The following is a 576,716-nucleotide window of genomic DNA, read 5'->3' on the forward strand; positions in this document are numbered from 1 at the left end:
TCTCGCCCCATCTGATTATTACTTCTGTCTGTCTTTAAAAAATTATCTTCGCGATAAGCGCTTTAAATCCATCAGCGAAATAAAAGCGTACCTCGAGATTTATTTCTTATCTAAAACACAACAATTTTGTAAAAAAAAAAAACAAAAAAAAAAAACTATAATGAAGCTTTTTGAGAGATGGAAGAAGGTACTAGAGCAAAAGGTTTGTTATATAACAAAATCAATAATATCTTAAACAGTAAATATTCATTTCATATTAGAAATGGGAAAGAAACATATGGGACACCCTAACAAAAACACGTTCGTATTCGAATGCGATGTTGTAACAAAAATTTCAATTTTCGGAGATTTAAGATTTTGAAAGAACGAGCATTTACGTTTTTATTTATGTAGATTGGATGAGGGGGGGGCAAAAAATTTAAAACCATGAGGCAATGATAGAAGATTTCTAAGCAAATTTGAATTTTAACAACTTTATAATAGTATTTTCTTTTTAATGACGGCAACAATTTTTTCCCCTTTTTTTTAAATGATTTTTCATAGTAACTGAAGAAATCTTTTTGACTTTCCCATAAACTATACAAAATGTCATTCAATTTTTATGAATTTTTTTCCTGCGTAAAACAAGATTCCACTGCTTCAAGTGTTTTCATGCTAAATGTTAAGTCATTTTGAAACAATTGTTCTTATTCAAAAATCGGCATCTTTAAAATACTCTTAATATCTTTAACATATAATCATACGAATATGTGTGCAATTATAAATTAATAATGTATGATATCGAAAATGTAATTAATTTATAAATATTTTTAAGATTATCTTAGTTAAAAAAATATTATATTTAACTTTGCAGATACAATAAAATAGAATAAAAAGAATCATTGGTGCAGTTACGTTTAAAGACACATTGTTCAACCTATAGTAAAATTATGAAAAAACATTTTTTTCGAAGAGAAACGCTAAAAATAACTTATAATTATGAGAGAACGCCACGTTCTTTGATTCCGTATCTATTACAATAAGAATATTTATAAATAATTTAATTAAAAAGAAATTTAATTTATGAATAAAAATTAGTTTACATAGGTATTGTTGCCTCTGAAAGAAAATTCCATTGAAGCAGAATGCTTTCAAAGATATCACTTAAATAATTTATTTATTGCCTTATAAGAACAAAAGTAAATTAATTTATTCATAATAATTTCGTAAATGAAAAAATTCATTAATAATTTAAATTTTCTTTAAAAACACAATCCTTGAAGCTCGCACTGGGCTCATTTATAAATATAGGGTCTTGGCCTGTAAGCATCCACCTCTCTCTGCTTGATGTCTTTCGATATTTCTTTTAGTATGTGCTTGATGCAAGCTTCGAATAGCGTTGGTGCCTTCAGAGATTTTCTTATGACTATTTCACTTGCCTCTTTACCACATCCGTTCTCTGTTTTCTGTACAAAGCACTCAGCAATAAATTGACGAATCCTGAAATGAAAAATTCCACTTTACAGTAAGGTTCCAATCAATCTATACTTAATACTTTTATATATATATATATATATATATATATATATATATATATATATACTTATAATAATGCTCAATGTGTGTGTGTGTGTTGGCGCTCTACAGACCAGGTCATTTGACATACAGCTACCAAATTGGGTACATGTATACCTTAGAGGTCGGGAATGTGCACCTGGGTCCCTTATTTTGAAATTTTAATTATTAATTAAAAACTAACTTTCCCGCCAAAAAAATCTTCCATTTTCCCCACCGCCAACTTTTCCGCCAAAAATATCTTCCATTTTACCCACCGCCAAATGAGTAAGGCTTCAGCTTTTTTTTCTCCCAACAGTAATGAGGCTAGGGTTAACATTTTTCGGCGGATTATTTCAAACGATTCTGTTTATTTTCTTAATGTTTTATACATTTAAAATTAAACATTGTTAATTAATCCATGTTTCAGATTCATTCTGAAGTACTTTTGAATTAAAATAACACAGAATAAAGGAAATTTAAAATGTATAATCTGCATAGCGTTACCCCAACTGGCGTAGAAAAATTCACGCATTTGCGTTACCGGAGCTTCAAGCATGCGCATTCTGATTGTTGCCATGACAACCGTTATCAACGGATGATTTAAATTATTTTTAGGTTAGTTGTATGCTTTTGTAAGTAAATTGTATTTATGTTAATTATCTATTTTTTGTATATGCTTATAGTTTTAAGTACATCGTTTTTTAAGTAGTTTTTTAAACCTGTTTTCGACCGATTATTTTAAACGATTCATTTTATTTTCTTAAAGTTTGATGCATTTAAAATGAAACATTGTTAATGAATCGATCTGTTCATGATGAATCTGAGAAAATTTTGTTGACAAATTCTTGAGATATTACATAAATTAAGAAAGATATTCTTTAATATATTATGAGCGAATTATATGACTCTCAAAATTTGAAGTTTGAAAATATTTTGATGAAGAATCTATTAAAGTTGGAATTGCGTAAAATATTAAATATTAAACTTCGGTTCAACCTATTTAATTATTAAAATTTAAACGAACATTAAGATTGGCGAACAGGCTGGTCACCAAAGGCGGCTAGTATAAACATAAAATGACCCTTCCCTTCTCCAACGCATTTAATTATTCTATGTTTTAATTCGTTATTCTTATGTTTAATTACTTTACTTATCTTGAGTCCCCTTTATATTACGTCTCATTTTTAAGCAGCACTAGAGCTATTTATTGAAGGAACTCGTAATTTTGATCCTTGTCAGACCCGTTCACACGACCTTTCTTCGGCGGAATCGGGTTTCGAACCTTAAACCCTCCTGTTCCGAAGCCAAGCCCTTACCAACAGACTACCGCTGCTGTTCGACCAAGTTTTAGACAAAGTTTCTGATTATTACTATAAATTAAATTCGCTTTGAATGTTTTATTACATTCCCATTAAAATTCTATTTCTGAATCGCTGACTTCATTGCAAAACGCAATATTTTAAAATCAGAATCAATATTGTAAAATTTGTATACTATCGAAAGATTGTATTGCTTAATATTCAGTGTTATTTTATATTAGCAGTGTTATTTATATATATATTTTATATTATTCATATTATTTGTATTAATTATTTTATATTAGGTCTTTTGCCGAACAGCTTGTTTTCCCAGATTACTCCCTTTTTAATTTGTTAAGTTATTAATAGAGTAAGCACTTTTTAAATTTTTTTCTTTGATATGAATGAAAAGTGGGGATTTTGATTGAATCAATGCGTTACAAATTTCTGTGGATATAAATTAAAAAGTTAATATACTACGAAAAAAAAAGGTGGAAATATAGATCTTATTTCAGAGTTAAAATCCAAAGAAACGAAATTTTTATCTTAATTTTATTATTGATAAATGCCTGCAAATGAATGCCTTAATAGATGATATTAAATAGGATAATTGCATTAAAAATATTGTGAGATTGTGTATTAGGTTTTAAAAATTATGAAATATTTTTTCGCTGCGGAAATGAAGCCGATAAATCAAAAAGGTAGTTAAATTTTTAGACAATGTAAAAAAAAAAATTGTCAAATTTTTTTTGACAGTTATGATTATTGGTTTTCCATAGGTAAATCATAGTGATTAAAGAGATGTTTGTTATGTTCATATAGTGACGGTTAAGCCTATTCTCTAACTCTTTCAAATTTTCCGTTTGACGCTCATCTTTTAAATTTCTCTTACATCTCCTGTCTTCTGATTAAATAGAATTCTTGACCACAAGGGAATTCTCCCTCCAGAGCGTTCCTACTGATATTTGCATCTCCATTTATTAGGAAATTAAGTGCATCAGTTAGTGATTTAAAAGTAGTTGAAACATTCGTATAGCGATTTTTCTATAGTTGATTATTGCCATTCCAATATAAGTAATAAAAACGATTTTCTAATTTTATTGGTTATATATATTACCATAAAATATATATATTACCATAAAACATATATATATTACCATAAAACATATATATATTTCCATACGAGAAGGTTTCTTCTTTTCGACGACCTTATTCCTAATCTTCACATTCATAGGGCCCTTCTCTTTACCGGGCTCATTGATTTCTCGACGTCTGTTTTTGCGATGATCACCGAATGCGATTTGCGAATCACCTATGTATTGCGGTAATTTTTCATCTGCTTAGTTAATACTATGACCGATCTGAATTTATCTATCGAATTTGACAACACCCTCTCCGGCACCAATGCTGCAGCGATGTTTTCTGGTGTCCATTTTAGTTTTTCTTGAATATCTTAAAAACTCCTCAGTTTTCACTCTACACGCTCGTATCAAATTAAAGAGTATAACATTTCTTACATTTTCGAGCTTTTATTCATCTTCAAGTTTTAATATTTTTGCAGACAAGGCTTCTAAACTACTGTTTTCGTTTTCAGTAATTTACAGCTTCCTGTATCATCAAATGGACAAATGAAAAAAAAAATTCTTTTACGAATGTGCTTTCACTTTAAAAAAAATTCATAGTTCAAACATCATTAGTTATTTTTTTCATTAATTTTTTACAGCTTTTAACAATTTCAGAACTTCCTATATTTTAGCGATTTTCACCTTCCAAATATCGTTATAGTGTGTTAAGGATTGGCATGGTTGAGGATTTATACGATTCGGTGTAAGTGATTGTTTATTCTGTACTCTGGTTGTGTTCTCAAACAATATAATTCAAAATTAGGTAAAATTATTTGTTTATAATCAAGAAATGGCTCACTGCATGGGAGTTTTCTTTGAAGTAAATCTCTAATTTTTTCCCCACATCTGCTGAAAACATGTCAGAAAGACTTTCTACCCAAATATATAGAGCCCAAGTTTGATATGATTAGGCCTCGGGTATTCCATGGCTGATGCAACTGCACTTTTTTCTTTTATCGCATGCCTTTGATTCACGGATTTAGCGAGATATATTAACGAAGTGAGAATTTTTATTTTTTAATATTAAAGAAAGTATTAGGTGCTTATGAAAGGGAAGTAAATGTTTTAAGCTTCCATTTTATAACACTTCTTTAAAATTTAAATTAAGAATTCTTTTGGTGGATCTAATAATAATAGATTATAGGATTGATAGTAGTTATCAAGATATTGTGTTGATCTATTTTCAGGTTTTACTTACAAGCATTGTAATTTGTCCTTGTCCTTCACTTCCCTATTTGGCGTCTGACTGACATATTCTTGTGTTTTGGCTTTACCTACGTCAACGCATCCCCACAATTCGTCTTTTATAGTATGCAAACATAGTGTGACGTTCCTTGGAATTTCCAGACCTGGAAAAAAAATTAAAGACAGATATCATTTTGCGAAATGGTATATACAATATAAAAATGATACAAGTACGACAAGGAACTCATACTCATTGCTTCTTTAGTTATATAATTTCATAACGAAACTATATCCAATTAGCACATATGTAATGGTCGATATTGCACAGGAAAATTCATTCATACAACATTTATCGTGAATTATTATTTTCTTGATGAGGTACGACCGCTAATAAGAAAGAAAAGAATAATTGCCGTATCATAGAAACACGCGCGCGTGCACACACACACACACACACGCACACACACTTCTGGTAAGTTATAATTCTTTATCTTTTGGGTAAATCCCTTTTTTTTTCGTAAAGAAGATCGTGCAGGAGAATTTCAAAGGAATGTAATTATTACTACATAAAGGAACCACCCACACATGTTTACATTATTGTAGGCTTTATAGACACGAGTTACATTTGTAATTTACTTTATAACCACTATGATACACAAAAATATGCACTTAAGAAATCAGTCACCAAAAATAGTAGCGCCTGAATGTAAGAGGAGGTGTTAAAAACAAAATATAGTACTTTTAGAATGCCAGTTAGAATCCGAAGTACTTTTGCATTTATTCAAAATTCTATGGTTATCAGTAAAAATAAAATGAAAGTTTTAATTAAATTTTCAAAAAAGGCTCCTGTGGAATGTTTTAAATACTAATCTTAAAATAAATACTTTTATGTAGGAGATAGGATGTTATTCATTGTAAGGTATTCAAATTTGAATAACATATATGATATTCTTTATTTTATAATTATTTTTTATTTGAATACCACCTTAAATTGAAAGGATTGTTGAATAATATTTTATGTCACTAACACACACACACACACACACACACACACACACACACACACACACACACACACACACACACACACACACACACACACACACACACACACACACACACACACACACACACACACACACACACACAGTTGTGCTACCGGTGTCTAAGAAAAATCATTATGTGAGGTTTGAAACGAACAATAAGTCAAAGTAAGTTTTTTTGAAGTAAAGAAATACTTTTGAAGGACGGTTTAAACGTTTGAGATTAAGAAAATTGGAACTATTGTCTATTTTTAAACAAAGTCCAGTCGGCAGCATTCAAATTTACTGAGTGTACAAAGCCTTGATGATATGGACTACACTAACAGAGAAGATCGTTAATAGGGAGATATAAAAAATTAAATAGAAAAACAGTTTTTTCCTGGGAAAACGCGAAATATTTTCAGACAAGGAGAAAAAAAAAGTGGGAAAAGCACCTCACATTTTTTCTAGTTTAGAAACAGATTTTCTTAGCGTGTTCATGTTATTCTCTGTAGAATTATCTTCTAGGCTACCCATTTTTATTAATTATACAAAGTATTGCACGCCTCAAATATTTAGATGTTTCGATTTCAATAAATCTCCTTGTTTAAGAGCTCATTGGGGTCTAAAGGGTCGCGGTGGCCTGTGGTAAGGTCTCGGCTTTGGAAACGGAAGGTTTCAGGTTCGAGATCTGATTCCACCGGAGAACCGTCGGGTAAGCTGGTCTGATGCCCGTTAAATCAGTTGGAACCAAACGTCCTCCCCTGGTGTGGTGTGGAAATTTAGAGAGGAATGCTAGCTCAGGTGTCGTCCTCGTCATCTGTCTGCAGTTCGTAATTATGAGGTCCGTCCCCAAATAACCCTAGGGTTGCTTTAAAAACTGGACGTTAATGTATCTAAATCAAATGAAATTAGTGCCTAAAAAAATCCCTTTAGGAATTATTTATGTCCATTTTCTTTATCCATGAAAGGATTCAATCAAAAAGGGGACTATCCAGACGATCGAAATTTGATTTATGCATTTTGCCGTCTTTATTTTAAAGGTACGGTTACGGTACTTTACGGTATTGAATTCCCTATTGAATTCATTAATGGTTTAACTGCCTGTTCGTGTGTATGAGAATTCGATAAACATGCAACTGCTCAAAAGATTTAAATACGTTATATTCGGTACACACTAAAATTGTAGATCGATGTCTAATTTTGAATGCCTAAATCATCGACAGACAGATTGTATATCTGTTTACTCTCTCATGTCTACATGAATCTCAATGAAAATAGTAAATGAAATTTAGAGCGTGAATGTTAGGTGATAGATTTGAGTTGGATACAATTCTGATCTGGCAATGAGCCAAATTTTTCACTTATTTGGAACATCACTATAAAATACAAAATTAACACTTCATTTTTTTCACTAAACTACAAAGTTAAACGTAAGGCGTATTGTTTTGAATAAGCATACAAGAAAATCGAGGAAATAATTCTACCATTGTTTTTGCGTGAAGAGATGGATAAACAAAATAATAATCAAATTTAAAAAAAAAGTTAGGTATAATATTTTTTATTTTCTCGCATACCAAGAGAAAATATAAAAATCGTCAAAAAATGCGAACTCGAGATTTCGACAAATCTACATATTTCAGAACTTATTTTTGTCTTTATTATATCTGTCGATCGCTCTGCTTGTGAACACTATAATTCAAAAGCGCTATAAAGCTAGATGGGTGAAATTTGTAAAGTAGAATTCTGTCGCTTTTAAATGAAGTACATTAAAAGAAATATCTCTTTCCAGATATCCGAGTATAAGAGAGGATAATTGCTTCAAAATGTAAAGAATTAGATAAAAACTTTTCGTGCACAATTTTAACATCTAAAATATAGATTCTTATTTAAAATATATATTCTTTGGTCCAAACCTGTCACAGACTGATCATCTGTCGTTTTGCACTTTTGCGGGCATGCAAATGTAATAATACAAAAATGCGATGGTTAAAAATAAATAAAATGTGACAAAGCTATAGTTCTATGTCAAATTTCGGTTTTAATCGGTAGGGGAAAATCACATAAAAATGCATGTTTGATTTTCTGGTACTTGTGTATTAACTTCTTGATAAATGATTAATTGATGAAGGATTTAATGCAAACTCTCCAACGATCACATTGTAGATTCATTAAAAATGATATATTCAGATCATTAATACGTAACTATTGTTCGTTAGTGCCATACGAGACATGCCTGAATTTCACAAATTTATTCGGGAGGAGAGAATACAGGTACCTTTGTCTGAAAGTACTTGAAAATTTTTTGGAGAGACTACTCCCTTAATTTTTTTTTAAATAAATAAATAATTTTTATGAGCTGGGAACTTTAGTATTGCCACTTCGAATGAGATGATTCATTAGTAATATAAGAGTAGAATTAGAAGCAGAATTTTTTAAAAAAGTTATACGTTCTTTTAGTAACTTTTTGTTCCCATAAATCTAGAAAAAATTCAGTGACAGTAGTCAAAACATATTAATAAAATAAGTCAACATGAAAACGTACTTCGAGTTCTAGTATAGTTACATTAACTTCCCGTCTTAAAGCAGCACTAAAGTTATTTTAGGATAGACCTCGTAGTTTTGAACCGCGGGCAGATGACGAAGACGACATCTGAGCTGCCCCCCTCCTCTCTCCAAACTGCCACACTACAACCAGTGGAAGGAAGTTAAGCCCTGATGGATTTAAAGTGCACCAGACCCGCTTACACGGAGGCTCTTCAGTGGAATTGGGTCTCGAACCTGAACCCCCCGGTTCCAAAGTCGGGACCGTTCCACCACGACACCCCGACCCATATTTCGATGTATAACACCGTGTGCGTGTTGCGGTAGTTACTATTTTTTGAGAGATTTCTTGCATTAAAACAGGCTTTGAAAATATAGATTTCTTTTTGGTTTTTTCGTGATAATAATTCGTGAAAATAATCAATTTCGTGAATTGTCATGAAAATTGATTTCTTGGTTTGGATGAATATCTACATTTTAGGTTTGCCTGAATCCTGAAAAATAACGTTTTATAATAATGTCCGTCTGAGCATGATAACTCAGGGGAAAAAAAGTTAAAATTTGACATGTCATCTTTACATAATTTAATTTAATTATATTAAAGTCCTTTTTAAAAGCAACGCTTGATCCATTTTGGGACAGACCTTGTAATTTTGAACCACGGTCAGATGACGAAGATGACATCTGAGATGGCGCCTCCTCTCCAAGCTCCCACACCACCCCAGCAGGATGACGTTTGACCCTGAATGATTTAACGTGCACTAGACCTGCTTGCACGACGGTTCTTAAGTGGAATCGGGTTTCGAACATAAAACCCTCCGGCAAAGCCACGACTTTGCCACCCAGTCACCGTGGCTGCTGATCTTTCCACAAAATTTCCATCTCTTTCAGATTTTAGATGAAATTCTACATGAAGTCTGTCTATCTGCTTCTCATCTCAGTAGGAACATGAGAATTTGAAAGTGTTTCAAAAAAGTAGGTTGATGAAATTGAAGGTGGATCAGGAATAAAAGGCTAGAAAAAGAGTTCGTTTTGCAATTTTTCTCTTATACTCACAAGTGACTGCCCACTATTAACAGGGCTTGACTTTCTCCATACATACTTTAAAAGGCTTCGGCAATGGTAGAGTCCCATTTAAAGTTTGCAATCTTTAAAAAGGCATTAATACTTGAACTACTAATAGAAGTATAGATTTTAGTAAGTGCCCCTTGCGCCAAAAGTATCGAATTATTTAAAAAATGGCGCCTATTTATCAAAGACTAATCACCAAGCTTTTTTATCTGCGCATATATGGTAAAAACTCTGAAACCCAACTAGCTTGAGACCCGGAATATAGAATTTATTTTATTCCTAAACCTGTAAATTTATATAACTTTTAAGACGTAGCAATGAAAAGGAAAAAATATAAGTTCTAAGGGTTCAGACAGTCTCTGTTCTCTTTACAGTTCTACATTGAAGGAATATGGTGGGAAATTCAAAAGGAGAATATTCCTTCTATTTCATTTAAGAAGTACAAATTTATATTTGAAAATGAGACAAGCTCTATATTATTTTTTATCATGTGGGAAATACAGGGTATCCTGAAATAGACTGATGATTTTAAAAAATACATGTGATAGGGCATAAGTTTTTCCTCTCACAATTTTTGATTTTAGTTAAAAAAAAAATGTGTCGATAGATGGTGATGCAGACAGAAAGCATGTAAATAAAGAAATAATTTAAAATTACATCACAATTTTTCCAAATTTTTTAATAAATGAAAATCACATTACAAAATTTTCCTATAGAATCTGATGTTCAGCTCTCTACTGCTCGTCCAGTCACAAAACTATCCTTTTAAAATCGAAAAAGTAATCCCCTTATGAGGTACTTTGATGATTTGCATAAAGGAAGAACAATAAAAAAAAAATAAGGGAAAACAATTAAAGGGAAGCAGCGTCATCTATCGACAATTTTTTGACCTAAAACCAAAAACTGTTGGAGGAAAAATTTATGCTCTATTACATGAATTTGCTAAAAGAATTTTTTTTAAACTTTAACCGTTTTTCTGTCATGCATTTTCGAAAATCATCAGTCTATTTTAGGACACCTTGTATATTAAAAATGTTTATCCTAAAGTTTCTACCAGGGATTTCGTTAAAATTATTTCTTTATATTTTTGGTGAAAATTTTTCGAAATTATCGATCCAACCATCTTTCACTATTAGCGACCTTTTAAACCTTTGTCTCATTTCATTAAAAAGTTTTTACCTCCTTCAGTACAGGTGTCAGATATTAGGATCCTAATTTTTCGCCTTCCTGCTTCCGTATCTGGACTTCTCATCATTACCGGGCATTCTTTTACAGCTTCTTTCAAACAATTTGCAAGTTTTTTTAGAAGTCTGAAAAGGAAAATTTTAAGAACTATTTCAAAATAGCACAAAAATATTTTCAATATCACAGGGGAAATCTAACAAATTACAGGGGAAATCTTCACTGTCCTTATGAGCTTTGCAACAATACTTAAGGAGCGTTCCCAAGAAGCCAACTATTGTGTGCAATGTAAGGCCACGGCTACATCAGGAAATCAGGTGGCCTCAACGGGACAACAGCAAACGATTGTCTCATCGGGACAACTATTTGCCATTGTCCCATTGCAGTCACATGATCTTCCTGAAGTAGGTGTGACTTTCTATTGAGCGCAGTAGTTGGCCTCATGGGAACGCTGCTTTATAGTCGTAGATAATCAATATTTCCAAGAGAGATCTCTATTATATACTCTCTTAATATAGTAATTTATAATGGAGTAGTAGTAGTAGTACGTAATTAGAGTTTCATTAAAAAGTACTATGACGAGATCTACAGTACATCAACATATCATAATACTGACTTATGATGGTGTGGTGAAAGCTTATACGCGAGGATAGAATCTGGGCCCTTGTGGTTCACAGCCGAGTAACATGACCACTATACAAAAGCAGTTGCCCGTGTCGCGTAGCTGTTAACTGGCTTATAAGCTTTCACCACAATGGTAATAGCTGCAAACTTCTAATTCACAAAAAGTGTAGTAAGTAATATCTCTGAATTAAAATAAGGACATTTTCGATTATTGCTAGAATACGAATTTACATATCTGTTGACTGTTGCATATATAGAGAAGGACCCGTGTGTCGAATGTTTCTGTCTATTGAAGGTTCTCAAGCATTTTAGATATTTCATAAAAATTCTATATATTAATTAAATTTCTGCCAATCTAACATAAATTTTCGCAAAAACTATGCATATTTATTGCAGCAAAAAAAAAAAAAAAACCGAAGTTTGATTTCATTCCTGAGAAAAAATATAAGCTAAGTAAAAAAAATAAAATATGCTTCACCGATTCTTATTGCAGCAGAAATTATTCAGACAAGAAGTCCTTTATGGAGAAACACTAAATACTTGACTGTGAGTGAAATGTTTTCCTTACATTTGCATCCACGAGCTCCTTTCATGATTGTAAGAAATTTTTACTGCAAATTCAGTATAATTTTAAAAGGGAGTATCCTAAACGGAAATTTTAAAGTGTGAAGCAGAAGTTCTGCTTAATAAAAGACGTAGAAAGCAAGGTAAAATATAAAAACAGGGGGGAAAAAATTGAAATTACAAATGCAATACAATTTATTTTGAAAACAATCATTATTATTTGTATATCTTTTTTAAAATAAATTCCTTTGATATCTTAATTATTTTAGACTTTCTTTAAAAATTGACGATTACGTAATTGTTTTTTGTAAGATGAGAAAAAATATTTCATATCATCTCTCGGTTTCTCTATATATCGAGTTGCTTCCAGTAATGTTGAGGCATTTTCGTAGAAAGAGTTGACTACATTTGATGATAAAAGTGCTACTATTATAAATGTAATCTTTTTACAGTTTTGTTATTGGAGATTTCATTTTAAGACTACATCTTTCCAACAATATTCAAAGTAAAATTGTGTGCTGCCATCTGTTGTCGTTCTTTTAAAATAATTTTAATATTTTGAGAAATACACATATTTTCTCCCTGATTTTAAATTTCACATCGAAAAGAAAATGAAGAATTAAATTAAAAATTATTTCTTAAATAATAAATTTAAATTAATTTAAATTTAATTTAATTAAAAATTTAATTCAATTAATTTTTTAATTTAATTTTAAATTTTAATTAACATTAAATTTAATTTAATTTTAAACAACAATTTTTTTAAATTTCTTGTGTCTCAGTTTCTTTCTCGATTAAAACTCTTTTTTTTCTCTATTTGTAACATTCTTTTCTGAATAAAATTAAAAATTCTATTTAAATTCAATTTAATTCTGATATAGAGATCTAAAGTTTTCAAATGGTCAATGTAATTACAATAATTCTTCTTTATTGTCCATCATAAAAAATCAATGTATTTTTGAAATTTCTTGCTTTTTCTGTGCACTAATATGTTTTATGTGAATATGTTGTAACGTTGCGGCTAGCATAGTGAAAGTCAGCGACACTAAAGTGAATTAGTCCAAATCTAGTTTCTTTTATTTTACAAAAATATAAAATGAAAATAAATTTAATCTATACCAGTTAATTATACTTTTATGAGAAAATTGGCTTTTCATCAACGTGTTGCCATCACGTTGATAAAAGCTAAAAATGAAAGATTAATTTAATGCTTACTATACTATAGCCATTAAAAATTGTAATAAAAATAACAATGAAAGCTCTTTTTTATTATCTCGTATGGGTAACTATAGAGAGAAAGAACTACAATCGTTAAGAAATTCGAACACGAGGTTTTTTTCGAACTCTATTTTCAATCTCCCTGAACCAGAAAAAACAAACAAAAAAAAGACGGCATTTGTGAAATATTTTTGTTTGTCTGCACGTATATCTGTGAACACGTTAAATCAAAATCGTTTTGAGCTTAACGAATGGAATTTAGTATATAGTTTCTACTCTAAATTACTATCAAATTTTTAACACATTTCATTCAGAGGAATCCTATCTGTCTGGCTGACGGATTGCAAGTAAATACAGTAAATACAAAGCGTAAAGATCTGGATAGATAAAATTTGGTACACAATTTAACATCTGAAATGTAGATAGATAATAAATTTAAATCCATCATTTAAGAATTTACCATTTGTCCTGTATTTTTGCATGCGTATAAATGCAATAATCAAAAACGCCATTATTTAAATAAATGAAATTTGGTATGTGATCTTCGATTACATTTGCATTTCTATGTCAAATCGGCCCGAAAAAATGCACAAAATATATTTTCTATTTTTTAGTATTTGTGTATTAACAGCATGCCAGTGATTAATCGCCAAAACAAATTGCAAAAGATGGCATTCTAATAGGTTCTTGCTTACCATTGGCCTACAATTAAAAATGCACGAATACATTCATTAGATTGTATGTGAAATAGTTTTGGAGGGACACTCCTTCTGGTTTTATCTCGAACTAATTTTTAAACATTTTAACTGTTTCCTTGTTTTTGAAGAATCCTTATTTTATGCAAATTAATCATTTTCGCACTGTTCAAAATTCATTAAATGTCTCAGAAGTCAATGCTACTATTTCAAATTTAGAAAATAGGCTCAATTTAGTACCGCAATGTGATGTTAAAAATATATGTATGATAAAAAAAGCGTTAAATTATATTGACTTACGGACAGATTACTTTATCCTTTGGACTTCGTACAAGGCGTCTCCAAGTGCAAAAAAACTCATCTATGCATATATCAGATTGTTTATCACCACAGATCTGGGTCCATACCCCGACGGAAGCTAAAATTAATACATTGTTCCATATCAGAAGGGCAGTTTGTCAGAAGTCAGAAACCGTCATCATACAGGCATCATCAATTGGAAAAATGTTAACTTTCGTGAAAATAAAAATCATGATATACGTCATGATTGATGCTACTGAATAAATTAATGCTTTTGAAAATATTTAAAATTATTTTCAATAAATGTGGTGAAATGACCCTCTGTGTTAATGAATGTATGCTAATAGGTAGGTTTTAAGTGTTTGTGAATTATAATTCAACGTTATCTCATATAATTGCTTGTAAGTTGTCGCAGTTTTAATCCATATATATTCATTAAATGCATTGCAGACATGTATGATATTCCTTTTCCTTATTATATTATAGTATATACTATATCATACCTTTAAAAAATTTAAAAAAATTTCTTTTCTTATTTTGTAAAGCATTAGGATATATAGAATGGTAGTCAAGAATAACAAAAGTATTTTTAAAGATTCTCAAAGTAATTATCATTAATATTTTGAAAACTGTCATTAATATTTGAAAACTGTCATTAATATTTGAAAACTGTCATTAATATTTGAATAATTATCAATAATATTTTAATTTATTATCATTAATATCTTGAAAGTTGTCATTAATATTTAGATATATTATCATTAAAAATGAACGGGCATATAACTTGTTAGATAAAAATCATGGATTGCACTCGCGTATGATACATTAAGTACTTTTTAAATGTTAGAAAAAAAAACATTTTATGAGAGCTTGAATTTTTTTTCCTTTTATTACTTAGGAATTTTATTTTGCAGTAGTGTCTATCTCTATAGCCACTTCTCATAAATGAATAATTGCAGCAAAAATCAACGAATGGCTTGAAAATGGTGAATGTGTCAATTACTTAATACAAAAATGAATCGTGTAAAGTATGTATGAATATGAAGATTTCAGTAGATTTAAAGCTAAACTGTTTCAATGGCAGTATTCATGTTATGGATTAGGGAGGTTCCATTGGCTACGACATGCATTGCTACAATGTCATTGAAAGCAAAGGCTAGAAACTACTGAAACAACATTTTTGAAAATTCTTAAGTGATATTTAGCTGATAGGTGATTTTTTTTCCAAAAACAGATAATATGCATTCCTCTGAAAAATTACAGTAATGAAACTGTTTCCAGTAGATTCAGAAGAACTGTTTTTGGATGTTGCAATATTAGGGCAATGTTTTCATCACATGTTGGAGAGTCAAAGTTCAGAAAACAGAGGGATTCTTGGCGAGTTTTCATCTGGGAAATTCAACCTTTGTGTGGGGTAGAATCATTTTGGATGGCGTGTATCTCTGCATGTATTTATATGGTTTCTGTGACTATACATCGATATAGAGATGCTGTTCCTTTATTTTAAGTGTAGATTTTCAGGCGAACTGTTATGTTAATTTTCCATTAAGGGGAGAACTACCTATCAACATTTTAAAAACGTTTCTGTTAACTGAATTGAGGGTGATTTTATTTTAATCAATTTAACACTGGGCATGGTGTAGTTTCTGTACATCAAAGTCATTTCTCAGACAAAGTTCAATTTGTTAATGTGGCACCTAAGAAGAATCTATAAATCACGTGATCAAAGGCTATACACTATGACGAGAACACAGACTCATATGGCCCAGAAATTGAATGTCTCTTGATGTTCGAAGAACTCATAAAAATTCCAGACATTAAATATTCTATTAAGGGTATTTTGTCAAAGCTCTTGACTTTAATTCTCTTCTAATGTAAAAAGGTAACGCATATTTAATGTATTTTATGCATTTTTAATGCTTTTGGAAAAGGAAGTCTTGTCAAGGTGTCTTGTATATTCCAGAATTAAAAATTTTCTTTCTTTGAGCAATGAGTTGCTGCAAGCTTTGATCAACTACCTGATTTTCATCAAGAATGTTGAGTTTTGAAACTGTGTTGTCATATTTTTTATTAAGTAAACAATTCTAAAGATACAAGGGTTTTCTTTTTACGCTTAATGACTTTTTTTACAATAATTTGAAATTTTTTGCCCATTCTCATTGAGATGTTTTACTGCTAGTTGTTTCATAATTTTGAGAATGTGTGTATGAAATTTCATTAAGTTCTAACTAATTATTATTCCAGATATTAAATCTTTTCATTTGTGGTCTAATATTGGTACATATGCTTAAAATGTTAGTTTATGTTATTTTAAGTAAGATTATTTTTGAAAGGAGCATAGGTTTTCCAGTAGACACTGAAAGCCTTTTATCGGGAATCTTAAAAAAATATTGTTCACAAATTTAAAATGCATTTAGGTTTAGTATTTTAGATAATGATCTAGCTAATCATTTTTGAAAGACACATTTATCGCCTTGGAATCCTTGAGACATATGTAGTAGAGATAGATTGTTTTGAACAACATTCGCTATATTTTATTTCAAAATATAGAATGGTTCCTTTTATTTTATGTAGTAAGTCAAAGTTTTAGAAAATTACCACATTTTCGTCATTTGTCGTAAGTGTCATTTAAGAATTTGTCTTGAAAAAAAGATGTGTATGTACTTGAGATAAATTTTGCTTGCACTTCAGTGTAATAATAGTAATAGAAAGAATAAAAATTAATATAAAGTATGTTAATATTATGTATAATTTTTAAAATAAATTATAAAATAAATGCTAAAAATAATGGAACTACGTAATCTGACAAGATAGTATCATAAAATGGAAAGAGGATACAAAAATTTCTATCATTAAAAGGTTTAAAAATTAAACAGTAATGAATTTTAAAACTTAATATTTTGTTTATTTGCAACAAAGTAGTGAACTTATCCGTAATAATAAGATAAATTCTCGCTGCTTTCTTGTTCAAAACAAGATGTTCTCTTTGTTTAAATATAAAAATAGAACACTGAAATATTTTTTCAGCCTTCTCAAAAATAAAGTTAATGTTTTGTGTACAATACACTCTCGAGAATCCGGCTTGCGATTATCCGGTTTCCGTACTATCTGCTCTAATTTCCTTTTCCTAGTCTAAAATGTAGAAGCAATTATCTATTAAGGACTTTTTCAAAAACTAAAAACTATAAGTTTTGGCTCTTATCTTAGAGTTACCATTTCATATCTGTGTAATCATTTATCAGGGAAAAATAAAATCAGTTTAAGTCAATTCTCTTAAGAATCAGAGCTACGATTAACGTTAATGTTTCTTGTATTTAAGACATTACAAAATGTATGTTAAAATGTTAACAATTCATATCTTTTGACTTTCTTCGTCTCTAATAAATTCTAAAAACGTGCAGTCCAGTATATTAACATATACAAACTACAAGTACAGAACCTTTTATTTTAACTCGACACGTTACATGCAAATACTTTTAGGATGCACAGAGTCAAGGTCGGGTTCAAATTCTACTTGGCTTGATATAAATGGGAGTCTAGTGCTCAATAAGAAGTGAGTAATACGTATTATAAAAGCGAGTTTTGGTACAAAAACTTTGTCTTCTGGTATTGGTGGACAAAGAAATGAGTTCCTGGAACTCCGGCCTATCCGGCCTTTTTGTTATCCAGACTGCCCTTCGGTCACATTAGGCGGGATACTCGGCAGTGTACTGTTCTTGCATTTTAATAATTTCTTCAGTAAAATATTTCTGATTTTTAATTTTTTGATTTTCGTATAACTCAAACATTCAGTGTAACAGTTGTTCTGTTTACTGTGCAATGCATTTTTCTAATATACTGTCTTATGCATTTTCCTAAAAAATAGGAAAGTTACAGTGTTAAAAAATGGGTGCTCTTTAAAATGCTTTTACCATTAATTAGTTCTGATGTTAAACCTTAATTATAGGTACAACAAAAATTTATTAAAAACATTTCTTATATTAAAAACTATTCAATATAACAACAACGAGACGTACCTCCATATCTTGATCCTTAACAGTGGAAGAAAGGCCAAGAATGTTAGAAGAACAATGAAAATAAATTTCACTTCATTAATGAAATATATATAGTTTTAGTACAATTTTTAAAATTAAAAAAATATATGACAAAAATAATACTATATCAATAAAAATAATAATATATCACAGAAAAGAGACATATTAAAGATAAGGTATAAAAATTGTTTTTCATTCAGCAATATTTTTGAATGTCATTATTGAGAAACACCAAAATGATGCTTAATATGTCATTAATCAATTGAACATTTTGTTAAATTTTTCAAAATTATTGCTCAGATATGCACATTTCCATCTTCCGAAGTATACGTACAAAGTTTGGTAGCCCTAAGTTAAACTGTCTGCCCTGTAGAGAGGCAACACGCATACACATACCGACACATGCACATTTATATTTATTGTTAGCAGGAAAAGAGATGAAGAAATATATTTTTTCTTTCTATTAACTTTTAATTAAACAAATAATTCATTATTATGTGTTACTTAATGGTTACTGTCAGATACAAATAAGATTTTTTTGTTACCAAATTATTTATCTTTGATCTTTTATATTTTTAAAAATGATACCATTTTTCAGATATAGAGATGATTTTTTATTAGCATAAGATGCTGTAAAAAATTTAGTAGAAATATTTCATTGTTTTGCTAAAAAAGGAAATTATTGAAATTGAAATTCTTACCAAGAACCGCGAAGAACAATATCATCTTCAGATGCATGATGACACAAGTGATCACTTCCAGCGCTGATCTGATGAATGAATCGTTCCAATGTGTCTCTTCGTTTGATATTTTATTTTCTGTTGCTGTTTCTCAATGATCAGGGTGACAGAACGCACCATGATGATTTCCTGCTAGGCATTTTGTTTCGTCTAAACGGTTTCATCCTGTTTTCACTTACAGATTTTCACGCCACCAATGTCCAGTTGCTAACTAAAGGAGAAAGAAAAAATGAAGAATGCAAATGTTTATAAATCACAATTTCCAGTAACGCAAATTTCAAATTCTCACGTAAGAACATTATTTTTTTTTCCTAATTTAATCAAGTTCCAAAATTTTTTCTCAAGACCAGAATTTTTTTTTCATTAAAAACCAGTTTAAGCAGGTTATAAACAATCATGTGACTATAAGATTACGCATGCGTCGATATTTAGGAAAACGATGGGATTTTTTTTTTCCATCTGAAAATCGCTCGAGTTCCAAAACTTATATATCTTAGAAGTTCTAGAATAAGAAAGAGAATTTTAGTGCTTGTGTAGCTGTCTGACTGTCTGTTGGTGCGTAAGTAGGATAATTAAAAAATGAAATAATTTCAAGGATAAAATTTGGTATGGGGTCTTTATATCAACAAACTAAAACTCTGCCAAATTTTTTATTCAACAGATGTCGGTTCTGCATCGATTCTGTTCATTGCAGTACGTAGCTAAAGAAAAATGCACTATATTACATTAGCACACAGTATTTTATAGTCTATTTCTCGCGATGTCACAGTTTTAAAAATTGCGTATACAAATGCGCCTCACATTTTTTTTTTCATTATATCAATATGCACATTTCGTACGAAATTTATTCAGATGCATAGCCTAATTTCGTTGTTTCAAATCTTCAATGTTCTTCCCTTAACTTTCAAGCACATTTTCGCAATATAACTGGTTTTGTATTAAGTTTTGCTTAAAATAAAAATAACTGAACACACATTTTGTATTCTTTTTGATCGATTGTGTACAATATTTCTACCACATCTTTACTTATTTTATAAAAAGATCGTACCAAACTCTGAATTCTCAGATATGGAGATAGATATAATTCTGAAAATGGCAATTCTTTTCAGACACAGGAAGGTTTTAAGCGTAACTGTTCATAAAAATAAATGCCAAATTAGAAGATAGGAGAAATCTAGATGGCGATTTTTTTTTTGACACAAGAATGAAACAAGACCAATATCAGAAGAGATTTCATATTGATAGCAGATGAAGAGAATTTAATATGAGTTGACATATCATTTTTTAAAATCCAAATCAGATCAATGAAAAAATATTTGATCCATAATCACAGATTTGACATCCTTAAGGCACATATACAGGTGGTAGAATTTTCGCTGATCTGTTTAGTAGTATCAAGATCTGTTTTTATTCACATTCCAAGATCTGTGATCATATTCAGTTTTTATTCAAAGATCCAAGTTGACCCTTCAGCAAGGTTCATATTTAATCAACCCAAATGAAAGCTGAATTGGGCTTGTAGCGACATTATTTGAAGTTGTTAAACTTTGAGAGTTCTTAGAAAAATGTCAGTATATATGAAGAAAAATATTGTATGAAAAAAAATGGTTGAAGCTAAAGTAACAAAACAAATGAGGAGCAATTTAGCAAAAGTAAACATACCTATTTTTTTTCTGAAATAAGTCTTTCCTCTATTTAGCCGAAAGTATAAGGGTGTTGCATTATTTTGTAAGAAAAACTTATTTTTCAAATTTCTTTATTTTTTCTAAAACTGATTATATCTGTTTCTTAAAAAGATAATGATTTGACAATATATCTTTATCAAAGATAAACGTATCCATCAACTTATTATATCTAAATGAGGTTATTTGTTTGACAAAACTTAAAATATCCACAAAATCATCATGTGATTTAAAAATTTTAAATATATCGTTTGAGTTGACGTTTCCATTACAAGATATCTTTTTTTGAATTTTTCAGAAAGATTTCAGATGACAAAAAATTGACCGTTGTAATAAAATGTCGCACTTTTTTTCTCTCCGCACCAATCCCATGTTTAAAGTGCTGGGAATAAAGTTTATTCCTCATTCCCATCATGTTCAAGATTCCCTCAAAGACGTATTTTTAGGTATCGAATTAAAATTGACACGATAGACTTTTTATTGTAATAGCCTTGCACTTGTTGGTGTACATGAACCTTCGTAAAGAAGTCAAGTTCCTTGATATTATAGCGTCAAATAAAACTTTATATTTCGAATATTAATTTGTCCTTTGTGATGAAGTAATTTCACTAGAAGCAGAATCTTTCATTCTTGATTATCAACGATGGGAAGAAATCATACGCTTAATTGTTTGATGAACCATTGCAATGAGATTAAATGTCATAAAGCTTCTATAATATATCAGTTATATGACAGTAAAAATTTCTAGCTTAAAATGTTTCACTGAAGAACTATGAAGAGATTAAGTTACATAAAATATTAAGATTTGGGTATGTATTAATCACCGAAAACCAGTTGATCTTCAAAGCGGCTAATCTATATCTATACTTATATATAAAGCTCAATGTGTGTGTGTGTTGGCGCTCTACAGAAAAGACCATTTGACCTACAGCTACCAAATTTGGTAGGTCGGGAATGTGCACCTGGGGTAACTTTTTTGAATTTTTAATTAGAATTTAATTATTAATTAAAAACTAACTTTCCCGCCAAAAAATCTTTTCATTTTCCCCAACGCCAAATGAGTAAGGCTTCAGATTTTTTTCTCAACATTAATGAGACTAGGGTTAACATTTTTCGGCCGATTATTTCAAACGATTCTGTTTATTTTTTTAATGTTTTATGCATTTAAAATTAAACATTGTTAATTAATCGATCTTTCAGATTCATTCTGAAATACTTTTGAAATAACACCGAATAAAGGAAATTAAAAATTTCTAATCTGCATAGCGTTACCCCAACTGGCGTAGAAAAATTCACGCATTTGCGTTGCCGTAACTGTCGTTGAAAATTCACGCATACGCATTGTGTTCTGATTGTTGACAATATTAAGAACAGGTGATTCTTGATTTAAATTATTTTTAGGTTAATCGCATGCTTTTGTAATTAAATTGTATTTATGTTAGTTACATATTTTTTGTATATGCTTATAGTTTTAAGTACATCGTTTTTTAAGTAGATTTTTTAACCTGTTTTCAATTATTTAATTTATTTTTAGGTTAGTTGCATGCTTTTGTAATTAAATTGTATTTATGTTAGTTATATATTTTTTGTATATGCTTATAGTTTTAAGTACATCGTTTTCTAAGTAGTTTTTTTTAACCTGTTTTCGACCGATTATTTTAAACGATTCCTTTTATTTTCTTATTTTCTTAGTGTTTGATGCATTTCAAAATAAACATTGTTAATAAATCGATCTGCTCATGATGAATCTGAGAAAATTTTATTGACAAATGCTTGAGATATCACATAAATTAAGAAAGATATTTTGTAGTGCCCATAAAGTTTTAACGCTCAGTGACTCTGTTATCAGTAATCATATTATAAAAAATGCTTTGTTTCAGTAAAAAATATTATTATATTAATTGCAGATTAATTCTTTCCACTTTAATTTAAAGCATAAATTCTAAGAGAGCTAACAAAAATTTAGAGAGATACATATTACGTTATGACTGAAGGCCTTTATAATATTATGAGTGAATTATATGACTATCAAAATTTGAAGTTTTAATAAATTTTGATGAAGAATCTATTAAAGTAGGAATTGCGTAAAATATTTAATTATTAAAATTTAAACGAACATTAAGATTGGCGAACCGACTGGTCACCAAAGGCGGCTAGTATAAAATAAAATCAACATGCTTTGAAACACTCATTTCAAAAATGCTTGTGCATATTATCAAGTACTGACAGTTAAATTATTTAATATTAAATCATGGCCTGAAGTGTAAGGATATGGTTTAAAAAAACTTGCACAAAGCTTTTATTTTTAATTTCAAAATTTCGCTGGTGTCAGTATGGTTAACAAATTCTTGAAAAATCTTTTTCCTGTTTTTTTATAATTGCCAGAATAAATATCTTAAGATTTTAATTTATCTCCACCCTATAAATCCGTAAAAAATATTTTTTTAAAAATTGCATTTATCTGTTTTGAACATTATCATTAAAAGTAGAAGTATTTAAAAAAAGAAGGACGAAATTTGATGTGATATTTTAATATTAAATATCAATATTAAAATATAAGATAAATATATTAATGTTAAATGCAGATTTCAATCAATTTTTGAAAAATTCTCCAAAAGGGAAATCTCTCTGTCCTTATGAACGTGAATGAGATAACTCAAAGCAAAGTTTAGACATAGTTTTATTACAAATGTAAAATTTGAAGCAAATTTTTATGAAATTCATTCATAGGATATTACCTCTTGATAAGTGAACATGATAACTCAAAAAAAAATCAACATGATTAATGCTTAAGTTTATGATATTTACCCCAAAATTTCCCATTAGCTTAAATTTTGAAACCAATTAGTTTTCGGAAAGAGATATCGTGTATGCTTGTTTCACTTTATAATAAGACGAGGCTAATGGAAAACGACTTATTGCAGAAAATCTCGAGAGAGTATTAGCCTATTGATTTGAATTTGCAGAATGAATAAAAATAGTGCTCAATGTAGAAACATTTTTTGTTAGAATTTCCTCTAAAATAGAATTGTGAATACGCCGTGCTACGATCCTGATGATAAGAGCTACCAAGCAATGCGTAACAAAAGTCAGAGGCGTTCTATGTATGGAATAATTTTTCTCCCCAAGTTATCATCAATGGCTCAGCAAGAGTAAATGGTCTTTGGAGGGTGGAGCTTTTTCTGTCATTTCCTTACGTTAGACTTTAAAATATGATTTAAATGTAATAGCTATGTCTCTTTGGCAATGTATAAGGAACATACGGCGTATCTACGCTCCCCCCACCCTTTATCGATTGATTGCTACATCATAGCTACCAAGTCATTCCATTGCTTTCTATACGAAATGGAAAAGTTTTTTTTCTAATATTCCATGTAATTGATGGTTTTATTTAAAATGCCGTACAACATCGATATATGAGACTCATAGCAATTCACAGTAATTCAGTCAAAATAAAGAGAATTCACATTAAGACAGACTCGTTTAATGAGAACGGGTACAGAATTGGCTTCTATTTTATACAAAGATTAGTAGCTTTTATATGCTTATGTATTTTAACAGTTTTCTATTTCTTTTAATAAAAAGTTTATTCTCTGTTAATAATCAAATATGTAAATTTTTTTTAACGAAATTCAAAATGACGTCAAGAATTAAATCCGTACTGTATGATAAACGTTATTTTGTAGTTTATAACATTAATGACGACTTGTTAGCTTACTTAGAAGAAGAAAAAGTACTTAGAAGATTCAAAATTTTGAACATTGCCAAAAAATAACTGGAAAATTCGAAATGTAAATTCATCATATCATATAAATTAACATTTTCACTATTTTATTTTAATCGAATATAGATTTATATTTTATTTACTCACTTTTAAAGAACAGTTAATTAAGAATTTGAATAATATGTTTTGAAGTATTCGAGTTCTCGTCATTTAAAACATATATATATATATGTAACATATTACATATAACAAATAACACACACACACACACACACACACACACACACACACACACACACACACACACACACACACACACACACACACACACACACACACACACACACACATATATATATATATATATATATATATTTGGAAAGATTATTTCAATGAAAGATTGCATAAGATTTTTTACAAGTTCACTGACTGTGCTATTTTTAAGTTATTCTGTAATTCATGATATAAAATTTTAAAGTATTTTTCAGGAAGTATAGATTTTAAAATGTGTATTTAAAACTAAAGATATGAAGCATATTTAATTTTCTTATGATGCATTCCTGCGTCACGTCATCTGCACTGAAGCTGTAAAAATTTGCATTTTAATTTGTGATTGATCCTCCTCCAACTTTGTTTTAACATATTTTTGAGAATTTTCATGATAAAATTCTAAAATTCTGTACATGACCTTATTAGAGAATGGGGCACATTTTACTCATTGAGAATTTTTTTGTACGGGGTCCGTATAAAAATTTAAATTTTGTATTTTTTGGAGTTTAATCCCCTAAAAATTTTAATCGATTTTATAACATTTTGCACCTGTTTTTACGCAACTTTGTAATTTACAGCATATGTCTACGATTAATATTTAAGGAATAAAAGCCGCGGTCAAGGTTTTTGAGACACCCTGTATAGCTTCGAATAATTTTCAGAAATCCTTATATATTACGAATTAACATGTTTTAGAAACTTTTAAGTATCTATTTTTAAAGATACGAATTTAAAACTTTGTTTGGCCACAAGGCTCAGTAAACGTATTAATATTAACCCAGATCTCATATTTTAAAGATTTTGCGATAGAATAAGAAGATTATTTGAAGAAGTTTTGACTTAGAGTTCATTGAAATTTTTTGGAAAGTTTTCCGATTATAGATTTCAGAAATGTGAGATGAAATCGCCCAATTATTACTTAACCAAGAGATTCTTGAGATAAAATTAATGTCATCATTGCGAAGAAAAACTATAATTTTTAAAAATTAATTTTTATTTTAAAATATTTAGAAAAATTTCAATGAAAAATAAATGTGAAATTAAATTACATTTACAAGATAAATTATTGTTCTTCATCTTCTTTTCCTAGATTTCCAATAATAGAAATTGTATAACTTGTTAAATTATGTGATTTTCACCAGTATAAATGATGAATTTTTCTATCGTTCAGAATTCTTTTTCTACAGATAAATTATATTTTTAGTGTATCTACTCTCTTCTTTTATTCAAAGAAACTTAATGACAATAAAGCGAAGAAAATGATTATATGTAATTATTAAGAATTGAAACTAATAACAATTTTATCATTTATATCTTTTGACAACTTTTGCTATATGAATGTTTTATATCCATGTTTTGTAATATTTTCTCTTTCCCCAGCGTTTTGTTATTTTTCGATTTGGCTGGTGTCAGGGTGATGGAAATACACTTAAACGTGGAGAAGTTTATTTTCATATTAGTTAAATTGCCTCTTAAGATTATATCTCAGTACTATTGATATTAAATTTAAATAATAATGGCACTGATCATAAATGTGATAAAATATTGCTGAACTATTCTGATATTTTTAAAAGTTAAAAGCGCATTTTTTATATAATTTTCTTGAATTTTTATTTATGAATTAAATATATATGACTCTTATATCCTTAATATTGTTATATGTAGAGTTTAAGTGGAATTAAATGTGAAGAAATTGAAAAATAGTTGGTTCAAACACAGATGCATATATATTTATATAATTTTATAAAAAATGTTATGAATGCAAATAATTTAATGGCCTCAGATAAAAATGGATAACAGCATTATTATTGGATTTTTTTAAACATTAAAAAGTAAAAATTAAATATCAATTTTATTTAAATTCTAATCCTATAATGCTGTTACTGTACATTTAATAAATTTGTGGATTTTAAAAGTGGAAGTTTAAAATGTCAGAATGATCTTGGGAGTGAAATCAGTTGTAAACAAAGGTTTTTTCTTTTGAAAATAAATTTTTACATCTTATGTAAAATTTTATATAGTTAAAAAAAAAAAGTTGTTTTCGTTATAAAAATAGAAAAAAAAATATTTGTTTCTTAAAGTATTTGTCTTTTAATGGTAGAAAAGAATATATGTTGCGATGCTATAATCTTCAAATTTATAACCACAAATCGATAGATTCAGAAAAAATTATTATGAATAAAGTTATTCAAAAATTGATGAAGTATGTAAATATAGATTGCTTATTTACAGAAAACACTTTAATATAGTTAAAATAAAAATCAACAAAATATTGAATGTTATGTAACTTAAAACTATAAAAAAATACCTATTTCCTTATAAATAACCTCTTAAAATTAAACAACTCATTAGAAATAACAATTTTTTTCTACAAATTCATATTGTTTGCAAGTTGTGCACCATAAGATTTAATATGACTACAAGTGAAGAAATGTTTTCTATGCTTACCGAAACTTTAAAAAAAAAAAAAAAAAAAAATTGAGAAAATGTTAAGCAATTTATCTTGATGTCAGTGGTTCCTGCAAACAGCATTTTTAAAAGTTAATTAATGAGCTTTCAACTTTTCTATTTGATATCTGTTATACATTTCTGCATTCCTTAAATATCCTCTATTTGATGAAACTAAAATTGGGAAATTGATTACTTGAAAATACAAATACCAATTCCAGAAATATATATTCATTTTTGCCATCATTTGTTCCATTATGTTCCATTTTGCCATCATTATTTTATAAATTACTGATAAATTTAACTGAACTATTTAGAACTAAATGTTATTTATATTTAAAAATAAAACAATCACAATCGGTATTCCAAGGAATTAAAAAAAAATATTTTATATTTTAAAAAGAATTCAAGCAGACAGGCAATAAAGTACTATAAGTAATTACGTAAAGAATTAGAATGACATTAGCTTTCAGAATTGCCTCGAATGATATAAATTGTGATTTTTTGCGATAAAATCTTATTTCCTTCTTTTTTTCGCCAAATCGAGCATTAGCCCACCAAGAGCGGATTCACCTTCTGTGCCTTTTTTGCAACTTTCTTTTATTTCTTCATCGTTCATCATTTCATTCAACGCTGCCAAGCTGGCCTCTTCGCCACATTTGTTCTCTATTTTTGCCACAACACATCTGGCAATAGCTTCGTACATTCTGAAAAAACAAAAAGATTAAATAATCATTGTTCTGTCATTTATTTCATACCAGGCGCCTTTGACAATCATTTGCTTAACCACATTAATAATTGGTTATAATTTTAATTTAATATTTTTCGTAACTTGATCTCATGGTTGGATCCATTATGTTATAATTCTTGATGATTTGTTAAGACTGTTTTGGACTCACACGTCCAATTTAGCAAACAATATTTATTTATATTTTATAGGAAATATGAAAAGCCTCAAAGCTACATCTAGATGGTTTGAAGATCCATCTAGAAGAATATCCATCTAGTTGAAGAAGAAGCTAAGAAAGAGAATGCGAGCAACATGCAGAGATTTAATACCCGTGTATCCTGATTGAGTCACATTCAGATACGGCGCAGCTTACAGTTAAGAATTTCAGATATGCACTCGAATAATAACTGCATTTTCTGCAGTTTCAACAGCTTCCTGAACAAAATATTATTCGAACTTTGTTAGATATATAATTCTTACCTTTTTCGAGTCTTTACACTATTCTGTTTGTTTTACAATGCATTTCTCTAATTTTCTATTTATATTTTTAGGCATCCAACTATATAACTAGAAAGAGTAGCAAGGTTTCAAAATGACACACTTTAAAATTTGTTCGCCATTGCTTGATTCTTGAAATACGTAGTAAGGATTTATACTCATTTTATAATTCAAATGTACATTGGTTTATGTAATGTAGTGTTATATTTTCTATATTATTTTAATAAATGAATCTTTTAATTCGCTAAAATATATATTTTTATAGGGCTTATTAGATGAAAAGGAACAAAAGCAAGTTTCAATGATAGTGCATTTTATATTAAAATTTGGAATTTTCTTTATTTTACAGGAACAATTTTAAATATTTTTTGATATTACCTATATTTTTTATGTACAAATAACAATAACTTATATACCCACATAAATAAGAATTATAAATTTCGATTAGGGTTGTATAAATTTTATTAAAAAATATAGTTATATAAATATAGTTATTTTTGCTGACAGCTTTGAAAGAAAACGAAAGTATTTTTGGGATGGAACTTGTAATTTCAAATAGTGACCACAGTGACAGGACGATGCTTTTCCGGATCTTTCTCTCTCTTTAATTTCTGGATCATATAAAGAGGAAATTTAACCCTTGAAATTATATTAAGTACCCACTAAGCTCTCATAAAGGATACATTTTAGGAATTTGGAACTGTCCGAGTGACCTTATAACTAAAATATTGCGGAGCTTTGGAATTCATAATAAAATGATAACTGCACAAAACTGCTTTATTAAATTATTTTAGATTATAAAAATTAAATGCAATAGATAACGTATTTCTTTAATTATTAAAAAGGAAATTTTCAAAAGGGGATCAGAATTTTAAAATTCAAAAACATACATCAGCTCCTTTGGTCTCTGTAAGGCTGACATAGGAGTTACAATAAACAAAATTTCATTCAGTATTGATACTCACCCACATTTGATTTCGTCTTCATTAATTTCTGTCTCCTCTGGCAAATCTAAGACTTGTTCCAGAATTTCTGCCACACCATCATCAATACATGCCATCAACTCCGGTTCTAGCTCGTTTACACACTCTTCAACGTCATCGGGGAGTTCTGCAAATTGTTTGGTCCAAGTTTCTTAATTTTCAAAATCTGTGATGCAATATATGCTTAAGAAGTAGTACTATTGAAATGGTTCGACATTAATGTAAAAAAGGACAATTGTCACTGCAAGATGTGTAATAACAGGAATTTATGAAATATTTCTTATTTTCTGAACAAGTTAGTATTTTATACAATTTAGTTTTGAAAATATTAAAATATGTCTTATTTGGAACTTGGAGCATTTTAGAGCTGTAGTGCATAAAGAATTGAGTAAAAACGAGTAACAAATAATTAGTATGTATTTCTGTCAAACGAAATTAAGTAAAAGCTTGTAGTAAAAATAACAATTTTCAAAATATTCTTTTACATTTAGTGAGGTATTTTGAATAATTCATTATTTTATACCGTGATGAAATGGTAAAATACTACGTTATATCAAAAACTAAAAGCTAGTGAAGGGGACTCGTTATCCAAAAAAAAAAAGTTAATTATTTTAATTTTAAAAAAAATATCAATCCTTTTTTTTAAATCTTTTTCTCGTACAATTTCAATACTTTTTCCTCAAATTTTTTCAAAGGGAAGTCACAATGTATTGAAAAGAATTAGAGATCCTATTTTTGATATCCATATTAGTTTCTGCCTAAAAAATTCATCAAAATTTTACGGATTGAAAAATATGAGATTCTTTCAATTTCAATATCTTTAGAAAAATTTCTAATAACAAATTTTACAAATCCATTCCCAATTATATTAATCCTGCATTTAAGAGTCAGTAGAAAAAGATTTATGCAATTACAATAAAATGTGATTGATTTTTGACATTTTGTAGCAGAAATTATTTTGACAACAAAAAGCAAATTGAGAAAAACAGCTTTGAAGTTTTCAACACAATAAAATTGCAAGTTTGATTCCATAAAATAATTCCATACCACACGAAATACTTTTCCGATTGCATTGGAATCTTCAGATTAATAAGTCAAAGGTTTAAGGATAATTTTTCACTCAAAATTAGAAAATCGATATTTTGATCGATTTTTTACGAAATTTTCAATGTACCGAGTCCTTGAAATAAAAAATAAATAAATTTTAAAATGGTAAATTTATTTATGTGACCCAATTAGCAATCATTCCTACCTCCAGGAGGACAATTTGTTGCTTCCAATATTTTGAGGAATTGTCTTCCGCCTTCAATCTCTTCATTTCTTGTTTCTTCAGTGCATTCTTTAGCAGCTTCTTCCAGGCAACTTGACGCCTCAGCCAGTGTCCTGCAGATTGAAATGGGGATTATAACATTTCATTGAAGCAATGAAATAAAATTATTAAATTCTCACAATAAATTGGAAATTTTTTAAATTTTGCTTGATGGAAAGACATTAATTTTTTTTAACTAAATATACAGTTGAAATTTAATTATGCGGCATAAATACAAATTTCGGGCACTAAGTAAGTAAAAACTTTAGAAAGCAATTAATGTCTATACTCTATATCTATTACTCTATATCATATACTCTATATCTATTACTCTATATGTAATATATGTAACTTAATATATTTCGCATTACTTTGCGTTTCAATACACAAATCACAATACAAAAATCACAACAAAGAGACCAAAGCGCTAATTGTCTGAGTTTGTATTAACGAAACAAAAAAAAAGCATTAACATTTCAGTGTTCATTGGTTTTGAAATAGAATTGGCATTTTTTTATATAATAGTTTATAAACAGTTGTTTTTTAAACTTAATAGTCTGTTTCTGAATTCTTGCTTTTGAACTGTTCATCTGAATGACATCTAGAGTGTAATAATTCCCGAGTTTTAAATGTATAAAGATGTAATTTAATTTAAGTTATAACACAAAAGATTAATATAATCTTTGTTAATTAGACACACACAGACACACCTGTGTGTATTATATTCTTTCATCATAAACATAGACAATTTAAGTGTACTAACAGTTTTTTTAAACTTAATAGTCTGTTTCTGAATTCTTGCTTTTGAACTGTTCATCTGAATGACATCTAGAGTGTAATAATTCCCGAGTTTTAAATGTATAAAGATGTAATTTAATTTAAGTTATAACACAAAAGATTAATATAATCTTTGTTAATTAGACACACACAGACACACTTGTGTGTATTATATTCTTTCATCATAAACATAGACAATTTAAGTGTACTAACAGTTTTTTTAAACTTAATAGTCTGTTTCTGAATTCTTGCTTTTGAACTGTTCATCTGAATGACATCTAGAGTGTAATAATTCCCGAGTTTTAAATGTATAAAGATGTAATTTAATTTAAGTTATAACACAAAAGATTAATATAATCTTTGTTAATTAGACACACACAGACACACCTGTGTGTATTATATTCTTTCATCATAAACATAGACAATTTAAGTGTACTAACAGTTTTTTTAAACTTAATAGTCTGTTTCTGAATTCTTGCTTTTGAACTGTTCATCTGAATGACATCTAGAGTGTAATAATTCCCGAGTTTTAAATGTATAAAGATGTAATTTAATTTAAGTTATAACACAAAAGATTAATATAATCTTTGTTAATTAGACACACACAGACACACCTGTGTGTATTATATTCTTTCATCATAAACATAGACAATTTAAGTGTACTAACAGTTTTTTTAAACTTAATAGTCTGTTTCTGAATTCTTGCTTTTGAACTGTTCATCTGAATGACATCTAGAGTGTAATAATTCCCGAGTTTTAAATGTATAAAGATGTAATTTAATTTAAGTTATAACACAAAAGATTAATATAATCTTTGTTAATTAGACACACACAGACACACCTGTGTGTATTATATTCTTTCATCATAAACATAGACAATTTAAGTGTACTAACAGTTTTTTTAAACTTAATAGTCTGTTTCTGAATTCTTGCTTTTGAACTGTTCATCTGAATGACATCTAGAGTGTAATAATTCCCGAGTTTTAAATGTATAAAGATGTAATTTAATTTAAGTTATAACACAAAAGATTAATATAATCTTTGTTAATTAGACACACACAGACACACCTGTGTGTATTATATTCTTTCATCATAAACATAGACAATTTAAGTGTACTAACAGTTTTTTTAAATATATATCCTACATTTAATAAAATAATGTGCAATGCATTTTTTTATGTCTCAAAATTTATGAGCTCACGTGAAGTTCATATAAAATTTTATTTAAAAATTAATTAAAGAATTTTAGATTAGTTATTCAAGATCAAATTTTTTAAATCCATAAATAATCATGTCTAAATAAAAAAATTATAGTAATTTAAAATTTAATTTTTTAACAATTTATTTAGAATGGAGATATAAATTTTTATAGGTCATTAGTTTTTTTGAAAAATCAAACATTTCTTGAAACTGTTATTCTTTCTTTTATAAGGTGTTTTAATATGAATAGGCAAAATAATTTTTTATGAGTTTTTCATAAGAAGTTGCTTTGAAGATCGATCATTTCTAGCTGTTGAATCTCACTATTTTTTTAAAGCAATCATGCCTTTATTTGAAGTTTTCTTTTGTTATATGATATTTCAAATATAATTCAGTAGTTTTTGTTCCTTTTCTAAATGCCATTTTAACATCATCTCTATCCTTAAATTGATAGTTAAGTTCATATATTGAAACTGTTACTAATTTCCTTTTAGTGGACATGATAAAACATGCAATTTATCACAAAGAATCATAATTAAATATTCATAACATTGAATAGATAATAGAGATATAGACATTAAATTAACGTTAATATTATTTACATAGCGATTTAACTGATTTGGAGTTTGGTGCAATTTTAAATGTACGGCCAGACATACAAGTTCTGACCTTAATGGCCAATAAAAAACGAAATAAATACTCAACTAATAATGTGCAAAACTAATGTAATGAAAGATTGATGTGTTTTACAGACTTATGATTCTTTTTATTTTAGGTCTATGTTAGCTGAAACATTATTTATCAGGTAATAGCGATACTCTTTAATGTTCTTCTAGTTTTGCAAAATACTCGGAAATTTTTTAAGGAATAAAAATATAATATATGTTATAAAATGAAACTGAGCCTGAGAAATACAGCTTTTAGGCTTAACAGGTTAAGGAAGTTTAACTTCTTGTTTTTGTGTTAGCCATCTATAATTTAAATATATTTCAAGAGCATCTTAAAGTTACTTTTCAAGCCTTCGAGGAAGATTCCATAATAATCATTAATTTGATAACTACTTGGAATATTTTGAAAAAATGACATTTTTGCTGTAATAAAGCAAGAGAAATGGAGATGAAGAGATTAATCTATTCAATAAAAATCCAAATTTATTAAATTTACTGTGAACACATATACCTCAATTATGTTTTGATAACTAGGATTCAATGCATAGGTGAATTTTAGGATTTCGAACTCACTTCTGTGGTGAATTCTACTTAATAATTTAAAAATGCGTTAAATTTGAAAAAAAATTATAACTCTAAAAGATTACAAATAAGTACTTTCTACGGTAAAAAGTAGCAACAAGACAGACAATATTTGCTGTAGAAAAAAGTTGAAAACCGACATACACATACAGAAAAAAAAGGAAACTTTAGGCAATGCATTTATCTTTACGAAAAGACAAAAGAAGATTAAGAAATAATGTATGCATTTCACAATGTGCGTAAGAAATGTGTAAAAAAACTATGAATAAAGGCAATTGAAGATTTTGTTGCATACGCTTCAGAGTTGCTGTCAATAAAATGAAGAACTGACAGAGACGTTATCGTGGATAAGACATAAGATTCGGTAATAAGATATGATTATAAATGTTATTCATAGCAGTTATTACATATCCGCCACCGTTTGTTTGATCATGATTGATTCAACTCAGAGATCTTCTTCAGACAACATCCTCTGCCACTCTACTTTTAAGATTACCGTAGGAGCATGGAGTGAATACCAGAGGTCAGACTTATACATAATAGTTTTGTTTAATAGATAATTTTGTTCACAAGATTCGCTTGATATGAATTGTAATCTAGTACATTATACTAGAATTGTATGTTAAAAAAATTGTTGAAATCTACATTGTTGAGAATATTTGGTTTGCAATTCTGTAGGGGAACGAGTGAGATAATATTAGACCAGGAAACTTGCAAACTAAATAATAGATTCAATCTGCTTTTAGAGATATGCTAAATTTGAGAGTTTGGAAATCTTTTGAGAGTATGAAGGTTATGAAACTGTTTGAAAAGCAGATATATTGCAAATACCTTTCGGGTACAAAAATAAATGTTTTGCAACTCCGTACCTAAGGAGTTTGCAGAGAGACTTGAAATTTTCATTTCATTTTCGCAGTAATCATTACCACAACAATTTAATAGCTCGTATAAACAATTCAACCTTTCTGATAAAAGTTTTACAGCAAACAATATTAATATTTTTTCTAAATTTTTCTAATATTTGTAAAACTTATTAAAAAATTATTTTATTGAATTAGGAGTGAAATTATACGAGAAAAGGGACCTGGCATCATATTTTTTTTTCTAAGGAAAGCACTCAAAATATTTGAAAAGCTGCAGCTTCTGGGACAACCAAGAATAATTCAATAAATTCATAGCGTATAATAAAATTAATGAAAGGAAAAAGGATAAAATAATATAAAACTTAAGAAGGATTAAAAACGATTAGATTTTTTAAATCTCTTTTAATTACAATAACTATAGATTAGGCTCATGTCTTGTCGGTTATGAGTGTGCTATGTCCAATTCCCAATTTATAGTAATTGAATACTTTTCTTCAAGTAAAATCTTTCAACTTACGCACAGTCTTGTTCATCCGTGGTTTCTTCTAAAATACTGGATAAGAGCTTCACTACACATTCACCAGCCTTTTCTTCACCACACGTTTCTTCTTCTGCTCTTACAAAAGCTGAAAATAGGCAGTAGTTGCAAATTAGCTAATTAGCTTACTTCGTAACAATATTCGACTCAAAACTGCGCTGTAATTAAATTGTAATTATGTGAATGCTACCCTCCCCCTGTGTAAGTGCGCGAAGAAAGTAAATGATCATTACCACGATCACAGAACGAAGACATCCTCTCGTAGGAGGTACGACTCATCATAGAAATGGAGGCAATTCGACCCATGGTCTTAATGTATCCGTGTGGATACATTAATTAACTGCCAGTAACTGTTAGTACTAATAAACAATGAATTATGCTTATTCTTATTTAAATTCAGAGGAATATTTCTCTTATATGCATTGCAATAAATTCTTAATACGCAATAAGTTCAATAATATATTTGAATTATAATCTTTCATCTCAAGATCTATTTCTGATTCATCCTATTTAAGTAAAGTTTTATGAATGAGTGCAAAATATACAAGGAAAAATGATTGAATCTTATCTTCATAATCAAAATTAAACTTTGAATTGAAAACCTAGGTTGGTACCATAAACTTTTTAAAATTTGAAATAGTATAAAAATCCATTTTGTAGAATAATATTTTCAAAATTATTATATAAAACTTTTAAAATCACGCCTAGTCTCATGTTAGTTAAAAATATATTGAAAACTAAAATAAATATATCTCTATTCCCGCACATCAAAATATATTAGTACCAAATCTCGTCGATCTAGGACAAATTGAGCCAAGAGACAACATTGAACAACAACAGCCAATAAGAAAATATTCCCAAGTATAATTGTTCATTGCATTGATCATGTATTATTCTAAAAGTTTCCTTTTCTTTGAGAAAAAAAATATAAGAAAAATGTTTCAAAAAACATCTTTTATTTAATAAAAGACTTAAGGTCCAGGTTATTATCTTAATTGTCTAATTGTTTTCTAAGAATATATGAATACAAAATTGAAAAGTATTACATCATTTTTATGAGAATTGGTAACTTTTCATTAGTATTTTTATATTTCGATTTGTTAAATTTTGAAGTTACATAAAGCTTTCAAAGACTTTTTTTAATTTTTAGATAAGACACTTATATTGAAATTGCAATTTATAAAATTCAACTTTTATAACAAAGAAACCGAATATAACTGATAGCTAATATTTAATGTTTTGTATTTGTAATAAGCTTTGAATTTTGAAAATTACAAAAAAAATATTAGTATTTTTAAAACGAAAGAATGAATTCCATAGTTTTTATTGATATTTTGAATAATTTAAAATAATATTATCTAATTTCCGCTCCTTTTTTTATGAATATAGCTGAAAAGGCATATTGAAAGAGACAATTCATACCAAAGACTACAAGAAGGACAACAACCTTCAGCTGCATGGCGACACTTGCAATCACTTGTCGGTACTAGTTTAATAAATAATTTCCGAGGGTTTTGCGATTTGGCTTTTCTATTCTTATCGTCTAATGCGGAAATGTTAGTTCCCTTCCAGAATATTAATCCTACTTCCGCTCAGAAATTCTTCTTAAAGTTCGACTTGTTTTCGGGCCCGTCTGTGTTTCAGACTCTTTGATCTAATTTAAATAAACAAACTGAAGATAAAAATTTCTAATCCCTATTCTCAGAACTTCTCATTCCTATTTTCTTATGCATGACATTTACAAAGAGAAGATATTATAATCTGCAAAATATTCGACCTCTAGATTTTTATGAATCCCTGTAGTCGTGAACTTTCTTCTCGATAATAAAACTGTTTCTCTGTTGATGCGTATAAGGGCATGACATTTCAGAAATGCAAAGCGCTAGATTGATAAAACCTGGTGTTTAGTTTTATCAACAAAACTATAAATCTGTGATAAATTTTAGAACAAATCAGTTAAAGAATTTAATGTCTGTCGGATCATCTATTCGCGTATATCTGAAATAGTAATAGATTCAAGTCTATAATCTTCGCATTTTTTTTTTCAAATTTTGGACGAAATTTGTCAAAGGGAAGATATTCCGTTTCAAAATGCATTCTTTATGTTCATCATTGTATGATGATGTTAAATACAAAATCACTCATGGATGCAATTTCAACTTCCAAAAGTAAATATGAACCTATTTAATAGGTTTGTGTCTAACAATTTTTTGTATTTTCGCCAAAGATGGATAGATGGACGTATAAATATTTGCTTCAACTTTTGCATGTTTTCGCAAACAAATACCCGCTTTTGTTTCAATTATTTTAATAGCCTCGGTTTTTAAGCAAACGACTGAAATAAAGAAAATTTTCTTTTATTTTTTCTTGAAAAGTTAAAGTTTTTAGATGTTATACATTATCATAAAATAATTATATAATAAAGAAGATCAACGGTTAAAAAATAGTTAAATAAAGAAGCATCAGCTAATGAAATTCACAAAATAATAGTGATGATAAAGTAACAACATTAACCCATCAAATAAAAATAAAGCGCTGTTCTGGATCATAACATACTTAAAATCATCTAAATAACTTCGATATTTCAATAAATTGATGACTCCGATACTGTATTCAGTCGCACGAATTACATTTTCCAAATCCAAGCATTCAACACTATTTGAATGATCTTGATGAAATCTTTCAATAATAGAAAAATTACTGCCTTTGAAATGTATTGCTTTTTTTCCCTCCATAATTTCCTTACCATTGAGGATAGACTATGAATCAAATTAAGCCTATTAAACATAATTACTTTTGCACTATAAGTGTCTGGCATATTATTTTTCAGTTTCATTATCAAATAAAAGTTATGAGCCGGAAGACAATTTTGAACTACTGATTTCAAATACTTTCTCCCACTCTTTTAGTACCAAATTTTCAGAAATTTATGAGGAAATGGTGGAGAAGTATGAAATATTATTTTCCTTATATCTTCCCTCCTCCCACCCTAAAAAGAACGGAATCTCCTTCGACTTCCAATTTGAGACAAGAATTTTATTTCATATCCTCTCCAAACTTTGCGGATGTCAGAACCTACAGATACTACTACTTCAAGCACTAAGCAAATTTAGGATATTTGAAATATAGAATGCCAAATTTAAGACATCAACTATTTTTATAATCTATAGAAATTGGGGATCTATAAGGAAATAAATTTGGAAACATTTCAATTTATAAAGACGCAAGAAATTATTCTTACAATACTTTCCTTTATAATTTCATTTTAGCAATCAATTGGATAAATTTGTTGAATATTTCCTTCTTAGATTACATTGTGTCCTTATTCGCTACTGAAAATGGAAGTAAGTAAGAAAATGGAAATATAACTGGATATAAATTTTTCCTTTTTCAAATCACTCTGAACATGTTTCGGATACTTTGAATAAAATGTATTGTAGCTTCATGGAGATTATACAGCAAATTAAATAAAAGATCATCTGTAAATAAACAGGCTACCTTATGAACTGCCAAGATATATATGTATTCATTAGTTTTAATTTAGATATTATATTAAAATGTAGAATTGTTACAGAAACTGTACATCGATTCTAATGAAACTTCTTATATTTGCTACTTAGACCATGGGGAAGACGTTTCCTTCGGAAAAAATAATTTGAAACTTTCCCAATTGATGGCTCTGTACTGCATTAAAACCATATGTTAATGAGTAGTTTATTTAATTTTTCTATAAAGGCAATACATATTGTTCGAAGAAACCATTCGTCCGCATAGAACATGCCACTGACAATGAAAGCGTCATCATTAATTGTAAAGCTACTTTATCAGAATGTTCCATGCTTGCTCAATGTTTACCGTCGGATAAAACATTTAAGGAAATGATCCATGTCCGAAAATGCAGTTAAAGGCATTATGCTTGTATTTGAAGATACCGGTAATCTGGATGTTGCACCGGTGAGAGAATAACGTGTAACGGAGCCAGAAATTGTGGAGGAAGCCGCAATTGCAACAATTGAAACATCTGTAATTTCTTAGAGTGCTATTGTAAATGACCGCTCAATAGAACGAGCATTGAGCATTCCATGAGCAATCGTAAGTATGATTTTACTTAAAATTCTGAAGTTATATAATTACAAGATGCATTTCGAACCATAATTGAAACTGCATGATTACTCTGCATGTTTTGATTTCTACTTGCGTTTTTTTTGGCAAGAAATATAAGTGCATCAGTACTAGCCACCGCATATCTTATAAAGAAAACGAAGCTAATTTTCATTTAGATGGTGCTGAGAACACAGAGAACTGCCATATATGAGTTTCCACCAATACTCATGAAGGCCACTACATTCGCCATGCATCGGGGTATGGTGAAAATTCACGGCAAATTTCGTTGCTGACCAATGCTTCTTTGATGAAATTGCAGTGTAAAGGTTCGGTAGGTGTACAATTATCAGCGAACGGTAGGTATACAGTCACCAGTACTAGATACAACTGGCTTCTGGAGGATCAGGTTGTCCTTTGATTAAAGCAAAGTGGGTGTTGGTCACCACAGTGTTAAGCAAAACGATGAAACTGATCATACGGCAAGACGTGTAAAGAACGTGATTTAAGCTTACTCTTCTGATGAAAGTGTCATCTGATGTACTTTCCCATTTATATGGCAGCAGAGTAACTACATTTGAATCCTTGCAACTTCTGCCTGTGAAGTTTTCTCAAAGATCACGTTTATCACGAGATTGCAACTAATGAAACAGACTTGAAAGCCAGCATCGTTCGAAATGTATTCTTAATCCCCGCTAAAATGTTTAGTGCAACCGTTGATAACGAGGTGGTACACTTTTAGCATATTATTGATCAACAAGATGGGCTCATAGAGCACAATTGTGTACAGAAATTTTGTTTTTTTTTAATTGTTACTTTCCCTTTTTTTCCCTGTTACTTTCCTTTTTTTCTGACTGTTGGTGACATTTAAACTATATTTTCTGACAGAGACTCGGCCCCCTGCTCTAGGTAACAAATATACGAAGTTTTATTCAGATCCGCTCTGTAGAAATGGAATTTTAAATTTCCGAATATAGTTATTTTAATTTTAACCGACTTGTGCAAATTATTGTTATCGAATGGATATTTTTTGAAATATGCTATTAAGAAGAGCCTTCATTTAAAATTAGAAAGTCTTATTTTATTTTAATAATTCAAAATCCTCTTTTGAAACTGAAATATTTTTTATATGTATTATAGATAACTTGTTCAGAAAATTTGAGTTTTTAGTCAAGATTTTCTTTCCTAATCTTTAATTTGAGGTGATGTGAGATAGAAGATAGAAATGAGTATACTCCCAACAAAATCATTAATGATATACACATGCGAAAAAATTTATTTCTACCACTTTTGGACAATTTTGGTTTTAATTTTCTATTATTATTTTCTGAATAGTTAAAAGTAATCTGTTTTTTTTACTGAATTTATATTGTTAGCCCTGAATAATATAGCGCAAAATTATTTTAGAATAACTGTACAGTAATCGGAATGAAAATCAGATTTACACATATGTCATTATTAACTAGGAACATAGAGTTGTAAAAGTTTTTCTACGAATTATACTGTGATAATGGAAGGCTGTGATAATGGATGGAAAGAAATATACTTCATGGACGATAAATACCTGCTGGAAAGTAACTTAGGAGATATTTATTCCAAGACCATCAGGCTTATTCTTCTGGGTAGCCATATTGAATTCTTTCCATAGCTTCTTTTAAAAGAATGGAAAATAAATGATTAAATAAAAGAACTGTAGCTGATAGAGTAGAATCCGAATTACGTCCCTTGAATTTGAAAAACCTACATGTATCTCTAACTATCGTATTACGGGGGAGTATAGGACTATTGAAACATCTGAATTTGTCTCGGGGCCATCAGCAGGACATGTACTGACCGAAGTGGGGATCTCTAATTAATGTACAATTAATTTTAGTGGCATCAATTGGTGTGGGTTACAAAATTCTGTACATCATAAAAAACATACAGGGTGTTCATTAATTATTGTCGGGGTTTCCGTACCTCATAACTTTCGAATAAAAAATATTACGCAAAAACCGATTACATATTCGTAAATTACAACTCAAAGAATTTTATTAATGATATTAAAATGTAAAGCTTGCACAATTTGCACTTTGTAGGCATTCAGTTGAAGGCGGTTATGGAGAACGTTTCATATCGTCGTATGTGCTCGGTTTTCCCGCTCCCTTTCGGTGTAGAACGCTACCAGTTTCCTGAAATTGTGTTAACCAGCATCTGATAGAATTATCCGAAGGAGGATCTTTCTTCTACGTGGTCCTGAAGCGACGTTGAGTAGTTATGACTGATTTAGTTTCGAAAAACCACAATACACACATTGCTTTTTCTTGCACGGTCGCCATTTTTATTTATGACGTCATAATTACCCAGACTGCAAATGCGCTAAGATCGCATTGTTGCCACGTAAAATTCTTTGAGTTGTAATTTACGAATACGTAATCGGTTTTTGTGTAATATTTTTTATTTGAAAGTTATGAGGTACGGAAACCCCGACAATAATTAATGAACACCCTATATATCGATTAAAATGTACGATTCATTTCATCGGAATATTGCCCTTAGAATCTTATAAAACGTATCAAAAATGCTTTTTAAAAAAATGAAAATTAAAATAAATCTTTTTGACTGAGTAAATAAACTACCATAATGTCATCCAAGGAAGAAGTAAACTTTTCGGAGATTCCTTTGCCAAAATTCTTGGGAACCATTTGAATAGAATTTACGTTACATTTTTATGCATTTCTAATTGTTAGTAATTATGTTTTTATTTTTTTCATCATAGTGACAATTTTATTGATGATGTTTATTATGTTATCCAGGTTTTAACTATTTTAATTCATTTTTGCTGGTAATTATGATGATTCGAATTCAATTTGATAATTGATTTCGTATTTCTTTAGGAACTATTGCAGAATTTATGAAGTCTTTTCATAAAGGAATATAAAATTAGTATTTTTTTAATAAAATTACTTTAATCTTCTACATAAAATTCAATGAATTAGAATAGTTAATTTTTTATATTGAAATAATGGTTAAAAGATGAAATGTTTAATATTTATTATTAATGAATTAATCTGTTCATAGGTCCCCAAAAAAGGTTGCACAAGGAGTGAATATTAATTGATATGACATATTTCTCATTCCTAACGCAATGCTCATTCGGAATAACTCATTAAAATAAGGTCGTTGGCTGGTTTTTATCTATTATAACTATTTATTGATATGCGACTAACAATAACGGTAATGAATATATCATTGAAATTACAAATTTTTTAAAAAATGTTTTTTTTTTACCATGAACAGTTTTTACCTTGAGAGATGGAAAATAAATACCTGTTCAAATGAAATTATCTAAATCCTTTTTGATCTAATTGAGGTTTCTACATCCGATAAGTTAGGAATTAATTTAGAGTTTCGATATTCAAATAGAAGATTCTTTATTTTTGGTTTTCTGGTTTGCGAATGATTTGTTGAACATTTCAATTGCTAAGATACCGATTATTACAGGTTCATGTAACATTTAAGTATTATCACAGGTTCATATTACAGTTTTCATGTGAATAGTGTTGCCTTGGATTTGCAAACACCCACTGATTGCAGTTATAAAGCCATTAGATTGCATTACAAAGTCATTTTAGACCACCATTGCAGGTCTAAAATGACCTCTAAATGACCATCACTTGTAAACATAGTTTCATCAGTGATGCAAAGAGAATATTCTGTTCTCGAGTTTTTCGAATGTTTGCTCAATGCGGCGAGTTCTGATTTACATAATGAGATCACAATTTAGACACTTTCCTTTTGATTGATTGAGTGTAAAATTTGATATTTAACCAACAAAGAAGATGTAAAGTCAGAGGAAATTTCATTTATCAGCGACATCGTATATTTCAGTTAGTGTGTTCATAAATACGCGAATCTCACCAACTATTGACTTTGTAAAAATTGCTGTTAATATTTGGTAAAAAATTTATAGTAAATATGAAATTTCTGTTTATTAGCTATATTTTAAGATTCTTGAATTATCAAATTTATTCTCACAAGGACAAACCGATTTCTTGTTGCTGTATTTCGTCCGAAATTTGATAGAAACCCACAATTTTATAGCAAAGACAGCATACCATTGTTTTTGCCTTTTAAAGTTATTTTTTTCTTGAATCATTGTTTAACAGACAGAATAAATGGCAGGCATGATACCAAAGATGCGTTTTTCGAACTCATTAAAAATTTGAAGCTTTAATAAAATCAACCTGTGATACGGACCTGTTGCATCCTCAGTGATCCCTCCAACGATTGTACATTGCGTTTGTGCCTTCGTGCTCATGTATTAATATTTTTTGACTTAGTATGCCCAATAGAATCACCTCAATCTTTCCTACATAACCAAAGGCTTGCTTTTAATTTGAATGATCAGAACGTCGCGACAGCATAGAGTGGAACTATTGCTGAGTCCCAATGGCCATCACCAATCACGGACAACCGTTCCGGTAGAATTGACATTCTGCCATTGGCAGAAGACTACTCGATCCCATACCATTACCATATCAAGGATGACAAAAACTGGAACGGCAAAAACCCACCACCACACAGGCAGGTTTTCATCAATTTTTTTAGGTGCCCTCGATGGGTTTCTTGATTTAATAACATGGATTCATTATAAATTATTGAACAATTGCTTTGAGCACAATATGGCTAATAATATATAAAAAAATGAGGTTAATTGGACACATTTGCAATTCAAATTGAGTTTGATAAACTTGTCCAATCAAGATTCTGAAATCAAATCTTGCACATTATATGCACTTAATTTGTGTATATCTTAAGTTTTTCCTTCTTATCTGAAAAAGGGTTAATTATTTCCTTCATATAGCTACGGAAGCAAGATTTACGAGTTCCGGTGAAAATAATAAGTCAGGCAGGAAACTATCGTTTCCTCATTCGCATGGGTGGTGGAATTTGGTGATAAGAACAGAAGGTCGGGATCATCAAATTAAAGTGTAGAAAGCACGGAAATCATTTATTAAAGTGGCTCCAGAGGTGAATGCAACTGTCGCCATGGAGCTGAAAATTGTCTTTCTTTTTCTTTTGATTGGTAAGAGCACGATTTCCCATTAATATTAGCTGAATTCCACAAATCCTTAAAAAAGGCATCTTTCGATGAATGTTAATCCTCAATTGTTAAAACAAACTTTAAAAAAAATCCCGAAAGTTATTTTTACAAAGCAGTAAGATGTAGGATATATATATCGATATTCTGTTAGTTCTGTTCGTTATGTTCTGTTCCAATAAATAATCAAAATTTAATGCGAGGAAACAGTACGAAAATTTTATGATATATGCATTAATTTATTTGCTTGTTGTTTACTTTGAAATAATTGCAATGCAAATGGACTAATAAAAAAGTAAAATAAATGTTTAAATCTTAAATTCAATGAATTTATTTAATTGAAATTAAATGTTTTATTAATTATGGTCGGTACAAGAGTTTCATTGCCTAAAAATTGTTTTCATTGCTTTTGTAAAATCTCCAAAGGGATATTTATATTTTAGAATTTCCTTTTTCATATATTAAAAATGATAGAATAGTTAAAACAAATGATTTAAAAAATCTTTGATTTCATATGAAAGATATGCGAAATATATATTAAATTATTAATATATAATTAGTTAAGAAGTTTGGTGTTCTAATCAAAGTTTACATCAAATGTTTTTCATGAATAATGTGCCTTAATATACAAAATATCGAAGGCAGAACTTCCTTTTTATTGAATTTAATTATTTGAGAGAAATTCAGTTTGTAAAAAGTTTTAACTTTTCAAAGCTTAGTATAAAAGAAAAAAAAATAGACAACGAAAATACTTGCATCCCTATTTATGGAAATCTATGTTAGATGTTGAACAATTTCTTTCTATATTTTGTAGCGTTATTTAATATTATATATTATCATATGATATTATAAATATTGTATGATATCTTACTATACCATGCAAAATTTGTCTTCAACATTGAATCATGAATTGATTTACCCTTTTGATTATTAGAAATCTGTTTCCTCTTTTGCAGATTTTTCAAAAATTTTCAACTGTATATCAAAGATTTGCAATATATATTCTGAGAATGAAAATATAACAGTAAAGTTTTATCTTAAAATACTTGATATTTTATCCTATACTTGGAGACTTTTAAAATTCTCAAAACATCAATTTAATATCAAATTGTAATTTGCTTTCATACTTTCAGCTTTCGCCTACGGCGAACAAGAGTTAGAGGTTGAAGAGGACGAATGCGGTGACGAGAAAGCAGGTGAATGTATAAAAAACCTTCTTCTTGCTGTTTTGAGCGATGAAAGCGATGAAGAAATTTGTAGGTAAGAAGCATTGTTTGAACAATTACACTATTAGCAATTTATTTATTTTATTAGCATTTATTTATTGCACCATTAATAACTTTTCTGAATGGTTAATTCATGTAACTTTAGTCAAAAGAACATATATAGATATTGTTAGAAAAAAAAAGGCATTTTCTACGGCTTGATTCATCTTTTAGTCTATATAAAAGAAGTGCGAACATAACATTATTATCTCAATAACATTCTTCTATAATGTATTATTAATATTTAAATAATATAGTGTGACCATAAAATAACTTTCCCTGTTTGGCGGCTTCTACAGATAAAACGAATGAACGAAATGAAACCACATTTCATACACAGATTGTGAAAGGCATGCAGAGATGAATTCCTCAGAAAAAAAATTAATATTAAAAGTTGTCGATAAGAGAAATATTGGCGCTATTGTCACGTTCGAACGTGGACATTTGCATATTGAGATGGATTATACAAAATTCCTAGTGCGTGCGTGGCAGCAGCGCTTGTAAAAAGGAAAGAACAAACAACCTGTTAGCAGTCTGTTTTTGACTATTGATGTGTTTTTGGTTGTTATTCGAGATTGTGCTTAATATGAGCCCTACCTTACCCCAGCATCCTCTAATGGCAAAAATGTTCTACGTTAGACAGTGTAATGCCGTGGCTGCGCATAAGCAAACTTGCATGTCTTGAAATAGAACTTAAGACGGGTTGTTATGAACATCGAAACCGACATAGTTTACGCGCAGCAGTGGAGAACGTCATACACCGTATACAATATGTTGAACAGAAGGAAGGTCAGAATATTGAAAATGTTGCATGGTGTCCAGGAGACCTTAATGTTGATGAATAAAATATTATTTCTGCGAGTTTCATGAATTCATTCATAACTATACTCCCACAGTGCCAGTATTTCCCCTATCGGCAGCTTTTGATACTAATATTTTTTCTGCGGAATTCAATTTCCCCATGTTTTCCACAGTCTGCATATGGAATGTGATTTCATTTCGTTCATTCGTTTAAGCTACAGATCCGTTAAGCAGGGAAATCTATTTTATTGCCACCCTGTAGTTTTCTATAATGTAAAAGCCAAATTTTAAGAACTGGAAAAAACACGTTAACCTTGTTTCAGGCCAACTGATTCATCAAGGATAGAAGAGTTGTTGACATGAATATCTTTTTCAGAAATTGTTTTAGAACAGTCTTCCGAAGCTAAAGCGAACTTTTAGAAGGACGAAGATTTTCTTTTTTAGCAGAAAGTGCATTTTGCTTTACAATAACGAAAGCAAAAGAATGATTGAAACGCAATTTTATTAGATTGCTAAAAAGTAATAAATTATTTTTTGTCAAAAATTTGAGTTTCAAAATCAGAAATTGTAAGAAATTAGTAACTAAATGTTATAACTTTATTAAATTAGAATTTTTAAGCCTATTAATGTCGGAAATCTTTGATAAACGTTTCGGAATATTTTTTCTCCTGATAATCATTGAATTTCTTTCCATTTTTTCAATGTATCGCTTTTTTAGCATTTTTTGTTATATTTAGTACACTAATAAAAGTGAGTTTTTTTTAAAAAAAAAAAAAACATTTTTTTGTACTAGAATATTTTTAACTTTTGAAGCTTATATGTTCCAATTAAATCTTTAATTAATTACTATATTATTTTGCAATCAATTTTTCTTAAATTCACAATACGATAAGAAATGTCGTATAAAATTAAAAACAGGTGAGAAATTAACAATTTAGTTCTGAAAATAATGGAATATTGAATTGCTTTCGGAAACACATTACTATATTTGAATGAATATTTCAGAATTCCAGTACATATGATAATGAGTGCAAATTCGATTACAAAATTGTAATTAGGAACACGAACCAAATAAATTTATGCCAAAGTTTGCAACATAATAATAATGACAAAAAAAACTAGCTGCATTCAAAACTATTTAAAGTTACAGCTGCCGCTTAGTTTTAAAGCATTATAGTTGTTGCAAAAACATAGTTGCATTAAAAAATAGTATTTTTCAAAATGTAATGATCGTGTTAGTAAAATATTTAAAAGTTCTTACTTGCTAATAATAATACAATAAACTCATTATTATTCTTAATATGCAAACTAGTAAAAACGCGTAATTTAAAATTAGAGTTTAGTTCATTCGTTTCTAATAAAGAAATATATTTTAAGAAATTTGTCCCTTCAATCCATTACATATTTGTTTGAAACGTTGTTTGCAAAAACTTTCATTTAACAAAATGAAAGTTTTGATCATGAGTATAATATCATACAGATTACGGATTTCTGATATAAATAGGCTTCTGTTTTAACTTTTATGTTTGGGAAAAAATGTGACGATTTATGATGTATATATGTAAAGAATATGAACTGTAAGGAAAGGGTAGATAATGAAAGTTTGTGACTTCATCATTGCTACATCATTGATTAATCAATCTACATACTCTTACAGCAACAATATTTATATTTTATCAAAAAGGCTGGAGCAAGAATGTCTGAAATTTAGATTCTACATAAAAATTAAAAGATGAGTGATACATACAAAACAAAAATTTTTTGGCTAATAATTTCTGAAAATCAAATCAGATGAAAAAAAAACAGTAATTCCTAAATTTTTTTTTATTTTATTAGAAACGTTGGTTGCGAGTCAGTTGATTTATACGGTTAACTAGCAGTACAGGAGTGATGGAGCCAATGTAATTGAAACTTAAATCTTAAAATAATAAAAGAATGATTATTTTCGCACCCACTATCAAAAATCATTACGAAAAACAAATTTTGGGTATTTATTAAATATGAATAAAAAATACTTCTATCGAAACAGTTTTGTCATTCATTCCTGAAGAGAAACTCAGCTAGTATTGATTCAGCTTTTATCGGCAGAAGGTTTTAATAAAACCAATACTTTTGGTAGATATGTACATATATCTGATACATGTACGCATATCTGATCTGATCTGAATGATATGATATAATTTTACTCTAACGTATTTTAATTATGAGCATGTTATAATTAGACCAATCACATTTAATGTATAAATCACTACATCATTGGAAGGTTGCGTAACATGACATGCACACGTAGTCCTACATACATTCGATGCAAATATACGTTTCACTAACACCTTCAAAACATAAAATCTGAATAATAACGAACTAAATCTAATTGAGGAATACGTCGTTCATTGCTATTGACTTTGTTGCTTTTGGTTCACTTAAGGAAACGTTGCCCTCAAAGACTTCATAATAGACTGACATCTTCAAACTACCAATCTGCTTGTTACTGCCACATAGATGCACTATGTACCAGTGAAATCTCAAAACCACCATTTCAAGTAATGCTACTAGAACCATAGCACCACTTTCATTAAAGAGCTACTTATAATAACACATTATTCGCATATAACTCATTTTAAATTAATACATCTACTCTACATTTACTTTCAGCTCATTTTCTGAAATTCTGTATTGTAATTTACTTTTGATGATTCAACACAGCGATTTTGATCATCATTGAAAATTTAGGTATGAAAGCTGTCATTTATAAAAATACTGGGTATAACATACCAATATTATTTAAATTTTCAACATGCACAGATTGCTATTTCTGAAGTGTGCTCAGAAATAATTTTATATTAAGAAATGCAATTCAATATTCATCTTTGGTAATAATACAATTCCTCTAAAATTTCTGAGATGGAATTTCTTACTAATGACATGTTTTGCCATTCCAAAATTTTAAAATTATTAACATAAAAAGATAATATTCTAAATAAGTTACCAAAAAAACTCTATTGATTCTACATTACCACCTAATTAATTCTTTCAATACTTTAACGTGCTTTAAGAATTTATATTTATCTGAATTCCAAGAAATGCAAGTAAACATACACGGAGAAAAAAATATATATTAATGATATTCACACAACTAAACATATTTATTATTTTTAATCGCAAGGCACAGCTATCATTAAACATATTTAGATAGAGAGGGTTTTTTTTGTGTTGTTTCATTGAGCAGAGAGTAAATTAGAGAATGCGTTTTCTGCTCCTATTTCTGTTACCGAATTTATTGTTAAATTTGCAACGACTCTACAAATTAGATTAAAGGAACATATTCGTTTAACAAGCAGTTGATTTCGAGCTTTTATGTTTTCGAATAAACGAATGATAGTCCTAAAATAACGACGTAAATTATTTTTAGTTTTATAACAAGGAGTCACTAAAACGGAAAAAAGGCATTAAATTTTTGATTAAAAAAAAAAAAACTACAATATTATCGATGTCTATGTCGTATACAAAACTATAGCAAACCAAATAAATAAAAATTGGTATATTTTTATCAGTCAAGAACATGATGCCAAATATTAACCGAAACGATAGTTAGAAATACATTTTTATTTTGAATATGTTTAAAGAATTTATTATAAATTTATTTAACTATTTATTGCAGAGTTCTGAAGGAAACATCACAATGCCTCGATGAAACTGCTGACGAATGCTTTGGCGAAAACATCGATAAAGAATTAGAGGATGGATTGCGAGAGCTCAGGCAAATTACTGCAACTAACTGCCCTCGAACTGGTAAGAAATTATATATCATCAAGATGTGTTTCTTTGTAATGTATAATCAAGCGCAGATAACCAAGAGCATTTCAAATATTTTTCTAAAATACTTCAACTTTTTTTATATACAATAAATAAGGCTACTGGTATTCGAGATTAGAAGTTCCTATTGAGAAACTTGTATCATTAGTTATAAGTTAGTTAGTTTAGTTTAGTTATATTAACATACCGTTGTGAAGCAACACTATGGCTATTTTGGGACGGACCTCGTAATTTTGAACCGCGATCAGATGACGAGGACGACACCTGAGCTGGCACTTCCTTCTCCACACCGCACCGCACCACACCAGTGGGAGGACGTTTGGTCTGACGGATTTAACGTGCAACAGACCCCCTTACACGACGGCTATTCGGTGCAATCGGGTCACGAACCTGAAACCCTACGGCTCACAAGCCGAGACCTTACCACTAGGCCACCGCGGCCCGAGTCATTAGTTATAAATGTTAACTACAACAAAGACGTTATTTTTTTAAACTTCCATCGATTTTTAATGATGCTGAGCATGAAGGGAATGTAGATACTCTGCTGATAACTTAAATATCATCAATTTCATGATATTTTTGAAACTACAATTCTCATTTAAAGTTTATTTTTGCATGTAGAGGGTATGAGACTTTGGAAAGCTCCATATTCTGCTCTGCCTAGCACAATCCAACTCGCACCTAGAAATCAAATACATTGAACAGTTACAGTTATTTGAATTAACTCCACCTGTTTCTTGAGATTTGTTTATTGATATTGACAATATGCGATTGAAGGGATTTAAAGAAAATGAGTTAATCTAAAGTAAAACGAGTTAATTTTTTCTGTTTTGGAATATATCGTTATCTCCATCGCAGAAGAATTCATGCATATCTACTTATCGTCAGCATATAACAAATGCTGGACCCATAATGATATGAAAAAAGTTTTCTGTAGTAGGAGGGACATAAAAATTGTTATATACTGACAACAACTTATATACTGACTGTGTTACTGTATTATATGCTGACAATTGTTATAGACTTTCCAACAAGTTGAACATATTGCTTTTAATATAATGCTATATGTCATTTTCTTTTTATTATAACGTTTTCATTTTTATCTGAATTTCAATGAAATGGAAACTAGACACTTATATCTAATTAGAAGAACCAATTCAAATAATTGACCGTTATTATTGTTTGGCTTTATGGTCCAAGTTCTAGATTTTCGAAGTTATACCAAATATATCATAACGAAGCATAGCTAATAAAAGCCATATAAGGGCAAATAGTGATTTGGTTATAGAATTATTTTTTCGTTCCTTTCTTTTTTGTCACTCCCCCCTCTCCCCCCAACCATTCTTGGCTTAAAAAGGCAGAAAAGCACAGTGATTTCTTGTCTTGTAACTCCATTAGCTGCATCCCATCGCTTCGTAGCCTATTAATGAGAAGATCATAAAGTTAATAAACCTATCAAAACAATTAAACAAGTTAAAACCTTACTTTAGATTGGTAATTGGAAACATATATGTTCGGGCTGTGTTGCCGTCTGCTAAGATATGTGCCGGCATAATATCTTGTCGTTGTGACAGTGTTACTAATATGACTAGCGCTCAGGAAATAATGAACTCAAACTCTGAAGTGTAAAAGTTTTTTTTACTACATCTGTGCCGCTCAAATTTATGAGAGATTGACACTTATTAGTGCTATCGATATAATTTAATTTAATACAACATAGGTATGAAGTTATCCGATATAAAATGTTGTATGCAATTTCTTTCCAGTATCATGGAAGTTGTATACGTCACTACCATACCCATTCTATTGATGTTTGGACAAAGTGGCTCATCGTTTAAAAAATTTTTGGAGCTATTAAATGCATTTCGTGAAGGAACGTTTTACTCATAGAGGCTGGAAGTAGTTTAACCTTTGATTATATCCCGGCGATTAATACTAGATTCTAAAAAAGAATGAGCCACGTCAGTAACTTGGCATCTACAGCAGAATAGTTCCAGAGATTCTAAAAGCGATAAATCTTTGCATACAAACCATCATCAGACTTGGTACTGTTTTAGTGCCTCCTCCAACGTGGAAAACAAATTCAATAATGGTGGTGACGGAATCGAAGAGCAATAAACGTTTCAAACTAGTAACTGTGTTATATTCGACCTCTTTTAAATTTAAAGCTCTTAAGTTCTAAAGAAACTTTAAAGAACACAAATGTTAAGTTTTCTTATAATGTAGCATTTATATCTTATACAGGTTTATCTATTTTTAGAAGGTGAAATACCCGATGAAATCGAACAATGTGTAACGGGTCTTGAAGATGAGTTGATTGAATGTGTCTCTGACAGCGTTGCAGATGCTCTGAATAATATTATTCAGTTGCCAGGTGATGAGGAACCAGACGAGAATGAAATCAAATGCTCGTAAGTACATGGTTAAGTGATTGCATCATGTATGAGGCGAATGAGAAAACGGATAAAATGCTGCTTAAATTATCTAACAAAAAGAATTATTTTAATATATATGACTGGGATGGAATGCACAACTATTTGGGTACATATCTGCTCATATCATGAATGAATTCATCATCAGGTTAAGTTTTCTATGAATTCTTGGCGTGACCTTTTAAAAACTTATTGGTTAGTTCATTTTATACAACAGTGTATTGAATGATTACCAGGTATATTAAGTTTGTTTGGATTGGAATCATGTCTGAACTAAGAGCTGAATTGGTTTCGACAATGAATGTTCTATGGATCCTTCCTGGCAAATTCAAAAAGCTTGTCATTATGTAACAAGTGATGAAAGTATTACAAAAGTATTTAAGAAATGTAAATTTATATCCGTGTAGAAGAATGCATTATTATTTTCTGGTTTTGCCATTTCGATATTCTTTTATTATATGTATATTATTTCTGAAACATAAGTCCAGTCATAACATTTTTTAGAGATGTGGCAAAAAAGTCAATAAATTTGTCTCTAAAAATTTCAGAACATTTTACAGATAGGAGCATGAAATTTTTTGTCATTGTAAATGAGTGTAAGAAAAATGCTTCATTGCTTAGCAGTTTTTCGCAATGAAGACCGTAAAAGAATTAAAATTTTGTAACCTTTTATTATTATTCTCTATAGAATCTAACGAAGCCTATTCATCCGGTTGAAAACTTTGATGAAACTTTGCAATTGGAAGTATATATTTAATTGCAGTAGTTAAAGAACTAAACTTTTGATACACTTTTTTTGGGATATTCTATATATTTCTATTTGATAAAGAATTCATAATTGATAGGAAAAAAATTAAATAGCTTTGTAGCAGATGTTTGAGAAATATACAGACATTGTCCAACTATTTTTGATGGCATGAGATGTAGGATTTACCTTTTCGTATGTTAAAATCTATTATAGGAATAAAACAGGGGTTTCTTTGAAAATGCCCTCATAAATGCGAAGCAATTTCATATATCGGGGATTCGCTTGATACGGCATCACAATGTCAAAATATCCGTGCACACTTGAGGAAAAGAGTTTTGCACATTCGACGTCAGATTAAACGTGCACCAGGGGCATATTTAGGGTGTTTCTTTGTTGAAAATTTTGTTGGAGTCTAAAACCTTTTGCCGAACCCGAGATTTTATACTAAGGCAGCCATTGCCTACATGGAAATTACTTTTTGAATGAAATGACTAGTTTCAGTGGACTGAATTTATACCATATAATTTTATTAAATATCTTTCATAAAACTGCATTGGCAACAGTAGGGATTTTCAAAATAATGTCCATCATTGTTTTTAAAATGAAAAGAAGCCAGTGTCGAACGATATTGATATTTATTTCGTGCACTTCTAATTGATCATCTTTTAATGTAATTTATAAAAAGAAAGCATAAAAAACTACAGTTTTCGAAAATACAATTAGATTTATTGAAATTTTACAAAAATTACTTTTTTTAAGCATACAACAATTTTTCTTGATTATCATAATAAAACATATCTGAAAGATATATCTTAAAACTTATTAGTAACATACGGTGATAATTTTTTTCATTAACTTTTTCTTGTTATTTATTACGTACCATTCTCATTTTTAAACCACAATTCCACTTAAGCTAGATTTTTCTTTTTAATTTTGGACCACTGGTTCAAAAAATAATACCTTGCAAATGCAACTTAGCTTTGCACTATTAAGAGCATGACAGCGATTAATCGCTAAAGATATCATGTTTATTTCAATCAGAAATTAAACGCCTAAAATATCGCCAAAAATTTCATGTTAGTATATTGTCCAATGACATATGGTTATACTCAAGTACCTTAAGTAGTTGCATATTTTTTTACTTAAAATCCCATTAAAAATATTTTGAGATCTCACCTAACTATAATCTAAATGTTAATAATGATGAAATTATATTGAAAATACATTTCTTTCCAACGATACATGAAAAATGTGGTATTTTAATTTCAGGATGTACGAATCCGTGTCCAGATGTGTGGTGAAAAAGGTTGAAGACAGCTGTGGTAAAGAAGCCGCCCAACTTGCTCTGGCAGAAATGACCGATGCTCCTGAGGAGATTAAGGAGAGTTGCAAATTGCCTTCTACCAGAGATGCTCTGAAAGGACTCATGTACGACATTGCCAAAAAGAGGAAGAAGTAAGCAATGGCAGTGCTTTGGTTTGCTTTATTTTAAGCATATTGAATTGTCCAATACGGTCTGAATTTTATTTGTAATTCTTCATCAAAAAATGCTCTTTCTTGACTGAATTTCTTTTCTAATGATAATAAAAGTCAATACTGATTTTATGTTTGTCTATTTACTTCCAATTTGATCTTCCACCGTGAGGGGAGGGACACCACAGATTTGAGGGCGATAAGTTTCAGGCATGGTGGTTGGTTCTCGCCACTCGAGTGGATACAGAAATGGTGGGGATCCGCTACTTCATACCAATGGCCCGGGATGGGTTGTACCGTAGTCGATGATGACCCTTAAGACTCAACCTTAGTTCCCGTTATTGTTGTTAGGGTTGTCCGATCATTCAAATTTAATCCGAATCCCTTTAATTAGGCTTGAGGGAATAGCCTTGTGTGGTTTCCTTCAATTTGATTATGGTGACAGTTTCTTTAAGTATGCAGGTTTAATTTTTATCTCAAAGGTTAATAAATGGCTCTATTTTTAGTTAACGGATTGATCACTGATGAAAGAAGTTTTTTCATGAATGTTTAAAATAAGATTTATTTTTAAGTTGTTCATATTTCCCCTACTAAGCATTTCCTAAAATTTTATAAATTAATGAAGATTTTTAATTTAAATCTTATATTTAAATACATTTCTTTTAAATTATATTAAAAAAATTCCCACATTAAGATAACTGTGAAGTAATATTTAAACTCGAAAACGTTTTTTTGTTTCTAGTTTATTTTTAGGAAAAATTACTGAAAAATCGTATCGCCTTATTGAGAAAATAATTAAAAAATTCTTATAGGTAGATATTAAAAAAGATTTTAAAATATAGTTAAAATTAAAATTGAAAGAATATTTTCGCATTTCTTGCATTACCTCCAAAATTAATGAAACTAGAAAGCTCAAATTCACAACACATTAATTTCAAATTTTACTTCTTGGGTAGTATACGACAATAGCACAATTATTTTAGTCTTGTTTTGAATTAATAGTGTATTCTGCAGGCAATATTATAATTGATTAGCCAATATATTTTCAATTGAAGTATTTTTTTTAAAACCGTTGTCATGTGTCTTATATTTCGAATTCAAATTTTATTGAGTATTAGAATCCAGTTTTTAAGAAACCTATAATTAAAGAATAAATAAATTTAAGAAAACTGTTTAAATAACGGGGAAAAGAGGTAAATTTGAAAAAAAATATAACAGAAACAGTAAACCTTTGCAAGAAGGATATTTTCAAGTAACTGGGCATTTTATGTCATAATATATCGTGCGTGTTATAACATCTGTCGAAAATGGAGAGCAATATACATTCATTTCACGTTACATTAATCTTTTGCAAATGTATTAAATCTTTGATGACGATCGTAAACTTGACAACTTCTCTACCTTGCTATTCAGTTGAACAGGTGATATACAAACGCATACGTTGCCTAAATAAAACAGTATCAAATTTGTTTGTCTTACTGAAGTAAACTTATTTATATTTGATGTAAAAGTGAACACATTATTAATGAAATCGGAATCAACTCGAGCTAGCTTTTGGGAAGTTTTAAAAACTTTTAGATATTAATAGAATAATCCTAAGTAAATCACACGAAATAAATAAAATCTCTAAAAGTTAATTGAAAATAAGCAAATAAATTTATATAAAAAAGTTTCTTAATTTCAGAAAAAAAGGCATAAAGTAATAGAAAACGAACTTTCTACATATGTAGATAAAATAGTTACTAGCCAGAAAAATAGTTCTAAAAGAAACTTGGCGAAACAGGATGTGAAAGTAGAGTTTGTGATATTATAGTTACGTGTACGGAATATAATTGTGATGGCATCATTGCCTTTTCTTTAGCTGAAGATAAGACAATAGCATGCAGCCAGGAAAATTCATTCGTTTCCTTTGATTGGAAGATGTTAAAGAATTCAAGATTAATTTGAAGTTCTCCGCTTAATATGATGATAGTACTTTGCTAAGAAAGCTCTACATCTTAAAAAATTCATTATACGAACGTCAATTTTAGGAAATAGGACTTATAAGATTCATTGATAGTCAACCGCCTAGTCATGATCCTTTTTTCCCCATGACATGCAAACTTTCTTGAAAGTTGGATTTTGGAATAAATGTATTCCAAATTCCCAAAACAGAGTATTAATTCAATATTTTTTTAACACCTAGTTTTATTACCTACTAACCACTGTGCCCGGAGCTCATTGGTCCTATCTATAGGCATATAAACTAGCGAGAATAGTTTTCCCAAAACTATCTCCCATACTCTCCAATACAGTTATCCCATTGAACTCCTTGGCTATTGGTGTACAATAATCACGAAATATCAAACTTTGGCACTAATTTAGCATTTTTACTGAATCTATAATGTGATCCCCGATCGTCACCCGGGCAGGAATTCGGGCGATTAATAATATTCGAAAAGCGAATGTTTTATACACGTTTTCCCCTAATCAATTAAAACAAGAATTTGACAAAAAATTATATTCGTAATCACAAAATTACATACCAAATGCGATATAGTCAAGTCACTGTGTTTTTGATTTATCGCATTTACATGTTTATGAAAATATAGATGATCAACTCTGCTAAATTTGACTCAAAATTCGGGAGATGTCATAGAAAAGGTTATGCCCTAATACCAAGAAATATGTCGAAACTCCTCAATGATTGAAGTATTAGTAAATAGTTAGTTCTTATTAAAAATTGTTTTTTTGCAGAAAAATATTCGATTGACAATATTAATTTATTATTAAGATTATGCTTATTCCATAAGTTTAATTTATAAGTTGAATATTTAAAAAAACTTAGAGAATAGGGCCCTTTTTGGTTAAAGGAATGCCAATAAGGGTTGGTGTTGAGTCCAAATTTATTTAGTAAGACTGGAGTAATATCCATCCGGGTCGTAACACTTATTGTTATCACGTCTAACCTTATCTTTAAGCCATGGAGTAAGGGAAAAAATAGAAGAAATATCCCCCTACAGCTTTTTTGAACTTATTGTTTTAATAAATGCGTACCTATTTTGAAGCGAGATTTACTGGTAATGTGTAGTAATATCTGTAACTGCAATTCTTTGAAAATGTTCAATTTTTTTTGACAATTCACCATGGTTGTACTTAAAATTAAGGCATAATCAACAAAATGTAATTATTTTTGGTCGATTTCCCACCACGTTGTAGTGCTGAAATTTTTTTCTGTATCCTTAAAAAGTCATCCTTTTCACCATTTTTGATATCCATTCAAAATAACTGATTTTTGCCGAGTTTTTGGTTAATTGGCATGATTTTGGCGTACTTGGAGAAAAAATTCATTAATCTTTAGATTTTTCTCCGCCGTTTTATTCTGAAATATTCTGAATGTCCTGGAATTCAAATCAGTATGATTTTCTGGTTTAGATTTACACTAATTAAGTTTCTTTTAGTTATTGTAGGAATGATTTTCAGTGATTTGAAAGATAAATTTTTCAAGGTTTGGAGGAAAGAGAAGCTTTATGTCAATAACAGTAATCTTTTTTTCTGGAACTAAAAGATTATCACTGGCTTGGCGAATTACTAGTTTAGGTTACAAAAAAAAAAGAATTAATAAGATAAATTCGATATGTAATGTGATCATGATTTCTGGAACGTGTAAATGATGCATCTCAAGTTCGAATAAAATATAATTTTATTTTAATTTATTTCAAACATTTGTTAAAAAATGGCATTGATAATACTAATTAGAAACTATTTTGTAAATAATAGCTGCGTTTCTTTATTAACAGATATTCCTGAAGTTTTTCTAGTTATTTTAAATATCTCCCTCCCCTTTCATTGATGTGAGTTTAAGAAATGTTCCAAAATATTCTTATAATTTCAAATCAATAAATTGCCCTTTTTTTGTGTATTCTGTTTGCGTTACTTGTGTAAATTGTTGCAATAAAAAGTGAATTGTTAGAATAAGTAAAATCAATATGACAGCAGATATTTTTGCTTTTATTTACAGATTTCAAGAAAATCCCCGTGCAGCAGTTCTATAAAAAGAAAATAAAGTCACAAAAATATAAGGGCAGGAACTCTCGCACAAAAATGATATTTCTATCTAATAATAATAATCTATCATAATGATAAAAATAATTATAATTTTAAACTGAAAACTTTCAAAGTTTTAATTTAATAACTGAATTCACTTCATTTAATTTTCAACAAATAAAAAAATGTGAGCTGTTTTAAATTTCGATTGTTTATAAATTTTGCTATTTATAGTACTAGACATTTTTATGACCACTTTATTAAATTCTTATATAAAGTTTTCTAATGTAAAGAAAAAAAACAATGTTAAAATTAAAGGTCACACATTCCTACACAATTTCTCAAATATGAAATCAAGAATATGACCAATGGCGCACAATATAAGAGATTGACGAAGTTTTCTAAACTAGGTGAAATTCCAATTTTGATAATATATAAAATAACTACAAATGACCCCCACTCTATTATATAAGTATATCAAAAACTTCCGATATTAACTCTGCAGAGTTGAAAGAAATGGCTCCTATGTTGTTATAATGATAGAGACTTAAAATAAACAGTGTGGTTCTGCTGTGTCAACATCAGAAGCTCTCTCCCAATCGCTTCTTTCATGACGATGTTTAAAACAAGAATGTGTCTTTTTTTAATAACTTTTGTTTCAGTTAACGGAAGACAAAATCTCATTATTTACAAAGAAATCTACATTCGATGATATACCACTAATAATAATAAAAAAGCATTATCCTTGTTCCGACTAGATACGTCGAAAACTGACTAGTATGAGCAATATCAAATCTAATTTTTAACTCAAGTAACAAATAAAAGTAACTGCAGTGAATTAATATAAAAGCAAAAAATATTCACTATTTTTGTAGAATATCTAAATGCAAATTCAATCTTCCAATTTATGCAAGCAAAAGTTTAATACTTACAATTCATCATCATCATCATGTTTCTCAGGGCTACATAAATGACAAAGAAAATAGTTAAAATGAAAGAAATCCTGAAACTAAAAAGATAATAGATAAAATATGATAAGAAATATTACAAGAGATATTTAAGGTACTAGTATTTCACAAGAATTTCTGGCCATTACATAAAATATCAGAAATTGCCTTTAACTAGCATAAAGAAGCGTTCACACGAGGCCAATTATTGCGCTCAATAGAAGATCAGGCCTACTTCAAGACGATCACGTGATCACGTGGAACAATGGCAGATAGTTGTCTCATAGGGACAGCTATTTGCCATTATTCCATTGCGGTCACGTTATCTTTTAGAACTGTTTTAATCATATTCTTTAACAACTTATTTTGATCAAAATGAAACAAAAATGTAACCTCCATGAGCACATTATGAATTTGTGGGGAAAATTAGCTTATATAACACGTTTCCATCACGTTGATCAAAACTCAAAATGAAAGATTAAATCAACTCTTATTGCAAATTAAACCTAAAAAAAGTATCATCTCCAGCATGTGTTTTTATGAAATGGAATATATTTTCTAAAAATAATAAATAAATATTTAAATACGAGGAAAAATTTTCTATTGCATTTTAAAATAGTTGTATCATTCATTCAATAATTCAATTTTATTTAAGATATGCATAGTTTAATATATACAGGATATCCGTTCTAATCAGGGTTTCAACAGCTAGTTTCTAAAACTTTATTAACTGACGTATATATGTAATAAAAATGATATAAATCAAATAAACAATTAAATTTTACATAGTTTGAATCAAAAAAGTATTCTGACGAATGACAAAATTTAAATTTTTATACAGATTCTCTGTTCTCTTTTTTACAGAACCTCTCACGGTCACATAATCTTCATCATTTCTCAATTTCAACGAACAGGATATATGCTTCCATATTTTAATTCTTTCCAGTAGAATTGGGCAGTAATGTAGATGTTGATACATATGTGATACATGATGCATTTCATATTTCTGAGTCAAACGTGGTACAAAAATCATATGATGTAGCAAATCGAAAAAAAATAATGGTGTTCCAAAAGAACTACAAAACTAATTTAAAAATATTGCAGTATAATTATGGTATAAATATAATTGACAAAATATAAGAAATATAATCATACAAAACAAAACTTCTTGAGGAAATTGAATTAAAAGTAAAAAACGGAATACATTTTTTTCCGCATCCTTTTCCGCAAACGAAGAAAGCATTATTTTAGCATAAATTCGGCTCGGATTAAAATAACATTTCTTAATACAATTTAAAATATATAGAAAAAAATAGAAATAGAATCTGCAATCTTTGAAATTTACATAATCTGTTTGTTTTATTTGATAGGTTATATAATATAGTAACGTACGTTTATGTATATTGACCTGAAAATGATGTGTTTAAATAAATATTGTTTTCACTTTTTTTCTTTTCTTTTACTATTTATCTATTTTAAAAAGTTTTCTGTTAAAAAAAATTCATCGTATTATAAACTCATGCATTTTTGTATTTTCAATTCCGGGTTTAGTTTAGTGCTATATTAACTTTCAGTTTCAAAGAAAAAAGACGAGGATTATTCTATGATGGACCTCATAATTTTCTTAAAACTCGAAGACGAGAACGGTTCTTGTTTTTCAGGCTTTCATATCACACCCGAATATATCATTACGCAAAATCTGGAGCGGTTCAGGCCCACAGGTACAACTGATATCTAGCAGAATAGAATTTCAAGCCTAAAAATTTCGATTACTGAGCCGAAATTTTACCTTTAGGCCTCTACGATGCATCTTAATTTCCTCGACATGAATTCTATACATAAATTTAATTGTTTTTTCAAACGTTATGTAACACTTGAGTTTAATCATTGAAAGTATATCACTCATTTTATTTGAATATGTTAAATTTATTTCACAAAATTCGTAATTTTGTGTTTTCTGGAAAAATAGGCTTGTCTACTTTCCGTGAGTCTGATAATCCTGAATTCATAAATCAGAAATAAACTAGATTTTTTTAGATTACTAGCATGTATAATTTGCTGGAATTTTTTATTCAATACTTATTATAAACGAAATCATTTAAAAAAATAATGATATTTACCGTCAGAGACATTTTGAGCTACAGGCAAAAGAAGAGAAAAAGAAATACCAATATTAATGACAGATAATACACAATTATAATTATAGTTAAAAGCGAATATGCACTGAGGTGACAAAGTCATGAAATAGCACTATATAAATATACAGATAGCAGTAGTACAGCGTTCAAAATGTATAAATTGCCAGTGAATTAGCAGGGTTTCACTTGTATTTGATTTATGTGAAATGACTTTTGACATGATTATGGCTGCCTGGTTGAAAATTTACAGACTTTGAACTCAGAACAATAGTGGGAGTTAGAAGTATTGGAAGCATCAATGTGGGCCATAGACGGACGTTTCCGTCGGGAGAGTGCGGCGAAATTTGGCTGAAATGGACTATGGCAGCTGAAGATCGACTTGAGTGATTTTATCAACAGTACGGTGTCGCCTGCAGTGCCCCTGGACTAATGGAAAATCGTGGCTTTTTCAGATGAGTTACAATAAGAGTAAGAGCTGGTGGGAGTTGTTGATAGGGTTCGAGTGCGGCACAGACTCCACAAAACCCAAATTGTCAACTCGGTACTTTGCAATCTTGTAAAGACTACACAATAGCATGGGATCTTTTACGTTGAATGGATTGAATCTTTTGGTCCAGTGATTAAAAATATATATATTCAACTACCTGGAGACCACTTCACGGACTTCATGACAACAATGGAATTGCATTGAAAGGCAATGTTCCAAGTCACCGGGCCACATCTGTTCGAGATTCATTTCAAGAACATTCTGGACAATTTAGGGGCTATTTAGATAGCTCAACACGAGTTCTATCGAACATTTATGGGACATAATCGGAAGGTCAGTTCTTACACAAAGTCCTCCAACGACAACACTTCCGCAATTCTGGTCGTCTGTAGAGGCAGTCTGGTTCAATATTTTTACAGAGGACTTCCAACGACTTGTTGAATTCATGTTAAGTATCAATGCTGCACTTCGCTGGGCAAAAGGAGGTCTCAAGTTATTAGGAGGTATTCCATGAATGTTGTCACCTCAGTGTATATCAAATCACATAAAGTCATCAAACACATTTATCAAACAATTATTTTTATGCTTGTGTTTTGGTCCATCGAATTAAAGTTATGTGGTATTGTATGTTTATGTTATGATATTGTATGATTTTGTTGTGATATGCTGGAAAATCGTTTTAAGAATAATCCAGATATAACTAAGAATTTTCCTATCGTGATAATTTTTTCATGAATACCTATTGTATATTTAAGTTATATGCTGCATTATACATTTTTACACAATTCTATATTATAAAAAGTAAATATTTGGGAAAGAAAAATAACATCAACTCTGAAATGGAATAACAATTGTTAATAATAACATATGAGCACTGGATCTGCGTAAGAATCCAATATAGAAATAACGTATAATACTATTTCCACATGATGAACGTAAGATTATTTTATTAAATTGATCTAATTAAAATAATTTCCTAACCTACGTATCATATTTAATTGTTTCATTATATTTGGTAATGCATTATACTTTAGGGCAAAGAATTAATTAACTTTTTTATTTTAATATGCGTAGCAACAATTATTAATACTACTTAAATATTTTTCTAAAACATCTCATATGAAAGAAATGTTTCATATACCTTTTTTCAAGAATAATATAAATAGGGTGTAAACCCGAACTTCTGAATCAATCAAGCCTATCACATTCTATTTTTATCTTAAATGACTTTATAATATTATGTGGTAAACTTCTCAAAAAAAAAAAACAACAACAGAGGCCTTATGCCTTTGATCATGATTTCATTAATTAAAGATATCAGGTGTATCTGAATTTTAATCAAACATAGCACTAATTTGATATACAATGTGTTCCAACAAATGGAGCAGTCTTTCGTCTCCCTAACTATTGCGACTAGGCATACACTTATAGATATAAATTTTCGTTAAATAAAGTGAAAAATTGCATGAAAACACTTCGACTTTTATGGAAATTAATAGTAATGCAACAATAGCCTTATAGTCTAAAAGTGTCAATTAACAAAATATTTCTTTTCAGTTCATCTGTATATTGAAAATCTCACGTTTCTATCCACAAAATATCAGAAATGTGCTTATTTTTAAATTTAAAGAGAACGAAAACTTTTAACTTAATAAAACAAATTTAACCAAACAGAAAAACAAAAAAAATCAATATTGAAAATATGCACAATGCAATATTGAAAAAATATATTAATTCATTATTATGAATTATTTGTTATATTTATTAATTTAAAATATATATTTATTAATTATTTGTTATATTTATTAATTTAAAATATATATTTATTAATTATTTGCTATATTTATTAATTTAAAATATATATTTATTAATTATGTGTTATATTTATTAATTTAAAATATATATTTATTAATTTAAAATATATATTTATTAATTATTTGTTATATTTATTAATTTAAAATATATATTTATTAATTATTTGTTATATTTATTATTATATTCTTTTCTGAATTGAAGATAATAATACATATTTATTAATTATTAAAAAAATATTACCCATCCACATAGTATCTAAATAATGCAAAAAATGTTGAGTTTATAGATATGAAACATAACAGCAAAATCTTCACTGAAATGCATTCTAATGACTAATTTTAAATTTTGATACAATGATAAACACTTACTGGAGGCAATTCCTTCGACTAAGAAAAACAAAGAGAAAATTATGCATCAAATAATGATGAATGTGAATAAAATCATAATAATTATGAGAAATGAATTTTATATGCAGCATATAAAAGTGAAGCAGGACAAAAAAAAATGCTTAAATTTAATAGAATCTAGAAATGGAAGAGGAATTTAAATATCTATATTTAAATTTTTGTGATAAGTAAAAATTTTACATTTGCTACTAAAGAATAATAGTGTGGACTATTTTCCATTGTATAAATTTAAACAATTCCTTGTACAGGACATTAGTCAATACATTATACATTTACTTCTTAAACAAATTTTTATTTTGCTATAAATCACAAAATAATTAGTCATTATTATTTTTTTAAAAATAAGTGCAATCAACTACTTTGCATAACTATATATTTTCTACTGAGTCAGGGATTCAGTTATTTTAATTTTTCAGTACTGTGGAAAATTTAAAGGATGTATTTTAAATAAAAGAAATTATTATGGTATGATATGTGCTTCCATGCTATACAGGACGTATCTTATTCTCCAGAAGAAAAAAAAACACACAAACAAGGAATGATATTAATTCTAGTGTCAGCCTTCTTCACAATTATTTGCAAAAAGAAAATTAACAAAAGATTAAAAAATATAGGCATCTTATAACCAACTTATAATTTTCTTACTTGTTGGAAGAAGAACTAACATACACAATATATAGTTAATTTTTTATGAACAGTTAATTTTTTTTACTTTTTGTGTAGGAAACTTAAAAACTTCCATAGGTTTTAAACAAGATGTATAAGAAGTATCATAATTACATCAAAATTTATATAAAATCATTTCACAATGATATTTACCCTTTTAACGATCAACAATATTTGGTCATATATTAGTTATTTGGTTTTCTACATATCTGCTTGAGTATTCATTTGAAATTTCGAATATATTTTAGATTATGCTTATAATATCTATTTATTTGTATACTTACTTGCTTGAGTATCATAAACGCCTTTTGTAAAAATTGAAATATTAAAAAAAAAAAGAAAAAAAAAAAAAGAGAATTTGAGCCACATATTTTACTTAACTGCTTGCGTTTTTCCGAACTGAAATCAAACCATGAATACTTTTTCGTATTCTTTATGTGATTTTCATTTGGAATTTATAACTATTTTCCTTTATGACTAAATTATTAATTTTACTCCAGTAGTTTAATAATAAAATCTTTCTCCTTATTTTCTAATTTTAAAAATTTTCATTTATGGACTGAGTATTATATAGCAAATTACATATTAAAACTGACCTTTTTTAATATTGTATTTTAACCTTTGTCTTTTAAAAATAACGGTTTTTTTTAAAAAAATTAATTTTATTCGTGATATTTTATCTAGCCTTGATTGTGTTTTTTAAAATTGCGAGATAAACATTTCATCGCATATATGGTTTAAATTGTATGATAATTTTTCCGTCATAGTTATTTAAATATTAATTAAAATTTTAATTATTAAGTCAGATACAATTACAGCGCAAGTTAAATTATAAAGTCAGATACATGAATGCTGCATAAAAATTTACTTACCTCCCATACCAGTATCTAAATAACATCAAATGTATGAGTTTTGAAAATCTTTTTCATAGAATCAGAGTTTTTAAAGATCAGTTAAATAACTCTTAATTTAGGAAATTGATTATCATGTAAAAATAAAAAATATCCATAAATTTGAATAAAAAGATTTAGAGAACAAAAACTAAAAAAGAATTTCCTATTCTTCCATTTAAAGTGTTAGTATTGAAAAAAATATAAAGCCTTTTGATAGCGTTAGTGATCAGAAGACTATAATAAAGAAGCAAGGACTTAAATTAACTTGAAAATGTCAATATATTAATGAAATAATGAGACTGTACCTTCTAGAAAACTTCCGACTGCAAAAGGAAAAGAAAATATATTAACAATGGATTATTACATATTAAATTTATTAAATATAATAACAATAATGTTAACCTAAATATATTTACAACGGAAAATATATTAACGGACAAAAGATACATTTAACTACCGGTCTTTTTTGGAAATTTAATATTTATTTCACGAACAGGCTTTGATGTTCATAGAAGTGCAAAGCATTTCTTTACATTATTTAAATAAATTTTTTACATTCTTTAAATAATTTTTTTATTTAAACAAATATAAATGTTTAATCAAGCGTTTACTTATGTTATTTTTACTTAGGTTATGTTACTTATGTTATTTATGTTATTTTTACTTATGTTATGTTACTTATGTTATTTATGTTATTTTTACTTATGTTATTTTTTCGATTGCGAAACTAAGTATTAATAAAATGCGATAAGTTTGCCTCATTGATGACAATTATAAAGAAGATGTTATTATATTATATAGGTTATTCTCCATTTCGAACTTATATATTTTCAAAAACACATTTTTCTACGAAGATTTATTATATGGTGATATTTTTTATTTCATTTGTAATATTACATAATGAAATATTTCCTCGCACGTGCTTTAAACTCACAGTTTTATGATGTGATATCTATCATTTGCTTTTTCCTTTGCTTTGTACTAACTATTATAATTCATCTATTTCTCTTATATTCTGTGTAAGAAATTTTTATTTTTAATAAAATTCTTCTTCAAATTTAGCAATTTAATTTTATAAAGTTTAATCTTTACAATATTTAATACTTTTAAATAATAGTTTTTATATTTTCAAAGCAGTGTTTTTAGAAATTTATTTTCATTTTAAATTTATTTCAATTGTTTTTATAAGGCTTAATGTTATTTTTTCGTTTTGTATGTATGACCATGAGGATAATTTGAAACTTTTTTCATGTGACCATGTTCATGTGACTATGTATTTGTTCATATTCAATATATTTTATATAAAAATACTTTATCTTGAAGACGTGCTTCGAAATAGATAAGTTATTCTACCATAAATTTCAACTTCCATAAAATTTATATTTTTCAGTTTTGTGAAGGAGAAAGGTACATTTTTAAATAATGATACATTCTGTATTAAGAGATTAATAGTCGGGATAGCTAATATTTCTGGAAGATCAAGCTAGTTTTGGAAAGATGGTTAATTTTTTTCAAGCTAATTATCTTGGTGCAGGCTGGTTACATGTAGATTATAGATGGCAAAGGATATAAATTCCGCAAAATAAAATAAAAAAATACGGAGTCTAATTGCTGTTTAAATATCTTATATAGAGGGAAGGATTGCACTTGAAAAAATTATTCAGAGGCAGAGGAACATAATACTGATTATTAGATAAATTTCATATTAAATGCCATTCATTTCTGAAATAATATTTTATCACTGAAATATTAATGAAATTTTGCTTATTCCTATTTGCATTAGATTAGTGACACTTTGTCGTTCCGATAATGCCCCATTCTCTCCTGTTAGTTATTAACATTATCTTTAATATCATTACCTCCTACGGAAATTCATCTTTTAAGACCTTCCAATATTTGTAAATAAATTTTATAATTCCGGTCATTAGTTTGGGCTGCAGATACTTCCAAGCGGAAAGAAATACTTTAGGCGAATTGTTTTGAAATGTATTTTGAGACGACATTCTGGACAAAAATAACTTTTAAAAATGTTAAATACACAAATTTGTCTCACAAATGATTTTACTACAATCGAAAGAAAATAAATTCTGTGTTACGCTTATAATATATGTGTGAAATATTTATTTCGATCCAAACTATTATAAAATTAGGAAGCATTTCTGGAGTGCCCAGATACTCTTAAATGTGCTTGTAAAAATCCAAATGAAACACTCTGTTTTAAAAAAAAATATAGTATGTTGTGAAAGGAATATAAATACAATTAGACTGTTGTAACCAACCACTCTTCAAATGCAATTTAGACATTATTAACTGTCTTCCCTCTTCAGAATGTGACGAAATCAGGATGCTCTGTCATCCCATCCGGGTTTCTTAGAACAGCGATGCATTTTCACACACTCTCTGTCCTTTCACTTCGAACCGGTACCCAAATAACGTATTTAGCTGGATCACAGTTAGGAGGCTTTAATTTTGATATGCCTTATTATTGAAAATAAATTTATTGTGGGTTAATTAGTCCTTCTGGCCGAAAAGCAATTTTTATTATCAAAATACTATAACATGGTAACCCGTAACAAAACATTTGTAGAACTATGTCATTATTGTTTAATTATTAACTTTTTATATTTTGAATACTTAAAAACATCATTTTAATCAAATGCCTATATTTTCGTTCTTTGATCCCCTTTCCTGATGGTAGTCACAAGAATATAAAAAGTGAAGCTCTAATTGCAGAATAAAAATTATTTTATCTGCAAAAATAAATTATTTTAAGCATTAATGAAATTATGTGTATTAATTAAGGAAGGTTAATTATAAAATAAATTATTTGCATCGATTAAGCAACTATTATGATCCCTTCTTCGACTATTTTCTTCTAAATTTATGCAATTATGCAAAAATGCAATTAATATGTTACTGATAAATCATTACCCGATATAACTTATTTTCATATTTATTATCATTAGATTATTAATTGGTAAAATTGTTAATTGTATAGATTAATTATAACTAAATACATTATAAATTTGTAAAATTAATTTTATAAATTAATTATAATTTAAATACAAAATTAATTTATAAAATTATTAATTTTATAAATTAATTTCAATTTAAAGTTATTAATTTATATTTAAAAAAATATAATAATTTTTAATATAATTAATTTCAATTTAAAGTTATTAATTTATATTTAAAAAAATATAATAATTTTTAATATAATTAATTTAATGTAAAGGGTTTAATAAAAAAAAATTTATCATTCATTAAAAATGAAGCATACATACGGTCTTTCAAAGTTTCTGAAAAATAAAGAAGGTCAACATTGAATAATAAGAATATTTATTTAAAATATTGCTGCAGCATTTTAAAAGTAAATACAATGAGATACTTTGAAAATTTTAAAAGTTCTATTCACTAGTTAAGATCAATTAATTATTTCTATTTGCTCAAATCATATAATATTGCCATTTCTTTACATTAAAAAATAATATTTTTTTTTTAGATTAGCAATTTAAATAATTTAAGACATGGTTCGAAATAAAAAAAAAAATATTGTACCATTTCCAACTGAAAAATTAAATAGAAAATAAATTAGTAGTCACAATAAATGAAAGAAAGAAACATATTGCACAACAAACATTTCCTTTTTTAAAAATCTACATTCATTTTTAAATAGAACTGTAAACTCAGCAAGGAAGCTGTAAAAAAATTTCTTTTATTTTTTGTGAAGTCGAATAGTTTAAAAGGAAATATGTATTTGCCTATTATGGAAAGTAACATAAAAGATATTTTTAACATTTATGATTATAATTTTAAATTTCATATTCTGCTTTCAGCAGAACATTTATTTCTGTGATGGGTAATCAATTTATGATAATTTAGAATGGTAATTTTTATATAATTTTATAAAGTTCGCATGCTAGTATACTATAAGAAATATGTTAGCACGCGATTTATTTATTGACATTAAGAACAGTGTCATGGAAAGAAAAATAGGATTATAAACCAGCATTAACACTTCTAATAATTAAAAATTTTAAAGAAAATTTCCTTCTAAATATTTATTTTATTTTTTATTATTAGTTTTCCACCAAATATTTAATTCATTTTTATTACATTCATCTCAACCGCTGTTTCTTTATAAAAAACAAATAATTAAAACTTTAGTAAACTAAATCGCAAAAACTTAATAAAAGAAATCCTGTCAAATATTCCCATTTGTTAAAAGAGCCGAAGCAATTATTAAACAATTTATTTATTTATTGCAGAAAATATTTATTTTAAAATGTAAAAGAAATTTAGTTCGATTTGATTCAAAGTTCAATAAATTTTGTCATTTCATCTATTTATTAGTTAAATTGAATTAGATTAATTTCCGTTTTCAGAAATCTTAGGGTTATTTGGATGTTACTTATTATATAAGACAAGGGATAAATAATAAAGATACTCCAGCAATTCTCTCTTTCTCAAAACTTCCCTTCAACAGATGATGATTTGACACGGATAAAGCAAGTTCATAAAGCAGAAGTATTCCGCTTTATATTCAGAAAAGTTCTAAAGGAAGCTTCGGTTCCTGATTAATTACGAGTAGAGTTTAGAATATAATGTTTCCTTGAGCGGAAAGTATTTGTGAAGGATTAATTTCCACTTGTTGCTGAAGAGTTTTTATTTGATTATTAATCCTTATATTACAAATACTTACTTACGGCTGCACCGCAATCAATATGCCTCGAAAAATGTATGATATCCATGTTATATTCTTGATATTTATAAGTACATTGATTTTTATACTAGTTAGATGGGACATAGTTTAGAAAAAATCAAGAACAAACAAAGTAAGGTCACTTCCGAAAGAAATATTATCGATTATTTATAAAACGTTTCACAATTTCTTGTGTTGTTAAGCTTTATATTGTTTTAATGTTTACATTTTATGAGGATTCGTATGACTAGAATGATATGTTATATTTTCTAAGACATATATGAATGGAAGGAACGCAGTTTAGGCTCCGTAAATGAAATAGAACTATGGTGCAATATATTATTTTAATGAGAAGAAATTTAAATCTCTTGAATCAGAAAGTTAAATTTAAAGGCTGAATCAAAACCTCACTTCTTGTTTGAAGTTTAGTGCATGAAGAAGATGAGAATTAAAAATCTTTTAAGTGAGTTGGAATACGTTAAATAAACGTGTTGGAAACTTGCGATTTTGAAAAAAAAATCCTTATAAGGAAAATTGTCTTACCTTTTATATGTTTATGTTTGTTTATGCCATTAATATTGCTACGAAAGATTCATACTTTTTATTTCCCATACCAACCTTATCGTAAAGATGTAAAGATAATGAATCAGAAGTTTAAACATATATATATATATATATATATATATATATGTGTGTGTGTGTGTGTGTGTGTGTTATTAAAACGTTGACTCTGTGGAACTTGATAATAAACGTTAAAAAATACATTTTTCTGCAGCTCCCATGAAGTAAATGTTATAATGTTATGTTATTAATATAATGTTTTTCGTACATTCGTCTATGTACACAAAAAGTTTACAATTCTAGTTACAAAATCTGCAGATATTTTCTTATTTTAAAATTTTGAGGAATTTATCGAAAAATTAGTTGAAAATATTTATTATATCCATATTTCTATATAAACACTATAATATTGAACACTATAATATCGAAATAAAGAAATTAAATATTTAAAATATCTTAGAGAATCAGGGGAAGGAATACATAGAAAGAAAAGAAAATTCCTTGCTTGCATTTACGTGAGTGATATTAAACTTTACAAAAGATTGAATATTAAATTTCTTTTTTTGAGAAGAGATATGTAATTAGAATAAACGGACATGTCCTTAATCGAGGTAAAAAAATTGATTTTCATCACTATCGCTTAAAAATACATTCTCTGTACAAGAGACTGATTGATCATTAGCAACAATCTTCTAAATGTGTGGTTTGACATTAGAAACTCTTGCTTGATTTCATTTTGTTCAATAATACGCTGAATGGAGATTTATATGTTCATTTAGTTTAAAATTCATTGCGTTTGAACTCTTTGACCTTTGGTTCGTACTTCACAAATGTAGTCACTAGTACATAGTGCTAATATTCATGATACTTCAGCTATAAGACAGTGATTGGATGCTGAATTCTTTGATAGGTGGGTTTGTTTACGAAGACCAGCTATATTACTTTTTAACCAGACTTGATACTTGTTGACTCTTATTTATAAAACTTATTATGTTCTACTATCTATAACTTGTTTTTTGCAGATATAACAGATCTTTACTGACGAATTCAAGAATTTTGCATTGATGGCATAAGTAAAGCATGTATTGTTAGAAAAAATGCAACTTCATATTGGCTCCAAAAGCTTTTATTTTGATGAATTATTTTTTATGAATTTCAATTAATATATAGTTGACTACCTTTCATAATTTAATGAAAGTTAATAAATTTATCATTATTTTATTTATTATGAATTTATCATTGTCCTTTTAATATATTTTGTGATATTTGTAATATCCCTGAAAGAAGATAACTCAATAGATGAATGTCACACATCATAAAAGTTTAATAATTTGTTAGAGAGTGCAATGCTGTATAGCTCTTTTTTCGAACTAAACGCTTACACCAGCTGCATATAAATCCATTGAATAGTCACGTTTAAATTTTTTATTTTCAAAACAGGGGAAAATTGAATTGAATTGTATAGTGTCAAAATAGGAAATAATATATTTGACATTTTGTTTATATATTTACAAAATAAATTTATATTGATATTTCTTTGATTATTTTTCATTTTTCACTTTATTTCTATGAAAAACTTGCTATTATTTTTCTGAATGAATCAATGAATCCTTTGAATAACTAATAATTACAAATTTGTTAAACAAAATAGAAACAAATAAATAAAAATAACATGAGTAAAAAATTATTAACTTACGTTCTACCAATGATCTCACTGTTTGCAAAATGCAAATACAAAATGTGTTAGAAACATAATACTATGAAACAAAGACTATTTAAAAATAATAAAGAATAATTTTTCCCAAATAATTTTTTTATTTCTCAAAATTATAAATATTAAAGAAATTTTCCAATCAGAGTTCCAACTACGACTAGTTTCACATTTAGATGGGCATCAATACTTTGTTTTTAACTATAATCTGCTTTTCAGGTCGCCACTTTGTTGTGCATATAACCTGTATATTTAAAATCCGTGTAATAAATGCTCTTCTTTAATCATGATTAATGGCAACATTTTTATTCAAAAGAGAATGTAATAAAACTGAATAATGTAATGTAAGTCTTAAAATAATTTAGATAATCACAATTTCATAAAGGAGGCTTATTCATTTTTTAGCTAGTCTTTAGCTGAACTGAAAACTAAATAATGAAATTATTAAAACAAATGAGCATATATTATTTAAAAGATATATAGTGTGATTAACGATTTAATGTATAATTTATTACAAGCGTTAGAAATTCAAAATCATGCCAAACTCACATAGGAACAATTGCTGAAAATGACGTCTGGATGCGATAGATAGCTTTGCGTTTTGGATATAAAAGGTTATTATTTATATTTTCGATTGATTGCAGGATACACTCAACAGTTTACCAATGCTACGACAGTGGATATGTCACAAAACATCGCTATAGAAACTGAAAATGTTTTCGAAATGTTGGGCATTTTCAGAAGAATTCACCAATCTTTGCACAACTACTGTGAAACGTGCATATCTCCAGTTATATGAAATTTGAACACTTGACATGAAGCTAGAAGTAAAATGTAATCTACTTTCTACTTTATATCACATGAAGTAATATTTACTCTATGCCGTAATATATGCCAATACGTTCGAAGGAGATTTTTAAAGGCATATAATAGATTGAGGTCTACTCACATTTTGCATATATTATTATGATTTTCACTAGTAACAGCATTAACTGTGTTATCAAAGCAATTTTCTGGGCTGATTGCAAGAGTCTAAAAAATTTCATGCCTTTATAAAAACAAAATTTTTGCAATTTCTAAAACAACTGCAATTAAGCGTATTGCTCTTTTTTTTCAAATATTTTTAACCGAATGCCAAAAACTACTTGACTGTTCAATATATTATTCTAAGAACTGGAATCTTTATTTTGAGCGTTGAATTGCATACTACTTATAATTTCTGACAGACTTTTACAAACACTGTGCACCTAGGTAAAATTGTACCAGAATATCTAACTAATTGTCAATCGAAGTTCTTAAGAGTTCATATAAGGCATGTAATGTTCTCATGTTCGCACAAATTTTCATTTCCTGTATTTATCTTTAAACAATGAAACATGTTTTCTTCAAGTTATTTTTCAGATTTGAATTTTATTAATTTAAAGACCAAAATCCTTGTGATGGCGTTAAAAATCACCCAGAAAGTCTGTTCCAATTCTTTTATTTATTTTTTAAGCACATTAATTTTGCAAATGGAATTTATTTTTAAAAAAGAAGTTACATTTAGTTTGGAATAAACCAAAATAAATGAAATATCTACTTACAACTGTGATGAGCAGCTGTGGGAAAAAAAGACCAATCTATTTATCAAATTTAGTAAAAATTTAATATTTTTATATATAACAACATAAAAAAACTAAAATAAAATGCAACTGTTAGGGAAGAAAAGAACAAAAGATTATATAATTATTAGTATATCCAATTGAAGGATATTTCTATATATTGAGATAGTTTTAATTCTAATATTCTTCCAAAATGTGCGTTTTCCTGTGACTAATTTGCTTAAAACTATTAAACTATACTGATTGAATTCCGTTATGAATAAGTTTAAAAGGAATGGTTAAATGTAAACTCTAAATCACCAAAATATGTGTCTTGAGAATTTAATGAATGATTATTTGTATTTGCGTTTACATCTCTTTATGATATATTGAAATATAATAGTGCGAAATTACATAAACACCGCATAATTTAGAATGAGGTTCCACAATTCTATACTGAAAAATATTAACATTAATTTGATTTTCGAATATGTACCAAATAATAGCTAGCAACAGTACTTATGTAACTGATGATGCTGAATGACATGCAGGAAAGGAAAAACGAATTTCAATTCTTAAGTAAAAATATATTTTATCTATTATAAGAACTAAATCCTATATTTTACTATCAATGAAGCAATAAAATATTAAGCAGATAATTTATAACAAATAAATTTTTGACTAAACAAGATTTCATAATTATTATCATGTACTCTTTTACACTATCGAAACCGATTTCAAATATTATTCATGTTGGTTTGGAACTTAGGTGAACAATTTCTCCTGCACAAAGTATCAAGAACTTTATTGATCTCTGTGAGTTCGTATTTTCAAATTAAGGGTATTTAGAAAAATTAAAAAACAACAATCTTTTATTTCTTTTGAATTTTAAATCAAAGTATCATTTTTGAGAATATATCTTACCTCTTGCTGCATTACCGACTGTAAACATAAAAGAATATTATTTAAATATCAAAAACACTCGATTTCTATTTTTAAAACGTTTGTTAATAATTATTTTATAAGAATATCAAAGCATTATAATTTCTAAAATAGAACACTTACGATTATCATCAGCATCTGAGAAAAAGAAAATATATATAAAGTTTAATAATCCCACACAGAAAATAATTTTAACATTCATTTCTTTAAATTATATTGTAGATTGAAATTTACAGCCAGAATCATTACATTCTGATATCATTTTCAACATTTTCTTTCAAACTTTAGATGACAATAAACTTTAATAAGAATGAAAATTTTCTCTAGTTGTCTTACCGCTAACGATTTTTTCAGCTGAAAGTTAAAAACATGGTGTTAATATCAATTTAAAATTTTATATAAAAATAGAATACATTCTTTAAAAATATGCAGAGAACTTATGCAACTAAATTTTGATGTTGTAGAATAAGATCTGTATTGCATTGTATCTCATAGAAACTTATTCAAATATTTAGAAAACACAGATTATGGTTCCTGTAGGTGATTACGCATGACGCGTCTGGAATGAATGACTCATTTCCGTGAGTTTGAATTTCAGATAATCTTTTGCAAAGATATGTCTGTGAAATTCAATATTTTATTTGATTTTATCTCTTTTTACACAAATCTAATTTAATATAATGTTAATTCAAACTTCTTTCTTCACATAATTGTAAGTGGTCTGAGCTGAAAAATATAAATATATTCTCGAATATACAGTAATGCAACAGAAGCAGCTTAAAAGGAAACTAAATTCATATTACCAGTTAATATTTTTTTTTAGTAAGTGAATACGATTAGATAATATCCTAGCATATTATCTATTCGTATTGTCTCTATAAAGACAAAGGTTTCCATAAGATTCTGTAATTGCTTGTCAACATTCTATAATATTTTAGAAGAAATATTAATGTAATATTAATATTATAATATAATATTTTTAAATTTGGAAAGTTATAATAATAATAATACTGTATAATATGAAATTCTAATTAACATTAAAAATATATCCATCTGTTAAATTTTCAAAAAAAAAAATAATATCATATTAGTTTTGTTTCGTAAATATAATTTCAATAAGAAGTTGCATGGAAAATAACCTCCACGACAAAAATTGAAGTACAATGTCTTAAATGAAGAGAAAATTTGAAATTCATTAGAATTAAATTCCGAAAATGCTTTGTACAAATAAAGGCTAAATGTTCAAATCTAAATATTACTTACTTCCATCTATGGCAGCTGAAAAAATTAAATTGTTTCAGCACAGTTAAATTTTGCTTAACTACACAACAAGAATTTCTAATATATTCTATTCTATATTCTAAATTATATTCAATAGCTCTAATATATATATATATATATATATATATATATATATATATATATATATATATATATATATATATATATATATATATATATATATATATATATATATATATATATATATATATATATATATATATATATATATATATATATATATATGTGTGTGTGTGTGTGTGTGTGTGTGTGTGTGTGTGTGTGTGTGTATGTAATGATATTTTAAAATCTAATTTAAACTTAATTAATTTAATAATTTTCAGCTCAATTCGACCCATATTAACTTCATTCTAAAACATTCTCTTATTTCCTGATCCCATTACATTTTTTCTATTAAATCTCTGAAAAATGATTTCGTCAGTGATTCCCACGCTCCGAGTGTAGGGATAAAATATTGCTGCCTTAACCAATTCTTCTAAAAGATCCCAATGATTGATTCCCTTTCCTCTTGGTCGACGCGTGTAGGAAATCCCTATTAAAATCACAGAGTATATTTTCACAGGGATAAAATTTTCATTAGCTTCTCCTCATTTCGTTGTGCATCGTTCTGTGATGTGTTCGTCGCTTCTGCTTGTTCATAAAGCATGCCTCCCGGGATGGAAATAAAACGAAGTTAAAATTTGAACGTCTAATTTTGTCTTGGCTACGATTCTGCTTCAAAAATTGTGTTATATACATATATATACACACACAGGGTGTCCTCTAAGGTATGTAGTGTCTAATATTTACAGATATAGCGTCATAATCTAATTAAGGTGTGAACCTGTGCCATAAAAACTTCAAGAAACGAGAAAAAAAAACAAGTGAAATGCAAAGTTTATTGAGAACTTTCAATACAACAAATTTTCGAAATTTCGGCCATTCGAGAAAATGACATGATGAAGTCTGGAATAGAAGTTTGCAACTTCTTTCTTCATATCAAAATATCTGTTCTAATTTCTTTGAACTCGGTTTCAATTGCTTCTCTCAAGTCGTCCAATGTTGAGGGCTGTGGGAGATACACTGTGTATTGCTGACTTCCCCATAAAGAAAGTCACTCGGGTTTAGATCCGGCGAGTAAGGTGTCCACTCTATACTATTGTCTGTTCTCTTAATGAAATCCAACTATATCAGTATATCGTGAAAACGTTCCGCTAAGAGATCGAAGTTTCGCTGATTGCGGTGCGGTCTATCACCATCTTATATAAACTAATAGTCGCTTATTTTGTTTATGCCATGCAAGAATGAGATGACACTCATTCAATAGGTCAAAAAAAGCTTCACCAGTGATATTTTTGATAAAAATAATTGCTACAATAACGCTTCGGCAGATAAAACTGTGACCCTAAGTGGATGCAGTGGCCGAACTATTGCATGATGAAGATTTTCATTTGCCCTATTTTTGGAGGTGGAAATGCGCCCTGTCATTGAACCAGATCCGGTTAAAATCAATTTCGCCACATTCAACTTTAGTAATCATCCTGTCTGCAAATTCAAATTTCCTTAAACCGTTCAAATAGGTCAATGGTGATTGAATTGAATTTTGTAAGGGAACAGAGCCACATAAGAATTTGCATATTCAGTTACAGACGCGCTTTTCCTTTCATTGGTTGCCACAAATTTCCATAGTCACTTAGAGAAAATTCCATGTTGTGCAATCGTCATATACATCGTAATTTGGAATACAAACTGTCGGATTCGTAACTAACGTTCTTCGTGTAATTAGACTATGACGCTATATTCGGGATATGTTATATATCAAAATACTCGTCTTGATGTTTTCTGTTCGTATCTGTATATATTAGACACTGCATACCTTGTGGGACACCCCATATTATATATATATATATATATATATATATATATATATATTAAAGTTGTTATAGAAGACTAGCTCAGAATATGGGAAAACTCAGTACTATGCATCAAAATAATGTAAAAAAAAACACGTGATGATTAAGTATAAAACTCTTACCTCTTGCTACATTTCCAGCTTTAAAAAAAAACAAAATAAATTTGTAAAAGTACAGAGATAAACGTGATAAATAAGTAAGTGAATGAATAAGTGAATATGAACACAATATAAAAATCGTGATAAGAATGTCACAAATCATTTTTGTCGTGGCTGGTTCGTGAGTGCTTTGAATAAATAGGCAAATAGAAAACTTAACAAATTTATTGCAGATTCGTTCGAGTTACTCTACTCAGTAACTCCTTCTTCTCCAAGAGCAAAAACTCGAATGACATCACTCTTTTAATTACACTCGCGCTAGTTGTCTAGCGCCATCTATGAACGTTTATTTCCTAACGCTTCAAAATCCAATCACTACACTCCCAACGTAAGAGTAGTGTTTATATGAAAACATAAACATACCTCTGAATTAAAATTATGAATTGGTTTATAAAACGTATCTAATAACATCAAATTATCCAAATAAAAATAAACACAAATGCAAAGTTAACTCGAATGAATAACTGATTACTAACAAACATTTAAGAAAGCAATGAGGTAAAATAAGAAATGCACAATTGAATATAAATACCATCTTGATAATAAGAAACTCACTTATCAGTTAATATATACTTAATAATGTATATAATCACTTATCAACTAATAAACACAAATTTATAATGAATATAATCACTTTGTAAACATTAATACATAATTAAGAAAGGATTTCACTTGATAAACATTACTCAAATGATATTTCAAATATTACCAAAACTGCTGAATTAAAATTTATAACAAACACTAGAAAAGGTTATATTCCTGTAACTAATCCTATTTCAAATAGTTTTGCACATAATACTCTTAACCAAACTTGCGAATACCAATTATTCAACATATTAAGAAAATGATATACAAAAAAAACATTAAAACAAATATACATAATATCAAGCATAAATTATTATTATTTTATAGTCACTAATCCCATATTGATATATAAAACAGAAAAATGATATTAGTACTAAAAAAAAGGTTTTTCAGTCTATTTTGGTAATAAACATGACAGAGCATCAGCATGCGGCATTTTAGAACCAGGGCAATGTTTTAATATGTTGAATCTCTGCAAGGCAAATACCCATCTTTGTAGTCGAGATGACTGAGGAGCGCACTTGGTTAGATAAGGAAGGGGGTTATGATCGGTAAAAATGTGGATCTCAGATCCAAACACAAGGGTTTCAAACTATAGCAAATGCTTCCCGTTCGATAGTCGACCGAGATTGTTGGTTTTTGTTTAATTTTTGACTTGCATAAGCGATAGGGCACATTTTTCCCTCAACAGTCTGTGATAAACATGAGCCAATCCCGATTGACGAGGCATCACAATGAATCACAAAGGGTTTGCTCATATTCGGGGTGTGTAGAGTAGGAGCGTGTAACAATGCTGATTTTAATTTTTCAAAAGCAACACTATGCATTTCACACCACGGCAACACATCAGGGTTTCTTTTCTTTGTTAGTTCCGTTAATGGAAAGGCAATCTCGGCAAAATTCGCAATATAATCACGATAATAGTTGAACAGGCCAAGAGCACTACGTAGTTGTTTCTTGGTTTCAGGTACGGGCAAACGAGAGATCGTTTCTAACTCAGCTGGATCAGCTTGATGCTTTCCTGAGCCAATTATATGTCCCAGGCATGAAATTTCAGATTTTGCGAAAGCACACACTTCTATGGGTCTTAAAAGATGTATAATCCCGCGAATCTTCTTCCATTGGAAGCGAATAGTACCCCTTCAAAAGATCTAACACACTAATCACATTTGCCTGTCCTATGGAATATATTAATTCCGTTGCGTCTTCCATGGGGAAATCGTTAGTTTTAGTCGCTGCATTCAAAGCTCGATAATTCACGCACACCCTGATAGATCCATCCTTCTTGTTTACACAGACTATAGGATAAGCAATGTCAGCTGAGCTCTCTTCGATTAGATCTAGTTTTAGGAGTTCTTCGATTTGGGAGTCTATTTGAGGTTTCAGCGCTTCAGGAATTCTGTACACGTAAGGTTTTTCCTTTCTTTATCGTCCTCTAATTTTATCTTGTGATGACCAACCTTTGCAACTCTAACTTGTCCGGTAAATATTGAATGATGATTCCGCAATAAGTTCAGGATTTGACATTTCACTTCCTCAGAAAGATGTCGCAAATCCACTTGATCAAATATCTCTTTCCAGTAACATACATTTTTATAACTGGGGGATGAATAAACTTCTCCAAAGTCTGCATCATCTTCAAAGATCATGCCTACAGCATTAATTCTTGGATAGTATTTCCGAATTTTATTCGCATGACAATGCCGAATTTTTCCATCGCTCAGTTTTACTTTATATGAATGTGGAGGGCAATGCTCGATAACTTCTCCAGGACCAGTCCAACGGGCATACAATTTGTTCGATGAATCAGGTATTAATAAATAAACTTGGTCACCTGGCTTAAATTCCTTAGAAGCGGTTCGGCGGTTAAAATATTCTGCATATGCCTGCTATTTACCAGAAGCGATGAGAGATACTTCCTCTGCAGCTCTTTCTAAGTTTATTTTTTGCTCCTGTAAATAATCCACAACTGATTTCTCCATGTTTAACGGAATGGAAATATCACCACACCAGCTCGATTTTAGGACACTGAGAGGTCCTCGTGCTTCACGTCCATCCATCAACTTGAATGGTGAAACACCCGTCGTACAGTTAGGAACTTCCCTGTACGCAAAGAGCATATACGGAATGTATTTATCCCAATTACTCGGATCAGTTCTGATAATGTGATGGAGTGCATTTTTGAACACCCTATTATATCTTTCTATAAGGCCGTTCCCAGCTGGATGGTTAGGCGTCGTAAATCTGGGAGCACAACCTAATCTTTTCATGAATTCCTGGGTTAACTTAGAAATAAAGTTCGTTCCATTATCACTTGCAATAACATTGGGTATTCCAGTCCGCATGAATATCTCCAATAAAGCATCACACGTAGCTTTAGCCGTTAACGAACGAAGGGGGATAGCCTCCGGCCATCGAGAATGCTGGTCCATTAGACATAATACATACTTATGCTGACGAGCAGAAGGGGGTTCAATGGGTCCTATTAGGTCTATATTTACTATCTCAAATGGCAATTCCGGACGGAGAACAGGAGTAATAGGAATTTTATCAATCATTTTTTCCGGACTCCTCATCTGGCATTCTTTACAGGATTTACTAAAGTTTTTAATATCATGTGTCATATTTGGCCAATAAAAACTGTATTTAATTCTTTCACTAGTCTTTTTTAATCCCATATGGCATCCGAAAATTGATTCATGTGCTAATTTAAGAACTTGCTGTCTCTTATTTTTGAGCAAAACCAACTGACTCACTTTTTCGCCTAATATTTTATCCCGGTGGAATATTAATTCATCATTCATAAAAAAGTTTCCTTTTCCAAGCGATACATTTTTTCTTACTGACTGCAAAGTATCACATTTTCTTTGTTCTTCTTTCAACGCATTAATTTTGTTTTTCTTATCCAAAGAATCGCTTTCATTTCCACTCGGTTGTTCTTCGCTCTGACTAACTCCACAACAAATCATAAATTCATCAAAGCTCTCTTCCATCGGCGCCTCTAATCCAGACGAGTTCTGGGTGCGGCTGTGGTTTATGCTTTCTCCCAATAAGTTTAATATAGAGGGGGGGGGAGGATGAATTGCTCTTGAATTCTATCCCTGATAGCTGCAACTATCTCAATAGGCCTGGAAAATCCTTCGTTGTTTTTATCTTTTAATGATATTTGAAAACTCGAAAGAGTAGCGTTAATCCTTTCTCCAAATGCACTTTTTAAAATGATCTTTCCTTTTTCTTTTTGTTCACTTGACACATATTTAGAATTTAAAACTGGTTTCATAGCACCTGAGTCAACTAGGGTTTTCAGTTCTCTATTGTTCACACAAATATCTTACAATCCTTATTAGCCAAATTTCTCAACAATATTATCACGATATCTTTACGGTATTGTTTAGCTTTCCAAAACATCTTGATGTATCATACAATAGTATATTATGCTAATAGTGATACTTGGGAAATGATAAATTATTAACAATCGGTTTCAAGTTATTGATGAACCTTTAATGTTTTTTTTAAATTTCATATTCAAAAAGCCATAAATCATAGATTTACTTAATTCCATTAAAATTATTATTCATGCAGTTATTCTATTTGATGAAATTACTTTTGAATCATTTCCTTAAGAACTACTGCTATAAATCTCATTTAAAAATTCTACTGGCGATTTAGGAGTTCAATCGAAAAAATATTTTCCAAATTTTATATCCAGTTCGGGGAGGGGGGGGAGAGGGGGGAAAGGTTAAGGGTTATAGTAAACTGCAACCTAAACGAAGTAATTGTTGATGATTTTAAAAAGTTGCCCTCAAGCAATGTATAAAATGAGCATCATCAATTTAAATTCAATACAGAGCATAGAGTTAATATAATATATAATATACACTGAATTGTATATTATTAACTGAATAACTTGAATAATGCATCAATGTACAACAAGAATTTAAAAAAAAATCATGGAATTATAAATAAAATTATTGTTTCATACCTCCAGTTATTGCATCTAGAAAAAATCTAAATCGTTATTAAAAACATAAACAAATAGTAGTTTATTACTGACACATAATTTAGAATATTTAATAAAAATATAAAAACAATTAAATCACACTAAGCTTTCATGCGCTAATTTTTCTTTACCTCTCAAAAAATTTAAGGTCTGTGGTGGCCTGGTGGTAAGGCCTCGGCTCGTGAGCCGTTGGGTTTTAGGTTCGAGACCCAGTTCTACCGAAGAACCATCGTGTAAGGGGATCAGTTGCACGTTAAATCCGTCAGGACAAACGTCCTCCCGCTGGTGTGGTGTGGAGAGGAGGTGCCAGTTCAGGTGTCGTCTTCGTCATCTGACTGCAGTTCAAAATTACGAGGTCCATCCCAAAATAGCTCTAGTATTGCTTTAAAACGGGACGTTAATATAACTAAATGAAACATCTCAAAAAGTGTTTATATGCTTTGTTGAGTAACCGAATTAAACACTCAACCAAGTGTAAACGCAAAATAACAGAATACAATTTATTGATATGAACGTTACTATAAGTAACAATACTTCTTTTCATAGAATACTGAATGTCAAAACGATGTAATCACCCTAAAATTTTGGTTATTTATGCGAAGTTAATTTCAATTATTGTGGCAAAAATACTGTTGAATTATTGATCATTGAAAAGAATAAAATAGTTATGGTTAAATAATAATAAGATAGTTATAGTTAAAAGAATAGTTATGAATATATGTTATTTGTAAATTATGTTGAGTTACCGTATATTGTGCATTAGTATAGGTTTTCTTTTCAGCTTGCGTCGCATTTTTTTTTGTCAATGTCCATTTTCACCTTTTGCAGTTGTTCAGATATGCTAGTAGTAAAACATGCCTAATTCTGTACCAATAGCGCAGGATGCAGAGTGATTAAAACAGCAGCGACGTCACCTAGACAGAGCACACTTCTGTGGTTATGACATTTCGCGCATTATTGAAATATGATTAAGTATCAGTTTTTTTTCAGTCTTTAGTTCCTGATGCCTCAGGAGCTAAAGACTGATGAATTTGGCAGTAATCAGAAATTTTATATTTGATTTTTTTAAATTCAAATTTTGAAGCAAATCATATATTTTAATACAAAGTAAAATCGCTGAAGTCGGTAAAAACTCCTATCCAATAATAACTTAGCTATCGTTGTAAGCTTAGTGAAATTTGAGAAAAAGGAACAACAAAAATAATATATAAGATTTAATTAATAATTGAGCTGTCAGGAAGATTTTAAAAAGAGGTAATAATAATAAGTAATTTTTTTAAAATACCTTTTTTACAGATAACTTTTTTTCTGATAATCCAATACAATTTATATTTAAGAAGCCTTTATGTCGAATGTCGTTACCTTGTTTCTAAGTAAAGAAGCAGATATATGTGTAAATGAATTAAATAACTATATGCAGTTAGAAATTAGAATTATACTTACGGCCTGCTAATCCAGAACCTAGACAAAATTATGAGAGAATAGTACAAAAATATTTCGCCATTGTGAATGCCAAAAACAAAAAACTAGCGAACGCGTGCGCGCGCACACACACACACACACACACACACACACACACACACACACACACACACACACACACACACACACACAATGTCAGTTAATAAAACAGAGGTACGATGTAATGTAAAATTCTATAATTATCTATTATTGAAATTCGTTGACTAATAAATGTTTCATTTGAGTTTTTATCAAATATCGCCCGATCTCAGCTAAGTTGGCTAAAGTAAGAATTTTGGCCAAATTAACATTACTTTTAATGACCAATACAATCTGCAAACATAACTTTTTTTCGTAAACGTATATATATATTTGAAAGAAAATAGATCAAGATTAAGGAATAGAACAGAAATTAAAAAAAAATAAGAAAAAATAAATAAGCAGATAAAAATAAAAATGAAAATAAAATGAAAATCAGAAATAGAACGAATACCATCGTGCATATTTTCATCGTATTTTTGTCTGTGTGTGTTTTTAGAAATTTCTATGAAATCTTACCAGCTGATTTATCTATGGATCCTTAAGTGTTTTATCCTCTAATTTCTCCATTCTTCGTGTAAGTTTATTTTTCTATCCCACTTTCTTAGGTTAAATTAAACGCGATTGAAGAAAAATCTACTTACCCATTTTATCTTCAACTGCAAAATGAAGAATAAATGAAAGCATTAATTCTCATTATCTTGATAAAGTTTTAAAATAAAAAAAAAATAATAATAAAAAAAAAACGCATTCGAAAATTTCAACTGCAGATTAATGATTTTTGTGAGTATTGGAGGATTTCTAATACAAATATGTTTTATGGAATTCAAAATTATCTGAAATAAAGGAAAACTTACCCATATCTATTGCGTCTATAATGGAGAAAAATGTTATATTCACATATGATAATTAATTTGAAAACTTGAATATCTTTCAAATAAGTATTCGAATCAAAGAAAATTATTTAAATAAAATTTAGGAATTTTTGAATATTTAAAGTCAATTTTCCTTTAATTTTACTTTTAAAAGCGCAGACTTCAGAATTGATTTCAACAGATATGAATAATGTGTTAAACTGGTATTTAAAATATTCAATTGAATTTTTGAACTATGGCAGAATTGACTTTGAAACTTTTCTTTTATCGAAAATATGCCATTTTAATCTAAATTAATACTGTTAACTATTTTTTATTTTACTTCTCAGCATAGAATATTTTTGGGTAAAGATGATAGTTTTACAGGTATAATAATGGCTGCCTACTGAATGGATGCCAAATTAACGATCCCCAGGTTTGGTGACGAATTCCGCGATTTTGCTGATATAAACGAAAATTCCAGAATTTATTGAAATTTTGGTGATATCATTATTTTGAGCGAAGATACAATATCCTTCGAGAAGCTTCATTGCCCTGACATGAATACTATAAAACGCTGAAAACTAGAGCTGTAACGAATATTTAGTGAGGCTGAGAGAAGTCATAGTTGGTTTAGCTTAAGCGAGTAGTTGTAAGTTCTCTTAGCTGTTCGTTGTTGCGGTTATTTACCCTCTTGAATTGAGAATTTATTTAACTCATCATTATATGGCATATTTTATTTTAGGTATTTATTGTTATTTCTTTTCTACAAGAACCGGAGATGTTTACGCATGTTCAAGGGATTTTTTTGTCTTTTAAATTAATTGCAACGTTAACTTATATATAGATTTAAATATCAGTCATTCGATAATTCGATGCATAATCTGACTCATCATTTCAGTGTAAGAGGCGATTAGATGCTTGTTCGTTTTTGTTTAATACTAAAGCTGTCATTGAGTTTGTCATTCTGCATTCATATTTTTATACAAAGCATCATTACCACTTATTAATTTTGTTGCAATTTTTTTACTATGCACTCACATGACGGATTTTTGATTCTTTCGAAACAATACATTCAAAATCTTTGTTAACGATTTTATTGTTGCATATTCATACATTCTTTAATTTCCGTATTTCAAATAGATAATATCGATCTTTGTTAGAATAGTCTTTGCTTATTAGTCTTTTATTTAAATATTAAATTTGAATATTATTCATTATATAAAGAATTTTTTGTATATATATATTTTTATTGTTAGCCTTCATTATGAAAATACAACTTCATTCTTCAGATTTAAAGCTTTCACATTTCTTTTCTTATAACAATGAAGAAATGATTAAATAAAGAAACGAATCACGTTTCTGTTTCTCAATTATCACACAATATAACTATAAAAGATTATATATAGGAACATAACTGAGAAATTGATTTTTGGATATATTTAGTTTTTATAATTCTTTAGAGTTTTTAAATATTATGAACAATTATTATTATAATTACTTATTATTATTTTTTAAAATAGCGATAACAATTTTTTTAATTAGGTTTGCATTAGAGTATTTAATCTTAAGACAAAAAAAAGTACTTACAGTCAACAGTGTTTTCAACTAAAAGGATAAAAAAAAATATCTTGATTAGAAAAATAATCTAGATGGTACAATAATTATTCCTAAAATGTGATTTGTTTAATTAAGACATAGTACTAATTACTGCAAAGATACCATGTAAATTAATGTTAAAATAAAAGGCACCTGCGATTTTTTAATCATATTATACCACCGTAGCTTGAGGAGCTATGACCAAGTTGATTTTTCATATTGATCATTCATATCCATAAATCATTGAAAATTCTTTTATGAATTTGAATGCATGATTTGATATATTTTAATATATATTTAAATGAACTGCATAACGCTTATATTTATCTTTTGATCAAATTAAAAAATACAAAACATTAAATTACATAATTATATAGAACTGCATTATTATGTACATCAATGTTTGTTCTTTGGCAGCTTTCATTAATACCAGATCTGTAAAGATATACTCCAATTCTTTGCCGAAATGAGATCTCAACCTGTTGATTTCGCAAAACTAAAATTGCATTGCAACCAAGATATCAAAATGGGAGAACACTATCAAATTTTTTTCAGTTCGGGATTTTAAATTTAGAAATCTTTGAATTAGAAACTACATTGTTTCTTGATAAGGTTGCTTACAATTTGATTTTAGTTTCATTTACTACCACAATCACATCAACAACTGAAATTATTTGTATGAATGGCTTGTTTATTTTATTCTTCTGACACACATTTTGATTTATAAGAATCATTTGCAGCTTTCTTTGTTGCCATGCTGATGTTTGCAGAAGGAAAATTTTCGATGGAATAAAACTGATATTAAAATCAGGAAATAAATGCAATGGAACGATAATTATGCACATTTACTGTCTGTGCAATTGCATGTACTCTTAGTCACATTTTGAATGCATGTTGAAAGTCAAGTAATCTATTCCTTGTATTTGAATTTGTATATATTTGAATTTGCAAATATTCCTTGTATTTTGAAAGGAGAATTGTGATTGTATAAATTACATCAAGAGTCAAGCATCGATTGAGAATGAATTTCTTTATCAAGCAAAATAAAGAAAGAATTAAAAAAGAAAAAAATTAAATATCAGATATTAAATAATCGTTCATTAATGAAATGTAAAAATTTATCATACCATACATTCAAATGCTGTTACATATAAAACATTTTAGAATTATTTGGACTTTAAACATTAAAATTGATAATTGCTTTAGAAAGAAATTTTAGAAGATATAAATTTAAAAATTTTAAAAATGTACATACAAAGTGTCTCAAAAACCTTGACCGCGGCTTTTATTCCTTAAATATTGATCATAGACATATGTTGCAAATTACAAAGTTGCTTAAAAATGGTGTAAAATGTTATGAAATAAATTAAAATTTTCAGAGGAGTAAACTTAAAAGCATATTTTATTTCTTTAATTTTTTATACGGATCCCGTACAAAAAAATAAATAAAAACAATGAAAAAATTTCCAATCCAAAATGTGCCCCATCCTCTAATTAGGACATGTACAAAATTTCAGCAATTTATCACAAAAAGTCTCAAAGATTTGAAACTACATAAATGCTGGCTTAAACCACTTTTCGATGCTAGGATATGAGTTCACAAAAAGGAAAAATCATGTTCGTGTTTTAGGAGTCGTACACAAATTAAGAAAGAAAGTAATGATTGAATAAATAAATAATAATTTTGTTATTTATTGGTTCAAAAGTATTAAAAATTTGTAAAAATAAAAACTTAAAGGAAAGATTGCATAACTTAAAGGAAAGATTACATAACTTAAAGGAAAGATTGCATAAAGGAAAGATTACATAAAAGAAAGATTACATAAAGAAAAATTGCTTAAAGGAAAGATTATATCAGTTTTTTTTTACAAGTTCATTGACTGTACTATTTTTAAGTTATATTCTGTAATTAATGATATAAAATTTTAAAGCATTTTTCAGGAAGCATAGATTTTAAAATTTGTATTTAAAACTAAAGATATGAAGCATATTTTATTTCCTTATGATGCATTCCTGCGTCGCGTTTCTGCACTGATGTTGTAAACATTTGAATTTCATTTGTGATTGTCCTTTCATCATATTTGTTTTAACATATCATTGAGAGTTTTCTTGATAAAATTCTGAAATTTTGTACATGAAATAATTAGAGAATGGGGCACATTTTGCTCACTGGGATTTTTTTTTTGTACGGAATCTGTATAAAAATTTAAATTATATATTTTTTAAAGTTTAATCCGCTGAAAACTTTAATCGATTCCATAAAATTTTTGCACATTTTTTTACAGAACTTTTTAATTTACAGTATATATCTGTGATCAATATTTAAGGAATAAAAGCCGCGGCCAAGGTTTTTGAGCCATCCTGTATATTCATGCATATCTAATGAAATTTTGCACGCATAAATTTTAACGAACTGTTTTCAGTTATTTTAGAACAAGTTTTTTTTTCCAGTAAGCAATCTTTTCCCTATTATTTGTAAAATATTTCAATTCTAAAAAGAATTGTACATTCTTTATATGCATCCAAAGTATTTTGTTTACATTTTAAAGCTATATTTGATGTTTAGGAGTATCTTAAAAATGCTCTTAATAATCAATTGAACTCAATTTCACTGTTTAAATTAGTTTTTCAAGTCTGTTTATATGTTTCCTTTTAGTAGGAATTGTAGGTATAACGTGTTATTTTATGAAGAAGATATATTTAACTTACCTCCTCTAGCTAGAGCTAAAATAAATATTGGTTATATATTATATTTATTATAAATAAATATTGGTTATCATAAAAACTGCTGAAAATATAAATTGATGCTGAAAAAAATTTCAAAAGCAATTAACTCTTCATTCAATCATATGCAGACCGATAATAAAATTTATATGCAATTTATATACACAATATAAAAAAAGGCAAGAAAACCTATGCTACATTAAGTTTGATAATGAAATCATGCATTTGAATTTATAGATAATATTTAGTAGTTTTTTTTTGTAACCACATTTATTTATATCACATAAATCAAATAAATGTCTTTGAAATCTAAATAATTCTAACACAAAACAAAGAGTAACGTTAAACACAATAAGAAATGGCAAATTCCCCCCCCCCCCCGAAAAATGTTTTATCACTTTGTTTATTGGTGCTTGTAGAAACAAGGATTTAGTTCTTTCTTAACCTATTAGTGAAAAGAAATTAAATTAAGATTTTTTTCACCTTTCGAAGGAGCTGACTTCGTTGAACCTCATAATAGGATTGCCATTATTCATACATTCGAAGAATAATTTGAAAAAAAAATATTTTAAGAATTCCAAAAGTGATTATTTTTTTTGAAAATTTACTTTTTTTTTTTTTAAATCTTTTTTTGGATTTTAAAATATGAGAATCATAAAGTCATGTTAGTGAATTTTTTCTAAACAGATCTTTGAAGATCGGTTTAGAAAATCGTTGGTTTCTAAATATCTTTTAAATAATCTATTTATGTGATTTTCTTATCAAAACCACTTTACACATTTATTTTTATAACATTTCTAAATCATTGAATGCTTTTGTTCGTAGGAAACATTGCCATAAAACATTTTTCTCATCTGCAGTTATAGCTAAATTGCGATAAATGAAATAAAAAATGGCTCATTTCATCGACCGGCTATACATATAGTACATTTTATATTTACGAGCATAAGACAAAGATAGTTAAGCTGATACTTCAATATTGTTTTAAATTATGTACTTAATGTGCAAATTTGTTTATGATATGATATATGATATTTATGATTTCTATTAATTTCATTGTATCATTAAATGTTAAGTAATGTGATTTTTTTAAAAAATATTTTTGAAGTATCAAGAAAGTAAAATTAAGTTAATTTTATTTTTACTAGAGGAATTTTAAATCCCAAAAAACTATACTTGAATTATTTAGTTTAAAAAATTGCTATCGAATTTAGTTCACGTTGATGTTTGCTATATTCCTATGATATGTAATAAATTATAAATATATTGTATTTAAATATAATTATATTTGTATATACAAATAAGTTTTGATAAAATTTTTAAAAATAATTTTGACCTAATTTTAAGCAGTATTTTACATTGCTGAAATGCCATTCGAATACTGATTATCGCTCTATTAAATATTGATTAGTGTGATTTCCTAATTATTATATTTTTTGAAACCAAAAAATTACAATTATGTTTATTTTACTATTACTATAGGAATTTTAAACTCCAAAATATTATATTGCATTTAATTCAGGCAAAAATTTGATGTCTGAGATATCGTAAATCTTTCATAATAATAAAACTAAATGTTTATTCTTTTATGATATATATGAATAAATATGAGCAATTCTATGCAGAGAAATACGATTATACTCTAAATGACATTTTATTTCAGGGGAAAAATCATTTAATTATTCAGGAGAAAAAATCCCTTTTCTTTGCGAAAATAATTCATTTATTGCAAATAGTGAAATATAATGTAAAGATAAATTTAAAAGTTTGAATGGCATATTACGTTGTATTCTTTTGGCAATTGGTAAATTTTTAATTGAAATTTTATGAAACTTTGTTTCTTTGAAACCATTTTGGAAAATTAAAATTAATATTAGGATTTATTGATTCTGAAAGTATGATTAATTGCATCCGTGAAAAAAAGAATTCCAGATTATTTTCAAAATGGTTATAAAAAAAGAGTAAATTAAATATATAAAATACAAGAAGATAGTTCATACCAAATCAACTTACTTTTAAGGAGTCCGACTGGAAAAAAAAATCTGTTAGAATGAAGTTTTCTATGCATATAATGTAATATTTATATTTCTTAGTAGGAATATTGATATCCAATTATTTTAATTTACGTTAAATGAAGCAAAGAGTATTTATGACACAAAAATTCAACAAGTTTCTTAAAAATTACATTCCGTGTTGTAAATATGCACATACATTGCTTTATCTTTTATTTCGTGGAACATTCAGTTAAAACCAGCGGGAGTGTTTCTAAAACACATTCTCGTGTACTGTCAAATAAACGTGCTTGTGAATGTTTAGTATGCCACTAGAGGACTATAATTACGGAATAACCTATAAGGTGTGTGATCTTTTGCATAAATCGCTGGGATGCGGTTAATACAAAACTGACAGAAAACGTATGTTTATTTTATACGTTCATTTCCCGACCGAATGAAAGGGGAATCTAACACAGAGCTATAATTATAATCACAAAATCACATCAGAAGTTTTTTGTTATATTTAAGCTAAGGCCTTTTTAAATGATCGCGCTTACATGCTTGGGAACTTACAGATCAAAAGAACAGAAATTTTTAACTGAATCCGTGAATCCCTTATAGAGTTTAGTTCCACATTTGATACATACCTACAGCTTAGATGCTAAAATTATTCTAGCCCCCTTTGTTGTAAAGTTTCACGTTAGCTCATATTCGACAAATTGGACCGATTGATTTCTTTTAATGAATTTCTTTTAAAATTTTATAGATATCTACAAACTTGAACTATGTACCAGACTATGTACCAGTAGTGATTATGTACCAGATTTTATTAATCTAGCTCAAAATATTAGTTTGTTATTTTGTTCGAAGACAGACAGACATACATAATTCCAGAAATGCCTTTTCTGTGCTCAGGTAGGTGTGAAATATGAAGATTAGTAGACAATCTTGAATTCGAATATTTTATCAATTCCAATACTTTATTCATAATTCTTATAAAATCAAAGTTATCACCTCTTCGCATAATTCCATATTGGGTAATAAAAAAGGCTACATAATTTTACTTTCTTACATGTTATGCTTGAAAATGTTTCACTTATGTATGTATATATTGGATATTTTGTTTATATATAAAAGTATTATAAACTTTTACAGGTATGACACCCATAAAATTTTATTAAAAAGATAATTGCATACATTTCATTATCAGAAAGTCAAATGCTGTTTAAAATTCGTCTTTTTTCAATGTATCTTTGTTTAGTTATGTTTAGGAAAAAGCGAAGATTTTTCAGTAAAATCTAATAGTAAATTAACAAAAACAAAAACAAAAAAAAATAATCCCCTACATACCTTGAGATTCAGCTGGATAAAAAAATAATGAAATAAGAAGAGATTTCTAAATAAGAATTTCAAACGAGAAACCAAATTAATACTTAACAATTTATTTGACAAGGAGATGAAAGGTTGATATTGTAATAGTCAATGCCTTTTCTAGAGTACGACTCAAGTCATATTTGCAAAATACATTTATCGTATGTATAAGTTTAAGCAAATAAAGCTATAATGATGAAATACCAATACTATGCATTGAAGCTGTATTTGCGCATGAAGCAAACACCTTACCTTCATTAATTATCTTAAGGAGCTAAGCAACAATTTTTACTTAAAATTTATTAGAAAACAAATATTTTTATTTAATATTTACTTGAGGCATAATATAGACATCAAGATGATAGTGGATCCTTTAAAAGAATAGCTGATATAACGTAAAATAATTAAAGAAATACCGTTTTAATTAAGATTGCACGTGCGCGTTAGTGTGAAACAATTACCTCAGTAATAGAACTAAATTAATTGTTGAAACTCGTTTACACGGTTTATTAAAAGAATGAACTCCTTTAAACTCATTATTTTATTAAAGGAATTAACTTTATCATTCAAAATTGGAGAAAAAAGGGGAATAACCCTGGAGTGATAAATGATATTACTATTATAAAGTTGCTAAGGTTTTGTTCTGGATGGAAATTATTCCTGTTTCACTTGCTTAAATAAAAGCAATGAAGTGTATTTGAGCTAAATATTCAGACTAAAAATTCTATCGAACAGTTCGTTGATAATAATTATGATAAAATAAACGCTTGTAATTTATCTTTCTAAATTATAAATAGCTCTTTACTTTCGATAGTGTGATAAAAAAACAGCTTCCCGAAATATATTCTGAAAATCTTAACTAATATTAAAGATGAATGAGTGTGTATACGCTTTGGAACTCTATAAGCGAAACTGATTCACTTAGAGATATCAAACTTCATAAATATAAATGTTGGAGGGTGGGAATATAAATCTCGATTTTTTTAAAACTTAAATTAATCAAAAATTAAGTGTAATTTTTTAGGCTTCCGATGATGGCTTCTGAAAATATTACAACATAGCAATATCTTAAAATTGAAAAAATACATATATTCAAATAATTTTTCATCGAATAATTTTAATTATTTCGAATTTAAATTAATTTTTGTTTGATATCTATTTTAAGTGTGTTTTACATAAATATATTTCATTATTAAAGTGAAATTCAAATCCTTTGTTTAGCTGTTGCAAACATTTTATTTTGACCTTTTCTTCATTTTTGATGATTAAGATAAGATGACATGTTTTTTTTAATGTTGAAAAGGTTTCAGTATGATTTATGCTATTAATATTTTTTTTTTTTGCTAAAAAATGTTGTAATACATAAAATTACGATTTAATATCCAAGAAGAAGAATGGAGAAGAATTTTCAAATTTAATCTAATTTTAAGCATTTAAGCATTCTATAGCTTTTGTATTATATAATTAGATGTATGAATATACATATAAGAAATAAAGAAAATTCGCGGGACAATAAAGAGAATGATGCAAGACATCTGGAATAATCTAAATTTTATAATAATAAAAATTAGTTAATTTTCCCCCAAAATTTATTAGTTTTAGAAAATGTTTAATTGAAACTTTTAGATACCATTTATCTGAAATGCTGAATGGTCGTCAAGCGAGTGGATTTAAGCATTCTTGTTAGTAAACACTCAACTTTTCTACAATGGTAATTTGAAATTTAATGTTTTAGAATGAAAATAATTAGAATATTTGAGCTTACCGTAACCATATTGGAAGATAAGACTTAATATATTGATTATTGTTAATTTAAAAACAAACATTTTTTTATAATGACCGTCACTATTTCTTACAACAAGAGAAGAACAGAAACTGAAAGATCGAAAAAAGTTCTTTTTCCAGAATCAACTATTACGTCACCGATCATTTAACGCTATACGTGAAATTGATCACATGGTATTAAACTAACGTTGGAAAACAATACTTTTTTATTGATCCAAGATATTACTATAAAAGTAACTTAGATATTTCAATAAAATTCGTTTTAGATGCCTTAACATCTGTTGCATCAAATACACTTTAAAAGTATAAAAAATCTATTGGTTGTCAACCGACATATCATCAGATATTTGTCATATTTTATACATACGCTGTCAGTTGAATGGAGAATTTCAATATTTTATGTTTCTGAAAATGAATGTTTTAATAAAAAACACTGTGTATCATTGTACTTCTTTTCTGTGGTCTGAATCTAGATCTTTTATGATCTCACGATCCTTTTACACTTACATTTACCAAGACTAATCATTTTCAAAATATTTTTCATTTACAGACAGATGTTTTTATTTTTTTTATTTTGACAACTTTGGAAATTGTAATTCAATTTTACAGTTTTGTCTTCATTTCCCATTTGTCCTATCTACCAATTATTTCTTTTTAATTACATTTATCAAATTAAATATATTCCGTTCTGTTATTATGACTACTATGATAAGAGGTTATCATGTAATAAAATGTAATATTTTTGTCCGGATAAATGTACCTTACTGATAATGTAGCTGTTCTTTAATGTCAAAAAAAAGCTTTTTGTTCGGGTTCTTAATGGAGTCTATATTGTATTTTTCACATTTACTGTAATTTTATCTATGGTGGTTCGGTTATTCAAAGTTAATTTGAAAGTTTGTGTGTGTGTATACATATGTACATAAAGATCATAATGTTTTTTTCTAAATGTAATCTAACATGCACAAATAAATTTCTTCTATTTGAATTACATGTAAATATAAATTTCTTAATCATGCTCAATTTCAGAAATTAATTTTCTGTACAATTTTAATATTATTTTTCTATTATTATATTTTTATATTATGTTAAATTGTTTTTATTATTTTACTTAAATATTTATATTGCTTTATAAATTGGCTATTAGGCTTAATTATTTAACAAATGTAAAACATCATTGATATGTTTAATTTGAAAATAATGACCATGGATTGAATCTGCAATAATATTTATTGTAATATTTTGACGTACTTACTATCATAAACTGCATAACAATTTGTTTCCAATGGGCAATTTTTTTTATAACTGGAATAAAATTTCAATTTTGATCTTTTTCCAATCACCGATATTTTAAAAGCTATTATAAAAAAAATATTACTAGCATAAAATCTATGAGGTAGGATATTGTATTATGTATGAGAAAAAGCAGAAAAATCAGGTATGAGTAATTTTTAAATTTTAACGGAATTTTAATGCTGAACCCAAAATTTGTAAGTAATAAATTCATGGAAACGTTCTGGAAAAAAAATACATTAGAAATAGAGCAAAATATATTTATTCACAACAATTTCTCTGAGCAGATAGAAAATAAAAATATGTCATTAGTGATATGAAATACATGATACTGCTCTGTAAACTGATCATACACTTCTTCTTTATGATTTAATAATTCTGGCCATCTGAAAGACAAAAAGAAATAAACATGAAAAATTAATATAACACTTTTTGGAGGAGTAGAAGAGGTTTTAGATAAAACGCCATACTATTTTAAACTAATTTTTGTTTCTGATAAATGGAGTACAAATTATATTGCGATTTCAGTTGCTCAGAAAGTGAACCTTTTATATTCTGATTTCATATATTTAAAAATTTTTCATGTATTTATTACAAGTTTCATATTTTCAAAATAATGAATGAAATTATATAAATTATAATTAAAGGTTAAGAATAGGGTATATTGTATTTTTATGTTTATTTTTACAAATAGCTTGGAGAAATATTAATAACGACATTAGAAAGAGATTTAAATTTTTTTGATATTTTAAATTTATTAATGCTTAACGTCAAATAAAGAAGATTATAATAAATTTAATTATCATTTATTTAAGAAGGTTATAGCTTATTTATTTAGAATCACTGAGCTAAAATAATGAATAATTATATCTTACAATAAATATATAAGCACTATAAATATATATCCTTTACTTTCCAGTGTGAAGTTTCATAAAATATTTTTGAATATTAAATATTATTTGTTTACTTTTTGTTTAATAAATGCACTTGCATTAAATGTAAATTAATGCAAGTAAAATTAAATTTAGGCATTAAATTAAAACAATCATATACCAAATAACTACATATCTTTCACTAAATATGAAATATGTACCATCATATTTACAGACGATTTGATTCTTTCAGCTAACCTTCATATCTCCTTTGTAATTGTTAATAGAGGACAAACTGGAAATATCATACACCTATACTTTCACAGACACACACACACACACACACGCGCTCGCGCAGACGCACACACATACACACACACGCGCTCGCGCAGACGCACACACATACACACACACACACACACCACACACGCACAAAATATTTACCACCCATCAAATACACTATGAATAGTTATAAAAATCATTGTTGTAAAAAATTTAGCTATCATTTTCATTATATATTGTTTATACATTTTTCTCATTGTTTATACATTTGTACATTTGTTATACATTTTTTCGGTTAAAACAATTAATTTATTGAATATTTTTCATGCTAAGAAAAATTGAATTTTGAAATCGACTTTTTATTCTTTTATTGAACACTAGAGTTCTTAAAGAGACTACAGTCTGTGTGTTTCCATTTCAGCTTTAATTATAATTTAATATTTTTAAAACATAATTAATATACAATTTAAATTTAATTTTTATTTTATTATCTAGGAGAGACAATAATTATTAGTGAATTTAAAAGCGAATTGTTTTCAGAAATTTGAAATAATTATAATAATTATTTTAAAAGTTATTGGAGATTAAAAAGCAAAAATTTATAAAATTAAAAAAAGTAATAATATGCATCAAAAAGGGCTTATGAAATAAAAAATACGTTTTTGATCAAAATCTAAAAGTTAAAGCAATTGTAAGAAGATGAGTGTTGACAATAGTGTTACGAGCGCCTTTAGCTAAAAACTAATTTTAACTTTAATCATACTAGAGCTATAACTTGCTTTTAGAACTCTAAAATCAGAATTAACTGCGCGCGAAACCAATGTATGTTTTTGTATAGGGCAAATATGCAAAAGCAAGCAACTAACTATATATATAGCATGTAAATAGAATTGTAGTATAGATAGAGAGAAATAATAAAATGGAGTCATATTAATAACGAGTGGATTATTTCACATTACGATCCCACATCTTTGAATCTTATTCGCGGAGAAACGACTGAATGAAATGAAATTCAGGTAGAGTCTCAACAAATAGTATGATAAGCATAATAATCCATAATAAATATTATAATGAAATGAAATAAATTACCCTGCAACAATTTAGAAGAATAATTATAAGTGATGGATCTGTCTAAAATCTCAATTACAACCAGTACGCCTATTGTCTTATATTAATTTATTATTGTTTTCAAATTTCTGATAAAATATTTTCCACCTTTTAGTGCACTAATAAAAGTGTGTTATGCAGAATTTTATTTTTACTGTTTCATTCCTGTCATTTATTATTGATAAAAAGCTAAAGCATTTATAATTTTATTTGAAATCGGCATAAATAATGTTTTTAAAACGTAAAATTGATAAATCAATTTTTAATTGCAAAGCAATGCTCTGGTTAACTTTTGCATCGTCAAGAATTTAACGGTTTACTTTATTCATTCCATTTTGTATTTTTTTAATAATGCTGCATTGTTTTAAAAATATTCTTCCATTTTCTATCCTTTACGCATTGATAGAACTTATAAAATACAAAAAACATTTTATGCAAAATTTCAAAATATATTTTCAAAATTTTTAAAAATATTCAGTAGAATATACTAAAAAGAGCTTTCGTAAAAGTTGAGGCCATTCCGATTATTTTTGCAAAGTGAAAACGTCATTCGTTGAAACAAATGACAGGAAAATAAACATCAAAATTATGTGTAGAATTCGAGAGAATAACTATATTTCATTTACCTATTTATCTTTGTGTAACTATATTTCATTCATCTATTTATCTTTGTGTAACTATATTTCATTTAACATTTATCTTTCTGTTTTGAAAAATAAAATGATCTTTCTTGCTAAAAGACAGATAAATATTTACACCAATGACGATCAGCTTTGGAGGGGGATTTATTAAAGACCGTTTCTGTTATTTTTTTAAACTGACAAAGTCAGAAGTAATGGGCAATGAAAGCAATTTTGAAATTGCTATACCCTTAATTTGGTAAACCCTTTTGCACAAAGGCGAAGGTATGAGAGAATAAATAAATCATTATTAGTGTAATTAAAATAAAAAGATATATATTCGATAAAGATAGATAGATTACACATTCCTACTGAAGTCCTTCTACGCGATACAAACTCGAGAAAGGTACAATTACTGTCTCAAACTGAGTGTCTAAGTGTAGTAAAATAACCATTTACTATACTATGAGATCGATTACAACGCCACTTGGTGACAAAACTGGAATTATTGTACCACAGGAATTATTGTAGGCACAGGAAAAAGTTAATTCTGAAATTGTACATCACCTTGGATTTAATACGAGAAAATTTTAATGCAAAAAAATCATTAAACATTTGTACCAATACCCTTGTGCTAGAAATGAAGCAGAACAATTAACTTTAGAAGACATTTTTATTTTTAGCGCTTGAAATGCTCGCGAGATTATTGTTCAAAAGATTTTTTTTTTTTTTGTCGTAAGTTATTATGTCACTAGCTTGGGATATCGCGACTAAACAAATGTGCATTTTACAAGGTTTTTTTTGTTTTGTTTTTGCATTATTGTGCTAAAGGCTATTTTTTGTACTAAATCGAAGCCGGTCTATAATTTTGGAATTGACTTTTTCCCCTATATCTTATATCGTTTTAGAAATACGAATGAAAAACTCCGTTGTTTCATACCAAGTGATGTAGTAATTTATATTCCCGTGAAATGTATGGTCACTTTATTACACAAATATACCAAGTTTGTGCCAATATCTGTCCCATTTCTCAAGTTAATGAGGAGTAAAATGATTTTAATGGATCCCTTCTATATTATGAAAATAAAAATTTGCAGTCAGTACTAATAGAAACCAGGAATTTGATTTAAAAAAACGATATAGCTTATTTTTTGCAAAACCTTTTAAATGGAGATGAAGAAATGGGAGGAAGATAAATTAGAACATAGAAATTACAGGAACTAAAACAAGAAGAAAGAGATATATTCTATAAATAAAAAAATTGTTTGCAAATATTTTCAGCAGAGAAATTTATTTTCTAATTTCTGATATCTTTATATCCAATGCTTTGAGAATTTTTTTTTCTAAATTCTAAAATCTCCCTTTGTTCAAACAATGATTTATATTTCCGTCAATCATAGAACAGTGTTTGCTTTTCTTTCCAGACTTTTTTGTCACGATTTATATTACAGGCCTCGTAAGGCTGTTTGCTTCTTTTTTCCCCACTACACCCAATATTTAATAGATTTTCCCCCATTCCTTTTGTGGAGAACCCAGACGGTAAGATACCTAATTAAACTGAACAATCTTAATTCAATCTACACAGTAAAAAATATATAATGGCAAGTAACTGATATATATTATGGAAATTAAGAAAAATCTTGGTAATTATCTTTGATACAATATACTTGAAAAAGACGCTTTAGGGTTAGAAAATATTTTAATTTTTACAATGTATGATTTGAAGATGTTAGTCTACTTACCTCATAATAAATTTGCCACTGTAATAAAAATGCAGATATTATTATTTAGTTATAGCATATAAGCAATTGTATATTTATAGTTGTATTGAGATAATAAAATTCTAATAGCATTTAGCAGGTACTTGGTTTAAACTGTTAAAAGAATGGTATTCCAATTAATATTTTGATCCATGAATTTATCAAAATGCCTTTTTTTCTCACAGATTTCATTAAAATTGAATGTTTATCAATAATTTTTGGAGTAATCAGAATTATAACACAGAAAAAATTGATGAACAGTTAATCATAAACTAAAATTTAAGAATAATAATAGGATAAGAAGAAGAATGAAGATTTTTTTTTCTATAAAGTCAATTTTAGTAATTATTAATACGAAATTCGTACTTGTAGGAAAGGTGATATAATAACACCTTTTGTTCTTAGATTTATATATATATATATATATATATATATATATATATATATATATATATATATATATATATATATATATATATATATAATTTTTAAATTGTGATAAAGATTAATTTTCTTAAGCATTTCATCACCACTATTTAAAATTGGTTTTGAAAATATTCATCAATTTAAGTAACAACTTTAAAATTAAAATAAACATTAAAATTATGTAAATTAATAATTTGTTATGGATTTATATAATCTGCATTTACTGAAAATGAACTAAAATGAATCAGAATTAAAATAAGAGGAATAATATTCAATCGCACCAAAATAAAGTTTTAATATTTGTTATAGTTTGAAACTAGAAACTGAAATTATTTTTGTAATCAACTTGATAATTTTATAACAATATCGTTTTAAATGCTAAAATATTTAATAAAAAATTAGATTTATTTAATAAAAAATGTAAATTTTGCTGCCTTTACGATTTTTGTTATATCAGTAATAAAAACAGAGCATTTAAACTGAAACTTTCCTTGATTAGCCGGATTCGATGCATTCCACGTGCATGTGAAATCATATGTACGAAGATGATATGTAATATATAAATTTTATTTTTATTGATACATATATAAGTATTCTGTTATTTTTTTTTAATTTCAGAAAGCGTCGCTACTATATCAAAATATCTTATGGAATATTTGATAAGATATTTTATTGGTACAAAAAATATTTTATAGATAATTAAATACTAATCTATAAAGCATAGATAATCTTATATAGCCTTATAGATATAGCAACTAATCTAATATATCATGGATTAGCTACGTTTACTCTCAAATTGTGGTATGTGATTTACGATAGTTGTTAGAAAAATCCATAATAGGGTACAGTAAAATTACATTTTTTTTTGTTGTGTCAGATATTCAGAAGATATATATATATATATATATATATATATATATATATATATATATATATATATATATATATATATATATATATATATATATATATATATATATATATATATATATATATATATATATATATATATATATATATATATATATATATATATATATATATATATATATATATATATATATATATATGTTGTGTCAGGGGCTTTCTGATATAATAAAAGTACAAATTTTGTCATGATCTACATTTTTTTCTGGTGTGTTTTGCGGAAACTTGAAATCTAAAGCTATAGTTTTTAAAGTTTACAATTACTCTGTTTTCTTATTAATATAAAAGTAGTTAATAAATAAATTAATAGAAAGAACGTTATGAGGAAGGAAAAAAAATGTAAATAACTCTATTGTCATGATTAATTGATCGAAAATCTTTCATTAATTGATTAAAAAACACGGAAAATTTTCAGTTTTAAGGAAAATAATCCTTCTCATATTCATAAGGATTAAGTAGAATACTTTTCAAAATCATTTAAATAAAAAAAATTAATGATTTCAGAATATTTCGCCAGTTTATAAAATTGACAATGAAGTAATAAATATTGGTAGACAAATATAATAACTATGAAATATAACGTCCAGTCTTACAGAATTTTTCAAAACTTTTATATTAATGTTTTAGTGGAAAAATTCTATTTTCATGATTTATTGATCGAAATTCTTTCGTTAATGGATTGCATAAAACGAAGAAATTTCAGTTTTAATGAAAATTCTCATTCTAATATTCATAAGTCTAAAGTAGATTTCAAAATCATTTCAATGGAAATTTAATGATATTAGGATATTTCGTCAGTTTAATCGGAAATATTTTATAAATTAGTATGAATATTTTATAAAATATAAAACATTTATACTTACCTCCTCCCAACACTCCTTATGAATTAAAGAAAAACTTGAGTTAGATATCATATAATTATAAATTATTATAATTAATGTGGAAAGAATCTTTCAATATAAACGAAATATAATAAATGGTGGTTTTAATTCTGTTTTTCCGTAGATTATGAAAAGAAAAGCATAACAAAATAAAATGCAATAGTTTCTTACCTGTAACTACGTCTGTTACTGTAAAATGAAACCAATAAATATTATTGATAATTATATAGAATGGAAAAATATGAAATGTATATGTTTTCTTACTGTTTTAAAAAATAAATATTAATAGAAAAATATAACTATGCAATATAAAATCTACTAATACAGAATTTTTCAGAATTTTTGTATTTGTGTTTTAGAGGAATTTTAAGAGAAAACTTTCTTATTCATCTAAGATAGCAAAAATAATATGGATAAAAAAAATCAGATGCAAAAGTGGGTAAAATTGTGGAAACAATTCGCAAAAATGCATATTGGAGATTTGATTGCTCATAATAGCAATATTATTTGCAGTAATATATTAAAATTGTATATCCTTTTAATGATGATTTAACCATGAATGTTACGCACTGAATTATGCTAAATTTTCTTTATTTTTTTAATTATAGCTAAATAAGGGTTTAATTTGCTTAGGCTGATAAACATAGTTTTTCATAATTATATTTTTCCAGTTGACAAGAGTTTTTGAAAAGCAGATAAGGTGGAATCTTGTTATCTATAGAATTAGGCAATTGTTACTATATTTTGGATCTAAGAGGAAGGTGATTTGTCATGTGTTTTATGATTACTATCAAGTTAATCACTGTTCTTTGTATTCTCCCATTCTGTGAGCTTTCAAAACATGAAAAATAAAAGAAATTGCTCAAAGAGACCATTCAACTCTTACTTTGGTGACCAAAAAAGATTTGATTAGTCACCCAAAAAACAGTGTAAATATTTACTATTGGAAAAAAAGTTTTAGTTATAATGAAAGTAGATAGATAATTGGTGGAAATCTAACTAAAAACAGTATTCCATAATTTGTGAAAAGGAAATTCAGTCAATAGGAAACCAATTTGGCAAAAGCAAATAATGCGAAAAATAAGAATTGATAATAAATCAATTAAAAGCATTAAATGTAATCAATTAATGTATTTAAGTAATGTAAATTATTTTTTTGTTTAGAAAGTAAAGTGGCGCACTGCAAGTACCATTTGATTCAGATTGCAGGAATTTGGGATACATTTGAGAATTCTACGAAAAAAAAGTCATTTTTAAATCAAAAAAAAAAAAAAAAGACTGCCGACCAAAATTAACTGGACAGAAGAACAATGGTGTAATGTGATTTGGAGAAATGAGACTAAAATTTAACTACTTAATAAGGAGGCATAAAATACGTATGGAGATGAATAGAAATTTTCCTTTCCAATTGTATTACACCTACAGTTATATAGTCAGTGTTATAGTCTGGGGTTCTATGACAACAAAATCCATGGACAGAATTACAGTGATTAAAATGCATTAAGAAATGTTCGTTCCTAATCTGCTAGCTTTTCTCACACGATCTTTTCCTGGATAATGAAAAATTCATAATTCTTCAGGATTCAGATCTATGTCATACTGTTAATGTAATGTAGAAATTAATTTCAAGATATCGTATTTCAGTACCGGATTAAGCTGTGTATAGCCCATACCCTAAACCATTCGAAAATCTATGGAGCAGACCAAAGAAACTTGTTACATAGAAACCAACTAGAAATAAATCCAATTAAAAGAAGCAATAAATCAATCATGTTATCATTGTAACAGGTGAAAAACTAAAACATTGGTGACTCCGTGGGAAGACGTTGCAAGGCATAAAATAGGCTAACGGTTACGCAAATAAGAATTAATTAACATAAGTGAGAATTTTACATATGTCATTATTTTTGTGTTTCCTTTTATTTCTTTATCATTGCTGCTTCAGTATCTTATCAATGCAAAATTATTTTAATAATTTTTTTTATTAAATTATCTTCAGAATGATATACAATTATATGGTATTTCAATTAATAAAACTACTGTTATGAGCCAACCAATCTGAAAAATGTGTTTTTTTCCTAAACCTTTTTCTACTAATTTCTGTATATTATTCATTACTGTCTATTGTTCCTTGAAAAATGAAATTACATAAAGTTTAATTTGTTGAAAACATTTTTAAAAAGAAATTCTGCATCATAATTTATTATTCAAATTAAAAAAATCTGGACATACATTTGAATCATGAGAATTATTAAAGCGATGATTTCAAACCGAAATCTAAAAATGCTTTAAACAATATTGCATAAGAAAATCCCTTGAATTTTAATGTAAACATTTATTTCAATCAGAAATTTTGGAAATGCTTTGTTCATGCAGAACTAACTAAACAGCAACATTTTTTCTCAATTTCATAAGAGAGATTTTCTGCTCCAAGTGATTGAAAGGTAACTCCATTTCTTTGCATAAAAATTAAAAACTTATACATTTGAAAAATACATATATAAATGACATTACTTACGTTTATCATCTAAAGCTGAAATTTTATTTTAGAAAAATGTCAAACAATTAGTCTGTTTGTTTTTACAAAAAATTAAAAACTGAATCACAAGAATACTACTACAATTATCAAAATGGAAATGAAAATGTAGTGTTGATGATATTAATAACCAGAAAGTAATTAGTTCATTGTAGTTGATGACCCAATAAGATCATACATTCATTTACCAGTACATTTATTTTACTTTATTTATTACCAAATTTTCAAATTTACCTTCTCCAATATCTGACATTTCTCCCTTAAATGAAAAATGTGCACCTTATTTTGTTTATTTCTCTTTTACACATTTATGTATGTTGCTTTTCAATTATTAAGAGAACTAACCAGTAGATAAGTATTATAAACTTATCTGATGATAATCTAGGTATAGAATTTACTCAATTTGGTGTAAATTAATGATTGATGCATTGATGGGGAAAACGGTTTTACTGCTTAAATTACAGTTTTTGTTTCTATAGCTAGTATTTTCAACTGTTAGAAAATTATTTGACAGTTTAAAGCAATGAAAATCTTTCAAGTTTTGATAAATTTTAGATTCTAATAATTTAAATATAATAATTCAAATACTTTATTTAAAAAAATCTGTTTATGTAAATTATATGTTATAAATAATCGGTTAAAAATAAGTAATTAATACATTTAATGTTCTTAGTCTGTTTGTTACGTATTAAGGATTTCCAATAAATCTATTTAATTAGGAAAATTCTGCTTCCTGATACAAATATAACATCAGTCTATTTTATAACGACCGGAATTTCCTGACTGACTGAAATAAAAATTATTTTGGTTGAAAATTCTAGTAGAAAAATCAATAAAATATAGTAATATTTCCATGGTAAGACAAATGTTGAATTTAAGAATATTTTGCATTCAGCATTCAGGCGAATTTAAGAGTAAAATATGAAGTTGAAATGAAGTAGAAATATATATATATATATATATATATATATATATATATATATATATATATATATATATATATATATATATATATATATATATATATATATATATATATATATATAGCAAACTGCTTACCAAAAATGAAAGTAATCAAAAATTAATAAATGATTAAATTAATTTACCTCTTGCAGCGCTTCCAGCTGAAATATTTTTAAATATTCAAGAAAGATAATTGAATTGAATACTTATGACAATGCATAAAATATCAAAAAAGGTAAACGCAACATAAGTTTTATAAGCAAATATTAAATGTAAATAACCTTAAACATTCTTTCTTATTCTATTAATACCTATATGAAATTTAAGATTAAACGTAATGTTAAAGTTAATTGTTAAAAGTTTATATTAAAGTATTTAGTTTCAAAACAATGTACATTTAAAAAAACTACACAATTTTTCTAAAATTTCTTAAATTAACACGCATTGATTTTTAGTTTAATATTCTTGTATGTGCGCAAGTTTAATTGCATTTTATGAAAATATTTTCAACAATTTACGATGGAAACGATAGTGCATGTTTATAATGTTCTTTATACTTAAAATTATTTCTGACTTTTAGATTTAATTTTTATTTAAGTCTTAAGTTTATCAGCGAAGACAATTCTTTTATTACTTACCGAAATCGTCCCCAACTAAAAAAAATTACATATAATGTTAAAGTAGTAATACAGTTTTAACTTTTCAGAAAAGTAATTTTTTTATCATAAAATAATAAGTAATTTTGTTTTCATTATAAGCAAAAAGTTTTGAAGAAAATCGTTTCCTTTTATAATTTTATTATTTATTTCGTTGGAAGAATATATCTAATTACGAAATGCAACAAGATAGAGACACATTAATGAATGTCAATGAATAAAAATCTACTTCTAATGTCACATAGTTTAAAGCAGCTAAAAATAAATTATTTTTCATGATTAGTATACATTTAGTATCACATGCTATTGCTACTAAAATTTTTGTAATTAATCAAATGAACATGAAATAATGCTAACTTTATGATTCGGATGAAATGAATGAATTTTTTCATATCTAATTTTAAACAATATACATGATAAATAGATTGAAAACATGACCTTTTATTTTAAATATATAGATTAATGAGTTATTCAAAATAGTTTCTATTATGTTTTATTTAAAGTCATGTATTAAAGAAGAAAAGACATGAAGGAAAATTTATTATTAATAATAATTTATTTCCAGATTATAAAAATTCGGCCATATTTATAAAACTTACCACTTATCGCATTTTCAGCTAAATAAAAGTAAGATATTCATGTAAATGAATGAATTTCGATATTAAAAATTTACAGCAAATATTTATATTAGTAATAAATAATTTTTATTTCAGTATCATACTATAATGAAACTATATACGCAGATTGTTTCGCAGTTTAATCAGTATAAAATGCACATAATTATTAATTAAAATAAAATTAAAGAATTAAATATTATTTTTATTAAGATAACAAGCTTTATGAAATGTATATGCTCTTTATAACAACGAAATGTCATTTTGCAATTTTTAATTGTTTAATTCATAAAATTTATGAGCATTTTACATTAGGATTTCATTTCTAGCTTGTGAGATTTTTCCATATATGATTTCCTTCTTATCATTTGCTTTATTATTTGAAGAAATATTTTGGGCTATTTAAAGATTTTGAATTTCATTAGTTAAAACTTCTTCGGTGGAATTGGGTCTCAAACCTGAAATCCGCCGGCTTCAAAGCCGAAACCTTTCCAAAAGGACACAGCGGTTCAGGGTAAAAAGGAGATAAGACCAATAAAACTATTTTTCCAATTCCAGATCTTAAACATATGCCTTAATCCACCAGGGCACTTTTAGATTATATTAAAATTGTTCTATCGATGCCTATTTATAATGGTTATCTTTTTCTAAATACAAATAAATTATCATTTAAGTAGTATTTATTGATTTCTCTGGCAGCAAAATTTATTTCAAATATTTTATTATGTTTTTAAAATAAGGAAATCAAGTGTAAAAACCTCATGAGAGATCTCCAGTACTGCGAAAAAAATAAATTGGGACAAATAAAGACATTTTCTTTCATGCAATTTAATTAGTATCAGTTAATTTATATATATAGCATTACGTAGATGATATTATAATTTAATAGAAAATATGTCCTTCTTTAGCTTTTATCATATCATATACATATTTTGAATGGGTACTTTTATAATATAAATGTTTAACATTCTCATAACTAAACTAAATAATGTTCTCAGTATTTTTCTGTTTTTATGATCATAATTTTTAATAATTATGTAATAAATCCATTCTAGATTAAATTAAGTCACCCTCTTTTTATAACAGAGTACAATTTAAATCAGTTTCATACGGGACATCCTTATGAAAAATCATTTTTTATGAAAAATGAAGTTTATCTCACTTAATTTGCAAATTATTGTATATTAAGTTGGAATTTCAAAACCGAAGAATTTATTATAAATTAGAAAAATGTTTTTTAAAGAGTTTCTTTAAATTTAATTTTTAAATAGGAAAGGAAGTTTCATTTATGAAATAAGTTTTTCTAGTTTAAAAGTAATTTTGATTGATAAGTAAGTTTTTAGTTTTCTTTTAGGATGACTGGAAATGGTTTACTTGAAGAAGAATGAAAAAATAATAGGAATCAAAACACTTGATATTTTGACTTACTTTCATCAGCGGCCCCTGTTAAAAAAGAAATCTTCAGTTTAGAAAATATATCGAGAACATAGCAAGATATATGTATATTTTTCTTCTGCTTTCTTCCTCGTTCCTGAATTATAGTTTTTGGATTAAAGTCTATATCTCATTTTGTACAATAAAGTCGAAGAAAGATAAATGGGACAAATTAATTAATTTTAAACGATTTTTTTGCTGAATTTTGAATCTTTTTACAGGGTTTTAACTTTTTCATATGTGTTTCCTTTTAAATGAGTTTACTATGAACATTTTCATACAGTTTATATAGAAAACAATCGATGAGAATATTTATATACTTTGCTTTCTAGAAAAAGATATAAATGTATATGCTTTATATCTCTAAATTTAATATATTTTCATATACCTCAAAATTTACCATATTTTTGGCATTTTTTAAATGTTTTATGCTACTTAAAAACTGAAAAAATATCTATGATATTTTTTGCCCATGTTTATTATTAGTTAAAAGTATTAAATATTATGTAAGTACTTGTTTTTTGCTATTTAATCATTTCTCAATGAAAAGAAAATTATTTCTTTACCAAACGATTACACAATCCTTTTGTACATTATTCCGTATGTTCTATGCACTTTACCTCTCTAATAGTGATTTCAAATTGCATTTCACTGATTATGGGAAAGGCAGTAGAAGGAATTTTTCCTCTCCGTTTCCTCATTTTTCTCTAAGAATTTCGTAAACACAATCAAAAATTTTATGTCCTTTTTAGTTCTATAAACTTTTTATTGCTAGACTGACCTTTAAAACAGCTCGTGCATCAAAAATAATATTTTCTATATAAGATTTTAAAAATATATATTGGCTTTTTTGAAAATACATGAATGATACGTTTCTATCGATATTTTTAAGGAATTGTAAAATAGAGGTTTCTGCACTACTCTTCAAGTAGCAGAATATAAGGCTTGTTAAAATGTTTTCTTCAATTTAAAAGATTAACAGCTGTCTTCAATATTTGAGATGTTTAATATTTGGACATGAATCATGTTGGCATGTACCTTCTTCGATCAATTAAAAACGGTTGAACGTCACTTCTTAAACGGTATTATGTGATATTTATCAATATTTCACAATATTATACAATTTTACGAATATTGATCAATATCATGCAATATTAAACAATATTTGTGTTCTAATAGGGTTTGACAAGAATTTGCAAATGAGTCCAGTAATTCCTGAGACATAATTTACAATTTCTCCACATATACTGTCAATAGCACTTGAATGAAACAAGATAAATTTTATGATAGCTACAATTATCGTTCATTAAGACGAAAGTATGGCCAGTGAATTAAGTATACGATAAAGATAGCCTTCTGCTAAAAAAATATCATTTAGGATAATACTTATGATTTCCTTAACAGATATCTGCATTTATCTGACTTTGAAACGTAATTATCAGAGCAAACTGCCTTTTTTCTGTTCTTTCGAACACAAAAATTAGAATTATTTTTTCAAATCGCGTACGGAAGTTTTGAAGAAAATCTTGACTTTTTTTGTGAAGAACACTGACTGTGATCACTTTTTGTGAAGAAGCGATACTCTGCAATCTACAATGCCGAGCAATGAACAGAACTGCTCCTAACTCTAAGTTTCTAACGGTTTAGGGTACTCAAACAAATGATCTAAACTTTACTGACGTAAGCGACTTCATACCGTTTATGATGATTTTAGTCCCGTATCTTATTCTTCATCAACAGGCTGTGATACACAATAAAGAGTTTTGGTTAATATGTTTGAGCGTGTGCTTAATCTCTACTAGTTTGGAAACGGATCCATGATAACCGGATGGAATGACCTCAGCAAAAGTTTCTCATATACTCTTCTATAAATATATTATCTTCCTTTCTCCACATAATATTGGAGACAATGGAGAAGGCTTCGAATGTCTTGCGTGGAATTGAGAACAATAGTTACGATTATTAATCTCTAGAACAAATCTAAAATTTTTACTAAATCTAGCATAGTCATGGCCTTTTGACTTTACTGCATTTAAATAGACGATCAGCTCTTCATCAGATTTGGCTCAAAATGCGATAATAATATACATTATAGAAGCTCAATCTGTGCATTAAATTGTTCTTCTCTAACTCTTTACATTTTGGAGTTATTATGTTCACTTGTACTCGGGTAGATAGACACACGATCCTTCAAAATTTAATAAAAGACCATAAATGTAGTGTAAAATCCATGTACCAAATTTCACCCCTCGAGTTCAAAATGTTTTTGATTTATTATATTCGTAAGTAGAGAGACATCCAAAAATGCGTTTTTCGAACTCTGAAATGTAGATGCCTAAATGTGGAGTTTCAGTTTTTTGACAATTACGATACTTTATCTTTGTATATTCTGTATGCGGAATTATAAAAATTACACTTTCATTTTTAATCAAATGTCTTTTCAATTTTTTTTTCCATAATGCACTTCTTTTTAGTTAACATTTTTTCAAAACCAGATTCAAGATATTAAAAGTATAGAAGTCGGCCTGAAAAAGATTTTCATAAATCAGAAAATATTATCTTGGATTCTCAGTCTGCAATTTTTTTTTTAATTTGTGTAAAATCTCTATTTTGCCATTATTAACAGTTTTTTGAAAAAAAAAAATCTTTTTTTAGAAAATCTTGAAACACGACAAACGAATCCTCTATTCTAATTAAATTTTACTTGTTCAATGTAAATAATGCAATTTTTTACTTTCTTGTATACAAATTTTATAAGGTACTATAATCGAAAAATAAATTTGAATTCAAGATTTTGGCATATCTCTGTGTTTCAGACCTCTCAAAATTCTAAAAACTCACTTTTGGCTTCATGTCTATCTTTGAGCACGATAATTCAAAAACGTTTTGAGTTAGAGAGATATAAGTTGGTTTATGGACTTAAAACCAAATGTTTTAGTTTTGTAATCACATTTTGAGCGAAATCTATTCTGAGAAAGTATATCCTTTTAGCTGTTCGAATACGAGTGAATTCGATGATTTCAAAGTAGAAAAAGCTAGATAAATAAAATTTTATGCACAAGTTTAGTATCTAAAATGTAGATGTTTATAAAATTCTGAACGAAATCCCTCTAAAGTTTTACCACTTGAAATGAAAATGAAGGAATTTTTTCACCATTTTACTAAATTTTTAATTAATTATAAATTAACTAATATTTTCACGCATCAATTATGCAAAGTATATTTAAAAGCTTATAAATCCAAAATGTTAACTTTCTAAGCCATCAATTTCATTTCATTACTTTTTTTCTTTAAACAACAGTTTAATTTTAGTTTATTTATTTCTTGTCCTGTGATTGACAACTATTTCAAAATTGGTATCATTTACAGAATCCTATATAAATATAGAATTAAATAATAAATTTACCTTCAGCAAGGCCCGCAACTAAAAAGTTATAAAGAAAAACAATCCTTAATGATATTATTTTTTAATTTTTAAAATAAATTTTACGATTTATATAATATGTAGAAGCAGAAAGTTTACAAAATAAAATCTTTTAAAGATTTTAATTGTTTCGAATGGCAAGTCAATTCATACTTTAAAATTAATATATAAACAATTTTGAAATGTCATAATACATCTTACTGAATAATATTTCTTAATCATGAAGGTATAAAAAAATGTAGATATCAGAGAGAGAATGTATATATAAAAAATATATATTATAAGCAATTTTTTAACTTGTTTACATTAAAGAATTGCAGATATTGCTTTTTGAATAAAGAGCATTTTTATATGATATAACTGAGAGAAATATGTGCTGAAACATTCTTTTATAATTCAGTTTCCTTCCTACATGCATAAATTGCTAATACACACGCTTAAATTATCATAAATTTAAAGAAAGTAAAGTAGTTATAATTCATATAATAATGTATGCATGTATAAAAACTTATGTTGCAAAATAATTCATTTTTAAAAATAGTGTTGATAAAGGTTTCTCATTTATGTTTACTTTAAGAATATTAAGATCATTAGTCTACAAAATACATAACATGAAGTGCCAAGTTTTTCTTAATTCTATTTTGGATGACACATTTCTATTTTGTTTAAAATAGATTGTAAGGAATACCTTTTTTATAAATTATTCAAAAATATTTAGGGGCCAAATTCATATTTTTTTAAAGTAACTAGGAAAGTTTCATCTTTCTTAATAGCTTTCAATTTAAGGCTCTAATACAGATTCTGAAATTTTTAAGGCTCCCATACAGATTCAAATAAAGACGTTTTTAAGTGTAGTACATTCTGTAGTATCAATTATGTAAATATATATATATATAAAAGGACTGCAAAAGATTTGAAATATACTTACGGATGCCATAAAGTTCTATTTTGACAAACACATAAGAATTCGTTAAATATTGGTGCAATATTCAACATAATATTAAAATAAATTATTAAGAAAAAGTATACATGCATAGAAAGTATAGAAAGGACTTTATCGATCACCTGCTGTGTATTATATATATATATATATATATATATATATATATATATATATATATATATATATATATATATATATATATATATATATATATATATATATATATATATATATATATATATATATATATATATTAATGTGATTCTATAGTAAAATGAGTATGTTGACTTTATTGAGGTAGAGAACAGCGCTTCTAGCAGTGAAATAAAGGAAAATGAAATTACAAAAAAATGAAAGAAATCAGCCAAATAATTTATTAGAGAATCATACTCTATACCATAATAAAATAATTGGAAAAAAAATTTATAGATAATCTGTAAAATTAGAGGAGTATTTGCGATTAAAATTTTGAATTTTCCTTGGCTTGTAAAAGGGCCCATCTTAAATTACAAAATCTAACTTTACTATGGTAAGCATTACTTTCCAAGTTATGCGAGAAGCAGTTTTGAATTTAAAAGGCCTAAAAGGATTTTACTTATTATCCTGTATATATTATTTTTCAAATATGACAGTCATTACGTATTATCTAATACATTACTTTAAGCGCATGGCACTTGTATCTTTTACTTTAGACGGAAAATCAAACATTTAGTTTTATTTATTAGATAAAAAGAGTACATCAATAGCAATATTTTATTAGTATTGGAGGCTAATTTTTTTAGAGATAAAAAAGTGGGTTTTTAAGAATATATTTAATCAATCTATGCTATTGTTAAGCTAAGCTTTCTACAGATTCAGAAATATCATCCTGAATATTCAAATGAATAAACAGTTTACCTTAATTTTTTAAATTCGAAAAGTTTAAGTATTTATTAGCTTTATCAATTTGTAAGCTTTATCAAAAAATCAGTTTAAAATACATTTTATAAAATGTATTTTTAATTACGCTTATGAAGTATTTCATTTTTGTTTTTGTGCACCATTTTTAAATTCATCTGCAGCAATTTCACACATTTACAAGTGTATTTCATCCTTTTAGAAAATACACTTTTACTTAATATATAGATATTTCATAAACATAATCATTTATAATTTACATATTTTTTTTTCAAAGTCGAGTTTTAAAATAAAGAATAAAAAATCCTTTATTATAAATTTAGAGAACATGGCAAATCATATTGCATTTACTTACTAATAGAAGAATTACTTACTACCTAAATAGGAGAAAGATAAAACAGAATTGTAATTCTTCTGTTATCAGTCATGTAAAATACAATTAGCTAAATTAATAAGTAAGCTATATTTTATACATATATATATGCAAGAGATGGACAAAAATATGGAGACAACGACTGACTTGAACACTGCATAGATCAGTCGTTGTCTGAATACTATTCCACGAATTGGAATGGCATCATGTAAGAACTAACAGAATTCAAACGTTGGCAAATTTTTGCAGCTGGATTGGTGGTTAATTTCGTAAGCAATTTTTAGATGGAGTGTTTAGTGCTTTAAGAGGTGCTATATCGATGATTTATTTCGCATATTTGAAAAAGAGAAAAACCATTGCACTAAATCACAGAGCGGACGAAATTATGTGGTGAATAATCTTGACGTTGGCAAATTTTGGCAGCTGGATTGGTGGTTAATTTCGTAAGCAATTTTTAGATGGAGTGTTTAGTGCTTTAAGAGGTGCTATATCGATGATTTATTTCGCATATTTGAAAAAGAGAAAAACCATTCCACTAAATCACAGAGCGGACGAAATTATGTGGTGAATAATCTTGACATACGATTAGTAAAAGGAATTGTGAAGAAAAAGTAAAATCACAGTTGCAAAAGTTAATGTTGAATTGAATGTCATGCTCACAAATCCTGTGACCTCAAAAGCACTCAGAAAGTAATTTTATAAGTAAGATATTTCTGGCCTAGCTGCAATTCAAAAACCTTTCTCCAGTGATACTAACGTCTGCAACAAAAGAAAGTTATGTTTAAGTCATAAAGTTTAGACTATAGAGCAATGGAAGACAATCATTTGGTCAAATGGGTCTTCTTTCACATTTTTTCCACTTCTGGCCGTATTTATGACTGGCGGACGACATTGTAAAATATGAAATACAGACTGATCTATGCTCAGAGAGAAATATGGTGATGATTCTTTGATGGTTTTATGAGTCATATCATGATTTTCTGAGGGCTCTTGAATACCCTGAAAGGACGCATGACTATCAAGTATTATGGGAACATTTTAGCAAGTTAAATCCATCCCATGTTAAAACTTTGTTCCAAAAGGATGGTATTATCTTCTAAGACGACAAGACCTTTGCTCATACAACTAACATCATTGGGACTAGTTATCTTACATTTGTCACATCTCCCTTGGTCACTACAATCCTCAGATATCAATATTATCGAGACTTTGTTGTTTATATTTAAGAGGTAATTGCGTGATCGAACCGGCATTTATCCGTTCCGAAAAAACTACAGGCATTGTTTTGAATGCTACTGATTTTACTACAATATATTAGGAAAGTGAATATGCTTCTTTAGGAGTTTCCATATTTTTGCTCATTTCCTATATATTTAAAAAATTCAACATGCGCTGTAATATATTTGTGGTGTCAAGAAAATAGATTCTCAACATGAATGAAAATCTGGAGAAAATGTGTCATTGAATTTATTTATTTTCTTTAATTTATTAAGGAGAATTTAAGTAATAAACTGTGATGAAACAAAAAAAAAAAATTTTTTTAAAGTGCAAAATGTTTCAGGTAAGCATCTGAATTTCAAGAGTGAAATTTTGAAATTTCATAAAAATTAAACTGCAACCGAAAAAGAAACACAAAAGAATATGTTTTCAGTTTTCAGTTTTATAGCAGACGTTTTAGTTGATATAAGTCAAATATTTTGAGCTATATAAAAATATTCGCTTAAATCATTACACTAATAGAATATTAGTAATTATATATGTATATTTATGTACAATACAGATATAAATGTATTATTTATTTCTGATTAATAAAATCAAGAATATCAGGATAACAAATTATTATGGCAAGCCGAGCCTTGAATTTTATATGCTTAAAAAAGGGCAGAGAACACTACAGTTCAGCATCTGCATTAGGTTCTAATTTTTCTATTAATTCATTTAATTATAAACGTATTTTAATTGAAATTACTTTCTCATTTGAAATTGCCCTTTATTTATTAAGGTGTATTTCTGAGGGTTTCTTTAAAGATCCGATCTCTTTGACCTGCATCCAAAAGTAACATGAGTGCTTGTATTTGATATTCATTAATCTATGTAAATGTACAGAACACTCCCGAGTATCCGGCCTAATGTGGCGGAAGGGTAGATAGGATAACAAAAAAAGCCGGATAATTTGGAGTACTATGAATTCATTTCTTTGCCCACCAATACCAGAAAACAAAGTTTTTATGCCAAAATTCAATGTTATAATGCGTATTTTCTCACTTCTTATTGAGTACTAAGTCTTCTATTTATCTGAAGTCACGTAGAATGTGAATGCGACCTTGAACCGGCGAATCATAGAAGTAGTTGCCGGTAACATGTCGAGTTAAAATAGAAAGCTCTGCACTGGTTGTTCATTCATGTTTATGAACTGTACTGCACGTTTCTAGAATTTATTTGAGAAGAAGAAAGTTAAAAGATATAAACTGCTCACATTTTAATATAAATTCTAAAATTCTTATCTTAAATGCGGAAGACTTAAACAAGACAATCACATAAATCTTAGGCCTAGTTCTTGAGAAAATTGGCTCAAATTGATTTTATTTTTCACCGATAAATGATTACGTAGATATGAAAAGGTATCCCTAAGAGAAGAGTCGAAATTTACAGTTTTAAGTTTTTGAAAAAGTCCTTAATAGATGATTGCTTCTGCAATGCCTTGACTTCCTCATTAAATTATGATAAAAGAAAACTAGGTCGGATAGTCTCGAACCGGATATTCGGGAATCTACTGTACCTACTTTTGTTCAATCCTTAAAATCAGCGTGGAATCATTAATTAATTTTAAAAAGACTTTTAGTTTTCAATAAATCTATTTTTAATGAATATTTACCAAACTGATTGTATATAAAAATGCGATAATATTAAAGAAAGGAAAGCAAATGAAGCTTACCATCAAAACGGCTTTTACCTAAATCAAAGAAACATAGTAAAAATTTTGTTATTTTATAATTAGGAATTTTATATGTTTATTGAAATTTTGGATACTGACTATGCAGGATATTTTTATATTTAAATGCAGTCAAATATAACAGAATTTCGAATTTCATACGGATGTAAAATTAGACACAGTAACAATAAGATAACAATCATAGTTTTACGAATTTGGAGTTTATTTTTCAAAATTACGTAGAATTATTTGTCGGGTATAAATGAAGCAAAAAAAATATTTCTTAATGCATTACTTAGATTCCACTAATTAATATTTGAACAATACATTATTAAACAATCTTTTCTTATACTTTTATAAAATCTACTACAACTCCAATAACTACTAAATGATAGTATTTTGGTTAGGACTCCTTCAGTACTTCCTTCAAGTTTTCAAAATTGTCTTTTTACTGTATAGCTATGACCAACTAGTCTTCCAAATTTTGATTTTTTTTTTAACTAGGAAGAAAATACGAACATTTTACAACTTTTTCTCATGAACAAATGCTGGAATAGAAGAGGGAAAGGTAAAATCCACATTTTCTTTTAAAAATTTGTAAAACAAGAATTTAATATTGCTTAATTTGTAGGAAAGTTATTTTTTAAGATTGTTAAACATTTATTTTCGTATGAACAAAGAGATATTAATAGACTTACCAATATCAACTCCATCTGAAGCAAAATATAGGTATTGCACATTTATCAATTTTTTCTCATACATTTGAAAGGGGAAAAAATTTCTTTACAAAAGTTTTAAAAAATCTAGAAAACAATACAGCAATTGAAATCCATGTAACTAAATCTCTATCTTCACTAATAATAATGTAATATATGAATACGTGCACGTAAATGTTCATTTCGTACAGATGCTCTAAAACTCAGAGCGTTTGCCCCTAGAGTTATCAAACATGGCCAAAATAGAATTTTGAAGATGGAAATTAGAGGATTTTAGGAATATAGTTAATAAGAATGTAAGTGACATTTTGGTGTTTTTCCACGATAACTTCCTGAAACAATCAACGCAAAACCATCCATCATCCAAAAAAAAATTATAATTTTCATTTTTGTCATTTTTAATTAATTTTTTTATCTTATTTTATAGCTCGTAGTGGAGGTGGCGTCATAATTCTTGAACATTGCAGAACCTGTCTGTTTGTTGCTAAAGGTGCCAAGTTTGTAGCCAGGTAGAGGCTCAATGACCTGACATCCTTTCAGCTTCCATTAAAATATTTGTGAAATTGTTCTTCCTAACTATGAGACAAAACGAGCAAGGAAACAAAATTACGGATTTGTCACAATATTTATTCGTAGAGATTTGCATTAAACTTTAATAACAATAAATAAATACATCATGCTGTTGGAACTGACTAAACATGATTATTTTTGTCCGCAGGTATATTTTATGCTTCATGAAATAATATAGCATTTGTTTAAAAAAAATATAACATTTTCTTTTCATATGAAATAGTAACTACTACTCAATAGAAATATCAAACATGAAGTTAGCTTAACTGAAACTGAAACCCAAATATAGGGATATGAAGTTTCTTATACTGTGAATATATGATATACGTCGGGGACGGGATGTACTTCCTGCGGGATAATTTTTACCGAGGTCTTTGGCATGCACTAGGAATCAATGTTTGTTCTTATCTTCGTGCTGTCATGATAACGACCGTGTAGATTATACAAAATGCTTAAGTAGAAAGGGGATAAATCCTTTAGGATTATACATAAAAAAATAAAAGTTTTTAAAGTAAATTCGTATTTAAAAAAAAGTAAAAACCTGAAAAGGAAAATTATTACAAGATATAGGATCTGAGCATTTGGTTCTTATTTAAACATTTATAAAAGTAAGTGCAGCACAAACAACTAAACAAATTATTAAAAAAATAAATAAATAAAATGTATAAAATTTAAATGAAATTTACAAATAATTTAACTACGGTTTATTCCTAAAAATAAAAGTTTCTTTTAAATGGCAAATAAAATTGATTCATACTTACTGTCGACAGCATGTTGTACTGAAATGATAAAAATACAGTGTAAAAATTCGCAAATAAGTAGAACATTACATAAATGGCTTTTACATGCTAGTTTTTTTTTTCTTTAATTTTTTATATTTTTGAAACGTCTTTAAATTCTCATAAATTTCTTGAAATTTAATGTAATATGAAATTTTATCCAAAAAAAATCCAGAAAAAATATTGAGAACACAAAATTATTGCAATAAAGAAATGTTCCTAGAGTGGATCTATTTATAGCATGAAAATTTAATATAATTTAAAAATAATTTTTGGTATATATATATATATATATATATACGCACACACACACGCACACACACACACACACACATGCACACGCACACACACATATATATATTTCTTTAATAAAGCATTTATTGAGAAAAATTAGGATCCAGGCTTTCTTTGCCACCGACATCGAAATCGCCACTCTTAAATCGTTGAACCAAAACCTACAATTGGGATATGATGGAGCAGCACATCACCATAAGTTTCTCAAAGTGTCTGATGGGTAAACAAAAAAAAAGCGATGAATGTTGAAAATGCGATTTGGAGCATTCCATGATTGGGGTGTTTATATACTAAATAATTCAATAATACTAAATGGAAAAATTTCAAAATAATAACAATAATAAATTGGTAAAACTTAAAACCATTCTCGTTTATATAGATACTGGCATGTTTACTAATCGACGTCGAAAAGAAAATTAAACAATAGAAAATTAAAATATATGCAAGAACCTAATATATATATATATATATATATATATATATATATATATATATATATATATATATTACAATTCTAATGACTAAACAGTATATTAAATATTATTCATCTTGCTAGTTTTTTCGAGTTATTATGCTTGAATGATTAATATGGGCAACATAAACGGATCTTTAATTAATGGATTTCATTCAAATTTTGAAATAAATGTGCAATTTTGAAATGAAATCTACAATCAAAATTTCTTTCTTGCAACTGTTTGAGTTTCTGAATTCTTATGATTACAGTTTACATACAAAAAGTTTTTTTTTTATTTTCCTTGTTTAGAAGATTCTAAAACCTTGACCGTAACTTTTATTCCTTAAATATTCATCATAGACATATACTGTAAATTACAAAGTTGTGCAAAAAAAGGTGCAACAAAATGTTATGCAATCGAATAAATTTTCAGGGGATTAAACTTTAAAAAAATACAAAATTTAAATTTTTATACGGACCACATACAAAAATATTCCCAGTGAGTAAAATGTGCCCATTCTTTAATAAGGTCATGCACAAAATTTCAGAATTTTAGCACGAAACCTCTCAAAGATATGTTAAAAGAAAGTTGGTGAAGGGTCAATCACAAATTAAAATACAAATGTTTACAGCTTCAGTGCAGATGACACGACGCAGAAATGAATCAAAAGGATATAAAATATGCTTTATATCTTTAGTTTTAAATACAAATTTTAGTATCTATGGTTCCTGAAAAATCCTTTAAAATTTTATATCATGAATTATAGAATATAATTTCAAAATAGCACAGTCAATGAACTTGTTATTAAACTTATGTAATCTTTCCTTTAAACAATATTTCTTTATGTAATCTTTTCTTTATATAATTTTTCCTTTATGTTATTATATCTACAAATTTTTAATACTTTTGAACCAATAAATAGAAAATTATTATGTATTTTATTCAATCATTACTTTCTTTGTTAATTTGTGTACGACCCCTAAAACACGAACATCCGATATGATTTTTCCTCTTTGTCAACTCATATTCAGGCATCGAAAAGTGACTTAAGTCAGCATTTATGTAGTTTCATATCTTTGAGACTTTTAGTGATAAATTGCTGAAATTTTGTACATGACCTTATTAAAGAATGGGCAGAGGCAGACTTTACTCATGCAATTTTTTTTTTGTACGGGGTCCGTATAAAATTTTTAATTTCGAACTTTTTAAAGTTTTATTTCCTGAAAATTTTAACCGATTTCATAACGCTTTGCACCTTTTTATACACAACTTTATAATTTACAGTATACATCTATGATCAATATTTAAGGATTAAAAGCCACGGTAAAGGTTTTTGAGACACCCTGTATAGCCAAAAAGACCAATTAATTGCTCCTTAGAAATAATAATTCGTGATATCTGTAATCAAAATTTTAACGCCTTCCATTGCATCTTGTCTTAATAAAAAAAATTAAATTTTAATCTTATGTGTTGATATACAACAACACATTTTTTAAACAAATATTTGGTATTGAAAATTACATTTTTGGGTAAAATAAGAAGAAAATCAGCTTATCATTTAATTTTCCCTTAGTCATTAACAATTCCTTAAAGCTAGAAAAGGTTTACACTCACCAAATTGAGCAACAGCTGTAACAAATGACAAATTACATGTTTTATATAATAAACATTATAATGTCTTATTGCTTAGTTTCTTATTAAAAATATTCATTCACTTTTCACAGAGCATATATAAATCTATAAGTTTAATATAACTATAAATTCACACTTTAAGGTATAGTATTGATTCCATGCCAAATATGGAATATTCATGTTTATGTATTGTAATTAACTTAGCTGAAGTTAAAATGTAAGCAATAAATATTAATTTTTTTAAAATGGAAAATAATCATGCACTGTTGTTCCAGTGCTATGTGAATGATCGAAATTATTTTAAATAACCAATGCATTTGAATTTAAATGCAATTATTAAGTAGGTGCTAATTAAATTTATTTATTAATCATAGAAAACAATTTTCAAAAGAAAATTCATGAAGTCTTGAATAAAAAATCATTTTATTAAAATTTTTAAAATATTGTGAAAAAATAAAATAGGAAATAGAAATAGTTTAAAGAAAGTGGAGAGGAATTTCTATATCACAAACCTTAAAATGGAATGCAGTGATACATAATATTTGGGTTTTAAATTTGTGAAGTAATAAAAAAATTGAGGCATGAATAAACTGCATATTTTATAATAATGAAATAACAAATTTTTCTATAAAATTAACATGCATTACAGTAGAAAGGTGATGCGTATGCAAATGTCAGGAACAAAGCATCATAGGCGACGTGAGTGTACGCAAAACGCGCACAGCCGGCGTGCGTAGTTCCACACTACAAGGAAGGGAAGAACGGAGGCACAATTAAAGACATTCCCTGCCAGCGCAAGTGAATTCTTTATTGAAATACGGAGAAGAAATCACCTGGACGACTTCACACATGCAAGATTGACCGGAAAGCTGGAGAAGGTGCGCAATTTGACCAGCGTAGCTAAAGAATTTGGAATAAAAAAAAAGTGTCATTTCGCGGGCATCCAACCCATAAGTACAGTTGTTAGAAAGGTTGATGGTGGCCGCCCTAGGAAAACAACTATAGTGAATGACCGATATATTGTCCTGCAGGCGAAAATAGCTCGATTCTAGTCAGTAAGGGCCACTGCGTCGCAACTGTTTACAGCAACAGGGCTACAAGTGTCGCAGTTTTCTGTGGCCACATGCCTTTACAAAAGTGGCCTATTCGCATACCATCCTGAACGCTGTGTCCCTTTGAAAGTTGGTCATCGATGACACCGTTTAGAGTGGTGTAAGGAGCACAAAAACTGAACATCTCATCAATGGAGTCATGTCCTCTTTACGAATGAGAGTCGTTTCAGTATTACAAGTGACTCTCAACGTCAGTTGATTTAGAGAGAGGTTGGGACACGGTTTCATCCCAGTAATATCACGGAAAGAGACCGCTTCGGTGGTTCTAGAGTTGTTGACTGGGGGCATTATGCTGAATGGGCAGACTGGGCTTTACATTTTCGACAGAGGTTCTGTAACCGGAGATCACTATTGTAAGAAGGTGATCCTTCGCCATGTGCGTCTGTTCCGAGGTGCTATTGGACCAGACTTCATTTTTATGGATGACAAAGCCCGGCCACACCGGTCTGTTGATATTAAGCTGCTACTGGAAAATGAAGATATCACTCGAATGGATTGGCCAGCATTCTCTGCTCATTTAAGTACTATAGAACATGTGTGGGATGCTTTGGAAAGATGCCTTGAGGCACGATTACATCTTCCGGGGAACACCGAACAATTGAAACAGATTCTGACTGAGGAATGGACACTCTTAACTCAAGAACTGTTGAAAATCTGGTGCTGAGTATGGAGAAACGGTGAGAAGCAACCATTGCAGTAAGAGGAGGGCATATCCCATACTAAGGAATATCTGCTTGTTGTTCTTCCTCTTGGACAGATAATCATATGTAATGATATTATGAGTTCAATAAAGCCCTTTTTTCGATTGATTCCATACTATATGCATTGTATTCATTTTTGCGCAACTATGCTTTCGTCATCGTTTAAGTACAAAATGCTTCTGAATTTCATGTCTCTCAGATGATTTCTAATGAAGTTAAAGCAAAAAAAAAGCATCTTTTGCTTAAGGTTTTCAAACCAGTGTATAAAATATGTTTAATGTTAGGAAATTTGGAGATTTCCTGAGAGGGAAAAAAAAAAAAAAAAACATGCTTATGCTTATAAAATCTAACATACGGGTTAATAATATTTTGTCGAAGGGGCGCAACAAGAATATGTTATTAATTAATGAAATGGAAGTTTTTATTATGCATTGTAATTGACAGAACTTTTTAAATACAACTGCATAATCACGTTTCATTTCAAATAAAATTAAACAAATTTATCACCACGTTTTCGTAACATTAACATAAAAATATTCTAAGGCATTTTTTTAATTTAACAGATTATTTAACAAAAACGTTTTTCATGCTGCAAAGGCAAAAGAAAATGGAATAGGTATTACTTTTGATAAAATACTAGTTGGTTGCTGTATAAATATTTCAGCAAGTACTATTACATTTAACGAAAATATTTCTTATCTTCTTTAACGGCAAAAAAAAAAAAAAAAAAAAAAAATGTGAACCGCCCCCCCCCCCCCCCAATTTTCAGCCAATAGTGTTTCTGAGTATAATTTATAAAGTTTATACCCAGAAAATAAACCGTTTGATAAATTCTTTCAAACGTATGATGATCACAAATATATAACTAAAATGCATCTGGTTAACATTTCAGAAAAAAGAATTAAGAAATCTGAAATTTCATGTTGAATGAATTCTCAGATAGTGCAAAACTGTATATTAAAATGTTATATTTTCTACGAGGTGAACATTAAAACATGATAGTCTTTTAATCTTTTCTAGAAGTTGAAAAGTAAAAACGAAATATAATTTGACATTAATAGATAATTAAAAATAAATACATACTTTTAATTAGTCCCTCTGAAAAAATAAAAGTGTGTAAATGTCAAATTAAATTTATTTACAGTTAATTAAAATGCGTAAATATATAAACATAATATTTTTATAATATTCTAAGTATTGCCTCCATACAAATAATGAACTGTTTTACTTTATATGATTGTATAGGAATTTCAATATGAATTTTTAAAATGGAATCAAAAATTTCTTTTCTTTATTAATTTTAAATCTTTAAATAATTTATAATTTGAAAAACGTTTTAAAAATAATTATAATATAAAGTCAAGCAGTAATAATTGCAACAGCAATCGACATGACATTTAATTGCAGTTGATTGATTTATTTATAAAATAATGCAAAAAACGTTTTCCTTCCTTAAGAAAAAAAAAAAGGATAAATAGACATTATAATAGATAAATGTTTATGTAACACAGCGTTTTATCAAATTTTTCTGCTAATGAATATTTTATCGAATTTCGTATACTTACTCTCAGTTGAGTCTGAAAGAAAAATGAAAATTTATTATCGAAAAATGTCTGAGTACAATGATAAAAAGTGTCTACTCTAAAAGCCCTTTTTTTATTGCTCATTTCAATCAAGTTAAATTTACACGATTAAAAAATATCGAAAAATATACTTATATAAAAAGTATGATTTTAAATAATATTCAGAGAATTATTTCAAATTATACTTTTATACGTGATAGGAACCGAATAATTTGCTTGATTAAAACATCTGAAAAAAATTTTACGCTGCCTCCCCCCCCCTCCGGTTAATTAATGAAGGCCCTATTGTTTCGATATTAATGAATAAATACAAGTGATATTCATGAGTAATATTAATGAATAAATACAAACGATATTCATGAGCAATATTAATGAATAAATACAAACGATATTCATAAGCGATATTTATGAATAAATACAAACGATATAAAAATAAACAAAAGGCAATATGTAACATGATAGCAACGCCGTTTATATTTAAATCTGTTTGTTTTTAACTAAATAAATCTAAACTTTTGGTTTTAATAACAAACTTTTGTTAGTTAGTATATATTTGCCTCAAGACAATTTTCTGGTTTCCAAAGAACATTGAGAAGTATTCTAATGTTTCCTTTTCCGTCCAAATGCATAAATACAGAATTTAGCGCATGTCGCGATCATGATTGTTAATTCTTTTACATTTGGGGAAATCTTAATTCATCTCAGATGGCATTATACATATATTTTTTAATCCTTCGCTGAAAAACTTTATTAAATTACTGGACGTCATTTTGACATAAAGACTTCCTGAATGTTACATCTGAAATGTATTTTTTTCTGTTAATATAATTAGAACCAAATTCCAGACTATTTATATCTTTTCATGTGCATTAAATAATTAGAAGTAAATTGGATTTAACAAATGTAAGGAATTAAAAAAAATGCAGGAAAATTTTTAATTATAATTTTGTTTTTATGAAAAGTGTAAAAATAATAGTTTTCAAACGTGTAAAAAATTCTTCCACTATTTTATTACAACATTTCATTTTTCAATATATTATTTCATAATTACATAAACTGTAACTTTATAAGAAATTTTAATACAAAAAAATTACAATGATATCTACTTACTATGCGCAACTGCAAAAAAATCATATACAATTATTTATGCATTCAATAATATGTTTCTAATACAAAATTTGAAAACAATTTTAAAATTAGAGCAAAAAATTATTTTTTTTATCAAGATTAATTTTGTAACGATTTTTGTCTCATTTTTCATTTTTGGAATGATTCTTTATGTAATAACTTACTTCTGTTCTAATTTTGATTCTATGAGTATAAAGAAACTTTAAAAAAAATTAATTGAAACACGCATCAAGGAAATATTTATATCTCAATGCTACTTTATTTTCAGTAATAAAAACACTGCGTGTATGTTTGTTTTATTTTAATGTAGCTACTTTACATAGGTATAATTTAAAATGAAGATTCAACAATAGGATCTATTTATTACGGTGATACTTCAGTGATATTAGTTGTGCTACTCGTTTACGTATAAAAACACACCAAAATATTTTATTAGAAATAAGGTATTAGAAAACAACTGATAGAAAGTAATACAAGTAATGTAAAATACAGTTTTCAAGGGTATTGATACAGAATTAATAGTAGATTATGTGTCAATCATTTTAAAAAAATAGAATTATTTTAGACTTCGATGGTTTTTATAGAATCTTATAAATTCATCTGGCGATTAAACGGCAGTTTTTTTTTCAGTTAGGTCGAATTTCTCCAAAACATATTTATTCCTGACATTGTATCCTAGAATTCTTTGTTAGATTCTTTTCTGCACATTTTTTATTAGATTCTTTTTTGTACTTTCTTCATTGAATTCTTTTGTCTCGAAAACGGGAATTCTCTTTTCAGTTGAACTTATCTAATATACAGAAAATAATCTAATAAAGAATGCTGATCTTAGCATTCTTTATAAGCATTTTATTATAAGCTTAGCATTTCATTCTTTAATGCTGATCTTAGCATAAGAATGTTAAGATCAGATATCTTTATTACATTCTTTTTTGTATATTCTTTAATAGTTTTTTTTTGGTCTTCAAATCGGAAATTCCGTTTCAGATGAGCTGAAACCTTCCATCAAGCTTGAAATTGCTATTTGTTTTTCTAATCTATGTAAAATGTATTTCATTTGATTTCAGCAGTGATTTAATATTCCATATTTATCATTGAGTGCGGGTTTTTTTTTAATGTAAGATATGAAAATAACTCATGCCATTGTTATCAAATTCTAGATATGGCAAGATTGAAAACTTTTATTATTATACGAAAGTCTTGGTCAATTTCTGTCATGATTTCCGACTCAGTTTTTGAAAAACGATATGCATTTTTTTTTTTAAATTTAGGAATTCAGTATCTGTATCTTTGATGGGATTTGAATCAGGAAGATGTTTTTCTATTCATTTCAGTTTTGAAAAATGATGCACAAATTTTATTTATATTTCTGAATTTAGCATATACAGTACATTCCCGAGTATCCTATTCGCGACTATCCGACCTAATTTTCGTTATCGTAATTAATTGAGGTAAGCAACGCATTGCATTGCATTCTCAATATTGCCAAGTCATTGGAAGCGGACGTCTGCTACGATCTCCCTATGCGTCGTGCGCAAAATACAAGTAGTGACAAGAAAAGCGCAGCGTTCTGCTCGTTGTTCATTGCTTCGTCAGTGTGTAAAGGACCTAAATTGTTGCCGATGTGCCTGATTATAACTTCACGTACCGGATTAGTAGATTGCTCTTGGGGTAGACTTAATGTTTTTTAAGTATACCGTACTAAAATGTATAGAATTCAGACTAAAATGTGAACAGTCTATATCTTTTAATTTAGTTTTTCTCCAATAAATTCTTGCAGTGCAGTATATACTCATAAATAAACTACCAGTACAAAGCCTTCTATTTTAACTCGACACGTTACCTGTAACTGCTTCTATGTTTCACCAGGCCGTGGCCGCGTTCGCATTCTACGTGGTTTGGGCTGAATGGAGGACTTAGAATGAAAAAATACGTATTATAACTGTGAGGGTTGGCATAAAAACTTTTTTTTTTTGGTATTCACAGGAAAAGCAATGAGTTTATAGAATTCTGGCTTATCCGGCTTCTTTATTATACGGCCCTTCCGTCCGCCTTATTAGACCGGATACACGGGAGTGTACTGTATTAAAAAATAGGAAATATTGAAAGCAGAAAGGGAAAATAAGATGAAGTGCCACTTTTAATTTACATACTTTCAGATATCTCTCTTTCAAAATATTCAATGAAATCACTGTTTATTATTATAGGAATATTTTATTTTTCATGGTCTTATTACCGGCTCATTTTTGAAAAATGATGCAAAAACTTCTATTTTATTTGTAATTTATATCGGATATTTGTTATATTATAAAATTGCAAACATCCGAAAGGGAAGGAGGGAATTAAGAACATCACTACTTGGAATTTGCTCTGTATCACAGTTTCAAAATAATCTCTTAAAAATGGAGACACGATTCTTTTCTCCTTTTTCAATTTACTATAAAATAACTTTATATCGCTCGAATGCATCGTTCACTAAGCCTTTTCAGTTGGACATTGAAAATAATTTTTGCTTTCAAAGGGTGTGATAGAATAGAAGATGGATATTACCTTTCAACGGTGATGCATTGTTGTAAGCATGAAGCATTGAAGATTTGAAGCATAAAATGCAGCATGAATGATGCATGAAACATTGAAGTTTTTAAAAAATACGGTGCCTTTTTCATTTTTCTGCATTAATTTTTTTTAAAAAATATAGATAATTTTATACTGGAGATATATTTTACAATAATTACTTTTATAATAATCAAACTCACTAAAATTTAATATGAACTGATATCTTTGAAAACGAAAGGCAATAGAAAATTTTTCGAATTTGCAATAGAAAAGATTTATATCATTATTATTTCAACTATTCTGTCACCTTTTATGGTAACTTCGTAAAAAAATATGACAAATTTAGGGTGGTGCATTTTATTACTCATCACTTTATAATTGGCATTATAGTAATGATAATAAGCAAATACTGATTTTAATGAAGAAAAAAGTAATTTAATAGCAGTAAAGATATGTTTGAAAGCAAATCACTTACCGTGATGCAAATGTCGAACTGAAAAGAAAATAATTTTATTTCGGTAAATACAATTTGATTAAACTAAAATCAAAATGCATGAAAAATAAACTAGCTTATATCAGGAAAATGCCATGATTTGCTTTAAAAAGGTTTATTTTGTACTTTTCTTATTTTATGATAAACTGTCTTACTCACTTAAATGAATATGTAAGATATCAGCAAAATAAATTTGAAAACAAATATTATTAGCTAGGCAATATAATCTTGTAATATCAATAGGCAATATCTTCTTGGAAGTATGAAATCTAGTACATATATGAATATTTTGCTCGGGTAATTCTTTATATATTATGGAATAAAGAAATATTTTTTGCATATTATTTTTAATACAAATTAAACAAGCATATTTAAGTAAGATTTGATTTTTTTTCTATTTACAAAACAGATGTATTGAAACTCAGATTTTTTTGGTTTTTTTTGTTCTTTATATTAATATTAGAAGAAGAGTTGAAAATTATTATTGAAAAGGTTGATAAGGAAAATTCAGTACAATTGTCTCTTTTTCTTCCGCGTTTTAATTGAAAATGTATGTTCATGTATTAAATTTTAAACATTGCTTTGTAAGATTACAATTACAATAAACATTTTAAAAAGTAGAAATCTGCAAATATCATATGAATATTTTCTACAGTTACAAATGCTTAATATGTGTACTGAATATATTCAAAACATATCTCAATATGTACTTCATATAAAATAAACTTTTTGAAAAATTAAAAACAGTATAGTGAGTGCACAAAGGTTATTTTAAAGAATAACATTTGTACAATGAAGGGAAACATGACGCCATTATATTAAATTTCTTTCGATTTACATTAAAAAAAATCTAGAATAAGGACATAATTTTCTCATAAATGTTCACTGAATTTAATTTTTTTAGTAAACTTCCCATTTTTTCACATTTTTTCGAAGGATATAGTTAGAATGCTTTGAATACAAACGATACATGAGAGTTAAAAAACTGAAGTAATTTAATTATCAATCCATTGAAAATTTACTCTTTATAGTTACTTGAGTTTCTTGGGAAAAAATTGCATAGAATTATGCTCATTTGACAAGAAAGCAAAGGATGTAAATCTAAATTTAAAATATTACGATTATTAAAAGAATTTAGTTTTTATATCATTATTAAAATAATCTTAATATTATTCTGTTTCAATTTTTGTTTCCAATATTATAGAACTCTACTGAAGTTACACATTACAATTACACAAATTCGAAAAAATTACACATTTCGAAAAGAAATAATATTTTTTATTCAATATCTCAAAAGAGGCATTGTGCTTCAAATTTTTCTCTCTTCTTGATATTAGGTTCATATAATTAATAAAATGTTATAATTCCGATAACATTTATAGTTAAATGCAATGTTTTGAAAAAATAAAAAAGAATGGATAAATATTTCTATGAAACTAAAATCATTTTGATAAATGTTTATAAATAGGATTAAATTTTATTACAAAAGAAGAAACGAAACAGAAATTAAATGAGCAGAAAAATAATTCTGGAGACATGAATATGAAATATTTGTTTCTAAAGATTTAGTGTAAATTAAGAAAACATTGCATCTGAATTTTTACATACTTATGCGCTCTGTTGCATTCTCTGAAAATTAAATTATATAGTACATTAAATTTATGAGATAAAATTTAAAGGACACACATTAATTTTTAGTAACATTTTTAATGCATAAAATTAAAAAATCGAAATTAAAAGCTTTTATTAATTTACATACCTTCACAATACGCTGAGGTATTATTATAAATACAAGATATTTTTATTGAATTTTATTCTTATTTTGTATATACATCTTTCCATGCTTATAAATGCAATGGTTTGTTTTAATTTTAATAAAAAAATTTGTTGTATTAAATATTTATTATTAAAATTCATTCACTTCTGATCGTATTTCTTTTCCAGACCTATACTTTTTATTTGATATATCCATTTGAATATCATAAAAATTATGAAACAAAAACTCCTCAGGTTTATTGAATTACAAAAGCGATGAGGAAATATGTCAATCAATAATGAAATTCGGTAATTTCAAACCGAATCAGGAATATTTCGAATGTTGAGAAGTTTTAATAGATTGTTGTTAAAATTATTGAAAAAAAAATATACAGAATGAATGAAAATAATTTCTTTTCCAACCAAGTAAAGAAAATCATTAATTCTATTCAAAATCAATTATAAATCATATTAATCATTGCTTTAAATGCCTTTTTTAAATGCTGTTTCTATAATTCTTAAATACATTCTGCACGTTCCTTTTTATTAATGAGCCACGATTTAGTGTTTGAGGTAATATTTATCCCTAATCCTTCAAAGTGTTTAAAATATTATGTCAAACGATCATACTCTAAAGTTTTTAAAATTAATAAAATTTGTATAAAAAATTATTTTGATTTATCTTTCTTTTATTCTTTTATATTTTTATTCATCTTTTCGTTTTTTTCTATTAGCATGGAATGTTTTTCCAACAATTTAAAAAAAATAATGATGAGATGGTTTGGAAATTTTCAAGTTGATTGCGCAGATTATATAAAAAGTTTAAAAAAAATACATATGAAAACTGTTTTCTTAGTTTGCGTAAATGAAGTTGCAAGTATTGTATTCTCTTGTTATTGAATTGTTATCAAAATATGAACAACATAAATAAAATGTGAAATTATTTTTTTTAAATTTTTAATATAATGGACGAAGTCTGTATTATTCCTAAGATCAACTAAGAATATTATTCCTTAAAAGAAAGAGAAAAACAGTAGAAATCAGCGGATTTGAATATTTGGTTACCGTTTGCTTCATAAGTTCAATTTTAATGATGCTAAATTATTATATTTAATGCAATAAATATTTAAAATTATTTTCTTTACATGATAGAAGCATGAAGAAAATGGCAGTACAATAATTATTATTGATTAATTTCTTTCTTTCTTCTCTTAACTTAGGAAGAATTATGTGATTCCTATATTTACATATTGAAGTTATCACTATCTAATCAATCTTTCATAATTTATAATTTTTTTTCTTTAATTCGCTTAAAGAAGATTAAAAAAATTTTCAAAAATACTTTTAAACAACAATGTTGGCAATTAGTAAATTTTGTAAATGCAATAAATAAATACATGGAATTTAAAATGCGAGAAAATACTAGCAACGAAACAATATTCTCTTCGGAAAGAAATGACATTTACCGCTTAAATTTGTTTTGAAAATTTCACTGTATCCAATGCAACTGCTTTTTTCTTAGAAATTCACTTTATTTCTATCCTTGTAGATTTTTAAAAACGTCCACTGTTGCCTCACTTTCAAAAGTTTCCTGGGAAAATTTTATTTTTTAAATTTTACCATTCTCAGTTCTGTTTAATTTTTCTACTTAACTTCTTTCATGCTTATATAGTTAGAATTTCTAGGTCTATTTTTACAAATTTCTTCTTTAATTGTGTATTTTGATGGGAGTACAAATTTCTCTAATGTTAGAATTTTCTTATTCTTTGATATATAATAATGAATTATGAAATATATTTAAGATCAAAGCGTAGGAAGAAATTAAATCTATTTTATCATACTTTTATTCTGATGTATTTATTTTTAATTAGGTTTTGCATACTTTTTGCACTTAAATACTGTGACCCTAGAGACAACAGATAAGTATGAATTGTTATTGACAGTTACGTCACACATACTTATATAAAAATTTCTAAAAATTGAGTACAAATACAAATTAATTATCAAGTTAGAATAAAATTCAAATAACTGAACGTTGCTTTCAATGGATTAATTACTATAAAAGCGTTAGCATTAATGGTGAAGATATTAATATAAATTTTCGAGGACAAAAATTTTTTCCATGAGGCATTAGTAGAACTATTTTTAATCAAAGATAGGAATAAAATGACGGAAGAATTATCTCTGTTCAGACAAAAAATAATTATAATGATTTCTCAAAGCGAGAATTATTTATATTAGATTTAGAGAAATTTTTAAAAGAATTGAGGTAATAAAAGCCACTTGATTTTCAATACTGTTTACTCAAGAAAGCTTAGAATTTATACCCCAACTCCTATGGAAAAGTCTTAATAAATGATATTTGTAAGTTTAATTGGAATAATATTTATTTATTGATGACGCGGGAACTCATAAATGAAGATTTTTAAAAAATCTTCGATTCAAACTACTTTGAAATAGTCTGTATTATTCTACTATTTTGTCTAATCAATATGAATAATCATGCTCTACTGCAACCCACCGAGTTTATACAAAAGTATTGAACGAGCCCGCCTTTAAGTCATCCTTTTAATATTCAATTCGTACACAAAATCCGTAAAATATAAAAGAAATACTTATATGAATAAATCCACAATTTCCATGAATATTGTCAAACAGAAAAAACTTACGGAAAACAACCACTGAAAAAAAATGGAATAAGGTTTTAGTTTGTAAATATTTAACAGGAAAAAAACAGAAATTGTACCTTTTCTCTCTAAATAACATATTTAATCTCATATCATATTAATAATTATCAGATTACTAATTTTATAATTTCATTCATAATACATTCTAAATGATTAAGTTAAAAGATTCAAAATGCTCATTATTTAGATTACTAAATGGAATTAAAATTCAATAATCATAATGCAGAAATTTTCAAATTAATTTTTAACTATAATAGTGCTTAAAGGGCCAATCATAAAGTAATTTCAATTTTTAATTGAATGCAAAACATTTTTCACATATAAAAGAATATTCGTATTAAGAGATTTCTGTATCTGTAAATACTTCAAAAGAAAAATATCTTACTGTCATCTTCGTCTGAAAAAGTAAGAAAACAATCAGTTTGCAAAATTTTTAAAAAAATTTATAGAAGAGCTTCCAATATTATTACATTTCATCTCATGCCAGATTATGTTTTTATTAATAAGATTTATAATTGCTTCTAATTGGTTCAATTAGAAGATTTAAAAGCCTTGTTATTTAGCTAACTAAATGGAATTAATCAAGAGCATATTTCGTCCAAGGACATTCAAAGCAATTTTAAAATTATGGCAGTGCTTCAAGTGTCATTTATAAAGCAATTTTTAATGTTTAATTATGTACACAAAACCTTTGAAATGCACGAGAACATTCAGATAACAAAACATTAGAATGTGTATATGTGTCAAAAGAAAAATATCAAAGGCATTCAGTGGAGGATCAGCTTGATCCCTCGATGAAAAAAAAAATTAAAGATAATATTTAGTTTTCAAAATATTTAATAACCCAAGAATTTCAAATATTATCATATTTCATTTATATCAAATTAATTTTTTTATTAAATGTAATCATCATAGTAGATAAAACGGTTGAATTAAAAGTTTTTACAAACTTATTACTTTTTCAACTAAATTTAAATAGATTATCATAGTGACAATTTTAATACAAAGACATTGAAACAAATTTTTGATTATGCTAATGTTTAACGTACCCTCCATAAAATAATTTCAATACACAATTTTGGTCAAGCAGTTTTTAACATATAAAGAAAAAAATTATAAATTTAAGTGCTAAAGATTATGTTAGTGTTTAGCATATCTCTCGTAACACAATTTCAATATATATATATATATATATATATATATATATATATATATATATATATATATATATATATATATATATATATATATATATATATATATATATATATATATATATATATATATATATATATATATATATATATATATATATATATATATATATATATATATATATAGTATTAAAACTGAAAACATTATTTTTAATTTTAGAAAGTCAAAATTTTGGAAGCTCGAAGCGAATAGACTTAAAACTAATAAAATGCGGTTTCCGGGAATAAATTTCGATTTGATTCTGAAATTTCAGGAGAAAATTGAGTGTTGGACGTTTTGAATTTCCCTCTTATTTCAACATATTTACTTAATTTTGTGATATTTTTAGTTAAAAAAAATCCTTAAGTGTCCATTAATTCCTTTCAAATGATACCTTTTTCATGATTATATGATATTTGAGGCTAGAATAAAGCTGCTGCTTGGTTCATTTCTTTTTTCTTGTGGTTGTACAATTTTGGGATCACAGTTCTTAACATAATATAATTTTGTAAATGCATGACAAAACTGCATTCTAGATATCCAAATAATACTATATTTAATGTTACAGATTACTTAGTATAAAAATTTTATTTTGTAAAGTTATATTCTTGAAATAATTTTTTTAGTAACTGTATTCTTATTGATCAAGTTAAAAATCTTAAAATACTTAGATTTTCAATAAATTATTAGCTATACAAGTGCTTGAAATGCCAACCATAAAGTAATTTCAATTCTTAAATATATGTACAACATTTTTTACATACAATGGAATATCCATATTAAGAAACTTTAGCATATATAAATATTTCAAAAGAAAAATAGCTTACTTCCATTTCCATCTGAAAAAGTAAAAAGACGATCCAGTTGATAAATATTTAACAAAATAATAGCGAAGAGCTTCCAGTAATTACATTTTATCTCATATCAGATTAATCTTTTAATAACAATTAGAATTGTTGTCTAAATGGTTCAATTAGAATAAAAAAACCTAACTATTATTTAACTAAATGGAATTGAACAAGCATATATTTCGTTAAAAGATAATCAAAACAATTTTTGTTTACTGCGGTGCTTTTAGAGTCATTCATAAAGTAATTTTTAAACTTAATTATGAACAAAAACGCTTTCACATATATGGGGAAAATGAATATAAAAATATATATATCAGTGAATACTTAAAAAAAATAACTGTTTGTGATCCCCTTGAAAAATTGAGAAAAAGATTCAGGTTGCAAATTTTTAATAAAAAAGGCATGAAAAAAATAGTATAATTCCTTTTGTAAAATTATAGCCAAAAAAAAATGTTTCTAGAGATCCAAATAATACTATAAAAAACTTATAGATTATTTCAATTTTTTTATTAATTATATTTATAGTTATATTTTTAATGGTCAAATTCAGAGGTTTAAAAGTCTCAGTGATTTAAATGCAATAAAACTTTCACGGTGAGATTTTTTAATTAACTTATAATACATTCAAATTAATTTTTCATTATACAAAGGCTTAATGCGCCCTTCATATAAAATATTTAATTTTAAATTCCGTACACATTCTTAAAATATAAAGGAAACATTTATATAAATAAAGCTTCTATTTTCTTAAGTATTCAAAAAGAAAAATATCTTACATTGAGTTCTTCCTGAAAAATTAAGAAAAAAATTAAATATTTTTTATTTATCAGATATTTTTTTTATTTATCATTATTTATCAAAAATATATTCTATAACTCTAAATCATATTATATTTAAATTTTAATTGATTGATTCGAATTTCTATTATTTTACATTTATAATTTTAATTTTAATGATGAAGTAAAAAGGATTTAAAAATCTTACTATTTAATGATCTGAATGAAAGAACAGTTTCACAGGATACATTCTATCTTAAAACATTTAGCTTCAATTTTAATTATGCCAATGATTAGCATAACCACCACCAGCTATTTTAATGTTCAATTTTACAAAGTACACGAAATTCTTTACACATAAAGGAAACGTACAAATGAATACCATGTTTTGAAAGATTCCAAAAAGAAAAATATCTTACTTTGAGCTTCACCTGAAAAAATAAGAAAAAGTTTGTAAAAAAATAAGAAAATCAGCTCATAAATTTTAGCAAAAAATGCACTTTAGAGCTCCAAATAATATTATATAAACTGAAATAAGATTATAAATTCTGAAATAAGGCTGATCCAATATACAAAAGATGAAAAAAGATATGCTTATAATAAGAGTAATTTTTAAAATTTAGTTTTTAGTTTCTGAGTTTTATATATGGTTTATTAGATTACCTGTATCTCTTGCCGTTTTAAAGTTTTAGGCGAAACTACATTATAAATTAATTCCATACTGAAACCTTAACAGATCTATTATTGCTAGACATTGTATTGACATCTATACAGCTTGAATTTCGAATGTTTTCAATTCAAACCTCAGTATATATTGCAATTAAAGATATTCTATGATAATATATTGCAAATTTTATAGTGCTTATTTTATTCATACATTCAGTCAATTTAAATATAAATTTCAAGATTTTGTATATAAGAAAATCAATTTTCTTAGACATATTTCGTTAGAAAAATTTAAGACTTCTGAAGCTTAGATTTCATATTTTTGTGGTTTCTGAAACTTTTATGAAGCAAAATATATGCCATGTGATTTTTCTTCTACTTTCATACAATAAAATTTTATAGTTTTCCTTTTTCTTAATTCTACCAATGCATGGAAGATTGAAATGCATTATAGATAAAAAAAACCGCTTTAATGTAAGCAATAAATACATCTTATTGATGCTAAGAAACTTACTGCTAATTAGAAGACAAAAAAATACCAAGGCAAAAGCTGTCTTAGAATTTACAAAATCCATTGGAATTCTCTGTTTGCAACTGACGTCCTTTACGTCAAACTGATAGAATTGCAATAATTTTATAAATAGACAGCTGTTTTATTTCTTTCCATTACGAAAGAAGCAGCTGCAAAAATGTATCTTTTATAGCTGCAACAAACCGAATTTTTTCTTTAAAGCATGTCAGGTGTAGTTTAGTGCCCTACTCTTTTGTCACAGAAAAACATTCCTATAAATCAAATCTACTGATGTTTCGAAGGTTTAAAATTTTGTGACATTCCAGAGAGCAGGGAAACATCCTTCTTAATTGAAAAAGATTATATAATGAGATTTGAAAATAATGAAATATTAATATCGCAATGCCAAGCATGTTTAATAAAGGATCACAGTGGAATTTTAGGGTCGCAGATTGATAAATTAATTATATTTTAGATGACCTTATAAGTTATTATTTCTTCTTCTTTGGAGTTCAAAATAAATCGATTTAATGTAGAAAAACAATATTTACAGTTATTTTCCTGCGACTAGCTATAAAATGAAGTGATTTTTTTTTTTGTTTAATGGACTTGGTATAATGGACATAGAAAGCATGGTCGTCATAAATTTCGATCATGAGATAGATGAAATCTCTACAAATCGGCTAATGTCGATCCGGAAAGAAGCATTGATGGAATTGTACCTGTTCCTCGATCTGTTCCGAAAATGTTAAATATTGATTTACCTAGATGAGTGAAATTTAGTATTTTTTCTTCACAAAACAGATGCAGATTTGTGTCAAAGTTTGAACGCAATTCTTAATGATGGCGATCTTTCTTTCCATCTGTAATAAATATGTGAAGCTTAAAGCTTAAAATTGCATCGAGATGTGTGATTCATTTTTCATTTGGTTTTCTCTCTAGGATTGTGGAAACATTCCAAATAGTTTCCAAAGTTTGTGAAAAATAAAGGTTTGAGAGACTTATTAATTAAATTCAAAATGCTTTGATTTTTGAACTAAGTAGAATCACGTTTGTTTTTAAAATTTAAGAGGCGTTAAAAAGAATTGACGCACCTACACATATAATTTTTCAGTGAGGAAATATCCCTTAAGTTAACAAGACATTTCGATACTAACCTATTAGTTTGTCTATGGAACTTATGTGGATTCTATCAGGCTTAGTATTGATGCACTTTCATTAACAAGATAGAACGCAAACTAGTCATTGTTTTTACACAGTTCTTAAATGAACTACATTAAAATATTAAATTAAAAATATAGAATATTGTTTAAAAATCTAATTTGAAGTGAGGAAGAAGTGAGGAAATACCCCTTAAGTTAACAAGACATTTCGATACTAACCTATTAGTTTGTCTATGGAACTTATGTGGATTCTATCAGGCGTAGTATTGATGCACTTTCATTAACAAGATAGAACGCAAACTAGTCATTGTTTTTACACAGTTCTTAAATGAACTACATTAAAATATTAAATTAAAAATATAGAATATTGTTTAAAAATCTAATTTGAAGTGAGGAAGAAGTGAGGAAATACCCCTTAAGTTAACAAGACATTTCGATACTAACCTATTAGTTTGTCTATGGAACTTATGTGGATTCTATCAGGCTTAGTATTGATGCACTTTCATTAACAAGATAGAACGCAAACTAGTCATTGTTTTTACACAGTTCTTAAATGAACTACATTAAAATATTAAATTAAAAATATAGAATATTGTTTAAAAAAATCTAATTTAAACAAAGGTAAAATTTATTCTTGTCACATTATTTGGCTCCTTTGTGTATCGCTTGATACATTATCTTGGTGCTGTTAGTTTCAATAATTCCTCATCATTGCCTTAGAATAATAAATAATATGCTTTTTATATCAGATATTTATTAATTATACAAGTGCTTCAAATATTTTTTTTTAAATTTATGTCTCGATAATCTTTATATTTCATGATTTTATATGCATTGCATTTTCTGCTTATTTTATCATTTCCATCATGTTTCATTTTATATTTCTTGTTTCAATTTACATTTTGCTTTAAACTTTGAACATATATATATTTTTTAAAAAAAAAGCATTGCCTTATCTAAACTTCTAAACCTTCCCTTTCAAATGCATGCCTTTTTCTAAAGTATTAAAATACGTTTTATATTTTTAATTAATTATTAAATTTACAAGTTGAAACTTTTTGAATAGAAATTCATAAAAATTTTTGGTATCAATCAAAAAAGCAAAACCACATTTCCGTCAAATATTTTTAAAACATGTAAAAGTAACAAAAAGTTTTCAGGACAGCATGATTTTCCATTTTTGGAGGTGGGTGAATGGGGTATATTATTTTTGTAAAATAATTTACTGGCAAGAATAAAAAATATATATAATAGAACGTAAAATGAGATATGTGTTTCAACGATGCTTTAGATTAGGTATTTTTTCTTTTTAAAATAAATACTAAAATGAATGGGGAAAAATCGATACTTGTAACAGATTCTACTTTGATTAAATTTCAAGTGCCGTTTCGTTTGTTATAAATGGGATTTAAGTTGAAAATTTGTATAATGTGAGACACATGAATAAATAAAACATTATTGAATAAAATACAAAACCATTTACTTGTGCATGTATAATACGGAGAAGAAAATCTGAATAAAGGAAATATTAACAAAGTGAACTCTTTACTACATTTGCTTACATTGAAAAGGTCCCTAGACCTTTCTACAAGTAGCATATCTCCGATTATTTTGAACTTATTTGTAATCAGAATGAGTAAAAAGAGAAAAGTTAAGGATTGCAATTGGAAAATTCGAGGTTCATGCAGATGGACTCTTATGCTGAGGCAATTTATATATTTTAAATATTTAATGAAGAATATTTTTGAGTTTTAATTTAATATTATTGCAGAATATAAGATATTCTTTCAAATTGAACAGCATTTTTGACTTGACTTTAATTTTACGGATTAGGAATAATAACAAGTATCCGAATACTTTTTTGACGAACTGTACTTCTTCAGTGGAAGTGTAGTCAGTAAATCTACTCTTCGCACATTTTGAGTTGCTGATCCATCTGAGCAACAGTCATTTGTATTTATCAAAACAAAAGAAAATGCTAAGCAAATTACATTTTGAAGAATGATATTAAATATCAAGTTTATGCAGAATTTTTTTAATATACAAGATTTCAAATATTATGAAGTTTTACTTCATGAAGCAAAAAGCATTAAAAATGAGTTTAGTTCATTTTAAAACAAAAACAAATACAAAATAGGAATTTAACTCTAATATTAAATCCTTATTGAAGCAAAAAAAGTTTATAATAAATAAAACAAAATACCGAAATGTTTTCTTACAAATTGATTTTTCTGGTTTAATAGATAAACATAACCTTCAGAGATAGTAAAAAAATGAAATTGAAGAAGTAAAATTGAATGCAAAGCAATAAAATATAATGATATTATAGATATATAAAAGTATGTATTAACATTGAAATAAAGAACATTTTAATTACGTTTAAGATACAATATATTTTAAACTTTTAAAAATGATTGAAAATACTTTAATTTTTTTAAATAAAAAATGAAGTTTCCTGTTTTAAAATAAATGAGAGAAAGCAGCTTCTGTCAATTTGTTTTAGCATTCTTATTAATTCATTTTTTTAAAGTTTATTTAGAATTCTATTAATTCTTGTACTTTTTTTTGTTGAAACCATCTACAGGATTTGCATAATGTTTGAAAATGAGAATGAAAGAATTTTTGATCTTTATAGCCAAAGAAATCATGTTCATAAATTTCTACGAGTGCCAGAATCGCAGATGAGCGACAGATTAGACACTTTTACAAATTTAAAATTCATAAAAGAAGTGCCACAAAATTAATCAAACTTCCTTTTTGCAATAGAATTCTTTGATCCACAAAGCATCGATTGTAATAAATAACATTCCAGTCTTTATCTGTCAATCAATTTGCTGTAAAATTGTTTGACATAGAGGACGATGAAAGGCAGGATACATTTTTTAGCTTTTCCGTATTATAATTTCGAATTGCACTTGACAATTGTATAACTAATATCAAATGTTAGCCCAAATGTTATAAGACTAAGAATATTTTTCTTTTCTGTGCGCTGATGCATACATACATAATTTTTATTACAATTACTCTTGAATATCTTGAAATTTAAAGAATAAATAAATTAATTATCATATTTATGACAATAATTAATCAATAAAGCACAAAAGTTAAACTTTAATCTTCAAAATTGTTTTTTCCAATCTTTTTTCCAGTTTCTTACCCTTATCTATAGAAAAATTTAGAAATAAGCAAGAGAACAAGAAAGTGATTATTCGTTTTGTGATAAATATATTGAAGTAGCTTTATCCTGCATGTATTGAAATGCCTCTTTTTGTTTCTAAATACGGACATATTATTATTATAAAGCAGACATATTATATAAAAAAATAATGAAATTTCTTGCCACACTTAAATTAAATTTGAAAAAATTTATTTGAAGAATTAAAATTAAATTTGAAAATGGTTATCCAAGTGCTTTGGAATATGCAATATTTTTATTTCTTTTTTTCATCTTCTGGAAAAGCAAATAAGTTTTTCGGATGTTTTTCTGATAGTATGTTGATAATTCCTGACCATGTGAGAAACCCAGATTTTACAGAATTAATACTTATTCTTGAAACGACTGACCTTGTACTTAATATTCATTGAGAATGCAAGACAAATGGTGAACTTCAGTAATTTGAAAGCAAATGGCATTTCCGTGGGACTGAGTAGAATCACTATAATTTTCTTCTTTTGATTTACATTGTCACTTTTATGCTATTTGGCATCAATCTGTAATGCAAGTATGTCATGTCTACAAAATACGATGTTTAGAGGCAAGCGTAAAGTTTATCAAATGATGTTAATTTCAATATGATTTGTTAAGTCTAATGATGATTTAATGTGATTTTTAAGTCATCTACTAATCAAATGGGAGCTTCATTGAATGGATTTATATTTATTTGTAAATCTAGAATGAATTCAATGAAGTGTTTCAAGCCATTTCCTTGGGTAACATAGTGCATTCATCAGAGACAATTAGTTTGCATATTAGAAGTACTACTTTCGTGATATATGCCAAAACATTTGGAAACGTCATATATATATGAACAAATATTAAGTATCATTCTGAGCTTCGAATATGTTGTTTATATACCATCCGAAAATGTAGCCACAAAAACTGATGGCACAAAGACCGAAACAATTGCATTTTGAGAGCGCATTTGAACTGACAGAAAATTGATGGAGGGTATATTTTTTCTATGGTGCCAGATGAATCAAGGATAAACATTTCATATCAACCATTGGCCCATACATTGAATTCCTCACTAATATTCTCGATACGGTAAAGATATTACGATAAGATCTCAGTTTTATGGATACCTCGAACACATTATATTTTCTAATTAGTGTTCAGTAATTTATGCAACTTTAAAAATAGATGACATTAAATATATATTCGTTTATGGAATCACTAGTTGGCTTTGTCGATCAGCTAATTCGCCGGTGATATTCATCATATTTCATTTCAGTGAAATCATGTAGATGCATTTTTATGTTTCGGCCAAATTGTCTGATATTAAAACCATAATATTTAACCTATCATATGCTTTGTTCCTTAAATACATTAAGTTTTCTAATGGGGACCATTCCCATGAAACAAAGCGGTATTAAAAATTCAATTACTGGTTTTATCTTTCTTCTAATTTCCATGTTGTAAATTAAATTTTTATTCGTCTTATTAACTACACAGATATTACACAAATTCTACTCCTTTAATTTTCTACAACTGAAGAAAATTTCGTAATTATACATTTGATGAAGAATGAAAACGGCTCGAATTTCAGGTCAACAGTGTGTTGTAATGCTACATATCAGACAAAAAAAATAACTATTTTTTAAAAAAAGGGCAAAATTTAGGAAAAATTTACGCGAATATAATTTTTTGGCTTTTGGAAATGGTGTAAATATCATCTTTGTGTTATAACATTTTCGGAAATTTTCGCAGGTAAATTTCAAAATTCTGCTTAATTTTTAATTAATTAAAATTACAAAAAATCTCACTGCTTCACACATAAACCCCCAAAAATGCTAAATTTATTAACTGTATGTCAAATGGTCTGATTTTTGAGTGTCAAAACAGCTATACTCATATAGAGATAACATAACATCCACATATAGTCCCAATGCTTATTACTCTGAATGATATAACACTGGTTACTTAGATCATTTTAAGTAGAGAGAAAAAAAGAAAAAGAATAATAAAGAAGAGGGGAGGGTGCCTTGTTTGTAGCATGGGAAAGCCCTGAAGGACATTTCCCATGCTACAAACTTTCAGGGCTCGATATGTCAAACATCAAAAGCAAACAGGATGCAATCAAACTGAAGGAGTTTAAACATGGTGAGTGAATCTATGCTGATACTTGCTGAAGAGGTTTCAGAGGAAGAGACCACTTAGTATCTGCACCGACATTTATTTTCAGTGAAGGTGACTTGATCTGCAATAAGGATATTTCAATGATAGCATAATTCAGTCAAGAGGTTTCTTAGAAGTTTCTGAATGTGATCGTCAATTGATTGTTTTTTTAAGTCGGAATAGATTACAAAATTATGAATGAACCTTGGTGCATTAACTGTTTTGCAAGATTGAGATCGCATCCATATTCGTTGGTGTTGAGAGTTCTCATATGAGAGCTACATAGGTTAGAATTGGTCTAAGGTCTTGCTTATAAAGTAGAAATTTATTAACAATAAACAAGGTGAAATTTCTATCGATAAGAGCTGATATTGTGTCAAATATATATTTCTGTTTTTGCGTATTTCAGATATTAGTTCTTTCACCTTTTAAATATTTATTGCATATTTTGCGAATAATGAACAACACGGATTCAACATATAAAAACATCGAAATATATAGTGAATAATTCCAGCTTAATTTAAATTATTATTTCCTGTTAGTTACCGATTCCAAACTCAATTGGCCATGCCTTTGTCCAGAATGTCTGTATTCTTTATCAGATAGGAAGAAATTTCCTTTTTTAGAGATTACTGTGGTTTATGTCGATATAAATGCGTTGCTCGAAAGTCAGTTTGTTGACAATGTCCCCCCCCCAAAAAAAAGTACAGACAAAGAAAGTACAGACAAAGAAAAGTACAGACAAAGAAAGTACAGACAAAGAAAAGTACAGACAAAGAAAGTACAGACAAAGAAAAGTACAGACAAAGAAAGTACAGAAAAGTTTTCATTCTTAAAGTAAAAAGCAATATATTTTAATAATTTTTATTGGGTTAAATTTATTTGCCATTCAGGCATTAAAATATTTGTATAACATTTTTTAACGTTTTTGAGAATTAAGATTTAATCTCACAGTACCGAAAAAATGACCTATTGGGAGCTTTTATTATTATTAACTGCATTATAATTCTTAATTGCATTTTTGTACTCTACATTTGTTTGTATTATCCTACACTGAATCATAGTCATTCACAGGATTGCAATTTTTGCAATCATATTTAAGAATATCAATATTTTGTGTTAAATATCTTGCTATAATGGTAGTCCGTAGGTTTAGCATAAATATCCCTAATTTATGAATTTTCTTACGTAGCATTTTCTAAAGGGTAAATCTTCTTGCCTTTACATTGTCTTTGTTTTACGGATTTTCATAAAGTAGATTAATTTGCTTTAATAGCTTAAAAAGTCAACGAATATAATAAAGCTCAAATAAGAATATTTTATGATGCAAAAATTCATTTAAAATTCCTACTTATAACAAAAAAATTGTTGCTCCTATCTATATGTAGTTTATATATTTATATAATTATATCCATCTACAGATACATCCTACATGTATTTTCTATGTAGATAAGAAAAATCAAATCATAATTACTTTTACATCATACAATATCTATATGTAGTTTATATATTTATATAATTATATCCATCTACAGATACATCCTACATATATTTTCTATGTAGATAAGAAAAATCAAATCATAATTACTTTTACATCATACAATATCTATATGTAGTTTATATATTTATATAATTATATCCATCTACAGATACATCCTACATATATTTTCTATGTAGATAAGAAAAATCAAATCATAATTACTTTTACATCATACAATATTTATATCCTTTAAGAAGTTTTTAGATTATTAATTATGCTACTAATTAATTACTAATCTACAGATTTTTGATCAAGGATCAATGTTAATCTTTGTTGGAATAAAATAGTTCACCGTGTTAGTTATATACATTTTAGGCATTATCATTTTTAAATACATTAATCAATACTAACCAAGAAATTGATTTCATTATAAGTTATAGACACTCTTTCATGCCAAGTGAACAATATAGGTCAAGCGTTTTATATTTAAATTATATTACAAAACCAATTTCAATTCAAATATTCTTAAATGAAAGGAGCGAAAAAATAAAAATAGAAAATTGTCCTTTTTTTAAATTTTTAATTTTATATTCATTTTATTTGTTTTCTAAATAACTACATTACTTATGTTGAAAAGCTTCATAATTCTCAAAATTAAGCTATTATAATACTTCTATGTGAACATACAAGATTTATGATTTCATGCTTTCAATTTTATCCCTGTTCATTGAGATTCATTTTGGATACATATTTACCTTTTAAATAAAATAGTAACGACTCAATGTTTTTCGCTACTCCTTGATTTAGATTTATTCAATTAATAATTAATCATACCATTCACTGATACCGGAAATAATTCTTATCATTATGTTCCAGAGTGATATCTAAGGAGAGAGAAAAAGAAATCGAGTAACACATAAGATCGAATTATTTCCCGCGATAGACTCAGGCTAGCCGTTATGAGAGCAAAAAAAGTTAGCATAGATTTCTTGGCTCTATCGTAAGGAGATTTAAACTAAGCAAAATGCTGCTCACAAATAATAAAGGAATAATCGAATAATATATATGTAGCCAGAAACTTTTTATTATTTTGCCTTTTATATCGTTTTATCTGGCCTTAAAATGTCAAAAGAATATGCCAATTTTTCTTACAAACTATAAAATTTTATACATGATATAAAAATCCCATGTCCAGTAATATCTATTTCCAATAAAACGAAAATGTAAAGTTTAAAAGTCCCAGTATTCTAGAAGTAAATATAAAATTCGTTTTGGTGTAGTAAAACATAGAAATTATCATTAAAGAAATATTCATATTTTCATTATGAAAACATAAAAATTATCACTATTGCAATAATAAGATCAATCTATAATTCAATTTTAGAAGTGATGTATGAAGGAATTGGGGACATTTAAGGTGCATAAATACGAACATATTGTAACATATTCCTCTTTATTACGAAAAAAGGCAACACTGATATATTACTCACTTCAGCAATTTTACAATTTTTTTTTATAAAGCGAATTATATACCTGTGTCAATAGATGGAGTCCTAAAAGGAAATATTTTGCTATAAACGTCTGTTAAAGATGATAAATGGCAAGCAGTTTTTGCTTATCAAAATCGATTCCATAAGATAAAGCAAAGTAAAATAGGATTTAAGTTTCCTTACGTCTTCTGGAAGATACACAGCAGATTTTCCAATATACTGAAAAATGAAAAATTTCCATTTAATCGCAATTGGCTTGATTGTTTTATGTCTTGTTATCGGTGAGTTTTGAATTATTAATTTAGAATTATTTACAAAAGTTATATAATCTGAATTTCAAAAATATGTTATACAATGAAAGGATACAGGAGAAAGGATTTATAAATATACATTAAAAATAAATGATAGAGAAAGCCTGATTTATAGAGAGAGATAATTCTTTTTTAGTTAAAAAATATCATAATGAAAAATTTCTTGTAGAAATCTTTAGTTATTAAGATTGTTATGTAGTTGTAAGAAACCTTAGAGATTTTTTGAATCTTTAATTTTTTTTAAGTAATGATGCTTTGTTACATATATATTACAGATAATATTGAAATTGATAATTTTTTCATTTTATTGAGTAAAAAGGAAAGAAGGAAGTATAAAGATACTAAAAATTAATCTTTTCATTTAATTCATATATTTGTTGTACATTGATCATGAATAAGTAATTATAAGAAAAATAAGAACGAGATAAGGCAAAATCACAACACACACACACACACACACACACACACACACACACACACACACACACACACACACACACACACACACACACACACACACACACACAATTATTTAAAGTTATCAGTTCAAGCATGACAGCTTCAAAGTCCTTTCCTTGCTTCATATTCATCTATACCTTCATTCCTCAGGCAGGTGAAGTTCCTACATCACACACACGCGCGCACACACATGTACACACACAAGAAAGAAATAAGAAAGAGCAAGAAATAAGTTACCCACTTTAGAGAGCTCTAAAATGTGTTCTACTGGTCCAAATAAGACAAAATTTAGACTACAGATTATTAAGATGATGTACTTTTCATTTATTAACTAAAAAATTTAGTACAAAAATTCACAAACAGATGGCGCTGTAACACCAATGGCCTTTATTTACATATACTGAAAATGTGTGACATACAGCGCATGTCTATTATCATTTTTCTCTGGATAAAAAGAAGGCGAATTCTGCACCAACATTTCTTCTCTGTTCGTCATGTCCACGTTGCAAGAAAAAGCATTACATCTATTAGTGAAATTGTTCTACCAGAACCACCAAAACTCCGTTGTAACTCTAAGGAAATTTCGCCGTATGAAGCAGATACGATAGGATTCAATGTGTGCATTACATTAAGTGTATTACAACGGCACCTAATGTTAATTTTTGTATTAATTTAATTTTATTTAATAAATGTAAAGCACATCATCTCGGTGACCTGTAGTTCAAATTTTAATGCGCTTAAAGTAATGAAAGCATGCCTTTTTTCCTCAGTACTAAATGTATCAATGTATTCACCAGATGTAATTAAATAAAATTTGAATAAATGGCTCACTACAAGATAATGAGCAAATTTAAATAATTTGTTTGAAACTTTCGCTATATTTGTAAATGTATTTTTTTAATGGAAATGCAAACTTTCTTTATTCGAAAATTAAAATAAAACAGGAAAAGAATTAAGGCATAAAGTGCAAAACAGTTACATTTCTGTGAGAAGAAAAGACAACAGAACTTATTGCCTAATGCCAAATGACCAATATTCTTTCATACCACGTGTAAAGCGAGAAAATAGCATATATTCCTCAATGTCACTTCTTTCCTAATGTCTAATATGATCATAGCTTAATAAATAACTACATTACCATTTGTGAAAAATACATATCTCAGGTTTAAAATAACAATAAAGAAACAAATCATATTTTATGATGTTTATATAAGTAGATGTACTGAAAATATTTACGAAATCTGATTTCTATTGTTCTTTTAGTCATATTTAATCATATTCTCCACACATTAATATTTAACAAAAAAATTTATTTTTTCTGAAAATTAGTTGATAAATTTAAGTCTTTTCAATTGCTGCTCCAATTCACCATTTAAGCCCCAATATATCCAGAAGGCATCAGTTGATTTTTTTTAATGTAATGAAGTTTAAAAAAAATCACAACTTCTTTAAGTTTTAGCCTCAGACGAGAGTGAATTAGGGTCCTAGTGTGTCACGAATATTTTACTGCAAATGATTAATAAGAAAAAGGAAAATAATTAATATTCAATCTTTTCACTGGTACATTTATTGATTCAGTTAGCTTAAAATATAATTTTTAACAATATTTTATACTGGAGGTATAAGCCCATATCTAATATTTCGAAAGTTAGCTATTGACCCACATCTAGAGTTAACACTCTGTGCATCAAATATTCAGTTGCAAAATAATGAATGAAGAATTGATTGATTCTTATATGCACACTGATTTTCAAATAATTACGCATTGTTCAGTTGCTCCCTGTTGACTTTTAAAAAAACTATGCTAATATATTTTTGATCACAGATATATTTTCATAAACATATATTTGATATAACTTTATTTTTTACAGAATTAGATGCTGGTATGTATTTGCATTTATAGTGCTCATTAGTCTAAATTGCAGTTTTTCCTGAATATTTGTGATATAAACATAAAAGGATTTTTTATTACATTTTAATAATGAAAATGAACCGTATAAAAATTGTAAGAGGCATTCTTTTTTGACAGCTATTTCCAAATAAAAACTAACTAAACAATCCTTATACAGCTTTTATATAAAAGGGATATTTCATGATGTTATTAGAGCATTGAGATTGATATAACACATAAAAAAAGAAGGAAAAGCAAGTGAACAAACATAAAACATTTTATGTTTATTTTCCGCTTGTTTTGTCACCATTATGTTAGATTCTTAATTTCTGCCCTTTGATTTACCATCATTTTCTGTGCTCAAATTCCCTTATGAACATTGATAATTTTTTTTTTGTATGTGTATGTTGTATTTTTTTTTTTTTTTTTTTTTTTTTTTTTTTTTTTTTTTTGCTATTTTCGCAAAAAGAATTTTCTTCTAAAAATTCTATTTTCGTTAAGTTCCAAATACTAAGCATATTTAAATCACTGAAATTTTTTATAGACCTTGTAATAAGACGCCAAAATAATGGCAATATAATATTTTTTAAGTAAGACTATAAAAATAAGTGTGATATACCTAAATAAAATAATGAAAATTTTTATCTTTAACTGTTATAATGGATTCCCAAGGAAATATATGTATATTTTTCGGTTTTATCATAATACAAATATACAACTTCAGCATCATTTGAATATCCTCACCTCAACATCGAGCAGTATTAGAAATCGCATGAAGCAAGTTCTGAGTAATAGAAGAGATTTTCAATTTACTAGGGGGCTCCACCCCCTGCTCCTCAATTCCCAGGAACTGCTAATGTACTTCCTCCTAGATCACATCGCAATCTAAGCTCGATCACCCTCTCGGCATTTACTAAGCCTCTTTAGTCTAGCAACAAATATATTCAGATTCAATTTATTCCAAAGTATGATAAAACAATGAAAGAAATAAAAAATGTAAAGCAAAAAGGACACTGAAATCACCTGTTCTTTGAAAACACAAATAACCTTTCATTTAAATAATTATATACATCTACCAAAGAAACAAATTAAAAGAAAAATTGTGCTTTTCTCACAATTTTTCAAATTTGGGAACTATACCATAAAAACAGAATAAAAAAACTGATATTTAGAAAAAACAAATTCAAAAAAATTATGCTATTCTCACAATTGTAGGTAAGCATAAAATTGTAGCTGGGTGACTCGAGTGTATTTTACGGATCTTCCTCCTGCAGAATGTTCCATATTTATGTTCCAACCTAATTTTCCTCTTCAAAACAGCAAGAGATAGACCATGGAAACAGAACATTGGTTTAATGGAGAAATATCTTTGAAGCTATCACCTAAAGGATAAATACAGATGTCTCGATTATCAGGTGGTTCGCCATTATCTCCAACGAATATCGCTGCAATTTCTGTTTTAGTAATAGGTTGGTTGATTTCTAGTCTCCATGAAAACCATCCTGATATTTGTAGCAGGATTTTCTTCAATTATACGATGCATCTGCAGGTAGCAATCGATAAACGGATTGATTTCTCTCAACATAGAATCCAATCTTTTCATCGAAGAGAGCAAACATCCTTCATTTCTCTCCATGCGTTTTTCAGTGGCTTCACTGGTATCAAACACATATAACTAATCATAACCTGGTTTGTTATGACCATTGTATAAAGGAGAAACCATGTGGTATATCTGACCATGAATCCTACAGCAATATAGCCCTGTTACAGGAGGAGGTTTAATTTGAGCTGCCATGGAAGCAAAAGCTAAAGCAGAATTACATTGTCTTATATGCTTCCGATAGTTTCTTACTTCGATTGAATCAAAAGATGTTGCTGAACAAATATTTTTATCATGACAACATTTCGTGTATTATCACTTGAATTTACTTCTTTTTTCTCAGTAATGTGCCTGGCAAAAAGAACAGAGTCCTGAAGTCTGACAACAATGCTCCTTTAGATAGGAAACTTCGCTCCGTACGCATAAGCGTTTAACCTATCTCGTTCGTTAAGACTGGATCTCCTTATTAACAACTCTTGAGCCTTTTCATTCGACCTGTCTTCTCTTTTTCGACGATTTCGTTTTAAAATCGATTGGAGTGACTTAAACTTATCGAAAAAATTTTGCCCGGTTTTTTACCGTTAATTTTTTAATTAAAAATTTTTCAAACCGATGCAAGAATAGTGTTCTCTTGAAATCTTATCAAACTGCGTGTTGATGTTCCCGGGCGAGATCCAAGTGTTGCCAAATGGTGATTAACAAATACGACCTGATTTTGCGTCTACATAAGCGTTTCATATATATAGATATTAATAACTAGCGAAATCTGAAATATGAAAATTAATTTAAGTATTAGCTTAAACTAGAAAACGAAATACGTTGAGCTCAGTTTTAGGATTATGCAATGAATTCAAATACATGTCTACATCTTTATCGTGCTCATCTTATAGGTTTTCTCCAAAGTAAAGATTTTTCAAAGAGGTATTCGGAACGAGTTAAGCCTTTCATACTCTTTTGTAAATGTCTCAGATTAAGTAAAAGTATTTAAAATTCTAAAGCCATACATCATTGCTAGATTTACCGAAATCTAGGAGCTAAACCTTGTCAATGAAAATTTTTGACAAAGTTAGTTCAAAATATTATCTATTGCTTTTAAAAATATATTTTATGTATTATACACAGAATTTCTACATGTAAATTTCTGCAAAAACAGAAATAATTGTTTTATTTATGAGTGTTAAATTATATTATTAAAAATGATTTTACCAAAGATAAATATTTCAAATTTGATTTTTTCTTAGGTCATCATAATGGAAGTGAGTGTTTTATTTCTTTAAATTTTATTCTTTGTACACGTGCAGGGAATGGTAATTTCAGAGAAAAGATACTGATGAAATATATTAATTAATTATCAATATTATAATGAATCTTTAGAAAATATTTTCGTATATAAAATAATGATTTATCACAGTTTAGAATGAATTTAAATTATATCATATGTGTAATAGTGAATTGAATTAATTTCAAATTATGTAATTCAAATAAGGTTTTTAATAATATTATCCTTTAATTGTATTTTTTATTTTTAAAGATACTTAAATTCTAATAAAGTTGACAAAATCTTATTGACCATTTTTCTGTCCTTTCCGTTTAAAATTTTCAACCAGAAAATTACAAGTGAGTTAAGAAAATAAAAGAGTTTTTCATTTTTTTTTTTTTATAATTTAAAAAACTTTCAAAATAAGAAAATGTTTATAATAGAGAATATAAATTAACACTACAGTCAATAAATAAAAAAAAATCGTTATTTTGTATAATATTGTTACTATAAAAATATGTTACAACTGTAAACAAACTGAAAAAAATCTAAATTTTTTCAGTAAAATTTGAATTAATTGAATACTATATAATAATTTTTCTAATTAACAAATTTTGGAGAAAAAGTAGAAATTTAGACAAAAGTAATTCCAAATTAATTTATGTAATCTAAAAGAAACGGGTTTTATAATGTGAAATATCTTTTCCTCGATTATTTTTTTTTTTTCGTTAGTTAAAGAGACCTTTGAAATTTACTAAGAAAATACATACAAAAGAAATTATAAAAGATATTCAGTTTCTAAAGAAACTATCATTAAGCCGCTCTGCTATAAAATTTAAACAAAATATAAATAAATGCAAATAAAAAAGAATTTAACCAAGAAATATAATTTTTATTCTAATTTTTTAAATTTAATATGGATAATTTGTATTTTTATTACTTAATTGCTAACAGAACAATTGTACATGTACTATTAAATCATATACATGTTTTAAAGTTTACATATTTATTAATTATGGTATGAATATATATTAGTTAGAATTATATTTTTTTCCTAGCCCGAAAAACTCGTAAGTAGCAGTTTTAAAAGTGTATTTTGAATAATTAATTGTTAATTAATATTTATGTCTGTAAATGTTGGAAAATTATATTATTATTATATAATTAATTAATTATAATTGTTAATTATATTATTATTATATAATTAATTAATTATAATTGTTAATTATATTATTATTATATAATTAATTAATTATAATTGTTAATTATATTATTATTATATAATTAATTAATTATAATTGTTAATTATATTATTATTATATAATTAATTATATACATTTTTTTTAAAAAGAACTGGCCTCAAAAATTGCATTATGTGTCAAATTTTGGTTTCAGTAAGTACAGAAAACAGCGAGATTGATTTCCAGTTTCTGATCTATCTATACTTATATAAAGCTCAATGCGTGTGTGTGTTGACGCTTTACAGACCAGACCGTTTGACCTACAGCTACCAAATTTGGTACATGTATGCCTTGGAGGCAGGGAATGTGCAACTGGGATCCCTTTTTTGAATTTTTAATTAGAATTTTAATTATTAATTAAAAATTTACTTTACAGCCAAAAAATTTTTTTTTCATTTTCCCCAACGCCAAATGAGTAAGGCTTCAGTTTTTTTCCCACGCTAATGAGGCTAGGCTTAAAATGTTTCTGCTGATTATTTCAAACGATTCTGTTTATTTTCTTAATGTTTGTTGCATTTAAAATTAAACATTGTTAATTATTCGACTTTTCATATTCATTCTGAAGTACTTTTGATTTAAAATAAAACAGAATAAAGGACATTAAAAATTTCTATTCTGTATGGCGTTACCCTAACTGACGTAGAAAAATTCACGCATTTGCGTGACCATAACTGGCGTTGAAAATTCAAACATGCGCATTGTGTTTTAATTGTTGATAACTATTATCAACGGATTATTATCAACGATTTATATTATTTTTAGGTTAGTTGTATGCTTTTGTAATTAAACTGTATTTATGTTAGTTATATATTTTTTGTATATGCTTATAGTTTTACTTACATCGTTTTTTTAAGTAGTTTTTTAATCTGCTTCCGACCTCTTATTTAAAACGATTTTATCTATTTTCTTAGTGTTTGATGCATTTAAAATGAAACATTGTTCATTAATCGATCTGCTCATGATGAATCTGAGAAAATTTTGTTTACAAATTCTTGAGATATTACAGAAATTAAGAAAGATATTCCTTAGTGCCCATAAAGTTTAAACACTCAGTAACTCTGTTTTCAGTAACAATATTATAAAAAAATGCTTTGTTTCAGTAATAAATATTTTTATATTAATTGCAGATTAATTAAATTTAAAGCATAAATTCTACGGGTGCTAACAGAAAATTAGAGGGATACATATTACGTTATGACTGAAGGCCTTTATAATATTATGAATGAATTATATGACTATCAAAATTTGAAGTTTCAAAATATTTTGTTGAACAAGTTATTAAAGTAGAAATTGCATAAAATATTTAATTATTAAAATTTTAACAAACATTAAGATTGGCGAACCGGCTGGTCGCCAAAGGCGGCTAGTATACTAATAAATGTGTGTATTATTAATCATCACTGGGGAATAGTGATTACGAAACAATCTTTTAACTAGCTATCTAGCGAAATGCGAATGCTAATCATTGAAATGTGGTTAAATACAGGCACTAGAATATCGAATCACAATTTGTTTTTGATTCTCGATGTATAAACTCCTTGTGTGTAAAAAGTATACCACAAAGCTTATAAACGTTAGGTCAGTACACAATTGATAATAGAAGAAATTTTAAATATAAAAGACGCAGGCACAAATGCAAAGAAAAATGGGGGAGAATATGATGTTTTTCTGTTGGATTAATACCATGTGACTTAAAAAAATTATGTTCTAACATGATAACTTGAAATTTCCGATAGCAGATTCTAATTCTTTTATATTTAATTTGAAAAATATAATAATAAAATACATTTTGAAATACTTTCAACAATACATAATTAAATTGTTATGGATGGTTCTGTGATGCCTGATGCCATATGATGCCATTAGTAGATTAGTAAACAACTAAATATGATCAATGATAAAATCATTTGAATTAAAGAGAGTGTACTATATTACATTTTGACCTTTGTAGAAAAATTTTATTATTCACTTTTAGACATCATTATTCCATATTGACTGGTTTATTTGTGAAAGTGTAGAGATACACTCAGTTGTAAGATTCAATCAAAAATAATCGTTAAAAAATGCGTACAATTTTATTAATGTCATTTTTACTCAAAATCAAAATCTCTCTTGTGTTTGTTTGTTTGAAAATTTCGCGATTGGTTTTCCCAGCTGTCCGTTATTCTACTTTTTTTTATTACAGAGAGGCCCTGCCATAACATAGTTCGCACTTCAAGCGTCACTTCTGTTTATTCAATGAAAGGTTAGATATCCAAACACAAAAATCACCCTAAAAAGTGTTTGTTTTCCGATTTCTTCATAGGTTTTAGTGCCAAAGCCGACCACAAAAAGTTTTATTAGCGGCGTTATTTCTTCGCAATCTATACAATTAATAAAATTTATCCAAAATGTTTCATGAATTTTGCGATTTAGCCGAATTTGACTTAATCTGTGTTATTTAGTTATTCAATTGCTGAATTAGTTAGCTATTCAATAATTTGCTTAAAATTACACTGTTTGCAATATAAAATTTCGTAATAATCTGCTACATTCTTGCATCTTAAAAGGGCACAATATGAACTGTTTGTAATTCAGATCTATTTGTAGATAAAAAGAGAAAATTACATTTTTAAAATCTCATTAAGGTATATCCATGTGTAATAAGTTAATATATATGCTTATCTCTTTAGGTCAAGTAAGGCGTGAGTATTAAAATGTCATAAAAACATTGCTATTTACTAGAAAATATTTAATTATATATTTAAATTATACACACACTACATATAAAATTATCATAAATTTTAATTGCCTTTTTTAATTTATTTTCCACAATTATATGAAAGTAAAAAAAATTAATATACACGTGAAAATAGTAAATACATCTTGAAAAAAATACCGCAGTCTATTCATGCAGAAAATTATCTACACCGCGAAGACAATAAGTAAATATTTTAACCTCTATCAGATTCGTTTAAACAGTACCAAATGATTTGTTTAGGTTTTACAATTCATTATCTTATAATTGGCACAAAAATGTCACAATTTCTATCTCTTGCTAACGAGATATTTCTGAATTTTTCCAATAATTGTATCCATTTTTTATATTAAAGGTTTGATATTTTAATTTCGTATCTATTTAATACTATATTTTCTTAATGATATTGAAATTGATTATTTTTCCTGAAAAAATAAAAATATTTTTCTAGAAACACAACAAAAACAGTTTAAAGTTATTATCATTTACTTTTTAATTCAATATTAGTTTTTTTCCATGGAAGTGAGTTACTGTGACTTGATGAGGCGTAAACTGATCATTCATTATCTTTAAAGTTCATTTTTTATTTTTATATAATATCAAGTGCAAAAATAAACAGTAAAATGTTTTAAGTAACAGTAAATTCATTTTTTATCGCATATTTTATAAGTTTTTAAATTTAACATCTTTTTTTTTTTAAATCTACCAATAACAGAACTATTTTTAGATAATTTGTGTTCCTTATATTCAGAAATTTGTAAGGATTAAAAATATATTCTCATAATCGATAATAGTTTGATTGCAATTTCAAACATTAAACACGGAAGGTGCGGAGTTTTCTTCATTTATTTACAAATGATATTTCCCTTCGAATGATAATTAAAATGATTCATTTAATGTTTTCTGAAATAAGAAAATGCATATTGATACATTTATTATAACATTGATAATTTATGAACAAATATTTGTCCATTTAATTTTAATATATTGCATTCTTAGGTAGAGTAAGGAAGCCAGGTAAGAATGCATGAATCTATTTTATAATATTTTTATGCAACTCATTCTATTTTACTTTTAGGATAAGTTTTATATAATTGCAAAAATTTAGATTTTAAACAATATTTTACATTCTTTTTTTGAAATATAATTGACTTTTTAAATATAATTTATATTAACATAGTTATATAAATGAAAATATTGTACTCTAAATATATTTGAAACATAGATTTAATATTATCTAAATAATTCTTTTTCAGTTCAACATAAAAGCAATGGTATGAATTTATCTTTTTGTTAATAAAAAAACTAATGAAATAGTCTAAATGGTGACATATTTATTTTTAAAAAATCCATTTGTATGTTGTTTGGATCCATTGATTTGAAAAAAAAAATACCGAGGAATAAACTTGTCTGATAGAATGTCGATAATCCGATCCTACACTAAAGTTTTATTTCTATTTGACGTAGGAACTGTTATGGTACATTAATAAAGTAAAACTATAGATTAATATCCGGTTTCTCAATAATCAAGACAAAATGCATTCAGAAAACCGTGCATCCAAAAACTCACCAAAAGTGCACCACATTGGATGGCTACAATAAAAGGTCACAAATGGCTTTTAGTAAGAAATTATCAAGATTACATTTGACAAGCTATCATTCACAAAAATTCCGTTTTGTCGAAAGAAAAAAAAATCTTTCAGCATTGGGAATTACTTTAAGACAAGCCCATGGATATTGGGATTCATGATTCATTATAAAATAATGCAATCCATTATTTTCATTTTTTTTCTATGAATGATATCTTTACCCATTTTGTTCTCGCTGAGCGCTTTATTTGTTCATCTCATTTTGTTGTTCAGTGTGTATTAGTAATAAATCATTTTATACACACTTTTCACACTACAATTTTTATAATTTCCATTATCTCCACTTCATCGCTTGTTTGAAATGAAATTCACTAACCTATTACCCAATTCTCTTCATTTGCTGATTTTTTCTCTGCTTCGATGTTTTAAAGGCACCGATCTGAAAATCTTTCTCTATAACTTAACTTTCTCTGTCAATAATAGTTGTAGCAACCATGAATTAGAATCAATTATAAAATTTTCCAGAAGCATTAATATAACTATCAATCTCTTTCATCGATTTTAAAGCAAATGAAAATAATAATGAACGATTTTTATTACTTTTTGAAGATATTAATATTCCTTTCAGAATTGTTTCACTCTTCATATTCTCGATATGCAAGCTTTATAGATGCATTTCCAGTGTCAGTAAATAAGCTTTTGATCCTCATATTAATTTTACATTAATTTTAATTTGAAGTTCAAAAGATTGATAACCATATAATAATTACTCCCCTCCACAGTGTAGTTGAAACCCTTGTGTGGAGACAAATTTGAGCTCTGATGACCCCACCATCCAAGATTAAACTTCTCCTGAGGGAAGTACATTTTGTCATTGGCGTAGAAATAACTCGACCCTTCAGCATTGCTATAATACCAGAAAAGAGAGAACTAACCAACTCAGGGGGAAATTCTCATTCCCATATCTGGAATTCTTTCCTTTGTATGTGTATGGGGAGGGAGCCATTTGTTTATTAGAATGCTTTTATCTATAGGGAGAATATAATACAGGATAATTGAAAATTCGTCTATATAATTAATATTCTACTAATTGTACTATTAGAAATGTTACTAATTATTTTTAGTCTAAATGAAAAAAATGAAAATCTAGTGTGTATATATATATATATCAAAAGTTTTTCAATTATTTTTGCATTCCGTATTAACGCATTTCAAAATAATTCAGCACCCAAATAATAATAATAAAAAAAATCGGAATTTACGGAAATAAAGTTTGTCTTACATCATCATAGTTTTTGACAGAGAAACATGTCATCAATGTATGGTGATATAACCTCTTCAGTGGTTTCACTGCTCCCGTCGATCAACCTGCCATTTAAGCCCAGCTGATTCTTCTCGTATTCTTGATATCGAATATACGGTGAACAGTATTATTTTTGAAACCTATACTAGTGTTATTTTTCATCATTCCATAAAAATTATAAATGTCCTTTTCTTACTTTTTGTTTTGTTTTGTTCTAAAAGGTTTATAATCAATAAACTTTTCTTATAGATCAAACTGATAATCTTTCACTTATGTAACTGTTTGGGTCGTATGAATCGCATACACTTCGTGCGCTTGCATGTATGATGAGTCAGTTATTTCCCATAGTCTAGAAAGTTTTAACAAAAGTTTGTGCTGTGAAAATGAACGTGTTAAATGACAAAATGTTGGTATATTTATAAATAGAATAATTCTATCTACAATTTTTTTATTTCCATTCTCTGTTTACAACTGAATTTTTTTATTTTTTTATTTCAGAAGGTTTGATAAGAGGTAAAAAATACTTTGAATTCAATCTCATTTAGTAACAAATCAATAATATTTATAAATAAGATTTTTTATAAATGGGTCAAAAACAATTTGAAATTCAAGAGCTTACAAATAGAATCCGCACAAGAGTTCTTTATTGGAATTGTTTTATTATGATTTAACAGATTTTTTTTATATTACTTACACTTTATATACTTTTTTCAATCACATATTGGCAAAATTTTATGAAAATTTATTTTAATTAGAATTTAAATTTTATTAAACCTGAAAGATGAAAAAAATCGTATGGAAATGTAAATATGAATGATATATATGAGGGAGTATGTATGAGCAGGTAATGTAATTGAATATGTATGCATATAAAATTTGCTGCAGTTATGCGCGCCGATGATGAGCTGATCAGACTTATTTATCAAGATAATCTGGCGCATAATAAAGGATGGTTAAATTGACTTTTAGAGATGGAAAAATATAATCATATCCATCAAAATACTTTCGCCATTAAACTTTGGATTGCTATGCAATATAACTACTTAATAGAAGCATATATTCTTACCAGTCTGTTGAATAGTATTTGTCTTTTAGACATTTGGCAAAATCATTTTTTATATCACTTCAGCAATTAATTCAAGAAAATGATTTCAATAGTGTGGAATGCCAGTTCATTTCAGTAGTAATTATTTGGATCCAATTCACGTCCATTATTAAATCAGAAGGATTCCACCTGTTTCTTTTCTATCACGATAGCATAATACATGAATTACATTCACGTCACATTTCTATGTTTATGTTTGTGCCATCATTTTGAATTTTTTTTCAAACATTTATGGTCCCATTTTGTGCATGCCTTTTCCAAAAATATACGCCACAGTAATATGATGTTTGAGAAACAATTTTGTAGCCAATCTAGGAACCTTTGTTGGTTTATCCGTTGGTTTGCGTTCTGCTATCATCTGCCTTCTTTTGATACAAAAACATAAGAAAGTGAATGGAAGTAAAAAGGAATATAAAAAATAAAAGAATTATTAAAATTTTAATACAATATTTTTAATACTATTTTTGAGGATTAATTCACTTTGAAAGATCTTTAAGATACAGAGTATTTTGTCCTAATTTTTGTAATGCATATTCTCTGTTTGAAACTTTTATTAACTATGGCTTAGCATTGGATTTCTACTTTCCCATACCTGAGGTATACAAAGAGAAAGTATTGAATTGTCAAAAATTTTGACATGAAATTTAGACATATTTTCACATTTTAGATCTACCCAAATCCGGATTTTTTTTAAATGTTTGTCCATATGCCCGTAAAAACGATAAATCAAAAACGCTTTGAGATAGACGGAAAAAATTTTGTATAGATATCTCTACATAAAATTGAAAATTAAATCATAAATCATATTTGTACATATCAGTCAAATGAAATCCACTCAGATGAAGTTTGTCTGTCCTGCTGTACGAATATAAGAGATTATAATAAATACAAAACGTAATGAGCTTAACAAATAAATTTTAATACATAGTTTAGCATTTTAAATGTAGATTATCAAATTTTGAACCAAATCTGTCAAATTGTTGACGTTTATCGATCTGTACTTTTTATTACACTTAAACGAAAGGACTCAAATGCACATTAGTTTAAATAGATGAAATTTGACATGTGATTTTGTGAATATAATTATAGTTTTATTCCAGATTATGATTTTAACTTGTCGGAGAAAAAAAAATACAAATTCAATTTTCGTGTATATAAACCGCATGTCAGGGATTAATAATCAAAAGTCACACATAAGATATAGTGAAATTGCTAGATTCAGGCAAAAGAACATTTGCAACAAGGCATCAGAGAATATAACCAATGTGCAAAATTCTATGCTGGGAGGAAGTAAATAATACATTTATTAGGATGCATCCAGGAAAGTTTAAAAGAGAACACGTCCTCTGCTTTTCAATGAATATCGAACCAAAAATGATACATACTGCTCTTAAGTGTGATTGAAAATGTTTATATCGAAATAACATAAATTACCACAAAAAAGTAACATTTCGATTTTCTCATTAAGCTCAATTTACTTTTAAAACTATTTATTACTAAAGGGAAATGCAAGCTTTAATGAACATTGCTGCATTTCAGGATATTAATGGAATTTTATTGCAATAATATTATTGTCGTAAAAGTTATAACGGATTTTTATTGCCTTAAAAAGTTATAACGGAAAAATAAATTTACGGATTGGTGAAATCTCGAAATAGCTTTTAAAATCTTGTATTCAAGTTCATAAACAAAAAGTACATTTGTACTTTTCCATTACGTATTAGTAATAAATGATATTCGTGTATCTAATTCCTTATTTTTATTAAGCATCTATTAATCTAAATAAGAATCGTAAAATGATACAATAAAATGTAATATTAATCAACTCAGATTATAAAGATTTTTTTCAAAAACAAGGAAGTTAAAAACTAAATGTTTGTTGAAGTAATATCTGCATCTGATGTACGGAAAATTGCAATAAATTATTTCTAAAAACTCACTGGAATATCGTTTTATGATCTATCGGAATGACATAATCAAAACAGAAAGTGAAATAAATGAAATTATTATTTTATCAACAGCAATAGAAAATTCAAGTATATGCTGGCATATTTGTATTAATAAAAAAAACAAAAATAAAAAGGGCAAAATAAAAAAATAAAAAATAAATAAAGAGATAAAACACAAAAATGGTGTTAGAAAGTCCAAAAAATATTAACATCTGTTAACCAGAGATCTCGTATTATTCAAATATATTTTATGTATATTTATTATTTATAGGAGTCGCGGGTAAAGGTAAGTAACAATACTCAGAAATTTATTTATTTATTTTTTGAAAAAAAAAAATCCACGAATATAATATTAAAAGTTATTAAGTTTATTACATTAAGTATTTTTGTAAGTTATAAGCTATTAATAATAAATAATCGAAATTGTTATTTTGTTCTCATTAATCTCACTGTGAATGAATAAAGAAAATATCTGGAGAATTGTATTAGTCAGAATTGTAAAATAAACTGTTAATTAACTCACGACTGAAATTATTGTTAATTTTATAATTCATTTCTTAAGATGGAATTCCAAATAAGTGATTTGATTTAAATATACATATATAACCATAATCAATTAAAAAATTTTAATATTTTCTAACAAAAATTTTATTTAGAGCAAAAGTAAATATATCATCGACAAAATCAATGCTTAAATATAATTCAGAATTTTATTCCTACTTAAGCAATTTCCATTCAAAAAGTTTACAAAATTAAACTTCTTCGCTGAATGTCTAATTAGGAATTGAACGCATGTTTTACATTTTAATAATTATTGTAATGAATCTTTTACATATGATTAAGATTTGAATACAGATTAATTTGACGTGAACTCTCTATTATACTGATGAAGTCATATAGAAAATGATTGTATTAATCTGTTTACGAAAGTAGTTTGAAAAATTTACAAATTTATATAGTCATATTTCAGAATTTATTTAATATTATTACATAAATCAGTAGCTATATTTTTAACATTTTGTTTGAAACTTTTGATTATGCTTTCAGCGAGAAATTTTGGAAACAGTAAGTAATTGTTTTAAAATAATTAATATTACTAACACTTTCTTTAATCATTGCATTTGTCTTGCTAAATAAATATGGGACAAAACCAATAATTTTCTTACCAGTATTAATATCATTTTCTACGAATAATTAATTAATATTTAATTTATTAAGGCCATCGGATTGTATTAATTAAATACATTTACCACAAATAAATATGTAGATAAAAAAAAGTTCAGAACATTTGAACTAATGAGGTTCCTGCTTTCTTTTAACAAAGACGAATAAAAGAAATGGGAATAAATAAGACTATTTATTCTATTTAATATAAATAAAAAAATAAAATAACATGAATAAATAATTTATGGGGATATTTCAAATGCTTTAAAAATAATGATATACCCGAGTAAGCATAAATCACTGATATATTAAGTTGTATAATTACGTCTTATCTATGGGATCATCCTAATTAGGAAACACTTTAACGTGATACAACTTGAGTTATATAAATAAAATGTGATTCGTTCTGGATTAATTATTGTGTATTCAAGTTTTATTCTTCTATAGGGGTTTTTGATACATACTATTTGCACCTAATATACGATAAATCTGATTTGCTTTATTAAATTATTTTTGTTTTGCTTTATGAAGACATAATTTAAATAATAGATTTATTTAGAAAGTTCTGAATAAATAAAAAATTCTTGTCTAAAGATATAATGAATATTTAAAAAAAATAAGCAAACAACATTTTCAACTCCACGCTTTATCATAGAGGAAATTTTTTTTAATGTTTTATGCTCATGTAAGGGGAAAAAAAATTATTGGTTTTTTTTTCCCTTCGAAGTTTTGAAAAAAAAATACAAGAGAAAATGTTTTTTTCTAGATTTGTATTATTTTGTTTTTTGAGCAAATAATAATTCCTTATGTTTATGTGACACTGATGAATAAAAATATGAGAAATCTTTACAACATTATTAATTTCATATATCTAATTTATTTAAGGAATTGTGGGAGGTGGTAAGTAAATTTTAAAATGCTGTTAATGTTTGTCTTCTAATCAGTATGCATTTGTTTTTTATTGACCTATGTATTATAGATAAAATTTATTAATGAACTTTTAAACTAAACTAATAATAAATTAATTAAAGACATATTAAACTATATTGATGAACATAATAAATATAATAATGAATTTATAATATAGATTATAAAAATTAACCTGTAATTCTTTTAAATAGAGTTTCAGAAATGAAAATTTTAAACATATTATTTGAGTGATGGATGCTTACATAAAAATAGTAACTTATTATGTATTTAATTTAAGAGTATTTACTGTCATTTTATATATATTTCTTTATTTTCTTATATAGTACAAAATGCAGCGAAAGGTCAGTACTAAATAATCTTTTATAAATAAAATAATTTTGGTAAACTGTAATTTAAGACTTTAATTCACCAACAAATAATAAATTATTTATCAATACATTTTAAATAAACTATTTAAAATTCTTGAATAAGTGCGTATTTATTTTTGATTGAAAACAACTCGGATGGTGTCCGAGTCATTGCCAAAAGCCTCATCTTGTAAAAGATAAAATTACGAGATCAGAAAACATTTCTCTTATGCCTTTAAAATAGGCAGGAAATTTTTGTGAAATGTCTTTGAGCTGGGAGAAATGCAAATATTTATAATATTTTTCAATTTCTTCTTGCTTTTTATCTAGTAATGAAATGATTTCTGGAAATATCAAAGAAATAATATAATAAAAAAATATAGTATTTATTGTAAGGTATTCTTATTTTTTAGTAAGCTGAAACAGAGAAAAAAATAAGATTTCCAGTTTTTTCCAAGTTATTTAAATTCTTGAATTCGAAAATTGTTATTAAACAGTAAAAGTGTAATATTTATATTAATTGTTTATGATATATACCTATTACCGCAAATCGCCCAGAAATATTGTTTTATCTCTACAACATATTTCTATATTCGGAATATTGTACAACAGCCTGGAGATACCATCTTATATGTATGTTTATTTAAATAAGAGAAATGTACGATTTAATGTCATTAATCTTGAAGTATCTAATTTAATTATTTTTTTAAATTTAGATTTGGGGCCAATTGGAGGTGCGTAAAGTTTTTTATTTAATTTATCAATTCCATTAAGGTTAACTGAGTTGCATTATTTTGTAAAATTTTATGCTTTTAAAGAAATCTGAAGGAACAATTATGTGTTCATACATTACTCATTGCATTTTGGGAAGTAGCATAGACCATAATTTTGGAAAATTTATGTTTTGAATTCAAAATGACATTGAAAAATTGATTAATGGATATAGTAAAGAATTAAGTAAGTGAAAAATATAAGTTGTATTTATCAACGCATTTTTAGAGCATCGTAAATATTCGAAAGAATTTGGAATTGATGGGACTACATTTTTAGAAACAGAAGATATAAAAGAAAATTTAAATTTTTCATGTGTATAGAAACTGTTATACAAACCACTTTCTATCTAAATATATAAGATATTTGTTTCATTTTTTTAATTCAAAAGAAAACAAAGTGAAAACAAATGTTTTCATTTATCGATGCAATAACAAACGCCTTCAAAGTCAGAACAGAATATAATATATATCATTCCAGAAAAAATACATTTAGCTAAATATGTGATAAGTAATAAAATAAGATGCATCAATAGTATTTAGTAAAGTAATAAATAAAAAAATAAAGATCATATTGTTGTGATGATTTATGAGTACATGAAAAGGGAAAGCTGTGAAATATATTCCCAAAACTTTAGTGAATGTCAAGAATATGCCAATTGAATTTTACTAGTTTATTTAGTGATGTCTTTTACTTATTCAATTTTTTAATCGTTTGATGGAATTAAAAAAATGTATCTTTATCAGTATAGCTAATTTATGATAATTAAAAATCTTAATTGACAAATTTAAATATCATATTATTATAAATTATAATTACAGTTAATTAATTGAGATAAAAATGATTGTTTTCTGGAACGTATGTTTATTAATGCTTTAAAACGTAGAATTTTTTTAAACCTTGTTTTATAATATTTGTTCTATCATATGTTCTGTATTTATAAATACTATAGCATCTTCACAGCAGTTTTTTCTGGAATTTTCTACTGAGCTTTCCAAATGGATTGAATCAAAAATAAATTTTATTTATTTATTAACTAATAATTAAGTTCAGAAAATTTAAAATTAATTCCTTGCCAAGCAAAATCCAGCACATAAAAAATGAGTGAAGAATCAATTTCAAAATTCCATCTTTAAAAATACAAAACAAGTCAACTTAAAAATGTAAGTACGCAATTATATATAACTGAATATAATTGAGATTTGAATTGATGTGAATTTCTCTTGATATCTGGTATTGTATTATCATGATAAGTAATGCTGGTCAAATTCTTGGAATATGCAATATGCAGCAGAAAATTAGTTCACCGCCTTATTTTTATGTTGAAGTTTCGAAGAACAAAGACTTTTTTTAATATACTTTTAGTTATAAGACACACTCGACTAATAATTCATCTTCATTTGCATTAAATTGTCAACCTATAATAATAAAAAAATATGAGAAAAGATGCATGATTTTCTGAAAATTCACGTAGAATGCCACAAATATGTGCTTTCAAGAAAAACACTGTTATGGTATATATTTTTATTAACATATTCAATATAAATTTAATTAATTGTATTGATTAATGTTTAAATTTTGGAAAAAAATTTCATTAAAATTTACATGTCGCTCTTGTAAAAAATATTATTAGTTTATTATTAAAATAATTTTTCTTATTACAGGAATCATAACAAAAGGTAAGTGAAACATTTATAAATCAACGTATTAGAACAGAATTCTTTTAAGTTATTATGATAAGATATAATTTTTGTATAAACATAATAGTTATAAAATTATTTAGTATATATTAATGAAATTCTAAGTTAACATTGATTATCATTAATCAGTTTATGGTTATATATCTTATGGATACAAAAAATAATATTTTGCCTAGATCTTGTTAACTTGAAATGAGTAATCTGCGGTTGTCAGGCTAAAAAAATGATCTCCATATCATATAATATCAACAGTTATCTTTTTACTAACTAAAAGTTTAGTTATTAAATTAAATGCTTTTGTCTTGCTCAGTTTATATAAATTACAAATTAGAAAAAAATGATGAAAAACATTTAAGAATTATTCCTGCCTTTTACAATTGAATGGAAGCTATTGAATTTTCATTTGCTTTCTTCCCTGTAAATATAAAATTTGCATTTTAAATTGTATTCAGAAGTTTTGAAGTATTGTGTATATATATAAAATCTATAACTGAATATATAAAGTTGGAAATTAAATTAAAATTTCAGATTTGTAAATATTGGAAAAAAACCTTAATTCAAATTATCATGAATTCATTTCGAAACTCATGAAAAGTTTATTATGGGCCATTTCCTATCGACGAGCATCTGAGGCAAAAAAATTTATTACACTGCATTGCTATTACAACTGTTGTTTTGAAATTATTATAATACTTCAAAACATATCAAATGTAAATCAAGATCTCAGTGTGATTATTTCAATATTTATTTGAATTAATTTTGATTATAAACCTTCTATATAAATCAACAATAATATTTGTAATGGAATGAGAAATTTTATAGATATATTCATCCTCTTTATTTAGTTTTGTTTCTATTAATCTATGATATAATCAAAATAAAATGTCAGTTTCAGAATTAACGTTGTGACATTCTGAAGACAATCTAAAAATACTTTTTAAAAATAAAACTGCTTCCTTATTTTGCACACTGAATCATATTGAGTAGGTTTTACTATAATTAAAAAAATTCGAATTAATTAATCGAATTCAAATTAATATTTTTTTAAAATTAAATATTATAAATATTACAGAGTCTTGTAAACACTTATTCCTCTGTTAATTACCAGATAGCGCTTTTCATGTGATATTGTAACTTTATTAAAAAGAAATGGTCAAACAATTAAAATCTAAATTCTGAAAGCGTTGGACAGTTCATTTGACATCTGGAAGCATTAACTATCATAATTTAATATTCGAAATTAAGGCATCGCTTTGTTTGAGTTAAAATTTTAATGAATATTCCTCTTCAATGGATAAATGAATCACAAAACTATTTACATTCATGTGAAAACTATTTATTTGAGTTGAAGTATGTTAGGGAAAATATGAAGAGGATTATAAATTTTGAATTCTTGCATTTTTGCTTTTATAATTTTAATCATGAAAGCAATTCAGGTTGGGATGATAGTTTCTGTGGAATATAGACAAAAGAATATTTCAGGTAAAAGTATGATTAAAATTTATATTATATACATAAAATAATCAGAAATATTATTTGAATATTCCTATATGGAAATAGGAAATAAGTAATATTTTTTTCATAGTTTTAATATATATTTTTAATGAATCTAACGACTTATTTTTACAGCTGGTGATATTGCGAATTGTAAGATTTTTTTTGTTTTGTTTTGTTTTATATTTTTTGTGTTTTTTTCTGCTATTATAGAATTATTTTACTTGCCTTAGATAAAATAATTTTTAAAATATAATATGAATTGCAACTTATAATTTTCATTGTGTTATTACAAATTATTCAACACAGGAGAAATCAAATTTTAATTTCTTATAAAATTTATTTTATGGAAGGAGTTAATAGCATTTATATGGACTTTTCTAAGGAATATTAGAATTACATTTATAGATTGGTTCACACGACACTAAATATACAAAACACAGAAAAATAAATTTGTAAATGAAATGTTTTGCTTGAGTGTGCTTTAAAAATCAAGTCATTAACATCTCATTTTTCGCTAGTATTAGATGTATGTTTGTTTATTTTTGAAAACTCGGTAAAAACTGAAAGTTTGAATTAAAATAAAATATTTTTAGTGTGCGTAAATAACTTTGAATAATAATAACTGGATAATAAGAATGTAAGTAGGTTTAATCAGTTTCATTCGCTGTCTAATTCGAAAGTTAGCAAAAAGTCAAATACTTAAGATCCAGCATATGTAAATTAATGCATTAAAAGTAATTGACTCCAATTTCCGTGAACTTCAAAATTTTATAATTTATTCAAACGAATATAATTTTAGAATTTAAGTTGAAATTAAATTTATAAAAAATCGATTTCTGGTTTTTCTATAATTTAAAAGCATTGTAATAAGGAATTTAAATGACATTTTGTAACTTTTTGAATTTTATCTCTTGCAGATGCTCTTAACGGAAGTAAGTATATTAAAAAATAGTTTTAGTGCTTATTATTATTATTTTGCATCAAATTAGAATCCAAGTATAATTTTTTCATACAGATGCCTGGAACTCATTTTTAATTGATTCCTTTGTCCAAAATTTATAGATCACGTTATTCTAAAATTATACGTGATAAAATTATGAGTCAAAATAAACATTAAAATAATGATATGATATTTTAGTATAAATTTTACATTTTAAGATTTATATTTAAACGTAAAATTAATTCATTTAACAAATTTATTGTTAATTTTTAGAACTGGGTATCTCTTTAAAATCTGATTCTTAAATTTTATAGCTTAATTTAAAATATTTCATTCACATTGAAGGTCTATTTTAGTCAAATAACTTTGGATGTTTAATTTTTGTTTCGCTTTTCTAATTCAAAGAGAGCAGGATGACGTAATTTAAAAAATGTGTTCATTATTCCCAATGCCATTACAGGAAAATATATAAGATAAAAATAAAATAAAATATATATGATTGAAACCAACTGAATCTTTAAATTAAAATTTCATAAATTAATTAATATAATATCAAAAGTAAAAAAAAAACAATTTTTATTAACAAAATAGACATGTTTTCTATTCTAATTGTCAGTAAATATTGATCCCAATTGCTTTACAGATAATTCATGAAACCAAAAATAAAGAATACTGTATTTCATTTCAATATAACGTAAAGAAAGCATCATACAAATTATGAACCAGAAAGATAAGCCCCCATTCTGTCTTTGTATCCGGGAACAAAAAATGATTAATTAAAAATTAAAGTTGTTAATTGAAACACATTTCGATTAAGTGAAACTAATAATACACAACTGAAGATAATCTGTTGAAGCGTTGAAATAAATTACAATAATAATAATTAATAGGAATAACTGGAACGAACCATGCAAAACTGAAATTAATAATTAATAATTCAAATAAAACTGCAAAGAATATTTATTGGCACTTTATAATGTCGGTAACGAATCATAATTTATCTTAAGAAATTTCAAATACATTAAAAAGTTTAAATTTTAATATGAATTCAGGATTACAATGATTTGTTATGGAGAAGATAATATGCCAGTACATATGTTGTTCTTCTCTGATAACGGAAAGTATTAGGCAAAACATTTTTGTTTTACCATTTATACAAAATATATCTATTATTTTTTATTTTATCATGAAAAATAAGGATTAAGATCCTTGAATCGCATGTTTTTCCAGTTATATCTTTCTAACTTCATATAATTCAAATTATTTTTGCATATTTCAGCTGACTCTGCCATAAATAGTGAGTGATTTTTTTTTGCTTATTATTTAAATGTAATAAGGGTAAATATAAAGAAATCTAATATAAATAAAATGCAAGGATAAATAACGATTTTAAAGCATTTAATATAAAATATAACAAACAATTACATTTATATAAAAAATAGCAATATTATAAAAAAAAAATTACAATTTCGCATTTGTTGCAACCATTTCATTTCGTAAATCTTCCATTCATATTGATGTTGAAATAGTACTTGAATGTAGAAAAAAAAATGAATTCATATAAGTATTTATACAGAAAAATATAAAAAATAATTTCGTTCATTATTAAATTAAAAAGGCATTTATTTTTGCACATTAAAAATATTTTTCCTGTTTCAAAAATATTATTGTAAACTGACTCGAAAACATTGAAACCTTGAATACTATTACTGATTTGATTTAATAAAACTGATTAGAAAACGCATTTGTATTTAGAAAATTACATTTGAGAATTCACTATTTTTTTTATGCATGTTATCTCTTCAAAAATTACGCAAATCGATTTCGATTAGCTTATTTTTTCTAGAAGTGTATCGTGAATAAATAAGTCTGATTAATTTTCTTTAATAAAAAAAACAACAACACTGTGACTGATTTTTGCAGAAGTTTTGTTTGTGTCGAAATATTTTGATGATTTTAATTTTCATGAAGTTATATAATAATTAATTTTTTGTTTTAGAGGCCAATAACTTTGGTACGTATTGATTTATTCATGGAAAAAATGCAATTTCAATAAAAAGGGATCATTGAAAATCAAACTTTTAAGAATTATAAAACTTTAAATGAATGTAAAATTTTAAATTATGAGATATATGTAAAATAATCTTTATTATTATTCATCGATATTTGTAAATTACTATATAAAATGCAGAAAAATCTTAATGACTGTCTTAGAAAACATTTAATGAATTTATAGAATGATTAAATAGATTCTATTAACTTGATTTCTTATAAAAAATTACAATTCAACATTCAAAATCTAGTAATATTTTGAAATTTTACAGAAAATTACCTATAAAGTTTAAAATAAAATAATTAGAAATAATAAATTATCAATGGTTTATGATATCTCAAGTTGCAATGGAGGAATCATATTTTTATCAATTATGCCAAGAGAAGATTGGAAAAAAATATTTATTCAGTGAAGAATTTTTCATTAACTTTAATTTATTTTATAAATTTCACGAATATTTTTAGAGATATTTTTTGTACATGCCTTGTACATGTACATGTTGTATGTACTTTTTTGTACATGTTGTATGTATCTGTGATCAAGAAGAAGTAATGAGGTGTATCAAAAATCTGTTTCTCCATAAACGTTTATTTGAAATTCTTGAAAAATTAAATGATGTATTGAAATTTCACGAAGAAAAAAATATTTAAAAACATTTTATTTGTTTAATTATTTAGCAGAGAGGAAACTGTTTTTCAGATTATTCACTGTTTTTGAATTTCATTTCAGCTGGAGATACTGCAAGAAGTATGTTTGTTTTGTTCTAACAATGAAATGATACGGATAATCTTATTTTCCACTTCAGTATACACAGGTAGAATTTAAATGCAGAATTGGTAATATGTGAAAATAAAAACGAAAGATATGCAAAATATCTAACAATATTTAATAAATTTTTATTTTCCAAATCCAAATCCAAATCCAGTTTTAAATAACCTAAAAATAATTAATTTTCTGTTCCTTACAACATTAGAAATATTTGTAAATTAAGAAAACTTTTTTGAATCTTTTCTCTTATTTCGTATTTTTTAAAACTTAATTTAAATCAATATGCTTACATCATTAGTTTTATTAATTAATTTCGTCAGAAAATGAAAAAAATATTGATACTACAGTGATTAGAATGTTTATTGGAATAGTCATTATATTAACATTTATTACTAGACGTTGGATTTTTATCATGTTGAATAAAATCTATTTGTCATGCTTTGACTCGTATTACACTCCGGCAAATGTGGGTAATTTCTCATGATTGTTAGGAGATGAGTTAAGTAATTCATTAGCATTACTTAAAAATTTATCGTTCAAAAATGTATTTGAGTAAAATAAATTTATATCTTCTTTTTCTTTAAATGACGCTTTATTATACTTACAATAAAATTTCCATTCTTGATGCTACATACTCATTAAAAATTTCTGAACTCTATAAATATCATATTCCCGAGCAATATAATCAGACATTTTTAAACACATATTAAATGAACCAAAATGATTTGTTTTTTGATTAACTATCATGATATGAGCGAGTTAAGTCCGTTAATGTAAGGTATTTTTTTATTAAGAACGTTAGAAACAGCATCTGAATAAATAAAATAACATCAGCATGATTTCTTTTTATATGCACTGTTAAAGAAATACAATAAAAATTATAAACAATTTAAAATCATTTCAAAGACATAAAAAGTAATCACATAATACAATGCAATTAATAAAACTTTTATTGTATCAAAAAAATTATATATTTTTGTAAAATACTTTATATTTTAAGTAAAAAAATGTTTCTTTAAAGTGAGTTAAATAACATATTTGTTTGATTTAGTATGTTTCATTCTTATTTACGTACAACAATTTAAATGCATCGTACAATTTATCTTTTTCAGAGGTTTACGGCCAAGGTAAGTTTCTTTTAATACAGATTCGTATCAATTTCGACTGAAGATTCTAATTATTTGAATTAATTCAATAATTGTTTGATTATAGGCAAAAACATAGTTGGGCGTAAGTATTTGTATTTTTTAATAGCCAAAAAAATTCTATTTATGGAAATCAGTTAAAATCATTTTTATATCTGAGTTCAAGCTTGTATAATTGCTCATAATTTTACATATTGTTTGATATTCTAGTTCGCTCACGGTTTCTTTACAGAAAACAATTACAATTATCCTTTAAAAAATTGCAGAAACGACATTATTTTTTTTTAAGATTAAGGGATGTTCAGGAATAAAATATAAGTCAAAATAATCTTATGAAAAGACATTTTCAGTCCAATTTCTTTCAATAAATTTTCATTCCTTATAAAAATTTATAAAATACATCAAATTATTTGTAACAAACCATTTATAACAATTCAAAGTATTTAAAACAAAGCTATTTCCTTTTAAAAGGAAGATCAATTAATTTAAAAATTAAAAAAAAAATGTTTTTGTTAATGTATTGTAAAAATAAAAATAATTATTTTTAATGGTGTAAGGAAGTCTAAATAATTCAAAGTTTAATATTTCACTTTATAATCTTTAATATATTTCATCATTATTTGCATTCTAATTTCTTAATAAGAATGTTAATATTTCTCTGTCCTTATTTTAGTTTTTACAAAAAGATTGTAATTTTTTCTTACGAATTTCGCTGTGGATTTAAAACGTTTATCTATAGACAAAGGCCTTAATATGCAGTACTGTTCTTTTGTTTTGATATCCAAAGCTTTGATAAAAATGTTATTTTTGGTTTTTGTTAATTCACTGATAAAGGTGCTTCTTATATTTAAAAAAATATACGTTCATGATGCATTCACCAGTTAAAAAGAACTAAATGTAAAACTATCCCCTTTAAAATATAAAAAAAGACTATCCACTTTAAAACTATTTGCCTACAAATGTCTTCTAATATACTTAATTTTTTAAAATCAAAATATGGATGTCAAAACCAAATTGTAAAATCTTGTCATTTTATAATGTAAGTATTCTGAAATTTTAATCACATTTCAAAGTTTTAATCTCTTTAAAACATTTCTAGATTTAGAAGGAAATTTTTTACTTCTTTTTTAATTTATCACATTATCTGAATTAATAAGTTGTATATTTAATGTTTTCACTTTTTAATCTTTAATATATTTCCTCATTATTTGCGTTCTAATTACTTAATAAGAAAGTTAATATTTCTCAGTTTAATTTCTAGATGGCACCACCTCTCTGATAAAGTTTTTTTTAGCTGCATCACTGCACTAATTGATGATTAGGAGCATCTAAAAGGAATAAAATATTTTATTTTCATTTTCATTTCACAAACCAGCTACTATTCAAAATTTCAGAAAATGAGTTCGTTAATAAAATAAATTAATAATAATTCGTAAACGCACCCATTTAAACCATCGGGAGTGACTTCCCCGACATTTTAGCATACTTTCGAATAAATATGCTTGTGTGACATTAATTGTATGCTACTGCGAATAGTAGTTACGAGAGACGAGATAGATTTTTAGCGATTCATCGCTCTAGTGCAGTTAATAAAGAATTATCAGAAAAGTGAACATACATTTAGAACGTCTTTAATAAAAGTGCCAAGTCATTTAATCCCACATTTCATATAGTTAAGCCCTTGCTATTTTTGTGTTATCGTGCCTACTTGCTTGCTTGAAGACCGACAAACGATGAACCTCTTGAAGGATAGCCGGATTCCCAATTTTCTTCTTGAATAGATTTCCTTAAAAATTTGATAAAATTCTACAAATTTCATGTGGCGATCAAATACAAAATTTTCCCCGGGAAGTTAGAAAGTTGGAAATACGCCAAAAGCTTGAGTTCAAATCATATCTATCATTGAGTTCTATCATATTTTGTACCAAGCTTGTTAAATGAAAAAAATATAAAATCCATATACAGCTCTCTTCATTGAACCTTATGGAAGTCTAATCACAAAATATGCCAAATTGTGAAAATATATAAGAAAGTGGTAAAAGAAAATACCACTTAAATAGCAATGCATATTTTCTTATTTTTAATACCATTCAGAAAATACATGAATAAGTTGTTCCTAACGCAGATATGTGAAAAGGTGCATCTTTTTATTTTTATTTTTGTGGCACCTGGATTTACTTGGATTTTCAGATGATTACTTACTCCTAGAACGTAATATAATAGCTTTATTTGGCAGTTTTAATATAACGCAAAGATCGACAATTTCCATAAGACACCACAATGGTTGTATTCATGTATGAATGCACTGATAATATTAACGCCGAGTTTCAAATCGCCAAGTTGGCTTCAATGAGTAATTTTTGGCGAATTATTGCTGAAGTGATGAAAACAAACAAATGTTGCGATAAGCTATAACAGATACTAACTAACTTTGACTGATTTTAAAGAGAAACCAGTGGGAGTGGATTCCATAAATCTTTCTCGCATACTCTTGAATAAAGGTGCTAGTCCATATATATATATATATATATATTACATTCATATCATTTTATTATAGTTCAAAACGATGGAGGTAAGTATATTCTATCTTTTACTTTTGTAATGTATGCATTCATAATTAATATTAACATACTCAGAGTTATATATATTTATATATATATATTGCATTCATATTTTATTTTAGTTCAAAACAAAGAAAGTAAGTATATCCTATCTTTTACATTTGTAATGTATGCATGCATAACTAAAATTAACACATTCAGAGTTATGCATATCTGTAACTATTCATCTGAATATTATGAAAGTTTTTACAAGCCGTTGAATAAAATGAAGAGAAATGATTTCTACTTTAAAAAATAGTTAATACTAAAAAATATTTTATTATAAAATTGCAGGAAAGTTACAAATTTTAATTATAATTTTTACCACAGTAAATAGATTATTAAATCAAAATTGCATAATCACCCCTTTTATCAGTTTCATATCGTCTTTATGGAAAACGATTTTGTAAGATCATGCTTCATAGGTATCAGAATGGCGATTTCGCTCCAAAACCTTTACAGATTTTTCAGACTTTAAAATTCATTTGAAGAGTTACAATGACTGCAAGATGAAAATCCGAAAGAAATCCTGGCCAATCCGTAAAATTCTGGAAATCTCGATATTTAAGCATTCGTCCTAGGAGAGAAAAAAAATTTTAATTTATTAACAGCTAATGCAACAATAAATTTCATGTTGCAGTCACTGAAAGAACAGCACACATCACTATCTGAAGAATTACATATTACAATGAAAAATAGCACAGAAGAAAGGCATACCGAAATAGAAAATGAATTATGGTATTTACATAATTATAATTATTTTAAAAATTAAAATGAAAAAGAGGAAAAGAAAATAACCAATTCAAATCTGATTAAGTTTATAGAAAATTTTCTTAAAATTTTTTACCCACAAACCTAACCACATTCAGAAGAATTCGGTTCAGTTATCAAAGATTATGATGATACTAATGTCGATAGTGAAAAGGAAGTGTCTCTTGAACAAAAAAATAGAATTCGCGATAAATAAAAAAAATTCAACGAACCAAAATACAATACAGAAATCAGCTATATCCAAAACCATCCGACGAGAAATCGATTTATTTGAAGATGAGGGATTTGTAGGTAAATACTTGGAAAAAGTATATCGCGCATTGCTAACAGTACCACCAACTAGCGCAGATGCCGAAAGAGCGTTTTCGATAGCTGGTAATTTTTGCACGAAATTACTTTTGCAGGCTTAATAACAGTACAATTGATGCATTATGTTTTTTACGATCACTTTTGAAAAATTTATAATAGTACCACAGACTGAATAGTGATATTTACTTTTTTGTGTGATTTAAATAAATAAGATGTTCCTTTACTTTTTTGTGATTCTTGATATACTGTTATAATTTATAGGTTACAAATTATTTTTTGTGATATTTACACTCTCTAATAATACTTGCAAATAAAACAAAGAAACTTCTGTGTTTTCTTTCTTTTTCAAAAACTTCTAATATCGGTATTAAAACCGGTATCCCGGTATTAAGATCTAAAAAATACCGAATACCGGTATTAAAATTTTGGTCCGATATTTCAATCCCTTAATGCCACTGCCGGTCTCTACAACCATGTAAGTGCGTTGAAAGAAGCCTTTCATGCAGAATAGTGCTTTTTACACATTGCCACTGGCGTTAAAAATATACTTAGAAGATATTTTATAGATGAGCTTGTAATCAGTCGGCACTTCCGTCTTATTTTATCGACAAATTTTCCAATCCTGAATCATTTTAAGGTTTGGCTCTAAAACTTCTTGAAATAGTTGTTTGGGTTTGATAAATCAAGAACATTGACAGAAAATAAGGGTAACATTTTTCGTCACAGACAGAAATGTTCTTTTTCATGAATTTACTGAGCACGAAAATTACTATTTTGAAATTTCAAAGAATTCTTGTCAATAACTGTCGGCATGCAGAACATGATTTAATATTAAGAGTTCATTATTGTATCGTTGTTGTAATGATCTTTAAAACTGTCTGTTGAGAAACCATTTTTAGCTTAACCATTTTAGCTGTAACCATTTTTTTAGCTTAATTCCTTTCGCATCTCTTCATTAAAGAGCTTGAAAAATTTCATAGCTTTCAGATAAACATTTAAGGATATGCACATTCTGAATAGGTCAACATTGTAATAGGATTTTGAACACTCGGTATATTTTATTTGGATGATAAAAATGCCTAATATTTAATTATATTATTAAAATCCTTGTTATATTATCAAAATTATATTATAACATTAATTCAAAGATGAATATATCCGTAGTTATTTATTTGAAAGCAATGAAATTAAAAAATGCTTTAATGAAGAATCCTCTATAGTTTAAATGAATTATATGAATAAACATATTAGTGACGATAAAATTCATGTAGTAAGAAACCATAAAGGGAATAACATTTGCAGCTAGAGATGCCAGTGCTCCAAGATTTTTCTCTTAAGTAGTTCATCAAATTTAAAGAGTGAAATAGAAAGGTTTGAAACATTGATTATTTTATAATTCAATCATAAAATTTGGCAGATTAAAGGATTAAAGATAACTAATACAAATTTTGATTACTTGTAATTGAATGAAAAAAGCATTTTTTTAAATCAATTAATTTATAATATTTTGATGAGAAAAAAAAAGATTTTTTTTCTTTTGTCAGAAAGCAAATAATTTCAATATTCTTCGAAAACTTAAAATTGTATTAGAAAAAATTAACTATTTTACTGCAAACAGTAAAACTAATTAAGTAATAAAGCTACTCAAATGTCATGTTTGTCTTCTAAAGATAATTAGAAGACAAACTTAGAAACTTAGACAATAATTAGAAACAAATTATACTTCATAATTTCGTATAATTTAATTCTATAATATTGAAGAAGAATACACCCTGATCATAAAAGTTAAGCTTTGTTCTTATAGAATATTGTACTTATGTCTTTGACTTCTAATGATAATTTTTCTGAAAATGTTTTAATTAATTTTGAAGAAATATGCATATTATATTTAAAATATTGAAATTCATATTTCATAAAAGATTTTCAAATTGCACATATTTTGCTTTACAGGCGATCCAAGCACAGGTAAGTAAAATTTCTAGGAAATAATTTAAATTTAAATAGAGTCACATGTAGATTGTTAAAAAAATGCAATATCTTCTGAAACTTTGGACAAAATCTTTTTTTTCCAATGATTATTACTCGAATTTGTAAAAAGAATATTCTAATAAATTGTAATGTAATTTTTAAAAAGTTTTATTTTGCCGTTTTATTTATTCTTTATAGTTTTTCTTCTTTTTGAATTACTACAAACTGTGTAATTTTTTCCTTATTCATGTCCTTTCTAGTGTATAATATATATAATTTTAATTAAAGAAATAAAGTTTTAAGGAAAACTTTCTATAAGTAAGAGATTTATTTATACATAAAAAAACACCTTTCAGTATAATTCTTTATCTTTCTAATATGGAAGTTATATTAAAGGTAGAACAGGTTATAACTTGTTGTGTCAAGTTGTTGTCTTTTCACAGAGAAAAAAAATGTAAACGTAGAAGTAAAATGTTTTTTTAAAATATTTCATATTCTATTTATTTATATAAGAATAAAAATGAGGATGATGCATAAAATATTCTTTCCTTATAACATAAACCTCTTTTCTATTTTGAAAAATCTAATTACAGTAACTTTTCGTGTAAATATTGTTGAGTTATAGTAAATTGAGTTCATGCGTTTTATCTCTTTTTTTGTTAGCATCATATTTATTTTTTGTTTATTTAAGGTGGCGGCGGTGTGAGTAAGTAATAAAATTTTATCGGAATTCATACCCTTATTGTTTAATTGGTTATTGCTTGGTTAAAAGTAAGTCCTTAAGTAATGTTAAATTTTCCATTATATATATATATATACATACACAGTGGTGGCCAAAATTGTTGACACTTTTGAAAATCGTTATGATTTCTTAGCTTTGTATGCTTATAGAAAATGTTACATTTCATAAAATGTAAACTTTTACATATATTTGAAAGAGAATGTAATGCTGGTTTTAATACAAAAAGCAAAATTCAAATATTTGTAATACAAAAAAAGGTATTCTTACTTTAATCTGAATAACAAACACAGTGATGAAGTGGATTGTAATTTTCTAACTTTCCTGACAAATCACTGTTCTTGTTCTGAGAATCAATCAAATGTTAATAACTGCCAGCGGAAGCTGCCATCATGTTTATAATTAGAAAAAGTCATTATTGTACTCTTTTCTGTAGAAGGAAGGCTGTTTTTTTATGTAATTAAATTGGAAGGTAGAAATTTTGTTAAACATGTTAAAATATATTTGCAATTTTTGTAAATATTCTAATATTTAGTCAAGAAGTAATGTCATCAAACAAAAGAATAGATTGAACACCTAGAAAGAGAACTAATATTATTGTGTTACATGACTGTGGTTTTTCCTATGCTGAAATTGCAAAACTAGAGGGCGGTTCAGTGACTATATCCAGAGTCTGAACGCCTTGTTTACGGTATCAAGAGGCAAATTCAATAAAAAAAGCATGTAATGGCTGAAAAAGGTGCATCACATCTGTTGATGACAGAAAAATAAAAAGACTATGTCTCCAAGATCGAAGAATGCCATCAGCGACCACCAGAAGTCAATTGAATGATGCTGCATTTATGTCAGTTCAAGAACAATCAGGAGAAGATTATTATATTTTGGACTAAGAGGTAGAATTCAACGAAAAAGTCCTTATCCCAATTTACAGCAGCGTAGAAAAAGATTACAGTAGGCAAAAGAACACATTAATTGGACAGATGCTCAGTGGTCACAAGTTATACGGAGTGATGAAACAAAGATATTGTTATTCGGTAGTGATGAGCGAAAATATGTAAGACATAGAATAAGAATCCTGAATGCGTTCAGGCAATATGAAGAACTCAGTTAGTGTTATGATATGGCCATGCATGTCAGCAGACGGTATTGGTCTCCTCCATGTTATCGATAGGAGATCAAGAAAATACATTGACACTATTCAAGAACCAAAACTTACACCTTCTATCAGCGATCTTCTTCCCAACGACACATCATTTATTTTTCAGCAGGATTCAGTTCCTTGCCACACAGCAAAAATATCGAAAGCGTGGTTTAGTACAAAGAGAACTGAATTGTTATCATGGCCAGGAAAGAGTGCTGACTATAAAATCATTGAGAACTTATTGCACCGTTTGAAAACTCTTGTACATATGAAGCTTTCATCAAATAAAAGAGAATTAATTGAGGCTACAATTGTTTCCTGGCACCATGCAATAACGAAGGAAGATATTAAAACTCTCATCATTTCAATGAAACATCGATGTGAAGCTGTAATAAAAAATAAAGGCTACCCTTCTAAGTACTGATAACTCACTGCAGTCATCAGCATCTAATATATCTCGGTAATTATTGCCGCTCAACCTTTTTTTGTATTGTAAACATTTAAATTTTGTTTTTTGAATTGAAATCAGCATAAATTCTCTTTAAAATGATATATAAGTGTTTGTATTTTTGTATTTTGTGAAGCGTTACATTTTCTATGAGCATGCATAGTTACAAAAATAAAAAATTTCAAAAGTGTCCACAATTTTGACCACCACTGTATATATATATATATATATATATATATATATATATATATATATATATATATATATATATATATATATATATGTGTCACCAAAATGGGCATTAAAAAATGATACCGAATATGAAAATGGCCACATTTATGTTTACGCAGAATAGATAGCTTTTCTTATAAAGTCAACAGCCTCGTATCACCTTGTTTGATATAATAAAGAAACTCGGAGAAATATTTTAGCTGAGCTTAAAAATTAAAATTTTACCCATTGGAAACAAAATAAATATATACAAAAAAGAGGAGAGATATTGCTTATTTTCCTGATTTTAGTTATTATAATTTTTAGTAAAAAATTCTAAACTACTTTAAAAGAGTAGATAGACTGTAATAATGAGTAATTTGTGCATTTAAAGATACAAATTATCATACATTCCTAATCTAGAATATTTTTAATCATACTATTTTTCCTTTAAATTCAATCACAAAATTGAACAAGAGATATTTCACAATCCTAAAATAACTAAAAATATGTAGGAATTAAATGAAAGTGCAATAGTTTAAATTAACACAATTCTTATTTCCGTTTGATCAGTAAGAAATAATTGAGCCTAAAAAGTACTGAATTCATATTTCCTATTCCCAAAATAACTGAAATCTGCAGGAATTTATTGAAAATATAATATTTAAAATTATACATAATTCAATGTACCATGTGATCAGTAAGAAATAATTATCGAATCGACATAAATACTGAATTCATACATTTCTTTCATTTCTTTTTTCAGTTGGTGGATTACTTAGTGGTAAGTGTAATTTTCTTCGTTTTTGTAACATATTTGTTTTCCTTGATAATATTTATACATTTAATTTTAAAATGCAGTGATATCTTATTCTGAGAAAGCTTATTGTGAATAAATTTTATAACCTTTTATCGTTTTCGTCATTTAACACTTTATAGATTTTGGTACATAGAAGTCGTTACAAAAAAAAAATGGAACAAATGATTATTTTCTTAACTATCGCAATTAGACATGTACTTTCAATGGCAAAGTTTCATAAAATAAAGTAACCAAATATAATAAAATACTTGGGCTTCTGCAAAGGGGGAACAATAAAAATAAAATGTTGGTCTTTCCAAAGCGATAAAGTATCAGTGTGTACTGTAATGTTTTTCTTATTCTCATCTATAAGGTTACAAAGTTTTATGCTTCTATATGTACAGTACACTTCCGATTATCCGCGGAATTGGGTGGCGCGGCCGCCGCGGATAACAAAAATCGCGGATAATCCGAAAAAAGCTAAGAACGGGTATAACAAAAGAGAAAATAGTCATTCCAACTTTGAAAAATCGATTTATGTGTAATGAAACGTAAAATAAACAGCAGGAAATGTTTAACTAACGCTTAATGTTTTAGTATATCACTCAAAACTAACCTAAAATGCATTTTGTTAATGAAAACAGAAAAGTGCTTTGTATTTACGAGAGGCGTCAAGGATATACAGAAAAATAAATACATATGTACTGTTTTAATACTGTAATGTATTATGTAAATACAAAAGCATAACTGTAAAACTGCACCTTTTTGAAAAAATCAGTCAAAAAAAAAAAAAAACCTTCGTGCGGCAGGCGCGGATAACCCGCCCGCGGATAATCGGGAGTCTACTGTATTAAACTTGCTGAGATATTAAAAATCAAATTTATTGACTTAGACCATTTTATATATCTCCGATCGGTGAATGAAAGAGGCTTTCTTCATAATTTTTAGGGCTAATATACATAACACGAATGATTATTAAAGGGACAGAATCAGAAAAAATATGTATTTATAAACTCTCATTAAATCTTTAAAAGATGGTCAGATAAAAACGTGTTAAACTCTTAAAAACGTGTTAAAAATTAATATTTTATTTACAGTTGCATTCTTTTAACAATACTTGCACATATGAGAATGAAATCATTATATGTGACTTAAATACATCCTTTTTAAATTCATCGGAAGAGATCAAAATCGTGAACTGCCAATGTCAATTCCTCTTTCAGTTCAGATGTAATGCCAATCGAAACAAACTGAATATATTGGTCATCATTCAGCACATTGTTGTACAAAATGGAGTCAACCAAAGAGTTTATAAAAATAGCATAACCCATATTTATATAAAATTTCCTTTCTTGTAACATGAATGCAAACTGTTTCAAAGCTGTAAAAAACTATCTTTAGTTTTGAAGTTTAAAGTTTCTATCTCGATTGAAATTGCATTCGAATGTATAAATAGTATTTTTCAGAAAAGTAGGATTTGATTTTACATCTGGTAGGATCCAAATGTAAAATTTAATTGTGTAGTTTCCAAGCATGTTGTGAAGTTGACTAAACGATCATGTATCTTTCAGTGTACATCCAGTAAAACGTAATCCGTTACGTAACAATCCATGGACTCCACGAATGGTATATGGATGCCAGTAATTACTTAGAAATAATTTCTACAGTATCGGTTGAGTCATCTTAGACTGACTTATGCATACAAACATGAGGGTAACTTGAAAAATAAGGCAAATGCCAATTTCTGCATCATTTGTATAATACCTCATCGTCCACGTTATTCCCATGAAAAATAAACCACTTGTAGTTTGTAATCGCTAAACCGTTCTGTAAAAATATTTCCTAGAAGGATGTCGAGAATTCGGAAAACGACTATTTCCTCTTCAACTAGACCAGCATTATGATTACATACGGCATAAATCGTCGAATATTCAAAGGTCCTTTGCTACTAAATAAATCATTCTTTTGGAAAACGCACAATTGCAGAAAAAGTATTTTCTTGCTCAGCGTTATTGTATACTTACTTCTCCGAGATATCTTAAATGTTCAGTTGCTTCTCATCCCTTCTTTATAAAGTTAGAACTGTCGAACAATCAAAGTAATTAACATTATTTCTGATTAGTAAATTTTTTTAAAGTCACAATAATTTCATTGATATATCAATACAGAAATATTTGTATCTGATAGTTTTTCTACATTAAATAAATGCTTGCATATATATTTGTGATTTTACCCTTTAATTTAAATTTAAGGGTACATCTGCAAATTTTGTGCATACAGACAAGAAACTTTGTTCATGCATAGATGAAAACAAGAAAAATATCTCAATCGTTGACAAATGTTTGCTATGGAGATATATAAAAATTTAATTTTTGAAACTTTTTATTATATTCCTCAGCAGGAACTAATGTGGTTCAATACAGTTAACTACCTTATTTATCTAAACTTTGTAATTAAAGTATATGCCTCTTTGTAATAAAAGATTGCCCTCTTTTTTGAAATGAAATGTGTACTTACCACCTATAAAGAAAATTTTATAGGTGGTAAGAAATAGAAATCAGCCAAAAATTATATAAAAGAATCAATTGCATAGTTATATAATTATCATTTTATGGAGCTTCAATAATAATAATTTTTTTCTCTTAAATTGTAATTAAATTCAAAGGGTTATATCTACTTAACACTGGCCGATAACAACGTGAAATTAATTATCGTAACGACTTCATGTTCAAACTTTTTTTAATTAAATTTCAGTTCACAAAAATTTTCTCAGAAATAAAACAAATTTCTGTTATGTTCCTATATCTAAAATATTTTTATAATTAATTCTCAGTATCTGTCATTTAATTTATTTAATTTGGATTTAATTTTTGAACTGGAAGAAAAAATGTGATGCAATTTGCATACATTAAAATTTGAGTTAAAGTTAATTTATGAATTTTAAGACTTTTAAACTAATACATATTACAAATTTTCGAAATTAAAGAGATATCTTCAATTTTATGAGCGAAAAATTGAAAAATAAATGATTTAATTGTCTCAAGGATATTTTAGCAATAAAGTCTTCCCAGTTTTCTTAAGTAGAAGTTATCAGAAATGACATAGAGTGATCGTACTTGCCTTTGATATTTAAATAAAACAGAACGAATTGTATCTTTAAATTTTTATGCAAATTTTCGATTATATTAAATTCGTAAAATTAACCCGGGAGGTTATATATTGCAAATAATGTTTTAAAATATCATGCTTTAACAATTAAATATAATTTCGAAATAAATAATGTTTATTTGGACTTTCCAACAATTTATTTAGATTAAATTCTTTTGAACCATTTCAGTTACAAAATAAATGTAAAATAAATATTTTTTGTATAAATGTAAATAAGTGTAACATAAATATTTTGTATAGTAACAAAATAAATATTTTTTTTACTTTTAGACATCTTCAGAATTTGTAAGTATTTATTGAAAGAAAATTTATATCTAAAATTATAATTCTATGCTTTGAAGCTATTGTTTTTGTGTATTTTTACCATGGTATTTTTTTAAAACATTTATTAATATATTTTTCAGTTTTGTTTGGATACTTAAATTCGTAAAAATATAAGTTAATTTGAGGCAATTATTTAACAACCTCTGTAAAATATTATAACCCAAAATGTTTATATCTTTCATTTGAGTAAACATAATTTCTTTAATTTTGTTTTTGTTTGAAATTCCTTGACAAAGTCATTCAAAAATTTAAGTAAGATTACAGTAATAGCAATAAACCATATTTTAATATTTAATGTGGCAAGAAATAATAAGTTAAGGTCTTTTAATCTGTGATCCTTGAAAAGATTTAAAACATTTTTATCACTCCATAACAATTAATTTCATAAATCAAATTATAAAACACATTTATTATATTTGCAGTATGAAAGTTCAAATAGTAGGTAAGTGAAAACATTGATATTGTGAAGAATGTTTTGCAAGGAACGTCATTTTATTTTTGTTGCGCATCGTTTTCTAAATTTATTTATGTGCGTTTGAACGCATTTGAAAACATCATTTTTCTCTGTTTTAGATGCTTCTTACCGTCAATGGCATTCTTCCAAGACAAACATTATACCTGAAATTGAAATTAATACTTGTATTTTATATTTAATAAAAGTAAAAATGATGCCTATTTTCATTTCTAAAATTCTGTGATAAAATTCATAAATACTGTGACAATATTTTCAAAATATTTGTCAAAATAATTAAATTACAGCTAAATTAAAAATTTCCAAATTCATTTTTCTTAATTTGAAAGGAATGCTTGATTATTAAATAGTTTATAAAATTTTAACATTCAAAATAAACTCGTTGTTTCTTTTTCTTATTTCCTACCACAGTTGTAGGTAAAATATAAATTATTTCCTTAATAACTTAATCAGATCTTAACTTGGCTATCAAATGTGTTCTTTAATTCGACAAAGATGAATTACAATATTTTGAATTTTCATGAAACAAAATAAACTCAACCTTAAAAATATTTTTAAAACTATCCAACTCAAAAGACGATTTTAAAAAGTTTTCAGATTAGCTCTGCTGTCAGGAAATTGTTAATTTACTTCTTGAATATATCGCCATATTGAAACTAACACCCCTTTGCATCATCATACAGATTTCTCAACAGTCTCTTCTGGGAAAGCATTGTTTGAAAGTATCTAACAACTTTTGTATCTTTTTCTAAGAGACTATAAGTCGTCTCCGTTGTATTTCATTAGCACACGCGAGTAATTATGTAAATTCTCAGGAATACTGAATATAGCATCAAAACTATTATACAACATGTAATGCACTAAAGACACCGACATTTTTAAAAGCTTTTCTACAGTTAAATTTAAGCAAAAAATATTATTAGCTTAAAAATTCATTTAATTAGTAATTTTATTCGAAAAAATTCTCCTGAAATTTTTTTCATCAAGCCTAAAATTGAATGATATTTTACAATATTGTTTAAACAATACTGAAAATTATACATTGCACAACGTGAAACAATTTGTTGCAAATTATTGTTAGTAAACGTTTTGATGATGCTATTAAATGAAGAAACTATCAGTTACCCTCGAACAATAAATGATATTTTTTTGTAAAGATCTCATTAAATGCATCAATGCAAGTAGAGGAATCAATTTAGCGTGGTCCTCAATTTTCGCATAAATCACGGTCTGGCCTGTCAGTTTGACAAGATGTCAATTGATTAGTTCTTGTTCTTTTTATGAAGGGTTCTAGATATTCTAATAGTAATTAGCTTATTCAGTTTGATCAATTTCAGAAGTAAAACATATTGATCACTCGCTTATTTTTATTCTAATTATCATCATTTTCTATTTGAGGTTCTTATATTTATTTTTTTTAAATCTCGGACTATTTTCATGCCATCGTTGAAATATTAATCTGGATTATTAGAAATGAAACCAAACGCATTACAAAAATATTTACCTTATTTCTTAAATATTTCTCCCAAAGAATCTACTTTTAATTTTGTTGTATTTCAGTAATCATTGGATAGGCCATGTTAAAAGATGCGAAGGAAATTTTCCATTGTAAAATTATATTGTCTGAAGTGTTATACCCAATGAACGCTTTGTTGCTCCTTTATACCGGCTTGTATAGTTGGCATTCTGATATATTACGAATTATTTACCTTATTTCTTATATATATGTTCCCAAAGAATTTACTTTTAATTTTGTTGTATTAAAGTATTCATCGGATAGGCCATGTTAAAAGATATGAAGGATTCCATAGTAAAGCTATAACGTCTGAAATGCAATACCCAATAAAAGGTTTTTCTGTTTTTTTAAACCGTCTTATGTTATTAATATTATTTTTAATAGTAATTATCCAGAACGAGTTTTGAGAATAAAATAAGAAAATTTACTTAATTGTAGGTCTATACAACTTATAAACTATTTAATGGATTACATTTATACGTACAAAAGAGGCTTCATTTATCGAATATTCTTTTCAGCGTATAGCTTTAGACTTCAATCAATAATAATTATCATTGTTGATTTCATAATTAGAAAATCTAAATTTGTCAACATACATAGATTATTTATCAACGTTATTAGAAAGGAACTTAACTAGCCAGTTTTTAATATTATTTATACAAAAAAAATTCGTATTATTAGGGATTCGGATTAATGTGTGAAATTAAAATATATTTTTTCAAATTAATTATCATAATTTCATATCATAAAAATTATGAATTTGTAAAAATTTGCAATTTGTACCGGTTTTATTATGATACTCAATTTGTTTACGAATAAAGGTCAGAAATTTTGAATTATTACTTCGGTTATTTGCAAAAAGTTGCTTTCAATTTATATTCTCAACGAACTTAATGTCTATTTAAATTTTGATATAACAAAATGTCAGTATAAATATAGATGTAGCTCTAAATATCTAAAAGAATCTTCAAAGATTTCTAATAGCAAATACTTACTTCAATCAGACTAGGTTGCCAGCTTTCAATTTTTTTACGTCATAAAACAAACGAGCAATAAATGTAAAACGCAATCAACTCATATTTCCGCCATTTTCTTTATAATTCAATGCATCTCTCTGAAATATATACTGAAAAAAAACGTTTAAGCATGTTTTGAGGAATTGAGTTCTTTTTATACATATTTGAGAGCATATGATCTACTTTGTTATTAAATTTGAGATGAATCTAAGGAAATTTAACCAATTCGCTCTCACGTGATGCACGTCAATTACGAAATGCCATTTTAACTTCCGAATGTCTTGCACACTTTGATACTGACAAAAAAACTGCATATTTAAACAATTGATGACATGCGCTGTGCCGTCTTAAAGACGCCTTTGCTCTATTCCAGCTGTAGTCATCAGGAAACCGGCGCATGCGCAGTTTCTGTTGAACTTTGATATGCTTCTTTTTATACTTAGCGATTCAGATTTTGTAATGTCTAATTAGAGATGTAACGTAGAAAGATGTATCTTTGTGTTCCGTTTCGTCAATAAATGCTATTCTATGTTTTATGATATCTTCGATTCATTGAAAGCTAGAAATAGATATTAGATGTAGATCCTAAATAATTAAAACCGCATAATAGAATTAGAATGGCGCGATTACATTTAGATTTATTTGATGAAGGTTTTGGCGCCATATACATCAATCATGTTCATTTATATGTTGTTCTGCGATTTATCCATACGGTTTAAAGAAAGGTTTTATTTGAAGGCATAATATCTCTCATAATAAAAAAAATGGTAGATTTCGATAACATTCTTCAATAAGGCTTATTTATGAGAGTTCTTAAATTTCGATTTAAATGATATGCAATGAACTTATCTAACTTCGGTAACATATAATATAATTTTAAAATAAATTAAAATATCCGCATTTTATTTTTCTCCTTTATGTAATATTTGCTCTTTCGGTAACATTTTATATTATTTTAAAATCAGTTAAAACAACCGCATTCTAATTTTCTCCTTTATGTAATATTTGCTCTTTGAAATTTCGAAACACCAAAGTTGATACCTCGCATCATGTTTGTATAAAAACATTTTAAGTTCGCACATTACATATTAAATGAGTGGCGCGAAAATTATCGATTAAAAAAGAAAAAGAAAAAAATTAGTACTATAAAAAATTGCTATAAAAACAAGACATTCTTGATGAAAATTGTGATATAAAATCACTATTCAGAGAAATGGTGCAGTTAAACGAACACAAGACTTAAAATATTTAGGAATAAAAAGTAAGTTGTTTTTTTTTATAAATAACCTTCAAAATTCATCTCATAATTCCAAATAAAAAATATCTTAACACACAATTCCTATTCGATTGCACTTTCCAAGGGAAAAAATGAACCTAGTCAGTTTAAGTTATCAATATCTTCAATTCTTTTTTAGTAACAGAAAGTTTTCATTTACAAGGAATTAATTCATTAACAAAGAAAATTAAGTCAATATATTTTTTACCAACATACGAATTAATTCAAATGATATATTTCGGAAGAAATTTACAATATATATTAATGAATTTCAATTTATTAATGAAATGGCAGTTTTTGCCAAATTTTCGGTATTAAAGAGGCTTTTCATCAACGACAAGATAACAAATCTGTACTTTCACAAGCAATATATATATTTTTTTCCTTCTACAGCAATGATAATTTCAAGGAGAATTATTTAATCAAAAAATTGTTTTCAATTTAACAGAAATTAATTTTAGCAACATTTTATAAAATGTATACAATTTTAGCTATACAACGAAGAAAAATATAATTCTGTTTATTATTAGAAGTAAACATAAAAGCACGTACATAAGCATCTGGGTCTAATAGCACTTTTCTAGTAGGACACGACATTGAATCTATATTTTTCCAACCAATATATTCATTTCTATTATCTTTTTTCAACCCTTTTATGAGAGAATTAAAATATTTCAAGAAAGCAGATGAATCTATCCTCTCAGCTGCATACCGTGAAAATATACGCATCACTTCTTGCCAAGACTTGGGTCGTCCATATTTCAAAAGCTTTCTAGAAAAAAAATACCATTTGAAAAGTTTACTGCCAAGAAAATAAAAAAATAAGAGAAAATACAACTTTATAGAATGCAGTTATATATCATTCTATAAAAATTTCATGAAATGCATTTCATAAAATAATTTTTTTTTGAATTTTGAATTTCAATTTGTTTTTCTTAAAACGGATATGTCTAAAATTTCAATATATATATATATATATATATATATATATATATATATATATATATATATATATATATATATATATAAGGAATTCTCTAAAAAATAAAAATATTTTCTGCCATTAATTAATACAATTAATTGCGCTCTTTTGAAAAAATTATATATACAAGTAAAATTTTCTCTCTCTCTCTCTCTATATATATATATATATACTAGCCGCCTTTGGCGACCAGCCGGTTCGCCAATCTTAATGTTCGTTTAAATTTTAATAATTAAATATGTTGAACCGGAGTTTAACCCCCTTCTTCGCCAAGTTGCGATAACGCTCCAAAGCTGGCAATCTTTATTATGCACTATAATTGAACATCTGCTCCTTTGCTTTTGAACATTTCGCAAGGTCGTTGTTGGCGATTTTTAAAAATTGCTCCAAGCAGGAGGTTAAACTCCGGTCGTATCATGAAATATTTTACGTAATTCCAACTTTAATAGATTCTTCGACAAAATATTTTAAAACTTCAAATTTTGATAGTCATATAATTTACTCATAATATTATAAGGGCCTTCAGTCATAGCCTGATATGTATCTCTCTAATTTTCTGTTACCCATCGTAGAAATTATGCTTTAAATTAAAGTGTAAATGATTAATCTGCAATTAATATAATAATATTTTTTACTGAAACAAAGCATTTTTTTTAATACTATGATTACTGATAATAGAGTCACTGAGCGTTTAGACTTTATGGGCACTAAAGAATATCTTTCTTAATTTATGTAATATCTCAAGAATTTGTCAACAAAAATTTCTCAGATTCATCATGAACAGATCGATTCATTAACAATGTTTCATTTTAAATGCATCAAACACTAAGAAAATAAAATGAATCGTTTAAAATAATCGGTCGAAAACAGGTTTAAAAAAATACTTAAAAAACGATGTACTTAAAACTATAAGCATATGCAAAAAAGTATATAACTAACATAAATACAATTTAATTACAAAAGCATCCAATTAAACTAAAAATAATTTAAATCATTGAAAATAGGTTAAAAAAACTACTTAAAAAACGATGTACTTAAAACTATAAGCATATACAAAAAATATATAACTAACATAAATACAATTTACTTAAAGAAGCATGCAACTAACCTAAAAATAATTTAAATCATCCGTTGGTTGCCATGTCAACCGTCAGAAAACAATGCGCATGCGTGAATTTTCTTCGAAAGTTACGTTAACGCAAGTGCGTGAATTTTTCTACGCCAGTTGGGGTAACGCTATGCAGATTATACATTTTTAATTTCCTTTATTCTGTGTTATTTTAATTCAAAAGTACTTCAGAATGAATGTGAAACATGGATTAATTAACAATGTTTAATTTTAAATGCATAAAACATTAAGAAAATAAACAGAATCGTTTGAAATAATCCGCCGAAAAATGTTAACCCTAGCCTCAATTCTGTTGGGAGAAAAAAATAACTGAAAGTTGGCGGTGGGGAAAATGGAAGATTTTTTTGGCGGAAAAGTTGGCGGTGGGGAAAATGGAAGATTTTTTGGCGAAAAAGTTGGCGGTGGGGAAAATGGAAGATTTTTTTTGGCGGAAAAGTTAGTTTTTAACTAATAATTAAAATTCTAATTAAAATGTCAAAAAAGGGACCCCAGGTGCACATTCCCGACCTCTAAGGTATACATGTACCAAATTTGATAGCTGTATGTCAAATGACCTGACCTGTAGAGCGCCAACACACACACACACACACACACACACACACACACACACACACACACACACACACATTGAGCTTTATTATAAGTATAGATATATATATTCTATGTAGTTTGCATGTATGTATAGTGAAAAACGATAACTGAATTTTAAACTAACGCAACAGAAAAAAATGTACATTTCTTATATAGTCAAAAATTGATGTGATCCTTTTTGTTATTATGGATTTCTTCCAATCTTCCAAAAAAGTGCTGTGAATAAAATCTTTTTATGTTCTGAAAATGCACAAATTCGTCGCATAAAATCTCTATAAATACTATCACATTTTGAAAATTCTCTCCGATTTTCTGCCTTAAGATAAATTTTCAAGTCTTTTATTCGAATTAATATTTTATTTAATTGTATTTTCACTCATATAAATATCAAATAGCTTTTAGATATAAGATAATTTAATTTTACATTTTTACTTCCTTTTTTCAAATTGTAATTTGCCAAAGATGCGAATGAACTACAACTTCTTTGGTTCTTAATTTGGTTTATTTATAATTTTTAAATTAGTTATATAATTTTTTGATGTCACACCATAATGCTACTTGATTTGAGGATCAGTATTAAAGATAAAAGGGGTGTTCAAATCAAAAGGTGCGAAACGTCGTAACAACTTAACCGTTAAAATATTTGTCTATGCAGCTATGGGAGAACGTGATGAGACATCTAGGGATGCGATTGGAGTCCCCGGCGTAAATCGAAGCATGCGCGAGCACCCGCATGTGCTGGAGGGAGCAGAAGCTCCTTTAAAGAGCGCCGTCCAATTGACGCTACTTTTTGAATTCTTCGAGCACAGAAGAACGATTAACCCCGGTGTGCACTGTGAGATACTCCAAAGACTACGCAAGTCCATAAAAACAAAAGACCAGGGTTACTCATGGAGGGTGTGGTTCTGCTCCTTGATAACGCGCATCCACACGTCTTCAGGATCACACATCCGGAACTGGCCAAGTTCTAGTAGGGTCAGCTCGACTATCCGTCCTACTGCTCGGACATGTCGCCCTGTGATTTTCATGTGTTTGGTCCTTTGAAAAAACATCTGAAAGTAAGCTCTTCAACTCGGACGGCGAACTCAAGGACGCAGTAAAGGACTGGGTCTCGTCACGGCCATAAGAATTATGGGAATATTTCGGCTCGTTAATCAATGGGATAGTTGTGCTCAGGCCTGTAGTGCATACATTGAATAAAGTCTTCAACAGTGTAGTTTCGTACCTTTTCATTTGAACAACCCTTGTATGTATTGGAAATCAATATAGAGATACGTATTCAGGCAGAAGCGCATCCAAATGCCTTTCAAAATTAAATGTGAACTTCCTTTTATTTTTATTAATTCATTTCACTAATTAATATTAAAATGGTATGATAGTGAACCAAAAATTACTTACATTCTAGCCAGAAAATTTGCACATTGAAAAATCTGATTGCAGAACACGCATGCATCGGATTTATTATGTTAAACAAGATTGATTGTTATTACATTGTTATCAAATATACTTACGACAGAGCTTTCTTTGCATTCTTATTGTTGTATATGTTGCATTTATGATAATATCCATTGTGTCCAGTTTCTTTAAACAGAATATTGTGTATTTAAAATTGCAAGATATTTGCCACAAAATACCTGAAAATGTAAATAAAATTTCAAATGTATATTAAGACTCATGATTTATTTTCTAAGAAGAAACATTTCTGTGTTCGATAACAAAATAGATTCATTTGAAAAATTTTCCGCATAAAAATACTGAAATTAAAATAGAATAAAATTATGCGGATTATTCTTACATTATGAAGGGATCTAAGAATATTTCAACTCATTTCAAATTTTGTTAACTAGGAATAATGGCGTTTCTCTGATGCTACATTTTCTCATTGCTCATGTCGTTTTACTTCACAACTTGTGTCACATGCCTTGCAGTACTTTGCAAGGTTCGAAACAACGTACTGCTGCTGCTAATTCCTCAAATATTTGAAAATGTTTAACATGAAATTAATTTATCCGTATGTATACTATGAGTAATCAAAGTATATAGATATTAAAATTTATTAACTTTATCAATTATAGTGTAAGCAATTAAAGCCATTTTGTTTCTATATTTTATAGTTTTTATTTTAGATAATTTTGCTATTCTTCTATGATATTTTGGATACCCTATATTACTCCCAAATTCTTTCGACAGAATCATAGCTATCTACCATACTGAGTTGGTACAGAATTGATTTTCCAATGGTTTATTTCTGTTTTTATTGACGATGAATGAAACGGTCATGCATATAGTTGTGTAATAAACTTTCTGTAATAAAAAACAAACTAAACATGAAATAAACTTTTAGAATTTATTATCCAAAAAGTAAATTATCAAATAATTGAAATTGTAGAACTAGTTACAAATCATGAATTAATTATTAGGTTTTGAAAATTGATGTGAACAATTTTAAGACACATGATTATTAACGATTAATGATTTTTTAAGACAGCAAAAATAACATAAATATTGCCAAAATTGCAAAATGTGTATAAAAAAAGGAATAATGTGTATAAAAATAACAATAAAATTAGTATAAATAGGAATAAAAATAGAAAAAAAAAATGAGCCTGGCGAATATTATCAGACAGGCTTTCAAACCAAGGATTTTTATTTCTGTGATGACCCTGACTTTCTTTCCAAACCTGATCCTCCATAACTCGGAAATCTCAAGAAACTGAAGTTTTGGAAGAAAAAGAATTAATATATACAAAACAAAAATAGTAAAATCCAACAGTAAAAAAATATAGAGAAACAAATTATAAATTTTGTATAAAACTACTTAAAAATCCAAAATCTTGAAAAGCAAGAATTGAATGGCAAAATTGGTTGAAAAATTGAATACCAAAATTTAAATCATTTAATTAATAATAGGATAATTAATTAGAATTTAATTAATATGATAAATAAGGATTTAAATACCAAATTCTATATTCAGTAAAATCTCAAAAAGTTTTAGAATTTAAAACAGTAAAATTACAAACTAAGCACACAAGTTGAAATTAATTATCCTTATTTATTTATATAAATCCATTTATACAAAGTGTAAAAGGTGAAGACGTTCCTTACCCTTGAAAGTAAAACCCCGGGGGGGGCACCTCGAAATGAGGATGGGATGCTTCCGGCATGGTGGTTAGATCTCGCCACCCTGGAGAGTACACAAATAGGTGGAGGATCTGACTCCTCCCATCGATGACGGGACGCACTTCTTTCTGGGAGGGTTGTACCATGGCCGGTGATGGCCCTTAGGACTCAACCACAGTTCCCGCCAGTGTTGCTGTTGCGGCGGTACGGTCATTCAGCCTTATGGTTTAAATCCGTGTGCCTTCGTGCCGGGTCGGAGAGTCAGTTGGTTGACTTACCCCTGGAAGCAGGTGAAGAATTGGCAATTTGGAAGACACTACGTATAATGTGGAAATCAAGACGACTTATGTTCCAAAAAAGCGAATGCATTGTTATCGTCAGATTTTTCATCCCAATATTAAGTTGCGAAACAAATGAATAATTTGAAAGCTTCTTTAGCAATAACTAAATATTTTTTTAAAGCTAAGTGTTTTTGTGGAAACGTAGTTAAAGTGTCACATATTTGGAAATAATGAAAGTTTAGAATATTTAATGGTAATTTCTATTATAATTCAATGATCTTTGTTTCTGATATGGTCTATGTGGTGGTAATGATGAAATAATGACTCTGAAGAATGAATGTTAAGAGTGAAAAACATCTCTAGTTTGAACTGTAGACGGGTATTAAGAAATAAAATAATTAGGAATAATTTTACTTGAAATAAATAAAATATGCATATTTTAAATAATAGTGTTTCACTTATTTCATCTAACAAAAATTAATTCAATTATTTTTGGAGCAGTCAGAAAACTAACTTATAATATTGAATAAGAATGAACCAAATAAGCTCAAATTTTACACATTTGATTCTACCGTGCAGTTCTCATTTGAAATATATATGTGCATATCACATGCACGTTAAAAAAATATTACACTTTAATACATATATTTGTATAATTTCAGCTTCATTCAGAATAATTTTAAATATTTAAAAAAATGTCTTCCATATAGTAAGTGTAATTACAAGTGCTGGAAGTCATCACAAATCTAAATTCTAATGAGATTGTTGAGGAATTTTTCTGTTGTAAAAAATATGATAATGAACAAAAATTGCCTTAATCTTCTTTTTTACCGCTAAAATTTAAAATATACTTTACATTACAATTATAGTCATTAATAAATAATTTGATAGGTGATATAATTTGATAAGTGAAATTTGATAATAATTTGTTAAAGTGATATTTACGAATTAAAGAGATTTTTTTTTCTGATTTGTCTGCTAAAATAATAATAAATTTCTTTTTAAATTGTTTTATCACTTCCTTAAATAATTTGTTAACAAAAATACCTTTTTTTTCTACATCTACTTTTAGAGTTAATCCTACTATTTATCTCTTCCAAAACCTTCCATTCTCCGAACTCTGTCGAAGACATTTTCTCTCACAATTTAAAAAGCAAATTTTAAATCTCTACCAATAGAGTTTAAAATCTTTTTAATGATTAACTTTCTGTTAAATTGTGTTCCCCCGTTCTACTGGCTTCCTTAAAAAGTATGATTCAATAAATTTCAAATTTCTTGTTATAGCATATCTTTTTTACGTCTATAAAATCTTTATAGGGTTCATTCTTATCTTTCTTGCAATTAATTTTATTCATCCTATCTAAATTTTTGAAAATTACTAATTTGTTTTCTTAAATTTTTAGTATAATTATAGGATATTGAAAAATTTGTAGCATTTTTAAAGTGTAAATATTTTTATTGTCCTGAACAAATTTTAGTAACCCCAACTTTTCAGAAATAACATTCAAAAATTTGGCAACAAAACATTCTTTATTTAAAATATTTTTGTCTTTTAACCATAAATCATAGTACTAACTGTAGTACTTAATAGCAAATAAAATGATGAAGTTTTTGGAGACAAGGATAATATTTGCATTTGCCATTAATTTAACATTCTTAAAAGCGTTTTGGGTAAATTGAAAAATCTTTTATAAAGGAAAAAGAAAGGGTGACAATTAAGATATTTATTGTGCAATATAAAGCATAGTTATGACTACATTATTAAGATTACAAATATCTATTTGGACTTTAAAATAATTGAATAAAATTGTTTATTAATAAAATTTTAAAGATTTAAAAACTACAAGTTCCACTCAGTTTATATTTTTAGATTTAATTAAATTTAACATCAATATAAAAAAAACCATCCATTGTTTAAGGATAAAAATATTTTAAACAAAAAGTTTTGGAGCATTCATTAAATGCATGATATTAGACATCTAAAAGAAGTAATGATTTCTTTTCATTATTTCCTATATCTTTTTTTTATTTGATTTGTTTCATGTTTATAAAGATACAATTTCTAATCGCTATTAACTTTTATCCTGTTATGCTACAGTTTTGAAATTTTGTACTCTGTATTCATGATAATAAGATGCTATTTTATCAATTTCAGAACTTAGTTATTAATCAATCAATTAATTTAGTAAACAATTTTTATTTCATACATGTGATAGCTGTTGGTAGGGAATTGGAAAAAAAAACAATTGTTTTCAAGATTCCTTAATTATAATAATGAATAATAAATTTGACTAAAAGCTAGAAAATGATGAAAATAAAAATACCTCTCTAATAAAAGTGTATCCTTATAAAACTTTAATTCGAATTTTTGTTGAAATTAAATTTACAAGTAAAATGGCTATAAGCATTTTAGTGAATCCCGAATGCATGTACGTGGCAGTACCTAATTTTCTTCGCAACAAACTTAATTTGTGTGGGCCAATCATCTCCATGTATCATCTGTGCCCACCTTTTGTTTGCCCCGGACGATGCTGGAGTTGATTTAAAGGGCGTCCACTGCTCATTAGGGTCTTCTTAAAAAGGCAGAGCAGAAAGAAGCCTCCTGTCACAAACAGCAGTAGCCATGTCCAAGCCGACGGTAGTAGCCTTTACCTTCGGGATGGTCATTCTCAGTATTCAGGTCCTGCATGCTTGCCCTCGGTCATCTTCTGGTTTGTATGTTTTCAATAATTACTTCCGTTAGGGATAAATCATCTTTTGAACTTTGTTGTACATAATTAAATGTTTCTCATATTATTTCGGAAATATCTTCTGGCATTTTTATAACTTTAAAATCTACTATGTAAAATTAAACTTCTGACTTTTTATTATTATTATTATTATTTTGTAATTCTCCAATTAACTGACTTTAGCTGCTTAGAGAGATAAAACTTCATCTTTAGAATTTTATTTTATAGCTCATTATACATATACAATTGTAAAAAATCTGTTTTCTAAAACTAGAATGATGATCTGAGCTCTGTTTGATTTATGTGATTTTTCAATCAGTGGCGTTAATTTATTTTAACCAATATTCTGTTTTTCATGTAAAATGCAAAGATGCAGCAATGAATTGTTAGCAGGAAAATTCTCTTTTTGTTTTCGATAATATGTGAACCTTCATTTTTATTAATAAATCTCAATCTCTATTTATTTTCAGAAAAGTGTGACTTAAAGTATACTCGTGAAACTAAAGTGTAAACTTGTTGCGTAACTTAAATATAAAAAGTTATCTAAAAATTATTTTTGTAGAATTTTTTTTCTTTGTTATTTTTAAAGTTAACTTGGATTATTTCTGAATATCGGATTATACTAAACGAATAATGGCTCAAGTTATATTGGATGATTAGATTTTAATTAAACTGTATTTTTCTAGCCTTTACGGTAGAAAATCCATTTATCATTTCATCGAAATGTATTAAATGATATAAATAAAATTGTTTGTTAAATGATATAAATAAAACTGTTTGTTAAATGATATAAATAAAACTGTTTGTTAAATGATATAAATAAAACTGTTTGTTAAATGATATAAATAAATGATAAATGTTAATTCGATTCATTAAATGATATAAATAAAAATTATTTGTTAATTGATATAAATAAATGTTAATTCTATTCATTAAATGATATAAATAAGAATTGATCTTGTAGCTTTACATTATTGCATTAAAATCTGTAAGGTAATTTTCTTACTTAAGTCAGTACTTGGTTTGATAGGTATTCAATCAAAATTCTCATTGATTTTTTTTTTGCATTCTACAAGTTTTTAATTCAAAAATAATCTTTTCAGTCTCCTTTTACGATTTTGTTTGATAGCAGCTAACTATGCAAACAAAAAGCTCACTCCACTAACAAAGAAGCTCTAAACGTCATCAAACTTCTCGTTTAAAACAGATTTAACACTTCAGTGCTATACAAATTTACTTCCCTTACAAGCAAACAGAACAATCGTTGCACAAATTTTAGACATTTGAATACCATTAAAAATAAATTCTATGAAGTGAGGAACTTTAAAGTATTACTGAAAGCTAATTGCAGATGAAAAAAAAAAAAAGGAAAAAAGCTCTTAAAGTTTGATAGAAATTATTTTTTTATCGCTAAATTAGTTTTTCTCGTTAATCGAACTGGGAAAAAACTCACCTTTTATGTTTCTGACTTTAGAATTTATTTGAGATTTTTATCTTTCTGCATTTTGTAGTCTTTTAACGATCTCTCTTTTTTTATTCTCACTATGGATTTGATATGTAATAGCTACATTTAGTTTCTTGCACAAGAGAGAAGTATCGAGTACATCAAAATTGCGAAATACAACAAAATTGATGTAAAAGTAGATAAATAGTAGATTGCATTTTTTTCTCTAGAAAATTCACTTACAAAAAGAATATCAGTTTTTCTGACTCAAAACAAGAAAAGAATTTTTTCCCTATATTCTACAAACCTTGGAAACAGCGAAAATCCAATAAATAATTAGAAGTCATTCTGTCTAAAAAAATATCTCCGTATATATACCCTCATAAAACAATTCTGTTGAGTCAAGACTTCACATTAACCCTTTCTACAACGGTGCACACATTAAATAATAATCTTCTCCCACCGAACAATTTTTATAAGAGCCTGAATATTATCTCGAAATCAGATGGAACTGATCTTCAAATTACATAATTTTTGTCTCCCTATAAAGTTTTAGTAACTTTTTTTATTTTCTTTTTATTTAAGGAGCCGAACTTTTCCACGACTTTAAAGTCAATTATATGCAGCTGTTTAAAAACAAAAACAAAAAAGCCAAAGCTGGACATTTACAAAGCATGTCCTTTTGTCATGTGCCATCAAAAGACGACAATTGTATGGAATAATTTATGTTTGTTTTCCAATAATGTTTATTTTCAAAAACGGTTTCACGCAACTTCCTTAAGAAAATTTCTGAAAACTCCCGGACTGCCAAAAGAGAGAGCATCTTTGAAATAACTTTGTTTGAAATAACTAAGTTCTCAAGTAAATATAATTTTTGAATAGTTTTCTAAAATTTAGGATTACTTAAATTATTTTTATGAACTTGAGGATAAAAATAACAGTAATCTTTTCTCACTTTAAAACCCTAAATATTTGGTTTCTTGCTACTTCCCCCTCCCCCATGAAAGATCAACGCTCTTTGCATCTGTACTCCCCTTCGACGCCATTGTTTAAATCGTTCTATATTTAGTATTTAAACTAGACACCCGCGAATTCACCAGCGATTATTTGTTATAGATATATGTGTGTAAAAAAAGTATATGTGTTAAAATATTTAAGTCATTCAATTTTCGGATTTTTATATCTGATTCTTTCATTTGTTTTTAGAATCTTTAACCCTGATTTCAAAATAATTTATCCGCTCATTCAAATGTAGAGAAATTTAAGACATCAAATGAATGAGCGAAAGATAGCATTAAATAGCAAAATAGGCTTAAATTACAAAGAAGTAAAAATCATTATTATGGATTGTGTTTAAAATTAATTTTGAAAAATTGATCAAAATTAGAGAAATAACAGTATGAAATAAAATTTGTTACTAAAACACTAATTTATATATTTTAAATTAGTTTAAATACATTATTTAGGCAATAAAATCGTAATCGTAATGTGTGTTTGTGCGTGCGTGTGCGCGGGAGCGTGTTTGTAGATAGACAGATATAGACTGGATTCTATTTTTTTCTGATATATAAAAAATAAAAATTAAGATGATAATTTATAGAAAAATTATCAAATTTTTAATAATCGTAAATTTATTTTAAATGATGGTAGGAAGAAGAAATTTAAACAAAGCACAGAAAATCTGCTTAAACTTTATTTGCATGCGTAATAATTACCCCATGTGACCTTGTGGCTTCCCTTGGATACATACCCAACATTTATATTGAAGACTATTTTATTACCTTGTAGGGCATTTTCTAGGTGTCTCTTATGTTATTTTACCGTTCAAAAAAGAATCAGTTGTATAAGATGTCTATAAGAATTCTATGAGATATCCTAATGAAATGAAGTTTCAAGAAGTAATTTCAGAAAAATTATATGGTCATAGGCATGCGTTTATCAAACGTAAATTGATAGCTGGTATGATGATTTCTAAATGTAAAATGCGCAAAATTGATTGCTATTTTCAATTATGCCTATACGAATAAAGGGAACAATATAAAGCAGATTTTTCAGTGTGAAAAAAAAATTAAGTTTTCTTTGTTATGTCTGCAAATTTCTCTGTTGTTGTGAATAAAACCTGATGGTCTAGCTTTGCCAAACCATTCATAAATCCAAAACCATATATCCATGAATCCAAAAACCTCTAAAAAGTCTATGAATAAAATCAAGTTCTTTAAAATATCATCATGGTAAAACCCCGAAAAAATCAAGAATGTGAGAGCGGAATTCCTTGTAAGTTTTACTCCGATCACATTCCTGAATGAATTTCCGATCCTGCTGGAAAATAAGCCATTAGTGAGTTCACTATGGAATTATGAAAGAGTCGCCTGTTATTTTCTGGTAAACGTACTCTTGAACTGAAAAAAAATTCTCAAGAACCTTTACGAAAGTAGTATACATGGTTAGGTGGAGCTTTGTCTTTATGCACAGTTTCAGCAGAAGTAGTCTTTGCAAAGCCAAACTCATTGCCATTTAGCCCGACATAGGGTGGAACTCAATGAAAGTAGAAATAGTGCAAGGATAGCTGTGAAATAAGATAAATATCCACACATTCATTCAAACAAAATTGATTTTTAAAGATGCACGACTATCAGTTAAAATTCATATAACTTTGGAATATTTTCCAGCAGCAGTATCAACATAATGCAGGCTCCTATAAATTGCAATGAGCCCAGGTCTGAACTCAGAACAGCGGCCAGTGTTTTCGGTGATAATATAAATAACTTCTTCCTCTTATTTTTACAATGAAGTCTTCATTATTTGTATAATATATTAAAATTCCGCATTCTGTATAATATTTTAAAATTTTTATCAATCCATATGATAAAGCAAAATTTATTTTACAAAGTTTGATTTTAAAACATCTTATTTTTTTTCTCCAGGTAAATGCAAGCAATATGGACATGCATGTTTAGGAGGTAAGATAAATTTAAAAATATTTTATTGCAGAAACTTTAAAATAACAATTAATAATATCAGTAATATTTTGTTACATAAATTGGACCAGTTATTTAGTTTTACGGATTTTTATTAATGTAAAAGTTTTCTAAATGTTTTTGAATTTTCATAATTGTAAATATTTTAGGCTCAGTATTATAAGATGGAAAACGCGATTTTTCAATCTGAAATCTAGTGAAAAATAAACTTGGAGGAAAACTACATTATTGATTTCAAGATTCAGTGAGATTTGCAAATAATCTGTGTGAATTGTGCTTTTCCCTGAAAAAAAAACAAACGCATAACAGAAATTTTATTGGCTCAGTTTTTTGCATTGGTTATCGAAAACTGGCCTCTTCGGATGTACCTGAAAATGTAACCTATAAGACGGGGAGGTAACTAGAAGTTAAATAATAAAATGTGAATCTTAGGATAAAAGAGCAATTATAGAAGTTATAGATATTAGAGGGACCTACAAAATGAGTTATAAAACTAATGATAACTTAATAAAACGAAGAGTAAATTTAAAATTAGAGATTTCGAGAAAAATTCTCTGAAACATTTTTGTCAAAAAGTCTCAAATTCCACTTATGTCCATATTAAATATAAAGAAAAAAATTGATAGATATCTCAGACCAATGCATGCATTATTTTTTGAAATTCTCATTATATTTGAAACATTTGACTTCAAAATTTTCTAAAAAAACAAGTTTGTTAAAAATGCCTAAAAATAATTTTTTTATCTTTTGGAATCCAATGAGAGAGGGAAAAAACTATTTTTAGAATTGTTCTACAATTTCATTTAGTGTCATAAGTTGATATTCGAAACAGGGCATTGAAAGTTGAATCTGAAGTTAACATTCTGTCTCAATTTTCAAACTTGAATTCATTTTTCGTTTACCTTTAGACTTGCAACTCAAATGTCTTTCGTGAATTAATAGCAACAAAGCAAGATTTTTCTTTTTTTTAAATTTAATTTTTTTTTGTTTTAAAAATCAACTGTTACATTTGTGATTACTGGGCAACTTTTCTTAGAATACAATCTCTTTTCTGAAAATTTTACCGCTTAATTGTTTTTAAATTACATGTATTTAAGGGGAATTTCAATTTTTTTTAAAAATATTTTTTTTAATTTTTATTTATTATAAATTTACCCCTGCTCTAATTAAATTATCCTTAAATTTATTCCTCATTTTATAGGTCTTTGAAATATCCACAACTTTTCCTCTAAGGTTTAGCTGCCTTTTATTTAAACTCCCAAAACACCAACGTTAGAACTTCCAGTATTCCTTCCATTCCATATCAAGTAACATCTTTAGATACAAACGTAGATATAGTTTTAGACAGTCAACTCAGCAACTATTGACAATAAAATTTATATTATTTATTTTTTAAATATTTCAGTATTTTTCATTCGACTGAACTAGAGGATGTAAATGCATATGAAACTAAAGGCATTTTTAATAAATTGGTTTTGGAATGGTTTTTAAACTAATAAAGTCAAGACATAATTGAAATTATTAATATAATTAGCTTACTGTTTATTGTTGTTTCATCCATTGTTTAAGCTTCAAAAATAGACATTCACATAGCATTTTATGTAACCAAAAATTAAGAATATAAATTCTTTCATTTAAAAATGTAATGCATTATTTAAGAGAAGGTAAATGAACGAATAAATTTTTAATGGAATTATTCCAATCTTTATTTTCTCTAGGTTCAAAGATTAGTTAATAACAGGTCTTTCACGAAAGTAATCAGAAATGAAACATACACAAAAGATTTTGTGTAAATAAATTGACTACCTACCTTTATTAATTTATATATTCATTAGGTCAAGAGAAATAAAAACTTTATGCCAACGCTTATTTATATATAAATATATTCTATTTATATTTTCTTGTAATGGTTGTATATTACCGTGATAGATATTTTCTTCCAATAAATTTTGTTAAGTCATCATATTAACGTGGAACATAAGTTATATCATAAAGTAATAAAATTTATTTAAAAAAATAAATTAAAAATATCCAAAACTATCAGCTCAAACATCCTCTCGATATTTTAATTCTTGATTCACTAATAGAACTAGAAAATACACCAATATGTATGCATAATTTTTATGCAAATAATTTTAATCAAAACATTCATTTCAGGTCACGGGAAAAGATCAGATATTTCGAATCAGCATTTAATGGATTACATCTTAAGAAAAATGGATCGCATGCAAGATGAAAGCGCAGACATTTCCACTCCAAGGAGAGATGAATTGCGAAGCATTTTTGAGAAAAATTACGAAAAGAAATTAAATGATTGGGACAGCTACGAAGAAGATGAATTGAGACCCACTCTTTTTAACGCATTTAATTAAAAATCGTTCGATTTGGAATATTTTCAAATAATATGAAAATGTGCAGCACAGAAATAAATGCGCACTGTGCAATTAAGTACAAAATGTGTAAAGTGAAAAGATGAAATAAATATGGTAATATTTCTGTTATTTGTTTAATAATGTTAAATTACAATAATTATATAAAACCTTTCTGCAGAAAATTCGAAATTTGGGCGTAGAAATTTGGACATACAACACAAGGTGAGTTATAATAATGCCCTGAATTTATTTTGCTACAGCTTATTGCCATACTTATTTGAAAAATATATTCCTCATCAAGAAGGTCACACACATACACACACACACACACACACACACACACACACACACATATATTTAAAATTACTGTTTTCAAATATTTCTGCATATATTCGTATATATTCGTTTATTTAAACCATTTCTTAGTTGCTGCATTTATCAATTGCTATTAAAAATTCATAATTTTAGAAATGCAATGAAGTCATAAAGGTTATCTTCTATGACAAATATAAAACATAAAAACATCATTGAAAATTTAGCTCAAAATAGAAAAGGGGATAAATAAAGTTAAATTATCTTTTAATTCATTTTTTTTATATTTTAAAATCACATTAATTTTCACAGATACCAAAGAAGAAATTGTATTTGAATCTACATGTCTATAATTATGGGAATTTTGATTACCTAGTTTATTTGTTTGAATCAGAAATCGTGCTGGTGTGGTCTCGTGGTAAACTTTCAATTTCGAAATCGGATTTTATCAAACATTTTTCATGTATGAAAATCTGGTACATCTAGAAGCTCTAGACGTCAAGAGTCAAGCATTTTTCCGTTGGTATGGTGTTGAATTTTGACGTCAAACTAACGGAATAATTAACATTACATTGATTCATGCATTGTGTAATCCGAGGTTGCAAATTGCGAGATCCTTTCAAAAATAATTCTCATTTTGGGAAGGATCTAAAAATGGAATATTCCTGTATTAAACCTCCAAGTATAGCTGGATATTGAGGGTGTTTTTGGTTTCAAATTAAGAAATGTTTTATGTTTTCTACATCTGAATATATGATTGATCACAACTTAATAAAAAAATTTCAGGAAATAGGAGAATCTAAACAGCTTCATACCTATTAAAATATATCTAATATGATTTTAAGGTTCGCTGGTTTTTAGCAAACATGGTTTTAGGAAGTAAAATATACATATTAATTTTTAAGATTAATTTAGACTAAAAAATTAGTGAAAAGAGGAACATGAATAGAACATAAGGAGTGTTATCCGAAAAAGATAATTTTTATTGTTCTTTTTTTTTTATTAAACGAGAATTTATATTATGTTTTTATCCATAAAATAGAATTCTAAATCATTAAAATGTTCAGTTTCACTTCCAAATGACTCATCATTGCCGTCTCAGCTTTACAGATTTATTGAATACTCAGGGCTTCTATAATTATAATTATTACTGGTTATCTAGTACTTAAACCAAGGTGATTGAGTTATTAGAAGTAAATGTAGAATCCCTAGAATGATTGCATTTCAATCAGGGCGACCATGAACCTTATTAAATTTTCCAATGGACCTCTAAAAAGTTGGATATCTAAACCTCTATGGAACTCTAAAATGTCCCAATGGACCTATAAACGCCAATTTTTTCCTTATCTCACTTTCTAACAACCTTGTGTTGTTTATTTAAATTCCTTTTTTTATAGAAATGAACATTTCTATACAGTGAAGATATGGCAAAATCAAAAATAATAATAAATGTTCGTTTTATTTTCTTACATGCAAGATAATTCACGTTATATATTTTTCTTTTTTCAATCTATTGTATTCAAATTCATAATGAAAGTCAAACTAAACTTTTTATCTACAAACTTCTCGTTGATTTTTACATACTGATGCTTGCAATCACTATGACGAACTTTATTGCATTTTCATTATTCTTTTGACAATTTAACAGCCATACATCATACACAAGAAAATATCAAAGGCAAGTTGGTGATAGACAGGCATTTATTCAAATGATAACGGACAAAGAACAAGAGATAATGTGCGATGAACAGCTAAATTTGAGACGTGAGAGTTTTACAATGATCACAAACATGAGGCCTTTATGCAGTCTTCATTTTTTGGTAATCCGGATACTCTTTGCGCGTTCCTTCGCACTCGTATGACGTTTTGTAGAATGTTTTGTAGACCATTTCGTAATGAACCCTAGAAAAAAGAGCATCTATTATTAGTAAAAATAAAAACAATTTCCGTATCTTTTCGACGTTTCAATCATAGCAATTTCAATATTTCTTTTTTCAGAACGGATAAGGAAGTTCTTTTCCCTTTCCAATAATAAGTTTTGGAATGAAAATTTTATTTGACAAGAATGATCATAAATTATTCTAAAAAAATAATTAACGTATTTGTGCTCGAAATTTTGATGGTCTTCTTGGAACATCCGCCATTACATGCAATTAATTTATTCCACCTTTCTTCCACTCGATAAATTTATGTTGGAAGCCTTTATTATTATTATTATTACAGCCCCTTTGAAAATAACTCCGAAGCTTTTGCCACTGCCTATAATGAAGCTAAACGCTTACCCTGGAGGTGTTTCTACACACCCATGAAGAGAAAAATATTGCTTGTTTAGGGCTGAAACAAGGATGGGGAACTAGTGTGATGACGTAGACTTTTGAAAGGCAATGAAGAACAAACTCGAAACTCAAGATACATAAACACGTACCGTCTATTATTATTAATAAAAATTAATAATTAAAAATAATAATAATATAAATTAATTACACATTTCATTGTGACGAGAATTTATACGTTGTAATTCATTTTTTAGAAACCATATCAATAGCGACCCACTTCATTTTCAGTGCATTCAATTTCTTTAGAGACGCTTAACAGAATATATTTCGGAAAAAAGGCTTTATAGGCCATAAAAAATGAAGAAAAAAATATTTATCATTAAATATAACTTTCAAAAAATATTTATAATATGTGGCTTGATGAAGATTTTGAGCTCACACCAGATTTTTACGAATTATGGGAAAGACACATACACTCTTTGTAATGCACAATTTGGATACCCTTGGTTTATAAATATGCATATAAATAGCAATCCGTTTATTTGTAAAGATATTTGGACTCATACACAAGATTTGCACATAAATACAAATTAAAAATAAACAGATCACAAAAAATTAAAAACAAAAGCAAATGAAACGTCTTGCATACTTTGTTTTCGTACATGATTTCCAACCCCAGGCTCCACAGGGAACTTTGGCTTGCGTTGTTACCTTTTGTTTGAAACCCCTCTTGTATGGTTCTTTTATCTCAATATACTTGCAAGGTTTCCTGATCAAGCAGAAGTAAAATATATTTTAATTTATATCTATGCTCCACTTAAATAATTAATTCTATTAAAAATTCATACATATTACATATTCAAAAAAGAAATTAATATACATGAAGATTTTAGAAAGATGCCTCTCTATGCAAAAGAAACATAACCCAAAATGATTTTTGAGTGTGGTTGTCTTCAATTTTAGTGATTGATCATAATCGAAAAGAAATGCTGTTTATTAAGTTAAAATCACTTCAAAACTTGTGAAAACTGCTTATATAATAAAGTAAAAAAACCACTGCAAAAAATGGATACAAATATGAAAGTTGAATATTTAAAATAACAGAATGCATAGAATTTCTCAATTGATCTAGTGGGTTAGGCAATGGAACCACTGTAGTTCAAATTTTAATATTTACAGCGGTGCTAAAATCTCTAAAATTTCTGATATATTACATATTACAAATGTCGTGGTTTATTACATCATAATTAAACTAATACTGTATTCTCATATCTATGTTGTATTTATTCGAATATTCCCCATAAATATGCACGGCAATTTTCATTGATAATTAAATGCATACAGCCAAATATGACAAAAAAATAATTTCCACGAATTCCCGGGTAATAGGATTGCAATATTATAATTCTATTGTAATACAGAATTGAAATATTGTAACGATATTGCATAATGTTAAGAAGATTCAAACAAAAAAGTCGTAATCCGCATAGAGAAAAAATAATAAATAATAACCTTTACCAAAGTTAGCGAAAATAAAGAATTGAAAGGGGGGGGGATTTGCACATCAAGTCCGGGATATCAAAACATGAAAATGCTTCAAGTTTGATTCAACTGCCTTTATATTAATTTAAAAAATTCTCTCTTAATAATAACAAAATGTGTGCATAAAATAATGATAAACATTGCAGTAAAATAAATTTAGAATATTTTTATAAATTTATCAAATTACGAAAAATTCAAGGATATAAAATTAGTATAAATGTAAAACTATATTTCGAATTTTAAAGCAAAAAAGTGTAGATAAGAATAGTTTTTGTGCTAGTATATATATATATATATATATATATATATATATATATATATATATATATATATATATATATATATATATATATATATATATATATATAAAGTATTATTACTAGCACGACACCAAATCTCACTTTATTTCGCAGTGCAATCCTGTGAAGCCTGCAGGGCACAAACATTTTCCAGTCTTTCCGCATTTTCCTCCATTTAAACAGCCACCTGGACAATATGCTGAAAGAGAAATTTTAAATATATAGCTTGAAATGTAAATGTATAGCTTGAAAATTGGTTATTTTCATATGGAAGAGGGACTCAAGTGTATGATAAGTTAGTCAAATATAATGAACTAGTCGGCTTTGGTAATTAGTTTTTTCGGTTTTAAAAATATAAACATGGGGTGTATTTTTTTTAAAAAAGAGTTCATCTTGTTATTTATTAAAACTGCAAAACATGAATTTAATTAAATGAGTCTAATACATATTACTGCATGTGCAGATTAAATAAAAATGTATACACCATGAAATAAAAGCGGAATTGAAAATCCTACTTTGGAGTTAATGATCAATTAAAACACATTTTTATCTCCATCTTAACATTGACTAAAACACGAGATTGATTGTTTTAATGGATGAATTCGAATTTCATCAAAATATTAAAAAAAATTACCACAAACTCAGTATAATAAAGAAATACCATAGGCAGCAGAAAGTTATATTATAAAAAAAATTATTATGTGAGGTTTAAGATAATGTAAGAATCAGTTTTGTTCAAGAAATTTTCAACATCATTTTTCATAGGTAACTCAAAACGATTACCTATATAATGACATTTAAAACTATTTTCATGTTCGCTTAAACTTTCTTTTTTTACGTCTACTTTTATTATCTTAATTTCTTTTACTTCTTTTTCCGATGATTGAAAAGAAGATTTGGAATAGCAATAATTGAAATTGAATATTAACAGCAGCATTTGAAATAATTTACAAACAATATATAAGATATATATTCTAATCAATTTCTAATTTCTAAACATTTCTAATTTCTAATGCAATATAAATTCTGAATCGTAACATATAAGAATATAATTCTATTCGGAAAATGCTTTATATGACATAAATAATTATTTATGCCGTGTGAGTCGATAAATGTAATTTTAAAAAAGTTACAAAATCTAAATCTTTATACAGTCTGTCGGTCCTTTTAATCATATCTAGTAAAATATTTATTGCGCATTAACAATTAAAAAATGCTCCACTCTTCTATCGCTAAAAATAGTCCACCTACGAAGCTTTGAATATTACTATTTTAAATCTTTTCAACGGATCAAAGATCATCAACTGCACGTCAGCGGTTGACTGATCTAAAATCAGGAAATTCAAAATTTAATGATTCGATTAGTTTTAATTGCTAAAAGTGGCTGGTTTTTTTTTTTGTCTTTTTAAAAATTGGCATTTTTACAAATGCTTTATTAAATATGACCGTTTGGATCGGTCATATTTAGTAAAGCATTTGTATCGTATAAAAATTTAGATTTCGTAATTTTTTTAGCGGTTTAGCATCGGTTCAAACAATTTAAAATAAAATTATTTTAATTATTTAAAGCAACTAATTTAATTGCAATTCTTTGTTATCACTAATGGTTTAGAGATTTGTTACTGGAACATGATTAAAATGTTTGTTTATATTTCTCATGTTCACATTACAAATTGTTTATAATTTCCATAATAATGTATTAATGAATGCTATTCTCAGCAAGACATATATTGTACAATAATTCTAAAGAACCTTTCTGGGGACGAACTATTTCTGAAAAACAATTTTGGGCAATAGGAGATAAATGGACAAGAACTTTCTAAATTCCTCCATTATGATAAGATGTAACTCACAGAAATTAATCTGATTTCTAAAAGGAGTAAAATTTGAAAGCGGTTAGTAATTATCTATTAGCGACTAATATATCATTTTGTAAAGCATAAAATTATTCATACCTTTTTCGCAGCTATAACCAGAATAACCTCTTGAACAAGAACATTTTCCTTTGCCAGTACAAATTCCGCCATTTTGACATTCGGGTTTGCAATGAACTGAGAAGTTTGAAAATAGCATTAATTATCATTATGGACGAGTAAATAAATATAAAAATTTTAGGCTATTTATATTAAATAGCATATTTCAAAGAAAAAAATCTATACAAGCAAGTAAGTAGAAGTTGGTATTTGTAAATCTTTAAAAATTTCGTTAGCAAAATGCAGGCTTCATGTTTCAGTAAGTGCTTCTATTTTGATTGGTTGCTCATAGATGGCAGCTTGACTCTATATGCTAAATGATATCAACTGAAACGAATTAGATTTTCATCGCAACTAACAAATGTACTTCCAAAAACAATACATTTTTTTTCAATTTACTTTATTATTTCAAATGATTTTCTATACGTATCTGTAAAATTTTTAAAGGATGGGATAATTTATTTTTTTTATTTTAATATAGATAAAAAAGAAAATAATTTTACATGGCTTAGAAATAAGAAGTTATATTATGTCGATTTCCTTCTATTTCTTGAAGTATTTTGTAATTATTCAAATATTTTATTAAAAAAATCTCAAGAACGGCATTTTTTTATGATAATTAAATGTATATCGCCAGATATGACAGAAAATAATTTAAATGAATTCCCAAGTAACACAAAACATTTGTCAATATTGGCGTGATATTGAATATATTATAAATGCTTTTACAAAAAAGGAAGGTAAAAATATTGAACAACGCAGTTACAATGCAATTATTAAAAAATATATAAGAGATATCTTTACTGAAACGATGTTTTATTCTGAAGTTTGTCCTAAACTCATTCTTCGCTTTAAGGGGAAAAAAATGTTTTTTGTTAAATTAATCTAAAACTAAATTTTTTCCTACAATATTTGACTATGAGCATGAAAATAAAAATAAATGATAATCAGGTAAAAGAAAATAGTACAAATGCTTCGTAGTAAAATAGAACTCTATTTCAAATTGCATTTATTATAATAATATTCACAGTTTGTTCTAATATAAGAGGGAATGAAACTGATATTTGTCCAAAATTAGTTGTCTATACAATTTATTCAAAATTCGAAAGGTATTGTGGAGTTTCCAGAATATTAATGGAAGTGATCATAAACGAAAGTTTTTCATTTCTTTTTTTTTTCTTATGAAAAATATGAAGAGCATTTTTATTCTTCAGTGAACGATATCATGATAATGCGCATTAACTTACATTTTTCACAAAAGTTTCCTCTTGTACCCGGTGGACAGTGACAGAAATAAGGTTTGACACATTCTCCCCCATTTTGGCAGGCAGGATCGCAATGGGCTGGAAAAAATTGGGCATATTTTTTTATTTATTTAAGAGTTATATAAATTTTCACTGCATAAATAATCATAACTATTTATGTCGAAATATCATTAATTTAATTAAGCTTGTGACATGGTAGACAGTTTCTAAATAATCAAAGACTATTAAAATTGATATTACGGAAAAAGACACATGTTTGTTCTAACGCCTAGTTGAATGAATAATCCGAAACCCTCCACAATATATTATTATACCCAGACAAATAGTTCATAATATCATATCAAAAAATATCATCTAGTGCCAAACTTTTCTTCAAGCACAATTCAAGTTGGTAATAAAGATAAAGTGACATCGCCTGCCATTGCGCACAGTTCAGTGATCTTTGATGTAATTTTAATGTATTAAAAATGACTTATAAAGATGAAGAGAATTTAATCTGAAATACAAATGAATATAATTCTATATTATAAGAATTAATATTTCAAATAAATGATTTTAATTTATCATTATAATAATTATTATTCTATGAGGTGAGGGAAGAAAAGATCCTTCCTATAATTCTAAGACTTTATGCCATTATGCAAAATAATTCGCTGAATTTACATAAATTATTTGATTCCTTTTTTATACAATTTTAGAAAAGCAATTCCAGAGATGTGTTATTAGTAGGTGTAGAGTGATTTAAAAACTGCTAAAAGAAGGGTTTTCTTCTATAAAAACATTTTTCTCCCTATATTCAGCAGAATTATATATCTGCAAGTTCATCATATAAAAACTTAAATATAATTGATAAAAAATAAAAAAGGCTAGAAATCGATTATATAAAAATACAATATGAAAAATTAACCAATTTCATGTTACAGGAACAGATAATAAATATAAAGAAAGTGTCAGAATAACTTCATTTTTCGAGGCTGTCTTTGCTTCTTGTCCAAATTTTAAAGTTCGGTTTATATATATATATATTATTTTTATATTTCTCATTCTTTACAAAGTTATATTTGAATAATGATTTATATTTCTAAATAAATTTATTCGAGAAACCTGAAAGCAAAATCAAATATTTGAGCATGGATTTTGATACCTTCAACGAAGAAAGAAGAGGTTCAGGCATAATTGTCTGAGCCATCCTGTTTGCTGATCGATGGTATAAAATTATTTTACTTTCGAAATAACACCATATAGCACATACATAGTTTCAAGCTTCATTGATAACTAAATTTTAGTAAATTTGATTATACCTTTTTTTTTTTTAATTTGAAAGAAAAACAACAGCTGAGCAACTGGAATTAGATACACGGAATGTTATGTAGTGTGGATTTCAATTTAACTTAGAGATATCATTGCATTTAAAATCTTTAATGTCTTTTCAGAAAATTTGGTATATTGAAACACACATCATTTTACGGTTGTAAAATGCAATAAGAAAGAAAAAAAAATTGTTCACAAAAATAATTATTCTGATAAAAAATATGATTATAAAAAAAAAAATTGCAGTGCAGCTACTCACGTTGACTGCAGTCCTTTCCAGAAAATCCAGATCTGCACACACACTTGTTCGGAGCCACGCATTCCCCTCCATTCTTGCAGCCATACTGGCAAACAGCTTGTAGAAGAGAAAATTCAAACGGATTAAATACTCTAATATGTAATTATATACACTCAGGATATTTTTTTAAAATCGTTAAATTTATATATTCTAAGCACAGTTTAATTTATAGGGTTTATAGTTTAATTTAAATCAAACAAATATTAAAAATTAAAATCAAATCTTGGAATATCTGTTACACATAAATATTCTTCAAAATGAAAAGTTTTATACTTTTAATGAATATTTTCGAAACAAGTCGAATTCAGAATTCGCAACTTAAGATTTATTTGTAATTTAAGATTTTAAGTAAAGATGTGATTTTATTTTGTTAAAGTGAAAAATAAAATATTAATCCAAAAATATATTAATATAATTTAAATAAATTTTTTTACATATAAGCTATATATTTTTTTACATTTTTCAGTTTTTCTGTGTTAATATCTCAAAAAAGAAAGCTGCAGATAAATTATTTCTTAAATAATATTTCGGAATAAATGACTATATACCTTTATGGCATGAGTTTCCAACGTATCCAGATTTACATCGGCATTTATTCGGAGCAACACAAACACCTCCATTCATGCAGCCTGGTTTGCAAAGAGCTAAAAAAAATTACAAACAAATTTACTTATTATCAGTATTGAATAGAAGGAACGTAATGAAAATGAAATCATTTTCTATTTGAATAATATCTGATGTTTTTATAATAGTGTACACATTTGCCAATAGATGGCAGCACAAACCAAATCTTTAACAAGAAAATTGCTGAAAGTAGAATAAATGCATTCTTCCATAATTTTACCTTTTTTTTTTTTTTTCCTTTTCTTTTTTAATGAAATGTACTTCTACTTTTAACTGATACAAAAATGCATAATTTTATTTCTAAAAGATGAATTTTTATTTCATAAATCTCCAATTCATTAATTAATGAATAATAAAACTGAACTTTATTCATTTATTTTATTAATAAAATGATATATGATTGAAAATATGAAGATCAATCACCTATTGCTCAAACTTATTCAACTTCGTTTCGGTTCAATTTTGTAATCACAGTTTTCACCCACTCTGATCAGTTATAATTTAAATTTTGAACACTAACTTGTTCTTGATAGCAATAACTGCTCTAAGACCAACTAATTAAACTAAATTTCTATTCTTAAATGCGTGGAATACCTCGAGGTGAACTTGGAAAAAACATTCTTCTTCTAATACTTATAATAATGAATTATAAATTAAAGATTCAGAAGTAGAAAATGGTTTAGAAAATACAGTACCTTTTTGATTACTTTTTTTTTATACAGTGATATTAAAGATACTTAGTAACTATTAAATACAGTTGGATATGAAAAAAGAATATATTTGATTTACAGAATTAGGTAATAATTATTTCATTTCAGAAATTGATTTATTCACAAATACTTTAATTTAAGTAATTAAATTTAAGAACAGGAAAATGTTTCAAAATCAAAACAAATTTAACAACACCTCTTTAGATATCAAACTATATATTTCTCATTTTTAGGGTAATGAGTATCTTTAATATAAAATAATTTTAGTATATTAATAAATGCACCTTTACAAAAAAAACAACAACGTATGTCTTTTTTTAGTGTAATGCAGAAACTGAATTCAAAATATTTAAATAATATAAAATATTTTTATTAAAATAATATGAAAATAAGTCCATATATAATGTGAAGGGGGCATCTGCAGTTTGGCCTGACTTTTTAGAAAAGTTATTCAAAAAGTGATATATCACAAAGTTAATTCTTCTAGGTGAAAAATAACCATTGAATTTTGCATATCCATATAATATTATGGTTTTAATTCATTTATTATATATAGGCTGTTGCGATAAAGTTAGCTGTTTAAAATTGGTTACATTGCTATAACTATTAACAGTACGGCGCAAAATTATGATTTCTACCATAATATAAAAAAAATGTTATAAATAATATAATTTATAATGAATTTTTATAACGATATTAATTAAATCGTGACTACCCCCCCCCAAAAAAAATTGCCCCCCCCCTTTTTTATCTTGTACATGAAGTGCAACTAAAAAGAATTTTTAAACAATCGGCAAAAAAAAAAAAAAAATAACCTCTATATTTTAACAAGCCCGCAACGTTTTCGACATTCCTATAATAATAATTCACATAATAATTGATAAATAAATTTGATTATTGTGAACACGTTGACTATGAAAAGAACCAACTGGATAATTACGACGACTTGTTTTCAGCCAGATGAATTCGGCGAATTATTGTCCTATCAACAAAACTATAGATCTGCATAAAATTTCGATCGAAATTCGTCACCAGAATTCTGTCTGTTCATATATGTGTCTGTGAACACAATAGTTCAAAAACACAAGAAGCAAGAAAAATGAAATTCTCCCATTACAGATCTTAGCCAAATTGTAGAACAAATCTACCTAGTGCTTGATCGTCTCTTTGTCCATCTCGACGAATGCTAACGCCATAAATCAATTGCTTGGATGAATTACGGAATGGGATTTGTACACCGAAATCAGAATTTGTGTCAAATTATAGACAATATTCATCCACACACAGACGATTTGTTTTGTCTATCCTTATGTATATGAACACAATTATTACAAATTGCAATGAACAAGAGTAATAAAGCTAGGTATTTACTCGTGAAGCATAGATTATATATCATATCAAATTTTAAAGCTAAGTAGTTAAAAAAAATGTTAAACAATTCTCGATTTTTTTTATACTCCGTGACACAATGCGTGATGGAGAACGCACGTTAAAACAGAGGAAGAACACGTTATCTTGTTAAAATTAAAACAAAAAAAAACATTAATTTTAATCGCAACTTTAAAAAAGTATTTTGGAAATAAAAATGCATAAAGAATACTTCATGTTCAAAATAAGAAAGGGACTAAAATGACAAGCAGTAAATACTGTGATTTAATTTAAGATATTTGAAAACTGCAGTGTCAAACCAAATTAGTTTGAAAAAAAAAATTCAAAATTATTTGCGAGACATGAGTTTAACTTTTTTATACAAATGCTATACAAAAAGAGAAAGCATTATAATAATCAAATTCGAATTTGAAATTTTTACGAGATTCCACTTATTGTACTTCCCCTTAGTTAAACAACAACACATTTTTCGAAATATGTTTATTTGCTCGTCTATCTGTTTGTCAACACGATAACTCAAAAACACTTTGAGTTTGATGGGGGAAATTTGATATATAGTCTATATTCCAAATAAGTAGATTTTATTCAAAGTTTGAATGAAATCCAATTACTTAAGAAGATATAGATGGCTTAATCCGGCCCTATATATAACTCATTACATTTTTGAGTGGTAGGGCGTTGGATTCGCGTCCCTTGGGTTGCGAGTTCGAACCCCGCCGGCCGAAGACTCTCGTGTGTTTGGTGGCTGGCACACGTATCATTCTGTTGCGGTCACAAAATCATCCACGTCGAGAGTAATACCACTGTGGGTACTAGATCAGGAGTGATCGTTCTCTGATTCAGGTCTAAATTACGATCACTGGATGAATGAATGAAATGCATGAATGTCCCCCCGTAAAAAGGGCTGTGACGTGTATGTAGCTAAGTCGTATTCTTGACCCTAGATGGCGCTGCTAAAGAAACAAGAGACGCACCCTTGGCTTAAAATCAGTGACTTCTAAAGTCAGTGATTTGAAATAAAGTCAGTGAAAGCTTGTCTATGACAAGTGCCATTAGAAACAACATTTTTGAGTTTTTGTATTTAGTTATATATATATATACATAAGGCAATATTTCCATAAAGATGTTGATTCAAAATTTATATCTGAAACACATAATGTTTCTATTTTCTAGCCAGTTGTAACTTAAATTATTATATTCATATATTTACAAGAAGTGATATTCACAAAAAATCAGCCCAATAATGATTTTCATCAACATATTAATACATATCTGATGTTAAAACCGAGTTATATTTCATTCATGTAGCTGTTTTATTTATTTATTTAACGTATTCAAATGAAAACGAACAGATAAGTAGTTCATCCCGAAATTTAACAGAAATCAACCATTTAGCTGTAAAAATAACATTCAATATTTTGTACTTTTAATTATTACATTCATAGGAAAGTAAGAAACATTCTAGAATTATTATTCTTTGACTCTAAGACATATAAGATGGGGATATTTATAAAAATTTCCTGAAGAAATCCTTAGAAAATTTCAATGCTTTTTCTTTCTGAACCTCATATACAAGAAGAAAAAAATTTATATATATATATATATATAAATTTTTATATATATATATATATATAGAAAATTTCAATGCTTTTTTTCTGAACCTCATATACAAGAAGAAAAAAATTTATATATATATATATATATATATATATATATATATATATATATATATATATATATATATATATATATATATATATATATATATATATATATATATATATATATAACATTATAAGATGATTGTCTTAAAATACATGACGTAGAAATTTAATATAAATCTGAAAGTAAGTAGCTAAATTTTGTTTGGAAAAACCGAGAAATTCTACTAGTTCTCATAATGAACCAATCTGAAACGCGTATGTATATTAAATTAGAATTCTAGCTCTTATTCTAATGAAAATAAATGCTAATCACGGACCTGGAAGTGACTCTGCGATCAAAGTACCTTCATTAGAATTAGAATATCATTTGTTAGGAAACAGAATTATTCAATCAGAGAAATGAGCACAGAGAATAAATATGATTTAGAAGGTAATTATATTATCATCTGCAGGCTTTGTCTGAGAATTATCAAAGGAACAATACTGGGAATGTGATCAAACCGTTAGAAGCTATTCTCAACGTATAATGGAATTTTTTAATAAGAAAAAGCGCTTTCAGCATCGGCATATTTTTTTAAAGTAAGGATAATGATAGCTAATTTTGTTAAGAATTAATATCAACTAAAAATGGAAATGAACTTTCATGAAATTCGATAATTGATTCGTATAGTTTGGTGTAAATTCAAATTCTTAGAAAAGCTAATTATTTGAGTAATTCAAGATCGAAATTAACATCAGACCATTCCGTTTATTAAAATAAGAGTTATTTTTTAAATTTGAAATCTAACATTAAATATCGATGATTTAGGGAGTATACTTTTTTCCATTTACCATAATATTACTGCTACAAGATAATTATTTATTTATTATATTAATCAAATAATTAGTTAGATTATTTTTTATCACAATTTTTGTAAAAGTTACTGCTATTATCTCTTAAGTAAGATGATTCCATTTCTACTTATGAAAAGGAGCGTTTGTGTGCATTTGCATATGAATCGCGATGTCTAGCCAAATCTATGCACTTACAGCCATAAAATTTGGCACAGGATTAATCGTAATAGCGACTCATTTCGAAGTTAGAATTTTCATGTAAAAAATAGTTTCTAATGAATATAGAAAAAAAAAGCTTTACAGTTCAAGAAGAGAACTTACCGTTTCAATTCAAAATATTTGTTTCTCATTGTTGACATAATCTTCTGAATTTTCAAAAATATATATATATATATATATATATATATATATATATATATATATATATATATATATATATATATATATATATATATATATATATATATATATATATATTTTAAATATCTCTCACTTTTTCTGAAATTTATTTTGTAAAATTGAAAGTAAAACTCCTGCATCTGACATTCGAATTCAGTCATTTTTTAAAATTTTTGTTTATAAATAAAATTTAAATTTAAGTAAAACAAAAATAAATAAGCTTTTTAAATTAAATTTTTAAATTTGTATCATGCATCTTCTATTGTTCTTTTTTATTAGGTAGAACTTTTCATCTGAGAGTAGATTTGATGTTATACTGTTATTTTACTTGTTTTTGATATGATATGTTGATGTTTTTGTTATTATACTGTTGAAACTAGACAAGGAACCCAAGTGATGTACTCTCTATGTAGAGATCAAAAGCGACCGCCAGCAACAAAGTCCTTGATTTTATGCCTTTGAAACAGGAGTTTTTATTCATTTAGAAAGCGGTATTGTAGAAAATTTCCAACTCGAATTCCCATGATATTAAATGTTATTTCCTCAGTTAAATCGATGTCAGACAGGAAAAACTGCGATAATAACTCTTGAGAAGCTTTTTTAAACCTAAATCCCACACAATTTCGGAAAAAAACTTTTCTCTCTTTCAATTTAATTGATAATTAAATAAGGACAATTCTTAAAGAATCGAAAAACTGAATTTATTATATATATATGCATGTATTTAGTAATATATATATATATATATATGGGTGTGTGTGTGTGCATTAAGTCATTGTAATTAAACGGATTTTAGTAATAATAACCGATCATATGATATCGCCGCTTATTATTACTTAATACATTATGATAAATCTCACCCAAAGAATAAATTTCGATGTGTCAAATCGATAAATTTAACCTGCTTTATTAATAACAATAATCGATTAATCACATTAATCATAACATATTTTATATATATATATATATATATATATATATATATATATATATATATATATATATATATATATATATATATATATATATATATATATATATATATATATATATATATATATATATATATATATATATATATATATATATATATAACTATTCAAGAAAGATTATTGTGTTAGAAATTCAGTAAAAAGCCTTGTTTTATTTAAATTTAGTAATATTATTTAAACGGAATAGTAAATTTATTAATTTTTCTCGCCATTACATATATAATATCATATCAAATTTATAATAAAATTTTAATAAAAATAGACGTAGAATTATATTATACAACTAAGAAAAAACTTTATATTAATTGGAACGAGAATTCGATAGCTTGAAACTGCCTGTCGAAATCATGAACATTAAAGATTTTTATTACATGATATTTAAAAATAAGATTCAAATAGTTTTGAAATGGATTGACAGGCAAAAAGAGTGTATTCTTAATGCGTTCTAGCTTTTTCGATTAATTAATTCCATTTCAGTTTTTTTCGAAATTTTGCATTCCTCAAAATGATTAGAAGCATCCAAATTAATGTTTTTTAATCATTATTAAATTATGTACATTTTAACAAAAACATAATAAATAAAAAAGCTTATTTTAGTGAATAAAAGCTGCTGTTAATTACAAGCTGCATTCTTTAATCACCTTTCAAAATTCATCTCACATATTTTAATGAAGAAACTGTCAAATAATAAAGAGCTTAATTGTTTACAACCGCAAGGTCCATTATGTAAAATCAACAAACTGTAGCACAAAAGAAAAAAAACACCTCCTTACGTTAAACAAGAAAAGAATTGTGGAATTGTTAATTTGAAAGTTGTGGCTTCAAACATAATAAGATGTCATAAAATGTTTTGTGGTTGTTGATCATTTGATTCACTTCTGATAAGTTAGTCTAACAACGAAATGAAGGACAAACTAGAAACGAAAACAGGAAATGCAAAGACAAACATTTCATCAGGAATCAAGAAAATAAATTTTAAAAGTAATGGCTCAGCTTCTTAAGGTTTATTTTTTTACAAGAATACGAAGCTATAAAAGAAGAAAATTCAAAGATAAACAGTTTGCCTGAAAAGGAAATAAATGTTTTGTCCTTTTATGGTAAATGATTGCACATTCAGTAAGATGAAACATATTATTCAAGACTGCTTTTTAAGATTATTATTGTTTTTATATAGACTATAGTTTTTATTTCGTAAATAGCAATGCTCTCTCTTGAGCCATTTTTTTCTATGCCAGTACTTAGTACTTGTCACCGAATGGTACCCAGTTTTCAACGGATGCAGTTCTTGGAATTTTGTGAGGCGTGACGAACTTTTATTTGCGGGGTAGAATTCTGCTTGATGATGTTTCTATTTCTGTTCTGTTTATCCAATGGATAGTCATCTTAGGAACCATGTGGTGGCAAGTGGGGATTCGAAAAAATGTTTTTTGTTTGGAAGAAAACAAAACACTTTTGGCCATCGAAGACTTCTGACGATATACGGTTCAGAGGATATATATATATATATTCTGAGAAAGTTACACTATTATCTAGCTTTGTCTATTTCTGCGAAGAATGCTAGGCCAGTGGTACGGATGGATTGTGATAAATATAGCAGTCAGTCGTCTACAAACAAATCCTGTCGATACTGCTTCTCTCAGTAGCGATGGGGCGATCAGATGTACACAAGAAGTATCACATAGCGAAGAAAACCCTACTTATAGGATGCTTAAAATACCTAAAAGTTTTTATTTGAAACATAGATATAATATCAGCTTACTGGCTCTGATATATTATCATAGAGATCCACCTACTAATGACAACCTCTTATAGAAATAACATTCTCATAAAGGGCGATGTTTACGAATGCAAGATTCTGCAAAGGGCGATGCAAAAATGCAAGATTCTGAATAACACCTTTATTCCTTTAATTCTTTTAATTTTATGACGTAAACTTTAGAAATTTTTTAAATACAAAGACACGACAGTGAATACGGAGTAATATGCAGTTTAGAGTTTTTTAAATGAAAATCGCTATGCATTTCTCTTCGAGACGAAATTAGAAAAAAAACCCCATCTTATTTCGAAAGGGTCGAGATAAGCTAATGAAATAAAATCTTTACATTTAAAAATTTGCATTTTTGGAAACCTAAATTAAAATTGTATTAGATGCCATAAAAAATTATTAATTTTCTAACGAATAAGCGAAAGACTAGATGCAAGCAATAATAAATAATAAAATGTATATTTTTTCAGTCACCACACTTAGTCACAAAAAAACAAGACTATCGAAAAAAAAACTTTTATTTGGAAGAAATTTTAAGTTTGAGACTAACTTGAATACTCATAAAAATTTAATTTAATTTAACATAATTGTTTGTCAGAATGTATTTCGAAATAAATATTATTAAGGACATCTAAATGACCAAGAATATCTAACAGGCCATTAGATGGATTACTTGCACTTTTCAATAAATGAAACTTCGAGAACTGCTGTAGGAACTTTTAGTTAATTTTGATAAAAGTATCTTCAACACGAAATTTCCAAACTATTATTCTTTTTAAAATTATAATATGGAAAAACTATATATAATAAAATATTTCAGCCTTGTGCATTTATCGTTTCATACAATCTATTATCGTTTTGGATAGTTTCGAAAGTTAATTATTAAAAGTTGATTATTGAAAATATACAGTTTTAGGAAAGCATTTTGGATTTGCCAATATATTAGCCATCTTGAATCGATTCAAAGTTATTCTCAAAACATATACTCGTTGCATCTAGAATGGAAGAATAATTAAGAGTAATGTTAGAAGCGTCAAAATCTTTATGATTAATTTCACGGCAAATTTAACTTAGTTAGCTCATTTAATAGAAAGCTACATAATAAGAATCCTACCAGCTTATTTAGTTTAGGAACGATAAATTTCTTAAGCACAGAGCTTAAGCCATTTGGAAAAGATGAGATTTATATAGCAAAAAATGTAGTCTTTTGTTTAAACTATCTTTCTTTCTTAATAATTAAAAGACTTACTACACTAGAGCAAAGAGTTTTGAGCATAATTTCATTTCAAAAGAGACAAAGAGATAATATGGTTTTTTTTTTAAGATTTCAAGTAAACGTGGTTCCGAATTCGATGTTTGAATTAAGAGAAAACTACATGTGTCAAAGAGATTCCTATCAGAATTTCATAGTAAAATCACTGGAGGGACAAATTTCTTTTAGACTCTTTGCTTTTACTCAGGATGTAAACTGACGCATCTCCTTCAGGTTTTTTTCTGTGTACATAATATGCCTTCCGTGGCGAAATAAGTCGAAGTTAAAATTTCAAAAGTTTCTGCTTTTCGGCTATGCATTGTTTGAATATGTTTACATATATATATGGGGGATTAGGATTATCAGTTGTACAAAAACTCAAATAAGCTAATTAAAATGATTATGAGGCAATTCAGACGCATTAGGAGACTGAAGAGCATCAGTTCTGTAGAATTTCGAATGGCATTGCATCGAAGCATTCATCAAGGGCCATGAGTATTCAGAAATTTGTTCAGGGGATATCCTGGTTGTCTAAAGACAGTACCGGATATTTTCAGGAAGGCAATGATGAAAAATGAATCAGAAGACCCTCAGTAATTCGACACTGCACGCATCTAACTTTTCTTATAAATTGACGTTTTCAACAGAACCATAGAGAATGAAGATTTATTTCTTGGAATCCCAAATTCCCAGGACGTCATTAAGATTATTATATATTTTATATTACCAGGAATTATACTTGGTTAACAGAAATTCCTAGGAATCTGAAAAATATGTTAAAGCAGAATTTGACTGTGAAGAAATAATACGATTAGACTTTTTTTGGTTATAAAAAATAGTTTATTTAATTTGTTGGCAGTGATTGAAAAAAAAAATTGAGATAGAATTTATGATTTTAAAATCATTAATTTTCATTAAAGAGCAAACATCTTTGACTGATATAGAATGATAAAGTCTGAATGCAACTGTAAATGAATTGAAACCAGTTAAACTTGAACAAAAAAAAAATCCCTAAGCAGTAGGAGTGGTGAATTGCTAACTGGTGAAAGAGTAATTGATTCCAATATTGAGAAATAAGCAAATAAAAACCAGAATTTGCTAAGAATATGATATATTCTCTTCTTCAAGAGAGATTATATAATAGTAGGAGTTATAATGCAAAGAACTAAATTAGTAAAATAATTTTTTTTAAAAAATATGGAACTACTGATTTTGAATTATAATCAATGGAACATTATAATAGTTGAACCAGCAACTTCGTTCAGTTTCAACGAAAGAGAGATTATATTTGAACCATTATAAATTTAAAAAGCATCACAGAAATTACAAACTGAATATCACATTTTTAAAAAACTGTATTAGGATAAATTATTCCATGAAAATCTCCAATGGAACATTTTACTATGCAAAACGCCCATCCATCAATACTCTAAATATCTTGATTAGTTATCTGTAGAACTAGAAGGCCCAATTTACAGAGGACCATATATGTCTTTACTTGAATCAGGCACGTACCAAACGAGATTTTATGGTACCACAGAGAAATAAACTTCCACAAATCAATTACAAAAACAAACATGAGATAGTTTCTCTTATCCTAAATCAATCATAAGAAATATCTTTTCTGATTTCAAATTTCATGAACCATTTCAAAAAAGAAAAGAAAAAAGATTTGCGATACATTTCCTTTAGAAGAAACTGGATCAGCCACATCTTACATGCATCAAAAAATCTTGATGTTTATTTTCCCTTCCAAATCCCCTATCGACTTTCATCATGTTTTTTTTATTTTTGTTGTTGTTGTTGTTTGTTTTTTTCGATCATATAACATTCAAGATCCCTTCACGGCGAAAAACGAAAGTTAAAACTTGTTACGAGAGATATAAAATCATAAGCTCTTGCGTAGTAACATGAACCCTATTAGAGGATATAGCACAAGAATAAACGCAGTGGTTTTAGTACGAGCTCATTACGTAGACGAAGATATGGCCGAGGAAGCTGTAAAAGAGGCTACAGTACCAGAGATGATGTTTGAAATGCAGAATTACGAGGAACACGAGGGCGCAGAAGTAATCGCATTATCCTGCATTACGATTCTTCCCTGAAATCCTCGAGATGGAATTCCACTTCTATATTGCTTTAAGAGTTGAAGGCCTCCACGTTCCAAGTGCCGGATATAAAAGTCGACAAAAGGCACGTTCTCGGTCGTTGAGCGGCAAATTACCCTACGAATGCTTATTTGGTATATAAGTGCTGAACAGGTGAGTTAATTTGGCGACTCGGAATGCGGAATAAATTCATATTTCGAGAAGTATATTAACGAAGTTTCAACAGTACCTGCTGTTATTGCATACAATTCAACTATAATTTGTGCAATTTAAATGCATTTATTCAGAAGTGATGGTGAAATCGGTATTGTGCCTTAAAGAATCTTTATTTATGTGGGACCTATAATTATAATATGTATTAATTATAATATGAATTATTGTGTTGAATTATATATGTGTTCGATTAAGAGATTTGTGTATAATTTGCATTATGTGTTGAATTATATTATGTTCGTTTCGATAAAAAAAAAAACCCTAAATTTCATTATGATTTTTTAATAATTTACATTAAAACAAATTAATTGTAAAATGTATATTTTAAAATACAGATTTCAATTTTCTTTTTATAAAAGATAATTAAATGCTTTAAAAGAGATAAAGCAGTTTTAGTACTGATTATGAGATGTGTCTATTTTTCAAGTTTGAGTGCTTAAATCAAATTTTCCCATTGTTACAGAGACAAAAAATCTACAACAAATTATCCAAATTTCTAATAAGAATTATTCCGCTAAATTCAAGAAACTACAAATAATAAAATTAAAGCAATATTTATGAAACTATTTCCTGAGTCAGAAACTATTAAAAGGAAGATGCATTATATTTTGATGTCGCTGATGCTGCTACATCTAAAACGCAACAGAACTTAGCCAATTTAGAAATAAATATTAAGTTTAAATTGCAGAAATAGGAATAAAATGGACTAAAAAGAAGTAGGAGGGATTCATCCATTTCTTTTCATTTTATACATTTATTTTGCAATGTAAACTTAATATTTACACTCATGTCCAAAATTAAGGTCACAAACATAAAATCTGCGAAAAATGAAAAACTATTCACCGTGTTGCCACGAATTTTGGCACAGAGGTACACTACAATACGAATCAGAAATACGAAGGATTTATATGTTGATTTTCGAAAAATGAAACTGTCCCAACATAATAAACAATTTAACTCGAAAACTCGGTATTAAATTTTCATTTAATACAAGCTTTTTTTAAACGCAAAATAACCTTTTGTGGTTAGCCTTATAACTTTTGTTCCTTTTCTAAAAACAAAGGGACTTTTCTACTCCTTGTGTTCATTTCTACATAGAGGTATACTTTGCGTTTAGCTTCGTAGCATAACATCACTCTCAGTACACCGATTGTGTTCAAAATTGGATATGGGTCTACAATTTTTGTTAATACATTAGTACGTGGACAGAAAAACAAGAATCCTTTCCGCACGTGAATTTCAAGGAAAATTTAATTGATATCTATAATCTTTAAATAAGCGTACAAATTATGCGACTTGTTTCTCGTGCATATGTGCTATCATAAGCACCAGATACAATAAATTTTTTTCTGAAACACAGAGGTTTAAAAACATTAAGATTCAGCAAATTTCAGCATTCAAATTTTTAAAGATTACAATAATAATTTCTTTGTGTACTTCGTATTCGAGAAAAATCATGTCTCCTGTTTATAATTATTATTTAATTATATTTAGTTATCCTCAAAGATAAAAATAATAGATTCCAAAATTTTAGAATGAAATAAAATTTTAAATTCCTATTAAAAATACCATGATGAATCGAACATATAATAATTCTAAATTTACAATTGACTAAATTTTCTAAAAGAAATTCCTTGATCCATTTAAAAAACAAAGAGAAATATAAAATAAATTTTCATTCTATAAATATCCAGAGCAACCATATTCTATATATAATAAAAATTCCGATGTTTATTTCCTTCTAAATTCCTTATAGATTATTTGCATCATTTTTTTTATTTTCTGTCTAGTAATATTCTAAACTCTTTCAAGGCAAGGTTGCGTTGACCAAAAATAGTTTGATAATGGAGGAAATAAAATCATGAAATTCTGGCAAAGTAGCATGAACCCTTTTAGAGGAGATACACCGGCATAAAGCACAGTGGTTTTAGTAGGAGCTTATTATGTAGAGATAGATCAGTCCAAGAATACTGTAAAATTGGCTGCAGTTCCAAAGACGATGCCTGGAACGCAGCATACCGAAAGAGAGGAAGTAATCGTATTATCCTGCGTTACGATTTGCTACTGAAATCCTCCAGATGGAACTCCGTTTCTTTATTGCTCTAAGACATGGAGGCATGCACATTCCAAGTGCCGGATATAAAAGTCTGCAAAAGGCACGTTCTCGGCCGTTGAGCGGCAAATTACCCAACGAGTGCTTATTTGGTACATAAGTGCTTGAAAAGGTGAGTTAATTTGATGTCTTGAAATGAGGAGGGTGCTCATATTTGGAGAAGGATATTAATGAAGACACAAAAGTGGTTGGCGTTATTATGAGGGATTAATCTAAACTTTGTACTATTTAAGTTTGCAATCCGGGAATGGGGGGTGGGGATTTTCTTTGTGTGTTACCGAATGTGTATTTATAGTTTCCGAAGATTAAATGAACTTATAATCCCTTCATTTGTTTGCTTATTAATTATCTGCATTTCATTTTGAGAAATATCTTGATTCATCTGAGTGATGCAATGATGGATTTTAAGTTATTTTTGTATCGGATTATAACAAGTGTAAATGACTTAATTTTAGCTTATAATTTGGAAAACATAATTATTCGATGATCACCATATTTAAAGGCTTAAAATATTTGCTTATAATGACCATAGGATTAAATGAATTAATTATAAACTAATGTGAAACTCATTAATAGTTTCAACAATTTATTGATTAAAGTAGTTGTTACTTATTAATAAGGAATTTAAAAATCTTCTTCGCTGAAAAATAAAATGGAAACGAATGTTATTATAGAAGGGAACATCTAAAGAGATTGGCTTATTGTAGAAAGGAAGCTACCAAGTACATATAACAAGTTTTTGCTGTTTTTAAATATCCGTTATTGGTATTAATAACAAGTATTTTTACAGCAAAATGCTTGCAATGTAAATAAAATTTAATGAATTAAACCAAATAAAATGAATAAGATTAGAATGAATTAATGAATGTATAAAATAATGATATGAATAAAATATATATTTCAGAAGACAAATATTCAAATAAAATGTGAAATAATAAGTTTATTATTAAAATGGTAAATATAGATTTAAGAATGTTATCATTAAATAAATTAGTCATTATTTTTAAGGCATTTAATTCTATAGATATATTTTAAGTTTCAAGGCACCTTATTGAGACAAAAACTTTGCATAAATAATCATTAACACAAGAAAAATTATATTTTCCAACTCTCCCCCTTTTTTTTTTTATCAGATTATCGATCCTAATATTTAAATGCAATTTTCTATCTTGATTGAAAAAATAAAAATAAATTGTTGCACCAAATGGGAAAGGCTTTCAGGCAGAATTATATCACTGTTCACAGATTCATCTCAATAGTCTAATTCAATAACGAAACTATTTTAACCCATTTTAAAATAAATGCATATCTTATTAACCCTTCGTGGCAAGATTGCTTTTTCGAAGAAAAGCAAAAAAAAAAAAAAAATGTATATAGGTAGCTTCTTTAAGTTATAAAAAACATCAAAAAATAAATAAAAAAAACCGTGTAATAAAAATTGTTTAATAAAACTAAGTTAAAAATTATTTTATAGTGGTAGTATATTTTTATAAAGTTGTATGTACGGTATACAAAATGAACATAAGGGTAAATTTCGGTAACTAGTGGGTAGGAATTGCAATACCGGTATACCGAGATACCGAATACCGGTATTTTGAGCCATTTGTACAATTTTGTAATACCGGTATTCACAAGTTTAAATACCGGTTTTTCGGTATTTACTAGAAATTTTTAATATTGTCTCCACTATATGTTCAGGGACCGCGAACATAGCAATATAGTATACGTCTTTGTTTTTATGTCTCCCTAACGTGCGAAATTAATTAGCTAACTAATGGCTTAATTAATTCCTTAAATCTAAATTAGCGAAGCATGAATTATCCCTGAAAGTAGCCAAATATAGTATCCATAACGAGTGATGGAGCAACAATTATGAAAATAGTTGGAAAGTTTATTGGTGCAAATCAGCAGTTGTGCTATGCACATGAAATTCAATTAGGAGTAATAGATGTATTGTACCAAAAAAATAAAGAACAGAAGAATCCAAATACTGTGGATATAGAAACTTCGGATTCAGACTTTGAAGAGAGTAAGAGTATGAGTGATATTGACAATGAAGATAATGACAATGTAATTGTCGAAGAAGATATTGCTAATGAGGATGAAATATTAACCTATCAAGAATTACTTCCTATAAAGTTCGAAAAATTGTTAAAATATTTAAACGTTCCCCTATAAAAAGGATATATTACTAAAATATATACTAACTGAAAATAAAACAGAATATATGTTAATGTTAGATTCTAAAACACGTTGGAACAGTTTCTGCTAATGATGGAACGATTTTTGAAACTGAGAAATCCAATCCAAAAAGCAATAATCGACTTAAACTTGTAAATGAATTTTTCAGATAGTGAATTCGACTTAATATCCAGAACTATATCAGCTCTACTTCCAATAAAACTGACTATTGAGGCATTATGTCGGAGAGCTTCTAATTTATTAACAGCTAATGCAACAATACATTTCATGTTGCAGTCACTGAAAGAACAGCACACATTAGTATCTGAAGAATTACATTAAAAAATCGCACAGAAGAAAGGCATACCGAAATAGAAAATGTCTTATGGTTTACATAATTCTAATGATTTTTAAAATGAAAATGAAAAGAAAAAAAGGAAATAACCAATTCAAATCTGATTAAGTTAGAGTAAAGTTTCTTAAAAATTCTTTCTCACAAACCTATCCACATTCAGAATTCGATTGAATTATCGAAGATTATGATGTCACTACTGTCGATAGTGAAAAGAAATTGTCTCTTGAACAAAAATTAGAATTAGCGATAAATAATAAAATTTCAACGAACCAAAATACAATACAGAAATCAGTTATATCCAAAATCATCCGACGAGAAATTGATTTATTTGAAGATGAGGGATTTAGAGATAAATACTTGGAAAAAGTATATAGCGCATTGTACCACCAACTAGCGTAGATGCCGAAAGAGCGTTTTCGACAGCTGGTAATCTTTACACAAAATTACTTTTCAGGCTTAATGATAGTACAATTGATGCATTTTTTTAGATCACATTTCAAAAATTTGTAATAGTACCACAAACTGAATAGTGATATTTACACTTTTTTTGTGATTTAAATAAATAAGATATTTCTTTACTTTTTTGTGATTATATACTGTTATAATTTATAAGTTACAAATTATTTTTTATAATATTTACACTCTTTAACAAAACTGGCAAATAAAAAAAAAGAAACACCCGCGTTTTCTTTCTTTTTCCAAAATTTCTAATACCGGTATTAAAACCGGTATCTCGGTATTAAGATTTAAAAAATACCGAATACCGGTATTGAAATTTTAGTCCGGTATTGCAATCCCTACTAGTGGGAGAAATCTCCTCTCAAACTCCGCAAATATTTACATAATACGACATATTTTAAGTGGTTAGTACTAGAATGAAGACAATCGAGTTTGTATTTTGAATGTTTTTCCTTTGATCGAATGGTTCAAACACATAATTTTCGTAATAAATGGAAATAATCCTTTCCCAAATTCAACATATATTTATACATTCCTCTGTCCTACATTTTTATCGTGATATATAACTAGATCTAGTATATTGTGGGGAGAACTGTAGAGAGGTTTGCATTTTTACCTTTTCTTCCAGAGAGTCCAAAAACAAATTTCTTAATTTACGTAATTAACGAAATTAATTTTCCCTCGTATTCAGTGTATACTTAAACATACCTCTACTTGATATTGAATTTGAAACCTGTATGTCTTATTTTCAACGCTGTAGTAATAAAGATAACCGAGTTTACATTTTCGATTTTTTATTTTTATTTTTTACTACGATCTAATAGGCCTAAAATTTAAAATCAATCTACGAATTTGTTGTAAAGATTACACATCAAATTACTGAGTTGCATATTTGTGCGTCCGCCTTCACCTGCAGATAACCTGCTTGTAGATGGATTAAAGGATTTAATTCAAAATTACATCCATGTCAAGGATTTGGGTACAAAGATGATTTTAAAATTTCATTCATCTTGCTTATTCGGGTTAGATCGCATTGATATACGCATGCATAAAATAAGTGGTAAAGAGCCCCTTGACACATTCTATATAAAATTTGAAAAACATTTTTAAAGATCTAAACTATGTATTACACACATTAAAATGGATGGAACCGAAACTTCATTAATCATGATAAGTATTTTTAACTTTTGGGTCTGTCTTTTTATTGTTAGTAAATTAAAAATGCTGATTCTCCTTTGAAAATGGTTCTGTATATGTCCTTAAAAAAACTAAACGATAAAAATTTAATATTAATTGAACAATCCCCAAGGATTTTTTTCATTTTTATAAATTAAAATATCAACATTTCTTTAATTTGATACATCTAACAATATTCCCATAAAAATTCTAAAGAAAATGAATAAATTGAAAAATAAAGAATTTAAACGCTGCATAGGAAAATTCTTAAAATCAGTGGCCAAAATTAAGATTTTCTAATGAATATTTAAATTGAAATTAGTTTCCTTAAATTAAATTAGAATTAATTACTCTTACAACCGCATGAGTTCAAACATAATTAAAAGTCAATTATTCTGAAACAATAACCGATTAAATTGATTTCTAATTAATGAAGGGTTGGTTGATCGAGAATTCTTTTGAACTGTCCTAAACACAGAATAAGGCAGTTGGAAAAGAATAAAGAAAATTAAGCGTAAATTATTGTCTTGTCGATTAATCTCTATATCATATGTACTTAATCAAATGCCACGGAATTAAAGCTTTAAAAATAATGATATTTTTATAGACAAAAATATATAATAAATTTAAAAAAACAGCTTTTAAAAACACGCATCTGTTAATGTGCTTAAAATTAAAATTTGTTTTATTTCATTTAATTAGCTTCTACTTTTTGGATTTTAATATGCATTTATTAATTGATTTCAAAGGCAGGCGACACCCTTTGACTGGAATCCATCGAATTAATCGAATAATAACTAATAAAATTATGAAAAGTTTAAATTAGTATGATTTTATTTTCACTGAAAATACATAGAAAAAATATTTCAGAAGACTAGAACATTAGGAAGTGAGTAAAAAAATGATTTGCAAAATTTCATCTTTGAAATATAAAACAAATTAAATCGAATCCAAATGAATAAAACAGATTTCATAATGGTATTTATGTAGTTATAAAACTTCATGATATGAAAGTTTGCAATTTAGTGTAATGTGCTAAAGAAAATCTCTAAAGATAATATCTTGTAGCAAAATTCAGCGTTGTATTGACATAATTATGAATTAATATTTACTTATATGCATTAGCACATAACTAATATTTTGCTGCCAAATTAATAAAATTAAATTAATAACTAATGCTTCAAGTACCATGGAAAATAAAAAAAACAAACAATGATCATACTTCTCACTTTATAAATATTTAATTTTAAAAGAAATTGGAATCTGTGTAAACAAATGAAGTAATAATCAAATGATACAAAAATATATATGTTAAAAAAAGTTGCATTTTATATTTGATTGTGGTGCCTTTTTGGATTATCATTTTAAAGGGAAAAAAATGGCATGGTTAAAATTTTAGTAAAGGTTTTGAATTAAAATTGAAGCTAGGTTCCAAAAACATTATAAAATTTGTTTCATTGCAATGATCTATCTAAAATAAATCTTTTCGCAATATCTGTGCAGTGCTTTTGTGAGATTTTTTGCATAAAAATTCAAACAGATTTAACTAAACCATTTTCCTACGAATTCCTACAAATTCCTGCAGTAATACAAAAAAAGGTGGTTATTTCCGGCCATACATCTCACTTGATCTGATCACTAGATATTTTATTCTTATGGGATATAAAAATGTAAAACAATATAAAATGGAAAACATTATATATTTTTTAAAAACATGGTTCTAAATTTTTGTAGCACTTGAAATCAGCTAGGTTTATTTATGACATGTTTATTTTTGAAGTATTTAGCTACAAAAATAAATTTAAAAAAAATATTCTTTTGAATTTACTTAACTGAAAGGTAACTTTATATTCGCCGAACAATATGGAAATGTAAGTGAGTGAATAAACGGATCAAAGAGTAAATTAATAGGGGATCATATTCATATTTCACTATTTTTTCAGATTGGAACAATATTGCATTTAATACAGCCCCATAGTTCTACATAGCTCTATAAACGTGCTAAAAAATTGACTGCCGCTGGTTAGATGTTTAAATATTTCGTTTATTGTCCATCACAAGGATATTTTATTTTGATATCGTCTGCATTGTTTGGTATTAATATTGGCAGCACATCTGTATGGATAAATTAAGAAAGGCAACCAATAAAATTTGTGGCGTTTTAACAAAAAGAAAATCTTTTAGAACCTTTCGATTTAACCCTTTAAAGGGCCATTTTTTTCTAGTCATATTTTGTTAAAAATATTTTTAGGCTTGAAATTAGAATAAGAAAAGGGATTCATTTAGCTTATTAGATAAATTTATTTTGATTAATTAATTAATTTGGTTAATTAATAATTAAGTAACAAATCAAGACACATCATTTTGTCTGAGATAAAGAACTGAAGCATCTAAGTTTCTGACTTACTAAAAAAATTTGTAAGAACTTATGCCAACCTACATAATTTCATACAAAGGTTGATAAATTTGGTGGGAAGCATACTTCCCACGGCCCTAGAAAAGGTTAATACCTTCGATTGATTTTGATTTTTTTTTTTTTTTGCTTCTTCAAAGTCTAGCATCAGAAATAAGAAATACATTTTTCATTCTCTTGATATTTCATTAATTTGATGATCTAGTTTATTTATACAAACTCTTCTCGGGGGATAAGGACCGAGCTATTCATGGTAATAATAAGTTATGTCTAAACAGTACATCAAAGCCCATCATAAAGGATGCCGAAGTCATTCTAATGTTAAACTGTCAATCTTTTATCAATTATTGAGAAACTCCATGGTATTAGGACTTCTAATTTAGTATATATTGGAAATATTTCCAAAATGAGTACTCCGCTCTATATCTCATTTACTATTTCTATTCAGACAAAACAGCCTACAGTGGCCATGACTTCATTCAGCTTGTAAGTACACGTCGTTATAATATTGGCACACATTTTCTATAGCGGGATTTTCGGATTGAATAGATTGGATTTCGAATGTCTTGGTAGTGAATGCTATCATATATATCTATCATAAATCATATCAAATATCTGTAAACTACAGGCTCCGTCGAGGCTGTGGGTGACGTAATTGCCGCGCGGTCCATCATCCAGGTGTGCTTCTAAAAAATATCTATTCTCTCCTTTCTCTTCGGAACTCCCTCACGCACTGCCTCGGTGAAGATCGTAGTAAAAATCAAATGTTTAATTTCTTTAGTTAAAATGTAAATAAAATTATTTTTCTGAAACGTCTCAGCAATTGGAGTCACAACAAATACGCGCAACCCTAATTACGACAATCTCATCCTAACCAATTGTGGACACATATTCGCGTGTAACTATTGACTCTGTTCGTTGTTCACTACTTGATTATTCCCCTTTTCATAAACATACAGTACACGCATTGGTGAGCAGATGCAATTTAAAGAATATTTGCTGTTTGTTTGCATAAATTTGACGTAAATGCCCTCCTACAACCCGAACAACGCTTTACCATAGCGCTGCGCTATTGGTGTATATGTTTATGACAATTTAGATACGCATTTTCTGGAGGGGGTCGAAACAGTTAACTGGTAAAAATGAAATTCTTCCACTAGACCATAAATCTGAAAACTGGAAAAATCTAGGGTTAAAATATCGTTGTATTATTGAATCAAGTTTAACAATTCTAAATATATTCCGAAAACTTTTCTTTGTTGAACGCAATTTCCATTAATCGATTCGATTTGCTTATGACTTTAGTATTATTGTTCCACAACTACGCATTCTCCACTGAGCTGCGCCCTTGACTTGATAGAAATAAACATAGAAACGGTTTTCCCTTTTGGATGAAAACAAAGTTAATCCATTACTGATTTTATGATGCATCAACTGATTTTATGAGTAATAAAACTATAGGTAAAGAGAAAGTTGTTACTTTCAACGTACTCTTTCTGTAAAATAAGCTGCAAGGAGATATTGATTACACCACTAGACGATATGCCGATCTAGACAAGTTGTTATGCTTTTAACAATACTTGGGAAATGACTGCTTCGGATTAACTAACAAAACTTGTAATAAAAAATACCATGCACAATAGTTAAGTTCTTAAGAAATTCAAAAAATATATTATTTGTAGTAATTACACTTTAGATGTTAAAAAAAAAAAGAAAGAAAAATGGTAACATTAAAAGTTTTATTTCCTTGCAGTAGGATATTCGCTATCCATTAATGTTCAAACATTCAAGTCAGAATTAATCACTAACAATAGTTTGAATAGAAAATGATACAAAAATGGAAATCTACGCTCATTAATCTTTGTTACAATCTAGCATAAAGAATGTAAATAAAATGCGAAGTTAATGATTCCGAAACTAATTTTTATTTATACTTAATTTTATTCGCACATCTATGAATCATTCTATGTAATCATTAAAAAAAAACTTGTTTCAGTTGCTGAATGCCAAAATAGAAGTCTGGATTTTCCATCCGATAATGACGCAGACCAAAAAGGCGGTATATATTTAAATTTGTCCTGCTTTACAGACAGCGGTGGACGATTATATAAATACTGATTCAAGTGCTGCTTGCAAGTTTCTAAATGATGAGGAATTGACAATAAGCAATATTGATTCAAACAGGAACACTTACAGTGAATTTTTTTCTTTTTTTTTTATCTAATCAGGTACCTTTTATGTACCCTTTACCTTTCAGGTACTTTTTAAGTTTAATCTCCTGAATTAAAAACGTATTTTGTAATCTACATTTGTTAGTTTATTCTAAATTCTATTAAATAGGGATCGCATAATATAAAAATAAATGCCATTCAGTTCTGTTAAAACTCAGATTTAAAACCGCTTCTATTACGTAATTGAAAACAGAACATATCGGTTGGTTAATTTTAGACATATTATTTACTTCATTTTGGTTAATATGGATTGATTTGTAGTACATTTTTCACTACTGAAAATAGCACTGAAAGTCTTAACACTTTCGGCAAATATTGAAGGAACACCAGAAGTTAGAAAACAAATTAACTACCCACTATCGAAGTAAATCTGTAAAGAATTGTCGATCAAATAATGTTTTACTAACACATTGCAGCTTTTAAGTCCATTAAAAGAGTAGAAATTTAGGTACATAAATAAAACTTACCGTACTGGCATTCTGTTCCAAAGAATCCCTTCTGGCATATACAGGTTGACGGTGGATAACAGGTCCCGCCGTTTCTACAGTTTACTCTGCACGCCTGTTTCACTGAAATAGAACACTGTTTGTTAAACAGAGAGCTCGATCAGCAAAGTTAATTCGTCTTTCATTCTAACACGTGGTCCGCTTTAAGAACCCAATCCACTACTTTAATGAATCAGAAAGTAGCATTTACTCTGTTTAATGATGACTTAAACTATTGATTTAAAATATTAAAGAACATAATTTAGAACCATTATCGATAATTAAAAGTATTGATTTCTAGAATAATTTATAGCTCTCAGCATGGAGACAAATGGGATAGGTTTAAATAATTAATTCATTTCTCAACTCTAGTTATATATGCTTTTGCTGTGTTTAAAATTTCGCCATTTTAGTGTGTGAAGCCGAAATCAGCTATAAATAGCTTTTTGAATTATTTCATTACTTAAGGTATGTAACTATTTGATGATGATTGCAATACTATAAAAATTTGATGATTTTGAATTTTAGCATACAATAGATGGGGAAAATAGCTATGAAGCAGACATATATCAGTTCAAAGACGTGTATTAAAAATGGAAAGATTTGTTATGGAGAATGGCAAAAAGAGGTATAAGGCAAAACAGTGGTTTTTAGTTTGGAAGTTTATTAACATTTCTTCAAAATTTTAGCAGATACATTATCGTTGATAACATTACGAAATAGATTACATGGCACCTGAGCTAAGAAATAAACCATATTTCACATCATTTTTTTATATACTAGAGTTTTATTGATAACATTAAAACATCACTTTTTTCTTATTATGAATCATTAAAACAATTGTAAAATAATTTTGAATAACAAAATTGCTTATTTGGAACTTTAATATCTACAGAATATATTTAAAAATTACAGTGCCATATTTGAATAAAAATATGCATTTTAATTCTATTTTATGAAATTTTCATAAGACAATTTAACTACAGTTTAGACAAAGTAGCCTTTGAAAATGTAAAATAGCATCAAAATGCAAATTATGCAAATATAAATTAATTGAATATACCTTCCCAAAGATGATAAAAATATTTTCATCATTAAAAATTTCTCTGAAAATCTCCCTTTTAACTTTAACTTAATCTTTCAAGAAGACAATAAAAATAGTCAGATATGAAGAATGCTATGGTGCTACTGACAACGCAAGTTGGAATGTGTAGAATGCCCCGCAATATATCATTTCAATCAGTTAAACAGTCTTGAATAATGCTATGACCGCTGACAACTCACAAAAGGCTACATAATACATATTATACCATGCAGTTATTTAGTATATAATACTAAGATCACAGAAAACTCCAATTGCCATTTCGAAAAAGTTATGCCTTGTATTTTTTCATTCAGTTAACCAGCGAGAATGGTCTTCCCGAAACGTTCTCGTATATTCTCTAATAAAGGTGTTATCCCAGATAACGTTTAATATTGCATTATTGTACAATAATTATGAAATATTATCATTTGGCATGAATTAGCATTTCCACTGAATCTATCGTGAGATCCTTGGCGAGTTCCTTGCTGCTGATTAATCCCTGGCATGCAGTTATTAGTATTCTAAAATCGAATTTGTATTTTAAATGTGTTTTTCCAAATTGATTCATACAAAAATTCGACGCAGAACTACTAGTCACAATATCACATAACCAAATTTGATATGTTTAAATCATTGCGGTTTTGGACAATCGCATTTACAGGTTTCTGAAAGTACAGACTAACTGACGGTCATATCGTTGCTGGATTTTTGGCTATTAATTTAATAGGTGTCTATGGTTTAGATATTAATTCTATGTACCGAGTTTTATCAATCTAGCTGTTTTTGTTCTGTAGCTATCGTGTCATCTTCGAACAGATGGACAGACAGACTTCATCCTGAAAGCAATTTGTTCACAATGTAATAGAAATCTACGAATTTGATGTCATTACCATATACCGAATTTCATCTATCTAGCTCAAAGCGTTTCAGAGTTGTTTTGTCACAGACAGATAAACATGATTCCAAAAATGTGTTTAGGAAGATCGAGGTAGTCTAAAATGTGGAAATCTGACTAATTTCCGAGTTGGAATATTTTGACGCTTACAATACTTTCTTTATACTTATTACACGAAAAAGTAATAATTCTGTATCGAACTTCAGATAAATAAAAGTAACTGATGCATTTAAACAGAATTTGTTTATACTTCGCAGCTATTTATGACCAATGTAATGAAACTTCGCAAGGTATTCCAAAAGTTGATATGTTAGACGAAGAAAAAGAAATGCCGAACACCTCTAAAATACTGCAAATTTCTTATATTATCATTGCATTTTGAGCGTTGATTTTTTAACATTTTGCTTTTTTTTTTAGTCGCTCGCATTTTATCATCACTTGGTTGATTTCTGGACAAACCTACCAATGAAAATTTTTTAATAAAATGTCCTGACGGACCAACATGCTCAGTTTGCACACAAATTTTAAGATAACATTTTATTTCGGAAACGAATGTTACTTAATGAGTTGCTCAAGAATGATGTCCAAATGAAATTAGCGCGCATTCATTCATAAATCTCAGCTTTGAGACTTAATGACTTGTAATAAATGTCCTTTTACAAAGCAGTATACATAGATATCTATTACATTTAAAAATTTATCGTACTAATTTTCCTTACATTTACAGAACTAAACGTTTCACACAAGTTATAAAAATGCATAATTGAATTTTTTTTAATAATATTTTTGTGTTATCATTTAATTTATTGCCATTAAATTAAAAACAGAGATCTGATCGCTTACTTACGAAGCAGAGAACACGAAAAGTGTTCCACTGAATTATTAAAAAACATCACACGTTTCTCATTCATCGTACAACAATTTATTACATTGCTTCTTCTCAATAGTAATAAAAAAATAAACACATTAATTTCTAAAACGAAGAATGGATAACTTGATGTTTTCTCATTAAGTTAATTGCCGCCTCTTTAATGGCTTCCTTTCAGAGAATGGGATAATTAATTTATTCGAAACTTGTTTTTACAATTTTTGGAAAAATTATGATTAAGTACGTGACTTCTTCCCTCTAGAGTTTGATTTTCAGTAAATATTTAATAAATTATTTATCGGAAAAGGGAGGACCATTTCTTTTAATCTCATGTACAGTGAAATTTATATTGCGAATCTGTTGAGTCTTTTCATTAAATTGATAGCAATGGCAGATCCAGAGAAAAGTATTCTGATGGTAAAATAAATTGAAACTAATTAATTCACAAATGATTTTTTTGATAACCTTTTCACTGTCAAAAAAAAAAAAAGGAGAATAAAGATTTATTTTTAATGCGTTTCCTTATTCTTAGAAGATATTATTAAAACTTAATATTTGTGATTTGAAAATTCTTCTTATTTTTTAGTATTTATTTAGTTATTAAAAATGTTTAATGTTTTTTTTTTGATAATTTATATAATTGAGTCACATTTCAACTAATTTTCACTTAATAAATTTCGCTGTTTAAAGAAATTTTCTATAAAACCTTAACTGTGAATAAAATGTTCATGTATTTTGATCTTCGAAATATGGAAAACGAATTTCTACATAATGAAGTATTTTCGATTGCTAGTTTATTTATTATTAATAATGAATGTTTTTAATAGTTTATATAGTTGTCTCATTTTAACTAACTTAATTCATCACTATTTCACAAAATGTTCTACAGATCTTTTGACACTGAATAAAATTTTCATGCGTTTTGATTTCTATAATACGAAAGACGATGTTCTATATAATGAAGACTTTTGGGTTATTCGTTTATTTTAAATATTTATTTCCAGTCAAATTAATGGTAGTATTTTTTTGACTTATCAACAAGATTTTAAAAAATTTGGCTGTCACGAAAAATTGCAATATTTATAAAACATTAGGTTTGATGCTCATACATTTGTAAGAAGATAAGAGCTGCTAAATTTTTTTCCCCTTTGCTGAACAGCATGCGATTTTCTATAGAGCATGGCCTATCGTAAAGCATAATAAAATGTAATAAAGAAACTATAGTGAAAGATAAAATTGTTTATGAAGAAATCTCAAAAAAAGATTAACAAGAAAAAAATTCTAGCAGCATGCCATTCCACCCATTTCATTGAAATTATAACTATCGTATTTGATACGACATGAAGATAACTATAGTTTCAAGAAAAGGTTGCAGATGATATGATCTAAGTTTCGAATTTGAAATACAGAAATTTAAATGGAAAATAAATCCGTCATAATACCATATAAAAATTTAAATTTTTGGTGTAAATATCGCTTATAAAATTTTATTTGCCTACTTAAAAATTTCTGGAACTTAGGGTTGCGAATTAATTATTGATGGATCACAACAAGATCTTGTATTACGAAAGTTATTTAATACAGAATAGTACTTAAGTATTAAAGACGATTAAAAAGAATTAGCATTAAATGCATAGTGAGATAAGTGAAGAATAGGGGATTCATGCTTCATGGGTAGGACGTCACAGTTATGACTTTAACAAAGGCCAAGTACACGTTGTTTTATTTTCATTACTGTGAAAAAAAACATATGCGACAAACGACTAACACAACTTAATTTAGTTTTGACTTTAAAAGCCGTCAGTTGAAGCACATATAATGCTGTAAAATCTTTATAAGAAGTCTGTCCTTCCTTATAGTACAACAATAAAACGTTTAGAGGAAAGACAATCGATTTCAAAGAAAGATGGAACAGGAATTCTAGTGACTGCTCTAAAGACAGTAAACATCAGTTCTGATACTGCGATAGTGAGAAAAAATTTCCGAAACACATAGAGAGACATAACCGAACCACATCATTGTCCTTTCATTCCTGCCAGTCACAGGCCGTTTACCAAAAAATGTATATAACGTGTTTGTGCGCGGTGGCTTCTGTGAAAGAACATCATTAAATTTCTTAAATCAACACCACATATGTTTCTCATCCTCTCTTTAGACCTCATTTAGTACCATAAAGAAAACATTTGCGAAAAATGCGGTTTATCAATTATCATAACAATGCTGAATTTTCAGACAATATACAAAAATCATTTTGTCCACCATCATTTACAAATTAACTCGTACATTATTCAAAAGAAAATGCCAATAAATCGGTAATTTAATTAATAATCCAGCAATGTCAGTTGCGGTAATTCATAGTTCTGATTAACAAAATATCATAATTTTATTAATGATACTCTAGTTAAAGACCATTTTTTATCCTATTAGGGAAAAAAATCACAATTTAGAATTAAAAGTAGAAGACTCGTACTTATTTTACTCTTTTCACATACGAAGTCTATTGCTTTTCTAGTGAAACGTGCATGCAGACCTTTGTAAAATATGTTAACTACTTATGGCTTTGAGGCACATGACATTGATTTTTTTGCATAACCATCCATTATAGAGGATTTTTTTAATAACTCCTTCATGCGCTGCTATCTATGTGCGATCAGTATTTTGACGACTTAAAAGTCATCTTTCTCTTCATTTTTTACATCATAAAATGCTTTAAAAGTTTTTCCGTTGTATTCATTTCATTGATATAAGAATTTAATATTATTATTTAAAAAAAATTATTTTTGTGTAATCGTTGTAATTTTCTAAAGTCTGTATCAAACTTCTGAAATTGTATTTAATCATGATGGAATCAAAACCAACTCAATTACTGTATTCTGGTTTTTAACTGATATTCTGAATTAAACTGATAGATGCAAGGGGGAAATTTAAGGATTATTTATTTATTACGAAAATTACAAAGGATGATTTGTTTTGTCATGCAGTGCCAAATTTATTTAGTAAAATTATTTCATTAAATAGCTTCTTTAATGAATTTCATTGGTGAACACTTGCTGACCATTGTTATTTTCCAATCGAATTAATAATAATATTTTCTTTTGACGATAATTCTAATTTCAAAATGGACAACCACAAATCTATATTAAAAAAGTATTTTACAAACAAATATTGTCATATCCATGTACTGTGGCTGTCAAAAGTACCCTAGATTTTTTGGAAGTTTCTTATTTTGGGATTACATAAGATATTGGATGTCAAGGTTTCTTTACTTTCGGTAAAATGAATCTAGTATATTTATGTTGATTTTATTTGAATTCTGTTTTATCTTTCCACCAATCAAATATTTATATATGTTACGGCCAAAGCCCGAAATCGGCCAGTTCGCGAATTGGCTGGCCAATTCGCGATCTGGCCAACGTTGCTGTAAACTTACCGGCCAATGTCCGATTTTCTTGATTTCGGGCTTTGGCCGGCCAATTCGCGAAATGGCTTGGGACGATCTGCCAAAGTAGGAAGAAAGAAAGCAAGAGCAGATTGTTTTACACCCTGTTAAAAATGAAGTATTTAAAAATAAGTACTTCTGTGTACTGTTTTTTTTAAGTACAATTGTTTCAGAAACGAGCTCAAATATACCTCTGAGTTAAAAATAAGCTTGTAATATATAAAAATATGATCTTGTGTTATTCTGTTCTCATATTAAAGCCATAATAGAAATTATTCAGTGAACGTATATACTGTAACAACGTGATAGCGTGAAAATTAGATTTGCGCCCTTCAAAATGAACGCATTATATCTTGAGCAAAGGCGTTGCGTGTCGTGTATGAATTCGAAGGCAAATTGGGTATTCAGTTTTCAATAACCTTTAAGGGTGATCCTTAGTCTTTTTCTGCTCCATGGACCTAATGTTAAAGATCCCACATCACATTGTCTCCCAAAATATCGCTTCAAAAAATATGAAATTTTTTGCAAAGGCAAATAGCAAAAATAAGGGCTAATTAAAACAAATATGAAGGACAAATAGTTTTGTTATTAATATAATTTAAGGACATTTCTTTGTTGGCACCATCTGTCAAATTTCACATACAACATGTTCTTATTTATATTTTATACATTAATGTAATTATATTTATTTACCACTAGTCGCCTTTGGCGACCAGCCGGTTCACCAGTATTAATGATCGCTAAAATTTTCAATTAATGTAACTTGTTCTCTTAGTAGCTTTTTCTGCAAAATATTTTTGAGCTTCATATTTTGCTAGTTATATGATTCAGTCGTACTTTTATGTAGGCCTTAAACAGTTCTGTTTCATTGTACTACTTTCCCTAATGTTCTGTCAGTATCCATAAAATTTCTACTTTAAATTAAAGTGGAAATTTTAAACTGCAATCAATATAAAAGTTTTTTATATTTAAGCTAACCATGTCTTTTTTTAAATATAAAAATTGAAATCAGAGTCGTTTGGCAGTGAAATTGTATGTGCACTGCAGAATAATTTATATAATATCTTAAAGACTTATTCAACGAAAATTTCTCTGATTCATCGTAAAATTAATTTTTACTTTCAAAAGGACGATGCAAATAAAAATATTTTATTTTATTTCAGTCAATAGACTACGAAATTTAAATTTTACATAATCCTTTGGTCCCAAGGAATCATATTCTGCGAAATACTCTTGACACCAACTTTTAAATAAATAAACAAACGTCCTTATCTTTTGCGATGAATCTGACCGATTTATGAAGATTTTATGCATCAGTTTTAGAACAATCAACATTTTTATAATCACAGGCAAATCACTGCCGAAAAACCCTGCAGAGGATTAGCGTATCTTCATTGGGACAGTCGGTGAAGTAGTCTAAAATCGCCAGTTTTTATAGAAGAATGATATTGAAATTTCATAAATCAGTCAGTTTTAGTGATTGATTTAGTTGGTTGATTTTTTATTAAAAATATTGGTGTCTCAAGAATATTTTGTTAAATATGATTCAAAGGGCAGAGGACCTATGTAAAAATTTAAAATTCCTGATTCATCGGAGCATTTATTGATTAAAGTTATATTAAATATAATTATTTAGTTCCTTCAGACCATTTTGTTAGCAAATGTATGCCCCAAATTAGCTGATGGTCGCAGATTAGAATGATTATCCTAAGTATATTAAACTATGTTTGCCTTAAATTAAATTGTTTTATTGAATTAATAATATAGGTATTGTCAAAGCTCATAGAAAACTTTTTTTCCCTTTACTTTTCAGAAAATATATATTGTTTTTTTCATTTTATACAGACACCTGCCGAAAATTACAATTTTGTTTATTAAATTTGCAATAATATAGTTGATTTATTTTTTAATTTAAACTTCTATCAATGTGATGGCACCACTTTGATAAAAGCTTTATTATTATTATTTTTTTTTAAACTTGACATGCTCGTGCAGATTAAATTTTAGCATAATTTAATCTAAGCATAATTTATAAATTAAATTTTAAGCTTTAATTTTAAAAAAAAGCTTTAATTTGGTTCAAAAATCGATTTTCTGCTGTAATATTTTCTGGTTATAGCGACAAAACGCCGAAATTACGCTTAATTTTTAATTAAAATTCTAATTAAAATTTTTAAAAAATCGCTCCACGGTGCACATTTCCGATCTGTAAGGTATATACATGCCAAATTTGATAACTCTATGTCAAACGGTTTGGACTGTAGAGCGCCAACACACACACACAAACATACATTGAGCTTTATTTATAAGTATAGATTATCACATCGGGCTTTGGCCAAGGATTCCCGGCCACTTCGCGAAATGGCCAGCCAAAGTAGAAAATACAATATTAATTGCAAGTATTTCGGACTGGCCGTACTTCGCGAACTGGCCGTACTTCGGGCTTTGGCCGTAACATATATATTATAATTCTTATTTTCTTAAATCATCAGTAATTTTGAAAATGCAAATATCTCAAACTATCCATTTTCTTCATTATTGTATTATTATTTCTAGTTAGTTAAGTTATTTAAGTTAAGTTATTGCTAAAATATTATCACTCTTGTATTGTATTGTTAGGATATTTCCAGAGCATTTATTGAATCAATCAAATAAAATATTAATTTAATATAATTAATAAAATATTTTTAATTCAATGTTGTATTTTCGAAAAAAAAACACCTTATTTTTTAAACATCTCAATGCTCCAAAATTTGTTACATTTTGTATCACATGCTGCATGTATAAAAAACTATTTATCCAATTTAATAATATATTTTTGATGAAATGAAAACACTTCTGCTTTAAAAAAAACGCTCCTTAGAATGTATTTGAAAATTTTCAAAAATTTGATTAATTATTGAAATTTTTTTAATATTTCAATAATTAATTTCAATAATAATTAAATTTATTTTCTTATCCGATTAAATAATGGATTCCAAAAGCCTCAAAGAAAACCAAATATTTAAATTATTCGAAGCAGAAATTATTCTGTGAGCGACCGAAAGTTTCAGGAACACGGCGGACGTTCGCCCAGCGTGAAGTTTATCGACAGCTGGACTGAGGAGATAAAAGATCCCACCTCTTTCACACCGCAATGGAAGAATATTCGTGAAATAACCAGAATAAGAGGGTGGAGAATTATGGGAAACCGACAAAGTGGAAGGCAGGGAATGGTAGTCACCCATTGCTATTCGGCATTTTATTTTGTTTGAAAATGACATGAAAAGTAAAGGTACAATATACTTATGCAAACACTCTGCTTAGTAATGGATTTTGAAAATTAATATAAGCAGAATCAATCGACTTTTGCTATCACCAATGGCGGATTAGGCATTTTAGAGACTTGGGGATTGCATATTATGAGACTGCTATTTTTTACCAATTAATTAATACGTATGCGCTACAAATCATTTATATTATATGTATACTATATTTACTACGTACACTATGTATACTATATTTATATTTATACTAAATGAACTATTAATAACTAGTCGCCTTTGGCGACCGTCAGGTTTGCCAGTATTAATGAGCGCTAAATTTTCAATTAAGTATTTTATGTAATTTGGTCTCTTAATACTTTTCCTGCAAAATTTTTTTAAGCTTCAGATTTTGATAGTTATATAATTCAGTCATACTATTATGTAATCCTTAAACAGTTCTGTTCATTGTACTACTTATCTCTCTATTTAATTTTCTGTTAGCGCCTATAAAACTTCAACTTTATATTAAAGTGGAAATATTAAACTGCAATTAATATAAAAACATTTTTTTACTGAAACCAACCACGTCTTTTATATATATATGTATATTGAAAGCAGAGCCGTTCGGCATTGAAGCAGTATGCAGAATTGTTTGTATAATATTTTAAAGAATTATTCAACAAAAATTTCTCAGTTTAATTGTAAAATTCAATTTTTAGTTTTATTTTTAAAATATTTAAATGATGTAAATAAATATATTTTATTTTATTTCAGACAATAAATGTACTTACGAAGAAATTATGTCCTTAAGAATCATATTCTGTGAAATACTCTTGACACTTGAACTTTTAAATAAATAAATAAACGTTTCTATCTTCTGCGATCAAACCTGACCGATTTTTGAAGTTTTTATATATCAATTTTAGAAAAATCAACATTTTCGTAATCATAGACCAGTCACTGTCGAGAAATCCTGGCAGAAGATTGGCGTATATTCTTTGAGACGGTCGATGAAGTGGCCTAAAATCGCCTGTTTTTATTTTTATTTTTATGGAAGAGTGATATTCAAATTTTATAAATTCGTCAGTTTGAGTGACTAATTTAGTTGATTTGTGTTTAACAATTTTTGTTTAAAATATTTTTGTCTCAAGAATATTTTGTTAAATATAATTCTAAGGGCAGAGGACCTAAGTATAAATTTAAAATCCATAATTCATCGGAGCATTTATTGATTCAAGTTTCATGAAATATAATTATTTAGCTCATTTGGTCCACTTTGTTAGCAGATGTATGCACTAAATTAGCTGATGGGTGCTGACTAGAGTGATTATCCTATATATAATAAGCCATATTTGCCTTAAACTGTTTTATTGAATTAATACTATAGATATTGTAAAATATCATAGAAAACTTTTCTTGCATCTACTTTTTAGAAAATATATTTCACATTTTTTCACTTCATACAGACACGTGCCGAAAATGACACTCATATATATTTAATTTGCAATAATAGTTGATTTATTTTTTTAATTTGGACTTCTGTTAATGTGATAGCAACACGCTAATAAAACTAATTTTTCCCCATTCGTGCTCGTTCAGATTAAATTTTATTTTTATTTTGTGCGGAATATATTGTTGAAAAATATGGTTAAAATATTTTTTTGAGAATTCGTTAACAATCCAAACTTAATTTATAGGTAAAGCATTGGTATCATTAAAAAGATAAATTTTGAGCTTTAACTTGATGCAAAAATCAACTTTGTGCCGTAATATTTTCGAAAGTTATAGCGGAAAAACACCGAAATTCCGCTTAAATTTTAATTAATTAAAATTCTAATTAAAAATGAAAACAAATCGCTCCCAGGTGCACATTCCCGACCTCCAAAGCATACACTTGCCACATCTTGATTTTCCAACTTTTAAATAAATAAATAAACGTTTCTATTTTATGCTTTCAAATCTGACCGGTTTATTAAGTTTTGAATATTACAATATCAGAACAATCAACATTTTCATAATCTAGGTTAATCACTCTTAGAAACTCTGTCAGACGGTTGGCTTCTTTGAGACGGTCGATGAAGTGATCTATAATCATTCGTTTTTATAGAATAGTGATATCGAAATTTTCTAAGTCAGCCAGCTTTAGTAATTGATTTAGTTGACTGGAGTGCAAATCCTTTTATTTAAAATTTTAGCGTCTCAAGAATATTTTGTTAAATATTACCCACAGGGCACAGGATATAAGTAACAATTTAAAATTCGTAATTCACCAGCGTTTATTGACTCAAATTATATAAAATATAATTATTTATTTCATTTAAACCATTTGCTAACAGATGTATGTTTGTTACTAACGATTTAAAAATCAGCTGTTAGGTTCCAATTAGAGTAGATACCTTGTACATATTAAACCATATTTGCCTTAAATAAAACTGTTTAGTTGAAAATAATATATGTATTGTGAAAGATCATCGAAAACGTTTCCTTGCATTTACTTTTCAAAAAAAATATCATGTTTCATATTTATTTAATTTCATAGAGACACGTGCTGAAAATTAAATTTTTATATATTTAATTTCATATAATAGTTAACTTATTTTTTAATTTGGGCATTTGTCAATATAATGGCAACGCATTGATAAAAATTAATTTTTTCCGCATTAACGTGCAACGTGCTCGTTCAGCTCAAATTTCGTTTTTATTTTGTGCGAAATAAATTATTGAAAAATAAGATTAAACTATTTTTTAAATTTATTAAAAATAGAAATTTAATTTGCTCTTTAAAACATTAGTTTCACTGAAGAGATTATTTTTTGAACTTCAATATGATGTAAAAATCAATTATGTACTTAATATTTTCGGAAGTTTTAGAGGAAAAACGTTTAATTTTTAATTAATTAAAATTCTAATAAAAAATTTGAAAAAAATCGGTCTCAAATGCACATTTCCAACTTCCAAATTATACTTGTATCAAATTTGGTAGCTGTAGATCAAACGGTCTGATCTGCAGAGCGCCATACCTTTTTCTTATGGTAATGCAAAACGTTTTCTTATGCTAATGTTCAAGGCTCTTTTTCTCCTCCAAACTTTTAAAACCACATATTCTTCCATCGATTGTAATTTAATCTTTATATAAGTAGTTTTAAATAGAAAATTTTAGCAAGCTGAAATTGAAAAAGCCTTAATTACTGACCACTTTATAATGTATATAGCGCATAAAAGAATGCACAACTAAAATTTAAAGAAAATAATTTTAAAAAAGGCAGAACTTTTTTTAGCATAATCTGCATAATATTTAAAAAGAGGAGTGGATAATTTTCCAGAATTATAAAGCAACTATTTTTTATAATTATAAAATAACCTATTATAAAATAACAACATAAAAATTGCAGTGATATTTAATTAAGGATATTATTAATATATATATATATATATATATATATAATATTAATATAATATATATTATATTAATATTAATAATGCTCCAAAATTAATTTAAACAATAATTTGAATAAGTTGGATAGCATGGCCTTCATAATTAAATAAAAGCACAAAATTAAATAACTTTCCACATAGCCCCCCCCCCTCCCAAAGGTCCTCAGCTTTAGGAGCACTTTAATGTTGTGGGGCCCCTAGATAATATCCTATTGCGCATGTTTAATAATCTGGCCCTACAAAATGCTAGTACTACACTTATATTTTAGAATGCATATAATTTTTATTCTTAATAAATTTATTCAGAATTAGGTTCATAATTTTTTTAACGGACCTGCCTCTACCTTCCCATCTAACATTAACCAAATGGCCCTTGACATTTACCTAGTTTGCCAAGATGAAAATCCTCTAGTTATTACCACAATAATAATTTATTAATTCTGCATTCTCTTCTAGTGTGAAAGTTCAAAAATTTTTATTTCAATAATTAAAAAGAAATATTTTTTTCCTCCTAACTGAACTTTCTATCTCAGTTATCAAATAATATAATAATTGTTCACTAACTTCACAATGTTGTTATTTATATTTATTTCTTAAAGGATTTATGTAACTTTCCCTTCTGATCTAAAACTAGATTAAGGATCTTTCGATTAATCATATGGTAAGAGCAAGACCTTCTCTACCCACCTCTTTCACATCACACACAAGGAGAAAAACGTTCGATCTGCATGCACGAAGATCGCATATGTGATGAACCGTTAACATTCTGACTGCCAATGGGGCCCTTCATCGAACGGCCAAACGACAGCAGACTGGCCGAAATATCGAATACTTATTTTCCTCTTCCTTTTTCAAGAGGTCGGTAAACGGCGAGGAGCAATCTTATCTTTTTAGCAATGGTTGTTTCCGCTCCCTCTGTCACACTTGATTGATGTTTCCAGTAAGTGTTGGAGGGCAGATACTCAATTTACATCGAACTTTCTACTTGCTGAATGCTAAAACGTATTTCTGAAATGTCTGGATAACGGGAAGTTTTAACTAAGAAGAACTAATTATTTGATGATACTGACAATAATTATTGAATTACTGACAATAATTACTGATGAATCCGGTCTAGGCAGAAGCAATAAAGATGGTAAACCCAGCATTTCAATTCCCCCCCCCCCCAAATTCGTTTTTTTTTTTTTTTTTTTTTTGCAAAAAATTATATTAATATGAAATATGTATCAAAACACGTATACGCTGATACGGATACACGTACAATGTACACTTTTGAAATCAAACGTATTGTAAACAAATATATTTTTCAAAACTCAAGTATTCTTATTAGTACCTATTAGTACTTGAATCAGTCATAATTATGCATATAATGAATTAAATATTTACATTTTTATTCCATAAAATTTTGAACTCTTTTATAAATTTCAACATACTCCAGTCTCAGATATAACAAAGTGATAGATAAAACATCATTATAGTAATGGATGGTGGATAACTGATAGTTTTGAACATTCGACTTTACAACTAGACAAGCGCAGTGTTTTTTTTTTACAAACCTCAACATACTCCAATTTGAAATATAACTAAGCGATGGATAAAGCGGCATTATGGTAAATAAGAATGGACTTAGTATTTAATGATGGTCAATAACGGGCAGTTTCCATAAAGAAAATAATGTTCAATAAATGTGAAGAACAACGTAAATACCAGTTTCAACAAGGAGAAAGTAGATAGTTCTTTCTAGTGGTGCGAATAAAATAAAGGAGATATTCAATAGCAATTCCAAGAATGAGATTCGAATCACGATCACAGAGTTATGGAGCATGAAATAAGATGCCCCTGTGAATTTCCATTACTTATTGTTTCCTTAGAACATTAACCTGAAATGATAAGCAATGCCATTCGAATAAATTCCTCTTAGGATAAGCTCACCATATTCCCATTTTAATGTGTGGAAAGGGAAATAACCAATAAAGAAATAAATATAAAGATTAACTTAATCTTAAAACAGAAACTTTATTTTCGAATCTAAGAATGGTCAATATTTGTAACATAATAATTTTTTTTTGTTCACGAATTCACAATATTTTATTAATTGAAAAAGAATAGGAATTCTGGACATATTACGTTGTTAGTTGGTTGTTATTGTTATTACATTGGTCATGCTATGCTCTGTACACAGTGGACTCGGTTTTAATAAGTCATATACTTTTTGCATAGTAGGAAAATTATTGGTTGAATTTCTGTCGGATTAAACATGTCTTTAATTTATAATTGCACATATTACTCACGAGAAGACGGTCTTTATTTACTTCCTTGAAAGCGAAGAATATAAAGTATTGTAACCAGCCAAAAATTTGCATTCGAGGTTTCGGCGAATCCGAAAAACATATTTTTGAAAATATATTTGTCTGTCTGTGAACACGATAAGTCAAAAACGCTTTGAGCTAGACGGGTGAAATTTGGTATAAGGTCTCACTTCTAAATTTGTACATTGCCAACAAATTTGGAACGAAATTAGTTCTGAGGAAGTCTCTCTATCCGGCTGTTCGAATATAAAACGGAGAAAGCTAGATGCTTAAAATTTAATACATAGATTTATCATCTTATGAGAAACTATGAATCAAATTGAGAAAATAACCCATCAATAGGTTGTCCGTCTGTCGGTTTTCTTTTACATGTATGTAAACGCATTATATTATATATATATATATATATAATTTAATTAATTTATTTATTTAATGTGTTTTGATCTACATAATTTAATTTTATTATTTTTCAAAATTTCTTTCTCGGAACCATGTCAAGTACAATACAGCCAATACGAAGGCAGAAAGCAGGAGATGAAGAGAGTGAGAGCGTATTTGGTCCTTATATATTTTCTTAAAAGAATTTTTCCACTTAATATTTTGATTCCAAGGAAAAGTTAGAATCAATTCAGAAGTTATAGTTAAAATGCCAGAGTTCCGAGTGATTAGAAAATAATTTTTAGAACACAGCGAATCTGAAACTATTACACACACACACGCACGTAATATGTTGTAAATATGTATCTTTACATTAGATAAGAAAAGACTTTATGATATTAAAATTATTAGCCAATTAGCAGATTGTAAATAGCATACAAAATTCTTTAATGATATATGAAAAATAACACCGAATTTTATTTTTTTAGAAAGTAACTTTTATAAAATACTTAAGTGCATGGTTTTTAAATAAATTCTTAATCTCCAAATATGATATATTATTACCACAATTCAAGATATCTTCAAGATATATAAAATGGTCGTGAAATATAATTACAAAAAACATTAAATTAATAATAAAATTAGAAGGAATCTTAATGATTACAAATGTTTATTACTTATATCATGAGGCACATGGAGAATCATAGAAAACAAAGTAATAATTAAAAAAAAAGAATGCGAAAGTTGAGTGTGATTGATAATTTTAAAATTATATAACTTAAGTAAATCTAATTAGTTGGATAAAGAAAAAATAAGCCTCAATAAACAGAATAAAATAAAGAACATCACATACCACTTACCGTACTGGCACAAACTTCCATAGGTTCCGTGAGGACAGATGCACTTGTAAGGAGGCTGGCATGTTCCACCATTCTGGCAAACCACACGGCATTCTTTTTTCTTCGTGATGGCAATTACTACATTGCAATAAAAAGGAAATACGGGAGCATTCATTATGAAATAAGGATTAAAACTTTCAAAGATATTTATATCGTTGCAATAATAAGCATTTCATGTAATAGCTGTATGTGTGTCAGTATATATGTCAGATAAGCTTAATATAAAGGGTTAGACAGTTTCATATATTTAGATTTTCATATATTTTTCTGTCTTTTGAAATGGCAACATTTTGATCATATTATTCAACATTCTGTAATGTCTATTAAAATTCAATAAAAGGAAAATAATACAGATTCATAACAATAATAAGCTAGGTCCAGTAGGCCATTAAGTTAATGGTAATCACACGCATTGATTACCCCATCCCATCCTAAGACACACGGATAAATCTGAATGATCGAATCGCCAAGACTGTATTCGCGAGAGAGCTAAAGGCCATCACCGGCCACGGTACAACCCGTCCCGTCGGAAGAAAGTTCCATCATCGGTAGGGGGTAGTTGATTCATACCATTTTTATTCCCATCCGAATGGTGAGAACGAATTACCAATGATCATTGAACTCGAACAATGAATTCCACCTTGGTGAGACTTAAGTTAATGATAAAACTATTGCATAAATATGAAAAAATATTTGAGTCTAAATAAACAATCCATTGAAAGCTGCAAGTATTTATTTTTAATCCATTTCATAATTTTTTTTGTTGCGCATACTTATAAAAATGTATTTTTCTAAAAATATCTTGAACAATATGCAGACGCAGTGAATTCATCATCTATATACATGAGACAATAGCTTCGGTCTATGATCTATAAGGAATGCAAATTTGAATGGGGAATTAATAAATCCACAATTGAATTGTGTGTCTTTAACCAAGGATTTCTCATAAAATGAAAAAAAAAAAATTTTTAATGGATAAAATAAAAATTACTTCAAAGTTAGCAGAAAAAAATAACTATTTCAGAAATGAACATTTTGAAATTTATACATGATAAAACAATTTCAAAAATTCTTAGAATGTAGGCATTTATGATTTCATAGCACTTATATTTATAAAGGATGATTTGCATATTCTGTCATTATAATGGGTTTACATTCCTTCACTTATTCAAATTGTCTGCTAGGCTATCAGAAATTGACATATAAGGTGTTCAAATCTAGTTATTGCAAAAATAGCTTATAAATATAGATGTCGCACTTGTCGTTGATGTCAATTTTATTAGAATTTTGTAACTCGAACCAAGATCGTTAAGTTTCCATTCTCATTTTGGATAACATTTGTGTTGTCATATAATGCTGAATTACGGCTGTGGTATCATGGTGCTTGTATCGGGAAAGATTAAAACATTATTATCATAAACTTTCCTAGAGAAGACTTCGGATTATATCGCAGAACACTGGATTTACTTTCAATTTCGAAGTCATGGCATCTATTTTTGATAGGATTTGGCAGATTTTGGCCAAAATCTGTACCGTATGCTTTAGCTTTATTTATTATTTTTATCTAACAATGGATAAATTAAAATTGAAGAGAAAAGTTCAAAAATCAAATTTTTAATTAAAATCGAAAAATGAAATAAATAACGCAAGAATCGCTAATGCTTCTTACAAGAAAATCAAACGTTACTAACTACTAGTTAATATACTCGGGGTTGTTCGGTAATGAAATACTTCCAAGAATAATATTTTCAATGTAAAAACTAATTTTGGATAAATTATTAAAAATCACATAATCCTTAGATTACATCCTCTATTTGATTGAATGCCTTTGGAATTTGATCACTTCTAATCCCTTGAAAATGAAGAATATATTATTTTTTTTTCAACTGTTTTGGTCACCGTTAAATAATTACTTTAAACTTATGAAATTTTCTAAGAGATATAAAACAGGAATTAAAAAAAATTAGTGAGAGAGTGTATCAAAGTCTTACAATTACCGTATTTTAAAAACATTCTATGTTAATTTTTTTAATTAAATTTACAACAAGTTAGGAAGAAATTTCACAAAAATAAAACTAATGTTATTGAAAAGGTCAAATGTTATTTTAAAATGGTGTAAAAATACTTTTTTTGTAGAGTAATTTTCTTCGAAGTCATTGTGAAAAAAAGTGAAAGTTTTATCTATAATATTTAATTAATTTGGGAATATTTAATTGAAAAATTGGAAGATACTTTTACTTTTGTTATTTATGCAAATTTTGGTTGAAATGGGCCTAGACTTTAAAGAAAAGATGTGGAATATGCATACTATATACATAGGCAAAATTTCTTTTATTTGTATTAAGATGAAAATGAAAAAATTACGATCAAATTTCGAAATTGATAAGACATAATATTATGACTCTTTTGAAGCCGAATTCCACGTCACAATATTACTTGGAAAGAATATTTGGCAATTCAGTAAGAAAAAACTGAAAGAATTACTTTAAGACGAACAAATAGCTGAGAACAGAAAAGTGACGAATTGTAATAAATATATGAACGATGGTAAACAAGTAGTTCGCCTGACTAAATTAACTCTTTCTAAATAATGCAAAAATAGCATTCATTGGATTAGCATTTGGAATGTCTTTAAAGTCCCTATTCATGATAACACATTTCCACCTAAATTCGAAAAATTGAATTACTTGAAGTCTTATTAATGCACAAATGCTCCGAGCGTAATTAAAGGAAATTCAATAACAGATGTAAATTGACTCGGCTGTAGAAATTCTACAAAATACATTCGGTTATCGTGGAATTATATGCGATCTTATGAACAAACTTTCGGAGCTTACTTCTGTGAACCGAATTCAATGATGTAGTCAAACTGAGACATTTAAACGATACTTCAGAGATTCAAGTTCGAAGTTTAAAATGAATGTTTACAGTGCTATGCTAATTCTGTATTAATGAGAATTTCGGTTGCACGAAATTAAAATTAATAGAATTCGGAATGGCGAAATTCAGTTTTAATCTAAGCGAACATACATTGATTACCCTGCTGATTATACTATCGGAAACTTTCTAGAATTTATTAAAAAGGTCTCGAAAGAACTATTTCACTTTCGGTTTTAAATTCCAGTTTTATTGCAATTAAGTTCACAAAATTCCTGAATTTAAAAGATATTACAATTGATTTGAAGAAAAGCGGCTATACTACAGGTAGCGCCTTAAAATATATAAGTGCATAGTAACCACACTAATTCAAAAAAGATTTAGAAAAAGAAAGCTAAAAATAAATATAGAAAGAAGAAGAAGAATTATCGTCGTATTGCGAAAATCATCGGTATAATTTGAGTCATGTTGATATGGTTTGGTGCAAGTTGGCTGCAGATCAGTCGTCTTGGACTTCTGACGTTTTTCAGATGCATTGAGTGACATATTTTGATTTTTTTTTCATTGCAACATTGTCGCTTTTATTGAGTTTTTTGAAGATTCTTGATGGTAATTTTTTGGAAATTTGTTGGTGGTAGAGAGATTGGTTTGTGATCGGACAGGTGGTGGTTGGTGGTAGAGGTTGGTTGCATATCTTATGAATATGGATATTCCGATCAAACCGTAGGATATTACTATTTATCTTCTCTGTTTTATTTTGGAGGATTTTTTGGTGTAGGATTGGTTCTTTGCATCTGTTGTTCAAATGTGAGTGGCATATGATATTAATGGTTATAGCATCATGTTAAATCGTTTACTTGATACCATGCAAGAAAAAAACAAAGTTTAATATATTGAAATTTAAACAAAATGTTATTATTAATGGGTGTGTAGATAACTAACTGAGCAACTGTAACAAATGTAACTGTAACAAATGAGATAAATAACTTTATCTGCCCTGATATGTACTGAAATTAACGGTTATGATGTAAATACACATGGTTCTGAATGTGTTGGTAGAGTCGGATTCGGAGTGGTAATTAATTTGTGAGAATCTGTCCAAAGAGAGTTTTCTTAGAGATTAAATGGTGAAGCCTTGGCATTTTTACGGAATTCCTGGTAGTAGGAAACACAATACTAGAAACAATATTTTAAATGGAAAAATCCATATAAATATATGAATTCAAGATTTGTTTTACAGTGGCTTGAATCATAATGGTGTGACGTGGAAGTTATTCATGAAATTAAAAAAGTGGGTTCGAAATGGGGCAAATAAGACACAATATTAAGTCAATGCCCATATAGGTATAGTTGGCAATGAAATATCTGATTCTTTGTCTAAATTGGTAACTCTTACAAAGAAATAGATTTTAATGTTGAGATAACAAGATCCTATATTAAGCTCAAGTGTAAGGAATCCCTTTTAGGAAAATGGCAGGAGCTCTGGGTGACCATAATGGATGCAAAATTTCGGCCTGAGGTAACATAGAATAGACTTAAAGAGATATTATGGAGTTTTTTAAGTAGATCAAGCTCATTGGTCATAAAAATGTTCCTGTTTATGAAAAATGCTTTTTTTTTCAAAAAAGATGATGATTGTTGTTATGGATTTCATAATGGAACAGTTACTCTCTACATTTATGTATGTAACATGTTTAAACAAAAAAGAACTAAATACTTCCCGGTGGCGATTTGGTATCCTTAGAATTATGGATCTGATAAGCCATTATAGTCAAAGACTAATTATAATTCTTTAATAAGAATCGTTAGAATTTTCATTAGAAGTTTAATGTCTTTCGCGAAGTTCTTATGTAAATACCTTCTAAATTTTGTTTCATTGTATATTTTACATCTAGTTGATTATGTAATGATTTATTGTTTGCGAAAATATGGATATTTCATATGCACGGGTAATTAGTATTATTATAATATTACTAAATACTTGTATATATTATTTACTTACATTTACCAGCATATCTTGCATTATCCATTACATTAATTACTATTTGTATTATCGATTATTATTAGTATTTTATAATTGTACGTGTAATGATCTCCTTATACTTTGAAAAGTGGAGAAAATTTTGATGTATAACATTATCTCGTAAACGAGAAACTCATTTTTTATTATAGTTTTGAAATCAGTGAAATTTGCGCCATTCCTCTCCAGTTGTGAAACCGATTTCAACTGCTCACGACATGATATCTATCATTTCAGCACGCGCGCACACGCAAAAAAGCCATTTGTTTATTTTTCAAGAAGAAAAAATTCGTATATGTGCAATATCAGCAGTACCCACGAAAGAAATCAATTATTGTTGTAAAAATTTTCTTTTTTGCCGTGGTTAAGTGGTCAATATTCAAAAACAAAATCTTGAAAAGAATACAAAAATCGGTACAATCGGGCAATAATGTTTAAAAGCTGAGAGTAAAAAATTGCATCTAAGACTAAAACACCAGCGAGTAAATTAGGAAAAGATGAAACATAAAATTCTTCAAGTTTTATTCGACATTTTCGCAAAGAAAGCTCACAGAGTATTATTACAAATCTTTTGCATTGAAACTGGAAATAACAAGGAAAATATACGCTCAAAATTTCTTCCGAAAAAATGGCAGCATGCGCTCGCTCATTTGTAGATTAAGAATTCGTCTATAAATTAAAACAAGCTGTAATTCGAAAAAGAATCCAGATTTTCATTTCAGAAGCACTGGTAATTTGAAAATTTTCCGTTTCGATATAGCATATTTTAATTTAAAAATAAAAAAAATCATACTAGAATATCTGAAAAATTTCCATTTCGCTCATGCATAAGACGCCAAAAAAATTAATTACAGCACAAGAAGATGCGCCTGACTAGACAGGCTATCTTGTTAAAAGTATTTCAGGTATGATTGTCACAGACTAAGTTGTCATAGAAAATCCCATTAACAAAACGGAGTTTTTAAGAAATAGAAATAGAAAAAGGTTATTTATATATACGTTTATAAAATTTATTTATTTATATATATGTATATTTTAAATATAAATATATACGTTTCCTTAAAGCGGGATTTTTCATATCCGCAATGATCATGAACACTCAATTCAAAAATAATTACTAAAATTGGCTTGGAATAACAGAAAGAAATCAGCCATGGAATGGGATTGGAACAAATAATTAAAAAAAAAGGTTCATAAAAGCAAAATTTCATAAAATAGTGAATACTTCCACACATAAACACCGAAAAGTACATTATATCAAAATGATTAAATGGGCAGTAAAATGAATAAATTTATACAAACGCAAATTAATTGTTCTCAAAAACGACAAAAAAAAAAAAAAAAAAAAACTTTTCATTCATCCACTCAAGTTCAAATACATTTTTTTAAAACTTGTAGTGGATGACACTTGATGTTAATACAGTTTTGTCAAATATTAATTCATTAATTATTAAATTTAATTAATTTTTAATATTTTAAATAGAGGTTTAGCAGTTTGTAATGAAAATTGAAATCAACAGGCAAATGCAAGGATTTCAGTATTTTTCACGTGAAGGTGAAGAATGCGAGTTCAATTCTTACGAAAGTAGGAATTGACTTTATTTTTTATATATATATTACTTGTTGTTTACATTCATTACTCACACACATGAAAAAAAAGCCAAAGGGCCATTGCTGACATTTTTAGGTAATTCTTATATAGAAAGATTATTGAGAAGACTAAAAGTTTAAAGAAACAACTTGTAACTACCAAAATTATTTTCTGATAGTATAATAGGGAGAAAAAATCAACCATGCCCATAGTAATTGGCGTCATTAAATATTATATTTGAAGAAAACTTAATATCTGATTTAATAAGGAAATTAGGAGAATTGAAGCCTCAGGTATTTCAAAGGTAAATTATTAGACAGTCTCTAAGATAGTATGTTACGAAAGTTTGTGTCGAATATTAAATGAGAAAATACATTTACAAAAATAGGTCATCATGGAATTACTTAAGAAAAATCTTTTATGATAATAACTCTGTCGTGAAATAATGGTTTCAAGACTTAGGAAATTCTATACAAATCGTGTCAGGCTTCATTATAATGTCACTGCAGACTCTTATTGAATTATTTGCAGTACCGGACAAATTTTCTCCTATATTTACCAAATAGAGGAATAATTCGTAATGCTCAATCTTCGTGCAACTTTAGATATCTCATCAAATGATGTAGGTGAACTTTCGCTGAATGACTGTTTAAATATATAGCCCAAATTTTACTCAGATATTTTTGTTCTTAAATTTATCCGGTAGCTTTTACTGCAGGTAAAAAATAGGCAATTTTACAAATACAAATGGAAAATAACAGAGCTTTTTTATGATTTCTCTTTGCAAATGATCCTGCCGATCGATCCAACTACTGTTCGTTTCAGTATACTGAGATGATCACTTTTCGACGATTTTATCTCATTAAGGGGAGAGACGCGAAAGAATGAGCACATTTCCGAAATTCTTCGTGATTCTTTGACCTTGATTTCCGCCCTATTAGATACTTTTTTGTTCAATTTTTTTCACTTATATGTAATCATCGTGTCGTTTCCGTCCGTATTATTTTAAATCAGTCAGAGAGTAATCCGAGTTTATTTTATTGTTAAATGTATACATACCCTAATTTCATCTTTTCTCTCACCCCTATTTTGAAGAATTAAACCCATCCTAAGGTATGCGCAAAAGCGCGGAGGGCTTTAAAATCCGTTGCCAAACAATATTTTAAAATTTATAAGTTCATTGAAGTGTTGATTACAGAAAACAACAGCTATTTATGCTAGCCACGACCTTCAAATATTATATGAAAAATATGAAAATCTCTTTCCTCAAACTTGTGAGTTCTTGAACAGTTGCATTCACTTTTACGATATCATTGTAGAGCATCAAAATGCTGAAACTTGGTACCGATACGTCAAAATAAACTATACTTTAATTAAAAATAACAGGTTTGGCACAGCACAAGTAATAAACTAATAATGAAAATTTTAGAGCAAAATTCTTAGGATTTGAAAAACGTATTATGTCGGAATATTCTTCGGCAACTTTCTTTTGAAGTTATTAAGAATTTCACGAATAATTTGCATAACATGGGAAAGCAGTCGCTCTGTTTTGAAAAGGAAAATTTACTGACATTTTTTCAACAGCTTCAAAAAAATTTAATAATCTTTATTGGGCTTTTCTCCTCCCAGAGGTCCAATTATTTGTCTGTCACATCTCAATCTGTAAGGTTTGAATTTGTTTCATAGCTGATATAGGGGGGAAAAACATATGATTTAAATCAATTGCATCTATATGCGCGCAATTTTTCTGAGTGTTTATCTTACATTTATTGACAGAATACTTAAAGGTATGTATTTGAATAATGTGTTTATAAATCCCAATAAAGTTGAAACTTTAGTCATAAAGATCAAAATTACACTCCTTTGTTATGGGCTAAAAATTAAAACAATTAAAAAATACTGATTCTTAAAATGTGCAGGAAAATAGGAATATTATTTTAGAGATAAAGAAAAAGATCTAATAATTTGTAAAAATTATTTGGAAAAAACAACTTTCAAACAACATAAATGAAAACAAATGGAAAAAAAACAGTATTTGAAGAAAAGGAATAATATGCGTTAGATTAAAATTTTGGCAGACGAAAATAATATGATTCACACATATATTTAACATATAAGGAGCCACTCACCTGAAGTATTATATATAGGTATGGGCGTTGTGACCACCAAGTCAGTGGTAGTAGTCGTTGTCACAGTCGTCGAGGTAGTGGGACACAATCTGACAAAACAGGCTTCAGTTTCGGAACGCTTAGAACTCGCTTCTGCACAACTTTCCAAATTCAAACCATTGTCTAAACAATAAGATGTCCTTGTGCGGCGACCCCAGTTGCATGTACTACTACAAGGTGACCATTCTGACCAAGCGAGTTCTAAAACAGAACGTGTACGTAATAATGTATTTTTATTATATTCATAGAACTTCATTATCAAACCAAGTAAAGAAATATACTCCTATTATATTCAAAGATTTTGAATTAAAATAATAGTAATGCATAATGTCAATTCATTATACAAAATTCAAATTTACTGCACCTAAAAAAATTGTTAATTATCATCAATTTTGTAAAAAAGGAAGATTTGTTAATTATCTCAAAATTGAATTTAAAAAATTTCTAGTCATGCGTCAGATACATAGAACAGGTACGTATACGCCACCAATACGAACAGCGTCATATACTCATATGAACTGAACTGAGAAACAAGCAACCCTATGAATATTTAAGCTACCAAAGTTAAAATTTTGAATGATTAATAGAAAAACATGAATGTTTACTTCCTAAATTTTTCTGTAGTTGTGTATGTGCAAATGACTATAATGTCATATAATTATTTTAAAAGGCTAAGTAATATCGTAGCAATATAACAAGCAATTACAGCATCATATATATTATGAGAATGTAAATGTAAAATAAATGTAACGATAAAATCAAAGAATTTGCGTTGCTTTTCTTGGCTAAAATAGAAATTGTATCTCAAGAATTTATCTTAATTTGGCGAGCTACGTTATTGTACTGTTGCATGTGAATAAAGATAAAAAATAATATAAATAATGTGTATGTAATAAGTAAAAGCCTGATAAAAATATGGTTTACTTTAAAATATAAGAATAAATATTTCAATCTTTGCAAGCATATTTTTCAACTTTAATGCTACTGTGATAGTTTCAGTATTTTAAAAAAAATCTTACGTTTCATAGTTTTATTTCTATCTTAATTTGCCGAGACAGGAACAACTGTAAAATAACTAACAAGTAAATACTTTTCTCCAATAAAAAGTAAATGCTCCGTTTAAAATTTTAAAAATCTAAAGAACGGACAGCAAACTCCTTTAGTTCCTAAAAATAAGTCGAGAACTGAATTTGTCGTCAATTTAATAAAAGGGAAAAAAATTTACTTAAAAAACTTTTATTTAATCCCTTTGATTGGATTAGTATTTTAAGAATAATTATTTTTCAAAATATTTTCTCTCAGTTTTTTTTTTTTTTTTGCAGACTTGCAAGAACTTTGGATCTCATTACTGACTCTTTAATATGCAATATGCCCTGAAGTTATTCGGGGTTGTATTTCTTTCGCATATAATACAACGGCTTTTACAGTTGTTATCTGAATTCCTTTAGAAAAGTGGCATTGATTCCATTTCTCAAAACAAGTTCCGTAATTTCTAAGAGGAGAGAATTTTGGAGAAAACCCTATTTTCCAAATAGATTATTCCTTTGAATGGGTAAATTTTGCAGACAGTACTATAGACTTTCTGACTAAAAGGAATTTGTCTTTGAAACGTTGCTGAACATTCAATCTTAAATTCCTAGAATCAGGATATTTTTCGGCTCCTGTTAATTATTCTAAAAGGAAAAGTTGATAATAAGTCATTATGATATAATTCCAAGAATACTGTTCTCAATTATTTGATACAAAACTTTCTGAAACTATTCGAGTTTCTAAAAAGTATATATATATAAAATCTGGGAAAGAATCCATGATGATTTCTTGAATTCAACTAGATACAAAGCGGCTGAATAACAAGCATAAGGATGATTGTAAATTATCCACCAACCTTTGACTTAAATGAATAATTTTGTAATAATAATTAAAATTTATTTTTTTAATTGAATCTCGCTTATTGAAAAAACATTCTCCGATTTTCTCAAAGATAATTAATTTCATTAAAAAATTAATACATGTTTGTTATGTATGATTTCATAATACATAAATCATAAACAAATTCCATAGGATTCTTTTAGAAATGGAATCTACACTGAAATGTTCAGTTGAAATGTTATTAAATACATTCTTCAAGCAGCTAATTATATTACTGCGATACAAGCTTCATGAGTGACAAATTATATTTTTCGACATGCAATCAAGGAAAAGTGAAAATTTCTGTAGAATTTTAAAAATCCCATAATATTAGTACAATCTGAAAACTGTTGATAAAGAAATTATTTAATTTTAAATTTTGAGAATGTTTATTAGATGTTTCTAATATTTTATTCTAAAGGACTAGACATTACATTCAAAGGAGTAAAAGCTGTACTGAAACATTATTATATTGCCACAATAGTGCAGAAACTGTATTGAAAAGTTTTGAAAGCTAAGAAATGAAAAAATAAATAAAGAAATTGAAATCAAAGTTTTCACCAATTTGAGATCCTGTTCCAGATCCTTCAATTGTGGGGGCATCATCGTCTTTATCAGGCTCTTCATCAGGGTGATCCTTTTCAAATTTGTCTTTTTCCGAATCTTTAACTTCTTCGTTTTCTACGTATTCATCAACCTCTATGTCGATATCATCCTTTTCATAATTGTCGACAACATAATCATCATCTTTATTGACAATGTTCTTTTCCTTATCGAAATTCAATTTCAATTCTTTTAATTCTTCGTCTTCTTCAATAAATTCTTCATCATCAGTACTTTCAGATTTCAAAGGAATCTAATGAGGAAGCAGTGCAAATATATTACTTAATATTAGGAAATGTTTAAATTCAACATTATATTTTAAGTTTTAAAACAAAATTTAAATTTTCAGCAAAGTATTTTATGAATAAGTCATATGTAAAAATTGATCTGAAAACTGCAGAAGTTGCATATGCTTTTGATTATATATTTAATCTTTATCTTAAAAACGACAGTTTGAAATTTTTATGGTTTTGTTTTTATTTTTTGCATTTTAAAATAAATCACATTATCTAAAATTGTATTTCCTTCGTGATAATATTATATTAATTATGAACGAATGGAAAGAATGCATGAAATGATCCAATGGCGAGAAAGTAACCAATCTCTAGAATTAGTTTTTTAGTAATAATTTTTTATTTCATTTCAACAAACGACATGCTTCTCACATTGCATATCCAAAGATATGATCATATTGCAATTCTATGTTTTTAGCCCGATAATATTCTATATTTTGTTTTCTTGTAACAATATTTTGAAGAATTTTAAATGGAATGCCGCTGTATCTTAGAAATTTTCCCAACTCTCATTAATATTGTGTAACGTTCACAAAATACTTTTCTTGGATAAAGGATAACTATTCACATTGTATTAGGAAAATCTGACGACGCTCTTATATATTGTTACAAATCTGTAATTTTGCTATCCGGCATGAATAGTGTCATCCTGGAAAAACCGTTAAAACCTTTGTAAGATCTGTACTGTGCGTGCTGAGCTTGGCGACCATTTGGCATGAATTTGGCGACTAAACGGATAATACCGGAAAATTCGAGAAGTTTCACGATCCATCTAGTAATAACCGAGATACACCCAGGTACGCCCTGATTGGTCTGAAGATTCACGCCCCGCCTCCTGGAACTATAAAAGACGAGCACTCTGAAGCTGGGAAGAAGTCGTATGTCTCGTCAAAAGTCGTGTGTGAGAGCAGTGGGAGTCGCCGACAAAATAAGAAATTGGAAAGGATTAGACAGCAAGCAAGCTGCTGAACTAGCAATTAAATGTGTTGCGATTGATTAGCGGTATTTGTAGAAGAAAAATTTTGTAACAATATATTTTCAAAATGAATGTGCACTTTGGGTCATTTATAATCATGCTCCAATTTTATTTTCGTTAATGAATATGCATTGATCGCGTTAATATCTATCTATGCAGAATGACCCGGAAAAGTTGTGACAACGTATGAAGCTATACCAGGCATAATAAAACAACTATTTCTAAATAAAAGGAGGAAATATCATACATATTTTCTATAGTTCATTGTTTATGCTGAAAGTAAATTAAGTTTACAGCATCAACTGTTTTAGTCAAAGATATTAGAAAAGAGGAATGGAATTGCACAATGATGTTGACGAAATACATACGCTTTAGGCTGACTGCGTTATCTTCGCTTTATTTGTATCATAAAAGTTTTTCTAACAAATTCGTTTTCAACTATGAACTCGTTGCAGGTTTTTTAGAGATTTCTGAGATTTAATTTTGGGAGATCTTATTGTTGCAGTTAGCAGCAATTCCGACGATCTGCTGCAATGCTGTACGGCGTTGTTAATCAAAACTGTTTTGTAAATCATATTTGTATTCATTTATTTTTCATTATTATTTCATTACCAGGTCGTGCATTTGACGTTACCACCGACATGTTTTTAAACAGGTTTAATTTGAAATGCTTGAGATATCCTTAAAACTCTTCGGAATCTATTAGAATCATACTATAGATTTTTTAACAGTCTTGTGCGTTTTTTATTTTTAACACACACACACACACACACACACGCACACACACACACACACACACACACACACAATTTTATTGAATTTATCATCTTAAAACTATGGTAAATGAAATGATCGTGACTTAAAAAAAATCAAACATGTAATCAGAGAGATTTGTCAAAGAAATAGAAATATATGTAACCAACGCAACCTCTAATCATATATATAATAGGCATATTTAATAGCGGTAAAAATGAATCCAGCAGCCAGAAAGATAGAAAAACGAGCAGCGTTCGACAAATTTTAATATGACCAGCTTATATTTCCGTCTCTTAATCATATATTTGTGATTTACTTAATCATATACAAAAATCGATCATGCACTCAATTTTGTCTGTTTCAGATTTCGAATTTGCCTCAATAGTTATTTCAGCATTAATAAATGCATTGAAAAATCTCTCCAAGCAGATCAAAATTTTGCGTATTTAATGCTACAAATGATGTACCTGATGTTCCTTTTGATTAAAAACCTTTATTTAATACGGTTGCAACATACAAACCTTATCTAGTTTTTTGGGATTTTCATCGTTTTCCTCCTCTTCATAATCATCATTATTCGAGTTACTTCCCGATCCGGTCTCATCGAAATTGAAATCTTCGTCATCGACGATGTCCCCTCGAAGTGGCAACTGATCATTCTGCGTGCCAAATGTTGAATGAGGCCTTGGTCGAGCTTCTTGACGCAGTGTATAAGAGTGACCTCGAATGTTCTTGAAAATAAAAATAGTTAATTTTACAACAAGTAATGTATTTTTTTCTATAAAATAAACGATGATAGGTAAAATAATCAAACAATTTAAATAAAATGTTCGAAATATGACGAAAATACGTGAAGAAAACGATTTATATTTATACTTTCGTGTATATGAAGTATAAAAAAAAGTCATCATCGTTTAATCGTCAAAAAATTCGAACTCGAGATTTTGGCGAAACTCCAAGTTCGAAAAACGCATTTTAGAATTATGCCTCTCCGTCTATCTGTGAACAAGATAACTCAAAAACGATTTATACTAGACAAATGAAATATGGTCTATGATTTCTATTGTAAATGGATTTATATTAAATTTCGGACGAAATGGATTCAGAGGATCTATGTCTTTCCTAATATCCAGATATAAGTTATCACGGTAATTACAAAAGGAAGAGAATAAAATTGAATGAATGAAATATGGTTCATAGATTGAACAAATTTGATTTTTGGTATATAGTTATTTATCAATACAGACAGATGTACAGGTACACAAATGTGTTGGAATGTAATTAGTCAAAATCATGTAAACGTGATAACTCAAAGGTACAGTGGCGTAAATATATATAACTTTGTATGGATTTCGTGACTACAATTGCAATTCTGTGTCAAATTTTAATTTTAATCGATCGAATAAAAAAGCGACTGAAACTCGTATTCGTTTCTCTGGTATTTGTGTGTTAACCACATCCCAGCAATCAATCAGCAAAAAAAAAAAAAAAAAAAAAAAAAAAATCTTTAAAAGCTGCACTCTAACAGGCTCTGTCGTAACTGTTATTCTCGAACGGCGTACAGCTACATTAATAGACTGACAGAAAAAAATCCCAACACCAAGAAAAAATTATTTTAGAGTAATGAAATTTGGACAATATATTTGTCTAGTTAACATGTTTAATTGATTAAAGGTTCAAGATCACAGGTTAATTTAAGCCCGAGAAAATGCATTTCAAATGTGAAATAATGTTGCATTAATAACCGGTGTATCCTCCAGAAATTTAAATGCAAGCCTGCAAATGTTCATGCATTATGTCATATAGGTGCTGAATATCACTTTGTAGTATGGAATTCTATGCTTGTTGTAAATATTGGGTTGTTCTGTAAATATTGGGACGGTCAGTACTGGCTGTTGATGATGCTGGAGTTGCCGCCCAATGATATCCCATACGCGCTAAATTGGAGACAAATCTGGTGATCTTGCAGGCCAAAGTAATATGTAGATACTCTGTAAGCACGTTGCATTACAACAGCGGTATGAGGGTGAGCGTTATGCTGTTGGAAAACTCCCCCTTGAATGCTTTTCATGAATGGCAGCTCAACCGGTTGAATTACCAGATTGACGTAAAAGTTTGCAGTCAGTGTGTTTGGGATAACCACGAGAGTGCTCCTGCTGTCATAGGATATTGCTCCCCAGACCACGATTCCAGGTGTAGGTCCAGTGTGTCTAGGCTGCAGACAGTTCGATTGCAGTGTTCCCCTGGCCTCCTCATAATCAACACACTGCCATCACTGGCGCCAATGCTTTCATCAGAAAACACAACAGATCTCCACTCCGTTCTCTAATGAGTTTTGGCTTGACACCACTGGCATCGTAAACGACAATGGCTTGGAATCAGTGGAATGTACACTATAGGGCGCCTGGCTCGGAGCTGTACTTGAAGTACCCGATTTCTAACAGTTCGTGTGTCAGGAAGGTACTAACTGCAGCTCGAACTTCTGTCACAGATACAATACGATACGCCACAGCCGTACACCAAATATGACGCTCTTCCCTCTCAGTAGTGTCACTTGGTCGCCCAGAACCCGGTCTTCTTGAAGCAATACCACCCCTTGACCACTGCTTCCAATAATCATTCACAATGGATACATTCCAGCCAAGTCTTTCTGCAATATCGCGGGAAGAAAATCTAACCTTCTCGTTGCGTTCACGTCTTCGTTCAAACTCGGAGAGCTGTTAATAATGGCATCTTCGTCTTCTTAAAGGTATTTTTGGCTAACATCACCTCAATACGTCAGATTTCAAAGGTAAATAACGTTCACGAACTTTACAGCATGCATTTAAAGCAAACCTGATATGTAAATTCTGAGTGGCCTGCACTTATGCGGGAAGCGTGAAATTTGAATCGATGTCATCTTTCAAATGTATAAACATGCTTACCAAATTGTATTTATCTAGCACAAGTTCTTCTTGGTGTTGGGATGTTTTTTCCGCCAGTGTATTTATATAGATACATTTATTAGGAAGCATACAAGAAAATTTCTGGGAGATGACTACAGAAATGTTTTTTTTAATACACTTTTCTCAGTGTTAGAACAATGTTGCATTTTTTTCCACATGATTTCTCAAATTTTATTTATTTACCTTTTCAGCAGTTTATGGTAATAAGGTAATAAAACAAACAAATTTCTAAAGCTTCCAAATTTGATAAAGGTCATTTGCACTACACATTTACATTACACATTTAGCTGGATTCCTATAAAAATGCGATATGTTTCATATAGAAGGATAAAATACGCTATGATGAAGAACCCTTCTTAAGACTATGGCTGCCATGTAATTTGCCTTTGAGTTCATATCGATTCTTTACGATACAAAACCGTCTATCTGATTTGATGACACCTTCTTTACTATAGTTAAGATATAGCAAAGAAGGGGGCATCTAATTATATAGATGGTTCAAATATCAACTCTAAGTCTTGGCAGCAAACGTGTAAAGGATTTCAATTTGTTTAATATCAATCAAAATAATTACAAAATGTATCTTGAGTAAAAATATTGTAGTATTAAACATGCTCATCACTTACCAATGGCTGTGTAGTCGAATTACATTGCTTCTCTGCAGCATCTGGGCTACCTGCTATTGTTAATTGTTCAATGTCACCCTAAAAAGAGAGATTACCGATTATTATTAGTTAATCAAGTGACAGAGGATTTTTTTTTTTTTTTGTATTTTTGAAGTATACAACAAGGTTTTATATGCAATCGCAATGCATTGACTACTGATTTTGCGATTAAATATATAATGTAATACCTAAATAAATGCATATATATATTAGTTAATAAAATAACAATTTAAATGGGGGGGGGTTAATGCTGAAGTATACAACAATGTTTTATAAAAAATTCGCAATAAATTTACTACTGATTTTGCGAATAAATACATAATGTAATGCCTAAATAAATACATATATATTAGTTAATCAAGTAACAAAGTAAATAATTTCTTTTTATAATTCTGAAGTATACAAGATTTTGCATGCATTCGCAATAAATTTACTATTGATTTTGCGAATAAATATATAATGTAATGCCTAAATAAATCCATATATATGTAATTAAATACATGTTGAGAAAAAAAATTTTAAGCGAGAATATTTTTGAATTTCCGAACGATGAATACTCACCATCTCATTACAAATTATGAACCCTGAAAGAATCATAATTTTATGATGTAATTATGAAAAGTAAATATAATTAAAAAGCTTTTTTTTATTGTATTAAAAGGATAGAATAATTTTTTGAAAAATTTGGAAGTAAGAGCACGACTTCTTTTTATTTTTTTAAAATCTGTTCTTGCTTGTATTCCATGAATAATTAAACAACGAATTTCTATGTGCAGAAAAATAACATGTTTGTTGGTATTTCAAAGAAAAACACCCCCATCAAATTACAGTATTAATAAATTACCCAATAAACAAAAATAAATTTTATTTAATAATATGTTAATTTTATAATTAATATTTTTTAATCGACAGTAAATAAATTACTCTGATAAAAGAACAATAGCTCATTATTTGAATGGAAAAATTGGGCAATAAGTTTTCAAAATAAACAGTTTACATAACAAAAGGCCGATAGATAATTTTACAAAAAAATGAAAACATTTTTATTGTTTTTTTAATTAAATGTATTTTTCTGAAATAAATAAATAAATTATTGATTTATTTTTATTGAGGGCGCAAGTTGCGTATATATGTAACTAAAGAAAATAATTCTAGAATGCATTTTTTTTTATTTGTACAAATTGAGTTCTGATTTCAAGGCATTTAAAATGAATTTGAATTGCAGACGATATTATAACTCATAATTTTTTTTATTAGAATATCCAAAGGATCTCAGGAGAAAAATTGAACTATCGATGAATTCAGATTTAAAATCTTGGAATTAATTATGCTTTATTTTATTTTTAATGTCTCGTTTTGATTTAGGCTTAACAAATCGTAAACCTATTAAGTAATTTATTTAATCTTAACAATTCTCACAAACTTATGGTATGAGTGAGACTTAGTTCCACAATTTTTTTGCTCTAATCACAGTTGTTGAGTAGCCTATGTATCGCATTTACTACAAATTTCGGCTGACACGACTTTCATTATAAATGAACAGAGATCAGATAATCAGGGCTGACTTTATTATGCACCAATATCCAGTATCTCCGCACATTAGTAAGAAGAATCAGGAGGAAATCCCAGTCGTAGAAACTACGATGCCTTCACTTAGTCACATATTTATCAACATGTGACTGGTTTTTTTCGAAAATCGAATGCAAGCATGCTGTTACTGAAATGTCTTATGCAAACCACTATACCAAATCTGTCTTTATTTTAAGGTAGACATCCCTAATTAAAGAATCATATAAAATGTCATCATGAAGAAAATTACTTTTTTTAAATATTCAAGATTTCAAAGAACACATATTCTAATTTGTATATAATCGATATAATATTTACTATCCTACTAAAAGAGTAGATATTTAATTTGTAATATTAATATTTCTATTCTAAAATTATATATTTTTGTAATTTTTACATTTTTTTGATATTCTTAATTCGTACTTTAATAACTTATTTTTGTTAAAAATATAATATCGTGTTAGATCATAAAAACGTGATTCTTATAGAAATGCCCTAAAAAAATTAAAATTTTAATTTCATTACATTATTTTAAATTTCAATTCATATCTACGAATTTCATTTTTATGATTTTACTGTGTTATAATATCATAATATCATCATAATACTGCTTGATTTTTGAGAAAAATAAATAATTTCAATTTTTAATTTATGCTTTTTTTACTACGCTGATAAAAGAATGCTTGAAATATTCTTAGTGTTATTGTTTTCTATATTTTTGTGTTTAATATATTTCATAATTCATACTTGCGAGCATTATTCAATCTAAATATTATTATCTCTTAAATAAATTTCTAGATGGCACCATCTCTGTGAAATTAATTTACCTATTTTAAAATATTAATTGGCCTTAAAAATTCTAGAATCATTAAAGAGTTCTATTGTCATGAAGAACAAAAACAAAAAAATATTATAATTTAAAAAAAAGTCAGTAAATTGTCGAATTCAAAATTTTATTCTCAGAAGCACGAAACATGCGAAGTTAAGTTATATCTTTTAAAACGACGACATTTCAAGTGCTTTGTACCGCATTAATAGAAAAAGTAACTATTGAAAGAATTAACGCTAAACTTCTTTTTTAAATCATCTATATACTTATAATAAAGCTCAATGTGTGTGTGTGTGTGTTGGCGCTCTACAGGCCAGACCATTCAACTAACAGCTACCAAATTTGGTACATGTATACCTTAGAGGTCGGGAATGTTCACCTGGGGTTGCTTTTTTTGAAATTTTAATTAGAATTTTAATTATAAATTAAAAACTAACTTTCCCGCCAAAAAAATCTTCCATTTTCCCCACCGCCAACTTTTCCGCCAAAATAATCTTCCATTTTCCCCACCGCCAAATGAGTAAGGCTTCAGTTTTCTTTTCTCCCAACAGTAATGAGGCTAGGGTTAACATTTTTCTGCGGATTATTTCAAACGATTCTGTTTATTTTCTTAATGTTTTATGCATTTAAAATTAAACATTGTTATTTAATCCATGTTTCAGATTCATTCTGAAGTACTTTTGAATTAAAATAACACAGAATAAAGGAAATTAAAAATGTATAATCTGCATAGCGTTACCCCAACTGGCGTAGAAAAATTCACGCATTTGCGTTAGCATAACTGACGAAGAAAATTCACGCATACGTATTGTATTCTGATTGTTGTCATGAAACCATTCTCAACGGATGATTTAAATTATTTTTCGGTTAGTTGCATGCTTTTGTAAGTAAATTTTATTTATGTTAGTTATATATTTTTTTGTATATGCTTATAGTTTTAAGTACATCGTTTTTTAAGTAGTTTTTTTTAACCTGTTTTCAATGATTTAAATTATTTTTAGGTTAGTTGCATGCTTTTGTAATTAAATTAGTTATTTATTTTTTTGTATATGCTTATAGTTTTAAGTACATCGTTTTTTAAGTAGTTTTTTTAAACCCGTTTTAGACCGATTATTTTGAACGGTTCATTTTCTTTTCTTAGTGTTTGATGCATTTAAAATTAAACATTGTTAATGAATCGATCTGTTCATGATGAATCTGAGAAAATTTTGTTGACAAATTCTTGAGAGATTACATAAATTAAGAAAAATATTCTTTAGTGCCCATAAATATTAAACGCTCAGTGACTCTATTATCAGTAACCATATTATTAAAAAAATGCTTTGTTTCAGTAAAAAATAGTATTATATTAATCGCAGATTAATCATTTACACTTTAATTTAAAGCATAAATTCTACGAGGGGTAACAGAAAATTAGAGAGATACATATCACGTTATGACTGAAGGCTTTTATAATATTATGACTGAATTATATGACTATCAAAATTTGAAGTTTTAAAATATTTTGCTGAAGAATCTATTAAAGTTGGAATTGCATAAAATATTTAATTATTAAAATGTTAACGAACATTAAGATTGGCGAACCGGCTGGTCGCCAAAGGCGGCTAGTAATTAATAAATCTAAATAAATTTTCTGATATTTAGGTCTGTTTCTTTATCTTACATGTTCTTTATATTTCTAAAATCCAACTACTTATTTAATTATTCCATGTTACTTTTCATTAATAGATTTATTTTAGAAAAATTAGAAGTTAGGTCAGGTCTCATTTCCCAAAAGCTTCTCAAAAAGACGATTCATTTATTTTTTGTCCATCCCCCTAATTCTCTTTCTTTTTTTTGTAGGAATACACTTAATACACCGTTTTGTTTGAATTCATTTAATTTAAATGTTAAGGTAAATTAATGCACTAGTGTAAAGATAAGAGCTTTCTAACTTTTTGCTGTTAGCTAACAATCCATAATTTTTTTTATAATTAGCTTACCATAATCTAGTATCAATTCCATAAATTATCTGAACCAAACAGTTGATATATCTTTTAAAAACGTCAAGAGACTCATTTAATTATTTACTACTAGCTTCCGTATTTCTAAAATTAAATGCACCGAATGAACGTTTTTCAAAAGACGAATGTTAAATAAAATATTCAGTACATTTTAGAATAGAACTAAATTAATTTCATACAACTATATTATATTTTTGAAATTCACCGAAACTTTGCACTTGATTATAATTGAATTACTAATTCATTTCCGGAATAAAAACTTATTTTCTGTCCATAAAATAAAAATAAAAATGGGAACGAATCTCTCTTCATTTACAAGAAGAGCTTTAAGAGGGCGGAGACATTTTCTGCTTGCAAAAATGTCTTATCTCATAAATGAGATTATTTTGTATCTATAAGTAAAAGAATATTTAATTTACTAAATCAGGAAGCCATATATAGCAAACAATGCATTTAATAACATTGACTTACGGAGAACTAACATTAGGAAATAAAAATATTTTGATGTAAAAATGTTAGAGATTTACGAAATGGTTAAGCGTAAACATCATGAACATAGGGGTCCTCAAATAATCTTGGAAGGTTTTAGTTTATTTCAGTCAATTTAACTAACATAAATTAATTTATTAGCTTTTCATCGTGGAGAGTATCTAATTGAATTTTTCTCTGCACAATCGAGTTAACTACAAATTCAGAGCAGCAAATTTTTAAATGCATGCAAATGTTATCCTTAGAAGCATGACATATGCGAAACATTCTATTGTTTGGATTCTCACATTATACGAGAATTATTTAAAAAAAATGTAAGCATAAAAGAACTACAGTTTAGCCTTTCGAAATTGAACGACGTAATGCATTTACACTTCGCAATTAAAATAAAATTAAAAAAAAAACGTATTTTGAAAGTTATTAGCTCATTCTAGAACAAATATTTTATTTTTCCTTATCGCTATTTTATTTCTGCATAGTAAAAGCTAGTTTGGCTTAATTAGAAACAAGTTTCTTAGTTTTTTTTTGTGGATATAAGAAATTTACCAAATGCAAATATAGATGGCTTAATCCGGCCCTATATATAACTCATTACATTTTTGAGTGGTATGGCGTTGGATTTGCATCTCTTAGGTTGTGTGTTCGAACCCCACCGTTCGAAGGCTCTCTATGTATATGGTAGCTGGTGCACACATAAATCTGTCGTAGCCACAATGTACCCCATGTCGAGACAATACCACTGAGGGCACTGGATCAAAGGTGATTGATTTCTGATTCAAGTTTAAATTATGATTTGTGGATGAGTGAATGAAATGTATGAAGTTCGACCCATGAAAAGGGCTGCGACGCATGAGTAGCTAAGCCATATTCCTGGCTCTAGAAAGTAAATAATAAATAAAAATTTAAATTTTGTATTTTTTTAAATTTAATTCCCTGAAAATTTTAATTGATTTCATAACATTTTGCACCATTTTTTTACGCAACTTTGTAATTTACAATATATGTCTATGATCAATATTTAAGGAATAAAAGCTGCTATCAAATTTTTTGAGAACCCTGTATAATTAAACAAATAATAATCTTAAATTACACTAAATTGGCAAAATATTATTAATTGTTATTATATTTTAATTATAATTATATTTTATTATTAATTGACTTTATCCAACACAAAATGTCGCTAAGCAAAAAAGTGATCAAAATTGACAGGGGCAGTTCAACAAAAATTATTGCTATGAAATTTGAAACGGAACAAACTCATTTAGATTCCGTTTGCAATTGTTATACTTCGGTTGAATTTATCTAATTTCAACCGAAATTATAAAAATTATAAAAAAATTTTATTTTTAAAGGAATTAATTTTATTAATAAAATTATTTGCATTTAGGTTCGAAGAGTTGGTGATAATTTTTGTGGCCACAGCCTCCAGGATCATATCAAGCTAAGTAAAGCTCCTATGTAATACAAGTCTCGGAGTCCTTTTTTTCCCTTTTTACACTTCCAAAATCAGGCAATTTTATGGATTATAAATTGATATTAAAAGTAATTTTTTATAAAACAGATAACAGGATCCATTGAAATAGAATATTAACTTTTGGTAACTTTTTATAAAATCGGATTCAGTATCTAGCGTTTAAAGAAATTTGTTATTCAAAGGTCAAAGTAACTCGAAGGAAAACTGTAAAAAAGTTTTTATAGTGTTTTCTAAATATTTAAAAATTAATTTTCTCGTAGCTCATTTCAAAGGTTTTCAGTCAACCTCAAAAAAGCGAATGAGAAAACAAGAAGGCAAGAAAGAATATCCTGAAAACAATGTTCTAAGTTTGTTTGTTTTTTTGATGACCATAGCCTATTTAATGATCGATGTAAATCAAATGGAAATCTGAAATTTGATTAACAAGAAAAATATCGCCTATTTCTGCCAAAAACCCTGTGATCTCGAGAATAATAGTCAGCTGTCTACTTCCCCAATCGACTGCCAGAATCTGAGAAAAATCTCATAAACGAATGGTGGATTAAATTTTGCAGGAGCTTGTAGACAGTGTTAATTGCGGAGCGTTCTTTTCCTTACAAACTTTCAAAATCTAATGTTCTTTATTATTAATTTTAACTTTAACTTAAGTAATTTTAAGTAGAAAATTTTGACATACTAAAATATCATACATTTGCAAATCATTTTCCAATAAATTAGATTCAGCACATGCCGAAAAAAGTGCACATTTGAAATTAAAAAGTAATTTGAGGCAAAATAGTTTTTTAAATTTTTTTCTTAACACAGTATAAATATTATTTAATAATAAGATCGATATTTTTAGAGATTTTTTTTTAAATCAAAAAGCTTCACACTTCTTTTGTACATTGAAGGTTTTGCGAATTTTTGTATATTTCAGTATATTATAATATTTCACAATTCTTCAGAATTGTAAAATAACATAAAACTTGCAGATGATATTTAATTAGTAATGCCACTATAATAGTGTTCGGAAATTAATTTAATCAATATTTGATTTTAGTTTGAATCGATTTTTATTGCTCGAAATGCTCAAATAATTGCTCGAATTTCAAGAATGAAAGCACAGAATCCAATAACTGAAAGCTCACAAAGATCTCAAGGTCCCGTATTTTACCTATTTTATAATTCGGCCCTAATGACAAACCGTACATTTCAACAGTAATGACAATGTACATGACAAATATATATATATATATATATTGGGCCTAATTTCACGGGATTTTCGTGTCACGAGGAATAATTATTAGACTGTATAGTTTGCATTCCTTCACAGAAAAAATCCCTTTTTTTGAATCCCTGCCTGAGGATGACCCTTGAATATATATATATATATATATATATATATATATATATATATTCCCTAAAAAACTTATGATTGAAACATATGAGAGTTAATATGTGGTGCAGTGAGATTGCGATGACCAGCGGAGTCAAAGTTATTGAGAAGGAGGCAGAAAGAGGCATAAGGGAAGGGAGTCATAGACCAAAGGAGGTCTGGTCTTCAGTGTTGAATACTCTTACAAGCAGAGAAATAGGACAAGGGATTAACAGGAAATGGTGACAGTAAAGAAAACGAATACTTGGGAGCATGTGCTTTGAGACGTTTCGACATTACACTATCTCCAAACAAATAAGATGCGATATTCTTAAAAACGCTACTTTTGTCAAGTAGAATTATGAATACAACATTTATGAATACAACATTTGTAAATTTGTATAAAATTCTGGTATTAAATTTTGGTTCTCTATAGCGAACTATGCAGATAAAACTTAATTATTTTAAGATTTTATTGCCAGAATAGTAAAACTTTCTTTAAATTTTAAGCATAATTATATTAAATGGGGATTGTTCGAAAAAGTATATTTAATTATCTCCACTATACAACAAAGTTAAATGCAAAATGCAGGCATTGTTTCAGAGGGAAGAAAAACATTCTTGGTGATTATGATAAATAAATCATTTTAATCAATCTGAATATTATTAAAAAAAACAGAATTACGAATGTGTGAAAAACACAAATGGCATTTCTTTTATTCACAATTAAAGTCATTCTTGATATTACTATTTGTTGATTTATACATATAATCTTACATTTGACCTTATTAAATAAATAGAGTAGAAGTTACCAATAGTTTCTTTTATTTAATAAAAAAATGTAAGAAATGAACACAGACATTTCGAATCGACGAGTGAACGTTATTTGGTCGTTTTCAACAAGTACAATGATATGCAGGAGAAACAGAGATAACTCCAATTTCCAAAGTTAAGTAAATTATTTCTGAGGTTTATTTTTAATGAAGAGGAAATTACCCATTCCATTAATTAGACAGTAGAATTTCCAGGAAACTCTTTACTATTTTTAAGTTTCTACTTTCCAAATTAGAACAGAAAAGTTAATTTGTTTTTCGTGTTCTCATTCTCATAAATATTCATGGTCACTTAATTACATATTCGAATTCGAAATTTTGTACAGTATAAGTACAGGAAAAGGGTCCTACTAAAAAGAAGAAAAAATCTTCTAAACGTTATCTAATTCAAGGAAGAAATTAGGACTGCATTTAGTGATAAATTAAAACATTTTAAGTAAAGATGAAGAGTATTTAATGTTAGTTCTTTTTTATAAATGCTTTTATAGATAGATACTCGAGATATAAAAGTTCTATTGATTAGGACCATAAAATTAATTAGGGTAATGTCTGCAGATGAATTTTTGCTTTCTAAATATTAGAGAGCCAAAAGTTCTCCTAGTTCCCATTGTAAAATAATTTAGAGTGATAATGCGAATTTCCCAGATTATAATTTTATTTTTTAAACTTTTCCTGTATTTTGTTTCCCAATACTATATTATTATTTGACATTAATATATTAATTTTTTTGTCTGTAGAATAAAGTTAAACCAGGCACGTAATACAAGTCACAGTGTACCCCACTATGTACTATCTAACTGCAATTTGTATTACGTTAATTTACGAAGAAATATTACGAATAAGTACAAGTACAAATATGTAAAAGAAAAAAGATTATTCAAAATTAAACAAGGCATATTACATTTATCATATGAGGCAAAAATAACATTAAAATAGTTCACTGAACAAGAAGACGTTTGGAAGAATAACATGAACTTAACAATATTTTCAACAGAAAAATAATGTATTAATGTTGAATTCTAACATTTTATGAACATTCCATCTGTTTATGAAAGATTGATAAGCTATATGGAAATAAATGGGAGAGATAAGCAATGAGATGAGACACAGTCTCTATTACGAGATAAGATTTTACCAAAATTATGTCCTGAATTTGCCAAGCGAAAGGCAAATACTGCCTTTGCCGAGATATATACCTGTGATATGAGTTTTTAGACGGGTGTTCGCTCAGGTATCTTCCGGTTAAGCAACCACAAAATTGGAAATATCCATAAATGAATACATATGATAATTAACCAGTATTTCGTATGAGATTTAACCAGTAGTTCGTCAACAATCACCTTTCCTCATATATAAATGCTCGGAACTTCATATTTTCTTTGCTCAAAAAAAACAAAGAGGCACAGAGACACAGTTGGTGTGGGTGTTATAATTGATGAACATATTAGGTATGGTAAATACTCGCTGAGTGTTCTCTCAGATATCTTCCTCTTTAAATGACAATAAATGAAAGTTACGAAGTCCATTGCGAATATCCATAAATGAATAAATATGAGCCAAACTATTTTGATTTTATTTTACGAGTAGTTCTTTAATCAGTCACCTTTCCTCATATTTAAATGCTCAGAATTTCCTATTTTCTTTGCTCAAAACACGTAAAGTGGCAGGGGCACACATTTGGAGTGAGTTTTAATGTTGATAATGTGGTGAGCATACATTGGATATTCTCTTAGTTATCTTCCTCTTCAAATGACAATAAATGAAAGTTATAAGATCCATTGTGAATATCCATAAATGAATAAATATCAGACGCACTATTTTGGTTTTGCTTTAGTTCATCAATCACCTTTTCCATATATATGAATGTCCAGAATTTCGTATTTTCTTTGCTCATAAACATAAAAAGACAGGAGTATATAATCCAGAAATGATTCATTTCTCAATAAATGATATTCTTATACAATGAAGGCAACTATATCAAGATTAGATATATTTCAATGACAATTTTGTGTGCATATACTTGGAAACTTTAATTCTCTCTGAATAATTGGTGAATGAACTGGGAGCAATGAGTAAAGAGAAAAATTGAGTTCAGAGGAAATATTTAATATTAGGAAAGACTTTTAACGTCAAAAGAACGGAGATAAAATAATAATTCAATAAATGATATTATTTTAGCGAATTATTACTCTTTTAAAATCCCATCATAATCGTAAACAATCTAGTTTACGTTTCTAAATTAGATACAGTAAGTGCTTTGAAATGGAATATGATTTTTAAGGAAGTAGCATCGCAATTTGATTACAAAATACTTTCGGACTTTTGGATTAGAGTGCTGAAGGCATTTAATTTTCGCCTTTTCGTTATTATAAAAAGCAAAAAAGTGCATTTTTCTTTTTTTTCGATTTCAAAATAAATAAATAAAATTGAGCGATAATATTGCATTCAATTTACAGGAGTTTTACTCCTATAAATGTCTTTAAAAGAAATATCCTTTGAAATAGAAGAATATTTAAACTGAAATACTTGTTTGAATTATTCTTATAAGCAATTAATAAGTGAGATATGGAAGATTTATGAGTTCTTTTTCACGTATTAGTGCTAAATTTAAATGATTAGTGCTGTAGAGCTTCAGAATCTGACGATTATTGGAAAATTGTTGATGATCTTAAAATATTGTTCTCTGAATATCCATCATTTCCAGTGTCGTGATTTTCTGAGCTAAGTACAGAATCAATAGCGCTGATAATGTTCTATTACATCTCGTATTGAATAGCTGAACATGCATGCGTGATATGTAACATTAACAACCGAGTTGTGATAATTTAGCTTTACACCACATTCTTACAATAGGCTCAAAGGAAAAAAATCGCATGAGTTATGATCCAATGAATGCGACAAGCAAATCTTTTCTTCAAACCATGCCAACCAAATCTCCCAAGGCATTAAGTATGGTAAAAGATAGAACAAACTGTTAAATATCGACTTGAATGAAAACTGCACTTGTTGATATAGTCCCTCTAATAAGAATTTCGATTACTTTTTTGCTCCATATAGTTTCTGCCATTTTTTGTTTTTTGTTCATTGATTAATTGTTGTGGAATTCCCAACAATTTTCTAATGATTGATAGCATTTGAAGTCTGAGTACGTACCACCTGTCAGTCATATTTCGTACTAATACAAGAAAGTCTACTAACAAAAATTTCTGTTTCCTGAGTTTCCATAAGAAAAGTCAAACAACTCTCTCCATCACCCCTTTCTGAATAATTAATTATTTTTTGCTGAATTCCATGTACCTAATTGAGATATTCTTATTGTATAATATCTTAAATGAAAGGTTAAATCAATTGAAAGTGCGATACATACTCTTATGTTTAAAAATGCATTAATTATGAGTTACGCACGTCATCACAACACGTCTGATGCGCTAAGCTAATTTATTTTCTTTTATGTTTTCTAAACTGAAAATTTAAATCATTGTCACAAGACTTGTGATGCAAAATAAATTTTTTTATCAAAGCTAAAAAAGTGTATAAAAGTAATTAAAGTAACAATACAATGTATTCATTAGTTTAAATTCTTTTTATTGCATTAATTGCATTCATGGCTGACACATTTTGAAATGTTCTTCAACTAATAGATTATTTGCTTTATACATTTTTCAAAAAAATAATCTTTCTTGTCAAATATAATTTAAAATTAAATATTTCTTCTCAGCAAGATGTAATATTTTTGCTTAACACTCATTAAATTTTTTAAAAATCTTTTAATTAAACAACGTGTGTTTCTTTGACGGTGAAGAACAATGGCCGTAATTTCAGATGTCTGTCAAAATGAACGTATGAGGGATCATCTGAAGGACTTTTAAATTTTAATTTAATTTTCAGGCGAGATTCTTCATTATGTAACTTTCTTTTAAGACCGAATATTTCTAAATGGAAATGAAAAACAAATTTGTATTTCTTAACTTTCTTTTAAATGTCAGTTTAAATCATTTCAAAAGGATAAATATTGTCTTAAAGGTAAGAAATAATTATAGAACAGATTGAAAAAAGAGCCTTGAGAGACAGAAAAATATTTATCAAATTTCAATCCAGAATACATCTTGAACATCATCTACTCGTATTAATATTTTAAAATGAACACATTTTCCGAATTCCATTTTCAGTGAGATATTTTCAAAATTAAAGAAAGAAAGATAAGATGGCAGAAAATAGAATATGAATATAGAAAAACGAATTTATTTTCAGGGTTTAAACACTGAAATAGATTTTTTTGAATGATTTTGAACTAGTTTTTCTTCGGAAGGACAAAAGTACCTGATATCTCTTACAGATAAAGATATTATCAATGCATTCCATATTCTTTTACTATTTGAGAATGGAAAACAATATTTAAAAATATTTTAATGTAAAATATAAAACATTTTAGGGTTGACATTTATAAACTAATAGCATATGCGCATTGCATCAACATATTTTCTTTTTATGCAACTGCAGCATTTATATGTTTTTGTCTACTAAATTTAATCATTTCAGATTTGCCATACTCTATAGTGCCACAAGCCAAATTTTAGTTTCCATTAGCTTGTGTTTTGAAAACTTTGTATTAAATTTATTTATTTATTCATATTATTATTATTTTCACTTTTCTATGTATTTCAATACTTCATGTTTCATCTAACATCCCTTATATACTTTTCATGCTAAATAAGTGAAAAATATTCTATAAAAATTATAAATAATGTTATTTTGTTTCATATGAACAAAATATTTTTAAAAATAACGCAAAAGATTTATATAGCTTGATAAAGCTTTCATCTAAGGTAAAGATGTTAGTACTATAACTTTGACCGCGCTTTTCCAAATTATCAATATCCGCGGATCAAAAATAATTACGTGATTGACTCGATAGGTTCGTAAAAATTATTTTTCTGAATTTATATGAAATAATAGTCATATAATTTAAAAACAAAAATAAATTTCGTAATTTTAATCAGTAATAGATTTTAAAGCCACTATTAGGAGGAATGTCAGCAACGTGAAGAATTAGAAGAAAATAGAATAAAAAAATTATAGAGAAAAAAGTTGTCTTTAAATAATTCAGTTGAAAGAATATTTTGGACTTATACATCTTGTTTAATATTAATGCTTCTGAAACATTTTGATTCAATTAACTTTTTGTTAAAATGCAGGATCAATTCACTAAAAAGAACGTGTGCTCAGTTCTCCAATCACTCTATTTATCAAGCAAATCCGAATTTATTCTTTTACATATTCATCCAAATAAAATTCAGATAATTAAAGTGATCAATTGCCATAGAAATATTGAGCCAAAATCTAATTTCAATTGCTTGTCTAGAACGAATTAAGTTTCAAGATAGATGATAGATTCTATATTTCACTTTCAAGTACATTTATATTAAAAACACTAACCAAATTTAATCTAATATATATATATATATATATATACAAAATATTTAATATTCATTCGCTATTTTTTTCTATACAAATAATGATCCTGATCAAAACGATTAATCCTTTATAAGGATAAGAATAATCGATATTCAATTATACGTGGTTCGAATTAAATGTCTTTCATTATTCTGCTTTTCACGTGCCATATAAATATTTGGCTTAAAAATATGAAATATGTTTACTTTTTAAAAAAATTCCTTCTGCTGAAGAATTATCCCTTTTAACACATTGCGGACTTACTGTATAAAGAGAATGATTAATCTAATATGGTGAATCTAGATGATTCAGCGTGGAAAATAATAATAATAAAGTATCTTATTCGTGTTTTTCTAAATAAAATCTTTTTTTTATTTTGAGAGTACATTTTTTAATTGTTAGTGAATTTTTATTTTTTGACAATACTGTCTTTCTTCCGAATCACTCTTAATTAAGTACTGTATTCATATACATATTTGAATAAACGTCGGATAATTTATCTATTCAGCGCTTATTTAATAAAATAGTTATCAAACAATTAACTTTGGATTGAGAGCAAAAGTACTAGAATTTTAGGATTGATTATCAAAAAAATCTGCTCGCTTTAGGGTTAAAAGAGAGTTTATATTAAAATGACTGGAAGTTTGGAGTGTTTTGCATAAGCAATGAGGAACAGTATGTAACAAATAATATGTAATATATTTTTAGATTGTGACGGCATTAGCAAGGAATAGATTGTGAAGGCATTAGGATACATTAGCAAGGAATAGTAAGGCAGAAAATTGCAATGAAAAAATCCCATAACCATGATCAGAAATCATATTTTTATGAAGTTTAAATTTTTCCTCTATAAAATTCGAACAAGTTAAACTTCTTGGTGGACACTCGAAAATTGTGCCCACATATTGGAATAGTTAATTAACTACTAGTACTAGAGTGTTAGGAATGACTATCAAAAAAATTTGCTCGCTTTAGAGTTAAAAGAGAATTTATTTTTAAAAGATTGGTAGCTTGGAATATTTCAATAAACAATGAGAAACAGTATGTGACAAATAATATGTAATGTGTTCTTAGATTGTGAACGTTTTATCAAGGAATAGATTGTGAAGGCATTATCAAGGAATAGATTGTGAAGGCATTATTAAGAAATAGATTGTGAAGGCATTAGCATACATTAGCAAGGAAGAGTAAGGCAGAAAATTATCATAGAAAAATCTCAAAACCACGAAAAATGATCAAAATTCATGTATTTCTTTAATAAATTTTTCTCTATAAAATTCAAATAGCATAAATTTCTTGGTGAACTCTCAAAAATTAAGTTCGCGCATCGGGGTAGCTAATTAACATTCGCTACCGAATGTAGTTTCTCCTGTGATTGAAAATGTTAATGACGGCGTGGATTACCACGTGGTTAACATGACGCCCAAAGCTACAAAAGCCAAGAGGCGCTCGAATTAGTTGCTGACAAACGAGAGCTGTATATTGATGAAGAGACACCTCGACGCTGCAGAAGCATACAGTTAATCAGCGGATGCACGGGGCTTATCAATATTGACAGAATGGAATATGGAAATTTGCTTGTTTGGCATGCCATATCTTTACTCCAGGGAGAGGACCTGCAAGTCCTTCCACGTTGTTAGAATGAATTTAGAGCTCATTTTCAATTAAAATTGTCTGGTGATGCGAGAGCTTTATTTAGATTTACAATAGAATTCTAATTGCAACGAAAAGTAGTTACCGAATCTCCACCGCAATGGTGTAATTTTAAATCAGAATTGAATTTTAAAGGTAGACAAGATTAACTAGACGTAAATTGGGAACAGTGGATAGTTTAAATTTAAATGGAAACAAATCATCGATTAGGAAAAATTCTGTGCACTCATTTGAACTCTGGAGAGTTCAGGAATATTTTAAATAAAATATTTGACTATTCGTTAAAATTGTTTTCACGGAATCTTTGTTTACCATCGTGCTTGAATGATAAAAAGCCGTTTATAATATAGTGGATTTTAAAAAAGAGCATTTTATTAGTTTTTTAAATATTCCTTTTTTATATTCATAATTGTCGGGCAAATTCAAATCAATGGAAAAATGCTAGTTTAATTTATTTTGCATAAAATGAGAAATTTATTTTAAGGAAAAAAATATTCTGATTGGTGTTAAATAGTTAACTAAATATGAACCTTTTTAATTCTGAGCATTTTAAATAATATATTTGATTAAGCTACGTATTTTAAATAAATAATTAATAGTAAGTAAAATATAAATCGAAAGTTGTCATGATATTAGAATTCCTCGTTGTTTCACAAACGTTATTTGTAGCTAATTAAACAGTAAAATGTATTGAAATAAAATGAAATCAGGTGCTTTTCGAATGATAATCGCCAATTTACAATTATATTTTTAGATTCTTAATTTGATTTTGTTGTTATTAAGATTATAATTTGTTATTAGTGTTTTAGATAATTTTAAACGATTAGATTTAACATTTCAATTATATATTTCAACTGAGATCAGATGATAAGAGAGGGTCGGCAGCTCACACTCAAATTTGTTATATAAACTATAATAACTTATAAAACTATAACAATGTGAAGGATGCCTCCAGATGTAGCATTACGGAAACAATGCAGGCACCAAATTTTCTATGAAATGAAGTCTTTAAAACTGCAATCATCAGATTTATTAAGATAACTTTGCCCTTTTTCGGTTTGGAGGTGTAATACTTTCAACTTGGTTTGGTGTAATTACTTTAAATTGTCTAAATATACTACGCTGTTGGTAATTCTGCTGGTATTTCACAAATGTAAATGGAAACTGAGTTCTTTTCTTTTTCAGATCATTATTCAGAGCAATAACATTAATATTTTAAAGCTTACGAATACGAATTAAAAAAAGTATATTATTTATTAAATGTCTTTAATAAATTCATCTGTTATTAAATATATTTAGTAAAAGATAATTATTGTATTTTTCACACTATTTTAAATGGAGGATGCGTTATTCAAAGGCCTTAGTTATATCATATTCTTAGAGGAAAGATTCTTTTTTAAAATTTGTTATAGAAAAAGTATGAATTTAAGTAAATATTTTATTTCTATCCTTACGTTTATTAGAAAAGGTATTCCCAAATTTTTAAACAATGCGATCAACATTTCGGAAACAGAATCAGAATATTTCTGAGGAGAAATATTCGGAGAAATAGAACACGTCTTTTCTGAAAGAGATTTTATGGGCCAAAAAGGCATTTTTGCGAAGAAAAACAATTTATTATTAAATATAATTTTATAAAAATTATTTCTTATGTGTGGCTTGATGAGGATTTTAAACACACATCGCTTTTTAATAAATCGTTGACCCACCCAAAACTGGCTCGAGACTCACTAGTACGTTGTGTTAAACAGTATATAATCCTTGCATTAGAAGGTTATAGATAATCAGAGAAACAGTATTAAGTGAAAACAAAAATAAAACATATTTCACTCATTATTCCTAAGTATGAGTAGAATTACAAGTAAAATATTGTTTAAAAGTAAAGCACTTTCGGTCACATTTTCAAATCATAAAATTGCTCATTTGCTTTCATACGGGCTAAAGATTCTTGCGCACGATGACACAGTCACGTCATTTCATTTCTTACAAAAGAAATGGATAACGAGAAAGATAGTTGGTTGAAGTGGCAGCATAAAGTTTTAACATTCCATATCACATTAAATATAAGTACTTTAACCCTTAAATACATATTGCTGCAAATTGTCTACATCCAGTTCCACTAAATTTTATTCAAAAACCTGAGTGGGCCCGTTTTCGAAACACACGTTGATAACCATAGACAATAAATCATGTGTGAAAGAAAAAAGATGACATTACTTTCGGAGGGTGAGTTATATCGTTTATTTACATTTGAATGTGGTGGAATGTGTTACATTTGAATGTGGTACTTGAAGAGATAGTTTCTATTGTTGAGTTACCTATAAAGAAGTGATTTATCTAATAGTTAAAAAATTACTTCTCATCTGTTGCCAGGTAAGCTATCAATGTTTGATGTTGTATTTGAAAATTATATTAGATAATAGATAGATTTTTGGGAAATGCTGTTTGTTGCCAAAAGTCTAGAAACAACTTTTTCAAAATTAATATACCATATTATTACCTGGATTTTTTTTTATTTATTTGTTACGTAATTTATGTCTATTTTCCTATAATTAACGATTTTTTTTTTAAATTTAAGACAAATAATCATGCATTTGAGGGTTAAAGGAATATCCAAATTTATTTTGCTTTCCTAAGTAAAAACAATGGGCAACCCTAAATCTGGAAATATTGCTAAAATTTTGGAACAATGTTAAATAAGGAGGATTGATTTATTTTTTAAAGACTGACTGTCGTAGAGAAAGAAAAAGTACACGCTTTAAAAAGATGTTTTATTTTCGTGTTTACATTCTGTACGAGATTGCTTTCTGTAAGTCAAAGGAATAAGATTAATGGTCTACAAAGAAATTTGTGACCTTTCCAGATGCGACAACAGAGTTACAAGTCAAATAGTATGTTAAAAGTAAAACACCCTACAGTCACTTAAAATTACACTTCATAGCCGAAAAAACTGCTGTGTTGCTTGCAACGGGGTTGGGCAATCATGCTCTCGAAGGAACACCAATCGGGCGTAAAATGCCACCATCACCTTTCATTTCAAAAATCTTCAAACGAAATGCGACGCAGCGGAATTTCATTACGCGCGGTAAAACATCACTCGGTCATGTAGTGAGTCACGTAAACGTGTCAAATGTATATACGAGGAACAGGCAGCAAACACGTAAGATAGAAAGAAAGCGAAAGAAAAAAAATCCTATTCTTTGCAGTGACGCTAAATCAAGAAAGAAAAACAGTAGAATCGGGAAGCAAACGTCATTTAAGTGAAAGTTTCGAGAAAAAGTTTGCGGCCAATCTGTCATTTTGATGGTTCTTCCGCTGTTTCGAAGGAAGGAGGGGGCTTCGAAAGATAAATACGATGCGAAGGCGAATCATCCTTCACTCCGAAGGTTTTGTTCTTAAAACAGGAGGGGGATTCTTCCTCCTTCTTTTTTTATCTATAGTCTTTTTTTTTTTTTCATTCCATTTTACACAGTATAAATTTGTAAGAGGCTGCACGCAATTATTTTTGGATGCGAAGGTGAATTATCTGCAATGGTGGCTTAGTATACTACGTTTTATTTATTTTGGTATTTAATGATTGCAATTATTTTAAAGGTGCGTGGGATATAATGTTAAGCTAAATTAAGATTTCAAAAATAAATGGATTTTTCTGCAGGATAAATGAATTAATAAGCACTTACGCCCTTTTTCCAGAGAATTTTTACATTATTTAATCTATGAATGTCACGTGTATTTTTATTTATAATAAGTAAAAATTATTCACTTATTATTTATGTATTTTATTAAAATGCGTTTTATCATCTATTCATTAATACGTGCAATTTTTTAGAAACATTATAGAGTTAGTATAATTAATTCAGGATTTTTTTTTTGTTAATATTCGAATAAGAATTTCGTTAAAAGAAAGGAGCACATTTTATTGCTTTTTTCTGTAGGCATTTAATCTTTTAGAATATTATTTATAACTGATAAGTTGAATAATATTTAAACAGAATCCAAATAATAAAACTAAATTTAAACGTTTTTAAAGAGCATGCTTTATTTATGAAATAAATTGTAGAAAATATTTTTTACTAAGCAATTGAAAAACAAAGTAAAAATAATAAAAGAGTCAAGCACCGATGTAGTCACTCTATACAATTGGGATTTTCATTACATTAATCCTTAAATTTAAAATTTAAATGCATTTTTAAGAAATTATTTTCTTTTGATATAGACTGTGAGTGCATTTCTTTATGAAGCCTTGGCCTGAGATAGCCTGGTGGTAAGGTTTCGGCTTCGGAAATGGCGAGCTTCAGGCTCTAGACCCGATTCCACCGAAGAACCGTCGTGTAAGCGAGTCCGTCCAAGCGCCCCCCACCCGCTGGTGTGGTGTTGAAGTTTGTTGAGGGGCTGCCGGCTAAGGTGCCGTTCTCGTCATCTGATCGCGGTTCAGAATTACGAATTCCTGTAAGCCCATTGTTTAGGATTCTAACTTTGATTCCTCATTTTCTCAAAAGCTTATGAGCATAAATAATTACGTAATAATTCAGCACCATTTTTTTTTCTTAAACTCGTATGAAGAACTTTAGCACTTTTTCTGAATTCCACCCTTCTTGATTAGTTTTCCTATTGTATATCGTAGCCATAATGTGCAGTGAAAGAGTTAAGATTCATCAAATGCGGACTTTCAAGAGCCCTATATAAATGCCCTACATAAAATAAACTTCTTGCCCCAACCATGCGTGAATGAATGATTGATGTTTGTAATTGCTAAATTTTTTTAGTAAGAAACTGCATGAAATTTAATTACGAAGGGCTATAATTTTTACTAATATATATATATATATATATAAAATTATAAGTAAATAATAAAAGTTTTCTTCATTGACAACCAAAATAACAATAGAATAACATAACAATAGAATTCAAGAGAAACTGGACAAAACCTTTGTCCAGTGATTCATCTCTATTATTAATATAAACGTTGTCAGTTTGAGTGCTACGCTATAAAGAAACAGGAGTTCAAATATCTAATCTTGCTCCATTCTCCCATAAATTCATTTTCCATGCGCGATTTACGCTCAACTTATTACATGGAACAAGAAAGGGCTTGAAAAAAGAAGTAGTAAAAAAGTGCCATTTTTTTTCCCAAAATTTATCAGAACCTGGTAGATTAATAAAAAAAAATGGAAATGTAGTAAAGGAATTTTTGTTTTTACATGGAACAAGAAAGGGCTTAAAAAAAGAAGTAGTAAAAAAAGTGCCATTTTTTTTTCCAAAATTTATCAGAACCTGGTAGATTAATAAAAAAAAATGGAAATGTAGTAAATGAATTTTTTTTTTACATGGAACAAGAAAGGGCTTAAAAAAAAGAAGTAGTAAAAAAAGTGCCATTTTTTTTTCCAAAATTTATCAGAACCTGGTAGATTAATAAAAAAAAATGGAAATGTAGTAAATGAATTTTTGTTTTTACATGGAACAAGAAAGGGCTTAAAAAAGAAGTAGTAAAAAAAAGTGCCATTTTTTTTCTAAAATTTATCAGAACCTGGTAGATTAATAATAAAAAAAATTTGGAAATGTAGTAAATCATTTTTTTTAATTCGCCTATCACTGATTTCTCAGTAAAACATCTATTTTTTGATAAGTAAACAGATTCATTTTCAGTAAGTGTCATCGCAAACATAGAATCTGGTTATTAATGGCGAATTTAGGTATTGTCTAAAGCAACAGTAATAAAACTTAGAAGAATTTAATTAAACATAAATGGCATTTAAGTACTTTTTTTTGAAAATGGGAGCACGAATAACTGAGTGTTCAAATGTAATAAAAGGAATTCATCTGACTCTACTGTCACAATATCAATGGAATTTCACCATCAAACTACTCACTGTATAGTGTTGTTCTGCAGATTAGTATTATGAATAGTAAGCGCTGAAACTCACCGGATTCCAAAATGAAATTGGAGATGTATACGTAATCACTGTCACGTGATTGTGAATCAGTCATCTGAGACATAGAATACGCATTTTCAAATTACTGAAATTGTTTAAATTCAAATATATGCCAAAAGCGCAATGCCATTAAAGATATCTGTTGCAGATTCTGAAGAATACAAGAAGACACGCCACAGATTTTGGCCACATACGGTTAGATGACATGTTATGGTTATATGATCAGATGACATGATATAACATGATCTTAATATCACATGAATCGCTTCCAGTTAAAAGTTATTGTAATAACTGGTATCTGACTTTAATTACTTTGATATTCAAAAGTATTAAAAGTTAAATATGAAATAAAAATAAAAGATTTCTAAAAGTTTGCTTTACTTTTGAAAATTGAAATAAAATTGGTCGCAATATATGCAGAATTTAATCGTAAAATCGATTATCCAAATCAAGCGAAAGGATCAATGTCTCTTGATTTAGCTAACTTAAAAATGAAAGTCGCTTAATGGATTTTTACGCTCAGCGAAGCAATTTAATATTGATTCAAGAATTTAAGTTCTTTAATTAATTAGTCCTGCGGTCCGTGCGAATAAAACTTGTTTAGACATGCAATTGCTTTGGATTGAGATAATATCAACTCATCGAATTCCTAATCAATGGAATGAAGATTTCTCTTTCAAAGTTCAGCGAAAGTTCTTGGAGTAGCAGTTGAAGTGGAACGATAATATTCAAAATTTAACGTTCCGTGAACATTCATTAAAACTATATATGAGATAAAAGAAGAAGCCTGAGGTGAAATTTATTTCGTTAAACTTTAAATTATCCAATAGTTAATTATATAACTGAAAAGTCATTTACGTATCTTTGCTAATTTATCGGATGTCTAATTTGTCTTTGAAAGACGTGTTGCTTCTGCAAAAAAGATTCTAAAATTAAATATTTTATATACTATTGAATTTATATAATCTCCTTGTTATAAAAATTTTCACAGAGCAGGTTAAGTCCTGATTTCTTTTCTTCACCGTCAGCATCGACGAAACATGTTTCTAAAATTTTCTTTAAAAGAAATGTTTAATTTAATTTAATTTCTAATAATGCTTGCAGAATTTTCAGTAAGATAGACACATCGCAATTTGTCTTTTAACACAAAATATTACGGCTGATTGCCTTACATGGCTTATTTAAAATCCTGTTGGCGAAAAACTTCTTTTGTCCTGATAGTTGAAATTTTGAAGTTGAATAAAATGCTATATCAAGAACATATATATAATTTGCCTAGTTTGTGTTATAGACATTTCTTGTGTTCTCTTCTTTTGTGCTGTTATTAATGGTTCGATCGAATGTATTGATATTTTCAGTTCTATAAACTTCACTGTGCCTGTAAGATCTTTAAGGAATCAGAGTACTTTTCCAAATTTTTATTCTAAATTTAACTATATTAATAGGATTCTCTTTGTATAAATTTTATAAGAATTTTAATATAATCTCTGGGGAGCTTGGCATTCATCATATGAATCAAAACGTTTTTCAAAGCGACGTGTTCTCAGTTTTTATCTACTTGATCTTATTTTTTTTGTATTGACTTCATTATTTTTTTAAAATGCTTGTTTAAATATTTAAATATTATTTTTAACTATATATATTATGATATTTATATGTAGTCATGCTTTTGTGTTGCTATTGTACTTGTATATGCTTTTCTTTTTGACCCTTACTAGTTGGCTCCATTATTATTTATATAAAGTTTAGAAATTTGAAATTCTTTATTCTTTGTTGTTTCTTTTTTATGTGTTGTAATTAGCTTTGTGACTCGTGTTACCTATGCGTTTTTGATTAATGCCCTCTGTAAATGGAGTTAGTCTCTGTAGTGTTCTTATTTTTAAAGTAAATAAATAAATAATAAATAAATCAGTAAATGAATGCATATTCAACTTTTCATATACATTTGTGATGTTCGAATGTTTACCTAGGATATTTTAATTTGATTTTATGTAAACAATGTGTTTCCAAGTAAACTGAATATTTTACGTGAGGTCTGAAAGAAATAACTATCCAGTAATGATTTAAATAATAATATAATATCGTAACACTGACAACAAAGAAGATTAAATTAACGAATGTCAATGTTTAATATGAGAAGATTTAAAAATGGTTAGGAGATCATATAAAATCATGCTTCGCCTACCACTTTCTTTAAAATTACATGAAGAATGATTTTTTTGTGTGCAGATATTTGAACATTTTGCTGTTAGTGTCAATCTAATTTACAAGAAAAGAGTATCCTATTAATAAAGTACATCAATGTTGGTGAAAGTAATTTTATTCTTAAAAGCCTTATTTGGAAAAGATAAAATTATAGCTCTATAGAGTAAATGAAATTAAACCAGAATTCATTTCTGATCTTCAAACACAATGGCTCATAAACTATCCAAATTTCGTATATTTTAAGAATGAGACAGAGTAAAAAATGTACATCTCATCTTCCCTTATTGTCAAGACTTTTCTGGGAAACTACGAATTTCAAAACCATTTTGATTTAATTAATAGTAAACTTAACAGCTTCAGAACTCTGATTATAATATGAGCCCATTCATTCTTCATTCATTCATTTCTGGATTTTGGAAATATTAGTGAATGAGGAAGATCAGTCGTTTCATCAGGATATAAAAACATTAGAGGATCAGTGCCAGAGTAGATGAAATCAAGATATGATCCCAAATTACTTTTGGGATCCGAAAAAAAAGATTGTAGGAAAAAATGTCACTCAAGAATATAAAACAAAAGAAATTTTAGGAATGAAATAAAAGATAATAACATTGATTGATTTTTGATTATTTGACATTTTCATTTTATTAATTGCTTCTCATTGACAATTTTTAATTATACTATTACAGATTTACAAACTAGCGGGATTGGTCGCCCCAAAACTTTCTTGCATACAAGTGTATTAGAAACTCGTCATACCAGAGAAGGTCTTTCACAGCAGTGGCGCACAATGATTACGAAATATTAACTTTTGGCGTGAATTTGGCATTTTTACTGTATTTATCGTGTCATCCTTGGCGAGTTATTTGGCGATTAATTCCTGGCATGTGTTTATAGTATCCAAAAACCGAATTTCAGATTTAGACATGCTTTTCTCAACCGATTGAAACCAAAATTTGACACAAAACTGCAAATGTAGTTACAAATTCCCATACCAAATTAAATAAATTTAAATCACTGAGTTTTTAAATTAACGTGTTTACTTATTTCTGAAAATACAGATCGATAGACAGTCAACCCATAATTGAATTTGTCTCAAAATTTGAAAGGCGTTCACACTACTGATCTTAAATATGTGCACAGAATGTTATTTGTCTAGCTCTTTTCCCTTTGTTGTTATTGTGTTAATATATATTCAAACAGCAGCAAAGACAGATTTCCCTGAAAGGAATTTACTAAAAATTTGATAGAAATCTGCAAATTTGGTGTAAAGATATACAAAATTTCAATTTTTTGACGATTACTACATTTTTTCTATATTACGTACTAGCCGCCTTTGGTGATCAGCCGGTTCGCCGGTTAATATGATTAACTAAATATTTTATGCAATTCCTACTTTAATAGCTTCTTCATCAAAATATTTTAAAACTTGATTGTCATATAATTTACTCATAATGTTATAAAAGCCTTTAGTCATAACGTAATATGTATCTCTAATTTTCTGTTAGCTCCTGTAGAATTTATGCTTTAAATTAAAGTGGAAAGGATTAATCTACAATTAATATAATAATATTTTTTACTGCAACAAAGTATTTTGTTATAATATGATTACTGAAAACAGAGTCACTGAGCGTTTCAACTTTATGGGCACTAAATAATATCTTTCTAAATTTATGTAATATCTCAAATATTTGTCAACAAAATATTCTCAGATTCATCATGAGCAGATCGATTCATTAACAATGTTTCATTTTAAATACATCAAACACTAAGAAAATAAACAGAATCATTTAAAATAATCTGTTGAAAACAGATTAAAAGAACTACTTAAAAAAAGATGTACTTAAAACTATGAGCATATACAAAAAATATATAATACAATTTCATTACAAAAGCATACAACTATCCTAAAAATTATTTAAATCAAGTCCGCATCCGTTGATAATAGTTGCCAACCACACAATGCGCATGCGTGAATTTTCAACGCCAGTTACGGTAACGCAAATGCGAGAATTTTCTACTCCGGTTGGGGTAACGCTATGCAGATTAGAAATTTTTAATTTCCTTTATTCTGTTTTATTTTTATTCAAAAGTACTTCAGAATGAATCTGAAAGATCGATTCATTAACAATGTTTAATTTTAAATGCATCAAACATTAAGAAAATAAACAATCGTTTGAAATAAGCGGCCGAAAATTTGTTAAGCCTATCTTCTTTAGCGTGGGAAAAAAAACTGAAGCCTTACTCATTTGGCGGTGGGGAAATGAAAAGATTTTTTGGGCGGGAAAGTTACCTTTTAATTAATAATTAAAATTCTAATTAAAAATTCAAAAATGGGACCCCAGTTGCACATTCCCGACCTCCAAGTTATGCATGTGCCAAATTTGGTAGTTGTAGGTCAAACGGTCTGGCCTGTAGAGCGCCAACACACACACACATTGAGCTTTATATAAGTATAGATATGAGAAAGTAATTTTTTTTCCTGACTTTGAATATTTTTAAAAATATAATAATGGAGAGTCTTTATAAAATTTAATGCCCAAATAAAATCAAACAGCAGTCATTTGAATCATTTCCCTGTAGTTCTTGATTATCGATATACAAACCTTACAGTAAATGATGGGCTAATATCAGATCAGATAAGATATCCATCACATTGCAGATACTATTAAATCAATAAAGAAAAGGGCAAATAGAGTTTATTTAAGAAGTGAAATTAAAGAAGATTTTGCAGTATGCTAAAACGACTGTTTCTTTTCTTTTTTCGTTTATAAATTTTTTAATACGCTGTTGTAGGGATAACGCTGTTTTTTTTTATCAATGAATCAAATTCTTTTACATTATGTATTAAGAAAAAATGCATTTAATGTCTCAACATTAATTTTAATTTAATGATTAACTTAAATAACCTTCCTGCATATGTTAAAAACAAAAATTAATGAGCGATTCTTGAAGTCATATCTATTTTCTGCACATGAAATATACAAAAATGTCAGTTAAATAAGTGAAAGTGAATGTTTTCCTCTGCAATAAAAACATGAATACTGAACTAATTCTATTTTATTTCGTATCTTATCTTTATATCATTTTAAATCTTTTCATAAAGAAGCAGAATATTCAAATCAGTGTATAGTTTGCGACACTTGTTGATAGTGCCAGAATTTCAATATCATGATCATTTTCTGCTGATCTTGATTAAAAATGAATAAAAAGAATAAACTTTGAAAGGAGAAGAGAAAGAAGTCTGCTTCTGTAATAAAATTCTTTAATATAAAATCCAGCATAAAGATTGAATTCTTTCTAAGAAACCTATACATAATATATGAAATTTGTTTCTCTGTTTGCTCGAATTTTGGACCGTTTTCAAAAAAGTTAATGAAAAATTGATTTGAAAGACCTTCTTGATTGAAAAACAACATTGACTAAAAGAGGAAGTACTTCAAAAAAATTTCAAATAATGATAAAACTGAAATTAGAACAGTAAGAAATAAGAATCAAAGAATTCCGGACAACTCTCGAATAAAATTTTCTTAAATATTTTCTTTTCAAAATTCATAATGTTTTTTTTTAAATTTATTCTCTATTTTATCATAACATTTCAAATTGATGAATGCATAGTTTAATTTTGAATTTCTCTGAATTTCCTTATCAAAGAAATATGAACTCATTTTTTGATAAATAATATTTCATTTCGAAGTAATATTTTTGTCGATTTAATGTTATTCTGAGAAATGAAAAACAAGCCATTTTTTCTATCTATATAATACACTCAAATATAAAATGGATAACTATATAATTGTTTAGGTTTTAATGGATAAAATAACGAATGAAAAATTTATCTGGAAAAAAGGTTTTCACTTTTATTAGATTTTTAAACGAATCTCAGTTCAAATTGAAATTTCAATCTATATTCTACCCACGAATAAAAATAAAGTATAAGAAATATAAATATGCATAAAAATGTGAAATATTTCCTGTAAAAAATTGAAATTTTATTTAAAGAATATGTTCTGTCATTTGCACTATTTAATTTGCTATACAATTAGCATTAAAACGATAAATATGCCTTATATTTTTAAAAAATTTTCTTTAAATATTCTACATTATGTCAATTTTTTTTGGTAAATTTCTAATGGGTATATTATATGTTGCAACGTTTCTTATGATATCACTTGAGATAAATCTTCATGCTTCATACGCTGCTCGTCTCCGATCATGGTCCTTAAAGCCCAAAAATCATTCCTCGTTTAATAGTATGCATGGATATGTATGTGTGTGCATGGGTAATGTCACTTTTTAAGCTATCACAATGATAACAATCTTATTCCTGGCACTATCTTAAACTAATATGGTTCTCTGAATTAGAGTCAAGAACAGAAACAGCAATTGAGTTTACAACAATAATCCAGGTATGAGTTAATGTTCTGATCCTTTTTATCAAACAATAATCCATTCATTTTTTAGTTTCTAGTACACGAATTAAACAAAAAGAGAGTATTGTAATTGCTAACAATTCGAGATTTTAGGAAATATCCAAGATTCCTGAATCCAAAAAGCACCTATTTTTGGAATTATGTCTGGTTTTGAACAACGTAACGCAAAAAAAAAAGCTTTGAGGTAGACAAATGAAATTTGGTACATGGTCTTTGCACCAGATTTGTAGATATCAATCAAATTTTGAACTAAATCCATTCTGTAAAAGTCTATTTGCAATTCGATTGCAAGTGAACATGATAATTACATAACGTAAAAATTTAGATGAACCAAATTTGGCACATATGTACAGCATCTATGATGCAGATCAATTCAGCGTCAGATTTGAAATCAAATCCATCAAGAAGTATTGTACTTTTGCACGCATGTAAACGCGATAATTCAAAAACGTAACAAGTGAAAGGAAATTCAGTTACTTGGTAAGTGAAATTTGTCATGTGACCTTATTAGTTTTATGTCAATTTTTGGTTTTTAATCGGTTATCTAAATACATTCGATTTCCTAGAACTTGTTTATTAATTGCACATAAGCGATTCATCGCAGGCAAGATTTAGTAAAATCGCTGGAGTTGCACCAAAAATTGATTATTTGTAACTATTTTCAACAATTCAATTAATATACATGTACTGCTTTTCTTTAACATACTATTAAGTGCACAGTTGTCATGTGCTAAAATCTAAGCGTTTTTACGGCATTGCCAATTTTAAGCGGGGGAAAGGGATAACACTTTTATTAGAGAATATGGAAGAAAGGAGACCGATTACGCGAGATGGATAAGGAACAATTGTTTGCAAAGCCCTGCCTTCTCTTTCTCTTCTGCATTCTTCGCTGTGAGCCGTAAATTAAGAAGAGCGAAGTTAATTGTTTTCAGTATTTGCAATATTTTCAACTCGCACGTAAACACAAACTAGTGTGTCCTATCATAAAAACAAACGTCTTGGGGTTTTTTTTTCCTATGAAAGCAATTGAAATCAGGATTTCAACAATGGTTTCAAATGAAATTCGACATGTTTAAGCTTGTGAAATCTGTCTGGGAAGTTCTTCTCATCCATTACCGTAATTTTAACACTCATTCAACATTAATCGTCCACATAACAGAAGGAGAAAACGCTGAGGGGTAGTTAATTATCTAAATTCTTTTATTATTATTTCATTTTTGTGGCCTAGTTGGTTACATGTAAATATTGGGTGCATTTCTGAACAATTAAATAGATCAGGCATAGCTTCATATCTTTGAATCCACCGGCAAAGTATTTTGAGCCTTAAATTACTTTAAACGTATTATATTAATAGTTTTTCACATATTCATTTCGTGCAGGAATGTTTATAATGGAAATCAGTCCTATAACACCATAACACTGTTAAAACGGGATTGTCTGGCACATTTACCTTCTTATTTTTGCGGCACTGTAACTTCTCATTTTTATTCTTCATGTGAACTGCATAGATATTAAATAGAATACGTCTTTCTCAGTTTTGAGAAAACGGTTTAAATTTCAAGAGCATAATGGAATTCATTGTTGGAATTTCATTATGCTCTTTACTTGATGTTTTTTATTATTAAGAAAAAACAAATAATTTGAAAAAAAATTGTCAAAACTTGGAAAAAATTCGAAAAATAAAAAAATATTTTCTAAAAACATTCATAATATTCAGGTAACTAAATTGCTACTATTAGAGTGATATGTTTTTTAAATATTATACATGTAATGATATTTTAAAATTTAATTTAAACTTACTTAATTTCCTAATTCTTAGTTTAATTTAGCCCATATTAACTTCATTCTAAAATATTCTCTTATTTCCTGATCCCATTCCACTTTTTCTATTTAATTAATTCAACATGAATGCTAAAATTTCTGAATAGGCTAAAAGCCGACACTTTCCCACACTCCGAGTGAAGGGATAAAATATTGCTGATATAAAAAAAATTCCACTAAAAGATCCCTGTGTTTCTCTTGCTTGTGATTGACATGTGTGAGAAATCTCCATTAAATATTCCAGTATATATTCACAAGAATAAAATAGAAATTCCATCTCAAATCACATGAGAAAATTTTTATTTGGTTAAATGGCCTTTTAAAAAAAAAATAACATGAGATATTTTTTTCTTAAAATTCTCAACATATATATCAAATGAGTTATCGTATTAAAAGTTTTTCAATAATTTTAGGACTATAAAACTGAAAAACTGAATATTTAACACTGTGAACGAAATATTTTACTGAATATTTTAACGAGTTTTTTTTTATGTCAAGATATGATCAATACAATTCCAAAAATATGCACCTTATGTTACAGAAATGTAACATTAATTACTGAAATATTTGTACCTTTCTACTTGAATATGCAAGAGCTAATTATTAGGTACAAGATAGAGAATGTATTTGTCAAACAAGGTTGTATTCCAAAAATTCATGCATAGCTATGAATTTTCATAAGGTAATGTTACAATTTTTTGCCAAAGAATGAAATTCAAGAGATGCAGTAATTATTGGAACTTTTTCCAGCTGCATTATATTATTTTTTTTCCGTTCGTAAACATAATTTTAGCGCGTTTTTTGTCTATTTAATATTCATAAGGTGCTTACCTCTGTACAGAAGTAGTTATAAACTGTGGTTATTAAAGAAACTTATGGAGTTAACAGAAGAATAGATTTTACTTTACAGAATAAAAAAAAATGTTGGAATAATTTCATTTCGAAATATTCAGCTTAAGTTCTTGTAGAGATATTTTTTCTTTATTTTATAAAAGTGTAGCAATTCCAGTTATTTTTTTTCTGTTAAAGTTAATAATAATAAGGAGTATATACGTGCACAAAGGTACCAAATTATTAAAAAAAAGTTTTAACATTAGGTGTACAACTTTGATTCCGCTGTATTACAATAAAGGTTGTAGCATTAAGTACTGGTCGAAATAGGCAGATCAAAAAATGTTACAAAGTAAGCCTGGGCATCTGTCAAAATAACGGCAGCATAATATTATAGCAAGGATGTTTGCAACATAAACTGATTCTCGATCAAAGATTTTGATATTACATCATTGTATCGAATTTTCATGATTCATAGTTTTAATTTTTTTCAGATGCTCAAAACATTTTATGTTTGCATCGTCATACTTTATTTTTTATCTTTACACCTCTGCTCTTATATTTTAATAAATGGGTGATTTTTAAAATCTTTTATACTTTTACCATTTGATTGACGCAGTATAGCCAAATATGGGTCTTGCGCCAGTAAATCACAAAACAACAACAAAAACAGCTTTTGATCCAAATTCTCGTCATTTGCGAGAAGTTTAGATTTTCTGCTTCCAGAGAAAACTGAAACTGAAGAGCATCGAATACGTTCAAGTACTTACGGTGAGTCCGCTGTTAGTAAAAGAACTTGTCCTGAATGTTTTAACGCTTCAAGCACAACGATGCAGTGCATCGATCAAATGCATAGAGGACTTTCATAGTGGTGGAGGAGAGAAAATTTTCGACGATTCCGAATTGGAGGCATTGCTTGCTAAAGACTTGTTTCACACACAAAAGAATTGCCAAATCGGAAAGAATTGTCAGAATTCTTGAGAGTGACTCAACAAGGCATTCCGAAACACCTTGTTTCCAGAACAAAGAAATTAGGTTCGTACTAGCTGAAACCGAAAGATGCGGAACGATATGCTTTCTGTTTGTGAACAGCTGCTTTAAAGACAGAATCGGAAGAAGTTTCTACATAGCATGATTAGGGACAAAAAAATGGGCCCATTACGATAATCCCAAACCCAGAAAATCATATTTGCTTATAGGTGCTTACAATGGTGCCATTAAGACCCCGGACATGCCTGCACGTCGAGGACCAAGCCGAATGTTCATAGTGCCAAGATTATGTTCTGCCTTTGTTGGGACCAAGTCAATGTAATATGTTATGAGATGTTCAGATGTAATGATTGCAAACGATCGGTATCAAATGCAACAGATGCGTTTGAGCAGAATATTAAAGGAGAAACGGCGACAATATCAAGAAAGACGCGACAAAGTTATCCTCCAGGATGACAGCGATGTGTCACATGTCTCAAGACTGATCAAATCAAACGTGGAAACGATAAAATGGAAAGTCTTAACCCACGCACTAAATTTTTCAGAATTTGCTCTTACATACCACTATTTGTTTCAATCGAATCACACAACTTGATTGATCAGTATTCGATAATTGCCAAAAGGATGGGGAAACGTAGTAGTTAGTGACAGGCAATGCTTTGGATTATAAATAGTTAACCACTTTTTTAAGAAAATAAAGCCTTATAATTCAGAAAAAACGATGAAATCAAATTTGCACAACTTTTATATAAATAAACAGAATGAGACACATATTTCATTTATGATAGATATTTATTTTATGTTAGTAAATGAATTCGGGTATAATAAAAAATAATTTAAATTATTTATTAGTCTTTATTTATATGTAAGAAACAATGAAAATTATTTGGCTTTAGGTAGTAATAAAAAAAAGAAGCTTTAACTTATTTGTTGCTAAGTCCATAGAAGTGAAATAACTGATAATTTGATATTTTAAAGAAATTAATAATAAAATAGATTCATAAAATACGGTATACTAATTTTTCATTAAAAAATCTATTTTCCATACAATCTTTTATAAGTACATTACATTTCTAAATTATTAAACTATCTTTTTTTATTACCTTTTGATGTTATAAGGATATTAAGAATTTTAAAAAATTAAAAAAAATAAAAAGTATTTATTTCATGTAATAAATTTTTACTTTTTCACATGAATCAGCAATTCAAAAATCAATTGAATGAATTAAGGAGTTGAAGTAAAACGAACTATTTTGACAGTTTTTTTTTCTACGAGAAGATCGGCTGAAATTCCCAATGCCAAAAGGATAATTAATCTTTTAATTAATTCTTTCTCTAAATTTTGAATCGGAAGATTTCAATTACCAAAAACCGTTTTAAAAGTTTGGTAAATTTCATTCATGGCATAAAGAGAAAGATATCGTAATGACACAAATATAAATTAGTGTAAACATTTCCTCATCACAATTAAATACGGTTCTCACGCAGGTTGTGTGAATCCACGAAGGTGTTGAAACATTGACAACTTTAATGTCATTAGATGAAAACTGATGAATGTGATAGATGTTTTATTACCGTGACCTGCCTGTAATTTTGCCTATAATGCAAGCGAGTGACGCATTACTTGCAAAATATTTACTTCCAGAGGCTGGTTATATGACGCGGGAAATCCAGAATATTAATTAAATAAAGATCGTGTGCATAATTAAGTAAACATTCTATGAAGATAATCATAGGGCTTTAGAATAACAAATGTTCTTTTATGAAAGATAAACATTTTAAAGCATAATTAAGGAATCAAGTTTTGAAACACGTATAGTGCGCGGAGAATTTGAGACTTCAGATGTAGAACTTAACATAAAAATCTGTAATTTATGACACAGAATGAAATCTCTGACAACGATCAATAGATAAATTTGCACTTTTTTCACAAATTACCAAGCAATATTTTAATTAACTATCGCCTTTTATAATTATTGAAATATATATATCGCTAACAAATGCTCCTTAAAAATATTTCTGAAGAAAAATTTGAAAAATTAGATGAAATTTAATATTAATTTCAGGTTAAAAAATCTCTAGCATATTGAAAAATATCTTCATTTGTATTTTTAAGAAAAGTTGAAAGGATATTTTGGAAAAAAATAATAATTTTTGCTATGATACAAAGTATAATGAGCAATACTCAGTTGCAAAATATCAAATAGTAATTATTGTTTATTGCCATCTGTTTCTGAAAAACATTGTAAATTTACATACTTAAAGTCGGTAAAAAAATCTGATTTCTGATCACCCGATATCTGTGTGAACGATCATTGTATAACGTAAAATAGGTTTTGGCATTACATTGCAGAATAAAGCGACTTGTATTTCTATGTGGTATCATCAACAAGATGACTTTTCCGACCACAACTACATTTCTGGAAACTTCCCTATGGTTTATTCACAAACTCATCTGAATTACAAGTATTAAATTTGGTTGAGAAAATAGCAGTTAATGCCTGAGCACTATAAGAGAGTCTTTAACTTCATATGTCATTATCTAGTCCTCTACTTCTAGTATCGTCCTTTATATAATATTGAGTCCTTTTACCTCATAATATGTGGCTAATTTGCATTTCAAAATTAATGGCGTATCAACATTTTGTAATTTCATTATGATTTTATAATAATCGACATTCCGTAACCGTTAGATATTTTTAATAGTTTCTTTTTTATTATTCTGTTGAATAAGGGAGCATTTAAAATTCCTATATAAAGTACTATTCCTATTAATGTTTCTGAATATGCGAATAAAAAAGAAAGGACTAATATAGCCATATTTGTATGTTTCCAAAAAGAAAGTCCGATTACCCATTCTTTCAGTTCTCCCTGCTCCATGCTGAAAACATTTTCGGTTTCCCACTGGAATGTTTCATTTATTGATATCTCAACGAGACTTCTATCCTGGTTTGAAGCATGGAATTCATCCGATTAAGGTACCGAATCCTACAGTTTTCAAGCCTTTAAGCTAATGGCTTGAAAGCCTTAAGCTTGTCATGGCTAGAAGATGATATTGCTACATAAACCAAGAGAGCTAGAAAACAACATGTCTCAAACAGCATTGTATCTCGTTTAAGAGTGGTAGGTCCGTGGTTCGAATTACGCTCACTATGTTTTATCCAAAGACTGGAGTTGCTTTTATTTAAATTGCTATCTATTGTTTTTCTAAGATATGGAAAGTTCTAGATCTTTCTTAAATATTCAAATTGGATTGTTCTCAAACATTCTATATGTGCATAAAAGCTGTGATGGGTAAGTTCTCAGTTTCGTGCTGTTGTGTTTTGCTTAGTTCTAATAAATCTAATTGTCGTTTTAAACTAAAGGCGCAGTTTTTTACATCTTCATGACAATATAATTGCAATGCACAAATACGAAAGATAGTACTCCTCACCGAATTTTGCATCTAAAATTTTAGGAATTTTTGAGAAAACCTTCTTTAAAAAATAGCGTTAAGATGATTTAGATCGATCTTGTGGTCTGCAGCAATTAAGCCTAATTGCCTAGAGTTGTCGATGCATTCAGTTCATTAATGGCGAGCATATTTGAGGTAATAAGAAACCCATTTCACTGTTACAAATATATCATCCTCCCAGAAGGGCACTGCGATTTCGAGTGGTAAAATCTGTTAAAAGGATTTATCTTTAGAGATAATTACCTTTCATCGTTGAATCGTTCAGCCAAGTCATCTTTTGTAGGAAGCATAATTATTAATATAATGTGCATCTAGGTCAATCCTCTATTTTCTAACCCGCTGCGGTTAATAAAGAGTCGAATTAGTAGTGATGTAGGCGGGCAGATTCTATCTGCTACTGAAAGCGATATCGTGCTGGTCTGGTATGTAGCTGTTTTGTCAGTGGAAATCGAAAATCGAAGGTTTAGCTCTACTGCAATTCTGAGAATAGTCTAAATGCCATCTCTTGAGTAAGTTCTTTTTTAAGCGTTTAATTTTTATTTAGCATATTGTAAGATGAGTAGAATATTTTTACAATAATTTATCGAATTTTTGGCCTGGACGCTCAATAAATATTCTCTCAATGATTTTAATTAGAATAGTTTAAATGCAAGAAATTTATAAGAATGTGGATATACAGATCACTAAAATAATGTTACTCTTTATCTGTTTTATTTGTAGAATAATATACGTTTTCTTTACATTTCAGAGCAGAATGGCATGCGTCACTTTTATTTATTTAATTGGGATCTCGTGAATGTTTACTGTGTAAAGTCAAATTATTGTAATCAAGAAATATAATTTTTTAAAAGATTGCGAATTATATTGTCTATCTAAGTATGCTTACTCTACTTGTGTTATATATCAGCGCATTAAACTTAAAAAACGCAAAATTAAAATTTTTATATGGACTACGTAAAAAAAAACCCAGTGAGTAAAATGTGCCCCATTCGTTAATAAGGTCATGTACAAAATTTCAGAATTTTATCATGAAAACTCTCAAAGATATGTTTAAACAAAGTTGGAGTAGGATCAAACACAAATTAAAATGCAAATGTTTACAGCTTCAGTGCAGATGGCGCGACGCAGGAATGCATTATGAGGAAATAAAATATGCTACATATCTTTAGTTTTAAATACAAATTTTAAAATCTATGCTTCCTGAAAAATACTTAAAATTTTATATCATGAATTACAGAATATAACTTAAAAATAGCAAAGTCAATGAACTTGCAAAAAACCTTATGTAATCTTTTTTTTACATAATCTTTCCTTTAAGTTATTATTTCTACAAATTTTTAATTCTTTTGAACCAATAAATATCAAAATTATTACTTATTTATTCAATCATTACTTAGTTTGTTAATTTGTGTACGACCCCTAAAACACGAACATCCGACATAATTTTTTCCTATTTGGGAACTCATATTCAGGCATCAAAACTTGGTTTAAGTCATCATTTATGTAGTTTCATATCTTTGAGACTTTTTGCATAGATTGCTGAAATTTTTGTACATGACCTTATTAGAGAATGGGGCACATTTTACTCAATGGAAATTTTTTTGTATAGGGTCCGTATCAAAATTAAAATTTTGTAATTTTTGAAGTTCTATCCACTGAATATTTTAATCGATTTTATAACATTTTACACTTTTGCTACGCAACTTTGTAATTTACAGTATATGTCTATGATCAATATTTAAGGAATAAAAGCCGCGGTCAAGGTTTTTGAGACACCCTTTGTGTGTGTGTGTGTATATATATATATATATATATATATATATATATATATATATATATATATATAATTTTATGTAATTTTAAAACATATTTTAATGTTACTTTTCTTTCTTTACTTTTACCAAATAAAAAAAAAAATTATATCAAAGATGTGTCGTGTGAGTAAATAAATTTTAAGTTTTCTACTGAATTTTCAATTTTGATAAGACAAATGATTTTAAATTTATTCATATGTTTATTCAAAAATAAAATAGTAAGTAGCTATAAAATGGTTCAGATAAGGCAAAATTTTATTTTACTTTAATTTTCCATAATCTAGTATATGAAATAACAAGGTTTTTACAAAAATGTTTCTACTTATTACTTTAATTTACGAAAGACGTGTCTAAATAAGAAAGATGTCTGAACTATTTCCTTCATTAACTCGAAATTACTTTGCGCAAGCTTTATTCCTGGTTGACTTTCCAACTTCTTATCAATCATTTAATGAGACTAATTAATCCCTTTGTGAATCGCACATGTAATAGTGTTTCATCATAATTACTCGAATTCGCCAACTATTTGTACTATTTTTGGTACTCCACGATCCAAGTTATTTTGAGTCCTCAACTCATTATGGATTAGGAGTATTAGGAGAAATTCATTATAGGGAGGAAACGTGAAACCCTATATAAGATTATAAGATTTCGTAAATATTCTTATATGACTTTCAACAGTCTAAAATTTCTTTGGTTAAAATTATTTTATCTTTTATATTTTAAGATGAATCTTCTATAAATTTTCATATACGTTCTCCTTATAATATTTATATGCAGGCTCTCAATTCAAAAGGCATAATAACAAGTATCAAAGAGTAGAATATTATGTACAGTAAATAAATCATATTATTTCCTTAAAATATTCTATTATATAATGAAATCAACTATGCTAATTCCAATAAATATTTTATAATTTAAAATTATTTCATATTTATATGTGTGCATATTATTATAATCTATTTTATTTCATTACAGTATATTATTACCGAGAATACATAGTAATTGTATGAAATTACAAAGTTTCAATATTATTAGGAAGTTGATATAAAATTGATTACGAAATTGTATCGTTACATACATCAAATAAGAGATATAGATGAATTTCCATGTTTATCTTCCTATTCTCCCAAAGTACATTTTTGGCGTTATGTCTGTCTTTTTGTCCGTGAAAAGAGGACTCAAAAAAGCTTCGAGGTAGACAAACGAAAATTTGACATATTTTCTCTCCACCAATTTTTTTTCTTCAAATTTTGAACAAAATTCATTTAGAGGAAGTTTATATATTTGGCTGTTCTATTATAATTCAACATGATACTTACTAAATGAAGATATCTGAGTAGATAAAATTTGTTGCACATATTTAAGATCTAAAGTTCGGATATGCACCAAATTTGGAGTAAAAGATCCGTCAACAGGTTGACCATCTGCCTCTCTGTATTTTCACAAGCATGTAAACGCGACAACTGGAAAAAGCAAAGATTTAAATATTTGAAATTTGGTGCTTATTTTTGTGACTGCAAAAGTAGTTTTGTGTAAAAAATTGGTTTTTATCGGTCGGATGAAAAGTGTGAGCAGAACAAACATTCGTTTATCTATTACTTTAAAATGTATCCTCACGACTAATCACCAAAAAAATTATTGAATATCGTACTCTAATAAACTGTATCATAAATATTATTTGCCAATGGCATACGGTTGAAAATGCGCAAGAGCATTTATCAAAGAATATGCGGTTAGGTTTCGAGATCACTCCGACTGGTTTTTAAAAGCACACTGACTTATTTTTGACTCGTAATATTAGAGTACTGCAGCCAGTTCTACTCAATACCCTGAATTTGTCACAAAGTAGATTTGTTCATTTTTAAGAAAAATATCATTGATATTTACTTTTCTGAAATGATAGAAATGAAGAATTAGAGAAAAGGAAAAGAAATTCAAGTCAATATAATCTGCTATTTTAGTTTAAAGAACTTAATCGGATTTAGTTTTACGATCATTATTTCAAAGTTTCCTTTCTTTATCGCCGTCTGTAAAATAGGTTTCAGCCAATTCATTTCTACTTAATTTAATTTATACTTAATTTAATCCGTTCTCTTTGAAACATCTCACATTATAAAAGTCTGCTACACAAATTTCCGATACACTAATATGGTAAGCCTTGTTCAAAAGTTCGTTCAGTGACAGTAAATGAAGAATAATATCCAAAACAGTCGAAGCGTTATATAGAAAAAAAAATTAGAATGACATATTTACATTATATTAAAATTCCTCTGCCCATCTGAAATTTCTTTTTCACTGTTTATAAATTTGCTTCCAGTAATTCTATTCGTCATGATTTTAAACATTAATTTTTCAAATTATGAACACATTATAAAAACTGGGCATACAGACCTATTAGTACTAACCAGAAATGAAGTGAAAATAAAATGTTTGCAGATTTCTTTAATTTTATTTGAACAGCATGAATGGTGATTAAATTTTCATAATATCAGACATCAATAATTTGCAAAATAACTGAGAAAAAAATCTAATAGAATCCGACTAAAATCTTCGATTTCAAAAGAAAAGACTTTTTGTACGTACACACTAGAAGATTTTGTTTTGATTATAACTTTAAAAATCCAGTTTTTTTCACAGTAGGTCATTAATATATGTTTAAACTCATTTCAGTGAGAAAAAATCATATTACACAAATTATTAATTAATTAAATATTATTTAATGAGCTAATTTGCATATTTTTTTAAACATGATATCTTGAATTCTGATTTGTACAAACACACAATTCATGTTGGAAATTATGCCTACTATTAGTCTTCATGTTGTCTGCCTCAATCAAGTTATAAAAATCTATAGTTTTTTCTTAATAATTGTTTCATCAACGATTAATAAAAAAGCGAGATTTTTTCTATAATTTTAACTTTTAAATATCTATTAAAACTTTATTTCTATAAATATAAGTTTAATTGAAGTACAAAACATCCACTGTTTCATACAGATTATTTTGACTCATAAATAATTGTATTTGGTCAATTTCTTGTTGAGTTATAATTGTTTGTATGAAGCAACATAGTGAAAAATATAATTCTTCATATAATGAGTTTAAAAAATGCCGAAACTAGAGTTTCTAGTGTAAGTACCTTAAGAAAAATAATTATAACTCGAGAAATATTCCGAATATTGAGAATATCTTGGTATCGTTTGAAAGCTAAAGGATCAGTGAACATTTTGAAGCAATAAAAAAATATTCGGTATTTTGAACGATTTTTGAAGTTTCAAGTGTGTACGCACACCTTAATACACCATGAAAAATTATAGAACTATTGTCTCAATTATTCAATTTAAAATCCCTCTTTTATTCTTGTTATCCTTAAATGGGGCTCTCGGCTATTCCAATTTCATCTTTTATGAATTCTATTTGATTTTGATATCATATTATTAAGTTCTACTATCCACATTATCTTTAAATTGTTCTAAACTATTTCACCTTAAACGAATTCTTTTTGGTTTTGATATTATATTATTAGGTTTTTTTTCCTGTCTGTTACCAATGATTCAAAAATCAAAGCAATAATGTTATTTAATCTCAAACTTTTCAGTTATCATATAAATAATACGAATTTATTCGAAATAATACTTTGTAATGACGTATTCTGATTTATTTTGAAGCATTATTTTTATATTTAAAACTGCTGTCACCTAACTAAACTCTTTTTATATGAGCCAATGTTCTTTAACTTTTATCTTTTATCATAGGTCTGATATCTTATTTTTGCTGATAATACACCAGTATGGAATGAAATATTAATTTTTATCTAGTAGATCTGGTATTTAGTCCTATCTGATAATAAACCAAGTTTGGTGATAAACTAATATCATTCACTCTTATAATCTTCCTTTGATCACATATGAAAAATTTAGCTACTATTCGGAAGAAAATTCAATAAAAATGCGGATTCATCTTTTACTTTTCTTTAACTACCATCATTTTTTATGAGTCAAAATGCTTTCATCTAATTTAATTCTTTTTAATTCAATGAATCCTCTTTGATTTTTTTAGCATCTTAAATAACTGTCATCCAGTCCCGACTGAAAACACGTCAACATGGTGGATGGTAACACACGAAGAATCCGACTCACTGTTCGAAGGAAAATCCAATAAAGCTGCACTTTGATCTTATTTAAAGCATTATTTTTTGGCGGTACATGACTTCTCAGAAATACAAAATCACTGCTTCAGTCCATCCAGAAACTCTTCTCCTTTTATCACCATTCACAAAATGGCTTCCAGCTAATTCGATTCTTCCTAATTCAATCAATTCCTCTTTGATTTTTATTAAAGGTGATTGTTCCATCACCGACCAGAGCGTCCTTCGATCGATCCCGAGGGCCACACATCCGATTGATGCCTCTCTCCCAAAATAAAACAACAAAGAAGTCGCTCGATAATGGGCAAGCAATGAAAATGATTTGTAGGGTCAGGCGGAAAAAGCATCTGACGTTTAAGTGACAATTAAGAGCTTTGAGGGTCACCGAGTAGAACACTCCGGCAGATGCAAACAAAAAAAGAAATCAAATCCCATCGCGGAAGAAAGACTGGAAGATGGATGAGTAGGCTAATGCAATGCCTCGGAAAAGAAGGAAATTTTACGTAACCTTATTAAATGAGCTGAGGGATAAGTTATGAAAAGTAAAAATTGCCCTACGAAGTTTATTATTAGAGCTTTTAGCTCTTGAAGAGCAATTTTTTGACATGAACATTCGGTAGACGTAATAATCGGTTGCACAAAAGGGCCGACGAATAAATATGTTATTTGAAGACAGCATGAAGAAAGAAGTTGTTTATTCCAGACTGTTAGATAATTAAGTTCTTGCATTTAATTAAATAAAGATGCAAATAACTGTTTATTTCTAGAAGGTTCGCTGCTAGCCAGAACGGATCTTCGTCAACCATCTACTTATTATTATGAAATGAATGGCTGAAGACCATCTAAATATTTCAAAACAAGTGATATAATGACTAAAAAATAAGAATACATATATATATTTATGTACATACTTTGAAAAACAACAACATATAATGATAATCGCAACAAGAATTTTTTTGTGTATGTGTGAGTAGGCATTGTCCTTATAATGACCGTTTTTCGCCCAATTATTATTTGAAATTTTTTTTCGAATACTATCAAAATATTAAATAAAAATAAATTATAATGTTTTTCATAAAAGCTATATGCTTTAGATATAAGAAATATAAATTTAGTTTAAAATAGTTCCTAGAATGTCATTCATAAAAGCTATTTAAAAATTTCTGGCATTATTAGCAAACTATTTTTCTTTTTAAATAATAAGTGTGTTGGAAATACAGTATCCGAGGTGACTGTCTAACTAGGCAGTTGTTAAGGGCCATTAGAAGGGCAATTAAAAAAATTTTTATTTAATCGCAAATAAATAAATAAGTTTGCAAAAAACTACAATTTTATGAATGATAAAATATTAGGATTAAACTAATTCTTCATTCAAGTATAATTAATTAGGTTCCTATAAGTTTCACTGCTTTCTGATACATAATCACAAAATTAATGAAATAAAAAATATTAACCTAAAATAAACCTTTAACATGTTAAAATGTGCTGAAATGTGAAGCTATTAAAACCAAATTATTAAACGAGAAATCGCATAAATTGCACTCCATAGAGTCGTCAGTAACCGCACTTATGGTTATCTTGGCCAAGGACAAAAAAAACTAAATTGCCACCCATTAAACAAGTACTTTAAAAAATATATTATATTTTTAATGAAATTCAAATTATTTTAAATTACAATAAACACATATAATTAGAAAAAAATTATAATTAAATTGTTAATCAAGGAGTGTAAAACAGTTGAAATTAATTCGAAATACATATAACAAACTGTAAACACCACATTCTTTTAAACTTTAAATTCCATTTTTTTCCCTAAAAAAATCACAACCAAATATAGCATTAACCAATTTAAAATTAAAAGAAACGCCTTTTCTCATTTACTATTCAGCAATTTTTTAAAACCTAGTCTTTAAGATTATTTAATTTTTCAAGCAGGAAAATAGGCAAAGTCTTAAAACATTTTTTTCATAATAAACAAACGTACAAAGTTATTAATTTAAACTTTGAGAAATTTCTTTCGCCCCATTCTACATTTATTTATATAGTTAGCAATATTCTTAAGGCGATATTAAAATTTAATTTTATGATTATGTTTAGTATTTTGCTTAGGCTTTTGTTTTTGCCCCGAAAGTGCAGATATTGAGTTAGTACCTAGAAAAAGTATTTAAATATAATTTTTAAGTAAAAATTGTAAATAGTTATTCTGTGATAACTAAATTTTTCAAATTTAACATCTAATGCATTTAATGTTTGATTAAATGTAAAATTGATTGGATCTTCTATCAGTCTAGGAATATTTACCAGTCATTATTTAATTAATTGTTTTTCTCAACGTAAAGTAAATTTTATAACTTTACGTACAAATTGCTTTGATTTTTTTTAAAATTCTTTCAGTGCGTTCCATATTTATCCTTGAAGAAGATAAGAAATCGAGAATTTTAGTTATATCTTTATATAGTAATTTAAAAATTAAAAATTTGTGTAAAATGAAAGCCACAAACTAATGAAATGGGAAGCAATAATTTCACTTTGTGCATATAGCTTAGTTTAGTGCTATTATTATTAGTTTTACTTGTATTGCAGTAATAATGTTTTTCAATTCGATCCATGATCAGAAAGCATTTAAAATTAATTTTTAACCATATAACTATTTTCGGTATTTTAATAATGGATGCTTAATCTAATATATATATATATATATATATATATATATATATATATATATATATATATATATATATATATATATACAAAACATATTATTGCAAATCATATTAATTTTTTTTAAACTTTATTTTGGTAAGTGAAAAATTGTGCTTTAAAGAAATTTGTAAACTTTTAAATTAATGAATGGTGTAAAAATTATTTATGTGCTAATATTTTTGGATGTTATTGGCAAAATTTTAAAAATTGCACTTAATTTTAATTAAATCAAATTTAAATTTCGAAAAACTCATCAAAATTGCATATTTCTATTCAAAGTATGCTTATTTTGAAATTTATAGCTTTAGGTTCAATGGTATAGGTTCAATATATATATATATATATATATATATATTAGCTTTACTTTTTATAAATGAACTGTTATTAAAATTTTTTTCTCCGAAACGAGTAGGGAATCACTATTCTTTTGTTCTTAATTCATCTTTTAAAATGAATCAAACTGTTTTCTAAAATTATATACTTTTTTTCGTGGCAATATATATATGTATTCTAATCGGTGATTTTAAAAATATTTTTGAGTTATATTGATAATAATTAAATATCAAAGGAATAATCATTATTTACCACAAAATGTACATATCATAAAGGAATTTCTGTCTGTAAATATTTGTATGATGCATTTTACTTTTAGAGTATGCAGGAAATCTGTTAATTTCAAACATAAAAAGTGTCATATTCTTATGTTTTGTCAATGTATTTTTACAAAATAAATTAATTATATAAAACATTGTAAATAATACTTTGATTTTGCCTTTTTCAAATCATTTGAATACCTTCCTAATAAAATCAACTAATACCTAAATAAAACTTTTGAATAGAAACTTTTTGAAAATAAAATTATTATAGTTTGCAATCATTTGATTTCTTATAATTGTGTATTTTGAATGAATAAATTATTTTTCAGTTATTTTAAAAATTACCTCGTCAAATCTTTCAAATAAAACTTCCAAAAATCTGATTCAGGCTCGAAAATCATGCCGAAAAATTAACCAAAGAATTAAAAAACTATAGATGATGATGATCAAATAATTATTAATGCCTAAACAAACCCTTAGAAAGAGGTGTTTCGAAGAATTATAAAAATTACTAAAAAACTTGATAAAAGTCGTTTTGTATTTTGTAAGAAACAAGTTGTTATATTATTTATATGAAGAGAAATATTATTCCGAGATTTTCTTCACATAAGTTGAAAAACAAATTTGGATTGATGTTGCTAATATTCACATCAATATCCAAATTTTGATAAATATTTCGCCAAATCTCACGATTATAGATTTATAGATAACTTTTGAAATACTGTAACCTTTTCTGAAACTTGTTTTTATCAATCTCCCAGCCAACTGCCAAGAGACCATTGATTGATTGTTTTATGATTTGTATGCAAATGTCTCGTATATACAATCAATCTCACTATCTCGGGAAAAATATACCTGCTGCATTAAGGTGTCAAATCTCATATTACGGAAGGGAAAAATACTAGAATCTACCCATAATTTATGCATATTTTTTTTTAAATTGTCTTACCCACATTAGTCAGGTAGAGCAAATTATTCTTGTCATTTGATATGCTTCAATCAATAAATTTGCTGTCAATGAGGTTTAAATAAAAATTAATGAAAGCGTTTTGAGCTTCATGCCAATTAAAAAGTCCATAGTAAAACAAATGTTTGAAATTGTAATATGAGAACTTAATAACTTAGGTTCAAATTGACAGTATCAGCGATAAAACAGGTGCCATCATCGAAAATTAAACAATTTCTGAACATTCTATACCTTATGTAGTAGTCACTCTCTAACAATCTAGCTGCTAATAATATTTGAAAAGCATTCTTAGAAGCCACTAATTTCTTCAATATAATTATATATATATAATTTATGAGTTGAGTTTATTAAACTGAGTTAAACAATTTGAGTTTTTATGCTCATTGGCTGTTTGGTATAAACTGCCAAATTGCATCAATCCAATAAGTACGTTGATGCCAGCAAACTATTTTGATATAGCATCTGCAGTTTATCTTTTATAAAACTGCAAAATATTCCTTAAGGATCTTAAATCAGTACTTACAGAAAGTTATTATTGATGCGAAAGAACTTGTTACTGAAACTGATGTTGAAACTAATTTTAAATCAATAATAACTCGATACCGAATAAAAGGAAAAAAAGTAATTTCTCATAAGAAGCACGAGATAAAACGATAGAAGATCCAAACAATCTTACTTTTAATCAAGCATTAAATGCATTAGATGTTAAATTTGAACAATTTAGTTATCACAGAATAACTATTTACAATTTTTACCGAAAAATTATATTTTATGTAAATGCCAAATGTATATGCCACTCTTTTCCCCTCTTTCCATTCTTATTTTCACACCATAATGCCAAATAGTTCAGGGGGCTAAATTCTTAAAGGTACTCGAATAAAATTCGGACTAAAAATATCTTTGCATTTGTATCCCTTCAGTAAAAATAGCATTTTTTTTAAAAAATCTGCAAACTAATTATTTTTTAAGTTGCTCCCGATGAGATTATTCCTTAAATAAGAACGCTAAGATTTATATGTTTCAAATGAAACAATGATAAAAAGAATTTGTACATACAGGAGAAAGTATACAACTTCCCAAAATCTGGAGTCCATTAAAATATAGATATCAGATATATAATCATTAGCACAGTCTACTAACGGAGCAGTTTTCATTGAAAAATGAGGGCATAAGTCTCATTTATCTCGCAATAAGCATTATGCATCGAACTTTTTTAACACCAGTTTATACAGCTATTTGGTGACAAGAAAGATTAACATATTTTAGAGCTGGAATTATGTCAAACTTATTGACGGAATTGTGTTAACAAGTGAATGAATTAATTTCCGCATTAAGTTGACTCACAACAGCCTGAAAGAAATGTGCCGCAGTGCCTCAATAAACAGGATCGACGGTTAAAAAAAAGTTAAGCCGTTCTTTTAATTACAGCTTTCCTCCAGAGGTTCGGAAAGAGAAAAGTTAAAAGAAAAAGATGTAACCAGAGATTATTTGAATGAATGGAAAGTAGGTTATTTGAAGTTAAAAGTTTATTCGAAGCTGTTGCTACGGGAATAATATAATTGCATAAAAAGACGTATCAAAAGATTCTTACGTAAAAAAATTGAGATTAAAAATATTGACTAAAAGAAAAACGCGTTTAATAGTTTTAATTGATTTAAAATGGAAATTTTGATTAATAGGTTTTCGATCAGATGTTTGAAGATAATTTATTGATGATTATCTGATATGAAACAGTAGTACTTAAGAAATGAAAAATTTTCACCTAGTTTTTTGTCGTGAGCATTTATAATGCGTGCCGAGACATGTGATGAAATTTATCTTAAATCTTAAATGAACACGTTCTCCAATATTTACCAACTTTATGTGGCATAATATCATTGACATAAAGTAAGGATACGGCATAAAAATCATAAACGGAAATTTATTCATGTTATTTATTTCATACAAGGTGACAAATATAGTACATAAAAATGCAGAGGAAATTTTAATTTTTATTCAAATTTGGGAAAAGTTAGTTTAAAGCATGTGTTTAATATAAAAATTCAGAAAAATATCCCTTCTTTCAAAAAATTTTGAGTTAATATTTAAAAAATAACGATTGCTATTAATCAATTTTTAAAAACATAAAAGACAATTCATAAATTGCTTACAATTAGCATCGATGAAAAGTGGCATCGCTTTTGATATATAAATGCAATGGCAGAACAGCATTTATGATCGATATTTATCTTGAAATTAAACTAAACTAAACTGGCTAAAACGAGAATCTGAAAGTTTTTCGTGCCTAAAAATCATTATATTAAATAAAATATACTCTATAAGACATTATTTGTGCATTTTTGCCATTTCCTATAAGAAATACACAAAAGAAAAAATATTGTAATTATTAAAATATACGAACTCGAGATTCTGACGAATCTCCACGTTTCAAACCTCCTTAAGTATAAAAACACTTTTTTGCAATTATGTCTATCTATAAGAAAGATAACTCAAAGACCTTCTGGAGTTATTTGGTACATTAGACCAAATAACTCCAGCTGAAATTTGTAGGTTTGGTTATTTACAACAAATTGTAGATATTTGCCAAGTGTTTAATGAAATCCATTGAAAGGTAGTCAATTGCTCGATTATATGTTAGCTCGGTCACTGCAAAACGAAGAAAGATAGATGGGAAACATTTTACATATATTTAAGTTCTAAAAAATATAGAATCAAATCAAATTTTGACCGAAATAAATCAAGAGCTTCTTTGTCTCCGGATCTATACTTAAACACAATTAGTCCAAAATTATTAGTAAATAAACACAATTAGTCCAAAAATCAATTAAATTTAACATGTAATTTTGTGATTGCAATCTTATTTCTGTGTAAAATTTTGGTTGCAATCAGTCAACAAAAGGTATCCAAAATGTATAGTTGGTGTAGTGGCACATATTTATTTACCGAGTACCACCGATTAATAACAGAGATATAATGTCATTCTTTACGCGATATCTTGGGGGTGGGGGTTGGGACACTGGTTTATTTCTATTTCATTTAATACCATAGATATAGATGATTTCCAAATGTACTAAGAAGTTAAAAACTTAAAATAAAATAGAAAAATATAAAAATGAACAGAAAATTGTTTTGATATTTAATGATATTCTTCTGTGATCCCAAAAGCAAAAAATATATTTAATTTTACTTTAGCAAAAAACCACTGCCAAAAATTTCATCACTAATCTTGAAATATTTAAAACTTTAGAACTATATGCATGCCCTCCTGCCACTTCAAATATTCGCTTAAATATTTCATTGGGATGCTACCTCTAGATATGGATGGATTTCGTTCGGACTAAACTTTATTTTCCATAAATAAATCCACCAGAAAATGAAATCTGTCTAGTTGTTTCAAAAAGTATTATAGTTTATTGTATATTCCTTCATCCCTTCTAATGTAGGTTGGAGGTATTATTTTTGACTCAGTTGTTTATTTTCGAAATCGGAATTTCAAAAAGGAACAAATAAATGAATTATCCTAGAAAGTTAAAATATTTGAATTTCCTATTTACAAAAATGAGTGCATTTCTGTACTGGTTTGATTGCATTGTTCATTTTCATATACATACTTTCGTCTGATATGTCCAGATAATTTTCAATAAATATTTAAAATATTCATAAATTATATCGTACTATTCGACTGAGGATCTGGAGAGTAACACTTTCTAACGATTTAATTCTGCAAAGTGGAGATTTGCAAAAAAGATGTGAACCTTCATTTCCGTCCAGTTAGAGTTTTTTTTCTTTTGTTTCACCTCTATTTTGACGAAATAAATGCTTCCTGGCGCATGTGCAAAAATAACGTTTCCATATATGAGAATCGACAGCAATATGGAAGAATTCTTTAACCGATAGGAAAGATAAAATTAAAGTAAAAAAAATACAAATGAAGAACACAAAAAATTATAGGCATTATTATTTAAAAATATGATGTCGCGTTAAATTATACAGTATATATAAAAAAGGAAAGCTTATGGTGAAAAAATAATGATGCTATTAATGATGAAACTAAAGTTATCATCAAGTTGCCAAGATGATGCTAAAGTTACTATAAATTTCTTATCTAACACTAATGGCAAAAACTCATTAATATTATTAACAGCCATTTGTCACTCTCATCAGTAATATTTATAATCGTAACGTGTTTATCTGGAATTTTTATTGCAAGTATTTTATTGCTAGATTAAATCACTAATTTGACGTTATTATTACAGCTTTAACCATGATCAAAGTTTTAATCCGTAGACTAAATTTACAAGAAATTGCATCATACTTAAGTTAGAGTGAAAATTAATCCGTATATCTAATTACAGCATTTTTTGAAAAAATATTTTGATAAGTGTATTGGCAGAATTTTTATTTTATCAACTTTTTAAATCTGATACAAATAGTATCTAATGTTCTCAATCATATGATGCCGTTAGTAGAAAAGACAAAGTCCCCCACCTCAAACATTTTACCGATTTCTGTAATTTCTATTTCATATGAAAATTATTGACGTCTTGATGAATAATTAATTGTCTCAAATTCATTGCATGCTCTTTTGGAAGAGGGTGGGGATAGATTTCCCTTTTCAAAACCACAATACCGCTTTTGCCAAATTTTTATTTCAAGTGAGCCCCTCTTCCCCTTCACTTCCTAGATACGTCATCTGTCCATGACCTCTACGTATATTATTAGCGGTCACTTGCCTCTCCACTTGCCACTTTCAATTTTTGAGGAAGTTCAAAAATAATAAATGGACATACATTGTCTATGAGAAGAAGAAAAATGTGATACAGTCTCCCGGATACAACTATTTTACGAATTTCGCCAATTTTTATTTCATACAAAAGTTCATGATAGACATATAATCACTTGCCGTCAGTCTTCAACACACCTGTCTACTTATGTCGCTTTCAATTCCCATTCACAACCACAATATCGATTTTGTAGAATTTTTGTTTCGAATGACATCCTTAGATGTTACTTTTTGCCCATACTGTTTACTGTTACGTAGACTATTTACATTTTTTGCCAAACTAAATACTGTGGTACTAGTTGTTTTCATAAATGGCTATCTGCCATATTCTTTCCCCAATTCGGAGAGATATGGCAAAATAAAAATTAAATAAAATATAAGAATAGATTTCAGATAAAATGCATTCATCTAAGTCTACTTAAACATGTTATTACTATTAATTTGGAAGAGACATTGATCACTGATAGTGGCACAAATTAATAAAATTAATAAATTCTTGTTAATCGACGTAGATGATAGTTAGCAAAAATGATAATTCAATATCTGTCTAATGTAAAAACATGGTGGTTAAGGGAATAATAAGAGATTTTCATATCATGAAATTTGTTAACATTTACTGACTTAAAAGGCAGCAGCTTCCACGTATTAATTAAGATAATAAATTTTTTGAATGAAAGAAATTATGGCATTGTCATAAATTATACAAGCTGTTATCCATGTCTGTCAGATTTCATACTCTTAGAAATTATTATATTCTATACATATTTTGTTATATTTTAATACAAGAAGATGTCATTAAGCCAACATTTATCTAACCTTTATCGCAATGCTCCGGACTGGGGATTATAATTGGGACACGCAACTCCGACAATTAATGCTATGCTTCTCCGCTTTATAATAAGATTTTGATTTTTAAATGAATAATTATCATGTATTATTCAATATAACTTTCTTATTCCTGAGATCATTCGAATACAGATACCTCAGAATACTGGAACGACCAACCTTCTCATTCAAAAATTACAAAGAAAAAAAAGATGGAAAACTCTACTCCCCCCCCCCCCTACAAATAAAGAAACCGTAATGGCAACCCATGTTTTAAAGGGATTGATATACCTCTTAAAAGTCCTACAAAGTCCACATAAAATGCAAACAACAGAACCTTTCTAATCACTTAATGAACTTTCTTTAAACCTTAATCTTATGTCGAAAAGAAAAGTCGAAACAATGTAGCAAATTCGTCGGAGTAACAATCTAATACAATCTTATAGTACTGAATATTCTTATTTATTCCAGAGAAACAACGTAAGAAATAATCAAATCTAATAAATCCAGGAGGCTTTTAAACCCAACATTTAGAATAATGGTTTTCTCAGTATGATATTATCAGCCACTCATAATGATAAATTTCTTTTTTTTTTATTCCACCGACTGTTTACATATTACCAAAACAAAATATTGTGCTATTAGTTGCTTTCATTGGTTGGCATTCCATTATGATTAGAGAGAATGGTGAAATATATAAACACAGTCCTTTCAAACTATCTTTAATTTAAAATGAATTATGACTTTAATAATTAATGCCGTCATTTCTAGATCTTAAGCTTTATACAATCTTATTATGTTGCATTGTTTTTGCCAAAATAAATGACTTTGTACGTTATCTATAGATTTCTTTGCCTTGCATATGCACAAAGGATAAAGTGTCCTTCCATTTTTAAATGAATGAGGATTATGTGGAAATAAATGTATCCATTGCCAACTAAATATGAACAAAGAAGAAAGTTAAAATAAGAAAAGCAAAATCTATGAATTACATAATATCTTTTTTCATATTTCAGTCACCATCCAGAAGCGAAGACTTGTATTTCTTTCCAAAATAAAATATCATTACGAGTGTACATGACTAGTTATTATCATATGCCAGTTTGAATGAAAAACAGATACACACAGTTCAATATAATATCTCATACATGTAGTATGAGCCCCTATGCTACTCCCTCTACCTCGCCGGCAGATGGAAGTAGTGTTCCAACTAGAAGTATAAGTGAGGCAAACGGCAGAAGAGAGACACTTGGTGCGAGAGTTTGTGAGCTTCGAAGTTGAAGGATAACAGCCATGCTATGTTCGCCTGAACCGCAACCAACCCTATACTTTTGTTCTTTTGCTTAATGTTCGTGTAGTCCTGTGTTCGTTTATTAAAATATGGAAAAGACAAACGTGTAGTCTTCTTTCGATTGAGGACACGATCCTACATACATTTTCAAAAGAATCGTGTTCATGCATGGCTAATCTTAACAGAGCTTATTTAACATGCATGGAAAAAAAATGATACAAACATAAATGGAAGTCTAAGGATTAAATCGCATCAATTCCAGATCTCAAGCACCATTCGGAAGCTACGAAGAGGGCTCCATTTTTCACACGTCACCACCTTTATTCGGTCGAATTGGTCAAACACTGGCTCATCGCACCGGCATTACGGCAGCTGTTTCGGAATTGTTTGGCACAGCCTCTAAAAATGCGATCTGCGAAGGCGGTGAGAGGAAAAAACCATTTCTAAATTTATTAAATTCGTGTTGGTATGGGGGATAAAAGGTTTCATTTATAGACGCAATCATTTTCTTTTGAAAGGCTCCAGCAGGTGTGAGTCTTATTTTGTGCGGCGCAAAAGAAAAAAAATAAATAGAAAAGTCATATAGACGATGAAAAAACTTCTAGTCCTACTCCCTTTCTAAATTATTGCATCATCCTATAGCCAGGATTTGGAATGATGAAATCTCGAGAGCACAAACGAAGAGCTGAAATAACTAGCTATTTCAAAATCTCTCAAAAAAGAATACTATGTAAGCACTGGCGTACAAGGGTTTCAGGAGGGAAGAAAAAACGTTCGTTATTTATTTTTGGCGACGAATTTTTGTTTTATTGGTTTAAGATCTGTCTTCGTTAAACATTAAGATGAATTTCTCGGCTTAAAAGTATTTTTGTAGATAATCCGAGAATTCGTTAGAAAAAAAAAAGTTACAAGTTCGCCAGAAGAATGGTTTTCGGTATTCACAGAAGAGAATGTATTTAATTTTTTGAAAAAAAGGGAAATAACTGTTTATTCTGAATAGTTCAACAGTTAAAAGTAGTAGAGGTAAAGTGAAATAATTTTTGATAAAAGAATGATAAACTTTGTTGAATTATTTATAAGATAAATGTATTGACATCGAAATTTTAAAACAGAGTTCTATGTATTAGCAAAATGAAAAAAGGTTTTTAATGGAAATAAGACGGATTAAAGGGGTTTACGAAAACCCGTATTTTTGTCAGTTATTATTATAAAGTAAATAAATAATTATTACAGAATAATTTAAGAGATTTAATAAAAGTCTGAAGGAAAAGCAAAGCGTTTTTTAAAGGCATGTCAAAGGGAATTCATGTTTGTAGGAACATGGTTCATTTTTGAGATTCAATGTTTTCAATCGATACAAATTAATGTTTTCTTGAAAGAAAATAATAAAAATAATTGAATTTAAGTTGGGTCAATACCATATTAATTACTTGTCAGGTTCTAAACAATCGTTATTAGAATTCATACAGCATTAGATGAATGTCATTAAAAACTAATCATCAGATAGTTAGTATTAAACTTAGAAAAAAGCTAGAATAATTGATACTTTTAACTTTACTCTTCCGTTGGATGTATTTTTATTGTATTCAATTATGCAATTCAAGTGCAGTTAAAAAAGCAGCAATTAATTATTATAGAATAATTTCATTGTTGCATTTATTAAGAAGAAAACACTCATTATATTTTGTAACATATTTCTGCTGTTTTAACTTTTGTATATTCAGTGACCGTTTTTAAAGGTATTGGAATTTTGATATTCTAGGTTTGAAAAAGCTTACAAAAATACAATTTTTTTTCCAGCATTTTAACCAACATTTAAAAATATAAGTTCCTAGATTTTCATAAAAAAATTTAAAATAAAAAATTCCAAACTAGATTACATACATTTATGTTATGGGATGATTAATATGTACGTATAAAATAAAAATGGAAACATTTGAATATAAATCTTAAGTTTGAAACAGAAAGAATATAATTTGTTTTCAAATTAATTAGAAGGATGTATTTTACTCATAGAATTCTGATATAAATCCACAAATGGAAGAAACATCTGCGGTCATCTCGTAAATATAAGTCTTTTCTGTATAGGAAAAGATGCGGTGTACATCTGCAGAAATTTTGAAGCTGAATAAAATGCTTAATTAATACAAATATTTTCTTAAAATATTAAATAGGAAGCTAAAAATTATGCTAAAATAAATGGACCGAAAATTAAATTTCAACCTATTTTCTTCCTTTCTTTATTTTAAATGTTTTATCAATAGCAAAATTCAATTTCTTGAATATGCTTTGATAAAGATATTTAATCAAGTTTAGATTTACAAATTTCTTATAGAAAATTTTTAAAAGCTTAATTTTTTTTAATTATACCAAATCTTATAACATTGTAAAAATTATAATGATGGAAATTTTAATTTCAGTAATACTAACTGATTTATAAGCAAACGATATTTTTAGAACATAATAAACTTCATCAATTCCAAAAAATAATAATAATGTTTGTAAAATGTTTCTGACTAAAAAAATATCTTTGCAAGTGTACGAATACAATAACTGTATTAAGATATATACAAACAAATCAATGGAAATATATATTGTTCCAAAATATGCAATTTATTGATCATCATAGACAGACTTAAAAAGAACTATATAATGATTATAAATGAAAATAACTTTAAAGAAATTTTATATATTTCAAAAACCCAACAGAAATCGTTTCGCTTTACAAATAACGCTTAATTTTTGCAAATGCCTAAATTATCTTTTTATAGGGGAAAAAAACCATTCGTAGGATTTTAATATTATTTAATATACTGATTTTCCATAAAAAATAATTTAAATTATCTTAATTTTTAACAAAATATATGATAGAAATAAGAATTTATTTCGGCAACAGCCATACGCTGTTTTTCTAAGTTTTATTTATTTAGTGTAGGAGTGTTTCCTTTCATTTATGTAATATAGAAATAAATTAATATTATGATTTAAAAAAACTTTGTAAGACAATACTGATGTATTGACGAATGGAATTGTGTATAAATGTTTCAAGAAGTCTGATTTTTAGGTACCATATACTTTTTACAGCACACAGCCGTTTAAACAGTACATATACTCGAAATAAACATTTATGCAAAGTTTTATTGTTTTTAAAAATAAAAAAATAATAATAATATTCTTTTTTTACTGATATCTTAAGATTTGTCAGAGACAGCTGGAAAAAAAAAGATCATAAAAGATCTAAATATATTTAATAATTATCTCAGCAGATGTTCGAGCATTTTATAAATCATTCATTACAAATTCCTTTTTTCAAATTAAGAATGTGCCTTCTTTTCCTGTTGTTCGAATTCCAATCTCCTGAGAAACTAATTATCACTTCCTGAGAAAAAAAAAAGTATTCGTAACTTTACTGATTGATGGCAATTTTCACTTCATAAATAAGAATAGTGTGACAGCGGAAATTATCATCGTCTTTTCATTACATAAAATATGACTCATATTTGTATACACTTTAATTTGAGCGTTAAATGAAACTCATAAGAGGTGATGAACTCAGAATCCTCCATATCTTAATCACATACTTCACCGAAATAAACACCGAAAGCAAAAGAATAAAGAAAAAAAAATCAAAAAGGAAAAATTCTCACTCGGTGTTTAAAAACTTTTCAACGCGCTATGCGATATTTTATTTCTTTGCTAACCATCACTAAATTCTCTACGCCTCTCATCACTTCGTTAGTGGATGTTTTCCCGAACACTTCTCCGAGTAAATAAACTATTATCGCAACGGGAATTTTCGACGAAATCACCCCCCTCGTCACAAGAATCTGCCGTCTCAAAATGTTACAGTGTTGCAATATTTGGAGGGGGCATCTCCTAAATGCATTTCCGCTCTTACTCCAAAGATTAAAAAGAGATATAGAATATTGTTTCATTCGGTGATACAAAATAGTTTGTGAAATTTATTTTGGAATGATGCTGAATTTTGACACAATTAATGTGCTTTGTTTAAAAATTAAAATGTCCTGTGATTTATATTTTAACATTTAATTCATTTTTATTATATTTCGTTTTTTAAAAATTCTAACACAAATGATTGTATAGCTTTAACCCAGTCACTGCCAGTAAAATTTATAAACGCTTATTTTTACAGCAGTTTTTTACGAGATATCTCGTAAATGGCAGTAAATCAATTAATCACCTTTAATTTGACAATTATTTCGTTTGGTTTTTCATTAGTTTATTTAATTTTCATTTAATTATCTTCCAGTAATATTCGATATTTTAAATTTGCAAAAGGCAACTGAATTATAGTAAATCAACTGAAAAAATAACTTTAAAATTGACAGGAAAATAAAAATTCATTTTCAAAATATGATTAGATTTTTATTTGGAAATAAATTTTGAAAAGCATCAGAAACTGAATGAAAGGGAATTAATATAAAGACCTATTTTTATGTAAAAGAATTACACAAAAGTAAAATTTTAATTTTACATGCAACATATTTTTTCTAAATTACTGTCATAAATCTTTCAGTATTAATAAAATTTGCTATTATTGAAAGAAATTTTGAAAAAAACATAAAAGTTGAGATTTTTTATATCTTGAAAAGGAATTAAAACAAATGCGTCTATTTATAAGCGGAATCAAAGATGTGTAAAATATTTGAATTTCATGCCAATTTAGTTTGTTATATCAGCAACAAGCAATAAAAATTATGTAATGACCAAAAAAAGAGCATTCCATTCTGGAAAGTTAAGACTTTAAATTAAATTCTTCCAAAAATATATTTTGCCAAAAAATGAACTATTGTATACAGATTAATCATCCAATAACAGAAAATAAAGATCCAGAAAAATATTTAAAAAATGAAAACGAAATATATTAGTTTTGGTTCATTTAAAAAATAATTGAATTTTTTTTTCTCTTAACTTTTGGCATCGACCTAAGCAATGCGTTTAAAAAAATTTCGATATCGAAACCCTCAAAAACCCAATATAAAATTTCGACCAAAGAGTTTTACTTCAGTTTATAAAATGGCACAGAAATCGAAAATCAATATCTAAGAAGTTTCTGTCAAATGATAAATTCACCTACCTTGAAATTTTATGCTTCAAAGAGATATATAGAAAGAAATCATTTATTTAAAAATCGAAAATTTGCTATATTTCAATACATTTATCTATTTATAAATTCATTTCAGAATGAAATAACGTTTAGTCGTGTAGAAAGTAGCATGACACACATTGAAAAAGAATTCATTAACGTAATTGATTTTAAAAAGTATTATGGTCTTACATAATTTTTCTGATACATGAAAAAATAAAAGTATATCAATCTTTAAAACTTGATAATACATCTAAAAAATCTGAAACAATCCGATAATTATAAACATTCACATTTCACGAATAAAAATAAAAACAAATAATAAGGGATAGTTATTAACAGGCTATTTTGTATACGTCTGTTATTCGTTGCCTAAAAAATACTTCCTTTTATAGTTGAAAAATTTCTTATCTTTGAGATTTCATTCCATTCTATCTTAATTTTAGATTCTATTCTATCTAGATTTTATTCTATTCTATCTCGCCGAATGAATTTAAGTTGCAGTGATTATAATCTTAACTCCTTTTTACTCATGTGAAAGTGTCTTTCAGAAATTGGTTTTCAGATAATGAAACTGTAGATAAGTGGACCTGATACTAGACTGTGTAAATTTCAGAACAATACTTTTCAAAAAAGATAATGTTTTGATAGAATTATTTAAAATCTTGAGATCTTGCAAACTTTTCTGACTATTTTAAAAATCTTCTAAAGAGTAGTTATCCTGGTAAAATATGATTATCAAAAATAAAAAATAGAAATTGCCATTAATTAATTATTCTTTTGAGCTGTAATAAGTATTTACGCGGTATCCAAAAAGTTACTCATCCTCTGCTAATTACTCATCGAAATATCATCGAAATATTCCAGATATTCAATTCTTTAGTGCTTTTATTTTGGAAAATATATAGTGTAAGTTGATTACATGCATTAGAGTTTTAAGACAGCACTTACCAAAAAGAATCTGAAAACTTCCTAATATCCTTAACATTTTAAAATTGAAATACCACCTTTTGGTGTATGCGAATTTTCATCGGCTAGTACTTAATTTCAAATATAATACGTTATACTAACGACATTAATTGGACATTAATTCATAAACATTTTTTTAAAGGCACCATGGAAGACTTAAAAATGAAATCAATTATTTTCAAGTAATGACAAATAAACCGTTCATTTCATGTCAAACACACTTTCGCCTATCTAATAATGGAATATATGTTTCAGCGAACGAAGAATCTTGATGTCGTTATGTTCGAAAGATAAAGAATCTTGATGTAATATCACAGCGTAAGGCAACGTGATTTTGACTGCGTACATGCTAAAGACTACTATGTTAAAAGTGCTAGTTTTGATCTGATCACCGGAGCAAAGTAGCATTGGATATGGTCATTACTTGGAAGAGTAATTAATTGTGCACGCATGTAATTCTGTTTGTCATCAGAAAATGAAGTAATGTGAACCATTATGTTAATTATGTAAAGTTAACCATTTATATGGTTAATAAGTATCATAATTATGTTAAGTTAATCAATGTTATATGAACCATTCTGTTACTTATTTTAAGTTAAGAAGAGTAATACTAGAATTATAATTACAACTCAGTATATATTATATAAGCAAACTGGAAGTCACCCTTTTTAAAATATCAAAAACTCAACTTCATTTAAAACTGTTCTGAATTTAATAAAAAAAAATAATGAATTCTGAATAATGATACCAGTATTATATTTACCATATCAAAAATATTCTCGAATGTTTTGGTAGGACGTGATAAATAAACGTTTGAAGACGTCAATAAATTTTACTATATCACAATGTAAGAAATTATCCTCAAACGACAAAATATTATCTTACAACTCTACACCACACCTGAAAAATTTAAGGTTTAGATCTTAACAGTTATACCTCAACGCATTTCCTCAGTTTGATAATAAATATATATGCCATCCCACAGCAATTAGTCTGCGTTACGATCTTCTAGTCTCATTAAATTTTAACCCACCATAAACAGTTGCCCACACCTAGACCAGTAAATTCCTAAAAAAGAATAACGATAATCTTATCAGTCTCCTTAATCTTAAGTAGTGGCTCATACTTAAAGTGACACATTACTTTCGATGCATTATAGCCCACGGGGCCCGCTTCAAATTGAGATCACCCACTTTTCATCACCTCTTACTTTTATTTATTATTATTATTATTTTATTTTCTCTTTATCGACTTAATTCTTTGAGGGTGTCAGCGAGCCTTAAATCATCTTAATGATGCTATCTAAATTACAAAAGTCTGCTGCTTCCTTTTTAATTTAAAATCCAGTAGTACTTTCTTGGAAGGGAGACGTAGATTAGAAGTCACCCTTTTCAAATTAGAGCAGGGAACGTTGTCAATTAATATTATGACAGTATATTTCACGAAAGGAGAATTATCTTTGAGGGGAGAGTGTACACGTCGAGACAATTTATAAATTCTTAAAGGGATTTTATGTGCGTAACTTAAAGGAAGCTTAATTATAAGTGAAACCTTCATTTAGATAAAGAGATAATGATTACTTGGTATTTTGATAATTTATTTAGGAAATATACTGGGAAACCGAATTTTTACAGTTGCGAGATAACATAATTGTGAAGTAATTATGATTTGGTGGTTATGATTGTTCATAATTTAATTTCGAAGTTTGTGAAAATCTATACATGTACAGTTATTTTTAATAAAACTGTAATTTTATAAAAATAATATTAATGCATGAAAATAATACTTTAATTTTGGTTAGACTCCTTTTCGAGTTATTTTTTAATAAAATATAAAGTGATCATTTTTTGAATACGTTTTATATTCACTTAGATTAAATCGTGGAAAATATCATATAGTTATAACAAATAAAAAATATTAAAACAATTGGATAACTCAATTTTTTTTAAAGATATGCGATAAATAAGACATAAAAATTGACAGGATTTACGCCAATTAAATATAAAATTGTTTAAAAAAATTGTAAGCAAATACAAGAGGACTGCCTAAGATTTAATAAAACTCGTTTCCGTATAACTTATTTACCTTCTAAAGAGCTAAATTATTTTTAAAAAATAATTTAGCTCTTAATTTTTTTTTATTTATTTGCAACAACGAAAATATATAAATAGTTTCATGATTGTGATTTCTTAAACGATTTTGTTGTACGATTTAGTGAGCAAAAAATGATTTTAAAGATCAAAATTGATCAAAATTTGAGTTTAAACCATTTAACATTTTAATCTTTACATTTTTTTCTTACTAATTTAAATAAAAATAAAAAAAACTTAAATCATTCAGTATTAATTATGTATATTATTCTAATTAAATAAATTGCTTATTTGAAAGTCGAAGGACAGTGAATACAGCACAAATAAAACATTTTATCAAAACTAATCCGAGTCCGAGATGTTTGCAGATAAAAAAAGAATCCATTTCAGATGTTTTATATCATTCGAAAACTAGATCATTGTGTGACAGTTTGACACGTATTAAAGCGTCCAGTAAATGACCTTTTCCACACGTGTTCCTCTAAAAACCCGATACAGAAGCCCATTTTGTGCCGTATCGGTTTCGGCCAAGATCTGAGCGGTTACACAACTGCCATGAAACAAATAAGTCATCCACATTCATTTGGCAGCTAAATTTAAGCCGGAAAGAAAGAACCACAAGAAAATAATAATGAAAAAACGGCCCCCAAATTCAGATGATGAATCGCACCAATTTGATAACGCTCCCTCTTTGAAGCTTCGCGAGGGCGACAAGCTGTCTGACGCAAGCGGGCTCAACTTTATGATCAACACAGCTGTAATGCTGATAGGAAATCCAATTCTTCACGGTATTTCTTTTTCTTTTGCCGCAGCACTTCTTTCTTCTCCCTCTTCAAGAACCAGAAGATTCAGTTGAAAGCATAATTGCTATGGCAGTGACCTCTCACCCGGGTCGGAGTCTGCCTTGTCGTAAGTAATGGGATTGGCAAAAAAGTGATATTTGGCCCAGTTTTTATTCCATGACGTTGCCTGGGATTAATGGTAAGAAAGTGCGGATAATTATCTAGCGTGAGGAGAGATGTTATTTTGAACACGTGCAAGATGTGCTGGAGCGGTAATAGGATGTGTAACTATTCTTGGGATTTTAATCACTATACCGAAGGCTGAGCGCAGACGTGAAACTCATTCGAGATGTGATGGCCGGCGGTTACGTCGCTTTGGGCAAGGCGAATGGAAACTTTTCAGAGGCCGTGGAACAATTTAACAGCCTGGATCGGCCTATTAAATTTAATAATTCGCTTTAAGACGTGGAAGTTAAGATGAGAGGCTATAATGGTGATTGTGTCTAATGCCGGAGGTGGCTCTTATTCTATAAATGGTGTTTCACGCGAGATGCTATTTATGACACTCTGGACGTGGAATGTAAGTTCTTAAGGCATGGATGTTTTGGTAAAGGATCGTAAAAATATATCGATCTTGATGTAAAACCATTAAGGGAAAAAATAGAGTCTTTTAAGTTTGATAAAGTATTAGTAAATGTTTCAAAAAGCGATTTAGAGCAGTTTGAATTAAGTATTAAACAAATTTTATGGTAAAATATAACATCAGATTCCAATTATTACTATTTTATCAAGGAACTAAAAAAATCACACTCCACAACTAATTAATTGTTTGTATTTCAATACATTAAAATGTTTCTTATTTTATTAGGTATTATTCAGGTTGATATAACTTAGGAATAAAAGTTCAAATTTAATCCCATAAAACACAGCCATATATATATATATATATATATGTGTGTGTGTGTGTGTGTGTGTGTGTGTGTGTGTGTGTGTGTGTGTGTGTGTGTGTGTGTGTGTGTGTGTGTGTGCGTGTGTGTGTGTGTGTGTGTGTGTGTGTGTGTGTGTGTGTGTGTGTGTGTGTGTGTGTGTGTGTGTGTGCGTGTTTTACTTAGCAAATTTGTCCTTAATACTTAAGCGGAAACTTCAGATTTGAAGTTTCCGCTTAAGCAGAAACTTATGAGTAATATTTTATAAGAATACAAAATAATAGCGTAGCTTAATTTGAGTTTGATACAATATTAATATTTGCTTTCAATGTTTGGTGACAAATAAACGTCCGCTTATCACGAAATACCGAAGTTTCCTTTTTAAAATCTGCTAAATATTATTTAGAAATTGTTAATATGCGAGATATATTTAAATTAAAAATTTCAATTCAGAAACAATATGAAATTAATTTTTCTAAAGCCAATAAAATGAATGAGGATTGAAATAGAGATATGTAACATAAATATTTTATAATACATATCATAGAATCATTTCTTAAATTTGACTTTGGCGCAAATGTGGATCGTGCGCCAAAAAACCTCACAAATCAATCAATCTTAAATTTGACATTATATATGTATTTTGAAATGAAGGGTGTGGTAGTAACTTCATAAGCCATATCACAACGTCCGGACAGGAGTGTACACTTTGGTTTAATGGTCTTGTTATTCAGCTATGAACCTTAACGTTGCGAGTTCGAATTTTAACGTGCACAAGGGTATACGAAAAACGTCATTTTTCCTTTTTGTATACATAAAATATTTTATATTATTCAACAAAAAAAAAATGAACACATTGACGATGACAATTAATACTTTGAAATAAGGAAAAGGGTTGATCTTTCTATAAGGAAAAACAAATTAAGTCGGTCTTATACATCATTTCTACTGAATAATGGAAACTTATTTTATATGTAACAAACATTTGATTGTATATGATATCGATTGCTAGTCTTTAAAACTTGTTTATGCTTAAATTTATCTAATGCGAATATTCAATAATATAAGCATATAAAACACTTTAGTTAGGTATAAAGGTTTTGATTTAAACTTCAATTGTCTCTGGCTGTAACAATTCTTTAGTCTCAAAGAGAAAAACCACGAGATTTAAAATATAACCAGTATCTCGTCTTAATACATAATTTCATGTCTGAAAATAAAACCTTCCACTTAAGGATATTTTTTAAATTTGAAAAAAAAAAAAAAAAACGATAAATGTACATACCTGGAAAGCATCCAGTTCGTGCTCTCCTGTGCTTCCAACTATTACAGTTGCCGGCTGTCCACCAAACGGCCTGATCTTACTTGATAAAGGCAGCTTACCACTATATTCACAGTTTAAGTAAAACGAGACAGTATCCCTTCGAACGCTAAAAGCCAGTTGATGCCAGTGGTCGTCAAATAATGATTTGATGAAACTTGCCCGTATGTTGTTTTTTTCTGACAAAACCAAAGTCAGAATATCACTAATATATAGCCCGACCTGAAAAAAAATATAAAAATATTAAGAAATTAAGAAATCATTGTATTAAATATATCCTGGTTATTTTTTAAAATGTCCTTTGATATTTAATTATAGCATAGATAAGAAGAAAAAAACCCTCAAAAAACTCAATGATCAAAGATTTTTTTCCTTCTAAAATTAATTAATTATTTCAATTTTCAATACAACGCAATCAGACGATCCTGCTTTCAATTTATAAATTTCTGATGTTAAATTTCATTTTTAAATACTTATTTCAGTAATAAATTAGAAATAAAATTTAAAAAATCATCACCAATAGGATGCTAGTAATTTTTATCTTACTAAAATTAAGTCAATTACTTACTCTAGTATTATCTCTAATTAGCTGAAGTTACAAGCATAATCGAAAATCTTAATTGTGCCTTCAAATATATAATTTGAAACCTTGACTTAATTGTTGATTTATGTTGCTTCATTCACTCAAAAGCATTTTTTTCTCTAAATTCTTACAGGTTTTCGAATAAGGGTTAAAATTTTATTAATTTAATACAAAGGAATTGGACATTAAAAGAACGGTGACCAAATAATTATTTAAATTAAAAAAAAAGAAAAGAAATTTCGATGCAATGAAAAAAAATTTTTTTGCCTATGCCTAAGAAGTCAGTTATAGCACATTTCATACACAGGAAGAATTCTGTTAAATCAAACGCATTTTACAGAAAAATTAAATAAATTCTTTTAGAAACAGCAATGTATTACCATTAACTCTTATTTAAAGAAGTTTCTAGCTAAATAATAGCACGCTTAATATTATTATTATAAATTGATTTAACTTTATTTATAATACCATATCAATATAATGAACATATAGCAACAATTAAACAACGCCTAAAGCAGCAATTCAGAAATCATATGCTCATTTTTTTCATGATTATCATTTTTATAATATGCTTTAATTACTTTTTATTTCGTTCATCTGCGTAATTCTAATAGTGTCATAGTAAATAACACTTTTTACCTATCTATTTACATTTTAAAATTATAATTATATATATATTTAAAATTATAACTATATATATATATATATATATATATATATATATATATATATATATATATATATATAATTTTTGCCATAGAATATTTGCGATATATTCATTTGAAATGGAACAAATTATTTGAATGTATTATAAAATTCCTCCCAGTGCCAAATCAACAAATATCCTATCAAAATAAATGACAGTCTAAAATGTCGCTGACAAAGAACCTGATAAATCACGAGTAATTTAGTTATTGATTAAAATTCATATGCAATTACTGAGGAAGTTGAGGAACGATTGAGGAAATCACGAGAAAGGTAAAAGCCGTAGCGCCATTAGAGTAAAAGTCTGGATGAATTGGCTTTTCAAAAAAGGATATGAATAAAAATCTATTATTTCATAAGAAAAATAGATGTCTGAATTTTTTCTTTCAGTAATTCCTTTATTTTAAAATAGAATAAGAAGCATATACACATTCTGAATATCAAATTTATAAAAAAAAAAATTCTCAAGCAGAGTGATGTTTTAAACATTATAATGTTTACATTGACATTCAAAAGTACATTCAAGAAATATGCCTTGGGACTAAGAAAATATTCGGAAATCATAAAAAAGGTATATAAATGGGGAAGACATTTTTTCTAAATATATTCTTGTGGTTGTTAGAAAATGTTGCAAGGATGTCAGAGTAAATTGACATGTTAAAAATAAAAATGTATTTTTTTTTTCATTCCGTGCATACAGTAGAGGGAGGGAAAAGCAAAATATCTCTGCAGGGAAAGCAAAAGCATTTACATATTCAACAAGTGAGGTGGGTAAAGTTGAAAAAGAAAGCATTTAGAATGATTGATGAACGGCATGGTTCCAAGTTTAAAATGAAGAAAATTGAATATCCAAGAATATGAAAGAGATGTGGAATTTCAAATGCTTCGGTGGGGGTTCACAGCTAGCATTTATTCTAAATAATGCGAAGAATTTTTCGCTTATAAACGGAAGTAAAAATTTGGTTCTTTGTATCCTTTAGCATTTTAAAACTCTTATATTATGAATTAAATTCTTGGATCAGACATATATGTTGTTTGTATGCATAGAATAAAAGAAAAAAAAATGATAAAGCTGTAAAAGAATAATCACAATATTAAATTTATGATCGTTTTTTTAAAAGTGCATCATTGGCTGCCAGGTTTAAAGCATTTTGCTTCCATATTCTGAAGTGCAACACGAAGAATGTTGCTAAGATCGGTGCTAAGTGCAGAAAAGAATATTGCATTAATTCCTGTTTATATTCAAGGCTTCGATTTGCTTTTTTTGAAAGAGGTAAAATGCAAATATCACTCTGCATCTCCATGTATCGCTTATATTATGAACTAAATTTATGGATCAAGTGCAATATATGAAATAACCAGCAAACACAAATGCTACAGAAAAACGAACAATGCTTAGTGTGAACAATGGGAAGCAAAAGAAAAACAGAATATAGAGATAGTCTATGTTTTATATTCTTGAGAAATTTATATTTAAGATTCCATGTTTATCTATTTTTAAAGCAGGAAACATAATGGTTTTTATATAGCTTTTTTTGGCTGCATAATAATAGTTATGAAGAATTTATTTCTATAATAAACGCTAAATAAAAGTAAATACCCTCTATATTCAATTGATGTTGGAAAAACAAACATAATTAATTCATTTTCGTCTAAGCTATTAACAAACCATTTCAGATTTGAGGTACGGCCTTCTTTTTAAGATATATGTTGAGATCTCAATGCTATACTGCAATTTTCTTGGAAATCATGATATTCGTAAAAAATTAATTTGAACCAGATATTTTTTTAAACATTTTCACTTGGAAATAGAAGTAAATGTTTAAGGTTTTAAGCAATTTTTCAATGGATACAGGATATATTACATTATTCTTTCGGACTTTTTTTTCAAAATTAGAGATTGGCATCCAGTCTAGGAAGGGTTCATAAATTAATTATTCATTTTTCTAGAAGGTATTTTAGATATTTGGTTTTGACATTTATGTGCTGTGGAAAAAAAGTTCTTAGAACAAGATATTAACATTGAAATCTGTAAAATTAATTAAAAAGATTACTTTTCAGTTAATCATTTTTATAAATAAAAAATGATATCTGTAAAAATATTAACAGGTTTATCAGATGGAATAATAACTTTCATCTACAAACATAAATAAGATCGGTTCATATTTAATGAAACTAAAAAGAAATCTTTTATTTTTTGGAGCAATTTTGTGATCTACAACAAAAACAATAATTTCTTTTCCATGTGGGTTTACTAAAATTCTTTAAGATAATCATACATTATAAATAAAGAAACAAAATTAACATTTTCAAATTAAAGTATTATAAATTTGTAATATTGATGTTTAACTGAAATCAAATTGAATAAATGATCCATCTTTTATATTATGTTATTAGATTTTGCAAGAAAACAAGAATTATGAAATATTTTCGTTTCTTTTTCAATTTATATTCAATTAATGCCTACTGAATAGCTATACATTTAAAACAAAAGTATACTCATGGAATTCAACATTTTTTTTAGAAAATTAGTGACCCTTGTAACATTCCCCGTTTCCCAGTACTGATAAGACATTGTGTTGTACTGATTCATTGTGTCGTCTCTGCTACTTACTAAACTCCTCGGGATAGCCAGATGGTGGATCTTTTCGCCTGAATGGTCTCGCATCTGTTCATTAGCGACTACAATGAAAGACCACATATGGAATTCCTCATCCCAGAGGTATTGATAGTACCTTCAAAGAGAAAGGGGTGTCCAAACATCTGGATGCTAGATGTTTCTCTTTGTGAAAAGACCTTCCCACGTCCCACTGGCGCCGCTGAGAGAGCATATAGCTCAACCCCGATTGGCCGACGGAGAGCTCAAATGACCAATGTAAATTAAGAGAGGTAGATTCTCGCCGAAAAAAAGCGTGGAGATTTTTTTCTTTTTTAGAGAGGAAAGAAGAAACGAATTGCAGGAACTATTGGACTACGCCCACGAGTTCGGAGTCCGAGAAACTACCCCTGGAATGGTCGTGTTGACGAGATGAAGAACTGAGTTTCATAAAAACCTTCGATTTTGACTATTGTATCTCCTACTACAGGTGTAATAACTATTTATTTAACCAAGATTAGAATAAGTTGTTCTTTTTATATATAGGGCTGTAAAATAAAGAATTGTCTGAAAATTCTGTTTCGTTATTTGATCAGTCTAGATCAGGACATTACACCCTCTTAAAACTATGTTTTAAATGGTTTTAAATTAAACTATGTTAAAGTATGTTTTAAATTATTGTTTAGCTATTGACCCTATTAATTAGTATGTTTTAAAATACTAAATGACGAGTCTTTAGTATGTCTATAAATATATTCTTTTACTAATGTAATTTATATCATAAAGTTTCATATCGATAACTAAAAGAAATACGAACTTTCTAATTTTTTTAAAAATTCCAATTGATAAATGGTAATAACAATGAACAAATAAACCCTGAGCAAAAATCCATGAAAAGTACAAGTGCAAGCGTTGAAAATTTAGGCATTTGATTTTTTTAAAAATGAGTTGGAAGTAATAACGATATAAAAATACTCGATAATAATCCAAAATATAAATATACAACTTATATAATATTAATTGTTTTCTATATTATGAATAGTCAATTCCAAATGTTTATATCTATATTTTTATTAATAAATATGATTTTTCTAATTTTAAAACATGTGTTATATTTCAGTTTAAAATAATATAGGCAGTTTACAAATAAAGTATATATTCCAAAAATTTAAAAACAAATCCAGTCTAGCGTTAATAAATACTTATTTAATCTTCTGAAACATTTATCTTAGAAGAATCATTATACTGAAAAAAAAAAGAAAATAGTCTACAAAAATATAAAGTATTTGTTAAAATTGTAGTAAAAATAATTATATTTCCTTTCGCATCAAATTATTGATAAGCATATTTAAAATTATAAAAAAAAGTTTTTCCAGAATTGCTAAATATCAGGTCAATAGAAGGAAAAAAAATAATAAAATGTTTGTAAAGGAAACTTTGGAATGATTTTTTTTTTTTTTTTTTTTTTTTTTTTTTTTTTGCGAGATAAGCAAACGGTGGCAATTACGCTTGCACTTTTCTTACAATAAATAGGTAGAAGGCACAAAAATAAAAATAATTTTCACTCTGATAAATAATGGTCATGAAATTTGCTGCTTGTATTCCTGAAAATAAAATAACTATTTATGGTTCTTTTGTATGGAACAACTTATATCTGGAAATAGATTTACTTCCAAGCCTAAAATTCTAAACTAAAAATTAAATTATGAAGTAATATTTTAAGGTTTTTAATTTTATATCTTAAAATAATCTCGTTAAATATATTTTTAAATAGATTTAATACAGAAACAGAAATTAGAAACTCCCAACGAAAAATAATATTACTAATACAAAAATATGGATAGAATTGATACAATTTTTGACAACACTTCATTTCTCAAAGAAGCGAGAAAAAAAGAAAATAATTTGAAGACTTTCGAAAAACTTTTTTCAAATGATATAAAGAAACTTCCCAACAAAAGGCGATGAAAATACAATTTAAATATTAAGAAATATTTTTCTATATTTTATTTACTTACACTTATTCCTAAAATGTGATAAATAAAGATAAATTTCAAATTAGTCTGAAGTGAAACTTTTTTTTTTGTTATTTTCGAGCTTGTAGCTTTTTTTTTTTTGTTCTTTGTTTTAATATAGTTTTAATATTCTAATAATAATGAACAGCTTCTCTTTTAAACAACGAAAGTATACTTTCAAAATACCAAAATAAAATTTTAAGCGCATACAAATGCATAGAAATAATAATGCATACATATGATAAAAAATTCAAATAATTTGCTATTTCATGCATATGAAATTTCTTGATTTATATTCAAGTCATAATCTATTTTTTAATAACTGATTTTGAACATTTGAAATAAAATCAACTTTGATTGGGGACTAATATTTCTTCAGTTTCTTTTTGTATCATGAATTAATGATTGAAATTGTTGGAAACTTAAAAGAGAGAGAGAGAGAGAGATCTCTCTTTTAAGAATGAAAAATATTTAGAAATTTCTTTGTTCTGATACAGAAACAAAGAAACTTCAGCATAAGAAGTAACTAAACAATATATCTGCAAAATTTTCATATTTTTGAGGAATTTTCCAGAAAATACCTGCCTTCATCACATGAACATAAAAAATATAAATTCAATAATATCAATGTATCACCGTTCTCTTTATTTTGCACTAATTTCCGCAACATATTTTAAAATTCCTTTTTGATTTTAATTAAAATAATAATTAGGATTATAATTTCAAAATCTTTTATGCAAAAAATTACAATTTTTAATAAGTGAACGCACTTTCTTCTATGACAAATATTTTTTTTTTTTTTTGTGATTATTGTTTTTTAAAATTCAAATATTTCATTACTGACGTTAGTGTAATTCATTTGATCTATTTCTTTTTTTTCCCAGTTGTTCACAATTCTTTGTATTGGTATACGTAGAAATACATATGTACCTGAATTATAAATAGTTTAGGTTTTAAAATGTTTTAAACATGCTTTTCAAAACTAGAATTAAATAATTTTATAAAAAACTTATGACAAAGCAGATTTTTTTTTCCATTTTGATAGTTTTTAAAATTTCTACTCTAAATTTCCCTTAAAATTCCTGTAACATCAAAAATGAAAAAAATAACAAGCATGTTTACGACTGGGTTGTTATTATTTTTTTCTATCATTTAAAGAATATAATGAAACTCTGGAGACTATTGCTACTGCTACCAAACTACTGCTCCATTAAATCCAGAAATATTTAATGGAGTAATAAAGCCATATATGTGAAGTTGCACTAATTATATTAAAAAATACTTCGTGATAAATATTCATTAAAACAAATATAATTCTTAATAATATATACGCTTAACCGAAAAATTGATATTTTTTTTTTATTTTGAATGTATATTTTCATTTAAAAACAATTAGTAAACAGCATTAGTCTACTTTAATACTTTTCAAAGAATCAAAGGAATAGAGAAGTAAACGCTGAAAAAGTAAATTGAGAGCATCCATTTACAAAAATAAGTTAAAAGAGGAAAATGTGTATCTAAAGTGCACTATCAATTATATAAATAATTTCTTCTTCCTAGTACTTTCTTCAAGCAAATATCTAATACAAATTTATTTTGATAATGTCTAATGATTTATGGGCTAGACGAGGATCAATATTTAAGATGGTAACTGAAATATCATGCAATACTTATCTTTCTTTGCATGAAACATTTAAATTTTAATAACTAATATTCTATTTATAATATGAATAAATATTATTCTAGACAAGAAAAATAAGACAATTTCTGATTCCTGCAGAAATGCGTTATGCGGAAAAGAATCATATTTCTTACAATATGACAATTCTTTTTTTTTTCTCCTTATACTCTCTATTTGTATTTTAAGTTCTGGAAAAATATTTAAATTATTTTCTTTCTTCTCTTCCTCTCTGCAGATGTCGACAGGAAGTTAAACAATATTCGAAATTCTTTTGGTTGGTTAGGACACCATATTCTTGCGTTTTCTTTTATTTGTTTATTTATTTTAACACTCGAACTGATTGCTTGTTATGCTGTAAATTACAGAATGTGTTAAGATAAGTAGAGAATTTAAAGACATTTTTAACGTAGAAAGATTGATAAGATCAATAAAAAGTCTATAAATTACTGGAGAATATTAAAGACCAGAATGCAAAAGCGGGATAATTCTACATTACCTTTGTATATCTTTCTCTATTTCTGCTACTAATAAAGATGAATAGGTATGTGTTGGCTCTCAACAAACCTGACTGTTTGTCCTACAACTACCAAAATTGGTAAATATATATCTTGTAGGCGAGGTTTTGTCAAATTTTATCGAAGCTGAATGTTGGCAGCTTTCCGTGATTACTTTCAAAATTATTATTGCTCTTAAACAAATATTAAACTATTCCAAAATTTAAAAAAAAAATTGTATTTTTAATTATATAAATTTAATAGTCATACAAATTTGAATGAATTTTGATAATTATTGTCATTTATATAATTTCAATTATAGATTACATAACAGCCCTGTAATTCAAGGTGTTTTCACTGTTTCATCAAGTATTTAATCGCTTGATTTTGTTCCATTGGTTTAAAATCAAGAAGTACGATTTTTTTAAATATCTGTGTAGTTTACGAGACGAATAAAAAAATTGAAGTAAAAATATCACACAATTTAGAAAATAGAGGAACCGCACATTTACTGCATAATAACTCTATGATATCAGAGGATGATATAGAAAGTTCAGTTTGCAATAAACAGGGTAAAAGTAATTAAAAAATAATTAAATTAAAATAATTAAAATAATACAGCTTTTATGTCTAACAATTTGACGAAATCATGAAGTTACATCTGGATGCTTTAAATGAATTTAAATAAAACGACCCAGCAAGTTCGCCATATGTCTCTAATTTGTAATAAAAGAAACGACTATATAGGACGTTAATCATGAATTGCATTGATCTGGTTGTGAGTGAAATGAACTCGAAATTCTAAAAGATACGAAAAGTTTTTAACATTGGAGAAATAAATAAATCCTTCGAATGATATAAAAAGTCCATTTAAATTTAATTTAAAGAATGAATTTTAAATAAGCGTTTCTTAGATTTTGGAAAAATTAAATTTCAGCCACATTCTCGAAAATCTTTTTACATATTTTTTTCTCTCCATTTCAAATAAATAAAATAAAAGCATCAAAAAGCTTTAAATTAGTTCATTAGACTTAAAGTCGAAAGCTCTTCTCCGGCGGCGCTTCTGCATCAAAAGAGGAAATGGATTAAGAAATATTTTATTCAAAAAGTATAAAAATAAACTTGAATTAAAATAGATTTAAAAAGCTTGAAAAGCTTTTTACGTCTATCCAAAGCTCCAAAGAAAAATAGCATCCTATTCATTGGTCTGGCTTATAAAACACTCATTATTTTGGTGCTTTGATTGAAATAATAATTATTTTTAATGATATTTGAGTTTTACAAGTAACTCACTCATTCTTTTCCGAAAATGTTTTCATATATATTTTATCTTTTTAATAAGATATTGCTTTTAATTAAAGAGCTTTAGCATTCGCTCAATTAGTGTACTTATATACTAATTGAGCATATTCATACGGATAAAAGAAACATATTTTGGTAAAAGACGCTACTTAAATAATTTTTAAAAGGAAATGCTTTTAATAGAAATAAAAGGTATCTTTAAGAGGACTACTTTAACTTTTAATTGCTTGGCAATACAAAAATACTTTTCAGTCAAAAATTAAAAGACGAAATATCATTAATATAAAAGTAGCCACCATTTTTGAAGATTGAAAGAGGCTCTGAATGATTTCCTAATTAAAAAAATGCTAAAACTGACAGGTTATTAAAAAAATATAATAGAACTAAGACAAATTTATAGTGAAAGCTAATTACTATTTGAATAAAAGTAAAGTTTATTTTCGAAATAGGATGATGTATGATTACTCTTTTGTTGCGAATAATAAACAAAATTTTTTCATCGTTGTTTAAGACTTCATTTTAATTCACGAAAAACTCGAGAAATAGATTGCATTTTGAACCTTGAGTTAATCAGTACAAATAATAAAGATGAATGTGTGTCGTATTGGCCTCTACAGGCTAGACTGTTTGACCTAGAGCTACCAAAATTGCACGTATTTATTTTAGATGGTTAAAATGTGCACATTTTAGGGATCGTTTTTGAAATCTTAATTAATTATAGTTTAAGCGAAATATTGGTATTTTTTTCTTCAAAATAACTTACTATATATTAAATTACAAATATTTTTACTTTATCTTAATTACAAAACAATTATCATTTAAAAGATATCAGTTTTTTGTCGTATATCTTTTTAAAACTTTTAATTAGTTTCGAAAAATATTTTAAGTATTTTTACAGCCATATATTCCATTGTTGATGATAAATTCAGATTGTTTTCATTGTTGCTACAAATAGGTCATATTGAATTTTTCTCTTACTGTTGATCAAGATATGAATCTAATTTTTCCATGTTTAGTAAATTTCAATATAAGTGAAGCTTTAAAAATTTTTTCTTAACATTGGGTTTTTTGTATTAATTATTATTACAATTAAGATTTTTATCAGGATTTTCGACAAAATTTTTAAACACTGCTCTCTGGTCGAATAAAGATGTTGAGAGAAAATCTAGAAATGCATAACACAATTAACAGAACATTTTAAGGCTTCTAAAAAATAATGAGCCAAATGTCTAATAAAATTAATTTTAAAAAATTATTGAGGAAGCAAAAACGCTAGAAAACAAACATTTAATTGAATTTTCAGAAAACATTCATTCTATCAAACCAAATAGTCACTAATGGCGCCTAGTTAAATATAATTATATCAGCAAATGAAATGATAGAATATCACAGAATCCATTACGAATACAAAAAATAATTCTCTCTCTCTCTCTCTTTAAATATATATATATATATATATGTGTGTGTGTGTGTGTGAAGTGTGACAGGAAATATGCATTTAAGTTTAAGTTTCTAAAAGTACAAGAATCATTTTAACAAAATCGAAACTGGGAAATCTTGGAGACTCAATACATATTACTATGGGTTAATTTTAATTATTCCTGCACGTGCCATTAAATTACGCAAAATCTTCTGCAAGATTTTAAAGTGAATAAAAATTACTTAATTAAGAAAATAATAGACGCATTTAAGAAGAGATAGAAGATAATTAATTTTTTTCTTTATTAGTTAGCTACTTTCATTATAGAATAAATATATAATTATACCAGTAAATTAATTTCATTAGCAACTAACATTCAGAGCAAATGCTTCCCTGAGAAAAGCCATAGGAATATAATTTGCAAATTTGGCTGTAAAATATTTTACTCACGTCTTTGTAAACCCTTTTACAATAAAATCTACATTGTAACATCCGTGAACACTTACTTGCAAGGATTCTGAGTGCAATACGCGGAGGAGGAATCCTCCAGATGAAGATTTTTTCACCCTGACTGTCACCAGAAGCGAGAATTCCCAGGGAAATGTCCTCGGAAACACTATTTCTTCTTTCTTGGATCGCCAAGATCCACTGGGCAGTAGCTTGTAGGCCGTAGGGCGTCCAGATGGACGAAGGGCTGACCGATGAATTCCTGCCACTTCCAGAATGTTCAGAATACCTGTAAAAATCAATACTTTGTAGATAACAATAAGAGGCACAATAAGAGGTAGATTTTTTCTGTCATTTAATTACTTTCATTTTTTAATTAATATATTTCATTATTTAAATATTAATGAATTTGGGAAATAATTATTTCCAGAATTCATCGAAGTGTGAAATTAAAATTTTTATCAAATTAAATGGATTATTGGCGTTCGGAACGAATTTAATAATCATCTTGAAAGATATAAAAGAGTTAATTGTCATCAAGTCTGCTCTTCTATAAAATAATTCTAAAACTGTAACATATTAAGTGATCGAAATGCCTATCGTAAAATCACATCTTTACAAACATAAAAAAATAAAAAAAAGTGTAGAATAAATAAGTTTCAATGTTATTTTAAATCCGATTAATTAACACACAGGTTTGAGATTATTAAAATTCCCCGGGTTTATTATTATTATCATGTGAGAACATCATACTTTTTTTGGTAAAGTGGTTTTGAAGCTCGAAATCGCGTATGCAATGAATAAAGCATAAATGGCAATTTTCATCATCATCTTTTAATCACATATATTTCTTACCTGCTTTTACCTGTATTGCATTATTATCATGTATGTTTCTTTGAAAGCAGATGAGTTTTTAAAAGGTTGATCTGCTTTTACCAGTATTGCTTTATTATTACGTATGCTTCTTTGACAGCAGATGCGTTTTTAAAAGGTTGACGTAGAGCTATGACATCATAGCTCTTATTTCATCTCAAAATAGGTTGAACTTCGAGCTTCAAAACTTTGTTTCCCATCTAGAAAAATTGAAAATGAAAGTTTAAATATATATATATATATATAAAGAGAGGGAGACCGATAGAGAAATCTCGACATTGTTTCAAACCAGTTTAAAATGGTTAATGACTGAAATTAATTAAAACAAATAATGACTTAAAAATAATAAGGTTCTCACATGATAACTTGAAATTTGCGATCGTAGATTTCATTTTATATATATATTTTTTTATTTTTTTTTATTTATTATCTGAAACGAAAGTTGCAACACTAAAAGTCAAAAACATAATGAAAGGAAATTTAGCCAAATAATTTATAAGAGTTACTTTTAAAAATGCTAAGAAGTGGTTTATAAAGGTGATAACATTTTCAGTCTTAGAAATGAATCGATCCTGACATTTGGAAAAAAAGGAATTTTAAAATATTGCAGATATAAATGAATTTATTTAGAATAACATGACTTTAGAATCATAAACTTTACAAATCATAATTTCATAAAAAAAAAATTTAAATTCATACTACAATACAGCATTAATTGTATATAAATTTAAAAATTACTTTTTGGACCAAGGAGCATTTATTTTTAAAAAGAATTCATTGCAAACTATATTTATATAATATATTACTGAAACATTAAAAATGCAATTCGTTTAAAAGAATATTCAATTGTATGTCGTATTTTATATTTCAGTTCTAAAATAAATAAAGGTAAAAAAATAAATTTTAAAAAAGGATTAATAACTTTTGATTATTGATTGTCTGACACTATAATACTAATGGCGTTTTTGGTATTTTTTCGCTGCACAACATTTTCATGTGTTATGTTTTAAAATTATTCAACAAATTTTCAGTTTCACGTACCAAAAGAGTATTACAAATGATTGTTTGCAAAGGTATTTGAAAAAAAATTTATAAGGTAAAAATGGTATATTATTTATATTTTTTTTTTATATTTTTAAAGTAATTTCTTTTTGTTCTTTCCTGATCTATTGTGTTGATTTCTTTTATTTTCGTTTTGATTCTTTCTCACTTTGTCTTTAGTTTTCGCGTTTTATTTTTCGTTTTCTTCTTTTCTTTTCATTATTTTATTTATTTTTCTTCTTCTTCCCTTCTTTTCCTTTTGCATTTCATTTTCACGTTGTTCAGTTAACTTTCCTCTTTTATTTTCTTCTTTATTCCGCTGCTTTTTTTTTCTCTTTCCTTTCTTTCCAAGTTTTTTCATCTGTTCTCATTTCCATCAACGCATATTTATTTTTTTCTTATTTCTTCTTTTTTTTTCTTCTCTATTACTGCTTAATAATTCTTTTCAATCCATAAATAAAAATAGTGGTGTTTTTAATTACGTGTTTGCTGATCAATTTACATAATTATGTTCCCACAGTCACGCAGTCTGAAGCTTTACACCCTTCAGCATAGATTGGTTGACACAAGCAGTTAAAAAGTTTTCATTACAGAAACTGGGAATATTTGCACCTTCAACAAAATCGATATTTCAATTTTACTCTCATTAAATAAAATAGATTTCACTGATTGAAAAAATATATAGTATAGTTATAATTAAAGTGATAATATATATTTATGTACGTTATTTGGATTATGAAAGAAGAAAATCTGCAATAAAAATTAATTATTCAAATTTCGACCAGCAGATGAAAAGGGTGGTGTATAAAAAAACAAGTAAAAGACACACAAATTTGAAAAGCTAAGCTTTATTTAATCATATTTTTTTGTTTAATGCACATTCCATTTGCTTCAATCACGTATTCAAAATGAGTTATAGCGAGTTCAATAACAAGAAAGACGTCTTTTCTTGTGGAAGTACAGCAATCTGGCATGCCATCTTTTTACTATTGCATAGAAATGTACTAGGTTTTAAATTTCTTCTGGATATCATGGCGTAAAAACTAGAATGTAAGCCATATTTTCACAAATAAATAATTTATAATTTAAGGACGGAACTTAGAATAAAAAAGACTTATTTATATTAAAATCTAAAATACGTTCGATGAATTTATGTTTCACAAAGCTTTAATACTTTTGTCACAAAAAAAACATTGAAACTTGACAAAACGGTTTTTATCTAAAATGGATAGGATATATTGTATATATTCCTTTTATCCAATTTATTTCACAATTGTCCAAATTCGGTAGTTTGAATTTTGGTTTTTCAATAACACCAACAGCAATAGCATTAAAGTTTTTTTCTAAACGGAATATTAATAATATTTACAAGATAAAAGTGTTGCATTGTTAAGATGTCAGCATAAGCTGTTTTCTTAGTTCTAAGAAGAAATCTCGAAATTGAATAATCATTCATAGAAATTGTCCAAATGGAAGAAAGATTGAATTATCAACAGAAAGTTGGAGCAAGAAACTACCATTGAATAGCTGGAGAAATGGATTTAAATGTTTTGAAATTCTTTTCTATTTAATACACAAAAGGTTTTAAAGTAAATGAATTTTGCAACCAAAATTTCCCTTTTTGTTATCCTCTATCATTTAAATAAAGAATTTCATTGTTGATTTAGAGGGAAATAAAATAAACGCCTATAGTTTTACCTAAAATTTCTTTTCGTACTTGAGTCATGCTATTTTACAAAATGAGATAGCCGGAGTACCTTGTCCCAAAACTATTTTCCTCCACTTAATTTTAAAGAATTTTTAAATAAATTCAATTTATACTGAAATGATTAAAATGATGTTTATTACGTATGGCTATATTTTAAGTGAGTATGTATAATATACAATTGAATTTTTAAACAACAAATAATCAATATTTCCGAATTCAATAATTTATAAACCAGAAATCACTCTAGAGAGCTACAAAACACTTTCATGTAAGTTTTCCTTTTTGTATATTTGACTTGTCTATTATGAAAATATTAAACTAATAATACACAGTCGCAAATGAATGTCATTGCAATTCAATTTGACATCAATGAAAGTCAGAAATGAGTATCAATGAAATAAATTTAATTAATATTGTTAGAAAAATTCTTCCATTGGATGTACAATGTAAAATCCAATAAGATCAGTTATAGATAAAGATGATTTATTTTAGATGGAAACACAAATACAGAGGTACACAAAACGGCCTTACAAAAATCAACAACAAACAAGGAGCGCATATTCATTTAACAATCTCATTAGCATGAAGTGCTCGGAGAAAACTTGTTGGATATCATATTCCAGAAGAATACTGTACTGTTCTACTCATACATACTGTAGAAGATGTTAAAAGTCTGGTAGATGGTAATATCTCATTACACTGGGTTAAAGCCCACACTGGCATCAAAGGTAATGAACTTGCTGATCGGGCTGCCAAAGCTACTTCACTTAATTCTGCAATAGACTATCATCTTGGAGAATCTCAAAGCACAATCAAAACTCGTCTTCGTAAAATTCTTCAATGAATGGCAATTAAGATGAGAAAATAATGAAAAGGGCCGATGTACCTTCAGTATCTTTTCTCAGGTAAAAAGAAATAGATGTATTGACAATAAATATTTAGCCCAATTAACTACAAACCATGGTCTTTGCCCGCCATTATCTTAAAATATTCAGTTTGAGAAATTGTAGTTGTAGATGTGGTAATGATTATGATGACATTCCACACTATATTTTCCATTGCCCTTTCGTTCATTATTTGAGAAAATTTATTAAACCTCAGGTACATATTTTCCAAAATCTATCAAACAATCAATTGACTTTAGAAGCTCAAACTATCTTGGATTTCCTATATCATAATGAAAATCGGATTTTCCAAATTGAACCATAATTTATCATAGTTTGTCAAGTACTGTTAAAAGTAGACAGTATCTAGTGAGTACAAGAAAAAAAAATGCAAAAAGAACTCTGTATAGTCGTTTGTTCCCAATCATGGACTCTGCCTAAGACTGAGCCATTGTATATATTTATTTTTTCATTTATTTACTTATTTTTTCCATTTGTTTATTCATATTTTTATCTTTGCTTTTATTTATTTTTATTTTTCATTTTTTTTCTTCTGTTTCCTAAATTTAAATTGGCTACCTTCGGTAAATTTAATTATTTACAAATTATATTTGAATGATTCTGTTGGAATATTACGTAGGCTCTTCCGCTTAAGCCATTTAGACCTCTCCGCTTTTTCTTTTTATGCCTGCACTTTTTTTTTTATCATGTGAGAACATGATGATGTTTTTGTTACGGGGTTTCGAATAATTGAAGGCAACGAATAATTGAAGCTCGAAATCGCGCAGGCAATGAATAAAGCATAAATGGCAATATTCATCTTCATCTGCTTCACTTGCTTTTACCAGTATTGCATTATTATGCATGCTTCTTTGAAAACAGATGCGTTTTTAAAAGGTTGACCTGCTGTTAGAGACATGGGGTTTTCACCATAGTAATCCTACAGGGCTATAGAAGACACCCCTCATTGAGCCATCTACTGCGCATGCGCAGATGGTTTTCTTTATATCTCGTAAACAACATATGTCAGAGACATGGGATTTTCACTTACAAGTACCCCTGGGGGTCCTCTAAGTCTCCCACAATTTTGTATCCATTGCGCATGCGCAGTACATATTTTGATTAATATTGGTCAAATCAAAGTCGGATCGATACCATGGAATTCCTATGGGTCTCGGGATGTCGATTACGTTCACATCCAGTCAGACCGGAAGTTGTTATATCTCGGCTTCTATACAACGCAGAGACGAGTGCTACGCGTCTAAACATTCGTCTCGACGAATAGAGTTGAATGACATTTCTACCGAAACTCTTATCTCGATAGGGCCAAGATCGGGTCTCGAAATTTACAAATTCGAGTTATATTGCATTTGCTTATATCGTTGGATAGTACTCGCCAAAATGTGCGTAACGATATGAGTTTCACGTTGCTACTCCAAGTTATTCGCGAGTTACGGGCTCTCAAAGTTGAAAAAATTTGAATTTTCGAACGAGGTTTTGACCTTTTAGCAACAATTCTCTTTACGACTGGCATCCGATACAATCTCCAGATGTCCCCTATAGAACAATGCCACATTTATATCGCTTACGTTATTAGGAGCCGAGAAACTGAAACGAGAACGGAAAAAGAACATGATGTTGTTTTGGTTTGGGGGGGGTGGAGCTCGAAATAATGTATGCAATGAAAAAATCATAAAATGGGGCATCCTAAGCTTTCTCCCGATGAAGCCTTGCAAAGAAAAGAAGAAAGGGAACGAAAGAGCAAACAGAGGCCGGAACAAAACCTTCAATCAAACCTTCTAAGACAAAACCTTCAATCAACAAAAACGAATGATGAAAATTTAAAATTAGAAGCTGATGGAATTAAACATGAACGTAAAATAGCTTTACAACGGGAGCGAAGAAAGCGTACACGTATGCAGTGTGCACGTTGCAGATTCTCAGTCGCAACACTCAACTTCAAACACAGAACATGTCCATTTAGATTCTGAATAACAACCGTCAACGTTCAACGCAAAGCGTCTCCGTTTAAATTCTGAGTTTCAAATATAGCTTTCTAGCTTTAAGCAATTAATCGAAAAAAATGTTCTCACATGGTAACTTGAAATTTGCGATAGCAGATTTCCATTTTTTAATAATCGATTTTTTCCAAAAAAAATCATTTTTTTTTTATTTTTCATTTTTATTTTATTTTATTATTTTTTTGTTACGGTTTTTTTTCTTTGGCTGTTTGTAGCTTCTAGTACACAAGCATAAGAAAGTTTTTTTTTAATAGCTAGTCCTTTGATAGGTATTTAAATTCTATTTTTTATTATAATTATGAGCTTTTCACCAGTGTAACGCCACTTTTAGTACACAACTAATCATCATCAGAATACATCATACTCCAGAGAGAGATAATTTACTGGAGTATTCCTTCTCTCTACTCGACTGACTACCAATGACTCCTCCCTAGTGCGTGCCCTTGCTTCTACACTTCTCATGAGAGGGCTTCCAATTTTGTAAAATAAATAATGTGCTCCAAAAAAATTCGATTACAAACAGAGCTAACACAGAAATTCTCGAATATTCGGGATCCTTCATGTTTGCCACCAAAACGTTCATCCAGTTAGGAAGCCATTAAATTGACATACGTTTAACAACTATTAAAATAATTGCAAAACCCTTTTCCTTATATTGAAACTTGCTGTGTAAAGAATCAGTATTACATAATTATAATAATATCACGGGAAATAAAAAGGATGCATTAATATATTGGACATTTATTAAAAGAATTGCCTTTGATAATTACATTTAAAGTTATTTTATTCATTGATCAATCTTGATTTTCAATCATTCAGAATTAGGATATTTGCATAAATTAATAAATAATAAGATTGTTTTTAGTGGTAATCAATAAAACCGAAAATAATATATTTACAAATGCTGAACCGATTATCTGATACAAATTTAATTAAAATTTAACCATCCAATATCAGTATATAAAAATAATAAATTAATTAATTTTAAAAGTATAAAAACAGTTACAATTTGTACTTAAGATTAATAAAGACATTTATGGATAAACTGATTTATGAATATTTTTTGAGACGATATTTGGTACATGAAATAAAGTATACTTTTAAAAAACTAACAAAAATTTAGAAACTTTGGTGCCGAATTGAAAATTAAGCTAGTATTATTTCACTTTTGAACAAAAATAAACAAACTGAACTTTTTAAAGGAATTCTTACAAGAACATCTAATAATGTAACCAAACATCAAATTCTTTCTGCCACTAGTTATTCAATAAACTGCACAATCATACATAAAAAAATCTTTAAATAATTGCTCTTATCTTAGAATTTTTCTCTCCTATTATCTTGATTAACAACAAAAATAACATAAAATTCTGATTTCCGCTCAGATTTCTATTCCAAATTCGATAAATTTAGAAATATATTTACTCAGGGTATTCTGATTCATTGCACTTTGTGAAAAGCTTTTGTTATTCAGTTCCTTCGAGTTTGATCCATCATCGATTATTCCTGCGATATTAACGAAATGATTATTGACATTTCGATATAAATAGGTTTAACTGTCGAATAATTCCAATTTCAAAACAGGGAATTATTTTAAAATCCAGTTCAATACATTGATGCCAAGTAATTCTTCACGATCGGATTTTATATTCAAATCACGTTAGCGTTTTAATTTAAATATTTGGAGTTATTGGAATCCGTGCCTTCCAAATTCTAAGAGCGAATTATTTCAAAATTTATTCATTACCAAGTGGAATCACTGATAAATCCAATCTAAAGAGGAGAAGATTTAAATTCAACGAATGATTTTGAAACAGTGAATTATCACGGTATATATCTGTGAAGCATCGCCTGTTTCTGCTTCTATAGCTCTTTAATAAATTGCTTTTCAATCCACGGAATTGCTTTCTGCCTTTCGTTACTAGTAAAAGGATTATCAGTGTTAAGTCCAAAATGTGAGTTTCATATAATCAGTGTAGCCCCATTCTTAGTGTTTGTTTTTAAGCTCTTTCTTCTAATAAACTTCATTCATTCTTATCATAAAGCATTTCGTAAAGACTCTTTATAACAAAATCACATCCTAGTCGAAAAGTGGACGTCTTAGTTTATAAAATAAATTAAAGACAGTTTGTTCATTCTTCCATTAAGTTGTTCATTCTTCCATTAAGTTAAGTCCTGTGTTATTGTCGTAATCAAGATCCGACCAAAAGATTGTTTACCTAAAGCGATAGTTTCCGGTTGTGTGAATTGGTTGAATATCATTATTAAATTTGACTTTAAGCAACATCGGCTCTGAGACAAAATGAAAATCGAAAATTTTAAACAGTGGTTTTCCAAAACGGACTGTCTATCTGATTATTGAATATTTGTCTTTCCCTTTTGGTATTTGGCGAATATTCATTTTAGGCTAAAACCACTCAAAACTTCGTTTGGAGTGTCAGAGAGAGAAACTCCAATTAGGTTGCTACATTTTCATTAAATTTCCTGCCTTATTTTATATTTAAACAACTTCGAGCTTCAGCTGTATGGTTTTCCAGTATTCTGTTTCAATATAGTGGCTAATGGTGGTGGATAGAATCCGTGAATCCGGTGATCAGAAAGTATCCGTGAATGTCGGCAAAAAACAGAAGATATCAATACATGGGTCAAAATCAATTGCACTTTTTTCAAAGTAATCTCTTTTACTGCAATGCACTTATGCCAAAACTTTTCCCAATCATAAATAATATGCAGTAGACTCCCGATTATCCACGGGCGGGTTATCCGCGCCTGCCGCACAAAGTTTTTTTTTTTTGACTGATTTTTTTAAAAAGGTGCAGTTTTACAGTTATGCTTTTGTAATTACATAATACATTACAGTATTAAACCAGTACATATGTACTAATTTTTCTGTGTATCATTGACGCCTCTCGTAAATACAAAGCACTTTTCTGTTTTCATTAACAAAATGCATTTTAGGTTAGTTTTGAGTGATATACTAAAATATTAAGCGTTAGTTAAACATTTCCTGCTGTTTATTTTACGTTTTATTGTACATAAAACGATTTTTCAAAGTTGGAATGACTGTTTTCTTTTTTGCTATACCTGTTTTTATCTTTTTTCGGATTATCCGCGATTTTTGTTATCCGCGGCGGCCGCGCCACCCAATTCCGCGGATAATCGGGAGTGTACTGTACTTTTAATTCGTTTTTGTGAAACCCTTCAGAGTTCGAAAATTGTATTCTGTCAAATTAATAAATTCCAAAGAATGATCATGACGATAGAATTTTTACAGTGGAAATAAGAAATATTCTCTTCAAAATATAGAATTATTCATCGAAATTTATAAGACAACTTCGGCGTCACCAGCAAAAGTGTTCAGTGCAGTAGAAAAGTTCTTATTCCTTGGGTAAAAGTATTTGACGATAAACGCTCGATTAGTAAAATGAATGTTGCTAGTCACTATAATTAGTTTAACAAAAAAATGACATCATGTATTTAATATACAGACAAAAAAATCACAAATATTTATAATTTTTTTGCAAATTACTAATATCTAAGGGTGATTTTTGTCCATTTCGGCAAAAATTTCCTTTCTGAAATCGGAACTACGTATTCAGGAAAGTAAATGAACAAAATGTGTATGTGATACAGTATATAGTTTTTGAACTGGAAGGACCTAATCAACCTTCTTTTTAATGTGAATCACTCCATATATATTGGGTAGAGGCTATTATAAATGATTTTTATATACAGCATGAAGTCAGATATTTCATAGCTATGCTTTGTATTTATAATAGCAATATCAGAATTCTCTTTAAAACATTTTAATATCAATCCAAAGCAAAGATATACATTTAAAGTTTAACCTACAATTTATCGTTTAAGCAGAACAAAATGGCGATATAAAACATGTTTAAAAATTTCATTTTATTCCCAATATAGAGTGATTTTGAATTTTATCTCAAGAAGGACATGATAATGATTAATACAATAACAAAATCAAATCAAATCAATAATCTGGTCCGCTATTGAAACAAATATTATTACGTAATGAAATTATAAAGCCTGGTAAAATTTTTAAAGAAATTAATGAATAGAAAACGGCGTAAAATAAAATAGACTTTCGAATCATATGAATAAGATATGGAAAAAAGTTTCCTAACAAGGAAGTACAATTTTTGTTAAATATATTTTAGAATGTTTCAAATACTATACATGAATTCATTCTTAGCAACTGAGCTATATTATCCTAGTGAAATCAGAAATAATGACAGATAAAGCTGAAAATTTATTTCTTATCTACTTCGATTTTCAACCTTTCCATTCCATTCAATTTTCTACCTTAAACCCTTACTTAACATTTTATTGTAAGTGTTAAAAATTACATCCTGATGAGCTGAAAAAAGTTTTATTGAAAATTATGATCTTGTTGTCTTTATCTTTCCCTTTAGAAGATAAATACAAAATTTTGTCTTTATTTATTTTGAACTGTGTTAGTCTAATAACAAATTTGGGGCAACAGTGAAACGTAATATATAGATTTGATTATACAATCTAAAGCAATTTTTGGGGATTTTTTCCTAACTCTTAACATCTAACGAAATTTATTTTACTAATGCTATTAATATTACAGGTTCTCACTTTTATCAAATTTTTTGAATGCATATTTGTCCAGAAATCATGTGTTTGTATCCCTTAACTTGCGTCCTTTAAATGATGATAAATTCTCTTTCGAATATAAAACTTCAAATTAAAAAAAAAATCTGAATCGAATTCTCCAAAAAATTCATCAGATAGATAAGGAAAACTTAATTTGCTAATTTTTTGTAAGTAAGAATTTGGAAAACCCATATAATGTCCACAATTATAAATTATTATTATAAAATGAAAAAGTAGTTTAAAGCATTTTTGTTGTTTTAAACAGAAGAGTTTAACATCTTTTTTTTTACATTGATAATTTTCTCCTTCTTCATATTAAAATATTTAACTATAGTTATATATGAATTAAGAAAACAATTTACCTATAAGGCATGGCACATAACATTGATAAAATGGACACAAGACACAAGAATTATTGCATGAAAACATTAGGTCAGTTTAGCTATATTAACGTCCCGTTTGAAAGCAACACTAGGGATATTTTGGAACGGACCTCGTAATTTTGAACCATTGTCAGATGACGACACTTGAGCTGGTTCTCCCCTCTCCAAAATTCCACACCACATCAGCGGGATTACGGTTGTCCCCGATGTATTTAACATGAACAGACCCATTTACACAACGGTTCTTTGATGGAAACTGGTTCCGAACCTGAAAGTCTTGCGCACCGATGCTGCGGCCTTACTACTCGGCCACCGCCGCCTACAAGAAGCATTGTAAGTTTTGAATGACGATATAGATGTATAAATCTTACCACTTTTAAAGTTGAATTGGAATTTTTTATTTCATTAAATACTAAAGAAAATGTAGATAATGTACGTCCAACAAAGCGTATATTCTTCAGAGTCTAGCTGTATAATGCATTTCATTTGAATCATCATACAACTTATTTATATTTTGGTGAGCATTATTTAATTTGTAAGAAACAATGAAAGAATATTTTAATCCCACAGATCAAGCATTTTAATGCAAATTCTTATGGTACTATTTTTAGTTTTCACATGTCCTAAGACTAATTTGCATATAATTGTCATACATATATTATCTTAATTGATGGCTTTGTTCTATGGTCTTGCTTGCTGCAATGTTTTATTTGCACAAAATATTACGCCTTAACTTTCTGCTTGAGATTGTTCTCAAAGAATATAATTAAATATCATTAAACATGTCTCTAAAGACAGTTTAGGGTGAGGTTAAAAAGGAATATAAAAAGGATCCTTGAAATTTTTCAAAGATTCCTTTATGGGAAAATCAAATTAATGCTAATTACTAACAAAGTTAATATTTAATTAATTACTAGGTAGAATTACTAATTCATTATGTATGAATCGCATGTATAGTTCAAACAAATTTCAAAATGCATACACATAATATGGATATCAGTTCTTAAAAAAATATGACGCCATTCACTTGAATTGTCTGATAAATTACTTTAAAGATCAAAAGTTTAATTAAATTCAATCATTAATCTATAATTATATTTATACTATAACCAGCCATAAAAACATTAAATTCTGAGCACATATTTAAAATGAAAGTATAATATGTGCTCAGAATTTAATACTTTTCGAAGTTAAGATAAATTTTAAATTTGGTATCATTTGAATGTAAGGTGTATGATCCATTAAGGTAAAACAAATAAGTGAGAAAAAGTATTATGTAGTCAAAACGTTATAATCAGTGTAATTTAAGCGGCAAAAAATGTATATCCCATTAAAAATTCTGACATTTTTCAGAAACTGAAGGGAGAGCGTACACTTTAGTCACAAGTTTATATATTGATAAAAGGCTTTGGAAATGCATGGGAGTTTTAGCGAGACATTCTGTTTCACATCTATCTTTTTTTATATGAGCTAAGAGAAAGAAAAATACAGAATAAATACAGAAATCCTGCCAGCAAACTCATGGTAATGATCCATAAATTTTCAGCTGAAGATTCTACGAGATAACGAAAGCTTCTAAAAATTTAACGTGACTTACGTCTTTCATACATTATATCCATTATACTTAAAACGAACGGTGAATGATGTAAAATGAATGATTGTTTATAGATAAAAAAGAGACTGTATTATTTATAAACAAGCAAACAAATTATTTTAAGCATATTAATATCTATATTTAAATATTATATACATAATTTTCATCAATTTATGTTAAAGTGTTCGTTGCCCACTACTTCATGAACAATATGATAGATAAATACAATTATTTATGCTTTGAGGAGTAAAAAAAATATTCATCAAATAATAAAGAGTTGCTTGAATACTCCAACTTAATAAGAAAATTCAGTGATATAATTAGTTATTGACATATATTCACTTATGCTTAAAAGCAATTTGTAATTACATGTGTTTTATTAATAACATGAATTGTTTATACCATATTATTGATTGGTATTTATTTATTTGTGCTGATATGAAGTTACAGATGGAATTTCTTTGAAAATGAATAGCAGTAAAACAAAACAATCATATCATAGTACGGAAATATTTTTTCTTGTTAGGAATGTGAAAAGTAAGATAATTCGAATTTGATACAGAGTATAATTTCAGTGCAAGGACAGTATGATAAATTATATATTTGCTCCTCTTTTCTTTATAGAATCGTTGTTGTAAAAATGTTTCATTAAAAAACCTGATCTCGAAACCCATAGAAATACCTCAAAAATCTAATTTTCAATAATAATATATTTTCTTTTATGAAACGAATACTAATCAATTTTATTACAAAACATTGCATGCATTTCACTGAAATCGTGTCAGTTTTTGTTATTATTAATAATAAGTATACCTTTAATATGACTCGATAGTTTATGCTAACACAAACGCTATCTATAACTTACACTTTTTTCCCAAAACATTTCATAAAATCTAAAATAATCATTACTAAAAATTTAATACAACCCAAAGGACTGTAAGCATAATATAAGCAGATCTCTAAAGAAGATTTTTTTTATGTATACTAGACAGCTGCTTGATTTAGGTATTCGTTTCACAAAAAATCTCATTATTATTGAAAATTAGTTTACTGTGGACAGAAAGCGAGCCTCAGGCAAGTCAATTAAAATAATTTTTGCCAAGTTAAAATGTAATTAAATTTGTAAAAAAATACAATTTTTATTAATTACAAAATATCGTTATAATGCAATGTATGTTTACATCGAATTATTTATATCATTTATAATAAATTTAAATACAAGTAATAACTTAAAAAATATATTCGAATTTTAATTAATCTTTCTTAATAATGTAACTAATTTTTTATAACAATTAAAAGCCAAAATCTGTTTGTAAAAGAATTATTAATTAATAAATATACTTAATTTGTAAGATTTTTATTTCAATAAATATTTTATAAAATGAATAAATGTTTTATAAATAAGATTTTAATATAAATATTTTAAAAATAAATAAATAAAAAACATATATTTTCGCAAAGTTGTTGAAAAATATTGACTAACAGAAATCATTAAGAATTTGATTACGTTGAAAATGTCTTGTAACGAGAAATTAATTGAACAATTAAGATAGGTCACATAATGTTTACTAATGAATGTTTCAAAATGTCTTAATCTGCATCTGAATATAAGAAAGGAAGTTTACCAGAGCAAGGAAACATGTTGCACGTCCTCTGCTGACCTTCTTCATTGGAACATTTTCCACTTCCATCGCACTGCCGTCTCCGTTGCTGTATTCCACCTCCACAGCTTCCACTACAAGGACTCCATTCGCCCCATGGACTCGAACCTGTAGTAGAAATTGGTGATTAAAAAATTGAAGAAATCAATGTTTGTAAAATGACGATAATCGACATAATATGGATGGAAATTGGTTTATATTCAAATTTATATAAGTATTAAAGATCCAGTTTAATACGTAACTTAATGTGCTTCTCCAATACTGTAACAGCGCAGTTCGTTTCTTAGGCAATACAACACAATAGAACAAATATTGTTCCAACCAGTTAACAATACTCAAAGATTGAAAAATAGAATTTGGCTTCTAGCAAATAAGCATTGTTTTTGTGGATATCTATTTTATCTATTTGTGGGTATCTATTTTTTGTGGTTATTATTAGAAAAGTGCAAAGAGGAGCAGCTTTAAATCATTGATAATTTTTTAAATAACTGCATTATTTATTCAAATAATTTAATAATAAGATGATTAAAATAAGAATATGTTATTTAAATACATTTCAGATTCAAAAGAAAGTTTACTAAAATAATTAAAACTATTTTCAAAAACTGAAATGGCAGTTTTATTGTTCAGAAACGGAAAATAACTAAAAAAGGTCTTCGATTGAAATACATAAAACATATTCTTCAGAAGAAAAAAAAAGATTTTCTTTTTCAAAGCATCATTTTATTCTTTGAAAAACAATCAGAAATTTGCGCTCTTTAAAGAATTTGAACATGATGAGTACGTGCCTTTACTTTAAAAATAATTTTTTAAATCCATTTCCACTTTAAAAGTTTCGATACAAAAGCAAACACTACTTCAAAAGCACGATAATTTTTGAACAACCCGCAGAATCTGTTCTTTTGCTGCTTTCGTTTATTTGCTTCAAATATTGACTCGCTGCAGAAAGTATTTTTTTTCTGATATTGATCCGGGAAATCACTGAAAGCAGGTAAATGTACGGTATATCCGGAGACATTTCAATCGCAAATGGTTTTAATTTTTTTTTATACTAAACGGAAACAAGAAGACTTTTTAGGAATATTCTGGTTCCATAGCTTAAAATTCCAAACTTTGAATTAGAGAAAATGCAAATGTTTTGCTCTGTAAAAAAATATATCACGTTCAACGGAATTAAATATCAAATACTTAATGTATTGGTAATATGAAAATGAGCTATTTATAAGTAGAATAGCCTAAAGTATTCAAGGCTTGTATACCTAAAAATATTATTTATTATATATTATCCACCTTTGATGACCAGTTGTTTGCAGTGAGTACCAATTATATTTAAATCACCTAAGAGTAATTTCATGCCCATTATTCCATCCAATTTTCAACGCAACTTTAATAGCAAAAATAGAAAATATTTTCACAATTATTAAATACATCAATAAAAAGATAATTTTTTTAAGATCTAAAGCGGAGAAATTTTCGCAAGCGATTAATTTTTGTTTGATAATATTTTAGCAAGTTACTGCAGAAAATTCTCATCCATAATTTTTACTTAATTAAAATTATAATTAAAAATATATGAAAATTACTTCTAGATGCACATTCTCATTTTTCAAGTAATATACATGGAGGTGAAGTCATGGGATGCCTCTTAATAGCGTGTCGGACCTCTTTTTGACTGGAAATGTGCAAAAACTCGATGTGGCATAGACTCAACAAGTCGACACAAAAAACATAATGCTCCTTTTTTCATCCGTTCGTTGCATTATTTTATAAATTTCTGGGAGGAGCAAGAAATAATAAAATAATGCAACAATGCAGAAGAATACCATGACAAATGATTAACAAAATCTTCGTAAACAGAAAGTAACATCGAGTGCTTCTGGTCTAGGTGCGAAATTTCTGGGAGGAGCAAGAAATAATAAAATAATGCAACAATGCAGAAGAATACCATGACAAATGATTAACAAAATCTTCGTAAACAGAAAGTAACAGCGAGTGCTTCTGGTCTAGGTGCGAAATTTCTGGGAGGAGCAAGAAATAATAAAATAATGCAACAATGCAGAAGAATACCATGACAAATGATTAACAAAATCTTCGTAAACAGAAAGTAACAGCGAGTGCTTCTGGTCTAGGTGCGAAATTTCTGGGAGGGGCAAGAAATAATAAAATAATGCAACAATGCAGAAGAATACCATGGCAAATGATTAACAAAATCTTCGTAAACAGAAAGTAACATCGAGTGCTTCTGGTCTAGGTGCGAAATTTCTGGGAGGAGCAAGAAATAATAAAATAATGCAACAATGCAGAAGAATACCATGACAAATGATTAACAAAATCTTCGTAAACAGAAAGTAACAGCGACTGCTTCTGGTCTAGGTAGAATAACCATTTAAAGATGTTCATATTTATGTTATAAATATCAAATGCGTCACGTTAATTAATTTTGGAATAAACTGCACATATTCCAGGGACATATATCATCCAAGAATTGATTGCATTCAGGAAATAATATTATATCATAATATTAAAGATAACACAAACTTTGTACAATGCAATGCAAGAAATTCACTGATGCATTTTAGGTTAATTTAGTAGTAAAATAATATTTATTATGTCGTATATTTCCAATGATATATTTTGTTGGTTTATTTTACTTATTTCTCCATTTCGGAAACAATTTTCCTATAAATGCATTCTCTTTAGAAGGGTATTTAGATAATGCCACATAAACATCCATTTCCATCAAAAGGAACAGTTATCTCCGAACGTGCGAAATTCTGAAGCTTAATGGAAAGGTATCTCCCGCAAGCACCGATAAGAAAATACGGCTTTCCTTAACTGCGAAAATAAAGATGACCTTTCACTCATAATTGCCTCTTTTCACTGAACTTTCAATTGCTGCCGTAAAAGAGGGCAATAGGTGAAGCAATTTCACCGCTATTTTCCCAACGCTTCAATCTACCTCCTTAATAAATGGCTTCACAAGTTGGGCTGGAATAGATAAACACTTAGCCTTTTTGTTTTTTGTCATGCCCCCATTTATCTACTCCTTTCTTTCCTTTTCATTTTTATGATAGACCAATATGGGGTGGTATCTACAGATTATTTTACATGAACTTGCGTTGAGTAGGATTCCGATATGTTGCTGCAATTACTTATGTGATTACGAATGATGAAGGAATGTATGAATTTATTTGAAGGAATTGCGTTAAAAAATACTTTTGTGAAGAAGTATAATGAAATGCTTCAGAAAGAAAGAAAAAATATGTTAAATAATGAATCGCAAAGCTGTTGAAATTCTTCAACAGTGTATAATAACGAAGATTTTCACAATGACGGAAGAGAAAAAGGATCAGAAATTAAGATTCTATGTTGGTTTGTCAAATATTTCACAAGTTTTATTATTACTAAAATTTGATGTGGTTTTTCTTTACCTCTAGGAATGTACATACAACTGAATTTGATTAATTCGAGATTGAGATATATACACAATAATATCCAACGTTGTTAAAATTCGAATTAAGTAATTAAAGATCCTATAATGGGTGCAGAGAAGAAAAGGAAGTTACTAAACTAAAAGTATCAGTAAATATTTATTTTGAAATATGGCAGTCAGTTGCATTACACAATTAACAATTCTAAAACATTCATACTTAAAATCAAAATACATTTTCATAAATTTCAATAAATTTTATTTGTGTGCTTTATTTGTATTATTTAAATTGCACATTTGTAATGCATTTTTTATAAAATATTATTTAAATTATAAATGTGTAATGCATTTTTTTATAAAATATTATTTAAATTATAAATTTGTTATGCATTTTTTTATTAAATACATTGAACAGGTGTAAATAAAGTGAATTAAGAGCTTTAAAATTAATAGATCACTAGTAACACAAGATACAAAAGTGTATAATTAACAAAAACAATTCTTAAATTAAAATAATAAATGCAGTTTTTAATTTTTGCTTCAATTTAACCAAAATAAATCTGAGTTACAGACAATATGTTAACAGTGTATTAACAGGAAATTCAAGGGACCAAATAAAAATTCAAACAATGGACGAAAATTAATCTAAATTTTTAGAATTGCCCAGTCTTCATCGTATAGTTAGTAAAATAACAAGGAAATAAAATACAGTACACTTCCGAGTATCCGGTTCTAACTAACCGGCTTCTATATTATCTAGCTTGGTTTTCTTTTATCGTAACTAATTGAGGAGGATAAGGCAACATTGCCAAGGCATTGGAATAGGGCGTCTAATAAGATCCTCCAACGCGTTGTGTGTAAGTTGTGACATGAAAAGAGCAGTGTTCTGCTTGTTGTTCATAGTTTCGTCAGTGTGTAACGGATCTCAATTGTTGCCGCTGTTTCTGATTATAACTGCACAGTACGTACAGTATTCGTAAATTGCTCTTGGGGTATGCTTAATGTTTTTTTTTTAAGTCTGCCACAGCGAAAATTTCAAAATGAGCGATATAAGAAAAAAAGTTGTAGTGACTGTGGATGAGTATATTGCGCTGTACAGTGACCAGATTCTGGTGTAACAGTAAAAAATATAGCTTCGGAGTTAGGAATTGGGGAAAATACAGAAGAATACTGGAAAATAATCTAGTAGAAATTGAAAAGAGGTTTGTGGCACAAGGTGGTGGAAGTGAAATACAAGTAACAAAACCATGCTGAAAGGTAAGCATAAAGTTGATGAAGCTTTACTTTTATGGCATTAAGAGGAAGTGAGAAAATACTAATTTTAACTATCAGTTTTGGTATAAGAACCTGATCTTCTGATATTAAAGGGTGAAAAAATGATTTCATAGAACTCCGGTTTATCGAGCGTTTCTGTTATCCAGCCTGCCCTTCCGCAACATTAGTCCGGATTCTATGGAGTATACTGTAGTTAGATTTATTTGTTATTATATTTATTTATGAATCAAAATCGTCTCATTTTTAACTAAATGAATGAATCAATGAATTCGAATCAATTTTTGATTCCTAACAAGATAGAAAAAAAAAGTACATGATGCTAATATTTTCACAATGCCTAAATTCTTAAATGAATGTCTTATTTAAACGTACTGGACAAGAAATGGTTTATTTTGAAATGAAAATTCGGAACCTTCATATTGGAAAAGAGAGTCTATAGCTAAATTATATCCAGAAATAGAATTCCTTTTATGTTTTGTTTTTGCAAACACACAGAAAACTTCTTTACTTCAACTTCCGATCATCTATTTCTTAGCAAATGTTTACAGAAGGAAGTTTTTTAATCTATGTCTTGTTTGACTTTTATTTTATATTTGAAAAACAATTCATCCAATTTATTTTATTCGCTTTCACTGACGGAACTCTCATGAACTGCTTTCAAACTCGATAATAGAGGAAAGCATTCGTAAATTAATATCGGGTAGAATAATATCTTCTTTTATATACCACTGCTTAATAAATGAAAATAAGTGAAATTAATGTTTCTATTATTTAAATTTGAAATGTAAAGCAAGATTTGAAAAAAAAATCTAGGTTAAAATGATTCAAAATTAATTCTCATTTTCATAAGATTGATTGTAAAAATGAATGAACTGTCTTTATCTAAAAATAAAATTCAAATAATCAGAAAATTGCTCATTTTCACTTCGTTTAGATTTTAAAGAAAACAGAAGAAGATATAGGACAAAAAAATCTCCTTAACACACTGGTCGGCTAGTTTATTTTGAACACAACTTAATGTTGATCCAAATTCATTACTCGTCATTTTAATATTAATAAAAATATCCATAACGATGCAGATATTCTATAACGCATCACTGACTCTGATTTTTTTTTTCTTTCTTTTCTTCTTCTGTCTTTCCTAAAAAAGTACTTTCAAAAGTATTCGAAGTATCCTTATCTTTTCGACCAAAGAGGAATATTTTTCAATATAATCATACAAATTCGCGCAGTAGATAAATAAACACATTAATGTGGGAATTTATTCTTTAATAATTCATCCTAACTTTTTAGTGCTAAACGACATGTACTATTTTTAGAATATAAATAAATATTGATTTCAGTTTTTCTGTGTAATACATCCACGATCTTATAAAAAGAAAAGGTTAATACGATTGAAGAACAACCAGCGGGAGTGGGTAGTTTCCCCAAAGCTATACTCCCTAGTAAATATGATGTCCCCCCCCCTCACTATCTTAAGCAAAAAAAAAGGGGGGGGGTATGAGCGAGGCAGTGAATGCCATGATATGAGCGCCCTGATATTTATTTTTGTCCTTGCATATGAGCGTTTTGTTTTTCGTAGAATAGTGAAGAAAAGCGAATATGCATTTTAGATGCCTTTTTTTCTTCTCTTTTGCTACTAAAATTTTAGAAGGAACAGCTATATTGGTCACAAGATTAGATGCTGAATTTCCTTTACCCAAGCCTTTGTATTTTCGAGTTATTACGTTTACATAAATGTACTGGCAGACAGTTAACCAGCTGATGGATTTGATACGGAGTTACACTTTTGATTCTAAACCACTGGAGCAAATTTTATAAATTTAATTATTTATATATTGTCGTTATCGTGTTCACTTGCATCGGTCAGATAAATTTCCTCTCAAAAGAATTTGTTCATCCTAGAAATTTACAAAATTGATACTAAGACCACATATTGAATTTCATACATCTATTTTTGATCATGAGTTCAAAGACAGCTCAATTCCAAAATCGTACTTTTCAGTTTCAGAAAATTTGAAACGTGTATTGATTCATCAAGATCTCTAGGTTAAATTATTTGAAGATTGCAATACTTAGTGTACGATAATATGTATAGAATATGTATACGAGAATATGTATACGAGAATATGTATAGAATATGTTAGAATATGTAAACGAGAATATGTATAGAATATGTATACGAGAATATGTATAGAATATGTATACGAGAATATGTATACGAGAATATGTATAGAATATGTTAGAATATGTAAACGAGAATATGTATAGAATATGTTAGAATATGTAAACGAGAATATGTATAGAATATGTAAACGAGAATATGTATAGAAACTGTAAGAATATGTATACGAGAACATGTATATAATATGTAAACGAGAATGTGTATAGAAACTGTAAGAATATGTATACGAGAATGTAATGAATTAACACTTTCGCCATCCTCTCCTGTCCGCGATTTCTGTTTCTGTTCAAAATTTCTGTTTTTCCTCTGCTTTTCGCCAAACAAAACAAAAATAAAAATTCAACAAGTGAACATTTACAAAGCGTTTTAAACGTTTAAAAGTTAAACGTTAAAATATAGAAGAACGCTTGAAGCGTGTTACAGCCACTCTTCAGAAATTTCACTTGAAGGCGTTAGACATGTTACTGACGACGAAAAGATTAATACGCCGTGTAAAATCTGTCGATCTTTAATCAATAGAATGAAACGGATTTTAATTATAACTGGAAGATAAAAATTGATGTTATAATTGTTTTATTTGACACATATTTTTTGTAAAATATCACATTTTCATACTTTTTCTGCGTACTAAAGTATTTTTTATAATTTATCTTAACGCGAAGATAAAAATTGATGTTATATTTGTTTTATTTGACACATATTTTTTGTAAAATATCACATTTTCATACTTTTTCTGCGTACTAAAGTATTTTTTTATAATTTATCTTAACGCGAAGATGATGAAAGATGTCCTTCTATTGCATCAAATATTCCCCATACTTACAGGATTATTCCCATAAAATTCTATTGGCCTTTGAACCTTTAATTATGGAAATATGAATAGAATAAATAATCTTTTTGATTTAATCTTAAATCAAGTAAGCTGTATATTGATAAATTTATCTTTTAAAACCAGATGTGCTCCAGTTTATCTAATGATTGTAGAATATTCTTCTGGTGTGTACCCCATAAATGCATACTCGATAAAGCGGTGAACTTAAAATTAAATAAACATTGTCATGGGAGTTTGTTTTTTATAATTTACCTTGACCCACTTTTTTCCTGAAAATAAATACCAACTGCAGAATGCTAGTAAACAATCATTGCCCTTTTGCTGAGTAACGCCTTTGCGATTTCATTACACAGATGTTAGATGAGAGTAGCAAGACTTGGCTCGGCATAAGCACTCTTTAACCCTGCCTTACGTAACACGCTAATCACTGCACAAGCAAACCACTGAAGTTTGCTAAGGTCATTGACGGAAAATTTTTCCGACTCTCCAGACAGCTTGACACCCACGCGTAAATTATTCATTAGCGAAAGAGAAAAAAAAATCATTTTATTCACACATCCTCTTTCTTCCATCCAACCCCTTCCTGATTTGGGATTGGAATTAAAAGTACGTGCAGTAGTTCTTTGATTCCATCTATCTTTGTCTCCAGTAGTTCTGAAAATAGATTTTATTTATTTCCGTTGATAGAACGTCACTTGTTCCGCTCTCTTCAAAAAAGAATGACGTCCAAAGAATGGAATGCTATTCCTTTTATTTATTTCATTATTCTTAAAGCAATTGGAAACAGATGATTTTTATCAAGGATAGTTATCAAGAACAAGTTTCCTCGAACGTAAATTAAGGCTGTCCATTAACGACCAAGACGACTTTATTGTTAATTTTGCGGTGTAAACAAAGCGTGTGGGAGTGTAAATTTTCCCGAGAAAGTTGTTGTTTTTCATGGTTTTTTCCAGGATTTATTGCCACAGATGTTTGCAAGCAAGCAACAGCATCATTTTTTAACCAGATGTGAATTGTTTGCGTTGTTTTAAGAATAATATTTTATTTTTTTCGCGTAACTACGGTAATTAATCATACACCCAACAAGTGCATGCACTGATGCGAATCAAGTCCTTTTTTTGAATTCATCAGCGATTCCGGTTAGGACTCAAACTGATTTAAAATGTCTTCAGCTTTATAAAACATAGCAAAAATGTCATTTAGTGTTGCCACTTTTAAATCAAGCATCTAGTTTTATCCATAATTCTTTATAGTTTTTGTATACATGATTTAATTACGAAGTCCAATATGAAAGGAATAGTTATAGGGTTGATCCATTCAGGTTTCAAAACATTAAGTAACCCTTTTCGTATATGCTGATTAAATTACTCAAATTCAGCAAAAATAATTATTTTAATGTAAATTATTAAATAATTTTGAAATTAAATTTGTTCGAATTATTTATCTAGATTAAAAATTGCAAGAATTTTGGAAGATTTTCTTTTAATCAATATAAGCCAGGAATTCCAACTGCCTACTTCGAAAATTGCCTTGCATTTTAAAGTCAATTAAACGAATTATTAACAAGAAAAATAGAATGACAATACCTATCAATTCTAAAAAGTGTAAAACTTTTATTTCACAAATAATTGTTTAATGAATTAGTTTAGAACTTCAACAATGGTATAAATAACATTCAAATAAAGAGACATTAAATAAGGGAGTGAGGTATTTAGTACATACCATGAAAAAGGTCTAAGATTAAGGATAAGGATATTTGGAATTATAGCATTTGAACTTCTTTGTAACAGAACCTGCGCTATTTTATAAATTATAAAATATATAAAAATTATATATTTTATATTTATAGTTCAATCTATATTACTGCATTGGAATTAGTTTTTCCTATTTTTTTTCTATAAATTTCAGTAATTATTATACGGAAATTTACAACAGTCAATATACAAATATTATATACAACAATTTTTTTTTTCTTTACGATCATCTACTGCAATGAATTGGTCACAAAGTATTTCAATAATATGAAAAAAATGTATAAAATTGTAAAATTAATGGTTTAATCCTCTTTAAGATGCATGCCCCTAAAGAAGTTATCATGGTAAGGGGAAAAAACGCATAGTAACTAATCAAACAAGAGAGTATTCTTAACTGATATTCACACTGCGCACTTATCGCAAATAATGGGATCACTATAGCAGCCAAAAATATATATATATTCTCTTTATATATTCAATTTTCTTAAAAAAAAGTATTTCATCGCCATATTTATTGTTCATAAAAAAGTAAATATTTCTTCTACATCAAACTATAAATTTTGCATTACGTTTATACTGTTGTTTGCATGGAATATTTTTTATTATTTTACAGTTTATAAAATTGCGGAAAACACCATTTTGTTAGCTATGAATAAATTAGTAAATATAGACATAGAATATATTAAATAAATCTCCTGGTTAGATATCCCTACCCGATTATGATCAAACGTTTCACAACGTCTCTGTGAAAAACGCAGACATTCTTGCAAATTATAAAAGCTTTAATTTGTCTCTGTCAGGTATTATTTTGTTAAACCACTCATGAATATGAATGAAGCTTATGAATAACCTATGCAAACTAAAATAAGAAATTTGTGACACATTTCTTGGTAATAAGTTATTTGCTCTATCACGGCTATGTTTTATTACAGATTATTCATTATACGATAATTTATCCAATCCTTTAATAATCCTTGTGGGGATTTTTAAAGGATTAATTATCCTTAACTTAATTGCAATTATCTTAATTTGTTTGCGCAGAGCGGAATCTTTGCAAACAGGCATTCGAAAAATTTTTCAAATAAAATAATTATTCACAGATGGAAGTTAAATAAAATGAAAAGAAATAAATAAAGAGATCATATTAATACACTTCAGAAAAAAAAATGCTCTAATGATTGTATAAAATAGTTCTGAATATATCATTGAGGGTAATTTTCCAAATACTTTGCATGGCATGATAAAAGAAAATAATTAACTGCAGAGTTTGTTTATCAGAGCAATGACTTATTGTTTTATTTTCTTAACATGCATATTCAGTAAGGTGTACGTACAAGAATAATTAGATTGAATTCGTCTTTATAAATTTCCAAGGAATTAAAAATTTTGTTAATACTTCTCTTTATTTTTGTATGCTCATGCACCTCCCCCCCCCAATAAAAAAACTATGCTAATAATGTACAAAAAATTATTATGAGATGTTATAAGTTATTTAATTTACATAGAAATAAAGTCTTGCTATCAGATTAAGGAATTGAAAGGATTTTTTTAACACATTCATATTCCTTTCTTCTTCATACATTTCCATCAACATTCAACATTCTTTAATGGAAAGGTATTCTTTAAAAGCAAAATAGTGGAGTTCTTTAACAATTTTAATTATCCTTATTTTAAGGATATTACAAACCAATTTATATCCATTATCAAGACTATTCTTTAATCTAAACTATAAGCGCACGGAGAACCGAAACGGTTAAAAAAAAAGAGAGTGTACGAAAGTATTTTGAGCTTACATAGTTTTGAAAAGGAATTCGCTGATATGAGCAAAATAGTTTTGTTTCGTTGAGAAAGTAATAACGCAACTTAGAAGTTTTAAATCCAAAATGAAGTCGAAGTTCGAATGATTAGGAAATTATTTAGAAATTTCGGAAAATTTTTCACCATCTAACGACTGTTTGAGGAATTTTAGTTTAAGAAAAAATATTTCTTTAAAAATGTTCTTCGTATTTTTAGTTAAAATCCTTAAAATAGTTTCAAAATTATTTTGCTTTAAGAAACAAATGTGCCTACTTTCTATTCTTATTTTCTACAATTATTATTCAATTACTTAAAACAATTTCGTAATAATTAGAAAGAAAAAAAAATTAAAAGATTATTTTAATATGCAACTTGTGAAAAACATTTCTTTCTTTTTTTATAAGTATTTTCTGTTGAGACAGGAAGAATGAGTGTGGTTTGCAAATAACATATGCGGTTAATATTATTAGCGTATGTGTCCGAAGTGTCGAATTAATTAACCTTCAAATCACTTGGGTGTATTTTGCTTTTCTTTTTGAAAGCAGTCGGTGATACTTTTGCAACATATAATTTATCTTCATAGACTTTCTAGGAGAAGATATTAACAAAATTTTCAACTTCAATCACTGTCCTTAAAGATTAAGAAATGTTAATTCTAATTTGTAAGGTCTCTCTTTCCAAAACCAAGAATTTCTTCTTTTTATTGTTTACTACTTTTAATTTAAAATAATAATTTAATTTTATACTAATTTATTTGCTAACTGTAAAAGGACTATTATTTGGTGACTGAATTCTCTTTAAAATTTGAAAATCATTGCCTAAAATCGGTATTGATTAACGTTAATACTTTTTCCTAGTATTCTGATGACCTCTAAACTGGTAAATCTTTCCAATGAGGATTATTTATATGCTTTTGAGCATAAAAAACAAAACAAAAAACATATAAATATATAGATTTTAGGTATGTAATAATAAAAATTAATGATTAAAAGAATGAAAAGAGCACTTAGTTTGGGAGGTGGCTTGCTTAATGCGACCATAAAAGCTACCATTAAAGAAAGGGTACATATAAATGCAGATATTAAGTATCTACAAATGAATGATGAAATAAACAAACTAGAAATCTGATGATACATAAAATTCACCATCGTCAGCCAAATTCGGAAAATACAGTCTATTTGGTTGATAAATTTTGTTTCTAACTGCATCTGAAATGCCCCTATTCTATCTTTGGATGGGATCCAAAGGACATGAAAAACTAATACGCAGTTCGTTTGCACAAATGATGAAACATTTTCTTCTCAGTTTGAAAAATATCTTATGAAACTTCTTCTTGCAAGCGTGTATCAACATTGAAAAAGAGCCAATTACTTTTTATAAAAATGCATCAATAACTTGACAATGCATCGTTCCTTGCATCAATAACTTGACAAAATGTAAAAACATTAATGTCATAAAATAGAATTAGACCATTAAATAAAAGAATTATTTCATTTATAAGCGGAAAGAAAGTAAAAGTTTAAATATCAAGAAATGTGCTAAGTTCATATTATTTATATTCCATATGAAGAACTGTATAAATTCGCGACACATAAAAAAAAAATTCTATTATTTGTCTATTTCTCCATGTGGGCACGTTATCGGACCAGATAAGGAAGTCTGTCTCACCAAACTAATTTTCTTAGTCTAAAAGGAATAAATTTCAACATATGTTCTCCCAGAAGAGAATAATAACTATCTGCATTAAGACATGCAATTGAATAGGAATAGGAAAAGGTTTAATAGGTTGTGCAAAAATGTGACTATATTTCAAAATATATGTTTGATAACAATGAATACCAAATGTCTCAAAAGTCGATTAATTTTTATACAGCACTAAAAACAAATAATAGGAAAAAATTCATAATATTTAATAAATTTGAAATTTTTTAAATTTTGTTAAAATTTGAATTTTTGGTTATCTGCACAGGTTTGACCCATAAAAAGTACGCTCAATATGCACATTATTATTACAAACGTATTGAAAAGTATATAAAAAAAGACAATTTATGTAAATCAAATGTATAATAAAAGATCTTTTGTAAGATCGCCTGTATTTCATAATTTATAAATTTATCCAAACTTCATTTTAATTTTCTTAAACTCATTCAGTTTACTAGCAAACTTTCTATTCGACATCTTCAGTGATTTTATTAATTTTTAGAATATCAAAAACAATATAATATGCAGAATATGGTGTAAAAGTCGTATATATATCGAATAATAAAATTGTAATATCAGGATAAACATATTTCACATAGTATACTTTGTTATTCCCCAAACAGGATATTATTGAGACAAAATCAATCACTCATTTAGAATATAGTTCGTTCAATTAACAAATTCCTTGCATAGGAAACTTAAACGCTTCAATTTCAAAATGAAGCTTGAAAAGATTGATTTACTAATCTGACAAATCGTTCGATCAATCATTGCGCCGGGAGAGAAAATTAAAAATTCCTCTCATAGCTGGCTGAGACGTTTCCGTGTTTCGAAAAGATCTTATTTTTTTATTTTTTGCCTTGTAACGCATTATCTATTCTAAACTGGATTATATATATATATATATATATATATATATATATATATATATATATATATATATATATATATATATATATATATATATATATATATATATATATATATATATATATATATATATATATATAAATATAAATATATATATATATATATATTAAATGCTAATTAATTTCCTAATTTTTATCTTAATTTAGCCCATGTTAACTTAATTCTAGAATGTTCTCATATCTCCTGATCCAATCCCACCTTCTTTTTATTTACTTAATACAACATAAGCTCTGTAAAATGGTTGAAATGGACACGTTCACATACCTCGAGTGAAGGAATAAAATCTTTAAAGTTAAGCGAATTCTTTTAAAAGATTTTTAATTTCCCTTACCTAACACGACATGTGTAAAAGAATCCCTATCAGAATCTCATATTGTAAAACAATTGGAGATAAATAGTTCTGTCTCCTTTCGCTCTCTTCTGTCGCTTGTGAACGGACGTCAGTTTCGTCCATGCTTCTTGTACATAAATTCCGGGATGAAAAAAAAGATAAGTTAAAAATTGCAAAAATGCCTTTTCTGTCTTCGGCCACGCTACTGCTTAAATTAAAATATACATTTAATAATATTACATATTTAAGGAAACAACCTTAAAATAGAAGATCAAATTTATGGCAATTTTCCTTTTCACCTCTTCATAAACGAAGTAGAATGAAAAAGTATCGCAGTCGTCAAAATTTCAATCTCGAAATTCAGATAAATCCTCAAGTTTCAGACTTGATTTGATAAGCAATCCTTTTTAGCAAAATTTAATAAATCAAACTACTCTGATTCAATAAATTTATGAATTTTAAGAACTTAATTCGGTAACAAAATTTAGTGTAAATTTTATTTTCCTTTTGGTTGTTATTGAAAATTAAAATCCTTGGCTAATTAATTTTGGCTGTTTGATAGTAATGTAATGCACAAATCATTTTTACTTCCTCCAATATATAGAGAAATATTTACGATCGTCAATAAAGACGACCTCATTTACATCTTAGGTAATATGTTTGCATATCTCTGAGTTTGTCTGTTTGTTTATACACGTTAAAACATTATTATTTTTAGCTATACTTTATTCAATCTAATAGAATATTGCAATTTAAAATGAATGATCTAAAGTGCATATTATAATTACATAAAAGTGTATACAGTTTTACTTTATTGACTCTTTAATCACAGTTTAGAAGGAGTAAAATATTTGAAATAATTTTTATAAAGCAATCATTTGAATGCAGTAAAAGTTCCAAAGAATATACTATTTTAAAATCCAGTTAATTTAGAGCATTAAAAAGATTACATTAACTTTCCATTTTTATTCATTAAAATAACTAGTTTAACTAGTCTTTATGATAACTACAAATCCATAATTACAAGTTATGAAGCTAAAGCTTGATGAAAGAACAAGACACGGCTTCTAAAATCAAAACATAATTTACTTCTCATTTTTGCAAATCAAAGCTTCATTAAAATCTGTGTAAAAACGAATTATAGTTTATGCTTGTTAACATTAACAAATTTATTATATTCTGCGAAGAATAGTTAAATTTGCACAATCACATCAAGCAACATTTTTAGCATTTTTCATAACTTGAACTTTATCCTCACAGGTACTTGTTTATTTCGTGATTCTCCTCAAATTTTTCTACCTTTTCTCGAATCACCAGAAGAGAAATTCGATAAATCTCTCATGTGAAAATGCGAAAATTTTCCCAAACTGCAGTTTTTTTCCACCCTGTTCGCTTACGCCGAAGCCAATGCTTGCCTACGCCCCTCTCTACTTAACGGTGAGTTATCACGTGATCTTCCCGTCAATAAATTTAATGCGTTTTTTAAAAAGCCATTAAAATGGCATCCGACACTTGCGTGCGTCACACCGTTAGCTCTCAAATCAAGTAAGTACGCCATGGCCTTACACGTCTATTTTACATTCGTGTGTCCACTTTTTTTCCATGCGCATTTGGTAAGATTACAATCTCACCAACACATATATATGAAACATCATTCAGTACGAACGGAAATGACATTAGTATGAAAATTTTATCATTCCCCATGAATATCAATGCTGGTAATAATGCCTGCATTTCTGTGTATTACGTCAGAAAACAACAGTTGACGTATTGTGAAAGTCAGAAGTAAATGAACTTGGTGCCTGCTACGACCGCTTACAGAATTCCGGAGAGTTATTGTTGAGTCACGAGCAGTTTCAGGAACTGCTTTCGATTACTGGATCCAACAAATCATTAATTTATCAGGCGGATCAGTTGGGTTTCCTGCTTACTGATAAGAAAAGGATCTATTATTTATAAATTTGTCCTTTGTTTTGGCAAATGGTGTGTGAAATGTATATAAACAGTAATAGCACTCAATGGAATTACTTCATTAGCTGATACGGATACGTTCTTAAACTAAACTTTACTGGTTCATCATGTAGATTGTAAACTCATTTTAGTAGTCGTTTTATACTTTCCAATATACAAAGTACCACAGAAGTTGTACAGATAAATTATTGTTATCTTCAAAAACTCTATGCACCAGAGTGTGAAGAGTCATTTCACATCTTTGAATGAGAAGAAAAATCTTTATTTATTTGTATATTCATTCATTCATTTTGTAAAGAGATATGTTTGACAAAAATACGTAACAAACTAGGCACTGATTAACTTGGTATATTTCTTTTACAACAAATCTGATTTCTATCAAATTTTAGACAGAATTCTTCAACGAAAAATTTGTTAGCGCGCATACATGTAACATCACAATTCAAAAATTACAAGACGCCAGCTAAATGAAATTTGATTTATAATTATAGAGGCATGCCAAATATTATATTAAATGCATCCAAAAATTATTTTACCTTAAGAAAAATTTGGCATTTCGTAAAAAATTCACATGAATATGAAAGCTTGAGCACATAAGAAAATATATAAATATAATTGTAAATCGACAATACCTAAATCTGTCCACGAATAGGATGTCTGTGTTTCTCGACAAGTGCATTTAAGAAAACGGTAACTATAAACCAAAAGAAGTATGATAAATTACACATGACAAAAAGAAGCTAGAAAAATTACATATGATAAAAAACAGCATGATAAATCAACATTTTTAACTCCAAAAATGTTTGATAAATATTAATTTTCCGATGGGTGGAAAACGTCTAAAATGTCTACTTCAATTTTCTTAACTGTAAGAAAATGAAGATTAAATATACCATGATATGCTGGTAAACAAAGAAGTAGAACTTTATAGCTGGTTAAAACAAAATAATATTTTCTCATGAATAAGAGAGTAAGTCTTAAAAAGTAAAACATTCACAACAATTTTGAAGGACATGTTTATATATATATATATATATATATATATATATATATATATATATATATATATATATATATATATATATATATATATATATATATATATATATATATATATATATATATATATATATTTTAAAATCTAAGCATAAATTATTAAAATAATATTTACTTTTCGGAAAGGAAATCAGATTTTATTCCTGATCTAATTGGCGCTGCCATCCAAAACATGAAACATTTGCAATGCACTTTTTCATCAAAACATATTTTAATGTATGTTTATTTAAAATAAAATTTAAAATAAACTGAGAAAGTATTCAGTCTTCTTTTGAATTTCATTTAATAACATAGGCACAAGCCAAAATTATAATTTAAAGTGAAGAATCTTTTCTTATGAGAATGCTGATCAAAAAGCAGTAAGAAAAAAGAAATAATAAACTTCAGTAATTGCAGGCCGAAAGATAAATTTATTTATCTATTACTTATTCACAGATGATAAGATGTCTTTTTGAATAACTTCATATAAATAAATGAGATCAAGGAATTTTGAAATTTTCAAGTTTGTATATTTTCAGCGTTATTTAAATCTGTAAAGAATCACATTAATTTTAAATTTAATAGGATATTGAATTTCATATAAAATTATACTTTAAAGAATCAAATTAATTTAAAATTTAATAGAATCTTGAATTTCATTTAAAATTATATTTCAGAAAGTTTCCCACATAAAAGAAAACAATATTGTAGAATTTATTTCAATAAATTTATATTCTTATCAAAAATATATAAAGAGTTTTCTTAAAGATGGCATATTTTTATAACATTATTATTTCAGTGATAAATCTTTCTGTCGTTTTTAATGACTATTTCATTGGTTGATGATTTTTTTTCTGTATAAATCTCTGAAATAAAATGCAAAATAACCTATTCGAGATTGTTCATTATGCTGCTTTTAATAATATAAGTACTTTATAAATTTAATTTAATTAAACTATAGTGGACGTCTATTTTAGTGATCACTAGGATCCATGGCAAACTAATCACCATCTGAATAATCAGAACTTCTAAAATGCTTTAAAAATAATATAATGTTCTAAGTATAAAAGGACAGAAAAAAAACAAAAAAAGATAGGCACAATATTCATATTATTCATTTGTTTTTATCGATAAAATAATAATCAGAATTTCTAAAATGCTTTAAAAATAATATAATGTTCTAAGTATAAAAGGACAGAAAAAAAACAAAAAAAGATAGGCACAATATTCATATTATTCATTTGTTTTTATCGATAAAATAATAATCAGAATTTCTAAAATGCTTTAAAAATAATATAATGTTCTAAGTATAAAAGGACAGAAAAAAAACAAAAAAAGATAGGCACAATATTCATATTATTCATTTGTTTTTATCGATAAAATAATAATCAGAATTTCTAAAATGCTTTAAAAATAATATAATGTTCTAAGTATAAAAGGACAGAAAAAAAACAAAAAAAGATAGGCACAATATTCATATTATTCATTTGTTTTTATCGATAAAATAATAATCAGAACTTCTAAAATGCTTTAAAAATAATATAATGTTCTAAGTATAAAAGGACAGAAAAAAAAAACAAAAAAAGATAGGCACAATATTCATATTATTCATTTGTTTTTATCGATAAAATAATAATCAGAATTTCTAAAATGCTTTAAAAATAATATAATGTTCTAAGTATATAAGGACAGAAAAAAAACAAAAAAAGATAGGCACAATATTCATATTATTCATTTGTTTTTATCGATAAAATAATAATCAGAATTTCTAAAATGCTTTAAAAATAATATAATGTTCTAAGTATAAAAGGACAGAAAAAAAACAAAAAAAGATAGGCACAATATTCATATTATTCATTTGTTTTTATCGATAAAATAATAATCAGAACTTCTAAAATGCTTTAAAAATAATATAATGTTCTAAGTATAAAAGGACAGAAAAAAAAAACAAAAAAAGATAGGCACAATATTCATATTATTCATTTGTTTTTATCGATAAAATAATAATCAGAACTTCTAAAATGCTTTAAAAATAATATAATGTTCTAAGTATAAAAGGACAGAAAAAAAACAAAAAAAGATAGGCACAATATTCATATTATTCATTTGTTTTTATCGATAAAATAATAATCAGAATTTCTAAAATGCTTTAAAAATAATATAATGTTCTAAGTATAAAAGGACAGAAAAAAAACAAAAAAAGATAGGCACAATATTCATATTATTCATTTGTTTTTATCGATAAAATAATAATCAGAATTTCTAAAATACTTTAAAAATAATATAATGTTCTAAGTATAAAAGGACAGAAAAAAAACAAAAAAAGATAGGCACAATATTCATATTATTCATTTGTTTTTATCGATAAAATAATAATCAGAACTTCTAAAATGCTTTAAAAATAATATAATGTTCTAAGTATAAAAGGACAGAAAAAAAAACAAAAAAAGATAGGCACAATATTCATATTATTCATTTGTTTTTATCGATAAAATAATAATCAGAATTTCTAAAATGCTTTAAAAATAATATAATGTTCTAAGTATAAAAGGACAGAAAAAAAACAAAAAAAGATAGGCACAATATTCATATTATTCATTTGTTTTTATCGATAAAATAATAATCAGAACTTCTAAAATGCTTTAAAAATAATATAATGTTCTAAGTATAAAAGGACAGAAAAAAAAAAAAAAAGATAGGCACAATATTCATATTATTCATTTGTTTTTATCGATAAAATAATAATCAGAACTTCTAAAATGCTTTAAAAATAATATAATGTTCTAAGTATAAAAGGACAGAAAAAAAACAAAAAAAGATAGGCACAATATTCATATTATTCATTTGTTTTTATCGATAAAATAATAATCAGAATTTCTAAAATGCTTTAAAAATAATATAATGTTCTAAGTATAAAAGGACAGAAAAAAAACAAAAAAAGATAGGCACAATATTCATATTATTCATTTGTTTTTATCGATAAAATAATAATCAGAATTTCTAAAATGCTTTAAAAATAATATAATGTTCTAAGTATAAAAGGACAGAAAAAAAACAAAAAAAGATAGGCACAATATTCATATTATTCATTTGTTTTTATCGATAAAATAATAATCAGAACTTCTAAAATGCTTTAAAAATAATATAATGTTCTAAGTATAAAAGGACAGAAAAAAAAACAAAAAAAGATAGGCACAATATTCATATTATTCATTTGTTTTTATCGATAAAATAATAATCAGAATTTCTAAAATGCTTTAAAAATAATATAATGTTCTAAGTGTATAAGGACAGAAAAAAAAAGATAGGCACACTATTCACATTATTCATTTGTTTTGATCGATAAAATATACAGGATTGGAAAATTTTCGTTTATATTTTATTTTTATACTTCCTTCATATATAATCAAAACTAATGGGTTATCAGGCATTCGTTGGCTAAACTTTCATACTTTTGATGATCGGCAAGAAGATTTAGAATGATGTTGGGCTAATCTTCTTGAGGGTCGAAAGCCTAGCAGATTAAGCGAGCAGATGGTGGTTTCTCTTCTGGCTCCTCTTTTTGCCATTGTATTCATACTATCTGCTGTCATCTCTTCGATTCATATGTACATCAAAAATTGTTCTTTTTGTATTTTTTACTTAACTGCGAATTTACATCAACGTTCATATAGACACCCATAACTTTCTTCAACGGACTTTAAAGTGAATCACTTCATTTTCACTTTCTTTCTTGTTCTGCTGACTTTTCAGTGAATCCGGGGTCATCCTCTTCCGTGGTCCTAATAAAACTTCCGTACAGAACCTTTTTATATAGGAAGTGATCATAACAAGCGAACTGCTGATCACTAGAACAGGCGGATTTTCTTTCTATTTAGAATACAAGCGATCCCTTCCTTATTATTTTGTTCAGGGTATTCTTACAACCCTCTCTTATTTGATTCTTACAACCATGATCATTGCAAGTGGCATCTACTGTATCTTAAGTTTTCAAACAGATTCTTCGTATTAATTCATTACTAAACCATGAAAATATTACAGAAATATTCAAATGCACATTCGAGCACAAGAAATGAATCATAGGATTTTTTAAAATGAACTCAATTCTGAAATAAAAGATTTTGAAAATATCTATATTTTTATGCACAGGCTGCTCCTACACTCATAGTGTAAATGTTAATAGTATATGAGGCATATAGAAATAAGCCATTTTTTGCTCTCAAACACGGAGTCGGAAAGACAAATGGCGACTTATAATAGGTTATTTATTGGTAAATGAAATCAAAGAAAATGATATATAAAATAAAAGGTACAATGCAGACTTAATTGTTTACAAATTTAAAATAGCATAGTAACGGATTTGCATGAATAATTACATAAAAAACGGTTAGATGGTTATTTCTTTAAGCAATTATTTTAAATTGTTTTTGATACTGCGTTAAATTTATCATTATTCTATTTACTATGTTCCATAAATTTTGTGATGATGTCATTTGTAAATATGTGTTCCATTGGCCATAAATAAAAGTGCATTCCATTAAATCTGTTGTTCCTCGCATCTGGTGTATTCTATTTAATTTACTGACAAAAAGCCCCTCCCCCCCCTGAAGTGGTCATTTCTAGCGTTTCTTATTTCAAGTTCTTTTGCAAGTGACTTATGTCTTTATGCCTTATCCATCTTAAAGTTTGTTTCACAGATTTTAAAACGCCTGTATAAACATATTAATGAAATATATTTATTTCATGTTTGTCTGCTTAGCTGCTCAATTAAAAAAAAGGATTTTAAATATACTCTGTTTAAAACACATTAATGATAATATGATTTTTTTTTTATTTGATCCAGTGAACAAATGGAAATAGAATGAATGTTTATTTAATTTCAAAAAATGATTAATCACAAATTAGCTACATTTGTATCGAAACATCTAATTACTTTTATTTTTTTACATGTTTATATAGATGGAATTTTTTAATCGATTTCTCTCTTCAGAATTCGGTAATATTGTACAGGTGAGTATTTATTTTCAGAACGTAATTTTCAGTTATTCGACCAATTGTAATAATTTTTTGATTCCATATAAATGTGTTGTCTATCCCTGAATTTCTGAGAAAAATTATTGAAAATTTCCATAATATTTATAGCAATGAATATTGAAGATTAAACAGACAATATAACAAAATTATAAAATGGTCTTGATAAACAATTATTTATTTGTGTATAAAAAGCAGATAGTAAATAATTTTTAATAGCAAATATATACTACAAAAACAAATCAGAAAAATGTGAAGCGCTGAAAACAGAACGATATAGAAACGATACTATAAAGAAATTAACGTAACTATTATATAACGATACTATAAATAAATTAATAACTGCACACTTAATATCATGAAAATGTCATCGCATAATGCCATTCATAAGAAAGAAAATCCTTAAATATTAGTAAAGACTTGTAATTTATAGTAAAAGTATTTATTTTATTTAAAAGTATTTCTGTCATCATTTTATGCAGTTACGGTTTTGTTTCTGAAGTTCATATTTTCGATAAATTATTATCTTTCACTTTTAAATGCACGTCGAAAATGTGTTTTTGCATAAAAATATTTTGGCTTAACTTTAAATAAAATTGTGATTTAAAAGATGTATATTGATTACCAATGAAGAAGTTCTTTGTTTATTTTATCTGGCCATCTTAACAAATTTCATTATCTTATCAAGCCATCGCGAAATGATGGACACAACTTATTTATGCAGGATATCCGTAATATAAAAGCCATTGTGAACTTTAAGTATTTAAACAATTTCATGTAACATACTTTAAATTTTTTTTCGGTTTATTTCCTGAATAACGATTAAAATGATTTTACGATATAATTTTTTTTTGTCTTAACATGTTTATTCTACGGGATTTAACAGCAATATTGCAAGACATATGATACTAAATTAATTTTAAACAATTCAGTTTTTTTGTTTTAATTACAATATAATGACATATAGTTTTGAATAAAAATTAAACAATAAATTCAATTAAAAGTAATTTACAGAAAGTTATTTTTTTAAAATCAACTACTATTTCATATACAGTTGTTTGGACATACTTTAATGAAATCTGTACTAATTTTGAGTAATAATTAAGTTATTTCCGACGGACCCGCGGGTGACACGAAATAAAGAAAAAATGAAACAAGATATAATTAATCTAGAACAATGTTTTCATTAAATATTATCAGAAAAAACAAACAAAAATGCCATTAAGAGCTTTCTTTTTTGTGCATAGTTATATCACATTTTAATTGTTTCAATTTGCGATATTTTTTATACAGGACTTTGTAATTGTTTTACCTAGGGAATTCCAAAAGAAAATAGTAATCACAAGAATTTCAATTAAAATAATATTTCTTTCCGCAGTCTTTAAAATATATTCTGGTTTTTGTAGTAAAAGATAATTAATTTTTATACTTAAAGGAGTAAGGCGGTGTTGAATTTTTTCATTTATTACAAAAGTTAAAACTGAAATAAATATATAAAATGATCTACTTTTTTATATTCTATGATTGTTATTTAGTACAGGCTAGCAGTGTGATGCCTGCTCGTAAAGTATTGAGTATCTTTAACCAAATCTGCTGACTGAAAGGAGGCTTTGAAATATATTCCCAGTCTTTGTTAACCTTTCCAATGTCAAACTAAAACTTTTTTTTTAATCTTTGAAATACATTCTCATTCTTTGTTAACCTTTCCAACGCTATGTTAAAACTTTTTCTAAGCATAATCAATAATATAAATATTATTCCATTAATCTATTAAGATGCTTTTTTCAATTTTTCTCCAAAATAAGAAAAGAAAAACTAATCGTTCAGCAATAATTTTGATGCAAATGCTTTGAAAATTTATAAATTTTCTAAGTGTTTAAAAATTAAGGAAAAAAATTCATTTCCTCCTTTACAATAGGAATAACTCATATGACGTCATAATGCAAGCAGTCATGTTGCATATGGAAATTTATCTTAGTCATATTGCAGAAGTACTGCATAGAATAGTTTCGCAGCTTTATTGGAAATGAAGCTGCACAAATATTTCAAGCATAAATAAAAGATCGCGTTAACAGCACAATGCGCATGCGTCTACAATGATTACTCCATTATTTTTATTTTGCAGAAATATTTTTAATCATAAAATAAAGAGCCTTTGCTCGATTCTGGGCAGCTATAACGAAAAAAAAAGGAATACGGTTGTTTTGCAGAAAATTTTTTTAAAATTCAATTCAGCGATTTCGTGTTTTTAAAAGTATGGATTCTGAAAGACGAAAGATATTTTTAAGAACTTAACATCATATTAAGTTCTCTTAGGACTAAAAGTTTCTCCAATACCATGTAATAAATATCCATTAGCTTGCTCTATTAAAAACAAAAGTATTCCTATAAATAATTTAACTAAAATTATATAGAAAGCTATTCAGGACAATAGCATTGATTACTAATACGAGGAAGATAACTCTGGGTTGCATGGAAAGCATTCATGCATTTCCTATAAGCACAAAATGCCAATGGCATTGTTACAATATGTTTATTAATAATACCGCGTAGTAAATATCGAGCAACATCGTGGCGATATCGTACAATATCTTGAGCTTACAGCTGCAATCCTTTTCACGTCCAATGTTTAGTTCAATGTTGAAGCTGAAAGTCTGAGTCTCCAAAATATAAAAGACACAGGAAGTAATTTCTGAAAATTTATATACCTACATTCAGTTTGCTAACACGTATAAATGGTTGAAAACACGCATCACAGAATCTGATGTTAAATTGATACCGCATTGATATGGCTCAAGTGACCAAAGGATACTAAGGAAATATATGTGTAAACAAAGCCTTAAAATTCCTTCCGTATTATATTCTAATTTTTTTCTTCTTACTGTAGCTTACGAGAAAGTTGCTGCTATTTGAAATCGGTACAATAGTTTTGTTCCGATCTTACAATTTAAATCTCGGTAAAAAGTTAATACAATTCAGATAAAATTTAATAATAATGTCATCGGATATAAGTTAAATAACAAAGAATAAATAATAGAATAAATTAGGCAATGTTGAAGAACAAAAAATGCTTTATTAAATTTCAATTATATTATCTTTATATTACTGAATATAGTTATCATATCCAGATTATTAAAAAGAATTAAGGCAAAATAAAAATGGTTTGCTCTTAAAGAATTGTTTTTATTATGAAGAATAGCAACTGCACCCTCCGCAATCGATTAAAAAATTTAATTATCAAGAGTCACTTTACATTCATTTTTTATACTATTACGATTTATTATTGAAAATTAGTAACAAGTCATTCTTATATATCCATATGATTGTTCATATAAAAGGGCAGTTTTATTTGTACGTCATGAAATTAAATACATTGTGAGAAGTTGATTTTTGTAAGTCCTTGAAAACAAAACTTCTTCGTATCATTCATTCCAAACAAAACTTCTTCATATCATTCATTCCAAAATATATCAAATGACTATATTACATTAAATAGATGTTTAGATGTTACTGTTGATTCAAACCTTTGCTTAAACATTTGTTTGTGAATACGTACATTAATTACAACAAAATATTTCTAAGAAGGGAGGGATTCGTTAAAACGCTTGAAACTAGAAAACAGTGATGAGAGAATAAAATAGCATTTGTTCGTATATATTACACTGAAAAAAAGAGTACATTTAATCTTTTAAAACACAAAAGCATTTGAAAGATTTCAAAGAATTCAGATTGCTTAGCTTAAAATAAATATTGCAGGAGAAAAAGACATCATTATCAAATGATATATTTTTTTATAAATAAAACATTATAACTCTTTTTAAATAAAGATTTTTTTTTTTAATTTCACTGAAAAGGAAAAAGAATTAATGTTTTTGCTTCAACTCAAACTACTTTCCAAATGACTTACATTTTGCTCCTTCTACATTATTATTAATTGAAATTTTTTTCTTTAAAGTAGAATTTCGGAAAATTTATTTGCTTAATGGCCCAGAAACTTTATTTTATGAAGCAGCGCCATTTTTTCCCCTTGATGATGTAAATTTTAAATGATATACGACAAAATCGTTTAGTGCGTCTTCGTGTCCAGTTATCCAATACAGATTTCTTTAATGGAATGTTGAGTTTAAAATAAATTGCAGTTTCGTTGGAATGAGTCCGATACTTTTACAACCTAAATGATCATTAAAAATTATTATAATTTTTTTTTTCAAGATACTGTGGAGATACTTTATCATAAATTCATTTTTTTTACCAACAGAATCCAAGCTATTAAGGTAATCCTTACATTAAGATACCATCCATCCTACAAAAAGTTTAATTTAAGTTTGTCTAGTTCTGAATTCCTCTGCTACGTAATTATAGTTGAAAACTCAATGCTGGTAAGAAAAAAAAAGAATTAATTTTACTCAAGAACTTCAAGGCGAAATCAATTACTTATTGAAAAAGAAATAAATAAATAGTAACATCACGCTATTTCCCTTTCAATAATTAATTTATATTTATGGCTGGATGACGTTACATTTTTAATTGTTTACGATTCTCCAGAAAGAAACATCATCTTGGACACCTTTAAAAATGATTTTGATTAATGCTTTGCGAGAATAAAATATTGTTTTGATGTTTTTTTAATCATATGATTTACTTTTTATTAGAATATTTCAGTAATTGATTTATACTTACTTGTCAGAAGAAGCATAACAAACACAATCCCATTTAATTTCAAAATAATGTTTTCTATTCAAGATATGATTATTTCTTTTCAAAAAAATATACTGTCTCAGCAATTTTTGAAATAAAGTGAGTCTTTAGTCCGTATAAATAGTGCCAAAAGATTAGAAACGTGAAATGAATTTTAATTAAAATTTTGTATTTATTATTTTTTTATTTTTTTATTATTTTAGTTTATTGTTTATTCTTTTTTTTTTAATTTTTATTGATTATTCATTTTTTGATTATTTTTATTTTTAATGACTATACATAAATCCAGTTATATTAAATTCAAGTCAACCTTTTTAATTAATGAGGCAGCTGTAGCGTATGATATTACAAGAGATATAATAAAAAATCCATCTACCGAGATTCTTTTGTATTTAACAATCGTAGAATATTTTTTAAAATGTGTTTTGCGTTATTTTAAGTCCAATTAAATTATGTATAAAACATTTAAAATTCGTCAGTTTCATAACTACCGTTTTAAAAATAAAGTAATAAAATCATAGATTTTATTACTAGATATAATAGTTATAAGCTTTGCGTTTTGTTCATCGTAATAGTATTTAATGGCGGTCGATAAGGTATCAATTTTAATTTATAGATTAATTAATTTAAATTATAATTCATTATAATTTATTTATTTATAATTTAGAGATTTTAAAATTTATTTCCAATAATTCGAGATAATACCATGTCATTAAACTCCAGCTAAACTCTTTACAATGGAAAAAAGTGCTAAATAATTGCCTTCCTATTATCATTTTATTTTAAATTCACGGATGGAATTTATTTTAAATACACTGGTCACCAATAAGAATAAATTACTTTAGAAGTATGAAATTTAATCAAAGTATTTCTGCTCTATATTCATTTGATTAAAGTCTCAAGGTCACAAATTAAAGTGTGCGTGAAGCACTTCAGCAGCATTTCAAATGTAAAATTGTAGTTGCCACTAGCCCTTGTAAAACTGAGACTTTAAATGCAAACGTGTTAACACTTATATATTGTATCGTACAGTATGCCATTTTATGGGATGGAGTACAATGCCTCAGCACAATTATTTCAATCAGCAGTTTGAAGTAAAAATTTGCTATTAATATTCGTAGGATAAAGAAAAAAGAGAAAAGAAAAAATCTGTCAAAAGAAAAATTTCCCAGTAGATCATAACTACAATGTCGATCCAATACATCAAACATGTACAAATTCAGGAGCTCATCTTAGCCTCCATTAAACCAATATACGAACAAAATTGTTACGTAGACAGAAATGGCCTCTCATCTGAGAACATAACAGAAAATATGATTAAGCAGCATCTTTCAGACGTACGTACGCATTTCTCAAATTTCGTCTGTTTAAAGCAACTCGTCTTAATTCTGAGGCTTTATTTTCAGCTGACGCAATTTTATTAATCACATTTTTTATTTGGTATTTGATAATTTTCTTTATGTCTCTTCAAAAAGCAAACATTATCCCAATAGTGTGTTAAGCAAAGCTAAAATTTTATTACCATGAAGATGATAGTCAATAAGATATAAATAAAATTATATCAATAATGATAAAATAAGCATTATAAATAAAGTCCTTTTTCGTAGTGACAAAAATATATTAAATGTAGTATCTCCGCCAAATACTTACTTCATGAATTATTTAAATTGCATGAACTGTTTTGCATCCATGAATTGTTTGCTTTTAGAAGAAATTCTATATAACGCTTTAAGACCCATTTTTAAAGTAGGATGTTCCTTTCTTCTTGAAAGAAAAGGGTGAAAGGATATCGCTAAGAATAAACACTTTTTGCATATCTTAAATAATATGGCGATGTTCAAAAGGTATATTTTCCTTTAAATTATCTCAATAACATTGAGTAACATTTTGCGCAACCAACAAGTAAAACAATTTAAATTATTAAAAAATTAAATTATTTTGAAAGATATTTTTTATAATAAAACATTATTTTCCACTTACATGAAATAGTTGATTTGCAAATTTATTATCTATAATTCATTTCTTGAAATCTAATTCAAATTTAAATTTTTCTAGCATTATTTTTTGTGACTCAAATTTCTTAAGGATATCATATTCCTAGAAGAGTGTTCCTCCAATTTTTCAAATATTATTTAATTGTATTAACCATGCTTCTCATTTCTATTTAATTCAAATAATTATAATGTGAAGTTTATTTATTATTATTTCTGCTTTGCTTGTATTATTATTTTATATTTGCTTAGATGGTGTTCTTTTGGTAAATTTCCGAACATGTTTTTAGAATGTTTTGATTAAAATTTGGTTTTAATATTTTTATTGTTTGAAAAGATTTTAAAAATTCTCATTTAAAATTCAAAATTAAAATAGTATTTAAAACAAAATTATGTTATAATACAAACATTAAAAGCTTTCTTTTAGATGCGCTAAAAAAAGAAAAATGGCAACTTCTCGTTTTCATTTTGAATATTTCACTTAATAATAACTTATTATACTATCAGCAGCTACATCATATAAGTATTAGTTATATTACACGTTATTAGATTTTTTTTTCTTTTTTTTAAAGAACAATAGCATACACTAAAATTATTTACATGCATTCTGAAGAAAGTCTTATCACAGAGTAGCAAAATATTTTTCCAAATTTTATTTATTCTATTTAAATGGCTATAAAAAATTCATAACAAATTATATTTAAAAAGATCAATGCATTAAATTGATTGTTTGGAAGAATTACATTACTTAATTCTTTGCTCCTTCGGGTTGAAAAGTTAGAAAGTGAATAATTTTATTAATCAATTATTCAATCAATTAATGAATCTAAAATTTATTGAAAAAAAGACACAAATACCTATGATTCATATCTGAAGGAAAGAAATTTTAGGAAGAAAAACCGATTTTTATTTGCTTTAAGTTGATTTTAACATTATTTCAAGCTTATCTAGTTTGTTGTTGAATTTATCCTTTCATCAAATTTGCTATTTTAATCCGGGAAATCTGGCAGTTTTAAAAGAAATTCCTTTCTTATTCTGTGACAATTATCACTCTAAGAGGTTATCTGATATTTCTTCTAAAAAGTTTGATAATTAATCAAAAAGATAAAAATACATAAATAAAAAATGAAATGAAAACGTTTAATGTATCAAACTTTTTAACCAGCCACACTGTATTCATAAGCCCAAGCAATCGATCCACCATTTAAACTGAAAACTTGTAAATGCACTCATAATTCTCACATTCTCCCTAAAGCTTTCCTTAATATAATTCTAACTAAAATGCCTTTCAGAAAGGAGTGCAAATCAGAGGTCGGAAAGTACTGCAGGGCATCGAATTCAGCATACATTGCGGACAGAACTCCTCTAAGAATTGATAAGAATTTAAAAGTAATTACGCGAGCAGAATAATTTCCACCCATGAGCAGTTCAGAAAACGATAATGGTATAAGTTTCAGATGGCTTGCATAATCAATGGGAATAAATGGAATAATTGCGATGATTGCCCGGGAAATGGATGTTAAGTCACTGCTGCCAAATGGACATGGTCGAAAGTTCGTTAAAACTTTCATTTTATGAATAAAGCATAAGTGCTTACGGTTCTGTGATTAGACATCTAAGCTAAATGAAGAAATTTCATTTTGCAGCAATATTATTTTATTTTTATCTATTTTATCAATATTTTTAATTGATTATGATTATTGGGTGACATAGTATAATATCTGTAAACTCGGAGTAAAAAAAAAAAAAAATCGTTCTAAACTTCCTTCAGTTTAGAAAAAGAAATCATGAAGATTTGGGACACATTTGAATATCTTTAAGAATGGGAATTACACATTTTAAATATATAATTAATAAAAATTTATCGAAATTTAAACATTTTTCTTCAACAATTACTAAGTATTTCATCATGGATACTAATTTAAAATCCAAAAAGTTAGGTTTTCAGTGATACCAGTCATATTTTCGAGCAGTTTTTACTTTAATTTCATTAATATTTAAAAATAGTTTTAAACACAAATTTGTTAAAATTATTTTACTTTATACTACATTAAATAATCAATTTAGTAACTAACTATTATAAATGTTTTAATAGCTCTCATGCGATTAGCCAAAATTAAGTATTATACTTTTGAGTTTATTGCTAACGAATGCCATAGCATAATTTTTAAAAAAACGAACGTTTAGGAACATGATAATTTTATAGACAGGTTTTCTCTCTGAAAATTGCGTGACAAAAATTGTTATACACAGATTACAATGGATGATACAACATAGTCAGATGAAATAAGACAGGCTGAACATGTTATCACGCGTCTATGTTTTGAACTAAATGTTGGAATCTCCCTTATTTTTAATATTACTATATTTTCAAGGAAAGGAAAAAAGCTGAAACGTATCTTCATAAGTGAAGGAAGAATTATTTGTATGAAATATTTTATTTAATATCATTATTTAATGCTAATGAAGTGCATCATTTTTGGATTTGTTTTCATATAATTAAGTTATATAAAGTTAATGAAAACGAAACGCAATCCAATTAAAAATGTTTAGTAAAAGTCTTTTCAAAGATCAGCGCATGATATTTCAGTTAAATTCCATTAAATTTATGCATTCCCTTCTCGATAGTAATAGTATAATTGAGTCACGCACTAAAACTGAGCAATTTATTCGTTACTTGGCACAATCAATTACAATTTTTTTCCCAAAATAAACGTAACAATCTTTTATATGATTCATTAAAAACTTATCAACACATTTTATAAAACCTTTACGCGACTAAAAAATGCCAATGTTTTCTTATATTGTTCTACAACATAAGAAAATATATGTACACAAGAGTTTTATCATTTTTCTTTATCGATAATACCGACAAACATCACATTTTGAAACATGCTAAAATATATATAAATATATTTTTAAATATATTATGACTTTATTAATTTTAAAATACATATATATTTACATATTGGAGGATACTCTAAGCATCCGCCCAATATGTAAATAAATATGTATTTTAAAAATGAAAATTTGTTTCCCTGATTTAATTTTAAGTATTTTTTTTTTCCGATTTATTCAGCATTTTCATTTTGAAAACTATAAAATTTTGCTTGATTTGAAAGCAAAACATACCATTATGCTAAAGACGTACATAAATTATTTTCATTGTATTTTTCCATATCTGCATCTTTATTTGTTGTTGATGATGATGATTTATTTATTTCCATAGTGTTTCAAATATTGTTTGTATTATATATTCGCACACACTCGCTCCTTTTTAATTCAAATTTGTTGGCTTTTTATCCCCATTTGATATTCTTTACTTTAGGTAACTTTTGGCACTTTATTTTATTTATTGTTAAATATGCACTTTGATGTTACTTACTATTTTTGAAACAGTTTTAAAAGCGTCGCTTTAAGATAAAATGAAATGATTACATGATACATTTGAGCTCTTTTTCATTATTTACATTATTTTTAAATTTTTATTTGTTTACATTATTTTTTTTTATTTAACATTATTAATCTGCAGAAATCCATATATATATATATATATATATATATATATATATATATATATATATTCGATTTTTGCAAAGTAAATTAAATAAAACAAAAATAATAAGTAATTTAAGTTGTAAAGAACAAATGTCCTGAATAATCAATTATCCTATTATAACTGAAAATGATTCCTTTAAAATTAATTGAAATATTCCTATTCCTCTATTCACTAAAACTGAATCTAAACAAAATATTACATAAGCATTGTTTATCACAGATTGCAAGTTTTCAAAATACTTTTTAAGGGTAAATCCATTAAATACATTTGACATCAATTATTAAACATATTGTTTGGATATTTGATAAAAAGAAAGGATCTCATAGAAATCCCATTTTTTAAACGACCTACTCTATTATTTATAAAGAAATCCTTTATATAAAATGGATATTTACAACAAAAGTAAATATTTTATCAAGGACATGACAACAAAGAAAACAAATACGCTGAAAAATGAAGTCTATGTAGATTGAAATATCTAAAAATACATAATGCGTTTTCTTAGAGAATCCCCCACTTTGATTTATCTATCTTTAGAAGCCAGTTTTGCTAAATAAATATTAGCTATTACCGAGGAAAAAATATTGCAAGAACAGCATTTCATAAAATAATGGAAAAAAATTACTTTTAATATTTCTTCTATACAGGATTAAAATCTAAAACAAAAGTGCAATGTAAGCTAAATAATTAGCTTAATTCAGAATCCAAAGAAAACAGAATATTAACGATTATTACAGAAAGTAAAACAGAATAGTACATTCATCAAGAGTGCATTCTGTAGTATTCATTTCCCTATAGATAAAAATTTAAAAAAAGATTCATTACAAATTTTACAGGCTATTTAATTTTCTAAGATCATACATTTATAAACTTTAAACAGCTGAAGCAGCAAGCATTTATTAATGTAATAAATTGAATGATACTTTTATTTTAGTAGAAATGGCATTTTGAATGCAAATCAGTATACTGTTTTAATAGCTGTACAATAATGTGAATAGTTAACAAGAGCTACAGACACAATTTTATTTTTCGTATTATTGTGTATTTCCATTTGTCTGATTTTCATTTTTTTTATTTTGTCTGATTTTCTTATTTCCTTTTTGATTCCATTATTTCTAAGACCTAAATGTAAATGAGACAACTGTAGGCTGTCGGTTTTTTTCCTATGGTTGCTTACGATTTCCTTTGATGTTTTCCTACTCATTGGGTTACTTCGCTCAGGTCCAACTTTTCCAATTTCGTCGGGACTCCTTTTAGGAGTAAGTTTGAACTTATTTATAAAAAGTTAACAATAATTTAAAAAAATTAACAATACATCAGCATCTACCCAATGACTTTAATTTTTTCTTTTTTCATTGTTCCGTTCAGAACTGCCAATATATTATTTTACCTAGATATTTACCTAGATACCCTTATATTGTTTGGTTATTAATCATTTATTGATGTATTGAATCGAATGGCATTTTTATTTTGGTAGGAATGGAATTTTGTAAAGCTAATAGGTATAACCCCTACTAGAAGAGTGTGAGGGATGTATCTTTTCAAATCAATACTATCCGCAAAACTGGAATATGTAAATTTTGATGAAAAATTTAGTCATCCGTGTTGAAAATCATAAATTGCAACATAAAGAAATACACGCATGTAAAAATATAATTAAGCAGGCTTTATTTTGTAAATGTTTAATTATAAAATAAAGAAATATATATGTATGTAAAAACGCAATTAGGTACTTTGTAGTTTGCAGTCGATATTTATAACATTTTGTGTTTGTTCGTAAATACATTTCTGAGTATTTCATCAGCAATCTTATCTCTTGACTATGGATTACCTATCTATGGAACTCTAAGTTAGTATAATTATTACTATCATAAATATAAGTAGCACTACCAGGGGCAAAATATGTGTACGTTCCTAAGACAAAACAGAAAATAACAGAATAAAGATAAAAAAAAATGTAAGGCAATAGGATTATATTATTAGGAAAGGAAATGCAGTTCAAAAATAATAGCTTTAATTTATATCTTAAATTTAAATATTATTAAGAGATTATATTCATCTTTATGTATAGGAGGAGCTAAAAACAACTGAAATTGTTGGAATAAGTTTTGGATAATCATGTTGAAAGAGAATCTTAGCTACATGATTTATTAGTGATGTAAATTTTTGAACAGTTGCCAAAATTGATATAGTCGATTGGACAACTCTTCTATCTGTCTTAAATATATCAGATATCATCTTTTTCTATATTTCGATTGGTTTTCTTTTTAATTGAAAAATGCATCCTAACAAAACCGAAAACATTTTACTGAACAGAACATACATATTTGTTGCGCAACAAAAATATTAGAAAAAAGATTTGTGAAGAAAGGCGAAGCATCTGCATTACTTGAGGAATTACTTGCAAAACATTTTATTTTCTGGTTTATAACATTGTTGACGAAAATTTATATAAACTTCAAGATAAAAAAAATGAAGAAAAAAAAACAAATTTTAGAAATAAAATGAATAAGAAACCAACCTACTGCAATTAGAAAACAGGAAAGAAGAATGTTAAGTATGGAAACTAATAATTTACTGAAGATATGCATAACAATAATGAATTTATTTGTAATATTTAACTCAGCAATTGAGAATACAACATTTTTCAGATAATAGAATTCAGATGAATTAATCTTATTTTTAAAGTTCGCATAGTTTCTAAAAATTCTATTAAAAGTTTTATTTATCAGTTTATATTATAAAAATTTTAATGGGTTATTATGATAGTTCAAAATATTTTAATATCTCTTGTTTGTTTACATTTTATGTAAATACTATATGCAAAATCAATAACATTCTATCATGTAAACAATTTCGATTTATTTTTATTGCCCAAGAAAGTTTTCGTTCTCCTTAAAGAAACTACAGAAATTTCTTTCTGTTTTCGCACATTACGAAGTAATTAAAAATGCTTGTGTAAATCAGCTCCATAATTACTTTCTCCGAGAAATCGTCAGAAACCAATTTCAGCTAGGAGAGAGCAGACTTAATCAATCTTTTTTTCGAGCTTGTTTAGTTGGAAATGTCTTACGTTAATGAAAACCAAACAGATGGGTTGGAATGAAGTAATGCTTCCAAATATAATTTCTTTTCAATTTATCGGAAGACATTTTTACAAATTTGACTTTAGTTGAGAACCATATATAAATTCTATTAGTATATATCATTTTCATTCAATATTTTTTAAAGTTATAAATTACATTAGAGTCTTTAAAGTGATTTTTTAGAATTGTATGCAAATTAAATCACAAAATATTCATTATATCAACAAAAAATTACAGTCGATTTCAAAAAAATAATTTTTTTGAACTTTCATAGCTTGCATCATGTTTTTCTATTGTTGTTTCGAACGTTGTTTGTTTGTTTATATAAACGTCTCTAATTTACAAATGAAAGTTTTTAATTTACACCGTCAAAACTCAAAAATTATCATTTCTATGCAATCCCATTAAAAATTAATTTTACTTTGAAGAGAAAAATAGAATTTTTGAATTAATTTACAAAGTGTTTGAAAATGGAAAATTATTTATTTTCTATTGATTTAATGCGATTATTTGGAAATGCATTTATCAATCTACTATATTATTTATAATAATTCTGATCATAACGTATTGAAGTTACACAATTGTATTAAACGAGTTGAAATATTCTAGACTTTTCCTTTCAAAGTTGTAAATAGCTTTGTTTCATTAAATTTTCTATATAATTGGAGTAATATTTCACATTACTGCCACATAAAAATTAAATTAAAAGAGAATTTGTGACATTCGACAATGACCAAATGATAAGGTCAGTATTTTAACAAATAACGAATCAAAATAAGAATTTTTAACCTTTGAAAATATGTTGTCCTTGCATCAGGCCATATACACGCCTGAAAAATCTGAATGAGCGAACCCCTGCATTATTAGTGGAAACTAAGGGTGATTCCCTTCACCGGCAACAACCCAACTCTTCCCATAGGAGACATGTTTCGTCATTGGAATAACCACCTCACACCATTCTGTATCCATCAGGACAGCGAGAACTAACCACCATTACGGAAATTTCTTAACCCTATATTTTAGGTGCAGCCCCTGGGTAATAAAGTCAATTTGTATATAACCTTCACATTTTTTTTATGTTATCCAAACAGAAATCAAAGGAATATGAATTGATCCATACGGAATAAATTATTCAGAAACAGCAAACAGTATCGTTATCCTCAGTTGTATGTCATTAAATATCATCGAGGGCTTATAATATCATACTACAGGATGAAAGATGCATAGTAAATTTGATATGTGTCAAGTGAGAAAATAATTGATGTCTAAATCAATTGTCATGTGAGATAAACTAGGTTATTATTTTGACAACTCTTTCTCCAACAAGAAATAGTCAATTCTTTAAGGATTCTGTTTCAAATTTTAACACAAATATATATATATATATATATATATATATATATATATATATATATATATATATATATATATATATATATATATATATATATATATATATATATATATATATATATATATATATATATATATTTGAGAAGCAATCATATACCTAAATTTAAGTACCAAACTTTTTAGTTTTGCATTCAAATACATTTTGATAGAAGGAGACATATAGACTCCCCTATACCAGGTATACTATAACATTTTATACATGCCTGCAGTTAAAATGTAAATCCTGTATTTCAAATTTCATTCACTTAATTCTTTCCATATGTTCTAGTTACCAGATTCGAAGATAGGCTGGAAGAATAATTCCAAAAAAATTGTTATTCTGGATTCGAATATTCATAAAATATTGAGATTCATTATCTAAACATATCTTCTAAGATTCGAATGTGTGGAATTGAAAAAAAAAGTTCATATTTAAAATAAACAGAAATTCTTGTTAATGGAAGAACTAATGAGGAATTTTGGACCGTGCCATCCAAATGCCACAACCGGCATCCATTTCACTGTTAAATTTAAATTAAAGAAAACCTCCGTGCACTTTTTCTTTAATTGCTGAGCATAAAAATGGCGAGGACCACAAAGCGGTCCGTGCAGAGTTCCATCAAATTTCCAGCCGACAATAAGCGGGAGGGGATCACTAATCACTTTCTGGTAACTGGAAGGAGGGCGGCGGGCTTCCGTTAACTTTAGCTTCTTAATGAGGATTCCAAAAGCTTTAAAAGAGATCATTAAAACAAGTGGACGCCGGGATCGATTCAAGAGAAGGGAATGGCGGTCCAAATTAATGACGAATTAATGCCGCCGAGGCCCATACTTAGTTAACTTTTCCGTGAGTGTGCACGCTGTCGTTGCCTCTGCAAGCAGTCATGGATATCGTTGCTGTCATTAGGTGGCCGGCCTCCATTTATTTATGAGGAAATGAGGAAACAGCGTGCTGGAGGATTTGGCTACTAATAGAGTGATCTTTTGGAGAAAAGGATTTTTCAGCTTATTTATGGTCGCGGAATCGTTAAGAGTACTGGAAATAATAAATTAACTGACAAGAGTCCTAATTATGAAATAAAGAAGAAAGAATAAAAATGTGAAATGAGATTTGGAAGACCTTTCTTGGAAGATGCAGGTAGTTTGAAATAAGTTCAAGAAAGTTCAGTTCTGAATAATACTTAAGAAGCCCTCTAAAACATTTGCTTTCATTATTATAGGAAACAATGATATTCGCAAGCAAATATAAAAGTAGAAAAAAAAAATATGCAAAGCCAAAAGATTTGACTGCTAACATTAAGAATTTCTGAAGGGAAAAAAATTACCATCTGATTTAGGAATACTAGAATCAATAAACCTGCCGAGAGCTCTAATTATGTGGGGAGAAAATTAGTAAAAACGTTAAATTATTTTAAAAGACTTTTCTTCGAGGATTTAATTAGTTTGAAAGAAGTGCGGAAAAATTGAAGGGAAAAAATGTTTGTATCATTATTATCTAAAAATAAAGGATAAGTCCATAAAGTTTTTATTGTAGATTTTAACTGCTGTTCTCAGCTTATTCGAAAAACTGCATAAAATGCGCGCAAACAATATACCGGAGGATTCCACTGTCAACAAATTTAAATTCTGAATTAAAGACAATCTAAGTTTTGAATGTAACTGCCAGAAATACAAGGAATAATAAATTAGATTGTGAGTGATCCAATTATCTAAAGAAATATCAAAAAGCAAGTTAGATTAAGTATATGCAACATTTTTTAACATATAGATATTCAATAAAAATGGAAAAAAAATTATTTTTGCCTAAATTAATTTTAAAAAAAACAGAAATAAAAATATTTTACATGTAATAAGTTACAAGCCAAATATAAGATGAAGCAAAAATTTGGAAATAAAAATAAATTAAATGGGGAATTCCAACTATGACTTTGATCTTAATGGAAAGAAAGTATAACTAGGAATATTTAAGTTAAATTAGGTTCTATTATAGATTAAACACATTCCAAGCAATTAAAAAAGCATACATTGCAACAAAAAAAAACGTGTGATTAATAAAAGAAACAAAAAATCAGGTACTATACAGTTTAGCTACAAATACAATGAGCTATGGTGGCAGATACTTCTGAACAAACTTATGGCCAAGAAAAGAATTGACAGAAATACTAAAAAAGGTAATTTGTGGTTGATATAATGATTAATGATGAGTAACAAATAATTATGCTACTTACTAGTAAAGAGTACTTAGGAGTAAATAAATTCCACAAAGATATATTTCCTATGCGAAAATAATTAAACTAGTGATAAACTACATATTCCGAAGACCAGTAGAGAAAATGTGCTAAAACAAATTCAGTATGTTAGAATTATTATCGATTTCGTTACGGAAATAATTCTTAAATTATTACTTCCATTGACCATGTTCCAACTACCAAACTTGGCACATATATACCTCAGAAAAAGGAAACATGCATCTTGGGAGATTTTATTGAAATTCTAATGAATCGAAAATTTGAAATTTGGCTTTTTTAAAGCCATATATATAACTTTCAATTTTCGTTCTCAATTTATTTTATCAAATTATATCTATGCTTAGAGTTATAAAGAAATTTTCATTTTTGTAAATAACTTCGCCAATTAACATGCATTTGTAAATTCTAGAGTTCCTTTCTTCTCTCCTAAAGTGAAATCCTGTTGTCCAGACCATCTACATAGAATAGAATCTCGTTTCTTTCATAACCACAAGTTATTGCTTTGATTTATGGTGAGGCGATTAACATAAAGAAAACCGTCGCGTCTCTAAATAAAATTCTACGAGGAAAAACAAAATCAAATATGACGATCTAATTTGCATTTTCAGTTTAAATACGTTGCCGTTATGCTTACAAATATTAAAAGTTGCATGTCCAACTACGCATTTCTCTTTTCACCCAAATTTTTGTCTTTATTTTTTTGCTTAATTCGGATAAAAATCGAGGAATGAAATTTTGCAGAAGCCTTAGTACATTTGAATATTTTGGTGCATGTTTCAAAGAAATATACTTCTTAAACATATCGCTTCAAATATTACAGGGCTAATTGTACGGTTATTGTGTGCAGTTTTTCTTTTCTTTCAATTTCACAATTATTAAGATTTCAGAAATCGCAATTTCTATCATTAAATGGTTTCAATTTATTTGCAAATAAAAATAGTTCAATGATATATTCATACGATTTTGAGTCTACTTCTTTTATAACTATAATATTTGGTTCTAATACAAATATAAATGTATATTCTAAAAGAAAAATTCATATTGGAATGAGTTGAAAGTAGATTAAAACAATCAGGTATGTAAATAATTATACACATATTTGAATTTCAGGTAAAAATTCATTCACGTACAGTCACATTTACCGTTCTTATTGCGGAAACACGCTAACAATTAGCTTAATTAATAATTAATTAACATTCTAATTAGAATTTCGAAAACATCGAAACTCCGAAGTGTATATTTCCACCTTCCAAGTTATATATGGTCCAAATTTGGTAACTGTAGATTAAATAGTCATAGATGGCGTGTTATATGTTTAATGCCACGATTAATGCCACGATTTAAAATACATGTGCGATTTTAAAATGCGAATGAATACTCTGATTTTTTTAATTGATTTCATATAAAATTCAAATAATCAAAGTCAAATAGTAAATAATAATCAAATAATCATTCCAATAATCAAATTATAAAATATCAAAGGTATATTTAATATTAAGTAAGGGTTTTCGATATTAAATTTTCTGAATTGCTATTTTAATTGAGATAGTTTCAGCAATAAAATAACATGTGGTACAACACGCAAAATAGTTTTCAAATAAACAAAGTTAATTACCCGATTTCATTACTTTATATTAAATTTGATGAGAAAATATCGATATTTCAGTCATTTCTATTCTTTTTATTGTTATTAAAAATCTCAATAGAACTTTGTCTAAAACCTCTTGAGAAAAAACATTGCCACATGAGAAAAAAAACACATTTTAGATATAAATATTTAAATAGAATTCCAAAGAAAAAAGCATGGCATATGAATTCATTTTTTTCGAAAATAATTCGAGCATTTCTTCATAAATATCCTAAAAAGAATGAAAAAACAATAGAGACTATTACAATAGATAGTAATAATAGTTTATGTACATTATTATATATATATATATATTAAGGATTTGAGCAATAAAATTGTAACTATTATCATTTGATGTTAATTTTTTTAAATGATGCATTTTAAAAATACTTTAAATAGTATTAAAATAATAAGAAATAAGCATAAAAATACACGAATGTTATTGTGAAATTTCATGATAAAATAAAATATATCATTATACTGTATGATTCAAACGAGCATTTTATCGCGCTTTGTACCAAAATTGGACAGCAGATCATTTTTGACAGGTCCTGCAATCAAAAAAAGTTTATCATCAGAGGAAGTTCCATGCTGTAGTAAAGAGGTTTTATTGCACGCTTTACTGTTGCAAATTGTCTTCTTCCAAATCTAAAAGAATATATTTTTCTTCCAGTAATTCGAAAAGTCACTTTGTGGAGCACCCCCTAGGGTCATAATCACAGCAAGAATAAAAAAAAAAAGATGGAAAAAATAAGAGTGAACGAAGAAAAATAAATAAAAAAAGTTAAGAAAAAATAAATGACTTTCGGGAGCATGATCAATGTTAGGTTGGTTGCAAAAAGTTCGAACTTGTTTCACCGACTGTGATGATACCTGTTCCCAAAATCATTTTTAACGACACCACATAGATGATTCTTCGAAAACCGATGGACACCTCGTCTCCGAGAAAGATGTCTTACAGGAAATAAGATTTATGTTCGGTTTTGAAAAGTTTATCTTCCTTTTCATCCATTTTTCCTTTTACGGCTGCTGCTCGTACTTTCGTAATGAAAAGGTAGGCAGCGGATGAGTTGAAATGGCGGAATGTTGAAAAGGGAAAAGATCGCTTTATTCAAAAAGAGGCCTTTCGCGTATCATTGGACAGAGTAGATCTTGCAGTAATAGATCCTTCTTTTTTGTTTTTTCTTTTTTGCTTTAATATGCTATATTGTTTTTCCATTTGAGGGATTTGATGTTCAGAAATAAATATGTTTACGTATTGTCGGTTGAAAACTTCATTCTGAAGCATTATAGAAAATGTTTTTAAAAGCAGATGTTTCTAAATTGTGTTTGAATAGCATTTCTTTTTACATTAAAAACATTCTTCTTACAAATAAAAAAAAATGCTACCGTATTTTTGTAATTTAAAAAATAATTTATTTACAAAAAAAAATGTTTATTTAAATTTAAAGTTATATCTTTTTCTGCATTACATATTAATGATCAGTAACATGATAACCAAAAAAAAAAATCTTTATCTTTTAAAAGCATGAAAATAAACGTTAGTTAACTCGTTATTTTTTTCTTAAACAATAGATCTATAGAGAATGCAAGAGAAAATGAAAAGCTTTTACCTAAGGGACAATAAATTGCAATATCATATATATTTCATCATATTTGTGAATTAAGTTTACTCTAATTAAAAATATTTGAAGATATTCTTTTCAAAGTTTAGTTATTTCTGCTTCCATTTCGATCTTTTTATTTTATCCGTATCAAATAAATCGTCTGGCTCGTCCATGAAACCCGTTAAAAACTAAGTTTAAAAAACGCTTACTGTATTCCGTAAAGACGAAATATTTTTTTTTCAAAACTTATAAAAGCTGATTACACTAATTTCAATTCGTTTTCCAGTTTTTGATGTAAGTGAAGAGGTCTTCGATGACTTGTAGAAAAATAGTCATGGAGGATTTTTGATGACTTAAAAAGTACGTTTAATTTCTAAGATACTTTATAAAAAAATATGTTTACAATATAACAACTACAGTTTATCGCTATTCGACAAATGCCTCATGCTTTAAAGGGTGTCAGCTCTAATCGTCTTCAATAGCTTATTTCAAAACCATTAAAGGCATACATTTAGTTCCAGTTGGAAAAATACATTAGATAACATGAAATAGATTTCACTTTTTTTTTTTTTTTTTGGTACAGTTATCGTCCTCACCATCTGATCGATATTCAAAGTTATGAGCTTTATCCCAAAATAGCCCGTTGTTATTTTGAAACGGGACGTTAATATAATCTTAAGCTTAAACCTATCATTTTTTTTAGAAATCAATTTGAAGATGTCTGCATTCTCTAAGCATGCCAAAACGTAGAAATAAAGATAATGGTAACCAAATTGTATTGCTTTGAAAAAGGGATCTTCCTCTGTCTAGAATGCGATATATAATTGTCTAATTTATCATTTATTGGTTTCGCGATATCTATTCAACCAGAATATTATTTCGAGATGCTTATCATAAAAATGCGGAAGCGAAATAAAAATATTTAAATACTAAATAGTGTGACGAATTGAGAAGAATTGTGTAGAATTGATTAAGAAAGAAGAAATTCAATTTAATTAGCAACTTGATGAATTTACCATTCTTTTACATTAAATTAATATCTCTTGACGTATTTTAAATGTTCCTAATTTAACAGATAAATTTTTTATATATGTCATATATATTTCAGATATACTTCATTATATTTGGTCACAATTAAAGCTGGTACCCTACAAACTGCAGCCAGACAAACCATTTAAGGGTTTAACTTGCTAAATTCTTAGACAAAAAAAACAATCAGTTTTATTTTTATCCTTTCAATGCAAGCATCATCTGTCCAACTTCCTTAGCTTATGAATTACAGATTTTAAAAATTTCTCTTTATTTTTAAATTGCACTGTATATTTTAAATCAAAAATAATATATTTATTCGCTTATAATATGCCAATTCATACACAATAATTTAAAATCTCCTTAATTCTACATATAATGTGAAATAAAACATTTAAAATTCTACATTGTTAATAATAGGGTATGTTACAACGAATGTTGGTTAGCAATCATATAGATATTAAATTTTCGAGCAGTAAGAAAAACTTTCATGCTTTATAAAAATGACCATTAGATATCTAACTAACGTGTCTCTAAAGATATATAATAAACAAATGTTCATATAGACGATTGTTAAAAGTATGAAATACTGCAAAAATTTAAGGAAGAAAAGCAAATATTTAATTATTTTACATTTATGAAAACTTTTTATTAGAAACATCTTTTTTGTTCAACAATACGTCGTTAAATTTATTTTTTGTTGTACATTTGTTTCAAAAAAACGATCAGAAAGTAAAACAAAAAAATCTGATTAACTAAAAATATAATTTTTGAAGATTATATTATTATAGAAATATTTCAAATCAATCCATTTTTAAAACTGCTTTTAATAAAAAAATTATTTTTTCACAAAAAATAAGGATTCAAAAGATAATGAATTAAATATGTACACAAATTAAACATTTTAATATTATTACCATTTTTCGTTTCTTATTTCAGACTAAACAATTTTCAACATCGAAAATGAGATTTTTTAAAGAACTGTCAAAGACATTTTATTTAGCAAATATCTTTAGTTTCCAGAAATATAATCATCTGTATGAAAATTACTGATAGATTTTATAACACTCCTCGGTAAGTATTATTTTTAATGTATAGTTATTTGGTTTTTTTTTAAATAATTTTTTTTTATATTTAAAAGGATATCTCATTGCTTTTAAAGAAGAGTTTTGAAAAAGAAATGTTTCATTGTTTCGGAAATTATGATTTTTACAAAAGAACGGTAATTTCTTTTCTATTTGGTGACATTTTAGAATTTTTTCCAGGGATTATTTTATATTTTGAAGAGATTATTTTATTAATTAATTTATATATTATTCCAGAGATTATTTTATTGTGGAATTAATATTTATTAATTCCAGAAATTATTTTCCAGAGATAAGACAGAAAGGAAACGCGTAAATTTAAGAAAAACTAAAAATGTTACTTTTCTAATACTTTTTATGGATTATTTTCTTTTAATTCAATTATTTCTTTTCACTATTAATTTTCAGAATAATGCACGTTTTAATGCTAAATTAAACAAATCATCATTATAAATCAGAAGTAATTCCATTAACTTCGATTAACAATTTTGTTCAATTTATTCGAGTGCCTAAATTATTTTACTAAATATCATTTCGAAAATTCTTTACTGATACTGACAAAATCGGGGGAATTTGGCAAAAATTTAAATTTTGTAATTTTTTTTCTGTAATAAATACTTAAATAACAAAAAAGCTATCCATTCTTGAAATCATTTAAATCATCGTACGTACATGATTATTATTAAAAGTTTGAAAACTAGATATTGGACCATCATTAGAGTAGACATTCTCTTTATTGTACTAAATGAAAAGTCAAAGTATATTTTAGATCAATGGAATCAAAGTTAATAAAAGTTAAAATTTGCATCGAGCAAGTAAAAGAGGGAAAGAAAAAAAGAACCCAATAGAAATCTTCAGTTAGCAAAATCAATAGAAGCTGTACAATGCAAACAGTAGATATGCGATTCAAGATAGAAAGAAATCGAAATATATATTCTTTTCCTTTTCTTTCGTTCATTGGAAACAACTCACGAAACTCAGGTATATCCTATTTGCGATATCCTTTTACTTTACACGGTATCTGACTACCGAATTTATCTATCGAATTTATAAAAGTCCTACAACCTATTCTGCTGAAGTATAAAGAAACGGACCATTCTTTATTCTTGGAGCTTTCGCAGTTTTCCATACGCTTGAATGGAAGAGATTTCGTGTGAGAGGAAACTTTGGATAACATGCTCTCTCCTTCTCTTCGAATGATTTTTTTTCTAGAACGTTTTAAAATCCTCGAAATTTTTCTTCTCGCCTACATACCCTCAAGCGACGTTTTTTCCCCAATAAATTATAAGGATTTTCTTGAGTCAAACATGAAGTGCATTTCTTTGCTTCTTTCCAGGCATAAATTTATCATCGATTGAATTCATCTCTGTCAAAAATGAATTTGAATTTTCTGTATTTCTCAATCCTGGATAAAAAAAACGTAGTTCATGTCGATAATAGAATTATAACTATTGGTAAAATGATATCAATTTAGTAGAATTGTTACAGTGTTAAAAAAAGTAAGATAATAATATCTTTATGTAAATATTAAAATAATAGTTTCTTATTTAAAATAAATATATATTTTATCTTGTTCTTAAATGCTTTATTAAATAGTGAAATGACACACATAAAATATATCTAATAATGCAAAGTGTGGTCATTGAATATATAAATAAAAAATTAATGAGAAATAATTAAGAAATACTGTAGACTCTTTGAAGATATTTGATATACATTTTTTAGAAAATCAATCCAAAATTCTACGAGGCAGAACCACATATTCAATATAGTCGATTAAACAGCCTTTTTAAAAATGGACTTTGAATTTTGGAATGATTTTAATTTCCTTTTCTAGGTCTAAACAAAGAGAAACATTTACGAAAAATTGTGTGGACAGCTTCACGTGCGATGATGGCGTCGGTAGTTGCTCATGGCTCACGCTGAAAGTATCTGAACAGTAAGAAATTAGACAAAATATCAATTTGTTTCAGCTCATTTTGATGTTTTAAAACTTCTTCACATCACATAAAAATAGCAAAGCCATATCTCCAATTCTTCAACAATTACCGAACTCACAACTACTTAGTCTATACAAATAAAATACAAAAAAAAAAACCTTCAAATGGTTTTGTCTCTATTTTTATCCATTTCTTACATTTGCAAAGTATAAAGATAATGGTATTTTTAGGGTACACGTTTTAAGTATTTACACAGATTTGTCATAATCAATATGATAAAAAAGTGCATTCTATAAGCATTAAGTTGGGTTTTATAATATATATGTTACCGTTAAAGTATATAATGCAGTTATTTCATAGAATACCTAGTTATTCCATGAAATAACTGATCGTGTCCGTTAAAGTGTGTAATATGTTATTAATTTGACACTTTAACTAGTTATTCTATGAAATAACTAGATATTCTATAAATTAACTAATGAGAGGCAGTTAAAGTGTAAAATAAACAATTTATCTAAAATGAAATTAAACTAATGATGGACAATTAAAATGAAAAAAAAGCAATTTATCTAATTTATGAAGCGTATAAATGGTATTTATGGAAACGTACCATAAAATCATTTGTTACAACAAGGATTACTAAAATGACACTTGGAACTACAAAAAACATTATTTCTAAAGCAAAAACATTTTTTATTTCTAAAACAAACAAACAAAAACATAAATGCAGTAGGGGTGGAAGGTAAATGTATTTATCGTGCGAGATATATGATATAGATTATTTTACACTTTAACGGGCTGCAGATCGTTATTCTATGAAATAACTAGTTAAACCATGAAATACAAGAGAGTTTTACACTTTAACGGACACTATCAGTTATTTCATGGAATAATTAGGTATTCTATAAAATAACGGATTTCATACTTTAACGGTAACATATATATATAAGAAACTATTAAGAGATACTTCTAAACTTTCTCCCTTTGTTTATTTTGCTCGTAATTATTTAAATGAATATCATTTGTAAGAATTTATGCAAATATAATGAATTTCAGTAAATTCAGTACATTTTTTTGGAAATTGAAGCTAAATTATTAATATTTTCAAAAAAGCAATAATATTTTTTTAAAAAAAATTTAAATTTCAATTTTAATAAAAGATTTCTTTATTTTTTTATAAATCTGACAATTTTAATGATAAAATATTATATTATGAAAATTTTATTGATAATGATAAAAATAAAAATACTGAGATTATAATCCTTTCTCTTAGTTTAGGGTATTAAATAAACTAAGCAGCATTTTTTCTTCGAATAAATTGAATTAGTTTTCTCTAGTATATTCAATCATTCTTAAAATAAATCATTGTGGCTATATATATATATATATATATTACGTATGCTATAAATTTCTTAAACAGCTGGGTCGAATTAATTAAAATTTGAACATTTGTTAATAAAATATGAGAAAAAATAATATCAACATTTTAAAAAAATTAAATAATTAGTTATTAAGAATTAATCGAAATTTCCGCAATAACATCGTTGTAAATTATCTCATAAAAATATTATTATATCATTTTAAAATTTAAACTTTAACTTTCATTGATATTTATTCAATATTTATTACTTTTATACAATATTTATTACTTTTTCAAAATTTAATAAATATTTGAAAAGATATAGACAGTTTTGAAAAAAACGAAGATTTCAGAAATTCAGAAGTTATGCAATGGCGAGATCTTGAACTACTCTTTCTTTCTTTTTTTATTTATTTCTTTTTTTTTTTTTTTTAAATACTTCTGGCAAAGTCTTTTACTGCTTTTATAAAAGTTTTCAAGTTTATTTAATGAAATTATAAATACTACTGCTCTCAATATCGCTTTTTTTAAATATAAATGAACCCTATAATATCTTAATGTCTCATTTAATTGCATTTCAGCTGAACGTAAAGAACAACCTTCCCCTGCTATTCAAGAATGAATAAATTGTTCCTCTCGAAATCCAATCCACTCCATGACACTTGCATTCAACCCTCCAGCAACTGGGGGGGGGGGGAGACATAGTTTTCCAAAACTATGAGTCTTTCAGTTTTGACAAATACCGCTTCAGTTTACAAAAGACGGAGAATGACTTATGGATTAGAGCACCGTCAAACATGCAAATCCCGGAACATTAATCGCTGTCATAGCTTACGTTCGCACAATATATTGTAGCGGAGAAAACGTGCGTGTAATAACAAGTCCACTTTTCTGCACTGGCGTTAAGTCTATTCAAAAATTACAAAACGCAAATCCAGTGGAGCTGGGATACCTGCAAAATGAGTTCTTGGTAATTTTTCATTTCTGAGTCGAAATATATGCCGAAGAGCATTAGAAGTATCATATGTCGAGTTTGAAAGCGAAAAATGATTGTTCCAGGATAATGGAAATGATATCTTGGTGGAAAACATACTTTCAAAGTAATTCTTTGATTTATGGTTGTGGATGAAGGCTCAAGATATTTTATCTTTATAAATTGGTTTAAATCAAGATTTAATCAACGAAAGACATTTTTGTACAATATTGGTAGGAGCTAAAATATATTTTTTTAAACTCTTAATTGTACAGTTTTTATCGGTATAACTGTGCAGTTTCTATCGGTTTTTATCAGTTTACAGCGGTCTAATAAGAAGACAACTTCTCTTGTCGAAGATGGGTAAGTTCAATTTTTCTACTTAATTTATGCATCAATTTATAGCGCCTGTGAAAGACTTAATTTTAATTTATTAGTTGTAAAACATGGTTATTCGGAATCTAAAATATACATGGGCAGCAAATTTAATGCGTTAACGTAGGATTTAAACGATAAAATAGCCATTGACATGTCAGATTTGATGCATCGTCGGCGATTGTTTCGTTGGTCATGCAATAGTACCATTATGAACTTTCCAAGGAATAGAAAATGAGGCTTCTTATCACTCCATAACTGAAATGCCTCTTACGCACAGTTTCAAAGAAAAAGCGCTTTTCAAGCACATTTTCAACGCAATGATTACCAGCAATGAACTCCATCTAAATTTGTATACCTGTTACTCCAATAATTCCATTTCATGTACAGGCTAAAAATATGAGAAAGTGCAAATTGAACAAAGAACTTGAATATGTCAATAAACTGTACATATTTTTTAATAATATGATTCATGTAGAATTTAATAATTTTTCATATATGATCTACATAAGAAGTAAAATAAATAGCTATTTTTTTAGTAGTTTATTTTTACATCACGATTGTCTTAAAATATATTATTCGAGTTTATAATTTAAATTTGATGTGTAAATACATTTCCGGCATTGAAACATGAAGACAGAAAAAATTCCGCTATTAAATTCCGATGTCATTTTTCTAAATTCGGCCCGTAAAATAAATTTCGGGTTCAAAAAGAACAATATTTTGCAATACTATAAAATATAATGGGGGAATTTGTGCTAAACTATCTTTCAACAATAATTATTCCAAACAATAAATTTAAAGGGATGAGAAATTGGAAAAAGGAGCCTACAAATAGAAATTTGGTTATATTCTAATATAATTATTACATATGTGCTTTTATTTATTATTTTTTTTCTATTCGAGTTGTAAGCAAAATCATTATTCCAATCTGCAAATTCTTGCACAAAATATATTCTATAATAACTAAACAATCAATTAACATTCTAGAGTAATATTCAAATCGTTTTAGAAAAAAATAATTTGGAATAAAATATTTGAACATTAAATACTTAAAATATATAAAATCGTCAGTTAACAACAATTATCACCACCAATCTCGATTTTCCAAATTTTGCAATGGAAAATTTGTCAAACATTGCAAAATTAATCTGTCTCAACTCATTACGAAAATTTCTGATTTCCTTTCTCATCGGATGTGAACATCAAGTCCTATTTTATTACCAGATGCAAAAAATAAAATAGAAATAATAATTAGTAGTAGTGAAAAATGCAGATTTTTTATCTTATTATTCCAGCAAAAGTTGGGAAATTGAGATAGGTGGTGATGATTGTATGATGAAACTATATAGCAGATAAATCCAGTTTGAGAAGTAATTGAAGACCTCAAATATATTTACAATGATTTCTACTTCTTCTATCTTAAATAGATTTACAATCTTACCTGGAGTTATCAAATGGATTTATAAGCTGTACAGGCAGAAAGACATTGAAATAAACTTGCGTAGGATTAGTATCTTTATCGTCTGCGATACAGGTGCAGCTTCCTAATTTCTGCCAATCGTTAATCACATTGGAACGAATCGAAATTCGTTATCTTCCATTTCAGGTATTCGCCCAGCGTTGAGAAACATTTTCCAGAAAGAGGACTAGAACATTTTAATTGTCAGCCTGCATAATCAGCTCGGCTAAAGAATGTCAAAAATTGTGGGTGTGTCCCACCATATCTAACAATTTTCCACTGAAGGTTTACTACTACTGCAGTAACAGGTTCGTAATTTTTGATGAGATAAATGCAGGTAGGCGCAGCAACTGGCTAAATCAAGTTTTGCTTTTGCTTTCAATTGCAAAGACCAGGGTATATTTATACGGAAATAATCGCATAAATTTAATGAAAGAAGATGGGATGACTAAAAATTAAGACATGAAAGTTTCAGTTTTAAGAATTCCGAAGTTAGATATTTGCAGTGTTACTACTTGTACCATCTTAAATAGGTTTGAAATCTCACCTGGAGTTATCTTACCTAAAACGGATCAAAATCCTCATAAAAAGTTGTTTATATTATTTAGAATAATTTATTGTTTAAAAAATGATTTCATAAGGTCCAAAATTGGCTAGCTAAAGATTATTAGAATGTCGGATTAATACGGAAAAAAATGCTTAAAAAAAGCAAGTGAATTTTAGAAAATATATAAAGAAACCCATATCATGTTTTATCAAAATAAGATTTAAACATGGATATATTGATTTTACACTACATCGGAGAGTTAAAGCTGCTAAAACATATACCATTTCTTCATTAACATTCATTATATTGTTCAGATGATAGCTTGAAATAAAGTTTGCCTGAGTAAACATGTGAATGAAAAGTACAATTCAATGGAATGAATTATATCCATGTTAAATCAAAAAATATGATGATAAATTAATAAAAAAATGAAACATAGACTTGTAAAGTTAATTGCAAGAATTTTGTTTCTGCATTAAAATTCAACATTAAAGTACATTGAAAAAAAAACAATTTAAAGAAACTTTAAGAATGATATGAACTGAAACCGGTGAAATCGTTGATAATTGAAATGTGTATATTAGTATATGTAAAATCATCTCAGGGCATTTGTAAATTGTAAAGATAAGTTGGCTGGATATGTTGGCTAAGCATTTGTTTATGCGTGAATCGATTATAGAAACCAATTCTCAAATAAAATGTCGTAAAATATATTACATAGAGATATTCAAATACTAATCATATTGCAAGAAATTTTACAAATTTTGTTTGCCGTAAAAAGCTGTGAACTTTTATCTTTATGCCTTGTTTACTTTAAATCAATTCTAAAAACACCTGTTGTACATTTTCTGTTTTAAACTGACAATATAGCTAAAATATGAACATTATATCGTTAAAGTCTTACAATACTTAATATGAATTCAAAATTCTTGAAAATAAAAAAATTAGAAATATAGTATTTATATATAATTTATGGAAATGAACAAAACTATTCAAACCCATACACAATAAAAATTTTATTATCATTTTAGACTAATCCTGTATTTCTTTAACAGATTAAAAAGTTATTTCCATAAGAAATAATAAAATAGTTTCCAAGAAAGATGTGACATTACGAATTTCGTTATATAGCCAGCAGTAGTGTGCAGATTTGCGAAGTTGCTGCATAATAAAATTTTATCTCCAAATAATTTGACAGAAATTCTTTTCTGAATCTGAATTCACATTGTCATAGTTTATCCTAACAATTGTTGAAGTGCCTGCTCAACACATTACTTCCGAATACAACAAAGATCTGCGCCTACCATTGTCTTTAACTCATGTGCTAGGAACCCATTTCTATTTCATGGAAGGCAAAGGAGGGCTGTTACTTCTCCCACAACATAACTGATTTTGAATCTCCCCTTTAACATCCAGCTGTTCCAGTTCCCTCTATCCGTGACTTTCTGATAAATCGTAGTTTTCTATTATAAGCACGCCAAATGTCCATTTAAATCTAACATATAAAGACAGGAATCCTAGCACAATTCCAATGAAAGGCTTGCTGTATCCAGGAATATTGATACTCGTTTTGCTTATTGTTGGAATGCGTTCGTTAAAAATATTTTCACATTACAAGCGCGGAGTCTATTAGAATAAGTTGGCAAAATATATAGTCCATGAATGCATCTCTCTATGGGTAGGAGTGTTTGAACAAAAAGAAAGAGAGTGAGAAAGAAAGAAAGAAAAAGAAACTTGACAGAGAATGAAAAAAAAAGTTACATTTTCTTTCTAAAACAATTAAGTGAGTGAATTCATGTATTAAATTAAAATTACTGAATTTTTCTTAATTATAAACAAATATTAATTACATTGACTTCGAAAACAGAATAATATAGCAACTACAAAATGTAATTGCTATTAAATATAGTGTTATATTCAAAATTAAAGACACAATTAAAACGATATCAAAATAACTAAATAAAAAATATCAATGAATCTGGTAATCTAGTAGCGTCATCATCATTTAGAAAAATGCTCAGATTTGCAAAAACTCAAATAAGAGAGAGAAGCACCAAAGTGGAAAAAAATACATAAAACAGGAAATTGTAAAAGCTTAAATGCTCTTACTCTGTTCTCCGTATATTTCCATCAACACAGATATAAAAGAAAATAATATATATATATATATATATATATATATATATATATATATATATATATATATATATATATATATATATATATATATATATATATATATATATCACGACATGAAAAATGCATTCTAAACCTATTAAATTAATGATCTTAAATGAAATGATGAAATCTATACTTTTAAAAAAGATTAATGTGTGTGTGTATTGGAGTTTTACAGGCCAGACCGTACATACGACTACCAAATTTGGCAAAAATTACCTTGGAGGCCGGGAATGTACCCATCGGAGCCGTTTTTTTAATTTTTTAATTAGAATTTTGATTAATTAAAAATTAAGCGAAATTTCAGCTTTTTACGCTATAACTTCCAAAAATATAATCATACAAAAATGATTTTTAGATCAAGTTAAAGTAAAAAGAAAAAAAAAATTATCTTTTTAATGACACCAATACTTAAACCTATAAATTAAATTTCAATTTTTAAGGAATTTTTAAAGAAATACTTTAACCTTATTTTTCAACGATACATTTAGGACAAAATAAAAATTAAATTAAATCTGCACGAACAATTCAATGGGAAAAAAATTAGCTTTTATCAACCTGTTGCCATCACATTGGCAAAAATTAAAAAAATAAATCACATATTATTGTAAATTAAAGTGTACCATAAAGTGCAATTTTCAGCACTTGTCTACATGAAGTGAAAAAAAATTTGAAATATGATATTCGTTAAAAATTAAAAGGAAGAAACGTTTTCAATGATTTTTTACAATATCTTTGTTATTAATTTAATAAAACAGTTTAATTTAAGGCAAACACAGTTTAATATATATATAGGATAATCACTGTAGTCAGCTCTTATCTGACTACAGTGGCATCTGGGGCATACAATTGCTAGCAAAATTATCTAAATGAAATAAATAGTTACATTTTATGTAACTGGAGTCAAATAAATGATCCGATAAATTACGAATTCTAAATTTTTACATAGGTCATTTACCCTATGAATCATATTTCACAAAATATTCTTGAGACACCAATATTTTAAATAAAAATTGTTCAACTCCAATCAATTAAATCAAACACTAAAACTGACTAATTTATGAAATTTGGATATCACTCTTCAATAAAAACTGGCGATTTTAGACCATTTCAGCGACCGTCTCAAACAATATACTCCAATCTTCAGCCAGGTTTCTCGACAGTGATTGCTTGGCCTATGATTATGAAAATGTTGATTGTTCTAAAATTGATAAAAAGAAACTTCATAAATGGGTTAGATTTGATCGCTGAAGATAGAAACATTTATTTATTTAAAAGTTGAAATGTCAAAAGTATTTCGCAGAATATTATTCCTTAGAACCAAAGGACTGTGTAAAATTTAAACTTCATAATTTTTTCATAAGTATATTTATTTGACTGAAATAAAATAAAATATTTTTATTTGTATCATTTAAATATTTTGAAAGTAAAACTAAAAACTGAATTTTATGGTGAATCCGAGAAATTTGTGTTGAATAACTCTATTTATATTAAATAAATGATATTATATAAATTATGAAAATTAATCTTCAGTGCACATACAACTTCAATGCCAAACGACTCTGCTTTCAATTTTCATATTAAAAAAGTAGAAATTTTATGGGCGCTGACAGACAGAGAGAGAGAGAGCAGCACTACAGTAAACAGAACTATTTAAGGCCTACAGAATAGTATGTATAACTACTGAATTATATAACTATGAAAATCTGAAGCTTAAATATTTTGCAGAAATAGCTATTAAGAGACCAAATTACATAAAATATTTAATTGAAAATTTTAGCGAGCATTAATACTGACAAACTGGCTGGTTTCGAAAGGCGGCAAATATTGAATAAAATCAAACAATAAAAAAATGCTTTAGCAATTTTTTTATTAAAATAACAAAATTCTTAAAAATTCTTTAATTGAAGCGAAGAGAAAACAAAATAAATAATAACATTTTTTTTTAATTCTTGAACATATATTACTCTTCACTATGTATTATGATGAAATGAATAAAAAAATGTTATTCTTTAAATTGAAAATTCATCCGAATGTCAAACAGCATTTCATTCAGCTATGAACATCAAATAGCAGTAAATAACAAAATTCAACCATATGTTTTGTGATTTTTTTGGGGGGGGGGCGGTCAAGTTTCTCCAATTTGACTTTTAAAAATTAATTTTAAGATTTAACTTTTTGTATTAATGTAAATATTAATGAAAAGATATTTCCCAGTCTTGTACGTCAAATTATATTATACAGTTTGGTTTTCTCATCTTTATTTAAATTCTTGAATTTTCCATACTTTCTAGATTAAAAGTTTGATTTACTGGGTATAAAAATTGGAAACTTTGTTTCGGAAGTCTAAAACGCATTCTTATACATACCACTGCAATGTTTTCTCAGATATAAATAGAAATACATGTCAATAAAAAGTACGAATAAAGTACAAGCAAGCAAACAAACAAAAAGAAGAACTACTAACAAATTAACAATTGTTTCAGAATTTCATATAATCGTCTAGATCCTTAGTTTTGTAGCTCTACAGCCCATCAAAAAAGTTTAAGTTGAAACAATTTTATAATAGCTCTTCATCTTACACAAACATTCAACAACGAAAGTTGCGTAATGAATGTTAAAGATATTATTTATAACGCTGTTTATCTGAAAAACAAGCTTGAAATCTTGATTGAGTTATGTAAACATAAATATACAAGCATATAAAGTAATTGTAGCATCGACATAATGTGAGGAAATGTCGTTTGTCCACATAACTTTTTTAACGTGGAGTAAATGTTTACACATTTATAAACTTATTCACAAGGAAGCTTAATTTTATTCTTATCTCTAAGACATATTATGTCGCTTATTCGAAGAATATCTTATTTTCTTATTTGTACAATTTATAAACTTATTCAACAAGGAAGCTTAATTTTATTCTTATCTCTAAGACATATTATGGCGCTTATTCGAAGAATATCTTATTTTCTTATTTATACATTCATCACAAAGGTTTATTTTAATGCCCCATATCCATTTTAAAAGTAATAAAATAAAAAATAATTTAAAGGAGAAGCAAAGAAGTTACGTCTTTATTTGTTACATATATCAAACAATGATCAAAATGGAGACATCTTGTGACTTCAAGTGTCAGCCCTCAAGATGAGAATAAAAAATATGCAATGAAATAAAAATAAGAAAAATGGAGCATTCTGCATGAAATTAATTATTTTTATTTGATATATTTGGTAAAGTTCAACAATAAACAGAAATTTCTCATTACTCCTCGTTTAATCATCACAAACTATACCGATAATCAATTAAACTTTTAAAGATTGACTCAAAGCAATTGTTAATGAAGTTCATATTTATTTTCTAGAATAATAATGCACATTTCTTTATGCTAAGAATACACCGCTTAAAAACATATCCCTAAAATTTTTTTTGTGGTATATAATTGCAAGAAAAGTAATCGATACAAAATATGTAGAATGTCATACACTGCAAATTTTTTTTTGTGGTATATAATTGCAAGAAAAGTAATCGATACAAAATATGTAGAATGTCATACACTGCAAATTTTTTTGTGGTATATAATTGCAAGAAAAGTAATCGATACAAAATATGTAGAATGTCATACACTGCAAATTTTTTTTGTGGTATATAATTGCAAGAAAAGTAATCGATACAAAATATGTAGAATGTCATACACTGCAAATTTTTTTTGTGGTATATAATTGCAAGAAAAGTAATCGATACAAAATATGTAGAATGTCATACACTGCAAATTTTTTTTGTGGTATATAATTGCAAGAAAAGTAATCGATACAAAATATGTAGAATGTCATACACTGCAAATTTTTTTTGTGGTATATAATTGCAAGAAAAGTAATCGATACAAAATATGTAGAATGTCATACACTGCAAATTTTTTTTGTGGTATATAATTGCAAGAAAAGTAATCGATACAAAATATGTAGAATGTCATACACTGCAAATTTTTTTTGTGGTATATAATTGCAAGAAAAGTAATCGATACAAAATATGTAGAATGTCATACACTGCAAATTTTTTTTGTGGTATATAATTGCAAGAAAAGTAATCGATACAAAATATGTAGAATGTCATACACTGCACAAAACATATTATTATAAAGTAAAAGCCTTACTTAAATTGAACTATAATATATTTTTCATTTCATATTGTTTACTATCTTAATGCGCTTCAATTACTACCAAACATGGCAAAGACAAGTCGTATCTAAAAGACATAAACATGCAAAAGAAAAAAAAAGTAAAAACTTTTCTTAAACCTCAAACTTTACACTTTACTTCTACAGAAAATATGTCCATGCAAAGATAATAGCCTATCAAAAGAGCAAACAAAACAAAAAACATTCACCCAACCCAGTAGTCTTAAATGCATGCCAAAATCCAAAAATACTAAAAATGTATATGTTGTAATGAAAATAAGCAACACAGGGTACTCAGTAGGTAATCAATTATTCTATTTTGATGAAGTTACAAGCATGAGCTTCTCGTTGCACATCGTTTATCTTGGTGATCTGTTCCAGTATGATAAGAGCATGCCAAAAAGCTAACAGGTTCAAGGCTATTGTTAATGAAGAGTATATATATATATGCGAAAAACGTAAGAATCATTTTTAAATCACGAAGTGTTCAGGCTTCTTTTAAACAAAACATTTCCATGTAAGGATAACAGTGAAGCAAAAAAGCTGGCCATAACGGTCCGCTACTTCCTTCTCTTGCTAAAGTTAAGTGCCTATCTATTCTTTGTGGCACACTTCCTCGTCCAAAAAAAGCTGTAAATTTCACTGGCGGAGAGAATTAATCCCCTAACCTTGCCCGAAGCAAGGCAAATATATGCTCACGTCATCATTCCTTCGAACAAACACTGGCGTTCTCAAGTTATGTGGAAAAAAGAAGAAAAGAGAAAAGATACCGAAGAAGAATCGTCAATGTAGACTTACTTAGCATTTAAACGTATTCGTTAGGCACGTTTTGAGTGCAGTTAGTTCTTGAAGAAAGCGAAATCGATTTCGTTGAAGTACTTGGCTGTTTTCAACGAGAAGAGAAAACTTCGTTGATGGCGTATCAAGGATTCATTTACATAAACTTACATATCATTTGTTAAACTTGGCGATAAAGAAACAAAAAGAAGAAACTATTTCCTATCGAACGAATAAATGAATGCTTTTAGCTGCAGCTTCTGTTGCTTAACCGCAGAAAATGGAATTATGACGATATTTTCTCAAGTTCTTTGTTGTTTTTGTTCACACTCGAACAGGAGGTAAATATACGCGTGAAATTAATTATGCAATAACAGTGATATACACGTGTATTTCTCTGCTTTCGTTTTTTGATTAATAAAACAGGAAACGAAGCTTTCGCCGAAGAGTCAAATTAATATCAATCACAGAAGAGTAGTAATTACCTTTTTGGTGCTACACAAAGAATACCTAATTGATTAAGACTAGATGCACGTGTACACATAACGAAAGATATGAAAGTACATATTTCTTTAAATAGAGACGGGAACTAAAAATAAACTGGAATGTAAGGATACTTTGTTATAAAGAATTGCAAATGGTAAGATGAAAAATAAATAGTTCTATTTATGTAAGGAATAAAACTAGGAGCTTGTTTAAACATCCCTTAAATAAGCTTTATTTTTAGAAAGAAAGGTAAAAAAAAACTTTTGATAAAAAACGAATAGTTAGATTAGTTCATACTATTATAAATATAAAAAAGTCTGTAACAATAAACTTACACAATTGGAGACTAAAAAGTACCAGAATCTTTTTTTTTCGTTCTAAAATGTCCATTTAAAAATAGGAAATATAAAATCAGCAGTTAAAAAGATGCAATATTTAATAACATTTATGGATAAATGACATAGCTTTCGTTATTTCTGTACATGCCAGAATTGGTCGATGTTATACTTTTAATATAACATCGAGTGTTATATTTTTAAATGCAAATTAAATATTAATTAATTTCCTAACTTTTATCTCAAATTAGCAAATGTTCATTCTAAAATGTTCTCTTATTTTCTAATCTAATTCTCACATTTTATTTAATTAATTCTTACACACGCTTAATAATACTGCTGATTTCTTGATTCCCACACAGGGAACAAAGGGATAAAAATATCTAGCATTCACACACACTTTTTAAAGATACCTAAAATTTCCTTCTCTAAGCCGACATGCAGCAAAGAAATCCCTATCAGAATCTCATAGTAAAATCACTGAAGGGGAAAATTTTTTTGTCACCTCGCTCTTATATCACGATGAAAACATACGTCTATTTACCCTTACCTCTTCACTTTACAGAATCAAACAACCGGTGTGAAATTAATCGTAGTTAAAAATTCCTAAGCTTCTTCTTTTCGGCCACGCATTTGAAAAATTTTGTTTACACACGCGCACGCACACGCACACACACACACACACACACACGAGAGAAAGAGATTATATTCCTTTTTTTTTTTCTGATTTTTGATTCTGCTCTTTTACACACACACACACACACACACACACACACGAGAGAGAAAGAGATTATATTCCTTTTTTTTTTCTGATTTTTGATTCTGCTCTTTTAACAGTTTTTCATGATATGCATATTATCCTCGAAAATAACAACATAAGTCCCGCTCAAACATTCGTCCAAGCTATGACTATACCGCACATAAATATCTCAGCAGACTTTGTATCCTTATAATTTTTTAAACCTTTGATATCCTTATAAACGAGAGTAAGAAAAACGTTTTATTTCATTTATAGTATGAAGTCAAAATGAATCTAGATAGAAATGTGTATAAATAAATTATTTTGTGACATTTTTATGACATTCAGGAATATTTTAGCTATATCACATATTTAATAATATAACCTTGAGAAAAATCTCATTCACAAGAATTTCTGCAGAAATAGGTACGAAATAATTTAGAGAATTAGCAAATAGAAATTGAAAAAAAAAGAAAAAAAAATTGAAAACTTCAAAACTTTTACTGAAATTCTTGGATGAGAATATGGAATATCTTTAGCATCTTTTAGTTTGAGTAAAAGTACCCAGAACTGTAACCCATGTTGAATTTTTCACAAATCAAGCAAGACTCCTCTATGCTAAATTAGGAAATAAGAATTTATCTGTTTAATCAGCAACTGCGAGATTTTCAGGGATATCACAAGGGAAAAAATGAAATATATATTATCTGTTTTCTCCTCTTTTAAACGCGAAGGAATATTTTAAAATACATGTACAAAAGCTATGATAATGCACAGCTAAACGCAAAGAGAACAATGATTTAGAACGAGAAAGAAATTTTATTTACATGCGTATTTTTATAGTTCCGCATCAGATAATTTCTTATTTGAAAAATTAATATTGCATTTTCAGAATAAAAAGGTGTATATATCATATTTATTTGCAGCACCAACATTATTGAAACGCACCCCATAAATATAGTGTAGACTAATACAATGCTTATTAGTGTTCAAGATAATAATATGTTAATAAATAATAAATTTTTATAGTAAAAAATAATTTGTTTCTATTCTGACTGTTTATTCTATTAAAAGACAATGTTATATATGAATCTTTGTTAAATGACTTAGAGTATGTATTATTATATATGATAATATTTTATCCTAATAGAAAAAATGTATCTAATATTCTAATATGATTAGAACAAAATTTTTGAATCTGTAAATCTAAAAGATTAGTTTTTTCTAGTTAATTTAGTTTAATTTTAATTCCCAATCGACAATCTTAAAAATTCTGTGCGAAGAATAAAACGTTTAAAAGCCAAGGCGTTTTCTCTCTGAATTGATACATTTAAACAAAGGGTTAATATTCAAGCTAAAAAATTTCTTAAGTATTAGGATTAGATTTTTAATAAAATGTAGTTATAAGTAAATAGTTAATATTTTACGGATCGCATGTTTGCTATTGGAACGAAACCTAAAAGTAATTTTCCATGAGAAATAGAATCATTTCCACAAGTTCCAGTTTCTAATACAGCAATAATAATGTACCCACGTATTTAAGATGACAATGTAACATTATAATTTTTCCTGCAATTGTTTGCGAGAACAGCTATATTTCAAAATGCGTATTTAGGCATAGTTCGTTATTGCATAACTGGGCCTAGTATTTTGTACAAATATTTGAATCATGCTATAAATATTCGAGATTCGTATCTCGAATAGCTGCATGTGCAACGCGTGTAGGGAACTGTTAATTTAACTGTCCGAACTGAGTTACGAATCAGTGAATATGTACCTAAATTTTAGAGATAAAAATTATGTTAATGATTAACAAATAATCTAAACATTTGTTTATGTTGTACGTTCTTTGCTTATATTACGCAAATATAAAGCGTTAATATCATAAACAAGCTATATGTTGTTATAAAAATTAATATAAGAAATATGAATAATTTAAAAGGTAAAATTTGAAATAGAATGAATTTTTCCATGTTTATTTCGATTTTGAGTAGTCGAAAATGTATTTGCTGACGTTCTTCATGTGCTATAGAATATTTTAATATTTAATTAATATAAATAGCTAAATATTCATTTTTAAAAATATTATTTATTTCCTTTTTTTTTTTAATTTAGAAGAAAAATATTTTGGCGATATGAAAACATGGGGATAACAAGAATTCTCACCTGCACTCCTTTTAATTTCAAATGAGAATGAGATGCTATCTCAGCAATTCAATTTTTATGGAGTACGAAAAAAGTAATAATCAACGAAGAGTTGATATTTTTGGCCAGGTAGTTAAAGAATATAAAAGTCATCTTAATAGATATTAAACTAAATCAATTTCCTCCAATTAAAATTCATTTTTCATTTATTTTTTATTATTTTTATTAATTTATTATTTTATTTATTTATTCTTTTTTCATTTATTATGGTAATTTTTTTTTATTAGAACAGGTTTAAGAACAGTCTTACAAAACTGATTAAACTTTCATTTATCGCTATTATATAAAATTATATAACAAATAAATTCGCAAACATATTCACAACTTTTCTTTTCTTTACTAATAATGAAGATAAAAATGCATGTGTGCGTGTGTGTGGGTCTTGGCGATCTGCAGGCCAAACCGTTTGACTTAGAGCTCCCAAATTTGGCATATATATATATATATATATATATATATATATATATATATATACTTTGGAAAGCGGGAATGTGTACCTTGGAGCGATTTTACTTAAATTTAAATTTACATTTCAATTGATTAAAAACTGAGCTAAATTTTGACGTTTTGTTGCGATAACTTTCGAAAATAATATTGCTCAAAAAAAATTTTACACCATTTTGAAATTTAAAAATTTCATTTCAAATGATCCTAATTTAATAGTCGGGCAAGTTTTAGAATATTGCAATTTTCAAAAAAAAAAAAAAAAAAAAAAAAAAATTCCTTATCTCAAATAGTCGATAACATTGTATCCTGAAATTAAAGCCTTTTTCATTTTTTCAACAAATATTTGATCGCGTGATTTCCATTTTTGAAAGCTAAGAAAAAGGATTTTGTTTAATATCTTTGTATTGACAACACGAATAAAACAAAAAGGCTATAGCATCGTGAAATTTAAAGATCGTGATACGTTATGGGACATCGTGATACGCTTTTAGTAGCGCTCTGATGTTATGGGACAATCTCCATTAGAATTGTTCATGTCGCAATAAATAAAACTTAAGAAATATCACTAAAATAACATAGCATTAATGTGAAACAATTTGGAGAAATTATGGGCATGAAATTATATCTAAATGATGTATTTGAAATCAAATATAACCAATATTCCGTTTCAGTCAGCTGGTCACTTGAGGCGACTAGCGAAAAATAAGAAATAAAAAGTAAAGATACAATATCAAGAAGACGACGCGCAATTAAATGATATATTTTTCGAGCTGTGACAGTTTTTATGGCACTGTGATGAGTCGAGTTTACTCGATTAGAATCATTCATGAACACAACTAAATAAAAGATTTAAAGATATTGAAAACCACAAATTTAATATCTGACATACATTTGAAATCTAACAGGAATAAAAAGAAATCAGTATGTCAGGCATCACCATAGATAGCTAGTATTTAATAAAATATGTGAGTAATAATTATTTCTGATACAAACACATTGTGGTAGAATTCATGTATACCAGACATAATACAACAATTTTGTTTAAAACTAACTCCAATAAATAATTCTAGTACTATTTTTTTTTTCTTATTCAGACTTCAGTCCCACCGGGGGTACCTCAGATATGAAGATGAGAAGATTCTAGTATAGTGGTTGGTTCTCGCCACCCGTGGGAATGAAGAAATGGTGTAGGGTTGACTACCCCATACAAATGAGCGGATGTAATTCGCACGGGAAGTGTTGTACTATGACGGATGATGGCCCTTAGAACTCAATCTTAGTTCCCCCTCCCGTATGCTGTTGTGGCAATCTGGTCATTCGGATTAATCCGTGTTGGTAAAACTATGCAATAACTTTCAAGGTACTGTAACTTCGCTTTCTTATTCCTCATTAAAACTGTACAGATAATGGAAGAAAACAACGAGAATAAATATTTGAAAGAGCAATGAAAGTGAATTAAATTTTAGTTCAGTAACAAAATGCAATGTTTGAAAACTTGCACAAAAATATTTTTAAAAGATTGCCAAAATTCAAAAACAATTTGCATGATATTTAAATTGATATCATTAAAAAGGCAACATTTTAAAATTTTAAAATAGAGTAAAAGTAAGTAAAATATTAAATAAAAATTTCACTTGATTTTTAACTAATAAAGAATACAGAAAATCTCTCCGAGATGCACAACATACACACATTCTCACAAACACATACATACACACATTCACCTTTATTATTAGTAGAGATTGATAATTACATAAAAAAATGTAAAGCTGAACATTTATCTTGGAATATGACAGACGCGATTTAATTTAGGAATGGCAAGGATCAAGAACTATCAAAACACTATCTGAAAGAATTAGACAGAGATAAATAGATGAATCTTCATGCCAAGAAGCATACCGAGCTTCAATACTGAAATTACTGAGAAATATTCCTTTCAATTCTAAATAAATTAGTTGAATAAAATTCTGTATTCCTTGAAGAAATTCGTTTCATGCAGCGAAGTATCTGCAATGTTTGACAATGCTGCTGAAATATCACTCAGTGGCTAGAATTCGTAAACAGCTCAAAAAATATTTCATTAAAAATAGTAAAAATGATAACTTAACTCAGAATTCAGAAGTGTATATAATGAAAAACAATAGTGTTAGATATAGGAAACGGAAGATGCAGAGTGAAAAATCTAAAAATGTTGGATTTTCTAGAGGAACACGGCATAATGTACTTTAACACATATTACTAATGTCACAAAATATTAACACAAAATGTGAAAATCAACATTCGTTTCTTTTGAAAAATCTGAGGGTTTTTTTCCCCTCTTGCATGAATGAAATACGTCTGTCACGTTGTCATGGTGACACTCTGAATCAAATAAGTTTATCACTCTATTCAGAGCATTCGACAATCGATCACTTTCATAAAATATATAGTGTTTATTCACAAAGTTGCTTCTTTCCAGTTCACTCAAATTATCTAAGGATAGTAATTATAATAATGAAAGGTTTTTTAATGAAATATTTAATAATAAGAATTATGAGACGATTGTCATGTGAGAAATTAGAAGGGAAATACAGCAATCAAGGATGAATTATGGTATAAATTTTGCAATAAAAGTAATCTAAGTCCAGTTTTTAAAAAAATTGTTTTTTAGTGTAAAAAAAACATTTTTTCTTGTTTATTTAGATAAATACTTTTAGGTACATATAAACATAAATAAATATAGAATTTGAATTGCAGGCTATGTAAACTTGTTCTGTTATTAAATTGTAGATACAAAACTGACTACAACGAATATAAGCAAAAATCTTAGTATTGCACACATTTTTCAGAAACGCATTTCCTTTGAGATTTCTTGCAGGTATATCTTAAGCAACTTATTCATAATATTTGCAATAGCTTCATTTAAAAAGAAAATATTTTCCAAGAAATGTTTATCTATTCGTCTATCTAAGTCCTTTTTTTTCTTTTAGTCACTTTTTATGTATAAGCACTGTTTTCTTATTTTCAGGACTTGAGCTAAGAATTTGCTGTCTCCCTTTGGCTAAAGGGAGGAAATAGTTCACAAAAATAAGATATAAAATACAAAATCCGAAAATATTTATAGTTTAGTGTATGCTCCTTTAAAGATACTTCGGTATTTAAAAATAATTTGTGATATTTTGCAAAAAACTTAACTGATCTGTAAGAAATCTCCTTCATAAATTCTCTACTTTATTACATTATTTTTTTGTAAAATTTATAAATATTTATTTCATAATTCATAGAAACATTAAAATGAAAAAATGCATTTAAATATATTGCTTTTTGCCTTCAAAATCCACTTTTTTTAAGGCCGATTATAATCAGTAATCACACAACATCGATATAATTTTGTATAAAGTCAATAGATTTTATCATTTTTTTATACACAGTGCCTAAGCTTATAGAAATTATATTATATTACACAAGTAAGTTTATTCTCTTTCTATAAAATTATGCATAACATTAATCTCTTTAAATTGATACAGAGACTCTTCACGGTTTTTTTTTTTTTTTCATTTATACAAATAACTACCGATTAAAAATAGATCGCCTCCTAAAGACGACGCTTTCTTGTAAAGAACAATTCGAAAAAAAAATTAATTTATTGGAATTTTATTTAAAAAAATGCATTTATTTTATGAAGGTGCATATTTATTTGTATCTCATTCAGCGCATGAAATTATGGACACATTTTCTTTTTTAATTATTTTATCAGTAAATTCTTTTATTAGAATTGAGTTTAAATTGGTTTTTATTTATATAAAACAGCATTGCATATCACTTAAATTATATCTTGAAGCAATATTTCATTTGTAATTATAGCTTTATATGAATAAATATATCTACGAGATGAAAATTCCAATAAAAAAATAGAAGGAAAAATCACATCATTTTAGATAATATAATTTAACTGAATGATGGTGAAATTAGTATTCACATTGTTGGTGGCAAAAGGTTATCAAATAATGTAACATTGATGTATTAGCTTTATAATTTATATTGATGGTTTCATTTCAGATTTTTTAAAATTTATATTTTATACTATATACTATTTATTTTTGACATTTTTCTGTATTAAGTATAGAAATAAAAATAAATTAGATAAATGGAAATTATTTGAAATAATATAAGCTTATTGGTTATATTTTGAAATAATTGCTCATTATTTCATTATCATGAATTAGAGTATAGATTAGACTGAAATCTGAGTTTTTGAATTATTTCAACATTTGAAATGCAGACGTTCAATTCTCTTTGCAATCACCTTGCAAGCAAAATATGAACTCATTTGTAAAGATTATAGACCCCTATTTCAAATGTTGTACTTTAGTTGATATGTTTGCTTGTGAAAATAAATTTTCAATTCTGTATTATGGCATGAGATGTCTGCACATAAGGGTGAACGTCTTGCATGCAACTTCAGGTCTGATCACTAGCATTACATAGGCTAATAAAGAAATCTAAAGTGTATAGTAATGTTTCTGTTGTGGTTCTGCAGTTAGCTGCAAATTGTAGTGAATTAGAAAGTCGACTTTAAGTTCTAGAATTTATATGCTTTTCAGAAGTTGAATTAGTTCTTATCAATGCAATCCACACTATATGAATTGCAAAAAAGTTCACTTTCCGCCATCTTGCTACATTTTACTGATTCTTATTTATTTTTATTCTACTCAAGGCGTTCTCGATATACAAATAATGAATATTATTTAAATAAATGATATTGAGAACTCATACCTAAACAATGGTAAAATTTCATTATGAAGTTTCAACATGCAGATACTACAAATACCTTTAAATCATTTTCGATCAAGCATGACCTTAAAAAGCAACAGTTGGCCCAATCTGCATGCTATATTATAGTGTACTATTATATTTCAAGGAATAATGCGGAATCGGTATGAGTATGTAATTATTTTTGGCAAAGTAATTCACTTTTTCTGTTTTTATCTTAATTTTTAGAAATTAACAATTCTAATTCGCTGTTCTTCAGATGAATGGAATTATCCAACATTTTTCAGAAAAACTAAATGATGTGACTTCATAACAAATAACTGATTATTTAGGTTTAAATAAGAAGAGAAGTACCTTTTGTCACATGGTTATGAATATGTGTAAATTCATTCCGTCTAGTAATTGGAATTATGTATTTTATTTCATAAGCAAGGAATTAATTCCACATGATTTTTTTCAACGTTACACTTAAATACATTCCTACATATTAATTTAATGTAAAGTTTGCCTTCGAACTTAGTGCCACTGAGATTTAGCATAACAAATACCTGGATATGTATAAAATTTTCCATGCATAATATTTTACGAAGTTTATCATCAAAATTAGCAACACTGATATTTATTAGTATTAAATCAGTTTCAAATAACAGAAAAGCCAAAATAATTCGTGTTATTATGTCCACTTGCGATGAGAGGGTGGACATTTACGATTAAAGAGTTGGAATTTCCAAAGTAATAATAATTTTAATAACCTGTCAACCTCCTCTGACGTTTGGAAATGCAGTGCTAAGTATCATCAGTGAGTGTCGATACCTTGTAGCCAACGTTAATCACCGATTATATTGTTCATTTATCTTCTGCAATGCAACCAGATTATTTCCTCTTGGGTTGGAAATAATTTCAAAGCCAGTTTGCCTCGATGATTTCGATTTTAGTTTAAATTCATAAAGATAATTATTACTTGATTCATTGTTTTACTTTTGGTACAGTAGTAACGTTTATATTATTGTAACTCTTCAAAGATATCAAATCATAAAATAAATTCAAATTTACAAAATCAAAATTCATTTCCAATCATCATGCAAAGAAACTCGGTAAAAAATTATTCTAAGAGTAATACAGTTCATGCTTTAATTATTTTATGTTTATTTCATTTATTCATATTTTATTTATTTCATGTTCTATTTATTCATATTGTTTTTATCATATTTATTATAATTAGGTCAAGTTTCATGTACTTTCATGTACTTTTATGAAACTGTAACCAATGGTAATTTAAACGCTGGAATATAAATTCCTTTTTTTAACAATGTCGAAGTCTTAACAGAATGAAATTTGAATTTTTCTCTGTAAATAATCCTTTATAAAATATTTGATCCTACAAAATTATATTTAAACAAGCAACAAGAGTGGTCTTTCCGAATCTTTGTCATATATTCCTTAATAAACGCACTTATCCTTAATAACTATGTATTATGAAGTTCATGCCTTTGCAGAAAACAACGGTTATTAAAGAACCTATTACAATGTTATCTTTGGCGATTAATCACTGAGATGCGGTTAATGTACAAGCAACATAAAACCTATAGCGCATTTTGGACATTTTTTGTACGACGAGCTGAAACCAAAATTTGACACAGAAATAAAATTGAAGGCACAAATTTGCATATTAAATTTAATATACCTAAATCATTGCGTTTTGGGCTTATCGTGTTTGCATGTTTACAAAAGTACAGATGATACGATAAACACCTTGATTGATTTGAGCAACAGTTTGATACAAATCTATACTTCTGTAGAATTTAAATACATGTCAGATTTTGTTCATCCAGATCTTTATATTTTGCTCTTATCGAGTTCGCTTGACCTTGAACAGCCAAACAGACAGAATTCCTCCAAATGAAGTTCGCTCAAAATTCGATCGAGATCTATAATCCAGATTTGGTTTTAAGTCTGCATATTTTGCTCTTATCGAGTTCGCTTGACCTTGAACAGCCAAACAGACAGAATTCCTCCAAATGAAGTTCACTCAAAATTCGATCGAGATCTATAATCCAGATTTGGTTTTAAGTCTGCATATTTTGCTCTTATCGAGTTCGCTTGACCTTGAACAGCCAAACAGACAGAATTCCTCCAAATGAAGTTCACTCAAAATTCGATCGAGATCTATAATCCAGATTTGGTTTTAAGTCTGCATATTTTGCTCTTATCGAGTTCGCTTGACCTTGAACAGCCAAACAGACAGAATTCCTCCAAATGAAGTTCACTCAAAATTCGATCGAGATCTATAATCCAGATTTGGTTTTAAGTCTGCATATTTTGCTCTTATCGAGTTCGCTTGACCTTGAACAGCCAAACAGACAGAATTCCTCCAAATGAAGTTCGCTCAAAATTCGATCGAGATCTATAATCCAGATTTGGTTTTAAGTCTGCATACCAAATTTCAAACGTCGAACTCAAAGAGTTTTCGAAATATGTTCGTAGATAGATAATGCCAAAAAATGTGTGTTTCGAATTCGAGGTAGTCTGACAATGTCTGACTTGACAATTACTAAAATTTATCTTTCTATTTCGGATACGAGAAAGTAAAAAATGACGTTAAGCATATATGCTATAATAGTAATTTTATTATATTAATTAACTTTATTTAAGTTTTCGCACCATTTACCTATTTTATTTATTTATTGAGTTCACTGATTAATTTCAGAAAATAAATCGATTTCAACGTCAACTTCGTTACGGACTTGGGGAATAACTTTGCAAAGAGATCTCAGAAAAAGCTTGGAAGAATAAAAAAAAAATCACAAACAAAAGAGCATAGAAAATGAAGATGATACCTTTTTCTTCTGTCCCAAAACTGAGTTTCATGGGGGCACAATTTGCAATTTTAACCGCAAGTTGCATTTACAATAGATAAAGTTCTCATAATATATTGGGTTGAATAATGATCTTTAAATATTCAATGTGTCGTCTTCCATTCAAGGACACAATTATGAGATGAGGAATAGCCTTATTCGTAGCATTAGGCAAAAAAAAAATGAAATTATAGAGAAAGTTAAAAATTAGTTATTAGCAAACAAATTGAGTAGAAAGATGCCAATTAATAACAGAAGCACAGATTTGCTGAAAATAAGGTCTACTTCTTATTTTTTATAACTGTTTGTTCCATCATCTGCATAATCTTCCGGTAGTTTAAATTTTTAAAGATGCAACGAATAAATGTTGATTCTATGACAAATATAAGTCTATTTCACTTTCAAAATTTCTATGCAATATCAAAAATTTTCATTCTAATTCAAGTTGGAAAATTATCTTTGATATTAAGAGTTATTTTTGTATCCTTTTTCTTGATACAGCTATCTGTCAGAAGAACAAAAGTTGTTTTTTGTTGTTATTTGTCGCTAGTTTGCATTTCAATAAACAATATGAACATGAATATGTTTGCTTCGAAAGAAATTCATTCATTAACACAGCATAGCATCAACCTAGAATGCAAACAAAAGAGTAGCTTCGAAGGACGTCAAGAAGATCTGAAGGTGCTACTCCCGACCTGCGTTAGCATCGTTATGATCTATACGATCATCACTGCCAGAGAGGGCACGAAGCTGTGATTCGAATCCCTTTGGACCACTACAGAAGCAGCTATATTCATTGCGCACAGTGCAATCCTTTTTAATAGAAGTACATCTTGTCAATGAAATTGAGGTAATTTGACGTCACAATATCACTTCACCTACCAGGTGAGCGGCAATCTACTAATTTGCTTGAAGATTTCTCATACACGTTAGTCTTAGTATTTTTGCAAGGCGAAACGCCAGAAAAAAAAAAATTTCTTTACAGCCTATGGAAAAATTATGGATGTGGAACATTTGTAAACAGAAAAAATCTTAATTTTGTAGGGAAAAAACCTTTAATGTATTTATAAATCTCTTCTTATAATTTTAAATTTTCAAAAGACGAAATATTTTTAAAATATAGTGCACAAGTAAAATTTGTAATAAAAATAATAATTCAGAGACCATTATATGTATCAATCATATTCCTCATAGTATTGACATAAAAATCGAGAATTTTGAGATCATTTACATTTCAAATTATTCTTAGTATCATCTGGTAATGCTTAAATGACTAAAGCATAATTTTGCTTTCAGTTTGAACATTTTCCAAAGTACTTTTGAAAGAAAAATTCATATATGCATTCTTTAGATTTGCAGCAGTGTTATAGAACTTACATTTATACATTTATATTGTATTTATTCATTGTTTATCCATTCTATTATTAAATGTATTTTTATATAGTATTGTCTAGATTTTATGAATTCGGAACAGAGAAATAAATAATAGAAAATTGCAGAGTTTTGAAATGAAAGAGAAGTGCAAAAGTGAAGTATAACTGAAATATTTTTCAAGTTTGGAGAATTCAAAAGATTTCTTGTAATTTCCCATATGCATAATCAAAGTTCAATATGCATAAAAATATCTAAATATTAAAATTTCTGCAAAATAGTTCAGATTTAATGTAAAGAAACACTCTAACAGAATAACTTATTTTAAATGTATAAAGATCGTTGAAGTATCTTTCGCAAAATATTTACTTCCGTAAACATTTTCAAGAGAGTAATCTAAGATAACTTCATGCACAAATAACTGGTGTTTTCGTATTAATTCATTTAGAATTTTAAATTTTGTAACCTATTTCATGGTAAATTTTGATTTATTAGTATAAAATCTTACTCATTTAGTGTAGAAAATATTTAACGAGTTAACTGTTTTTGACAAGTATACTCACTCATGAAAAAAATACAACAATTGCGTTATGATGAGTTGCGTCAATGGCAGTAATTATATTTATATAATAATAGTTTAATTATTATATTAATTAACATGTATTATATTTATATAATAATATATGTTTATGACAATTTAGATACGCATTTTTCGAACAGGTAGAGAAGTTATTTGACCAAGCAAAATCAGCAAATAAATATTTTCCAGTATTTTTTTTACAAAATATTTTTAGGAAAAACAAAATGCTATATGAAAATTAGATTTTATAATTTTTAAACCATAAAATATTACTCATTTTTATTGCAGCTTTGTAAATGCATTAGTGATTTTTCAACCTGCGTGGGTAATCAATAAAAAAAACCAAGTAGCGCAGAATGTTGTACAATATTATATTATACAATGTTGCGAACTTTATTTAATATTATGCAATAATATACAATGTATGTGCTACTGGGAATATAGACCTTGCAAAACTTAAATCAAACAGTAAAACTCCAGTTGAATATATAGTTGAATATATAACAGGTATTGTTCTGAAAACCACATTTGTAATTTTTCCAACAAACCACTTTTAGGACATCTTGCAGCAGATATTTTTCGTATAATTAAATCTTACTTAGAATTATCATGGTTAATATGCTTTGTACAAAAAAAAAATACGAGACAACAATCTTGCAGTTGTTTGAAGACAGTATTATATATATATATATATATATATATATATATATATATATATATATATATATATATATATATATATATATATATATATATATATATATATATATATATATATATATATATATATATATATATATATATATATATATATATATATATATATAAGAATGAATTATTTTTCCCAAACCACACGTAGAAATATTCGAATTCTAAAGTTCTAAACATTTCATTACATCAAGCCTCTTTATATATTTAAAAGCTATTTACTATTTACTTAAAAACTAATACTATTACTTTAAAACTATGTACTTGCTTCAATCCAAGTAAAGATACAGAAAATACTCAACATGTTGGCTTTTTGCATTCCTTTTATTCTATCACGGATATTTCAACTTCAAAAATCAAATACTGGATACAAATACTTGGTATACAAAATGTATATATACTCTTAGGCATTTAAAGTATTGTAATTATTATAGTTTTATGTGAAGACTTAAAAAATGTCCTTAAAATATAAAAAGAGCTGCGGTTTCAGTTACAAAATAGGATACCAACATTATTTATCTAAGCTTTTCATATTTTAATGTCGCTCGATGCATTTGTACAACATCTGATACAAATCTACATTTTAGATGTTAAAAAAATAGTGAACAAAATTACAATTGTCTTAGTGGTTACTGCGACTACATGCGGATTGACAATGCAGACGAACAAACGATCAGCCATCTCTTGACGAATTTTATTTAAACTTTTTTACATTCTACACTTAAGATACTAAAACTGTGTAGGAATTTTATTCGTTTAGCTTTTCATATTTAGTGGCTATTGCATTCACTCGTACTCGAAGAGACATATCTCCTCGGAATGGATTTCGTTCAAAATTTAAGAGAAATCTACAAATTTGGTATTGAATCCATATTCCAAATTTTCACCACAAAAATGTTTTCGAGTTTTCGTAAGGACAGACAGCATATCTCGAAAATGTACTTATAGTATTCAGGAAGGTCTGAAACCTGAAGAAATCCCAAAGAAAGTAAAGCTTGAGTCCGAATTTTTCAAATGATTATAATACTATCTCTTTCTAGATGAGACAATAAAAGAAAAACCTTGATTTATTTCATGTTTGTAAAGATAGAAATTTGTAATTGATGATACAAGAATGTAAAAAAAAAAATGCAACTATTTTTTTCTGATTATTAAAAAATAAATATAGGATTCGTTTCGTCACAAAATAAATCCCTAGAATTGTTCCATCATATTTGGCAAAGTCAACCTTTTGTAGTAACATAATAATAATTAAAATTATTATAAGTTTGGTTAGATGGTAAAAGTAGTAAAAGCTATTCTAGGGAAGTAAAATCATAACTTAGAGATCTAGCATCTCTTTCAGCTATATATATATATAGAATAAAAATTCTACACGCAGAGCTTCTGTGCCGTTCGAAAGGGGACGTTAATTTTGCATGTGTGCGTGCAAGCGATTTTGGCTAGTTGCAGCAATAATCTAGATGTGAGATTCTCGTCTGTGTCAGAAGGGGTTTCGAGATTCCGCCTCTGTTCCTCTAACGATATTTCATGCATGTGGGTTTCTTGTATGTTAAGTCATATGTCAAGGATCAAATGCTCTATCCTTAGCGTAGGCGAAAGCTTAACGAGAAGGTGATCATGAGGCTCGAGTGACATCCTCATCATCTGAGGAAGCTTTCAAAATGAGGATGTAGGCCCAAAACAGTCCTGTAATATTTAATAAAGAAACATAACTATAATTAACTTAAATTAAATGATCCTGACAAATACATGAAAGCAGAGTTCCGTGGTATCTATATTTCCATTCATTTAATTTATTGCATTAGTTTCACTTTAAAGATTCGAACATAAGGAAACCGGATGTGTATTCAACGTGAGGAAACCAGACATAAAATACAATAAAATGATTTAAACATTCAGTACCATAAAATGAAGTTCAAATGGAAATAAAATATTTCCAACATGTATCTCCTTTAGAATAAACTCTCCATTAGTTTGGTAGTGAATATATTAAGAACAAAATATAAATAATTTATAGTAGACTCTCAAGTAAATCTAGTTTGGCCCATGGATAAATAAGGAGAGGTAAAAGAAAAACAAATCACGGTCTGCCAATGTTTGTTACCTTAGACAAGGTAAACAACAGGATAGTTCATATTTTGACTAATGTTTTGTTAACGTATAGCCTAAATAATATAATTTTCTGTCCACATATTTTTTGGAATATATAGGCATTTTGTTATTAATATGTGTTTTTAATAAGTCATCTTTAATCTATTATTTCGTTCATTGTTCAGTTCATTGGTCAGTTATCTGCTGAATTGGTGGAAATCAATTGTATCATTAGAATACGAAATCTCTAACCACATACCAACTCAAAATTTAATTCTTTGAAACACGATGATGAGTTTTACCCGTAATACGATTCAACTTTTGTCATTCTTATTAATAAAAGGAACACAAATAAAAAATAAATAATTAAATCGCGCACTTTTCTACTTCGCTCGAATTCCTCGAGCGGTATCTCATCATCTGGTGTCGATAAATGCCTTCTAATTCTCCATGTAATAACACTTAATGTTCTTTTAATCATACACCGTAGACACATTTTCGTGAAATTTCACACGAGCAGCGTTTCACAAACGAGGCGAGGATAGAATGCAAATAAGGCACGTGTGGGAAGATATTATTTTTCAAATAGGGTAGGTGGAATTTGGTAAGAATTTTTAATGAGTTTGACGTTTTTGAAAAGAAAGGATTTTAATGACAGACCGGGGGCGAAGTAACACCCTTTGATCTGGGGCCACACAGTGAGATTATCGCGCCTGTACAAGAAGAAAGAAATGGGCGACAAGCTCTGAAATGAGTTACAGCGGCTTCCTGAATGTAAACGAGGCTGTAATCAAGGAACATGATTTATCTATTGCAATTAAATATCAATTAAGTTCAATCAAATTATTTGTGATTTGATTTAAGATCTAATCATCGCAGATTGTTCGAAAGCATTGACGCAAGCATCTGATTCTGTATTCGATTAGTATCTAGAGAACTAATAACAAAGATGAGCCGGTTTCATCTAGGTATTCTAAAAATAAAATAGTATTTGTAGGATAAAAGTTAATTTCCTTATCTCTCATTTTATTTAATGATAACAACTTTAAAATCTGAGCAGTCCTCGGGGAAAACCAAAGAAAAAAAAATAAAGTTCTGAAAATATTTAGAAAAATATGTTATGAAATTACTCCTCTAAAATTAAAAAAAAAATCATGTAAAAATTTGATTACAGCTGTAGCAAATATGCAATTTAAGATATACTTCTTTCTCTTACAAAAATCATTGCTTCCTTTTTCTAGTAATATGAATGATATAATTAAGAAATTAACGAACGATTTTAAGGCATAAGAGCACTTGAAGATAAATGTTTTAAATGGTTCGAAACACTTTTAAAATGAGAAATTTTTAAACGTTTTCCATGTCATAGATGTAAGAATATTTGATCTTTAAAATACAGGGATGTATCAATAAGTAATTCACATAATGCTGAACAAAATAATAATTAAAAAATGTAAGGAATGATAATCTGAAACAGAGATTAAAATATTACCACTTTTCTGCTTTTCAATATAATTTTCATTCATGTTGAGGCATTTGACTCTGCTCTGGATCATTTTGAAAATTTAGGTCTCATAGAATGTCGTCAGTAGCGGGTAAAGCCACTGTTCGCATGAGTACATGGGCCAATTTAACTTTTTGTTCTCATAAAATTTATATTTTCTACAAAAATTATAACATGGAAAAAATAAAAAAATCAAGATATTAAGATTTAACAATGCTACTTTTAGGAAATGAAAAAAATCAAATAAATAAAATATCGGTCGTTATAGATAGGATCACTGATAAAAATACACCAAGGAAATCGGAATTATTTTCATAATTAAAAAATATTTTCCATATTTTTTAAAATGTGGCTTTTTGATTAGATTGTTTAATTATTAGTAGGCTTTTTGATTAGAATATTAGTTTCCTTATAAAACATTCTACGGCATTTTAATCTTTAATGATTTTGTTTCGGCACCTCTAGTTGGAATTCCTGGCTTAACAATAATATGAGGTAATACATTTGCGCATGCGCAATGGTGATGTCAGGAAAAAATCCCATGATCGCATAGAAACAGAAGAAATTTTAGTTTCAGCTCAGTTTTTATTAATGAAGTGTGTAAGAACGGGACCAAACAAGTCTGTATGCTATATAAAGAATTCGTGCACGTAAAATGAAGAATGTAAATATTTGAAAATAATTATGTGTGCCCTTGTCTAGCAAATAAAAGATATCATAAAAATGAGAACGCTTGGACTAATAATTTCGTTGTTTATCTGAATTAATTCATGTTGGAATAACTCGATTCTTCTGTTTTAGAAGTCCCCAGAAAGACATATAAGAATGATTTTCCCTTAAATTTAGAGATTTTTAAATTTCAAACCTAGAAATCTTAAAAGCTACAATATTTTTAAAAAATTCAAAATGATTTTACATTTTTAATAATATAAAATAATAAAGCTAATTTTTTTATTTTTATTATATTTACTTTTCTGTCTTAAATATTTTATTATTCAATTTATTATATATATGGTAAAGTGTTGCATTTATTTATTTTTCCAGTTATTTTTCACAAATACAAAACTCAAGTGCATCGAATAAAAAAAATGTATATTAATGAATATTACAATTCAAATAATTAAATGAATATTAAAATTATTGTTGCCGTCAAATACTTACAGTTATGCCAAATAAAAGCTCATGCATAAAAATGAGCAAAAAAAATGATAGCAAAGCTTTTTCTTTATTTGTTTTATCCGCATCTATTCATCTTCTTATCTATTCTATCCTCATATCATTCATATTTCTTCTATTATAATAAAAGGTTAAGAAATCTTACAAATGCAATACATATAATAATAAATGTATTTATTCATTTGAAAATAAATAAATTTAAACACTTTATAAACTACATAAAGTATTTAAATAATTAAATCATATTTCCATTTGAATTCAATTAGTTGAACTAATTTACATTCAAATGCAATTCAATTATCTGATTATAATAAATTTATATAAATCAAAATAATTTATATGGCTTTTAATCATAATAAATTGACAATGAAAAATAGTTTCCAAATTAATTAACTAAATTATTATTATTCCGAAACGAAATAGTGATATAATTAAGAATTGAACTGTGTTAGAAAGTAGTAAGTTAAGCCGTTAGTAAAAGCCAGAAAAGTGAAAAATTCAGTTAGAGAAATTTTATTTACACTTTTTGTTTTATGTATAGATAAAAGAATTTATAAGAAAATACAGATAAAAGCCATTGAGAACCTGCATTCATTAAATTAATTAAATTCACTTTCTATTCGAAATTGTTTTTGTTCTCAATCTTTTATCTAGAAATGAATTCAAAATGAAATGGGTTTTCAATACCAATTAAGTCAATAGCTGAAAAATAAAAATAAAAATAGTTATAGCCTTTCAAGTTAAATTAAGATATATAAAATGAGGTAGCATAAATGAATGAATAAATGATAAAATGGAATTTTAGTTCAATGCTATTTTAATTATTTCATTAATTTTTCCGTTAATTGTTACAATTAAAAACAAATACATTTAGAATAATGGTTTTGATACTTTAAATAGTATATGATAAAATAAGGCAGCACACATTTTTCAGAAAAAGTAACAGTCAATTTGTGTACGAGTACGTATAATTCATTACTCCACATGGTAAAAAATGTGTATTCTCTTACCAACATCAGTTGATGTTTTCGTTTACCTAAGTCCTGTTATCTCTTTTTAAAATGCATTTTCTTAATTTGGAATATCAATGTATTTGCTAATATATATATATTGACAAGTGTAAGCGTATATAATCACAATGAACGAGTATCGTTTATTTGGATTTATGCTTTTTCTTGGAGCTAGCCAATGACTATGGTGTTTTACAAAATTGTCCATGCTTAGATGATATCACATCATCAACATAAAACAAATGTACTCAGCTTTTCAATTACTTATCATACCGTTATTTAGTTAAGTCCCTTTATTTCCTTTTAATATGAATTCAGTAAATTCGAAATGTTCAATCCTTATATTAATTGATACAATGTACTGCCACATGCGAGCATGTGTGCTGGTATATAAAATCGTATTGAATTAGTTAGATTAACGCTTATTTTTAAATCTACCGGCGGCAATTGTGAAAAGGACTTCATAAGTTAGATCTGTGTTCAGATAATAAGGACAAGACCTTAACTGACATCACTCCTTCACATTTCCACATTACAACCGGAAGAGGATATTTCATCTTTTGTTTTAATTGAACTTGCAACAGTTTTCTTCGTGCGAAAGATATTAGAAGGAAATGGATCCCAAAACCACGATACCATTGTTTCTCAATAAACAAATTGAGAAACCGTAGCACAGCCAAATCGACACCCATACAACACACGAATATAATCATGGTTAATAAAAAATAGCTCACTAATCAATTTCTATAGTTTCTAGCCAAAAGGGAAACAAATCATAAAATGATTTTTGTTTCGAAAATAAAATAAGAAATTTTAATAAAAAAGTTGCAGAATGTAAATGTTATATGTATGTCTACTCATTTCCTGTTTTTTAGTATCTATTAATACATAGATCCAATTAATATGCAATAAGAATTTAAATTTATTTATATTAAAAATTAGTCAGGTAGGCAGAATAAACAGAGGCATAAGTTCGTTTAATTATTTCTCAAAATATTAATTTATTGATGCGCAGTAACCTATCATTCGATCTTTGATTATAAATAGCTTTTGTACATTTCCTCTAGCAAACGAATCTAATAAGTTATTTATAAAGTTGACATATCTTATTTGCAGTGCCAAATTGTTCCGCCCTCTGACGGAGATATAGTAGGCCATGGAATGAAGATTCGCAAGTATTAGTTATTTCAATATTTGCGAAAAAGAAGCTCCCAATCATTGTTTTATTTTCTCTACTAGTTAATATTTTCTTCATATATAGAAAAGCTCTTCTTTTCTTACGTTTCCATTTCTTCTAGTTTAGGAAAATTAAACTTGTGAATTATCTTTATGATAAGCTGTCAAATGTCTTTTCAAATCGTTATTTAAATATATTATTTTTGCACAATCCTGATACTGAGATTAGAAAAAAAGAATAAAAGTTCCATTTATGCATAGTTTTCTTTATTATCTCTTAACTCTTCATAATTAAGAAATAATCTCAGTTACAAGTCAGGTAAGCATATTTTTGAATTATATATTAGTTTTAATGTAAACAATACAATAAAATTTTAGTGAACTGGATAGATTGAATAAAGTATGTGAGTTTATAAACAAAACTAGAGATTTGCATCATATTTTGGATCTAATCATAATCATAATCATTTGCATCATAATCTGGTAAAAGGAAGTTTATTTGTATGCATGTCCGAATCACTTTGCAGTTATTAATTCAAAAAACACAGAAAGCTAGATTGGCGAAATCTGGCACTTCATTTTATAATCAAAATTAAAAATAGATATTAATTTTTATATCTTTAACATTTGACTATCTGATTATAAGACTACTAATAGCTATGTGAATAAAATAATTAAGAAATTTAGATGCATGATGTGACCTTTACGCAAAATCAATAGATTTATGACAGATGTGGAACGAAATACTTACAAAGCCTGATGCTTATTTGTTTATATTTATTTGTATTTGTGAACACGATCACACAAAAACGCCACGAACTAAAAAAAATGAAAGTAGGGGGTCATAAAATCACAATTATTTATTTGTATTTAATTTTGTAACTTTGCATCAGTCTGTATCTAATTTTGAACCTATCAGCAACAGGACAGTTGTTTACACCATACTACCGAATCCTGTAAGCAGAGATATAGTAAAACATCCCCACGATGTTTCTCGATATTCTGAATACTCAACGATATTGTCAAGATAGAGCAACAATTTTGGAAAGCATATTTTTGAGTTTAGTTTAGTTATATTAACGTCCCGTTTGAAGCAACACTAGGACTATTTTGGGACGGACCTCGCAATTTTGAACCGCGGTCAGATGACGAGGACGACACCTGAACTGACCCCCCCCCCTACGCACACCACACCAGCGGGAGGACGTTTGGAATGACGGATTTAACGTGCAACTGACCTCCTTACACGACGGTTCTTCGGTGGAATCAGGTCTGGAACCTGAAACCCTCCGGTTCCGAAGCCGAGACCTTACCACCAGGCTACCGTGTCCCCAAGCATATTTTTGAATAAAGAAACCAAATATAAGGCAAACTATAAATTATAAGAATATGATAAAGTTGACTGGCAATGCTGAAATTGGTTTTTAAAATGTCAAATATTTGATTGATCATTGTTATATTGAGGGATAAAAAGCTGCATTCAATACTTTAATTTTAAAACTTAATATCTAAATTCTTTTATTTTTTATTTTTATTTTTATACAGTTCATGATGCAAAACCGTTATTCGACAGCATTACTTTACGCCATAGTTATGTCTCTTTGAAGTTCACTTCTTAAATTATTGAAAGTCATTTTCCCATCATAGAAAACAACTATAAAGATCAGTCTTGGATATGAAATCTATCGTAAGAAATTAACTGGATAAAGAAAAGTGATTTCAAAAGTACTTCACAAAAAAGTTTGATTGCAACTTTAAACTGGAGCTGAAGGAGCTTTAGAGTCATCAAACTAATAATGGCAGACGTTTTTATCAGTAAATACTTCAGGCGCTTTTCTGCTTTTCAATTTATCTGTAACAGTATTTCTTTCTTTCTAAATAATTTTTTTTTCTATAGACAACATATTGTGCTGTTTCTGCAGTTTTCACTCTATGCTTTACAAAAAAGTTGGTCCGTATAACCCAACGATATAGTTTTGTGCAAACAGAAGCAACTACATTTCTGATATTTATGAAATGAGATGTTTATTACAGATGTAGGAATTAAAAGTACTTTATAATCAGTGGTTTTTGAACAAATCTACCAGTCTATTGATTACTTATTCGTCTGCCAATACAATCCTAAAACAGAAGTAAACAAAGTAAATGAAATTTGGCACGTAATGCTAATAAAATTTTGAGATTAAATCTTAAGAACAAATCGCAAACGATAATAAACACGCCAATCTCTATGATCAATTCCAAATAACACACGATTCTACCTCCAAGCTAAACGTGAAATTCGCCGTATCGTGTAATTATTCCAGAAGGCCGAGATAAGAACACTCCCACTGGTTTTATATTTGAGTTTCCTTTGATATCATGAAAATATCATCCTATAATCAATAATTTGTCCAGCTTTCGAACTTAAAATAGTAATTACTTTTCAACCCAAATCAAAATATTTATTGCTAGCATTTAATTTACCTGCATAATTTCAACCTCGGAAAACTTCAGATAGTACTGTTAATAATATTTTACTGAAATAATCGAAATCTGTACAAACATTCATTTGAAGAAATGAGCAAAATGATCTTTATTTTATAATTTGAAATCCACTTTCATTTTATTTGTTTCTCTTCTGTGGAAACCGATACCTCAACCTCATTTCAATGAAACAGGCTTCCGAATCCATTTAATTCCACCTAAAGGCAATATTTGTCTTCAATGAGGCTGCTTTGTTGACTTTTCAGCCCAGCATAAACTAGATAGAAATCGAAAATGTATGTTTAAATGGAAATTACTTTTGCCGTCAAACCAGAATGTTCGTTATATTATTCAACGGAAGTTTCGAATTTCATTGTTTCTCTTGTAAAGGAAATAAAGCCGTGCAGAACAATACACTCTCGATAAATCAAAGCGATAGACAGGACATGAGGCAAGTTTATAATTGACAGTCATGTTTATTTACATATTCACATATATGTAATAGTCAAAACAGAAAGCACAGCAATAGTCAATAAAATTAGATGTTTTTGTGTCTTTTACGTAGAATTATGTCAATCTGCTATTAAAATCGATAGTTAAAAATTAAAATATGTAGTATCAATCTAAAAATGTAGATTTCTATCAAATTTTCGTTACGGAAATAAATACGTTATAGCAATAAATTTCAATCAATTCATGTGCATGCAAACAAAATATCTATTCATTATATGATGAAATTTCAAAACATCTATTCACTATATGATGAAATTTCAAAACATCTATTCATTATATGATTATATGATGAAATTCCAAAACATACTTTCGCTACATGATGAAATTTCAAAACAGCTATTCAACATATGATGAAATTCCAAAACATACTTTCGCTACATGATGAAATTTCAAAACAGCTATTCAACATATGATGAAATTTAAAACTTTATTGCTTTTACTACACCTGCAGATGAATAATAAATTAATTTCTACCGAATGAATATTTGACTGTCGGCCTAATTGCTTATGTATAAAGAAATAGAAAGAATGAAATATGCAACAAAGTGGAAAGATGAATTTCCATATTTAGGCATTTTATAGCAATATGTACTATAGAATAAAACCCCATCGTTTATAAGTCAACACAGATTAACAAATTAGCAGATTTGTAATATAACAAACATTTTAATAATTTTTTAAACTATTTTTTTTAACTTTGTGAAAACGAATATCGTATTGTTTATTTCTTTATTTATCATAACTAATCCACTAATTACGCATCCACGTTCGTGCACAATATTATTTAAACAAAACCTTTGTGATTTTAAGTACTGTAAAACGAAGTAAATAGAATAAGAATATAAGGATCTAATTATTTACTCTTGGCAGAATGTGAATCATATTATTTCAAAATGAACAGAATTTGTAATTTTTAGTGAATTAAATTAAATATATATTGTAATGGACCTATTGCTCCCTCGTAAACGTACGGCCCTAGACAATTAATTAGTCGAAAATTTGTCAATGTCATTATATGGATGGTTCATTGTACTCTGCAGCTTATTTTGAGCCAACAACGTTAAAATGTTGATTATTTACTCATTTGCCAGATGGAATATGAACATAATTACAACAAAAAAAAATGCATAAAATAGACTATGAAATTTAATGCGTGAAATAGGAAATTGAAAATCTTGTTGACGAGAGTAGTAAATGGTCATTGCATTTGTCTCTACATCTCGCAACTAACATTAGAAACAAATGTGCCAAATAATAAATATACAACAAAATCAAAGGGAAAATCTTACAATTTTTTAAACAAATGATAATGCAAATCCTAAGTTTTAACTCAGTTCTTCGACAAGTTATATTTAAATGATAAATATAACTTACAGAAGCCTTTGAAAAAAATTTACAATATTCCCTCAAAAATCTTATTTTATTTTGATTTTTTCCTCTTAAAAATTCTTTAAACATATTTTATTTTATTTTTTATTTTAAGGTCTTTTCGTCCGATCATTTCGCATAAGATTAAAATCGAAAATAAATTAATCAAGTGAATCAATAAGCATAAATTTATTAAATGGCATATTATTCACGCAATTTTACTTTTTATTCACGCAATTTTATTTTACTTTTCTTTAAAGATTAAAAAAAGAAAACTATAAACGAAGGTAAACGTTTATATATATACTAGCCGCCTTTGGCGACCAGCCGCCAATCTTAATGTTCGTTAAAATTTTAATAATTAAATATTTTAAGCAATTCCTACTTTAATACCTTTTTCATGAAAATATTTTAAAACTTCAAATTTTGATAATCATATAATTCACACATAATATTATAAAGGCCTTCAGGCATAACGTAATATGTATCACTCTAATTTTCTGTTAGCTCCCGTAGAATTTATGCCTTAAATTAAAGTGGAAAGGATTAATCTGCTGTTGTTTTTATCCTTATTTTTATAAGTACATATTTTTATCTATGTATGTAGTTGTTTCTACTTACTTCTGTAAGCCTTGTGCTGTACTTTGTGGCGCACAAGGATTGACGTATTATTAATTAAAAAAAAGGATTAATCTGCAATTAATATAATAATATTTTTAACTGAAACAAAGCATTTTTTTATAATAGGATTACTAAAAACAGAGTCGCTGAGCGTTTAAATTTTATGGGAACTAAAGAATATCTTTCTTAATTTATGTAATATCTCAAGAATTTGTCAACAATTTTTTTTTCAGATTCATCATGAACAGATCGATTAATTAACAATTAGTTTAGTTTTAAACGCATCAAACACTAAAAAAATAAGCAGAATCTGTCGAAAACATATTAGGCCTTTAAAACCAACTCCGTATAAGTTGAAAATTGTTGTCAACAATCAGAACACAATGCGCATGCGTGAATTTTCAACGCCAATTATGGTGAAGCAAATGCGTGAATTTTCTACGCCAGTTGGGGTAACGCTATGCAGATTAGAAATTTTTAATTTCCTTTATTCTGTTTTATTTTAATTCAAAAGTTCAATTTAATTTTAAATACATCAAGCACTAAAGAAATAAATGAATCGTTTAAAATAATCAGTTCAAAACAAGTTAAAAAAAAAAGACTACTTAAAAACGATGTACTTAAAACCATAAGCATATACAAAAAATATATAACTAACATAAATACAATTTAATTACAAAAGCATACAACTAACCTAAAAATAATTTAACTCAAGTCCGCTTTCGTTGATAATAGTTGTCAACAATCAGAACACAATGCGCATGCGTGAATTTTCATGGCCAGTTACGGTAACGCAAATGCGTGAATGTTTCTACGCCAGTTGGGTTAACGCTTTACATATTAGAAATTTTTAATTTCCTTTATTCTGTTTTATTTTAATTCAAAAGTACTTCAGAATGAATCTGAAAGATTGATTAATTAGCAATTTTAAATTTTAATTGCATCAAACATTAAGAAAATAAACAGAATCGTTTGAAATAATCGGTTGAAAAATGTTAAGCCTAGCCTCATTAGTGTGGGAAAAAAACTGAAGCCTAACTGATTTGGCGGTGGGGTAAATGAGAAGATTTTTTTGGCGAGAAAGTTAGTTTTTAATTAATAATTAAAATTCTAATTAAAAATTCAAAAAAGGGGACCCCAGATACACATTCCCGTCCTCCAAGGTATACATGTAACAAATTTGGTAGCTCTAGGTCAAACGGTTTGGCATGTAGAGCGCCAAAACACACACACATACATTGAGCTTTATATATATATATATATATATATATATATATATATATATATATATATATATATATATATATATATATATATATATATATATATATATATATATATATACGTGTGTGTGTGTGCGTCTGTGTGTGAATGTATTCTATATATATATATATGTTCAAATAATCATTTTATGTACATATTTTATAATAGGATAGATAAAATTATTTTAAATAAAAAAAATTAGCATTTCATTTCAAAAACCTTTTTGAATACTCGTTTGTATTGATAATGACACTGGAATGTATTTGTTCTTAAATTATTAATATTCATATTACAAATTTATCAAATTATTTGTATTTTATTAATAATAGACGTTTTAAAAATATTTTTGTATTGTTATTATTAAAAACATTTAAGAAACATGCTATAAACGTTTTTTTTTTTTTAAATCTATTTTGGAAATTAGTTTTGGTTTTAGCCAAGCTTAAAAAAAACTTTCTACAGTTATATAATATAAGAGTAGAAATTTTCGCAAATTGATTGTTATGATAATCACTCTAAGAAATGGCATTTCAATACTTTATTACTCCACGTTAACTTAACAATGCATGTAAATAGATAGCCTTATTGACGCAAATAGTTTTATTCTATGCTTGCATAATCTACATTTCTTAAGATGACATGGTATAACTTTCTGAAACATGAATCAATCTGGTTTCACCTTGATTACTTTAACTTAAAACGAATACTTATTATTGTTTACAAGATAGTCTTCATAAGTATTCAGATTAAAAATATTTAGATAAAATATTTTTAGCTTCATTATTATTTATAAACCACATCTTTTTACATAAATAACTAGTTGATATATCCGTCGTTGTTCAGAAATGAAATAATTACGTTTATTATTTTTAACATAAAAACTAATATTGTATAACATATTAAAATACACATAATCCTTTTATTATACGATACTATTTGACTGAATATTCTTGGACTTTTGTCGCTTCAGATAGCTTGAAAACTAAAGGTTTACCAGTTCTTTCTTTCAGTTCTTTAGGCAGTCTTAATAGCTATTTTAAACCAACAAAAAAACTTCCAAAAGTTATGGCTCGCAAAAACTTCAAAAAATATCGGTTATTCAGATCTGAGTACTTACAGTTACTATAGTTTAAAATCTTCACCCGTTAAATTTTAAAAGAACTGATAAAAATTGAAAAATATTACACAAAGGAAGGTGGCAACAATGAAAAGATAAAATTTTGAATTTGAAATAATATTAAATGTAAAATAATTTAATATAAAGTTACTGCAAGAAAGTGGAAAAATTTTAGTCAATTTCTAATTAATAAAATATGTTATTAATGAACTTTCATTTTTTGTAATGACATTGTCTTAAAACAATTAATATGCAAAGTTTGGTTAAAATAATTTAGAATTGATGCAGAATTTATATACATGCATATAGCCACAATGACTTTTATTTAAATTAAGATTATGAAATTAAGAAATAAAATAGCTATAAGTTAAAAAGTTTTAGTTAATTGTCTTTTTTTTCGGTAGGAATTTAACGTCTATTGATTTAAAGACCGTAAAAAATATTAAATAAAATAAAAACTATTATTTGTGAAAAGATAATTTTATATAGGAAAACATCGTTAAAAACAATATCACGTCGTTGTAGTTATAAATTTTTATAGTTTGACAAGCATTGCAATGAAAAACTTGAAAGTTAAATTAGCTCAGGAAAAAAAATGATTTTGTTTTTGAATTTATTTATTGTTTTTGTGAAATAACTTTTTCCAACTAGAACAACACCATAAAAAATTTGCGGAAAAAAACCCTTCAATTAAAAAAAAACAAAGACATTTTTAATGACTAAACAGACAAACCACAACAAAACACGAAAATTGACTTACCAAAAAAAAAATATATACATTTCCTTTTAAATCTTATTTCCTCAATTTGATTAATATTTTTTCATTGAAACGAAACCATAAAAAAACTACATTGTAAGCGGAAAACATATTTTTTGAACATCATGCATTTTATAAACAAATAAGAATCGCAACAAAACATGATAATTAAATTGAACACAACTAAACGGAATCTCTTTTTTTGCTCCGTCTACATAGTTGAATAAAAAAAGACAGCGCAATGTGGGAATTGAATGTCTAGAATTGAAATAAAATAGTTATTCTTAAATCCAACATGCCTTAAATACTTGCTTCCTGAGTTTACAAAAACAATCCTATCTATGACACTAAAGAACTTTATTCATTTTGTGTCATAAATGGACTGCTGCAGCTGAAGACGGCTAATAGCGATCGTGTAACGTACGTTTGTAAACACCTTCTTTGAACTGTTTTCTTTACGGAGTGAAGGAGCTCCTTCATTGCTCAGATATTAGTCATTCACTAAAGAGAGAGGACGGATTTCTTTCAACTGAGCTTGCCTCATGTGTTGAAGATGGTATCTGACTCCCGTTTCAGAAGAAAGAAAAAAAGGAACGACGAACGAACGTGAAGAACCTCATAAAAAAAACTCGACATTTTAAAATCTCCAGAACATGAGAAGAGGTTTCAAGTGGTGAACTTAATTCCTCTACTTCACTTTTGAGGTTTCTTGATTTAAATTCGAAAAAGGCGATAACTCTGTTTGAAATTAGGATAAGTCTTCTTTTGTGCTGGGAACAGTCGAGTTATGTATTTTCCAATGGCTTTAGCAGTGTTTTTTTTTATCAAAGAAATAAAGAAGATCATTCAAGTAGCAAAGTAGTTGTTTCAATTCATCTACTGACTTAATATATCTAACATAAGTCTAGAAGAGGAAATGTTTATACAATGCAGCCTATATTTATATATTCGTATCTAAAATTTGAAGTTCGTTTAATGAATGAAATTGTTTGCATATAAAAGTATTCAATGTTGATGGGGAATTTTTAAGTATTTGCCGTTAAGAAGAAAAAAAAATAGTCCATAAGATCTTCCCCACAAGTTTGCTTGTTTGAATTACCACTTTTAGTTCATATTTCACATAATTCGATAATCTTGGAAACGCATATCAGTGGACATAAAGATCATTTAAGAATGATATAGTTGCATCAATACATCACACACTAGAGAGGGTTTTATAGCGGAACACACGATCACAGTGAATTGCAATTTCCGACGCATTACAGTTAAGTATAATATAATAAGGCATGATTCTATTTATTTTACATAATTGACGAGATATTAAAGGGGTTTTGTTCACTTATTTAGTGATAGATTGAAAAGAAATATATTCATTAGTAAAAATATATAGAATTCTTCATGAACACAATCATTCATTCATCAGGGATATATAGAATCATTCATCAACTTCTAAAATATGGAACTGTTTCACGCTTTTATAAACCATGCATTATCAACTTCTTCCCACATGGAATGCTAAGTTTGTTTAACCAAAAAACTTAGTAAAGAGTAAAAAAAAAAAAAAAAAAAAAATTTAAGCTTTTGAAAAATTAAAAAATCCATATATCTACCAGCTTTTCGCTGACTAGTTTGTCTTTTTCTACAGCCTATTGAAAGCGGAAGTGAATATGGACATATAAATGTTAAATGTGGGAAGGATTTAAAAAAAAAAAAAATCTACGATTAAACGTGTAAAAGTGAGCGCAATTTTTTGCATTCTTTGATGAATCAGAAACCATTTTCAAAATATTGAATCATTTATGAGAATGTATTGATGTTTAAATTTTACGAATCAAACGATCAAATAATATCATTATACAGATAAGTCAACCATCTAACTCTCCGACCCGCACGAAGGCACACGGATTTAAACCATAAAAACTGAATGACCGGACCACCGCAACAGCAACATTGGCGGGAACTGTGGTTGAGTCCTACGGGCCGACAACGGCCACGGTAAAACCCTCCCCGAAGGAAGTACATCCCGTCATCGATGGGAGGAGTCAGATCCCCCACTTATTAGTGTACCCTCCAGGGTGGCGAGATCCAACCACCATGCCGGAAGCATCTCATCCTCATTTCGAGGTGCCCCCCCCAGGGGTTTCATTATATAGATAAGGTGGAAAAAGACTCTTCCATGGTCAGAAGTTGAACCTTCCAAACTATATAAAATGCATTAATTTTACAAATCAATTCATGAAATGCAATCAATGTATTGATAAAATATAGTAAATATCCTATATTGATCCATTCGAATTAGTTAAGATTATTATCAGGATGGAATGTTATTCATGTATTGATTAATAGAATATTATCGGCTTATTAATATGACATTCATAGTAATTTACTCTCAAATGAAGATTTTTGAGATATATTAGCGCGAAGAATTAAAGGCAACTCAGACGCCGTCTGCCATTCATAGACTTCACAGAAAGATGCTGACAATATTTGTTATTTGGGAACTCAACACAAACATTAGCATTGAAAAATCGAATTTCTAGTCCAATAAGCTGTATGTTCATTCTTATAGCATATTGGAATAGAATAAGTATATTTTGAAATAATATAAGATGTGGAATAATATTTTTGAATAAGCACAGTATAAGATATAGAAAACATGATAATGTTTTAAAGCAAAACAACGATTCATGTGTCCCTAATTAGCTAAATAATTTTAATTGATTATATTTAGAGAAAAAAAAAAAAAACTACATTCAAACATCCAACTGCTTAAATATATATAAATAATCATGTCATCGATTGAGTTGTATAATCTCCGCATCTAAAATAGTTATGGGGAAATATTCATTATCAGCAGATATTTTGAATAATTTACTATTGTGTTTTACCACAATACGAAAAAATTTTACTTACCACAAATATTACAGATATGTCCTAGAATCTATTTATAGCAATATAAGCCATTAAAGATGTAATTTTAAAAAAACGATCTGAAACAGTATTTTTTTATTAAACCCCGAATGAAAAAAATTGCATTTCTTTTTGATTTATTATAGTATCATAATCAGTTAGCGATTCCCTTTTTTATTTCTCAAAGTATCTCTCTACTAAATTTCCTTTTAATTTTTTTTTGAAAAAAACTGTCTCTAATTAGAGAAATAAAATTAATATTTTTTGAGAGACATAGAACTTTTTTTCTGAGACCGTATGTTGGTGACACTAATTGCTTTTCCAATCTATATCCATAGGCCAAAATGGTCCGTTAGAAGGAAAACGCAAATTCCTTTTGTGCTCATTTCTGCGGAATTAATATGGCAGAGAAATTATTTTCCAAGCTAAACTTTGTAACAAGTAATATCTTTATCAAATGTTTTTGCGACTGTGAGTTGTGTAAAATAGGTCAAATTGTACAAGTTGTGTAACAGTAGCTAACTTTAAAATGTATATTTTCAAAAACAAATATTTTCAGAAAACATTATAAAAAATTGTAAAGCAGAAAATTTTAAAAAAATATATAATTATAAGCTATTATTAACATACAATAAATTAGATTGTAGATGGTACAAATTTGTATATCAAATTGCAAGACAATCATATACATTTTTAAATGGTTAAACAGGACATATTGAGAGCGGTGGTTGATTTATGATTCCATAAATATATAATTACATTAAAATTTGTTCCATTAAAAACACACTTTATTAACATAAAATCAATCTTTAATGTTGATGGATTTAACTGTAAAAAAGAAAATACTGTCCTGCTTAATTCTTCACACTAGTTGCGTAAACTCATAAAGTTTTAGGAGATGTTGATTGGAATCAGAAACATTCCATTCGTACTGCAACTTGAAAGACGATAAACAAGGTCTAACCATAGCAGAATTTAGTTATATTTATTTCCCGTTTTGAAGCAATATTTATTTTGAAGCAGATTTTATTAATTTCAAACCGTGGTTTTTAATATGGATGACGACCTTTCCTCAGTTTCATGCCACACCAGCATATTTGCCCCGATGGATATAATGTGCACCAAATCCACTTCCAAATTGGTCCTTCAATGAAATTGGGTTTCGAACCTGGAACCGTCCAACCCCTACGCTTAATCATATTATCAAGTTATTGCAATTCTCACAACCATATCTGCACGATCTCTGAGAATCAAACAGACATCATCTATGCTTGTTTGTCTTTTGGACAGTGCGTGGACATTATAAATTAAAGATAGAAACAGTTGATACTTGTTTGTTATTGGAACAGTATTATATGCCGTATCAATCGATAGAAACTATTGCAGCTGAATACCAAGCTCTCATTGTTATTGGGCAGGGAAATAAAAGATACATAATTATTAGAACATAACACTACACATCCGTCATCGGACACATTCACATAACATCTGCGTTATGAGATGCGCATTGTCATCGAAAGTGGCGTCACTCACATAGAAGAGCCCACATCAAATTTAAGGGGTAAATATATTGAAATTATCCAAACAATGCTTCATGAATGAAAATTGGCATATGATTAGAACCAAAATCATAGATATCTTAAACATTTTGAATGCATTACTTCAATGGGAATTCGGTTTATATTTCCATCAGTGAGCATCTAAACATAAAACTCAAAAGAAAAGACATGTAAATAATTTGAATTGGTTGAGATTTATATATAAATTGTTATATCACAATTCTTTGTTTCTCTGTATTCCATTAATTTCATATTTGTTGCAATATGCTTAATATACAATATGCAGACAATGTATGAGATAATTACTTAATACGTCCTCTAAATTAACTTTAATTAGAAGTAATCAGAACATAAACAATAAAATTTTTGAAAAGAAATTAAAACAAAATTCTTCAATTTATTTTTCATTATAATCCCTTATGTTCTTCTGTTTCCTCTGTCATGCCATATATTCGCATATACCTGTGGCGTATGTCAAAGATTACTACCATATCAACTAACTAATATGCCAACTAGACTGCAGCGACTATCATTATCTATTATATAAATTAACCGGCATAAATTTAATATTTTTCCCGGTTTGTGAGAACTATCATTAATTGTTCTTTTTTTAACTTTTCCTGTTATATATTTTGTGTGTGTATAAAACAAATTCTTTTAAGTGCCTTAGTATTTTTTAAAGCCCTTAACTAGAGGAGAACCTCTCTAACTTCAACACCCACTCCTAAATGGTCCGCCTCATTATCTCAGGAGTACCCCAGATTAGAAACTTTTGCTGTACTCATTCCATTTTTAAACTATCGTGCTCGCAGGCAGGCATAATCCCAAACAATAATGACGTGCTCAAGCAGGTCTTAAACATAAAGATTCATTAAAATTTTGATGTCAAATTTTTTGACGATCATTATATTTTATTTTAGTATGATTCGTATAGAGAAATAATAAATTGAAGCATTCACCAAAGTCTACTTATCTATAATGATTTATATCAAGCATATTTAAATTAAAAAGAAATGATAAAAAATATCGTTGTCATTATCATTTCATTTGACAGAGATATCTTCGTAAAGTTTGACATAATTATTTTCTTCCTAGTATGGAAGTACTGTTTATATTTAGCTTAACACGAATGATGGAAAATCCCTTACGTAAGGATTTATTAACATGAAATTCTATTGGCTTTTGAACGATAAATTCCTGAACTATGAATGACATAGATATTCATATGAACTTAATTTTACAACAAATAAGCCGTTAGTTAATTATCTATTCTAGTCAAATGTATTCAGATTTCTTATATTTTATCTAACAATGGTGAAGTATTCTTCATATGTATATATTTTTAAATATACTCTTAAAAAGTAAAAACTAAAATGTAAATCAGATTCTGCAAAATTATTAAAAGTAATCTTATGTTTAAGTAAAAAAAAAGCTAATACGTGACATCAAATCAGTAGATTAGCATTACTCAAATTCACACAATTCCATTTTCAAGGTTTCACTTGAAAAGGCAGATTATCCTATTCACTATCTCGTTCTCTTTGAACCAGACTGAAGAACAGTTTATCAAGATCCAAGAGCGCGAGAGCGTCAACCTAGCCAGTGAAAAATTCTTCGTCACCCTAGGGGGGATCAGTGCAACGGCGAGAAACATTGCAAATGTATTTGACAGTCCTCCAACCCTCTTTTGTTGGCGAAAAGAAAAGCTCTGAAAGACGTCTGGTTGGCAGCGAATAGCCGACATTATTTACTAGTGATGGAAAAGAACAGATCCGCTTTTTTTCCCACTTAAGAGTAGACTAAGGAGTTCACGAATGATGAAGACGGCTTGGCTGTTTTCCAAGGAGTTTGTTTCGGCTGTTGTCCTTGTTTGTTTTCTTCGCTTTTGGATTTTCGGGGTTCAACCGCTGCCAGCAGACTGCGTGGTGGTGCGTGACGCAAGGGGCATCCATTTTGTTTGTTTGTTCCTCTTCCTCGTTGTTTTTGTGGAACTCGAAGGAAATTCACATTGAAATTGCATTTTCCACTATTTATGTTCAATCTTGGACTGGAAAAACGATTTATCAAAAAGTGTATCGCTGGTACTCTGTGTAGAAACGAAGCGCTACGCGCAGAAATGTGAATCCATCTTAGCGTGCAGTGTATAATCAATGACGAAGTGAAACATGGAAATGTAACGGAATGGGAATTGTATTACTATACATCACGCATTTGACATTGCAATGTATCGAACTTTTTGTTCAAATTTAATGCAAGAATTTTCAAACAAATAATAAACTTTACATTTCTGCATGTTTGAACATACACATACAGCAATATATCTCCGGGAGTATCAAAATATATCTTCGAGCAGAGAATTTGTTACAACTCATACTGCTTAAAAATAATTATTTAAATTAAAAAAATAATACCTCACGTTTCTAAAACAGTATAAAAAGTCATTTCACCTAGCCCCATACAAATTTATTATCTCATACAGATTCCTAACCCATACAGATTATCCTGGAAATATCTGATTGCGAATTTTTTAATGTTTACAATCACAAAAACAATTTATGCTTTTTAGTAAGTTTTAAAAACGTGATATTTTAGTTTTTTTATAGAAATAATTAATTTCTGATTTTTAGTCTCATGCGTATTAAATTTTGTAGTCGATTTTAAATTTACTTCCCGATGATATACACACGATCACAAAATGTGTAACTTGAATAATGCAGTTTATAAAGAATGTTCCCAAATTAACGCCAGATTTGAATTTGTCACCATTCTTGCAGTTAAGTGTTGGCAACCCTAATAATAAACCATTTGAGAGCTGACAGTTTAGGGTTAATGAAAATGAAGCGTTACACAATAGAACAACGTGTTAACGCAAGATTTGAATTATTGAAAAACACAGTTTTTTTCCTTAAATTGTTATATTTTTATTGAATCGTAAAGTACACAGGATAGGTTTGTGTATGGAATAACACAAAGGGCAAATAAATCCACCGCGGTTTTGCTGTCACATATGCACTCTTTTGTTGAAATTTTCCATGACCATTTTGCATAAACGTGGCTGGATTTCATTGAGACAGTGTTGAATTTCCTCCTTCAATTCACGCGTGCTTGTCGGCATGTTGGCACAGACTTTAGACTTCAAATAACCCCATATAAAGAAATCCAATGGTGTTAAATCACACGATCAAGGGGGCTAATTCTCAAATTTTATGAACTGGGACCACCAGGCTTTCATTATTTTTAAGAATTATTCAACAATGAGAACATGTTGTTCTATTAAGTAACGCTCCATTTTTACTAACCTAAACTATCAGCTGTCAAATGGTTTTTAACAGGGTTGGCAACACTTTTACTACACAAATGGCGGCAAATTCAAATCTTGCATTAATTTTGGGACACTCTTTATAAATGTACTACATTATTTAAATTATCTGTGAGAATTTCATTATTTATAATTTTAAATTCTAATATGTATAGAAAGAAAGAGCAATTAAAATCAAGGAAAAAAGATGGCTATAAAATATTGATGAAATTGAAAACAGTTGATCTTTTTCAGTACAAAACAAATGAAAAAAAAAAGGAATCACAAATTAGATCCATGAAAATAAAGTCTGGTGAAAAAAACGTATTAATGATTTGGGTTTCCAACTGAATTGTAACCATCACCAAAACCATTTTTGTTTAGCTCGAAATAGAAATAAAGTATTTATAGACAAGCACTACTAAATATTTTAAAATTTGTATTTTATCTGCTGACTAGAATGTTTCTGGTTTCTCATTTCATTGACATCAATTGATAATATAATCTTGGTTTCCGTTGAATAATAATCTTTTTTCTTTGTTTATTTTTTTATAATAAGGATGAAAAGTCTAGCCGGTCTTTTATGCCTCAACAGGGCATGAACGCATTGCCTTGAAAATATTTTTCAAAATACTAGATGAAAAGGCCATTTACCAAACACAGCACGTAAGAACTTCCGATTCAAAAACTGTCCGATAAAAAAAAAAAAAAAAAAAAAAAAAAACTTCTCATTCAAAATCGTTTTCTTTTTCTAAAATGTCATGGTGTTGTTATTTGCTGAATCATCTGTCATCGTTATTTTTGAATTTAAAAGCTTGCACATAGTTCTAGAAACAATCCTCGTTGAATTAGAAAAATAAACTGAAAGAAAAAAGTAATTCAAATTATAAAGTTTGAGATTAAAAAAATTATAACTATCTGAAAGAGTGCATTTTTTTATGCATTAATTTTTATGCGAGAGTGCATTTAGTATTTAGCTGATTTTGGCGGTTTCAAACCAAATTTTCTATATTTGATCTTCGTATTCATATCCAAGCAAAATAGTGATCCTTTGCTTTTTAGTGTCCCAAATTTAATTTTCCATATCACTTGCAAAAACTTCCAAATAGTCTGGAATTTTAACTTGCTATTGAAATATTTTTTCATGTGGTTTAAAGGTGAGTACAAATTTTTTATGGCGTCCTTTTAACTTGAGTAATTGGAAATTCGACGTATAGCTTTGTAATAAAACAAATCTTTTCTAGCTCGATTTGAGATTAAAATTCAGATTATTTTTAAATGTATTTTAAAATGGCTTGGTTAAAATATTGGATGTTTAAATAATCAATGCTACCTATATAGTATTAAAATGAAAATATTATTTATTCTTTGAAAGTATATTTGAAACTGAACTTGTTTTGCTATACTTTAAAACTACGTTTAGGTGTAAAAAAGTCAAAAATTACCATCCAGATAACTAGTGCATGAATTAGTGAAATATTCTAGCTATTGTACATGGTATTCGAAACAGCAAGAAAGAATTATTTACCATAGATTCCAGAATGATAAAATGTGCTTCTAAAGATTTTTTAATCTTCTTCGGAAAATCCATTATAACAAATGATCGCATTTTTCCTGTTTACAAGTTTAAAAAAAAAGGAACTTTTTCAAACATCCTTCGCATTGTCCTGCGTCAGAAAAGTTTTCTATTATCGTTTGCTCTTATCGAACATCAATTTTCTAAAGCAAAAGAAAGAATTCTATTTAACTTATGTGTAGGCTAATCAGTATTTCATTACATATTAGCCAGGGGGATAACTTTAACTTCAAGCTTACAGAAAGAATAAACATTTTAACATCATTTCATTCCTCTTCAAAAAAATAAAAAAGTTAAAAGAACAGTTAGAAAATTTAGCACGCAAGACAAAACAAAAAGAAAAGGACAAAAAAAAATCCTTGCAGTTTTTGTTTAACAAAGCAAACTAGTGTGCGGTTTTAAAACATAAAACAGAGATAGGAAATAATTATAGTTTTTTGTCAAAAAAATTATATTCGTTATCAAAAATAATATATTTAATTTTCTGAATCTCCCGAAGTAAATAATTTGGGACATAATATTTAAGCACAAAAATACATATAAGCTTAAAAGTTTATAAATAAAAATAATTAATATTAGTTGGACATTTATTTATTAATAAGGAGTACTTCCAAACATTATATTTACTGTTGACTGCAGAATAATTAACTCGATTTGCAATGCTGAATAATGAACAATAGTAAGTATTCGAATTCTGCACAGATGGTGGGGGAGCAAAATATTAGTTCTTATAACTAGATGCAGCTAGTATGGCCGTAGATGTGTTCCATTGGTTCGCAAGAGCTTTAATTTTCTTGTCCCAGTTAGATCGATTGGCTATACTTGCTTTTAGGCATTGTTTAAATTGAATTTGAACCCTGTAAAAAGTAATATATTGAAACGAAACAAAATTTGAGAAAATAGCGATAGAGTAATTCAAAATCAACAATAATTTTAATGCATTTAATTTTTTTAATTAAAAGCAGTCGAATGAAAATTTGTGTAGAATTGAACTTGATATCGTTGAAATAATAACATTTTGAATTTTAAAATAGTTTTATAAATTAAAAATATTTCTTTTCAAATAATTTCCTATGAAATTGGTGTGAAAGAAATGATAAAGTTTGATTAACTCCTAATTAATTGAATAGTTAATCAATTTTTAAACTTCCAACGATTGACAGTATTCTTTCTCTTGCATTAACTAATAAGTGTGAAAACTTCGATCCAGTCGTTCATGAGGATATGTGGTATAACACACACACCCACACAGAGAGGCAGAGAAAGAGAGAGAATGACTTTTATATATATTGATTTAATCTATCTCAATTCATGACACAATTTCTATATCGTGAGAGCGTAGAGCGTCGTGGAATAAAACTTTAACAATTCTAAAAAAACTAAGTTAACGACAGATAAGCCTATCTAATGAAATTGCACATAATTTGTTGAACAGTCCAGTGGTTTGAAAATAATAAAAACGATAGTAAATAATAATAATAATTCACATTATTACTGCTAATTTAATTTTAAATGACAAAAGTAATAAATCCATTCCTAGAAATTAGTCACTTTATAATTAATAATTAATATTATCCCCCCCCAAAAAACATAGATGGCGATAAGTAAAGTCAAACAAATAGAGCTTTATAATAGGTAGCCCTAGAGAAATGAAATTTTATAAATAGAGATATTTTACCTCTGACCTTTGCAATCTCACTTACACTTAATTTTTTGAAACTGTTGTTAGTGGTAAGCCACCGCAGATGATCCTCCTAGTTGCCTGCTTTACTGACCTGTAGTGATCGAATTCTGAAAGGTAGGTTACCCTGAATGTCGTTTTGGATTTTAGGCCTTAACATCGAAGAAACCACGAGGTTCTAAACCTACACACTAAATTGACAGCAATTTTCTTTTGGAATCTTTGCGAGGGGAATTTCATACACAAATGGGATTTCACTTTTTGAGCATAAAGGACAATATTGCCCATTTTTGTGCAAGCTAAAGCATATCTTCAAGACTTTAACAACGGACATCACAATTCAACTTGTGAAATTAAAAAGATTGGACAACTTTTAAAAATACTGCAGTGATGCCACTATGTCCATGCTGCTCAACCCACCACTATTGGATGTCGAGTAGTTTTCATGATTGAGAAAAAATTTCAAGATCGTAAAGAGATGTTAAATATAAGAAGAAAAAAGTGATGACCAACATCACGAGATTTAGAAGGAGAGTGCATTTATCTCAGAGAAAAAGAATTGATTGCAGTATAATAAATAGGGTCGGATGATACTGTATTAACCTGATACTTTTTATTCGATTCATAAAATTATCAAATACGCAAAACCGATACACACTATTAAGTATATTGTAACAGTTTTTTGACTCTATGAAACCAATTGGTAATCTTTTCGACCTTGTTCGTTTTCAGTCAGGTAATGAGATATCAATATATTACAAAGTATTATGACGATATTTCCTGGTTTTCTGAACTACTTCGGTGTTGCTTGAGCGTATGTGATTTTTTTAGCTATAAGCATCTTATACACAGCCATTTTTGGCATTTATTCTAGGTAACAATGTACATACCAATGAAAAATCCTGGTCTTCGATATTATTTTCATCAAGAAAGCCTCCATCTCCTCTCCTCCTCCACCATCAACACCAAAAACACTGGCCACAGAGTCATCAATACTTCTTCTTGTAAACAGCGTTCTTAATTTGGAATTATACTCGCATTAATATGAGCTATCAGTCTCAGCGTAAGTGCAAGGACGATACTCGTGTTTGTTCCGACAGGAAACCAATCGGCTATCAACTATATCAGGTAAAAGGATCAGATACAATGAGTATCAATATCATTCTGTATTTTATACATCAAAAATTGGTATCAATCCAACCGTAGTAATGAAGATAACAGATCAAATATTAATGTCTTTTCAATTCAGTGTTTTTTTTAGTTTTAGTTACATTAACGTCCAGTTTTAAAGTAACACTAGGTTATTTCGGGACGGACTCCGTAATTCAGAACCGCAGTCAGTTGACAAGGATGACACCTGATCTCCTAGTTTCCGGGCAAAACCGGCGGGAGGACATCTGGTACCCACTGATTTAATGGGTACCAGACCCGCTTACACAACGGTTCTTTGGCGGAATCGGGTCTCGATCCTGAAACCCTCCGGTTCCGAAGCGGAGAACTTACCACCAGGCCACCGGAGCTCATAGCCTTTTCACGGAAAAATACAAGGACTTATGCTTCTATCTATAAAATTATTTTTCCTATGCCTTACCATTACCGGATTAAAGTAGTTTCTGCATTAATCTTTTGATCGATTTTAATGTACCAATTATATTAATGCATGATAAGATTATATTCTTTCATGCAATGCATATAACCTATAATTTAATTTAATTTAGCGAAAGAAACCTTAAAACCTCTTATTTTAATCAATTCCCATTTATAAAGTTTTAAAACCACAACTATACTTGTAAAAAAAGGAAAACAAGAAATAATTACTCATTACTGAAAACTAAGTCTATTTAAATGACACTTATCTCCTGAAATAAAACCCACAAAGCTGGCCCAGAGCCAGAACTGTGCCAAAAACTTAAAAGACAATACATATTATACTTCCGGGATAAAATACACTCTGCAATATCTTTTCTTTTACAAGATCGGAAGTTTACGTTTTCTTTTTTTTTTTTCTTTGAAAAGAAATTATTCTTATTTTGTTATATTCAAGAAAAGAGGGAAGGAGAAAAAGAAGGCAAATAAAAACTTCTCCCCCTCTCTCTCGGCATCAAAACCTGTTTTATATTTCTTTTCTTTTATTTATTATTATTTTTTTTATCTACATCTCTTATATCTCGCGCAGCACTTTTTAGGATTTAAATCGCAGCTTTGCAGAGAGACAAGCTTGTTTACAAAGATCAGATCTGCATTGCAAATAAGCGTTCTTCAGAAACTTTCCACTTCTTTTGTTTGTCCAGTTTGTGAATAATTTGTTATTAAAATACAATAGACTGACTTCGAAGGACGGAGCGACAGCGTCGAAAAGATAAAAAAAAAGTACATGAAGAAAAGAAGTGAAATAAAATATTTAAATGAAGTCTCCAAACTCTTATAAATTATTCCCCGCATATATATTTTTTTTAATATTCACAAATGGAGTCCGAATTCAAGAAAAGTGTAAGTGTTCAAAAGGATAAACGCAAGAAGTAAATGGCACTCTATCTTTTCAAAAAAATCGAAACCACTTTAAGTGTTGATTTGATGTTGCGCAAAGAAAATGATAAGATACGATACAAAATAATTTTCCCATAAGATACAAAACAATTTTCAATGAACTTTTTAAAAAAAATCATATGCTTATTTTCAGATAAATTTCAGCACTTTTATTTAAAAACGATGAATTAAAGTGCGTGATTGATCTTCTATATTTTGGAGAATTGTATAAATTCTGATGACGTCAAAGACACAAGATAAATGCTATTTTGTTATGGGACATATAATTGAACTGTACCCAGCGCTGGAAACTGTTGCCGGGCTGTTTTCCCCCTACAAATTATACAACGGATTACTGAATTAAATTACTACGAGTAGACATTTTGTTTGAATTAATAGAACAAATTTAATGTAATTGAAAGAAAATTACGTTAATGGTACAAATGTTCTCAAGTGAACATACATTTTTTCCTTGAAAGAAAATTGAAATTTTTAAGATATATAAATAATAAAGAACTCTCTCTCGGCGAACTGAAACTAGCCATCCTTCCGAGTTCCAGAGCAATTTCCTGGTGGAGCAATTCCGTTCTATACTATGAGGAAACTATGAATCTGAGCACAAGCAATAATTGTTGAGATTAACAGATTTGCTCCCGATGTTTACATCAATCATTATAAACCTTGCTGGACTAACAAAGAAAATCTTGAAAATGAAAGAAAACATGACACTGATCAGTTTCAAGAAACGCCAAAAAGTGTTCCAACAGTAAGTTATTTTGATTTGCTAATAAAGAATTTGCGCTGTGTTGACTTATCAACTTTATGGAGCAATAAAAGTCTTAAACTGACTTCCTTTTGATGTTTTTATCTTCCGAAATATATCTTTTATTGACCTTGAAAATGATCATTTGAAATAATAAAAGTATAGTAAAGATTAATTAAACAGCCAAATGAAATAAATAATAAGTTTGCAAAAATGTGAAAAGAGAAATAAATACAAAAGTGTATGGTGAATAAAATACTTACAAATTAATAAATAATCATTAATTCGATCATCCTGATAATTATGTAATATTTTCTATACATTTAACTATTAACTTAATTTAAAACCTAAAACTTTAGCGATAACAGGTCAAAAAGTAAACTACATATTGAACTGTATGATTAGATTTGTATTCATCATCTTCGCAATATCCCTCCCTAAACAAAATTGTACAACACACTGGCCATTATGAATATAAATTATTTGTCATTTTAATTAAATGTCTTTCAAAAAAAAATTTTCATTGACTAATTGCTAATTGAATTTATTTTTCTCCATTTCATTTATGTAATATTTAAAAGCATGATTGACATTCATGCTTCACTGATAGAAAGGAATGAAATCAAATCTCACACATTTATTTGCGTTGATCACGTAATTAAACTTTTTGGAGTTGCCAAATCTCATAATTAAATAATTTGTTTTTTAGAAAATTGAATAAGAAAAATTATTAAAATTGAAAATAATCTGGTGTTACTATCTATGTACAAAAACTATAGTAATCATCATAAGTGCAATTAGTTGTATGAAAATAAAAAGAACAATGAATATTTTCTAAATTGTGAGGTATAAAACCCGTGTTATATTAATTGTCAGACATATAGTCTGTTTATTCAGTACGTGAAACTTTGTAATTTAGAGAAATAAAAAGACCATTCTTTATAATTATAAAACGGTTTAAAATTAATTATATTTTCAGAAGCCATCGCAAAAAAACACAAAACTTTCACTTAATTTTTAATTTATTAAAATTCTAACTAATATATATTTTTTTAAATATGCGTCCGAGGTACACATCCCCATCCTCCAATGTATTTGTGTACTTAGTTTGGTAGTTCTAGGTCAGTTGGTTTAACCTATAGAGAGTCAAACACACGCACGCACATCTCTATATTATTAGCGATATTTTGATATATATATATATATATATATATATATATATATATATATATATATATATATATATATATATATATATATATATATATATATATATATATATAGCGCGTCAGCGTGTCTTCCCCGTTATCTGGGTGTCCGTATCCTGGGTTCGAGTCCCGGTTTGGGCATGGTTGTTCTTCCGTTGTTTTATCGGTGAGGCGTGTGAAAGTGCCCTCCTGTAAAAAGGGGTTGTGCAAGCGAATGAGTGATGCGTGAGTAGCTAAGTCGTACTCTTGGCCCTAGTTGGCGCTACTATAAAAGTAAGAGACGCTCCCCCATCGACTTTAATCGCTGTCTTCGTAACAGCGGGCTTGTCCATGGCAAGTGCCATGAGAAACAAAAACAACATATCTCAATGAAGCTTACTAAAATGAATTTAACACTACAGCTACCAATTAAATAATCCATTCATTAAACACTTTTTTTTTGGTTTTTTGATCGAAAAATTGACTAAATTACGTTTGTATAAATACATGACGCTATAAAATAAATTAGCATGTTTAGATTAGCTGGCTTATCTGACTATTACAATTTTTCGTCGGTTATGATGGAAAAAATTTCACAATAACAAATTTTAAAAATTATTACGCTTAACATTCAAGATTTTGTTTTCATATTTTTATTCGAAATCATGAAACCACGGCAGACATAACGGCAGTTATAAAGCAAAATATAATACAGGAAAATAAGAAATTAAAAATAATATTTTTGTGTGAGCAGATGTCGAGCAGAAACTCCCTGCATTTTTTTCTTCTAACTAGCATAAATTTTAATACTTACAAATGAAATCCAAAAACGCAAGAAAAGAAATACCAATGAAATGGAGATTAAACGCAAGAAATAAATGCGAGGTTATATCTTTAAGAAAGGTTTTAGCAGCATTTTAAGGAAGAATTGATGACGTGACAACGAAAAAAAAATATTCTTCAAAATACAAAACGAATCCAAATAAGCTGAAAGAAAATTATACTTTTATTTTTAGTTTTAGTTTTAGCCACTTTGGTTTTGCCTCAGTACATCAGAGCACGTGGTTAATCTTCTAAATTCAAGCGAATTGAAAGGAATTCATGACTATTAGGTTAACGCGTTTAAATATTCTCTATGCAAATTTAAAACATCTTTCATTTTTTTCACATTTAAAACGGCCATTTCATAAGATGGGGAAGAAAATGCTTTTATTCCTTTTGTGAGATATTTAAAATGGTTATTTTTTCGGTTATGTAGCACTTAAGATTATTAATCTAGAGGTGAAAGTTTAGTATTCATGCTAAGGACAATAATCTTATTCAAACATAACGTTAGCTGGAAATTGCCTCTTTTATGGCAAAGTTACATCAGATAAAAGAATATGCTTGCGTAAATATTTTACAAGACTATAAAAAAAGGAGCTTTATGCATTGATGAACATTTTTCCATAAAGGAGGAAGGCACTTGCATATTTTAGTAGAATGAAAAAAGTAAATTCAGTAAGAAATAAAAAAAGATGACATGGAATGATAAGTATTAAAAAAATTAAAAGAAAAGAAATTTTTGTACCACTTCTAAGTGATGGAATTAATGTTTACATATGAAAGAAATACGCTGAATGTAAATTAGTTTTAGAGAATTTTTAGAGTAAAGTTGATTTTTATGATACAGCTATATAGAAAGATATGGAAAAATATTCGATTAATATTAACTAAGATCTCTTAAATAACAAAGTGCATTTAACTATTTTTCAGTTTGCGCTTAAAGAATTCGAATATAAATAAATGTAGTATAAAATAGTAACATTAACAGGAAATTCTGCTAAAAATTAGTTAAGAGCTTTTAATCATAAAATCTAAACTTAACTAAATTTAGATCTTTGCTTCATTTATTCAAGCAAAACAGCGTTTAACTCAAAGCAATATTATATGTTTGAAAATGAAAATAAGCTAAAATATTTCCAAAGCAATAAAAAATTATTGCCATTATTTTACACAGAAATTATTTAACATGTAAATAGTTCAGAATGTTTTTTTAAAAATTCTAACATTCTTATTGTAGAAATTGTAGTATTTTTTTGCACCTGTTTGACAAATAATGGCATTTCATTTATTTTTTTAAAAAATGTATCGATTTTCAAAAAGTTAAATTCCGTTGCTAATAGAGAATTTCGGCAAATTCTAATTTTTTTAATTATGACTTTATATTATCATAGCTGTAAGTTTTATGAATTAGCACATCTGTACGATTGGTTAATTGTCTAGTATCTACCAAAGTTTAAAAAATTGGATTTTCGGAATGGGAAGATTACGATTTCTAGACACTATTCAGCTATTAATTGACAGTTATGCATCTTAAAGATGACGTAGTGAATGAAAAGTTATTATGCTGCTGTGGATATTTAACCTCTATAATGACCCAATGAACGACCCATATTGGACCAGTATGAAAATTAAGGTCAAAATTACATTTTGCACATGCATGACCCAAAACAAGGGTGGTGATTGCTTAAATATAAAAACAAAAACTATAATTATGGACAATTCTGAAATGGAATCTTGAAAAATATGAAGCTGTCCATTTAAATAATTCTCATTTCGATTCTCAACAGGACATTAGTTTAACAAATTTGTTAGTTGAATGACGTGAATCTGCGTTCATTCAAGTTAAAATGCCAAATTTTAAAAAATGAATAATTTATAAATGAAAGAAGATAGAAAGAAGACGTTGCTAGCACAAACACTATAAAAAGGAAACTTGTTTTCTCCTGTAATGTAACGAGAATTTACTGGTAGCATATTTCCCATTTTAATAACCAGATAATTTGCAATAGTGTATTTCCAATTTTAGTCATCAGATAATTTTGCTGGTAGCGCTTTCCTATTTTAATCACCAGATAATTTTCAATAGCGTGTGTTCCTATTTTAATCATCAGATAATTTTGCAGTTAGTGGAGAGATGTATTAATTAAAATCAGGCAATCAATAAAATGATGGCTGGCAAATGTTCATTGCGCCTCTTTCATTCAAGAATACAACTCCAAAAGAATTACATTTGTTTCCTTTTTTCTAGAATATTATGTTCTGTGTTATGAAAGAATAAGAGCAACATTTTTGGTGTTCTCTTCTTTTCCGTGGCATTATGGTTGTGCACAATATTGTGAGAAATGTGATTCTTTGATTGACAGATAATATCTTCAGTATCAGACAGAATACTGAACACCTGTCAATCGAATATCAATATCATTAGCTTATATTGTGTAACCATCTAATTAAAGAACTATCTGGTGACTTAAATTGTAAACCACACTGTGAATAAACACTTTTGTTACATAAAAAAGTACTGGCATTTTCCATCTTCTGTGTGCAAATGTTATTTTTATATCGTCGTTTGTTTGCAAAGTATTAATTTTTAAAGTTCTTTCAGACTTTTGAATCATCTTATAATACTAACATTATGATATCCGATGATTCACCAGATAAGAAAAGTTATTTTTCATAATTTTTGTATTTTTGAACTACATTACATAAGCTGATGCTAAATTTCATATATGTTGATACATCTAAAATCGTCAGACGAAAAAAAAAAAAAGAATTCTTTATCTATTTATTCTAGAAAAAAGGCCAGTAAATTTTCCATTTTAACTCTATATTATGGAAATCAAAAAAGAAATATAGAAAAGACACGTTTAACTTAAACTGGTTTGTAATCAATACTCCACATTGGGAAGAAAAAATGCCTAAGGATAGCTTGAAAGTTTATGCTCTCTAGAATATTTCAAACAAAATACTCTGAATAATTTGAACTATTGTTAACCCAATTTAGCAACCGTACTTTTTCTCTCCCGAGTGTACTATGAGAGTTACGAAATTTTTCTTTCATTGTACCATCTGCATTCTTTTCTATTCTTCTAGAATCTCGGGAAAGAAAAAAAAGAAATTTGTGAAAAAGAATGAAAGCAATTCATGTTAAGTTTATTCTTTTATCCTCAAAAGCATGAGCTCGAAGATTATCGATTAAGCTATCGTTGACTCGGGTTGTTTCTGCATTTGAACAACTAAAATTATTTGAAGGAACTGCTGATTTTATAGACATCTAATTCACATAAAATGGCTAATAGCAAGAAAAAGTAAAATTAATATCGCTATGAAGAAATGTATGTCGTGTGTATAAAGAATTTTGATGAACAGAAACTGAAAAAAGTTCTATTTATTTAAAAATATTTGTTAATTTAAATTCTTTTCCTGATATGATTTCATTGCAAACAATGGCTAAAGCGATAGAAATAGAACACAAGAAGAATCTTAAAGGCTTGTTTCAGTATGTATTGACAGCTTTATGCGAATGCACTTAAATGTATAATAACTTCAGATGATAATAGAGTGGAAAGTTCGTTCAATAATTGTAGTAGTCAAAGGAGCCCTGTTAAGATAGATCATAGCATAACCCCACAAAATGGAGATATATATCCTATTGAATCTAGACTTCCACAGATTAGATAATATAGATAGCAGTTGTAGATATACAGAAAGATATGTTTCACAATGTTTAGAGTGTATGAATATTTTATACTGTCCATGGAACTAAGAATTATCAAATAAAGCACTATTAGTAACGTAAACAATACTTTATATTCTATTTAAATGGTTTAATCCTAATTGTATATATAAGAGAGTGTATCCATTTGCTATCATTTGCCATATATATTTTGAATAATCCTGCATTTCCTGAAACCCTAAGTATATAAAAGTGGTATCTGCATTCACGCATCAACGGATAACATATTAATTACAAGAAATTCAGAGTTAAAATTAATTAATGTACAAATCAATTTTAAAGGCAGGACCTCTTTTGTATAGTTAGATCTTGATTGAAAATATTGTAATTATAAGTATCTGAAACGAGAATATTTAATATTTAAGAATCGATATATAGTAAACGTTGCGTTTATTAAGGCAGGAGATAGACGTGCTTCGGTCATAAATGGTTAAACTTCAAATTTCCAATGAATGATTGATTATTTGAATTTTCTTTGTTTGAAATGGGTTCATTTAATTCGTTATTCTACGTTGACTTTATAAACTTGATATAAGTTAAAGGTATATCGAATTAAGAATATTAGAAGAAATTTTCCAGAAACAAAATTCTTTTATATCTTGAAATTTCTGAACTTAAAAGTAATCTAAGAAACTGAAGTACTAAATTTATAAAAAAATACATTCATAACGGAAAAAAACTTAATATTATTTTTTCCTATTTATTACATGCTGCCCTCCAAATTTCATTTCATTATATACCTGATCTCTAGAAACACATTTTACAGAATTTTGATTTAGATCTATAATCCACTGAATCCATTTTTTTTTTTGTTTTTTTGTTCAGGGATATCTGATTGGAACATGCAAAGTTTTATATATTGTAATCAAAACATGTAAAGAAAATATTCCTAAAAAATAATTGCTTCTGATTTGTAAGTTATTCTTATTACTTTTTGAAAAAATTAAGAGATTTCATTAGCCAATTTTTTTAGGGAATTGTTATTCAAAATTTATTTAAAAACAAATACATTAAGACATGAAAAATATTTTAAATTTTGTTATTCTTTTTGAAATAGTTTTAATCATGTAGGGATTTAAAACAAAATTTACCACTTTTATTTATTTATTTTATTTTTAGCCAGTCCATTTTCTTTTCTTTTTTTTCTTTTTTTCAATTCTTTGCAATTTTCAGTTTTTACGCAAGCCCACAACTTACCTTCTACAGCGAACTCCTTACAAATACATGGTACTCTATCCATACTCAAATCACACAAATGAAAAAAAAATGAAACATATATGCTTGGAATAAGAGTATGAAATCTCTCGGGGGAGCTTATAACCCCAAGAGGGCGCGTCCCCAGGTGGCGGATAGGGGAATGCCTCTCCAATGGTTTACTACTGGGCGATAGGAGGGAAATAAAATACCTCCTGTGGACCAACAGGTAGAAGTCCAACCTCTCTGAGGCAATGACAAACCTCTTTCTATGGATAGTGCAAGTCCTGAAGCACCAAAGCTGGCGGCAGTGGTCCTCCGGACCTTTGACAATATCTGAGACTCTTTCCTCACTTTTTGCATTTCCATGGACACGACAGCAACTACAAGTGTATGGAACAGAAACTTCGTTTCTTTTTCTTGAAATGAAATTCGAGAGTATTTAGTCAAAATTCTATAGTGGAAATATCAGATATTTAAAGTAACTAGAATTTTTCTGTAAATACATTTATATTTATAGTTTTATCTATTAAAAAAACTTTTTCCCGCATTTGAAATTTTTGATGGTATTATCAGAGAAGGTTATAATTACATGTAAAACCAATCGTCATAAAAAATGATCAGAAGAAAAGAACGGTTGCTGATTATGGATCTCTGGAAAATCACAGCATATGTCGTTATTGATTGATCAATAGTTTTTGTAAACATAAAAGCGAGTAGGCATAGTAAAAATTTTCAGGGCTAGTTTAGTGGAACGCCACCAAATTGCAACATTGTGATGTATTTGCAGAGACAGTGACCTTCAGTCTTGATCAGGCAACGTGCCAAGTGAAAGTGCAATTACTAACATAGCGAATTGTTGAATTGGGTTACTAAGATTGCAGCTGTGAGGTAGTCTGCGATTCCTTTAAACATTCTCTTCTGATACATAGACGATTAATCAGATAACACTTAACGAATTGAAGCCACTGGACAGTAAATTCAATCATTGTTGCAGATTTCTCCCGTTGCAAGCGAAATTATGTGCCAATATTTCTTGACGTGTTTTTGTACTAACTGCCTATCATTTCATTTTACTCCTAAATTCCGAACAACATAATCGGATGTTGGTTCTAATTCCCACCTAGTATGGCAAATATAAACGTCCATGAATCAAGGACTCATGATAAAGTAGAATTGAGGTATCTCCCATTTGTGGATTCATGGTAAAAGACAAATGTGGCATCTCCCATCTGTGGATTCAAGGTAAAAGAAAAAAAACCAATTTCCCATGCATGGATTCGGGGTAAAAGAGAAATGTGGCGTCTTCTGTATATGGATCTTGGTATAGGAAAAAAAGTGGCATATTCTGTTGGTCATGACTATCCTCAGAGTGCAGGGGTATTACTTAAAGTATATATTTTAATGAGGTCCAATCTATCGGGCCAAGCTTCGTTTGTGCTGACTTTTAAAGATAATTCATAATAATTTAGCTTCTGCATGAAAGAAATGCGGCACATTTCCTAAAATTAGTTTGACTAAAGAGAACAATTTCTTGCTAGACATGACTCGGTTATCTAAGTAAGGACTTCAAGACAAAAGCACCATAAATTTCTCTATCCATGAAAATATCTATGCACCACATATACAAAATAAACATTTATGAGTGTTTCAAAATTTACGAAAGTCACAGAAATGGATAAAAACGCAAGTTGCATAACAATTTGTCAACAAAAAAATGTGTAACGGAAGAATTGTTCTATAATTACAAATAAATCTTTATTGCAATCAACTACAAACCTTCAGGAACAATTTCAATTTTAATTGTATTCCGTATGAAACAAATAAGAAATGTAGCATTTTTTATTTTGTGCATCATTTCGATTACAAAACAAATACACAATACTATTAGTAGTTAGTTCCCTAGAGGTTTTAAAAACAGAATAAAATACCGCAAAAGAAATATTTCCAAACCAATTGTAATAATTTTTCATTGAATTTTATTTTTGAATTTTGCTTGTTGAATGTTGCCTGTGGGACACAAAATAATTTTGTAGTTGTATTCCCAAAGAGCTTATTTTTAAAATAAAGGATTTTTACCAAATTATTATACATTTTACAGCATGGCGGATACCAACTTAAATAAGTTTTAATTTATTATGTCATATTTGACATTTAGATTACGAATCAAAGAAATTTTTAAACTATCTTTAAGAAAGATGATTTCCCTCCTTTTAAAGTCTCTAGATAATTAAATCGTTGGCTCCTTTTGATTGCTTTCTATTTAAAATTTCTCGTATTTCGAGCTTAGTAATGAATTTTCATAACATAGGAGATATCAGTAATTAGCCTAGTAGGTGTTAAAGCATTTCATTACAAGACTTATAAACTCGATCGTATTAGAGGAAGAAGGTTTGGATTCTGTCCTTTAATAATGACCTGGTAGGCAAGATTTAAATTCAAAACCATTCAAAAACTCCAGTCGGGTTGATAACTGGGAAGCTTTTTATTTAGTATATATGTGACACACAAGTGTAGGAAATTTTTGCCCTAAAGATTCCCAGGACAATAATTTATTTCTATTTATTAGATCTGAGAAAGTCCATGGCACTCCAGGATTACTTTGATCAATAGTAGATAAGTAGATTTCTTCTATGAGTAGGAAGCGAAGTCTGGATTATATATGTTGGATCAAATGGGATCAGAACCAACGACAATCATGAGGAGATATGCTTAGGATGAGGTAAGCTAGCCATGACTTGTTAGAAAACAAAGCGAATAGCTCAGTATGAGGAAAGGAATAAGAATTTAAATAGCTCAGTATGAGGGTGAAAACATTTAAAATTTAATAATACATGGAAACAACTTTTACTGGCATATTAATATTGATAAGAGATACTTAAATACTACATCAGGACGTATCGAAAAGAATCAAATAGGATTTCTTCAAGCTAGTTCATTATATATTCAGTTCAGACTTGTTTTGTATACATTAATGAAAGTTAATTCATAAATTAAAGATTCTAGCTCTCGATATCTGTAGAAAGATTTCTACAAAAAGAGGATGGTGTATTCGCAGCGGAAATGAAAGTGGCTATTGCTACTCAATCATGCTAGCATGAATTATTTAACTGCTTTCCTCAAAAAATGCTTCTAAATTCCCGAACCTTTAGTCTGTGGAAACTAATTATACCATTCGTATAATTTAGTGATAGATTTTTTTCTTCTATTTTGTTACTTAATTTAATGGATTCTTAATTTTTTTTTCTTTTTTGAAGCATAAAAGCAAGATTTTCCAATTACTTAAATTAGTTTCACTTTATAATGAAAACAAGGAGGATTTCCTGTTCATTCCTTTTTTCCATCCTTTCAGGACTTTAGAATGTTTTAAACGAGAAAAATGAGGTGAATAAATAAGACTACTTATCAAAAAGATAAAAAAAAAAAGATATTTTAAAAGTGGTAATTATTTTTTCTTAGTATGATAGGAACAAAAACGCAATTAACGCTGTTTATTAACAATGTATCAAAATTAAGGCCTTCGACTTAATAAAAACATCTTAAAGCATTTCCTAATGAATGTAGAAATAATCTTTTAAAAGAACAATAAAAGATGTTTTTGAAAATTTTCGACGGCATTTTTTTTAAATTTCTTTTGAAAGATTATAGGCGTTTCTTAATTATCTGATGCATGTATATTTAATATGTAAAAAAAACAAAAACATATTGAAATGTTTCGTATTTTGTTGCATAATAAAGCCCCCCCCCCCTTCCATTAAAAATTATTTGAATTTCAGATAGAAAAATTCTTACAAAATTAAACTTGTGTGGAAATTCTATAAGAAGCTTACAAATATTTTCGAAAGAGTATAGGCGTTTCTATAATCATCAAATCCATGCCTATTTAGTAACTTTAACCGTAGAGTGCTTTATTTTTTACGGCAAAGTTGTTATAATTCAAGTTCGCCAATTGTAAAAATTCTTGTGTCAAATCACTGCCAAAGAAATAAAATTTCATCAACATGTAATACAAAAAAAAAAAAAAAAAATACCGTTGCACCAATAACTGAAGCGATTTTCTAAATTTATTGTTTAAAAAAATCAAGGAAAACGTTTTTCATTATTTTCTTCAAATTAAAATTATCTTATTCAGAAAGTTTTAGAATCGGATCTATGGCTCTAAATAATGCAGAGGGGGGAGAGGCAAATAATGTTATGAGATGTAATCTGTGTCAACAAATAAAATTAAAACAATAGGCTCTGCAGTGACAACAAAACAAGAATAGCATTCTCAATGAACCCTTCACTAATTTGAATAACGTACTGATTCTAACTTTGTTTTTTTCTGCACAGAGCATAGTCTTGTATGATTGAACATATGTGAAATGCATTTTTATCCTTCAGATCAGAGGTCATTTGACATCTGCATTTCGATTCAAATTTTTTCACGTTACCCATAGATAAAAAATGTCGAGGTTAGACATCAGGCGACCTCGGTGGCTTAAAATACGGTTTGTTGAAAAGAACGACTTCAAATACAAACTTGTGCATAATGGCGATTTAAAAAAAAGTTTCAACTGAGCAAGTAATCTCAGGTGGTGCATAGTATTGCTTAAAAAAGGCGTTTTGAAGGCAATCTCGCTTTTTCAATTCTAGAATAAAAAACATCACAACATATTGCGATATATGATCCCACTCACGGAACATGCAATATGTTCAGTGAAGTTTCGCCTTACATCGCCTCAGAAGTTACCGCAGCTCTACCTACTGACGAAAACTGTAACTAATATTTTTTTCAGTGTTTATAGATTGCATCACTCGTGTTCATTTGAGTTGTGGAATCAACTCTAAAGCTTTCCGAAGACAAACTTTAATTACAATATTCCTATATATGGAAGTGGTTAGATTTTAGTTTTGATGGTTTTCAGGTTTGTATATCGCTTATATGAGATTGTCGTATGTGTTACTTTGTAAAAAGTAAATGATATCTGACAGGAAATTTTACCGCTTTTTTTAATTTTTATTTATTTATCTACGTTTTTATTACGAAATGAGTCAAAAGCAGCAGCAAAAACTAATCAAGTCGCTTGTGGGAAGAAAAAATTGATATCCTTTATAGTTATGACGTTACGGATTTATAAAACAAAGAACTGACAGTCGTTAAACTCGCAAGAATTCATTTTAAAACATTTTAAAATCCCACTCATCCGAAAAGCATATGGCAAATGCGAATTTGACAAGTCTTGTGATAAAAATTCTATTCTTTCAAAGATTCGATGTATATTTGAACTTGATATACATTAAGTCTGCTATTGAGATATCAGAGTTCCTTTTGGTATTGTGGCTTGGAAATTTAGAGAGGTATTGCCAGCTAAGCTGTAGTCCTCATCACTTGGTTAGAATTCAAATTTACGAGCTTCATCCGCAATTAGAACGCCAATGTAAATGAAGTATATCGATTTTATTGAAAATCATCTCAAGAATTCAAATAAATCGAAGTACATGATTTAAAGCCGTGGCATTTTCATTCTGAGGTTTTACACTAAGTGGAAATTTAGAAAAGCTGTATTTCCACTTTTGAGCGACTTCTAAAATATTATTTCAACAGTTTTGCTAGTGAAAATGATGAAATATAAAAATATTTTAATATATCAGACCTTTAAGAGACTATATTTTTTTATAATTATGCCACGTTTCGCAAGTTGAATCTAGTATAACTTCGTTTCAAATTCTTAAAATATTAATGACATAATTTTAATGCAATTTTTGTCTTCATTTTTTCAACTGAAATTATTAAATACATTTATAAAAACATATTCTTACAAAACATTTAGGAAAATTTAAAAATTCAATTTTTTTTCAAGAATATTATTTGGATCGCATTAATTTCAACATAACTAAATAAGTTAATGTAATGCAACATCATTTATTTAAAACCGTTTCCAAAGAAATGTTTTTAAATAATGATATATCTAAGTAATAATTACTGACAGCCATTTGGAAGAAAATTTCTGTTTTTTGGATATCGTGGAGACAACCATTAATCCATTTGAGCATGATAATGAGTATCCAGACGTACTTACTTTTCTTCAGGATGTGACAGAAACCTGTAATTTGCCAAACGATTTAGAGCAGTACATGGCAAGGATTCGAAATATACCAGCTGAAACTTTATGCAGAGCAGATGCAAACTATACTGACAGATGCTTTATGCAAAATATATGTGAAATATACCAGCTGTAACTTTTAGAATACTATAAATATTTATTAGTTTCTTTTAAAATCTAATTTTAATTTATTTCGTTGATTAGGAAAATATATAAATGAAAGAGCACAATTGTTTGTTCGATTTTTGTAGATAAGTGGTTTATTTATTTTCATAAGAATGTAAGAGAAAACACAACAATTTAACAACGAGAAAAAAATAAGAGTGTCTTTTGAATGAAGTAAAGGCACTTTTCCTTTCTGAACAAAGCAACATCAATTAAATAGGAATACAAATTTTATTTTATATATTAGAAATATTTTGTAGTTGAGTATATATGATCTAAAGAGTGCAAATAAAATAATTGTCATATTAATCATATTTTATGGTCATAAAAAAGTCAAAGTCATTATAATAAGAGAGCAGAGGCATTATAATAGAGAGGCAAAGCGAGGTTTTTATTCATCCAAATTGCCATGGTGCATTAATTGGTTTCGTATTGAAAAAAGTGATACTGATCATATTAAAAATTGCTTCATAAAAATTTAGTTAATCTAATAAAGTTTATTTGTACGCGAATTTAAATCCTAGTAAAGAAAAATTAAATTTAAAGCTATGCTTAAAAAAATAATCACAGAATAACTACCTCACAGTTTACAGGAAATCACAAACTAATAATTGTTATTATTAACGAAAATGAAACAAGGATTGTAAAAAGTTAAATTATCCCCCTCCTTCGGTTGCCCACATTGGGTTGCTGAGGAAATAAAATATCGCTGTGTTTATTTCATTATTAAAACATAAATATGATGATGGGAGAGAAAAAATAATTTTTAGTAAGTGTGCAATTAATGCTCCCTACATCCTTGCAGCATAGTGTTCCCGCGGTTCTTAGCAAATTTTCATTGTTCACTTCTTTTGTGCCATTCCTATATTCCTTATTAAGATAAAATTTTATATTTATTTAATTGTTAAAGTTTTAATTTTCTTTTAAACTGTGACATATGAATGATGGGAGACTAAGCAACTATCTAAATGCCAGAATGAAATTACAATGATGTTGAAAGTAAACCAACTAAGACAATATTGTAGGATCTGGTGTCAAACTCTTTAAAAGTGCATTGTGTCGAATGATAGTTAGTTAAAAACCCCACCAAAGCGTCAAAGGTGATGCATCCCATTTAATATACGATACGATGTGATACGATGATATACGATGATACATCCCATTTAAAATTGATTTGGTAATCACAGAATATGGAAAAGAGAAGTCAACCATCTAACTCTCCGACCCGTCCGAAGGCACACGGATTTAAACCATAAAACTGAATGACCGGACCGCCGCAACAGCAACATTGGCGGGAACTGTGGTTGAGTCCTAAGGGCCGTCACCGGCCACGGTACAACCCTCCCCGAAGGAAGTACGTCCCGTCATCAATAGGAGGAGTCAGATCTCCCACCTATTAGTGTACCCTCCAGGGTGGCGAGATCCAACCACCATGCCGGAAGCATCTCATCCTCATTTCGAGGTACCCCCCCGGGGGGATATATGGAAAAGAAAAGGGGTTGCTATGATTTGGTGGTAGAGCCTCAACCTTGGAAATCATACAACGCCGTTTAGAAATCTATATTTCCCTTATATGATACAGTGCACATTATGCCTGCTATGAAAGTATAAATACTATTGCATTTACATATCTCTAATATTTGGAATGCGAATATCAATTTAGGTACCGTCCTTGTAATCTGAATACGGTTAAAATTTACAAGGTTCAACCTTAAATTTTCGGATATATTTGAAAAACTAGACGTTAATGCAAGATATAGATTTTTTTTAGATCAATGAAACAATAACTTTTTTCAAAAGATTGATAATGAAAATTTGTTAAGCTCTATATCATAGGATAGTTTTTGATTCAGTAGCGAATAAGTCTCCATACTTCTCGTGCTCTTTACTACTTATATTCATTTTAACTATTATAAGACAAAAGAAATTAAAACGGTGTTTGCTAAATAGCTATCATAAAATAAATCTGTCATCAATTTTATAGCAATAGGAACATATAAATTAGTATTTTCTTAAGTGTCTTAAATGGAGGCGATCTCCATAAATATTCAATAACGATGAGTTAATAAAACCACGCTAATTGGTACGTTTTATACCTTTTATTTCAAAAGAAGGGATTTTTGTGTTACTTGCAGAAGATTTTTTAAATAAATTAAATAATTTATCAACTTTGAATTTTAGTTATTATAACAAAAAAAAAAGAACTAACTATTTGGTACAAAAGGGTCAAAAAAATGACTGTCGGCGATTTTTGTTTGTCCTGTTCAGTTTTTGGATTATCAAATTATTTAAAATGCTAGAAATTTGGATGCAAAGATTTGTACGATGAATTACACGTTCTTTTCCATATCTTCTAAGGATTGTCGTCTAAATATAACGAGAAATTTGCAAATTTATTTTTTATGCGCGAAAATGGGCCTGCGTTGGGTTATACTAAATATTATGCTACCCATTCTAAATTGTAGAATATTGACGTATTCACTGGAGAATTAAACACACACCCAATTGAAACAATATTATTCCAATCCATTCTCTTCTACATTTAATAGTCGCATCTGACACAATGCACATAATGCCTTTGGGGTTGTCCCATCTAAACCATTACTATGAATTGTGAATACTATATAATATTAGAGCCTTTATAGTTCCATAGTCATATGCAAGATATAAACATATCACAACATAAAATTATTATCATCATTCTTAATTATCATCATCTTAACTATTATATATTATTCTTTTAAAACATACTTCATGAGTGGAATCTTCTTGCATTACAGTAGGATATTTATTTAATAGATCAGGTTGCCTACCTAATTCTGTAATGATGTCATAAATATTTAAATTATTTCTTCTGTATTCGAATCATGCACAAAAAAAATTTTTTTACTCAAGAAGAAAATTCAATATTCTTTAATCTATAATTTTCTTAATAACTTATCTTAAAGCAAAACAAGGGGGGGGGAATGCAAAACCCATTCTTATAAATATGCAGTGGAATTTTTATTCGTATTATGTACTCAATATTTACATAGCAATTTATTCATCAGTAAGTTAAAGATTTGCAATTTCGCACGTCACAACTTTTTATTCAGAAAGCAGACATCGTAAATTAAGAATTTTTTAAGGTGTACATTTTTCTGGTAAAAGACAGTAAAGATATCTAGTTTTTCAATGATATAATGAAATGGAAGCCTCATACCCAAGAAAAAATGTCTTTTTAATAAAAATTAAATGCGCTTTAAGATTAATACTTTCGATATACGATAGACGTTTTTAGACGGCAAATATAAGAGATAGGATATCGAATTAGAAATTATATAAAGCAAGTATTCATTCTTAAAGTAGTATTTTAGAATTATTATTCGTGCTCGGTGTATAAAACGCTGAATTCGTTTCTATGAAATAAGTTGAATATAAAATCATAAGAAATTAAACTAAAAAAATCCATTTTATAGTAATACCATAACTTTATAACATATAGTAATACCATTATTACTGAGTAAAACAACAACAAAAAATGAAGATTCTTTTGGTTAAAATGCAAGATATTCTTTAAAGAAATATTTTTGAACAAATCCGAGATAAAAGACATATATTCTTATAATAATGTCAAGCAATTTTTATTGAGACTTCGCACATAAATTTGTTTAATAACTACTAATCAGTTGCTTTCGGGTTTGTAATTTTCACACGTCATGCTTATTATTCAAGCAGTAGTTTTGGAAAAATTTGAAAAAAAAAATAATAAATTGAAGCTTCCCCTTTAGAACAGCCTCTCTCTAGCCTTATTTCATGGGAAGAATGAGAATGGGGAGGAATGAAAAGTAGTCTAACGGAAGAAAAAATGAAGATCTTTTATTTTACGATATTCATTTAGTTCGTGAAATTCGTTTCTGGGTTGTGTTTTTTTTCTGTTGATTTTACCTTTTCACTTGGAAGTTTGTGTTTAATATCACTTTTATACAAAACAGTCTTCAAAACCATCATAAAATATAATTTTGCTCCTGATACATAAATATTCGCTTTTCTGCTTTTCAATTTGTATTACTTGGTCTTGCTTTTTTTTTATTATTAATTTTTATTTATTTGTTTTCCCAGTCTTATTTAGAAAAAAAAACGAGTTGAGTAAAGTCATAATCTTAAAAATTTTATACTTTATATATTAAATATTATGAATAAATTTCTGTTTGATTAAACATATTTAATTTAGTGGCTTTATTAATTAACGTAAACTATTTTTTTATTTCTATTTTACTATAATATTACTAAGGATTAAATTATGAATACAACATAAATAGTTTCATTCAAAATATAACGACAAAAGATTTTATTTTCATCTTTTCTTTTAACAATTTGATATAAATTACAAAAATAACAGTCAAAAGTTTGAGCACTGGTTAGGTTTCTAAAAAAGGCACATCGTTAATGTCAGATTTTACAAATTTCTACAAGTAGTTAACAATTAAGTGAGTCACAAAATATGACTCACATATCTGAATATGTAAGATTTGAATTGAAATTATAAACAACAATGAATATTCATTATACAATTACAAATATGAAGTATAATTTCTACTTGTAAAAAATTGTAAATGAAAATTTAAGACGAATAAAATGCGAGTTAATCACCATAATTTATATAAACATAAAGTCTAAGTCTTTCCTATAAAAATATCATAATTTCTTAATGTATGTCTTTAATCGTTAATGTGGCACATATCAAGTGTGCAGTGGAAACGATATATAGAATCAACTGCGCATCTCATAATAGAAAGAAACGACAAAACGTGGCCCAATAGTAGGTTACATACAGAGGATTTGATTTAGAGGAGCTAATCAGTTAGTGATTCGCATTTTATTAATTGATTCGTTTGATTTGGTGGATTTTATTATAAAAGCAGCTTAGAATAATTACATGTAAAATTTATTTTAATGTAGTTGTTCTTTACAAGAAAGTGAAATATATTTATTAACAAATATATATGTTATCATTAATAAACAATTTTTTATTATTATTTAATAAGTGATAAATTGTTTTTATTTATTTTACTAACATTGCATTTTGAAATTACAAACCGTACAATGATGTTTTTTTATTGTTGCGGAAATCAGTGACATTTCTTTCAATTTAGAAAATCGTGTCTTTATTTATCGTAATATTTTTTTTTCAGTTCTTTGAAACATTTTAATGGTTTTAAACATATTTTTTCGTTGGGTTTCTTTTTTAAATTACATACTGAGAATAAAATTTTATTAATTTCGGTTTCATCGAACCTTATCAATAAAATAATTCTGCAATATGAATGTTCGAATTTCTACCATCATTTCATTTGAAAATGGTATGATTAATTGAATAGTGTCTAAAATTTATATATATATATATATGAAACATTCTCAAATTTTTAAGTAAATATAAAATGCACAGTCAGATTTTTAATAGGTAAGTTTATAGGAAAAATAATTTAATATGGCAAAAATCTATTACCTTTTAAATTTTAGTGCCCTAAGGAGAACAGTTTCAAAATTCAGGGATTAATTTTAATAAAAGGCTAAAAAGCAATTATATAAATTTCCTTAGATTAAAGAATTTATAATGGTATTTATTTTAAAAATAATTTAAAATTATTATAAGAAAATAACTATTTTTAAAAAAATTAAAAAAAACTCTTCCTTACAAATGAATTCTATTTAAATAACTTAGAATTTTGACAATTCTTTGAAATAACTTACAATTCTGCTATTTCATTAGAAATTTTGCAATAATTAATTGATTAATAAAACAAAATTTGAATTAATATCATACAGTGATGACAGAGAAATAAACTTTTTTAAACGAATTTCATGTTGAAATAATCATGGAAATGTTGAAAACCACTTACCAATTGCTTCCAGAGCAGTTTCCTTGTCCCTCGTGTAAATAACAGCCGGACCATAAGCGCCATCATATCTAGCTGAAAGTTCCCCGTTAGCCAAGACATCAAGCAGCAGAATGTAAGTTTCTCCAGGATTCACATCCGATTCACACTTGCTTGGATCGCCGAAATTGGACACGTTCACCAAACGACGATTCAGAGCAGTCTCTAAGGACGATGGTTTGCGTTTCTCGTAGATTTCCACAACGCGGTCTTCACCTTTGATGATGTTGAAGACGAGAAATTCAGCGCTATAGCTGTTGGAAGAGCTATTCCTTTGCTTGTAAACTGTCCTGGTGTAAGCTGCCAACACCACTTCCGAGTCTATAGCCCTCTCTTCTAAGCCTTTGGGCTTTGCATCGTCCGAGGGAAACACACATGTGGTCAAAACGGTGGGCAGAGTCCACAAGACAAGTACTAAACTATGCATAGAACTTAGCTTCAACATCGTTACTTATGACAATGAAACTCTAAGGTTAAGTGCAATATTTCATGCATTTATAAGTAGAACTTAAGTAGTAAAGCTATGCACCGATGTAGACTTCCGATATTTGTTTCAAATAATTGGATTCTATATAAGTACTTAAATGCAGATATTTCGCTCTAGTTTTTTTCTCCGTTTACAATACAATTTTGTTTAGACTAGCAAGTTTTATCTAATACAATATATATATACGATTTTTTTTTATTCTTGTCTGACTAGATTCGGATGATGCATGTAATTTTCATTAAATGCTGGACTTAATTACATGTAATGATTCTTTAACTTCGATAATAAATATGCCACTCTTATTGAAAATCAATCAAATGACTAGAGATCAGCTATTAAAGTACACAGCTATCATCTATATACTATACAGTTACAATATATTCAAAATAATATCATCCACTAAAATCGACATCGATACTATACTATACACAATTTGAACAAGCGGTATTGAGACAATAAAATAGATGCTATACTGGTTTTTTATAAGTTTACAAAAACTCAGATTCTCGCTTTCTATAAAATGCTATTTTATGAAATATTTTGTTCCTCACTATCTGTGACCGCATTCTCTCCAACTCCTAAAACATCTGGTATTCCTTTAAAAAACTGAAACAACTTCAAAAAAAATGCAAGAATAATCTTTGAAGTAAAATTGCCTAAAGGCTGACCACTTCATTCTGTTCGAGGTGAGTCATAAAAATTTTGGTATTCCCTTGCACACTCAATTCCTGAGCGAAAAAGAAGTGACACGTAACTCGAAGTCATAGATGGCCACGCTCTATGTTGATGACAGGGTAGTTCCCGCAACACATGGTCGATAGTACAATTATCGGGCAACTGAGGAGCTTTCCCGCACGCTCTCAGTTTTCGCTACCGACTGAATGATCCGACTGCAGGGTTGCTTTTTGCTGAAGGGAAGTCGCTTGTAAAGTAGCCAACTGTCGGAAGAAAAGTCGCCAATAGCCGCGTTTGGATTTAGTTGTTAAATAAACGGCTCAACTCTCTGTTAATTCTTTATTAGCATTTATACGAATTTCAATGAATGTTTAAACGTTTGTTGTATAATTATTGTCACTGAATAAGTTTTATTCATTTTTATTAATAACTTTTTTTTATCCATGGCGTATTTGAAAAATTAACTTTTGTGATAAAATAAAAATTTAGTTTATAAATAAAATTGTTAATTGTGTTTGTTAGTTTGTTATTTTCAAAGGGAACAAGAATGATCTGTACAACAAAATTGCTGTAAATTCTTTGTTAATAAAAGAATTCTTTTGTAGATATTTTTTTTATATCTCATATAAATTACTGATTATATTTCGATACAGTCTGTATTTTATATGACTATATAGAAATATTTAATAAGCTGCTTACAGTTTGAAGAAGTAGACAAATATATTTTTTAAAGTATTCGTTTCTGATAAGAACATTTAATATGTGTGAGGATGCAAGTTCATAACTTCAATTCAATATGTCCAGGAAAAAGAATTTTGAGCGTATTATTGAACAAATATGAAATTATTCCAGAATTACATAATATATGTATATGGGCAAAACAATTATACTTAATTTATTGTAATTTTTATATACTCACAATAAAAGTTATAAAAAACGATGAATATCTAGTAACTTGTAAATCTAAATAGTGCCTAACATTTTTCTTTATAAATACCTTTTAAAATTTTAATACTGCACAAAAATAAATAAATGAAATTTTAACAGATGCTTAACATTTACAGATATTGTAGCATCATATTTTATATAATTTTCTTTTTCTAATATAATATATATAATTTTCTTTAGTAATATATTTCTATCATAATGGCTCATGTTACCTACATTAAAAAAAGTTAATTAACTGAACTTTCAGCTTTTCAAAGCCAAACATATTATACTTTCTGAGATTAAAGAATTGCCACAATTTTATGTCCTTAAAATAGAAAAATTGACATTTCGAAGGTATAAATTTTTATAATGCCCTTAAAAATATAGATATGCTGCAATATCAGAAAAGAAAAATTGAAGTACTAACGTTTAAAAATGACGATTCCCTAAAATATAATAATTTTTAGTACATTACTTTATATATCTGTGTTATTTCCAAGCGCAGCATTAACAAAATGAGGAAACACTATTTTTTTAATTAATCCGAATGACTCTATGAGACCGAAATGACATTTTTTTTATCTTATGGCTAATTATTCTAATGTTAAATCATTTTTATAACCTCACAAATAAGATTGTTAAAATAATTCGTGGATTTTTTTTGTGTGTTAGATCGAATGGATAAACAATTCTTTAGATTTAGATCATTTTGTTTCTAATCAAAATAAACGGTGTATTTTCGTTAAATACTTCATTTTCTTAATTGCAATATCAGAAATCGAAGTTAAAATCCCAGAAGAGAAAGAATTTATATTTGAATTTGCTTTAAAAAATTAATTATCATACATAAATTCAGCCACATAATAACTAGATTCCGATATTATGTATGAAATATGGGAGATTATTGCACCTTGTAGATAGAGTACCCTCAATCAGTAACCTTTATCTTGCTTTGCGAGCAGTTGAATTATCTCAAATAATACTCATTAGCACTTATTTAAAAGTGTTGCTATTTATCATTCAGGTAAGCCTCATGAAAGAAACTACAAAATTATTTTTCGTCATAAAATTTTAAATTTTTGAATGACATTTCTTTATTTAAGCAATTCAAGCATAGTTAAAAAAAAAAATGCAGTTTGCGTAGTATGTTTTGGCATGTAAATTTTGGTAGTTGTGTTACCATGCGCTAGAACCGTGGATTAAAAAAGGTGGTAACAATCTGGTTTATAGCTTCTAATGCCCTATTACTAAAGTTCTTGTCGGATAGAATGAAGAAGTAACGGCCACAGAAGAATATTTGAGATTATTTATGACAAGCTAGCTGCAAGATCATCCAACGAAAAGTCAGAAAAGTTTGTCAAAGACAACAACTTACACATTTCAAACTTCCTTTAAGACCCGGAAGATACAAATGTCAGAGCCTCGTTCCCTATTTATCGCATCTTGAAATAGTAAGAAGGAAAAGAACTAACAACAGTAAGGGAACAGTATGATTAAAAAAACAAGAAGTGTGATTCAAAGCACAAGACTACCTTACCGCAGTTCATTTAGAGATCTATTTAGAAAAGTCACCTAAGGTACAATAGTTCCCTTATTAATCATTGTCCTACCATATCATTTTGCATGCAATATCCATATTATACTGCCATAGATCACTTGACAGTAACGTTTCCTTTCATTAAATGCTTCTTATTAATGATGCTTATTTTATTGCTTAAAGGCAACGATATTTAAAATAGACAAGTTGCCATTTAAAATGAAATTTCTATAATGCAAGAAAAAAATTATAAACTTTTAGATACTAATAGATACTTTTACTTTAGATACTTTTAGATACATAGAAAAAAAAACGTGTACAAAGATTCCCATAGTCCTTCTACTATACACAGCCTCTCCCCTCCCCTCCCCTTCCCTATTCTGCAAAGATTTTACTGTAAGATTTAATATAACTAAATCATTTTCACGTTTTCTAGCATTTGTTCCTTTTGTTATTTTCATTTATCTATTGTTTGATGTTTATTTTGGCAACTTAAATAAGTAACATTCATCTTAAGTTAAAGTATGATTTTACCTTATTATTGATTTATCATAATTGTCATTAATTTCTTTCGTTTAATGGTAAACAGTTTAAAGATATGACGTACTTAAAAAAAGAAATACTTAAGGTAATCTTGCAAAGTATTTAAAGTAATTAAAAGCAACCCTGTATAAAATAGTTAATAATATATGAAATTTTAAAATTTTAAATTAAACAGTAAAGACAGCTTTGCTTCTTTATATTTTATTTGTTATTCCTTTTATGAAAGTTTATGGTTCCCATGGGTTTCAAGACATTTTCAAACAAAAAAGTGTTTTCTGACAAAAAAAAAGAAAGACAAGAGATGCTTGCGAAAAAAAGAGGTTTTAACACCCAAGATATAATGAAAAAAAGATATTCCTTATATTTTTTTTTCTTTTTCAAAAAATGTTATATGGTTATGAGTTGAAAAGCTGTTTTTAAAACACAAAATATTCTATTTATCAGCGACAAAGTTTTTTTTAAATTATTGATTCAAGTGATAAAGCAAAAATTTTTCACATAAAAAATAATTCACAACTTTGTTTTTGATCATAGTTAAGAATTTAATATAACATCAAAAACAATAACAGTATATTACCTTCTTCTGGCATTATTTTTAGAATTTGAAATATAGAAAATATTTATAAAAAACTATCCGAAGTATGGAATGATTTATGGAAAACTTGTAAAAAATACCTTATCAGTTAAAAAAATCATAAATTTCTTTAACATATAAACGTATCGATCATTTCAATTTTACCGATTTTTATATTAATCGAAAAGACATACATCTTTTATTAATTTGCTAATTAAGTCAAATTTTGATTGCATCATTTATTAAAATAAAGAATAAGTAAATAATATTTAAGGTAATAACGCCATATATCAGGTTTTGTTAATTAATTTAAAATTAATATCTAATATAAACTCATACGTGTAAGATATGTACATTTAAAGATTAAAAGAAAGAAGAAACTGCTTGGCTAATTTTGTTCAGATGTACGTTCGTCATAAATATTAACTACACAAGAATAAAATGCTTCAATTTAAAAAAAATAATAAAAAATATCTATTCATAAAGAAAAGAAACTGAATGCTATGAAAACAAATGAGTAAATAAATTAAATAAAATTCTCTCCAGATAATTCCACAATCTTCTAAAGTAACCGTAGTATATAACTAATTCTGTACATATTTAAGCATCTTATGAATATTAAAATACAAAATCAGACAAAAAAACATTTGATCTAATATTATATTTATGATTGCAAAATAAAATAATGAAGTATTCACCAGCTGGAAACAAATCCCATAATTACTATGTCTTCTGAATTTCATTCTTTGGCAAAAATTAATATTACCTTATAAAAACTCCGTTGCCGTATAGGAATTGTACTCATATTATTCTGTTTGAATTAGTAGAATAGACTCGGAAAAAACTTTCTCTGTCTTGAGGTTAATAATTAGTTCTTGCATATTCAATGAAATTTGTAAATATGTTAGCAACAATTTTTAAATTTCTGTCATAATAAGACGCATATTTTTTGGAATTGTTCTGATTGCACTTCGTCGTAAAGAAAAACATATTAAAATATTCAATAAATTGTTTTATTTACAGATATAAATATCAAATTCGATTTATTGAAAAACTTTTATTGTAAACAACCTATCTAATATATTTTGGGGGGAATTTTAGGAAAATCGAATTAAAATTCCTATTAAAACTTCAAGTTAAATAAATTATTCTTGCATAATTTAAATACAAATCCGTTGGAAACTTTATTTTAACAAAATAATAATTAACAATGGTTGTTAATAGTGTTTCTCATTACCATTACCCAATAATTTCATGAGTCAGGAAACCCTGGTGAAAGAGAAATACAACATTTTATGTTATCAAAACGACATTTAGATTGATAAGATTAATCTAAAAAGGAATTTGAATAAGTTAAAATGCACGTGAGTGCAATTTGCTTGCCTCTAAAACTTCTAGGTGAAATTGGCCCTTGCTTGTGTTTCGGCGGAAAGAATGCTAGAAAACGTTTCATAATTATCTCAACTGCTGTCAGAAATTTATTAATAAAGTTCTCATCGAGCCAAAATATTTGAATAATGAAGGTTAAGATTGGAGGTATAGAATAGCAATTATAACATTCTTCATTCATTAATGTTACTCAACCATGGTTTATATCATACTTTAAACGATATAAATATATAAGCAATATATATTTCTAATGTATAAAACCATACTTTAGTATCTCACTAGCCGCCTTTGGTGACCAGTCGGTTCACCAATCTTAATGGTCGTTAAAATTTTAATAATTAAATATTTTATGTCATTCCTACTTTAATAGGTTCTTCATGAAAATATTTTAAAACTTCAAATTTTGATAGTCATATAATTCACTCATTATATTATAAAGGCTTTCAGTCATAACTTTATATGTATCTCTCTAATTTTCTGTTAGCCCCCGTAGAATTTATTTTTTGGAAATGATTAATCTACAATTAATATAATAATATTTTTCACTGAAACAAAGCATTTTTTTATAATATGATTATTGAAAACAAAGACACTGAGCATTTAAACCTTATGGGCGCTAAAGAATATCTTTCTTAATTTATGTAATATCTCAAGAATTTCTCAACAAAATTATCTCAGATTCATCATGAGCAGATCGATTCATTAACAATATTTAATTTTAAATGTATCAAACGCTAAGAAAATAAACAGAATCGCTTAAAATAACCTGTCGAAAACAGATTAAAAAACTAGTTTAAAAAACGATGTACTTAAAACTATAAGCATATGCAAAAAATATATATAACTAACATAAATACAATTTAATAACAAAAGCATACAACTAGCCTAAAATTAATTTAAATCAAGTACGCATCCATTAAAAACAGTTGTCAACAATCAGAACACAATGCGCATGCGTGAATTTTCATGGCCAGTTACGGTAACGCAAATGCATGAGTTTTTCTATGCCACTTGGGGTAACGCAATGCAGATTAGAAATTTTTAATTTCCTTTATTCTGTTTTATTTTAATTCAAAAGTACTTCAGAATGAATCTGAAAGATCGATTAATTAACAATGTTTGGTTTTAAATGCATCAAACATTAAGAAAATTAATAGAATCGTTTCAAATAATCAGTCGAAAAATGTTAAGCCTGACCTCATTAGCGTAGGGGAAAAACTGAAGCCTTACTCATTTGGCGGTATGGAAATGAAGATTTTTTTGGCGGGAAAGTTAGTTTTTAATTAATAATTTAAATTCTAATTAAAAATTCAAAAAAGGGACACCAGTTGCACATTCCCGACTTCCAAAGTATATATGTACCAAATTTGGTTGCTGTAGGTCAAACGGTCTGGCATTTAGAGCGCCAGCCCACACACACACATTGAGCTTTATTATAAGTACAGATTACACAAAGTTAAGTTCATAAAATTCATCAGGAGCATATACACGCTCGCGCGCATGTGTATATACTACTGATCTGTATGAGAGCCCATTTGTCCAAAAACTATCATATTTGGTACAAATATGCTTTGCAGTGCGGAAATGCACAACTTGGGATGACTCTTTTTGAAATTAGATTTTTATTTAATTAAAAATTCAGTGATATTGTGGTCTTTGTCTTGATAACTCTAGAATTTATTATCACAAAGTACCCATTTATACATCGATTAAAATCATAAAAAATTGTTTTTTTAATGGTTGCAAGTTAAATCTCTTACAAATGTTTCTTAAGTTTTGACGATTTTTTTTTAAATTTTTACTTTATTTATTGGTTTTTGCTTTATTTCTAATAATATATTTTATTGCTACCTTAAATACCACGCCGTTTCCATTGCTCCATTAAATACTCAATTGTGTGATTTTCTTCCATTGTTCAAAATCAAAAATGGAATGTATAATATCTAAGTAGTTTGAAGAAAGTATAAAAAGGTGAAAAAACAATACTGAGAACATTAGAAGCTAAATGAAACCGGGCACTTATGCTTTTAATAGCATTCTAATATTATGGGACTTGCTTTTATTAGGATGATTTATATATGTTACAGCGACTGAGTTTGATTGGTTATTAATAATAATGACCGATAATTAGTATTAATAAACGGTAAGCGTGAAAAAATGATTAAAGTCATTTGTTGGCTATTATTAATAAAATATATAATAAAAATATTAAAAATAATATTAACTATAACATGTACATAATAAACAAAATATATGTAGGGCTATTACAAATGCACGGTTTTTATGTTTATCCTTTCAATTCTTAAAAATATTTTGTACATATAATAATCACCATCAAGTTATGCATAAAATATTTAAAAGAAACTAAACAAAACCAATATTTTCTTAGTGACAAGGTTATCATCAAAGATGGCCAGTGATTAATCTAATAAAATATCGGTTTTTTAGGATGGTTTCTCGAAGAAGAATCGCTATCAATTATTATTAACGCACTAATTTGAAAAAAATTACTAATTTGAAATAAAATACAATTTTAAACAATTAAGAATTGAAATGTTTTCATCGTATCATATTTTTTCCTTTATTGCTACATTTTTAACATTTAATAGAAAACATTTTTTAATAAACAGTCACAAAAAATCATACATTATCTATCTCAAAATAAAGTTTATGTTTTGTATTATCTGATTGCTAATATCACTCACTATATTTCAATGCCAGATTCCCCGCAATAAAGTACATATTTTTAACAAAAACAAGAAGCTATCAACCATTTTTTAAATCGACATCCTTTATTAATGGAAAAATGACAAAAGTTTTGTCACTTTCGGTAAACTTAAAAAATTGTAACAACGTTGCCATTCACTTAAAATTTTGAATTATAGATATAAATATAACGACATTATTTTTTTATTTAAAATCTTGCCATATTTTGATTTACTTTACATTTAATTATTTGAACAATTCCAACAAAACTTATAAAGATGAAACTGAAATAAAATATTTATTTAATATGGATTCGAATAATTCTAGAGAAAAGGAGGAAAATAATAAATTACAACCGTTCTCGAAATATCGCCATATCTTTGTATCTTAGTTTGATTAAGTGAAAATATACAGTAACTAACGTCATGATACGAAAGGGAACCGAGACAGAAAGGCATTTAGAAAGGAAACGTGATATGCGTTAATTAAAATAATGTCAAATATTTTTACTTTCTTTGACAGTTTTTATCACTTTAACTGTATTCAAAATATCCGTGGAAAGGTTAGCGATTAAAAACGACATTCATTCTTTTTTATTTATAAAGGTCATTAATAATATAAAAATAAAATGTTCTACAAAGACATGGAAATGTGTTTCTATTAATAAAAAATTAACTCTGTAACATAGTTTCTATTTTTAATTTTTTTTTCTATTATGCAAGCATTCCAGAAAAATCAGAAGCTGACAACCTAGTTGTTACATAATATCAGCACTAAAAAAAGACGTGCAATTCATTTTTTTTCTTTTATCAGTAGTCATACGCGAAGCTTATTTGTAGAATTTTTATGAGCCAAACCAGTTGTACCTGATATAAATTATAATATACTTTATTAATTTTATTGAAATGAAATTTTATATTTTTGAACGAATAAATACATTTTTATCGTTTTTAATAAATTCTTTTTCTCATATTCCTTCATACATATCAATAAATTCAAGTTTTGTTTTAAAAGGATTATAAAAATCACCAAAAGAAAAAAATTAAAATGTTTTTGAAGTTAAAACTGGTTGTATTCAAGTAATTCAAGTCTGAAAAATTTAATACCTTACCTTTTAATATATTTTTACGAGGAAGAGTCAAAAAGTAAAGGGACTTTTGGGAAAAAGTTCATTTATTCTAATTGTAGAAAACTGAAAAATTCATAAATTTTTTACTGCCTTGGACTTCTACGCAATTTTCCCAAAGTTTCACAAGTTTATTTTTTTTAATTCTGTCGAAAAGAATACTTTCCTGTTGTATCTGTAACTAATTTTGCTCCAAATCATTGACTTCCTCATCTGTTGCATAACTTCTACCCCTTAACACTTTCTTCAATGGTCCAAACATATGAAAATCGCTTGGAGCTAGGTCTGTACTGAATGGCAGGTGTTCCAGCATTCTGAATCTCCACTCCTTTATTATTTCGGCTATCCGTTGGGCAGAATTGGGCCAGCGTTATTTTACTGCAGTATGACACTATTTCGATACCTTCCACGATGTTTGGATTTGATTGCTTGCCTTCGACGAATACTTTCCAGAGATTTAACATTTTCCGGAAACAAAAAGCAAATCACTGCTCAAAATTCCTCCTTCGCGCAGATTGACAGTTGAGCTGCCATATTTAACTGCCTGCTACATTCCAACGACTAACGCGGGAATAAGAGTGACACTTCGCATGGAAGATTTGCCGACTCCACTAATTCATCACTGGACACTAGCAGTATTACCAAACTCTAGAAAGCGAAATTGAAAAAGTCTCCTTATTTTTTCATTTTCCCTCGTATCAACTACGTAAGTTAGATAATTTTCAATTCAATGGATTTTTTTAATATTTTTGTAACAGGCAAAATATTCCATTTTTAAGACGACTTTTAAGATATATTTCATATTTAGGACAAATAAACAAAGTAAAGTGCTATCTGTTGATAAGCACTTTACCACATTTTTTTTTATATACAAAGAAAAGATGCTTTCTCGTTTCGAAAATAAAGTTGCAGAAGATAGGTGATTATACAACTCTATGATAGCTCTTGAATTTTTTTTTTTTTTTTTTTTTTTTTTTACCAACCAACCAACCGCCCGTACCCGATTGAGTCGATCGCAGCTTGATAAATTACTATTACTTTGCCCTATCTTTATATACATACACAATTTTATCCTTAGCAGTACCGAAAAATGTCTTTAAGTCGAATATTCGAAAGATTATTCATAATTTTAGGGAAAAGCAATTAAATTATTCTAAATGTCAGAAGATGGTGGCCAAACGAAAATAATTGGCCAAATTCTACCTCAGAATTTAACTAATTATTAGTTCGAATCATTTATATGTAACACGGGGGGGGGGAGGGAATAAATATTTTAAGTACTAGGTACGCTGCTTCATAAAACATGTGCTAAATTCCTGTTAGTTGCGAAAAAAACAATTAATTTTGATTCTTCTGTGCAAATTTCTTTGACAGTTGAGAAAGTATTTTAAAAGATCGAAACAATCCCAAAAATAAAAGCAAACGGAAAATTAAAGGATAGCAAAACAGTTTATTGTTTGAAAACATCATCTCAGTTAGCACACTGAAGCGAATATTCATAATAAAAGAATGAATAATGCAGTAAAGGATATTAATATAAGAAAAGAGATAATAAAAAAAGAAAGAAGCATTTTCACTTAATATTTTGCATTAATTCTGCAGGGATCGAATTCATCATTACATTCAAAAAAAAAAGAGAACAAGTAATTTAATGTTTAATATCCCTTTAGACTTGAAATTTAAAACGAATGGAAAAACAAATTTTCCATTAATTCTTCATGTATGTTTTCAGTGACAATGAATTAGAAAAGCGTGGCAATCAGGTGAATTTTTATAGAAAAAAAAGATACAGTATAAAGACATCGAATTAGAATCCAAATATATTTTATATGTATTATGTAATGTATTTGATTTTAAAACAATATTTTCTATAGTAATATAAAAACATTCAATTCCTAAATCTAAAAATAAAAAATTATTATTAATAATTATTGTCTAATAATTTATGTAATAAATGTGGCATATCAACTCGGAAAATATTATTGGGAAAGACCTTTTATGTAAATATATACTCTTTCATTTCCATTATTTATTATCTGAGCGATGCATTTGACCAGCATCAGATATCCAAGTGAAATACTGATTCGAGATATTTAGTTTAATTAGAACTAAGCCTAACTTTGAATCAACGAAGGGAGACATAGAACAGAATTTGTAATTTTGGATAATGATCAGGTGACGATGATGAATTTGAAGCCTTCAATCCTTTCTGCCATCTCCCACGCCACAGCAGAAGGTGGACATTTGATAATCAATGTCATATTTAACGTCATCACAATTAGATAGCGGGAGATTGACCAGATCCCTTTTCGAATGTTAAACTTTCTGGGTTCGAAACTGAGAGCTGAATATTAAAATACTTCGCCCGGTTTTTGAGATATAGAAATCTGGAAGAATAATCATTTATTACTTTCATCTTCAAAGTTAATTCTATATTAGCCAAATTCTAATTCCTATTTTTAAATCAGAAATAACAGATCCAATAGTCACTGTTGGGGTACTCAATACTTTAGTTTCGATCTGAAAGATTAAAATGTATAGCAGAAATATCAAAACGGATTAATTTTATCTTAAATAAAAATTGAATGTTTTATTCCAATAATTAAATCTCAACAAAAATTCATTAAAATTTCAATATTTTCGAATTTTACTCTTGCATTGATTATTTTTCCTAGTTAAACTAAAAGCACAAAAGTGTATAAGCAGTCCTAAAGCATAAAAGTGAAAATAAAACATCTTTATTTTTTATTCGGTGTATACTGACTTTATTGGAAGATATTTGTAATTCATATTGAAACTATTGAGCAGGAGAGAAACGTTCTCCACAAAATGCGAGTGATGCCAACAATAAGAAGATTAAAAGACATACGCATATCGAATATATGTCGTTCAAATTTCCTTGTATAAAAGTATACATTTATTTCCATCTGGATGGATTCATTAATTATAGGGAAAAATAATGAACTATATTAATGAATTAATTATAGGAAAATAAAACATTTAATGTGTCATTGGTATAAAAATCATTTTTATTGAAAACAAACTTATCAGAAAAGAAATGTTACTGAATTGTTGCAGCAGAGTTCGGGTTAAGAGACTTTATGTAGACTTTTTAAGAGACTTCGGATTAAGAGACTTTTTATGTAGACATATTGTCTCGCTTTGAAAGTAATATTAGTAGATAATAATATGATTTTGAACCACGATTAGATGGTTAAGATGGCATGGCAGTTATTCCTCCAATTTCCAAATACAACAAAATGACTTGCAATAGGAGATTCCTCAATGCATATGATGAATTTGGACTTCGAATACCAAACCTAAGATTTAATTGGCAGCCCACTACAGATTATCCATCAGTGAAGGAAAGGATGAATGGATTTGAATATTGATTCGAATGAATTGCTACATAATTACGAAGAGTTAAAACAATGGTGCGTAAAATATGATAGAGAATAGAGGATTTATACATCAAATAAAATATGGAAAAAGTAGGAATGAAAAAAAGTTTTTTTTGTTTAAATCTAAAATGACATGTTCTGAAAGATATTGTGTTTAAAACAAATGGGAATTAATTTAACTGTATCATTTTCAAAGTAGTAATAATCAAATAAAACAACATAAATTTATTTTGGTTTAAATCGATGTAAACGCATAGGATTTAACATGTGTATACATAAATATATATATATATATATTTATCTATATATATATATATATTTATGTATTATGTTGATGTATATATATATATATATATATATATATATATATATATATATATATATATATATATATATATATATATATATATATATATATATATATATATATACAGAATATCCTGAAATAGACCGACGATTTTCAAAAATGCATAATAGGAACACGTCATCTGTCGATGATTTTTTGAACTAAAACCAAAAAATAGAGGGAGGGAAAATGTGTACCCTCTCACACCTGAATTTGCTGCAAGAATTGCTTAACCGTTTTCATGTTATGCATTTTTGAAAATCGTTAGTCTATTTCAGGACACTCTGTATATATATATATATATATACACACACACACACATAACATATTTTAAGGAGAGTGCATCTACATGGAATCAGGGAATTATTTACTATAAAATTATACTTGCTTCTCTATGTTTGGCCTCTCTTAAAATATGTCTCATAATTCTAATATCTTGTAAATAATATATTAATAACATTATGATATATTATTGCTATATTAATAATTTTATTCCAACTAATTTTGAAAGACTGAACACTTTTTTGAGGATTCTACAAATATTGTTCATTAGCTACTTAAAAAATATTGATTAGAATCTACAACTATTTACGATTAAAACAGATCAACCATAGAAAAACATTCTATCTATAAAGAATGAAAAAGACCCCTTGAATTCCATACAAAAAAATGAAATAATTAAAATGAAATTTGACTCTCATACTTCCTCAATCAAACTAAAAATATGTTTAGGATAAATCTTTTCTAGAAAACATCCATAGATTGATTCAATTAAAGCATATGATGATGTTTAAAACGGGTGAAACAAATTATTGATGAAACAATAAAATTTGTTTCGTTGTTTATTTAAAACTCTCTAATGATAAATGATCCTTAATTTTTAGGATTGAGTACAGAGGAGTTACATTTAACACATCGGGCGCCAAAAACTTTATGGCCAGAATTATTAGAAAATATACCGGAAAATAAATAATGGATTGCAAATAAAATAATTTAAGAATCATTATTTTATATTCATTTATCATTCCTTCCACTTCTTTCCATAAGATTTCACTAAGAAAAACATCTATCAGCATATTGTACTATGTACTTCTTATTACATTACGACTGATTTGGATTTCAAAAATATAATGTCAAAAAGATAATAAGCAATGAATACAGGATAAGCAATGAAACATACATCTTTATCCTATAATTAAGTCTATGCATTTTCATAAATTTTCCTGATTTTTCCGATAATCTAAAAATAGACCGCATTAAAATTTTTCCTCCTGTCTCAGGTATTCTCGATAACGACGTAAATCGATTTACAGCGAAGCAAATGCATCCGCTTATTTAATAGATTACATTAACACGATTTAACGGTACGCTACAAACGTAAATCTTCCCAATAATCTAATTAGTTTGTATCCAGTGTAGTGTATACTAATTAGAATCGAACGTCTTAAGGCATGCTTGCGTTCCGAATGCTAAAAGTAGGCTGACAAAACGCCTTTGGTGGCGGATTTCTCTCTGGGCCAGGCTACCCCAAAACAGTTTGACGTGGAAACGAATTAGCTCGTAATTATATTTCGGTGAATAAAGGAAAGCAGATTTATTACATTTTTCTATCTCGTGGGACAAGCAAAATCTTGGAAATTCTTTCCGATGGATAATGGAATTTATTACGCATTTTCCGATTTCATTTTGATTTTTGGAAGTTTGTTATAAAATAGAAAATTGAAAAATAGATAAATGTAGCTGAATAGTTTTCATACCCAATATAATATTTGTAAACTTTTTTTCTTCTCAGTCATATATTTGATTGAGAAAAAAAAAGTGTTTTATTTTTTTTAAAAAATAAAAATTGAATTAGCTACCTGAATTAGAACGGTAATTTTAGGGTATGAAAACCTATTCAGAAATTGTAAGCATTTTCTTGAATGAAAATTGAAATTTACTAAAAGTTACTTCGCTTTTTTTTATATTCCAGTGAATAAGCACAATCGTCATAATATAGACTTTGAGAATTTAATGAATTTCCCAGTTCTGACATCTGAAACACCATTTTTGGAATTACGTCTGTTGTGAAAATTATTGCTTAAAAGGAGACCAGCTAGGTTATTACACAAAAGTTATGGATTTCTAACAAATTATAGATGAGATTTGTCATCGGGAAACCTACTTATGTGTCCATCATCGATGTGCTCATTTAAGTACAATAACATAAAGGCAACTAAGTAAATGCACTAAATTTGCCATGTGACGTTATTGCTAAAATTGTATATCTGTATTAGTCCTAGATCAAAGCCGTTAATTGATTGAATGTTTGTCGATCTGTCTGTGCTAGTGTAACTGAAGGCATTATTTCACAAAGAGGATAAATGAGAAATGTTCTACAGATCGATTTTTACCTGTCAGTATCGCTTCATTTAGCGTCTGTATGGAAATTCTTGATGTTATATAAGTTTACTTTCACACTTTTATTTCATTATTCAATTTTTTTTATTATTTCACAAGCAGAAGAAATGAGAAATAGTCTATAGATTGATTTTTTTCCTGTCGTCGTAGCTTCATTTAGTCGCTGGATACAATTTCTTGATGTTATTTTAATTTTATTGCTCAAAATTTCTGTTTATATGAAAATCGCATCATTGTCATATTCGAATCCATATCCCCCCCCCCTCTACACACACACAAACACCAAAAGCTGGAAACCCAAACAAATAGAATAGGAGTTACATCTCAGTCGATCTTAATATTTTGATAATGATATCATCGCTTTTGATTGTTTTGATAAAATTCCCATAAGTTTGATTCCTGAGGCAAGGTTCGTGCTGCTTGTGATTATGACGAAATACGTCTAGACTAAATAGAAATTTCTAAAAAAGACCTATGTTTCTGACTTCATATAAGCATTTTTTAAAAATGCCGTAAACATTAACAATTTTTTTTTAATTTTACTCCGATTTTTTTTCCGTACATTTCCATTTTCCATATATAAAAATGAAGTGTCTCTTTTGTAAATGAATGCACAGTATTGTTGAATATATATTCATACGCATACATAGATAATTTTTAATAAATGATATTTCCGTTTTTATACAAATGAGAATTAAATATTAAATATTTTTTAATGTATTAAAAATCAAGCATTTTACATATAAAAAATTGAGTGTTAATAAATTTCCATTTGAAAAATCAATTAAATTATTTTATGATCTGTTTAAAAAGTACGATAGAGTTATTTTGGGATTGACCATTCAGTTTTTAACCCTGGACAGATGAGCTAGAACCCTCTCAAAAAACTTCAGCACCTTATTCAACTCACAATATCAAATTTTTTGTGCACTAGGCACACTATGATAGATCATTAGCGGAATCACTCATCTCACCTGAGGCCTCCAATTCCAAGGTCGATTTTTATTAGAAAGCTTTGGAGAGATCATTCTTGCTAGTTTTAAGTTACATTAATACTCGCTATGAATCTATGTGAATATCGCATTGGAAGTTGATAAAATAAAAAAAAATAATTAATAAACGCCCTGACTCAGTTTGATATTTTATTTGATATAATAAAGTATATAATAATTTGATATAACTTTTATTATAATAAAAGATACTTATGTGATTAACAATGAAAAGAGCAACTGAGAGATAATTATTTCAAACTAAATTTGTAGACATTTTGACATTTTTCTTGTTAATGACTGGATCCATAATGTGATGCATTTTTGATATCAATTCAAAGTATCATTTTATTTTTCATATTTCTTTTTTCTTGTAAAATTCTTGTAAGTGCAGCTGTGTTTGGCACCATTTATTTGCATTGCTCGCCATCTTAAACTTTACGTTTCTTTTCCTTTCATTGTTCTATTGTATCTCATTTGCATATTCGTATATATCAGTTCTCACGCCATGTATTCTCATTTGTATGTTTATTTTAACTCAATATATTATACCAGAAAGAGTTTTGCACAATTTCATTCCGGTATCTAAGATTATTACTAAAAGAGCTTTATAAATGTCGTATTAGTTGGGTATTAGTTTTGTAAACTCGATGCAAAAACAGGTACCTCCTTTCGTTTTTGCTAACGAAAAGAAACTAGCAGATGAATCGTAAAAGAGAGCGACGGCCTATTCTGCCGTTTGCTGCACTCATTTTTGCACTATTGGTGAATAACCGTAAAATCCAAAGGATCATGTTATAGAATTATGTTAAGCTACATATAATTTGCTGCTGGTTTGAGTTGTTCCCATGCTTCAGGTACACAGATCGATAGGTATTCTACTCGCCTGATTTCACCCAGAATTCCATACGCACGTACAATTCTGGCAATAAAATTATATGTAAATTTTTATCTACTTATCTCATCCCCGTTATCATTCCGAATTTTTACATTCATAAAATAATAAAATTACACAAATATACAGAATTTTCATTGACAGATTTCTTCCAGAACTTTGAAGAAAATCACAATTTTGTGTGTAAAATAAATACATTAGTAAATTTTATTTTTCTAACAATATTTTCTAGTTACTGTAATATATGCCTGCCGACATGATGCTTATCGAAAAACAGATTAACAGATTTTTCAGGTCCTGAAAGTTCTGAACAAAGGAGATTAATTAAAATCAGAAAGTCAAATTTTTTGACGATTGCGATTCGACGTTTCAAAAGCAAAAGAAATAACATTGTAAGCACCCAATTAAATCTCAGTTAATTTCTAAAATTTTGCCAATTTCTTAATGAGATAATACTGAAGGGTGGTGATGATCGATTTCTGATAAGCAAATACATTTAAATAAACTGTTATCTGATATAGAAATAAGGATTTTATTCGAAGATTTAAATAGAACTAATATCGCAGTTACGACGAAAGTATTGGCACATTTCTAAGCCACAAGGCTTCCTTTTCAATCCTATTTAACGAATATTTCTTGGATTGAAGATATGAGCATAAAAGTATAGTCTATTCTAAGAGAAATGGTCCCTTATAGTTTCCTGCCAATAGCCAGACGAGTTTCATCCCAAGTTGTTCATAAACGAATCTCAGCAGAATACTGAAATTTATGGCCTCCGCTATTCTTATCATCATTGAAGCTGAAGAGAATATTCTGCCAGTTCATGAAAAATAAATCAGCCATGTTATATTACCCGATTAATTTTCTCTCGTTGTGATACTCTATCAGAATAATTTATCAGAATGTGGCAGAATAATGGTTTACAGAGTATAACTTATAAATAACTTCTAATCCTCAAAATTGTCAACTGCGGTTTTAACGTTGTTTGCAAATAAATATTTTAATTTTACTCGAAACATTCCAATAATAGTATAAGCTGCGTTACGCTTCTTTGAAATATCAATTAGTTTTAGTTGAATTCAATAAATTAGCATCACATTCTAAAGCCATAAGGTGACTAATCTAAAACTGACTTCATAATTTGTAATCATAGTTGGAAAACGAGAATAAAATCTGTTTCGGCATCTATCATCTAGGGAAATCCATGCCACACGAATGAATTGCTGTTCTTTTCTTTATCTCACATTTCAAAATATAAAATTGGGGGAAATTTTGAAGGAATAGGATTCCGAACTTAACCCTTATGTTCATTTTGTATAGTATACCATACATACAACTTTATAAAAATATACTACCACTATAAAATAATTTTTAACTTAGTTTTATTAAACGATTTTTATTACACAATTTTTTAAAATTTTTTTAATGTTTTTTATAGCGTAAAGAAGCTACTTATATACATTTTTTTGCTTTTCTTCAAAAAAGCAATCTTGCCACTATAAGGGTTAAGCTCATTTGATTTCCGAGTTGATATTCCATCAACAGACCATCGTAGTAATAAGGGCACAATTTATTACTATAAAAATAATATAATTTATGACTATGACGAAGAAGAAGAATTACTAAGAAGATTTATTTTATGAAAATAATTCATATTCACATGATTTACATATTGGATGTTTTTACCAATTTAATTTAGGAAGCATTTGTTGAATTTGAAGAGAGGAAAAAAATGTAGTGTCTAATATATGACTGCGACATGTTTTTCCAACGTAAAGTACTTATATAACCGCTTAATGTTATTGATTGTATTTTAGAAATTTTAGATAAGTAAAATTTGTAATTTTTTTCAAAAATTTCATAACAATTATAAAAATTAACGTGGAAACAACAATTTGCATGTGGAAATAAAAATCTTAATAAAATTTTAAGAATTAATTAGCAAATAGTAATATTTTTCATTTGAATAGAGGTGTTTCAACCATAAGTAACGATAGCTAGATAGAATCGCATTGATCAGTTTACTAGTGTATTGGTGTATTGCAGCAATTTTAGATAAGTAAAATTTGTAATTTTTTTCGGAAATTTCATAACAATTATAAAAATCAACAAGGAAACTACAACTTGCACGTGGAAATAAAAGTCTTAGTAAAATTTTAAGAATTATTTAGCAAACACTAATATTTTTCATTGGAATAGATTGGTCCGAACATAAGTAAAGATTGCTAGAGGAACCACAAGCGGTTTGTTTCACATTTTGAAGATTACTTGGCCTATATTCACTATCGACTTTATCTATGGAAGAAATTATCTTTCGTGCTTAGAAGAATGATTCTGAGATTTACATCATGAAGTTCCTGCAGACATTCGCAAGAATATATTTATTTCAGCATGATGAAACTTCAGAACATGTCCTCAAGATTGCGAAAAATCAATCACGATGTAACACACCTATCGAAATAAATAGGATGAGACGACCTCATTAAGTGACCTCCAAAGTTTCCCGGTTTATTCCTCTAAATTATTAACTTTTCTGTTATTTCTTAACAACTTAGCATCACACCACACCATCCTTTTTAGAGCTGATGTAATTCTATCCGGTTTGATACAGATGCAAATTAAATTTATTAAAAAAATGAAAAAAAACAGTACATTGAACACCAGAATAAAGCTTTTTGACCATGTCTTGAGTACAAGGATACAGATGAATCCAAATAGCAAAGTATAGGATAAGATATAAAAAAAAAGAATATTAGATTGGCAATAATTAAAGAAAATTTGGAAATGCCTTGAATATAAGAATTAATGAACATGTGAAAGTATGCTATGAAGAAAATTAAGGAGCAAAGTATTTAATTTGTTTTATCTTTTTAGAACTATAAAAAGTGTGAAAAGTTACGTTAAATGATGAATTCAAAGGTTATAGAGAAAGCAATTATATAAAAAAAGGACCTATGAAAGAAGAATTCATGTAATTGAATATTGATAAATGTTTGATGTTACATAATAAAATTGGTTTAGGAAGCCGCGCAGCTGTTGATAGAGATCGTAGTACAATCCAAAATCTAAAGCACATGTTCAAATAACATGGCATCAGTGGCATAGAAATTTTGTATCTATGTCGGATGAATAATCAAGCAGTTTCCAAAATGCCCGGACCTCTAGTTGAGTAGCTCAATTTTTAAAATAGCTACATTTACGCAATGCCAAAAATAGTTTTATAGGTTGTCATGGGCTTGACAACATAGATACAAATGGCATGGATGCCCATTAAGAAAATTTCCCAAAAAATATCTCAAATTTCAACATTAAAAAATTCATATAGAACATAAAAAATTGTATACTCATCATATGTTTTACAATTCCATTTTCAATTCTTAAATTCGAACTGAAGCGTCTTTAGTTATTGTTTTGAACAACACCGAAGAAACAAAATGAAAACAATGTTACAAACTTAAAAGTATAAGGAATTTAAATTAGACAGAGAAAAATAATTTCATTTTTGCTCAAAAATGAATTATTTTTGAGCGAAAATGAATGTAGACAGATATTTAGATAAAATAGATTTCTTCGTATTCTCTTTTCATTTCTGAATATATTCAAATGATAAAAAAAATGAAATTGAACTTAAAATAAGTCTTATAAATCAAAGAATACTTTCTTTTTTTTATGTATATTTTGTTTGTTATCTACAATTGTTACGTTAGTTATGAGTTATTTATATTTCTATTGAGATTTATATTCTGCATCTTGTTTCTCATATTCCTGATCAAAATTCTTTTGTATGTTATGGGATTGTAATATTTGTGTCCTTTTTTTGTTTTTATTATGTTTTAGTTCATATTTTCTTTATTTTAGTAATTGAATTATTTTAATTCAGAAAATATTCTGTATATATTTAAAAGTTTTGCTTCTTTCCATATTTATGAAATGTTAATTATGAGTTATTCTGAATTCTTTTTTTAATTCCCTTTCGTGTTATCTGTTATTCCATATATGAATCATTAATTTATCTTATTAATTATTTTTTTAAAATAATAACTATTTATTCATTTAATATCTTTTATTTATACTGGTATTTTTATTCTTTACTTTTATCGCATTTTCCGCAATGTATTTATTCATATTTTCCTTTTTTATTTTGTTTTTTATTATATACTAGCCGCCTTTGGCGACCAGCTGGTTCGAAAATCTTAATGCTCGTTAAAATTTTAATAATTAAATATTTTATGTAATTCCTACTTTAATATCTTCTTCATCAAATATTTTAAAGCTTCAAATTTTGATAGTCATGTAATTCACTCTAAATAATATTCTAATTAAAAGTCCTTCAGCCATAACATAATATGTATCTCTCTAATTTTCTGTTAGTTTCGGTAGAATTTATGCTTAAAATTAAAATGGAAATGACTAAACTGCAATTAATATAATAATATTTTTTACTGAAAAAAGCATTTTTTTTAATAATATGATTACTGATAATAGAGTCACTGAGCGTTTAAACTTTATGGGCACTAAAGAATATATTTCTTAAGTTATGTAATATCTCAAGAATTTGTCAACAAAATTTTCTCAGATTCATCATGAACAGATCGATTCATTAACAATGTTTCATTTTAAATGCATCAAACTTTAAGAAAATAAAAGGAATCGTTTAAAATAATCGGTCGAAAACAGGTTTTAAAAAACTACTTAAAAAATGATGGACTTAAAACTATAAGCATATACAAAAAAATATATAACTAACATAAATAGACCTTAATTACAAAAGCCTGCAACTAACCTAAAAATAATTTAAATCATTAAAAACAGGTTAAAAAAAACTACTTAAAAACCGATGTACTTAAAACGATAAGCATATACAAAAAATATATAACTAACATAAATACAATTTACTTACAAAAGCATGCAACTAACCTAAAAATAATTTAAATCTTCCGTTCATAACGGTTGTCATGGCAACAATCATGGCAACAATTTTTAAATATGAGTACTGAAAACAGAGTCGCTGTGTATTTAAACTTATGGGGACTAAAGAATATCTTTCTTAATTTATGTAATATCTCAAGAAGTTTTCTACAAAATTTTCTCAGATTCATCATGAACAGATCTATTAATTAACAATGTTTAGTTTTAAATGCATGAAACTCTAAGAAAATAAACAGAATTGTTTGAAATAATCAGTCGAAAACATTTTAATCCTTCAAAACGAATTCCATATCAGTTGAAAATAGAGTTGTCAACAATCAGAACATAATGCGCATGCGTGAATTTTCTTCGCCAGCTACGTTAACGCAAATGCGTGAATTTTTCTACGCCAGTTGGGGTAACGCTATGCAGATTATACATTTTTAATTTCCTTTATTCTGTGTTATTTTAATTCAAAAGTAATTCAGAATGAATCTGAAACATGGATTAATTAACAATGTTTAATTTTAAATGCATCAAACATTAAGAAAATAAACAGAATCGTTTGAAATAATCCGCCGAAAAATATTAACCCTAGCCTCATTACTGTTGGGAGAAAAAAAAACTGAAGACTTGCTCATTTGGCAGTGGAGAAAATGGAAGATTTTTTTGGCGAAAAAGTTGGCGGTGGGGAAAATGGAAGAGTTTTTTTGGCGGGAAAGTTAGTTTTTAAATAATAATTAAAATTCTAATTAAAAATTCGAATAAAGGAACCCCAGGTGCACATTCCCGACCTCCAAGGTATACATGTACCAAATTTGGTAGCTGTAGGTCAAACGGTCTGGCCTGTAGAGCGCCAACACACACACACACACGCACACACACACACACATTGAGCTTTATTATAAGTATAGATATAGATTTACATAAAATATCAGGAGAAAGAATAAGGAGCTTCAATTTTGAAAAAGAATTGAAGCCCCTGAAATATTTCGAAATTTCAAAAATCATTTTTCGTGTTTTAAGGTAACAGCACTTTATGATAAATAAAATTATTTCCTTGAATTTTTAAATAGTTGGTATGCATTTAAAGCATAACATACACATTTATAAAATATAATCCAATAAATATATAGTTTTAAATACGGTAAAATCTTTTAAAATTATCTCATTTCATTCAGTTTTAAACCCCAAAAATTCTATAATATTTTTATAAAAAAATAAAAACAATGAATCAATACACATCTATTTTAAACTTAAATAAGGCAAGGTTATTAAAATATTTTTTTAAATAATGAGCTACAAGAAAAAAATTACTTTAAAAAAAGGACATGGTACTTTTTTTACAAATTTTGATTAGTCTAACTCATTCCATAAATTATCGAAATTACTTTAAAAAAAATATTCAACTGCTAATGTTTCCTAAAATTACAGGTACTCCTCACTGGAAAAAAACATGAATGTAATGCCGTCGTTTCACCAGCAATCTACATATAATTTCAAAAGCCATATATTTAGAACTAAATATGACCGATGACAAAATTGCAATCGACTTACCCAAATATTTAAAAAGGAATGGCTGAAATTTAATTTTTTAATTTGTTTTCTTTATATTAACACACTTGCACTATTCATTTTTCAGCAAGAAATCTTAATAATATCGCTTGAAATCTCAGGTAGTAAGATTTACCATCAATAAATTTTTTGCTTAGAATATCATCAAGTTTCAAATAACAGGAAAATTGTAAACTTTTTCTTCCCGGTTTTTAATGTAATCTCTTTATTATAACATACTCAGATTACAAAGGACTATTGTTCTTTTATAACAAATATATAATTCTTGATTATGATATTTTACAGTTACAGCATATTATGAAATCTCCATATGATTTCATTATTCTATTTCATCAACATTATTCCTGTCTAAATTGTCGTTTGTCTTAATCTAAGAAACACTTAGACAAATACTTGGCCTGTCGAAGCTCTCAAGTAAACTGAATGAACGATTGCCACAAGTGATAGTTTGGAGATAATGGTGAAACACTACCCGTTTTTTTGCTCAAAATAGCTCCCATTACGAAGCATTCACCAATTTCTACGGAGTTAGGTATCGTCAGCGACGATAGGCAGATTGAACAGGCAGCACCCTTGAAGGGAGGTGAGAAGAGGCGCATTAAATTGAGTTGCTTTTCGCCTTGATACCCCTTTAGCGATAAGTGAAGACCAAAAGTGGTTAATCCCCCAGCCCTAAGACATGCCAATCACTTCACTTTTGAATGTACGCTTACCAGTTCTTATTATCTCCCTCGCCCTCAATCGAATTCAAATCTCAATGATTCCTTAGTGTACTTAGAAATGATGCTTTGCTGAGGATGATGCAGGAGAGTTGTGAAATCTCGAGGTGTATTTGTGATGAAATTCAGAAAAGGATAGAGTGATGGGTCTGTGTTTTTTGTTTTTTTTACTGTTTTGTTTGCTTTAATGCTTTATTTTTATATTTATTTTGGCACAGCTTTCAGTCTTGAATGCAGAATTTGTTCAGGTTTACAGTAGTTAAAAGATTTTATACATTTATACTTATATTCTTGATTTACCTTTCTAGTAGTGCTTTTTTTGTTATCTTGCCATGTCTGGATCTGCTTTTTTTTGTTGTTGTTTTTTTACTTTGTATTTACGTCAATTGATTGTAATTTAAATATCTATAAGTTATAGTTTGATATTGCAGTACAGTATACTGCATCCCCCATTATTTAGGCATTGTGATTTTATTTTTATGTTTATGTGTGTTAATGCTTTCTCTATGCAATTTTCAATTTAGGTCTCTGAATTCCAGAATTGGACAGTTTGCTATTTAATTTAAATACTTTATTTTAGTCAAATGAACTATAGTGAAAGGTATATAGCGAACTATATACCCTTAATTACAATCCATATTCTTGAGATTATCGCAAGACTTCAGTAAATAGATAATGGTTCTTTCCACAGCGACCTTCAGGGTCTTACAAGTCTAAGACATACGAAAATATTGAATGATCAAGGCGCTACGACAGCATGGTGAAAATTACGGTTGAGTACTAAGAGTCATCACCGGCCACGGTACAATATCTACCTTAGGAGGCACGTCTCGCCATCGGTAGGAGGTAGCCACCCTTACACAATTTATGTATCTAACAGATTAGTGAAAACGAATCACCACACCAGAAGTTACTCATTTTCATATCTGAGGTGCCCTCCGATGAGTATGTGTAGATATAAGATGAACAATGAATAATTAAAACAATTGGCTAGGTATCATTATCCGAAATTTCGAGATAAGAATCCAGCAATTTTATCAATGTAATGTTTTGCAAGAAAACTCCAATCCTTCTTTTAATATTTGAAAGCAAAATTTTATTATTTGAAACTTCTGTCTTGAATTAACTTAAGTTAAAAGCAAGAAACCATTAAAAACTACCGTTGAATGTCTCTTCCTTTATTGACAAAAAGAAATAAAGAAAGAAAAAAGCAATCTTAATTCAAATATTTTACTTTGTTAAATATCTTCATCAAAAAAATTATTTTGCCAAAGAACTTTTTATCCTGATTTATAATAAAGGTGTAATATAATGTTGAATTTATAAAAACATTTTAATTGAAATTCGTTATAAATATAGCAAATCTAAAAGTCATTTGATATCAATCAAGAAGAAGAGAGATAGAGATATGTATTTCTTATACACATTTATTTTTCCATAAAAATATAAAAAATTCTGCTGATGAAGAAAAATTTTATGCAGAATAAAATATTTCCACAAATCTTTTTAAAAGATAATGACTCTCTGGCAAATTGAGATCAGTTACAGAAAGTTTTTTATAATATATAATTGGAAAAAAATTATGTATTTGAAAGTATCTGCGATGAGCAATTAATTTTGTTTTTATGAGACAGTCGAGTGAACACTCTAGAAGGGCGTTTTGTTTCGATTAGAATTCTTCCTGCGGCAAAAAATGGCTAATAGGAAAATTATAGCTGAAGAATTAATCTTTCCCTCAATGTAAAGACTTAAAAAATCATTTAATGTCTTATAACTATATTTTTTTCAACCGTTTATTGCAAAATTATACTCATTTGAGAGTTAAGAGTTTCCATAGTGTTCAAAAATTAAAATAAATAATATTCAAATGTGTACAAACAAATACAGTTACAGTTATAATTCGAAGCATGCTAATACATATAATGTATTGAAATTTAATATATTCTATAATATTTTACAAATTTCTCAAAGATATTCTCGTAAAAGTATAAGAAATGTACTTATATTGATAGCTTTATAAATGTATTAATATTTTTATAACTGATTGTTTTAATTTATATTTTTATAACCAGTCTAATACTTTATATAAATTTGAATATTACAACTATTTTGATGTGCTGAAAACAAAGCTTAGATATAATACATTTTTTTTTCTAATTTCTAAATTTGAAAAGCATGCTTTTCTAATGAGTATATAAGCTGTTTATTGCTGAAGTAGGACTATAATATTAAAATAATTGGCTTTATACATACATTTTTCATGAAAGAAAACAGGTGTTAGCGTTATTTTAAAAAAATTGATTCATAAATTTTCTAGTATTTTTATAAAAAAAAGTTTATCAAATACTCTTTTATGCAACCTCTGCATTCACTTACCTGAAAAAATGCGACCGATGAAGTGAATGACCGAGAGTTACTGCCGTAAATATGGAGAAGTATTATTTAAAGCAATCTGCAAATAAAAGGAAAAGAATCCATTATTCTGAAGCAATCGTTGAAATTCATGTAAAAATATTTTAAAGGAGAACAGAATATTTTCTAAAACATATTCTCTATGACTGTTGCTTTAAAAAATTTTAATTAAAACGAATTATCAACTGTTATATATACTCAAAGCTCAACTCGAATTGGTTTCTAATTATATCGTTAGATGCCAATTAGATAAAACAAATCTAATCTGAACTTGAAGCATACAAGTTAAATATTTCATTCTTTGAAATTTCTCTTATCAAATAGAGAAAAAATTTTGACATTGACTTAACCCCCCCCCCCTCCAAAAAAAATTTAATCAATTTTCTTCATACCCTTTAATTAATAAAATTAGTTTTGTTAATTTAATTTCTTTTGAAGCAAATATAACGAAGAAAGCATATTTATTTAAATACAATTCTATTCTGAAATTAAAGTACACTCATATACTGATTTTGTTAAACGTCAACCTTTAACTTTATAACTTTATGCTAATCATTAAATCAAAGTATGTAAAATTGATAAATAATCTAAAAAATAGAAAGTTCTGCCTGTGAACGAAGCAAGTTAGAATGGAAAAAATTTAATTAAGGAAAAAAAAATTAAAAAAAAAAACCCTCAGGAATTCGTAAATAACGATTAGCATTTTTGCTTATGAAATTCTGTATCATTATTTCCTAAGGTAAAATAAGGTAAGGTCAAGGTAAAATAAATAGATGAAATTTATTAAACCTTTTAATATTTAAAACTAGCGAAAGAAATAAAATATGGAAGATATTAAAACTATCAAATTTGTTTTTCTTCCGCACTTTTTTAGTTAAACTAATAATTCAAACTCAGAAGCATCACAAATTAAAGTTGCTTTAAACAACAATTTGTATTAATTATCTATTAACTCTCATCATTATTTCAACCTTAAAAATAATTCTATCATACAATATTATTGCGAAACTTTCAGCTTTGAAATTATTATACTACTTTTGCACAATAAAGAGAGGTAAAAAAAATGAAAATACTTTGTTTCATCAGGTTTCTTGAGGCAATGTCTCAAAATATTAATTATACTCAATTTTTAAAATTGTCATTATGAATGAATTCGTTCAGTAATTGCTATTTTGTACTTAATATAAAAACGCTTCATCATTATATAACAATTTTAATATAAGCAATAAGAACGAAATATCACAGTGAGAAATTTCAGCTGACGAATGGTATTACTTTGCTCGTTATAAAAGGCTTCTGTAACAATTTTATTCATTAATTTTTCCGAGAACATTTAGCTCTTGGCTATTTCAAAATATTTGCAATATTTACCCAATTACAATAATAAATCAGATACTTTCAAAAAATGCTACATATGAGCACAGAGATTGAAACGTGTAATGAAATTTCGAGAGCTAATTAAACGTAGAAACATCTTAATTACCAGTTTACAATATCGCCGGAAGATTCCAATTTATTTAGTCTCATCATTACCTAATTACTAATTGATTAAGTCTTATAAGTAGCAAAACACAGGTAAAAGCGAGTAGAGTTTAAGCGAAAACCTATTGAATTTCTAATCAAATAACCCAATACATATACAAGGTATTAGTCCATTAACTAAATTGTCATGTACAGTTATTTGAGATTGTTTACTAAACACTTTATCCATTAGATAAACAGAGATGTTTAAAACTTTCATTGCCTAAAAGATTTGTTACAAAATATCAAACTTTTCCGAATTATTGTCACAATATATAATTTAAAATAAATTACTTACATTGGTGGTAAATAAGAAATTGATTACTTTATATAAGGAATCTTTAAGTATTTTATCGTCATAATTAAATTTTGACCAGAAGATGCAACTATCTATATCAGGAAACAATACAGGAATTTGAAATATATACCCTTTATATAAAATTAATAATATAGCGGTTATTGCTGCATTTCTTTTTCTCCACTGTACAGTGAACAATGAATCCAAAAATCAAATTTCAGTTCTACTTTTGATATCATCATGTGGACGAGGATAAACCTCATTAAGTTTTAATTTCAAAAAATCTTTAGGCTTTATGAATTGATGACGAAGAAAATTTCTTCTTTATCTTATTGATTCGTTATGTTTATTTTTACTATTTCCTATTTTAATAATCAGCCGCTGTACATGTGGCCCACCCAGTGCTTATTCTCTTTAAAATTTATTCCCTTGAGATCAAATTAAAAAAACACAGCCATGAAAAAGGAATATGATAGGCCAAATAAGACACTGAAAACTTCAAATTGTTAAAATATGAGACAAAATAAAAGTAAACAATAAAAGAACTTGCGACAATTTTAAACTACATATATAAAGATAAATGACTTTGTTCGTACATTAAATAAAACTAAGACATAAAAGGAAACGTGAAAATATCCGAAGAAAAAAAGCTTAACAATTGGAAAAGTAGGCAAGAGAGACGTCATTTAAACAATAAAATGGATTTGATATTGCAAAGAAAAATCACATCATTGTGTTTAAATGAATTTTGAAAAGTGATTAAAATTAGAGATATGACCGAAACAGACACAAAATGAATGTCACTGAAAAAGATTTTTTTTTAAATTTTAAGATGATGTAATAATATTTTTTTGTGCAATCATATATTCCAAAATTATGGTTGAAAAAGGGAAAACCATTCTTCCCTTATTGGGGTCATAGAAGCTTTTTAATGGCGCAGTTAATCCTTATAAGTGTAAAGGAACATGCTTGCCAAATTTTATGCAATTTTATCAAGGGGTGTAAAATGTTATAGTTTCACAGAAAAAATTAAACGGATATTCAATTTTGTATATATAGATTAATTATTTCCTTTTATTCCGAAATATTTTATTTCAAAGAGATGTATTTGTTAGACACTGCTTTTATATTCGTTTTTTATCTTATGTTAGCTACTTTTGGTTACCAACTAGTTAACTAAAAATATTGCTTACCAGCCGCCTTTGGCGACCAGCCGATTCGCCAATTTTAATGTTCGTTAAAATTTTAATAATTAAATATTTTATGCAATTCCTATTTTAATAGCTTCTTCATCAAATATTTTAAAACTTCAAATTTTGATAGTCATATAATTCACTCATAATATTATAAAGGCCTTCAGCCATAACTTAATATGCATCTCTCTAATTTTCTATTAACTCCCGTAGAATTTATGCTTTAAATTAAAGTGAAAAGGATTAATCTGCAATTAATGCAATAATATTCTTTACTGAAACAAAGCATTTTTTATAATATGATTACTGAAAACAGAGTCGCTGAGCCTTTAAACCTTATGGGCACTAAAGAATGTGTTTCGTAATTTATGTAATATCTCAAGAATTTGTCAACAAAAGTTTTCTCAGATTCATCTTGGGCAGATCGATTCATTAACAATGTTTAATTTTAAATGCATCAAACACTAAGAAAATAAACAGAATTGTTTAAAATAATAGGTCGAAAACAGGTTAAAAAAATTACTTAAAAAATGATGAACTTAAACTAACATAAATACAATTTAATTACAAAAGCATACAACTAACCTAAAAGTAATTTAAATCGAATCCGCTTCCGTTGAAATGTAAACAATCAGAATACAATGCGCATGCGTGAATTTTCAACGCCAGTTACGGTAACGCAATGCGGGAATTTTCAACGCCAGTTACGGTAACGCAAATACGTGAATTTTTCTACGCCAGTTGGGGTAACGCTACGCAGGTTAGAAATTTTTAATTGCTTTTATTCTGTTTTATTTTATCAAAAGTAGTTCAGAATGAATCTGAAAGGTCGATTCATTAACAATGTTTAATTTTAAATGCATCAAACATTAAGAAAATAAACAGAATCGTTTGAAATAATCGGCCGAAAAATTTTGTCTAGCCTCATTAGCGTGGGAAAAAAACTGAAGCCTCACTCATTTGGTGGTGGGGAAAATGAAGATTTTTTGGCGGAACAGATAGTTTTTAATAATTAAAATTATAATTAAAAATTCAAAAAAGGGACCCCAGGTGCACATTCCCGCCCTCCAAGGTATACATGTACCAAATTTGGTAACTGTATGTCAAACGGTTTGGGCTGTAGAGAGCCAATACACACATACATTGAGCTTTATATAAATATAGATGTTTATTTTCATCCACTTTTATTATGTTTAACTATAATGAAACACAGAAAAAAACGTCTTCAATTGCAGTTCGGCAATTAAATCTGTAATTAAAAATAAATTATGCAAAGAAACATTTAAAAAAACTACTGAAATTTAAAAAAAAAATTCTCAATATAATTAAATTCGAATTATTGAAAAGAACATTTTTTAACTTTAATGCGGTGTAAAAATGAATCTGTGCAATTATATATTTCCCATTTATCGCAAGCAAGTGCCAAAATCTTATTTAATTTTTTAATTGAAAAAAACTAATTAAAAATTCAAGAAAATCATCAATTTTCAAATTTGGTAGATCTATATGAAAGAGTCTATCCTGGAGAATATCAACATCTATTCTTATGATTCATTCTTCAACAACTTTCATCAACCTATGTAATTCTATTTTCTGCATATCTAAAATGCATTAGCATGGAAGTAGAATTTATATAAAGAGTACATTCTGTCCTAGACAAGGCCGGTCTTTAGCTAGTTGGGCGAATTGTTCTCGACTGGGGCAGGCGCTTAAGACCAGAATGCTGTATATTCTCAGCTCACTTCAAAATGGTAACTGGGAATGAATTGTACAAGACACAAGCCCGGAAGCCATTTTCAAAGAGCGTAAAATTGAAGAAATTAAGAGTTAATTTTTTTTGTATTTTTTACTTCCTACAAGCGATTTTAGTGACCAATTGATTCGACAGAGTCGATTGCTATTTGAAAAAAAATTGATTGAAAATTTTACGTAATTTGAATTTAATGATACCTTTAACAAAATATTTCTAAGCTTCAAAATTTGATAAGCATATAACTCGTAATAGTTTAGAAACCTTATACTTTTCTCTTTATAACAATATGCGTCTTCATAATTTTCTGCTTTAATTGGAACTGATTAAACATTTCATCCAATAATTTGCTTATATAAATAAAAAGTTTTCCTACAAAATAGAAGGATAGAAAATACAGCATTGAAGTTTTGTAATGTGTGTACTATAAAATAAGTTTCTTGCTCTTTATTCCATAAAATTTCTCTTATTCAAACAAGATTTAGGGCATTACAACAAAATAGCGATTTTTCTACCAAATAGAGAAAAATATACTTTTATACATTTGATTATATTGGAGAAAAGCGCAATAATGTTCAAAAGTGGGCTAATTTTTAAAAAAAAAAATATCATAATTATTTTCTTATTAAGTTCAGCCTTAACCACAAGTTCAATATATATATATATATATATATATATATATATATATATATATATATATATTTATATATATATATATATATATATATTGACTGAGAGAGATTTTTCAAATTTTTAAAAAAAACTTTTCAAAAATTTTATGATGTGTGCTAACTTTGGCAGCTCTAGGTCAAAAAGTCTGACCTGTAGAAAGTCAACATATACACACAAAGCATATTTGTGATAATAGATTCCAAATTGCTGATTTCAATCAAACTGTGAATGAAATATGTACATTCAATCATGTACATATTTGAATGAAATATGAATGAATCATGTACATATTTGAATGAAATATGAATGAATCATGTACATATTTGAATGAAATATGAACATGATGTTAATCCCTTCCATGTGTTATGTTGACATGATAACTCAAAAAAGATTAAAGATTTTAAAGACTAAATTTAGCATATGATTTTAACATCATGACTATAGATCTGTATTGTGTTTTGATAAAATCCATTAAAAGATTGACTATCTGTAAACCGGTCAAAATTATGAATGGAAACATAAAGGCTCTGGTAAATGAAATTTGTTGACAACAAAATCCTATCAAATTAATTTCAAGATGTTCAAGCTGTAGCTTGATTTTCTTTACTATACTAGGAAGCATACAAAACACTGTATTTGTTAAATATAGTAGAAAGACGTAAAGAGAAAATTCGATACTATCCTCATTGAGTGACATTTGTTCAAAGAGATAATCCTCATTGTGTGAAAAAAATGTCACGCAATGAGGATAATATCAGAATCCTCTTCATACTTTTGCATGATATTAATAACCAACGTTTCATCTGCAACGTCATACTCAACCTCTTAAATAATAATAATTTTCACGGATATTTAATTGGCATTTTTAAATTTAGAAAGATATTGGGTTATTGATTCAATTAAAAACCCTTGGAACATTTGCTATTTCTATGGTATTTTCTACTATTGAACTATAACGTCTCTTAATGACTTAATTTTAGTTATTATTCGAAAAATACAATTACTGAATGCACGATCCACCACAATTATGGAGTTAATATGCACCAGACCCACATATAATCAGTATCTTTAAACGTAACGGTTTTTGGATCTTGAATCCCCCAGTTCTGAAACCAACATTTTACCATCACGCCACCACGACCTACAAAAGAATGGAAAATATTCTGTTCTTTCTTCCACCAACTTCTCATTGAAAGTTAATAGATTAAACTTTTAGCTTTCCATTGAAATATCATTGGATATTTTCTTTTAAATTATATTCCATATTCGTAGAAATCGTCTAAGATCCTTCAGCATATGCTTCTTTTGGATTTAAATTCGAATGCCAAACCTTGTAGTTTTCCTTAATGTCTATGCCTTCTGAGTGATTATCTTGCAGAAATTTTTAAAAGAAGAGAGCTTTGAAAAGCTTATTTATGTCTGTTTGCAGTAACTGGATTTATTTTTGATATTTTACAGAATAACCGAAATTTCATCTGCAGTTTGCATTTCCCGATAAAACTAGTGTTTACTGTTTCTTGGTTTTCTTTTTTTTTTATTGGTTTGGTTTCTTTTCTTTTTTTTTTCTTTTTGAAGATTTTGTTATATTTATAACCTGGAGGGTCATTTAAGATTTCCATTATTTTATTAAGAATTATAAGATAAGATAAGATTAATAATTATAAGAATTATTTTATTTTGAATAATTAAAAATTATTAGTAATAAAATTATTTCTAAAAAAAGATTTATCAACATCTATCTATGATAGGGATAACAGTATACAGTATATTTTCCGTATTATGCAACGTTTTTTCGGAAAGTAAAAAAATTATATTATGTAGTATGCTATGTATTATAATGCTAATCCTTAGTTTACGCGAATCCGAGAAAAAGCGATTTCTATCTCTTCTTTCCCGTTTTAAATATTTCTAGATATCACAATCGGAAAAATAAATCTTCAAATAAACATAAATTTTTAAATAATAAATAAAAATATCAATATTGTCATGCAATTAGATATGGGTAATAAGGCAGTCAATTTAAGGTCAGATTATCGAATAAGCGAAACAGGCAACTGTCAAGCTACCCCGCAACGTTTAGGGGAAGAATCAGAAGGACATATCCTTCATATATTTGCAGTGTTTTAAAGGTTATATAATTTTGCGCTTTTATTTTATTTAATAGATATACGCATTTCTGCAAATTGAAATTAAAGGTAAGTTTCGTTAAAATTTGTAATCAATACTTTAAAGGGTTTTTTTTTCAACTTGGCTTGTAGATTCTCCATTTGTATGTGTGTGGTTCGCATACTGATTAACAAATCAACAGCCATTATGAATTTTGTATTTAAAATGTGTTTGATTTCATAATTTTTTTTCTTAGAAATTACTTCTAGAATTAAATTCGAAAACAATTATTGTAAGTGACATGTACTGGCATCAACTTTCTAGAAGATGATCTGGAATTAAATGTTTTGGTATTTTAGTGTTTATTGCGTGAAAACTGATATAATAATAAATTAGTATGTATAGGTAAAATTTTAAAATCACTGAAAAGTAACTGGTTTTAAAATCGCCACCGTCTCCAAAAAATATATGCATTCCTTATTACTACAGAGTCGATCCTATAGATTTACATAGCAAAGAGTTGACAGTCAGTGAGATTATAAAGATGCGTTTACAAATTCGTTATCCCTAGATGCAACAGAAAGACCAACATTTGCAAACTTAATAAGCTTCAATTTATTGAGAAAAGGCTAAAAATTTTGGAGATTCAAGGGAAGAATATATTCTAGTTAGAAAGCATGGTAAAAAACAAATTGTTTTTGTAATGTTTGTCAGATGGTTTTAAATCATTTCATCAAAATAATTCAGTTTTGTTGAACATTTTTATTTTAATCTGTACTTTTTTTCGTCGGTATCCATGAAATCTAAATTATCCGTACTTTTCTTCCAATACTATTTAGTTTACAATTGGTTCTAATATATTCGCTAGAATGACTCATGTCTGTGATTCACATTTCCTAATGACATGAACCCTTCTCTATTGCCGCTGAGTTAGTAGAGAAGGCGTCTAATTAGATAGGAGCGAGTCATGAACATTACTCAAATGAAATCAGTGACAGCCAATGTGTTAAAACTCTGATATATTTATATGCGAAGTTAGACCAAATTTCCTCGCTTTTCGTCAGTCCCCGCTATCGCGTAAGTTCAGGATAGATCTACAATCCATTTATTAGAGAATAAAGCCGCAGCTTTACTAAGGATGTTCGTATTTAGTAAAATTAGAGAAGTTTATTACAATATTCCTTAATTTTTTCCTTTGAAAATTCTTAATGATCTAGAAAATGGGAAAATAGTCAAATTAAATATTGTATCAATACCGTACAACAAAGAAAACCTAAACCTTTTGTGCAAAATTAGTATTGATGGTTTTAGAGAAATTATTACTCGGAGAAAACAACTGATTGCTAAAAATGGTGAACGGCGCATCTTTTTTACAGGCTCCTTTCATAAATCTGTCAGTAACTGAGGGTCCTTAATAGTTTGCCATAAATTATTTATTCTTGATTATGGCTATTATTACTATTCAAAAAATTCATATCGGCAAACTAAAAGGCAGATGTAGATTTCTTTACCACTGAATTACTATTTGGAGACATAAATTGATGATGTTAGAAACAGTCAAAATTAGGTTGTGAAAATAACTTTTCAACCTCTATCTTTTAAGATATTACAGTTATGGAAAAACTTTAAATACTAAAGCTTTTGTCTTAATAAGGCTCTAATTTGGCTAATTGGTATTTATTTTTCTATCTTCACTATTAAGAAAGTTATAGCGAAATGAAAATCCCCCCCTTTGACCTAAATGGGCCATTTACGATCCAAGATTTTTACATTTCTAACTATACACTCCAAGCCAATTAAAATCCAGACAAAATTACTCTGATTATCCTGTTTACAAAATAAAATGGAAAATGCGTTATATGCATTTAATTTCCCATAGTCTTGTCTTGATTACCAATAGGTAATCTTCCTATAGAAATCTACCTAAAAATTGTATTCTGTGCAATTATTTTGATATTATCTCCTGAAATTACGCCTATTTTTATGTCTGACTACAATTGTAATCTAACATTCCATCCCAGAAATTTCTACTCTGACCTCAACCCTGTTAAAATAATCCTCTCGATACTGCTACGTTCAGTGGTGGCAGGGTGGTCGGCTGTACGCAAGAAGAACCCTGTTAAAATTTTTTCCTCAGGGATTCTTCCAATCGTAGTATCAACGGTTAGCAAGGGCTCCTGAATATCTAGTCTCGAAGTCGTCTAATGCATCTTATTCCAATTAATTACTCCAATCAGCTGTTTCCTCTCCAATCCTTACCTCAAATGCTCAAATTTAATTCTTTTTCATTCTATTACTCATCCCAAGCGTTCACTCTTCGTCTCAACACTCAACAGAAAAACGGGCAACCGAACCCATTCACAAGCAATCGTCTTGAAAGACTCAAAGAAAATTCTTAGTTCCAAAAGTAAGAACATAAGAAGATCGAAAAATAGTTCAAAAGGCTGACCTTTTTGAACTTTTTTTAAACTACTTGGAGCACTCTCTTGTACTGTTCATATTTATCGTATTATAAAGCACTGTTCATCTGACGCCTTGGCATGGAAAATCTATTTAATTAATTTTTTGATGTTTGCATTTTTAGATTTCAATAGTTTCGTTGATATAAGATAGAAATGGCCAATTAAATTTGATTTTAAAGATGAAATAAAATCTTAGCTTAAGTTAACGTGTTTTGAAGTTATTTTTACATAAAAAAGGACATGTTTAGAATATTTTCAACAGAAAATGGAATATTCCATCTGATGTAAATCTTGCAATGAATCTTATTTTCTGCGATATGTTTATTATAGTTAAAAGAGGAAACGAAATCAAAATACAGCGAAACTTGACTAACAGAAACTCGTAGATAATTAAAATTTTTTTCTTCCCTAGAATTTCTTAGTAACATTACGTTAGAGTACCGTCTGTAATTTAATTTTAGTTAGCTCAAAGTTAAAACTAAAAATTGTTAGAAAAAATTTGCTTGCATTATCGAAATGTTTTCTTTAAATATGTTGGTAAGTTGTCTTCATTGTTCGAAATGAAATTTATTTTTAAAATCCTTAACTCAATTTAGAATTTTATTTTTGATTAAATTAAATATACTCTAATATAAAGTCTAATAAAAAGTTGAAACTAGTAAGACATAATACTTTTTGTGTGATGGTTTACTGTAAAATATATCCTAAGTAATATATATTTTTTCATATTATTTATTTATTGAAACTGTTTTTAAAATTAAAAAACATACTATAATTATATTTATTCATTTGAAATTTCTTTTATAATTTTAATATAATGGATATTAAGAATCTTAATATTATATGTATTTATAGTTACACAGGTCAATTAAATCTTTAATCGACGTAAATAAAAAAAAGTATTCTGATAGAATTTTATATTTTGCTGTTATTTTCAAGTGAAATATATGAAAATTATGTAGGATATAAGTTTTAATCTAATATAATAACACGTAGAATAATTAATTACCTTTAATTTAAGGAAACCCATAATTGTAAGTTGTTTTATGAGCAAAATATAACCGTTTTACGGTTTTGACTTTTTCGTCTTTTCAGAAGGTAGTAAGAGGGCAAGCTCTCCATCACTGTTCGCGTCTCATTTCCAGAAAGTCAGAGGAATAGTTTGCAAAGTTTAAAAAATGTATAAATTTTTCCTCCTTATTGCCTCTTTTCGGTTTAATATTAATGGACTTTTACTATCAGAATTTCAGATTTATATCAAATTTTGAACCACATCCATCACAAGTCAGACTGCTGGTTGGTTTGTATATTCATGGATATATGAACAGTACACCTACTAAGCGAAATATAAGGGATAAATGAAATTTAACGAGAACTTTTAGTAACTTTATACTTAATTTCTTTGAAATTTTTCAGTTTTATTCAATTAAGAACTTATAGATGTCCAGTATGCATATTCAGCTTTCTTTCAGCTATTATAAAACTAAAAAAAAAAAGACATACTGTTTTAATATACGAGAAAATCGATGGAAGAAAATACCTGTTGATCTTTTCTTAGTTCTAAATCCTCACATTTTTAAAAACCTAAAAGAAATGTCGAATAGTAATTTTTTTTTTCGAAGTAGGCTCTTATCTTATGACTTTAAGCCGTCAGCAATCAGATTACTTTTTTATTTGAACTTTATTGCTCTTATTACTTATAAGACTTGTTTATATTTATTGCTTACTAGCCGCCTTTGGCAACCAGCCGGTTCGCCAATCTTAATGTTCGTTAAAATTTTAATAATTAAATATTTTATACAATTTCTACTTTAATAGCTTCTTCATCAAAATATTTTAAAACTTCAAATTTTGATTATCATATAATTCATTCATAATATTATAAAGGCCTTCAGTCATAACGTAATATGTATCTCTCTCATTTTCTGTTAGCACCCGTAGAATTTATGCTTTAAAGTGGAAAGAATTTATCTTCAATTAATATAATAATATTTTTTACTGAAACAAAGCATTTTTTTATAATCTGATTACTGAAAATAGAGTCACTCAGCGTTTAAACTTTATGGGTACTAAAGAATATCTTTTTTAATTTATGTAATATCTCAAGAGTTGGTCTACAAAATTTTCTTAGATTCATTATGAGCAGATCAATTCATTAACAATGTTTAAATTTAAATGCATCAAACACTAAGAAAATAAAACGAATCATTTAAAATAAACGGTTGAAAACAGGTTTTAAAAAAAACTACTTAAAAAACGATGTACTTAAAACTATAAGGATATACAAAAAATATATAACTAACCTAAATACAATTTACTTACAAAAGCATGCGACTAACTCAAAAATAATTTAAATCATCCATTGATAACGTTGTCATGGCAACCATCAGAACAGAATGCGCATGCGTGAATTTTCTTCGCCGGTTACGTAACGCAAATACGTGATTTTTTTCTACGCCAGTTGGGGTAACGCTATGCGGATTAGAAATTTTTAATTTCCTTTATTCTGTTTTATTTTAATTCAAAAGTACTTCAGAATGAATCTGAAAGATTGATTCATTAACAATGTTTAATTTTAAATGCATCAAACATTAAGAAAATAAACAGAACCGATTGAAATAATCCGCCGAAAAATTTTAACCCTAGCCTCATTACTGTTGGGAGAAAAAAAACTGAAGCCTTTCTAGTTTGGCGCTGGGGATAATGGAAGATTTTTTTGGCGGAAAAGTTGGCGGTGGGGAAAATGGAAGATTTTTTTGGCGGGAAAGTTAGTTTTTAATTAATAATTAAAATTGTAATTAAAAATTCGAAAAAAGAAACCCCAGGTGCACATTCCCAACCTCCAAGTTATACATGTACCAAATTTGGTAGCTGTATGTCAAACGGTCTGGCCTGTAGAGCGCCAACACACACACACACACACACACACATTGAGCTTTATTATAAGTATAGATATAGATATAGATACTACTTATAGCAAGAGCAATTTGAACCGTGTAGCATGTATTCAATTTAAACCTCTTAACATAATTTTATCGCCACATATAGTTACACAGAAAAATATTCTCTGAATGTTGTTTTCAGTTTATCATGGTAAATATTAATTTTGTTTGAGAAGATCTTAGTTTCTTTTTTTATTTTATTCGATATGTTGCACAGACATCCGGAATTGTATTCCTGTTTTTAATTTATGTGAAAATATGATGAAATAAATAGGAGCGGGAAAGTTATCTACAAATGGAGAATTAAAAAGTATTTAAAAAGCACACTAAAAGTATTTCTGATCAAAAAAGTTTTTTTTTTAATAAGAAATGCAAAAAATTTAAAGATAGGGCAATAAAATAGAAAGGGTTTTTAATAAGATGCCTTCATTTCTTTTAACTCTCATGTTTTCTGCAAGATAAACAAGAATTGTCTAGCTTTTAACTTTGAGTGAAATTTGTAGGGAAGCCTTTATTTTCTTCCCTGGAATTAATTATAAAACGGTTTTTTGAGATTTCAAGCATGCTTTATTTCTTTTTCATTTCTATTTTTAATATTTTAAAATAACTCGTGTCTCTTTCTCATCTGTTTATTTTTAGTGAAGTTGCCATGGAAAGTAATTTGGGATTTTAAATAGCAATTTTTATTTTGTGCATAAATTCACCTGACACATGTACATAAAAATTACTATTAAAGCGTGTTGTTCTTTACTCAAATGTTAGATGAAAGATTCGAGGTCTTTTACTAAACAAATTTTCATCACAATTTGCATCACATTCTCTTATATAATTTTGATAAAAGTATATATACTCGATGATATTCATACATGGAGATGGGCCAAGTCTAACAATTCTGGCATTACATTTCTGCTTTAGATATTTATTTTATATTTGTGTATGTATAGATACGTATTGCGCATATATAGATACTTATTTTATATTTATACATTCTTTAAAATAAAATTATCAGCATTTTTAGTAAGAAACTGTTTCCTTTTCAGTTATGAACGTATTCAGTTATTTCAGCGTAGTTCAATAATAAGAGGGAGTGTTCTGTCCTTGGATTTGCTATATATCTACACAATATAGCGAATTTTTATAGTCTATAGTAAAATGAAGAAAGCCAAGTATTTGTATTTTTATTTCATTCCATCACCGATTACGTTACAGATAAGACAGTTTACCCTTTTGATAAAAAGACTATATATCAAATTTCATTTATCTCAATTTTTCGCGTTTTTGAATCGTCCCGCGTAAGGACATGCACATGTACATATCGGAAAATGGTGTACTCTTTCATAAATAATGTACAAACATTTATACGGATCTGGAAATTTAATAATAAAATTATGAGCTAATTTATCACATTCAGGAATTTTGTCCGAGGTTCAAAGGAAATTTATAGCTTTGATTTTAAGAGGATTTTATAAAATTTAACCATGTATTCGTTAAGTTTTTGTTGTATAATCACAAGGATCATTAGGAAAATCCATATGTTTACAAAATGTGTAGGTTTTGATTCAAGGAATTATAGAACGAAGAAATGCATTAACATCTCAGGGTCAAGATTTTAGACGATTACAGTGTTTTATTTTTATTTATTTCGAGAAAATAAAATTATATTTAAACACTCTTATTTTGTGTTTTGTATCGCAAAATTCGTGCCTCTTCTTTTATTTTCTAAAAATAAATTTTTCTCTCAAATTTGACAATGGTTCTCCAGAAAAAAAATATCGTGAAGGATAAAGAGTCTCGGGAAGAAATGTGACTTCCATTTTATTAAAATTTAGATTTGCGGAAGTGTTGGAATTTCTTGCAACGCAATTCTCAATTCTTCAAGAATTTATTTCCTTGCGGCATTACAATTCTTGTAAGTAGTGTCGTGAATCTAACAACTGAAAGATCAATGGAAACTTTTCTTTCTTCCTTAGAAGTTCCGGGGAAAAGGGTGGAGAAGAAGTTGCAGGAAATAGTAAATCGCCATAAGGTATAAAGAAATGTTATTGCAAATCGAAAGTTGCCTTATATCTCTTCTAGTAAAGCTTGTTTCTCGTATTTTACAAAAGGAAAATGTAGCTGTTATATGCAATACCTTGAATTTTCTTTATTAAAGATACAGCAGTAAATAATGCACTTTTCTTATAAATAGTATTTGTTTGCATCTCGGTTTCATGAATTTCTTAACTATCAAATATTTTGCAGTTGGAGTTTCTGATGTCCCATGTTTATTCGAAAAACTGGAGAATTGAAAACCGGAAAATAGTTAAGGAAAAAAAATGTATTAATTAATTAAACATGAAGAAAGATATATCAGATTAAAACAATTGATTAACAAATTTAATTATTCTTTCAATTTTTGCTTGTTTTTCTTAACTGCTTATGAAATTTTGCAAAATGTTGAAGAATGTGCATAAAAATTCAACAGTAAGTATTTCTTACATTGAGTCAATAGCTTTCAATTAAATGTTTTTAAGATTTAAATAAATATACAGGTATTAAATATGGATTATTATTAATGTTCTCTAATGTTCATTCATTTCATTTTACGTGTTAAAATGTTTAAAGGGATGGGAAAGAGAAGGTAATTTAAATAATTACTCTCTAATGTCCATAATACCATCAAATTGTTAGACATCAATGATGCGTTTTATTTCAATTGTCGTGCGTATGTTCTATTCACTGTACATTTGACTCTTTTTAATGGAGTTCAGTCCCATGGCATCACATCTCTATCAAAATCGTAAACGCCCAGTTCATCAACGTTCTAATTATCCGAGTATTGAAATTTCATAGTTTATTCATCCTCAAAACTGCACGGTTTTTGAATGGAATCCTTCTCCTTTAGTTTCCGACTATGGAACAAAAATCACACGATCAGATATTTGAAACAATGAAACAATGAAAACTCGATGCCAAATACGCTAGAGTTAAATTAGCATCATTAAAAAATAATTTTAAAAAATTTTAAATGGTGTAAAACTTTAAGATTTGTGTCTAATAATATTTCCGAAATTTCGTCCAGAAAAATGTCAAAACTCAGCTTAATTAAAATTCTTATAAAACTTTGAAAATAATCGATTCGAGATGCATATTTTCGACCTCCAAGTTATGTATGCGCAAAATTTGGTAGCCACATTTCATCTGGTCTGACTTCTCGAACACACACACACACACGTCTTTTTCTTAAAAACAGATGATTAATAGAACTATTTTTCTTATAGCTGATTTCTTTATTACTGTTTCATATACGGATTAGGGGACATATAGCAATCTTCCAAAAATTCTATATGGAGTTCTTGATGAATTTTTATCGTTCAGGTTGTCCTTCAATAAAAAATGGTAAATTTTTAAATTCTGCCGATTTTTACGTAGGTATAGTCTTTATACAATTGTAATAGGAATAAAAACAGGATAATCATGCTGCGTTATGTTTATCGGCCTGTGAACACAATGATTCAAAAATGCAATGAATGTCTAAAACATGCAAATAACTAACAAAGTTTCAATGACATTTGTCAATGAAAATATATTCATCCTTATCCATAAGGGCTCATAGAAATGTAAAACTACAGGAACTAAAAACCAGAAATTTAGGATATTGTATAGGAATTGTGGAAAAGTACAGTGTGTTCATTAAGGAATATCCCAAAATTTCAAAGCTATTAAGTGGAAATAATGTGCGTCTTTGTTGTTTATCGGAAATGAAGAAATGAAGAGGAAAGTTTAAAGTCAATGCAGTTGCAAGTGTTTAGTGTTAGCCCCCTCTAGAAGTGCAGATAATATTGAGGCGATACGATAAATCACCCCCCCCCCTATTTTTAATGTCTGGTGTGATGCTTTGGAAAGCTGAAGACATGTATAATAAGTTTGTCAACGGTATTTGGTATCTGTGAAACAACCACCTTCGGTTTTGATGTAGACCCCCCAAAAAAACTTTCATACATATGTATTTGCAACATTGCAAATCTTTACAACATATATGCAGAAAAAATTGTGGGGTGAGTTATCATACAAGCTCGATATTGTTCGGATTTCTGGAGGTGATCACATTGAATACTTATAATTGCTGCTAATGAAATTTTAATTATTAAATTTGAAGTTTTGTTTGTTTTTGATTGACGATGTAACTTTGGGACTCTAAATTAAATTTCAGACCAAATTCGTCGGTCGGTAGCGAGTTTGCAAATGCAAATACTAAGAACTTTGCATTCACAAGAGTCTATTTAAATAGATGAAATCTGCTATGTGGTCTTGCGCTGTAATTGTAAATCCATAACACATTTTGTTTCATTTTCGACGATAGGAAAAACTACCAAGAAACACACTCGGGTTCCTAGACTGTACGAGGGTGAGATGAAAAGTTTCCGGCATGACCTAGAGGTGGCTCTCCCGGAATAACTGCCTAAAGCGCTTCAAAGTTCCGTCTTTATTTAATATTTCTTGCGTATTTTAAAAGATTTGTGTTTGGTTGTTTTTATACTGTGCTGTTTTAAAATTTGCTTCTTTTGTTTTTAGCCGAGTATGGAGTGAGCTGTGATAAAATATATTTTATAAAAGGCGTTTTTCCAATGGATATTAAAACTTAGCTAAATATTGCACTGGGGGAGCAGGCCCGGCCATCTGGGAGGTGCGGTGGTTGTTATGCACCGGGCCCCGCAATTGAGGGACTCCGCTGTGATTAAGAATTAAAATAGTATTCTGAACAATAATAGTGTTTACACATACTGAAAGTATACGTCTGTTTCCACGTGGCTGGTTTAGCTTCGACTTACGCTGTTATTGGGCAACGATCGCAGTGATACCTATAAAAGAGGGTGGAGAGTTCATTTATGAATAAAGAGATCCCATTCAGACATGTTAAGATGGAGCGGCGCGACTTCTGGGCGCATGCGGCTTCCAGAAGTCAAGGATGAAGCTGGGTTCAAATTGACTTGTAAATCATCAACTATCCACTTTTTTCTACGTCTAATGTAATATTTTTCATGTGTGCATCTGTGCATATTTGTTTATATTAAGTTGTTGAAACAAAAAGTAAAACGAAGATAAATGAAACGATCAACTCCTAGCAATGCCCACTGCATCACTTCTTCACTGGTCACGACCGGAATTTTTAAAAAAATTAAGGAAAGAGCAGTCGACGGATTTGGAAATATACGAAGTTTACAGTATATATTATAGTCTAGTGTGAGTGCACAAATATTATTAATATAAGGTAAGTGGATTTACAGTCTGTAAACTGCTTAATACTGTTAGATATAACAATGCCCATGCCAATGAAATATCGCTCTGGGTGTCAGAAAAGAAAATTATCAGAGAAGGAAAAAAAAAAAAAGCCAAACTTCACAAGAAGTCACAAGTACATCACTTTTCTTGGTTTCGAAGTAATTCTGGAAAAGAAATTGCAATTCTAACTTTAACTGGGGAAGAAGTTTCTACTCCAACTGTACAGTCTTGCAATGAAAATGTCGAAACGGTGAAATTTGTTGAAGAACCGTGTGTTTATACAAATATGATCGAATCAGAAAATAATGATGGGAATGACAGTAACAAATACGATCAAGAGAGTATAAATGATCCTGATTTATGGCCAAGTATTATAACTGATAAATTTAGAATTTTTTGTGTTAAAGCAGACCTTACATCACAAAGGAGTTTTTGCTAAAAATGGTAGATCATTTTCCACTACGCACTACTTTAAAAAAATGCCAAATGGCGAAACCCAACTTCGCAGATGGTTAATTTACTCAAAAACTTCGGACTTCGTGTTTTGTTTTTGTTGTATACTGTTTTCCAAAAGAAGAGATGGCCAAACTACACGATTTACAGGTGGCTATAATAACTGGAGAAAGCTGTCAACTGTAATCCAAGATCATGAGTGTTCTAGTTGTCATTTTAATTCGTTTATTGCTTGGGAAAAATTACTAAAACGACTAAATTTACGTTCAACTATTAGTAAAACAGTTCAAGTTAAATTATTTTATTTTTCTAATCTTCCACTTCCAGGAAATCACGAAACAAAAGGATAGTCTAAAATTGGAATTTTTTTATGTTTCATCGAATTATTAAGTAAATACGACCCTGTGCTAACGGATCATATAAACAAAATAATAAATTCGAAAAATAGAATTGCGCATCATTTAGCACATAGTTCAAAAGAACAAATTATCTCTGCATTAGGAAATGAAGTCCTTAACAAAATTAAACATGATATAAAAGCAGCCATGCACTATAGTATTGAAAGGGATTGTACTCCTGATATTTCCCATCAGGAACAAACTTCAATCATTATTAGGTATGTGAAATTTGAAAAGAAATGGTTAACTATAAACGAGTCATTTATAGGGTTTATTGAAGTAACTGATGTGACTGGAGAATGACAAACAAAAACTCTATTGAAAAGATTTACTGGGTAGAGGGCATGTGACAACAGTAGCAACATGAAAGGGAAATATATAGGAGTGCAGTATAGAATGCTTTGTCTCAATCCGCATGCAATTTCTTTCTTGCCTATCACATTCCTTTAATTTATTAATTTGTGATGCCGCTTCCAGCAGTATATATAGTAAAAAAACTTTTTGGGATATTATAACGTTTATATTGCTTATTTTCTGCAATGGGAAAAAAATAGAAAATTCCGCAAAGCATTTAAACTTTACTCTTAAACCATTATGTGACACTCGTTGGAAAACCAAAATAGATTAAGTGGAAGCAGTGTATACACGTATGCACAAACTTATAATGCCCTAGATGAATTGATGTTTAAATAATGTAAGTAACGATAATACAGCGGTATCAAAAGCTAAAAGTTTATTTGGTGCAAGAAATGTCATTTATTTTATGTTTAATAATATTCTTTGCAATATTTTCCAAAATTAACACTATCAATAAACTATTTCAAGCTGAAACAATGTTCTTGACTCGATTTTCAATTTATTCAATAAGATTAAAACTGAAATTCAAAATTTAAGAACAAACTTTAACACATTTTTCGACGAAGAAAAAGTGCTAGCACATAATTTGAACATTTTCCTGAAAAACGAATTCGAAAAAAGAAAAGATTATGTTCCGAAGTTATAAAAAAAAACCCGGTAGAAGAATTTAGATGTTATTTTTTTAACACAGTAATTTAAACTTTTATTGTACAAATAGAAGATGGGTTTAAAAGTATACCAGATAATATTTCTGATTTCAAATTAATCACATAACAACTTTGGAAAAATATGAATTTGAGAATTGTTGCAAAAACTTTGTAAAATTTTATAACAAAGATGTAGATGAAACCCTAATCCAGGAAATTTGTTTCCTACGGGATTTGATTTTAAATAAAAGAGATGTAAATAACGCACAAGACATATTACAATACACACTAAATAATAATTATGAGTTATTTCTAAATGTATTAACTGTGTTAAAACTTTTCTTTACGTTGCCAGTTACTACAGTAAGTGCTGAGCGCTCTTACAGCAAATTAAAATTAATAAATATCTTCGGTCACGCATGTGTTCTGAACGCTAAATTCCCTTGGTGCATTAAGCATCGAAAAAGAAATTGCAAAAAATTGTAATTTTTATAAAGTAACTGAAGTATGAGCAAAAAAAAAAAAAAATCACGCATTAAATAAATATGCATTAATATTATATGTTTTAAAGAGAAGGCCGACTTTGACCATAAAGTCTTTAATATACTTTGTCATAATCGGTCTTAAATATATGGCAACGAATTATGTTATGAATTTGTAAATTTTTGTCACTATAATTTTTCAAATTCAAGTCATTATAAGATTCCTCCATCAATTTTATGATTGTCAACGCTACTGATTTTCTGTATGTGTGAGTTCTACAACAATTCTTTGTCAAATACATATTTTAAATTCTTTTTTTTTTTAATTTTTTTAGGATAGAAAATATATAATTCTTACATATATCTACAAACATACAAGTGGTTGCTATCATAAATACACGTTTTGCATGTTTTGAATTTGATGCTTGTAATAAAATTTTGGGGCATTAAAACGCAAAATCAAAAATTAGGTGCGTAATTTTGTTAACTAAAAAAAAGAAATCATTATTTTTTTCATACTTGAGTAGCCTCTTAGCCGATGCAGTTCCAAAGAACTGCACCGTTGCCCAGGGAACACCACGTGGAGGTGGACTACTTTTGTCCCCCCCCATATGTATTCTATATGTGAGGTGTGTGAAAAAGCCCTCCTATAAAAAGAGGTTGTGCAAGCGAGTGTGTGAGTGTCCTCTTCATATGAGCTGGAAGTCAAACTTCTGCCCTCGGGTGCTCAGGGGTCTTTTCCCTCAGAAGCTATTGGATCCCACTTTCCGTTGTAATACGGACACGACATCATTAGATGTTAAATCTGTTACATCAAATATTACTTATTTAGCGTTCTTCGTTTTGTTGCTATCGTGTTAAATTACTTTCGGACCACCGAATTGACAAATTTTCTCTGAATGCATTTCGTTCAAAAGTTCATGGAAATTTAAAAATCTGAAGTAGAGACCATAAACAAAATTTCATCCATAAAGCTGAAAACGCCTTTGAATAATTGTGTTCACTCATAGACGTGATTTTTTTTTAAATAAGTTTCTCAGATTCTGGGAAATCTAAAAAGTGCTGATTCGTCAAAATATGGAATTCGAATTTTTTAAAAACTATTATAACTGCAAACTATAAAACTATACTTAAACTATTATGTATAAACAATGCTTTTTAACTATAAGTCCTGGTTAGGCACTCCGTCAACCCATTCTTATTTGATTGGCTGTTGACGAGTTTTCAGAGAGTTGGCACGATTTTGTCATGTTTTGCAAGTAACTGGACATTAATCTTAAATCTTATCGAACCTTTAATTACTGTGCCTTACTATAAAAAGTACCCAGAAACTGAATTGAAGCTTCAAGTGGCACAGATAATGCTCTAAACCTGGAAAGTGAAATGCAATAATTAATTTTGTTAAAATTTAATAATATGGAATATATTAGTATTTTGTAGCTTTTTTCATTTTCTGTTAAACTCATCTTTAATTAGGAATCTGTTTTGTACATGAAAAAACTTAATATTTTGAAAAATCATGATAATAATAATTTATATATCTTCTTCCCACATTTATCCTTTAAGCTTTATACATTATTTCAGTCTTAAACCCATAGAAACCACAAAGTCGCCAGAAAAATTTACATTTATTCTAAGTGAGAGATTAAGAGCTATTGAAGGTGTTTTCGTTGTTGTAGAAGGTGTTGCCTTGTCACAAGACACAAAATGTGAATTAGAGAAATGTTCCAAAAACTTTGTGAAGTTTTATAACACAGATGTAGATGAAAACCTAATCCAAGATAATTGTTTGTTCGGGATTTGATTTTGAATGAAAGAGATGTAAATAACGCACAAGACATATTGCAATGCGTACTAAATAATAATTATAATGAGTTATTTCTAAATGTATTAACTGTGTTAAAACTTTTCTTTACGTTGCCAGTTACTACAGCTAGTGCTGAGCGCTCTTTCAGCAAGTTTAAATTAATAAAGAATTATCGTCGATCAAGAATGCGTTCGGAACGCTTAAATGCAATTGCTGTATTTAGCATCGAAAAAGAAATTGCAAAAAATTGTAATTTTTCAACAGCAATTGCTGTATTAGCAATTTTTCTTTTAATTTCGCAAAAATGTCTGGCTGGAAGAAATTTCTTCTGACATCCAAGTCATCTCGACAACGAATGCTTACTTTGAAGCCTTAGAAGAACGCTCTTGCAGAGAAGGGATCCAGGCATTGCCACACCGCTGCAGCAAGCGTTTGCCTTTGAAAGAAGTCTATGTTGAAAATAAAGCGATCATTAAACATTTTTTTTTTTTTAATTTTCTTATTAGGCCGGAACCTTTTCTACCCTCCCTCGCACAACGCATGTCATATTGTGTTAGTATACAAAAGGAGCGAGGAAAGACACTTTAACTAATTCAATACCTCTAAGACATTCGATAAAGAAACTACATAAGGAAAAATAGTTTTGAAGAAATCATATTCAGTTTATTAAAATTTAGATTTGTGAGCTGTTAATATTTCTTCGAACTAATTCATGATTCTTCAAGAATTTATTTTCTTGTGATACAAAAATTCACTATAAATATTGCCGAGAATTTCACACAGCAGAAAGTGTGAAGATTTTCTCACATATTCGTTAGAATTTTCAGGAAACAGTATACTCTAAATCCCCTTGAAAATTGAGAAAAGGCGATTTAATATTGAATAACTTAATGTCCTTCATAAGGCCTTCTTTCTTTTTGGCGTATTGAAAGGAAAATATTATGTATAGGATGACTCAGACAAACTTTTCTAAAAAATTCTTTTCTTCTGAATTAATGAAATATCTACCATTTTCTCTATAAAATACACAAAGTGTAATATTTTATAAGAAGAAATCGATTTTCTGTTTTTTTATGAATTGAATTTCATGAAATTAAACAAAGCACTATATCAGAAATAAAAAAAAATCTACAAATAAGTATTTGCTGAAGTAATGGAACTTCTGAAATGTTTTTGTTTAACTGAAGCATTCATATTTCTGATTTTTTATATTTTGAATCTAAAGTTTAACTCATTTTGCAATCTATTTTTTTGATGTCAGAGGTAGAATGGTAAACACTTCAAATAATGCAAATACATGTTTACATGATAAAATATCATTACATGATAAAATAACATTCATAATGTAAATGACCTGAAAATATGAATGTTGAATATAAGATAAATGTTTGATATTCAGTATTCTTTAATAAATTAAGTAAAATGCTAATAGTACAAACAGGAAGCATTTCTCATATATTTATTTAATATAGTACAATTTTAGAATAATTTCGGAATAAATGTGGAGATTCGGGAATGCATTTTGAATCTTTCTTTAAATCGTTCTGTTTTTGATATATCATGCTGGAAAGCAGTCTTACAAAATATTAAAGATGGATTGTTTTTTGGTCTGGTGATATCAATATAAGGAAATTTATCGAAATATAAAAATTAAAATTCTTTCCATTATCATATTTTCACTTCACTTGTGAGAAAATGCAAAAAATTAAGTATTGTTCTTCTGTTACTGTTCTGTTCGAAACAATACTTCTCAAACATTTTTAACATTAGTATTTTTTTTAATAAAATTTTTTTGGTCCCTTTCATTGAATATATTAACATAATTCATTAATGAATGTCTTGTATTAAAGAAATTTAGTTTACAAACATTCTCAAATTTTGCTGTGCCGTCTAAAATTAGAATGTAAAAGTTATTCGAAAAGTATAAAATTGTTTTATGATTTATTGAGAATTTCTTACTTTTGTATTTATAAAATAGGTAATAGATAAAAAGATTTTTAAAAAATTGCTTATTTCTAGTGGCATTAAAAACAATATTTTATGTGAATTTCGTGTGTTAAAAACAAAAACCAAGTTAAGTTTTACCCATCAGTTCACTGGGTACTACTGAGTTTTAAGATATGACAGTAATTTTTTATAAGTTTACACAATAAATTGGACTTTTAGTTTAATCATCTTGGAAAATTTTCATTAATATTTTGTAAATATCTTTATTAAATGAAAATAAATAGCTATATTCCTACAAGTGTTCAGAACATTAATCATATTTATGAATGACAAGAAATAAATAAAAAATGAAGTTATTGTGTTCCTTTTTTTTATGTTAATCGTTTTATTCCTCAGTGATTCTCCATTTACACGCCCTGTTTGCAGATTACAACAGTGATCTGTCATCACATGAACATCCCATTAACCTTAATATCGGTCCTCTATTATCTTTACATACTAGTGTCATCTATCACTTTATTTTTCACTTGCGCAGCTAATATTTTCAAGGAAAATGTCAAAATGGGTGAGTAAAGTATCTTGCCTTTTTGCTCATATTATATTACAATCAAGGTCTCTGGGGCTATTAAGCTTGCTTTTAACTAAATCAACAGTTTTCAATCTTGTGGTTGCTCAAAATGTCCTTGACTATAAAAACAAATGTGATTAACGATTTTTGCTCAATCTTATTTACAAAAGCGATGAAATAAGATTCGATTCAGTTGTTTAATTTCAGAATTTAAAAAAAAAAAAATCGTAGGATTTTTTTTTTGTATTTTTTCTTAGTTTTTCTTTTGTCCCAAACATACAAGTGGCTATCCTGATCAAATATTTTACGACTTCTATAATTAACCCTAGCTTTATACATAACGGGCGAAGCATTATTCTGTTTAGTCCTCTCTCTCGTGCGTCATTCTTTTCATGTTTAGAGATCTAGTTGAGTCCACTATCTCAAGGACACAAGATACTTCGTGCGGATTCCTTGTTGACCGCTCAGAAAATTAGAAATTTTTACGTCCACAAACATCATCATTAATATTTGTGAAATTTAAATATTTTCATGACAGTTTCAGATTTGTTTTTTCTGTGTAGGTGCAGATCTTATTATCTTTCATTTTGTTCTTTGGTTCAGTGGTTTTTAGAAATTTTAAATATTTCACAATTTAGCTACACAGAATATGAAAATGTGTTGTCCCAACAGTTTGTTATGATAACGATACGTTACGACCAAACGTGGTAGGCGTATACAGCTTTAACCGTGAGAAAATGAAATTTATTGTAGCGAAGTGCAATTGCACTAACAAGTTTACTTGCTTCAAACTGTCTTTTAGAGACGCACTTTCATTTGGTAAGTGTTTTGCTTTCATATTTTAATGATTTTAGTTCTATGTTTTATGGTCTTGTGTTGTTTGGTTTAGCTGTGATCTTATTTGGATTTTAAAAATTTGGAAATGATTTTGCTTGTTATTTTAATTTTGTAATACTAATTTTTCCTGGGATTTTGGGATCACGAGGAGTCAATTTGTTGGACGAAAGTTAGACTCCTCACAGAAAAAAATCCCTGGTTTGAATCCCTGCCTGAGGGTGACCCTTGAGAAAGTCTTCAGACTGGATTCATTATATTTTCCTTTTGGTTCTTTGGCTTTTAACTTAATATTTATTTTAATTTTGTTGTCAGAGAAAAAAACGTTTTCATAATTGAAACTAAAGCGTCAAATACAGTCAATAATTTGAACAATAACACAGTAAGTTGAAAATTCCATGCACCAAATTGCAAACGAAATTTTTTTGGCCTTTTTAATCAATAATATGCTGTGACCTGGTGGGTTCCCGCTTTGGAATCGGAAGATTTGAGATACGAGACCCGATTCCATCGAAGAACTGTCGTGTAAGCGTCTCTGGTGCATGTTAAATCTGTCGGAGCCAAACGTCCTCCCGCTGGTGTAATGCAGAAATTTGAGAAGGGGGGAGGCAGTTCAGGTATTGTACTCGCCATCTGACCCCAGTTCAAAACTACGAGGTCTGTCCCAAAATATTCCTAGTGTTGCTTAAAAAACGGGGCATTAATATAACTAAACTAAACTTATTCAATAATCAAATTATTGACATTGTGATCTGGCTGAATTTCTTCTTTTGGGAAAATATGAAATGTGCACTTTACTGAATATCATTGTTTTTCTTAAAAATATATCAGGTAATATCCATTGACCGACCAATTTATGTAGAATAATTATAGAATTAATTTAAATGTTCAGTAGCACTTTTCATAAAATATCTAATAATATCTGAAAATTAGATTGCTTAGATGATTGTAAAAGTTTTCATTCAAATGTGTGTTTACCTCAATATATGTTTAAGCGCTTTTCCTCTTTTGAAAATATACTCATGGATTAATTTTAATCAATTTTTATACACTTTTGCTTAACTTGGTTTGTTTCATGTATAAAGATGAAATTTTTCAAATCGATTTCTTCATTCATTTCTTGCACATTATGCACATTTCGATTATGATACCCTATTGAAATGATATGAGAATTTAACCACCTATTAATCTATTATTTGATTAAAAATTTATGCAATATGAGGTGACATCATTTATTAGAGAAGTAATAAAATATGATCACAAACTTCCATAGTATTTATAATAACGGACTGTAAATAAATAAATTAATTAATTAAAGTAGAAAATAGTTAAACTTTAATTCTGAAAGAAAGTGTTTTATAAACTGTTGTTTATTATAATAACTATAAGTGTATTATAATTAGTATTGTGTATAACTATAAGTGTATTATAATTAGTATTGTGTATAACTATAAGTGTATTATAATTAGTATTGTGTATAACTATAAGTGTATTATAATTAGTATTGTGTATAACTATAAGTATATTATAATTAGTATTGTGTATAACTATAAATGTATTATAATTAGTATTGTGTATAACTATAAGTGTATTATAATTAGTATTGTGTATAACTATAAGTGTACTATAATTAGTATTGTGTATAACTATAAGTGTATTATAATTAGTATTGTGTATAACTATAAGTGTATTATAATTAGTATTGTGTATAACTATAAGTGTATTATAATTAGTATTGTGTATAACTATAAGTGTATTATAATTAGTATTGTGTATAACTACAAGTGTATTATAATTAGTATTGTGTATAACTATAAGTGTATTATAATTAGTATTGTGTATAACTATAAGTGTATTATAATTAGTATTGTGTATAACTACAAGTGTATTATAATTAGTATTGTGTATAACTATAAGTGTATTATAATTAGTATTGTGTATAACTATAAGTGTATTATAATTAATATACATTGAATCATTATTAAGATTAGAAGTAACAATTCAAAAGCATAATTTTAATTTAGCATTTGTATTCTTCTTTATAAATTAAAAATAATGGGCCTATTTATAATTTATCATTTATCACAGAATCTTAAAAGTTGTCACATATCTTTAAAAAAATTTCACAGTAAAAAAAATTAATTCAATTCACTTTGATTACATATTTTTCTATTTCTAGACAACTCTAATTTTTGTAATAAAAAGGGTGAACCTAATGAATTACTTCACGCATTTTACCAGATCCAAACACTTATCACTTCCTCACAGAAAAGATAGATCTCAATAGTAAACTTTCTTGTTATGCTTTTATCATTACTTTCCTCGTTCATTTTATAATTAATGTTGGCATCCTACAATTATTCATCCTGCTGTGTTTGATCTTTCTCATAACGCTTCTTAAACCCTTCTCAGATGGCGTAAGCACCGACTTCATAATGAAAGATTTGACAAATAATGAATGACGCAGTTGAAAAAAATGAAGAGTATCTTCAAGCATATCTGTAGCATGATGAATACAATTATTGGAATGGAATAAAAGTAATGGCTGCATTTCCATATGTGGAGATACTGTCTGGAAACAAATTATCAATCTATATGATTTATTTCATGACCTTGAAGAGAAATTTAAAAATATAAATGTTGTATTGGAAACGAACATTCGTTCATTTAAAGACAATTTAGCACTTGTGTACTTTACTCATAATAGAAAATCTATTATGCATTTTTACAAATGGATTTATTGCATGAAGAGGGGTGTAGATCGATTTATTCCATCGAAATTTAATATTGTAAGAACGTGAAGTCACTGGGAGTAACAAATTAAAGAATACATTAAATATGAATACACAATGAAAATATTAATGATATAAATCCTAAATAAGAGAGTAATTAATTGATATCATTTATAGATATTTTAAATATTTTCTTGTAAATCGTTTGCATTATGCTGTCCATAGTTGTAGGACAGCATGTAGTAAATTCACTTAAAATTCGAAAGAAATTAAAGATATGTCTTTGAAATTTAATTGATGAGCTCTTATTTTACTTAAAATCTAATTAAATTATTTTATTCCGGATCAGCAAAAATATTTCACATTGCGGTTTTTAGACATATAATGAGAAAATAAATTTAAAATCTAAAAAACTTTAAAAATATATTAGCTGAAAACTAAAACTAAATGTAAGATAATTTTAGTAAATTGTAGTAAAATATGATACTGAATAAAAACACTTTAATTTATCGATTAAGTTAAAGAAAAATACAAAATGATTACATTGATCTATTATAATTAGAATAACATTCAAAATAAAAAAGTATTCAGTTTTCATATCCAGCTCAAATGACATGTTATCGATTTAAAAAAATGTTTCGAAGTCTCTTATTTGTAAGCATAACAAATTTAGATATAACAAAACAAAACCAATACATTCTGCCCCATATAATCTCTACAAAATATATACGCCACATCTAGAGAGAAAAATGGAATAAAATGCTCAAGAAAGAAAATGAATAAAATCTGCTATTTTGATTTTGGAGGATATCATTCACAGATCCTTTTGCTTAAAATAAAGCACAACAATTTTTCAGTCATTACAGCATATCTGTGTAAAACAGAAATGATAAAACTTAAGTTCCGCCATTTTGCAGCATTTTACGACTGTGACTTCTGAGAACTTTGCCAGTAATTTCGCAAAAATCATAAAGTAAATAGTTTCACACAATTTTATACTCGTTTTGAATGTAGCATAGTTCATATTATCATGAATTTCCAAATCTTTCTTGTGGTAAAGGAAATAAATTCAATTCGAAAATAAAATTAAAAACCTTCCATATAAGGAGGAGAATATTTGACCTTTTTAAATATTTCTCGTTTTTCTTGGGAATGTTTGTGTGTAATAGTATGAGAAATGTTCTTCATATTATCGTTCTATGTAATAGGTTTTCGTACATATTTGTAGATATATTGTATCGGCAGAAACTGTAACTTTATAAAATTCTTAAAAATGTCTGGCTTTCTAAAAGGTAACTTTAACCCTAATGTTTATCAACTTAGCCTTATCTACATAACCAAATATTATTTCCTAAATTAACAAAATGCTTATAAAGGATTTATACTGACATTTAGGTTACGGTAGGATGCAATCTCAAAATACTTTGACGAAACGGGAGATTCTGGTGTAGAAATTGGAAAGCTCCCTGTCTCATTTTCAATAAAAGTTGTCATGTGTGGCAGCTTGTAGGGATACGTATTCATGTCGTCCCTCCAATAGTAAATATAACCATTATACATAGGACACATAAAAAATTTCAGGAATAAGAAATTCTGTACAAAGGGATTAGAAGGAAAGCGTATTAGTTCCACAAGACACTTTAATGGAGCATTATTAGTATCAGAGCCTAATTTCTGAAGATTTGACAACAAATGCAGCTAATACAATTTTTGACTTCGATAAGTGGAAAATTTATCCACAGACTATTTGAAACTAATATCTTTCATTTAATCATAAGTGAAATGTTAATGGGTGAGTTTTACAGCGTTTGGATATAGGCAGTTCATACAGAAAAAATGCCACATACCCTAATGTCATTCTGTATTAATTTGTATGAAATTAAACAGTATTAGAAATATTGCATAATAATGTTGAGTATCGAATAAATAACATAATGTCCAATAGACTGTGTTGCCTGAGTCAGGAAAAAGCTATTTCGTTTTCATACAACTTAAAAACTGTAGGTATCTTTTTAACAACCAATAGTAAGCAAAATATTTTTAAGCTTCAAATTTTGACAGCAATACAATTTATACAAATATCATATTCAACTATGCCTTAAATAACACTGAATTTAATTATAATGCAGATACTTTAAAAAATGTTACAGAAATCTTATTCATGCATTTATTTTAACAGAAAATATCGTTTCATATATATTTTATTTTTGACAGACTCGGGTCTAAAATTAGACTTTTCTAGGTTTAATTTGAAGAAAGAATCAACTTCTCGACCTTTAATTTTTTTGTTTTTGTTTTTGAGGACACTATAGCAATACATTGATAAGCAATAAATTTTTCATGCAAGCATAGCAGGCTCATGCATGTTAAATTTTATTTTTGGTTTTTCTGAACTATGTTCTTATGAATTATACTTAAAATATTTTAAAAAGTACAAAAATTATACCTTACCTTTTTATACCTAATATCTACCACTAAAATAATAGGCATCATTGAAAAGATTTTTTTTAATTTTAAGATGTAAATATCATTTTTAAACTATAACATTTTTGAAAGTTATCATACAAAAGCTACAATTTTTTAAAATTAAAATTTATAAAAGAATATCCCCGATGCACATTTTAACCTTACAAACTATATATGTATCGAATTTGATAGTTCTAGATCACACGATCTAGTCTGAAATGCATCAACATACACCTTCATCTTTATTATAAGTAAAGATTACTCTTGCATAAAACGTTTTAAAAATTCCATGTTACTTTGTTACAATATGCATTTTTCATGCTCAGTTATGACTTTTACTAAATTTAATTAATTAGATGCTGTATTAATTTTACAAATGCTGTCGCTTTTCTTATTTTCTGAACAATCTTTGCAATTGAGGTAGCAGTTAACTACATAACTGACATGTGTCGGCTTAGATGATACACTTTGAAACATGAAAATTGTCGGCGGAAAATAATTTGGGCATCATAGTTTTCTTTCTTCTTTTTTCTCTTTTTTTTTACTTTTAATATATTCCTACTTGAGATGTTGCTGCATCAATTTTAAGCAACTTTTATGGAACACATGTGTTCGATGCTCAGACATAATGCGATTAGTTCGCAACAAAAAGTTACTAGGCTTCACAAAATAAGTATTTATGAATAATTCATGAAGATAGTTCTGAAATTTCTTACAAAGTTCCCCGAATCTGCAGAATATTGAAAAAAAGTGATAAAGAGTCTAAACGATAACAAAAATAACATATCGTTATATATTTACTGGTATCCTAAAAAATGAAAATTAATCTGAACGATTGCTTAAATGTTAAAATGAAACAAATTATTAAAGCAGTCAATGGTTTAAATAAAGAAAAAATGAAAGTTTAAATTATTAATCCTTTGCAGGAATAATATACATTATGTAATGTAAAGTAAATATACTGCGTTACTGCGCAATAAACAATTTTTTCTAATGCTCCAAAATTTTTAAGCCATTATCTGTTTCAAGTCAATTTATAATAATTATATTTTTAAACAAATACATAATGAGACAATGTTATTAAATTAATGAATAAATCTGTCTTTGAATTTCAAATCTGATATGGCATTTTCAATTAAATCTGATCAAAAGGTTCTATAAGCTCAGTAATTCAAATTTCTATATTGAACAAAGCATTTGATATCTTAAACGATTTAATAATTAATAATATAATGGCATTTTTTATCCATACAAATGTAACACCAAAATAAAAAATATATATCTTTTAAAAATATGACATTTAAATCTTTCTTGTGTGCGAGACATTGTAACATTAGTGTATTTATGTCTGAGCCTGAGGAGGTACAGACAATTATAAAAGTTATAATCAAATAAACGAGTGTCAAAATGCAATTAATCGTATATAATGTGTACATATTTGTATGTTATTTATTTGAAAGGTACAGATAAGTCACAATACCATACAAATCAATTAGTACACACAAAGGTACTTCTTCTTTTTTCAATTTTCACCTGAAAATCTCAATTTTAATATTGTCATATTGTACTTCCACATGCTTTACAAAAATATATATTGCTAATAAAAAATAAAGGGTAACTGAAACACAAGGAATGGCATAACTTGACTACTACTAATAAGTTAGTACAATTTCCCATTCTTCCTAAAACAAAAGGATTATCTCTTTCATTTCCGTTTAAGACTCTTATAATCTGTTTCAATCTTCAGTCTCATAGAATCACCGCAGAATATTTATAACCAATGAAGAGAGGCAAGTACAAATTATCCCAAATGTTAAAAGCGACAACCTTTTTTAACCGACTGGTATAGATGAAATGATCCTCAAAATTCATAACCTGATTCTTCATTTTTTTTAAAAATGGGAGCTTGTTTTTAAATAATGGGCCATGAAAAATATATTTTTTACTAAATCCGAAATATTGCATATTAATGATTCGAAACATTTTTGTAGTTGAAATACATTAATGTTATTAATTATGCTTGTACTAAAGTGCCAAACAATATCCTCACGATGATTAATATGAAAAAATGTATAACCTTTTTATGTAAAAAAACATATAATCTTTCTGATATACTTTATGTAATTCTTGCGTTTCGGACGTTTTTGTCCGAAAATTGAGATGCTGTTTTTTAAATAACTTTTTGATTCGTTGGACCATTAATGAAATATATTATATAATTCTCTATAGTTATAGCATTGAATAATAATTTGTACCGAACAAGTTAGGCCAACTACCATAATATATTATGTATGGTAAAGTTTTGCTTGGATATATTAAAAATAATCAAAGTCCCATTTAGTGTATTTTTACAAAATGGTTATTTATCGTACTACTAAGTTTTTATAATCGCATTTATCAAGAATTTATAGTTTCGTTCCAAATCGAAAATGAAATAATATATGATATTGGAAAGAAATAAAATTTTATTACCCACACAATATGAAAAAATAGTCTCCTTAAAAGTATATGAAGTTTCGAAATTCATTTGTAAACGAATGATTTACAAAGAGCACAGACGTAAAATACGGTCATCTGTTTAATCCTTTCATACTAATCTTGCTTTGATTTATTTGATACGTAAGATCATTAAAAATGCACGAAGACTAATGGATACTCCATTCAGGTGACAAAGATAATTCATAATTCATCTCTTGTTTGGTTCACTCTAGTCATTACAGCTTTTATCAGGTTTAATGTACAGTATTTCACATATCAGCTTAAATAACGTTAATGCTAATACTATTCTTGCATTACTAGTTCCTTAAAGATTCATAATGCTATCATTATTGGATTACATAACGAATTAAAGGGCGTTAAATTCAATGCATCTTGTTTACTAACGAATAAATAAAATTATATTTTTTTAAATACAACTAAGATAAGTTTTCTTACAAAACAAAAATATTGCTTTTTTATCTAAGAAAGGTGGAAGACAAATGGATTACTATTTTAAACACTCAAATTTCAGGCTAAATTAATTGAAGAATTTAAACATCGTTCATAATGGAAGCTTGAAAATACAGATTTCAATTCTAAAGAAGAATCATACAGAGCAATGAAAAATTAATTGATAATAATAATGATAATAAAAGACTGTGCTAGAGGTGCTCTGTGCTTTTTCTTACAGAAATAATCGCTTTGATTTAGACAATATATATACTAATGACAAATAAAATGGTATATTCCTTTTTTCCTGCTAATCATTCTGGTTTAAAAACAAATGATAATTTATTCATAATTACAATTAATCAAATTTCAAGGTTATTAGTATTCAAATTAAAAATAAATAAAATTATATATAATTATACGTAATTACACCTTAAAATAGGAGGCACATTACAAGAAAAACTACAATGATTAAATGTCACGAATACAGAGTTTGAATAATAATTAAAACGAACGTTGATTCAAACTATCTCCCAAGAATACTATGATGCCACAGTGGTATGGTTAAGTAAGATAGATATTAATTACTCTCAAATAAGATGGCGTGACAAAAAATGATGTATTCCCTTTTAATGAGTTGACTGAGCCCTCTTAATTTCTATGATAACTAGCTTTAATTAAGATTCCTTTTATTTTTAACTTGATTTATAACGTCTTCATTTGATTTTGACATTACCGGATGCATTATAAATATTAAATTAGAGAAAATTTGTTAATTGTAATGTCTTTGCAATTTTCGTAATTCTTAATCGAACGCCAATCTATATAGCTGGGAATCAAATAAACATATCAACCAACATTCATTTTTATGAGTTAAACGCAACAGTTATGTTAAACACGAATTTTTTTTTATTTCCCCATATTTATGTGTACTGAAATATTTAATATACAAAGGGAAAATATTGTAATCGTCAATAAAAAAAGAAAACTTTCCATGCTTCTGATCTTACTGAGTCATTCTGAAAAACACATTTTTGGAATCATGTCTTTCTACTCCGCTCCAAGTTCATCCAACTGTAAAGTAATTGTTTTGACTACGAAGCGCAAGGGCGCAAGGATGTTTTCAAAAATACAATCCACATATTCCCTTTAAAAAACGTTTCTAAAATCAAATGTTAGAAACACTTTATTGATTCTAAATCTTCCTAAATTTTGCAGGTTTACGGAATTTTTGGCATGGTGGTGGTGGTGGTATTACCTACTTTTCAGAAACTTAAATTTATTCACAGAAGCTAAAATACATACGAAAATGAAATTACAATGTATTTAAAGTATGAACATGTGCATTCGTATAACTAGTCTGAATGCAAAGACTATCAGAATGAGTGCCTCATTTCAAATGCTAATGCGATTCAAACAAATGAGGATACAAGGAAAAATATTATTTCTGGAAAATATGAAAAATGCCATTTTGATTCAACATATCATGGAAAATTGCATTACTTAAAAGCGATTGTAATAGAGATGCAATGGTGGATTATCTCTCGAAAACCTTTCCATAAACCTTTGAATTATGTCCCGTCACTAAATTTTCTGCATTATTGTTATTTATAGACCTAAACCCATTAGTTTATGATATAATTATGATTCGATGTACCTTCTTAGAAACCAGAGGAAGTAGTCTCAACAAAACTTTCTCGCATACTTTCTAATCAACTTATGCCTGAGAACTCCATGCATGCCTTGTACAATAGTTACGAAATATTAACTTTTGGTATCAATTTAGCCAAATTGAATCTATCGTGCCATGCTTGACGAGTTATTCGGCGATTAATCCCTGTTATACGGTTAATAATATCCGGAAAATTGAATTTGAGCTTAGACCTGATTTTCCTTAATCGGTTGAAACAAAGATTTGACACAAAATCCACTTGTAGTTACAAAATCCCATACCTAATTCCACATATTTAATTCATTGTGTTTTTGAATTATTGTGTCGACATGTTTTTGAAATTGCAAACCGACAGACAGTCAACCAGTTGTTGTTTTTGTCACAAACTGTGGCAGATTTCTACACCACAGATGTTAAATCTGTGCCGAGTTTTATCCAGCTTTCTCTCTTTTCTTTGTACTTATCGTGCTAATGTATATTCGAACAGCCGGACAGACGGACTTCCTCTTAACTGAGTTTACACAAAAGTTCATAGAAATCTGCAAATTTGGTGTAAAGACTGCATATCGAATTTCAACTGTCTCTCACAAAACGTCTTTGAGTTATCTTTGTTACAGACTCACATTTTCCAAAAATGTGTTTTTCGAACTAAAGGATGTCTAAAACTTCGAGATTCGTCAAAATCTCGAGTTCGAATTTTTTGACGATTTCAGTACTTTTTTTATATTACTTATAAGATAAACTAAAAAGTCACTCGAAACAATCTGATGAACGTGGTTATCTCCAAATGTCATCTCACACTGAGGTGGTGGATCCGAAGAATTTCTTAGAAAATTCCGATTGAATATTGTGAAGCATTTTATGCGGAAATCTTGCCAAATCTATATATATTCTAGAGTATGATCATTGAATGGCTTAGTAATTTATAGATAGAAAAAATGTTCCAGCAGTTCGCAATATTGTTCCTATTTTTTACCAGTTACCATTAAACTCTTTTTTATGCCGTCGTTTAAACCAGGCTGACCGCAGAGCATTCATAAATATTTCAAAGGCAGGCCATAGACAATAATTACAAATTTTTTCCTATTTAGGAACCTTCCTGAAAAGAAAATGCAATATGATAAAAAAAAAAAAGATGCTTGGAAATAACTTGATCCCATACATCTGAATTAATCACAACTGTTCCAACTCCACTACATATCAAGCAATACCCTCTCAACATCTCTTCCGTAAGACCGGGGCTATTTTCCTATCTTGTGGTGGTTTTATTAAAAGCGAGGATAGAACCTGGGACCTTGTGGTTCGCAGCCCAGTAACATGACCACAGTACAAAAGCAATTGCTCAGGTAACGTAGCTGTTAACTGGCTTATAAGCTTTCATCACAATCTCAACGAATTACTTTAAAAAATATTATCTATAATTTTTATTGAAATTCCGATGCTTCAATTTTGTACTCTTAGTATAAAGTAGCTCACTTTAAGCACAGAAAACTTTTTTTTATCTCATTGACAAAGAGTATAAGCATCATATGTAATTTGTTTTATATCATTCCAAAGAAACTTTGGATCGACATAAATTTAAGGAACTACGAAGCTCATGATTATAAATTCTGCTGAAAAAATTGCAGTAAAATATTTCTTATACTCACGATTTGGCTCGTTGGAAGTAATCTCATTTCCATTTTTCTTTCGCGAAATATATCTTTAATACTACATCACATTGTTTTCATAATTTGCAAGAAAATAATCTGTATTTAGAGAAATCACTGTAAATACACTGCAAAAAATAATTAAATACATCTTGTCTTTAAGACCCATCTTACATTGAAAATTTAATTTTTGCACTTTAATCATTGGCAAAAAAGGGCAGCTTACTAAATGTATGTTTATACAGAAATAAAATTATTCCTGAATAATTTTTATATTAATTTCTATGTAGAAGTTATTGATTTATAATATAAGCTCGTTTAGATGATGCCACACAGTCATTAATTGATTCATTTGCCAACAGTTACTGTTAGCGACTTTCTGACAAATAACGTTTCCTCGTGATTCACATTATTATAACCCTGAAGATGTTGCAAGAAATCTAATTTTACTATTAGTTTCCTAAATTCGACAGAGTTTAGGGATTTTTTCCTGCAAGAAAAATTGCATTTCCAAGAAGTTGCAAAAGTTGATATTTGTAGATGTCTTGAAAAGTCTTCGAAGTTTATTGGAATTCAGTTTTTAAATTTAAGAACTCAGAGCTTAGAGAGTACTTCCTACCTGAAGTATTCTCTATGTATACATTTCTTCTATTCTTAATATATATTTAGGAGTGTAAAACAGAAACTTTTTAGAATTTACAGAAATAAAATTATTCAGTTTTTTTTTCAAAAATAATTCATGTTTACTGTATTGCTCTTGATCTAAGAAATTATGCATTTCAATTAAATTAATATTTCACTCTCTGGTTCATAGTTAAATTTTATTTACAGTTTCAAAAAAGAATCTGCAAAATTTGTTTCATTCAATATTTTAAAATCTATTTTTGCATTTTATTTTTTAATTTAGTGTCGTTGGATTGAATAGTATTGCTTGACACAGCACATCACTAAAAAACTCTTGTGAAGAAAGAACAACTGGATTATATTATAAATAAAAGTCATTTCAGAAAGTTAATTATTTTTAAAAAAATGTCAACAAAAACTTCTCTGAATACCATTTTTAGTTCTGTGAATAAAATTTAAGATTGTGTCGTTTTTATTTCGTCCGCTGTAAAAAGCAACTTACTCATGGATCTCATCTTTTCATCCTCTCATTTAAATGAGACCTCATAGCTAACAAAAGAATGACGTTTAAGTGAGGGAAAAGAATTAAAAAAAAAGATTTAGGAGAGAGAAAAAAGCTTTGTCAAGTGTTTGCTCTTCCTTTTTGTGTGTGTTTTTCTTAAGTGTTAGGGAAAAAGTTTTCGTATAACATGTTTAACAAACGAAGGGGAAAAAATTGTCGTAAACAGCGAGCCATATTATTTTTTTCTCCTTATTGGTGAGTGAACTAGAGAAAACTATGTTAAAAGAAACAAGATGAAATAATATTCGTTTTCCATCTCCAGTGGAGTGGAAAAAGCGAAGGTGAATACTTAATGTCGGAAGAAAAGAGTCTGAAATATTTTCAAGTTCGCACATTTTTAGCAACTTTTTTTTCCGATTAAACATTTAATGTCTAAAGCAGTTTTAACGGGATAAATATGCAATTCTTTTTTAAGTAGGATGTAAAATTTCTACTATGCATAGCTTAGAATTCTTTTCAAAAAATTTAAAAATTTTATTTGCTTAATTTTTTTTTTTTTTTTTTTTGTATAATATCATACATTTTAAAGAATCTTATTTGCATTCTTTACTAACATTACACAGTTATGTATTTTGTTCCTAGACCGATCGATGCCTTACCTGTGTCTTGCATTTCCAAGAAAGTGCAATATTCAGCTGCATATTTTTTTCTATTTCAGCTGCATATTTTTTTTCTTTTTTTCTATTTTTCTAAGTTATTTTCTATTTCATACTTCACGTAATCTTCTTTAAACTTTTAAGAAGTTTATCCAAAAACAGGCAGTGATGAATGAACGCTGTAAAAAATTATCCTTCCAGAATACCTGTGTAATTTTTGAAATTTTTTTTTATCATGTGAGAACATGATGCTGTTTTGGTTAGGGGGTTTTGAAGCTCGAAATCGCGTTGGCAATGAATAAAGCATGAATGACAATTTTCATAATCATCTTTTAATCGCATGTGCTTTTTACCTGGTTTTTCCATATTTTTTTTACCCTTTTTTGCATTATTATTATGTATGCTTTTTTGAAAGCAGATGCCTTTTTAAAAGGTTGGCCTGCTTTTACCAGTATTGCTTTACTATTACGTATGCTTCTTTGACAGCAAATGCATTTTTAAAAGGTTGACGTAGAACTATGACATTATAACTGTTATTTCATCTCAAAATTGGTCGAACTTCAAAACTTTGTTTGCCAGCTAAAAAAATTGAAAATGAAAGTTTAAAAAATTATATATATATATATATATATATATATATATATATATAGAGAGAGAGAGAGAGAGAGAGAGAGAGAAAGACCGATAGAGAAGTCTCGTGATTCTTTCAAACCGGTTTAAACTAGTTAATGACTCAAAGTAATTTAGACAAATAATGACTTATAAAATAATAAGGTTCTCACATGATAACTTGAAATTTGCGATCGTAGATTTCATTTTAATTTGCATAAATATTATTTTTAAGTTTTTATACTCATTAGAATATTTTGGAAATGTGCATTAAAACTCCATTAGAATTTTGAGGGTATAGCTATTAATAAAAAATTAATTACCTCCTCTATCGTTATAAAAATTTGAAATAAAGTTTTTTTTTATTTAATGAAAAAAAAAACATTTCTTTCAGCAGTTAGTTTAACATCGCATTCATGTATTTAATAATATAATCTGACACAGCAAACCATTAAAAAATGGTTTAAGGGCAAAGAACAACTAGACTATTTTCTATATAAATGTCACTTTAGATAGATAATTATTTAAAATTTCTATAAAGAGCAATCCAAAAACCATTTTAGTTTGTGAATGAAAAATAAGGTAGTGTCTATATTTTTGTTTTCTTTCATTGAAAAGCAGCTTATTAAAAGCATCTTTTCATTCTTTTATTTAAATGAGGTTTCAATATTAACAAAGAAATAATGTGTAAGTGAGAACAAAAAGAAAAACAATAAGGAAAAAAAATTATCAAGTAACCACCATAACTTTTTTTCGTATTCTTAAGTGTGAAGAAAAGATTTTTCGTATAGCATGCATATGAAGGGAAGGGAAAAGATAGCCAAAAATAGTTCCATATTATTTTTTCTTCTCACTGGCGAACGTGGTAAAAGCTAATTTTATTGTAAAAAAATGAAATGATAAACATTCTTCATCTCAAGTGGAGTGGAAATGAAGGTGAATTTTTAATGTGGAAAGGGAACAGTCTGAAATATTTATAAGTTAGGGTATTTTTATTGCTTTTCTTTCGAATTAGTATTCAGTGTCTAAAACACTTTTCTGAAAATAAATTATATTTTTTATAGTACGATATAAAATGTTATATTGCATCGCTTTAAATTTCTGTGAGAAGTATGAAAGCAGATTTAATATAATATTCAAAAAAGCCACTACATCGTATCTTCTATTTTAAGATTTATTGTATCATCACTCTTATAAAATGGGAAATGTTAAATTAACTAAAACGCTATATCGATACTAAACAGAAATATAGGTTAGCTATTTTTCTTCTCAAATTATTGGACGTGACATGTCGTTATTGTTTTCTTTTCACGATACAGCATTTTAGCTGCAGCTATTCATCAAAGTTTCATATGATTTGATATGCATAGTTTGTGCATTTTGATATAGCTTCTTCAAATCGATTTCGCTTACAAACCATGTCTCATCTTTCTATAAAGGGAAATATTTTGTTAAAGTTTTATTTTTTGTTGATTTCATTGCTAAAAAATTTTTCTCGTGAGCTCATTTGTCTGTTTCACAAATCATTAGTCGGTTTGTTATTGCTTATATTAACAGAAATGATGAGATTAAAGAAAATTATATTCATTATGTTACATTCAGACATTAGATGGTGCATATTGTTATCTTAAAATTTTCAAAGAAAAGGTAAAGAGTAAGCATCTATTAACAATTACTTCTATACATTTTATTATTATTATTATTTGGTCCAAATGTATTATTTAACCTAAGAACTGAGCTTGGATGTAATGTAGTTGATCAACAGTGATTATTAACTTCACTAATTTAAATTCAGCATTTATATTTTCTAATAATTATCAGTTATTAGCTTGCATTTAATAAAACTATTATCATGATTTCCAAACATTTTACTATAATTAGTACTATATATAAACTTTTTTATTTCAAAAATTCGCTATAATATTTCGAATCAGTGATAATAAAAGAATCTTATCACTGCTGTTGTTTTAGTGAATAAACATGTATCTCAATTTTTCTGTCATGTGTATTTGTGATTCACAATTTTTGTAATTTGTAATTTTTGAAATTTTCTTCTCACTGAATAACATTGGCATTTGTCTAAATTGTTTGAGTTGAGAAAATTTATTTCCTAAATTAAGAAAAGTAATTTTAATAGAATAAATAGTTGAAACTAGTTTTGATATCTTAAGAAGTAATTACTATGCAAATAAAATTCTGAAATCTTTATGATACAAAAAACATACATAAGAAAGAATTATTGAGTTCGTTTAAATATTTTAGACAAAAGGAATGCTTAAATTTGTTGATTTGCGATTTTTTTAAATTTTTTTTAATCATATTATAATTCTTAAGAACTGTGACGCCATGATATATTCAATAAGTCAAATAGCATTTATATTAAGAAGTCAGTATTAATTTTACTAAGGAATAAATAAAAATTACATCACAATTCTCTTGATGTCTTCTATACAGAATAATTATTTTTACATTATTTTCTTAATTTTAATTAATTTCAAGTTAATTTAAAAACAAAAAACCCTTTTAATTTATTTACGAACAAGACATGATTAATAGAATATGCCAGTTTTATATTCATTTATAAAATTTGGATTGTTAATTAAAATTAAATTATAAATATGTTTTTTTCCCAATTTTTTTTAGAAATTCAATCAGGAAAGCATTCTGTACTAAGCAAAATATTTACATTTTGAAATATACAATTCTGTGGTTCAGTGTTATTTTAAAAGATAAATAATGATGTACATCAAACTGGAACAGAAACAAAAACTAGTTCTGATTATTGTTATGAATACTGATTATTATTATTATTATATATTTGGAAATTGTTTGTTTGTAGAAGTTCATTTGAAACTTTTATGTGGATAATTCTTATAATTGACATTTTTATTATAATCTGTCCAAAATATAGCTGTTTCATTAAAAGATTTCGATATTATTTCCTGTACAATTACTTTTTTAAAGATATATGTGTTAATAGAAAAAAAAAGAGGAAAAGCTCAATAATAATATCTTAATACACAAAAATGCCACTTGTATCTTAAAATCTTTAATAATTATAATTTTATTTTAGTCATTAAATAAATGCTTCCAATGAGAGATAAAATTTACCATATTTTTACTTCACGTTTTTCGGGTTTATAAATCAGACATTAAAGCTAGATTTTTCATTTAATTATTTCTGAAAAAAATGCATCATAAGTTGAAATAATTCCTCGAAATAGTTCAAAATGCATTATTATTCTCTAATGCAATTCCTGAAAAATATCGATAATTTATTTCGCATTACATATAAAGAAATCTGAAAAGAAATAGGCGCATCTTCGTAATGTTTAATGACAGCTAAAGGATATATGTATTTTATTTTAAATGTAAATTGAAAGAAAAAAAAACTTCATAATAAATTTACAGGAAAAATAATAATAAAATTATTTGCAGTGTAGTTTTCTAAAAATTGCTCATATCAGTACATAAATCTTATGCAAAAGATGATAAAAAGGATAACAAGTAAGATATAAAGATGATATGTCCTAATAATATATTGTCATGCACATGTTAGTATATCATTCTAAAATGCATAGCCTAATTCATGTTCAACAGAGAAGCACTTATTTGGCTAGAAAAATAATGATTAGAAATAATCTTTGAAACAAAAATGCAGCCCATATGCAAAAGATGATAAAAAAGGATAACAAGTAAGATATAAAGATGATATGTACTAATAATATATCGTCATGCACATGGTAGTATATCATTCTAAAATGCATAGCCTAATTCATGTTCAACAGAGAAGCACTTATTTGGCTAGAAAAATAATGATTAGAAATAATCTTTGAAACAAAAATGCAGCCCATATGCAAAAGATGATAAAAAAGGATAACAAGTAAGATATAAAGATGATATGTCCTAATAATATATCGTCATGCACATGGTAGTATATCATTCTAAAATGCATAGCCTAATTCATGTTCAACAGAGAAGCACTTATTTGGCTAGAAAAATAATGATTAGAAATAATCTTTGAAACAAAAATGCAGCCCATAATGATGTAAAAATATTTAAATTTTACATCACTAACCCTGCGTGTCAAAAATTAGAATATAAAAGACAATAACTTAGCCAATTCTATTAGAAATATTTTATAGGAATAAATTTATAACAGGAATAAATTAGATTGAAGAGAATCATATTTTTAAATTTTAGATTTATTCATAAAATGTTCCATTAAATTTCTTTTAAAATGAATCAAATGCATAGGCTCCATTTAAAAATACTTCATATTATTCAAGGTTTTAAAAATTTTACAACTTAAATGTCAGTGATAATCGAATCAATTTCTCTTTTTTAATTAAGAAAGGAATTCGCAATAAAAAGTATCAAATTTCTGATATTATTGACTCTTTTCGTTTCTATTAGTCTGAAACGATATAAATTTTAATAATTTCTTCAAATAAAAATTTATTTACAAAAATCGAAACCTGAAAATTCAGCATCGTAGATTATTGCATCTTGGATCGCATTTTCTATTTTAACCACTAAAAAGTAGCAATTCACATTTTTATTTTAGAGATAGAGATTTTCGCAATAATTCTATTTTCAGTAATGATACTTCTAATATAGTTTTTAATATCAATAAAAAGTAAAATGAAGAAATTTAATTGATAAAAGAAAAATAATTGCTGGCAAAATGATTCATTTCTCAAGATGATTTTTATACTGGACCAAACTATTGCTCGTACGGGCTTTCATCTTTTTTTCATTTCAATCTTTAATCTCATTTTGCATAGAATAAATATCTAATCAGGGTTTCAGAGATGTGAGTCTTCGAAGTGTCTGAAGATGGTATTCGAGATTTTTAGGCTTGGAAGTTGTTTCTCTTGACGAATTTTTCTTTTTTACCTAAGAGGTAAATTAAGGATTTGCGATCCAAGGCTGACTATACTCAGAATACAACAATTTTCCCTAATCTTATTATTTATAAGAAAATGCATTGATGACATATGTGGCAATTACATATTATACATGGAAATTTAAAATAATTATTTCATTTAAAATTAAGATGATATATAAATAATACATTATTATAAAAATTGTTTTAAAATTCAAAGAAGTTTCTTAAACAATTTTATAATAAATATACTTCTGGCATTAGCATTTTCAATTGCGTCTTGAGAACAAAAAAAAAAGATTCTTATATAAATAATTCAATTATTAAAGGCAAAATATGAATTGTGAGTTAATTAGAACATTAGAATCAAGAAATGTCAATTACAGATAAAACTTCGTGAAATGTATAATTTTTAATTTTGTTTCTTGTAAAAAATATCTTTTGAAAAAAGTAAGTGAATAGAATTTTAGAATACTGAAAAATATAATTAAAGGAGTAAATAAGTATCTATTGTTTTCAGAATATAAAAAAATACATTTTTCTGTTTTTCCTTCCCTTAAAAAATAGCTGTTTCTGATATTTCCGATTGGAAATTTTATTTCATTTTGAAACAAAATATCAGATGTTTTCTCTGTTTTTCTCCAAATATCAAATGTTTACAAAAAATACTTCTTTTTGAATATAAACAAGAATTACTGAAACAGACATCCTAATCATAAATAACCACAAACTAATCATGATATGTCAACTCATAACCACGAAACGAACCATTTTATATCAATTCAAAGATGAATTTTATAAAATGCGCAGCCTACTGACAGGAAAAGATAAGAAAAATATTATTACAGTTTTAATGGTATAAAACTTGATTAACTTCCCGAATATAAAAAACTCCTTGCCATCTGAATAGTTTGAAACTGAATAGATAAAATATTTTTTTGATTTCATTTATACAAAAAATTATAATTTTCTGCATAAATTTGCAAGAATGCTTTTAGAAAAAAAAGATATTTGATAGAGTAGTTTAAGTTTATTAATTCTTTAATGAAAAAAAATTGTTCCTCAATAAATTATCTATTTATGAGTCTTTGAATTTTAGACAAATTATTTGATTCTGGCAGAAAAAAAAGAAGCCAGAAAACGACTTATTGATGTTTACTTATAGAAAAAAGCCGTTGCTTTTTTTAAAGAAAATTTCATTTAACATAAATATTAATAGTGTCATATATATGCAAATCATGCAAAATAGCAAGAAATTTTATCAAAAGCGCTCAAGGTACATGTATAAATTTTGCTTTCATTTTGTTAAAAAAAAATCTTCGATAAAATTTCTCTTCAGAAATGAACTAAGTAAGAGAAATTCATAATTCCCCTTTAAGAACTTGTTCTTTTATTTATGCCAAATACACTTCAAATAATTAATTCAGTTGGTCTTTTTTGTTAGCCAACAACAAAAACTTCTACAATTTTTGAAACTGTAGCAATTCGCAATTATATTCTATTGAATAAAGAAAGTTCAAAATATTTCTTTTATGTAACCAGGCACCTTTCTCGCTATTCATTATCTAATGGCTCGATGGCAAACAGGACTGATCTCTTGAAAATTAATGCGCATGACTTGTTTCAGCCATTCAGGATCTCGGAAGCTATTGATGAATGTTCTGGAATTTATAGGGGGCTCGATGTAGGAGGGAGGGTCGATAGTAATGGGCAATCGGATTATAGCTGCCTTCCGGATTCATTAGGATCAATTGCGACATTTAGCATCACTAGTCAACCATTGTGTGCTTTAGATCGTGCAACACTTAGCTTAAATGAGGTGATAGGATTGGACCGAGACTTGATATGCTAGAAGAGCAATCAACTGATCTTACAAGTACCTTTCCTTAATCAATATTTATCAAATACATATAAAATATTATACATTTTCTTATACTTCCTTTTTATAAATATTTAAAAGCAATTTTATCATTTTCATATTTAATAAGACTGGCGACTATAATGGTTGGTATAAGAATATAATGGTTGGTATAATATTTAGAATTTACAAATTCTAAATATTATATCGTAGTATATTAAATAGTATATCTTAGTATAATAGTATATCTAATTTACAAATTCTAAATAGTATATCTCGAAAAAAATTGCTGTTATATGATATTAACTGAATTTTTAGAATAAGAATAGAATAAATGGATAAAAATACGTATTGTATGTGTTTTTATGTTATGCGACATACGTGATTTTTGAGATATCAGTAAAAATAAAGTTAGTGTCTACAGTCAAACTTAGCTTAACGAGCAAAACACAATGTAGAAAAGCGACTCACCTAACGAGCGATGTTTCGCAGAACGGGTAGTGAGGGGACAATCATAACCTGGCATATTGGATTCATTTATATTCATCTGCGTTGACCATTCCTTTGAAAAAAACTCTTATATCTACATAGAAGTTTTGATCCATAGCGTGGTTGAACGCCTCTGAGGTGTCTGAGGAAGAATTTGGGGTGCCTTAATCGATGAGATTGTGTATCTGTTTAAAACTATGGGGTCAGCGATAGAAACTATGCGATTCAAGAAGAATATAACCAGAACAATAAAAGAACTTATGGATCTGCATTCTGTGTCACAGCAAAAAACTGTGGATCAGATTTGGTCCGGAGAGCAGGGGAAAACGTACTCAATACATCATAAACCTTCAAGTGAAATAAGAGATGCTGAAATCATGGGAAATTATTGCATCGTACGTTGAGAAGCATTACACTAATGAAGCAACAACTAAGGATGTAGCAGATTCATTTAACGGTAATGCTTCGTCTAATTTTTGCCAAATGTTTAAGCTTAGTTAAAAACAAATGTACTTAGACAACCTTCTTGTAAAAAAGAAACCTGCATTATGAATAGTAAATTAGGTGATTATAAACTTGTTTATGCAATTTTTTCTCTGAACGGAATACATTTTCCAATTTTACCTGGATTCCCATTAGAAAAGTTGTTTCTCTTAACGAATGTTTTGCATTACAAGTGAGACTCTGGATCTAGTTATTCTCATTAAGCGAGGTTGATTGATTTCCAGTTATAAAAATCTAAATCCAATTAAAAAATACAAAATATAGTGTGCAAAAGCACCAGAAGAGGAATAATAATTGCAGCTTGTCAATGCAATAAAACATAGTGAAATATTATTTATTCATGAATAAATTTCTTTAAATCAGTCGCTTGCAAAACAGAGCCAACACGATTAATATTAAAGGAAGAAAGAGAGCTTAATTAATTCATTAAAAGTGAATAAATCATTTTCGTCTTTTTATTTCGCCATAATCAATATCTGTTATACATTGCAGCTACTTCTTAATTCAGAATATACAAAGATATTCTGATTAATTTATGCTTTACTTCTTATTCGAACGTAGCGATTTCTCGTACCTCATCATTATGATTTTCTTTTCATAATATACTCTGTATCATATATTTTACTAATACATATTTATACAATATTTCTCTAGTATTCATATATTTTTGCATTAAATCTTATTTCCTTTTTATCATGTAATTAATGGAAGTATTATTTTGAATCGTGATCATTTCTTGCCTTCATTTCAAATTAATATGCAGGAGGAAAAAAGGGGGAAAAACTTTGATGCTTTTGATTAATTATCCTTCTTTCATGTCATTTTTTATCACAATTTTAGGAACAATTATGTTTAAATTCCTCTCAAACAAAGGACGATTATTTTTATAGAAGTAAAATTAGATAGTTTTATTTTTTTTTTTATTTCTGCACTATCTTTTTGTTTATTTATACTCTCAAGATGACATTAGAGTTTTAAAAATAAAGTTTTTTCTTCATGTTAGTGCAATTGGGTTAACGAATCTATCATTAAAGGAAAATTTACATACATTACAAAAATTTCCATCGATACTACATATAATATCGATTAAAATTTTTGTGTTTGCAGTTTTATTTTGGATAAAATATTTTAATTATATTACACGTCTTCTTAATATTATCAATTTATAGTATGAAACATTCAATGTAAATATGCATGTCTGCAAAATTAGCAACTATACCAACTATCTCTATTTTCTTGTAAGTGTACACAATAAGAAAATATTGTATTTGAGTTTATAGTATAGTGAATACTATGTAAACATTCAAGTGCCCGTAATAAGCGGATGGACTTTTCTCCCTTTTCTTGCATGGCCACACATTATGGCAAATTTTTATCACAGTGAAAAAAAATCGATATAGTTTGAGCTTCTTTCTTTGGATCCAAAATTGATATAATTCTACAACTTTATAATCAAGACTACATGGCAAATGTATTTTTGTTACATATAATTACGCAGTTTTTAAGTTAACTTACATTCGAAAAAACAGATATTCTGATAAATTTAGTCGAAAATAAGATAGAGATTTAGAATATATATATATATACAGGCCATAGTAAAAAAAATCAACCACATTTTTTTTTTTTATTTCATCAAATTGGCATATACGTGAAGAGACAGATCAAATAACAGTCACCCCCCTCCTCCATCCTAGAAAGTTTCGGATTCAAAATTTGATATAAACAATTTGGATAAATAAATTATTTGGAAACAGATTATAAAGTGCTCTAAATTAAAACTCAAAGATAAAGTTTATTCATCAAGTGTTCCTAACTGTTCTATCTAACACAACATAAAATAACCACATACACTTTATTGATTTTAAAATTTAGTTCTTTATTCCTTGTGATAATATGTCCATCCCTATTCACACTCAACGAATTATATATTATTACATTATGACCATGCTATTCGTCTGATAATGAGGTAGACCCTACTGAAAGTCTAATCTACCTCAACTTCATTTTAAATGATATCATACCGTAGATTAAATTTAAGAAAGCGTGATTAGACTTTATGTTAATTTTGTCAGATTCTTGAGATAGACAAGTTAGTTTATGAATCTTCATTATCTGAACGCGATGCAAAAATGACAACGTTACTCTTCGATGTTCCTTCCTGTTAATTCTAATGTGAAATGATAATGAATTTAAGTTTGATTTTAAATGTCATCACATGCTTCTTTTCAAATATCATAAAGGTTTAGATTAAATTTAAGAAAGGGTGATCAGACTTTATGTTGATTCTGTTTTGATTCTTGTAAAGAGACAAGGACGCTTATGAATCACCACTATCTGAACACGATGCAGAAAGACAACACTGTTCTTCATTCCCCCCCCCCTGTAATTCTAATGTGACGAAAATCTAACAAAAGAATTCTTCCTCGAACACTACATCTGTATATCGCTTTATGGAATGACCCTCCATATCCCATCATTCTATAGAATAACACTTCAAGTCTTTCCATTAAGCGACATTATAATGACATTCCATTAATGGAACAGACAGAGAAATGTGAGGATAGAACTTTATACGATTACCCTAAACACTATGAGGTTGATTTCAATAGCGAAGAACATGTAATATTGTGTGAATAATTGAACAGAGCAGTGAGAGAATATTATGTGTGAAATAACGCTCTAATAAAATGATTAAGTTAGAGAAACGGTACCGCTATTATTTTTCTCCTTCTGTTATTTGTAAATTTCGCATCCTTTTTCAGTCATTCTTTGAAATAGAAGGTATTTCCAACTAAATTGATATCATTAAATAATTTCCTAATGTATCATTTGAACGTATTTCCAAAAATTGCAAAAGAAGATCACTGAGTTCTAGATTCGAGAAATGCTTCCATTATATAATGGATATCTAAGTTTAGATTAGACACACACTTTTATACCAGACCTATATTTGCTTATAAATTAAATGATCTCATAATATACTCCTATCTACAATCTATATGAAAAAAAAAGTTGCAAAAACAAGTTGAGCAGAAAAATTTTTGCTAAAGATCAAAGGGATTGCAATAAAATGTTTTATGCATACTGCTTCTCTTTCTTTTCACTGTTTCCTTCGATAAGCGGAAGATCTAAAAGAATTTCTTGTCGGCTTCTGAACCATCTTCATAAATAATTAATTCATACTTATCTTATTATATTAGTTAGCTTTCCTTGTAAACAGTTCTAATATTAATTAAACTGAGAATACAAATATCCAATAAAAAGTGATAATTTAATACTAAAGAAATATATTAATATAAAAAAAACTGAAACACATAATCCAACAGCTTAAACAGATAACATAATAATGTTATATTATGAAATCGGTATTTTTTCATCATGCCGAATACTGTTGTTGTCTCAGTTGTAATATGAATTAAAGCTATGTTAATAAAATTTGTTATGTCCAAGTCCTTTATTTATGTTTCGTTCATTTTTTTCCGTTTTAATTGATTTTTGAAATAATCAATTAAGATGAAGTTCCTACTATCACGTTAGATAACTAGCTCCTATTAGATAATTAGTTCCTATTATCACGTTAGATACCTAAAAAATATAAATTGGATGAAAATTCTTGCATTCCCAGAACATTTTCATTGATGAATAACCATGATGAATTAAACCTCCTCCAAGAAGACTTCCGGTAAAGCATAATTATCAAAACCCACAGATATCAATATTAAATCATTCATAATATAATCCATTATGAGTATCACATACATAGAACTCTAACAGAGAGGTACGTCTCAGCATTACTGATGTGATCTTTAATAAGCTAGCATCAACGTTACTTTGTCTCAAGGTAAAATGTAATCTGCTTATTTATATGATAACTTGTTCGGGAGGCGAATGAAAGACAATCTTCGCTACAGCAATAAAGTGAGAATTTCAGTTAAATTCTAATGGTCATCATCAGCCATCGTACAATCCTCTCGTAAGAGGTACAACCCGTCATCAGCAACTGTACACTGACTTTACGTCTACCATAGAAGTGAGAACCAACCACCATACTAAAAATTTCTTCTAGAGCTGGAGATAATTGGAGTCATTTCCAGGGGAATTCTATTGAAACATAATTGTAAACAGTTACTTCGACTCAGTTGAAGGCACATGGAAAAATATGACTGACCCAATGTCGCAACAGCATTTGCGGGAAGTAAGATTGAGGTCCTAAGATCATCACCGGTTACGATATAACACTTCATGTAGGAGGCCTATCCCAACATCGGTAGAATGTACCTGACCACATATTACTTTTGTACTTACCAGGGCGGCCAGAATCAATCAACTTGTCGTCCCCAAATCTGAAGTGCCTTTGTAGGATCTATTGACACACACACAAAAAAAAATTCTGAAATTTTTGCATAATTGTATAAAGCGTACGAGCATCATAAGATATCATGAAGTAAGCCCAATATGTATTCAAAATTTGTACAATTAATATTATTACTGATGCTTATCGAATGAATTGATAACTTGAAATGAAAATCAATGACTTAGCAGCAATGATCGCCAATATGTGAATAAGTTTGAACAGACTGTAAATTTTACAGTCAAATAATGCAGACTAGCATTATTTGATATGTAATAAAAAATATTTTGTGTTTGAAAATATTTTAGGTTAATCGAGGCTTTAAAAATAAATTACTGCAAACAGTAATTTCTCATATGCAAAATGAATTTTTTAATATAAATTTAAATAAAGCTATTTTTATAGCAATTTTTGATTTTTAAATAACTCTTTTTTCAGTTATCACATTGGATCTTTTCGAAGAAAAGGAAAGAAAGGATGCATTGATATTGATCTCAAGGAAAAAAAAAAAAGAAAACATTTTCAGATATCTGGATAATTTTATGGGCTACTTACTGTGGAGAATATTTTCAAACATTATTATTCCGGCCAAATATGTCTTTCTTTATTGAAAATATGTAGGTTGTGTATTTTCTATCTATGTATACCATCCCATACATGCTGATGCATGGATATGGATATCCTCTTTTATCCTCTATGTTTTTATCCTCTATGGATATCCTCTATGTTTTTCTTATTCCCTTTTCTTCTTCTGAAAATTTATGCACATTTATGTGAGCTCTAAAAATGCTATGCTTTTTTTCTCTTTTTTAATAAATATTTTCCTTTCCCTATAAAGTTTTATTACCTTTTTCAATTTCACTTCGTATCTGAAGAAGAGATGTTGTTTACGTTCATATCTATGAAACTCGAAAATATAATGAATATCGCATTATTTTTAGTGTTACTTAAAATTTTCTCATTTCATTAACTAAATAGAGATCAGAACAATTTAATATTTTTGAATATCAATATTTAGAGAATAAACTCATACTTATTGAAAAGTCAAAATTTAATAATTTCATGAACCTGATAAATTAACTTATTTAAAATTTTGATTTCATTTTTATGCATAATAGAATGTGAGAGGAAATAACATATATCGAATCAATTATTTATGATTCAAACTTATTTGAAGGCTCTTCATTGTACATTATTTAATTTTATTAGTATAAAAGTAATAAAATCAAGAAATATTAACGGCATTCTTCAGAATGGCAGAATATAATGTTGAAAAAATTAATTGAAAAAAATTGTTTCTTCCTTTACTGGATGCAGAAAACAAATTTTTTATCGAATACGTTATATTTATGTACAAAAGGTTGTGTAACAGTGTAATTATATTCAAATTATGTTTCATTTTTTAATATTTGAAATTTTAGGGAAAGGGAATTGTTATAAAAGGATAAATTAATCTTAATAAAAAAAAGACTAAGTAGATAACAGATATTTACCATAAACTCTAAATTCTTTATGCATGGCATTTCATTATAATTTAAAAACCAAATTAAACCGAAAATATAATGCATCGAATATGATAATTCTGTTCCGTTCAGTTTGCGAAAGAATTTCAAATTGGTTCGCTTGTTGTAAGGAAAACTAAGCACAAAATACAGACTTTCTACTGCACACCATACTAAATGATGCATATACGTTCATGTCCATAAATTAAGAATAATGCAAGTTCAGGAAAAGAAAGAATCAGAAGCAAAACAAATGTGACTCATTTGTAAAGCCTATTTATTAAACAAAAGGTAAAGAGCAAAACGGATGCTACATGTTTGATATCGTTAATAAAAATTGCGATTTTTTTTGCTCCCTAGAGCAAATTACAAAAAAAAACTAATATTACATGGTTGGTATGATGGTTAATACATAGTATGTCTCTCAGAAGATGCAATACAGTCCGTACAACGCCTAGGCATGCTGAGTATCAAATTATCGATCAGATTTTGGGGAATATTACGCCAGTCATCAAGTTCCGGTAGACATTTAGGAAGGGGTTGACGGGCTGCAACTCGTCGGCCAAGCATATCCCACACATGCTCTACTGGATTCAAGTCTGGTGAAAATGCTGGCCAGTTCATACGGGTGATATCCTCCTATCGAAGGCATTCGTTTACTATGTTTACACGGTGAGGATGGGCGTTGTCCTTCATACACACGAATTCTATCCCAGTGGCGCCCCGAAACAAACGTACATGTTATTCTTGAACAACGTCCCGATAGATTTGGCCTATCATGGTTCCAATTTGAACATGCAGGACAATTCTGGAATCCAGAATAATTCCTCTCCAAACGAGCAATCCTGCACCACCGTAGCGGTGTCGTTCAATGATGCTCTCTTGGTGGTAATGGGTACCTGGCACTCTCCATATGAAAGTTCGGCGAGAATCAGACTTCAAGCTAAACCGGGACTCTTCGGAAAACATCACACAAGCGCACTGTTGCGGTTTACACAATGTATGCTCTCTACTTCTGGCTAACGGCAGGCGACAGTGAGTTGCACTAAGTAGAACATATCTGACAGGCCTACGATCATATAGACCCATCTGCCCTAAGCGTCTGTACACAGTCTGTCTTGAAACTGTCGTACCAGTGGCCGAAGAGAGCTCACGAGACAGGTCTGATGCTGTGGTCCGTCTGTTTCTTTTGGCAGTGATTGCCATATACCGGTCCTCATTCGGCGTTGTAATTCGGGGGGCGACCTGTGCTGTAACGTCAACTCACATTACCATCATCTTGTAATCGTTATCAAAGCCTGGAGATGACATTATGGGTGATTCCAAGTTCCTCGGACACTTCCAGCAGGGTACACCCACATTCCAGACGGCCGATAATTCTACCACGTAAAAAATCATCCAGATGCGTCCTTTGTGTCATAACTATGCGGTTATTGTAATTAAAGGCTTATAAAGCACTTGCGAACAATTTTAATTTTTTGCCTGCAACCCTTATACCTCACCATCGTCATTGTGACGTACTATCGGTGTCATCTGGTGGCTTCCTGCAATTTGCATATGATTTTTGTAGTCATTTTACGGGTGTATTTTAGAGTTCGATTTCCGCATGACTCTGAATTATCCTTAATTTATGGACATGAGTGTAGAAAGAAACTAAACTGTCCGGCGTACCAAATATTTTTGTCGCCAATGTAAAATTCCAAAATCCCCAAATGGAGATTGTGGTAATTAATGGGTTAAAAGTGCTCCGTTTTCTAAGGGAATACATAAATCAGTACGAAAGAACTGTGAAACCGTTAAAAGGTGAATTTATAAAAAGTGCAGGCATCCCCTCTTAGTGGTTGATTCAATCGAGCATTTCATTAACTTTAGCACAAAATTATTAATATCTGTATATCTGAACATTGAATACTGAATATCCTAAAATTGAAAATATCTTCATTTAATTAGGAAAGTAAAAAAAAAAAAAAAAAAAAAAAAACAGGAATTTTAAGAATAAATAAAAACAGGAGTTTTCGAAATACAAAACGCACAAGTAAAGAAGCTTCCGTAATGAAATTTATGAAAAATATTGATTTACTATGCATGAAAGCGATTGCATAACTGGCTTAGTTTATTTATAAATTCATTCTGTTATATTCGGATAAAAATGATAACTATAATGTAGATGATAATATTTTATGTCAATGAACAGTAGTTTTGTTTGTGTAGTTTTGTTTTGTTTTATCATCTGATTTGGAGCTCATAAAAATAAAATTTAGTTCTTATTTTCTGGAATTTCTTATCTTTTAAAGAAAAATACTACTCTATGTCATCATTTAAAAATAATTTAGATTTTGCATAGTAATTTGGATAAAAATAATATTAATAGTAAAAAACAACAACAACTAGTTATGAATATTTCAAACAATTTTCTTTAGGGTTTACATATTTGTTTTATTTTATTCCCGATAATAAAAAAATAATACCTTTCCAAGTTAATATTTATATTCGTCACTTAAAAGTAATTTAGACTTTGTATACTGATTCGGATAGAAATAATAGCATTAATAAAAAAAATCTACTTATGAATATTTCAAATAGTTTTCATTAGATTTTAAATATTCGCCTTACTTTATTCCCAGTAATAAAAATTTAATACCATTCCAAGGCTTTTTTTTTAATATTAACATTGGTTTTCCCAAAAGATCAAAAGGAAGATAAAAATATAAAATGCTATAAATAAAAATTCAAGTCGATTTTTTCTCTTCACCTGATAAATATGTTATACAAAAACTTTGGTCCGAACATTTAAGAAAAACGCAAGAAAAGGAAGAGTAAACACTTGCCCTTTTTCTTTTCTTTCTCCAACATCTTTTTCTGCACTTAAACGTCATTCTTTTGTTAATTCTGAGACCTCATTTAAATAAAAGGATGAGAAGATGAGAGAAGTGAGTAAGATTTATTTTTCAAGAAAGGAGGCGAAAATAGCGATGCTATCTTATATTTATTCACAAAAAAATAAATATATTCGCTCGGGATTTATTTAAGAAGATTGTAACTAATTACCTACAGTGACATTTCTTCGAATAAAATTTTCTTTTTCGTCTGCAAACTTTGTATGTATTTGTGGGGGGTGAATGATTTACTGACTTAAAATGTATAATTTAACACAAAAACGTGAGTTGGAGTTGTGTGAACGAAACAGAAGCGTTTATTCTTTGACTAGAGAATAAGGGGGGAAATCATAAGGTTAAAAATGATTTTTTTTCAGAAATTACGGGAATTGGGAAACTTAATAAAATCAAAGAACATATTTCTGTAATAATAAAACGTATCTTTTTAACTGAAGGAAAACTTTTTAAAAGGGACCATTTTTCCGATTAAATACATCCTGCCTCCTTAAACTTTGATCTATCAAACTTCAAGTAAACGCTTTTAATTTAACCTCATTTGCATTAATTTGTAATAATGGAACACCGAAACAGTAATAATTTCACTCGGTTCTTTATCAGTTAGAATTTTTGAATTTCCTCCCTTAGCGTATTTTTATAGAAAATACATCAATTTAAAATTTTTTACAGTTAATCTATTATTTTACTTAAATTTTATTTGCATAGAAATGACACAATTTAAAAATTCAGAAAATAAATGTTCCCAAATTAAATTTATAATGAGTAATTGGAAATTGAAAACTAGAAAAAATCAAAACCATAAGTTATACATTTATTAAATTAATAAAACTAGTTTTTAAAAACTGTTCTTAATTTCCAGTAATTATTTAAAGTAAACGAATTAACTAATATTACTCTTTTTTTCAGGATTTCAATTAGGAAATTTGCCTTACAACATTCGAAATTAGCTGTTTATATTTTAATTACATGTTTAAAAATAAATATTGCGAAAATAAGTATATATTCCTGAAAAGTATATTTACATTCCATTATTATTTTTAAAAAAATTTTTGATAATTTTCAATTATATACAAAAAATATTTCAGATGTTTCGTATGGTTCTTACATAAAAGAATGATAATCTATTATTCTTAGTGTTATTATCATGCTCAGAAATATACATTATAAACTTCAAATAGCAACCGATTTGAAATTATTTCTTTGTCAATTTTTTTTTTTTTTTTTTTTTTTTGTTATTTATAGGAAATATTTTTTATGAATAATCAATACTTACTTTACATCTGTATTAATATACATTTCTGTATTATTATACAGATATTTATATCTATAATTAAAGTTAAATAAAATCTTATTATTCAATAATTGTAAATTAGATATGTCAAACCCTTATTTATGCTTGTAAAATTCAATTCTATTTGTTAAGAATGGCTTTACATAATGTGTAAATATGATTGACAATAAATCTTTAGTGGTAAAGTGTATAGAGATTAAATAAAATCCATAAAAATGACTTATATGTAACCTTTTAAAACGAAAATCAACGAGAATAATCTACCTTGACTTTTTTACATACACATTAAGTGTTGTTATAAAATGTGTATTTGTTTTCATTATACATTGTATTCAAAAAGAATAGTAGAAAATGTATACTTTTTCCAGGTAACTATAATATTTTGTAACCTGATAGTGGTATAGATATAAAACTTCTGGTATAAATTATAAATAAAATAAGATATAAAATTTCTTATATAGATATAAAATTTTATGTAAAAATCGAAAATCAAATTTTATTTACTTTGGTTTAGAATTTTAGGTAGATAATGATAAAGTGATTAAGCATTACAGCAAATTTCATCAATAAAGTTCATTTAGATTTAGAGTTACAGCATTCACCGATCAACAAGCAGACTCAGTTCCATTTCTTTCTCAATTTGGTTTAGAATTTTAGGTAGATAATGATAAAGTGATTAAGCATTACAGCAAATTTCATCAATGAAGTTCATTTAGTTTTAGAGTTACAGCATTCACCGATCAACAAGAAGACTCAGTTCCATTTCTTTCTCAAGGGTGTTTAAAGCCTAAAGATTTACTGATATCTTGAATTATTTGGCAATTAAAACATGTTTTCTTTACATATTGTTTTTATCACAAAATATACAAATATTTCAAGTCATATAAAAATTAATTTCCTTATAAATACAAAAAATCTGAATCAAATTGAAAAAAAAATTATTATTACACAATTATGTTAAGAAAAATAGGTATTCACGCAACTATTGTCTTCTTGACGATTCATAAACTGCAAAATAAATAAATCACCGATTTTTTTATGAATGTATTTACTCTAAATCCAACAAATGCATTTCCACAAGTGCTTTGAAATGAAGCAGTATGATAAATAAAAATATTTTAAGTCGAAGAATTCATACAAAAGCGTATATCAGTTGAGAAAATAAATTTCTTTATCAAATTAGCTTTGAAATAATTCTTGTTACAGACTACAACACTTTCCTTTTTCCCACATTTTCTCGTAATAATAAATCAGCTGTACTAAACACCTATTAAGTCGCTGGTTCTGATAAGTTTAAATTAAACTTTAAAAATGCTGCTATTTTTAGCTCAATACTTACCTAGTATATTTCCATCGGCTGTTTATTAAATCATCTTAACCATTTAATGAAATAAAATTATTTTGCTAAAGTCATTAGAAATAAATTTATTATTTTAAGTTACTAGAAATTAACTGCAGCAGCTATTCATTCAGACAGTTAAGAAATTCAATGAATGAACTGGTTTCGAAACCAAAAATTTTACATCTCATTAACATTTGAATAATCTGATCATATACAGCTTATTATTTATGTTGAAATATAAATAGATATAAAATGCTTATTATTCTTCATGATTTTCCACTTTGTCTACATATGTAACGTTCTTATACGCTGAAATGAATTTTCAAATGTACTCATTTTAATAGTGAATATTTATTTTGCATACTTTTATTTAGATCGATTTGTGTGTTGCTTGACAAGTTGTAATTTTGTAATTAATATTTATTTCACATCTAGATATGGTAAAGCTTTAAAATTCTGTGCAAATACTTGTTCTCAAAATCAGTACAGTATATTAAATTTTTTAGTGTGAGTTTAGGTTTCAAGGTGCAAGGATCAGATTTGCCATGGTGCTTATATTTTTTAGAACTAAATTATATGTAAATCTATTCATTTAATTACATTTCGAATCTATATGAGGTCATTTCCTGTTAATAAATATGAGAAAGAAACGATTTTAAGATTCCGCAATATTTATAATAATGAAATACAAATTATAGACTTCAAAGAAGAAAATAAGTTAAATAAAAAAAATCTTCATTTAGAATTTTTTTATAAATTTTTATTTTAAAAATCAGTTTAAATTTAATTTTTCATCATTTTCCTGCTTATAATGAATGAATAACTCAGATACACGTTAATGGAAGCAATACTTTATTTAGTGATCTACTTACTATCTACTATTCCACGTTAGAATTTTTTTTATTTGTTTACAAACAAAATCTTATTAAAACTCATATGCTTTTATCATGGTTACTATTACAAATTAATTCATCTTTCATCACTTTATTGAAAGAAATTATTTATTATATATCTGGGAATATATCATATTATATTCCATTATATATCTGTTTTCAAGTTATATCGTTGACATTCTGTATTATTAACTCAAATGTAATTATCCTTGGATATTAACACAGTTTGGTTCTTGGCGATTGATAACAGAAGTTGCTCACCAATAGATTAATTCCCATCCAAAATTTAAAATTTCCTTGCCTTAAGGCTTTATACTTTTATGTTAAAGCATCTTATACTTGGTTATTATTATATTTACGTGTACTTCACAATAACAACTTTTAAATTATTGACGCATTTGGTGAGGCTTTGCTTTAAATCCGTAATTGAGCATTTTCAATAATATTGGATAATGTTACTTTTTCCCTATTTACGCGCTAAAAGATTCCATTAAAAAATTATGCTATTTTTTTGCTTTTGTTTTGTAGGTAAGGTGATCTATTTCTGAGTAAACGGGATGAGTTAAATGAGAAGATGCATTTTTATAATATTGTACAAATTCACGAATTCAATAAAATTTATTGCACAATATTCTAGCGCAATTTAAATTATAATTCGTTTATTCGATAGTAAAATCACTTAGCAAAAACGAACTTTTTTCTTGTGCCAAGAAAATGAGCAAAAATTTTAACATTTTTCTCCCTTTCCTTTCTTTGTAGTATTGTATCCGAATTACTGATTCATTTATTTAACAATTAATCAAATAATTTACTTCTATGTCATTTAAATGAAATTATCACATAGAATCTGATATCAAACTACCATTTACAGCGATTAACAGCCAAATCTGGACACCGTTCGAATCGCAAGGTAACTGTGTGGCCTCAAGGACCAGTTGACACCACTAACCACGTGACCTGCAGGTCTAGTCTCTGAGTTCGCACAGCTGAGACGTTCCATCATCTTTAAAGTCAAGCGACTTCAAAAGGGGATGGGGGGAAAGAGCCCTACTACCTTTTCCTCCCCCTCCTTCCCAGATCGATCGGGAAAAGGGAATCTTCTATCAGTAATTTTGAGAATCTTGCGTTTCTGACTGGGTGAAATGCAAAGAGTATTTCCGTCCTCGGCCTTATTTGCTTATGCTGATGTTCTGACATGAAGCCTCCGTCTGCAACGTTTGCGTAGTATATTTGCCAATATTATACCATTGGAAGTTATGTGTGTGTTTGGGTCTTCTTGGATTGTGCTGGAACCTTTTCCGTGAGGGACTGTTTGACTAGTTGTTCTACACAAACTATGGGATCTGCTTATGAATATTTGCAGAGGATATAACTCAACGTTTTCTGAAGAGGAAGAACAATGTTTCACCGATGGTGGTTTGTTTGAATAGATAAATTAGTTACAGTTAGTTTTTGAAAAGATGTACAATAATTGGTGTTGGCAAAAAATAGCCTGTTTTCTGGGAAGTGTGAATTGTTCATTTTATATTATTAATAATATGTAGTTTTCTTAACATTATATTTTGAAGAGGAATTGTTTGGAAAATTCTACATAAATTTGAATTGAGATTTAGCTGCAAGATTTTATTAATTGATTCATTTTTTAAATGCGAACCCATCAAATTTGTTAAATGGAATTTCATTTAAATCATTATCATTTATTATATTAAGCATTAAGTCTTTTTTTTTTTTTGAAACTTTCAAAAATTTTAGAGAATTTTTTTACAAGATTTTTTTTCTCTTATAGCTTAAATTATATAATTATAGCTCTCTGCTTTAATTATATAATTTCAGACGAAATTGAAATGATCTGATTTTTATCTTGGTATAACCAATTAAAATTGAAAGTACTACAAAAGAAACAAATAATTGCAAAATATGTATTAAAAGAGCATTACAGAAAACTAATAAGAAAATTTTACTTTAATTTTTTCGCAATTTCGAAATTGCTGTCATTTTATAGCTATACAAGGAATTACATCACTGTTAATTTGCTATTTCTGAAAAATAACAAGGCTGTCTTTTAATTTTTAGAGTTCTAAAATAGTTTTATTTGGTTCCAGTCAAGACATTTCACATCTTTAATTTTATTTATTTGGGACAAATCTGATTGAAAAAAAATGACAATGATTTCACAATTGTATTTTTAGCAAAACTGACGAATATATTATACAAATGTGTTATTAATTAGTGAAAAATGTTTTCTTTTGCGATTGTGAATAGTGAATTCAAAGAGCACGTCAATCAGACTCTTTAAAAATGTCTAAAGAAATGAACTGTTCTTTTAAACTCATAATTTGCGTTTATGATAGAATTTTTTTTCAATAAGTAGTATTTATGGTTCACTAAAAATAAACCGCATAATTTTAAGAAGTTGACTCACTTTATTGGCTAATTTTTATTCAATAAAATACAAAAAAAATTCTTCAAAATAATATCTAAACATTATTATAACACTTTATTTCAATTAACTCATATTATTCTTAACCCTTCAGATTAAATTATGAAATATAACTATGCATTGACAGGTTAAATCATGAGATCTTATAATCATATACTGAATTATTACATAATGCTTATATTTTATAGAAAATGAAATTACTATTATAAATCATCTTGTTTGATATATTGATATTCAGATTTGCACAGATAATGGTGCTTTTATAATTTTACTAAAATCTTTGGCAGTAACCGGGCCATTATTTTATTACATCTATTTTCATTCTCACACTTTGTATTAATACAAAGTATTTAATAGCTTTATGCGAATGGAAAATCTATCCGCAAAAGCAAATTATATACATGTATTTTTTAAAACATATACAGTGGTGGCCAAAAGTGTGGACATTTTTTGAAAGTTTCATGTTTTTCAACTTTGCGTGCTTGTAGAATATATTAATTTTCACTTAAATTCAAATGTTTATATATCAAATTGAAGGTAATTTAATGTAGAATTTAATAACAAAAACAGTATTACAATATCTGTATTACAAAAAAAGTTATGCTCATTTTAGTAAGATCTATCTTAGATTTGCCTTTTTTTAAAGTGATACTTACACAATCAATACTTAGTAGGATAACCCTTATTTTTTAAGACAGCTTCACAGCGTCTTTTCATCGAGTGAACGAATGTTTGGAGTTCATCTTTCGTAATCACATGGTGCTCCAGATTACTTGCTTCCATTGATTTTCTGACCATTTAATGTGTTCTTTTGCCCAGTTAACTCGTTTTACGCGTTGCTTTTGATTTAAATATGGATTTTTCCCTGGAATTCTAGCTTGTAGTTCAAATCTTGATAACCTTCTTCTTATTGTTCTTGAACTTACTGCAATACCCGCTGCATTCATTTCACATTGTTCTTTTTAATAAGTAATTTACAATGTCACAGAAATTCAAAGAAAATATCTTTTTCTGTGATGTAAAATCTTTGCACGAAACGATTCGTGTCAATATCATCCAGCCTTCTTGATAAAAGTCGTCTAATTAACCCATTATGAATTAATTAACCCATGATTAACTAACCCATAACTAATAAAATTACCCTGATTCTCATTTTAATCTTGCAACTTACTTTGAAAATAACTGATGTAGAGAAGGAATAATGCCACTTGACAAAGTTTTGGTTTCATTATTTAAAACAGTTGCAACTAAAGTATATAAAACGTTAAAAAATATTGCTAAAAAAATGAGAGTTCATCTTGCTAGAGAACCTTAAAGAAATTGACCGCTTTCCAACTCGTAAAGACTTCACCATTATCTACTACAGTCGCCAACTCCCAATGACACCTTGTTCCCAATTAGTCTTCCTAACGAAACTAAATTTCATATATTCTACATTTAAAAATAGACTAAAAAGAAATTTCAACAGTGTAATATTTCTGCCGCAAACTCAACATAAACATGAATCATTTCCATACAAATAATCGATATTTTGCGTAGTCTAAAAAGAATTGCATGTAAATATTAATGAACTCTGAAGAGAAAATTATGCATGCTAATATCATGGAAACATTATCATGAACTATAAAATAATCCCAAAAGTATTGGAACTCCAATTTAAAAAATGTATCTTTACTATGAAAGGGAACAAACTAATTGATAATTTATTGAATAAAATGGGCTTTTGCTCTTAGTTAAAATCGTCCTCTCCTTTTCAGCAAAAAGATAAGTGTACTTTACTGAATAATGCAGAATTTTTTCTATTTATATGTCGAGAAAGACATTCGTACTCCTCTCATGTTTGATTCATTACCGAGACTCTTTCATGAAAGATAATAAATGATCTCTTTTCAGAATTCTTAAACATTTTTCGTGCTCTCGTTCTGACTGCCTTCACACAAAAAAACATATTATAAAGTTTCCTTTACGTTACAATACAATTAGAGAAGAAAACTGAATGCAAATGGAGGAGTTTAACGATAACTTGTGGACGTTTCTGTAAAGTTTATTTTTAAATAGGTGAATTTAGAAATGAGCTCTTTTAAAGGTGTATTCAAATTTACTAAAAAGGATAATATCTGCTTTTTTTTAAGGTTTAGATGAAATATTAATTAGAGTGATGGAAAGTGTTTGAGTAAAACTTTTGATTCTTTGCATATGTAAATATTTGCTTTATTTAACCAAATAAACTGGAGTGTTAATATCAAGTATATGGAAACTATTTCAATAAAACATTTCACTTATTTTCATAATGTTCATTTAATTACAC

At 27.8% G+C, this 576,716-nt stretch overlaps 6 protein-coding genes and 1 long non-coding RNA gene across 8 annotated transcripts; 2 read left to right on the forward strand and 5 right to left on the reverse strand.

Annotated features, from left to right (window-relative positions):
• Positions 1 to 1,164: 1,164 nt before the first annotated feature.
• On the reverse strand, positions 1,165 to 19,235 carry LOC129961824 (uncharacterized). Its single transcript, XM_056075405.1, has 6 exons — positions 19,099 to 19,235; positions 18,380 to 18,394; positions 14,364 to 14,481; positions 10,960 to 11,090; positions 5,157 to 5,307; positions 1,165 to 1,479 (listed from the first exon to the last, which is right to left on the reverse strand). The coding sequence occupies exons 1-6, from the start codon at positions 19,133 to 19,135 to the stop codon at positions 1,275 to 1,277; spliced, it is 657 nt and encodes a 218-aa protein (XP_055931380.1). The 5' UTR covers positions 19,136 to 19,235; the 3' UTR covers positions 1,165 to 1,274.
• An 8,389-nt stretch (positions 19,236 to 27,624) lies between these two features.
• LOC129961826 (uncharacterized) lies at positions 27,625 to 36,965 on the reverse strand. The gene is made up of 5 exons (XM_056075407.1): positions 36,832 to 36,965; positions 35,389 to 35,497; positions 30,725 to 30,855; positions 29,455 to 29,599; positions 27,625 to 27,968 (listed from the first exon to the last, which is right to left on the reverse strand). The coding sequence occupies exons 1-5, from the start codon at positions 36,866 to 36,868 to the stop codon at positions 27,779 to 27,781; spliced, it is 612 nt and encodes a 203-aa protein (XP_055931382.1). The 5' UTR covers positions 36,869 to 36,965; the 3' UTR covers positions 27,625 to 27,778.
• A 7,453-nt stretch (positions 36,966 to 44,418) lies between these two features.
• On the forward strand, positions 44,419 to 55,257 carry LOC129961825 (uncharacterized). The gene is made up of 5 exons (XM_056075406.1): positions 44,419 to 44,578; positions 45,727 to 45,853; positions 50,318 to 50,448; positions 52,733 to 52,883; positions 54,922 to 55,257. The coding sequence occupies exons 1-5, from the start codon at positions 44,542 to 44,544 to the stop codon at positions 55,109 to 55,111; spliced, it is 636 nt and encodes a 211-aa protein (XP_055931381.1). The 5' UTR covers positions 44,419 to 44,541; the 3' UTR covers positions 55,112 to 55,257.
• Positions 55,258 to 59,027: 3,770 nt separating this feature from the next.
• LOC129962378 (uncharacterized) lies at positions 59,028 to 79,761 on the reverse strand. The gene is made up of 14 exons (XM_056076130.1): positions 79,317 to 79,761; positions 77,264 to 77,278; positions 76,337 to 76,354; positions 76,124 to 76,138; positions 75,983 to 76,000; positions 75,062 to 75,076; positions 73,464 to 73,481; positions 66,810 to 66,827; positions 66,484 to 66,498; positions 64,907 to 64,924; positions 64,779 to 64,793; positions 62,219 to 62,236; positions 60,084 to 60,113; positions 59,028 to 59,153 (listed from the first exon to the last, which is right to left on the reverse strand). Coding segments are annotated over exons 1-14 (354 nt in total). The 5' UTR covers positions 79,456 to 79,761; the 3' UTR covers positions 59,028 to 59,151.
• Positions 79,762 to 175,963: 96,202 nt separating this feature from the next.
• Positions 175,964 to 191,195, reverse strand: LOC129959319 (uncharacterized). Its single transcript, XR_008783416.1, has 3 exons — positions 190,850 to 191,195; positions 178,354 to 178,566; positions 175,964 to 176,717 (listed from the first exon to the last, which is right to left on the reverse strand). It is a non-coding gene; the product is annotated as an uncharacterized LOC129959319 (long non-coding RNA).
• A 9,654-nt stretch (positions 191,196 to 200,849) lies between these two features.
• LOC129989601 (uncharacterized) lies at positions 200,850 to 207,806 on the forward strand. 2 transcript variants are annotated; one of them, XM_056098089.1, is made up of 3 exons: positions 200,850 to 200,964; positions 205,347 to 205,382; positions 207,558 to 207,806. In XM_056098089.1, the coding sequence occupies exons 1-3, from the start codon at positions 200,937 to 200,939 to the stop codon at positions 207,770 to 207,772; spliced, it is 279 nt and encodes a 92-aa protein (XP_055954064.1). In that variant the 5' UTR covers positions 200,850 to 200,936; the 3' UTR covers positions 207,773 to 207,806. The 2 variants fall into 2 exon arrangements, with proteins under 2 accessions (XP_055954064.1, XP_055954063.1); XM_056098088.1 differs by having other exon boundaries at positions 200,853 to 200,960.
• Positions 207,807 to 209,767: 1,961 nt separating this feature from the next.
• LOC129961954 (uncharacterized) lies at positions 209,768 to 486,158 on the reverse strand. Its single transcript, XM_056075603.1, has 17 exons — positions 484,772 to 486,158; positions 363,427 to 363,570; positions 348,716 to 348,945; positions 337,378 to 337,635; positions 273,727 to 273,804; positions 270,677 to 270,886; positions 268,089 to 268,383; positions 265,581 to 265,820; positions 256,925 to 257,041; positions 240,394 to 240,495; positions 217,597 to 217,692; positions 217,010 to 217,105; positions 215,422 to 215,517; positions 214,157 to 214,252; positions 212,304 to 212,400; positions 211,010 to 211,129; positions 209,768 to 209,986 (listed from the first exon to the last, which is right to left on the reverse strand). Exons 1-17 carry the CDS (start codon positions 485,250 to 485,252, stop codon positions 209,884 to 209,886), a joined length of 2,859 nt encoding a protein of 952 aa, XP_055931578.1. The 5' UTR covers positions 485,253 to 486,158; the 3' UTR covers positions 209,768 to 209,883.
• Between the last annotated feature and the right edge of the window lie 90,558 nt (positions 486,159 to 576,716).

The sequence above is a fragment of the Argiope bruennichi genome, chromosome 2 (assembly GCF_947563725.1).
Source record: "Argiope bruennichi chromosome 2, qqArgBrue1.1, whole genome shotgun sequence".
NCBI classification, from domain to species: Eukaryota; Metazoa; Arthropoda; class Arachnida; order Araneae; family Araneidae; genus Argiope; species Argiope bruennichi.

What these genes read in the sequence shown, in the direction of transcription:
- LOC129989601 (XM_056098088.1), top strand. Translation starts at nt 200,873, where the DNA reads ATGTCCAAGCCGACGGTAGTAGCCTTTACCTTCGGGATGGTCATTCTC. An exon ending in TTGCCCTCGGTCATCTTCTG is followed by an intron (nt 200,961 to 205,346) that starts GTTTGTATGTTT and finishes TTTTTTCTCCAG; the next exon opens with GTAAATGCAAGCAATATGGA. An exon ending in TGGACATGCATGTTTAGGAG is followed by an intron (nt 205,383 to 207,557) that starts GTAAGATAAATT and finishes CATTCATTTCAG; the next exon opens with GTCACGGGAAAAGATCAGAT.
- LOC129961826 (XM_056075407.1), bottom strand. Translation starts at nt 36,868, where the DNA reads ATGCAGCTGAAGGTTGTTGTCCTTCTTGTAGTCTTTG. An exon ending in AACAAATTGTCCTCCTGGAG is followed by an intron (nt 29,600 to 30,724) that starts GTAGGAATGATT and finishes AACAATTTGCAG; the next exon opens with AACTCCCCGATGACGTTGAA. An exon ending in GAAGACGAAATCAAATGTGG is followed by an intron (nt 27,969 to 29,454) that starts GTGAGTATCAAT and finishes TTGTTTTTTCAG; the next exon opens with AATGTACGAAGCTATTGCCA.
- LOC129961954 (XM_056075603.1), bottom strand. Translation starts at nt 485,252, where the DNA reads ATGTTGAAGCTAAGTTCTATGCATAGTTTAGTACTTGTCTTGTGGACT. An exon ending in TGCACTCAGAATCCTTGCAA is followed by an intron (nt 337,636 to 348,715) that starts GTAAGTGTTCAC and finishes ATTTTTTTTCAG; the next exon opens with GTCGGGCTATATATTAGTGA. An exon ending in ACGAACTGGATGCTTTCCAG is followed by an intron (nt 273,805 to 337,377) that starts GTATGTACATTT and finishes CTCTCTTTTTAG; the next exon opens with GGTGACATTGAACAATTAAC.
- LOC129961825 (XM_056075406.1), top strand. Translation starts at nt 44,542, where the DNA reads ATGGAGCTGAAAATTGTCTTTCTTTTTCTTTTGATTG. An exon ending in AGCGATGAAGAAATTTGTAG is followed by an intron (nt 45,854 to 50,317) that starts GTAAGAAGCATT and finishes TATTTATTGCAG; the next exon opens with AGTTCTGAAGGAAACATCAC. An exon ending in AACTAACTGCCCTCGAACTG is followed by an intron (nt 50,449 to 52,732) that starts GTAAGAAATTAT and finishes ATCTATTTTTAG; the next exon opens with AAGGTGAAATACCCGATGAA.
- LOC129961824 (XM_056075405.1), bottom strand. Translation starts at nt 19,135, where the DNA reads ATGCATCTGAAGATGATATTGTTCTTCGCGGTTCTTG. An exon ending in AAGGATAAAGTAATCTGTCC is followed by an intron (nt 11,091 to 14,363) that starts GTAAGTCAATAT and finishes TTTCCTTTTCAG; the next exon opens with ACTTCTAAAAAAACTTGCAA. An exon ending in AAGGACAAATTACAATGCTT is followed by an intron (nt 1,480 to 5,156) that starts GTAAGTAAAACC and finishes TTTTCATTTCAG; the next exon opens with GATTCGTCAATTTATTGCTG.
- LOC129962378 (XM_056076130.1), bottom strand. Translation starts at nt 79,455, where the DNA reads ATGATTTGTGACATTCTTATCACGATTTTTATATTGTGTTCATATTCA.